The following is a 576,716-nucleotide window of genomic DNA, read 5'->3' as shown; positions in this document are numbered from 1 at the left end:
TCTAGCCCAATGTTGCAACACATTTAACAATTAACAGTGCTTGAGAGAAATATGGCCTGAACTGGGTCTTATTTACCTTTGTTTTGCAAGTCCAGTGCAGCCGAAAATGAGAAAACTATATTTGAAACAAGGATACCCCCAACACTAATCTATCAAAATCTTCTCAATAATTTTTACAGCTTTTTATAAAACAGAGATCCATGGTGCTCTCCAGTCCTGGAAATGCTATGCCAACTGCTTTCTTGCAGGATTTGGGAAACATACATGGCTGTCTGATTTTCCTAGTCTCACAAATGTAATTTCCTTTCAAATCATATTATCTTATTCTCTAAAAGAAAGGGCACGTTTACACACACTAAAAGTATATTATATAGATTATCAGCATCAACCAGCCAGGGACAATGAGGTTTTAAATTTATTGTTCATTTGTATATAAAGATCTTTAATTTCTCTGTAGTCATAAATGTTCAGGAAAAGTAAACAATTTGATTAATTCTAATACACAGGCCAGTATTTTACCACTGATTGAAGATGTAATATATTTCATACCTTGGTAGTTGACAATATTTCCAAATAAATATCTTGAATGTGCTAAAGGAATTTTTCCAATTCTTCTATCAGTGGAATTTTAGCAGACAAAGAAGCAATATGTTAGTGCAATAAGGCAATGCTTTCTGTTTGACATCAAGTTTCAACTTGCAGTAACTGCTGGACAGAATCCAAACAGAGTAGCTGAGGACATATATCTCAAGAAAGTACTACTGCAGACTTCACAAATATTTGAAAGGAAGTAGCAATGTTCTCTAATATTATTGGAGCAAATATAAATTTCCCCTGATAAATGTTTTTTATATATGTGATATTATTTTTTACTGAGTAAATATTTGAAAACTACTTGGGTCAATAAAAAGAAACCTACAAATAGGATGAAACAGTCAGGATTCCAGTTATGCACAGTATTTTCATGGTTTTAACCTAGCTAAAAATTACTAGTCCATATGTTTAGGACTTAAAAGAAAGGAGAATGATCTAAAAAAAGTGCTGGCAGTAATATTTTATTAACTGTTTTCTCACTTTCCTGTATTTTTTATTTTTCTCAATGCATTTATGAAATTCTTGAACTTACAGTAAAAATGCCAGCATATTTCTAACATTTATATATTTGCAAGGTTTTATTGTTTGTTTTGTTTTTGCCCAGTATAACTTATGTGTAACAGGTCTGGGTTTGTTAATTAAAGTCATATCTGCGAAATGCTTTCAAATCTGACTGAGTGATAGAAAGTAGGGAGAATATATATATTTTCACATGACCTGCATTAACCAATTCTATCTAAAAACAGTAGAATTTTGTATTCTTAAATTGAACTTATAAATAAACTAAATCAAATTTAAACACCTCGTTGTCATCTTTTAAAAATTAGATCTAGATTCTATTAGAGCTCAAGTCAATCTCGGGTACCAAAGAATGGTATCAGTTTTGTCCAGGAGATGAAATACATCTGCATAATTGAGTGGGTTCTTTTTTGTATTCTGTTCTGAATTTTGCTCCTATGTGCACTGAGAGTGATTTTCTCAAGTCCCTGGTGTGTCATCATGGCGCTGAAAACAGCAGACAAGCACATTCTGCACTCAGTACATAAAAGGCATTTTCCAGGAAAGGGGGTGGGGATGGGAGCATATGGTGTGGAGAAGATGGGAAAGGGACTCAAATGCAGACAAACGAACCCACATTTGTTAAACCTGAATACAGCGAAGGCATCTTTCTAACTAATATGAGCTACAGAAATTGCGTACTGGATTACCAAGAATGGCCACAATATATACAGGGGATTCAGATGAGAATTTTTTTTATTACTCCTCTTAGACAACTGCTCTTGGGGGTTGAAATATCATTCCTAAAATGATCTCACTGAGTACTTTTAAAAGCACTTTGCATATTTTGTATGTGTTTCCGCTCATCAATTCTTGTGGTGATACGAAATTTTAACTGCGCATATGCTGAAAGTTTGTTTAAGTGTTTAATCTCCAGTTAGCCAGACCCCACAGAGAAAATGATGATTGTCTAACTTGAGTTTATTTAAATTCCCAAGGAATAATTTTTTAAAGAATATATTTTAATTCAACTAATAACTATTCTGATATACTATAGATAATAAAATCCCTTCTTAAAATTTCTTAGTTTTCTTTGTAATGCATTTAAATATTTGTTGTCATAAAGAAGCCTGATATTTCAACCAATAGCATTCAACACCATTCATATAATTTTGGCAAAATGTGCAATTATGGCTGACTACACACCATTAGAAACAGCATAAAGTTAAATGCTAATAGTATGGTGTGAGATTAGCTTGTTGTTAGAATATGTGCCCTTGCAGCAGCATTATTTCTTTCATTCTTATCATTGTATAAACATTGGGTTAAGGTTTTTCACCTTACAAGGAATAGAATATACCAAGGTCATCTAATAGAGATTTGTTGCTTAAATGTCAGAAAGTAAGAAAACCCCGGAACCTTTCTGAGCATGTGGAGAATTGGAAGATCAGTTGTAACCATTCAAGGCACAACCACAACTTGAATGAACCAAAAAAAGTGCTGGAGACATGGGCATCTCATCCTCCACTCAGAAGCCAGCTTCCTTTTGCTCCCCACTCATGTCTTCACGCCACTTATACACTAGCCCCTTGTCAGTTTCTTCCACAATAATTCATGCTTACACTTACAGTTCTTACTTCTACAGCCCTCCCTAGAAATCAAGCTGTCCCAAGAAATAAGGTTGGAATATATTCTCTCTTTTTTTTTTTTGATTATTGATAAGGTTTATTTGAGGTTGTTTGTTTGCATTCATTTTTTTCTCTTTTTTTTACTGTTGTCCAATTACAATTGTTCCCAACATAGAACATTCTTACAGGGTAAGAGACCTCAAAACTTGTCACATCTTAGGTTGCGAGACTTTGGGACATCAAGCCATGCAACCAATAACCAGAGTTCATCCTGGACAACCCTGAGGTTTCAGGCACATATTCAGGAGCACATTTCTCAAGCTGAGAGTCTATTAGGCAGAGATAGTGGCAACTCCAGGAACGTGGTAACTCCAGAAGAGTGGTCCAGGGTGCCTTGCTCCTAGGAACATGCTCTGTCCTGAAGATGCTGCACCTGAGTGTGTCCCTACAACTGGTACCCACAAAAACCTGGACCTTTGTCATCTATCCCTGCATGCTAAATTAAATAAATGACTAGAAAGTCTATCTTAGTCATATTACTTATTCTGGTTTGTTATGATTAATGTAAATTCAGTTTTAAGGAGGAAGTTGTGGTTGGATTTTTCAAAATCATTTGAGATAAGAAATGGATGAAGATGTACCTTTTATTTCCATAGAAAAAACTTGTTTCAAAAATTTAATATAAGTACCTGACCTGATTACAACTCTAATCCATCTAACTATGTGATATCTTTGGCTTCACTTTCTTTTCTTTATAAATAAAGCAACAAATTAATTCATTGTGTTGTATTACTATTTGGAAAAATATACTCCTTTATTCTGCCAAAAGGCTTTCTTATGATCTAATATTCACAAAAATAGATATCATTTGCTTCTACAGTAGAAAACAGTAAAATTAAAATTGAATTAAAAACTCTCATTTATTAGTATTCCATTAATTTTTAATAGACTATATTTTAGAGCAGTTTTAGGTTCACAGCAAAAGTGAGTGGAAAGTACAGAGATTTCCCGTTACTACCTATCTCCTGCCTCCTCACATGCACAGCCTCCCCCATTATCAATATTCCCAATCAGAGTCATACATTTTTTACAATTGATGAACACACATGGACACATCATTAACATCTATAGTTCATAAATGACAATAGGATTGACTCGGCATTGTACATTGTATGGGTTTTGACAAATGAATGTATAAAAATATATATCCACCATTATGGCATCATACAGAGTATTTTCATTGCCTTAAAATATTTTTGCTCCTCTGTGCTTTGCCTGTTCACCCCTTCCTCCATCCCTCACTGATCTTTTTACTAACTCCATTTTTTTACCTTTTCCAGAATGTCATATACTGTAGTTGAACTCATGTAATATATTGCCTTTTCAGATTGAATTCTTTCACTTACTATTACAGGTTCATTCCATTCATGTTTATTTGATATTGTTGATGAAGATAATGACAATGGGCATTCAAGAGCAGGATACTGTGCAATGTTATGTAAGAAATACTGAGAAATAGGATTTCTTATGTTGTTCATGTCAATTTTTAAATTTTAGCCCTAAATAATAAATGTCATAAATGACATCCAAGCAGAACGCAAGATAGACCCTAGGGGCATCTCACTGTCTTCTATAGACAAAGAAAAATATTTGTTCAATTCTCTCAGAAATGCAGTCTACAATGCAAGTAAATATTATAACACAAAATGGTTTTGATATCATTATGATAAAAAATATTTCTAGTGATATTTATGCAAGCTGATCAATGAATAAAATGATATTTATGTGATTAAAAATACAATGAATTTACTTTCTCTTATCAAAACATCAATACTGTTTTATAGTTCTAAAAAGAACAATGAATACCTCTGTGCTATAATGACAATCACCACAACATTCTCTACTAGTGATGTAGGTTGCTTTAGGCTCCTGCTGCAATTTGCTTACATTTTCTTTTTTCCTACAATAATTATTTGTTTATAGAGGAATAAAATCTATCACGTACTTTTAGAAATGCTACATGAAGAAATTAAGTAATGAATGTGGCATGTCTTAAAAAGAAGTAAAGATGCATTGGAAAGAGCAAGGTGCCCTTTAAGTAAAAGAGAACATTGAGTGTGAGGTGAATGGATGGTAGGTGCTATTACTCATGACAAGATAGTTCCAGAGAGCTTGAGCTCTCACAGTTTTTATTACCAAAAATCATAAGAACAATGTCTGAATGTCTTTTCCTCAGTTGCTATAAAAAGGATTTGACAAGATAAAACTTTAAAATTGTACATTCCCTTCCATTTGTATATCAAGGCAATAACATTGTATGAAGTTCCTCACGAGGCTGTTCATCAAGCAGCTCCTTGCAGAGACATCCTGACAATGCCAAGGACTTAGGAAAAGGAGACAATTTAGCACAGACATCCATTATTATGGAGATGGGAATCTGATGCTGAAAAGTAGGTTTAACCTGAGAATCCTTAATTTTTTCTCAGGATGCAAAATCCCTGGACCTCACCTTTCAAACGCTGGAGAAAGTGTAGCAAAAACAGAGTGATATAGGTCAGTCACTTTGGGACAAGTGTGAAGTGAAGCAGTGAGAATGCTTCTCCATTTCCTTAAATCATCCGGGGTTAATATGGTTTCCATGTGGGCACAGTAACCTTGATCCCTCTACTTCATCCTCCATTCAGTGATTCTCAACTCTTATTCCGGAAGTTTTGACAAAATAATGACTTCTGCACCTCTATCCCAAACTAAATTCAAAATTTGAGAGGCAGAAATATTTAAGTATTTTTTAAAATTTGCATGTCATTTTTTGATGTGGCTGGTATATTAATAAGAAGAATTAATGAACTTTAGAGAAAGTGTATTTTAGCATTTAGGCTTTAAACCTACATCTTGAAGACTTGCATATGTTTGAAGTAGCTACATTACATTTCTCTCTTGTCTTCTAAGTTTCCTCTTAATTATTTGTGTGAATATTTCCAACCTGGAAATTATACTTTTTCATAGAAAAGTTGGAAAAATTAATCAGTTCATTTATTTATTTTTTCTTTTCTGTATTCAAAAATGCCTATCGAGCTGCCCTGTCCCAGGCACTTGTATGCTGGGTATGTGGTCACCAGCATGTGAATGTAAAACAAGTATGTTTACAAATTTGCAGCTGTGTGCAGTGTTATGTGGGAGAACACACAAGCCCTCCTCTAGTTCACAGGGCAGAGAATGCTTCCTCTAGCATTTACAACAAGCTCTCTTCATTAGGGTGTAAGATGGATCTACACTACACTCGTTGGTTGTTACCTGAGTGAAACATATTCAACCAACCGGGGTTTATCCTAAGATTAGACTTTCTGAATATGGCAGGTTTTAATTATTATGTTATTCTATAGCTAATGAAGCTAAACACTAATGACTTTAAGCCTTATGGTGCATGGTTTTATTATCTGAACCTTTATTATAAAAGGTAACATTGGGCTCATTTATTAGTATTTGGAACTTGTTATTAAATTTAATGATGTTAGTGATTAAAAGTACAACAGGAGAACATGAGTATAAATTCATAAAATGAGTCTGCAGTTAATAGTTCTGGAATTTATAGAATTGAGCGTCAATTTTGGAGACCAGGACTTTGCCAGTTTTTCTTACACAGTTCTGCAAACTTCTTTCTTCATCTATGGATGGAAAATCTTGCATTACTATAAAGATCACCTTAATGGTTAATTTAAAAGATGTTCAAAGTACAAGCAAGTGTTCTCACATAATATTTATAATCTGAATTACTAACAATAGATACAATCTCTCAAACAAATAGTAAGAATTGTTTCTCCAGAAATTTTAACCTGGCAAGAAACACCACTTAACATGTTATAATTTTACATAATAAGGTGCCACAGAAGATAAGACTATGCTGCAAAAACAAAGAGTAGATTTGGAGTGAACCTTGTTTAAAAACGGTGTGGCAATTTAATCAGATATCTTAGAATATCCCACGTTTAACCTTGAGCTGTTTAATCTCAGAATAACTGGAAAAGGGAAAGCAAGGCTAAGAATGCTGATATTTCATTTCTCATTACATTTCATTGTAATATATAGATTAATAATATAGAAACTGGAGCCCAACTGTCTGGGTTTGAATTCTGGCTTCACCAGTTCTTAGCTGTGTGACTTTGGGCAAGTTACTTAATCTCTGTGCCTCAGTTTCCTCATCTGTACAATGGATATTTGAGAGTACCTACACCATATGCCTGTTGTGAGAATTAAATGTGTACATACATGCAACAGGATTAATTAGAACATAACCCATACATTGCAGCCAATGAATGTTACCTATAATTATTGTTGTAATTATGATTGTTTTCTCCAGTTCAAAAATGTTTGGGAGGATCTAATTTGTTAGTAAAAACAAATGCTATTAGCTGTAGTTTACTGGGCTGGAGGGATTTGCACTAAATCTGACTTCATAATAATACAAGTCCATTACTCTTATCTCCTCAATTCCATGAGGTATCCTTACAGTCCTTCAATACTACTTGAAGACCTTTCTGTTCCCTCTCACATTACTGTGCAGTTCAAGGCCTATCCACACTCCTGGAAACACTCTCGTCACTATTCTTTCTTCATGTGCTACTGAAAGTATTTAGGAAGGTGAAATCATTCATGTGAATGAAGGAAGAAAGTTAAATAAATTCAAATGACTTAATAAATGTCTATAATGAAGACAGAAAAAAGAACAATGAATTAAAAACATGTAATGATTATAAGATAAATTAGGTTATATGAATATTTTTATTTAGCTGCATTACTTTCATTCACTTTAGGCAAAAATATGAGTTTAAAACTATCAACACGTATTGAACCTTTTTACAAAAGCTCCTGTCGGTTGAAGATAAAAAATGTTTGTTTTCTCTTTTAAGGGGCAATTAGGTGAGAGAATTCTCACCTAATTGAATTTGTAAGTGAAAAGTACATGTGTTTTTTGGAGGAAATTGATTTAAATATGAATGACTTAATGGGCCTTTATAAGTCTATATATCAATACTAAAGATTTTCTACTAATTAGAACTAATAGTAAGTAAAAAATAATAAAAGCAGGTACCTAAATTTTTCAAGTTATATTTAGCATTTGAAGAACCCAAATAAAATAGCGTATTTCTTGTATCATTTCTTATACACTCAAGAATCTTAAAAATTGAACATTAAATATGCTATCATCTAAAATTTCAACAAAAGATAAAAATTATTCAAATTTTCTTCAGAAAATATTTTATGTCTGTGCAAATAATTAACGTTTCCTTAAGATGTTCTAATTGGGAATAAATGATCATTCAGAATGGACCTTTGATAAAGTTTTGATACTTCTTATGTGGAAGCTAGAATAGGTTATGACCAAACTTAGACATTGTTTTCTATATTAAAAATAGGCATACATTTTCTATCACCTGGCCTGATAATAGTGCATACAATGGAGATCAGAAAGATTGTGGAAAATCTGTGCTATGCAGTTATTGTCATAGAGAGGGTCATGAAAATCTACAAATAAGCGAGGGTAAGAAGGAAATAAAACATCCTGGCCAATGTAAAAGCTATCAGTTATGATCAAGAGATAACTTTTTTTAGATATAGAATATGTCACCATCATACAAAGTTAACAATACAATATAGATGTCAGATACAGGCAAGTTCAGCCCAAGCCAGAAAAGCAAAAGACAAGATGTGCATGATAATGGGATTATGCATTCACTATCCCAGGTCAATCAGAAGTGGGGCAAGGAAGCCGATCCCATATTTAAGCTAAAATTGCATAATTTAAGCTAAAAATATGTGTAAAAATATGAATGTAGTTTAAACCACAAACTGAGCTCACTCTTGAAAACTTGGAATATGCATCTCAAGATTTAGCCTATGTCCATCTGGCCCATGAGTTTCAATTTATCCCTTGAAGTAACTTAGTCATTTATCCCTTGTTGTAACTTAGTCACTTTCTCAGGAGGGTCAATGATAGCTGGCTGGTGGTGATAGCTCCAAGGCTGCAACAGTCTTCAAAAGGTCCCTGTGATGACAAGAGAGGACCAGGAAGCAGGTGTATCTAGACAGGTGACCAAAACGCAGTGTCTGTGTCCAAAGTGACCATCTCCCAGGAGCCAACTCCCATATACTTCATAAATGCAGGAGAATGACAGAAGAATTTAAGAAGGTTATAATTAGGAGTACAAACTTCATGTAAATTTCCAACTTCTATCTGCAATTTTTAAGAAAAGTGCAAAAGGGGAGAGTAATTATAATGTGTAGCAGGATATATAATATCTTGGAGAAATGTCTCATTATTGCTGAGTGTCTCCCAAGTCAGTTTCATAAGAGTAATAAAGACAGATAGCCAACTTCTCCAATGAGCTCATGAAGATGGAATCGAGTTTTAAAGAAAATAAAGTATACTAATTTATTTTAAGAAGTAATTCCATTTCTAATAGGCAAGTATTTTGTAAGCCTTAGCGGATACTATAACCCACCCCAGCACTCTTTTGACATTGTTTCCATAAATGCTGACTCTGACTAATACATAACTCATAGATAAACAGCATGTTTGTAGAAGAATTCTAGGAACTAACTTCAAAAGATACAGACTCTGACCTGCAGGCATCCCAGCTCAGGGAGATTTGCTGACCTTCGACTGTAAAACCAGGACAACAAAAACCAGGATGGCACACACCATTGTTTGACCAGTTTTTCATTATCAGAATAGACACTTCTGGTCTGCAGGGGAAGAAATTTTCAACTCCTTCCCTTGATCTCTTTGTTCTGCTTTCCCTCCTTCTCCTTATAAAAACCTCTGCCTGCACTGGGATGTTTAGATGGTCTTTGGGGCAAGAGTCCCTCATCTTCTGAGCCTTCCAGCTCTTGACTAAATCATTTTTTGTTGGTGGGAATGCAGATTGGTGCAGCCATTGTGGAAAGCAGTGTGGAATTTCCTCAAAAAGCTGAAAATGGAACTGCCTTTTTGATCCAGTGATTCCTCTGCTGGGACTATACCTTAAGAATCCCAAAACACCAATTCAAAAGAACCTATGCACCCCAGTGTTCATAGCAGCACCATTTACAATAGCCAAGTGTTGGAAGCAACCTAAATGCCCATCAGTAGATGACTGGATCAAAAAATTATGGTACATTTACACAATGGAATACTACGCAGCAGAAAGAAAAAAAGAACTACTACACTTCACGACAGCATGGATGGAACTAGAGAGCATTATGCTAAGCGAAATAAGCCAGGGAGCGAAAGACAAATACCGTATGATCTCACCTATAAGTGGAACCTAACCATCATAACAAAGATGCAAGGAAAATAAGACCAGCAACACTGAAAGGAAAAGAAATCAACAGAGACAAGAGGGAAGGAGGGAGTGGTGGGTGGGAGGAAAGGAAGGGAAGGGGCAGTCAAGGAACATATAGCAAGGACTCATGGACAAAGCCAAAGTGGGGAAGGACTGAGGGAGGGAGAGGGGGAAGGGGGGCAGGGGAAAGTTGTTGGGGGAAGGCAGAGACAAATGTATTTGTAAAAATAAATTAATTGATTAAAAAATAAATAAAAGCATTTAGAAAACTGAAAAAAAAAATCATTTTTTTCTTACACCAGCATGTGCTTCTTGGCTATTGGCTTTCAAAGTGACAGGCAGCCAAACTTGGAATCAGTATTAACACCAGTTCAATGTGATATAAAAAAATGGGTTCACATATTTTATTGATTCTTTCAGTGAACTGAACACCCAAAGTAACATCTTATAATTTCTAATAAATTATAAATAATTATGAAAATAATCAAATTGTTATCTAAAGATAGAGCCATTTTTTAAAGTTGCCAATACCTGAATAAATACATTTAATACTTAATGTAAGATACATTACTGTGATATACTGCTACTCAGTGAGCTAAGATTAGATTTAAATTTTTCTTTTGAAGGATAGATAAATTCACCTTGCACTTTTCTCTGATGTTAAATCCTCAGTTTGTGTCTTTAGAATCTATTGCATTTCTTTTCATATGGTAAAATTACTTGACTGAGTAAAAGAACAAATCCCTAAATTCAAAAATTAACATCAAGTTTTCTTTGTAGTTCTGGCTGTTAAAGGATGCTTGTCATTACCTAAACACAAAGATAAAGAAACAAGCAATTACATATATTTTTTTAAATGTCAGTTAAATTCTTTCTTTTCAACTAGGCTCTTTTACTTGAATAGGTTTCTGAGAGAACTATCAATTTCTTATTCTCTAAAAAGACAATTCACCTGGATTTTATGATGTCCTCACACATTAGAAATCCAAATCACTTAATGCATTAAAATATTTGAAAGGGCAAATATCACAGAGTGATTAACATAAGGAGATAGCATGTACTGTCTGCTAGTGACATGAAGTGGTTCAGAAGCATGTAATAACTCACGCGGAGTTAAAGCAGAAATGCAGGTATAGCAAAAGCTAGATCCATGTTCTTAGTTCTGTCTGAGATTGCTCTTTAGTTCTACAGATGTATTTTGGGCATCAACAAATCTCCCAATATTGTATTAGCATGTGTCATGCTCTCTGTGCTCAAAGAATTTACTATCTAATGCAGTGATTTTCAACCTTTTTCATTTCATGGCACACATAAACTAATTATTAAATTTCTGCGGCACACCAAAAAATACACTTTTTGCTGATCTGACAAAAAATAGGTATAATTTTGATTCATTCGTACCAGACAGCTATTGTGTTGGCTGTTGTCATTTTTTAAATTTGATTTGACAATCTAAAGGAAAAGAGGTCAGTGCCTCTTACCAAATAGTCAGGTATTGCATGTTTTAAAAATTCTTGTGGCACACTGGTTGAAAGTCTCTGATCTAATGGACAGGCAAAAATAAAGGCAATAAAAAGAAGAGACAAGCAATAGAGTAGCTAATAGGAAGGAGAGTAGAGCAGCAATGCATTTCTGTGTGGGGCTATTACAGGTTTCACAAAAAATAATTATTATGCTTCTTGTAAGAAAAGAAAAAAGGAAAAGACTTATGTAATCAACCGATTGAGGTGGATGGGGATCAGAATGTACTCCTGCGGAGAGAACAGTTTATGCCGATGTGTTAAAGACAAGAGAATGAAGCATTCATGAGTCATTTCAATGTTTTCAGTTTAGAACAATCCAACTTAAGAGTGGTTTTTATCTCTTTCTCTCATGCAGTTTCATTTAGTATTAGGTGGTTTATTACTCCTATAAATAAATACTGAGTAGCATTAGGACAACCAAAGAATTATCAAATTCAGACTAGTTTGTGACACTGAAAGCTTTGAGGCATCCTAAAAATCTAAGATAATAAGTAAAAAATTTTAATATCATGGGATGCTTATAAATGGAATTAAATCTCAAATTTTGTGAACCAAAAAGTTTTCTTGCAAACACATCTACAATATTGCAGTCTTGTTCTTCTTTAGAATTCAATTTTTGTGTATGTGTTGAAACTAGCTTATGGTGGCAAGTTAGGTATGCGTAAATAATTCTTGAGGTTCTAAGGATACTATTTCTCAGGACATAATGCACTGAAGTCTTCATTTTCATGATCAAAAATACTCGAGGTATAATAGTGTGTATCATGAGTTTCAGATTGCTATGTTGTCATTAAAATAAATTCTAAGAATATATCTGCTTGGAAAATTCTAATTAGTGTGTTACTATGGACCTGAAAATAATGATTTTAAAAAGCAAAAGAATTTACTTTGAAAAATAATCAAAGGTAGAATAAAAATTGCCAAATGAGTTAATAAGATATTCAATAAGATATATTTCCCTTGAATTCTGCTAAGTATATTATTTGTCAGAGCCAAGAGGAGTATATCGATTGTTTGGCAGAATTTTTCTAAGAAAAAAACATGATACGGATAAGGCCAAATCAACAGAAAAGAAAAGAATGTCTATAAAATAGAGACAAATGAACCAACTTAAAACCAATCAGAACTGATTTCAATTTACTTAGAATTCAGATTAGCCCTAAGTTTTAGTCCAGGAACTATGGCTAGTAATAAAGAATGAAAAAAGAATAAAGACAATTCTTTTGTTATTAGTTATTTTAAAACAAGAAATACTCTGTATCAGTAAGCTGTTTCTACCATAATGTGCTATTAAACCCCAAAACTCAGTGGAGTACAAATGAGAGGAGATATTTCGTATTCGCCTGATCTAGGATCTCCTGGGACCCAGCTGATTTCAGACAAGATCAAGAGGGCTTGGATTCAGATCTGGATCAGTTTGAACCTGCTCCGTGTGCCCTTCATTCTTGCTTCTCAGAGCCTCAGGCCATCCAGAGTATGTTCTTCTCTGACAGCAAGGGAAATTCATGCAGCAAAACCAAGCCACACAAGCACTTGTAAATGCCCTGCTTGAGTCATACCCACTAACATCTCATTGGTCAAAACACATCATGTGGCCGAGTTCTACAATAAAAGGATGGGAAAGAGTATTATTATGTTTGACATGAGGTAATGGCAAGAATGAGAAATAAAGGCTACTGAGAAATAGAAAATGGAGACTGATAACTAAGTCTGTTAAACTTTACCATTCTCTTATTTCAGAGAAGAAAATTTTTATACATTTTTCTAAGAATTTAGATTTTGAAAGCAGTGGAATTCTTAATTTGTAAGAATTAATGCATGTGGATATCAGTAAAATATTCAAAACTAAAAGCAGAAATGCTTTGTAAGAAATATATGCAGGCACATATCTATTGTTGCCACCATCAAAGAAGTGTAAAATGTGTCATTCAACAGAAAGAAAAAGGAGGAAACAATATGGCTAAATAAATGAGATGAAAAAATATAAAACTGAGAGATATTAAAATGTGTGCAACAGGAAAATAGATGGGATGAAAAAGGACAAAACTGAGATAACTGAGGATTATTAAACATAATATCCAAACAATTAGCTCAGGTAGTGTAGAAAATAAAATCTTTGGAACACAAAATAGTGTTGAATGTCAGAAAAAGTGGCAAAAATTTTGAAATATGTTAGAATTGAAATTTAGATAATAAAAGTAAATACAAGTGACTGAAATGTCAAAAAGATTTGGGGGAAAAATAAAAAGAAACAAGAATTAGTTGAAATATTTTCCTGGGTTGAAACATGAAAAAGATATGTCTCACAACATTACAGAAATATTTTATAGCAAATTATTGCACATTTTAAACTGTTCTGGTTACAAGCTGGTATCTATCCAATTCATTTTAAACTCAGTGTAAGGAGAAGAGTGCATTTTTACTGGAAAAAAAACTGTCAAAATGGTACCAAAATTAAAATTAAAGCCATGCTCTTATATATAGATATAAAAAGCAAAATAAAATAATATTGGCCATGAAGAAATTGAAGCATGTTTCAACATTTTTTTAAATTTTATTTTAATTTATTTTTTCAAATACATTTGTCTCTGCCTACCCCCCACCACTTTCCCTTGCCCTCTCCCTTCTTCCCTCCCTCAGCTCTTCCCCTTTGGTTTTGTCCATGAGTCCTTGCTATATGTTCCTTGACTTTCTTCTTCCCTCCCCCCCCCCACATCCTTCCCTCTTGTCTCTGTTGATTTCTTTTCCTTTCAGTGTTGCTGGTCTTATTTTCCTTGCACCTTTGTTATGCTGGTTAGGTTCCGCTTATAGGTGAGATCATATGGTATTTGTCTTTCGCCCAATGGCTTATTTCGCTTAGCATAATGCTCTCCAGTTCCATCCATGCTGTCGCGAAGTTTAGTAGTTCTTTTTTTCTTTCTGCTGCGTAGTATTCCATTGTGTATATGTACCATAACTTTTTGATCCAATCATCTACTGATGGGCATTGAGGTTGCTTCCAACACTTGGCTATTGTAAATGGTGCTGCTATGAACATTGGGGTGCATAGGTTCTTTTGTATTGGCGTTTTGGTGTTCTTAGGGTATAGTCCCAGCAGGGGAATCACTGGATCAAAAGGCAGCTCCGTTTTCAGCTTTTTGAGGAAATTCCACACTGCTTTCCACAGTGGCTGCACCAGTCTGCATTCCCACCAACAGTGGACTAGGGTTCCCTTTTTTCCACAGCCTCGCCAGCACCTGTTATTTGTTGATCTGTTTATGATGGCCATTCTGACCGGTGTGAGGTGGTACCTCATGGTGGCTTTGATCTGCATTTCTCTGATGGCTAGTGATGTTGAGCATCCTTTCAAATGCCTCTGGGCCCTCTGTATCTCCTCCTTGGAAAATCATCTGCCCAGATCCTTTGCCCATTTTTTGATTGGATCGTTTGTCTTCTTGGAGTGGAGCCGAGAGAGTTCTTTATATATCTTGGAGGTCAAACCTCTATCTGATGTATCATTAGCGAATATATTTTCCCATAGGGTTGGCTCCCTTTTCATTTTGCTGATGTTTTCTTTTGCTGTGCAGAAGCTTCTTATTTTGATGAGGTCCCACTTGTTTATTCTTTCCTTTATGTCCCTTGCTTTAGGAGACATATCGGTGAAAAAATCACTGCGTGGGATATCTGAGAGTTTCCTGCCAATGTTCTCCTCGAGGACTTTGATGGTGTTGCGACTTATATTTAAATCTTTTATCCATCTTGAGTTTATTTCTGTGTATGGTGTCAGCTGATGAACCAATTTCAATTGTTTGCATGTAGCCGTCCAGCTCTCCTAACACCATTTGTTGAAAAGGCTATTATTGCTCCATTTTATGCTTCTGCCCCCTTTGTCAAATATTAGATGCCCATAGAGACCTGGGCTTATTTCTGGGCTTTCTATTCTGTTCCACTGGTCTATGGGTCTGTTCTTGTGCCAGTACCAGATTGTTTTGAGTATAGTGGCTTTTAAAAATACTACTTGTTTCAGACACTGGCAGAATAGCTTATTTCAATCTTCCCAAAACAACAATAATTTGAAAATTTAGGCAAAACATTATTTACAAATTATGTAAAGATGCTATTTTTATCCTCAAAGAATTTGCTATCTTACATGCATCTGCTGAGATGGCAAGCAGAGACTTCAGCAACCTTGTAAGTTATAAAAATTATGTTCAGGACCCATCACTGAGCAACTCTGGAGACACCTCGGTTTCTGGCGGCACCCTTGATGGGCCGCTGTGGCTGACTTCTCTTTCTATAGAGAAGGTGCCACATCTAAACCTTCTCTATAGAAAGACAAACATCATCAACAGCCTCAAGTTACCTCTAAAACTTTTCATACACAACACCTGTCATTTGGTCAAAAATTGCCAAGCATGCAAAATAAGAATACAACAAAACCTGAGAAACAATGACAGCCAAAATTAATACATAAGAGAGTGATATATTTGAATTAACTATGCATGGTTCCTAACAGATTAATATTTTCAAGATATTAACTTTGATTAGTATTTTCAAGAACTTGAATAAGAAGGTGAAAATGAAACTATAAAATCTATAAACTATAGAATCTATAAACTATAGATCAGAAACTATAAAACCAAGTTAAATGAAATACCTAGAGTTAATAGCTATAACTAATTAAAATTAGGAACTTAGTATATGTATTTGACTGTAAATTACTGAACTAAAAGTTAGAAAATATCCAGAGTGAGACCTGTCAGGAAAAGACATGAAAAACATCAAAGATCAAAGAGCACTAAGGGGCATGATGAATAGGACTGACATATATGTGACTACAGCCACTATATATGTCAAGACTTAAGAAACACTCTGAACTCCAAGCAGGGTACTAGCAAAGCCAGTCACACCTAATAACATTATAGTAAAACTGCTATAAACCAAATACAAAAGAAAATCTTTCATATTCCTTTGAAGATGCAATAGAGACCAGAAAAGAGTTTCTCACTAGAATAAATAGAGGTCAGAAAACAATAAAAGGACATCTTTAAAAGTTAAATAAATACATAAATAACAATAATAGTCAACCTAGATTTGTTACAGGGTAAAAATATCCAACAATGTGAAAGTGAAATGAAGACTTTTTCAGAAAAACAAGATAATAGAAATAATTGGCAATAGATTTTACTAAAAAAAAAGTCCTTCAGGCATAAAAAAATGACTTTAGATACTTAGGTGGAAGCATAATAATTCACAAAGAAATGAAAAACCAAAATGTTTAATAAACATAAAACAAATATTGGCTGTACAAAACAACAATAATATTTTGATGGCTTGAAATATATATACAAAAAAAGTCAAAAACAGTTTTAAAAGGGCAAGAGGGAAACAAATTACATTAAACTTTTCTAAAGTCCTTGCATTTTTAGGAAAGTTGTAAATGTCTAATTTATATTAAAGCTAAAGATGAATATTATAATATATAGGGTGAACACTAAAAAAATCAGGATGTAAAACTAAGAAGTTCATACAGTGAAAATAAAAAAGAATTAAATACTAACTGAAAGAAGTTGAAGAAGGGAGGGAGAAGTGGATGTAGAATAGGAGGAATAAATACATAACAAATAACATGCAGATGTAAGCCAATTATGTTAGCTGTAAATTAGACCAAATATTTTAACTGATTAAAGTTTTTCAGGCTGGATTAATTAATTAATTAATTAATTAATTTTTTAAAATCATGTTTATTTTATTACAGTTGTCTCAGTTTTTCCCCCTTGGCCCTCCTCTACCCTTCCCACCCTGCCCCCCCCACACAGAAAATTCCCACTGCTGTCCATGTCCATGTGTCATTCATATATGTTCTTTGGTTAGTCCCTTTTCCTTTCCACCAGTGTCCTCCTTCCCCATCCCCTCTGCTCACTTTCAGTCTGCTCCATGTTTCTATGCCTGTGGTTTATTTTGTTCATTAATTTATTTTGTTGTGTAGATACTTACTTACAGGTGAGATCAAATGATATTGGTCTTTCACCAACTGGCTTATTTCACTTAGCATGATATTCCAATTCTATCCACGTTGTTGTAAAAGGTAGGAGCTCCTTTTTTCTTTCTTTTATTTTTTAAATGCAGATTTTATTAATTAATTTATTTTTTAGGTGTCAAAATCCATTATAAAATATTAAAAAATTTAAATCCATTATAAAATCTCAGCAATTAAAATAACATGACACCAGCACAGAAATAATAAAGTAGATCAATGAAATAAAATGAGCATTCTAGAAACAAACATATATATCTCTCTAACAAGGTAATATATGATTAAATTGATATTTCAAATCAATGGGGAAAATAAGGCTTATTCAACAAATAAGGTACATGGACTATTCTACTTGAAATAAAACAAATATAGAGCTCTATTTCACACATTACACAAAAAATATTCAGGTGAGTTAAGAATCAATATGTAAAATCTAAGGATTTTTAGGAGAAAATACAAACTAATATTTTTCTCATTCTGAAGTAAAATATTCAAACCCAGAAGCTATAAAGTCAAATATTGACAATATGACTATATTAAACATTTAAGACTGTATAGTAATATACATATTAAAAAGTTAAAGGACAAGTGATAGAATAGGAAAGTATTTGAACATATCTAAAAAAAGAGTTAATAGTTTTGGGTGTGTTTTTTTTTTAGGGAAAAAAATTCTACAAACATTTAATGAAAAAGTGGATAAAGAATACAAAAAGTCATTTAAAGCTTTTTAATAATAATAGAAATTGGCAAAAAATATACAAGAACAGGTTTAGTTTCAACAAATAATAAAGTAACAATTAAAATAACACATCATCACAATCAGATTAATAACTATTAAAAATTTTGGTAATATCAAATATTGGCAACTGTGAAAGGAATGGATATTCATAGACTCTTTTTCTTCATCTTCTTAAAGCAGTCCCTTCAGCATATTTTGCAATGCTGATTTGGTGGAGGTGTATTCTTTTAGGCTTCTTTTGTCTGAGAAACTTATTTCACCTTCCATTTTAATTGAGAGCCTTACTGGGTAGAGCGGTCTTGTTTGCAGGCCTTTGCTTTTCATGACTTGGAATATTTCTTGCCATTCCCTTCTGGCTTGTAGTGTTTCTGATGAGAAGTCAGCTGCTAGCCGTACTGGGGTTCCCTTATATGTTACTACTTCTTTCTTCCTTGCTTTCTTTAGGATTCTCTGTTTGTCTTTGACATTTGCCATTTTAATGATGATATGTCTTGGAGTGGGCCTCATTGGGTTCTTCTTGAATGGGACCCTCTGTGTTTCCTGGACTTGTGTCACTTTTTTCTCTCCTCCAATTAGGGAAGTTTCCTATTGTTACTTTCTCAAACAGATTCTCTATCCCTTCCTCCTCCTCTTCTCCTTCTGGTATCTCTTACATGGATACTATTACATTTCAGGTTGTCCTGCATTTCCCTAAATGCCTCTTCATCCTTTTTGAGTCTTTTTTCAATTTTTTGCTCTTTCTGGGAGATTTTTTCTACCTTATCCTCCAGCTCACTGATCCATTCCTCTGCTTCATCTAGCCTGCTTTTGATTCCTTTTACTGAGTTCTTCAATTTGGAAATTGTATTCTTCATTTCCTCTTGTCTCTTATTGATAGTCTATGTCCTTCTTCATTCTGAATATAGTTTGCAGTAAGTTCCTCATAGTGTCCCTGTAGTGTTTTGTAATTCTCTCTGAGCTCACTGAGCTCATTGAGCTTCCTTAGAACCTTTGTTTTAAAGTCAATATCTGATAGTTTACTTGCCTCTGTTTCATTTAGTTCTCTTTCTGGGGATCCCTCCTTTCACTTTGACTGGCTGGAGGGTGTTTCTTTGTCTTCCCATTATTTGTAAGACTCTTCTTTTTTGCTTCTGCTTCTTAAATTGATCTGTCTTGACTTCCTGATTTTGTGGTGTGAACTTCTATGGTAGGAGAACACTGTTTTTTTCTTTCTGAACCTGCCTCTGGTGATGTCAGATGTTGGCCCTGTCTGACCTTAGGCAGTATGTTCAAGACTTCCAGGAATATACTGACTGTGGCTGTCTCCTTCAGCTGTTAATCTAGTCGCTCTGCACTCAGCAGGCCTGCTTAGGCACCACAAGGCAGGGCAGAGTTCCTCCTGGGGGCAGGGCTATTGGCTCCTCTGACACACCTGCCGCTCAGGGAAGTGGTCTGCCTGAGCAAGATGGCTGCTGCCATATGAGGGATGAGTCAGCATCAGGATCCTGCCGGCCACTCTCTCCATTCTCTCCCCAAAGCCTCCTTCCCCAGTTTCTCCCCAAGCATCTCCAGCCTACTCTGCCCCTGCCTTTGCCGGAGCCCAGGGTAAGTGACTGCAAATAAAAATTTATGCACAGGCCCTTTAGATGGCTCTTTACCTCTCCAGCTGCCTGTCTCTGGAAGAGAGCAGCCCTGCTGCTTTTCACAGTTGGCTGTTATCTGTGTACTTTTTGGGCTCTGGTGCTATAGGCTGGAGATCCCTTCTTATGGTTTAGACCCTGATCTTCTCAGGGGGATCCAACTGTTCATTTTAATATCCTTCTGGTGCTGCCACCCGTGGGTGCCCCACCCACCTTCTCAAAGTCTCTACCGCACTCCTTACCAGTTAGGTTGTGCTAAAGCTGATTCTTCTGCTTGTCCAAGGATTTAAGGCTCCTGTCTCACTATTGTTCAGTTGTTTGTTCCAGGTGATTTCTCCACAATTTAGTTGTAATTCCAGGCTGGTCCTGGGAGGAGGTCAGTGTGACTTCCACCCACTCCTCCGTCATCTTGATTCTCTCTCAGGCTAGATTTAAAAGTAAACAAAGAGATACTGCATAAAAAAGATACTTACATATTAAGGTTACAGAAAATTCAAAGGTAAAAAGGAGAAAGATTTTTCATAATTTATTGTGTTTATAGGCCATTAGTAATGAACAATGCTAAAATAAAAATGTGGAAGGTTATCTAAGTTTTAAAATATTCATATTATTTATGGCTTAACATGATGGAAACTCTGTAGGTAATTGGCTAAAAGTATCCAGAGCTTAATAAGTGTGTATATTAATTGTCAAAAATATTCTTAAGAAATAATTACATATGTACAGATATTTAGCTACAAGACTGTTCACATAATATTTGAAATAGTAAAATAAGTGAGTCAGTGAAAATTTATAAATATAAGGAAATACACACACAAAAAACGAGATATATATGCAACCCCATTTTAAATGAAGTTATCTATCTGCTGACATGGAAAGATGTTTGTTTTTGAGTTAAAAAAACAAGTTATAGAAAAGTATGTGGAGCATTTTTGTTTCCGAATAAATACACATATTCATATTTTTAATGAGTTGGAAATATAGCATTACAAAACTGGGATTATTGATAATTTTAAAATTTACTTGAAGATTTAAGTAAGCCAAGATATTAAATTTCATTTAGATAGGGCTGACAATGAATGGGTTTACGATTGTTCTACTTTTTTCCAGAAGGCACACTACATCCTGGTGGTTAAAAGCACACATGTTAACTCCTCTGGCTTGTTCAAATCCCAATTTCCTACTTCCTCTATGGCCTTGGAAAGAAACTATTCTAAAGGGGTAACATAAAATGTAGGTGCTTTCCTCCCTTGCTTTAAATATCTATATGTCCTTAGAACAGTTTGTAATTATTACTTTATTCTTGGAGTAGATTTTGTAGGAGTCTGCGGAACATCACACCTCATCCCTTACATCCCACAGATTGTAAGGATTTCTTAGTCCTCCCTTCTCTGTGCTTACAGGGGAAGAAACAGATGCTGTTAGGAGGAAAAAGGAGCAGCTAGAAGGACACACTAAAATGGTTGCAGTTTTGAAGTTGATGAGACCTTTGTAAAAGCCTCTATTTCTAAGTTAGTATTGACCTGAAAATCCACACTCACAACATGAAGGATGATACGTAAGGTTCTATGGCCAGACAGTCTCTGTAGTAGTAATTTGTGTTACTGTAGGAGCCACAATTGGATGGGAAACATGAAGTGTGTTCTAAATAGCCGAAACAGTTCTAGAGCTGATGGAGGGTAATTTGAGGATAAACTCTGACTGACTTATTGAACCACTCATTATTTTGCATAAACATTACCCCTTGTGAGATAAATGGAATCATTTGACTCATAGTTAATGCAAACAAATTCTAAACCTGATTGTTCTCTGCTCTTCAAAATTCCTTGAAGCAACCTAGTTTATTGATTCATTGTGAATAGATCCTACTGCTTTTGAAAAAAAAAATCTCTGCTTTCCAATTACATGCAGTCATTTTTCACAGCGAGAGAGTGTGATATCAATTATGTTGCCTAATGCAGACAATTCCAGTAACTTTCAAATTTTTGTCCCTGTCTATGAACAGAGAAAAATAAAAGGTTTAGAATAGGAAAAAAAGTACATATACGTAAGTATATATGTGCATATATGTATTCACACACATAAAACCTCATTTTTGCTAGTTAATCTAGTCAATGAGAGACAAAGTGTCAGATGCTATAATTACCTCCGATTTAGCAGAGAGGCAATGTTTCATCATCTGCCACCATTTCTCTTAGGGGGTTATTATAATGCTCTTCTGTGAAGAAAAAATTTGTCAGTGTAGAAAACTTGGGCCAAGACAGTACAATGTGGCAACAGCCATTCCTCTGCAATGACCCACTGACTGCCATCCTCTCTCTCACATGGAACTATAACCAACCTACGGGCTCTGTAGGCTGGGGCACAAATCTCATCTCTCTTAAATGTCCTTGCCTAGAGGTTTTTCTTTTCCTTCTAAAATATGTACCTTTACCCTACAGTATCTACTTCAAGTTTACCAAAGAAGAAAATGAAAACTAAAGGCAAAAAGGCAAAACATCCAAAGATAAAAATAAATATATTTGAAAATATATACCCAGAGTACTTGGACAACATAGGTAATGTCTTGATTCCACAACACAAATGAGTTAGGTAGAATCTTTAAATTGATGACATTGAGCAAAAACTCTGAATACATACCTAGTATAAATCTTTTATAACTTCTGTATGAAACAAACCACTGATTCTGTGAATAATAGCAGCTTAAAGATGAAAATCAGCATATGAATGATACCTGGAGAGTGTGCATCAGAGTAGTGTTTGCTGTAGATCAGGGATTATGCAATATTTTTACTTCTAACCTCCAAAATAATTATGATTAAAAGATAAGTGATGGCATAAAGAACTATATAATATGTGTAGATTATTTTAAAAGACAAAGATACTTTTCTTTGAAATTCTTCAAGAGAAAACATCCACATTATTTTTGCTGGATGGACTATTACAGTATAAATTTAAAAATATTCTCAAATAATCATGCCAGAGATGTGATTTTTGTAAAAATTTTTTGTAATAGTTCATTATTTTATCTCCCTTAATTTAATATTGCCTTTTTCCCAATGACGGCTTCTAAAATAGAAAACCTGTCAGCCAGTAAGCATTTATGTCCCATATGCAGCCCTTCTTGGTCATCTTCACTCCAATTTACTTAATAATAAATCCAAATTTAGGTGAACAAGCTCTGTTTCCCACTTCTTCATCCTTACAGCCATTTAGGAAATATTCCTTTCAATGAGAGAGAGAGAGAAAGCGAGAGAGAGAGAGAGAGAGAGAGAGAGAAACACAGAGAAACAGAGACACAAAGAGGCAGAGACAGAGAGACAGAGGGCGGGGGAGAGAGGTGTAGAAAGAACAAAGGCAGAATGAGGAAAGTGGTTTGTGAATAATTCAAATGAAGTCAGACAATTCTATTCCACTTATACTTTCTATGGGTGGGGACAGGGGTGGTATTTACCATTAAATTAAGTTGCGGCTATGGCCTCAGAGCACCATGAAATACTCTCATATCTTAAAGAAATATAGCAGTGTGGGCATATGAGTAAAGGAAGGGTGAACCATGGCTCTGGCCAAGTCGCTCAGTTGGTTAGAGTGTAAACCCATACACCAAGGTTGAGGGTTTAATCCCTGGTTAAGGCACACACAAAATTAGCCAATGAATGGATAAGTGGAACAATAAATAAATCAATGTTTCTCTTTCCTTCTCTCTCTCTGCTCATTTTCTCTCCCCCCTTCTCTCTCTCTCTAAAATCAATAAATAAATTATTTTTTCAAAACAGAGAGAACCAGTTCATAAGGAAGGAGAGGAGTAGATACCGATAGGCTCTCTCTTCCCTAACTTAGTCAAAGGTAAGCTTTACACTTGGTTGGTCTTCCCCCCAAATACTTGACTCCCCTTTGCTTATTTCCTCCTTTTGAAAATTCTTTTATTTGTTGGTCTTGACACTGAACTTCAGATTCATTCTCTTACTTTACCATTTCTAAACAATCATTATAATTTCCAGTTAGCTCAACTATGTATGATATAATAGGTTCCATTCAGTATCAATTTCACATACCTACAAGGCAACAATATAGCAGAAATCTTGTGACTCTAAGGTACAGATTTTAGAATCCCAGAAAACACTCTGCATTTGTGTGGTTATTAAAGATGAGGTTAGATGGGCATTGATGTCTCCGGGAGGCATATCTACCCTTGGAGCCTTTCATTTGATTGATTGATTGATTTAAATTTTATTAAATGTATTGGTGACATTGGTTAATAAAATTATATAGGTTTCAAGTGTACAGCTCTATCATATATCATCTGTATATTGTATATTCACTGTCTCAAGTCAAATCTCCTTCTCTGACCATATATCTGACCCCTTCTACCCTTTACTACCACCCCTCCTCCCCTCTGGTAACCAGCATACTGTTGTCTATGTCAGCTTTTGTTTGTATGTTTGTTTGTTGCTTTCAGTTTTATATTCTACATATAACACTCATAGTGGAATCATATGGTTCTTGACTTTTTCCATATGACCTATTTCACTTAGCATGATATCCTCAAGATCTATCCATGTTGTCTCCAATGGCAGTATTCCATTGTTTATGGTTGAGTACTATTTTGTTGCATATATGCACCACATCTTTTTTATCCAATTATCTACCAAAGGACACTTGAGTTGTTTCCAGGTCTTGGCCATTGTGAGTAATGTTGCAATGAACATAGAGGTATATATATTTTTATCAATAAATGTTTTCAAATTTGGGGGGTAGATACTTCCCCCAAAAAAACCCAGAAGAGGGTTTGCTGGGTCATACGGTAACTCCATTTTTAATTTTTTGAGGAACCTCCAAACTGTTTTACATAGTGGTTGTATCAGTTTACAGTCCCAACCAGCAGTAAATGAGGGTTTCTTTTTTTCCACAACTTCTCCAACATGTATTACTTGTCTTGCAGATAATAGCCATTCTAACATGTGAGGTGGTATCTCATTTGTAATTTTGATTTGCATTTCCCTAATAGCTAATGAAGTCAAACATCTTTTTATATATCTGTTGGTCATTTGTATATCTTCTTGGAATAAGTGTCTGTTCCTATCCTCTGCCCATTTTTAATTGGGTTGTTTGTTTGTTTGGTGTTGAGTTGAATGAGTTCTTTATATATTTAGGATATCAACCCATTGTTAGAACTGCTGTTTGTAAATATCTTCTATTCAGTTGGTTGCCTTTTTGTTTTGTTGTTGGTTTCTTTTGCTGGAGAGAGGCTTTTTGTCCTATATAGTCCCATTCATTTATTTTTTGCTTTACATCCCTTGCCTTTGAAGTCAAATTTGTAAAATCCTTACTAAAATCAAGGTTATAAGTTTAGTACTCATATTTTATTATACGTAATTTATTGTTTCAAGCCTTATACTCAGTATTTCAATCCACTTTAATTTTTGTGTGTTGACATAAACAGCACTTTAATTTCATTCTTTTGCATTTGGCTTTCCATTTTTTTCCCTGCATTATTTATTGGAAAAACTTTCTTTTCTCCATTGTGTGTTTTTAGCTTCTTTGTAGAAAATTATTTGCCCATATATATATGGGTTTATTTCTGGGCTCTCAATTCTGTTCCATTGGCTTCTGTGTCTATTTTTATGTCAATACCATGCTGTTTTGATTGTTGTCAATTTTTAGTGTAATTTGAAATCTTATTTTGTTCTTTTGTCTTATAACTTCTTTAAGGCAATGCCAGAGTGACAGTCAAACCAAATGAATTTCTTAGGTAGGACAGAGATATAAAGAATGATTTCAATATGAATAAAATATAATCAATAAATATATATGAATAGATATAGATATATGAAACTATGATATATTAGTTTTCTATTGCTGCATAACAATTAGCAGCTCAAAAAACACACATTATCTCACAATTTTGTGGGTCCAGAGCCTAAGCATAGATTGAAAGGGCCCTCTGCAAGTCTACAGTGCAAGTGTCAGCCATGGTTGGGCTCTCATCTAGACGTTCAACTAGAAAAAGACCTAATTTCAAGCTCACTCAGATTGTTGGCAGAATTTACTTCATCATGGCTGTGCAACTGCGGGTTCCAGTTTCTTGCTGACTGTCTGCTGGAGGTGACCCTTCACTTTTTCTAATGTGAACTTGTCCAACATGGCCACTCATTTATTATACCAGCCAGAAGAGTCTCCAAAGGAAGTCAGTGGCCCAGACAGAGTCCTGTAGAATAACACAGAATTACAGGAGTGACATCCCATCGCATCTCTAAAATTCTGTTGGTTAAAAGGAAGTTTCAGATTCTGCCCACATGCAAAGGGAGGGAATCACAGAAAAGCATCAACACCAAGAGACAAGGATCATAGAGGAGAAGGCTTTCTGGAGTCTGTCGGATTAAAGCACCAATCTTGTCTCAGTATATATGGTCATTACTAAATTGTCAGGGGAATCTATCAAGGTTATATGAGTCCTGGTTGATTCAAGATCTGGATCTGGGCAACAGGTGGCTCCTCAGCCCACCCCCATCCTTGGAACACATGTTCTGTCCATCATTCCCATGGTGGGAACTGTTGAAGGACTAGCTTTGAGAGAGGCAGGTGCTGCTGAGACCACATGGATGTTATATGTGGCTGAGCTCCACTAAGTCCTCTATATAAAACTTAAAGATTCTCAAGCATGAATGTAGAGATCTGCCCATCTTTTGACTGACCCATACAATAGTTCTATTGTTAATTAAAATTTTCACCTACCAATTCAGAGTGGTTTCCCCCTTGCTTCAGTTTTGTCTTGGCCTCTGTGTATGGCGGTCAGTTGGGAACCAACACGAATGGTGACTCAGTTTCATCTATGTCTTATGTCAGTGGTTATTAAGCTTCCGATCATGAACCAGCCACTTGCTTTTAAAAATATAGATTTATTGACACATGACCACATTAATTTATTCATGAATGATGTATGGCTACTTTTGTGCTCTCCTGGCATATTTGCAGTCTCAACAGAGATGACAATGTGGTCCACAAATCCTAATACACTTATTATCTGGCCCTCTAAGAAAGTTTGCCAGTCTTTGCTTTAAATAATGGATTTTAGTATAAATTAATTCCTTTGTTAGTATATTGATTAACTATATATTTTTTACAATAGTTTTAAGAAATAGATATAACCTAACAGATGAAACATAGGCATGATTAATGCCAAATTTGTGAAATTGGACATTTGAATATTTTCCTGTAGTAATATAGCACCACCTCGTGGCACATTACAGAAACTATCAGAAAAGTACATTGACAGGCTACTGAGTGTACTGAGCATCAGGAATGCTCTGGTGTAACTTCTAAATTCTACCGAAAATCATGTGTAAAAAATGTATCTTTTTTGAATTAAAAATATTATAAAAGCTAGAGAACACCTAATCCAAATCTATTATATTCTAAAGACAAAATTTGTCTTCTGAAATTAAATGACTTACTACACTTACTCAAGAAGTTTAACAGTAAGATTTTAGATTCCTTTGATAAAAAATAAAATTATTTATGTATATAAGAATGTGAATGCTTAATATGGTGAATTAAATATTCCAGTAGTAATATTTTTATTTAAAAATCAATTTAGCAATTTTAACAGAACTTTTTATTTAGAAGTTAGATTTACAAAAATTACTAAGATAGTAAGCAGAACTAATTTTCAAACAAAGAAATACTAAACTGCTTATATCAATACCAAAATTATGGAAATGAAATTGTATCATGTTCAGTTCTGCACACACAGGTCAAGAGGGACATCAAAAACTGGGAAAACATTAAGATAACTAAATTATGATCAGGTAGATGAGACGATGTGGCTCAGAGCTCCATTCATCTAATGGGCTAAGGAGAGAAGGGAATGGGAGCTGTTTATTTAAAGACGTGGGTGAGTGGGGCAAGGGGTGTTGTTTTAAGTTTCTGAATGACCGTCATGGGAAAGATGGATTATGCTTCATTTCCTGTGATCCTAAGGTATAGAATGGGTTCTGATTGGCCAAAAATATAGGGAGACTGTTTTCTTGTAAGGCAAGAACACATTCTAACCAAAAGCAGAATAGGTAATTTGGTGAGTGATGAGTTTTCTGTCATAAGAAATACCTAATCAGAAGATTAAACTCGGCTTGGGGGTTTGGTAGGACAAACTGATAGGGAATGCTGTTTAATAGTTAAATGAGAGATGATGGTTGGTCCTGACACCACTATTATACATTCGAATTTTTATATTTGAGGTGTAGAAATGCTGGTGGAATGTCAGGGATTCCTCAACTACTAGCAGCTACGCATGCTCATTCAAAGATTAGGTTAAGTGCACTCTAATCTAATGTATCCTGTCAGGCGGTCAAATGCCAGCTGTGCCTCCTGTACTTGGAAGGGCAAATAGGAGAAAGTTTGTGGAATGTTCTAGAATTTTTATACATGCTCAGTCACAATGAGAATAACTCAGGCTCCACTGGTGGGAGATGCTGGCCAGAATTTCTTAAGAAACCAAGGACATCCCTTGTTTTTTCATTGATATATCTGGAGTTAAGGGAACTTAGAATGGGGAGCTTCATAAAATACGATGACTGAAAACAGTTATTAACATCACAACAAGGATGACTTTGTGTCATAGTCATAAAGAGCAAGTATCTCATCCTAGGGTACAAGTTTGATTTATACTATAGTCATTCTACAGTTTTAAATCCAAATGGACCACAGTATGGTGATTGCTGGGGGTGGGGAAGAGGTATAAGGGGGGTAAATGGTAATGGGAAAAAGTACAATTAAAATAAATTAAAAAATAAATCTATCGCGACAGCATGGATGGAACTGGAGAGCATTATGCTAAGCGAAATAAGCCAGGGGGCAAAAGATAAATACCATATGATCTCACCTATAAGTGGAACCTAACCAACAATACAAAGATGCAAGGAAAATAAGACCAGCAACACTGAAAGGAAAAGAAACCAACAGAGACAAGAGGGAAGGAGGGAGGCGGGGCGGGGGGCGGGGGGAAGGAAGGGAAGGGGTAGTCAAGGATCATATAGCAAGGACTCATGGACAAAGCGAAAGGGGAAGAGCTGAGGGAGGGAAGGAGGGAGGGGGCAGGGGAAAGTGGTGGGGGGAGGCAGAGACAAATGTATTTGAAAAAATAAATTAAAATAAAATTTGAAAAAAAAAATCTAAATGTACTGAGACCCATTTTGATGCCTACTACCCCTCCCTCACAGGGCTGTCTCAGAGAGTCGGAAATGTACTCCCCAGGCGGTGACTCCACACCCCAGGCCATCTCTCAGGGCTTTGTACATGATGTCCTTACCCGGCTTGGGCTCCAATGCTCCAGATCATGCTACCCCACGGCGGGGGTGCCATCCACCACAATACTCAGGCCCGACATTCCATGTTGGGTGTGTGCAGACACCCTCCTCAGCCCACTCAGACTTCCATACCTGTGCCTCCTTCCCGCTGCATGGATTCCCTCCTCTCCCTGTGTGGGGTGGACTCTGACTCCCCACACTAGATATGCTCCCTGCAGAGATGCCCTCCTCACTCTCCTTGGACACCACTCACTGAGCAACCCCTCGCATAAGTTCCCTTCTCTCCTTGCTCAGCCTCTGCCTCTGGCAGCCTTTCAAGGAAGAGGCCCTCCGCCCCTCCTCCCTTGGTCTCTGATCTTCCTCTCCTCTTTCTCGTCTCTCTCTCTGTCTCCCTCTGTCTGTCTTTCTTTCTCTGTCTCTGTCTGTCTCTCTCCTCCTTTCTCTTCCCCTTCCCTATATTTCGCTGACCTACCTAATAAGGCCTTAGGACTCAGTTGTTCAGGAAAGATATTTAGGAATGAAAGAAAAGAGGAAAAAAAGGGAAGAGAAAGAAAGACAAATCACAAAATTAGAAAAGGTTTGGTTGTTTCTGAAAACGAACGTTCCTTGCTTTCTCATTGACAAATGATAATGTAAAAATACCAAAAATATCAGTTATTCTTAGGATATATTTTTAAATATATAGCATAAGCTTATACATCCACTCTCTAATTTTATTCCATTTCTCTATTTTAAAAATCTGGAGGCTTGAGTTTTAAGTTGGCAGTGACAAGTCTGTAAGAAAAGAGCGCACACTCTGTGATCACCACATGCTACGAATTGTTAAAGTACATAATAGCACGCTAATTTTTCAGTATATTTCAATCTTACCAGAAAGTGCATTTCTTCCTCTGCTCTTTTATCACTTTCTGAATTTCATATTAATTGACATTAAGGAAATTATAGCAACTAAAAATGGGTTAGGAATTCCTCAACACACAAAGCAAAAATGGAATGAGAGCTCATAGCAGAAAATAAAGAATGCTGGTAAACTGAAGAGCAAAAATGGGAAGGCTGAAATTTAGATAAATTTAAGGTTGATATATTGCTAGGAGGTCTTTTTTTTGTTGTTGCTCACTTGGCTTGATTTGGTTTGGTTTTCTAATAATGAGTCTAGAGTGGGAAAGGGTGAAGGAAGCGACAGTTGCTTTTATACATGCAGTTAATGCCATAGATTGACGTGTGTGCGCCCCCAAACTTCACCCACTAAAATCTAATCCCCAGTGTGAGGGCATTCGAAAGTGGGGCCTGTGGGAGATAAACAGGACATGAGAGGGGAGCCCTTGTGAGTGAGTTTTGTGCCCCCCTAAAAGAGGCCCGGGGACCAGGAAGCAACACTTCACAGACACCACATCTGCAGGCACCTTGGTCTTGGAAGCCTAAGCAGCTGGATGGGTGAGAAAGGAGTTTCTGCTGTCTGGGAGCCCGCAGGCTGTGGCATTTGCTGCAGCAGCCCCAACAGGGTAAGACAGTTAAATTATTTAGTTCTTTCCAATACATGCACATATCATGTCCATTTGTTTTCTAAGTACTGTTATGTTAGACAGAAGTTTAATTGTATTTAAACTTCAAAAAAAAATCATTTTAGTTAAATATTGTCCTCCTGACCTAAAAAAAATCATAATGACATACTTCTGCCACCAGGAGGAGCATTGTGGCATAAAGTCACAGAAAAACTTAACCAAAAAACCCAAATCTCTTTAAAAGAAACATCACGTCCTGCTCCAGTCTAATGATACAAAAATTACAGTATCCAGAGCTCTAAGAGTCGTTTAATTGTGAATATCCTAGATGGGCTCACACTGAATGTGGGAAATAATGACCTGACTAATATTAATCCTGACAGTGATGACCTAATTTAAAGCACTTTATACAAATTTATTGTGGTTGAATATACAGTTAAGTATGTAGATACTGAAACCAGATTGCCTAAGATAGATTTGGGTCCAATGCATAAATTGTGTCATCGTTGGCAATTTGTTAAAATTCTCTCCACCTTAGTTTGCTCTTTTTAAAAAATGGGGAAAATATTGCTGGTTATATTTTTCTTGTTTGTTTGTAGGGTAACAGGGAAAAGAAGGGGAAGTGTCAAATCAGGGGACACGTATAAAGGACCCAGAGTGGGGAAGGATTGAGGGTGGGAGGTGGGGGTGGGTGGGGCAGAGGAAAGTGGCAGTGGGAAAATAGAGACAAATGTATCTGAACAATAAAAAAATAATTTAAAAGAATAAGGAACTCATGTGACTTCTCAAAAAAAATCAATCAAAAAATGAGCAGAGGATCTGAATGGGCATTTGTCCAAAAAGGATATACAGATGGCCAATAGACATAAGGAAAGATGTTTAACATCATCAGTGTTAGAGAAATTGCAAATTAAAACCACAATAAGATATCATCTTACACCTGTCAGAATGGCCATCATCACTAAATCAACAAACAACTAGTGTTGGTGAGACTGCAAACTGGTATATTATGAGAGTTCCTCAAAAAACTGAAAACAGAGTTACCATATGACCTAGGAATTCCCCTCCAGTAGTTATCTAAAGAAATACAAAGTACTAATTCTGAAAGATACTTGTATCTGTATGTTCATTGCAGCATTATAAACAATAGCCAAGATATGGAAGCAACCTAGAGCATCTATCATAAGACAAATGGATAAAGAGGATGTAGCATATATATTCAATGGAATATTACTCAGCCATTAAAAAAGAATGAAAATCTTGCCATTTGTGACAGGATGGATGGACCTAGAGGTTTTTGTGTGAGGTGAAGTAAGTCAGAGAAAGAAAGACAAGTGCCATATGATTTTACTTACATGTGGAAGCTAAAAAATAAAATAAATAAACAAATAAAACAGAAACAAACTCTATGATACAGGAAATACATTGATAGTTTCCATATAGAGGTAGTTTAGAGGGGATGGGTAGAAAGGGTAAAGAGGTTAAGAAGTGCAAACTGGCAATTAAAACATAGTCACAGGGACATAAAGCACAGCATAGGAAATACAGCTAATCACATCGTAATAACTACGTATGGTGCCAGGTAGTTACTAGACTTATCTGGGAGATCCTGTTGTAAGCTATATAATTGTCATACCACTGAAATTAATATAAAATAATATTTAATGTAAACTTTAATTGAAAAATAAAATGTTTAAAAAGAAAAAAAGTAGGGAAAATAATAGTCCACATGTAGAAGGATTGTTGTATGAGTCAAATAAGTTAATATTTGTAAAGAACTTAGCACCATGTCCAGGATAGTAAGCCATAGGTGTTTCTACATAAATTTCTTATTTTGCTTAAAAAAATAAAACAAACACCTTTGTGAAGTTAGGACACTATTATCCTGCATACAACAGATGAGAAAACAAAACTGGAGTTCTGAACTAGGTGTTGTTATTAAATCATCGAGGAAAAGGTTATAAATAAACCTAACTAATAGTTGAAATATGACCCTAAACTAAGACTGCAAGCTTAGGTTTCTAAGTTAGAAAAAATATACATAACATTGACCTTATATGGCTTTTCTTTTATTATACTTGAAACATGTGGTTACATTTTATGCTTTTTCTGTTTTATATGATATATATTTACTAAGATATATTTTAAATGAGGTATACGTATAGCCTTACTCCACATTGCTTACTTTCTTCTGCAACCATAGAGCCTTTTAAAAAAAATCTTTATCCTAGCTTACTTTGTTCTCCCATAAAATTTTAAAATTCAGTTGATCGAGTTATAATAACTGCTTACAGAAGGCTTATGTCACATGCTTTATATAATTTATTTTATGTAATTCTCACAGCAAATCAATAAGGAAGACATTAAGCCCATTACACAGATAAGAACACTGAGGCTCAGAGATGCTCAATAACCTGTTTAAAGGGACAAGCTAGTGAATGCAAAGGCCAGGACCTGACCACTGAGCCCTGCTCGTCAAGTGGGGCGCAGCCTCTTGAATGCTTTTCCATTTTAAAGGGAAATCTCCTTCTGCTGCCTTCTGCTGTGTCTCCACTCCCCACCTTAAAAAAAAAAATCCTTATTTAATTAAACAAATTAAAAAGTGCAAATATGAGTGTTATATTATAATTAAATAACATCTATTTAGGGGAAAATGTTTAAAGCAATTGAAAGGATTATGGAAAATTTATTCTTTAAAAGGTTCAGTCCTCCCTGTGACCACTACCACAGCTTGGAGGGTGCGAAACATGCCGTCCCCACCATCCACCAAGGCCTCGTCAACTGTCAGACAAGGGAATGATGCCAGAGCAGGCATTTTAACTCAATGTTTCCATTGCCAAGAGAACTTTTTAACAAAAGAAACAGAAGGCCCTAGGACAGCAATTTTCTATCTTTTTCATTTCATGGCACACTAATTGCTAAAATTTTGCGGCGCACCAAAAATATGGGTTTTTTGTTGGGTTTTTTTTTTTTTTTTTTTTGCTAATTTGACAAAAATAGATATAATTTTGATTTATTCACATGAAACATCTATTGTTGTATTGACTGTTGTCATTTTTTAAAAATTTGACAATCCAAGAAAAAAAGAGGTGCGTACCCTGACTAAATCGTCAGGTGTTACATGTTTTAAAAATTCTTGAGGCACGCAGCGGAAAATCGCTGCTCTAGAGCATCCGCCTGGCCTGCAGAGGGCAGCAGTGGCCCAGGCAACAGAACTGAGTGCCTCTCGTTAAGCTCGGCCTCGGATGTAAAGCTCCCTTGCCCTGCGCACTGGCTGTGGATTGCGGAGGCCCCTGGAAGCCAGCACTTCCACTTCCTTCCCTGGAGATTTGAGTATGCCATCAAAGACATTCATAGCTGAGTGTCAGATGGGGCCTCATATTATATATGTGTAAAAGTACACTGCACTATCTCTGTCATGTGTCGCTGCTCTAATATTTTAATTATTCTATATGGTTTCTAGCAAAGTCTTGGCCACATTTATTTCTGTCTTTAAGACTCACCCTCAGAGAAGAAAATATTCTTAGGGCAAGAAAAGTGTAGCTGTTTAAACATTCATTTGCAAATATAACTCTCAAAATACTAGAAAGAAATGTATCCTCTTAAAGTTTTAGAATATTAATCCTTGTTATTTGACAAATTATTTAGTCTATGAATAAATAATTCACTAACTAAATATAAATTTAGCTTAACTTCTGACTGAATTATGAAAGACTGGGAATTACCAAACTTTGACCAAGTTTGGAGAAATTTGTTATTATTATAAGAAGGTAGAGGAAGAGGCATAAAAGCTTGAGTTCAAAACAATAATCATGAAATGAGAAATATAAAGATATCCTATAGTCATAAATGAGAGCATATCCTACTACCTGTAATAATATTTATAAATCAAATTTCAGATCATTAAAATGATAAAAGAAAACTGAAAGAAACACTTAAGTGGGAGCAGAGAGAAACAGAAGAGTGGCAACCTCGTATCTGCAAACTCAACACAAAAGTATATCCAGATTGACTACTTGACATCTCTACTTGACTATCTCATAGCCATTTCAGATATAATAATGTCAAACACAATTGGATCCCCTCGTATAAACATACCCTTTACTTTTTTTTCCTACATCTTAGTGAATAATACTGCCACTCACCCTGTTACTCAAGCCAAAATCTTTGCGACCTGAATCTTTTCTCTACTATATCATTTTCTTCATAAATTCTAACAAATTTCTACTTTCAAACAAAGCAAATACAACCATCTCTTACCAATTTCCTACCTACTACCTTAGCCCAGGTCACTCTATTTCACACCGAGATTACAATAGGCTTCTACGCAGTCTTCCCTCTCCTACTCTTAAGGTCAAATTCTGTCACTTCCTGCTAAAAATCTTTCAATAACTTCCCTTTATATATAGGGAAGAAATCACAGATTTTTCTCAAGCCTTTAAGACCATACATGATCTGAGCAACAAGCTACCTTTTCCATTTTATTTGCTCCTACTTACCTCTAACTCTGTCTAAGTCACCCAGGCACTTTGCTGGTTCCAGGGCATATGAAACATATCTGTGACTAAGGATCATTGCATTTGCTGCTCTTAAAATGAAACAAATTAAGTCCTGACCAGCGTGGCTCAGGTGGTTGGGCATTGTCCCTCAAGGTGAAAGGTTATGGGTTTGATTCTCAGTCAGGGCACACGCCTGGGTTACGCATTCGGTCCCTGGTTGAGGTGCATACAAGAGGCAACTGATTGATGTTTCTTTCTCACATCAATGTTTCACTCCCTTTCTTTCTCCCTCTCTTCCTCTCTACCATGAATGAATGAATTAATTAATTAAGTGATGGAAGGACCATTTGCATTTCTTAAGCGCTACCTCATGCAATCTTCACAATAACCTAATCCAGTAAGTCTCATTACTCTTGCCATTTTGTTACTGAACAGAAATGGGGTTCTGCTGCATGCTGCCCCCAGGCAAACTCTGGTGGCAGAGGCTTGGTGAAAAAGGAAAGAAGTCATTTATTCAAAAGCTACGCAGTTTTAGAAGAATGGGAGGCCTTGGTGTCAGAGCCCACTCCCTCCAGCACGCCCTGAGAAAAGCCCCGCCACCCCCTGGCAGACTGATCCAAGCCTGCACCGGGAGTTCCTTCTCATGTTTAAAAATACCATTCTTGGGGAAAGCGCAGGTGGCCACTGAGTCATCCTGCAAGCAGCTCGGCTTCTTTCCCCATTTCTGCCAAGACTCAGGCTCCTTTCCGGAGGCTGCCTGCACTCCAGCCCCTGACAGGGTGAGCAAGGGGAAGAAGAAGGGACATGTTTCTCCTTTCCCTTTATTTAAATCTCCTGGCCCCAAATTTTGTGCACTCTGGAAGAGTTCAGCTTCCCAGCCAATCCCATCCTTGTCCCAGGCTAGGCTGGGAAGTCAGCGCCTCCCCTTGCCACCATGTTCCAGAAGGGAGCAGGCAGGATTTCACCAGCCTCACACAGGCCCCATGCATGGTGGTCTCCTGCGGCATGATCTGTCGTCACAGGCCTCACTAGCTTGTTGACCACTTGCCGCAGGCGGCAGAGTCCTGCCGCCCTGCTGCTGCCAACACCATGCCAGTATCAATTTTATAGATAAAATGTAAACCTGAGATAAAAAGAAGGTAACCAACTGACCCAAAGCCAGAAAAGTAGGTGAGATGTATGGATCGTGACACTTTTAAAATTTCTAATTTTATTTTTATGTAGGAAAAGCAGGAAAAGTGTTTTACAGAGCATGACTCTATTCATGGAAATGAGCGCATACATTAAAAGAAACAAAGCTATTATGTCTCCAGATGCACAAATGCATATAAATGTACAATGCACCAAAAAAATCGTACTGTACTATAAATCATACTATACTACACTAAATTATAAGTATGATTATAGTTTAAATCATACTATAGTACAAAACAAACTATAGCTACTTATATCTATACAAAGAAATGCCAGAGGAATACATAAAATACTGATAACAGTAGTTGTCTGTGGGAATGGGAGTGGAGATGAGGCCAATTATTACAGAAGCGTGAGACCTTTTCTGAACCATATAAATACACCTGTTCAAAAATATTTTAATAGTAAACAATGTACTGGGAAAAAACAAATTGAATATAATGAAGCTTGATGACAACTTCTTAGGTCAACGAAAAGGCTGATTTGGAAGTTCTTTGGCCACATTTTTATTATAATATGCATATAATTTAAAGATTTAACTGTTTTCCTAAGTGGAATCCAGGATCAGCATCTACTTTAAAACATTCCATTAATTATTTAAAATTTTTGCTATTCTAAGAGAAATTCTCTCCCACTGCAGAATAGCTGATCTCATCCTCATTTCTCCTAATTAGCTCTTTGCTCCTTGGTCATGTTTCTCCTGGGGTGGATTTAAAGAGGACCTATCCTATCTCCAGAATTTAAAAAAAAAAAATACAACTGTTTGCTATATCCCTTAAAATGTCTAACTTGCTTTCTTTTTAACATTGAAGGACTAGATTCCTTAACTCCGAAAAACAAGTAGAGTTGAGGTATTACTGAAGTTTATCGCCCTGTTTCAGCTACAAGAGGCTTAAGTCTTGTTGGTGTTTATCGTTTTGCCCTATTGGGTTTCCCAGAAGCTTAGCTTGCAAGTTGGATCTCTGTGCAAATAATTTTGCAAGGAAGTGTTTCCAAGGAGTGTGAGTCATACTAGAGACAAAGCTGTGGTCTGTGGCAGAGTCCCATGGAGGGTGGCTCCAACCTCCTGCAGGGGCCCCCTGAAACATGAGGTACACCACAGAATTGGCCACAGCAGAGATAAGCGAACTGAAATTTAATATTCCCACATGGGAGCGGTGGGCCACATAACCAGGTCTAGGGCGGTCCACTGAAGAAGAGCCCTAGGTCTGGCCATTGAAAACTGACTGAGAGCCAAGGAGTGGGAGTTGCTTAAGAAGGAGGCAGAGAAGGAAGGTGCAGAAATATACAAAGCGATTAGAGCCTGAGGGTGAGTTGTTAATGTTACCTGATGCAATTATTCATCAGTTTGTAATCACAGACTCAGAGTGAATCTATGCACCATCTGTATAGATCCATGGTTTTTACGGTTTTATCTAATTGGTCCAATACCTAATAATCTAACCAAATTCTGGTTAGATTATTAGTGGGTAATTTGACAGATCAAATTTCTATCTCAAGTAGCATAAAAGAACCTGTCTTATCATCTCTATTTTTAATATATTTAACCAACTTGGTAAATTCATTAAATTAATGAGTTCCCTGTATTATAAAGATAAACATTCTTCTCTATAGTGATGTCTTCGTTTAGTTGCCGCAAATTAAATAAGAAAATTAACCAGTTGAATACATGTTTCCAAATGTTAGATTTGGATGAGCTATTGTAGGGTTAAAGTTTCTATATGTGGGGGCCATTTTTCAATGTTTAAGTGGACTATTTCAACAGTGGATTTATGTAACAAATACTGTGCCAGCCACATTCTGGGCATTGGAAACAAACTGAAGACTACAGCTAACAAAGCTCTTCCTCATGGAGCTTACTTTCCAGAAAGGGGAGAGAGAAGAAATAAGGAAAGGAATATGTGATGTTATTTCTGATGCTGACATGTCCTATAAATATAAAATGAAACAACATAAAATAAAATGGTGTTACTATAAGAGTTTAAATCCATATGTGAAAATAAAACTAAGAAGGTAATAGAAGAAAATATTATCTTTGGAAATTTGAGGTAAAAGAGGACTTCTTACACCCAAAAAGCACAAACCATAAGACAAAAATAATTGGATTTTGACACATTAATATCAAAAATGTTGATCAGTGAACTGAACCATAGACAAAGGTAACTGAATAATGACTGACCAGAAAAGTATATCTGTAATATCTAAAATTGATTCAGGATTAGTATATAGAATATGTAAGAAATCCCTAATATCACCAAGAAATGAAGCAATAGAAAAATGTTCAAAGAATATAAAAAATAGACAAAATGGTAAATTTAATCGCTAAAAAGTATTGGAAGTAATACTCAGACTTGCCAGTAATTAGAGAAATGCATATTAAAACAAGACAATACTTTAAACACATCAATTCAGTGTAAACTTAAAATAAGTACATATCAAAGGTTGGAAAGTACGTGGAGAAATGGAAATCATCACACCGAGCAAGCAGAGGTATAACTCTTACTAAAGAACGACCTGACATATGGGTAATGCCAAACCCAGATAGACTATGGCTCAGTGGCCAGGCTTTGGGACTATATCCCAGAGAAAAAACTGTTCAAGCTGACACAGGTTTCCGGGTTTATTTAGGCTACGGAGAGTCACAGCTAATCCCAATGTCCACTCAGGAGATAGACAAATGAAATGTGATGATTAAGCACCATGTAATACTCTACGATTAAAACCAATTAACATACACACACAGCAATATGCCTGGTACCAAGTGAAAAAATATTGAGGATAATAAGTTCTATAGCAACATACCATTTATATATATATATATATATATATATATATATATATATATATGTATAGAAAATACACAAATGCAAAATAACATTGCATATTGTATAAGGATAGGTATGTATCCAAACCAATAAATATTATGGCAAGGCTAGGAAAAAGAACAAAGTTGAAAACAAATTTGAAGAAACAATAGCCTTACACCAAATTTCCTACAAAAACTGTGCTCTAATTTTATATTTAGAATATTTTGAAAAACTTTGACTACATTTTTATTATGCTTTATATTTACCATGATACGAAGACCCATGCATTAAATTAACTCATTTTACAGACTCCTGCGAGGATCTTATACACTAGGCGTTGTGCTGAGCATTGAGCTTAGAAAGATAAATGACACAAGGACTTGCCACTGTTGGAGAGGAACAATTTTTCTCTACCCTTCCAGCTTCTTTTGGATGATCTAACAATTAAACCAACATGAGACAGATTAACAGGAGAAAATAAAAATTTAAGTTCAGGTGCACAGAAATCCCACATACGTGAGAGTCAGAGACCCCGTATATGAGAGGCTCAGAGGCAGAAAGGTGAAATAGGGTGCCCTGAGTTAAAGGAGAGGATAAGGGCCTGCGGCCTCAGCGAGGACGAAGGTAATGTGGAGGACAGTAAGGGGAGCAGATATTCAGCAATGTGGTATTTGGCCTGCCACACAGATAGCAGAAAAATTTATTTTTTGTAATAACTCTTACTCTGGGCAAAGCACCCAATTTACATTCTTTAAGGGAGAGGTAAAAATTTCTCTTAAGACCACAAGGTCTCAGTTGCCTTTAGCTCAAAACAATCTACAAGCCAATGTGGCACATCTATGGGGAGGCCTGTTCCGAACCTCTGTACTAGTCTACTGGAAGAAAAGATACATATTTAGTACAGTTTGGTGTCTTCGGGTGACTTCGAACACTATTTGCTCAACTGATGAGTGTGATAACTATTTCATTCAAGGTAAAAACTTTGCACTCTTGGATTCTGGGACTCAGATTTAAATTTTGAATTCAGTAAGAGTAGCTAAGTAATCCTAAACTTATGTAGCAGTCATTCTCTTTTTGCCATGGATCTTGGTCTAAAATTAAAATTGATATTTCAAGTGTTTATTTTCAATGTGGATCAATACCATTAGTTACCCCAAATCTTTTTAGAAAGCAGTTGAACTACAAAACAAACTATTTTCACAATTAAACATATTTAAATGCATGCACTTGAATGCTTTTTATTAGGCATTCTCCATGGCAATTCATATTAGATATTGGATATCTAAGTACTCAGCAAAGTAACTATGAACCATATAAACAGGGATGGGCAGAAGTAGGTTTATAGTGTATTCTTGTGTTATTATTTATTAATTATTGTATTGTTTATTTATATTATTTGTCTTTTTCCATTTGGATGACTATAAACCTGCTTTTGCCCACCCCTGTATATTGCAAAATATTCCCAGGAAACCTAAAAATCCACAATACAAAAATAGCTTTAAGCAAATCTAAGTCTAAGTGTATGAGCTTTGGTAGGTACAATAGAATCCACCAATGATTGGACAGGGTGAAGTAAAAACAGAGCTAGAGTAAACAGCAGCTGGAGTAATAAATGTTTCAGTTATTTTTTAATGCAATACATCTCAGATATGCAGCAAATGACATTTTACTCCTGCCCTTGGGCTCCTTCCGACTAAAAGCTCATTTCCTCTGAGCTGCGGAGGATCTGCAGGCTTAACCCAGCCTGGCCTACCTCAGGCAGGGGCCTGCCTCAGGGCCGGCACAGCTTTCTGCCGGCTCCTTCGGAACCTTTACTGAGGTAGGAAGCCAGGCACTGCCCATGCGAGAGTGCTAATTAGCTTCATCGCAGTGCCTCTCCAGGGCATTTAACAAGGGGAAAAACACCAAGCCAAGAGAAAATAACATCTCAGCTGCCTTACTGTGAGATATAACAGTATTACTGATAGAAACAATTTCGGGTTTGGACCCATCTTTTTTGCTTTATATTCATATTTAATTAACTGAGCACCTTCTAAGCAGACAAACATATTTAATCCTCAAAGCAACTCTGAGTGTCAGATATAATTTCCCTGATTTTAGTAGATAATTGAAGCTCTGGGCTGTTCATGGCTTATACAAGATTACATTGCTCTAAAGTGAAGTTATTTTTAAAGAATCATATTGGACCTGGTGTTTAGGCCACCGAGGGTCTCAAGAAATAAAAATTCCAGGGCCCTGGCTGGTGTCGCTTAATTGGTTGGGCATTGTCCCACAAAGCAAAAGGGCATTCGTTTGATTCCTGCTCATGGCACAAGCCTGGGTTGAAGGTTTGGTCCCTGGTCGGGGTGCATGCAAGGCAACCGATTGATGTTTCTCTCCCACACTGATATGTTTCTCTTTCTCTCTCGCTTTCTCCCTCCCTTCCCCTCTCTCTGATAAATAATAAAGAAATATTTTTTAAAAGAAATAAAAATTCCGGGTGCACTTTAATATTATGCATGTTACATATTATGCATGTTAAATTATGCACGTTACGTAAGTGTAACAACATACATTTATTACAAGAATGATGGTACATGAGGCAGGAGCAGAAATCCATTTATCAGCAACATATTAACTCAGGTTCAATGATCAAATTCTATGATGAAAAGGAGTCTTCATAAATACACAAACAGTTTGCTGGACAATTCTCAAGACAGAAATTCTGACCACACCACCACCCATTTTCTGTGCTGGTGTGCTATAGTTCTGTTGGGCAGTTTTAACCAACTATCTCTGTGTGATCAGCTGAGATGCCTGCTGTACTAAAACCCAAGCAAAAAGGACTTCTGCCCTGGGTCCCTGCATTAAGACAGCTCCACAAAGTGACATGCAGAATAAGAAATATATTGAAGGGCACATGGACTCTTTTGTCGCTTGGCATAGATGATCCACAACCTACATGTCCTCTCCCCAGGAACACCCTTCAAGCTCCATAAAAAGTCGTGAACTAGTAGGGTATTTGCAACAGTTGCAAATGGCTACTACGCTATTAAATAACCTATGTTAAATACTTTAGAGAGAGGAAGAAAGAGAGTCATGGACATGAAGCCTAATACTATTTTTTTTCCCATTGGCAACTAAAGATACTGAATACTAGAATTGTAGATAATTACATTCTTCATAAAAGTAATATAATTAGGTAATTAAATTTAACTTAGAAATATCAGACATTTAAAAAACGTTGACTTTAAGTTTCAATTTATTACTTCAAGTAAGTTAAAGATATGGGATGTGGGCCTCCAGTTGTTTTCTTGATATGAGATGCCACACACTGGGAAACAGCCCTCTGCGGGAGCGGGCTACAATCCAGACTAATTTTGCTGTGGCCTCGGCAGTGGCTGGGTGCCTCCTCCTGATAAGTGAATGGCACTAGCAATGCCTGCCAAGATGGGGAGAGGTTTTGCTGGACCATTTTCTCCCCCAAACGGCTGTGCATGGGGCAAGCCCTGGGGATATTTGGACTCATTTTTCAGCTCATCTACAACATAACAATTTCTAACGGTTGATATGTTTCAAACCTTAAACTGGAGATCAGATGTCTTCCTGGCATGGGAAACTTTTTACTTCCTTATGAGCACTGGAGGAAGTATGTCTAGGGTCTGCCACAGAGTCGGACATTTGAACATTGGAGTGAATCACAGTTCTCCCCTGCAATCCTGGTGTGGACAACAGGGCGTGGGTGCTCTCCCAGAGCCCAGTCACGGCCCAGGGGTAACGGGAGAGGAGAGGCGAATGGAAGACCACTTGGACAAAACCTTTCCAATGACCGATAGCCTCTTAGAATCTTCTTTTGAAAAGAAACCACAGAGCCCAGAAAGAGATGGAGAAATTGATCTGTAAGCCATTATTAGCGGGACCTAGCTAACAAGAGTTAAGTAGAGAAATTCAAGGTTGTAAAAATGATAGGAATAGTAGCAATAATTACAGCTACCAATTGTTAAACCTCAATTATGTGTCAGACTCTTGACATACCTTAATTAACACAGAAAACATGAAACACATTAATATGCAATATTGAAGGTAAGAAAACTGTGATTATGTAAATAAAGTAAAGCCAGTTTTCCAGAGTCACAAAATAACTGACTGTTAGGGCAAGGATTCCAACCCAAATTTCTCTGGCCAAATTCAGGAAAATGTCAACCTTTTCATCAAGCCCACTGCCTCCCTTTGCTTGCAGAGAAGAGGGGGTGGTGCTCAAACAAAAGTACAACTTTGTATATAGATCATCTAAGCCAGCGCTTTGCCAATGTAAGGTATGTAGGAGTCAACCACAACTTTTCTTAAATACTAACTCTGTTTCGGTAGGTCTAGGTGGAACCCAATATTCTATATTTTAAAGCTTTCAATAAAAAAAAAAAATCTGGCCTAATCCCTTTGTTTACAGATGAGTAAAGCGAGGTCTGGAGAAGTTAGGTGACTGGCTCAAAGCCAGGCAATTTGTTCAATGTGGACAGATTGCTCTGGTACTTTTTCCACTTTTCTGCACAAGTTGTTCAAAATGGGCATATTCTCATTGCTAGAGCACTTCCTCTGTCTGTTCAGGGTAAATTTGGCTTCTGCATATCTGCAGCCTCATGCTATCATAATACATACAGCAGAGATTCCCATCTCCTCCGGGACACCTGCTTCCATGTTAAAGATTGCTTTGCCTGATGCAATAGGTAGACTCCTAAAAAATTATGTGGAAGTTTATTTTTTAGTAAAATCATTACTTAAATGCTCTGGAAGATCTTGCTCTTTTTTGTTTTGGGTTTTTTTTTTTCTGAGGTGGGGGAAGGTAATGAGTTCTATCAAATATGCAGAACTTCTTGGAAAATCTCTAAGTTAGGACGTTGTCATAATCTCTTAGATTGGAGAAACACTAGATAATTAAATGGAGCTTATAAACAAAACTTACTCCAGACTATAATTTGATGACATAGCACAGATTCCTAATTATTAATATGGAAGATTATATTATCTCCACTCAGAGCTATTGTCTTACACAAGAATAGTAGTTCAAAGTTATTTTATGTTTCTCAGAGCTCATTATCTCATTTTGGAGAAATTTTTTTTTCCAAGCAAACCATTTAAACTGGATTTCTCTAGAACCTACTGCACTGCAGCCTGTTCTTGGCAAAGGCAAAAGTAATTCATTTTCTGACTTTGAAAATCCTTTAAAAATACTGTCAAAACTAAATTAAAAACAGGAGTGATGTGTCATAATGGAAGTTCTTATTAGAAATGGGCATCTTTTGGAAAACACAGGAATAGATGGAATAAATTCCTCATGCAAGTTGATTTCCATTTCTCTGAGTCACTAATTGGGATCAAAACACTGCTTTGGAACATAACTTTACATACTGTCACATACGGAAATGTTGTTTTTCTATACTAACATCATTTCTAATAGGTGATTCTAAGACAAATCACCTATTACACTTACGTGAATACATTAAGTAATTTCTTGGGAGCTTTTTGAGCCTATTGCATTTCAAAATCAGATCTATTTCTTCTTTCGCCTTTGTATAGCTGCCAGTTCCTAAGTAGCTTTTTTATGCCAAGCTCCATCAAACAGGATCACACTAACCCCAACGGTTGGGGGATGTTCCTTTCGAGCACTTCACAGTCATCTAGCCCTCTCATTCAATAGGCTTGTCTCCCTTCTCCTCCATCACTACCACTGTGTGTGACTTGACTTTCTTGTCCTTTCACTGAAGGATTACCTTGAGAATAAAGTAAGATTAAATTTTACAAAGTTTATTTTGGTTACTATCAGAAGATAATGTCAACTGTTTTTTCCTTCCTACCTGCCCTGACAAATATTATTTAAAATGTTTAGACTGCACACAAATCATTAAAAAAATTGTGACATCATTACAGTCCAGTTAACCTGGGTGACTAGCCATTTTCTAGCAAACAACTGGACGGCTCTCCATCTAAGCCTACGCCCTTACTGTCTCCGCTAATGAGAATGTGTTTGATTCATTCAGATGCCTGTTAAAATGCTCCTCTTCCTTTCAAGCCTCAGCCAAATGCCACCTCCTTGCATCTATTTCTCCTTTGTAACTGGTCCGCCTGCCTTTACTCCCCTAAAAGACTGTAAGCTCCTTGAGGTCAGGGCCAATGTCTTGCTTATCTTGTCTCTCCATAGGGGCTAGGTAAGCGTCTCGTCAGTGGTGGGGCTCTGCTGCCAGTAGTTTGATGGAAGTCACAGCACAGCCAATGCCAACGCGCAGCTTCCTGGGAGAGTCACCATGGATAGTCACCAGCCAGTTTCCTAGTCATCCAAATTATTGTAGGTTTAAAAAAAATATTTGAATGGATTGATCTGTGTTATTGATCACTTTGTCACACTAATATATCTCAAAAGCTCTGGTTTAAAACGAAGACTGCTGGATCCTATCTAAGATATTTCTGAGTCAATACCTCGGAGATAATATCCAGAAATAGGACTTTTTTTTTTAAACAACTAACCTGTAAGGTTCTTAAGCATATAAATCTTTGAGAATTGGTGGTTTAAAGTAATGAGATTTTACCATATTTATATCCAAGGGCACTTAAGGAGGGAGAAAAATCACTAGTAAAGATAGAGAAAAATTATACAAAATATGACTTTAAAACATATCTGACTTAGCCTGTTCTAAGGTGTTTCTCAAAGGTAGAGAAAAACAGCAAATGGAACATAAACCCCTTCCCGCTAAATTTCCCCTAATTTTTGTCATAGTAATGTAAGAGCCACAATTTTAAAAAAGATTTTACTTATCTATGTTTAAAGAGAGGGGATGGGAAGGAGGAAGAAAAGGAGAGAAACATTGATGTGCAAAAGATACCTCATTTGATTGCCTCTTATGCGCCATGTACTGGGGACACGGCCTAGCCCGGCCCACAACCCAGGCATTTGCCCTGACAGGAATCGAACTGGAGGCCCTTTGGTTTGCTGGCTGGCACTCAGTCCACTGAGCCACAGCAGCCAGGACAAGAGCCATAATAATTAATCACAAGATTGACAACTGTTTAATTATTAAAAACTGATTAACATGTTGAATCACAGAAAAGATGGAGAAGTCATTTAGGCAATATTGTTCAAAATTAATTTCCTGCTGCTCTGTTTTAAATAATATTCTACCATTTCCCACACACTTTTCTCCTTCCTAACATATTTTCCTTACTGTTTTTAAAACCCAGGCAGACTGTGATCTATGAGGAGTCTGTTGAAATGATATATGGGAGGTTTATCTTTTCCTCCAAGGGGAAGCTCTCTAAAGGGCAAAAGCTGTTTTGCTCTCACTGTCCAGAGTCATAAACTCTCTGAAAGCTGGGCGATGAATACTCATATAATGAATCGTTTCCTTTTTCCAGTTGGTTTCACATTAATTTCATCTCTCCTGTTGGGTGGATGAAGGCAGATATTTGACAAGGGATTTTTTCATGGTTTCTAGGTTTACAGTTGATATTTTTACTTGGAATGAAATTAGGTATAGTTTTTTTCTTTTTTCTTAAAGAATCATTCACACATTCATAAAATAAAATGTAAAAGGAAAAGCTTTTTGGTGCCTGGTCTGTAAGCATCTCTGTTGCGTGTGCCTGTGCAAATACTTCTCTACTTCCGGAGAACCGTGAGCCCTGCTCTTCTCCGGGTTAAGTATTGCCATCCTCTTGCTTTGGCAAACGGAGTGTGTGTAAAAGGGATGAGTCTTTTCTGCGTGGCAGAATTTAGTTGCTGGTGTGATTGCCTCTGGGGTGATCGGGGAGGGCACATGTCAGTTAAAGGTGCCTCTCTCAAGAGATACAATCTGAAAACTTGTTTTAAGGTTCCATAGCTTTGTTTTCAGTCCCTTTCATTAGTTGCCAGTGTCTCCTCAAACACCTGTTCTTAATTGTCAGACTCAGACTGAGGAAGATATTGTAAAAATCTTCCTACGTCACAGAAATCTCCAGGATGAAATTTCACCTGATTGTTATCTCATGCCATTCATCCCATTCTTCTTGGAGATCGCTCTCCAGGGTGTTAAGCGGCCCCTTTCATTCAATGCCCTCATCTACCCATCCTAATATCTTGTGAATCTCTTCCTCAGGGTCAAGGTACCTTATTAGTATGTTGTACCAGTCTAAGACTAGCATATTTAGCTAGCCAAATAGTTTCTCTTTCTCAGGTTACAGAAAAACAGACGATTTCCTTGGCAGTGGCAGTAAATGGGGTTCCTTGCCCCAGTACCTAGTACTTCTCTTGACATTGTTGCCTGAGTTACCTCGAAGATCTAGTGAACCTTAGTCCTCAAACATATTCTAAACTCTGTGCTTCAAAAATTAAAATCAATCTCAGAATTAGACTAATATAGCATAGTTATTCTTTTACAATATAGCGAGATTTATAAATATATACCGAATACTTATAATATTATATAATGCATATATAAAGTGCTACAACACTCTGTCTGATGACCATCCAGTTGAGGAAGTAAATTATTACAAATGTCTTTGAAGTCTCCTGAGTGTGCCTCCCAGTCCTGATGACTTACCTCCTTTCAGAGATAAATAGCATCCTGATAAAATAATAAATTACTGTTATTACATAGGAAATATATAATATATAATATTTGTCTTACAAATATATGTAATAAATAATATAATTTGTAACATTGTATGTTTTTGTTTGGTTTAAACTATGCGCTTTTGAACTTTATATAAATGGAATTATACTGTGAGTATTCACATATAACTTGTTTTCCACTCAATATTATGATTGTGATATTTGTTGAGTTTGCTGCATATAGCTCTGAATCATCGATTCTTCATCACTATATAGTACCCCACTGCCTATCCAATGAAATAGACATCTGTTCATTCCACTATTGATTGACATTTAGTTTCAGTCCAGGAACTTATTTTTTTGTAATTACAGATGAGACTTATCTAAATAGTACTCTGCATATATTTTCAAATCAGAAGTGATTGCAATGAGCCACACAAGCAGATGCTATTGAACTTAATTTGAAAGATCTGGTTTGGCTGTGGTAAGTCATTGCAGAAGCAGTTTGGCACAGGACAAGACTGAATTGTTTCTTCTGGCCTGGAAGCAATCAGGGACCTAGGGTTCATGCAAGTGTGACTCAGCCCAGATGCAGAAATAAGGGGAGGCAAAGATCCTTTCTCAACTGGCTGGAGCCAGCATGTTTCATGAGGAGCTTGAAAAAGGTGAGAGATACTCATGTTAGGGAGAAGGCACGGGGCAAAAAAAAAAATTCTAAGTACAAGGAAAGACAATGAACTTTGACTTAGAAAATGTATAAGAATTACAAATATTATTTTTCTTTCAAGGGAGGAAGGTGTCACATGAAAGATAATAACAGGTACCTATAACAATAACTGCTCTCTAAAATCATTACATTATTCTGCAGAGCACCTTGAAATATTTTTTCTATGAAAATTGGCAGAAGGAGCTATATAACTAAGGTAAATGGAAAGATAAAAATTGAAAAATTTGGAGAGGAGGGAGATATCTCAGGATTCTTGAAGCCGTGTGAGGGAGAAAGGGGAGAAAGACAGAATGGGAGAGCAGTGAAAAGCGTCTTTGGAAAACAAAATGGTACACAAATATTTTCCATTGTGCGGTAGCGAGTCCTCCCTCACTTTCCACATACAGGTCTGCATTGCCCTCATAGCTTTCACATGAACGGATCTTTAGAAGAAACCTCGAGGTTGTTAAGCTGTATGTCTCAGCCCACCTGTTACTATTCGGTTAGCACATAGCACAGAGGAAGAAGTAGAAAAGGACCATGAAAGAGAAAATTCCTGGAACCTGGAGATCAGCAGTTCCCGTAAGTCATGGAATTGGAGTTTTATGGCAACCCTACCTAGATTTCATTGGGCAGGAAGCCAACATCTTGGTCATATTAATGTCTACCTTAGAGAAATGTTAGTTAATATTTTAGTTATATAAAGATTCCAGGCCTACATTGTTTTTTTAAAAATCCAAACAGAAATTAAATAAATAAATAGTGGAAAACTCACCAAATCTTCTCCATCTTTCCCTCAACTCGATGTCATCTCCAGGGTATTCACTGCTATTCATTTGATAAATTGCCTCCTGGAGCATTTTATCTGTATTTGCATACACATTTTCTTCAGACTCTTTCACATTTGTGAAAAGCTTTTTTTCCCCCGATGATATCCTTTTTCACCAAGAGCCTACGAATGTGAGATTGTGTACTTAGTGTATTGGGAGATTGTCTTGAATCAGGCAGGGTAGCCCTCTATGGAATGGAGATCCTAAATTGGACTCCTGGCTATACATCGAAAGAGTGGGAAACTCTATTCATGTTCTGGATTGAGCGCTCTGTTAATGCCACTTAATGGAGTGTTGTCATGAGATAAGCCTTTTCCTAATAGAATGATTGAAAAATGGGTGAAAAGAGCAAGGGGACTTTTTGCCACTTGGGTGGAATCCTGTTTTCAAAATTTAACTCTGGGTGGAGCAGTGTCCGTTCTGATCCCTCTTGGGGCTGCTGTCTCTACTCTCAGAAAGTCTCTTAGAGAATCTGCTTTGCCCCTATTTCTCTGTTTGAAATTAGGAATATCTTAATGAGGCTGATTCCTTCAATGAAGTTTTACAATAGCTAAACCAAATAATTTTGCCTATAATTTTGCCTTTTTATGTATGTACAAGGACACATAATAAAAATCTATCTAAATAAATTCAAAGTATTCTTTTCAATAGTCATAAAATAAGTATTGGAAATGAACACAGTTTGTCAGAGTTTAAGAGTCAATGTTTTATTTTTATTAGTGGTACAGAAAACAGTCAGGTGTTTAACAACTTACAGCATCTTAGATGTAATGAAATCTGGTATTTCTAGTCTCCTTGTAGCTAGAAGTCAGACATATGGGTCATCCTCCTGCAATAAACTGCACCTGTGTGAAACTGTGTCACGTATAACCTATGTGAGTCAGCAGGCTGCTGTTTTTGGTGGTTTGAGTGGTGGCTGATTTAGCGTTGTTCTGTGGTTGTGGCTACTGTCTGAGCTAATTATGAACAGTGGTTCAGGGAGATCCTGGAAGCTTGGTTCTAATCTTTCTTCAGCAACTCAATGATTCTGTGAGCTATAGAACATCCTGAAACAAATTCCTTTTATGCAGAGATTATCCCAGGTAAATTTTGCTGTTTGTAACTAAGAACCTTAACATTATATAAATTACATTTTAGAATACAGTTTATAAATTGTTAGAGAAAGCATAAGAAATGCGTAAATGATTCTGGGCCTTCATAATCATATGGGAGAAAACAATGTTTGAGCTACACCTAACACTATACATGACATAAATTTCAGGTGATTAAATATCTACGTGTACAAAATAAAATGAAAAGAAATTATAATGACTAGCATTTGTTTAGAGAATCGTGAATATATTTGGTGAGATATCAAAGAATACAGTCTTATTTTTGTCTACAATTTGTTATACTCTATCAAAATAGTAAACACACAGCTCTTTGTAGCAGTGATTTTACTTCTAAGAATCCTACAAGAATATTGTACATATCTGCAAAGATTTCTGTATAGAAGTAATTATGGCAGCAAATTTTATTACAGAAAATAGAAAATGAATCAATCTTTGCTACCTACAACAGGGGAATTATTGAATAAATAGTGAGATGTTCACAGAATGAAATATTAAGCAGTAATGTTGAAGACTGTAGATCTGTATGTGATAGGCTTCATGGTTATGCATGTGGTCCATTCAATGCGTTTAAGAATGTGTACATATTGGAAATGTTTGTACACACTAATCACAAAAGATACCCAATAGTGATCATCGTTGGGGAGGGGGATGCTTGTAGGAAGGGGATGAAGTTTGGTAGCATTTTATTCAGCATTGTTGGGATTTATTACAATGAACAACATTGCTTTCATAATTAAAAAGCAATAACGTTTGAAAAATAGATGTAGCCTTTTGTAAGGCAATATGAATATGTTTTTCTACGCCTTGAAGCAGAACAAGTCTTTCTCTTGAGGCCCTTAGCTATAGAGTCACTGAAAGTGATTTAGATTCTATGGGACTTTTTTCTTAGGAGAATGATCATACCACTCTAGCGCAGGTGGTTGTTCAGAGCACTGTTGCTAAATCTCGCATAATTTAGGGTCCACATCTGGACTCACACATCCATTTGGCTGGAGCAACAAATTTACCAGTGTATGTAGGCTGAGCCACATCATTCCTTAAAAATACATATGTGTAATGGATTTTGTATAAACAAACATTGAGAAGCAATAGGTGTTTCTTTTTCTTGTTCTATTTTTCTGATATTCATTAACCTACAATGGGCATGTTTGAAACAAAAAGCTGTTGTATAAGCAAGAAAAATGAACCTACAGCTATGAGATATATATTGACTATAATTAAATATTCATTGCTGGAGAAATTACCATATTTAATTATGTTCTTATAAAGCAATAGTGATTTGCATTATAGAATCAATCCAAGAAGAATAAATCTGCAAGTAGACAAAGGTGAATTTTGTTTTGACATTGAGAAATATGAGGCAGTTAATAATGACAATTATCTCAGAAGAGATAAGGAAATTTTTTAAACAAGGAGGTTGATTTGACTGGTTCATTTTAAGTCATTAAAATGTATGTGTCAGAAGCTTCTGGCTGACTCAAGAAAAGCTGTTCAACTTTCAGCAATGCTAAAGTCAATTAAAGTAAAAATAAATCTATGTATTCAGCTAAATAAGAAATACAAACAATACTGTGGTATTCTTTGCTATACTTTGAGATTATATTAATCATCTTAAAATTGCTGAAGTAGTTGAAATGATACTACAAAAAGCAATACATAGTGATATACTAAATGTGCATATTTGCTAATGGCTAAAAATTTAAAGAATTTTTATGCTTTAAATGTGAATAAAACAAATTTTGCAATACTAAATAAGAAAACTGTAGATAATAATAGGAAAAATAATACTGTTATTAGTTAGAAAATAAAATGTTTGTATGTTTGCCTAGATGTTTTCCAGCTGTGTCTCCCCCTGAAATGTGCTCATATTAAAATGATCACAATTTAATGCAACAATGGCATTTTAGACCAAAGGTAAGTCCTTTTCTAAGTGGGCCATTCACTAAGTTGCTCTTTGTTGCTGATTTCACTAAAAAGTGACAAAATTTTAATATTGCCTGCCATTTGCATATTTCTAAAACTGTTAATCTGGTCTCTTCCAATTTTAACCCTATATTATAATTCTGTATGTGCCCAAATTGGGCATCTTATTGATCTTTATTTTTTCTAAATGTTTGGCTCAGTACAATGACTAGAATCCTTAATAAATGAATGTTGTATGAGAAAAGGATTAACAACTAGTATGTAACTTCACTAAAGATACTTTATTATCTTGGCTATAACACAGTAATGCAGTTTTTATTTTTATTTACCTAACAGTTTAATGTTCCTTTTCCCATTGAAATCTAAGCCTTCGGATACTATGACATGCTAGTAAAAATACAAATATTGTGACTCCTTCCCTAGAAAGACAGTAAATTTTACCTCAAATTAGGGATGTAATATCCTCTACCTGATATAAACTTGCACTGTTGGAGAGTCTACAAAATTGTATAATGCATATGAATCTGACCTCATAAGATTTTTATGGAAATTTGGGGAAATCGATTTCTTATTATCTAATAATCTGATCTTCTTTTCTGGCAGTACATAATGAAAATTTCTCAGACACCAGAAATTACATTAATCATTTTGGTTTTATAATAGTATTTTTTAGACAAATTAAATTCTTTCTTGAAGGTTTAATAAAATAGTTTGAAACTTATGTATTTGTTATTTTATTTCTGATAGTCATCTAGCCTAAAGTAGTTCCTCATCAAAGATTCAAAATGAAGACAGATAAAAATACCTCATCTATCTCTAATGCAAAGTACCTGGGGGAATCAAAGGGAACACCACAACAAAACACATTACTACCAGAGAATAAAATAGTCATTATGAAAGAGGATGGCATATATCCCTCCTGAAAATAAATCACGACTTAATGTTTGCATTTTAATCCTTGATAAATAATCATCCTTACTTTGAAGCAATTGTGATCTGGTTCTTACATTCCCATCTCCTGACGTACTTACTCTTCCTTTTGTGACATCTTGTTCAAGCCTTTTCTTTTTAGATAAAATGATAAAAGAGATCTGGTTAGCTCTTATGACACATTATGTTAAACTTTGCCTCCAAAGTAATTGGAAAAACTTGTTAAGCTAAAGAGAGAGATCCAATACATGGAATTTTAGACAATATTCTGTACGTTTCTCAAAAAGAGAACATGCATATGTGAATAGATACTTTCTCAATAATTATGTCAAAACACAAACTTGTGACTAGAAAAGATACCATTGGACCATTATCATGTATTAGTACACTAATATGCATTTTCTATTTCATTTTGTTTGGTTCTACTAAAATTTAGATAAATAAATACCTACTACTCAATAACATCAGTAAATCTCTTTCAAGAACTTATCATGAAAAACTTTGTGAAAGAAACAAAAGACTTAATTTTTTTTCTCAAAAAGTTCACAACCCAAAGAGGGCAAAACAAAAGTAAACTATGACACAAAATTGTACTTAAAATTATTGCAATTCAGTTTATTGCTTTGATTATGACTAACGGGTGATAATATAATAGTAGCAAACACCTGGTGTTTATTATGCTCCAAGCATCTACTCACAATCAACTAAGTCCTTACTGTTGTACTCTACATTTTACAAATGATAAAACTGAGTTAAATAGGTCAGGTAACTTTTCAAATACCACAACATTGGTAGGTAGTAAAGCTGGGATAAGTGGTCATGATGTGGGAAGAAGGAAGCTGGCTAAAGTAACTTGCTAATAGAGAGTGTTTTGACTTAATGCTCTAAGGTTAAAGACATTAAAGAAGTGTACAAGCACAATACTCTAGTAAATCTCTTTCTCATGGGAGTATATACTAGCAACTCTAAAACTATTGTGTGTGTATGTCCCAGAATAGAACAAATAAGTAAATATACAGGGTCTGGTACAAACAATGCTCTTTTGTTATTACAAAATCTTTTATTACAAATCTTTTATGTAATTCTGCAAGATAATAATATCACACTCAAGCATACCATATGACATTTTAGGTGAAATGCTCAAATTAAAACTATAAATCATTACATCCATATTATTATGTTACTAAACACATTCAAACAGGTCTTCCTCCTGCCAGACCCTGTATTTTAAATACATGGGTTTCTCACTTTCCAAGACCACTCCTCAGCAATGTAAAGTTACAGACATGCAAAGGGGGCAAATTACAATGAGTCCTGTGGTGGTGGATTGGGATTGGGCATATCTGTATGGATTAATTTTAATATACATTAATATATAAGTGCACATATATATTTAATATGTACAGATAGATAAATCGATACATAAATAACATAGAACATAGAAAGGGAAACATAATGACTTTATTTTGGAGAAATTTGGCAAGTATTACTTTAACTAAGACTGACATCAGCAGCCATAATACATTGGAATCGCATGACTCTGATACACACACCAAAAAGAGCATATCTCCTGTGTGATTTTTTTTCCCCTCAAAATTCATACTCTCAGTCTAGTCATTAGAAAACAATGAATCCAACTGAAGGGCATTCTATGAAATGCCTGACCACTACTCTTCAAAAATGTCAAGATAAGAAAAGACTGAAAAACTGTCATAGTTTCAAAGAGCTAAGGAGACATGACAACTAAATGGAACGCAGTATCCTGGATTGAGTCCTAGAATACAAAAAAGGACAGTGGGAAAACTGGGAACTTTGAACAGAGCCTACAGTTTCGATAGTAGTATTGTACCAACATTAAATTCTTAGTTTTGAAAGTTTTACCAAAGAGGTTAACATTAGGGGTGAAGAAGAAACAGGAACTTTCCTATTGCAATGGTTCTGTAAATCTGAAATTATTTTTAAGTTAAAATGAAATCCATAAACAAAAATGGAATATTCTCACACACAGGTGTACAAATCTTAACAAAAAAAAATGTTAAAGGTTTATAAAGGCTATAGCAACATTGTCCTTAATAGTATATTTTTTAAAAAACTAAAAACAATTTTCATGTCCATTAACAGTTGAATGAATAAATATATTGCTTCATTTGCATAATGAATACTACTTAACAATGAAAACAACTAAAAATGGATCATTGTCATAAAATGTATGCTGAGTGAATGAGAGAAAAACTGAAAAGTAACTATTGAACAATTTCACTGACATACAATTTTAGAATAAGTCAAACTAATCTATAATGATAAAAAAAAATGGTTGCCTGGGGCCTGCAGTGGCAATGGAAGTAGGAAATAGAGTTATAAGTAACTTGCTGCAATGATGAAAATATTCTAAAACTTGATTGGGGATGGCCTTCATCCATGATCACATTTATTAAAACTTACCAAACTGAACAGTTAAAGGGGGTTCCTTTTATGGTATGTAAATTATATCAAGAAAGTTGATTTTTAAAATGAAGAAAAAAATGATCATCAGGAGAGTAATTTACATGTTTTGCTAACTTCCCATGGTGGTATGCCTAGCCATGAGTCCTGGTGTATAAATGGGCTCTGGTGCCCATTGTGTCATATGTGGCCCCAGAATGGTTTTCTGAGGAAAAGTCTGCTGCCTCCACCATGCTGAGATGGGGTGGCCATCTCTCCAGACAACTGTGCTGGTTTGCTTCTCCAGTTTCACTGAAAATTTCCAGCCCCCTCCTCGATGTGACACAGGATCAAAGCCGGTGAATCCGTCGTTAGGTTAGCAATGCAAAACAACTGCCCTTCCAGCCTCACCAAATCAAAGCCTGAAGCTCCCTGTTGTTGCTAATTCTTACTAAAATTTTGGCTAAGATAAATAATTTTATTTGGAGCATTGCCAGTATGAGTAGTTATTCTGTTCAAAGAAGTATACCTTCTTTGGTCCCCATAGATTTTCTTTGAATGAATTGTACTTTGGCGTTATACCATCCACTTGGATTAAGGAAGCTCCTCTCGTTTATCCAACTCTTGTAACTTGGTTTATGACACAGTAACTTTGAAGTACTGTGAGAAATCCAAGTGGCTAAGTAAGGAAGGGAATTGGGTACCTAAGTCTCAGGGGGTACATTGTCTCAATCCAGGGATGCCAGCCAACATATTGAACAGCTGGCATGGCAGGGACACTGACTCCTCAGGAATGACATGCCCACAGTGCTGGAGCAGATCCTGAAGCTTCTGCCCTCCCCTCCCCCAGCACTGTGCAGATGGCATCCCTGGTGGCTGGATGGTGAGGATGAGCAGAGGATTAAGAGGACAAGTTCATAGAAGAAATGGTGGAGAAAAGATATTCAGGGCTATGCTATTTACCAATCAGTAAAGATGTATTTCAATATTTTAATAACCAGAGTGGCCATTCTAATACATACTTGCTGAATAACAATCCTGTATACAGTTGAAAATATTTATTAGTTTATTAGCGAATAGCTTATTTATGAAGATCCTTGGGAGAAATTTCTTTCAAAATTATGGGAAGTTATATAGTTCTTGGATATCTGGCTTTTTAAAAATGTATTTCATCAATACCCCAAATCTCAAAAATCTCTTTTCCTCTCTGGCTGTTGAGAAATTTAGAACAATATTTGCAGCCACTTGAACTATTGTATTAAATCATTTATAATAAAATATATTGTATTCCTGCATTTGGCTGTGTGTTATTTTTATTTATATTGTAAAAATTTCTTAGAGAAACCTCTAAACTTTAAAAAATGTATTTTCAATTATATATACATATCTCACACACACACACACACACACACACACACACAAGATAGGTTTGCTATACCTGAGTTTGAGCCAAGGGATGATATCTGAACTGACACTTGAAAGGCTAAAGTGTTTGCTAGGTAGACATGAGGCTAAGGACAATCCAGATAGAAGTCACAGTATGTTCACAGGCTCAGATTTATGCAAACAGCATTATATATCATGGGACCATAAGTAGTTCATTTTTATTAGAAGAAATGAATGGGCAGAGGAAAGATCTGCGGAGTTAAATAGAAGCCAACTTACAGAACCAAAACAGTGAGTTTGGACTATTGCCTGTACCCAACATAAATTCAATAAATAATTTTAAACATGAGAGAAATGTGAATTGATTTGTTATTTTTAAAAAAAACTATTTTAGGAACAATATAGAAAATCATTTTGAGGGTGGGAGAGGTTAGAATCTGGGATATAAATGAAACGTTCATTGAAATATTGCAAAGTGAATGTAATAAAGAAGAAACGTACGTGTCTGGCACAGTGTTAAAAGCTTTTACATATATTATTTGGTTCAGCATTCTGTTCTAATCACACCATTCTCTTCATAGCCCCCTGAAAACATTCCTGCAATTATACTAGTACTGTCACTTCTTTCCAGAATGATTGGCCTTACTTCCTAACCTTCTTGGTTCATCCTCCAATACTGAACTCATATCCCACCAGCTACAGGAATCTTTTCCTGGGTGCCCCAGCCATTCAAGTGGCTTTCTTCTCTAAATTTTGAGATTATCCCAAATCTACAGACCGCTATTCAGGATTTCAATATTGCTTCATGTGTTTATCTCTACAGCAAGAGAAAGAATCTCCTTGAGTAGCAAAAGCATGTATCATATTCCTACTGAGTCCTTTCCACATCTTTACCACAGTGGTTGGCACTAAGAGAGTACACTGGCAAAAATGTTTCTATTGACCTAAAACTTTTAAAAATGTAAAGACTCCTTAATCAATTAAAAGTATCAGCTGCTGCTTAGAAACTAGAAATAAGTAGATTTAACAAGGTAGAAATTAATTTATCTGCATTAAAAATATGTGTCAAGGTAAAACAACTATGGTGGAGGTGATGGCTCCATCTGTTATCAAGGACCCAGTGTCCTGTCTTTCTGTTTCTCCAGCCTCAGCAGGTGGCTTCCAGCCTCAAGGCCTCTTTGTGGGGCAAGGTGGCAGCTGGAGCTCCAGCAACCATATCCAGGAAGGAAGAAAAAGGGAGGAGTGATGGGCAGAAACGGCACCTGTCAATTGTCTGCTCCTCCTCGCCGAGAGAGGTTTTCTGGACCTCTCAGCTAACAATTTCTGCGAACATTTCTTTATTCTCAGTGGCTGGGAAATTTTGTCTTTTAACCGGGTATGGCAAACCTGCCAAATAAAATTAGAAGTCACACTAAGAAAGAAAAGTTGAGAAACTATGAAGTAGGCATTTCACAGGTGGTTATCAAACGCTCGTATTTTAATATGTCTTCTTTCATTTAACCCAGAGAACACTGTACTGAGAACCACAGTTCTAGAGCAAGATGGCCTGAATCCATATCCTAGCTCCAGCTGTTACTAACTCAGGCAAGGTATCTGTCCTGTGTCTCAGATAATAAAAGTACCTACAATACATCATGGGTGTTTTCAAGGATTAAATGAGCTAATGAATGAAATCACTTAGAACAGCATTTGACTATGTAATGGTTTACTCTTCTTGTTACTATGTTCTCTGAAGGAAGGCTTTGTTAAAATTTGATTAGCAAGATGCAAAGTTAACTCCTCTAACTCCAAGCTCAGTGGTCTTGCCACCCCACCACTGATTTATTGGGCATAAAAAGAGAGGTGCAAGAAAGGGACTGCACACAAAAAATAGAGATGGTGAAGCCCAAACTGCTGTGCAATTTTGCTAGGGCTTTCCATGCTTAGTGGTCTGTGGCTTTAAATATTTAATAAAGCTTTATGGCACCCCTGGATCTTACATACATACAAGAAAGGGATACTTCGGTCTTTCATGTAAAACACCATTTGTCAAGAGGAGACCAGTTATGTTTTGGAAACTGGATTGCATACATTTAATAATAAAATGTTTGTTTTTCCTAATGGCTAGAGTAAATTTCAAAGCTTTGAATATTATTCATAATGAAGTAATTTCAATTCTGGACAACAGCAACCTTCTCTTTTCTTTCTCAGGGTGACCTGGCATCACTAGCTGATGAGATTGCTCTTTACGTGATTGGAGCTTTATCAGGAATTTTCACCTCCTTTACCTGCTGGCTAAGGCTATGTCACCTCAGCTCACTGATTTGTAGAGCAGGAATGAAAGCAACAATTGTAACTGAAACTAGAAGTCTTGTTGACAACAGTGACATCATGGACTTGTGATCCAGAGTTATGGTTTCTTGTTGATCACAAGTCATGATTAGAACATTTTTCTTACACTTAAATTGCTGAGACATTTCTTTCTTCAATCAAAGCAATGACCCATATTTAAAACTTGTATTTCTGCAATTTCTCTAGTCTTTTCTATGAGTATAACATTATATTGAAAACACTATAAGAGAGGGACCCCACAAAAAATGAAATTATCTTCTGGAGAGTGAGCCTCTTGTAGTACAGGTTTCCCCCACTAGCATGGTTCTAGGAACCATGCATACCAGTGCACCAGCTGGCGGTGTTGTGAGAGGCTGCGTTTGGCTTCAGTGAATTTTTTTGAACTCTTTAAACACATTTGCCTATTTCATGATAAGTGATTTATGAGCATACCTACCCACACCACACTGAGTGTTCAACAGATTTTGGCCAAAAAGAGCATGACCCCCATGCCTCACCCTCCCTATTCACCTGATCTTGCCCCAAGTGACTTTTTTGTCTGTTTGTTCCCCTGGATGAAAAAAGTCCTCAAAGAGAAATGTTTTGCCAATGTGAAAGAAGTGAAACAAAAAAAGGCAGAAGCACTGAAAGGCATCAATATCGATGAGTTCAAAACTGTTTTGCGCAGTGCAAAAAAGTCTCCACAGGTGTATTGTACCAAATGGAAAGTACTTTGAAGATGACTGAACTTTAAACATGTAGGAATAAATACATAATTCTTTATAAATAAATTCTGGGTGTTTTTATGGGTCCCCCCATAGCTAGTGATGCTAGACAAGTTGTTGCAACCGCTATAGAGTGTGCTTTGCTTAAGGTGAAACATTAATTATATTAGTCTATTTTCAAGACAAAGCAATTATACAATAAAAAAAATTTATGAACCTGTGCACTGTTTGCCCTTAAGAAGGAAAGCAGTCAAACTGATAATGAATATAGGCACTTGGCAGAGAAGGCTGCAGATCCTTCTTGCATCTCAACACCCAGCCATTTAAGAAGTGCAGCCATGAGCAATCGAACCCCATGAGCATCTAACCCAGGACACCTTTTTTGTTTGTTTATTTGTCTGAGGGTCTGGATAAAACACATTGCTATTTCGTATTCCTTTTTCTTTACTACATCATGAAGATGATAAAAATGTAGTAACATTTGAAATTAATTGATCTGTCTGGTAATAAAGTGCTATAAAATAATAAGTGCAATGTGAATTATGGACAAAGAGCAGTCATCTGGCAGATTGCCATGCTATGGGAGCATTTATGGTCTCGCTTGAATGTTTTAAGTAGTGTTTGTCACACTGGAGGATGCCAAAGGGTTGAAGGGGTGGAGAGGCCTTTTATTCAGAAGATATAAGAGCCAAGAGTCCAGGCAGATGGGACAGAGGTAGAAGAATTTCACAGGTGTTCATGGATTCAAATCTCTCTCTCCCATGATTACACAAGCATCAACTATAGTCCTTACATTTAGCAGCTCCATAGTCAATTCTACTTTCCTGATATTGCTTTATCTACTCCATTCTATACTTTGTCAGGATCATAAGTCCATAAACCACAGAGTAGAAGAGAGTCTTGGCATTCTCCTTGGCCTAAACCCTGGCAGCTGTGAGGATAACACCAAGAGCAAATTAATTTTTATAACAAATGTCACACACACTATGAGAAGTATATATTGTTATGGAAACATAAACAGTGCACAGTGTCTGACACTAGTAAGCATTTAAGAAAAGTGAATTTATTTAATGAATAAAAAGTTCTCAAAGAGAACTCAGGGAATATAGACTTAGGTACTTACAGCTTAGGTGCCATAACTGCATATAGAAATTCATCATTGTATAAATTAATGGAAATCTACATGTGAAAAGAGTCATGATATGTAAACTAAGTTGAATGCTTTGGGAAGGCTCATTCCATAAATGTAACTCTATCAAAATTCTTTATCAATTCAGGTGTATCAAGAAAACTAAAAATTTGAGGGGAAAGTCATAAAATATATCAAAGAAATTTGTACTCTACTTTCAATAAATATCTTTAAATTTTTGCTCCTCTTTAAGAAATCTAAGTCTGGAAATTGTGTACAATAAATTTTAGATATGGATTAGGTAAGAAAATGAAATCCAAAGCAGGGAATACAGAAAAAAGGAAAAAAAAAACCTTGGCATAATTTCAAAAGTTTGACGAATTAATGTAAATTTTATAAACCATGCAAATGAAAACAAAGTTAAGTATGTGTAATTTTTAAGCTTCCTTGATGAAACCATCTATTTTAAACTAACCATTGGCTAAACCTGATAATGCCAGAACAGGGCTTTGTCTTGAATATATATGAGAAACTTTTACAACTCTTCAAGTCTTATAGAAATTTGCTATGTGCATCCCTGTCTGAATTAACAATTCACAAAATCAGCAAATAAAAAACTCACTGAGAACCAATGAATTTACTAATGTGCAGTTGGTTCTGAAGCCATAAAGATATGTATTGTGGCTTAAAAGGAAAAGATGAAATTTCAGTGCTCATAAGTTGGAAGTGCGACCCGAAGAGCCCTCTTTGACCTCAGTGGCTTTGCAAGGAATAGCTAACTGACTGACTAACCTTTCTTTATCTGTCTCTGTCTCCATTTGTGTGTGTGTGCGTAAAATATTTAGATTTATGTGCATGATGATTTCGTACATCTATATCATATATACTTGTGCATACAAAGTACATCTATATAACATATATATGCCTGTAAACACACAGTCACACATATGTTTACAAAACACCAAACGCTTCACTTCTCCTTTATTCTTATACTTATAAACTCAATTTCCAACCAACAATGTGAAGTTTCAAAACCAAAATGACTTAAAAGGAAACTTCACAGCTACCTTACACCTTCTTACAGATTTTCTGTCGTGGCAGGTTCTCAAGCCTTACTCCTGACATTTAGAAAACCTCAATGCTGATCTTAGGTAACAAAACTTAACACCTAAACACTATGTCCTACATTTCCAGACACTTTGGGTCTACTAATTAATCTCAATAATATCCTTGTGAAGTGAATAATTATAGTTTTCACAGGTTTTTCCATGTGATACCCCTGAGACTTGGTTAAATAAAGTAACTAATAACACAGGACATTCACAAAACTTATTCCAGCACTATTATTTACATAGGCAGAACAACATAGGATAGATGAAATGACAGTTCAGTAAACAATTATTGGGTCTTTATTATGTGCCTCTCAAGTATAGAAAAAGAAATCATTTCTGCCCTTAACATGATTACAGTACAATGTGATATGTGTGAACAGAGATTTATTTAAAGCACAGGGGTAGGAACAACTAACTGTTGTTTGTGGGAGAGTGGTAGGAACTGTTCCTAAAATACCTTTCATGGAACATCTTGAAGAGTAAGATTTTATTTAGCTGACAAAGAGGAGGACATTCTTAGGAGAGCATCAGGATATCTCAGGGTACAGAACACCTTTTTTTTTCCCCCAGGCAAGTAAAATCAGCAGTGCAGTAGGTCTGAATGAACCCCGAGGTTCCAGTAGGAACTTGCAGGCTATACAGAAACCACATGGTGCAACTGGAGAGCATTATGCGAAGTGAAATAAGCAAGGGGGTGAAAGACAAATACCATATGATCTCACCTATAAGTGGAACCTAATCAACAAAATAAACAAGCAAGGAAAATATAACCAGCAACATTGAAAGAAAAAAGAAACTGACAGTAATGAGAGGGAAGAAGGGAGGGAGGTAACACAGAGAAGAAGGGGAAGGGTCAAATCAAGGAACATATATAAAGGACCCATGGACAGAGCCAAAGTGAGGAAGGAGTGAGGGTGCGAGGTGGGGTGGGTGCGGCAGGGGAAAGTGGTAGAGGGAAAATGGAGACAAATGTATATGAACAATCAAAAAAAATTGTTTTAAAGAAGAGAACCATATGGTGAATAGTATGTGTTCCATCTATGGAATTTCAAAATTTATTTTGGGCCCCCAGGAGCTACAGAAGTTCAAATAGGGCAGTAAATGACATGATCCATTGCATTCTTAAAGACTTTCTCTGTAAGTCAGTGCTGGTTCAATTCAGTAAGTTAAACAAGAAAGGGAAGAAGTTGAAGAAAGACGAGGCTGAAGCTGTTGCAATTAGGATGAAGAGATGGTGGCAGTGTCAGTTCTTATTTCAGAAGTAGGATGAACAACACTCAATGCCTTTAAATATAATCCATGACTTTCCTTCACAAGATACTTCCCAAAGTGTGCCGTGCTTTCCCTCTCCAATTCACGCCTAGGTTTATTCTTGGGACAAGGTAGTGTAGAGTATAGTAAATCACCCAGCTCACTGGATTGCTGCATGGCCAAATGGACCAAGAATAGCTTTAGAAATCACACAAATCAATATTTTATCTGAAAATGTTCTTATATACAGTGACAATAGTGCCTACCTCTTGGATCCTACAGTTAAATTAAATTTATGCCATCAGTATCTACTTCTCTCCCAAGTTAAACCCAGACCAAGATAGACTGACTAATGGATCTGCAGAGGCAACTAGTCACGTGCAGCATGGGTTCCCACTTCTGCCTTATTTTGGAGAGAAGAGAAGGGTATGAACAGTACAGAAGGGTATTCAATTGATCCTAACTTTGTGGCTCCATAAAATCAACTAGAAAGACCAGTTAATGGCTCCAAAAACTTTCCATTTTTATTTGAAATGGGAAAAAAATCTTGTTTTGCGGGCAAAAATTTGCAGAAGACTAATATATAATTTCATTTTGTCTTTTTATATAAAATATCAGAATGTTAAAAATAAGTTACAAATTAATAAAAATGGAATGTTTTAAAAAATGTCTCTGATGAATGAGCAAATATTCAAGCATATGTACATACAGAATGACAACCCTCCTAAGTCTTATTAATTAAATGTTAGCTTAAAAATTAAGCTTAGCCAAAGAGATAAATCATTGTTATCAATGTGATTGTGACCAAACCATACACATCATATGGGAAGCTCTTAAGTCATACATTAAAAACCAAATAATACTAAAACATTTTATTCTTAACACTCTTTGTATTAAAAGTCTTTATGGTTTGAGGTTTGATGTAGAAATATATAGCAGTGACTTTTTTCCTCCTTTGTCCAACATTAGATTCTAAGATAAAGTTCTTGGGGCAGAGTAACGGTCACCAAGGCATGGGGTGTAATGATGCTAATGGGGAGAGAGATGGCCGACTAGCATCATATCAGCCTTTGCTGCATTTCACACGTCTTAACAGGGGGGCTTCATATTTCCCCTCGAGTCCCCCTGGGGACATCCCAAGCTCATTTTCTAGTTTGACTTCTAAGAAAATGTTCCTCCATACGCAATTCTATTCAGGGTCCCCCCCCCCATAAGGATCATAGTAAGCTCTTCTTGGCCATACAGGAAACTCTAGAATGCAATGCTTACCAGCACAGTGGCGGACACTGCTCCAGGCCCAGGCATAGAGAAGCTGTAGAGCACTCCAGGTCCTGAGCCATTGTTCACCTTCTTATGCATGAGCTTAGGCTTATGACTTGACCCAGCTGTGTCTCCATTGCTCCCATGCAAAAAGTGTGAGAAATAGAATTACTTACCTCTGAGGGATGTTACAACACTAATTAATGCCTCATAACTCTATGAATAAATATTCTGCACAGATGTTAATTACAATTATTCAAAGAACAGCCATGAAACCAAATGCCAGAAGGTGGTGGGCAGGTTTTTAATTTCCTTAATGAAGGTCAAATAGCAGTTAGCAGGAAGATTAGTGGAGAAAAACAAAAACAATTAACAAAGGACTTAAAATGAAGTCATTATATCAGTAGAGCTCAAGCAACCAGGCATCTACTGAAAACTTAGTGTGGTTTGCATATTCCATAACTGAAAATCACTGGAAAATTTAATGGCTTATGATGATATTTCATGAATGAGAAATTATTTTAACAATATCTGAATCACAGTGGTAGAGATAAATTTTGAGGGATATTGCTATACTCTATATAATTAAAATAAGACTAATTCATTTAAGAGACACCATGTGAGTCCACCTGAGACAGTCCTTTTATTATGTTTAGTAGTTTGAGATGTGAAAACTAATAAATCATAGAGACTACAGAAGAGACAATGGTCAAATTAGAGACTTCCAGAATCTCCCTTATCTGTTATTTTATAATTGAGAAAGACAAGATATTGCATCTTACTATTTGAAAAGCTGATATTTTTAAATACGTCATGGTAGTTTTCCCATGATTTCTATTGCTGTATCCTCTGGTTTCTGCCCATGGTTCTTCTACAGGTGAGAAGCATAAGGAAGACAGGTACTCAGTTCTCCCTGACAATTCCTGTATACTATGACCTCATCAATCTTGCAGGGTGATTTCTCTAAGTTTTCTAAATTCAGAAAGAGAATCTGAGCAGAAACTTAAGACATTCACAAGTCCTTTCCATCCTAAAATTGGGGAATTTCTAGCACCCGCATAGCACAGATATGTACTTCTGGCCCTTTCTCCTAAGACTTCTGCAAGATGACTTAAGCATCCCCAATGTTCCAAGATGCTCCAACAGTTTAAGGGCAGAAACGCTGTGACAGTGCTGGAGCTGGGAGGGAGTGAGCCAAGCCATGAGAGGCCCAGCTGGAAGGCTGAAGAACTCGCTGTTGGGGTCAGGTTTGGAGAACAGCACTTATCTTATGCATCTAAGCTGTATCTGACAACTGCTTATTTTTTGTGATGATCAGATTCAACATGAATTGAATTTGTCCAACGTGCCAGGCATGGCCATGGCTCTTTTCCCATTTCATATTCAAGAAATCCCTATGGTATAATAGGCATTTTTATTCCATTGCTTTTCAAGGAGGAAGCAGGTTCAGGGAAATTAAGTAACAACCTATGATAGTTTGGCAAAGTAAGGTGATGTTGGCTTACAGTCTAGTGATCTTCCATCTACACCCCGTGGCTTTCTTTCATATCATAATTATTTCAGAGTCTAAACAGGCTTGTAAAACATGGGTGTGCCCCTTCCTGATAGACCTCACTCCAGATCACAAGAATAGAGCCAGGCTCATTCAAGCTTCAGCCACACAGAAGTAAAAGTAGTCAAGTAGTTGCTGACTTGAATGGACTACTGAGAAGTAACAGAAAGGTGAAAAAAGAAACTAAAATAGTCACTGTTACCAAATCACTGTGGTTAGAAAAGCCATGGGCTCATATGTTTTCACAACCACAAACTATCAAGAATCTGCTAAGTATGATTTCTACTAAACGTAAGGATGACGTGACAGTCAAGAGAGACTAGGAAGATCCTTTCCCTCAAGGACTTAGCCATCTATGGGGGAGACAGTCATGAAGCGAATAAGTCCCTAACAAGCATTTAATTACAAGTATGAGCAGTGTTAAAGTGAATTTAAACATTTAGTTACCATAATATCCAGGATGTATAAAATAAGCTGTTACCTTCTTTTCAGAGTAGCCCTATAATTTTTCATGTAAAAAATCTAACTTCAATTAATGTTCTCTAACCCTATACCCAAATGGGATTGCTTGCTGCCTTTCCCTTGGATTTTCACAGCTTTCAGGGTTTTCAGTGTATTTTAATAATCTGCATTAAAGGAAGGTAGAGTTGGATGTATGGTTGGTTACCATGAGGTAATATAAAACCAGGTGTTAGGAAAGCAGCCTGAGAGGCAGAGTTAAGAATATGAGGACCCTACTGCGTGGCCTGGCTCTATCCCCCAGAGAATTAAGAGGTCTGGTGCCAGGTCCCTGACAACCTTGACTAAGAGCAAAGGGACTTCTCTAGAGCCTACAGGTGAAATGAATGCTGTATTGATCTCAATGACAATTGTTCATCAAAATGTTCACTGTGACTACAAGTTCTCCTTAACACTCTCTTAGCATTTGAACTTGAACACTGGAATTATAATATAGGATTTGAAGACAGCAAGTGTTTAGGAGCTGAGACTTCATTTCTTTATATATGTGTCTTGATTTCTAAAATGTTCTTCCTGTGAGCTGTTAAAGGTCTCTGAATTAAGCTGTATCTTTCTATACTGTGGAAGAACATTATATCTAGCACACTACACTAGGCCCGCCCTGGTAATGAGTAGAACAGGGAATATAATGGGATATTACAGCAATTCCTAACCCATCCCACACCTGACTAACTCCAATAGTGAGTCAATAAGGCCTGTAGTTCTGTAATGCGAGCTCACACTGTGGAACACCGAGGCAGGATGCTGAAAAGAAAGCTGAGGAGCTGTACTAAAGCAGTTATCTTGGCTCCTAATATAGGCCAATTCGATGTGTAATCTGTTCTCTGTGTGGTACCCAGAGCCTTCCTTGCTTCCTTTTCTGAATATCTTCTCCTTTTCAGGTTCTTACTGACATGAGACACAAGATTTACACCTTTAAGTTTATAAAAAGAGGAAGTAGACTAAGTGGAAAATAAGGCTCATCATACAAAATTTTGTCTCCTCTGCTGCTGTCTTCTCACTCTAAACTCATGTACCTGGTGGGGGTTATAGCCAGGATTACTGCCTTCCCCCTTTAGTTCTACTGGCACTTTTAATTATTTAAATTCTTCAGTAGTTTCTGATGGTACTCATCCCTTTTAACCCTAATAACCACATGAACCATGTGAGAAATCTTAAAGTTGGATGCTCTGAGTATCTGTCACATGATCTCAAATTGATTAACTATAAAAAGTTGAGCATGTTCCTCTTAAGACCTAAATGTATTGTGATTGGATGGTGAATAACATTGCTGCGGACTAAATTATGTACCACCCCAGTTTATATGTTGAAGCCCTAACCCCCAATGTGACTGTATGTGAAGATAGGGCTTCTAGAAAGTAATTTAGGTTAAATGAGGTCATAAGAGTGGAGTCCTAAGCCCAAAGGATTGATGGCCTTATAAGAAGAGAAAGAAGAAAAGATCTCTCCATCACACACACCAAGGAAAGGCCAAGTGAGTACACACCAAGGAGGTGGCCATCTACAAGCCAAGGAGAGGACCTCACCAGTACTTGACCCTGATAGCATTGTGATCTAGGACTTCTAGACTCCAAGACTGTGAGAAAATAAATTTATATTTTTTAAGCCACCCAATGTATGGTATTTTGTTATGACAGCCAAAGTTGACTAATACAAATATATTTAATGATATACTGAGATTGTTTTCTATGATGATTCTTCCACATGGTATTCTAGCAGAGGGGAAGGATGAATTGAACTACTTGTCCCAGGAGGCTGGGCATGGACAGAAATCTCACAGACACTGACAATATTATTATTGGGAAAGAGAAAACCCCTGGGTCACCATTGTGCTTCAAAAAATCTGCCCACAAATGAAATAGCAAAATAAAGGTGCACGTAATCATTTCTTCTGTGACTCTCAGACATTCAGTAAAGTATCTAAATTTGTGACTTATTTTTGTTCTGAAAACTGACTTAGAGTGGAGTCAAGATAGCAAAGAGGAAACTGAACCAGAAGAACCATAATGACGTGAAGAGAAATTTTCAAAAAATGTGAGGAGGACTTTGAATGGTCTCAGGCCATGGAAATGGGGTTAGGCCAAGTTCAGTCAGCCTTCAGAGGGCAAGGAGCCTTACTTAAAACTGGAGCAATAGGAAAAATACAGAAATGAGATTATGTTGGAGTTGGACCATGGCAGTAGAAATAGGCATCCCCCCGCCCCCCGCATTGGCCTGTATAAGAGAAAACGCACTCCTGCACTTTCCTAAGAATTGAATGAGGGGGCAGGGAAAGATCCTTAATATGTAGAGTAAAGGGGGTAGAGGGTAGAGTCTAAAAATATCTTTTCATATTACTGACCTCTGCTTACACCCTGACTTAATGAGATTTTCCCCTTCAAAAAAACAATGGCAAGTGTACACCTACATATCCTTCAACATTATGTGAATAATTAGTTTCAGTTGATTTGCTCCCTAAAACTTTATCTGAAGGTTTATTTTGTTACTGTATATATTTTAAATACAAAACTACAAATTTAGTAAAATGGAACAAGGAAACTAAGTAAAGCAAAGTGTAGTTAAAAAGTAGATAAAGATAAAAAGGAGAAAGACAAGGAAATTAAGTATGAAAAAATAAAGCAAACAAACAACTTGATTTAAAAAAAGGCCTAGACTTTAACAGACACCTCACCAAGGAGATATACAAATGGCAAATAAGCATATGAAAAGATACTCCACATCATATGTTCTCAGGAGCATGAAAATTTAAAAAAGCAACAATGAGATATCACTACACTTCTATTAGAATAACCAAAATCCAGAACACTGACAACACCAAATATAAGCAAGGATGTGGAGCAACAGAAACTCTCATCATACATTGCTGTTGGGAATGTAAGGTTGAGTGGCAACTTTGGAAGACAGGAGATTTTGTACAAAACTAAACACGCTCTTACCATATGACCCAGCAATTGTACTCATTGGTATTTACCCAGAAGAGCTGAAAACTTCTCACATAACTTGGCATACAGATGTTTACAGCAGCTTTATTCATAATTGCCAAAAGGTGGAAGCGACTGAGATATCTTTCAGGATCAGTAGATGGATGAATAAACTGTGGCACATGTAGTCATTGGAGTATTATTCAGAACTTTAAAATATGAGGTCTCAAGCCATGACAGGCAATGGAGGAATCTTACTAATAGAACACATATTAGTAAGTGAAAGAAGCCAATCTGAAAAAGCTACACATACTTTATGATTCTAATTATACAGTATAACGTCTTGGAGAAGGCAAATCTATGAAGACACTAAAAGAATTGGTGGTCGCCAGGGCTGGGAGTTGGGGGAGAGGAATGAATAGGCAGAGCCCAGAAAATATGGGCAGTAAAACTACTTTATATGATAGTATAATGATAGGTACTTGTCATTATACCTCTGTCCAAACCTGCATAATGCTCCCAAAGTGAACCGTAACCTTAACTGTGGACTTTGCATGGTTATTTTGTGTCAATATAGGTTCATCAATTATAACAAGTATACCACTCTGGTGGGGAATGTTGGTAAGGGGAAGGCTATGAAAACATGGGGGAAGGGAATCTATGAGAATCTCTGTACTTTCCTTGAATTTTGCTATGAATCTCAAATTCTCCAAAAAAATAGGCTTAATGTATATTGTTATAAAAGCAAATGAGAATGGGAAAAGATAGATGTAAAAGAGTAATGAGAAATTGTAAAGTAAAGAAACAAGACTGAGTGGCAGAGACTTTGGGGACTCACAAATATCCATTTCTTATGATTAGTTCTGGGCAACGAAATATGAATAAATGTGATATTTGTCATTTACAGGCTAGGCAGTTAAGAGCTGTTGTAGTCCTTCCATTTTTTTCTTGCCCACATCTTCCCAGATCAGTGTTGTGCAGTAAATATGATGCAATCCACATATGTAACATTAACTTTTCTAATAAATAGGCCCTTTAATATGAATAGATAAAATTAATTAATACATTTTAATTAATCTAATATATCCAAGACCTTATCCTTTGAACATGTAATCAACATACAAATTACTATTGAGATACTTTGCATTCTTTTTTTTAAACTAAGTCTAAATCCAGTGTGTATTTTATACTTATAGAACATTTCAGTTCAGACTAGACACATTTCAAGTGTTCCATAGCCTATGTGGCTGGTGGACACACCATCAAATAGCAAAGTTCTAGAAGATCTTCATTCTAGATGAAGAAAGGGTACCCCATCTACATCAAACTATTTGAGCAATAAATATTTTTTGTTGCATTAAGCAATCCAATGAGATTTTAGGGTTTAATTGTTGTTACAGCATAGTATATGGTTACTGTGACTGTCATAAAAATTCTTGTAAATTCAGGACCAACCAACAGACATCTCCTCTTCCTCTTAAGTTTAGAGAAACTGGATACAGCTAAACAAAAATAAAATTTTTGACCAGGAATTTAGGTGAGGGATTGACAGACTAATATTTTTCACTGGTGGGAGCAAACATATTGAATGACAGAAAGCTGTATCTTGCTGTCTGAAGAAACATACAGGACAGATGAAGTTGATGGTCCATTCAGTCACCCATCAGGTATGTGCACAAAACTGAGTTTTAGTCACAAAGCAAACAAATTGGGAGCTTCTTTTCCTGCTGGATTGTTTAAAATTTAACTATATGGGAGAATGCCATTCAGGCAAACAGCAATGTCATTATGTAATACATCTTTCCAAGCTTTCTTCTTTCTTATTTTTTACTCTTCTTCCTTCTGGTCTTACCATTAATTTTTCAGAAGTCATGAATTTCTCGTTCCCAGTGGAGGGATGAAGGAGTCCGACAGAGTGAGCCAGCAGGGGCTGCGGGTGTGAGGATGGGTTGGGTGCACCACCTCGTTCTCTCAGCCCTGCCTGCTCTCAGCTTGGTGTCCAGGATGACCAGCTGTTGACAGCTGTAAAGATCCATGAGACTCTGAAGTTCCAGTGTGCAGACCATATGATGATATTTGGATGTCTGATTATGATCATCCATCTCATAAGCTGTATTAAAAAGGGTATTTTGAAGGGAAAAATGGCGGAGGAGTCAATGGGAGTCACGCTGACCTCCTCCTCCCAAGACCAAACTGTAATTGCGACTAAATAGTGGAGTAATCACCTGGAAAACAATGGAACTATAGTGGGAGAGGAGCCTTGGAGCCACGGACAGACAGTGGATTCAACTCTCACACATCCCAACGGGTGAGAAGTGCAGTGGAGGCTCGAGAGGGTGGGCTCGGTGCCCACGGGCACTAGCACCAGAGGGACATTGAAACGGCCAGTTAGCTCCCCCCAAGAAGAACGGGGTCTGAATCATAAACAGGGACCTCTAAACTACAGCAGCTAAAACCAGGAAAATACAGACAAAATGCAACCCAGAAAAGTTTAGGGGCGCTCTCTGCCAGAGACAGGTGGCTGGGGATGCAAAGAGACATTTAAAGGGCCCACGCAAAAATTGCAGTGGCAGCCACCCTCCTTGATCTCTGGGTAGAGGCGGCAGCAGGGTGGGCTAGTGCCTGGGAAAAGACTGGTGAGGAAAACTTTGTGAAGAGAACTGAGAAGGCGGCTGGTGGAGCCCCGGTGATAACGCACCTCCCACTCTGCAGCTACCATCTCGCTCAGCCATAAGGGAATCAATTAACCTGCCTTTTGTGCGCTCCGCACACAGCTTGTGCGCACGTGAGCTGGGGGGCTGAGTGCAGACTGGCTGGGAGAGCCTTGAGGAGAGACTGGAGGCAGAGGCATTGGGGAAAGAACGGGAGGAGGAACTGGGGAGTCCCACTCCTTCTCCTTTCCCTAGTCTCCATTGTGTGGGAAAAAGACACACCCCCAAAGAGCCAAAAGCCGAAAAGCACACAATAGACACCCCAAAACCACCCAGTGCAGGCGCGCACACTTGCGCCGAGTGGCTGGTGAGGGTTGGCGAGTGTGTGTGTGGACCCGTGAGGGCTGGCGAGGGCTCCCACAGGTTGGCACCGATGGGGCCCGCAAGAGAGAGTGCAGATCGGCAAGGGCAGGTGTAAATCGACCCGCGTGGGCCCGCGAGTGCAGAGCAGGCCGCAGAAATAGTGGATCCCCAGCTGAAGGGATCACAGAGCTGCCCAGAGTCCCTGGAGGAGAGACCGGAGACAGGATTATCCTGAGAGTCCTGGAGCTGACTTCCTCCCATTTCCGTAGTCTCCATTCAGCGAGGGCAAGCAACGCACCCAAAGGGCCAAAAACGGGGAAAGCACACAATAGAAGACCCTAAACGGACCAGTGTCGGGGTGCCCGCCTGCCTTGGGGACCAGATGAGTTCTCGAGGTTGCAAAGGAGCCCCCTGGGCTGGGGCAAGCACGCGCAAGCCCAGGTGGGCGGGGGATCCTGCCGCCAGGGGAGCGCGATCAAGGAGCCGGCAGGAGAGTGGAGAGCGATCCCCAGAAACAGTGGACCCCTGGCCAAAGGGGTCACACAGCTGCCCAAAGCAGGAGTCAGACACAGACAGTAGACTCCTGGCAGGCTCAACCAACCAACCCAAAGTCATAGGTCATATAGGGTCAACAACTGACATCATCAGAGGAAGGCCCAGAAAGAAAAGTAAAGGAAAAAATAAATAAATAAATAAATAAAAAGACCTGCCTACTACCATAGAAGTTTAATCCACAAAGTCAGGAAATCTAGACGGCCCAACTGAAGCAGAAGCAAAAATAAATAAATAAATAAATAAGTAAATAAGTAAATTACTTAACAGGCTCTCACAAAAATGGGAAGAAAGAGAAGTTCCCCCCAAATGAGTGGAAAGGGGGACTCCCCACAGAGAGAGCCAAATGAAATAGAGGCAAGGGAACTATCAGATATTGAATTCAAAACAATGGGTCTAAGGAAGCTCAATGAGCTCAGCCAGCTCAAAGATAACTATGAGAAACTGCAGAGAAACTATCAGGATCTTACAACAAACTATATCAACCTGGAAAAGGACATAGAAACTATCTAGAAGACACAAGAGGATATGAAGAATACCATTTCTGAATTGAAGAACACAGTAGAAGGAATCCAAAGCAGGCTGGATGAAGCTGAGGATCGAATCAGTGAAATGGAGGACAAGGTAGAAAGAAGCTCCCAGAAAGAACAAGAAATGGAAAAACGGCTCAAAAAGAATGAAGAGGCATTTAGGGAAATGCAGGACAACCTGAAACGCAATAATATCCGCATAACAGGGATACCAGAAGGAGAAGAAGAGGAGCAAGGGATAAGAGAACCTCCTCAAAAAAGTAAGATAGGAAACTTCCCTAATTTGAGGAGAGAAAGGGTCTCATGGATTCAGGAGGCACAGAGGACCCCACTCAAAAGGGACTCAAGGAGGTCCACTCCAAGATACATCATCATTAAAATGGCAACTATCAAAGACAAAGAGAGAATCCTCAAGGCAACAAGGGAGAAGGAGAAAGTAACATACAAGGGGGTCCCGATATGCCTAGGAGCTGACTTCTCAACAGAAACATTACAAGACAGAAGGGAATGGCAACAAATATTCCAAGTCATGAAAAGCAAGAGCCTACAGCCAAGGCTGCTCTACCCACCACGGCTCTCAATTAAAATAGAAGGGGAAATACGGAGTTTCCCAGACAAAAGAAGACTGAAAGAACACATCTCTACCAAGCCAGCACTCCAAGATATGCTAAAGGGACTGGTTTAAGAAGATGAAGGAAACGAGTGAGAACGAGAAAAACACAGGCACAAAGAGAAAAAATGAATAAGTTTCTATCAGTAATAACTCAATGTAAATGGACTAAATGACCCAATCAAAAGACACAGGGTAGCTGAATGGATAAGAAAACATGACCCACACATATGCTGCCTACAAGAAACCCACCTCAGAGCAAAAGACCTACACATATTGAAAGTAAACGGATGGAAAAAAATATTCCAAGCAAATGAGCAAGAGAAAAAGGCCGGGGTTGCCATACTTGTATCAGACAAAGTGGATTTCAAAACAAGGCCATAAAAAGAGACCCAGAGGGGCACTTTATAATACTTAAAGGAAGAATCTATCAAGAAGAGACATAAACATTTTAAACTTATATGTTCCCAATATAGGAGCCCCCAAGTATATAAGGAAATTGTTGGACAACTTCAAAAAAGATATAGACAGCAACACACTGATAGTAGGGGATTTCAACACCCCACTGTCAAAAATGGACAGATCCTCCAAACAAAACATTAATAAAGATATTGTGCAGATGAATGACACACTGAATCAAATAGACTTAACTGACATATATAGAACCTTACATCCCAAAGAAGAAAAATACATTCTTTTCAAATGCTCATGGCAGTTTCTCAAAGATAGACCACATGATAGGACACAAAGCAAATGTCAGCAAATTCAGGAAAAGTTTTTTCTCGGAGCACAAGGGCTTGAAACTGGAAATCAACCACAAAGAGAAACTTCAAAAACTTGCAAACTCATGGAGACTGAACAGTACACTATTAAATAATGAATGGGTCAATAATGAGATAAGAGAAGAAATGAAAAAAATTCTGGAAACAAATGAAAATGAACAGACAACAGTCCAAAACCTATGGGACACAGCAAAGGCAGTCCTGAGAGGGAAGTTCATAGCAATACATACTTACCTAAAAAAGATAGAAACATTTCAAATAAACTGGAGAGCATCATGCTAAGCGAAATAAGCCAGGGGGCAAAAGACAAATACCATATGATCTCACCTATAAGCGGAACCTAACCAACAATGCGAAGATGCAAGGAAAATATGACCAGCAACACTGAAAGGAAAAGAAATCAACAGAGACAAGAGGGAAGCGGGGGCAGGGAAAGGGAAGGGAAGAAGAAAGTCAAGGAACATATAGCAAGGACTCATGGACAAAACCAAAGGGGAAGAGCTGAGGGAGGGAAGGAGGGAGGGGGCAAGGGAAAGAGGTCGGGGGGGAGGCAGAGACAAATGTATTTAAAAAGTAAATTAAAAAAAAAAAAAAGACTTAACACTACAACTTCAAGAACTGGAGAAACAACAACAAATAAATCCCAGAGCAAGTAGAAGGAAGGAAATAGTCAAGATTAGAGCAGAACTGAATGACATAGAGATGAAAAGAACAATTCAAAGGATCAACGAATCCGGAAGCTGGTTCTTTGAAAAGATAAATAAAATTGACAAGCCTTTAAGCAGACTCATCAAGAAAAAAAGGGAGAGGACCCAAATTAATAATATCAGAAATGAAAGAGGAGAAATAACAACTGATACCACAGAAATACAAAGGATCATCAGAAACTGCTATGAACAACTATATGCCAAGAAATTTGAAAACCTTGATGAGATGGACAAATTTTTAGAAAAGTATAATCTTCCAACACGGAAGGAAGAAGAAACAGAAAGCTTGAACAGACCGATAACAGCTGGGGAAATTGAAGTGGTAATCAAGAAACTCCCGGCACACAAAAGTCCAGGGCCGGACGGTTTCACAGGAGAATTTTAGAAAACATTTAAGGAAGAGCTAACCCCTGTCCTTCTCAGACTATTCCAAAAAATCCAAGAGGAGGGAAGACTCTTAGACTCTTTTTATGAGGCCAGCATCACCCTAATCCCAAAACCAGATAAAGACTCTACAAAGAAAGAAAACTACAGGCCAATTTCGCTGATGAACATAGATGCTAAAATCCTCAACAAAATATTGGCAAACCACATTCAGCAATACATTAAAAAGATTATCCACGATGATCAAGTGGGATTCATTCCAGGGATGCAGGGATGGTTCAATATATGCAAGTCAATAAACATAATACGTCACAGAAATAAAAGGAAAGACAAACACCACATGATCATCTCGATAGATGCAGAAAAAGCATTCGATAAGGTACAGCACCCATTTATGATCAAAACACTCAGCAAAATGGGAATAAATGGGGGTATTCCTCAACGTAATAAAGGCAATATATGAAAAATCTACAGCCAACATCATACTCAACAGGCAAAAACTGAAAGCTTTCCCACTAAGATCAGGAACATGACAAGGATGTCCACCACAGCGGTCAGACAAGAAAAAGATATAAAAGGCATCCAAATAGGAAAGGAGGAAGTAAAGCTATCATTGTTTGCAGATGACATGATAGTGTACATAGAGATCCCTGTAGACTCTACCAAAAAACTCCTCAAACTAATAAGTGAATTTGGCAAAACAGCAGGATACAAAGTCAACATTCAGAAATCAAAGGCATTTTTGTACACCAGCAATGAAATAGAAGAAGAAATCAGAAAAAAAAACCCATTCGATATAGCAAGAAGAAAAATACCTAGGAATAAATTTAACCAAAGAGGTAGAAGACCTGTACGTAGAAAACTATACAACATTGAAGAAAGAAATTAAGGAAGACACAAATAAATGGAAGCATATACCGTGCTCATGGATTGGAAGAATTAATATCATCAAAATCCATACTACCCAAAGCAAATTATAGATTCAATGCAATCCTTATTAAGATACCAATGACATATTTAACAGAAATAAAACAGACATTTCAAAAATTTATATGGAACCATAAATGACCCTGAATAGCTGCAGCAATTTTGAGAAAGAAAAACAAAGTAGGAGGGATCACAATATTGGACATCAAACTATACTACAAAGCCACTATACTCAAAACAATCTGGTACTGGCACAAGAACAGACCCATAGACGAGTGGAACAGAATAGAAAGCCCAGAAATAAGCCCAGGTCTCTATGGGCATCTAATATTTGACAAAGGGGGCAGAAGCATAAAATGGAGCCATAATAGCCTCTTCAACAAATGGTGTTGGGAGAGCTGGACGGCTACATGCAAAAAATTGAAATTGGATCATCAGCTGATACCATACACAAAAATAAACTCAAGATGGATAAAAGATTTAAATATAAGTGCAACACCATAAAAGTCCTAGAGGAGAACAATGGCAGGAAATTCTCAGATATCCCACGCAGCAAGTTTTTCACTGATATGTCTCCTAAAGCAAGGGACATAAAGGAAAGAATAAACAAGTGGGACCTCATCAAAATAAGAAGCTTCTGCACGGCGAAAGAAAACATCAGCAAAATGAAAAGGGAGCCAACCCTATGGGAAAATATATTCGCTAATGATACATCAGATACAGGTTTGATCTCCAAGATATATAAAGAACTCTCTCGACTCCACTCCAAGAAGACAAACGATCCAATCAAAAAATGGGCAAAGGACCTGGGCAGACGCTTTTCCAAGGAGGAGATACAGAGGGCCCAGAGGCATTTGAAAAGATGCTCAACATCACTAGCCATCAGAGAAATGCAGATCAAAACCACCATAGGTACCACCTCACACCGGTCAGAATGGCCGTCATAAACAGATCAACAAACAACAGGTGCTGGCGAGGCTGTGGAGAAAAGGGAACCCTAGTACACTGTTGGTGGGAATGCAGACTGGTGCAGCCACTATGGAAATCAGTGTGGAATTTCCTCAAAAAGCTGAAAACGGAACTGCCTTTTGATCCAGTGATTCCCCTGCTGGGCCATACCCTAAGAATCCCAAAACACCCAAAACATAGGTTCAAAAGAACCTATGCACCGCAATGTTCATAGCAGCACAATTTACAATAGCCAAGATTTGGAAGCAACCTAAATGCCCATCAGTACATGATTGGATGAAAAGCCTATGGTACATTTACACAATGGAATACTACGCAGCAGAAAGAAAAAAAGAACTACTAAACTTCGTGACAGCATGGATGGAACTGGAGAGCATTATGCTAAGCGAAATAAGCCACGGAGCGAAAGACAAATACCATATGATCTCACCTATAAGCGGAACCTAACTTACAATACAAAGATGCAAGGAAAATAAGACCAGCAACACTGAAAGGAAAAGAAATCAACAGAGACAAGAGGGAAGTGGGGGGCGGGGAAAGGGAAAGGAAGGGCAAAGTCAAGGAACATATAGCAAGGACTCATGGACAAAACCAAAGGGGAAGAGCTGAGGGAGGGATGGAGGGAGGGGGCAAGGGAAAGTGGTGGGGGGTAGGCAGATACAAATGTATTTGAAAAAATAAATTAATTAATTTAAAAAAAATGGTGTTTTGACACTGCTGAGCAATTTCCTGGGGAAACTGGTTGTCTGGTTTATGATTCAAATTGATGTCTCCAGCCTGTCCTAAGTATGTATGAAAAACAGAAATGACTGCTGCTCTCAAACGGGACATGGGTGATGGATTCTGCCCTTAGAAATAGTGCCCCACACTTGCCTTCCTTTTATACTTCAAAATTCTGCTGTTACACATACTCCAGTCAAAGAGTAGTCACCAGCTCCCAATGAAACACACCCCCCACTCCAAATTTCATGAGCAGGTCCCTTAGGGACTTTCAAATGGGAACTTAGTCTAGTACCACCAACCCTCATAATAAGAAGGGTGGGCTGGAGAGAGAAAACACACCTCTCGCAGACTTTTTTCCAAATCTTTTCTCTCCAATGCTCCTCTCACACCCTTTTGCTCCATCTCAGCATTGGAGAGACAAACCAGTTTTAGTTCTTATAACTTCCTCCCTGAAGGCTTTATTCCAATAAATACCTAGACAATGGCAATCTTCTGCTCTTCCTCTCTTTCCGCACTAGTTCCTTCTGTGTGTGTGTGTGTGAGTACACATATGTGTTTTGAGAGTTTTTATATGTGCATGGTTGAGAAGTAGATGAGTGAGAAAAAAATACTTGTTATTCTCTTTTTCAGTTTATTGCCACAGGAAAACACTTTACAGCTCACTCTCTTCCATGTAATTTCTGTAGCCTCACTGCAGATGAAGGAGTTTGCATAGTGACTCAAGACAGATGCACAAACGAGTTCCTGATGAAACTTTTTCTGCTTGGCTTTGTCAATAGATTTAACAACAGCTTCCAAGGAATTGCATCTGATGTTTCAAGGCTAGACCTGGCTGCCAGGTGCACTGAGTCATATCTGTTGAGTCAGGGAGTGCTATACTGTAAGGGAATTTTTCTAAGATTAGCCAACTTGCTTACATTAGGATGAGGAAAATGGCAGAGTTCCCTAGCAAAGGATCCTGAAGAGGTAGGAAAGTTCCTCTTTGGAAGAGGTTGTATTATTTGTTGTTTGTTTTTTCTTCAAGGCCTTGTCATTTTGTCAAGGGTCAAACTCAACTCTGAGCTCAACCTCCTGGGAACTACAAGTGTACAGTTCAGATTAATTTTTTTCTATTAACATAATTATGGAAGAAAGTAAGAGATATGACATGAATAGTTTGATTAAACATCTACACACTCAAATAAATACATAGCTAAATGCCATGAGACTAATGTTAGGGGATTCAATATTATAAAAATAAAATATCAGCAGTAGATCCATATCCTTCTTTGATTTGAATCCTTAGATGTTCCCAAATGAATGAGTCTCCTGACTTGTTAAAAATGGTGGCCTAGCTATGACAAATGAAAACATAATCAGAACCCATAGGTTCCAAATTAAACAGAGCCCACAGAACAAGGTGAGCTGGCTTTCACCTTGAGAAGAGGCCATTATCTAGAGTCAGGTATAAAACTTCCATGTAGCTCAGGCTTTACAATCAAAATAAAATACATAGTAAATAGAAAAATAACATCCTTTCTTAAGTGGTAAATATCCCATGCTAAAATTGTACACAAATTCTTATCACACTAAGAAATTCAGGGAACTCCTTTAATATGTCTATAGTCTCCGTAAACTGAGCTCAATAGGAAAAGAAAAAATGTACAAAAAATGTACTGGACTGTTTAAAACCACCATGGACATTACAAATCAAATAATCAAATAACTAGGCCCACATTCATGTTATATTCTCACATTTCTCAATATGTGATGCCAAGATGAGATTTTACATCAAATCATTATTTGCTTGCTTGTCATTTTTTCCCAATAATATAAGAAGTTTTGCTAACAAAAGCATTCCTGATTGAGGGTAAATGTAAGGAAAAATTATTTCCACTATCTTTACCTTCAAATTCTTTCACCAAAATTCCATAATTAAGCTCCTCTTCAATTCTATAAAAACTGTGCTATTCACATAGAAGAGGTAAAACATTTAATGAGTGCTATAAAATGATTTATATATATTTATGCTGGCTCCTAAAGACCCCATGAAACATTTTCTTTGTCCAAATACAATATATTTGTGGCAGAGACTAAATATAGATTGTTAAAATATATGCATTTTCTCTCCCAGTTTCTTTTTATTCATTTGAATATAAAGAGATGTATAGAAGGGTAAACATTCTCTACTATTAAGCATAATCTGATAAAATAACAGCTGCCCTAAAGACAGGAGGGAATCTGGTGGCTCAGTCCTACACCCCATAAAGCATATCCCTGGGGCCCAATGAGGAATTTAAGGAGTTTCAGGCAAGATTATTGGGTCCCCCAAATCTTCCCCATCATTAATCTAACTTTATTAAAATCCATTATCCGGAATCTTGAGACATTTTGATGACTTAAAGTCATCCACTGAAATGCACATAGCTGAACAAGAGGACATACTTTAGCAGAAAATAGTTTTTGGGAGAAGTAAATAAAGGCACAGGTGGATGCATGAATCAGGAGGAAATTATAAAACAATAAAGGAAACTTCTAAATATTGCAGGGGGGACTTGTGATTGATTGAGCAACAGACACTGAAGAAATGGGCAAAGATGTGCACAGACATAGGAACCTGGGAGATCATGAGATTGTAAAGGAATTGTGAGCAATAAGAAGGAGAATAGAGTTTGATATGGGAAATGTTGAGCAAAGAGATGCGAAAGAGTAACAGCCAAATGATTCTAATCAAAGAGTGTCTCTTGTAATAGGGACAGTAAGCCTGGGTGTGGGCCTTGGGAATGGTGCTGTAGAAAGATTATCAGGCTACTGCATCAGAAGACCAGACTTTCAGTTTATTCATTTCCTAGCTCTGTTCCCTTGTATATGTCACATCTGAGCATGTATTATTTGGTTGCAATGAAGAAATAATCAAATCCACCTTAAAGTGTTTGAACATTCTTCATAAATTATAGAATTTTACACAAGTGCTATTATTATGTTTGAAAACAATGTTCATCTATAATGTTCTTTGTCAAGAAAGATAAAAATAATGACTAAAATGATAGAAGATTGCATGTGAATTTCTATTTTTCAATTTTTATTATTATAACAGTAATTTTGAATGCCTATAAAGATGTGCATGTTTTCTTTTCTTTTTTACAAAAGTAGAACATTACGAGTAACCATCCTATTCTCCCAACTAAAATGTTTCTCTCTCTTCTCTAAACATAAACACAATGCTGGATTTTGTGTTAATAATTCCCTTATTCATCTTTATACAATTGTATTATTTGTGCATGCTTCCTTAAATAATAGACAGTTTAGTTTTTAATATTTTACTTTCTAAATTCATCCTTTTATAACTTGCTTCTTTATTCAACATTAGGTTGTAAGAATCATCAGTGCTAATGTGGGTAGATTCTGTAAAGTCTTCAGCTTTTTTGCTCTTACACCCAGGGATGCCAGGAACATTCTTGATCATGTGTTCTGTTGCATATGTGCAAGGATATTTTGAGACTCAGTTCCAAGGACTGCCATTGCTGGGTCATAGATTATGTGCATTTTCAAACCCACTAGGAATGCTAATTTTTTTTCCAAATACTAATTTTTTTTTTTACCACCAACGATGCCTAAGAATTCACACCACTTCCTTTCTCTTTTGTATTTGATATTGTGCATTTCAATTTTGTAAGTCATCCTGGACCCATCCCTTCTTTCTCTCTCCTTTCTTCTTTTCCTCTCTCTCTCTCTCCCTTCTTCCCTCCTGTACTTTCTTCTCTATACTCCATCACTGACATGGAAACAGACATAGCCATGGCTAATTTTTTAGGGTAGAGAGTAGAGGTGGGGAGAAGGAGCTGGATATGCTTTGTAGGCTTTTAAACACAGGCATTGCTCTTCAAGTGCTATGTATGGTGAGACTATTGTCAGCTTGGCAATGCTCACAGTATTTTTTTTTCCAGATTGCTTTAACATCATTGATTGCAGAATGACATTTAAAAGGTGACCTCCTGAATCCGAATCAGTGGTCAATGTCAAATGCTTTAGAGAGAAGTTGCTGTTTTGAGAATCTGTACCAACTGTGTTTTAAAGAGTACTAAATAGATGAAATCTTTTACCAACACACTGCAACCGCTGAGTCCACTGTTTCCATGGCAACCCATCCCAGGCAAGGTATTCCAAACACTCTTTATTTAAGAAATATCAGATAGCCCCAGGGAGCCACTCATCATGTCAGACTACCATATCCGCACTAGCAAAGATTATCCTTTGCCTGTCAGAAGGGTTTTATCCTTCCCCAGATTTCTCATGACTTTCTGACAGACACCCTTTGAGAGGAATAAAATTCCATCCCAAAGCTTTTCTGTTCATTTTGCTCCCTTGGAGCTAATAAGAGTATTCAGAGTACAAAACAGGAAGAAAGAGGGGTTGGGAGATGGATCAGGTCTCCTCCAGTGGTTCTGCTTACGTGCGCTCTCTGGCAGTGTTCAGCACAAGGATTCAGAAAGCCCAGGTTTTAATCACTCTAGCTTACTGCTTGACATTAGCACTGGAGCCTTGGGTTCTTCCTCTTTAAAATCACTGGATTAAACTGGATTACCTCACAAAGTCTTTAAGCTACCAACTGAAAAATATGATGCCTTGTGCTATCTGCCATTTAAGACTACCATGGAAACTGACTTTCTCCCTCAAAAAATGACAGATAATAAGAGCAAAGCTGTGCCCCGTTTTTGTTTTTGTTTTTGTTTTTGCCTTGTACAATATTTTCATTTTTGAAACAGTCTAAAGGATATGCTGCTTTTTTCCTGCATAGCCCACTCTGCTGGGATTTAGGAGGATCAGCTTTTGTAACCCATTATATTACAAAACTCATTATATTTTGTAACTCATTATATTACAAAACTTAACTAATCACTACTTAGTCATAATCTCCTTTGACAAATGTAAGTTTGAGTGCACTTTCCAAGTTCACATAGCAGGAATAACTTTTTTTTTTTTTGCGAACCCCAGTCTTCATTGGGGGTTTCTGATGTGTGTTTGTTTGTTTTAATATTTTATTTATTTTTAGAGAAGAAGAGAGAAACATCAATGTGTGGTTGCATCTCACATGCCCCCTGCTGGGGCCTGCAACCCAGGAATGTGCTCTGACTGGGAATCGAACCAGCGACACTTTGGTTCGCAGGCTGGCACACAATCCACTGAGCCACACCAGTCAGGGCAGGAATAACATTAAGTCAGGACTTGACGCTCACACCACTGGCTGTTTGAGAAGGTGTTGCCTGGTGGATAAGAAGCTAAGCCCCTTAGAATGGGCAACCTGGTTCCCTTTTCCACATCTGCTCTTTCTGGGGTCTTCTACTTTGGGCAACCTTCATACCCTCTCTGACCTCAGTTTCCACGTATATAAAATAGGAATCAAAATGGTATTTCCACCATAGAGTTGTGAGAAATATCCTAAAACTTGTAAAGCACTTAATGCCTAACATATCGTAGCGCTCAATAATTATTAGCTTTTATGACTTCATTATTTCTGAAGCATTCCTTAGGGTACCATTCAGTGCACTAAAGTGTTCATTTATTAGACAATAGTCTAGTTGCTCAATGTTTATTTGCCTCCAAAATAAGCAGTTTATTGCTTACTTGTTTGATGCACTCTAGCATGTTTTAATCTGCTTGAATAATAACAAAAGTCTACTATAAATCATTATTCTTATCAGTTTAGTAATTATTAAAAGAAATGAATGCATATAATGAATGTAGGAATTCTTTGAAAATATTGCCAAATTACTGGTAACATTTATGTTGCTTAATGTTTATAAATAATAAAATAAAATAAGTTTTTCTTGTGTTTTCTTTAAACCAAACTGTGTATTTTGTTTGTTTGTTTTTTTGTTTTTATTTTTGTGTTTGGTCTGTTCAGAATCAGGTAGCTTCTCTGTGTATTTCAATTTAATTCAGACATAAGATTTTTCTCTACTTCAGTTTCCAAGTGAATCTCAGTTTTGCAAGACCTGCTCGTTCCTTCCTTTTCTCCCTTCTGCCTCTCCATTCCATTCTTATGGTTCCACCTCCTTAAACTCTCTAATTACAAAAGTTAATTAAAAGTGTTCAGAAGGAACTTCAGCAACCTAGACCTTCGGTAACTATAAGTATTAGGAACCCAAAACAGAACAGTCTTCCATACAACCACTGACCACAACAATATTTGTATTTCTATTTATCGGTTACAATATCTGTTTAACTTTGATACCTGATTATAAATAGGTCAAAAGTGCTATTTTATTTAATAATACATTTTCTATATAAAATTTTAAAAAATCTTTGCTACGTGAATCACCAGTGTCATTTCATTGGGACATACATAATGGATTTCCTTTAAGTGAGTCCCATCTGTATTTTTCCACCTCCACTAAGGGCAGGGTCAGGCCAGCTGGAGCAGGAATGCGGTGAGCTACTTGGAAGGAGACCTGCGTTGTTGTGGCTGGCGAGCCCTGGGGTGCTTTATTAAGGCAGAACGCTCTTTCTCTGAAGTTTTTAGGAACAGGATGAATAACTCGTCTGGGAATAATGCCATCCTGAAATCTGAAGGACAGGCCGGAATTTCCACATCATTCAATATATTTCCATCTTATCACATGATTATCACAGTCACAATGTGTTCATTGATGGCTAACCTCCTACAAAGTAATGAAGCAATCGAAATGCACTCTGCTTGCCCTTCTCTGCTGTGCAGTGTTGCTCACTGTATTACCTGAAGCCTTGTCAGGCAACTGGCGCTCTCATCTCCTGTGGAAATAATTCCACTGTGGAAATAATTAAGTAAATTAGCAACTGCATATATAGCATTCTTTGGTACATACATACTTACATAATTACTTTGACTTCTCACCGAGCAACTCTTTAAGGAAGATATTCTTCTCCCCATTTTGCAATAGGAGAGAGAGGTGAGTAGCTTGTTCAAGGCAAAGCAGCTGACTCCAAATCTACTGTTTCTTCCCACAAACTTCATTTTTCCATACTGTCCAGTAACTCCTATAAATTAACCACAGAAGATGGCTAATTGGATTTTTTGAAAGATTTTATTTATTTTTAGAGAGAGGGGAAGGGAGAAAGAGAAACATCCATTGGTTGCTTCCCACACACCCGCACCCCCAGCTGGAGACCTGCCCATGACCTACGCATGCGCCCCGGCTGGGAATTGAACTAAGGAACTTTCAATCTGCAGGATGAGCCACGCCAGTTAGGGTGCTAAGTGGGACTTTTCAGGGACTGTGAAAGAGCAGGTGGGGAAATTGTTTTAGAGCTGACGGAGAGAAGGGCTTTTCCCAGCAGTCTTCAAACTGTGGTGAGTGCCAAGTGCATAATCTGACCATGTGTGTGAGTCCAAGATTTCACATTTCTCTGAAATAATGGTATTTGTTCTTAGTCAGTTCAGTTTCATGACAGTTTGAGTCTCATAGAAAAACAGCAGCTATTCTTACCCCCACAAACCTTTTGCCCATGATGAAAATAGATCACCTCTAAAGTCTTACTATTTGTGAGCTGCACAAATATTAAGAAACATCAGGAAAAGAAAATTGATACTATTCTACTCAGGTTTAATGCTTACTTTGAAATTTTTGCCTCAGAGTTTTTGTGGACATTTGCAAATAAAAGGAAATATTTTACGGGCTTATTTCACTTGGCCTAATGTTCTCCAGGTCCATCCATACTGTCACAAAGGGGAAAAATTTTCTCCTTTTTAATGGCTGAGTAGTATTCCACCGTGTAAATGTCCCATAGCTGTTTTATAGATTCATCTACTGATGGACATTTGGGCTGCCTCCATATTTTGCTGATTATAAACAACATTGCAGTGAATATAGGAGAGTGTGTATGTTCTCTCAGATTAGTGTTTTGGGGTCCTTCAGATATGTTCCCAGAAGTGGGATTGCTGGATCAAAAGGCAGGCCCTTTTTTAATTTTTTGAGATATCTTCATATTGCTTTCCACAGTGGCTGCACTGATCTGTGTTCCCACCAACAGTGCAAAAGGGTTTCCCTTTCTCCACATCTTTGCCAGCACTTGAGGTTTGTTGATTTATTGATGATAGCCATTCTGACAGGTGTGAGGTGCTACCTCAGAGTGGTTTTAATTTGCATTTCTCTGATGATTAGTGACATTGAGCATCTTTTTGTATGTCTATTGGCCATCTGTATGTCCTGTTCTGAGAATTGTCTATTCAGATCCTTTGTCCATTTGGATTGTTTGTTTTCCTGATGTCGACTTTTGTAAGATTTTTATAAATACCATATGATTTCACTCATATGTAGAATCTAATGAACAAACTGAACTAACAAGCAAAATAGAGACAAATTCATCGACAGAGAACAGCATAACAGATAAAGGGGCAGGGTAGGGGGTGGAGGGATTGAGCAAAAAGGAAAAAGGACTCATGGACTTGGAAAACAGTGTAGTGATTGTGGTGTTTAGGAGAATATAAGGGGACTAAATGGTAATAGAAAAAATATGATAAAAAATTTTTTAAATAAATATTTTATGCAGCGTGGTGGCAAGCAGGGGAGCACTGCTGCGGGTCACCACTTGGCCCGTCTGGGCAAAAACTGCTGTGGGGGGACGGAGCGTGTCACTGGGAGCACGGCACTCCGGGATCTGAGGGTTACCTTCCAGGCCAGCTGAGATGGGATCGGGGACTCTGAATCCCGCGGAGCCTGTCCAGGGGGGTCACGGGTGGGGGAATAAACACGAGTTGTCGCAAACACTTCTCTGTTTGCCAGGAGAGGGGATGTGGCACATCGCTCTAGTGGGGAAGGCCCAGAGTCCCTTAGTTCAAAGGCTTTTATCAGAAAGATTAGCAGTGGGGCCAGGTAAGGGGAAGGCAGAAGTTATCTCATTGTACCAGTATGTTAATGTTCACAGAGAATGGGTGATGTTTTGAAGAAAACAAATGGCAGGAACACGCCAGTTTACCAGGGTCGAGAGGAGACTAGTAAACAAGAGAGACAACTAAACATGAGAGTGTAGTAAACACAAGAGTGCCTAAGGGTACAGGGTTCGGGTCTAGGAATAACGTATATTTCCTTCCCAGCATGAGCTGGCTAGGGCTTCTGAGGGAAGAACAAAGCACACTTTAAAGAATTTACTTTTAGGCCTGATTTCCCTGGGAACTGCCAGATCTGGCTTAGGACTGATTCTAGTATTATTTCGAGCCTGAGTCAGGCGGAGGGAGGGAGCACCAAGAGACAAGGAGACTTCTTTCAAATAGAATGTGGACCCGGCCATGTCCAAGCTGAGCTGAGGGGTGCGGGCCTTTTTGCCCTTTCTCCGTGTCCCCCAGTTTCTTGTCTGCTGCCTGTACCCGATTGATGTCTGGCTTAGCTTGTTATCTCAGCATGAGAAAATGTGCCTGTCATCAACAAGCAATCATCACAGGGCAAAGCAGAGAGGCAGGAGCTATACCCCTGTCAGGGGGATGGGTTATGTCTCCTCAAGAGCCTGTTTCTCCAAGGTCTCCCTGATTATTTCCAGCCTTGGGACCCTCCCGCCTGCTAGTGGGGTTACAGTTCCTGAAACCAGATAGGACATTTCCCAACAGCTTTAAATTAATATTATTAAAAAATGAGTGGACTAAAATTTTATCAACTAGTTATTTGTAGTTACCTGTTTGCCTGATGATTCAAAAATTGTATTATACTGGAATGAAACTCTTCATCATTGTATATCAATATATACTTGGACAAATTCACTGATAAACAGTTAGCATTTGTTAAAGTAAGCATTTATGTTTATATATTAGAATACATATTTAAAAGACTTTAAGTTACTAGTCAATTTTTATTATATGTGTTATCTATTTGTTAATTATCATTATTAAGTAATATAATGTATATTGAGTGCTTTGCCCAGGGTCTGACATATAATAATTATGAAATAGAAGTTATCATTATTTTTTGTGAATCTAAAGAGCATGATTCTATGTCCTTTTTTATTTTGTTAACTTCTATATTTCTCTTCTAATGATAATTTGATCCATGACTATTTTTTAAAAAAAACGTTGGAAGAGTAAAACCACCAAAGTTAAAATATGTATCAAGTTGTATTGCAGTACTGCTAAGACATGCTTATTATCTGCTTCACTCTCAGGTCTTGTAGGGATCAACTGCAACTCCCTTGTAGAATCTTCATATTAATCTTGATTTTTCTTTGACATTTAAATAAAAAGATTTTTTAATCTTTCCCCCCAAATATGAGGATGAATGGATTGAATAAAATTTTTTGCTTATTTAGTCCAAGATTCACACAGTGAAAGTGATATTAAAATAATTCTGATTATAATAGTTTGTGTGTGTATCTTCAGAATTAGAGTATGTGCTACCTGAGGGCAAATATTTTAGTAATTTGCATATTCATTAGCTTATTTATTCATTCAAGAATTATTTATTACAAACCTACCAGGTACTGTCCCCAACCACACTGGAATCCATGCATTTGCACCCATTTTTACCACCACCATGAGGGTCTCACTCATCAGCATCTTGACTCTCAAAACAGCAATCTGTTCTTTCTACTACAAGAAAATTTTGTGTTAATTTATGACTATCATTAGCAGGAGATATGTTAATAGAATGTTGATTGTTAACTTCCCTATTGTTCTTCTTTTTTAGAAATAAGTTTGTTAATTTTGTTGTAACATAGGTTTTATGTAACATATATAACATGTACATATATATGAACACGCGCGAGAGATGAGCTAATTGACAATAATTAAAAGAAGGATCACTGAATGAATAAAGCATTTAGGTATATTGAAGGAAGAAAGATAAAGTTCTAGGTTGTTTCTATTCACTTTTGTAAGAATGATTTTGATTAAACAAATGAGTATAGTATGTTTAGTAACAAAATCACCAGCTTTTATATATTGGTTAGAGGGAACCCATAAAATGTACCTGAAAAATAATTACAGTGGATTTTGAAAAGAAAGAGTGGTTATTGAGTCCCATTACATTTGAGAGAAAATAACACTGAAGGAGCATTTTACTTTGTTGGCTACAAAGTAGAAAGTGTACTTGATGTACATCCAAAGAGGTGTCTAATTCGTTGTTATAAAATGGGGGACATGGTGAATAAGAATGATAAATATTTATAGTATTGAACAGAAATGGAATGGAAAACTACACTCATGGCACTGAGCCCTTTGACCATATTACAAAGAATATCTGCTTTGGAAAGAATTTTGAAGCACCATGACCAGAAAGAAAAATCAAGTAAATATTTTATATTTATATATTAATTTGTATTAATACCCTTTACATATTTGTCATACTTTTATTTCAACATGTATTATTTTATTATACATTAATTTGTACAATAGGCACTTAGAAAATATAATAAAATAAAATAAAGACGTTTTATTTCTTTTCATTGTATATAATAAATCCCATGAATACTATGAATATTTCTTCTCTATTAAAAATTCAAGACAGGCTGTAGGTCAAGAACCCACGCTCTGAAGTCAGAATTTCTGGAATTAATTTCTGCTACTTTCTACTTGTTTATTTTAGCTTATTCACCTTCTCTAACATTTAATTGTCTTATAAATATAATGGAAATAATAAAAGTACCTACCTCATAGTACTGATTTACAAATTCAATGGGATTTTGCATACAGTACTTGGCACAGTGCCTAGTGTATACTAGGTGCCACTGAGATTTTTTTTATCATTTTAATGGCTGCATAATATTTTATTATAATGTTACTAAAATTTATTAAAGCAATTCACATGTTAATCACTTCAGTTACTCCCAAATGTTGTCATTGTTACAACGAATATTTCTAACACAAAATATCATTTTTCTTTTTTATGTGCTTGTAAATGCAGATGGAATTTCTGCTCAAAAGGCATGTCCATTTGTAGGGTTTTTTAGTCACTTATATTTGGTTCAAGAAAGAAAATATAAGGTAAAAAAAATAGAAGTGGCTTAGTTGCAGACCATATATTTATAAAAGTTGCAGACTTATATATATATAAGTTGCAGGTGTATATATATATATATATATATATATATATATATATATATATATATACCTGATAAAATTTTAACTTCACACTGAGGATAGGAGTTAGGAAAAAAATTGAGATCACAACATTATATCCTTAACTGATGCAACTTCAATGAAAATGAACAACATATATTACATGTAGGTGATTGGAATAAGATATACAAAACATTTCAGAACATTCCAGTCTTTGGATAGAGGCCAGAAATAACTCTGGCACCAATTCCTTTGAGAGAACACTGACAAGCATTACCAATGAAGAGAGAAGGACATAGAAATATGAGATGATGTCAGTACCGAGGGATTTGGGTGTGCTGCATTCATATGAAATCTACCCAAGGACCACAAGGTCATATATTCATGGGTAGCCAGAAGAAAAAAAATAACAAATTATGACATATCCCTTTAGAAGATTGATATTTCAAAATAATGGATCAATGAGTTCTGAATAAACTGTACATACATCCAATATAAAATTAAATCTAACAGGATGTCAGCTACATTTGACTCAGCAAGATAAGAGATGCGCTGAAGGCTCATGAAGAACTGTGGGCAGTCAGCAACCAAAGTCAAGGGAGTGGGGACATGTCCTCTCCATTCACACCCCCCTCCATGTGATGATGTGCCTACGCCATAGCTGTAAAGTGATGCTGGCCTGGAAAATTCCAAGGCCCAGAGAAGGAAAGAATTACTCATTACTACAGAAAACATAACAATGCATAAAAATACCTTGCAAACCTTGCAGCATAATGTTTTATTCTCTATGTTGTATGCCTGTGAAAATTGCAAAATTTTCAACACAAGAGAAACTAAAAATAAACTAATGAAAAACCACTATAATAAAAGATGTATTTCTACATCCTTACTCTCAAACACTGGATATGGTGTTTTTCTCCACTCTCCTTAGGCAAAGGATATTGAAATACTAAGTATTTAGTAAAGCTTGTTTCTTGAGCTACAAAGAAGGTAATGAAAAACATGTACATTTCAGGGTTTAATAAATTAATAAAAGGGGCAATAAAATGAGTCAAAGTACTCCTTTGTTTTTTTTTTTTTCTGTAAGGTGCTCTAAGATTAAGTTAGAAAGTCAACTATAAATGGATGTGGCCTAAATCTACTCAAAATAGAGGCCTCAAATTACCCCATGTGGCTAGAAGATCTTATTCATTAAAAACCACTGTCTAGTAAGTTCTTAACAATTTGCCATACATTTAATTATTTCAGTCAATCCTTCTAATCATTCAACGAAAAGAATATTATTTTCCTACTTTAGACAAGGGAGTTTGTATATCTTGTCCAACATCACACAGCTGGTAAGAGGTAGAGCTGAATTAAACTTAGATATTCTTTGTGATTTTAAATACTCTACTATCTAAAATTTGATTAGGACAGCAGCTCAGTTCTAAGACAGGGCAGGCTCATAAAACATGATTGACTGCCTCAATTTCTGTCTTGTATCTGTAATTAAAATAGGTCACATACCCTTGATATAAGAATATCAGGCATCACTCTCACTTACCAACTTCCAGTTTAGTTGGAAACTGTAAACTCTATTAACCCAGCCCAAGGAATTGTGGGAGAGGTTTATCTGTGGCTTAAATAGATCTGAATCCTGTTCCACAATAAAAAAACTAATGCCATTAAAAGATGGAGATGTAGAATATGTATGAGAATGTGGATAATTAACACTGGATAAAACAAAGATAAGGACTAGGTCGGAAGACATTTCAAAGATTAACAATTAGAAAGAGAAAGTGAAAATGTGATGAGTGGGAGTAAAAAAAAAGATACTGAGAAATGTTAAGACCATGCAGTTGCCAAGGAGACATCAAATCATGCTGTGGTTGACCTAGCAAGGAGAAATATTCATAACAAGAAAAAATGATTTCAAGAGAGATATAAGGACAATCACATTCTAAAACAGCATATGGGGAAATAAGACATACTAGAACATTGGGTTTAGAGTGCCTGGTAACAAAGAAATGTTGGGGAAAAAATAGCAATAGATTTAAGAATGCCAAGTTTGAAGAGCAGTCTGTGTAAAGGAAGAAACACCGGAGAATAATACATGCATTTGCACAAAAGGACAGCGGAAGGTAATTATCTAGTAGAGATTAAAAAGTGACTTTGCTGGTGTCACTGAGCGTCATCAACAAGAGAAACAACTTTTAGGCCAATTCGCTCATAACAAAAGCATGAAAAATTTACTATTTTTTGATTTGCAAGACGAGATTTGTAAAATCGATTAATTTCTAGCTGTCATTACTACACTCCACTTTGTCAGCCATCAGGTGACCGCTGATGTGGCATTTATAAAACAAGATGCATTCACTAGACTACTGTGACTAAAACAAAGAGAAGGTATGAGTAAAGCATACAAAGAAATGCATTTTTTTCCCTATAAAACCTAACTGTTAATTTGGTTTGTCTTTGTATATTCCATGGCATCCAGCACAATGCCTTGTATTCCATATATACTAATAGCTTTCTGAATTACGTTGAACAAAGCATTAATAGCAACAGCTTACTGATCTTTATAAAGAGTAAAGCTGTGGTACTTCTAGTGCAAAATTTAAAGAAATAGAAACGTGAGAAAGTGGAATGTTTCTTTGATTTATTTGTCATTGTTTACATTTTCTTAATTTTTTATATATGGTTGATAAAACTAAATTTTTAATGAAGCAAATTTTAACTACTCCTATCTCTTATTTTTCAAATAATGAGAAGCTGTAAGCCTCCACATAGATCAATAATTCCTTGAAAAAATTGTAAAACTTTATTTGGTACAGTTTAACTGAGAATATTTTTTGATGCTATCACCTACACACAGCTAACATCCTACCAACTTGTATCAACATAAGAAAGAATTGCTTTTTGTACACTTTGAATATCTCATACTATATTGGTAAATGTTAGAAAAACCCCCAAGTGCTTACATACAAGGGAGTGGGCACTCTAATAAAACACCCTGTCCTTCTCAGAAAGAATCATAAAAAGAAAACCAGCTTTTACAGAAATAAATGGAAACTCAATGGGTTGAAAAAGAGAATAATATTAAGTAAAGATATGTTAAAAGGGAAAGAAATTTGTTGGGAATGCTCTCCCGTTCACACTTAGACAATTGCAAACTTGACACTTCTTCCCCAAATACCATTGCCTCTCATGTTCTCATACTGAACACAGTATTGGAGGAGCTTCTGTGGTATTCTTTGTTAGACTGTGCACTCGGAACGCCTCATGAAACGTTCAAGACCTTCTGTCTTGCAAGGTTTTCACAAGCAGAAAGCATTCTTCACAAAATAGCCACACTATTCATTATAATAATAACGTTGTTACTTTTTCTTCACCTTTTATTCTTAAGGAGAAAATACAGTGTTCACTTTGTGTCTTAATATGACAAACTTGGATTAAATTATGTATCAATCAAGATAAACTATCGTAACTGACTTTTATCAGCTCAACCTATTAACAAAAGAAACAACTGTTGCACATAATACACCTTTCACTTTGTGTGGCTTTGTTTTGCAGATGAATTTTCAAATTCCTCTTGATTCATGGCATCCACCAGCTTCTCCTTAAAAAAGCATATTTTAATGAAACTGATCTTTAGAGGGCTTCATTGCTGTGTTTCAGTAGCTCAATTTAGAGCAATGTCAGGCATATTATTTTGACTTTCTGTGAACCTTTCTTTAAGAATAAAGTTTGAAAAACTAGGCAATAAATAATATACATTTTAAAATGCAGTTTGGTCAATATTTCAAATGTTGACTTGGATTTTAGTGTGATATAAATAATAAAAATTACCCAATAGTGAGGTATGAGTATATTCTATTATATTTAAAGCAAAAATTAATTTATTACATTTTTAAACTGATAGTTCTGAATTTTTCATGTGAAAACAGATAAATGAAAATAAATGATATACAAATTGATTCACTGTTCAAGGAACTAGTATTGTGTTATGTCTTACTGCTTTAATTTGAGAAATAATATACCTTTGAATGTAGAATATATTTTAGAAGATAGTATAGTTATCAAACTGTTTTTTCTCTTTCTCCCTAGTGATCTCACAATAAAATGGCAATGGACTGGTGGGGGCAGCATATGTGCCTAGGAGGCTTCTGGTGCTCTTCAACTTATGGCAAACTGCATTTATCTCTGCATTTCTTAATCCCATTGATTAAAGCACAAAGACTTACTCAGAGTACCGCAGCAATCTGCAGAATTTTTTGGCCTCTACATATTTGCAAACCTTGTCTTATGACCTTGTCAAGTAATATGCTTTTTGAAAAATGGCACTCAAACAGGAAATGCTTTTCTTAATTATATTGGCTACTCTGAGTATGAGGTCATCCTACAAATATGCATTGATGTTTTAACTAGGGAGTCTGCGTGTTTGATTAGGTGGACTTGCAAGAATGAAAGTCTGAGAAGTTAGGAAGAGAATGTAAGAGATCTGTAATGTGTTAGAAAACTTGTATATATTTGTATTTTTTATTTATTTTACTTTCACATATTACAAATATTACTTGGCACAAGGAAAATGAATAGACAGTGGAAGCAGAGTTTGAAACATTTTCTGCAGAAATGGAGGTAGGGCAAAAGTTCTCGAACATTGCCCCAAATTGGGGTATGTTCAATGATAATGACCATAATTTAGGGCTTAAATGTTGCACAAAAGTACTGTTGTTTGTTGGTGGAAAAATACAAAACCTCTGAACTAGTCCTTTTTGGCCTTGGGGCACACGGGCTTCCATGTTAGGAACAGTTGACCCTGAGCTGTTTCCAGCACAATAGTACTCGTGTTTCTGACTCCCTTTCCAATGGCAAGAACAGCTCCGTGGTGCTGCCGACAGTGTTAAACGTGGGCTTCTCAGCACCTGACAAGAAAAACATGGAGGGGCTCCCCTGCTTCTCTGGCACTTACAGCTGATGGGTCCTGTGCTGTCATATTTATCCTACACATCTTCATAGCAATGTCACTTCACAAGAATAACGTCTCATCTCATGTTGACCACACATTGCCTTGCAAAGTGGGAGGGGCAGCTAGAATATCCTTGACCAGTGAGAGAGTATCATTCAGATAGAACAGAAAAAGGTGCTCTGCGCAAGGGAAGGTTTATTAATTCTCTATAATACTGTCTCATTATGAAATGGCTTCTTTTGGAATGCTAAGTATAAAGAACATTAAGAAGAACTAAATCACAATGACTCATATTTGGAAAACAAGTTGCTTACACATTACAGTTTAATCAATTTAGACATGATAAATTGACACACAGCAGTTATTCCAACCTCATCCTGCCATTACACACTGCAGTTTAGAAAACCAAATTAGACACATGCCCCATTCTCTCATAGAGAGGGTTCTAGAGATTATGTTTAATACTTCCTGCCATTTATGTTATTTTTTATTGAATTTATTGAGGTGACGTTGATTTACAAAACCATGCAGATTTCAAGTGTACAACTCAATAAAACATCAACTGCACACTGCATCATACGCCCATTGCTCCAAGCAAAGCCTCTTTATGTCCCCATTCCCTGCTCCCCTACTTGGGGACTCCTCCCCTTTTCCTCTCGCTGTCACCACACTGTTAAGTATATGTTATAAATAAATGTGTTAAGTATATAATTGTGTATATGTGATATATATATATATATATATTTGCTTCATCCCTTTACCTTTTTTCTTCTAGTCTCCCAAACCTCCTCTAATAGCTGTCAGTCTGTTCCATGTACCTGTCACTCTGTTTCTATTTTCTTCATCAGTTTATTTTGTTTATTAAATTTCACGTATAAGTGAGATCATATGGTATTTGTCTTTCTCTGATAGCTTATTTCACTTAGCATAATAATCAGTACTTCCTGCCACTTAGAAGGAAGTAAAGTTGGTGATTTGGCTCTTGCTGCTGAGTAGTGTAGCTAAGGAAATGTTGGATTTTTCTGCATCCGCCACTGGCGGCATAATTGTCAAGAAGCAGTGGTGGTATGAACAAAAGTAGTTCCCCGATCATTGGATTTCATTTAGAGCAACATTCTTACAATCATTAGTTAAAGTAGTAGCTTCATGGTTATCAGGTTTGTAGCTGTTACAGAGGTAAGAGCTCTCCTAACTGGCCAATCCAGAAGTTATTTTCTCATTCTCATTTGAAAGCCAGGACTGAGCCCCATATTCTACTTAGTCTAAAATGTGTTAGTGTTTTCGTTACTATATTAAATATAGTAACTTTTCTGCCTAATGTATTTTAATTTGGTTTTTGTTTACTGCAAGGTGTTTTAGACATAGTACTCCTGTTTTCCGTAGAAAAAGTCAAGATTAAATGGTGGAAAAGGATGTTAGAGATTTCAGCTTCTAGTAATTGTAGAATAGTTTATTGCAGACTGACTCTACACTTCAAGAAGAATTAAAAGAGCTGGACAAAATATAAGCATAGATCTGTATGAAAGTAGCTCCAATGAATATTGGTAATATAAACCAACAACAACAATAATAAGGTCTTCTGGAGTTTAAAATATCCAGAGAAATAAAATATATGAAAATTGCATACGGGAGCGTCCCTCTGAGTGGAGGGAGAGAGACACTAAAGACAGAAAGAGCGAGCAGTGAGGTCGGATGATGCAAGACAACCTTATGGTGCTTCGTGTTTCCATCAGGAAGTAACGTAATGTCCGTCCTTAATGCCTCCAGTCCGGGGTCATTAGCAGCTGTGGATGTTCAGCATCTAGATCCATTTATCCCTTTGGGGCTGCAAAAGGATGGGGGAACTACCGTCCAGAGGAGTTAAGAGGCTTGCCCAGGCTCCGAGAGCTACCAGCGCAATCATCACCAACGTAGAGGGAACCCCAACTGGGCCAGATGCTGTTCTCCAGATGCGAATTAACGCATTTGCTTCTCACAACAGGGGACGGGCGTCCAGATCTTCGTACCTTTGTTTGTGCCTCCTCTTCGATCGCTCTCCGGCACACAGCGTGCCTGACCCGGAGCAGGGGGCCTTTCCCAGCAAAGGACTCCATGTCAAAGACACCCATCTGGAATTAACAACTAGATGAAGAGCCGGACTGCCCCCTACCCGCACCCCATGTAGCTCCCATTTTGGAAAGCCTTGCGTGACCTGCGGAACTGACTGCTACAATGGCCTTGAGTTTCGCTTCCCACACTTTAATTCTTGTTCTTATGTTTGTAATCCATCAATAAATAGTGAATTGCAAAACCCTAGGCCCCCACCTTCAACCTCAGTAAAAGCCAAACCCCAGGTCTTACCCGCACTCTCTCTCTGTCTGTCTGTCTCTCTCTCTGTGTGTCTCTGAACCTTTCTGTGTGGCTCTGAGCATGCTGTGTACTTGCCAGGGCCTGTGAGAAATAAACCTTGTTTTTTCAAAGCAAAAGAAAAAAAAGAAAAAAGAAAATTGCATATGACTTGAAGGAATATAAACGGAATTAAAATGTTCTAGACTTCTCCCATTTCCAGGAAGTGGTAAAAGGGTGCATGCAGGTTGCAATCACTAGCATAACCACTGAAAGGTCAACAAATGAATAGACAGCTAACAATCTAATAGTGGTAATAATATGAAATAAAAGTAGTTAATTAATTCAGGTAAAGGGAATAAAGAAGGAAGGAAGATAAAACAGTTTGGAAAAATATAAAACAAATAATAAGATGGTAGATTTAAACCTCAAAGTAAATGAATTTTAAATGGAAACAGATAAAACAGACCAAAATTGTCATACTGGAAAAAGAACAAAATTCAACTCAATACAAAATTCTCATGACTTTAAAGGACATAAAAATACTTAAAAGAAATAGGATAGAAAAGGATCTGCCATGTGAACACTCGCCAAAAGAAAGTTGGTGGAGGTGTACTAATATGAGACAATGTGGGTTTTAAGACCTCACCGCAAAAAGAGGAATAATTCATAATTATAAAATAACCAAGAATATATAATCATTCTGAATGTGTTTAGTATAGCCTCAAGTATGTAAACCAAAAATTGGTAGAATAAAAATAAAAATTAAATAATCACTGGGAGATTTCAACACCTGGCCCTCAGAAACTAACAGAACAAGCTAACAAAAAATCAGTAAAGAGACTTAAAACATAAATTAAAAATTAATCACATATATATTGACTTGATCAACTACAGGTTATACATCATTTTAAGTGCAAATGAGCTATTTGGCAAAATTAAACATGTATTTGGTTTCAAAAGAGTATGCTCTTTGATCACAGTAGAGAAATTATTTTTTAAACCTATAAATCAATAACAAAATTATAATGTAAAAAAATACTAAAATGTTTGGAAATAAAGCAATACTAAACAACCCATAGGTCAAGAAGGAAATCACAATGGAAGATAGAAAATAAGTTTAACTGAATGATAATTGACATATGACATATATGCTAAAGCCATGTTTAGTTATTGTCCTAAATACAAATATTAGAAAAGAATCTCACCTTCTAAATCAAGAAACTAGGAAAAGAATGCTGCATGAAATTTGAAGTAGTACAAAGTCAATAAGAAAGATAATTGAAAAGACATCAGTGTTATATAAAACAATTGTTTTCTCTTTCACCAAAGACAAAGTTTGTACTCATATGGAAGTCCACAAGCATCTAACACATGGACTACCCCCTTCCCACAGAGAAGCTGATGCCACTTTCTCAAGACCCATTTCTCCAGTCTCCTGGCTGGCTTGCCAATTGTTGGTTGGAAAACTTGGGGACTTCCCTGCTGAAATCTGAAACTAGCCCCCATACACAGAGGAGAAGGAGATATTGAAGAAAGAGGAAGGCTATTCCAGATCGGTGGGTAACAAGTTTAATAAGGAATAAAATTTATTTATAAAGCCTATGTTGGGCAGCCATGACACAAATAGATCTCCACACCTGCCTGCCAGAATCTTAAAAGTTTATGTATAGAGGCCTTAACTGGGTTCAGTCATATATATATACCATCCAGATGGTCTGAAAAACACATAGCTCTCTTAAGGCTGCATTCCCCACTGTGGAGATTGTGAATAGAATGTATATTTCAAGGATGGGGGAGGGGTGAGGAGCCTCTGATCTGCTGAGTCCAGCTCCAGAGTCAACCTGCAGCAAGGTCCTCTTGATGGCCTCCTCAACGATGATTTGTAAGAACTTTCTCTCAGTGTTTGGCTTTTATTTTTTTCCTTAATGAAATCTTTTAAGAGTGAAAGCTTTTACATTTAGTAATGTCAATTTAGCAAAACATTTTTCATTTTGTATCATACTTTGGATAACATACCTAAAAAGTCTTTGCTTAATCAGAAGCCACATGGTTTTCTCCCTTGTGTTTCTCTACCTTTATAATTCTCCTACATTTAAGTCTCTCATACATTTTAAGGCAACTTTTGATGTATACTTTTTAGGGCCACATAAAGCATTAATCAAGGCAGACTCCACACTGGACCATAAACAAAATATACTTTCTACCATAATGGAATTAAATAGAAATTTATCAATTAATATCTTTCAAATCTAAGCATATGTGCATATTATACAGTCACAAAGGAAATAACAATGTATATTGAACTCTATGATCACAAAAACTCAACATATCAAAACTTGTGGAATGCAGGTAATACAGTACCTAGAGCAAAGTTTATAGTTTTAATATTTATTTTAGGAGACAAGAAAGTTTCAACTCAATAATATAAACTTCCACCCTAGAAAGCTTTAAAAAAGTAGTGAATTAAAAACAATGAAGAAATAAGAAAGGAAAATTTGAATTTAAATCTAGAAAAAATAAAATAAAAAAATGATTGAGAAAAGTAATGTAATTAAAGCTGGCTCTTTGAAAATCATTAAAATTTATAAGCTTCTTTCTGCATAGACTTACAAAGAGATAAAAACATTATCAGTAAGAATGAAAACAGCGGTATCACTAAATGTTAGAAAATGACCCTGAAGATAAAAAAGAATGATAAAATTCATGAATTCAAATTTGACAATAATTTATATAAAATGGGCAAATTCTTCAGGCACAAATTACACCTGATTCAAGAAGAAAAAAGGAATTTTAAATAGCCTTATATCTATAAAGAAGGTTGAATTTGTTACAAAAAAACTTTCTCACAAAGAAAACTTCAGACTCATATCACTTCAGCAATAAATTTTATTAAACATTTAAGGGAGTATCACTAATTTTATTCATTTTTAAGTAAATAGGAGGAAAAAACAATTATTTCACAAGCCAGAAACAACTGATTCAAAAAAGCAAAGCTTTTACAAACAGGAAAATTACCAACCAATATCCTTCATGAACATAGATACAAAAAATTTTAAAAATATATTTGCAAAACTGTTAAATATATTACACATAAATATATAATATATATTGAATACATGCATTAATAATAAAAACTAGTGCAGAAATCAATGCAATTGAAAACAGGAATTGAGAAAATTGACAAAAATCAAATTTTGAAAGATCAATAAAATTGATAAACCACTACATATTTTAACAAAGAAAACAGATAAAAATTATTAATATTAGAAATGATTAATTATTATTATTAATATTAGAAATAATACAAGAAATGATATTTCTAATATTTGGAGAACATGTAGCAAGGTCTCATGGACAAAACCAAAGGGGAAGGATTGAGGGAGGGAGGGGGAGGGGCAGGGGAAGGTGGTGGGGGAAAGGCAGAGACAAATGTATTTGAAAAAATAAAGAAAATAAATTAAAAAAAATAAAGTAATAATTACCTAAAAATAAAAAAATAAAAAAGAAATGAACATGGTGTCATTGCTACTGAGCCCATGGGTATTAAAAGGAAATAAAAGAATACCATAAACAATTCTATGCCTACATGTATAATAACATATACCAAAATGGACCGATTTTTTGAAAGAAGCCATCTATCAAAATTCACACAGGAGAAAGAAACAATCTGAATGGGCCTATATTTATTAAGTACATTTAACAAATAATTAACAAAAAGCAACAGACTCAGGTGGTTTCACTGATGAATTCTAACAAATATTTAAAATAACAAATTACACCAATTTTATATTGCACAATGTGTTCCAGCAAGTAGAAGCAGAGGGAACAACTCATAACTCAATTCATTTTATGAGACCAGCATTACTTTAATACAAAAATCAGAGAGAAAAGTGATAAGAAATGAAAAACTACAGGTAATATCCCTCATGAACAAAGATGCAAAACTTCTCAACAAAATATTAGCAAATTTAATCCACAATGTATAAATTTTTCAACATTGAAAGATCAAACACATTACAGTTTTACCTGTCAAATCAAGGGACAAAGAAGAAAAATCATATGATCATATCAAATAAATGTTTAGAAAAGTTATTTGATAAAAATCCAACCCCAATTCACAATTTAAACTTTCAACAAACTTAGAGGGGAATGTTCTAAATTTGATAATGAACATCTACAAGTAACCTTTTGTTAACATCATTTAATGGTGAGAAACTGGGTGTTTTCTCCCAAGGTTGGGACCCAGGCAAGGATGTCCCCTCTTACCTCTCTGGTCAATATCATACTGGAAGTCCTCACTACTGCAATAAGATAAGAAAAAGTAATAAAAGGTATACAGACTGGGTATGTTTGCAGGAGACATGATTGTATATGTAAAAAATGCCAAAAGATAGATAAAAAAATCTCCTGGAATTAATAACAGATTATTGCTAGATTACAGGATAAAAAGTTAACATAAAAAAGTCAATTTGTTTCCTATACACACCAATGAGCAATTGGAATTTGAAATTAAAAACATACTATTTACATTAGAACCAAAAATAATACTGAGATATAAATCTAACAAAATATGTGTAAAACTAAAAAAAAAAAAACTCAATAAACTCTCTCATTAAGGAAATCAAAGAAGATATAAATAAATGGATAGGAAAACTCAATATTGTCAAGATGTCAGTTTTTCCAGATTTGATCTGTAGATTCAGTACAATCCCAGCCAAAAAATCCCAGCAAGTTACTTTATGAATATGGATAAACTTATCCTAAAATTTGTATGGAAAGGAATGAGACCCAGGACATCCAATGCAGTATTGAAGGAGAACAAAGTTGGAGGACTGATGCTACCTAATGTCAAGACTTACTGTACAGCTGTAGTAATCAAGACAGTGTAGCCTTGGCAAGGAACAAATAGACCCATGGAACAGAAGAGGGAGACCTAAAATAGGCTCACACAAATATAGTCAACTGATTTTTGATGAAGAAGCAAAGGTAATGTGATGGAGAAAAGGTAGGCTTTTCAGCAAATGGTGCTAGAACTACTGTACATACACATGCAAAAAGTGAATCTACACACAGACTGTGAACCTTTCACAAAAATCAACTCAAAATGAATCATAGGCTTTGCTATATCAAACTGAATATTTGTGTCCCTCCAAAAATTCATATATTGAAATTGATGTGATGGGATTGAGAGTTGGGGATTCGAGAGGTTCTTATGTCATAAGGGTGGAGGCGTCATGAATGGGATCAGTGGTCTATAAAAATGGCAGAGAAAGTTTCCTTGCCCCTTCCGCTGTGTGAAGGCACAATAAGAAGCTGCTATCCCTGAGCAAACAGGCTCTCACTAGACGCTGAATCTGCTGGTGCCATGCTCTTGGATTTCCCACCTCCGAAACCGTAAGAAGTAAATTTTTGTTGTTTATAGCCATCCAGTTTTTGGTATTTTTGTCATAGCAGCCTGACCAATATAAAACACAAGACTGTTAAACTTTAAAAGATAACATAGGAAAAATAAATCCTAGTAACCTTGGGTTTGACAATGAGTTTTTAACTATGACCTCAAAAGCATGATCTATGAGATAAAAAATTTCATTAAAATTAAAAAATTCTGCTCTGTGAAAGACACTATTAAATGAGTGAAAAGATAAGCCAGAAGCTGGGAGAAAATATTTGCAAAACACATCTCTAATAAAGGACTTATATCCAAAATATACAAAGAATACTTAAAACTTGGCATAACAGAACAGCTCAATTTTAAAAAATAGACTGAAGATCTGAATAGACACTTCACCAAGGAGATACACCAGTGGCAAATAAAGATGAGAAAATGTTCAATATCATATGTCATTAGGGAGTTGCAAATTAAAACAGCGATGAGGTACAAGTATACACCTATTAGGAAGGCTAAAATCCATAGCACTGACAACGCTAAGTGATGTAGAGAATATGAAGCAACAGAAATTTTCATTTATTGCTGGTGGAAAAGTTCAACCACTTTGAAAGACAGTTTGGCAGTATCCTATAAAGCTAAACATAGTCTACTATAAAATCCAGCAATAGCATTCCTATGTATTTACCCAAATGAATTGAAAACAATTGTCTACACAAAAACTTGAACTTGAACATTTATAGCAGTTTTATTCATAATTGTCAAAAATTAGAAGTAATCATGATGTCCTTCAGTAGATGAGTAGATAAACTGGTATGTTGATAAAGTCAAATATTATTCAGAGGTTAAAAGGAATGAGCTATCAAAAGGAGAAATTGCAGATGTTTACTGCTAAGTGAAAGAAACCAGTTTGAAAAAGCTATGTAATGTGTGATTTTAACTATATGACTCCTGGGCAGGGAGGAGACAAGGATGAGGAGAGGAACAAGTAGAGCAGAGGAGATTTTGGGGGCAGTGAAACTATTTTGTATAATACTGTAATGGTGGAGACATGATAGTATGCGTTTATCAAAACCCCCAAAGCCACACCAAAAGTGAGACCTAAACTAAACTATGGCTTTATTAATAAAAATATCTGAAGTTTGGTTCATACATTGTAACAAATATAACACATCCATGCAGATGTTAATAATAGGGGAAACTGTGGGTGGGGGGAGGGGGAGGAAATATATTGGAAACTCTATACTTTCTATTTCATTTTTCTGTGAACATAAAACTGCTCTGAGAAATAAAGCCTGATAATAAGAATTATAGAAAAACATCAAGAAGACTAAATAAGTAGAACTCTACATCATGTTCACAGATTGAAAGACTCAATATTGCTCAGATAGCAATTCTGCTAAAAATTGACCTACAAACTCAGCACAATTTTAACTTAAAAACACCCTTTTTATATAAATGGACAAGTTGGCACCAAAATTTCTATGAAAATGCAAAGGACTAGACAATTCAAAATAATTTTGAAAAATAAGAATAAGACTGTAGGACTTGCAATACCAGATTTCAAGACTAACTGTAAAGCTGGAATAATCGAAACAATATTTTGGTTTGCAGACAGTCAGGATTGGCAAGATTGTGTTTAATTCCTAAAGTTGTGCCTGTGTACCTTAAGCTCAGAGTTAGTGGAGCCCCAGGGAAATTCTGCCTGAAGTGAAGGAAGGTAGAAGGAGCACTTTCCTTTTTTGGACTCTGGTCCTTGTGTCAGATAGCAGAAAGTTAATAGAAACTGAGAAACACTCAATAATTGACTACATAGGTTTGGAGAGATACTTTCAATGAATATGTGCAGCATGCATGCCAGGCCTTGAATGAAAACGGTTAACACTCTAGCAGGACTTTGATTCTTTTCTTCCCTCCATATACTATGTATCATTTCATAGTCTCCTAAAACCTCCTTCTGAGGACGAGCCAGAACTGCAACCTCCCTGCTACTTGGATGTGCCCTGATACTTCCAACCTCCCTGCAAGTGTCCCAGGGACATGGGATAAAGCTGGGTGGAGGGAAAAAACATGCACAGAGTACGGGGTGTGACTCTGGATGCCAAGATTTCAGATCTTGCTCTGTTAAGAGTCTCTAATCCCATGTTTTGGCCTCTTTTCCATGTGAACAGAGGGAACTGGTTTGAAAAGCTTGATAATAAGAATTATAGAAAAACATCAAGAAGATGTTGGACCAAATGCCTAAGAAATCAACTTTCATGTTCAATGGTTCTATGATTCCATGGCTGACCTCAGGGACAAAACCAAATTATTACTGCTGTTCCATTGGCACTGTGGGAGCTAGACAAGCCCCATCTCACCATCTTGGCTAACCATAAAAACGTACTCAATTTGAAGCAATTCTAAAGTTGCATCTTATTTCATTTCTCTTACAGTAAAGTACTGTTCTCTCATCTGAACATTCCATGGGAAAGAATCATCTGTTTTCTCAGTCCACTTTCAAATGTTTTTAAGTGGTGATTTTCTTAAATGATGACATTTCTAAGTCAACATTTTCTGTGTTCTCTATTACATTTGTATTGCTCTTCATATTTTTCACGGACTCTTCCTTGTTATCTAATTATGACACCACAGTAAGCATGCCAGAGGGGCAGGGCTGACATGCTGTTAAATCTTCATTTAACGCATGCATACGCTGAGATTTAGGTTACAGTGAGCTGTCTCTCTATCACACCACCGGCTGACTCTTTGGACTGCAAGGTCCATGAAAGCAGGAGGGTATTTTTTTTTGGAGGTGGGGGAGCAGCAGTGTTATTCGGTTTCATTTACAGATTGTGTCCACAGTGCCTAGAACAAGGCCTGATGCGTAATCAAACACAATTAACATTTGTTGAATGGGTAAATGAATGAGTGATTAGTGGACGGAACTAGGTCTAGAATTCTCTACACCCTCAGCCATTGGTCTTTTAGTACAGGCAAGAGGTGTTCTCTTTTCTCCTGCTCCCCCCTATTTTCTTCTGTCGTTTCTGGATGCAACTGTTGTTAGCCTTGTGGAGGCAAGGCCAGTGAGTCTCGTCCCCAGAGCGGTGACAGGCGCCTCTGGCCCACAGTGATAGAGGAGGGAAGGAGGGGTGTTTGTGGGGGACTCGAAAACTGACTTCCCTAAGGACGTGGGTGAGGAAGGTCTTCTGGGGTCTCTGTCCCGACCTCATGGGCCTCCCTTTGCGGGTGGCGGTGGAGGGGAAATTCTATGGAAGGCTCCCGCATCCCCATGACCGCATGTGGCCGCGGCTTGGCAGGAGCTGTGAGGCTGCCACGCTCGTGGCTCCCGCAGGGCGGCGGGCTGGCTGCGGCAGGGGGCGTGGCAGTGGCTCTCCCCCGCCCGGACACTGCGGTGGTGGCAGAGCCGGGCGGGACTTGGGGCGGGGGGGACAGGAGGGGCGGGGCGGGGCGGGGCCGGCTGCCGCCGGAGCGGGCGGCGGGGGCGGCGCTCAGACTGGGCCGGACGCTGGGGCTGCGCGGGCTCCCGGGCCGGGGCGGCGGCGGCGGTGGCAGCGGCGGCGGCAGCAGCAGCAGCAGCATCTTCCTCCCTCTCCTCTCCTCTTTCTTTTCTTCCCTTCCGCTCCTTTCTCCATCTTTTCCTTCTTCTTCTCCTTCTTCCCCTGCCCCGTCTCCCGCTCCTCTCTTCTCCGGGGGGCATTAGGTCCTCGGGGCCGTGAGCGGTGGCAGCGGCGACCGCGGGTGCATCCAGTACCAGCGCGCAGGTAAGAGCCGTCCCCACCTCTGGTTCTATATAGGGCGCCTCTGCTGCCTCGTTCCCGCGTGGAGGGAGCCTCAGCCAGGAATGGGGTGGGAATAAGCAAGGGGGTGTCTCGCCCGCCGTGCTTTGGGAGCAGGCACAGGTTGGCCGAGCCGTCTGCCACCTGACGGAGGCTGCAGGCCCGGCCTGTCCAGGTGTCACCACGGAAGAGGGAACCGACCGCGCTTGCCTGGGCTCTAGATTGGTAGAAGAGCGTGCGGTCTTGGTAGGTACCACTGTGAAACGCCCGGAAATTTACTTCGCGTTAGGATACGTGTCTGGAGAGCTAATATTACCTGAAGTGCAGAAAGACAAGGCGTGACTTATAAAAAGATAATGGGGGGAAAAAAAGGATTTCCAGGTAGAGGATTGTTTTGTCCATCTAGCTGCAGAGATGGCACACGGAGGAATGAGTTAGGCAGGCTGGTCCATTTCGAATCCTTTTCCCTGTTATTCTTCCAGCTGGAAAGGAAGATTGATAAATATTTATAATTTTAGGAAAATGAAAAATCAATGTCTGGTCGAGTTGCAGGGCGGGACTCTAAAATGAATCTGGTTGAGCCTGAGCATCCACACAGTCTTCCTTGTTGAACCATGGGGGTGGAAAGCTGCATCTCTAGTGCCTTTATTCTTTCCTTTTCCTCACTTTTTAAGAAAAGTCCTTTTGGGGGGCTGCAGTGTGGGGTGCCTTCCTTCCCCAACTTCGTCTTTTGTTTAAGGATGGACATTTACAGTGAGTGTGTGTAAGAGGAGTGGGGAAGTGTGTGTTTGGGTGGGTGGGTGGGGGTGGTAAAGCAGATAGGGTGAGGAAAAACATCCTTGAAAACTGGAAATTGATGTTATACTGCCTGGCATTGGGGCTTCAGGATTTTATCAGAAAATAAAAAGCTTTCATTGGCAACAAGTCCATTTGTAACCTGAGGACATAGACTGTTGGAAATGACTCAATATGACAGGTTGTTGTTTAAATGTATATACATGCACACTCATGAACACACATGCACGTGTGCACACCACACACGTCCACATACACATATATAATACGCTATGTACATGCTATGACAAAAGAGTGGGCATGCAAAGGAGAAATCTTTTAAAATTTGTCTCTCAGGGTTTAGGAGTTATGGTGTAAATGAAATCTGTACTGCAAAACAAAAAAAATATATTGGTGGTGGTACATAATTTTGAGTGTGAGGCAGAGGGATTGATAAATGTTGGTAAGGAACTAACTTCAGTGTTAAAGGTATTATCTGTTTAAAAATGATCACTTTGGGAGAGGCAGTGACGACAGAGTGAAATTGAGGTTTGCTGCCGCAGTGAGGCGATGGAGAACAAAGCCTTTTATGTGAACCGTATTATGCAAAATGTCCCATGCTTGAGCTGCAGGTATGGCCCAGCATAAAGCATGGCTCTGCCACCCTGTCATTTCTTTGGGCAATGAAGTAGGTTAAATAAACAAAAGCTCTTTAGAATGCCCAAGAGGAAGGTTACATTCTTTAACCTGAATGTGACACAAAGCGCCCCTTTAAGGGAGCAATAGGCATCTATGTCTTTTGGTAGAAATCTTTATGAATTTGGAAGTCATGTATTTTAACATTGATTCCGGTAATTTTTTCTAATTATCATAGGTTTACATCTGTATTCATGATTTGCGTATTATCAGAGCTATTGTGCCTTTAGGATCATTGGTACATGGTTTACTTAATTTTAATTGGTAGTATTTCACCGGTTGCTATAATATTTAATTTCTGAAAGTTTTTAAAACCTCCTAAGTAGAAAATTGGTGAAATCTGGTTATCTAAGCAATTTAAAAATTGAGCCTCCTTTTTTTTAAAACAAATAGTCTTTTGATTATATTATTTTTTCTTTTCTTTGTTTCTTTCCTTTCTTATCCACCCACCCCCACCCTGTCTTCTGGTCAAATAACCTGTTTCTTTCTGGCTGTCTGTGCTGCTTTAAGCTCCTAATTATGTCTAGACTACCCAAAGCAGAGCCAGTGTTCCCAGGAATTTCAAATTTAGGATGTGTTCATTCTCTGCAGCAACTCTCTTGGGATGGCTTGTTTACAGCACCTTCTCAGGGAGGAGAAGCAGAAAGAATGTGCTGAGAGAGTCTGACCCAGTGAAACTGGCACAGCCATTACCTCATCGTAGTAGCTACTTCAAATTCATTGAGAGAGCAGGCATCCTCTCTGTGGAAACCAGACACCAGGAGCACACCCATCCCCAGGCAGAAGCCCTTCTCTTCCCTTAGCAGCCTCTGGGAATCTTGCTCTCTTGAGCTGAAAGGGATATTTTCTCTTCTGTGTATTTCTTTTCAGGACTCATGAACTTGGTCAAAAATATGCAGCCAAAAATGAAACTTGGCACAGAATCTTCTAAGCCCGAAGGAATAATTTCATTCCTTTATCATGTTTGACTTAAATTAATTTGCAAATTTTCTAAATATCAGAGGGGAGAGGGAAGGAAAATACTTGTTTGGTGAATTTTTTGCATTTTTACCCTAAAACACGTATTTTGTGTTGAATTTTACTAGCAACTAGACAACAGACTGGACTGATGTGATTATGAGAACTTTAGTTGCACCGTTGGACTTTAAAATTAAATAATTATATAATTGCTTAGGTGTATATATAAAATATATAATTATTCATTGATATCCATGTGAGACAGACCATATGAAACCAAGTTGGGAATTTTACTATTCAAGTTGATTACTCTGATTAACGAATTGTTTTAATGCTTAATTTCCTTTTGACAGATTAAGCTAAAGGATCTTAAATAACAGTTACAGTAGATGATAACACTACCTCCACCTTAATACTATACTCCATAATGCTAAAAGTAGTCATTTAGGTAAGTCATTAATAAATGCATAAATCTGATAACATTCTGAAATAGTCATATACCCTTTTATCTCTGATACGGGAGTTGAAGATGCTATTAAGCTCTTTGAGTCCTATCTGATTCTCTCACATATGTTAGTTCTTTTTGCTACTTTACTTCTCTTAAGCTATCTTACCTTATAGGTCAAATTAATTTTTCTAAAAGACTTATTAACATAACAAAAAGAATAGTAAAAATAGAAATTTACAAATTTAGGGAGTTTACCGATAAAGTTGGAAGGGTTTGTTTGTTTTATAAGAAGTAGCATTCGCTGAATAGCTGTTGTATTAGAGATATGACACACAGTGCAAGGGACTGCTTTCAGAGCTGGAGACAATGCTTCAGGATCTCAAAGATGAGCTTTTATGCATCAGTTATATAAATGTCCTAAGTGATGCCCTGGCTGGTGTGGCTCTGTGGATCGAGCTCGGCAAGTGAAGCCAAAGGTCGCTGGTTCAGTTCCTGGTCAGGGCACATGGCTGGGATGCAGGCCAGGTCCCCTGTTGCGGGCATGTGAGAGGCAGCTGGTTGATGTATCTCTCACACATGGATGTTTCTCTCCCTCTCTCCCTCCCTTCCCATCTCTTTAAAAATAAATAAATTAATAATTAGAAAAATAAAAAGAAATGTCCTAAGGTATGCCTACCTTCTTTATTTCACATAAATACATTTAAATCAGGGGATGATAAACTATAACTTTCTATGAGTGTGTATGTTTATATACACATAACCTAATGCAAGCTCTAACCATCTCAAATGCTTCAGTGAATCACCTGTAGAACATGTCATTAAATGCTGGCTAGCACATGAAAATTCCAATTCAGAATATTTTTAAGAAACAACTTTTGATATTCTCAAGGAGTTACCAGTCCCAGGATAGTGGGAGATGATGAACAAAGGCAAATTCTCAGCTGCTAATAGTCGTCCATGTAGGATGGAGATGAGTTTTGTTTAAGTGGATGGAGAGGGAAGACATCTGTTTTGTTTTTCAATCTCAACCTAATATTTTGTCCATATCCCTCTCTTGTCATTACTTTGAACTAATGGTTGTAGGTGTTTCCTTGTAGAACTTATTAAGGATGCTATTGGAAACAATTCTGCAGTACATTAAACATTTTAAAACAATATGGGTATAATAAATTGACTTTTAATGAAAAACACTTTGAATCTAATCTTTGAACTCAGTTTTTCCCTGTTAAAGAGAGATAATCTTTTCCTTTGAGTCACAGTATTATAGCTGATATTTTTACTTATATATCTTAGTGAAATTCAGTGGAAATTTAGACTAAATAAGAACTCAGGATTTCCTCTCTCAGTGGTTGTTAAGTTTATATTGTGGACTTTGGGAAAGTTTAAACAATTTGTTTTTCATGAAAACACACCAGCAGGGACAAATTTCTACATATTTTTTGCTTTTTTGTTATGTTAATAAGCTTTTAGAAAAAAGCCATTTTACTTATAAGATTACACAGGTAGACTTATCCCTGCTTTTCTTCTTTCTTCCCTCTCATCTTTTTGTCTTCCTTCCTTTGCTCCTTTTTAATTTGTATTGGCAAAAAAGAAAAAGTTACTAATCATTAGAAAATGCAACTATAGCTTGTTATTTTTATATTAAATTTATTTTCTATTGTATTTCTATTTCTTGTTTAAAATGCAGTTTGATGTTGCCTTCTCCTTCGTCTTAGGTCTCCATCCCTCTCTTGGTCCTTTCTTTGATCTTGACTTTTAAATCCTCTAGCCTTGAATAATTTTTTTTTTGGTATTTCCAGTCTTTGATCATGCTTCCTTTCTCTAGAAGTCCTTTCTAAATCAGGAAGAAAAGTTATTACCTTGTGTTTTTTAAAAAAATTTATACCCAAGTGTAGCTCTTGGGTAGGGGGAGCAGTGAAGAACCATTTCACTTTGATTCTGTTCCAATTCTGATTATATTCCTGCGCCTGAGCTAAGGGTAAGGTGAGGTGACTCACCTGTGACTTTCACATGAATATAAAAGAGGGAGGGACTCAATTCTAAAACCATTCCAACCAGCTACGTGCCAGCTACACTACTGAAAGTGGTGAGACTAAACCTGCTCCTGGGAACGCTGACAAAGCCTTTGCTCCAGGGCCATTCCTGCGGTTTGGATCTCTTAGGATAGAGGTTTAAACTCTTCGGGGATGTGTGCCCAGACTCAAGGTACTTGGAAAGCAAAGGAGCTTTTTTTTCCCTGAGCTGGAACTACCCATACTGATGCCTCCGGATTGAGTGAATCCATGTTTAAACTTGGCTCTAGGTACAAGGGAAATCCAACAAAAATAGCCAGGTCAGAACTTTTTTATGACTTATAGAACCATGAAACGTTCTCAAAAATAGCTTTCCTTTTGTGGATCCCTCAACTTTAACATTTTTAGGTAAAGGGAACTAAGCTAGAAAAGCTGTGGGCCTCTGTCTTGAGTCTGCTTCCTCTTACTTTCCTACTCTTGTCTGTCTTCCTGTCTCCCTGCCCCTCTGTTGTTGGGGTGGGGGCGGGGGGGGTGCTTCTTACAAGGAGACAGTAATTTAAATAAGAATTAGGTGTTTCCCTGGTTGCTTGTTTAGTGGCGTTTTACCTGCACCCAGGCAGCTTAGGCCTTGCAGGGTCTTAAGTTGACAAATACTTGAAAGTCATGAAGAGCATCTTGGAGCAAAGAAATTAAACAGAAACCATGCTTAAATATTTAAAGGGAAACATGTTCTTAGTCAGTGAAAACTGAAACTATACCACTGTCTAGGGAATGAAGGAACTCTAATGTCACTCTTCTGTTAGAGGATGTTCACTATACTGTTCTGATGTCTATATTATGTTCTAATCATGTGAGGAACATGTTTAATCACCCATCAGAACTGGAGTAGATGTAACAGGATTTCTAAAATAGTTATGCACACTTGGGAAAGAATGGGCTGTGCATGTTGTCTTCCCCTGAAGTGTCTTTATTTTGAGTCATAAATAACAGGAAAAAAGCCATCTTAATTGCACCAAAAATCTACACTTATGAAAGCAGATCTTTCAAAATAAGATAGTCTATGTTCTTTTTCTTAGCTGTGGTTTATTGAATTAGATAGTCTAAAGATCTAAGTGATCTATAAAGAATTCAAATAATACCTTTTAATAAATGATGTTCTTGGGAAGGATTCACTTTCTGTCTCTCTTCCACCTAAGTATCAGGCAAGTGAGCCCTAAATACTACTAATATCATGGTCCATAAATCATTCAGTTATTTATTTAAAAATAATTATTGGATCCCTAATATACAACAGTATCTTCTCTAAATGTGTAAGATACTGAGACAAATCATATACATTCCTGCCCTTATAGAGCTTATATTCCAGTAGCAGGAGACAGAAATTAACTAGTGAACCAATAAATGAATGGATATTTCAGACAGGGAAAATGTTATAAAGAATAGGAAACGAAACCGTACAATACAGCTTGTCTGGGATGGGATAGGCTGCCACTGGAGACATGAGTAATGATAAGTTGTCAGGCATAGGAATATCTAGGGAAAGAATTCTCAAGGCAGAGGGAAGAGCCAAAGCAGTGCTCTGGAAGCAGGACGAAGCCTGGAGCATTTGAGAAACAAATACAAGCAAGGCCAATGGCACTGGATTCTAATGAACATGGTGGCGCGAATGGGACAGTAGATGCGAATAGACGGCAGGTACCAGGCCACATTGTTCCTCTTGACCACGATAAGGGCTTTACTTTTATTTGAATTGCAGGATATTCTAATTTTTCTAGTGCAAGGAGCACTTTTATGAAAATCTCATAAAAGCTTTCAAAGATTAATTATATCTTCTAAATCCCTGTAGCTCTATCTGTATCTTATTCACTAAAATGTTAAATCACAAGAGAGAAATGTGTTAGAAAATCAGAAGTCAATGATGGTTATAAGATTAGACTTTTGTTAACTTGATCTGGACATAGACAGCCTACAGTATGTCATTTTCCTTACATAATGGAGAATTACATGTGTAAGTAATTTTAACCCCTTATAGCCTTTTTGTACCTGAAACTAAGTTGTTGTGTTTTTTTTTAAAAAAAACAAACAAATCTAAACAGAAAAGTACAGATCTTTGAGACAAGTATCCACAGGAATCATTCCAGTTTCAATATGAATGTGTTCTTTGTTTCCCACCAAGGTGCCAGACAACAAGCAACAAGGAAGGTACTGAAATGTATAAACACATTAAATCACAGAGTGACACATATTTGTTTCTTAGAGACAATGGACTAAATCTCCTGAGGATTCAGCAAGTGAGCCGCTCCGATCTCATGATGATCTTGAAAGAATAGTATGTCCTACAAGCGCTATGCAGATTCAGTGGAGGGAGCTATATTGCCGTGTGCAGAAGCTAAAGATTTCAAGTGGGAAGCAGGACATGGAGGAGGCTGTGTAAGTGGCTGCATTTGGAAAAGCACCCAGTTAGGACAATAACAAGCAAAAGCACTGAGGTGACCGTGAGCAGGGCGTACCAGATGGCCTGCAAAGGACTATTTCTTTTGGAGAAGAGTGGGATGCGTGGATGGGTTTGTATTTCTAGAGGTCCTTGTATACCGGCATTAGTAGTTTAGGTTTTATCATAAGTCCATTTGCAGTCAGTGAAAGATTTTGCCCTGTGGCATGGCATGAGGAATGCAGTGACAAATTTATAAGACAAATTTGAGAGGACATAGTGGCAGGTCTGGAATTTCTACATAGGTTGGTATGGCATAAAGAATTTCTAGAATTGGTTGGTGTGGCATAGAGACACCAACCTATTTAGAGTAAGAGATTAAAGGCCTTGTCTGGAAGCTATAGTTGCAGACATTTTCACAAACAACTGAGAAAATGTTAACACCAAAGAACGGAGGTGGGAAACATGGATAGAGATGGTTGAGTGAGGAATTCCAGCTCTTTGACATCTTCAGGAAGACAGACTTGAGAGACCCAAGAGTTAGAATCCATGAAGAACTGTAGTCCGTGAATGAGTTGCTATTGGGGTTATATCATGTGCATGCAAAATAATGTATTTTTAAAAGGACTTTGGCTTTGTAGGACGAAGCAAAGAAATAAGGATGAATTTCAGTTCTGCTTCTCTGATTTCTAGGCCATATTGGAAATATACTACACGACTTCACAAATTAATTTCATAAATAGTTATTGAAAATTAGTGTGTGTATATATCTAAGCAAATGCAGATTGTCTTGCAAAAATTACAAACTGATTTTTGTTAGATATTTATTTGATTTTAAGTATTTGCATTCTAAACATATTTAATGTCTTTACAACTAATATATGGCAGGGGTTGGCATGCTATCCTGTAAAGGGCCAGATAGAAAATTTTTTGGGCTTTGTGGGCTATGTACAGTCTCTCACAATTACTCATCTCTGCTCTTGTAGCAAGAAAGCAGCCATAAACAATATGTAAAAAAATGGGTATTGCAGTATTTCAATAAAAAACTTTATTTAGAAAACCAGGTGACAGCCCCATTTGACCTGTGGACTGTAGTTTGCCATTACCTGTCACACGTTGTCATGGTTGAACATGAGTCTAGGAAATGTCTTTGAAATGGTAATAACCATATTTTTAAGAGGTCATAAGTACATGAAAACTATGGGAGGACTAGTGTTATATATTTCCCTCTAAGAAGACCTCTGCAGGGACCCTTTAGCTCTTTCTCATATCAGAGTGTACTAGAAATTGGAGATCTTGTCCTAAACCACTGGCTTGGTCTTATCATGTAGGTGCCGGGTGCATTTTAATTTTCTTCTTGGCCTCTGGTAACCTCAGAATAAAATTATATCCCACTTTAAGTAACTGTGCAGAGCCTGTAGGGCACATTTCACATGCTGACATTCTTTATGCTTTATTGTCTTATGATTTCCTTTTGTCCCTTCTTTTTTTTAGAACAAGGTAGTCTATGAATAAAGCTAAATGTTATATTTTCATTAGAGACCCACTTTTAATGAAAGTCTGTTATTGGAGAATTCCTACTTTCCAGGAGTAAAGGGGGTGGCAGTTCAGCCATGTTCTGCTGTTAAATTAGGACAGATTGCATTACTTTTGTTACTGTTTCCACAATTGAAATTATTTTCTCAGGAATAAACTGTACCTTTTGTGTGAATATGCTATTAGGGGACATTTATTAAGGCTTTTATCCTCACATGTAAGACAGTGGCATGAGTTTATTGCTTCTGAACCTTTCTCTGTGGTGGTTGTCACAAATGCCTTTCAAACATTTTTTTATCCCTCAGGACCTCAGTGGTCTGGTAAGAAACTGCTAAAACCCAAATGTTTTGTCTCTTATGAATACATGACCATGGAAATGTTTTGGGGATTAGAATTCAGATTTTTAAACACTGCTCTCTTTCTCTTCAGAATACTTTGTGAGGTTTTCTCACTCCCAAAGTGAAATCTGCTATTTATGGTATATAAATTGAGTTTTTAGTTTTTGTTGTTTTTTTTTATATACTTTTTGTGTGCTTTTGCCTTCTGATTTTACTGTTAGGTCTTGTTAATGCATTGGAATTAAATAGTTAGATTAATTCTCACTCTCATTTACTTAATTTGAGCGTATTAGTTTGACTCCTGTAGGCATGGTATAAAGGACAAGAGAGCTGTTCACGTGACCACTGGCCTGAAAAAGGCTATCAACTCAGTATGACTTGATAATGATTCTTAGCATAATCAAGGGGCGTGTCATGGGAAATGGCAATGTTTTTCTTTAAAAGTTAAGAGAAATAGAGAGAAGAATATCATACAAGGGAAAAGTAAGTTAGAAAGCCCTTGGTGGTTAGATAGTTGGAGCTTTCTTCCACTTTATCAGTACTTGTGTTTTAGATTACTAATTGTTTCACTGTACTCATTTTGTAGGGTGTAGTGTCTCAGAAAATTGGAAAGCATAACAGGTTGCATTTCAGTCAGACTGGAACATAGACAAAATAGTGAGTGATAGGCCTTCAAAATGTGTAGAGACAGGTTTCAATAGCTATCATTGCCCAGGTACAGGTACAGGGCTCATACTAGGCATGATTAAGTACTAATTTTATTTTAGTGAAATATACCACGTATCTCAAATATAAGCAACAGAGTCAGGTTAAATAGTATTAAATTAGTCATGATGAAAAGATGGTGTCATAGATATCAGCTGTTTAGGAAAGCAGGTTTGACAAGACGGATGTAAATTGAATATGCATATTTAACTTTGAGAACATCCTCTTTATTATCTGAAAATAACCATTTCAAGGTTATAATTACTTGGCATTTCTGTATTATGCCGGGTTATTTTTCATGAACAAAACATGCCAAAAACACAAGAGCAACCTCCAGAGACATTGCAACATGTGAAATAACCATGACTTTGTATGTTGTGATAAAATATAGTTTATTGTGGGAATAACTTACCTGAATTTATTCAGCATCCTTTCTCTAGCAAGAAATTGAGGAAAAGATATTGAACAACTGCAGTTGACTCCCCCAAGTATTATGCACCTCAAAAGTCCTTAGATCGGCAGAGAAGGGTATGTATGTGGAGGACTTACTCCCATCAGCAAGCTGAGAAGCCCTGGTTCAGACCAAGGCATGTCTGGAAATTGCTCCTGCTCAGAAAAGTGCTGTTGTCCTAGGCAGAGTGGCACTTATTCAGGCCATTTCTGGACTCATGTCAGAGACCTCAAAATGGAGTGAAAATTAACCTTCTGATGATACAACTTTCTGCTCAGAGAGCTGTCAGTCCCTGGTCAGATTTAGTATTCCATAGCATCTTCATAAAATCTAAGTGCACATGTATCCACGAGACAGAATGCAATTAACACAGAAACAGTATTTCAAATTTGAGATCACTCTGATATACAGTTAGTTATAAATGACGTAACAGAAAGGGGCCCCTTTTGGAAAAAGCTATACAGACTTTAGTGAGAAATTCATTTTACACTTAAATGTAATTTACCACGTTTTACGCTGTCACTACTTAAGTTGATACAATTTAAAAGTTAAATGTTGGAACTTGTACATGAGCATTATGGTGACTCATCACTGAAGGTCTATAAAAGTTTCTTCTCCATTTCTGAGGTTAGAGAAGATGAAATGGAGAACAGAGAGGGGAATCACAGTGGGATCGCGTTGTGTAACTCCAGCTTTACGTTGAACTGTTGTTTCTGCAAGCCCACATCGTTGCTGCTCTGTTTTTGTCACTTATAAGACATCACATTTGATTACCCAATTCCACAACTACCTGTGATTGCTAAAGTCCACATTCATTCAGGCCTGTATTCCTTTGAATGACATTCCTTGTGTGTGTGTGTGTGTGTGTGTGTGTGTGTGTGTGTGTGTGTGATTTACAAAAGGCAACTTGTCTACACAGACTCATAAAGAAAGTACCAAAAAAAAATCTATGAACCTCCTGGGCCTTTATTTTATTATCTTTAAAATGAGAATACTTGCCAGAAGACCTCACAAATACTTTGTTTTGTTTTAAACCTAGGAATCTGGAAGTTAGATTAGAGCTATCTTTTTGGATGATTTATTTTCTATCAGGAAATGGAAGAGTAAATAAAATGCTCTCCATGCCACAATTGTTGTTCCACATAGAAAAAGGCAATACTGATAGATGTAAACAAGTGTAAACATATATTGCCTATGGGTCATGCCAGCCATTCTTAAACAGCTTGAAATTAAATAACTAGCCCTTTTGGACATGAAGGCTGAACAATTCACAAAATTTTAAATCAATGCTAACTCATCCCAGTAGACAAGGGAAATGTGCTGAATGTATTTGAAAGCAGATGTAAATGAGAATAATATCTTACAGACTCATTTATTTTATTGTTTATTATAGCCTACACAATAATTTTATCACGTAAATTAAAAACTACTTATTTTATTACATTGTGTTTAGATTTATCTCTGTCATTGTATGTAAGCTATATACATTTTCATAAAGTAGTTCACGTTTTAAATGTTTATCTTTGAAAATTCAAGTCTCATTTTTAAAATAGAGGATATGATACTTTAGTTACTATATAATTTTTAGTTGCCTGTTTTTACAGTACCTACAAGATATACCTATTGCCAAAACTTATGTGGATGAAGGAGTGCCGATAAATATTTTTGGAATGAATAGATGGTTTTAGAGAAACTAGTTTAGAATCCCCCATAATTTAACAAGACTTATTTGGTCTTACATGTATACCAAAAAGTAAATTATGATTTTTTTGCGGGGGTGGGAGGAGGTGGTAAGATCTGAAGGAATCAGAAACATTCCTTTCTCTATTTAAAAAATAAACAAACAAATCTCATGTGTCTAAAATGCCCAATCTTTGTCTTTGTTTCTGACACAAAAAGCTTTATTACTCATCTACTACCCTCTTTGAGGCATAGGGAAAGTCATTTGACACTCTGGGTCTCAGCTTCCTAGTCTACAACATGAGGGGATATATCTAATTATCTCCAAGACTGCTTCACTTTCTCCTGATAACTTGGTCTGCGTTGCGTTAATTCACATTTGCACAAATCAGGTTGTCAGTGTTGGTTAGCTGTTCACCTAGGAAAGATTGCAGTGACTGGAATGCTGAATGGTTACGTTTTCTTGTTAGGGAAAGCTGAATGTCACAAAGAAAGGTTGGAATTAGGAGGCGCCATTCAGAGAAACAATTCTCTCTTTGTGAACACACCTGCTTTGTCTTGAGCAAATGTTTATTAAGAACAGTTATGAGCCCCCTACTGTGATGAGCCATGTTAGCAGTAGGAAGGAAAAAACAGGACTTCATCCTTACTCTTCGGTAGCTTGTTATGAATTGGGAAGGACAGCTGTCTCACATCTTTTGAAGAACTAAACAGGCTATAAATGAACACCTTTATTACTGAGTTACCTGTCTAAAAGTACTTGGGGGAGAAAACACATAGGTGAATGCTTTAATAAAAACCCAAGTCATAGTATGGTTATATGTTAAAGCGAGTGACACAAATAACCAGAGCTGCTGGGAAGAGAAGACTGAGGTAGGGCTTTAGGAAAAGATGCACTTGGAAGATACATATGCACTTGGAAGATATTTACCCTTCCTGTAGCTGGTGTACATTCTAAAAAGGAAAAAGAACTGTTTTTGAAAAAAATGTTTTGCAATAGAAAGGCAGCAAAATATTGTATTCACTAATATGTATGATACAATGTTTTGTTTCTTTGTAAGTCTTAAAACAATCCATCAGATTTATGAATAAAACACTTCTTATAATCATTTAAATTTTGTTAATTGAAGATCTACAAATATGCATTGAGATTATTTGAAGACGTCTTTTACTTCAAATGTAGGATCTTTGGAAGACATGAGGCTTTGGAAAGGGAGGGAAGAAGAAGGAGGTGTGCTCAAAGTATCTATTGTGTCATTTTTCAAAGCAGAGGCCAGCTGTTTTGGAACTAGAATGAAAATGTAAATGATCAAAAGGGAACAATGGGAGCCTTCTTTTTTCAGACAATGACCAGTGCAATCACATAAGAAAAGTGTTTGGGAAGATTTTCTACTGTGCACAAGTCACGAATGATGAACTGAGAGGCTGCAAGGGAAGTGATTTACAAGAACTAAGTGGATACAGCCCATGGATTGTCTAGTACTCTGGGCAGTTGAATTAATCGAGGAACAGGCCCTCAGTTCTGCTGGGACTGAATCCAAATCACAAGATTACCATGCATGGAACTTAGGAAGTCGCTGCCTCAATAGCAGAGCAGGACTGTAAATTGAGCTACAGTGCTGGCATGAGTTGCATTTCAATTCATGTGGTTTTATGAATCAAGACAGAGGTCTCTGAATACAATGCAGACAGTCAGTGGGAACAAAATAGACACATGGGAATAAAATAGAAAGATTATGCATGAGCTTGGCTAGGATTTTTTATATTAACCATAGGACAAAAATCCATAATAGCTTTTAAATCCAAGGGTTTTCACAAATAGATTAGTTTTTATATTTTTGTTTACATTTAACTGCTGCTGAATTCAGGAAAACTCCAAAGGGCTACAGGTAACTCATACGGGTTTGAATATCATTTGAAACAACCTTCTAATTTTAATATTTAATGTCAATCAGACATCAAATTTCTGCAATAAAAAATATGAAATGCCAGCAATGAAATAAAACTGTATATATTAATGTATGTGTGTATGTTCTTCTGTCTCTACTCTCATTGAATTTGTTCTTCTTTCGTCTGAAATAACAGTCTTTTCTCAATTAATGCAGTCTTTATAAGAACTTGAGTGATATTTCTAAACTATGTATCCAGTTCACTCTTCTGTTCAAAATCCTTTCATCTTTGACTTTTTTAACATAGCCTAGAAAGCCATGGAAATCTGTAAATATGCTGTTTCTTCAGTCTTATTTTCATCCACTCACTGTATTTTTGGCCTCCCTCAGAACTACTAAACTTCTGCAGTTCTCTACCCATTTGCTCTGTTCTTCCCACTGTAGTTTTTTTTTTTTCTCTATGACTAACTGCTTTTCATTTTCAAAAACCTGACCAGCTTTTGTACTTCTCTTTCTCTCTGTGATGTTTATACTTCTTGAATGAAGGAGGTATCCTGTTCATCTTTGCAGATCCTGTACCTAGCTGAGTGCCTCGCATATACTAAACACGCAATAATTATTTGTGGAACTGAACTATGCTTTATGGTTCTGTTCAGCTTTTGCTATTGATTACTTTGATTAAATGGGTGCGTTTTGGCTACACTGAGTTTCCATCCAGGAGCTAATTTTAGTCAAATACCTTGGATAACCAAATATTTTTATCGTGCCCCTGATCTCTTCACCATCCTCTTCTAAACAGCAATTGTCTCATGTTTGTACCCAACCCTGGGTTAATTAAAGGCTCTGGGCTCATTTTGTTCACCTTAGGTGGTTACTATCTTAACAGGTTCTTGGGAGAGTTACCTGTGATTGCTTATGTGAAAATGGTGCACAGTGTCAGGCACAGCACTGGAGTTTAGTAAGTATGCAGTACATTTTCTGAAAAAATGAAGACTCATAATGCTTTCTAAATTGTTTTATCACTGCTATTTGAAAATAAAGGAATTAAGACTTCCTTGGGGATAAAAATATGAAATGTATATGTCTATCACATTCGATATTCCTTGCTTTCCTTCAAGGCTTAGTTAAATTGCTCAGTCTCATTGAATAAGAAAATTGATAATTTATTCCTAAATAATATATAGTGAACATTTTGCAATACTAATTAGTATCTTGTAATTAAAAGTCCTGGATTACATCTAGTGGAGCTGTCCGGTCAGATGTAAACATTCATTCCAATTAAATCCAGCCAGTCAGAGTTGTGTATGGGGAAGCAGAGCTGTTGGTTTAAAATTAGAACTTCAACTGGGTTGATATTTTAAATCACAATCTTAAGTTTTTGGTTGTAGCATAATAAAATTAAAATAGTTTGTAAAAGGGAAAATGAAAATTAAAGCATAATTCAAATTTTATTACAGTGATTTCTACAAGGCTATATAATTTATTTAACCTGGAATTGAATTATAATGTCTTTTTTTTAAACTGAGTCATCATTGAGACTTAGTTTGCTGTTCAAATTTGGTTTGCTATTCAAATGTCCTTTGAAGAAATGTGAAAAACAGTTTCTGCATTAAAATTTTTTGATTGGGAGCAATTTTTAAAATAGCTCACATTAAATTGAAAAATTTATAAAATGCCACGCTTTAGAAAATGCTTGGTTATTACACTTTAAAAAAAGCATAAATCAAGCTGTTGTGAGGATGGATGGATGATCAACATTACTCTGAAGAAGATGTGCTTAATCATTTTAGATCGGATGCAGTATTGTTTTTGCCTGATTTTGTCATCAGCAAATTTCCCAAAAACTATATAGATTTAAAACCTTTGGAATTATAAAATAATACTTCGCGATCATTAAGGTTTTAGTTTTTAGTCTTTGAGAATATTCAGCTTGTGTTACCTAGTAGATAGTATCTAATTAGCTAGTCTTAAAAATGGCTCCCATATTCAAGAAATTTTAAAAATCACTAATAAAGCACAATTTTATTCTAACACATCTAATGGTCAGTAGGGATACTAATATCATTGTCTTTAGGTTTTCAAGGCAGATATATGTTCACATTTTATTTTTTTTAACTGATTTTGAGATGCACAATATAAATCTCTGCTTAGGGCAATGGTGATAGTGATATGACATGAAATTAAAATTACATCATAATCATTGTTTAGAACAGATTGACAATGTATGGTTTCAAGTGTTTGGGTTTTCGTAAAACCTTAAAGCTATGTGGCACAGGTTTTTCAGTGCAGAAATGGCAACATATTTAAAACATGTAGCCAAAATGTGGATGGAGCAAAGAGGGAATTGATGCTCTTGTTTCTCATCAAAAAGCAAAAATTTCTTGGAACAACAAATCCTGCCAGGCACATAATCCGAATTAAGACAGTAGGATGGCATTTTATGTAACATCCTAACTACTATGATTTACTAAATATGATCAAGAAAATCATGTTCTACCAACAGGACTAAACTTGGGAATAATAATTAGCTTTGGCAAACCGTCCAGCCACACACATTTCCTACAAAAATTACTCATAATAGCAATTTTGCATTGAGGTATTAAGTGCATGTTTTAATAATATGTGGGCTTAAATTCAACAAGGAAACATACCAGTGCTTTTATTTTTTGTCTATAGACCATAAAACACACTGTAAACTAAGTGAACAAAAGGCAACATGTTTTTTGACAGTCATAACCTAAGTGCCTGTGCCTCCCACACATTACAAAATGTCATTAAAAGAAAATCAGTATTCCATAACACTATTCATCTGCAAGATGCCAAACAACCAAATAATAGAAAATATTTGGATTTATGGGAAATTGTTTAAAATTGTTCAATTTATTGCTGTAATAGGGCTATAAGCTGGGCATGGTTTTAGAAAAAGTACTTAAGAAAAGTGTCACTTTTTATATAGTTACTCACTCTTTATTAACACAATTCTATTCATTGACTAACAAATCTCAAATACAAAAGTAAAGGAATTCAGCAAGGCACAAACTCACAATAAAGAAATTAGAGAGAAGTAAAAGCTCAGGATGTTCAAGAGTCCCTCCTCCAAAAACAGAATGCTGCATTCTTGACAAGAACCAATAGTATGTATCTAGCTTGCACAGGGCTCTGATCTCAGGGATGGACATGTGACCAGGACAGGAATGGCCTGGCCAATCACAGCACTCTATCTATGGGCCAGTCTGTCCTTTAACAGTGTGTGTTGAATAGTAAAAGAAAAATCTCAGTCTCTCTGAGCTGGTGAACTCCAAATATGTTATAAAGCTGGAGCATTATTTATATTTCTTGCCATATGGAGAAACTTGCCTTATAATGAAGGCAATACAGACTAAAGCAGAAGCAAGATATAGAGGAGTCAGCTATCCCATCACTTTCTATAAGTCAATAGATTCCATTTTTATTCAAGATAGTGTAAGTTGGGTTTATGTCACCTGCACTTATACAGTCCTGTTAAATGCACAAAAGTACAGGTGATGAAATTTTGTGTCATACATGCTATTTGAAAATTTACTTGCATCAAAGTCAATTAAATTTTCATCAGTTCATCAAAATCATGCTATGCTTTAGTTTGTTTCATATTTGAAACATTATTTCTTGTACAGATTTTGTTTTTCCTGGAGTTTCTAGTTGCACTTTTTCTTCCTATATACAAAAAAATCATACATATTCTTCACCATATCAGTAAATCCCTAGGCTCATTGCCAAGTATTGAATACACTAATATAATTTCTAAGCCCAGAGTAAGCACAAACATCCACTTTGAATGACCTATACCTTCCCAGGCTAATCACCCAATTTTATTAAAGACTCTTTCTTAGGCTGTAGTCTGGGTGCATTCACAGGAGTAGTGGGAGATAGAAGAGCCAATTATAATAGCCCTACTTTACGCAATTCTTCAGGCTCTAACCTCATTTTCTGCTCCTCTTCCCCTTCCAATTATCTATATCTACCAGCTCAGGGGGACTCAATGGAAAAACTTCCTCATTCATTTTAAACAATAGTAAATGTTAATTATTGTGCCATTCTGTAATACAATGATGCCTTCAAGATGTATGGAGTTGTATAGGACCTAAGACTTTTACAATAATAACCTCACACCATGATACTTTTTCAGTTATGTTGTCTGCTTTTCCTATATAAGGAAACTAGAAAATTTTATTGAAAGACATAAAAGTATATTTGAATAAATTAGAGTCACTCCATGTACCTGAATGGGAATATTCAACATTGTAAAGGTGTAATTTACCCCCAAATTATATATGTAATGCAAGTTATTGAAGGAGATCATCAAGAAGACATGACTTCCAGTTGACCTACAAACTTGACCCTGGCAATCAGAGGCTTCTCATCCTTCCCTTGTTCTTAGAATGTATGCTCTGTTGATCATTCCCACAGTGGGAGCCATTTTCAAGAATGTAGCCCTGAAAGAGTAAGTTGTTGTGAAGCTATCTGGACTAAATACATGACTGAATCCAGTTAAGGCCTCTCTGTATGCATGACTTTTAAGATTTGGTGGACAGTTATGGAGATCTATTCACTTTACAGCTGCACAGAACAAGCCTTATAATTATGTTCCCTTGTTTATTAAAACTCCAAGCTATCATCCTGGAATCATATTCCTCTTTCTTAGTTCTCTCCTTGCCTTCTGGGTACAAGCACCAGTTTGCAAACTGACAGTGGGTGAGCCAGCCAGATTGAAGAAATGGCCCTTGGGAAGGAGGCGTCATTGGGAAAAATTCCTAGTTGGCCATTGACTTCTTTGTGAGGAGGGGCAGCTTGTATGTCAGATGCTTGTGAACTGCCATGTGAGTCTGGGGATTCCGCCCAAATGTCAACTGTTTAAATGTGTTTGAGAAACTGAATGTAGCACATTATGGCAAAGAAAGGAATGCCCAACTAGAGGCTGAAGCTCAAGTTAGAAAGTTGGAAGAAGAACCAAAGTTAGAAAAGGATATGCAGAAATCCACTACTCAGCTAGCTCTAGGGCTGGTAAAAAAATAAGTAAAGGAAACTTGAGTAGGTTGCTGAGTATGGTCATGACATACCATACCTGGTTTCTTTAGATTCATGTAGACCTTTAGTCAACAGTTTCATTGTAGTTGTGTCCAAGGATGTGTCGTAGATTTTTTTCCTTCTTTGACTTAGCTTTAATGTTTCATTGTATATTTTATCCTTTTTATAAAAAAAAGATCCTCAAAATAGCTTGGATATATTTACCCTCCTTGCCACCACCACCTGTTTTATTTTTAAGATAGAGTTACTACATTATATTGTTTTGGAAATGTTGAATATTTAATGAATAAAAATGAAACATACTTCAAATTTACAATGGAAAGTTGTTGATGTAGACTGTCAACCTAGAACTACCTAGACATGAATGAGCCAAAGGAAACAATTTTATAGTAACAACAAAAGCATCTAAAATTACATTATTAAAATGGGTGGGAAGGAGAGGATGTTCCAGCTGTCTTCTCTCTCCACCCAAGTTTGAATAAACATACCTTGGTTTTCTCAGATCATGGGAATTGTTTTTTTCTTCATGAAGCCAATACCAAAGAGAGTCAAAAAGCTTGCTACTTCATACCACCTTGCCACTCTAGTTAAGTAAATTATGCAGATTTGAAGCCTTTGGCCTTCTATTGAAATATAATTAGCCCATGCCAAATTCAAATACAGAGTTGTATTCATTTTACAAGACTTCAAACTGTCAGTCTTTGGATAGCAGATATTTCCTTAGATCTTAGCTATCTAGGCATGTCTAGGTATTTTAAGTATTTTAAGACTATTTAGGTCTTCCAAGGCCACTGATCCTTTTTTCTTTTTTTTCAAAGCTCCAGCTTGTCACTACTCACAGCTTGCTTTCCCTTCTGGAACTCATGTCTAGGTAAATAACTGTAGGAATGCAGTGGGACACCAGAGTAACTGCCTGGCTTTCTTCTCCCAGATCTGAGCTCTAGGTGGACCTGAGACCGTGGTCAGTCTTGGTAATGTGTGGCATTTGACTTATAGACCAAGTGAAGTTTCCAGTGTCTATTTACATAATACTAGGAGCATTTCATTTTAATTTTTTCTCCTTAGAAAAAAATATAAATAGAATTTTTAAAATTAACTTCCTATACTGTAATAGAGACCATACATTTTTACTATATCACTTAATACTTAAATATTTTTAACTTTTTATTATTTGCCTTTGTTCAAGTGTATTTATATGTTCTTCAGAACATCTGTAATAAAGATCAAGTTCATGTGTTTTACCTCTGTATGCTACACATCATCCAAGAACATTTTGTAAGTAGTTAATACTCAGTGATTTGATTAAGTACTATAGCTAATTGGAATGTCCTGCTGCTCTATGTTTTTTTTTATTCATTACAATGATTTAAAAAACTAGAATCGAATAGGAATCACCTCAATGTAATTTATTAAAATGGGCAGTATAGGTCACATGAAAAGTATTTGAATTGTATTGCAAACTGTAGGCTACTCTATAGCAGTCAAGCTATAATTATTAGAATTTCTAAGTTCTCTTGTGAGTTTTCTTTTTTATCAAAGCTATTAGCAAACTGAGTTTTACCTTTCATTTCCTCTGCTGAGTATGTAAGACAATATTCACTGGACTGGTCACCTAAGGGATATAATTCAAATCCACATAATTTGAATCTGAACAATGAGTGACTTATTCACTGATACTGCCTTAGGATAGCCTTTGGTACTGAAGGTTCTTTACCATGAAGTTGGACCATGTTAAGGGGCAAAAATGTTTATAAAGATTTTTAATTTATGCCTCATTTCCATTGACCTTCGTCATTCCTGATGATGGGAGACAGTGTGACCCATAGGGTCTGCTCCATCAGATCCCTGGTCCCTCTGGCTTCCTGTAGAACTCAGACAATGGGACACAAGAATAGGTGATCAGCAGCTGGGAAAGCTCTAGCTTTTGTGGAGTCTGGTTACACTGTGGCTTTCCCTTGCTCCCAAATCCTAGAGACGGTGATAGCTTCTTACCCTCCTAGTCCTTGCTTGCTGTAATATTCCTCATAGGTTTCCTTAAATTATCCACGCTTCTGGAAGGGACCCCCCTCATCAATACCACATTTTCTAATTGGCTCTTGACAAATGCACATGCTAAACAAGTTTGGAACATTTAATACAGATCTTCAGCAAACTTGCCTCTGGGTGTATGTAGGCACCGCTGTAGCGAGCTAAGAATAGCTTTGTCAACAGCATCTTTTTTTCTGCAGGTTTTTTTTTTTTTTTTTTTTTTGCAATTCTAAACTCTGTATTTTAAACTCAGTAAAGAGTTTATCTTTAGGTGCTGGCTTTTCTCTTGCAATCTAATCCTCTCTGTACTCTCAGAAAGAACCTGATATTAGTTAGTAGTTTTCCTTGTTATTTGACCACACAGTATTTTAGAATTGCTGAATTTTAGAGACATATACTTCAGCCTAGCATTCACCTTTTCAGCCTTCTCTCTCTAATTTTAAGTAGAAAGACTGACTCAATTGTTAATGGAAATTTAGGTAGTACTTAGCTGATGTGGAAGTACTTAAGGACCCAAAAGGGCATCTTGAAATCAAAAGACGTCTATTTGTAAGTCTAGAGTTCAGAATAAACCTGATTATTTCTTTGAGGTTAGGATTAGGAAAGGTATGAAGTGATAGCTTAAGTATTTTTCTCCTTGAGGGATAGACCAGTGATCACTAGAAGCAGACAGAGTAGAGGGGAGGGTTGACCTATATGCAAATGGCTAAAGACCTATTTCTGGGAGCTATTTAGTTTCCCCAGCTTCTTCAAGGAGATAACACCCACTTTCATCTAGTCCTTTGGCAGGTCCTTTCTAGAAAGCCATTCTATTGAGAACTCTCCTTTCCCTATTTTTTTTTTTTTAGCATAAAGCAGTTTCTTTATTCTAAGGACCTCCTTATACATTTTGTATTTTTTCACACACACACACACACACACACACAAATCATGGTGTTTTAGTACCTCTTTTTGATACCTTGAGACATACCCCTGTTCATCCCATATTTTTCCTACCTCTGATGACATTTCTGCAAAAGTACAAAAGAAACTTTATGAGTTGGATTAGAATAAAACCATATTAAAGGGTTGATCTAAATTTTAGTATCCTCAGTACGTCTGGTACTTGAAGCACACAGTCCCATCTGTCATGATATTCCTCCCTCCCTTAACTTAGCCTGCATTTACCCCTCAGTACCAGCCAGTGATTCTCTTGCAAGTTCTAACATGGAGAGAGGAAGTGGGGAATTTCATACCCGAACATCTTTGCTGCAACCTTATACCATTCTTTTGTTTCATCATCAAAAGGGATATACTTAACTGGTTGCCATCCTCTCTACAAGCACTATTGATCTTTCATGTATATAAATAATAATTTACATCTCTCCATTTTTTCTCTTCACTGTAAATAAGTTAGGAATATTTAACCTTAACTTCTATTTTTTCCCCTCTTAATTCCTACATTCCACTGTACAATTTTTTTTGGTTCCTCTCTGTTTTCTCCTACTTGTCTATGTTTTGAAGATAGAATAATGCAAAAATGAATTTTGTAGCTTATATAAAAACAGGTTTTAAACAATAGAAGTGTAGCTTATGGTCTTTCTGTTTTATACTCTGTTATTAAATCTCAGAATGACAATATAATTGTAGTGATGTTGTTGTTTCTTTAGTGAACTATCTGAACCCTCAGATATTTGTCTGTTTTAATGATGCATAATTAGCTATTATCTTGTATTTACGCTTTTGTTTAAGAAATTAACGGCAAACTGGCTATGATAATAATAGCTTGGCACTTTGCTTGGCACATTCAATCCTACATTAGTTGGATTTCATGTGCTAAATAGCAAGGTTTATTTTTCCCTTAAGAATATATCAGGTGATCACTTAGTATCAAAATATTTTAAAATGGGATGTACAGTGTTCACAAATGACAATGCAACATAATTTAAGATGGACTGGAAGAGAGTTAGGTTTACATATAAAACCTGTACTGATTACATTTGTTTTCCAAAAAAAAACCACAACCCTAAATCATTCCACATTTATGTGTTCTTCTTGCATTGAAAGTCTTCTAGATTAAAAATTCCATACAAAGACCTAACTCGCCCTGGCTGGTGCAGCTCAGTGGACTGAGCGCTGGCCTGCAAACCAAAGGGTGATCAGTTTGATCTCTGGTTGGGGCACAAGCCTGGGTTGTGGGCTAGCTCCCCAGTTGGGTGCATGTGAGAGGCAGCCCATCAAGGTTTCGCTCGCACACCGATGTTTCTCTCCTTCTCTTCCTCCCTTCTGCTCTCTCTAAAAATAAATAAAGTCTTTTTAAAAATTCCATACATTGTCTTAGTAACCAAAATTTTTATTTAGAAATTTTTTAATATCAATAAATCGTTTTTTTCAACCAAAGCCCCTCCCGTTCGGTGTTTGCCCCGACGGAGTGTCATATTATGAAATGCAGTGTTTCTCACATGATCTCACAAGACCACGCAGTCTTGATGTGGGCAGTATTAGCATACACAGGTGAGGCTATACAGAGTCACCCTTCTAATGGAATAAAAGAAAAATAGAGGTAAGTTTTAATGCTGTAGCTCAGTCCAATAGTGAGTGAAAAAGCTCAAACGTAAACTCAGAAGAAAATTTCTATGTTTGTCTTCATGATGTAAGGCAGGACTGTTCACTTTAGAAAGTTAGTATGTTAGAAAATCACTTATATAGTCACTGAGCGCTGAATATCTTAATAAATTCCATGTGTGACAAAATAAAACAATCTGCTTTAAAATATGCAATATGTTAGTAACATGTAATATTTAAATATGTGAGATAGCCAATATTTATATATCACACTGAGGTTAAGCACACATGCCTTGCACTCTTATCTGTGTGTACGCATATGTATGAGACCGTCTTAACCATGATCAGTATCTACTTAGGATTTTATTGTGTTAAAGTGTATTTTACATGTATTATTCTCTTGAATCACTACAATGAGTTTTGAAGTCGTAGTTATTATTTTCTTGGTTTTACAGATGAGGACACTGGGTCTTCAAGAGAATCAGTTTGAAGAGCATGAGTAGTTTGTCTATGGCAGCTGCCCAGATTAGCTTTTACTCGATATTGGCTCATCTTTCTACACTTCACTGGGTCTTGTAAAAATCCTCCTAAATTTCCCATCATTCAGTCTGGAGAGGCAGCTGTTGACCGAAGCATCTCGGCTGGGGAGCGGTGTGCTAGCCACGGGGGAATGACCGCACTCGTGCACAAGAGAACCCTGTGCCACCACCTGTTTTGGGAAGAAAAAATGACATTATACAACAAACTGACAAGGCCCACAGAAACCCTTTGTTTAGATTTTTTTTAAATGAGTGAGATACTCTAGTGGAAGGAGTACTGAGTTCATGATCAATATATAGAAGTTTCAACTCCAGTTCTTCTACTTTGGAGTTCTAGGACCTGCACGTTTAACTTAGTCTATCTGAGCATCAATTTCTCATCCACTAAAGAGGATGAGACTATTTACTCTGTATACTTCATAGGATTTTTAAGAAGACCTAACTCAATGCAGCATATGAAAGTTCTTCAAAAACTGCAAGATGCCTGAGAGGTGTTCTGAGGTAAGGGATGGGGCTAGGGTTTTGCCAGGCTGTATTTTATGGATGTAGAGACCTGAGCTGCATTGCCACCTTTGCCCTTTCTTCTTGAGTTGGGATTATCCAAGATGAGTCATGAACCACATGCCACAACATGCCAATGGTCATCTTAACCATTTAAATGAATTACAGCTGTAAAAGAAGTCATCTGCATGGTTTGATTTGGTTAGGACTGGCAAATTTGTTTTGTTGTTGTTGTTGTTGAATAAAAAATGGTCACACTCTGTAACCACTATTGGTTATTAGTATGTCTTAAGCATTAAGATAATAATACAAATGAATAGAAAAAGAAATTTCTCTTTGATGAAAGTCCTTGCTGTTAAAATGCCAGAAATCCCATTTAATAAAATAGAATCATAAAGGGTTTGGCTTGCCTCCCAGAACAGGAGGTTCCCAAGTGAGCAACCACCTGTTAGTAAAGTCTTTATCTCACTATGTGGAGTCATGGGAGAATGTAAATATATCCAGAGAAAGCAACACAGAGGATCCAAAAAGAAATTACTTCCCCCAAGAAATTCAAGGATTGTATAGCTATACCGCTATTAGATGATAGGATGCGTTCCACCTATATCCTCTGTTGAATGAAACTTTTTAAAAACAGGTAGAAATAATACTAGAAGCAAAGGAAACAGGAAAACAGAGAGACAGATTAATGCCAATGAAAATATGGCCCATGCTCAAGAGCAGACTGTTACCACCTGTGGACTTGGATGGGTAAGGAACTCTTCAGGCAACATCGATGCGAACACAACCAAGATGGCAGCAAGATACATTACCAGTATGTCTTCAGTGTCTATCTCTGAAAGCTAAACTGCATAGAAGTATCAGAAACTCACTGAATTTGCAGAAAAGATGCTTTACATTGCTTCTGCCAAAGGCTTAGGACTATGGGAGGCGTTAGCTGCAGAAGCTTCTTTTGTTGCACTTGGGTTCTGCCCCTCTTTTTTGAAGCTTTTAATTTATGACTACTGTATCAGAAGAAACATTTCTGCAAAGTGTCATGTTAGAAATGACCAACCCTAACTGTCAACTAACGAGTTCATTTCTTGTCCCTTTCATCTAAAAGTTAATAATTTGAAAGTTTATGTTTGTCTTCAATTTAGTCTTTGGTAAAATCAGAGATTTGGGATGACTGAAACAATTTCAAAGGAGCTATTTTGGAGTAGTTGTAGAAAAGTACATTTGGACTTGTGTGATCTAAATGTGTACAATAAAATGGAAATTTCGTTGACTTGCAAAAAAAAATATGGTCCATGCAAACTCCTTCAGTAACTAGAACTCAATCCCACTGTAGGGTCAGATTGCCATTGAGAAATGGCTGGGATTAGCTAAGGGGATGGATGACTGAGAGTAATAAAGCCAGTGGGAGCTTGGGAATGCTGGAGGGTGTTTCAAATCACAAATTCCCCCCCAAGTCTGTCTGGTGTACTTCTTATCACAGTCATAATTCATGTGGGTATTGCTCTATAACCCTAAATTTGGATACTTTGGATACCTAAATCACACAAGTATCAGAAGTCCCATAAAGCTGTGTGGGGCCTACAATCAATGCTCCCTTGGCCTGCCTGTGAAGAGTAGAGGAGACTGGCTTAAGAATATAGGATCTGGAGTAGCTTTGGGTAAATTTCTGAACCTTTTTATATTTTAGTTTTCTCACATTGTCACACAGAGATAATACACCTATCACATAAGGCTATTGGGAAGATTACACGATATAACACATTAAAGGCCTTAGAAGAATGAAGATTAATGTTATGTGACATAATTATTGAACAAGAACAAATGACAAGTAAATTTAAATCAAGCTGTTGTAATTTGTGAAATTCATGCTACTTTTATAAAACATTTTCATTACTATTCCAGTTTTTGGGCGCTTTCATTCCCAGACTGTATGAAGTAGTGATTAGCATGAGTTATGAAGTCAAACTGCTTGTGCTTAAATTATGGTTCCACTATGTAATCGTGGGTAAATTGCTTAACCTCTTACGCCTCTGTTTCCTCATCTGTAAAGTAGGGATGATAATAATCACAGCATTTTTTTAGATGTTAAGCAATGAGTAAATGAGGTAAGACATGGAAAGCCCTAGAACAGTGCCTGGCAACGCTAAGTGCTCATCCCATGCTAGCTATTATTGTCATTATTTTATTCTGTAGTTTCTTCCTTTCTGTTACAGGGGCCACTAGATACTCCTCTAGTTTCCATTCTAATGTTCAAGACCAAAACTGATCTACATTGAAACATACGGGGGCGTCTTTAAGTCATCATATTATAGCACCCTGTTTTCTAGGCAGATGATGATTTTGATGTACAGCTTGCATATGTGGCTTTTTTTTAATATAGTTCTTGTGCCCTAGTTTCTTCTCCTATGCTCACCTGATGCTTGTTGGACTCTCTTGCCTCTGAGGTCTTTTGCCCTATCCTGCGGGGCAGTCACATAACTGAGATTCATTGGCCAACCTCTGATGTTCACTGTTCGGGACTTCTATGCCATAGTCCTGGGCCTACAGGATTGCACTGGATGTCCCACAGGCCTTAGAGCCATTATGTTTGACTGTTTAATGGACCTCTATTCTTATACCTGAAACCTTCCCATCTCCGTAAACAATCTGTCCAGGCCTTAGCCCCCTTTATCTGCATTGGCCAGTAACCATAACTTCAATGAGCAAAGAAGACCTATTGCTAGATGAGTTGATAGTCTACAATTTTGACTTCTCTTATAAAAACAAATACTTGGAGATGTAGATAAGTAAATCAGATTTTCTCAACTTAGCATCTAGTTCTCCTTTTTAGAAATTATATCTCAGTGTTTGTAAAGTGACCTGTTTTTAGTTCAAGTGTGATATTTCCTTGGTAAATTCTGGAGTTATACCTTTCCTAAACTGAGAGATAGATAAAACAGATGTAAGAAATTGGCCATCGTAATGTGTGGGGATTCCTCATATGTGAGTTTGTTCTCAGGGACAGTCTAAGGTATGGGGATACCTTATCCAGGGGAAAACAACATGGGTGGAGTGTAAAAAACCAAACTGGTTCTTTTGGGTGTGGATGCTGGTTTCATAATGGCGATGTGTTTGCCCTAGAAAATCGTTGCAGTGCATTACAGTGAGTGACTCAGGTGCCTAAGATCTGAAGGAGAAAAACATTCTCTTAGTAGCTCTGATCTGGGTGAACTGGGAAGGAATTACTTCTTTTCTCCCTTTATATTTACTCTTTTTCCATATTTTAACTGATTAATACCAAATTTTCTTTCACCTGTGTGCACTAAGTAGAATGTTTAAGTGGGTAATTTTAAAAAAATGGAAACTTTAAAGATATAAACTAGTTCTACTGGCAAGTAAAAACAAACAATAAAAAAACCTCATTGTATTAGTCCAGAAAACCTGATTATTAAATAAATTTAATTACTATTACTACTACTAGAAAACTATTCATAATCATTCAAAGTGAATAAAAACTATGCCATCCAAAATTAACCTCAAGTGAATATTGAAATTTGAATTAATTAAAATTAAATAATATTTAAAACTTGTTCCTCAATTTCATCAAGTGCTCCATTTCAATAGATGGCCAATGGCTACCATATTAGCTCAAAAAGCTCGATTTGGACCGCACTGATTCATGTAATTTCATTAGGGATCATTGTATAAAGTTTAATTGCACATCACTGCTTTAATTTCTCTGCCTATGATTTTAGTTTAATAGATTCTTAGTTTAATGTTTTTATTCTTGGCTCCTGGCCCTCTAGTCTCCTGGCCTCTTCTTTTGTCACTTTCTAGCTTCACTGAACCTCCTCATCCAATCATTAATCTTTTTTATTTTATACATCTCAGTGCTCCTACATATGTCATGCCAAACCTTAGAATTCAGCCCAGATGTCACCTGGAAGAAAACCTCATCTGCCCTTCTCTCTCTGGGTTAGGTGCCCTTAGCATCTCAGCATCTCAGTAGCACCTTGGGCTTATTTATTTTATGAATGATTACGTTGGTTAAAACTGTATTGTAATTTCTTTCCTATCTCGAGTTGCCTTAGAGAAAATCCTGATAACATATATGAATTTTACTTCGATTCAATTTTTGGCAACCATGACACTTGATTCTAGTTTTTTTGATAAGAATAAATGAAAAAGAGGAAATCGGTGTTTGGTTATAGAAAAGAGAAGGGGAATGAATGGCAGATGGTTAGCTTTTTCAGCGAGGCCTTCTTAGGAAATATCAAGAAAAATGCAGCAAGCAAAAACAGGCTGTGGAATTGCATGCCAGTGGTAGCCTCAAGAAGAAGGTCTTGTGTACACAGAACAGGGCTTTGTATTAGACTTAACATGGGAGGAGATAATGCCATGGATCCCAAATATTGGGGCAGATGTTTGAAAAAAAATTAACTCAATTTCGGTTGAGAAGGTTACCACCAACTTTTTAGAGTATGGATGCTATTTTGCATCTCAGAGAGCTCAGTAGAATCTAGAAACTGATATCCAATAGATAGAAGAAGTCAACTGCTGGTCATGAAATCAGAAAATCAGTGATCAATTAGAAGACCACACCATGCCTCTTTCTTTGGATGTTTCTTCCAGAAACGATTTGCCAATTATTGTTAATTGCTAATTATTACTAATTTGAGATTATAAGATATCATTGATTTAGTATTTTGCTAGAGTTATATCTTCAGTTGCTTGGGGGTTTAGTAAACAAATGTATTTTAAAGAGACTAATTTTTTTTCTGACATAAATTTCTCTTAGATTTAAGGTCTTTGGTTGTAAATTACTCTATCAGTGGCTTTTAGGAGTCTGACCACTTTAGATGACGTCTTTAATTATTTGTTTAGTTGCCTGCTCTTCTGTGAATCCCCAGCACACTCTCCTGTTCACGCACGCACACATGCAACTTAAAGGCAAGGATGTGTCTTTTATCTTGATAATCACAGAATCTATCTCGTAATGGTTATTTGGTAAATGATAAAAGAAGGAAAGACAGGGAAAGGTGGAAGAAAGAATGGACAAACTGTTTTTATACTGAGTCTTTATAGGATGACTCCCATTACCTTGAACTTTAAAATTTGTCTAATTTATTTCCTAGAAAATAATAAAAACTGACTTCCTACCATTTCTCATCTTTTATTGCCTCACAAAATGTGTCTTTTTAGTGGTGTCCATTTAGCATTTTATGGTCTCCTTCTAGGGAGGTCTAGGGGCCACTAGATACCTGAAAGTGTTTTTCTTCTTTTTCTGGTTTTGCTTTGAGGAGAGAGTAGCTTTGTACCTATTCTTTCCTTTTGGATTTTTAAAAATTAAATGCAAGACATGTTAGTTAATTAGTAATTATCATTACAACGTACACCAATGAGATGCAATTGTGACATATTTAAAGGGAAAAATCATAAAAATGTATACACCAAAAAACCAATACCGTTATTTCACATATCAAGACACTGGAATCCAGAACGACAAACACAATTGCCCAGGATCAGAGGGTAAAACTGGAGTTATTTCAAAGATACTGTTCGCAAAACCAGGAGTAGGTTTAGTCTTCGATCACCTCATAGGTCACCTATGGTAACACTACTTTTTAAAAACTGCTACTAAAAGAAATCATTAATTTCTGATAGTTGTCTGGTTCCTTTTCTTTTTTGATATTTGTCGGCACCTCTTTATTGAAACTTTTAATGTCTGTGAAATACTATTATTTGGCCGAGTCCAGTTAGAAACTGCAGATTCATTGAAGTAAATAAAATGTCAATGTTGGGATTGCTGGCTTCTGAGCAATCTCTCGTTCCTCAGATGTAGGGCGGTTCACAAGGTTTCAGGCAGACAAATGTCTCTCCCATTCTTGGGTCATCCCGTTCTCAATGTGAGGAATATGATAGATGCTCAACGCAAGGCTTGGGAATGTTTAATGGATGACTAGGGCAGATGGGCTATATTATTTTTTATCATGAACAGATCTGTCTACAGTCACAAGTCTGGAATTTGAGACTGTACTCCATGCCATTTCAAAATTCATGAATGCCCCGGCTGGTGTGGCTCCGTGGACTGAGTGCCAGCCTGTGAATCAAAATTCATGAATGATTGAAATGATCTACTAAAATATTTTAATTTTTGTATGTTAGTACCAAGATAAGACTTGCTTTTCTGTTGTTGATAAAGGCTTTAATTTACTGAGAAATAGATGGTATGGGCCCTTTGGTTGAAAATAATACATGTTCCATTAGGCATTCATAACCATTGACTCCCTAACCTAGAATTAATGTAGTAAAATCCCTATATAGTGGGGGGCAGAAGGGTGGCAGGGGGCAAAGGGGGGAAATTGGGACAACTGTAATGGCATAAACAAGTATTTAAAGGAAAAAAATTAAAAAACTAGAAAGTAAAAAAAAAAATCCTTACATGTGATTCCTTAAAATAATTTAAATGAGATAACTTAGATTTGTTCAAATTATGCTACTTAGAGATGAAAAATAATTGTAGGCTGACTCTTTTTTTGTAACATCAGACAGTATTTGTCGTTTTAGGAGAGACTAAGGAACCTTGAAGGAGGATATATTATGTCTGTTTTCCTGAAAGAATGAACTAGAAAACAGAAGTATGTCTCTACAAATATTGAATTATTCACTATTGGTTGATTTCAATAGTGAGTGATTTATTCTAGTGCAACATTCAATTAACTATTCTGTATTCAGTTAATTATCTTGTATTTATCACTAATATTTTAATAATAAAAATGCCCAGTTTAAAAAAGCAGCTCATATTAGAGCTTAGAAAAGATACGGAATTTTAAATATAACTTCATTTGCTAATATAACATAAGGCCCTTATAGACATAAATTAATATTGCCTGTGTTATCCTCCTTACAGCTGAAATAATTAACATTTTCATCAAAAGATGTATTTTTAATTAGTGTGAGTAAATTGTATACTCACACCTAGATCATTATAGTTGTGTTTGTGAATAATTGTATACTGTTCTACACCCTACTCTCTTCATGGCATGTTATAGAGTTTTTCTTCAAGCGTGTATGCATTATCATAAGAATGAGCTATAGCTGTTCTGCTGTTGGGCGCTTGAGTTATTTCCAAACGTTATGGGTTATTATAATCATAGAGCTGTAAAGGGGCTTAGAGAATATTTAATCTAGACCCTTTCCTTTTATAATTAGATCTTATAGTTAGGACTAAGGTCTCAAGAGGTCAGTTGATTGGGGTTATATTTTTCCTTTGGAAAATAAATGTGAATTATGTATTCCAGAAATACGTCTTCGTTTAAAAAGAAGTGAAAGGAAAATAAACTAAATCAGTGATGGCACACTCAAAATAGAATAAAAATGTAGATGAGGAATCTCTCACTGGGGTGACTAATACATCATTTACTGCATTTTCTTAACATTTCAAAAGGCAAAATATATTCATATAACTTTTATCATCTCTATCACTGTAAGAAAGGGACACACAAAATATGAAATTGCATGAAAATCAGGAAACGAATTCCGTTCAACTTTCTCCAGAGTTTATTCCAGGAGTTTAAAATGAGCATATGTTGAAAAGCAAAGTTGGTTTTTAAGATTCCTTTCCACTCTAATAATCTAAGTTATTGCATGGAACAATAATACTTTTCCCACTCCAGGATAGAACTACTAGGCATTTAACTATACACAGGTTTCCCCCAGTATCTGAGAGTAGAGTATTCCTAAGAAACTTTTCATAACCCAAAATAGTGTAAAGCAAAGGAGCAGTTACCTTAGGATGCAGCTTGCTAACAGGTACATCCAATAAGTAAAGATGAAGCGCAGATGCTCCCACAGTTCCAAGTTGCATGGGCTTGATGCGGAGACACTGAGGGCCGTCCCCGGGGAAGGAGCTGGGCAGTGCCACTCTCCCTGCTCAGGGTGCAAGCTGCTTCTATCCTTGTTGCAAAAAACAAGCATTGAGCGCTACCTTCACTTTTTATCTCTTCTCATAAGAGTGGCAATCCTCTTCTGGTTGGTTTCAGTTAGTAAAAACATGTACTAAAGTAGATCTTTTGCACAAGTGAAGTGGTGTAAAGTGAACTTGAGAAAAGGGGGATATTTGTATTTCATTTTCTTTTTTTTAATAGAAACTTTTTAAAAAAATATTTTTAAAGATTGTATTTATTTATTTTTAGACAGAGGGGAAAGGAGGGAGAAAGAGAGAGAGGGAAGCATCAGTGTGTGGTTGCTTCTCATGTGGCTCCTATTGGGGACCTGGCCCTCAACCCAGGTATGTGCCCTGATTGGGAATCGAACTGGTGACCCTTTGGTTCTCAGGGCAGCACTCAATCCACTGAAGCACACCAGCCAGGGCTCATTCTCTTATATGGTGTTCACAACCTGTAATTTATAGCTTCCGCTTAAATCTAAATAATAGTTTATGTCATTAGGTCTAAGACATATGACAGTTCTTCAGGGTTTTGTCTTCCTACATTACTGGTGTCAGAGTGTGATTAAAGAGTCTCAATGGATTATGCTTTATTTTTCAAGAGCAGTGTGATGGTGGAGCTGAGCCTCTTCAAAGATTAAGGCCTAGGCCTTTTCATGTTCACACCCTGTTATGACTGTTGGACAAACAGTCAAAATAATCAGAATGCTGCCACTTGTTCTAGGTTCTAAAGAACATTTCCTCACCCAAACAGCTAAAGCTCCATTGAATGTATGAATTCACATATCAAAATTTGACCAGACTTGTTCCTATAAAAGTTTCGTAACACTTCCGAAGAAATGGTATTCGGTCCCAAGAATACTATTACAGATTTTGTCTCAGGTTTTTGTAAAGTAAAATTTGAAAAGACAATTGGGTTCTATCAGCTATTCGTGCCTGTCTTTTGCCACCGAATGAAATGAAATCTTTAGTATTAGCTCCCTATTGTTTAAGAGCTCCCCTGCAAATAACTCTCTATACCTTTCATGTTCCTTTTTCCAAGGTACAATAGTCCCCCCTTATCCATAGAGGATGCATTTTAAGACTCCTAGTGGATGCCTGAAACTGCAGGTAGTACTGAACTCTCTTTATGCCGTGTGTTTTTTCTGTCCATGCACACCTGCTCAGTTAAAGGCGGCACTTTATGGCTTTTCTTTGGCGTTTCCAAATTGCCAACATCACTGCTCTTATGCTTTGGGACTATTATTAAGTAAAGTAAGGATAACTTGAAAACAAGCACTCTACAAACAATACCTCGACAGTTGATTTGATAACCTAGATAACTACTAAGTGACTGACAGGCGAGGAGGGAATATAGTGTAGATATGTTGGACAAAGGGATGATTCACGTCCCTAGCAGGCCAAAGCTGGAGAGGACAAGATTTCATCACACTACTGAGAATGGCATGGAATTAAAAAGTTATGAATTGTTTATTTCTGGAATTTCCATTTAATGTTTTCAGGCTGCGGTTAACCATGGGTAATTGAAATCACAGAATGCAAAATCACAGATAAAGGGTTACTACTGTAGCTTTAGCCTATCCTGGACACTTATTTTACACAATTTTTTAAAATAAAATACCATTTCATGAAAGGTGACCCTTTGCAATTTACTTAACCTATAATTAGTTTCCTTATCTATAAAACGGGAGTGATAATAGTACCTTCTCCATAGTGTTGCAGTAAAAATTGCTTAAGCAAATAGACTGCCTGGCTCATAATAATTGTTCAGTCAATAACTACATTTATCAAAGGCCCACTAGGTACCAGGCACGTTATAGATATCATCAGAGTTTGTCAGAATGGCTATCACCAATCAATCAACAAAGAAGTATGGAGAAAAGGGAACCCTCATGCATCGTTGTTGGGAATGCAGATTGGTGCAGCCACTATGGAAAACAGTGTGGACATTCCACAAAATATTAAAAATTGAACTGCCTTATGACCTAGTAATTCCACTTCTGGGTATATATCTGAAGAAACCCAAAACACTAATTCAAAAAGATACAGGCACACCTATGTTCACTGAAACATTATTTACAATAGTCAAGCTATGGAAGCAACCCAAGTGCCCATCAATAGAGGAATGAATTAAAAAGTGGTGGAACATATATACAGTGGAATATTACTCAGCCATAAAACATGAAATTTTATCATTTGCAACAGCATGGATGGACCCAGAGGGTATTATGCTGAGTGAAGTAAATCAGAGAAGGACAAATACCATACAATTTCACATATATGGAATATAAAGAAAAAAATAATTGAGCAAACAAAACAGAAAAGTATTTGTAGATACAGAGGACAAACTGATGGTTGCCAGAGGGGAGGGCGTTTAGGGGACTGGGTGAAAAAAGGTGAAGGGACCAAGAAATACAAACTGATAATTGCAAAATAGTCATGGGGATGTAAAGTAGCGCATAGGGAATGTAGTCAATAATATTGTAATAATCATGGATGGTGCCAGGTTGGTACTTGAAATATTGGGGAGGGGGGGAATTTTGTAAAGTGTGTGCTTGTCTAACCAACATATTGCACACCTGAAACTAGTATATAATTATATTGATGTCAACTGTAATTGAAAAATAAAATTAAAAAGTTTATTTCTTCAGCTCTCAGGCTCAGAGGTTCTTGTGTTTTCACAAACTTTACCAAGAGATAATGATATGGTACCTTTGCCAAAGGGTTTTACAGATTGTATCTAATTGAACCATGTGGATATCTTTGATCTGAGTACATATTACCCTTACTTAATAGGTGAGGAGACAGGAAGCAGAATCACAGGGCAGCCAAGCAACATGGCAGAGACTCAGAGCCTTTCTGTCTTCGCCAGTGCCCAGAGCTGCTGTGCACGTGTGGGGGCAATTCCTTTATTGCTCTGAACTTCCAGGGTACGTTGCTTGTGAATGTTCCAAGATAACTTTCAAGGTAACTCTCAAGGCCACACTGTGAGCCACAGACTGCACCAGATCTTATTAATAAGAGCCAGAGTGTATGAAGACATCTTGGATATCATCATGATTCAGTTCCATACTCATGAATTTCTTTTAAACAAATTTATGACCCGAGCTCCCAGTCAGCCCAGATTTGAATTCCTCCAATGTTGGAACTTCTTATCTCTTAAACCAGCTTACCACATTTTCCTCATTGCTGGAAAGAGCTTAGAATTAAACCATAGGCTCTCTTCTTACAGCTTTCACTGCTTTGGGCAGGTTCTACCATTAAACTACCCATGGTATGTCTTACATTCTTCCACAGGATGGCTGTTCCAGGATGAGAAGACAGATACCAGGCCCCTTCTCTGAGGCACCTTCCCTAAGCTAAATATCCCTAGTTCTCAAGTGTTTCTAATGTGACACAAATTTTCTCCTTTTTAAAAAAACCTCCTTTTTGGACCATGCTCAAGTAAGTGTATGCAGAGTATACTATTTTTTAGTTGGTGATTCATGGGCCCTACCTTCTTTTCTTCTCCATCTTAGGAAGATAAAAAGCAGTGATATCCTCATTTCACTCTTTTATTTTTTCTCTCCTTTACTAGTGCACTGCTTCTTCCTCCCTTCACTCTCATCTTCTTTGTATCTTTTTCTGTCTCTCTCTGTCACACACACACACACACACACACACACACACACACACACACACACTCTTTAGTGCCTTGGTTCCTACTCAAGCTAAGAATTGCCTAAGCAAGTGTTGCTCGTGCTTGCCGACTAGTTTTTTGAAAACAATTTGCCTTTCAGCTGCACACACTAAGATTTGAATTCCAGCATTGCCGCTTTCTAGCTATGGAAAATTAAATTCTTTTCTCACTGGCAAGTAGTGCCTATTAAGTAAGTAGTAAATGTGAGAGTACCTGGCTTGTAGTAAGTGCTCAGAAACTAAGAGTTTCTCTTATACTGTGAGTCTACATTCTCAAGAGCCCACCTACCAGTTTTATTATAGTTTGCAGCATCAAACACATATGTTTGCTTGCAGAGCTCAGTTATCCATATTTTTTTAATATAGCAGATCTTCAGTGTTCAAAATTAGTGTGGCATGTTTGAATTTAAACACTTGTAATTGAAAGAAGTGAAAATCCAAACAATGCTTTGGGCGAGGCAAATGTTATGCAGGAGGAGACGATCATTGGAAACAGCTTGTCATGTGGATGAGCAATGCCCTTTGGCACTGTTTTAAAAGCAAAAAGAAATGATTTTACATATGGCAAAGTGCTCTTGTATATTTATCAACCTGGGCATATTATTAATGTGTCTTCTTTAGGAATTTGAGCTTGTGCTAGACTGTAATTACACATACGTTTCTCCCCCGTGCAGACTTGTCTTCTGCCCTGTTTAGAAAAGAAGCTCAGTGAAACATTTTTTTCTTCAGTATTTCCCCCTCCTTTTTCTGTGTTTCTCCCTTTAAAACAGGTCATGTTGCTGAACCACAGTAGGTAATAGCAAAACCTACTCAGGAAGAAGCCTTGTCTTTATCACCAACAGTTTCTCAGCCTCATCCCCAATGTCCCCCTCGGCTGTTCCTCTGTCTCCATTATGGCTTCCAGACACAATGTGCTTTCAACCCCAAGGTTAGCTAGGGGCACCCAGTGTGGCTACACCGACTCTCTGGTCTGTCTTCTCAGAAGAAGACACCTGCATTCCAAAAGCGGATTCTGAAAGGGAACACTTTCCTGAGGGACAAAACCAGTTGCACAGCATCTTTCTGCACTTATTTTATTTAATGAACACAAAGTCTTGCGTTGGAAAACTGCAGTAATCTGCATACTGATTTTCCCACAGCAATTCCACTTGCCCTCCATATTGGAGCAGATCAGCGATTTTCACCCTTTTACATCTCATGGCACAGGTAACCTAATCATTAAAATTCTGTGGCACACCAAAAAATATATTTTTGCTGATTTGGCATAAATAGGTATAATTTTGAATTATTTATAAACAAAATAATAGTAATTACCTACCTCTTTTGCTGCAAAGTGACAGTTCTATTTTTATTTATTTTTTGTTTGTAGTTATTTTATTTTCATATTTATTATTTTAGAATTTTTTATTTAATCTTTCTATTTTTTTCCTGTACCATTTAGTCCCCTTATACCCCCCGCCCCCAGCGCTCCCCACACTGTTGTCCATGTCCATGAGGCCTTTTTTTCTATTTGCTCAGTCCCTCCTCCACTCCCCTCCCCACCCCAGGCATCATCCTTCTCTCCATCCATGAGTCTGTCCCCACTTGCCTTGTTAGTTCAGTTTGTTTATTAGATTCCACACATGCGTGAAATCATATGGTATTTGTCTTTCTCTGACTGGCTTATATTTCTTTCTTTTACCAAACTGAATGCACGGATGGCATCCATATTATTCTCAAGCTCCAAGGACCTATACTTGTATACAAGGATTTCTGGTACCAAGGATTAACCAATCAGATGCAACCTTATTATAACAACACGACCAGTAAGGTGCACCTTTAATGTATGACCTATTTATTTATGGCCTTCACACCGGACAGCTATTGTTGTGTTGGCTACTGTCACTTTTTTATTTGACCATTTAAGGGAAAAGAGGCCAGGTATTGCACATTTTAAAAATTCTTGCAGCACACCGGTTGAAAATCGCTGAAGTAGACTGACCTTGTTAAAACACAAATCTGCCAGTGTTCATGTCCCTGGATAAAGGTCTTTAGCAGCTTCTGATTTCTCTTCTGGTACAAATACAAATCATTACGTGGCTTACACGGTTCCACATGGTCTGACTCTTGCCTGCTTTTCTGATTTTATCACACCCACCAGTCTCGGCTCTGCCACATTTTCCCTCAGACATGCCTTGTTTCTCTTTTTTTAGGTTATGTGCAGTTTCTCTCAGTTCAGGCTGTCGCCCACCTTCCCTCTTTCTGGTAAACTCTGATCCATCCTACACATTCAAGGAATCCTTACTCGAACTCTTTCGTGTTCCTTTGCCTCAGAACACCTTTTTTAGTTTTTAATTATATGAAAACTATCTTAAAATATTTATTATTTTGTTCAGACCTCCCTCCCCTACTAGATCATAAGCCTTTTCAGAATGGAAACTGGATCTGTTTTTGGTCACCATTATATGCCCTATAATCATTGAATTAATAAATAAAAGTAGGAGCTGTTATGGAAGGGGAGTGATCTTAAATGACTTTTCATTAATTTCTGTTTTAAAATTCTATGTGAATTTGTTGAAGGAGGTTGGTATCTCAAAATTATTTACTAAAAGTTTTTAAGGGCAGTGGGAGCTTTGTACCGAAAAAAATTAAATAATTGGCGTCTTGCCCCTGCTCCTTCTCCCCATTTAATGAAAGGATAAAAAAAAAACAACATTCTACAAAGAAGCCCACTTTCTTTCATTGGATATTTGTTACTACCTTGAAAATGTTTTTCATCTTTTAAGAATAAAAGGTTAAGTCACTTTTTAAAGTACCAAATAAGGAGACATTTTAATGATAAACTTGAACACAAAAAAGCTTGGTCTCTATTATTAGCATTTTTTGGCTTTAATGAGTCTTGGCATAAGCTTGTACAAATGAGATTGCATTTTCACTGCTTATGCTGAAAAGAGGAATAGGTCAAATTTTATGGCTAAACAGGATTTCAAAGGCAACTGCCTTGCTATCCCCTTCCACCCCCACCCACTTTGTCTTAATGATTTGCTATTAGATAAATATGTTGAGTATGTTATAAAAAGAAGGCAAGTACATAGTATGTAGCTGTTGATTTTTAATTTTAATTTGGAGTCCTTTTGGGATATTACTGATGCCCCGTGGAGCAAGTGTGTGCTATTAGCCAGGGATTTAAGTCTGCAGCTAAGTTTACTAAGGAAAAAATGGGTCCCTTGGACTTGCTAAAGGTATATAACACCAAGCTAAATACTATAGTCAAGAAGTTGTTGAATCTGATGATTCTTGGCTTTCTGCTTCATTTTGACTGGAGTTCTAATGGGCAGAGCCAGCCCTGAGTGACAGACTTGTAACGTGACCCTCAAAGCTCAGGGCTGGGTGAAACTCTGGAAAAGCGAAAGCTTGTAGTCTTTGCCTTTTGTTTCCAAAAGACTGAAAACAATTCATCAAATTACTTGGTGAGGCCTCAACATTGAAATATGTCTCTTTGTGAAGAAAGACGCTAATTACTAATGACTCTACACCACTAAACACTAATTACTAATGACTCTTTGCCTCTTAAAACATTGATGGAAGAGGGGGAAAAAAAGAAAAGCAGAGGATTATGTAACACAGAAATGAATTGTTAGGACTACTCAAAAGAAAGTTATTGCCATCACTGAAATTGCCTTTTCATTGTTTTACGTTCAAGAACAGACACCTGTGAATTTGTATAAACACACTATTTAATAGAATCTGTTGATTGAGTTGGAAGGAAATTTAGAGATCTAGTCTAATCTTGTTTTAGAGAAAAAAGAATTAATATCAAGCAATAGAGAGGGGTTCTAACTAATACTTATGTATAAAGTAGTCCCCCCTTATCTGCAGTTTCAATTTCCACTGTTTCAGTTACGCAAAGTCAACAGTGGTTTGAAAATATTAAATGAAAAATTCTAGAAATAAACAATTCATAAATTTTAAATACCCAGCCCCTCTGAGTAGCACGATGAAATCTTGCTCAGTCCCTCTTGGTCTGGACTGGCACTTGAATCATCCTCTGGTTAAGCATCTCCAGCTGCCTGTTAGTCACTTAGTAACCATCTTGGGTTATCAGATCCATTGTCACAGCATCTCTGTGCTTGTGTTCATGTAACCCTTGTTTTACTTAAAGATGGCCCCAAAATGCAAGAATAGTGATGCTGGAGATTCCAGTATGCCAAAGAGAAACCTTAAAGGGCTTCCTTTCAATGAAAAGGTGATGGTCCTCCATAGTGTGCGAAAAGTGCTTAGTTAAGATGGAAAAGGCATTAAAGTCGTGGCTGGAAGACGTGAACAGAAAATGCTATGTAAGTATGGTACTTCCTGTGGTGTCATGCATCCAGTGGGGGTCTGGGAACATAGTCCCATGAATGGGGACAGAGGGCTACTGCATATTTATTGTTTATACATTCTTCTGATTCTTCCATCAACAGACTAAAACCTTTAATGGCTAGGACTGTAATCTTAGTTTCAGGATCAGGGTGCTGCTCTCTGGCCCAGCTCAAGTCAGACCCCTGTCAAGCTGTCACAAAACATTGTCCCACCTAAACTATTACTGCGTTGCCCAGTCCATACAGCATTGTGTTTGGTCTGGTCTCTCTCCGCCAGCTGATATCACTGGAGCCATGTTTTGTTCATCTGTGAATCCCACCTTTTATACCGTGATTGGCAAACAGATGGTGTTCAATAATTATTCTTTGCTGAGAAAATAAATCATCAAAAACTGGTCTACAGCTTTCTCCTCAGCAACATTCAGATTTATTTAAAAGTAGAAATGCTTTTCTCCTTCACTCTTCTGAGTACTTTAATGCAGATTAATTAGTTAATGGAAAGCCATCTGTTACAGAGTTAGGGATTTGAGGGCAGATAGACTATAGCAGGGCCTAGGTGGCAGGATGAGCTATTATAACATTGTGATGCAACCGTTCAAGGCTGGACAAGCTCACGGGATTCAGGCAGATGGAAGAATATTCATGGAGCCATTGGGATGTCTGACATGCCTTTATTCAAGGGTGGGCAATCCACACATGCTACAAGCTGCGTGTCCCCGCGTGTCACACTGTATGTCACCTGTCCCCTGTCTCCCAATCGGAAATCCCACCTCCCTTATATATTAAAATATAGACAAAGCTGGCAGGAAGCCAACAGATTGTACAACAGAGCTTCATTCTATGCATGTGAGCCCACTCAAGGCTATGGGAACCGTTTATCGGACCCAGTCTCAAGGCTATGAGAATGCTACTTATCAGGCCCATTCTTAAGGTTATGGGAAACTGCTTCCCTTAGTTGCCCAGACATCTGGGTGAGGAAGCCAGACTGCCTCCACTTACCCTACAAACATATATTTGAGGGTTTTGCATTAATTAAACATGTTTTCATAAAGTACAACTTTATAGTATGATTCATTTTGACATTTCTAGATCTTAATTTTATTAAATTTTGTAGTTGGGGACAGAGATAGAGATACAATAGAAATGTATAGTTGTCTCCTCTTGCAAGATAGTTTTGGCCTACAAAGTAAAAGTTTACAAGAATTATTAACAGAGCCCTGTGAAGTGTGTATGAGACTAGTGTATGCATTTAATAAAGAGCTTAGATATGGAGCAACTAATGACAAATGAGAATGTATTATAGAATAAAACTAAAATTATAAATTACTCTCTAAAAAGCACTTTTAAAAATAATAACAACACATTTATATCCTGATATTTTACAGCTTATATTTTTTATTTTATGGGAGGGGGGGCTCATATCTCTTTTATTTTATTTAAGAAATTTTTAAAACTTCAATTACAGTTAGTATACAATATTATATTAGTTTCAGGTGTGCAATATAGTGATTAAACATTTCTATACCTTACAAAGTCATAAACCGGATAAGCCTAGTATCCATCTGACACCATGTGTAGTTATTACAATGTTATTGACCATATTCCCTGTTCTATATTTTACATCCCCGCAACCATTTTTATAACTGGCAATTTGTGCATCTTAAGTGCTTGCATATACTCAAGAAATAGTATTACATATTCCCTCTTAAGAGTTCACTAGGAGAATTATTAATATTTCCAGCTTGCTGTATTTATTCACCCCATACATCCTTGCACTATTTTTCTTTGGTTTCGCCAGTTGAGTGTGTACCTCTTGGTACTTTTCTCACATTTCACAAACCTGATTCATTGTGTTTTCTGACACTGAACCAATCTGGGGTCAAATTTAGAAATGAGTACTTATTACCTTAGATGCACTCTTTAGTGGTTAACCCAAGGGGACTTTGAGATGCAGGCATTCTGCCAGGACGTGAAGGGAACCAAAGCAATTTTGGTTACAGCTGATTTGTGGTTTGATCTTTGGAGATGTACTTAACCTTGATCTAATAAGTTTTAGGAAGTCATTGCAGTTCAGGGGAGCCAAATGTGGTGAGTGCCTAAAGTCAATGACTTTACCACTCATGTTTATCAGCTAGATATTTTTTTTTAGCTAGAAAGGAAAATCAGGAATTTTTTCATATAATTTTTGTTATATAGCATGGTAGAAAGGCAATTAGACATCTTGTAAAATAATTAATGATTGATTATTCTATTAGCCCAGGAATAATGCATACACTACTGGAAAACGTTTTCTACAGGAAAATGGTTTTCCATTATATCTGGTATTTTCTAATTTGGAGATCGGTATTGTTAGGAGAGACAGGAGGAAGGTATATATTTTATATATGTTAATACAAAAATATTAAACAATTTACATTACATGTATTAGCAATACATTACATATATTGTTATTACAAAATGTATAATTTATTACAAAAATTAAATGTGCATATAAATAACAAATAACAACTAAATCACAAAGTATTGGGACAAAAGGGTGCTGCTTGAAGCTTGAAATGGGTGATTTTCAGACAACTAAAATTAATATTTTACTAGACAGTACGTAAAATGTCTGGAAGTTATTTCAAGCTTACCTATATGCATATATTTAAAACTTACAAACAGGCATGAGGAGAGCATAGATTATTTTCTCAGTTTAAACAATAGCATTTATGAATACAATTTGGCATGGCTTACCCTCTCTCTCATTTAATGGATAATTTCAAATATAATGTAAAATAGAGACTTTTTGCAAGTGATGGCTTTTCACGATGTTATGCTTCATAGAGTTGAAAGCATATTTTCCCTACCAAACAGTTTTCTGTGTCTATCGAGAGGAGTGAGTTTTAGTTCTGTTTTTTATCTTGGTTCAGAAGACTGAAACATTGATTTATAATTATATATTGTTAAACACAATCTATCACAATGAAGCAATTTGCATATGACATGAAGTTTGAGTAAAGGATATGGTGCCCTACTATGTTTTACACACGTACACATATCAGATAAATCACAAGCTAGTGAATGTAAACCCGCTTTCTGATCAGTTCTTAAAAATACATATTTGTAAAATTTTGTCTTTTATTTATTTTCTGTAAAAATATAAATTATGGGTGGAAAATTATTCTTCTTTATTTTAGCAACTCAACTGAAAAGCCAAGTGCTTCCTTTCATTCCTACTCTAATGCACCTGTCCTAAGAACACAATATTTTATAATATTAGGGCTAACATAATATTTATTTAGCAATAAATGTTTAGTAGATATATTCACATTTTGACCAATGATATATATGATAGAAAAAGTATTACAAAACTTATAACCAGAAACTATGTTCAATAGTGAAGTACAGCTTAGAGGTCATATCAGTATTGCTATGTTCAAATGGACACAACCATCTTTCTGGTTTTATGCATATCCAATAAAAAATAAATTTTTTGAGCTACAGTTCTTAGCTTTTCTTTATGTAGCAATTATAAATAAGTATCAGTCTTTGTTATCCATTACTCATTTTACTGTCTTTTCACACTTTTTTACTTTAACACTATGTAATTATCTCAACTTGAGTGGCATATCAATATATATAACACCAAAGTACAAGAAACATGAATAGGGTGGGTCATAGTCTAAAGTCTTCTTTAGTCTAAAAGGTTCTGAAGTCTTCTCCAAAGAGCCTCTAGGAAAATTACGAGAGCACTAGTGTGAAGTTAGCACATGCTGAGTTTTTATTAGACAAAGCTTTGTGTTTTGTCCCGCAGAGTAAAAGACAAGTTCAGTAGTAAAATATTTTTTTTTCCTTTTAGGTTGAACGTAGTTTATTACAGTGAGAGTTTAACATATTGAAAAACAAAGTTTCCTGTCTTCCAAGATAGAGAAGAAAGATCCTTCAGGAGAAACAACTATTTAGAAAATCCTTTAAAAATGGTTACAAATTTTAGGCTGAGGTCTTGTACAAGAACAAAACTGTAGATGCTCCTTTTGGAAATAAGAGTCCTGTCTATCTAAAAGTGATAGCAGTCAGTTAGAAATAAGATCCATTGACCTCTGACTTAAGATGATTTCCCTTGCTTTGGCATTAACTTTCTCAGGAAAACACATGCTGAAGAAAGAGGTCCATTTACAGGAAGAGGTAAAATAGCCAAACCTGCAGTAGTCCTCCCCACAACTTTTTTTTTTTAATATTGCTCTACTTATCATTCAGGGAGGTAATTTAGGAAATACATTGCCGCTTACCACAAGCTGGCTTGACAGTGAAACATACTACCCTGGTCAGAGCCCCATTTCCCTAATGGTGATTAAACCTGGGCAAGGAGCCCAATATAATAAAAACAGTCTCAGAGCTTTTTCACTAACCTTAGTCTGGGAAAAGCAACATTGGGGGTTTTATTTCTTGAAAAATACACAATGTCCATATGATTAAATGCTCTTCAGTTTCTTTTCAACCTCATGCTGCACATTCACATCTTAATCGTGCCAGCTGTTCTCTTAACCCATCACCTAAATATTGCTCTTGAATGTATTCTGTCTTGATGCAAAGCCTTTTAAGTTTTCTTTATTATAATTCATCTTTCTTATACTAAACGAAATGTCTTTTCCCATTGGAGAAAAGTGAGCTCTTGGAAGAAAAATTAAAACAAAGATTTTTTTTTTAATTCCGTATATATTAAGGTAACTCTTTTTCCTGTCTTAACTGAATTCAGTTAAGCATTCAAAACTTTACCACAAAGATAGACTGAGCTATTTTTCTTTTTAAATGAGGCCAAGTCTTGTTGGCACCCATGACAAAGGCCATACTGTGTGAAGGCAGGTTGCCAGCAGGTTGAACAATCAAGGCCAGGCTTTGACTCCGGCTGCTCAAAGCTTCTTCAAGAGTCATGCAGTGAAGCCACCTTGCAGGCCAGGGGTATGTGTTCTGCACAAGTGTTATTTTCTCTGCTTTTCAGGTGGTACAGCTGGAAACAAAGAAAGCGATCCATTCACTTTCTCTTGTACAAAAAAATGAATGATGCAATTGGGGAACGCTAGGTGAAAGGTACTGAATAACCTCTACCATTTTTGCAACTTCTTATGAGGCTTAAACTATATTAGAATAAAAAGTTCTGTGAAAACAAAAAGAAGACAATCAGAGCAACTAAATATGAATAAATCAAACTGTAATATAGAAAAATGGCTCTATCTTTAAGAATTCAGTTAAAAAATAAAGACAATAAAAAACAAGATTTTCTTTCCATTGCTTCAGCTGCATGCATGTGAGGCTTACTGTCTGCCTAAAACCCTTCACAGTTGTACTTAGTGGAGGAGGAGAGAGGATTAGGTTATTCTTTAACCAAAGCAAAGTGGATTTTTAATGGCTATTTAAGTTTGTCTCCGTCTCTATCTAGTTTCCTTCTCTTCCACCACTCTTCCTTCCACTCTGACAGTTCTGACTTCACAAATCTTGGTAGATTAGTCTACACCTATTGCACTAGAGACCCCTCAGGGTGAGGTTTTTAGTACAGCCTTGTTTGAATCTGGTAGGTGGGGGAGAAACACAAAAAAAATCATGGCAAATATGTCATTATTACTACAGGCACATATAAAGGAAGGACATCGCTGACAGTTGCTAGGGGCCCGCCTTCTGAAATCAAGCAGCACAGATTCAAATCCTGATCATGCTCCTTTCATGTGACCTTTCCTGACTAATATCTTTCTCTTTAAAGGGGGTTGGACATAATATTAATTATATCCTAAGTTTCTTAAAAGGATCATGTGAGGTAATATATTTAAAATATCTAGAAGAGTGTCCAGCGTAGAATATTCAGTGAGTATTAGCGTACAGGTATTTATTTAACTGAAAGCAAATGTTTAATATTGCCAAGTCTTCAAAATGCTCCTGGATATGGAAATACAACCTCCAAAACCTCACTTGAAAAAGAGTGTGCAATGTGACTAGTAAGAGACTGTTGTGTTTTGGACACCTAGCACTTCACAACTACTTTGTTTCTTTTGTGGCACAGTTCACTTTCCCAGTGTATGTCAGGCAGCACATGTAAATAATTTAGTTTCTGCTGCTGTTTATCATATATTATTAAAATACCAACTTACCGTGACTGCTATCTTCAACTCACTGTAAGGTTCTACATTTTTATTTTGTTGGTAAGTTTCCCATTTCTTTTGTAGATTTATTGAAATATAAATTATTTTAATGATTGTCCTGGGATATTTGTCTTAAATTTAAGGAAATTGCCCATATTTTGACTGGACATCCTCACTGCAAATAGGGTGAAATTAAATAGGCTTTATCGACTCTTCAGGGTTTGAGATAACTTTGTAAAGAAGTGTCTATCTAGTATTTACCTAGTCACAATCTCACTGGCTTGCTTTCACTTAAGCAGTTTTATTTATCGAGAAACAATTATAATTAACAGTAGGAATTCTGTGGGTTTTCATTGAAATTGGCATAAGTATCTGCTGAAATAATATTACTAATACTATAGATAACTTATATAAACCTCCATTATAGCAAGTATATTGACATTTACACTACTTCTTTAATGTTAATATATTTTGAATCATATTACTATTTGCTTAATATATAAGAACTGTGTCAATAAAGATAATTTTTTGAACAATTGTTTAGGCCTAGACACTCAATAAAGAAAGCTTAAAATAAAATCTGAAGCTCAAATATGTGGTACTTAGATTTGCTTTGTTAGTTCCTATCTTTTAAAGTAAGTCACAATGCTGATTTCAGAGAGTTCTCTGAGCCAAAAGCATAATACATGGATGAGTAATAAGAGCTTGGAGCCAACAAATTATAGACAAATTTGGAGATTGTGGTAATTAATTTCTAGCTTGAAGTGGAAAATAGCATAACTTTGCACTGTATAAAACAATATTTTAGTTCTCAATGTTTTATCACCCTCCCCCCAAAAGCAGCCAAATACAGTTTTAAGTTTCTTAATTAAATCTTTAAGAAAGACTTGGTACATTATTCCTTCTCTCAGCCTCAGCAGGTACAATCATTGAACGTTCCAACCTTTTTCAAATTGTACATCAAAGTAAAATTGAGTTGCTAGTAGGAAGCCCAAATGATTTTTGTCCCATTGAACACATGAGCCTGTTTTATTACTGCTGCTGTTTCCTGTACTTTACTTGTATGTCATATGAATTTAATTAAGGTGTGACAGATGAAGCTGCATTTGACATTTTTTGCAATTTTTATCACTATTTCTTAATACTATACATATTGAAATAGCTGACAGGCTTTTAGTGACATATGAACACTAAGAGTAGTTGATAAAACTTAGAATCAGTAGATGATCACTGTATGAAAGGGAAAGTGTGAAAATGTTCTGCCAAAGATGAGTCTTCTTTAGAAAAAGAAAAATGGAACTTTAGAATATGACAATGCCATCTCCTAGATTAGTAGACTTCATTTGCTACTATAACCAGTTGACTTTATTATCTGGAACCTTTTATTCAATTTGAAGGTTAATTACTAGATTATATTATTATTTACACAGGGACAATGAGACTGTGGTATACTTGTTGTTCTTTTTTTTAAAGAAATTAACCCTCGCCTGAGGATATGTTTATTGATTAGAGAGAGGCAGAGAGAGACATCAATGTGACAAAGAAACATCGATAGGTCGCTGCCCTCATGCTCCCCAACCAGGGATTGAACCCATAACCTAGGTATGTGCCCTGACTGAGAATTGATCTTGCAACCTTTTTGGTGTATGGGACCAACTCAGCCACCCAGCCAGGGCTACTTTTCGTTCCTATATGTTTAATTTTGAATACTGTTGAATGGCTAACTGAGTCTATGGATGGATACCTGGTAAAATATTCATATATTCTTACAAGCCAGCATTGCTTTTTGTGTTGTTGGAATCCTATATTATTTGCTTAAAAAAAGTAACTTGCAACTGAGTGATTTAAAGCTTTTTTCTCTTTATTACGTACTTATGTTATATTCCATGGGCAGGCATTGACTAAACAGAGCCTGCTTTATGTATCAATCAAAATAAATTATTTGAAGTTAATAATAATATTTGTTATCAGTATTTACCTATAATAACCATGGTCTTTCAGTTATAAATAGAAGAAACTTAAATGAGTTTAAACTAAAATAAAAATAAGAATAACCAGAGTGCTACTGGTCCAGGATCCAGGTTTTCCAGGGTAATTAATACATCGGTCTTGTTCTTAGTCTTGCTCTCACATACTTGTGTTCTCTGTCTCTGTCTGTCTGTCTGTCTGTCTGTCTCTCTCTCCCTCTCTCTCCTTCCAAGCCTTTATCCCTCCACGCCTCCCTCCCTGCCTCATTCTCTGTTGATCCCCTGTGCTCTGCTTCATCTTGAAGTACTGGCTTCATCCTGAAGCTTTCTCTCTATGATGAGAGATAAGTAACAGTAGCTTCAGGCTTCTGTGATTGTAAAATATAATTAACCCAGAAGAAAAGAGACAATCTCCCATGCAGGATTCACAAATAGGGAAAGACCTCCCCACTCCTCCTTGGCCTTTGTCACAATTCGCATTTCTATGAGAGTGACTCTGAGACACAGTTTAACTTACAGGATATTTTTTGGGTTCAATGTCTGTGCAAGGGAGAAGAAAGATACTGGATTGAGCAGAGGGAAAAAGTGGCCTGCCCTGCCAATCCAGTGACAGCATCCACCAAGGAGAAAATTCTTTTCAGAATAGCCTCACATCGGGTAAAGATGGCTGGGTCTTTACATCATTGGATGGGGGCCACGTGGGGAAGGGAGGCAATCTCTGAAGGGGCCCAACATCCAACACCGTGTCTATAGACAGCACTTCCTGCAGCTGGGGCATAAATCTTTCAGCAAAGCATCACAGTGTTCACCCTGGCCCAGTTCCCAGCTGTCGACCAATAAGTGTGTCCAAAGAGCAGAGTCTATGAACGGACCCCTCCTGTCTTATAGCTGAGGCTGGGGTGGGATTAGATTGTGTAGAGTCAGCCTCATTGAAAGCATGCAAAATCAGTCACTACAAAAAAGATGAATTCAGCTGCAGAAGAAAAAGGGGACAGGCGGTATGTAATACCCATACATATATGAAAATTCGTAACTTAAGTCCCTTAATTATGAAGTCAGGTTGTCTTCAGGTTTTTAAAATGAAGGAAAGAATGATAGATTTTTATTCAGAGCATAGAATTTGGGTATGTTTTAGTTCTAAAGTTATCCTCTCCCTTGCTATTAAATATTTATTAGCTCACAATATAATATAAAGGACAGCTAGCTTCATTAACTTCTTGTTCATATAGAGTTTATTATATTACAGTGTTTTCTGAGTTAACATATATAAGAATCCTGTTTGTTTTCAAAATAATGCGTTCTTATTCATATGTATAAACTTTTGTGACCATGGAAATTTTTTTTTTATGTTACAAGGGAATGGTATTTAAAAAGCTAGAGAGTTATTAGACCAAAATCTCAAAGATAGGAGTGCAATGAATGTTGACATCCAATCTATTTATACTTAAAAACTAATATTTGTGGCTGCATTGTAGAGCTCTCTTACTGGGTTGTAGCTCCTGGAAAGCAGAGAGCTATGCCTGTATCTCCTGGGTCACACAGCATCTAACCCTGCGCAGAGCAGACACACAGGAATACATGCATAAGTGAATGTGTCAGTAAGTTAATTGTGCTGATTAAAAAATAATAATCATGGGAAGTCAGAGCTTATATTAAGTAAAGTGTCAGCATCAGAAATTCAATGTCATCTTCATTGACTTTAGTTTTAGTACAGTTTAGCTCATCAGAGTGAATCTTAATAGAAACTAGGTAAACCTTTTCCCTTTTGACACTTGGCAATATATGTTTAGATTAATGTATTATTAGTAAGGACAAGCATTGGTCATAAGACATATACAGATTTGCACAAACATGTTATAGAATGAAGAAAATTCATTTATTGGGCCTCTATTATATGCCACATATTTTGTTATGTTCTGAACATACATTATCTTATATAATCCTCAAAGGACCTTGGGAAATAGGTGTTGTCATTCCCATTTTAAAAAATGAGAAAAATGAGGCTCAGACATATTAGAGCACTCACTGGTTTAAAAATACCAGTTAGTATAGGATTCAAACACATAGTTTCAGCTCTTTTTCATCGTACCAGCTATCTCGAATTTTTTTTCTCTAAGATTAAAAATCGTAGTAATACAATCTGTATTCTAATATACCATATGATAGTGGCCTGATTAAAATGAACTGTTTACCTTTACAGAATCTTAGCTTGTTTTTATGGAACTATTTCCACTTTACATAGGTGATAATTATCTTGTTATTCCTATGATTATTATCCTGTTATTGATACAATTGTCCAATCAGTTAACGAGTGGGTTTTAATGATAGTTAAATAGTGATTTGGCAGTTGTATAAATTTTGAAATGGTCAACACAGTAAGTCTACTTACCATCTCTCACTTTACAAAGTTAATACAATATTATTGACTATGTCCCCCACGCTATACATTACATCCCCATATAGAATATTTTTCTTGACGCATGAATTTTATACTGTGACCACAGAAAAATATTATATAAAGAATGTTTTGCTAATATTTTGCTAATTTTCTTTCTCCCAGATATAATGCATGTTCATTAAAGAAAACTTATTATACATTAAAGTGAGATAAATCTAGAAGAGAAAAATTCCAGCATTGAAAAGTATACCTTGTTTTAATGTTGATTTTATTACTAGCACTTATACCAAGACTCAATGGCACATTTACTTTTTGTTGGAAAAAGAGTTTCTTGAAGTCACTTATTGTATTTTGTTGGTACAGTGTAACTATTATGGTTCCTTTTTATATACGAGAATAGCATGCATTTTGAAATTTGAGGCCAAAATGTCAGAATTCACTTTTCAACATCCCTTAAGGCAATGCCAAAGTTTGTAGTAATCTTTTGAAAAATTTCCAAGTCACGTCAGCACATTTTTGCCTTCAGAGAGCACACTCCATTTACTTTTAACCATCTTTTTATCACGGGAAGATTAATAGAATGCATGGAGCCTGCAAAGGTGTGTGGCAGCCGGGAGGGGTTTTTGTCAAGGCCTCAGAGCCTTTCCAGAAGGTTAATTATGCAGCATTCTCTGCCAGTTCCCTCGGCTTTTCCCAGGTTACTGGCCCATCAGGAAACTTGGTGCTGGACCTCGCTGCGTTTACGTCCCTTCAGGCACCTTAGGACAGTACTTAATCTCTTGAAACTTGATTCTTTTTTCCAAGTCTAACAGTAAGGACCCTACGCCCTCTCATCTTCATAAGTATGATATACAGAACAATTTGTTTGGATTTGGGGGAAAAAAAGGTTTTAACTCTTGTGGGTGCCATCTGTGTTGTCTGTGCAAACAGTACACTGACGCCCCTGAGCGCAGCCAGAAGCCCAGGCTGCCTTCTTCCGGCAATGAGTGTTTACTGATATGTGGTCAGTTGGTCACATTTCACCACTGTGAAGTAGAGGTAGTTTCTTGGATGCACCATTACACTCAACTTTATCTTTCTCAGTAAATTTACTTGAGAACAAATTACTGCAATTCTGGAAATCCTTCTTTTGTGTGTCCACTCTGCCTTTGTAGCAGTTTGGCTTTCTTGATTTGGGATGGCCCTAAAAGACTCCCCCTCGACTGTTTAAATGTCCTTCATCAGCTATTAGTTAAAAAAACATTCTTCTGAGAGAACTGAAATCTTCTCTCTCAGTTCCCAAAGGCACATTGAAAAGGGCAGAGAGAAACACAATAGCAATTGTGCAGCAGGACTGTGACGGTGATACACACACAACAGAAGATGGTAATTGGCTTCCTCATTACAGACCCAGAGAGGCCTTTGACTTTCTCTAACTGCTAAAGAGTGTATATAGTTACTCTGCTGCGGCCCTGGGTCCATCCATCGCTGAGTGCTCTGAGGACTGGCAAGGGGGCCTGCTCTACGGGTTAGTTCCAGCTCTCTTCATGGGAGTCACGTGGGGCACCTCTACAGTGTTGCCTGGCTGCTGTCAGAGCTTATTTCCCTCTCTGCTCACTGGCTGAAGATGATACATACCAACAGGAATTCCATCGGTGGTGATTGTAAATAATTTTGTGCCTGGCCTAAGCAAGAAGATTTAATCAATTGATTTTTTATAAAACCCACTCTCTGTAACTGCTTTTTAAAAATTATTATTAAGTCAGAAGTGTGGAAATGAAGCATATGTTGTTATTTGGAAACATTTTATTGCATAATGATAGCAATGATTAGGTCATTTGTTTTCCTTCCTTTTCGGGTTATTTTCTTCCTTACATGACATTTGACTCTCTGGCAAGATAACAATTAAGGATAGCCCTTAATTGTTGAAAGGTACTACAGATTACCTTTCATTGGGAAGCAGGTGTCATGCCTGAGAGCTAACTGAATCTAGGTCAACAGAGGTATCTTAGTTTACAGGATTAAGCAAAGCCTATACATGGGAGAACTTCACGTCCTACAGACATTAGTTTTAGTGTTGGCCCTAATACTACCACTAAAACCCGAAACTAGTGCCAAAATTGTACTTTCTGTGCACTTTCTGAATTCACATGAATGTGCCACCTTTATACTTTTTAACTCGACGGGTGTAGGTCAGGGATCTGCTGGTTGAGATGTTCCCCTTTGAAAGGGCATCAGGCGAGGGGCTAGTTTGCTTTCTTGCTTTGATAAATGGCATTTCAGCTTGTACTTCTTTCTTGCTGCTGAAATTGGAGATAGAGAAAGCCCCCAACCATCATTCGCTCACTCTCCCCTCACTCTGCTGCATGTCCCTCCTTGCAGTCCGGACTTTCTCAGGTATTTGTGTTGTAAGAGAGGAATGCGAGTTCCGAAAGGATAGGAAGCCTGTTGATAACTTATTGGCCACCATTATGCCTCAGTCTCTAGAAAAGTGCTTCCCATGAAGCAGGTATTACAAAGTCATTAGTGAAAAGGGTAAATAGCTACCTCTCGAGTATACCCCATGTGCTTGGGAAAACATTCTTAGAGGCAATAATGATGAAGCTGTGTCTGGGCTCACAATCAGGCCGTGAACATTCTATTTAGCTATGTAGCAGTAATTCTGTTCTACTAACGATTAAGTCAACAGGATTAGGAAATTAACCACCACTTGTAATGTTTTCCTTATAGATTTAAATAAATGGCTGAAAAAATGTATAAGTATAGGACTGCCTGTATGTGAATTATAGAGAAAAGATGGACAGTTAATTTAAGCTATTTACATTCTGCTGTAATGCCTTTGGTCCACAGCTACTTGGGGGAAAACTAAAGCTTTAGCCCTTGATTAGTATAGTTGAGGGATGATGGAGTCTGAGAAAGTACTTAGTATTTAACATGTGGTAATGGCAGATCTGTTTCCTACATTAATGCCCTTAGACTTACAGGAAACCCTAACTTTTGCTGCAGTTACATTTGTTCCAGACATATGATTTCTCATTATTATGAATCAATTCTGACCTCTTTTTTTGGTATGTATGTAACATGAAATGCAACATGAATATTAAAATGGGTGAAAATGTTCTTTATAATCAATCTTTCTGAGGTCAATCATTTTATACCTCTTTTTCAGATTTGCAGTTTTTAAATTATGCTGAAAATGAGTTATAACAACATCTAGGAGTCAAATGCACTGGATTCACCCTGGACCCAGCCTCTGATTCAGGGAAGCGGGGCCAGAAATGCGTGGGACGCTTCAGTCTGGCTTGTTAGCACCTTACTAGAGCTTTCAGGAAATTAGAGCTTGGGGAACAGACTTACTCTATTGTTTAAGGGTTGCCTATAGCTGTGTGTTTTCCTTTGAATTGCGGGTTTCACTGAAATGCCAGAATAACCATTTGGTAGGGCTGGGAGAATGTGTACTTTCCCAGTGGGAGAAAAATCTAGGTTGTGGCATTAATCTTAAAAGACATCCTGATGTTGGACCCAAGAAACACAGTGCCTGTTCGGTGGGTGCATCCCATGTATCCCACACCATTTCAAAGCTCAGCTGGAAATCCAAATATTAATGAGACAGGGCTCTGTTAAAGGTTTTGAACAAATAATAGTGCATTCACTTTTCTACAGAACCATTTCAAAGGAAACCTGGGATTTTAAAGACGAATGATTGGAGTGAATAGATAGGTTTTCAGTCTGCAAGAAACAAGCTCATTGGCTTCTGCAGTTCCGTCAACACTCCACTCATCATCAAAATAAATGCAGTGTTGTTCATACGCATTGTAAGTCTTGCCTAACTCGTACTCCTTCCACCGCTCTGTTTCATCATTAGGCTGAGAAGTTAACTGGCGTAAATTAACTCCTTAAACTATTTATATACCTAACGTTGATAAAATAAAAATTACCAAGAAGAAAAAACCCAAAAGGACCTGGGATGAGACTATGAATGACCTTTTTTTGCCATAGACCTTTGAGGTGGTTTCAGCGAACATTTCTTAAAAAATAAATAGTGCCATCTTCCAAAATTTTTGTGCCGCTATAAAAATCTTGGAGGAAGAATGACAGGAGAATGGGCTCTTTTCATTTCAAAAAAAAAAAAAAATTGTCATTTTTTTTCTTACAGCTTTTCCAAAGCATGCTTACCCATATTGTTTCTGCCTGAATTTGAATATACCAGGATATACCAGTGAGGACAAAACATCAGTGTCCTGACTTAAAAACAAAATATGAAAAAATGCACGGTTGATACTTGACAACATGGGGGCCAGAGGTACCGGTCTCTGCAGCAGTCAGAATGTACGCATGCATTTAAGAAAGATGATTTTATCCGTAGCTCACATTTCTTTCAGTGTTTAATATTAGGAGTGTTTTGGGTGTTTATTTAGAAGTTTGGTGATATATTTTTGACCAGAAACAGGGCCTAGGATCTTCACCCTTGTTTATTGCAATTAGCCAATGGCATGTGTCTTTTGCCCAGAGTTGCAGTTTTCAAAAACCTATTGAGGACATTAGGTGAGGACTTACTGTACTATTGTTTTCATAAAACACATTCCATGGCTGAGACATTTGAAATCTCTTCACTTTAAATGTGCGCTTGTTATTATTTCTAGTTCTGGCACCACCTGCTCTTTTTTCCTGTTTTGTGACATAGATAGGTAAATTAGATACAATTTCCCAGCATGGAACACGTCCTTTTGGCCTTCGCCTCTACTCCTAACCTTTGTTAGAGCAGCTACAGTGCACATGTCAGAGTACAGAACATTCTAGTAAGAGGCATACCTAGTGCCTAGCTTCCTATGATGTTGTTTTATATGAATAATACAAAGTCTAGAGGTGAAATGAGTTGGAGTGTCCATGACTCAGCCTCTTTTTCCGGGGGGTGACTCATTCCACATTTCTGTTTCCCCTGACTTTGTGCCATATACCACCGTAAGTGCTTCAGATACCAACATGGATTTGCTGGGTCACTGACCCAGAGCAGCCTACACTCTGGGCAGACAGAATATGGCGTTCATTAAGAGCAATATGGTATATGCACAGCCAGTACTCTACTAATGTTATAGCTATCTGTCAAGGCAAAGTGTGATTAGATACTTAAAATGTGGTCTGGCTACACAACCTAATTCTATGATTTGGAACATACACATACATTTCTGGTTCTATCTTGATATATTTTAGCCCAATTACATCACCACAATTTTCATTCCCTTTTTATTTTGTTTTAATTTTAAGTCAGATTTCATTCTTCTGCATATCACAAAAAGTTATATGCTCCATGAATGAGTTCATTGCTTGATGAATACTTTCCCCTTAGTGTCCTTTGAGAAACTGAAATTTACTATGTTGGGGGGGGGCGGGAACCTGTCACTGTCTACACTTGCTCAGCAACCTGGTCCTCCTTCAGCATTTCCTGTTTTGAAGAACGACACCTTCTTCCTGAGAGGTGATCTCAAACCCTCAGAATTCTCTTGGCTCCTTTTCTCTGTCCTTTGCCTTTCATAATCAACCAACCCCAAAACCCCACAGGACATACATGCTGCTATGGACTGAGCTGTGTTGAAGCCTTAACCCCAAGTGTGATTGTACTTAGAGATAGGCTTTTAGGAGGTAGTTAATATTAAATAAGTTCACAATGCGGGGCCCCCATTTGATAGAGACCATGTGAGGACACAGCAAGAATGACTACACACCAGAAGCCAGAAGAGAGGGCTCTTACTAGAACCAGGTCAAGATGGCACCTTGATCTCAGACTTTCAGCCTCCAGAACTGTGACCAAATACATTTCTATTGTTTCAGTCACCCAGTCTCTGGTGTTCAGTGATGGCAGCCGGGGTGGACTAAGACACTGGCCCATGGGGTAGTCAGAGCGCTCTTCCTTCTCTGTATTGACACCATCTCTACCACTCACATGGACTTCTGAAGGAGAAGGTCTGTTCTCCTTTAATCTCTTCTCATCTGATCCAATCTACACAGTATTGCTGATTAAATGTCCTAATTATGCAGTTGTTGAATGTAAAACCTTCAGTAGTTCACTTTAATACACAAAAGTGAACACATTTAATTACATAACTTCCTAGGCTTGTCATTCAAGTTTGTTTCTTGCTGTACAGACCTGGCCTAGACTTTCACCCAATTATTGCCTTTGTCTGTTTCTCTAGCCAGGTAGGGCTGCAGGAGTTTTTTCAAACATCCCTTGGGCTTTGTTTCTTTCATTACTTTGTTTCTGCTGAGTTCATTGTCTGAGTTGATCTCCTTCCCATTCCATCCACACCGATCAAAATCCTTTGCCTCTTTCAAGGTCCAGCTAAAATGTACTTTGTGTGAATCCTTATCTATATAACAGGATTTCATTTTTTTTTCCTTCTTTGTTCTGTGGTAGCTTTTTACTGGCATTTCTTTCTGACAGCAGACATTTACTGCTTTGTATCATGTCTTCATAACCACCTCTCTCGCACTAGATTCTAAGTAATCTCTTTAATAACAAAGAACTTTGGATCCCTGACATGTTAAACAGTGCTATTGAAAAGACAACTTCTATGCATTTAAAAAATATAAAGATTATAGACAAAACACAAATTTATTTAAAAAATACAATTGATTTTTAATTTGCTTTGAAACTGCAGTATTCCCTACATTTGTATCTGTAAATTGAAACTGAAGCCACAACTTTTCTGTTACTCCTGAGGTAACAGTTTCTGTAAATGGAGACTCAGGTGTCACTTTAAGAAGGGAAAAGCACAGCAAGTGTGAAAGGTGGCTTTTCAGTTGACAATTGACCTCGATAATCTAATAGCTAAAATATGTCTGATATTTTCAAGTTTTACTTCTTGTGAAGTGTAACCAGGCGTACTTAAGCTTGTTATAGGTTGTATAATTTGTTCCGACCTTCACAATATGATTTATAATACTTAGGTATGAGATCATGTCTCATTGGAAAAAGAGAAAGAAGAAAGCTTTAGCAATTAACTGTCAAGATTGTTTTCTGACGTTTCCGTGTGTGTGTGTGTGTGTGTGTGTGCGCGTGTGCGCGCGCGCACGCGGGGGGTGGGGGATAAGGAGACAGAGGACGGCAAAGTGGTGCTTTTAAAGTGCTGATAAGTTAAGCTGCCCAGGAGCAGATGCTGAATCCTATTGATAAGAATTTCATTTGAGTTATGCTTAGGGCATTGTTTAGCAAGATATTACACAAAGAGTCTTGACCTGTGTGTTTGAAATGGCAGATGTTCACAGTGAGGACGGAGCCTCAGGGCTACATAAATCTTCACTATTCTGTGCCTATTTGTTCAATAACTGGGTTGGGTGGGGGGGGGGGGGGGAAAGTCCAGAGAGTTATTTACAAAGCAGCTGCTCTTGGTGCTGCAAATGGAAGTGTTCTTAAGATCTGAGAAGCACACAAACAAAAACCCCAAGAGAATCTGAGTCCACCAGGTTCAAAATCAAATACCTCTTCTCCCTCAGAACTTTGTTTCCAGTAAATATTTTGGATACAAGTCAGGTGGGGCAAGGATAGGACGTTTTTTAATTTAATTCTGCCCAAAGCGGAATTTTCAACTCTTTCTTTAAATTTGACAAAGCACCAGAAAAGTACAAAACTAAGCTCCTTCATTTATTTGACAAGTACTTATCGATGCTCTTCTGTGAGCTCTCTGGTGCTGTTCGCTTGCTAAGCTTATGGGTCCAAACCCAAGGTTTGCATATCTAAAATAGCATTAATGTTTTAAGTAAAGTTTGTATCTGACTTATGTTGAATTGAGAAAGAAACTCGAAGTCTCAGAGATGGGGCTAGGTGGGGGGGTAATGGGGGGGCCAGCTGGGATGTTTCCCCAATCGTGTGATGAAGCGTAAAGCCTGACTTTTGAAAAACTCCACTAGTAATCATTTTGTTTTTACTATGAAAGTATATATGGAAAGTGCATGTAGGAACGATAAAATCCAATCTCTTTAAAAGGATATTAAAGACATCAGTACACCCAAGAACTCTGAACAAGAAATGGCCTCAGTCAAGTGGTCAGTTGAGGTTTAAACCTGCACACAAATAAGCGGTTCTGCGTGGCCTTTCCAGGGCTCCAGGCAGCTAGGGCACCATCTTTTCGTAGGGACGGATCACCGATAATCAACAAGAAGAACATGTACTGAGGGGAAGCAGAGTTTGCCACCCCAAAACATGCTCTAAGGGACATGGATTATTTTAAGTTGGCTATTTTTAAGAAACAAAAGACTCAGAAAGAATCTTTCACCTTCCCTTTTACCTGCCTGAAGGAAGGAAGCTATGACCTCAGTATAATATAAACCAAGTGAGGCAGACAGGGAGAAAGCAAGCCGTCTGTTTGTTAGGCTCCTCCTGTGTCTCCTTGTTCTGGGTGGTCCAGCAAGAATGTGTTTTTCTGGTGTTTGCTTTTATCATTTGCCTGTGAATTGCCTGCTTTCCCTTTGAAACCCCATACTCCTATCTCCCTCTCCTTAGTCCAAAAGGGCGTATAAGCCTCAAGTGCCCAGTGTGTCCTCGAGTCCCCTAGTCTTAGGGAACCCCTGTATGTACATACATAATACATTTGGTCATTTTCTCCTGTTAATCTGCCTCATGGCAATTTAATTATTAGTCCGGCCAGAATTTAGGAGGATGGATGGAAACTTATTTTTCAACCCCACAATACATATATGAAATGTGCCCACTACTTGTTTCCTGTCTTTCGCCCCCTAGAGTCTGCGTGCACGCTTTTACCGACCTCTCGCTCGCGCGCGCGCGCACGCACACGCACAGACGCACGCACGCACGCACGCACACGAGCACGCATGCGCAGTCTCTTGGGCTGATGAACCCCCGCCCCCGTCCTTCCCCCTTTCCTAATATTTTTTCTCTTTTTTAGGAAAATATTTTTCTCACTCCTTTACCTTCCCTTTTACTAGTTCTTAAAAATATAATCTTTCCTGCTTTTTCTTTAAATTTGTGGAGTAAAAATGAAATAAAATAACACAAAACAAAACTGTGCTTAACAGAGAGTGTCCTAAAATTTTTCAGTGCATGGCCTCCTCAGTAACTTGGTAATTTTTTTCATGGCACCTCTCTGCCACAAGGACTTCCCAGTTTCATCTAGTTAGCATGATAAATATTTACGTCTTAACTACAAGTAACCTTCTGAAAAAATAATACATGCAAATCCAAAGAAAAATCCTTTCATTTTATACTGAGAATCCCATAAATCCCATAGTAATGGGATATGTGGCCTGTTGGGTACAACCTGGCCCATAAACCTGAGTCAGATTGGATATTGTCATCCTCATTTCTTATTTCATATTGGTTTTCATGCACAGTTTGCTTTCACATCATAAATGCCACTAAAAAAACACTTTTGCAAATTATGGCATCATTGAAAGGTATGTGTCATAGTCTAATATTAAAACTGTGAAGTGCTTCAAGCTGGTAATTTGTGTGGTGCCTGCTGAGTTGTTTTTTCATATATTGGAAGTATTTCACTATTCTGTGAGTTACTGTGGCATCCTGGGGTCCTGTGGTACACAGTTTGGGAAGTGTTGGTTTTATCGCAAAAAAAAAAAAAATTGTATCAAAGTAAAATAAAGTCAGATGCTTGAAGCAGAAGTAGGCATATTAACACCATTAATCTCAAAAATCACACAAAATATCCCCAAATACATTTTTTAATCTCCACAATTTTATCGACCTATCATTTCATTCTTTTATGAGTAAATTCACTTTTCTTACGCCCCTGTCTTGAGATTAAAAATCAAGAATTTCATTTCTAATCACTTTTTGTTTACCAGTACTCCATTTATATTTTAATGAAAACTATATATACTGAAGATGTACAACATGATTTGATATACATATACATAGTAAAATGATTAGTTCAGTCATGCTAACCTATCATCCAATGGAATATATGAATATTATTTTAAACTATTCATTAAATGATTACCTTTGTAGGTTAATTTAGCTTTTGGACTTAAACTAATAGTCTAATAATTAACCATTTCTAACAATGTCAAATGGAACATCCTCTAACTTCCAACTAGTTAATTCATAAACACACTTCTGGAAGCTAACTTAAGTTTTTTAAACTGAAGATTTACCCAGAGATGCGCCCTGCAACAAGTCAAGAATCTCACCCCATGTCACATTAAAGTTATTTTCTTTACTAACTGCCCAAAAGACAGGCTGACTTTTGGCCCAGCAGTTTTGGGTTTGCTTTTGTCCTCGGTTCACCACCTTTATTATTTTCATTTGACAACGTGCTTCTCAGCATAATTTAGTGATAAAGCTTAGGTATAAGGCAGCAATGGGACATTGGATAGGTTGCCATTGAAATTGTCTTTGGTGACTTTTTTTTTGCCTTTAAACAGATTTTGGACTAAAAATTTACAGACCGTCTGTGGATATTAACTCTGATTAAGGATCCCAATGCATCAGCTTTATTATTTTTAATTAAACATCTTTCAAGAGAAATGTTAGTACATTAAGTACAGAATTTATTTTAAAAAAAGTTTGGTTGACATTTTAGAGTATAAACGTGAGAATTGTTCTACTTTAAATAAATAAAAGCTGCCGAAAGGCAAAAATAGGGCCTAATTTGGTGATCTAGTATATGTTTTTAAGTGCAGTCTAGAAAATAATTTTAAGTTTAAAGCTTTATAACTACATAACACCCCCTTGTTGTAAATGAATGTTGTCATCCAGTAAATTTTATGGTACAGGGAACCAAGTAACTTTATCTTCCTCCTGAGTAAAATAAAAAACTAAATCATTCAATTGATTTATTTTATGAAACAGATGTTTTTCTGTTTATATTTCAGACTTTATTGATCTGACCCAAGGTATCCTGTGACTGCTGGCTGGAATTAAGGTTGGTGATGTGTTTATATTGATTATGAATAAACTATGAAATAAAATAGAAGCATGAAGGGCCTTTGGGTAGCTGGATCAGAGTAGTTTTGCAGAGTGTGGTTGAAAGCTGAACTTGGTGAGAACTAGATACATTTCAGGCTCAGGTTACTTACTAAGATGTTTTCCAGAGCTGGCTTTTTTTTTTTGGTTAGTAGTGCAATCTTGTTGCTTATTGATTGTTTCCTTTATTTTACCTGTCTTGCTAGCTGAATTTTGATTAAATAAAAAGATCCAACTCCAATTCACTCATTTAATACACACACATATTAAAAGAATGACTTCTTATTAAGGCCAGCTCACATGGTCAGCTTAAACAATGGTCAGCTTTTTGAATTGGCAGGCAGACTCTTTTGAAGCCCACGATTCGGAAGTCACATTTCCTAAGGACGGTAGAGTGGAAAAATTGCTTATGAATTGCAAATATCAATTCATAAGCAGAGTTTTAAGATGTCATTCCTTCTGTTCTATTTTCTTGTTAATTGGGTTTATGGGAGACCCCAAACCACCTTAACTGAGTTCACTGTAATAACAGAGTCTGAGAGGGCACTCACACCGGTGGGCGTGGGGTTCCACTGATCCTTTCCATTCTCTCCTCTGGAACATGTATTCTGATTTTAAAACAAAAGAAACCCTGATTGAACTGAGGACTTTTGTTGCTTCTTAAAGAGCAAAATGCCAGGTGTTGCTAATCATTTTGTGTAGGCTTTTGATGATTAATTTCCCATAAAAGCAAGCATTGGCTCTTCCTGTATGCTTACCTTAATCAGCGCCTAGCACATACCAGTCCCATGGCACATATGCCCCTTATGTGGCCCCGATAGTGCCCTTGCTCTTCTACTCAAATACAAAACACACATGCACACCCCTCCTCCCCCGCTATTTCTCTTTTTCATGCACAAACTGTGTTTTGCTCTCCTTGGAATCTGTGTAGACTGTAGCACATATAACATGTTGGAATCATGCCTAGTTGATTAAGTTGATAATTAGCAACTTAAGGAAAAAAGTAGAATGTTTACACAAGTGATAGTTAAATGTCTCCATTTGTAACCAGTTCTATTTTGTGTTCATAGTTTGGTGTTGAATTTATTGAAGACACTTAGCCTGGTTTCCTTTTATAGTCATTCCTCAATGTATTATGTGTAAACATGTACACATTTACACATGGAATTTATTTTAAGAGTTTTTGAACTTTTGCTACTCTTTTTCCCAACCAGCCCCTACCCATCTGTTAAGCAGAAGTTACAAGTAGAATGAAATCTTTGGCAGAGTATAAGTTTTTGAATCAGAAACATTTTCAATGCACAGTGTTAAGTTAAAAGTAAATAGTATTTTGTTTTCTTTTTTGGATTTTTGTTCTTTATTGTTGGTATGGTCAACATGGCAACTTGAAATCTCTCATTTTGTCTACTTTTAAGAAAGAAAAGAACTAAGAAGAAACATAAAAAGAAAAAAAATTGTTAAATAAAAATAGCTGTAAAAGTAACATGAAAAACTTTCTGTGTTTGATTCTCTATCCATAGGAGAGTTTCTTTTGTGGAAATTATATGACCATAATTTAAGTAATGTCTCCTTGCTCTGCTGAGTGATATTATACCTTTATTAAAGAAAGATACTATTAACAAAATAAGCAGCACATTGAGCAATTAAGCAGACTTTCATTAAAAAAAAGTAGAAAGTGCTAATACTATTATATAATCAGAAATGGGGAGAGAAGATACTCTTATGTCTTACTAGTAAGCTTCAGTGTTTTAAGCTTTCCAAGAATCAAAACAAACAAGTCTTTGACCAACTATGTAGTTGACCTTCAGTACCACCTCAGGGAGAAGCTCCATTCTCTTTCTAACTTGCTTCATGTTGCTTCACACACCTCTCAAAGCATTTGTTCATACTTTTTTTTAATGTTGTAATTATTACTGGATATGTCTTATCTCCTCTAGCAGCTCATAGCAACTGGGGTCTTCACTCTTGTTCCTCTTGGTAGGGCCTTGAAGTGGACACCCAGGAAGTGCTTATTGTGTGGATTATAAAGATTAGAAACAACAAAGTGAAAAATTTTATTACATATCTGTAAACTAAATATATATGTGTGTGTGTGTGTATACATATATATATATATATAGTCTGTCCTGAAGGTATCCAGCCATGTACTATGAAAAATAGAGACATTTATTGAAGAAGATGCAAGATACGGGAAACATTGTACATAGAACAATGACGCCTCAGTCTCCTTCAAAATAGGCACCTTGGGACCTCACACAGTTCTCCCAGTCGCTATCAGCTGCCCCATTATATTTTCCTGAATTTCACCAACGGTCTCAAATCTCTTCCCTTTCAAAGGTGATTTTACTTTTGGGAAAAGCCAGAAGTTTCAGGGCACCAAATCTGGGCTGTAGGGAGGCTGACTCACCTGGGGGATTTGATGTTTCACCAAAAAACTTTGCAGGAGACATGGTGCATGAGCAGGCGCATTGTCATGATGAAGCTGCCAATCACCAGCTGCCCAGAGCTGCCCCTTCTAAATCATTGAAATATTTTCCACGGAGGAATGTTCAAGCTTAACGCAAAATTTGATGCAGATTCATTGTTATACTTACTCAGTCATTTTGAATGTGATGGCCACACGGTACACATGCTCACTCAACAGCATCTACTGCCCCCACTGACTACTACAGCAAAGTTGTCATTGTTCACATAGACGCATTCCAATCCACTCTCCTTGGCTGCCAGGTCACATAGATGCCACGCAGACTGTTCCCATTATATTAACCATGGTTGGGCCTTTTTCCAGACAGACCTCATATATGTAAGTGTATGTATGTTATAGTAATTATTAACCACTATATTCTCTTCCCTGGTAATGGGCAAGGTTCAGCAAAAAAGCATAATCAAATCACCCAAAAGACATTTGAAGGAGTACTAAAAATCATTAGGTTTAATTGGAGGATTTAAACTATGAAAGTATAAGAAAAGTGATTGGTTTTTAAATCTACTTTATTTCTACATTTAGCATAATATGATAGTCACATACTTATGGATGAAAACATATCCAGAACTGTAATTACTGGATTGGTGTGTGACGAAGTGACTTCAATGTTCGGGAAAGATTTGTAGAATGCCCCATTATTTGTTTACCACTTTAAGGAGACACACAAAGCTGCTGGGATCACATTTCAAACTGGAAAGACCAGTTAGTCCCAGGAAAATTAGCTTCCTCTTGTGCACCTTTCTGAAATCTGAATCACCATAAATACTTATGTTCTCCTTTTTATAAAAATCTTTTCCCATTACAGACATTACAATAGCAGAACATGATCAGCCCATAATTTGGAATGGGAGATGTGGGGAGGAGGAAGTGGAGCGTGAGAGGCAGATGGCAAACTCACTATCACTTCTCAGCGTGCTCATGTGACCTAGAGGAATACCTCAGGAATACATGTTTTCAGAAGTGCTCTTTATTCTGACAGAATCTTGACATATTGAGGAAATTGGCTCGCTGATGCCATGCCACAGAGGACAAATAGTAAAACCCAGCCCAGCATAAATATCTTAAATAACAAATAATTGATCTGTTGTTTTTCCATGTGAGAAAAAAATATCACAGCTCATTCTTTTTTTTCTTAGCTAAATGTTTGTAGTATCAAATGGTTACAAAGACAACTGCTTGTATATGTTTTCCATACAAACCCCATGCTTAAGAAATTAATCGTGTGGACTTAATTCACTGACCAGCTAATTTTATTCTTTTCCTGAAGTCATTGGAAAGATCGCCATTCCAAAGAGTGCACAGGGGATCTTTTTGTAGACAATTTACATCGTTAAGGAACTCCATGGCTTTCTTCGGGGCCCATCTCATTAGGGCAGTTTAGAGGATATAAAAACTTAAGTGCATTTTATTCTATGTAAGAAGCCCATTCATTTAGGAATTCTTTGTTTCTTTTATAGTCTACTTATTGCAAAGTAAGAACTTTGTATTATTAAAAGGGGACATGCTTTCTTGTTTCTCAGCTTCTCTATATGAGACTCGTTAAGTTTCATCAGTTATTCATCTACAAATAGGAAATCACCAATTGCTTAGCGGAGAAGGAATGTACCATATAGTTACATGTATGTTAGATACATAGATGTACATGCTGGTGTTGGGTAGTCTTGCCAATGAACCATACAAAGTCTTTTCTTTGAGGCATACTTAATAGGCTATTCCTGTTAAAGAAGGTAAAATAATTTCCTTTTTTGAACTAATTCCTTTCAGTTATTTAGCAGTATTAAAAATGTTAGTTGAAAAACCACTTGTCATAACAAACCAAAGTGAATTTGGCTTCATTCCATATTATTCAATGTCTGAAGACCATCAGCTTATGTTACTTTAGAATCTTTGCTGTGTTTACTTTTCCTCTTACTATTTTAAATCTAATTAGTGAAAGGCTGAATAAAAAACACTTAATCCATTATGTACATGCATCTACATCTGTACTTATATATCTACCCACTTTTCTCTCTCTAATAAAGTTTATAGTTCAAAAATAGAGCAAGTATGTTGACTAATTTTTAGAACATAAATAAGATATTTGGAACTTAAAAACTATCATTCTCATTTTATGACTAGAGAAACTTAGTTACTGAACCAGACACAAGCTTTACAACAGACTATTCTTTTTTGAAATGTAGTAGTTCTTAAAAGTATAGAAAAGTCTTTTTTGGGATATAAATAAGTAGAAAAACACACATTTACCCAAGTGTAATTGCTTGCTTATATATGCAAGTATACACCATTCAATGACAGCTTCACCTGTGACTGTTAATCTGTAGAGTGATAAATAAGAATGCACTTGATATCTTTTGCCTAAAGATGTTTGACCTATAGAGCGGAAATTACTTTTTCAGTCTTGTCCTTAAAGCTATCGCCATGTGTCAGTGTCTTGCCAGAAGTAGCCAGCTCTCTAGGTTCAAGACTGCAGCACACAAATAAACTAGCCCACTTTTTTTTAAAAAAGGCTACATTGCCGTTTAAGGGGTCTTAAGCGAGCTATGAGAAATGTCAGCTCTAGAAAGGAGAATAAATAGAACAATAGGGATAGAAAACTTGGATGTCTCCATGCGGGAACTGAGGACTTCACTTTTGAAACCATTAGGGAAAGTAAAATTACAAGGATTTCCTCCTCTCATTGTGATTTTTTCCCCCAAGGTCTTTTTTTCTTATTTTTTAAAAAAATTTAAAGAAGTCTGGATATATGGAAAAACGGGTCAGTGACCAGGATGCTTAACCTGATCAGCAACTTTATAGATGCAAACACTTTTGAATTTCCCTTGGACTCTCCGTTATCTCTTCGGGACTCAGAGACCTAATGCGGAGCCCCCGGCAATCATGTCACAGGGATGGGACCTGTGCACTTAGTTTAACTCTTGGGGTTTTCTACCTGTTTGCTACTTGGAAAAAAGATGTAAATATTTTACTACTTGTAGAAAGTGTGAAGCATAAACAAACTGCCATGTAAGGTTGGCTGGAAGTAATGACCAAAGAGACATTATGTATTCGGGCTAGGCTAGTATAGAGGTGGCATGCAATCAATCAATCTCCGTTTCTTCTGTTTCATGCAAGTATGCACAACATAAAAACTACGTACTACATGTTAACAACTACTTACGCTACCTTAAAGTATCTTATGGTACTTCAGTAATTGTGCATAAACTGTAAATATAAATTTCCTAGAGAACTTACCTAGTTTGTATTTTCCTTTATCAAACGTCATTCCACCTCCCCCATTATACCTGGAATTGCCGTGTTCCTTTTACACGGTAGAGCCTGAATAAGAATTTGTTAATTTTCTAATTATCCTACATCTGGGCAGTTTTGGTAAATATTCTTGTTGGTTATTACTGAGGTGCTCAGTTGCAGAAGGAGGATGAGACCTAGTGGCAAAAGTTGTTTTAACTTTGTGTTTAGGAAATACAGAAGCTCTTATTCATTACATTATGTATAAAGAAGATGCCAAAGTCAATTACTCATTGTTCAACAAGATGCAGAAAACTTTTAGAAATATAATGTGTTTTGTCACCATAATGTATGATAAAATGCCAATGCGAGACATAAAAATTGTTTGAAATGTGACTTGATTTGGTTTTGCTTTCGGAAAGTTTTCTCAGGTAAATTGTTTGTCTTTGGACTGAGTCTAGTCTCTTCATCACTTCTACTTCATGGTTTGCTCCGAGATATTTTTACCAGTTCATTATTTGTCTCAGAAAAGACCACTTATACTTAGTATCATCTTGATACTTCATTATTTCATCATCTGACAGAGCCATACGTGGTGTCCCACTCACCTGGTCAACAATGTATCATTTTGTTGGATTCAGGAGTCGTGAGGTAAGGTGGCCGCACAGGGAAGTGTGGCCCTTCACCGGGCGGGAGTGCGGAGAGAGGTGAGGGGTAAGGAAGCAGTATGCCGAGGAAGAGGACAATTTGTGTAAAAAAATCTAGTCCCAGATAAATGCCTGATAACCGAAGAAAAATTTTTGGAAAATTTTTCTAAAGGAAAGGAAAAATAAAAAGTAAAACAGCTCAGGTGATAACCACCCCCCCCCCCACACTTTTTTTTTTGGCCTTGTGTAGACGTTTGGGAGCCGGGTTGTTTTCTTCAGTATCATAGTTTAATAGGAATTTATAAATGCTAGTATTTGCCAATCATGGGTACTAAATCTGTACTCTCATATTGAAATCTTTGTATGTAGAAAGAAAGTCTACTCGAGAAGCTGCAGATTTATTAGTAACAAAGCAGTTACTAATAAATCAGGTACTGAGCATGTACTTACAGCTCATTTGAGCACTAGTTTCTGTGGGTTCTTCAGAAGTATTAAGAATGGTTTCTTTGTTCTCCAAGTTTGAAGTCAAGTTGAGGAAAGGGAAAACTAATGCATATAAATAGTAACTCATACATGGTGATGTAATCAAATACGAAATATATACATACTTTCTAGAGAGATCCAGAGAAGTTATAATTCACTGTTATTTACAAGGACCTCATATAAAAAAGGGAATTTCAGCTGGGTTTAAAGGTGAATCAAACTTAACTAGCGTAATAGAAAGTGGGAGAGAAAGAAGTGGGTTTCCAGAAAGGAGTCTATGGAAGCCAAGGCACAGAGAAGGGATTAAGAACTGGGAAGTTAGGAAAGCTGAAACAAGCCGCACTGAAGGTTTTAACCTGGATCCTGACCCTTCCTTCTCTTCTGTCTCAGCCTTCTGTATTTCTTTTTCCACAAATATTCGTTGAACTACTTTTATGTGTATCTATTTTTTTAAACGAGGAGCAAAAATCCAATCTATCATGAGATTTTTTTTTCACGCTCTTCCTGCGCACAAAGAATAGCTGTGTAGGGAGATATTCATGTGGGTGTCTGTTCCGAGAGCTTCTATTAAATTATGTTTTTATGTTAGGTTTTGTGAAAAGAAAAAAACATCAATAACTTGACATGTGGAACTAAATGTTCCAACTGACATTCATGCTATCTTAATTTATCTTGGTATTAATAAATACCAAAATACCAAAAATTAAGTGCCATATCTCTTTGTTAAACTTCACATGGGGAGTTTGGAATTTTCACCATTTAAATTATTTGTTATATTATCGTGAAGGGATCCGCTATGAGGAAAAGTGTTAATTGGAATTGAAACTGAGGAAATCTTTTCAAAAACAAAAACTCCAAACCCAGAAATACTCTTCACCAAAGGTATTAGAGAAAGAAAACACTTATGTTATTGAATAAGCATTAACTAGAATGTGATGCTTATGGCAGGCCATCCACTAAGAGATTGCAAAGACCAAAAGCAATTTACCCTTTTACATAGCCAAGCATATAGAACCCGTTACATGCATGCTGTCAAGATAAACAACTTGTCCTCAAGTAAGAGGACTAAATTTACTTGGCAATTGGAGTGACCTAAACTAATTGCCTTTCTCCAGAGAGACAAACCTCTCTTTTATCTTATGACAGGAAGTTGTTTTACAGCTTGTAATAAGGAACCCAGGAAGTTTGACTCTTACTTCTCCCACAGGAACGGGGAAATAGAGAGCTATCTCCCTCTATGTTTGCATTTTACAAAGAAAGCTCTAGGCCCTTGAGGGAACATTCTGGAAAGTGAGAATGGCCCTGGGCTTAAATTAACCATTATAAAGATTTACATACATCCAAAAAGTGCGGTGAAAGAAATACTAAAAGAAAAAGGAGAGGGGCAAAGTTTCTAACCTTATTTTCAACAGGGAAAAAATTAAGCGTCTTAGTTTCAATTTGTATTTCTTTGCCTTTACAATGAATAATATCATTGTTTTGTAAGAAAAGTAGTCAATATATCGTTATAGGTCTCTGAATATACTGCTGTATATTCTAAAAGAAACCAAAACAAATGTTTCTAAAATGAAAAGATTTTGTAAAATTATCACTCTTCCCACAAATTCATAGCCCCAGATTGCTGGGTGAATTAGCAGGGTAGTAGTGCTCAGATCTGGCTTTTGTAACAGAAGGTGAGCTTTTGCAGAGAGCAGAATGAACTATATAAACACAACACAAACTACTTTTTTCAGTGGTGTCAGATTGGACATTCATAGCTTTCCCTTGCATTTAAGTAAACTCCTCAACTAAAGGACCTAGGTGCTCATTCAAATGCTAATGTTTGACCATCTGCTTCTCTTTTCAAAGCAAGACAAGCTGGAGGTCATGTGACCCTAATTACTGCAATTATGAGTTTTCTGGGAGTCATCACTTAGGTTGCACCCAGAGTGAGCATCTGCTGATAAGCAGGAGATTACTAAAGCCAAGCTTCCCCGTAAGACGGCCAATGATTCATTTCTTAATATGTGCATAGAGGGGTTGAACACAGTCTGCTCCAAGATGGCGATGAGGGCTCATGAGAAACTTTTACCTTTGCCTTAAAGAATTTAAATTAGAGGCTTTGCTTGTAATAAAAGTTATCACCAGAAATAACTTTTAATGACCTATCAATATGATAGGTCAAGCTTCTAATTACTGAACATCTGCTTTCCTTATCCTGCAAATGACCTTCCTTCCTATTCTTTGAAGCCCCACTGGGCATCCTTCTCTTCCTTTTCCTCCTTCTCCTCCTTCTCTTCCTTTCCTCATCCTTAGCACAGAATGTCATATATACCTCATCTTCCTTTCGGCCTCTGAACCTCTCCTGTATGTGGGATCTCTCTCCCCCTGCATGGGTTCCTTGTACACATTTGTAATTAAATTTGGTTGTTTTCACTTGTTAACTCTGTCTCATGGTGATTTGGTTATTAGACCAGCCAGCAAAACCTGTAAGGGTAGAGGAAAGTTTCTGCTCCCCCACAGATACATATAGACAGCTAAAACCCATATGCTCTAATAAAAGTATTCTTTTTCCCACGCAGGTTTTCTTTTCTTAAAATTTCTCTGTAGAATTTAGTAGGAACAGTTTAAAATTCATATTTTTGTGTATGTGAATAAAATTAGCATTCTAAAGAAGGATATGAAGAAAAATCTAATAATGACTAATAATGAAGCAGCAGCCTTCACCTACACAAATTTTAGCTCTCTCTGCAAAGAGAGAAGAATGTCACAAGGATTCAATCTTTCCAGCACAAGTATTACTTCATATTGTTTTGTTTCATTTTGTTGTATTAATTTGGAGGTGAAGGCCTAACTTCTAATTATAAGGGTGGGTACTTAAGGGAAAATTCTTCAGACAACCTAAGGCCTTCAGCATCATCCTATAACAAGGCAAATTATTTTCCCTTTCATAAGGCCATTTATTTCTCAAAAGCTTATAGTTTCATAGGATAGATTTTAGTAGTATTATTTACCTTGCTCCCTATTGCTTACACTTTTCAGACTATATAGCACTCATAGTTCCAAATTTCATGTGTATTATTGGATTTATTTTTAACCGGGCCCATATCATGCATTAAACCCTAACCAAAACTCTATTCATACTAAAATGCATGTTGGGCTATGTGAAAGTATCTTCTCAATACTGTCTGATTGAATTAATATTGGTTAATGACAGTAAGATTAAAGATAATAGCATTGTACCTTTTTTTGAAAATCCCTCATTATGTCAACCTGCTGCCAAAGTCAGGTTTAGAGCTTCTTATATTTCCCCATTTCAGTACTGAAGGAGGCTAAGCTTATTTCCATTTTGTGTAAAATGATACCTCGTAAATTATTTATTAGTTAAACAAATGCTTTTGTGAGCACTGCAGTGTGCCAACAAGTGTGTTAGAAGGGAACATGACAAGCATGGTCTAGCTTTCTCTTATTTAGGTGGTAACTCAAATAACCCTTGAAGTACATAGGTGAACTTCACAGCACATTTGACACACCTAAATATAATGGGGAGTTTGCCAAATGATTTGTCCTCATCTATTAACAATTAAAAAATGCATCAGTTGACAGCTTTTAAAAGCCATTTTGTGGCAGCACCTGTCAAATCCTTCCACTTCCCTCCTCCCCGCTTCCCTACCTCTTACTTTGCTAGGAAAGGACACAACTTATTCTTCAGGAATAAGGGATGTCTGACTGGATCACATCTTTTTCCTCCCACTTCACCTGTGTGTCTTAATGCTTTGCCTTGTTTTTTATAAACATTTTAATCTTCTTTAAAGAAACCCTGCTTTTGCTATAATGATTGATTCTGTCTGTCCCTCTACCTTTTCAGAGAAAGAACAGTAAAGAGGCTTTGACATATTACAACTTGGTCAGCTGGCACTCTGCCTTGCAAAGATAACATTAGAAACACACTCATGACCTACGTGACCTCATCATTTAGGAAATTGGAATTTTGAGATCAAGAATTTAAGCTTCACTTATTTCAACTCTATAACATTTTAAAGAAGATTCACTTGCTAAATTTAATAGTTATTGTTTCTTCTTTATTATTCAATAGTTATTGTTTTCATGAGTACCAGAACCCCATGATATTATTTTTTCAATAAATGATAAATTAAATATTTGATGTTGTAGTTCAGTTCAGCCCTATAAGACTTCACCAGTAAAATGGTAGATCAAACACAAAAATATTTTGATAGATCGTACGTTTAGAATTTTTGTTCAGAAAACACTGTCTTTGTAAATATAATTCAAATAAAGATTTTTTTTGGCTCACTTTTAGAGAGGTAACAAAACCCTGTGTGAGCTACTCCTCACACCAGAGCAATCACGCAGCTCATTTCAGCGCCGTATCTACTAGTTTTGGTTGAAATGATTGGGCTCCATTTATTCACCAATTGGATCTCATCTGTGCGATGAAAGAAGATATCAAGAGAATAACATAGACTCTAAGAGCTAATCAGAGCAGAAAGTCTCTGCACTTCTGAATCAAAGCAGAAGTGAGGAGCACCAGAAACATGGCCAGAGCAAAAATGATGGCATTTGGGCAAGACAGCGTTTTGAACTGTAAAGGCAGAGGAAGGAAAGTGAGCTGGAAGAAGTGAGCAGGATGAACGATGCTAAATCATGTCATTGAAGTAGTTTGACGAATCTTCAATCTCAGATTGAGAAAAATATTGCCCTGTCTTATATGATGTTTCAAGAAATGTTTGTGACAGATAGTTTTTCAAAATAACTTGAAAGTACTATGAATACCATTAGTATTTTAACATTTGGAGTCCCTGATTAAGGGTTCAAATGAATATATAAGTTTCAAAATTATTCCTATATGAAGAGGCTTGCTGCTATAGGCTTCTTCCCATGAGAGGGGCATGGTCTAAGACTTCAATCCAGGAAATTGTTATTAGAATTATTAATTATGGTTTTTTTAAAAGGGTGTTTTTATTTTTTTTAAATCTATTTACCTTTGATCAAATTTAAATATTCCTCATTCAGGGAAAGTTTTAGTTGATGCTACCCCTTCAGCAATAAGTGATTCATTCTAACTGATTACAACTTATGGACAGGAAACAAAACAATAAACTAAAGAGACATCAACTCAATGCAGCTAGCAGTTATGGGTGATGAAGTAAGAGTACTCATGCCTCTAATGAATTTACAGCTGTCTTTTCCTGTTTGTGGTTGCCTGAATCTGTCTTTAGGTATGACATAGTGTATGCTTATGTAAAGCCTGGTAAGGCACAAATTAAATATTGCTATTTGTATTCACCCTAAATTAGTTATTATCAGCAAATAGTTCTTCAGCCTCATATCTTGCCACCTTCTCTCTCCCTCTCTGTTTTTCTTTTTCTTTCTTTCTTTCTTTTCTTTTTTTTCCCCCTGTTGGGTGCTGTGCAGACAGCAGTTTCCCAGGGAAACCTTCCCTACATCAGGCCATGGGTCTCAGCTATGCACTGCCAAAACTATCTAACTCTGGTCTACCATGGCATTTCACTTAATGTGCACTCCTAAATCACCATTCCTTTTTTTCTTATTAATTAGGTGCGAAGCTCCTTGAAGGCAGAGACCATATATGCCTTCTCATTACTCTCTTTTCTGGAACCTTGCATCCTTCCTGATACAACTTTTGTGCTCATTAAGAGTCGATTAGTCCCACTGCAACTCCCGTTGCTATTGTCGGGTTGCTGTTCTGATTATTCCCAGTGCCCAGTGTGGCCTCGTTATTACTGTCCTGAGCCTCCCTTTAGAACCGCTCTGCCTGGGTTGCCATCTGCCTGGGCCCTCAGTCTGTTGGGGGCCCAGCCTACGCGCTGGGTCTCCCTTCCCACCTCTCCTGACCTGCAGCCGTCTCTTGTTCTTCCCCACCCGAGGTGCCTATTATACGCAGCAGTCTGTCATGCTGCAATGTATGTGCCCTTAAGGAGCTTGGTAAATAAAAGGAAACCTCTTCAGACTGCATGAGAAGAAGCAGCAGACCTGTTCAGCTCTATTTGGCTTTTTATTATTCAGTTTCCTTTTGCCAGATGGTCTGTATCAAGGATGGAAGTGCCCTAGATTTCCAGATTCATCTTCTACAGATTCAGTGTTAAGCACTTAGTGCTGTTTATATTTTAAGCATAACTTTTATAAACCTCTGTTTTGAAGAGCTATGACTAACTATGGATACACATAAAAGGAAAGTTAACGGAAATGAAAAGTCCCCTTCAAGTCTGTTTTTGAAGGCGTCTCTTAATTAGGAAAACAGACGCTACATTGCTGACTTCCCCGATGACTTGTGTCAGTGGCCTTCTCCCATTCGCTGAACATTCAAAACCTAGTTGCTCTTGTTAAAAAAAAATACAGTGGAACAGCTTAATGTCTCAAAAGCCTCCATAATGCGGTGTGAGTAAATGTTGTTTTACAGCTTATTTTAGTATTCTGGAAAGGTTGGCATGGAAACCTCGAGGGCATTTTAGATGCTTGAGACAGAAAAGGTTTTCATTTTGAAAGTCTTGTTCCTTATTTATTTCTTAGAATCAATTTAAGACTTATTTCTACTTGATTTTAGGACTATGACCTTTTTCATATGCACAAGCAGCTCTTTAGTCTAATTTTTTAAAAGAAATAAATATTTTACTAGAAAATGATAAGGAGGTAGGCAGGGTCGGGGGATGACTATCAAGAGTTAAGCAATTCAGTTTGTTGGGTAAAAATATAGACTGTGGAATCTTGTAGAAATGAGTCCAAATGCTGGTTCCAGCACTTCCAAGCTATGACAATCACTTATGTTGTTAGCGTCAAAATGTGAGATAAAAACTGATATAATAGTAATCAAAGGAAGTACACGAGGTAACATATGTAATGTACTTAGCAGTGTCTTGTATGAAGTACACATTCACCACCATTCATTCTTACATTTGTGAAACACAAGGACACTGGGTAAAAGAAACTTTTCACAAAATACTTGGATGCAGAAACCTTTTATCAGCTTTCTTCATCTGAATCTTTATGTCTCATGCCTGAATATTGTTTAATGGTGGTTATAAAATGTCTAAGATCTTCACTAATTTCTATATGGATAAGCTTTTTGGGGTTAGAACAAGGGTGTGAAAAAGTTCCATATAATTTTTTCCCCAATTCATTACCCGTTGTGTTGTTCCATTACTGACTGGTCTCTTCTTACCCTGTGATAATTAGTGACCATCAATGTCCCTTGGGGTTCAGAGACCCGGGTTCAATTCTTGCTTCTTCTACTAAGCAGCTGTGTGACCTTGAATAAGGATTTTCAACTCTGGAGACAAGGGTTTTCTTATACATAAATTAAGTAGTGATCAGTGATATGGTTTCTAATAAATATATATTTTAGATTTTTAAATGCTATGATTGTCATCAGCACTGGGTGTCAGGATGGGGTCTGAGCTTCTGGGTGCCATTTTTTCTTGCCACCACACACTAAATTAAAATATGATATTGGAAATTATATAAAGATAATTGTCCATTCTTTACAGTCTGAATCTCCTCAGAGGCTGTCAAGCTTTTAATGACTTTGTTAGGTAAATTAGCTACTAATTTTTTAAAAACTAAGAATCTCAGAATATATGGAAAGTTTGATGATACTAGTTTTCCAAAAACCACTAGCAAATAAAAGATGATTATTTCTAAATCTATTTTTAGAAATACAGGGATCAGTGTTGCATATTCTTACTTAAAATGGCATTTCTTAGGCACAAGACAGCTGAAGAACAATTGGTATATTTGATACTAAAATAACCAAATGACATGAGTAAGTTATGATGAGAGAGCAACACAAAGGAGCAACTTTAATATTATAAAATATGCCAGTGTATGGAAGACTGTTAAGTCATGGAAAGCTAATGTGTGGGCAATGGCTTGCTGAGCTGAGGGGTGTTCTGTCAAAGCAAGTTCTGTCCTGAACGGACTGACCCTTAGAGTGGCTTGGGCTAGGGACAAAGATTCGGGTGCCTCTTGTAAGGGTATCATGACGTAATTTTATGGATCTTACACCTCAGAACAAAGCTTCAACCCTCATAACTAAAGTTTCACCAGGCTACCAGAAGAATCTCGAGATTAATTTTGGAAGTTCCACTAACTATTATATTTTCAAAAAACAAATAGTCACATGAAATTCTATATAATTCAAGGCTACATATGTCACTTTGTTTAAACTCTTGGTTTCTAGATTAATTTCAATTTCTTTTTCCTCCTGAAGAAAGTCTGGGAAAAAAATCTTCACTGTAGTAACTGATTAGTTCCATTTCCTGCAGTATTTCTTTTCTTGTGGTTGCTGGTTTCCAGCCAATTCTATTTTTGTATTTATTTTCTCCATTACATTCTTTTTTTCCTAAGTAGAAGAATTTTTGTGTTTTTCATTTTGTCAAAGTGGAACTTTTCTCATGTCATGTCATAATTTTGCTGTTTTCAAAGCTTAAAAAAAGCAGTGCAGAAAATATATGTCTATGTAATTAAACATATCATGAACTTTAAAAAAAGATCTGATACTCTAAAAAGTATTGTCAACCATCAGCGGATTGGGAATGCACAATCACTCTTTCTTAAGACCTATGGTTTTCAGTGTAGCAGTCAGCGTGATGCAGCTGTGATTTAAAAGGGAAAATTAGGAATCTAGGAAGTGACTTCATGAGAACACAGAAAACTAAGAGATTAAATAATAACATACAAAAACAAACGTGTATTTCACTGTCTGAGTGTTAGAAAATTCTGAAAGTGGAGGGAAATGCAATTCAAAAATATGCAAATGAATGTCCACATATGAATACATAAGAGAGGTACAAGAGTAAGTATTTCAGACATTTTTCAGTCTTCTGGTTTTTTCCCTGTTTTTTTTTTTTTGTTTGTTTGTTTTTAGAGTACTCTATAGTTATTTGGATAAGCATGCACGGACATTTGCAGTTCAGAATGTAAGCATTTATAACTTAAAAAAGACAAAGACTTTCCCTGGGAGAACAGTCTTCTGTTTTTCTGTCTTTGTACTGTATGTTGAAAGATAACCAAGAAGATACTAGGAATTTCTAGAATTTACCTTTTAATTGAACTCTCTGTGCTAGAACCTTTCAGAAATGGCTGACATGAGTCTCATTTTCTGCCATCCTGAAAGCAAAAGAAGGAAGTGTAGCTACAGTAAGAACTCTAACCAAATCAAACAGCATTCCTCTTTTATTTTCATGGTCATTGTATGTTGGAAAGACTTCATTTCAGACCTGAAATGTGGAATATGCAAAACTCTTTTCTAAGCCTAATCCTCCACAGCACATCTATGCGTGGGATGTACTTTGGAATCTGTAAAGCTGACCGACCACAAAACCAACAAATACTTCCCCTTCTCTCCCAGGCCTACTTAAACTAGATCTGTTAATATGTGAACGCAGGGGACCTCTTTGCAGGAGGGCTCTCACGAATTCTACACCCTTGCTATCTGGAGTTCTTTATACTAATCCTGGTATCTGGGGGATAAATAGTTACCAAGTTACAGGTTGGAATTATCTCAATTTCTTGCGGCAGCTCTTATGTCTGATATCTGGTAGGCATCCTTCCCACATTACCCTGTGTGAAAAATGAATGCCTATCTCCAGCCAACCCTGTCTGTTTTTTCTTCTTCCTAGCACTTATAGATATACTGATAAGCTTTATATTTATTTGTGTAATCCTTTCTTGTTTATTTCCCCTAACCAAAATGTTCATGAGAGCAGGAGCATTTTCTATTGGATCACTGTTGAGTCACTAACCTCCAGTCAGTTTTTGGCACATAGCACATGCTCAATAAATATTTGTTGAATGCATAAATCTAGCTGCTATCTTTATGCATCCACTGGTGTTTATTGGTCTTCGGTCATTCCCAAGCACACACAAACACTCTGCGCCCCCCTTTCCTTTCTCTCCACTTCGCACACATTCCCTTCCTTAACAGTTACTCTCTTTACTACAGTGAAGTTACCTACTTGAATAAGGAACCACCTCTTCTAGGTCTTTCTCAGGTGCTTAGTGTGACACCATATGTGGCCCTGCCCTCCTAGAGATGAAGGTTAAGCTCCCTTTTTGATTTCTGTATGATCTTCCGTGATGTGGCACAGTGGTTCTCAAAGTGTATTCCCAAAGCCAGCTGCATCAGCGTCACCCGGGAACTTGTTAGAATTGTAAATGTTGGGGCCTTGCCCCAGACCTACTGAGTCAGAAATGTGGATGCAGCCCAACAACCGTTTGTCAAACCCTGTAAATGATTTTGATGCTAACATCTCAGAGTCAGTGATAGGGCACAGATTTCATTCAGTCTTTGTTTTTAACTTTTCGTAAAACCTGTAATTTCTTTGGATTTATTTCTTCAGGTACTCATTATAGTAAATTTTCTATCAAGGTTACTACAGGGTCTTAAGATGTGTTTACTAAATTGTGCGATTATGGACAGACTCTGTTAAATCATGTGCCCTTGTAGAATTTTGCATAGGAGCCATCTTTTTCTTTATTTTTCCAAGAATATATTCAAAGTCAAGATTCTGAAAAACTTGATTATAATTACCACTGTCTTTTTAGATACCTACTTTCTCCATCCTCCAAGCCTTCTCCCCACTTCCATGGCATATATAAATTCAACCCTCTTCTGCTGGAGGTGAGCCATAGTTCTTCAGGGAAAATATTCAAAATAACTAATTGGGTCTAAGCATAAAAAATAAAATACTTTAGAACAAGAACTGTTACACATATATATATATATTTTATATACATAATTCTCCCCCTGGAAATTCTGTTTTAGAAAAAGGGAGAAATAATTGCCAATTTAAAATCTTTTACGTACTGAGTCTGTTTTAATTTATAAAATAGTAATACATTATTGCATTTTTTATTAAAACCAGTTCTATCCTTTATGGAAAGATATTTCTCACATGACATTTCACTCTTAATTTGATTATAATTTGGTTAACACACTGGCAGTCTCTTTCTTTGCACGCTTGGCTTCCAGCCCCCCGCCCTTCCACTACGGCTGAAAGAACACCAGGATTAGGCCTCTCCCTCCAAAAAAGAAGACTGAAAAGGTAGCTTAGAATCTTAGCTGCCTTTTATCTTAGAATCTACAGATATATGTGTGTAATTCTCCTCAGTCACTTAAAAAAATCACTTTTAAAAGCAGAATCACATGACTAACCTCTCTTTCTAGGGAAGACCAATTAATTATAGTTCCTTAAGAATCTTTGTCTCTGAACTCAGAATAAGGAGGTGCTATTTGTCCTTCAGAATGGAGAGTCACAGCTAGGAAAGCGGTGATGTGGATGAAGCAGCAGCAGGCATCCAGCGTGGCGAGAAGGCCACAGCTTCCTTGCCTGTAATGTTGGAGCAACAAGGACATGGCATTTTGAAGGAAAATAAGCAAGTTTCGAAAGGCTGAAACTGTGTTGTTATCAAGACCATATTTAATCAGCAGGATCTTCAGTCCCAACTGACTTGCAGTCACTTGACTAAACTGAAAAAATAAACTTTTCAGCAATTGCCTGTGTGCTCTATAAAGGGAGAGTGAATGAAAGCCGTGGAATGAGGGGCGTCATCTGACATGAGAGGGAAAAAGCATACATCTATGGAGATCGTGGACATTACCGTTGGGTCTCTTAAAATAGCTCTTCAAGAGAAAAATATGGGTCTGATACTCAGGAAAGTTATTTATTAGTGTATCTAATTTTATAATGACAAAGGGCCACCAACAATCCCTTTTTAATTGTTCTAAAAATACATTTCCTTTTGAAATAAGTAGGAGGCAAGCAGATTCATCAATTTCTAAAGGGTATTAGCAACATGAAAAATGCCCCAGGGTGAAGCAATACATACTTTGAGCAAAAATATATGTCACTAAGTACCTATTAGCCATTTATTTCTCCTTTTAACCATAAACTTTAATTGTACTCCTATCTATACTAGACCAGTTCCTTACTTCTTGACTGCTAAAGTAATTTGTAAGGATTACATATGGTCTAACTTTATACTTTTCCGTTAGTGACTGTAGAAGGGAAGCAAACCTAATAATTTTATGAGCGTTGAGAGCATAGTTTTTCTTGGGTGTATTTAATTTTGACTCCTCGGGGAGAGGGGGGCGGGAGCGCGAATGACAACCCTGGAAATAACAAGAATTGAAGCCAGTGCAAGTGTGGCGTAGTGTTCCATCATCATCAAGGACCCAGGGGCCCTCTAATATTTTTGCCTTGTCGTCCAACATGCAACTTCCATTTTGCATCCAGGACGGCGGCTTTAGCTCCCACCGGCTCCGCACGCAGGCGTGCTGGAGCGCGTGCAGAGGAAAGGGCCGCAGAAGGGCGTGGTTCCCCCTCCATGCCGATTGCCTCCTAGTCAAACACACATCTCAGTCACTTTAGCCAGCATTGATTCGGCCACACTTTGCTATCGAGAGGAAATGTGGCCTTTATTCAGAATTAACACGTGCCCAGCTAACATTTGAGGATTCTATTGCTGAACAGGAGGAAGACAGTGGATAATAGAGGACAATTTGTAGCCTCTGCCACCCTAGAATTAGCCCTATTTATTTTGTTAACCAGAGGAAGAAGGACAGATTATTAGGGTTGCAGTGAATGTTCACTATTCAGTTGCATGATCATAGATAGGACAAATATAGATAAGAAATTAAATATCTCTTGTAAATTGTATAATTTGAGATTTTGAAGTTGCCTGTTATTTATGAAGCTGAGTATTTTTCTCAGTTGAATTAAATAAATCCTGTAATTTGATTGATAAGAGGAAAAACATTTATAAAATTTCAGACAATGTGCTAGATTTCTGATCTATATTATTATTTTTTTCTCAATAAACATCCAGTGTTATAGGTATTCAACCTCTTCTATAGTTTAAGAATATGCTTTCGAGAAGAATTGGTTAACTTGCTTAAGACTGCATCAATAATAAGAAATGGAGCTGGATTTTAATGCATGTCTCTATGATTACAAAATATGTGTTTCCCTCCATACCTTTCTATATCCTAGTAGCTTCTTGTTGTCACTGGCACTATATTTGATCTGTTTCAACTATCTTTAGATCTGCCTTTTTAAGGATTTTACCTGTAGCTTCTGGTTGAATGAATCAAATAGTGAATTCACTATTTTTGCTGATGCTGTGAAATATTTTTTTTTCATTTGTAGACTACCCGAAATCATCTAGTCACTTAACCATGTTTAATTTCTGATCAAAGCCAAGTAATGGCTAAATTTTGATTGAGCAAATTAGGTGACATAATAAGTGGAAAATTCCAAATGGATTTTTTTTAATATAAGAAAACAAACGAGAGAAAGAAACAAGTTGATAGGAAAGAAAAGACAATGCATGTCTCTTAATTTCCAAGTTCTTAATGCACCCAAGTCTGCTCCTGTTGTGGGCTTACTTTGTCTGTATTCTGTGTCCCAAAACACCTGCTCTTCTGATTTCAATCCACTCCGCATTCAATAGCATGGCTTTTAAAGCCACTTAATTTAAGAAAACATGTTTAGTGCCATTTAGTGGTAAATACATTTGAATGCTAATAGAAAAGAAAATGCAAACACCCCTTTTATGAGCCTGAAAGAGACTTTCATGAAATAAATTTTAAAATAATTAAATATATGCGTATCATATTTATGCATATTAGCCTTCAGAATGTTGAGACAGAAATTAAAGTTTTCCGTCAGTACTCTTGAGGTGTTTATTGGCTGGTGAATATGACTGACTTGTCCTTATGGTTTAAAACGGTTTTTAAAATTTAAGTTATCTTTACTAAATTCTGAAATTTGAACAATTAAATTTGCAATATATGAATTATTGATTTAAACTATCTTTACAGACAATTTCTCTTTATGGTTTTAATTCTAAATTTGAGATTCATTATCCATGTATGAAAAGTTTCAGGTATTAACCACATTGGGGTATTCTTTTCAACCAATCTTAGGCTCATAGGAAAGGATCTTACTGAGAAACAGCAACTTTAAACAATGACATTCCTTTCTAAAATATAGATGTTGGTTGTTTCCTTCCTTTAGACAGTTGGAAAATAGGAGCCTTTGGTGTGACTTCAACTTTCTTAAGATCTAATGTTTACTTATTTCATACAGGCTCTTCATTATCATCATCATCTTCATCATCATGACTTTTTTTTTTTACTGAGTGCTGAGTCCTAACCATATGTCATTGTACTGAATCCTTGTAATAGTTCTAGGAGCTACGTAACATTATTTCCCTGTTTTAAAGATGATATAACTGAAGTTTAGTAATGCTCAAAAATTTCCCTGTGGTCTCAAGGCGTAGAGCTGAGTGGGCCTAGTTCAGGCTGAGAGCGTCTGAAGTCCACAGCCTGCCCTCTAAGCCATGCCATGATGCCCTTACACGCCAACTCGCAGGTGCTTAAATCTGATTCTGGCCATGCCTAGATGGCTTTGTTTCAGCGCTTTATCACTGCATCTTCTATCTCCACTTTCAGCTGGTTCCCTGGAATTTTGAGTCACAAAATGAATGACATTCTATCTCTTTACACCAACGTGGATATGGACTAGGTCTAAAGGCTCTTTGTGTTTGCTGTTTTCACTCACTTGGTAAATTGTTTTAGTTGACTAATAAATTTGATGGAATTTTCACCTATGAAGAGAGTGGTGATTTTAATGTATCTTAAAAACTAGGTTTCACCTGCTGTCTGGTGAACTCATGAAAAAGCTGAAGATTGTCCCCCCCTCACGCTCCCCCGGGCCACTGTCCCTTTTGGGCGTATTATCTGCCCTCGAGGGCTCCACACTGCATTTTGTACTTAACGCCCCTTTTTACAACTTCAGAACCAAGTCTTACAAATGAGTGCAAGTTCACCTCTGTGCTATTCTTCCCTACTGCCCCCACCTCCCTGGTCAAGACATATTTTTAAATCTATTTATTCTATTTTCACTGCGGAAATTTTAGAAAGTACAGAACAGTATAAGGAAACAGAAATAAACATAGAGCCCATGACTCTACCACCCAGATGCTACAGTACACATTTTGGCAAGTTTCCTTCAAGCTTCTTTTGTCTGAAAAATTTCTAAGGCATGAGGAATTACTTCATTAATAGGATACAGTCTTTTAAAACAAGGCCCAATTGTCAGGGCTTATTTCTAGTTGAGATTAGACAAAAGTTTCTGGTGGTTCTGGGCCGTCAGTGAGGACTGGAGTTGGGAAATCAATGTAATGCTACCCCCAAGGGAGGACAAGAGAGGCCTAGGGTGAGGCTGGGTGAAGGTCCAAGAAAGAGAGTTCTGCCTAGGAATTCTATTAATACAAGGGTAGGGGAAGTAGGGACTTGGTCCAGCTGTTGGGAATGGGAGCTGAGTGCTGGCAGAAGGAACCAGAGGATCCCAAGAGACTTGGGCTGCAAAGGGCTAGCTAGCTGCCTGGCTGCCCAGCTGCCCCAAGGGGCTATGCAAAACCCAAGGTAACCTGCCAAAATGTGTTCAACCTCCACCTTGAAGCAAGGCCAACTTGATTATTTCTGAGCTCTGAAAGTAACTGATGTGAGACCTTTTGTTAGTTTGCCATCAATAACTGTTAACATTTCTTGAGTATGTGTCCAGCGCTGGCTAATCTATTTCCTGGTGTTATCTCATGTAGCCCTTACAACAAATCAACTACTGTTAGGATCTCCATTTTACCAATAAGAAGTCAGAGGCCTGGAGAAGTTGATGGCTTTGCCTAAGGCCACTTGGATAAATGGAGCAATAGGAATTCCAGCCCAGGCGTTGTCTGACTCCAGAGTTCTTACTCTTTAATTACCACATGGTCTATGACTTAGCCTTTTGGCCTTTTGTCTGAAGTTTATGATGACATTCTAATCTCCTGGAATAAACTGTTGTGTGTGTGTGTGGAGGGAGGTATTTTCTGGAGATCCACAAATTAATATACAGAGTTAACATTGTTTAGCCATACAAAATTACTTGCTAAAAATCTGATCTATACATATTAAATTTAATATAAAAATATTAAAACTATCTCCTGACTTTGATGTATTCTGGGCTCTTGATTCTGTCAACTTTATTTATTTATTTATTAAATTATTTTATTTTTGAGCTGGATCTCAACTTCAGGAAGAACATAGAAATTATATAACAAGATAATCTTTCTTAATTGCCATAAGTTCTAAAAAATTACAACTCAATATTTAATGAATTAGGGCTCTGAAATAGCAACAGTGTTAAAGCTAATCAATCTGTAGTGACATTGTTGTAGAACCTGACTATGCTGTTCTGGAACAGCTGTGGGGTTCGATTGCCTGCCGCCAAGAAGCGTGACTCCCAATGCAAGAATTTGGTGAAAAAGGAAAGAAGTTATTTATTTATAGGTTATACAGATTCAGAATAATGGCAGATTTCTGCTGTTAAGTCCCAACACCCCAAAACACATAATCCTGCCCCCCATTGTCAACCCAGGCCAGTTTCAGAATACGCCGGTCCGGGGTGCCGTCTTCCAGAAGAGCAGAAATCTGCAGCTCAGCGTTCCCAGTCACAGTTCAGCTTTCCAGGCATCTCCCACTAATCCGTGCTTGGTTGGACAGGTCCCCACACAGCTCCATCCACTCTGCCACCATGTTTTCCAGGCAGGTTTCCCAACGGGTCTCCTCTTTCTTACTGCAGTTCATAATCTAAAACTGCATGGCATCTCCTTACTCCAAACCATGTGGCACATCCTTACACACCAGATCTAATGGCCAAATCTCCCTACTTCATGACTCCTTCCTCATAGCTGCCTTCTTCATGGCTGCCACTCACTACTGACCTCATGGCCAATGGGGTGGCCCTTTTATACCCTTTCAAACCTCATGGCTGTTGCTTCTTCTCTCTCAGCTCACACTTATTATTAAATGCTGACCTGGAACTTCCTATGTGACCTTGTATCCGGCCCCACCTACAATGTGCTACTTTTGTCAGTTCCCCCATATCTTTTGCCTTCTTTTGGCTGCCATCTTTAGTCAGGACAAAAGTCTCCTGTGACACATGGACATCTGGGGTGGGCCATCTTCCCTGGCTATGTCACGAGTCACTGAATGCTCTGAAAGCCATGTAGACCTTCTGCCCAGGGCGGCAGCACAACTATCAACTAGCTATCAACTTGCCATAGTTATGTAAAATATCTTAAAAGTCACATCATCTACTCTTCCTTTCTCTGAGTTGAGGTTTATGGGGAATATGTTCCTACTTTCTGGGGACACTCACTCTGTACCCCGTTACAATATGAAGACTTGTCCATGAAATCACAAGGTCATATACCCTGCCTTGCATTTTGTTGGATAAAATACTTGCATATTCTATTAAACTGAATACTTGCATTTTATTTTTTAATAGCTTTTAGGGGGATATAGTCTACATACCATCCACTTTATTCATTTTAAGTATACAGTTCAGTGGTTTTTAGTTTATTCACAGGTATATGAAACCATCACCACAGTCAACTTTAGAACATTTTTATTACATCAAAAGAAATCCTGAACTCTTTAGCTGTCATCTCGCCAACCTGCCCTCATCACCAAACCTAAGCAACCATTAATCTACTTCCTATCTATAGATTTCCCTATTCTGGATTTTTGTATGAATGGAATTATATACTATGTGAATTTCTGTGACTGACTTCTTTCACTTAATATTCTCCAAGTCCCTCCAGGTTGTAACATTTACCTATTATTCTTTGTATTATATTTTTTCTAAATGATCTCACCCTTGATGACAATAAAACATGACCCCTATTTATCTTTAAAAATTTAATGGAGGCTTTGGTTCTTGCCAAGCTTCAAGAACACTCTGTACACTTTCAGAGATGTCCGTGCCCTCTGTGGCTCCTTTTATCATCATACATGCATGTTTCAGGCATGTATGCTTGGTTCAGTGCAGTCTTCTCTATGCTTCTGTAAAGTATATTTTACTGCAAAGGAAAGTAATCAATGGCTTTGAATTAGAGTGAAAAGAAAGTTGTGAAGCAAATAATGAGAAAACAGAGTGGTCAATACAATTTTGGGAGGTTTATAGTTTTGTACTCCCTTAATAAAATTGCAAAGCAGAGAAAAACTGATGGTCAATGATATGTTATTTTTGCATTACATTTTAGGTTTTCTAAGTTATACCATTTTATGTATATAGTATACATATGCAACACAGTTGTATGTGTGTCTATGTTGTATGTATTCTTTGTAGGTATTCTCAGTTACACCAAATTAAACATTATACCATTTTATGTATGTAGTATACATATGCAACACTGTTGTATGTGTGTCTATGTTGTATTTATTCTTTGTAAGTACTCTCAGTTATACCAAATTAAACAAAATTAATTGATTAAAATAATACAGAAGCTAATATAATTTAATTTTTACCTCTTCTTTGTTCCGAATTGTCTTTTCTCTGTAAACTGACATATAATAGTAACTGAACCAGGATTAATGTTGTAAATCTTTGTTGTATTTATTCATTGTACATTTGTATAGCTAGAATAAATTTTATCAAAACCCCCAGAAGGTTAGCTTTTTAAAATCTTTTTTAAATGAAAAGAGCTCACAGATTAAAATAAAATAAATTCTAATAAGTTGGCATTTTAATTATGCTTTTTTTATTTGAGCACTGTCTCTAACTGACACAGCTGAATTTTGAAAGTATTCTCCTAAACATTTGTTAATCACCTAATCAGTGCCAGAAACTGGACTAGGGGGTTTCAAGTACCTCTCAACTAGTTATGACATAGGCATATATGTACACAGGCAAAATGCTTTTCACATTTTCATGATTATTGTTCCAACTGTTTATTCCCTGACAAAGACTTTAATGGATATATCACTATGCTTCATTTTGAGTTTGAGCTAACATTGGGAAAACCAGGCAGTTGAAAACATGGATTTTCCTGGCAAATTCAGAGTTCGATATACAGTTAGAGAGCCAATCATGGATTCAGATTCAAAATATACTGATGATATAAGTTGATATTAGGAAAGTATTAAGACCTGTCAATTAACACCAGCTAATTAAATGCTTCTGCCTTAGCTGTAAATGAACTTTTACAAACCGATTATTTAGAATGGATTCAGAGCTCCTAGAATAGACAACATATAATTGAAAGCTTTGAGCCATAGGTGGTTTTAATTACAATATATTTGGGTTCACAGTAGTAACTCTGGGGATTATTTCAGAATTGTTGACCTTCTCCTCTGTAATAGCTCTGAATTCATATTTTGATATCTATTCAAAGAATGTTTGGCATTAGGAAGACAGTCAATATTGTTGATTATATTAATTAAAAAATTGCATTTTTCAAACACATTTTTATAAAGAAAAGATTTACCTGTTATAATATGAAGCTAATGTAGTGTCATTCTGGCATGAATTTAGTTTCTTTTTAATTTAAAGACTTTTTAAAATATGGTAATTTTTTCATAAACCCATGAAGTGTCTAAGCAGATAACTGGCTATCCAGGATAGAAGTTTTTGTCTTCGCCATTTGTTTCCATTTCATTCTATTGGCATGTACCAACCTCGTGTTTGCATTGAATATGTTTATTAGTTGTGTGCAAATACTCTGAGGGCAACTTGCAACAGTAGGGACATATGTACTGTAGGATTTTCACCTCTAAATGACCAAACAATACTGACCCAAAAGTGAATCATGAATACAGTAGACTGATGATGTGAAGAATAAATAGATTTTGAAATTCCTTCATGTATCCCTAAAATTCATTACATGTTTCACTTTACTTTGGACTATCAATTGATGGTCCTAGACGTTGGTTCCATGGAAGACATGAATGTAAAAATATACTGTTATTAGAATCAAAGGGGCTTAGCTTACATTGAAATCTTGACCTGATAATTTGCTTTAGCTTTTAATTAAAATTTTAGTGGAAAAATATCCAGGAATGTATTATACAAGTAAATGCAAACCTTCAAAATTTAGCTTTTTAAAAAGTTTTCTCTTTTTCTCAAGCCATTAATCACAGAAAGTAGCTATTACATGTTTTTAGTGTCCTCTGAGCTCACTGTCAGGGACTGATTCTGGGTCAAACCCACTATTCTAAACTAACACAGCTTTTGTGTGGTTTGGACAAGAAAACAAATGTGTTCTTGGAGTTTGCCATTAACAAATTTACAATAGTCCCTCATTTCAGACATAGAAAAACAGATTATTAAAATTTTTATTTGATATTATATTTAATACATATAATCTAATAGTTTGTAATATCCATTTAAATAATATTCATAATAAGTTTTTTTTTTCAGAACAAGTCAACAACAATGACAAGGATCAAAAAACCTTGTAAAAAGATAACTGAAGAAGTCTGTAGTCCTAAAATTAAGTCCCAATTTTTGGTATGTTTTAAGGATAAGAGCTCTTAGGAATAATGAAGTCACAAAATTTCTCCTATATTTAATAATCAAAAGATCATCTCAGCATAAAGGCTAATGTAGTGTTTTATTTAGATACTCAGAATTGAGATACCAATTTTTCTACAGGAAATACTAGTTACTTTACATGATCACTTCAGATTCTCTGATTCATGTCATAAATAAGATCATAAGGAGGTTGAATCATGAAGGAGTGGAGGTGAATGTAGAATTAATTAGACCCGACAATTCATTGCATGCAGAGTACATTCACATTATTAGGAAACATTGTTGGGTTAATACTAAGTTATTTACTCTGGATTTTATACTTGGCACTCTGTAAGAACAGAACAATCCATATATTTTAAGGTAACCCCCAAAGTCATAATGACCCTGTACAACTGTATGATCAGCAGGTCAAACAAACACAAGATCTAACTAAAAATTTCGGTTTTTATTCCAGAATATCATTAATTACCAAAATTATGTTAGCTTCTTCATTAAACAACAGGATCACACAGAAAAGATGTTTTAATGTTTTGTTGAAAAACCAGTTGTACAGGTATGGTCTTGAATTAAATGTTAATTAAGCTACTAAAATATACCTGATTCTTAAGAAAAGGAAACCACTGATTAGTTTTTCATAAGTAACTTAGTAACAATGATACTCTTTGTTAGCTGTGCTAACACAGATCTGTTTGAGAGTTGTTAACTTCCTTCTTATTGAACAAACATTAGGGATTCAACAATAGATTTCATTAAATCATTGTGATCTGTGCTGGGAAAGAAATACTTGTTTTTTTCAGCATCTCAATTTCAAGATGAGTTTTTATTAACTGCATAGCAAAGTAAGATATTGTGGAATTGTAATATATATTTTAATCCAAAGTATACTAAGCATTTGCATTCACCTTTTGCAACGTGTACATTTATCCAAAACCAATTCATTACCAGTTCCATTTGTTCCCAAAGTCACAAGCAGAGAAAAAGACAGGTACTGTTCTGCTTTTTTGCTTTGACTCACTGATTAGTCTATTTTTGTATTGAATTGTGCTTTCAAACTGCTTCAAAAAAAGCAAACATTAAATACACTTTATTACTACAATTTTGCTGAATAGGATAGGAAGAATTTCTCAGCATGTGAGCCAATGATATAAAATAGCAAAAATGTCAAAGCCATGGTAGGAAATTCACTAACACCTCTTTTAACAGTGACGTCTGTCACTACAAAGGTCATGAATGCAAAATACCAACCTACTCTACTGCCTTCTTCTCTCCTTCCTCTAAAAAATCATAAATTGCATTAACCCCTTGTAAATCCAACAGAGCAATATTCACAGTCACAAATCGAAAAGGTCAAAGCTCCCTCAGCAAAAATTGGCCAACAGGTTTGTGTTCATGATCAAAATATTCTGCACTGATGTTCACATGAGGTAGACCAAATTGAATCCACCAACCGTGTGACCTTGAGCAAGTTACTTAATCTGGTGAGCCAGATGCTATCATATGCTGTGCACTTGGCATAGATGCCAAACATTAATTATATTTGATATTATCATTTCATTGCTTTTGATACCTCTCTGAGCAGCAGAAGAGAAAGGAAGTTAAGCTCGTATTGGTCAGTAATGCAGCTTTCTGATAAAATGCATCAGAAGGCTCAATCTGAGGCAGGTGAAGGAAACAAGTAATATATTTAAGAATACCACCAAGGGAGTCTTCCCTGTTTTAGTTATTACCCCAAGGTTATCTCAGACCTTAAAAAGGACTTGGCTTAATTACACGCCAATTAACAAATAATAATGCAATGATTGCCAGGTACTCGGTACCATGCTAGATAATGATGAAGGCTATAGTACAGACACATGGACGATGTCATTGCCCTCAAAGCCCTTGAACTAGAAGGAAACAAAGCTAATATACATACAGAAATAGCAGACAATACACACACAGACCTGTGAAATTAGTTTCTAATGTGCATTATCTAGAAAAGCATACACTATGATTTTTATGAAGATTAGATGAGTTTTTGCTTTATTTAGCCATTTTATCTAAATACGGTCTCAGTACAGAAACAACCAGATCTTTTTTTCTTAATTATGCATCTAGTTACCATGCTAATTTACCCATGAGCTTCGGCAGCTATAAATTAATTCAATTATAGAGAAATTTTTTGTCATTTTTTTTTAGTGACTCATTATTTAAATAAACTTGGCTATGCATTAGTTTTCAGGTTGATAATTTGGCATGGTGGATCCCAGTTTATATTAGAAAAGTCAGCCTTCACCTAATCTTCCATTTAATTCTAAATGGGTTAGGGATTTTTCAAATAAAGATTTTTTTTTATATAATTTAAGATACTTAGAGTACATTAAGCAGAAATCTGTGCTTTACAAAAGTTATGAAGTCTTAATTACTCATTATAACTACCATTTATTGATTGAAATCTGTAGGCAGAAACTGTACTTTTATATACATTCTGTCATTTCTTCTTGTCTATATTTCTACAAGGTAGGTCTTACAGTTTTCCCAAGAGGTAGTTGAGGCCCAGAGAGATTAAACAACTTGCCCAAGAGCATACAATTTATAACTCATTAAAGAAAGATTCCTATCCATGTTTGTGTAATTTCAATGCTGGGGGTATTTTCACTTCACTCTTCTCTAATACAGTTAACTTTATTTACTCTTTTACTTAAAAGTGAACCTGGAACTTACACTGTAGTGTAGGTTGGTTTGGATGGCTTATTTTCCAAGAGATTCATTTGATATTTTATATAGAGATATAGAGAGAGAGAGAGAGAGAGAGAGAAAAGCTCAATATCTATAAATCATAGACATAGATAAATATGCAATGTAGTATATTCTCATTTAATGAACTAAAACTATAAGTCCTATTTGGTGGTAGATATAAAGATACTTGTACATATTAATTATGTAGGGGAGGATAGTATTCACTAATATCCTTGGATCACAACTCTTCCCTGTATTTAATTACTGCTGCCTTAATCAAACATGGTGCATAAAACAACACTTAGAAACCTTTTAAAGCTATTTTGCATCTGTTTGTATAGTTTAGTGCCAGGTTTCTTTACATGGCACACATATATTTTAAAGATTTTAAGAGTAGTTTAGAATAGTACTTTTCTTCTCTCAATAAATTTCTCTGTAGAAAACAGAGTGTAGATAGATAGTTTTTAAACTGCATGAAAATGTGTCATCAAGTTTTACTTTGTGATTGTTTAAAATAATAATTGTGTGATAAATATGCGAGCGCTCTCTAAGAGCCTTCAGTCTGTATCCTTTCTTGCATTCCTTCTTTTTTTATTTTTTGGGGATCCTCTACCCCAATAGTAACACAATGTTGAAAACTGAAAACAACAAAATGGCATTGAGAGGAGTGTTTATGGCAGCGGGGAAGGAAGAGGGACAGATTTTCACCTTGACTTTGGAAGAAAGGGCTACCTATGGGATGATTTTAGTTATAGAAGCCCAAGGGCTTTAAAATAATTGTTATTATTTTATATATTTTGGAGTTGCTTCCGTCTTTCTTCTCCTGTTGATGTCCCCTGTCGCTGTGTAGGCCAGCACAGGCGGCTGTAACCTTGAGGCTCACACCTGGAACCTCGGCTCCTCTTCTATTAAATGGATTCTCTTTTTAGGAATTAGAAGAGATAATTCTTGTAAACACATGCACATATATATTATCCATTATTTTCTGAGAAACCGTTGCATTACTGGGGACAGGCAGAGGGGTGAAATCACAACCATGCACTGCTTACCCTTAGACTCTGCATCCATTTTTTAAAAAATATACTAACCCAAAAATGTGGTTTAGGTCCGTGTATGGTCAGTATTGCAAACCATTGATGTTTTTATGGAGATTGGAACAGATGTCATGTGTACATTCAAACATAATTACAGCACATACTTCATTATTCAGGACTTCAATACCCAGTGTCTAAATTGCATCAGCCTTTATGAAACTGGAATATTCATCTTCTGGCCATTTCACTACTCATTAAGCTATCAGAACTTGAGCAGTGAAAAGGGAAGAAGATGAAATAGAATCCAAACAATTTTGTTGCTTTTTAGAGAAAAACCTTGCTGTTAATTTTTTAGGGAATTTCAGATATGGGATAATGGTTTGAGTTTTCCTCTCTGGGTAGGTGGGGAGAATCTGGCAGTGACTGGATTATTTTACACATTTAAATCAGTTTATTTATACTCTACCAGTTACTGAAGGTAGTTGTGAATTTCCTGCAATGTGCTAAACCTTAATTTACACTTTACCATCTGTCTACATCTCAGGGATTTAGTAGATTCTGCCTGGACTGTCCTCTTGTAGATGAAATCCACCTTTGGAAAGGCATCCACTTTTGTAAACTTACCTAACATGCGCTACAGGGCCTCTGAATCAGAGACACAAATCTTAGCAAAGTCCAAGTAAACTAATTTTTCTTAACGCTGCTTTGGGGTTTTTATTTTTATAGTGTAGAACTTGAAATAAATGTTAATCGGTTGACCCCGTGACAACAATATCATGGTAACAATGCAGCAGGCAGTATTGTAACATTATTAATCAGGTGACATGATTAGTATCCTATTAACCTGAGAGCTTCTGTTCTATTTAAATTAATCATGGCATTTCTCCTATAGGAGTAAAAGATTATTTTAAAAAATCAAATTAAAACTTATGGCTTATTTATAGCATAAATAAAAAATTCTTGCATTTTTTAAAATAATTTTTTATTAAAAAACTCCCAATTTTTTCTTTTTAAAAAGAAGTTAGATGAAGTTCAGGAACTTCTTGTGACATTAAAACTGAATAGTTATGTTTTATAAATTGTGGGTTGGATATGAGGAAGTGAATATTAATTTAATCTACTTATAACACTAGATGATATTTAACAAGTTTAATTTATAGTCATGTTCATTTACATGTGTAGAGGTATTTGTGTATATACACATGTACTTGTACATATATCTTTATGTACTTGTACTTAACAAATGTACTTGTACATATATCTTTATATGTATATTTATACATGTAGGTACACACTGTACAAGGTAGGGCAAAAGTAGTTTTACAGTTGTTCATATGGAAAGTAATACAATAATACTAAATAATAATACAAGAATAAGTTGTGTGTTTCACATACAACAGTAAACCTACATTTGCCCCACCCTGTATATATACAGTATATATACATTGGTATACTTATATTTCATTACACAATGAAATATATATGTGTGTCTATATATATGCATATGCATCTATTTATATGTGACACTATCTTTAGTGCTACATCTAAAAGTCAAATGATTATGTAATTTTGTATTATCAATGTTGTCATAGACAAAAAAATGCTTGATCTAGGTAGTCATATACAATCAAATTTCAGTTGGGTCTGCCCCCCACTGCTTATATAATTTTTTCATCCCTTTGAGCCCTAGTTGCTTTGCCCATAAGTTAATGCCTATCAGAAAGACTGCCCGTGAAAAGTAAGTGAGACGATTATGAAATGTGTCAGGTACAGATCCTGGGACTAACGGGCTTTCAGAGTTAGTTAACCTTCACCTAGGGATGGAGAAATACAGCATTTGTCTGAGTCTCAAAAAAACATACTTTGTTAAAAATGAGATAAAGAATATGGTATGCTAGGCTTTCAAATCCATGTACTTAACCCAAATTGGAAGGCATTTTATATGACATTATGCCTAATTTAGAAGAATTAAGTAACTGAAACTTTCCCTCTTTTATTTTTCACTGAAGTGGTCTTTGAGTAAGAGAGAAGGATTGACTAAAATATACAGTTTTGGGGTTCAGTAGTCCAGTGGCTCTTGCTTCAAGCATGGAACACACATTATGACTTTCCAGTGAGCCAACATAGAGAGGAAAACATTTTAAATTTAATACATGTTTTGAAATAAAATATTTAAAATGTTCATTTTACTTGTCCAACTGAGAACATTACTCTAATTATACATACCCTAAATCCAGTTATACATACCCTAAACTGCCTTTTTGTTTAGATACTATCTGTTGGCTTAACTGCATCCTTCCTTGTAAAATACGCATGTTGACTGGTACGGGGATCATGTGAAAAAATTTGCTTCTGGAAGCAGGACCTGTGAGCAGAGGCGGCTCTGGAGCAATAGCTTAGAGGGCTGGCACTCTCCTTTCCCCCTTCCAGTCTTCACACAGAGCCACCCCCCTCTTAGAAAGCATTCATTTGAATTAAAAATGAGTATGTTTGTTTTATCAATGCCCAGACCACCTCTTTCACCCAGTTCTTAAGTTCCTCACACATTGTAATTCTGTGGTCATCGCCACTTTCAAGGTAAGGAGCTCCAGATAAGCAACTGTTCAAGTTGTAGCAATGCTTAAAAACAACAGCAGATGCAGATTTTAAAGCTCAAACCTTCTAAAGAAGAAGTAAGTGAGATTGATTAACGAAAATAGCTGTATTTTATTTTAATATTGAAAGTTCTGTAATCACATCACCTGGGTTCAAATTACTACTCTACCACTTATTTGCTATGTGTCTTGGAACATGTTACTTAACCTCTCTTTGCCTGAGTTCCTTTTGTCAAATGAAAAAAAACAAAACCACCAGCTTCAGAGTGGTTATAAGAATGGTGTAAGGATTAAACGAGAAATCCATGTAAAACACTTAGCACAGTGAAATTAAAATTAGGATTAGTTGTTGCTATAACTTCCATGAGTTTTATTAAACGTGCTATTGTATTGCATAGAACCAAACTCGTGAATGTGCTTGAAGGCTAGAATTCTTTGACATTTTTAATACTATGATATAGTTTGTCTTTTTACCAAAAATGATATTCATTGTGCAATAGGAAGAAAGAAAAGAAAGAAGAACTTTTCCCATTTTTTCCACTCAAAAAGTTAAGCTTTATATAGTGCCCTTTTTTTTTTGATAAGGCACTAGAAATAAATTGACTGCTGTTTATTGTCTGGACACAATATCCCAATTGCTTCAGTTCCTCTAGACATGTACATTATTCAACATCAGCAGGAAAATATATCCTGAGTAGCTTAACCAAATATATATAGATTATAGCAATAAAAAATTGTAAGGCAGCCTTGTAAGGAACAAATCACTTAGCTTAGGTAGGGAAAGTGAGGAGTTCCACAAACTTCATATTTTTACCTAGGTATAATCGATTGGTACTCAGAGGGACAAATAAGATGACAGCTTGCTCAGAAAGGCTTTGCATTTTTAAATTTGTCGTCTTCCTGCTGTTAGCCACCAGCTCTCTTATCTCACATATATATTATCATACACACACACACACACACAGGAGAGCAAAATGATTGTTTATAAATCATTTTGGCATACATGAAGAGAAGCTTTTCCCAATGTCATAAAAATGACATAAGTATAAAATGTCAGAAATATCAGTCAAAATACAATCAACTGTTCAGTGATACCATTAGCATTTAGTGTACATACATCTCTTTCCATCTTTCTGTATTTTTAGAATGCTTAGTTTTTTTTCAATCATATCCTGCCTCATGGTTTCGAGATGGCTGCTACACCTTCAAAGATAATCTCTGTGGTCCAGGCAGTGGAAAGAGAATGGCAAAGTCTTTCTCCTCCCAAAGATTGATGTTTTGGCTTAGGATGAAAGGCTCTCTCTGAGAGATTTTTTCCTTACATTTTATTAGCCAAAACTGGGCCATTCCTCCAACCCAAACCAATCATTGGCCAAGGAAAGAGGTTGGAGAGCGTCTGCTGCACCTTTCTTCGACCAGCGAGAAAGCCAAAGTCTGTTCCCCAGAATGAATTTGCACAAGTCTCACAGTGAGCTTCAGAGAGAAGTGGCAGGCAGGAAAACGTAGCTGCAAAACTGGCTGGCTCTGGTGGCTTCCACCTTCTAGTAATCAGCCAAGTGTTCACTGGAATCCTGTCTAGAACTGCATTGTTATTTTTGAAAGTCTATTTTAATTGTCTTAATGGGGTAATTAGAAATATACAGCATATTGATAAGTCACCATACTGAGTGTCTGGAAAAAATACTTTTTAAAGAGATATTTCTATTTTTTAGACCTTTAGAGGAACCAAAATAGATTTAAATCGGTCAGAAAATTTCTTGAAGTATATTGCTTTCTTCTGTGCAGCTACCGTATATTCTGCTGCCTGCTATTTTCATGGTGACAATCACAAGTTGGATGCTCTTTTTAGCTATAATGGGATGATGCTGAATAGGCCAGCTGAGAGCTATTTTACAAGAAAATTTAGCAATCGCTTTGTGGTAATGGATATTGGTTTGTGGCACATCCGTTTCAGTTTCTGCCTTGTTGAACACTTTAAAAGCAGCTTCAATGTTTTTAGCTTCTCCCTCTGACCTTCTGGGAACTACAGGTTTTATGCCTCTTTTCAACCGGTGGTGAACAAAGCCAAACTAATCTTAATTGCATATTTTGCCTGTTGACATTATGTAGAGAAGGCTGCCTGGACACTTTTTAATAACTTTTGATTTTATACTACTTCAAATGCCAGAAAAGATGCTGATTCATTATAATACAAAGTTCCAACATAATCTATTTGTAGACTGTCCTAGAATTTTTTTATAAGAAGCTTTTGATGGTTTAGAAAAAGGAAGCAAAGAGCTGGTTAATTCAATTATTGTCAAATTTAGTGGAAACTGCAGTGGTGAATTAGTCAACTTTGTATTTTACATTAGTGACATTTAAAATGTGATTGCTGTTGGAATTAGACACTTAATAAAATGCCATATTTAAAAACAGTATCTACTGTCTCCCTCTTCTCCTCTGAGACTGTCAAACCATACTCTAAAGCTGTTCCCAGTATCTATTTGATGGAGAAAAGGAATATGCAGAGAGTCCACATGTTTATGATTGAAGAAATAAAATATGTCCTGCTTTATAAAATGATATTTACTCTAAATGTCAGCAGTAGACTGTCCTAAGTACTGTATTAAAATTATGTTATTAGATCCAGTTAGAAAAGTTAAAGATTCAAAGAAATCAGAAGTTTGTCACATATTCTTTCACAAAAAAATATTTTTCTCTGATTCTAATTTCTACACTTCACATTTTCTCCGAAACTTTAACAATACTTCTGAAATATTGATGATGAATACGAAGCAGACTCCTGGATAACATTTCTTAATTTCTAAGCCACAATTAATCAGATATAGCTAGAACCTTTAAGAAATGTTACAAGAGGGAATTTTTAGATGATTAATACTTAAGCAAGATTAGTTACTGCAGTTAACTAAAGGCTATAACAGTTGTAATATTCAGAAGGTTTTGTCATGGATAAAATAATTCTAGAAACACTTCCTACTTGCCACTGTTCTCATAATGTACTTCTGCTTGATTTAATAGTAAAACTTCACAAAGTTTAGTTATCTCAAGTCCTCCAGAATGAATGCTAAATTGTGTATATAACTTGCATGGGAGATCTTAATATAGGTAGGATGTCTTGGACATGCTGAGGAAGTCCCCTTGATATTTTCTTATATCCCTTCTCATAGTATTCTCATAATCAGAAGATACATGGTGTCAATGCCATCCACTTTCAAACACCGTAAAGGACATCCTATAAAGTATTCCACATTGCCCTGCCACCAACTCTCTATTCACACAGGAAATAAAGATTTGATCTGGTACAAAGTTAAAGGGCTAGGTAGAAAGAAAATACAGTCCACCTCTTTTTATTAATGGAAAATTGAGGCCTACAAGAAAGAAGGGCTTGCCTATTATTACATAGAAATAGATTTTGTATAGCTATCTGTTAGAAAGCATCATCCAAGTTTTATTCTGATGGTACACTTCCTCCTCAGTCTCTATTGTGGATCAATTACTTTTACTAGTTTAATCTATCTTTTGTCATTTAATTGCTTTTAAACATAGCATACATAAAATATTAGCACTTAAAATATTCTTTTATATTGTATTATTTATTCTGGCAAGCCCATTGTATTCACTTGATAAGGTAAATTTTGTAAGTATTCAAAAGTGTTTTAGTCTTAAGTGTGCTCATCCCATCCTTGCATGGAGCTGAAAGAGCTTGGAGTATCTGTTCGATTTTAGAAACCGTTTTGATAATTTATTATATGCAGAGTTAATGTAGGCAAAATGCATATGCTATTTATTTTCAAGATTTTTGTTTTCCAATTTAAGTAAGAATTTTCATTTTAAATATTGGCAGGCTGGTAGAGAAAGCCTGAGCAAATTTACATGCACTGAAAGGCTCTCTCTGTGGAAATCATAAATGATTTGCTTTCTAAGAAAAGCAGAGCATGGTGAGGCCTATTAAGAAAGAAAGGGGACCAACTTTATTGGGAGGGTAGGATGTGCTATTACTTTGTACACATCATATTATTTATTTCACATAATGATCTTGTGAATTAGGGATTTGTTAAGTCTAGGCTACTTAATTTCCCCAGGGCTTTACAGCAAGCAAATTACAGAACTCAATTTTAAACTTGACTCATTTCAAAGCCACACACCACTCAATTTACCATCCTGCCCGTAAGATTAAATGGCTCAAAGTGAATATATACACTTTTGGATAAAATGAATTACTTGTTATAGAATCATGGCACATGAAGCAAAAAGTTGCATAGGTGTTTATTAAGAGCATATATTCTAAAATGTTTTCTCCACTATGAAACCAGTTAGGAACTTTTATAAATGAAATATCTGTAATGAAATCAGATTTCCTTATAGACAAACTTAGCTGTTTTTACTGTTTCTAATTCACTGTAAAGTTGTCAAGCCCTAACCTATTATGAACAATGTCTCCCGGGCTGTTTGGAAACTTCACTTATAATGACTTCCTGCAGCCATTCCATCTACTTCTTCTATTTTTAAACACTGGGATTTAGGGACAGACTTAGCACAGTGCCAGGAACATAATATATTTAAATAATGTTGAATTTATGCTCTTAATAACATCAGAGTACAGAGCGAAGTAAGCAGTCCAATGGCTTGATCCATCTTTTTTTTTTGCAACTGTGTGTCGCTGCTATCATTTTCTCGTATATAATCTCTTCTTTTAAGTCCTATGAGTGTCACTAAAACTTGCTTTTATCTTTTTTTTAAAGATTTTATTTGTTTATTTTTAGAGAGAGGAAGGGAGGGAGAGAGGGAGAGAAACATCAATGTGCGGCTGCATCTCGCACGCCGCCTACTGGGGACCCGGCCCACAACCCAGGCATGTGCCCCACACTGGGAATCGAACCAACCACCCTTTGGTTCACAGGCCAGTGCCCAGTCCACTGAGCCACGCCAGCTAGGGCTAAACCTTGCTTTTAAAACACTTTCTTTTAAAATTAGCTAAAATTAAAATACACTTGGAAGATTTTTTTGAGTCTAACACTTTGAGAAAGTGGAATTGTCACAAAACAAAGTTCAAACATACAAACAACAACAACAACATGTGCACGTTTGTTTTTAAGAGATAGGATGGTTTAGTGAGAAGAGACCAGTACTGGAAGTCATGTAACATGGGTCTGATGTTGTCTTCTCCAGAAACCAGATGTTTGAGTTTATGAATATATGTATAGAAATAAAGTAATTCCTGGAACCAACACCTTTACAAGATTCTCTTGAAGAATACATGAGCCAACATGCAGGAAAAAGCTTGGCAAACAATACACTGATGTCCAGGTGTAAATGAGTGCTCTGTTGCTGTTATTAATACTACCCCTTAATAGTAGTGATAACAGTCATTGGAACAGCCACTCAGTTGAGGTCCAACAAGTCATTTCAAGTAACTTTATCTGTATTTATGCCTCTACTACTCTTGTTTTTGGACTATTCCTACCACCTTTAATTAATTTGTTCTCATCCTTAAGGGAGGTATTTGGGAATGTTATCACTGCCTAAGGACATGTAAAAATCATGTCAAAAGGGGAAGAATCTCAAATATTCTATAGTTGTGTGCTGGCTCTCAAAGCGAGGGAGGTAATACACAATGAGAACAGCCCTGATTGGTAGTGAGTCAGGTTTCTGTGTGTAAATAAAGATGCCCCTGTGGACAGTTTCAAGCTGCCATCAAGATGTCACTGGCCACAGAGTTGGCAAGAGATGCACATAACTGGCTCTTGGGAGCAGGTAGGAACCAGGTCCAACACACACACCACGGGCCTGAGATCAGATGGGTGTGTGCAAGGTGGCAGTTTCAAGGTACCTGCTTGACAGTGGAACTTAATGACAACAAAGGCATGGACAGTAATGTACGCGCTACCTCAGGGGATGATCTTTTGGCTCTTTGACTTACACCTCAATACATATTTCTAGTCTAATAGAGCATTTAAATTCAGCCTTTGGGTATTTAAATCTGGACTGTCTCCGGAAGACCGTTACTTAGCAGCCAGGTTGTCTCCACAAGGAATCTTCTGCTTTTACTCTGTTGCCTCCAAATTAAGGTCACCACTCTGACCACAAGTGTCCTACATTCTAGCTGTGTGTACCCGGCTTCTCTTCACTGTCCCTCTCCTCATGGGAGCCAGATCCAGACAAGTGTAACCGTGGTACATTATGAGCTAGTGTGACTGCTGCCACTCTGCTAAGTAGCAGAGTGGAGAGAAAGGAAAGCCTAAAAGCTTATCTTATGGTTAAATTTTAGATTATTTTTAACAGCAGGTAAACTAAGGCCATAAGATTTAATTATTTGAGCAATAACTGATAATTGTGTGTGGTGGGGGGGGAATAGGTAGATCTCACAGAAATTTATTTATTATTTTCTTGATACATTGTATAGAGCAAAATTGGGCCTGTATGTTTTGGGTGTCCCTGGTAAATCTCATGGACACAGTGAACTACAAAGCGTGCCGATCTGGACACACACACACGTACACACACATTTATTTGCTCACCTATTTACCTATTCTTTGCCTCGTTTCAGAAGAGATTTAAAAGGTCAGAAAGAATTTAAGGTTAGCCATTGAATGCACAAATACAGTTACACAGTCCTGGTTCCCAGGGCTCCTAACCACATACCTAGAAAATACAGATGATTCGTACTGGGGAAATAAAAGGCGGGAGGCGGGGTGCTCATCATACTCATGATTATCCTTAACTTTATGATCTTATGTCTGTTTTTTTGTTTTATTCTATGTTACTCCATAGAATTCCAACATGGAGGTTCATTTGATAGAAAACATCTGATAAATGAGGACTTATTTCCCTTTAATAGGTGCATACACTCTTAAAAAAGCTAAGATGCTAGCCAACATCCATTCAATTCAGTTACTGATTTTTTTTTTAATTCTCCAGGTAGAATTTATTTTAGGGGAGGTTTTTAATGTAGCTTGAGCACTAGGCGGTTTTGTATTATGGAAAATTCTGGGAGGATGGAAAGACCTGAATGGGCTTCATTACTGAGGTTATAGCTCATAGCTGAGCTGCAGTTGAGGTAAGTTAGCATTGAGAATATGAGGGGCTACACAAAATTCTTTAATTTATTGATAACAAAGACTCTTATCTGTAAATTTTCACTACAGAGGAGTAAAGCAGAAACTCAGCTTTACTTCTACACTTTCAACCCAAGTTTCTTTCTTTTATTCTTTCATTTGGCATTTGTGAAGTTGTTAGTTTTCCAGTCACAGTGCTCCCCGAAAGTACTTTCATCTAAGATTTGTACTGATTCAACCACATTATGCGTTAAATAGATTTCTTTGGGCTAGTGAGGAAACCCAAGTAATACTTACTATTTTTCCTAAACTGGGGAATGCTGATATTCCCCTCCTATTCTCCACTCAAGAACAATTAACAATCTATCACAAGTCTCACCTTCTGCAGCTTGTAACACAAGTCAGTTGTAAGCAGGCAGGGTTTAGTAGTTGTCTTTTAACTCTTCTATTAATGGTGTTAGTTTTGGGAAAGCTAGTTTTTCTGCTTGAGAAGAAATTGGAAAGAGAAAGTGGTTTTAAAGAATTTTTTTCTTTTGGTGATTTGTGGTTCTATTAGTTATTGTTTTCTTGGGCAAGCTACTTAACTTTCTGTGTTTCAGTTTCAATATCTGTGAAATGGATTTAATAATAGTAGCTGCCTTCTAAATTTGTAAGTATTATGTGAGCCTTGTACAGTGCTGAGCATACTGTCTGGCACATAGTAAGTACAACAATTCTGCCCTCTACTGCTTAGAGAGAAACAGAAAGACCAAAAAGTGGTGCCAGATCTCAACCTGATACATAGTCCACACACATACACACATGCACACACAAATATGCACATGCCAATGTAATCTGATTTAAAATAGGAAAACACACAGTGGAAGAAATCATCAAAACCAAAATAAATATTTTAGCTAGAGATAACTCAGCATACAACTACTACAGCCTATGTACATCCCACATTAATACATCCCACAAATGTTGTAACATACTTCCTAAAAATTATTAAAGGTAAATGCAATATAACCCAGATGTAAAAAATGTTATGCATCTTATGCTGAGAATTTTTTTAAAAATTATTAAGCAGTGCAAAGAAATATATAAGTGTAATGCTCATCCTTCTTCTAAGGGAACACAGAGTTAGTTGCTATACATGTAGATCATAGATTATTCACATCAGTAAAGGAGCCATTGGGCACTGTTGCTGAGGTCTTCCAGAAGAGAAAATGAGTATCTTTTGCATCTTCTAGTTTAATAAAACACCTTTTCCTTTCTTTTGAACTATTAAAAATAATTTAATATCCTCAATTTGGTAAAGACTACCTACAAAATACATACAGCTAACAACTTAGGTAAAGGCGAGAAACGTGAAGCTTTCCCACTAAGATCAGGTACAAGCCAAGGATGTCCTATCTCCCCACTTCTTTTCTAAATGCAGCAAGAAGAGAAAGGAAAGAAGAAGAAAAAGCATACAGATTGAGAAGAAAGAAAGAAAACTTTTTGTTTGCAGATTTTATGATTATTTATGTAGAAATTTCAAAGGAATCAACAAAAAATGACTGGACTAGCAGCATGGTAGTAAGATACAAAGTTAATGTACCGAAGTCAATTGGTTCTCTATATACTAGCAATGAACAAGTAGAGTTTGGAATTAAAATGTAAACTATTTGCATTAACACTGAAAAAATGAAATGGGTATACAACTAACAAATTATGTATAAAACTTATACAAGGAAAACTGCAAAATGCAGGTAAACAAAATCAAAGAACTCAGTAAGTGGAGAGATATTTCATGTGCTTAGATAAGAAGACGTAGTATGTCAAGATGTCAGTCCTTCCCAACTTGATCTATAGATTCAATAAATTGCAATCCAAATCTCAGCAAGTGAATTTGTGAATATTGACAAACTGATCCTAAAGTTCTTACAAAGAGGCAAAAGACCCAGAATAGCTAACACAATATTAAGCTGTGTGAAATAATGTCAAGTGAATGAGACGACAAGTCAGGGGTTGGAGAAAATATTTTCAGAAGACACGTCTGATAAAGGACCATTATCCAAAACATACAAAAAAACTCTTAATTCAGAAATAGGAAAATGCACAATCTGATTTTAACAGACACCTAAGATTTTAACATAGGCACTTCAAAAATACATATACAAGTGGTCCCTATCATATGTCATTGGAAGAGTACAAATTAAAACAACAGTGAAATTTCACCGTACACCTATTAGAATGGCCAAAATCTGGAACACTGATAGCACAGTACCGGCAAGGATATGAAGCAGCAGGAATCCTCCTTGCTGCTGGTGGGAGTGCAGAATGGTTCAGCCACTCTGGAAGGCAGTTTGGAAGTTTCTTACAGAATTAAACATGCTCTTACTAAACAATCCAGAAACAGTTTTATTTCTTTGGGCATTTACCCAAAGAAGTTGAATATCTCTATTCAAAAACATGCACGATGGTCAGAGCAGCTTTATTCATAATTATAAAACTTGGAAGGAACAAAGATGCCCTTGAGGAGGTGAATGGGTAAGTGAACTGTGGTTCATTCAGTCAATGGAATATTATTCAGTGCTAAAAAGAAATGCGGTATTAAGCCATGAAAAGACATGAGGAAATTTTAACTTAAATGAATATTACTAAGTGAAAGAAGCCAATTCGAAAAGACCTCATACGGTATGATTCCAAATATATGACATTCTTGAGAAGGCAAAACTAAGGAGACACTAAAAGATCAGTGGTTCTGAGGAGTTGGGGGTGGGGAGCTGGAAAGGAGGGATGGATAAAAGGAGTACAGAGGAAATACTCTGTATGATGCTTTAATGATGGATACGTGTCATTATACATTTGTTTCAACCCATAGAATGTACCACAGAAAAGGATGAATCATAACGTAAACTGTGGACCTTGGATGATTATCATGTGCCAACATAGTTTCATCAATTGTAACATGTACCAATCAAATAGGGGATGTGGATAATGAAGAAAGCTATGCATGTAGGGGGCAGTATCTTTCAGAAAGTTTAGAAACTTTCAGTATCTTCTCCTCAATTTTGCTGCAAATCTAAAACTGCTCTAAAAAAAATAAAGTCAATAAATTTTTTAACATAGTTAAGAAGTACATACAAACCAGGAGGCTTTGAAAAATCTGCGATTTCACATTCACTATTAATTTAAAACTCATTCAATTAAATACTGTTGAGGTTCATCTGAATTCTTGAATCCTAATTCTAATCATAAGGTCAAACAACAGACTGAGGGCATCTTCTTGCTCACGCACACCATGTGACCATGTTGCCTGCGTGAAGAAGACCAAAACTTCAGTCCAGAATGTCACTCTGATGGCCAAGTGGTGCCTGTGCTAGTAAAAAGAGAAGACTTTCTTCCAGTTCTTCATAGAGAATATGAAGGTAGATAGGAGGAAAAGAATTCTCTTCTTTCTGTTTGAACTACCACCTTCCGGCACGGTCATGGAGTATAATCCTCTGTGAGGGCCATTGTCTAGTACAATTACTACCCAGCTCCAGTCTCAGAAAGAACTGAAAGGCTCATCTCATCTTCTTCCAAGTGTGTTTGTAAGAAACAGAAGTCGTCTATAAAATGAGTCCCTGAGCCCGGCATCTTGAGATAACCTGAATCCAAAGTAGCGTGGGGACTGAGACTGAGCCAGGCAGCCTGCAGCTTGTATTGGGAACCCTTTCATTAGGAAGCTAAAGAGAAGAGGTTGGAGTGCTGCAGAGGTGACTGTCCAGGGGCAGTGAGGGTGGGCGGAAGGAGCTCCGAACATAGCCTTGGGGGCCTGGAGTGAAAACCTGGCCGATCAGCCTCTGTGCTCTCATGGCTCCCTATGAGAAACCCGATTGTGGAGCTTACCACATTGATCCCTATATGATTTTTATGCACCTTTCTCCACCAGTTTATTGTGAGCCTTTTACCCCCCAAGCTTCTAATTTTGGATAACTTTACAGCTACAAACAATTTGAAATAATAGACAATGAATGTCTATGTATACTTCACTAGGTTCACTAATTAACATGGTGCCATGTTAATGTTAAAATACTCTGTCTTTACTGTATATCATCTATATATTCATGTTTCTTTTCAACCATTTCAAAGTAAGTCACAGACTCATGATACATCCTCTTTAAATACTTCATCTTGTTTTCTTTAAAGATCCGGACATTCTCATAACCACATTATCTTTATCAGAGCCAAGGAATTTGACTTAATGATGTCTCCTAATATACAACCTATATTCAAATTTCCTCTACTGTCCCACAAATGTTTCTTATTGCTGTGCAGTTTTTTAAATCCAAGAGTCAATCAAGGTTGCCATGTTTCTTTTGTTCTCTTTAATTTTGTGGAGAGCCCTTACATTTTTTTTTTCTTTTCTTCCATGACGTTAATTTTGGAAATTTCAGGCCAGATATCTTGTAGAATATTCTGCATATTTTTTGTTCTTCCTTGTGATGAGGTTGACAGTATATATTTGGGGGAAAAATAGGTGATATTGGAACTTCCTAGCAATTAATTGTTAAAAATACCTTTTTCCCTCTATAATAAAGAAGTGATTTATGGTGATACTCTGAGGCCATGAGAATATCCTGTTTCCTCACAATGTTTCATCCAATAGTTTTAGTGTACATGCGTGATTCTTGCTTTTGTCCTTATTATAAGGAGGAGGGTGAAATGGAGACTTGAAAAAAAATCATTCTTTTTCCTCTTTTTTTAAAGTATATTTTATTGATTATGCTCTTACAGTTGTCCCATCGCCCCCCCATACCCCGCTGCCCTGCAGCTCCCCCCCGACCGGCAATCCCCCGCTTAGTTCATGCCCATGGGGCGTACGTATAAGTCCTTTGGCTTCTCCATTCCCTACACTGTTCTGAACCTCCCCTTGTCTATTTTGTCATTCTTTTTACTCTTACTAACTAGCATGCCTCTCCAAAGAAGACATTTCCACCACTCTCTTCCTTTTCCAGTCTCCCTCTCTCCCCGCTACCTTCCATCCTCCTCTCACTGCTCCGCTCCATTAAAGTATCACTATAGACGCATGGATTTTGTTCTATTCAATGTCTTATTATCTAGTGTCATCACTATTATATTTGCTGCCTAAGTTATCTCAAATTGGGCCACTGGTAACTCCTCTGTGAAAGTAGTGGTATCTTTTTGGCAAACCCCATTAATCCTTCAGCACTTCCCTGCTTTCTGGTGCAATAGGATTCCGAGGACTCTGTACTTGCCCTATTTCACACCTGGGCTCACCCACTTTTTTCCAAGGAGTTTTTAGTGGTAAATCATATTTAGAAACCAAGACTGGGTTCTCATTGCTTCCAGGGCAAAATGAACTTTACTATCATCATTACTAGTGTCATCCAATAAGCATTCAGCTGATGAGAAACAATGCTGAAGATCATGAGTCTCTCTGTGTTTAGAGAATAAGTGGAAGGCATAGAACTCGTGTGAGGAGGAAGGAGGAAAATCAGCTGTCTTTGTCACAGACAATGTGAATCCTTGTCTTATTGCTCTAATACGATAAGTAGGAAAGAAGAAAAGACTGTGGACTGTATTCTCGCTTTTTTCCCCAAAGTTGCCTATTATTTAATATTTTAGGGATGAAAGCATAAAGTATTTGTTATTAGTCAATTGTAATCTTTTTTTAAAAAGGAAACATTTATCTGAAAAATGGTGAAACGTGTGTGATTTTTTCCTATTTTTACTTTTTTTACATTTATTAAGTAGGTGCTGAATGAACAGTATAACTTAAGAATTCTGGGATTTAAAAAAAATTGTAAATATGTACTTCTTTTATTTTCCCTGATGTAGAATTAATTGAAGGAGTTAATGTGGGTGGCATTTTTGCGTTTCTTTGTGGGCAAATGAACTGTGGGTTTTGCTTCCTGTGACTTTATTACAAATAAAGAGCATAGCTATTTGGCTATAATTTAATCTTTGAGAGTCACACAAGAAGTGCCATTTAATTTAACTTCAAGGCTCTCCTGCTTGTGCTGCATCTCTTTATACTCTCAAATTAAAACTTTTAAATAACATTCCCCTGTGAGACCATAGGTTATGATAAATTGGACGGAGGATAGGGATCAGTAAACAGGTGATGCTTAGCATCTCATTAATTCCAGAGGAAGAAAGCAAAATACCCCAGATGTCCAGGACACAGCAATTTTTTATCCTTTTATCTTTGCCAGGCCTGGCTACGGTGGCAAAGGGCGGGCTGAGTCCAGAGTAAGGGAGGCCCACTCACAGCGACCCAGCCGTGCTCCAAGTCCTCTTTTCATAGGCAGCCACGGTAACCTGGAGAACAAAGGACATGTGACTGTGTACTCTGTGTTGAAATGTCTTTTATCTCTCTGTTTGCGGTTTTGTGTAAAAGTCAGATAAAGGGATGTTGAATGCCTGCGTGTTTGTTGGGCAGCCTGGGCTAAGTGAGGAAGGTGATTGATTGGGTTTGGTAGTGCTCTGTTTCAACTGTTTTGAAAATTCCTCACTTACCAAAACTGAAAAGAATAAGTTACTCCTATAAAGAATTCAGAAACATACACAGAGACGTTTAGGCTCTTGGAGAAACTCACACCTGATTGCCTGATTCACAAAGGCTTGTCAGTTTACTAACAGTTTGTCCTTGGGGAGGTTCCCGAACCTCTCTCTCTCAACTTGCCCACCTATAACATGGATGGGATAAAAGGATCTTCTTTATAAGGTGCTCCTTTATGTGTAAGGTGCTTATACATAAAATAATATAGAGTTATATAATAAAACAAATACTAAGCACCCAACAAACATAGCTCTTATTATTTACATATGCCTAAATAGAAATATTAAGAAAATAATATCACTTATCAATATTTGAAAATTTTTAAACAATTAATAAGTGGATTAAACACAGTCTTTAAGCTAATTTTCTAACTTTGCTATTCATTTCCTTAACTTCCTTTATTAGAGGTGTAATATTTTTAAAGACTTTTATGCTTCTCTTATTACCCAGATCTGACAGCTCACTACAAGGTACACTGATGAGGTACCTACTATGGCCAGCGCTCTTTCTAGACACCAGGGTTCAAAACACAATGCCGTACTTGTTCCCAAGTGGCTCACTCTGGTGGGGCAGACCTTTGCATAAACAATGAAATGTCATTTGATTTGATAATACCATTGCAAGAGACAGTGAAGGTGTAAACTTAGAAAAAGTAAGGAATGCCTTATACTTCAGAGTCATGAGGAAGGATTGGATGCTCCCCCTAGGTAACAAAGTGGCAATGAACCTTCCAAAATGAAAATATGAAATATCTTTGCTGAGTAACTAGAAATGTTTTTAAGACAGTATGCTTTAACGTTAAAGCAATCATCAAGTTATGTGATTCTGAATATTGTATTTCGAAATTTATCATAATGTTCAAGGCTTGAAGTACCACTAATTTATTGATCTTCCTGGGCATCTTGTAATTTAAAGGAATAAAATATCACTTTCCTCCTTCAGCTAGTGCACATGAGTCTCAAAGGTATCTATGCAGTGGAGGGATCTCCAAGTTAAAACAGAAGAGTTGATACAAACAGCATCTATATCAAGCACCCAAAAAACCTGAAATCAGTTCCTCAAAAGACCAACAGTGATTTCACACTGGCTCAGATGCCAAAACACAGAGCTCTTTATTTCTGAACCTCAACTAGCCTTAAAATATAAAGCAGTTTTTAAAAGTTTAGGGAAGATTTCATTTTTAAAAATATAATTTTTAGTGTTAGTGATGCACATTTCTCAAAAAATTAAAAGACTAAGAAGTTGCCAAAATTGTCTTTGGATGTGCCATTGCACCCCAGGTACCAGATGATTCATACTGTGTGTGTTACTGATGTGGCCCTATTGTCAGAATTTCCAGCGGAGGACTGGGATGCTACACATTAACCTCTGAAAGGCCTTTGACCACCTCCCTGCTACGGGAACAGTTCAGGTTACATACAGAATGCATAGTGTAAAAATACAGAGTAGTACTTTTTTTAAATGTGGTTTTAAAAGTATATCTGTAGCCAGATATTAACTGAGTTGATATCTAGTGATATAGTCCACCTGTATGCTGGTTCCTTCTTTATAACATGGGGATAACAATAGCAACTACCTCACAGACTTGCTGTGCAGATTAAATGAGTTGATATATAAATAAATGCTTTAAAAAAGTATCTAGTCCTTAGTAAGCTCCCGATAAAAGTTTCTCCTTGCTATCTAGAGGCCCATGGAAACAATCCATCAGGGGCCGTCTGAATCCAGTTTAGGATTAAAAACATCTCTCCCCCACTGCTGGTGTCCTCATTCCACCGCAGAATAGTTCTTCTCTAGCTCTTAGTGTAGTTCCTTCGCCTCCTCACTCACACCAAGTCACCTTATATTGGCTTTGCAGTGAAAAGAACAATCTTTATTCTATGGCTTCCGGTTCAGAGGCATCAAGTACAGAACTTGTACTAGGTCATAGAAATATGTCAAGAATGTTAGAGACAGCTTATAATTTTATGATCAGTAGTTGTAGATTTTTTTTTAAAAGTATACATCATAAATACAGTCTTGGGATCCTGTTTACGTCCTTACATGGCTCTCAACAGTTAATGTGAAATGAAAAGTTAGTTAATCTGAAAATGTCCTTGGTTAGAGGAAATTTTTTTTCTGGATAGTACCTGTTATTATTGATTGTAGCAAATGAGGAAGGGGGCAATAAGAAAGGAAAACTGAGCAGCAGAAAAATAAAAGGAAACAAAAATATGTCATGTTTTTAAAAAATAAATTTCTGATTTTAATATAATCTTTAATCATAAAGACATTGAAGTAATTCACTATACTTGTTCCTGGCACAAATTCATTCACACATAGTTTGACCCCCTTACCCTTCTCTTTTGGAGCCCCTGTTGGTTTTATTGGCCTAAGAGACGAATACCTTTGTGTTTGGTGAGAGAACAATTTAATCCAGTTTTTAAATCCTCCACAGTAGTTTTTCAAAGTGTACCCCATGAACCAGCAGCACCAGAACCACGTGGGGTGCTTAGTAAGCGCGCAGCGGCCAGTGGGTCACATCTGGACTTCTGAACTGAATCACACAGAGGTGAAGCCTCGCGTTTGAGCCCCGCCCTGTAGCGTCTCTTAGAAATGGTAAGAGCCACAGCCCTGTCTCCACCTTCGCAGTCTCTCCCCTGTTGGTGGTGCTGGGGCAGCGACGGCAGGGTGTCAATTCAAAACTTTCCAGGCTTTCATTCACAAGCTTGTGGCGGCAGCGGTGGTGGTGTTCTAAACCACAGGTGCAAAGAATTGACTTCTTCATAGTCTTCTTTTGGTGCATGTGGGCATCAGAATATGAAAGTCCCTTTTTTCTGTTGCACATTATTTTACTTTTTTTCTTTTATCTCTGAGCCCCATTTCCATTTCCCCAACCTGCACGTACCCTCACTGTAATAGGCCTGATGTGTGTCTGTCTGTGGTAGAGATGTCATTCTGTTCATGCCTTTTTCATTTAATTCATTTGTATGTTGACTTCATTCAAAGCTCCAAACAGCTGCGCAGGACTCCAGGACTCCTTCTACCACCTTTGCCTTATCCATGCCCCTCACTGTCAATACCTCATTGTCTTAAACCCCCGCTATCATAAACAGTAACTTCAGTCACCCCACATAGTTTCATCACTTAACCAGTTAGTTGGCTTGTAATTAGGACACAAGAATATACTCACATTTTCCTTTGTATTATTAAGTCCAGACTTTAAAAATTATTTTTCATTGATGGTGTCTTAATAAGAAAGTTGGATAGCATGTATTGGGAGAAATTGAAAACTCATTTAAAAAAAGCCTTTAAATTACATTATAGAATGAGTTATATCTGGATTCCTTTAATCAGTGATTTTTAGCTGTAACTTATAATTCTTAAAAGCATCAGCCATAGGGTACATCCTAATCTCCCATTTTTTTCTCACATTGGTCATATAATTTTGCAATCTTTCTGCCTGAGTACTTTAGCTCTCTGTTTACTAAGTTTAAGTTACTTAGAACGTGTGAAAAGAAGTCACACATCCATCCTCACTGGAAAAAACATACGTCCTATGCTCAAGGTTAAAAAAGAAAATTATTCCAGGCGAAGATTCTTTGCGTAAGTTACCAAGCATTTAATCTAAGGAAGACTGCAGCCAGTCAGCCAGTAGGGGTGAACTACTTCTTGTTTGTTTGTCGCTCTGCCTCACTCAGAAGCTGCCGACTCTTCACCTCCAGGCCATAGGCGTGCTGAGGCTGACATTCTCTCTTTCTAAGGTAATCCTCTGATAGGATGCACTTAATTTATGCTGTTGATGGGACTGAGCTGGACTGAGCTGATTTGCATATCATCAATATGTGTAAGTCCTGAGGAGAGGGCCAGCCCTCCAAATTTAAATATTCCCTGTCAGGGACTTGCTGTGTCTAGCAAATTCTGGAGTGATGCTGATTGCAGGTGGTTGGTGAATATTGATGCTGTTCAAGGTTTATGAGGCCGTGTTGGAGGGCACATGAAACTTAAGATTTCTTTAGAACAATGTCTCTGTTTAAAACTCCTCTTGTTCAGACCCAGCTGGGCATTCAGTAATGCCAGCCACTGAATAAGATCTTTCAAGTGCCTCAGCCCGCCTCACCTGTCAGATTGGCTCACTGGTTTACAAACGAAACCCTGTTTGCTTCCAAAGCTCTTAATCCTCCAACTCCCCTCTGTCCTCTCGCTTTCTTACTTCTTCTGATTGGAGTGTCTTAAACTTCCCAACACATGCCATGGGTTTGGGTTTACTGCTTCTTTGCAGGTGATGCACAAATTGCTCTGGGCCAGTTTCAGTGTCTGTATCCTTTTTCTCACCTTCACTCCTTAACCCCCATTTTAAAAAAGTTTTTCTCTGTTGTAAAATAAATTTTTCTTTCATTGCACTTGGCTTTTAACTGAAAGTTCTGACTGCCAATTTTTCAAGGTTTCCTTTTGTGCATTCTTTGTGCATTTAACACAACTTTACTTCCCCTTTTTCTCATTAGCTAATCAATTATACATTTTTGAGCACCTCCAAATTAAAATAAGAAATTATAAGAAATTTATAAGCAGCTCTCACCATCTAGAAAAACCTGCCATTGAGGAAACTTCTGCTGTTTTCTAATATGGCAACTATGTGCTCACAGGCCTTTCAGCAGGAAGTGTCCATAAGCTTAGAATTCTACTCCCTTTTCTTTGTTTAACTCTGCTGTGTTCAAAATGAATAGATACCCATGTACAAGGACCACAATAACCACATGTTTTTCTCCCATTTCCAATTCCATTTTTTCTAAGTTAACATCCACAAATTAACATTATTTATTGTGAACCAATGCAAAAAGAGTCTACCAAATATTGTAGAAAGAGGAACTGATATAAAACACATGCAGTTTCCCATCTACTGACATAAAACCAAAGACCTTCATAGAGGAGAGTCTGCCTAAATGATTTCTTAAATGCTTTCCTGTTTCCTTGACCATGCTTTCCATGATGTTGCAGTTAAAAGGAAAAGCAAGAGTTGGAAAGAGACAAGCAAAGCATAGAGAATGGTGTTACTGGAGCAAAGTTGGGGGGTTCAGCTACCTGCTGCCACCAATAGGCAAAATCTGGGGTAAGAGGTTGGCGAGAAAGAAAAGAGGCCTTTATTTAAATGCTGCACAAATACAGGAGAATGGCAGACTCCTGTCTCAAAAGCCCATTCCTTCTGGAAACTCTTCGAGAGCCGTAGGCAGCCACCAAGTGGTCATCCAGGCAGGCCTCAGAACCTGCATGTGGAGCCAAGTGCCAATATTGGCCACATGGCTTCCAGGTCCAGAAGGTCCCACGAACCCACTGGCCAGTATGTGCGTGAGGCGGGCGAGAGAGAATATCCCTTCCTTCCCCTGGATTTCTATTAGTTTTCTATGTGGGCCAGACCAGATGCTTTTCTTAACCCAAACTTCCATATGCTCAGGAGGGTCCAGACTCCAACCAATCCCTTCTTTTCCCCAGGCTAGACTGACAGATTTCTTTGATATGGCACCTCCCCCTGTGGGCATCTTTCCTCTATGGTGCATGTGCCTGTCTTCCCCTGGTCCCACCCCCAGTCGGGTACTAGAGGGGGGTAGGAGCGCTTTCCCCCCTACCCTATTGTCTTGCTAGGTTTGTGCATACTCAGTGTAATGCGCCCTCCTGTTGTCATCTTGCCCAGGGGGTGAGGGGTCTCCTGCCAGGCTATCAGTACTGATGGAACAGGAAGATAATAAAAAAACACACCAAGAATGTATCAATATAAGGAGAAAAGTTAGTGATCTTAGAGAGGTGGAGATTTCTCTCCCAGATAGCTTCATTGGCCCAGATGCTTACAATGGCTACTTTTTGCAAAGATCTTATTTTCGCAATCCATTTGAAATATGAGTCATAGTAGATGGACAATGTCTAGAAAAAATTTTTCAGTTTATTTCCAAATGTTATATAAATACTATTATGTCTTCAATTACATGTTAGTATTAGAAACAAAAAAAGGAAACAAACCACAAAGCTATGAAAAATTACATAAATATAATGCAACTTCAAGCATTGCAACATAGAGCCCTTCCCACTTGAACTCTTTCTAACTAATTTGATGATAGTATTGAGAAGGAATATTCATAGAGACATCAATCATGTGTAATATTTGCTTTTAATTTAAAAGCCAATATATCTTTCATCTAGAGTTTTTGTAGCTTATTAATCTGATGATAGGGTGAAACATGAAAGGGCTCCCATTCCCCATCATAGTTCACCCTTATTTGCACACAAGCGATTTCATATCCATCATCTGTATTCTTTGGTTCCTGTCAATAGGAGGATTTAGGACTCCGTGCACATTTAGAGGTACCATTGAATGTGTGCCAAATGTTCAAAGTGTGTGGTAGTTTGCCCAAAATATTTTGTTTAAAATATCTATTAATAAATATCTGCCTAGCTAATTAATTTTCTCCACTCATCTTTGATGCACCCCTTTACAAGGATTAGAGGAACTGGAGCACCAGAAACTAAGAAACTTCACTATGTGATATTTAGTGACTATCACCATAGGGTATACCTGCTGCAAACAGCAGAGAAAATAAGTGTGGATGTCACAAATTTTTGATGTGTGGATTTCAACTATTCACAATGCAAATTAATATGTATATTTTTAGAAAGTTTTTCACGTATGGTAATGCATTCTTCAGGCCACCACAGTAGATGTCTTATGATTTTAATTAGAGACATTGCATTGAGAGAAAATACTGTGTGAGATTGCAGAACTTAAACCTTTTCAGGATACTCTGGTCATGCTGAGGTCAAGACTTGCTAATTCAAGTGGAATGGCACCAGGTGCACTCTCAGGTATGGCTGGCTCTCCAGTCCTGTGAAGGTACCAAGTACTGAAGGAGCAAACAAAGGTGGAGAATATTGAGATAACTTAATCTTCTAAGCTGGGGAAGCAGTAAACAAAATAACAGCATTTAAAAAAAATCAGAAATTTAAATTGAATGTCATGTAATGTAGCATTTGATTTTGTGCCATTATCTAGTCTTTCATTAAATTGTAATGTTCCAACTTGTGGAGACATTCGATAAAATGAAGCTTCATTCCCTGTGTCCAGGAAGATCAGCCAAGAAATTCGTGACTCCTGAATTTGAATCTGCTTGACTGACTAGTAAATGAAAATTTTATTGAATGAGAATTCCTCAACTCTAATTCTCCTAATTTTCCAGTAGGATTTGTCCATTTCTCTTGTAAATATGCTTTCCTCTTAGGCTGGTTATATCTTCAGTAGTGAAAGAAAGCAGTTTGTATTACTTTTAGTTGATTGGAAGAATACAAATAAACATGCAAGTTATAACTAAGGATTCATAAGCATGTGAAATAGGAAAAATTGCTTGAAGACTTCTTGTAAAAACAGTAAATAATTAAGCACATACATAACTATTTTTAATAGTCTTAAGGAAGGGGGAGATGTCTCAAATGGCTATAAATGTGCTGAAAATAAAAAGCTTAAAAGTTGGATATTTAAATAGTCAATCAAGACTCAAACTAAATGAAATATTTATCCCAAGTGTTTTGTCCAGTGATTTCTAAATTGAATTTACTCAACTGTTTGAGTTCAGAATTCAGAATGTTGTGAATAAGGAATTCATGCTTTTGATATGAACCTCAGTGTTATAATTTCAATTATCTATTCATGCATGTGAGATTTCAGTGAATATTTATTGCATGCCAGGCCTAATTCTACATATCTAGAATATATTAGTGAACAAAACAAGAGTGTTGCTTTCCTGGAATGTAAAAGTGAATGGGGAAAGACAAACAATAAAGAATAACAATAATAAATAAATTATATGGTATCATAGAAAACAATAATTGTGTAACATGAGATAAAGGAGATTAGGGATGGGAGCTACAGATTGCGATATGAAATAGGATGGTCAGGTTAAGCCTCATGGAGACGATGAAATTTGAGGAAAGATTTGATGGTGGGAATGGAGTTATTTGGAAGACAAGTGTCCTACCTCCAGAATTTAACTGTAAACAAACTTTAAATTAATTTAAAACATGCATAATATGATATTGACATATTTTCAAATGTAACCCTTAAACATCCGCCATGATATTTGATTATTTCTAACTTGATATAAAATGAAGGTAGTGATTTACTATGTAAGACAGGCATTTACTATTATAATCTATACTCACTTCTAAGACATAAGTTCATGTCAACAGATGTTTAAAAAGCATACACAATAAACACAAATTGTCAAACAACAAAGTTCTTTAAAAGCACATAAGCATATAACTCACCAGTCTGACTCTGTATTCTCTGCCAAGAATAGACCAGCTAGATAGTAAATAAAACAACAGTGTCTTCCTCAACTATAGGAATGCTTGTGTTTACACATATACATCATTTAAATATAAACTCATAGACTCTGAAATAATTCTGAAAGTAAAATTCTTATTTCTAATATTATCTCTTTTATGCACACCTAGAATAATAAGTAGCCTGTTTAAAGAACCTGTCCAAGAAAAATGGAAAATTCTTAATTCTATGTTTAATTTATCACCTCTTCTGATACCTTAGAAGTGTTAGGCTGAATTATAAACTAATTACCTCAGAAGTCCAGGGATTGAATTTCTGCTCCACCACTTTTCAGCTGAGTCTTCTTGGCAATAACTAAACCTAATCGGGCCTATTTTCTCAACTGTCAAATGAAGGTTCATAACTCTCAGAGCTGTTAAATAAAATACTGTGTTCAAAGAGGTTGATACGTTATAGGTATTTAATTCATTTATATTAAAACATTTTTATGCTTCTTTAATTGGACAATATTAAAAATAAATAACTGAATATAAGGCCAGTCCAAGACCATATATAATATTAGGCATGATAGTATCATGGTGCTTATAGGAAGAAAAAGAACTTTGTGACCTTGTGTGCTGAAGGAGTTCTGGGAGTTGTTATAAAAGAGGGCGGAACTTTAAATGGACCAAAAGAAAGTGTAAGATTTGGGTTGGAAGAAGAGAAGAGGATTATTGCTGAAATAAACTGATGATTATGGTGGGAATCAATGGGCAAGGGGTTTGTGGGAAAGGAACAGTATTGAAAGCACCTAACACCCATTCTTTTGTGGTTCAGTAAGTGTAGCTATAGACAAGTACATTCACTTGTTAATATATTCTTAGGAGACATATCTTTTTTCACAGTCACCTATTTATTAAAAGCCCATGTAAAATATTCTGCCCCTTCTAAGGAAAATATCTCCTTACAACTTGTTTATTTAGCATCTTCATAACCATCATGGGACCTTCATTCATGCAGCCATGGTTAACGTGGCACATTTGCAAAATGTGTGTTCATACCAGAACTCTTTGGAATAATATTCACTACAGGTCCAAAACTTTGTTTTAAATCAAGAGTTTCTAAGCCAATGGCACCATAATATTTTATTATTAATTATTACTGAGCTGTAACGTACCTAAATAAAGCACGTACATTTTAATTGTATCCCCTCACGTCACTGCCACCCATGTCAAGAAAACATTTTAGTGCTTCCTCGTCAGTACATCCCCCATTTGAATCCCATAGACTGAAACATTCCTCGGACTTCTGTCTCTGAACTTCAGTTTCACCTGTTCTTCAACTCCATACCTATGGAATAATACAGAGTGCACTCTTTTGTGCCTGCTTCTTTCACTCATCATTATGCCTGTGAGAGTCAACTGTGTAGTTGCATGTAACAGTAGTTCTTTTTCACTTAATCTTTGTTTTTATGTGTAGTATTCTATTACATGAATATACCATAATCCATTCTACTGTTGATGAGCATTTGAATGGATTCTCATCTCATGCAATTATGAATAAAGCTACTAAGAGTATTTTGTAAATGTGTCTGAGTAGACACATGCACTCAGTTCTCTTGGGTGTATATCTAGAAGGGGAATTGCTGGTTCATAGGGTACACATACATTTAGCTTTATTAGATATTGCCAAACAGTTTTCAGAGGTGTTCGTACTAATTTACAATCTGCTAGTAATGGATGAGAGTTTCATTTGTTCCACAATTACAGTTTTCTTTCCAACATCTGGATAGCTTTTTATTCTCAACATAGTCCTTCAAGCATAATGAGATCACGACTTGATGAATTGAAGTAGCAGTTACTTTTCACAATTGCAGTTCAATGACATTGTTTTTAAAAGGAACTTTTAAATAGGAGGTTTGGTTTAGTTTACTTTGGTGAAAGTCTGCGAGCAGAGTGGAACTTTGGCTACTATCATATTCTAAGCCTAGATTGTTAATGTCATACAAACCTAAATATGGCCTATGTGCTAGCTATTTCACTGAATTGCAGTCAAACTTTATTTTGAGAACTGGCAGAAAGAAAAAACTCTCTCCCCTCCCCAACTCTTTCCTTCTTCTTCTCTCTCCATCACATCTTTTTTGGCTTCACCTTGATAAATGAAATAAAAACACTGATGAAATGAAAAACAAGAGTGTATCATTTTTAAAATTACCCTTACAAAATTTCCAGTGAAATATGAATCTTTCTGAGGTTCATAAGGGTACACATAACCCAAAAATAACTTGAAATATATTTTGTCCGTCAATATGGATAAGACTGTAACTGATACTTAGAGACAATCACCACATTAAGATTTAAAATGAAATTGTGAAGCCAAACTCTGAGCATGACTCAGAAAGAATTAAAGCATGATTCAAGAGCAGTTGGAAAGTGGACCAGTTATCTTGTCTTATTCCTCATCCTGGTTGCTTAGAATCCATTCATCCTTCCCATTCCAGGCCAAGTTAAATCAAAATCACTGTGATGTCAAAGATGACCACAGGTGGCCCCTATGTCAGTATGCTCTTTGCTTCTTTATATAAAGATACTTATTTCTGATTCATTCCTCATCTAAGTTCCATGAAGGTACTGAATATTTTGACTTAAAATATTTCTTACTGTGCTAGATGTGTAAAAGCCAGTTAAAATAGATATAAAGTAAGGCAAATAATTGTAGGATGTGAGGCCTGTATAATACCAACCTATTTTCAAATGTAAAATAAGTAAGTAATCCAGCTCAGGAGCACAGAAAACCTAATAAAAATAAATGAAATATGAAGTACACAATAAGCAATTAAAGTGGCCTGTCTTCTTTAATCATGTCAGGAGAAATTTGAGGCAGGAGTCAAGTGATTCCAGAAATTTTGGAAGGGGGTGAATTTTTGTCCTTTGCTAATAAATTTGTTCATTATCTACTTCCAGAATTCTTTACCTGAGTTTTTCAACATTATTTTTTATAATGAATAATTTAGGTTTGTTGATGGTGTATGGTTAATTTTGTGCTTTGCTATGGAAAAGAAAGGAAAGCCATATGAGTGATTCACATAAATTTATTATCTGGGTGATTTTCTTTTAACTCCTGGCCAGTTATTATTTATCCCAGTAATCAGGGAACCTCTAGAACATGTTTCTTTCATTGATGATATTATGTTGAATTCATTTTCTCATATAAATGTGAAATAAATGAAATTTAGAGGCCTATTACTGAATTTTTCAGGGAATTAAAAAAACTATTCTAGGAGATTTTTAGATCTCTAAACGAATGGTAGAGCCTCATGGCCTTAAAAAAATCAATAGCTTTTGAAGCCTTGCTTCTAATAATTTGTAATATTCTCGAAGGTGCCATAAGTTGAATTTGAAATTTATCATAGTTTAATTAGCAGCCATTAAAGACTTGCCCTGATTGGAGACTGGGGCATTTTATATTTCTCTTTCGACTCAGTTCTGCATCCTTTATAGTTTCTTCAGGTATTAGGCTAAACCATATGAAATTACCATTTCGTAGGTAAAAGGTAACAAAAGTTCAATGTCATACAGTTCAGACTATTGGGGGGGGAGAAGGCAAAAGTAGATTTACAGTTTGTATGGAAAATACTACAGTAATTAATAAATAATAACAAGAATAAACATTATGTTTTGCATACTGTAAACCCACTTTTGCCCCACCCTGTCTATAAAACAAGGAAATCAATATAGAATACAAGACTTTTCTTGTGCTTAAACACTCCAGTTCATCGACTAATATAATTTTCACATTCTTCCCTTTAAAAAATATTGTTGAGTGCCCATATATTCCAGGCACTGTTTTAGGTACTTTGGATACACCAGTAGCCCTAACATGTAAAGATGACTTCCTTAATGGAACTAGCAGAGTGAGGGATGTACACATAATCAATACAATACGGTATGATAGAAAGTGGGGAATGCTACAGGAAAAAGGGAACACATAGCAGGCATGCAGGGCTGTGGAAGGGACATGCCACAGTGTTCACTGTGGTCGCCAGGAGAGCCTTGGGTGGGAAGGTGATATGTGACCAGAGGCTTCGTGGAGGAAAGGAGATATACCTCCATCATTCATTCCTAAAGAGTAAAGAGTGATTTGCAGACACACAGACCCATACATCTAGGGAATGAATTCCAGCTCTTCCAGAAGAGCCACCAGCGTAAGCTAACCGAATCTGGGGACATAGTTAAATCTGATTCTTATAGATCAGGATGTAAAAAGAAGCAGATGCCACAGAGGGGCAGAGGCAGACTGTCTCAGCAAAGTGAGAAAAAGAAGTGTGAAGTTGATTTCTGTTTACTTCTGTGTTCCCTCCACTATAATTGAAGTTCCTGAAGGAAGAAATTTTTTATCCCAATTCCTAGAACCTGTCAAGTGTCTGAAATATATGTCAGTGTGTCATCGAAATTGGGAAAATGAGCTGATGAATGGTGCTAAGCCAATATCTAGAATATTATCAAAGAGAGGAAGGGTGAAAAAAGACTGCACTTTAGGCTCAGGTGTAAATATGAATAACTTAAAAAAATCATGAAAGTCTCTCAATTATCTGTCATCTTACATTCTTAGGATATAACATCCTTAAAGGCCGGAATTATATTTTACGCATTGTGCTTATTTTAAATGGACATCTTAAAGTAATAGTTCACCACTAACAAATGGAAAAAAGAAAAAGAATATACCAGCACGTTCTCATGGAATAAACCAGGTATCCCAAATGTTAAATGGCTCCCAAAGAGTATTAAATATTTATGGAAGCTGCACTGTATTTTTTAGATTGACCAGAACTAGCATGTGTGCTTTATGAGATCTTAATAAATGTGATTCATGTTTCAAGAAATGACAGTCGTATACATCATTTTTTTTTGTGCTTAGAAGTGAGCAACTGATGACAGTATATTAAAACAACCCATTTGCTTTGAAAAATAACCTTAGTGTTTAAAATCGTGTAAGAAAAATGGACATTTAACAGAATGGTTTGTTTAAAGGGACACTTTTTGGAAGAGAGCAGTATCCTAACCAGCATGTAGGATTCACTGAGACCTGCAATCTTTTGCAACTATTACTTAGGGTAATCATTTTTTTTAAATATGATTTATTTTTTTTTATAGCTGGGGGCAGAGAACAGTTGTGGTGGCAGCAACTGCATTTTGGACATCCGAAGAGGCAATATGGCCTGACCTGTATATGAGTCATACGAACTGACGGTCAAAAAAACACTTTAGAAAGGAAATAAAAACAATAAAACATCAAGGTCAAGATCCTAGTCACAATTTTTTATTGAGTAGCTCAGAAGATTTTAACAAATATTGCACTTCCCAGTGGTTGTTTTGAGTGTTTTTTGTTTTTGTTTTTTTAAAAATTTTACCTGTGCTTTCAATTTTCTGGCTTCATTGTTTTGGGGAATCCTAAGTAAGTTCACATTATCTGCATCTAGGAGGAAGCTTAGGAGGCCAATTCAATTCAGTTGTCTGATTTCTTCTTTTAAATTTTATTAAATTAATTGGGGTGACACAGATCATTAAAATTATACAGTTTTCAAGTGTACCATTCTTTAATACATCGTCTGTATATTACATTTTGTGTTCACCAACCAAAGTCAAGCCTCTTCATTAGTCACTCTTGATCCCCTTTACTCTTTCTACCTCCTCTCCACCCCTTCCCCCCGCCCCCAGATAACCACCATCCAGTTGTCTGTGTCTATGAGTTTTTGTTGATTTCGGTTTTATATTCCACACATCAGTGAAATCCTATGGTTCCTTGACTTTTTTCACCTGATTTCGCTTAGCACGATATTCTCCAGATTCATCCACTTTGTTGCAAATAGCAATATTTCATCTTTTCTGATGCAATTGCCCGATTTCATGCTTGCAGAAAGAATGATGCCAGGGATGACAGAATGCCTGCTGTATGATCATTGAGTTCAGGTTCAACAAGATAGGTTCACAGAAGGGCAGTCATGCTTGATTCATCTGATTGCCAGACTGGAAATGAAAGATCAGTTACATCATTACCCCACATTCTTCATCCCTCCAGTACATTACATCACAAATATTAAGCAAAGCTCGTTCTCAGAATGATTCCAAAGCACTTAGAGGGGAATATCTGCTTTTGCAAACAAAAGAAAGATTACAAAATCAAAGACAAAGGATTTTTCTAGAATCTGTTTTGTTTGCTAACAGAGTGGGGGTGAGTGTGGAAAGAAAGTCACTTGGTGATAGAAGAAAAGAAGGGGGCCTGAGTCAGGAAACTGGGATGGTGTCTCTACAGGATCTCCACTCAGCTTGGTGGCCTTCATCAGGTTCCCTGGGCTTCAGCTCTTCTGACCATGAAACAAAGGATGTGGAACAGACTGAGTGGTGTTCATGAATTCAGGATACGCACAGAGACGCGGAGTAGCAGGATCCATCTCCTATAGAAGAACCATAATTTGAATATTTGTGAAAGCAAAATTAGCTGATGATCAAAAAATGGAGAAGAAAGTCTGCTAATGGAGAATGCAGATTTGTTCTAATGCATTTAAATTATAATATAAACCTGAGACAGTTCTTTCCAGAAGAGAAGAATGAAGCATCAAAGTTCTCTAAATTGACTCTACTGTAATCTTTTTTTCTTTTTTTCTATCATCACCTTATTTTTCTCCATACTTTCTGTTTCCAGTAACCATGGTGATACACCCTCCCAGCAACCTTTTTTACAGCCGGCCCTTTTGGTACACATTGAATTTGCTTCTATTCACTGATTCAGGGAGCTAACGATGCTGCACAAATTAATTAATTTATTAACATTTTCCCCATTCCTCCTGACCAGGAAATAAATGCAGAGATTTATTCCACATTTAACCTCCCTACATAAAGGGCACTGTAAAACAGGGATATTCAATGGTTAATTTCAGTCGCTAACATAAAGGGGATGCTGATTATGCCAGAGATTTAATTCCCTGCGTTGGCCCTCAGGGACTGTAAAGTCCCAGGACTGAAGCTCGTTGCCACCTTCTTTAGCTCTTGTGTTTGAACAGAAAGAAATTGATTGCCCACAGAAGTTACAGATCAACGTTGATTTTCTAATGCTCTGTTTTTTGCTGCATTCTCCCTTGTAAGGAAGACATTTCCAAGTGCGTAATTATCAGACTTACAAGGGGACTGATTTTTTTCACAAGAAAATATACGTAAGGATACGCATGTTTCTATTGAGCCTGATTATTCCTTTTTGAATATAAATAAGCAATATGCAATACTCAGTTTTAAAGTATTGTGATTACCTGTCAATGACAATGAAAGAATCTCTGTTGTCATTGATGCAGATAATAAAAATTCCTGTAAACTGTCATTTAGTCACGTCCAGTTTGTGGAACCTAACTTATTTGTAATCCTATATGCCGGAAAACCGCCTCTCTGCTTAAGCACTCTGTGTGTGTGTGCGCGTGTGTGTCTGGCATTAGCACAAAGGAGACCAGATGATGCTTATAGACTAGACTCCTGGGGACACACTTGGATGGAGGCAATTAAAATGCCCGTCAGGCATTTGGTACCAGAAGCCCCTACGGCAAACCACTGAATCAGAAGCCAGGGCTGCACCTTATTGTCAGTGAATGATGGCGGAGCTGGGTGGCTTGTCATCATTCTCGAAAATTCTGAGGCTAGTGAGCTCTCTCTCCCTCTCCCACTCGCCTTATTTTCCTTTTCGCCACTGCGGGGACTTTTTCTAATTTGCAGCTCCCCTTTCCCTGATACACACAGGCAGGAGCGGGTGGCTTGCAGACTGCAGTCTGTCTGGAGCTACAGAGCCAGAGCTAGAGCCAGCCCGCGAGGATAATGCTCCCGGAGAAGGATTCCGCAGCAGCAGCCCTTAAAGGCTAGACTGGGGTGGTATCGCGGCATAAGCACTGGTAATGGTTTTGGGGGTTTAAATTTTTATTTTGTTTTATTTGTAATCTGTTTTCCAAGGGATCTGTTTTATGTGATCTCACAGTAAAATGCTTTAAAATTCATTACTGGGCTTCCTAAAAATTCAAGTACTGCATTGTTTGCACTACAGATCTCAAGACATAGATTTATTGTCTGGATGTAAAGAGTGCATTTGCTTACCGGTGAGTTACAATTTTCAATATTTAGTTGACAAATCTATATATGTATTTTTTTCCTTTTGTTTTGTTCCGGTAGATTCTTCAGTTTGTTGTCTCTAACCGAGGAAACATTCATTGGGAACCACTCATTCAGAAAATTAAAAGGTACCACATGTTTCGTTCGGATGTTTAAATCAGGGAAAATCAAGGAGGAATTGGAATGTTTTTATTTGAAGTAATCTCTCTGTGGCTGGTCTTTTATCCTTAAGCATACATTGATCATTGTCTATAGAATGTGTGATTTCCTAGGCAGAGAAAGCCATTATCCAAGGCTGTTTTGATTAGATATCTAAAGAACTGTATCTTTTGCCAGCATTGCAAGTTATTAACAAATATTACTATGTCTGACTTATTGTTGGTTTTTTTCATAATGGCTTAAAGAATGTACAAAATTCTCTATGTTAATAAAAATTCAATAATTTGAATTTAAGGGAAATATATTAAGTATTGATTTTATCTGAGGAAATCCTGCTAAGAAGTGATTTTTTTTTTTTTAAAGAAGCTAAATGAACTGGCTTGCCCTTCTCAGGTAGAATGGGCGCTAGATAAGAAAGCCCAGGAATGACTCAGTATTGTTGGGTTTTGCGAATAAAAAGCTTGTAACTTCTTCATGATACTTTAGCAGCAGTTAATATTTAAAGGCTAAGATTGTTTGTTATTAAAAGCACTGATTTTATATACACTTTATTTTGCAATGACAGCATATGAAGGTAATCCTTCATCTTGCCATGAAAGCAGTTTAATCCATTGAACCTGGGCCTTATGCCTTATGGGAAAAATATTAATTTTCAAATTCAGCATCAGGATGTATATTGATTGGAGATGGCAAGTTTCTTTAAGGTTATCTTTGACTTTAACATATACTTCTGTCAATAAAACCTTCATTTGTAATTTGGCTTTAAAAAAATGGAGGACATTTTCTGAATTGCTGAGAAGAAGATCAATAACGTCACTAAAGCCTTCCCTTGGCATTCACATAGTATTTTCCCTCAAGACTATCTGTCCAAAATATTTTACTCAGTAAGGTTAGTTTTCTTTTTTTTTTTTATTATACTTAAAAAATGGCTAGTGTTCAACTACTGATCTTACAATATCAGAAGTGAGCTTACACCTGTGAGCATGAATATTTGCGGCAGTTGAGAGACTAGTGCATTGTTCTTGTTTAATATTATCTGCAATGTGTAATTATAAGAACCTTAATTTATTCATTCCACAAACACTTAGTAAAAGCCTCGCTTCTGTGGGTGGTTATTGTGGGAGAGGGGGGAGGGGCAGATGTCACTGTCACCGCCCTTCCAAAGTGGAGGCAGCATCATATACTATTTTTTGCACAAGAAAATGAATTTTTTTAAATAAAGCACTGTGCTCTAAAAAAAGGAAATTGCATTGTTTCAGATATTGAGCAAAGTCTAATAGACTAGTCTATTAGATTCCTTTCATGTATTCAGAGATACATGAAATATATTGCACTGTTTCCTCAGAAATTATTCAGTGGAATCATGTATGAAATCCCCAAACAGGACTTGTTACTTCCCCTGAATATTGTAAAACCCTTGAAACCATACTTTTATTTGCTTTCACTCACAGTAAGTGAAAATATTTTTTGTTTGATTAAAAGCCTCATCTATTCGCTCTTTTCCGATCTAACTAAATCCATACAGTACATATTTTATATGAGAATCTGTATCCAAATCCTCAGACTCATTAGGAAATAATTACATTAATTTTGAACTCTGGGGTATTTAGAGGAATTGGAAAAGGATGAAGTTATTATTTATCCACCAAAAAAAGAGTCTTCACTATACTGTCAATAAGAACTGGAACTAGAGAAGTGACATATTACCTCACCAAGAGCCTCTTGGTCCCTGAGTTTTCTAGCATCATTTAAAAATTTACCTAGGTGTGTGTTGACAGATTTTATGTAATAAACTAGAGTTTATTCAAATAGTCTGTTACATTGTCAAATAAGAATAAAATTTGAATACTGCACTCTAAGAGAGTCAGGGATCTGGATCATGGTTTTTCTAACCAATGACGTCTGTCTGGGCATTAGTTTGGGCACTGAATTGTTTTATTGATTTTTCACTTGTACCTTCAGCACATAGCATAATGTCTTGAGTGCAGTAGTTCAATCGATATTTATTTATTTGATGAATAAATAAATTTGATGGGAAAATCTGCATTTTCCCCCATTACTTTTTTGTTCTTTTTTTGTCATGAGATTACGCACTATAAAACAGACATTTAGCACTTTTTTTCAGTTACCCAAAATGTTCATTATAAATCCCTAATTTATGGTAATGAATAGATAATACCAGGTGCAAAAGCAGGCAAACCATGTGTAAAAATTTCTCCAGGCTCTATGGAAAAGAATTTTTCTGGTTTTAGGTTAAGATGGAAAGAATTTTTGAAATGTCCCTTTCACTTTCATCAGCTGGGGAAAGAGCCCAAACTGCAGCATGAGTTTTGCTTTATGGACACTTCCTAAATATCCCAGGAATGACATTGTTTACTGCTCTTCCCGGCTTCAGCCAAGCTTTTGCTGCAGCAGAGGGGAGGAGGCCATTGCTCTCTCTCTCCTTCTAAATGTACCACTAGAAATGATGTCATAGCCTTCTTAAACACATTCATGCTCATTATGGACTACTTAAGTATGACATCATTTGATAAATGTATATTTAAGAAACTTACAAAGAAGCTTCTAGAATCATCATAGCTTTAGGGGAACCTATTTTTTCTGGTTGTAATTTATCTTTATTAATAAAACTATAATTTTTGTTGACAATGTGCCAGATAATATTCTAAGCCCTTAGTACACGTTTTCTCATTTTAACTCTCGCTGCAATCCTGGGAAGTGAGCATGGTGTCCGTTTTACAGATGAATGAACTGAGACTCCAGTTGGGCAGTCAACACAAGGCTGGCCCAGAGTCCTTCATACTAACCACAATGCACTGCATTTTTTTGTAGTAAGTTTTTGGCTCATAGTCCTTGTTTGAATGTTTCATTCGTGCACATGATATATATGTTGCTGCAATAAGGTTAAAATGGTATTCTTGTAGATTCTTGTTTTTAAATACATGATGAAGAGGTAAATATATCTTCAAATACTTCACTATAATATTCAAGCTCTGGTATAGTTTATGTTTTTAATATATATTTTCTATTTTACCTGAGGAGCTTTCTTCTTTAAGAAGTAATGTCAGAGATAAATGAGGAAGTTTTAAAATGAACTAATAAAGCATATTAATAAAGTGAATTATTAATAAAATGAATTAATAAAGGCATATCCTATGTCATTACAATGAAGTTACATTACTGAACTCTGTATCTATGTAAGAAAATTAGCCAGAGAATTCAGGTGCTAGATAGCATAACAGATGCCATGTCTTGCAAGAGGTTTTTTGGGTTTTTTCTGTCTTTGTAATTTAAATGACAAAGGAATTTTCAAATGGCTAAAATAATAAAAAAGCAGGGAACAGTGTCATGAACAGTGATAAAATACCACATTCAAACTTAAGTTAAACTTACTAACCCAGAAAAATAACTGATGACACTAACAATTACACAAATACAGATTAAGATGTTTCCTTGCAAAGGAATATATACAACAAAACACTTTTGGAGCTCAGTGGGTAGAGCAGAATAAGACAGGAAGTAGCATTGGTGGTATTGGTATTGGTACTGTAAGAGACACATGAATAATTTCTTAAGGGGCTTCATTGCATGGCAGGATTACTAACAGTTGAGAAGGAACTCAACAGGAAACACATCATGTGGGGTGAGTCTTTTGAGATGGAACTTAGGAATGAATAGAAGTATTCAAGGGAGAGATAATGTATGGAGGAGCTCCAAGAAGAACAAACATTAGCAAATGAACCAAAGGAAGTGAACATGCTTGGAAAGTATAGACTGATCTCATTTGTATTCCAAAGTGCAGGCCAGAAGGGGATTCTTAGACGATAAGGATGGAAAGGTACATGAATACTATTAGGTTGCACCATATGAAATGGATAATATTTTATTCTTTTTGAACTACAAAGAAAAAATTTTATTCAGTTCAACCTAATACATTGTCAGCAGACCTCAAATGCCAAGTTGAGTAGGTTTTGTTTTTCAGTATTCGATGGGAAGCTATTGAATGTATATTGAATAAAAGACCATTATGACCTCAACTGCATTTTAAGGTGACTTTTTTTTTATAGCTGGGTGAGATAAATCAGAGCTGTGTGTGAGAGAATGTTGAAGAAAGCATCACTTTGAAATAATTGAGGAAAAAAATGAAGGCTCAAAGAGACTGTTGATTGTGGGCCTGAAACAAGAGGTCATGACCATGAACGATGTTTTTTGAGCCTAAACTTATGCACAGAGAATAACTAGTCCTTGCTCAGGAGGGAGAATGAAAAGCAGGACTCTGTGGTAACTCTAATGTTTGAATTTGATAAGTGGAAAAGTGAAGAGAGAAAGATAGCTAAAAGCTGCTTGAGGAAAGAAGCCCTCTTTTATTTTTTTTTTTATATCCATGGTCTTAGCAGCCTACCTATTAGGTAGTAGCAGTCAGCAAATGCTGGCTGAATCAATACTTACTGATTCACGGGGCACATCCCATGCCATTCCTGCCCTCATGGAACTTTCCTTCTCGGGGCGGGGAGGCGGAATAATCAGTGGGTAAACTAATTAAATGAAAAGATTACTCAGGCAGCTGTGCAGAGAATGGATGATGAGGGGGTAAGAATAGATGCTGGGAGATAAGCTTTTCAAACTTTGCAGCAGAGAGGGATCAAGTGAGACCTTACTAAAGTGCAGATTCAGAATCAGTAGGTCTGAGGACAGACCTGAGGTTCTTCAATACGCTACCAGGTGATACTGCTGCTTCTGGCCCATGGACCATGCTTTCATGAGCGGTTGAAAGGCGAATGTCCAGAGAAGAAATATTAGAAGTGACTGGAGAAGTTATTGTGAGCAAGTCCAGTGTGAGCCCTCCTCTTCCTGCAGCAGTAAGAACTGCATGCTTTTCAACCTCTTTGATGGTGAGAGAGAGAATTGTTCCTCTTCTGAGTCATTTCAATTCCAGCCAGTTGTTTTATGAAAGATCCATTAAACCAGCCCAAAGGAGCTACTGACATTTCACTCGTCCTGCCAATGCTCAATGCTTATTATGCCATATAATGAATCCTTGTGGCTCAGGTTTGGAGATGTAATTGCACATAATTCTCTGCCAGTTTCTTAACTCCAGTTCTGTTTCCTGCTTTGTGATTTCTTTAGACTTTTCCTTGGACTCCTCTCCGCCTGGATGTTCAGCACAGTGCTGGCCCACCAAATTCTCTGCCTGCTCCCCCATCTCTTAACATCTCTCACATTCCTCTGTGCTTAGTAGTGGAGCTTCTGGGTCTCCACATGCTGTCTTCTGGCCTCTTACATCTTAATACAAGCTTTGGGGGACTCTGCTGAAAGCCACAGGGAACTTTTGAGGACGGTCTCTGATTTAAGGAATGCATTTTTTCCAACTGAATCATTTCTTTTTGGAGGGCTGTTTCGGTTGATGACGGCATCTGCTTTCTTCTGAAGGGAGGATGCGCGTGTTAATAGACAATTCGAACGTTCACAGGGGCTAAGTGTTCACAAAAAGCCTTGACAGATTCTTCTGGAAGGGTGTTGTGTTTCTGCCTCCACTGCTAGGCTCTGCCTCTCAATGCTCCTTTGTGGCTACAGGAACTTGGGAACATTTACCTGTTTGCTTCCTCCCACACCACACTTTGCAGCTGTAGAATAAGAAAATAACACATTCAATAAATTGGGCTTACTCATTCTTCAAGGCAAACAGCTTAAGTGCATATGAAAAACATCTGTGATGTACTCATACTTATTCGTATTTATCCTTTGTTTAAAGGATTGGTGCTATCTCTAGGTATGGATCACTGGACCTTGTCACTGTCCTTTTGTAGCTTGATGTTTATTTAAACAGCTAAGCAGGCATGAGCAGTGTCATTAGGAACTTTAAATTAAAAATTCCAGTGAAATACCAAGTTAGTTTATATGAACAGAAGTCCATTTAAATTGATAACCATATTTCTTCAAGGAGGACGTTTAGAACATGTCCTTGAGGAGGGAAAGCGTGTCCTAGACATCTGAGTACTCCCTACTTTGTCTACATAGAACGTGCCCTTGATGCGTCTGCCAATGGAAGCTGAGAAAAGGAGTGTCATGTGTGAGCATGTGTGGGTGTGTGTGTGTGAAACTCTAGTCTTTCTGTGATGGATAATGCTAGTCTTTGCATTGTCGAACTGGAATTGGTAAAAATTTCCAGAATTTGGATACCATGCCTATGCCCTTAAGCCCTTTAACTGTGTTCAACAGTTAAGTGTCTCAGAGTAGTACAGGACAATTTCTGGTCTTGCTGACACAAATTCTCCTTGTCTGTCTGTCTGTCTGTCTGTCTCTCTCTCTCTCTCTCTCGCAAAAAAAAAAAAAAAAAAAAGAGTCTAAATCAATCCTTTGTGTGTGTGCGTATTTCATTTGAGTCTGCCTCGGATGGTTTGAATTAACCTTTCCTCAGATTCTCTTCTGGTGTTAATGACTCTGGATTATGACCATTTAAAGCAGCCGGAAGTACCTTGATCCACATCTGGCAATTGTTAAAACAAAGCTACTCCATTTAACACATTACAGCCAAAATATATTTCTTCACATTGTTTAGGAACTTAGGAAATGATGGTTTCTTCCAGGATGATCTTATACTTTATTTCCAAGATTAACAATGTTTATATTTAGTTTTCTTTAAAAATATTTTCTTGCTTATTGTAGGATTTTCTTGTGGTAAGATTTCATAGCTATGTATACAGAATAACAGACAACACAGTGGCATTAAAGATTCGTTTCACACATTGCTTAAGAGCAACTGGGTAGCACAATTTTGAGTATATTGCAGGGAATTTGTGATATTCTAGAATATCAAAAAATATATAACTAGGCTGCCTATACTTTAAACAGTGGGGACAGAAAGTCTTAAAATTACTGACTTTACAAGGTAATGTTGGTACATGAGATCTAACAGTGAAAAAATTTTGAAAATCCTGTTTAGAACACATGGGCCTGTGTAACACATATAACTCTGGTCAGACTGCTGCAGTTTTCTCCTACAAGGTGGTAGATAGTCCAATAGATCAAGGGGAAATGATAAATGTAATATATAACTTAATGTGTGCATGCACTTTTAGTTCTGCATTGTATACTATGCTCACAAAAAGAACCAGCATGTGGACTTTAGATTATAAAGTTGTTGGGATAATGAGACCAGTTAGTTAAATTGCATTTAGACTTTAAGGAAAAAACATTCTGTACCACTTTTTAAGTTACAGAAAGCATTTGCTAATACATGACGTCCCGTAGCTCACACCAATCCCTGGTATGAGCATGGCAGATCTTGTTATATTTATTACAGATAAGAAAACTACACTTAGAAGACTGCAAATGGCCTACCCAAGTCACCCCACTAGAAAATGGTAAATCTGGGGCTCTTATTCTTCTTCTGACTCCAAAGCCTTTCACTTTCAACTACTATGCAGTCAAAGCAGATAAATGAGTCTATTGTCTTAAATCTACACAATTATAATAGTGCACCTGATTGCTAAATTGAAGAACCCATTTCATGGAAGCCATGACCTTCACTAAATAGATTGCCCTGCTCTCCCAAAAGACTCCAGCATTTAGAGCCCTAAAATAGTGTGGTGTGGAGCTCAGTAAATACTAGTGAAAATAACAGTTACTACTGATATGGTTTTAAACCTTTCAATATCCAAAGAAGATAGGTTAAATATACCATAGAAAATGTAATCTTACTGAGTTAAAAGCAGAGGGTAGATTAATAATAAGAATCTATCGTTTAGCTCTAAGTGTCAGAGAATTTTAGGCAAATGGTAAATAACTCAGCAAGAGCCTGAGATAGCAAAGAAAGTCATTATAGCTTCAGATAATCAGATTTATGGAGAAACATTTTAAAAAGCAGGCACTGTGATTTGCCTATTAATATAAGAACTTATAATAAGGAACTTTTCAGCGGGAAGCTGTGAATCCCAGTTCTGATCTCAGATGGAGATGGGAAGGTAGCATATATAAGGAAAATAACCTCAGAGGTCATTGAGTAGGGATAGGGTTGAGGTCAGGTGTCTCAAGGCAGGCATCCTCAGGGGTGGGGCCCCTGAGGACATGCCTGTTCGCGTTGGTGGCCCACCCCTTCCCCAAATCCTACTTCCCCCACCCTAGTCCAGCCTCTTGTTATGACATGTCAGGGTTACAGAGATGCTTTTATCTGATTTCTCTGCCCTGAACACCATCACCCCATTAATCTCCCAGACAAACTGTAGCACCCTTCTTTGGAGTTTCCATTTTTCTCCCTTCGCTCTCTTGAGCTGCACTGACCAATAAATATGGTAGCACATAGTCCTGTGCAAGTATTTAAATTTAAATTATTTAAAACAAAAAATAATTAATATTTTATTTCTTTGGTTATCTAGCCACATTTTAAGTGTTCCAAAGCCTTGTTATTTTCCTAGGACATTATATATTAGAGTACCTTTCCATAATCACAGTGTGTTCATGGAGACTGCCATTCCTGAGCATACCCAGACCCGTCACCTGAACCTTCAAGGACTCCACAGACTCCTTATCCCTCACTAACCATTGGCACACACCCTCCACTCCACAGGGTTCTCTCCTTTTCTTCTTCATCATCATTACTACAATTAAAATTAAAGTAATAATAGTTCTTATTTATTTAATGCATTGTATGTGCCAAGTACATGATTTTTCTCATGGGATTGTTTAAAAAGAAAGAGGGGAAGGAGGAGGAGGATAAAACCCTGCAAGATAGTTTTTTATCCCCATTTTTACAGAAGAGGAAATGAGGTTTAGTGATGTTAACTATATTTCTCAAAGATAAAGAGCTAATAAATCATGGTGCTCAAAATAGAACCCAGGTCTTTCTGGCCCCAAAGCTAAGTCCTATGCCAGTTGTTCTTAACTAGGGGCAACTCTCCCCCTCTGCCAGGGGTCATTTGGAAATGTCTGGAGACATTTTTGATTATTGTAACTGAGCAAGAGCTCCTAACTTCCAGTAAGTAGAGACCAGGGATGCTGCTCATTATCCTACAGTGGACAGTGCCCTGCAACAAAGAATTATCTTGCTCAAAATGTCAATAGTGGCAAAATTTTGTTTTGTTTTTTGTCTCCTCCCACGAGAATATGAAGTCTAAAAGTATGGGAGTTTTGGTTCGTCTGCTGCTTTGGTAGTTCTCCAGTGCCTTGAAAACTTGTTACCATAGAGTAGGCTGGCAATGTATATTTTTGAATGAATGGTGATTTTATTACTTTCTAATTAAATTAATACCTGTACATGATTTTTTAAAAATCAAGCCAAATGGACCAAAATAAAAGTCTTCTGCCCTAAACCCATCTCCAATCTCACATCCCTATGAAAACTATCTTAATAATTGCTATTCTCTAAAAGATCTTCTGTCATTTTGATTGTAAACAATAGTTCAGTTTCTAAACTTTGAATATTATCTGTTGACTTCCTACAATAAAAATGAGGAATGTTGTACACTAACCCTGTCTCTCTCTCTCTGCCTTCATTTTTGGCTTTTTTTGTTTTTTTGTTTTTTTACCGTTTATTTGAATATCATTGATTTTAAGCATCCAGTGTTATTGATGAAAAGTCTGATGTCAGTCGGATGCTCATTCTTTGGTGAATAAGCTTGATTTTTTTTTTCTTTCTAGTAGGTTTTAAGAATTTTGTGCAATTTCAAAAGGATATGTCTCGATAAAAGTCTTTTATCATTTATCCCTTTTGGTAATCTGACCATTTTAAATTATATCTTTTCAACTCAGGGAAACTTTTCTCTGTTTGCCTTTGATTTTTCTTGCTATCCCTGTCTCTGTTCTGTGTTTAGGGGATTCCTGTATGTAAATGTTGGACTTCCTGGTTTGGATGTCATGGCTCCTTTTTCACATGTTTTTTAAATCCCCCTTTCACTTTCTCTACATTGTAGGAGTTTTTGTCTTCTTTCTTTTCTCAGCTGAATTATTTGCCTTTAACCCTGCTGATTCTATTTTTTTCAACTTAGTGAATTACTTATTTGAGAAATCACATATTAACTTTTAGGAATTCTTATTCTATGGCTGGTATGTTTCCATAATTTTATTTTTTGGAAGGAAGTATATTTTTGAAGTATGCAATATTCTTTCTAAGTTCCCTAAATTCTCTCTTTTCCCTAGATTATCTCTTTTTTCCCCCAAGTCATTTTTTTCTAGGTGTTTTTCTTGTTCAGCTCCTGGTTTTCTTCAGATTGATTTGGAGTGTGTTTTGTTTGTTTTGATGAGTGAAGAGCTAGACTGAGCATCATGTGTAGCTGTTCCAAGTTTCCTCTATGGTTGTGGAGATCTGTGTCCCCGCCTCGGTAACCCCCCTCCCCTGCCTCTGTGACTGGCAGGTCTGGGTAGCTGGCAGTCTCAGGAAGCAGGCACCACAGAGGAGCATGGAGGTGGAACCAACAAGGGGAGCAGGTCAGGATCCTCCAGTTCCACAATGTGTTTTGATTCTGCATCCATTTATCTATACCGGACCAGGGTCCGAAACTGATCACCTTCTTTCATTAAAGATTAGTTCTTGTTTCCATCCTTAAGGGCAAAAGCTTCTCCTATCAGCGAAAAATATAGTAGTAAGGGAGAGAAAGAAGAGAAGTGTCCCAATTGTTCTCAGTATGTTCTAAATGAATCGCTGTAATATTGGTCCTCCACTCCATTTGGACTCTGTTGGAAGACTCTAAACTTGAAGATGCTCCAGTTTCCTCCAGCCACTTGTTATTCATGCAAATGCTCCTACCAGCAGTTTCCTTCCTCCTTTTTTCTCTCTCTGTCTCAGCCCCTCTGCATTCTGACTTCTAGAATAGCCTCAATATTTTTCTTAGGTTACATTTTTTTCAACATTTAAAAAATCGTTTTAATAATAATTTGGAGAAAGAAGTATATGTAACTTCTCCATCAATGACCATATTTAATTTTCATCACTATGATTTTTTAAAACATTAATATATGTTTGCACTACACTCTTTTGCACTACTTATATTGTTCTGCCTCTACTATTTCCTAGACAGCTGGATAAATTATTTCTCTCTTCTAGACCTTATTTCTGTAAAATAAAGATGATTGTTGACTTTTAGTGTTGAGACGAACATGTGAGTGCATATTGTAAGCCAAAAAACAGAATGTAAATATAAGCTGTTTTTATACATAAGATTAGAGTAACAAATGTAAACCTCAAGATGAGCTATAGTTACAGGAAAACTACTTCCCTACCCAGTTGGACTGAAAGATAACCCTAAGTAGAGACATCAGAAACTCCATATGCAATATAAACACCCAGAAATCATGCATTGGTAGCAATACTAAAATAAACAGACCAAGTATATAGTTAATATGCTATCACTAAGAGTAAAATAAATGAATATATATTAATTTAACTGATAGAATAGACTACATGACAATGTTGTGTAATCCTTTGCTTGGGAAAATTAGGAATGTGAATATTTATGTTAATAATGAGTATAATTTAATACTGTTAATTAGCTGCCACAATACTATTATTGATTGTATATGGCTTAATTTATTTTTTTATATATTTTTAAAATTTTATTTACTTAATTATTCTTTTTTTGTATTTTTATTTATTTACTTATTTATTCAAATTCATTTGTCTCTGCCTACCCCCCACCACTTTCCCTTGCCCCCTCCCTCAGCTCTTCCCCTTTGGTTTTGTCCATGAGTCCTTGCTATATGTTCCTTGACTTTCCCCTTCCCTTCCTTTTTCCCACCCCCCTCCCTCCTTCCCTCTTGTCTCTGTTGGTTTCTTTTCCTTTCAGTGTTGCTGGTCTTATTTTCCTTGCATCTTTGTATTGTTGGTTAGGTTCCACTTATAGGTGAGATCATATGGTATTTGTCTTTTGCTCCCTGGCTTATTTCCCTTAGCATAATGCTCTCCAGTTCCATCCATGCTGTTGCGAAGTTTAGTAGTTCTTTTTTTCTTTCTGCTGCGTAGTATTCCATTGTGTATATGTACCATAATTTTTTGATCCAATCATATACTGATGGGCATTGAGGTTGCTTCCAACACTTGGCTATTGTAAATTGTGCTGCTATGAACATTGGGGTGCATAGGTTCTTTTGAATTGGCGTTTTGGGATTCTTAGGGTATAGTCCCAGCAGGGGAATCACTGGATCAAAAGGCAGTTCCATTTTCAGCTTTTTGAGGAAATTCCACACTGCTTTCCACAATGGCTGCACCAGTCTGCATTCCCACCAACAGTGTACTAGGGTTCCCTTTTCTCCACTGATTGTATATGGCTTAATTTAATTAAAGGTTTCTGTTTTTCTAATAAGTTTGGGACATGAAACACCCAGTAAAATGAAAATAAAGAAAATGAGAATAACAGGAAAGTGATTTAATTGCAAAAGTTGAAGAAATGTTAAGAGGGAAGTTAGGCGTTACACCGGCCTGACTTCAACATACCAGGAATCATTTGTAGATGATAAGAGTATCTTCCCTAAATACACATATCTTATTGGTAGCTTTTATTCCTAAGAACAAACTGAGAACACATCAAAGAGACAAAGTATAAAATAAATTACTGTGTCTGTTGAGTGATGTGTATAGCACTCACTAACTGATATTAATTCTTGTTTTCTGCACCAAGTTATTACATTCTAAAGTTAAATACCTGTAGAGGTTAAGTCACCAGACCTAGTTAAATGTTAATGGATCTAGTAACATAACATAATTTAAACTCAAAGCCTCATACTAAGGAATGTAAATAAAAAGCATTAGGTTGGCATTTTATGGTCACTATTAAAAATAAAGAAAATGAAATCATAAACAACTAAACTATTGGAGTACCTGAGACAGCTTTGTAGTAGTATAAAACCACTGCTTGATGGGGAAATATCTAGATTTTAACTGAGGTTAAAAAGTATACTTGGAGTCTTCGGCAAATGCAGAGTGTTACTTCAAAGTAAGTTCATTTCAATGTGTATTAATTTTATGTTGTTATAAAGGCCTGGTACAATTTATAAGTTTCATTTTTTTGCAATCCATACCTAAGGCCTTAGCCCATAATTAATGTGGTGCAGATTACTTTTGTCCCCAATATCAGTGATCTCTTTCTTCTCCATTAATAATGGGACTCCTGCTTTTTTGAGTATTTGTGGGCCCATGGCAACTCAGAATGAGATCCAGAATTCCAGCCTCCTTTGCAGGTAGATGTGACCATATGACTAATTTTTGGCAAGTAAGGTATGAATACAAGTTGTGTGTGTAACTTAGGTCAGCTACTTGTTATCAGTTCCACATCTTTCTACAGATGGAATTTGAACTAAATGGCTGGATCTTCAGCAGCCATTTTGAGTATGAGATAATCTTTTAATGAATTTCTGTTGAGTTTAGGCCACTGTTATTAGGATTTTTCCATTACAGTCTACCCTAGTGATCATTTGTATAACAACTTTTCAATTTTATATATGCTTTCAAAGGCTCCAAAAAGTCATTTTATCAACTATCATTGTTATTTATGTAAATAACATTTATATTAAAATTGTTACCTAAAGTATACCAGGCCAGTCAATTACCAAGTCCTATCAGCTCTACTTTCTAAACATTTTTCAAATCCATTTATTTCTCTATCCCCAAGGATCATGTTAGTTGGTCTCTCATCATCTCTGATCTTGACAGCCACAATAGCTTCCTGTATCAACGTCTGCTCCGTCTTTCAAAACAATCTAATTATGATACTCCTGTGTTCAAGTTTTTCAATATTTTCCATAGCATGCAGAAGGTTGGGAATCTATAAACTGTGCTTCATGACCATCCATGATCTGGCCTCTGTCTTACTCTCTAGGACCATCTTGACTTTATTGCCTTGGGGTTATTGCACATATTTTTTTGTCTCTTTGTCTGGAACACTCTCTCTACCCTCCTCTTCCCAGCCCACTTCTCTGCCCCTCCACTCACTCAAGTCCTGCTCATGGTTAGGTCTCTGATTTCATGGATAAGCCTCCTCTTGGACTCTGGTCCAATATAGGCCTGCCATCACGCACTCCATAGCACTCTGCATTTGTCTCACTGTTCATCAGTGTAATGCCAGTCTCCCCTACTAGATTGGAACCTTCATGAGCGTTTGTCCCATTCCTAACTAGAACCCCAGAATCTACTGCACAGAGCAGTTGCTCATAAAAAGATGTTGGCTGACTGACAGACTGATTTTTTTCTATTCTCTTTCCCAGAAAGCACACCTAACTGACATCTCAACCCAAGTTCCATTTATCAAAATTACATCCACCCTCTAGATTATCAAAACCATGTAGGTGGTCTCCCTTTAATTAGATATTATTTTTCTATTTTTCCCCCTTGTCGTAAGCAAGGCAGTGTCCCTAAAAGGAGTCATTTACATATGTTTGTGTCTTTCCACAATGCCAGGTATAGTAGGGGACACCTCTCTAATAAGCCAATAGAGTCTCACACAGGTTAGACACGTTGGGGTGTGGGGGAGCTTATGGACTAAAAGTGAGCACAGCAAGTGTCCCGCAAGAAGTCCCAGGGGCTGGTGTCCACGGATGGAGAAGCGCGTGTTGGTCTCAAGCGGGCGGCTGCAGCGGTGGCATGCATTCTGTGGAGTGGAGGTCTGGCAGGGCTTCAGGTGTGACCCATGTTACGGCCAAGCTCGAATGTTGTGTGATCAGAACTCCGAGCCCACCAGGGGCGTAGATCCCACTCACATCGGTGTCCAGATGGAGTCCTGATCCAAACATCCAGACTCGTGGTTTTAGGTGTTTGGGTCCCCTCCTAAGGGCGTTCTTATTATACCCCATGACCTCGGTCTTGACGTAGCCCTTGACATAACTGTCACGGTCGACAGTGACACCATATTGGGTGGTCAAAGGTGTCCAAAAAAAAAAAGTCCATTCTGCTCTTGCTCTATACACACCTTTTATTAAGATATTATTTTTAGAGCATTTTTAGGTTAATAACAAAATTGAGAGGGGGATACAGAGATTTCCCACATACTCCCTGCCCCCACACATGCATAGCCTCCCCTATTATTAGCATGTCTCACCAAAATGGTACATTTTTCATCAGGGATGAACATGGACAAATCACAGTCACCCAAAGTACATAGTTTACCTTAGGGTTCACTGTAGATGTACATTCAATGAGTTTGACAAATGTATAATGACACATCTATCCGTATAGTATCATACAGGGTATCGTCACTGCCCTAAAAATCCTGCTCCACTTAGTCATCTCTCATCCCCCACAGTTACTTACTTTCCTTGTGATCATATACTAGACTTTAATTACAGTGTGGTTTTTTTAAAAGTAGAACTGTAAATTACTATTTGGGAACACATTCCAGAAAATATGAAGTCTTTTTAGAAAGTTTTTTTTTTTAATAACAGCCTCTATTTATAAAGCTATTTATTACAATTGCCTTTACCCCAACAAAGCAGGAATTTCTGGAGGCTATGGCCATTATTGCCTTTTGTAAGTAGAATGTCTGGCACATAAAAGGTATTCAGCAGACGCTGGGTTATAATGTAGTGGAATAAGTGCATTCTTTGAAGTTAGATACCCTTGGGTTCAAATCTAGTTTCAGGCCCTCATCAGCTGTGAAAAATTGGGAATTTATCAAGCCTCAGTTGTACAAAACAGGAATAAGGTCAACCTCATTAGGACATTGAGGGAGTTAATGAAGATAATTTACATAGCAGAAGCTCTACAATCAGTAGCGATTATTATGACTTTCCAAGTTGATATTTCCCTGGCCCCTTCTCAATTGTCAGGGTAGGCGCTCAGTTCTTTCTTTATGTTGTTTTGAAGCTGAGTACTATAAGTTTAATAGAGATCAAACCTAACACTAAATAAAAGGTGGGTAAGACCTATAAAGAAGTGTGGAAGGCACTACACAATTTTATAGTGTCCCTTTCTTGCTTTCTGTCCAGTCCACTCCCAACCACCCTCCCCTACTCTCGCCCCCCCCCCCCCCCGCCCCCCACAATAACAAACATTGACTGGTGAAAAGCAGCAAGATAAAAGATGGAATTGTGTTAAATCACCCAAGGTCACCAGAAAGCCTTGGAAATTATTTACATTCTAAATCACACCACCTGCGGCCACTCTGCTCTCAGGAGAGAAACGGGCTTGGGGAGATGTTAAGAGTTCAGCTGTCTCCCTTGAGGCTTATCTGCAATGCAGATTTTTCTGAGCCTTCCCTAGCTGCCTCTGCCTCCAAACCGACCAGCTGCTCTCAGTCCTCCCAGCTGGCTAATAGGATTTGTCTTCTCTGCAGTCTGCTTCCGGGGTTGTCCACCACCAGAACATATTCCAGACAGAGGGGTTTTTGTTTCCTCTCCTAACTTCTATCAAGATCCCCACCAGTCCCCCACAGTTGCAATGGTCCATTCTTGCCTGACTCGAAGAAAAGTAAATTCGTGAGCAATTACTTTCTGCTCCCTGCCTCTTGCCTCATAGATGTTATCTTTCGTGGGAGCTCTCCCTGGGTCCCTGCTGCAGAGTTAAGGCTGCCCCCCCCCCTCCTTTTATGGCTGGTGGAGCCAGGGCACCATGGGGAGTTAGGGCCTGGAGTTTGGAGGCCTCCCTTGGTCTGTGTACTGATGAGCTACCTGATTTGAAGTGCTCTGCTGTCCCTTCTCTGCAGGGCCCTGTCCGCTGAGCCAGGAATCTGACACTGTGGCCTTTCCTGCTGGTTAAGGTTGGGCTCCATTTACCTGCACAGACTCGTGCTTTGGTTTTTTGTGACTAAATAAGCATATTGTGAGGCTAATAGCTCAGGTCAGTTCAGGTTTAGGCTTTCCCACTGAGGGCTGTGTGCTCTTGGCCAGTTACTCTATAGGAATAGGTTTCTCACCGTAATTTCAATAATATTTATCTCTTAGTTGGGAGGAATAAATGTCATATTGATTGTGAAGTACTTAGCAGGATTGTGAAGTATTTAATAAATCTTCATTTTTAAAAATGTAGACTTTGTATCTATGCGTTAAAATTAGATTATAAAACAGTCTAATGCTACTATATACAAATCTGTACTTAGATATGGTCAATAAATGGTGACTGGCACTTAAATTATTTTCATTTATACTTATTTGTATTTAGTGACAAACACTAAGGATAGTGAGTTGATCTTTTTCAGTGTTTTTCTTTTTTCAGTCATAATAATGTAAGATTTTATTTTGGGAACATTTTCATTTAGAAGTAGCTCATTTGTTTCTATATCTTACATGAAAAATTATTCTCTTTTTAGGTTTAACTCTAACTGCAATTCATATATCAGGAAAATAAATTTTTGAATCTAGAAGGGGAAATGCTATTTATTTTCATAAGACATATAATAATCTTTGACATGTAAAACATTGCTTTATAAAAAGATAATAGCCGTTCATTATTTATAAGAGAATTTATATGAATTATGTTCAAAATGCAGTGAGCTTGGAAGTCAATATGCTATAGAGGTATGCTCTTGGGAGTTTTTCTTTCTTTAATGTTTTTTTCCTTTCTGTCACTACTGACTAACCATGTATGTAAATGATAAAAATGCTGATTAATCCTGGGGTTCATCAATAATAATTTCTGAATTTATTTCAAATCATTTCTGGAAGGTCAAATCACACTTGGCTGGCAATGTGTCTTTCTGCTATGTAGGACCCATATATAAGAAAGAATAACAGATATTAAGCCTCTTGGCCTCCTTTGAAGTAGTACTGCTTATATTTTCTAAAATAAATCTTAATTTTCCAAGATGTACACTTTGTATCTATACACTAAAATTAAATTGTAAAACAGATTCTCTACTTAACGGCATTTAAGGAGAAGGTTGTTTACTTATGTGACATACATAAACTCATCCAGGCGTTAAGGTTCAGCTTCATAAATGACTCTTTTCACAAACACTTGCATGAAAAATCTCCCAAACATCTGACTCAAGCATCTAATACTCTTGCTTTTCTAAACTACTTGTTGACCTTTTGAATTTTATCTAGTCTGAAAATTGATCAATAGGCATTACCTTCTCAAACAGGTCTCAACTGTTGATCTTCTTTTTATATTCCCCCAAATGAAACAAATCAACTCTCAGTTAAAAAGTAGAAGTTGGCAGACTTCATTTACTGTTGAGGTTCAAGATATCATTAGATTAAAACAAATCTAGAAACTATCAGGAATTTGTTTTTCTTCAAAGACATTTAAGTAGAATTAGCAAAGGAGGCAGAGGCGCAGCAGGCCACCCATTCAGTGATAAACCAGAGGCTGCTGAACACCCTTTGCATGTTATTTCACACGCACCTCCTCAGCCAAGCCTGTAGCCGCTGAGCTCCCCTTAGTCACCAGAAGGATGGAGCCTTTTGTAAACTCACTGGATCAGAATCCCAGCACTTTGAAGAGACAGTGTAAATAGGAAGATGAATACAGAAATAAACCCTAAACTTCTACTACCAGTATTAATCATCAATACCCACTACCAATAAAGGTACATACTCACACTGGAAATCTCTTTTCATGAACTCACAGAACAGGAACCAGCTCTCCTGGCAACTGAAAAAAGACCAAGAAGACTTAGGTCCTTGGAAGACTCTAAGCAAGCCAAAACACAGGACTAACTCCCCAACGGGGTTTTTTTGTAAATACGAAGCGTGGGTCTTGGTACCACTTCTCTAAAGTAAATATTAGGAAATTCACTACCAAACCTTAAAATGGCTCATAACTTGCCCCATTTTCTGGAAATGAGAAGCAACTGGTAAGAAATACTCTAATAACCACATTTCTTCTGGGAGCCCAATCACTTAGGCAGACCTCTCAAGTTCAAAACTCAGGGGATTGAACTGAATCAGTTTACGACAGAAACTGATTAACCTTAAAAAATCAAAGAAGGAGAAAGACATCCTAAGGCAGATGATCACTGGCTGTGGATGACCATTTTTTTTCAATCAACTCCAGAGTCAAACTGCCTTCAAGCTTGGGGAAAAGAACAGTTGGCTGAATAGAATTCTCCATTCAAACAGACTTAAAACCTAGAAGTTTCTAGTTTCTGGGAAAAATAAACCCCTTGGTTTATTTAAGGCTAAAGTACAATGTGGAAACTGCATTATGGCGTGGCTATGTTTTTGTTTTTTAACGTACCATGTTGCCCATGTCAAATGCTTATGAAGACCTTTTCACTAATTGATAATCAACAGAGAGACCTTTAGCATCCACAGTGTGTCTTCGTAGTTGCTGTCTCATTGGATGTAGAAACTTGAAAGCTGGCCTTAGCACAAACAACAGACAGAATGCACAAGAACAATACCCTCCCTAGTGATGTTCTGTGAACCTTTTATAAGTAGAAGAGAGGAAAAAGCAAAAAGTAAACATTTAAGGTGCATTTTCAAAGCTTTTCTGCTTTGGCAGGCAGCTCTTTTAGCTCGGTGCTAATAAATAAGTGGGAAGAAGAGTTACTCCCACTCTTTAATCCCTATTGACCCTCTTCTCATCTCTTTGTTTCCCTCTATTTTTGGCCACATAATAGAATAGCCACAGTTTTGCATGTTTTTGACAGAATCTCACTATCGGGAACAACGATCATGCTATAACAGAACCCTTCTTTTTAGCTAACTGTCCCAATCTTTTCATCCCTGGAACAACCCACACTTGCTGTTATGGCCTCAGAGTTATCTAACTGTCTAAGGCTGTGTGTACTCAGGGGGCAAAACCACATTTTTAGAAAAGTTTGTTTGATGCCAAGGTAAAGCCACAGATGTCCTGCTTTTCTGATCATAGGAATGTGTCATTGCCCGGGGGGACGTGTTACACATTCCAGTGAGCTAAGGGTTTTGCTTTGCTGCGCTGTGGCAGGTCATGTGTGGTCTGCTGAAGGATTTTGTTTTGCAGACTGTGTGCATTCACTAGTTTGCATTGATTTACCCCTGCCATTCCCTGATCTGTCCAGCATTAAGGAGAGGCCCCAAAAGGAGGCTGTAGCTCAGGGTAGAAAGCAAGCAAGATGGACAGACTTGTAGAATGAGTGCTTTTGTTTCATCGTAGTTCACTTCAGTATTCCTAGCAGACACTGAGATATTCATTAAGTCTCTGTCCAGTGCCCTTGAAACAAGAAATTGCCCTTGTACAAATCCCTGTCTTAATCTGCCCTAATCCAGATGAGCTAATCTGGCAGTCTGGTCCTTGAGTTAACAAAAATGACTGTCACACAGGGAGTTCAGTGCTGTATGTACATAATCGTAAATTGTAGCAAAGAGGTTTTTGCTCCTGGCCTTAAAAAATTTACCAACATTCATTTGAATGATAACATTTGTTCTCTGATATAAGCATCAACAGTTAAAATATAATTGGGACTAAGAAAAAGGAGATCTTCCTACATGTGACTGACTCTCTTAATTTGTGTTGGAAGCTTTGTGTAAAGGATTTTCATAAAGTCGTCTTGGGTATTTCACTGGAGTGACTTACAATGGCAGCCTGTTCCATGGATGGCAGTTACGATGTTTCCATATTGTGCAGACAGGCAGGCTTAGAACCCTGTTCACTTGAGTCTTATTTGTTGGGAGAACACTGTTAGGTTCTTTTATTACTTAAGCAAAAATAACAAATAATTATGTTGCTGTAAAAAAATAATAACTAATAATTATGTTTTTTCCAAGCATGTTGTGTATGGGGACAAGAAAGACAAAGTGTTAGTGTCAGCAAATCCCCAAACACAGTTCTTCTGCAGACTGAAATAAACCACCACATCTAAAGGCCTTCCCGCAGAAATCCTAAAACTTCAGGGGCTGAATGAGACTGTATGGTCATGGCATACTCTACATAATCAGGGAGAGTGAGATTTTAAATGTAGTCAAGAATTCCCACTGTATTTATACATATATATTTTTTACATATAATATGTAACATATAATACATAATATATATTTTACAGAGAGAGAGAATATGAATGCAGAGGTGAATAAATAATTTCTGAGCAGAAAATATATGGATAGAGGTAACTGGACTATTCTAAGAAACACTTTTAAAAATGCAGCTTCTTCTAGCTGTTAGTTATTAGCAGTCTTCTCCACAAAATATTTTGGTGAGAATCAATTCAATATCTTAGTTTCGTATGACTTTTAGATAGCACGTGGAAATATATTTATTTATAATTAGATCTTTTGCATTAAACATGTACAAGAAGACTTTATCTGACAATCACTGTTCTCAGAGAAGGAGACATTTAAAGTGACTCCTGCACAAACACAGATCAAATGTCAGTCAATATACAGTGAAAAAAGCGTGAGGCACTATTCAGTTTGGAAAAAAAATTAAATGCTGTGAAAAAATTTTATTATAGATGCGCACCATAGAAGTATTTACATTATAATTGCAACTAGATGCCAATTCTAAGAAAAAGGAATGAATCAAGTGTTCTTTTTTTTTTTGAGAATAATTTCCCCACAAATTTTGTAGAGAACTATTCAACATTCCTTGTGTCACATTTGAACTTTTTCAGCATGCTCCTTAAAAGGGCTGTTTTTATAAAAATTCAAAGGCTTAATCTATTTTTCTAATTCCTTTATAATTATTGTACTATACAAATAGAGTGACTGTTGTATCCTCACCCTTGTGGGCTGTCCCTGCTCAGTGGGTAACTGGTCTAACCAGCCGTACCAGATCTTCATCTTTCTGTGACTGGTCTGTTACCTGAGCATTTTTCCAACATCAATTCCATGTTCTTTAAAAAAAATCTGACATCTTCTGCAAGACTTATAATTTCAATTTGCAGTTAAATGGTAGCAAATAAGTGTTGTACTGTGAGATATTAACATGTTTAGACAGTCATTTGGGAATTAGCTAATGAGTAAGCACCTTGATTTTTTGAGAGGGGACAGAAGCTAATATTAACCAAGGGATGGATGGATGTCCAAGTGGACACATTTTTTAAATGGTCAATTCGTTGGGGACCTATGTTCATGTTATGATGAGGGAATCCAGTGGAAAAGGAATTTTCCAAATTCATAAAATAGCCTTTCTTACTCAAAATCACGTATCGAGCCTTTTAGAAAGCATCCCTTTGCTTGACAGCACCACAGAAGACTGTTAATAATAAGTTGTTCAGTGTTTTTGATTTCTGGCTCTTTCAGAAAATTGCTTATAGACTGGTTCTAAATACATGTCCCTGGATAAAATATAGAAGAAATGAAGAGTTGCCAATTCAGTTTTCAGACACAGTGAAAGGGCAAGTTGTTCCTCTTGGCATTAACATGCGAAGAAAGAATAAGGAAACTGGTGTTAAAAATATAGTAGGTTCACTCTATGCACCCAGTCTAATCAGACACTTTTTAGTTAGCACCTGTCTATTAAGCTGGGCACATGAAGAGAAACTTCAGGAAAATCTGTATAAATCCCTTTGTCCTGATGACCTCACTTTTAATGTAATAATTATGACATTTGATAGTTGAAATCATGTTTATGAGTCATTTGCTTTTGTATTTATGAAGCTATCTTTTTTGGAGATGAGTAACTGCATAATTGCCTTTTAAAGGAGGAATAATAGCATCAAAAAGTCAAATGTTAACTCAAGTTATCATGGTAAGGAAGGACTGATATTTGTGTTTTAAGAGGACCCAGCAGTAAACTTATAATATTAAGGATATTAAATATAGCATTTGCTATTGTATTTATATTGAACTCTAGAAGAAATATTTACTAACCGTAGATTTTTTTAAATTTTTTTATTTTTATTTTTAATGATCAGAAAAATTAGTAGTATCTGCCAGGTAGTATAGTAAAGAAATAATCACAAAACTCATCCACTCACCAACATTTATGTTATACTATATATATCCAAGGTGCATTTATAAGTAGGTGGCATTCTACTTTCAAATAGTTAGGAATTATATAAACGTTGGATATACCCTGACTGGTGTGGCTCAGCGCATTAAGTGCTGGCCTGCAAACCAAAGGGTTGCAGGTTTGATTCCCAGTCAGGGCACATGCCTGGGTTGCAGGCCAGGCCCCCAGTAGGGGACACATGAGAGGCAACCACACATTGATGTTTCTCTCCTTCTCTGTCTCCCTCCCTTCCTCTCTCTCTCTCTCAAACAAACAAACAAACACAAAAAACATTGGATACAATTTGACATTTAAAACGTTTTCAAAAGCTGAGGGATGTTCTGGATACTTAATGCTTTTTTCCAGTATCTTAAGAGATATATACAGGGAGAAATAGCTGTTTTATTGGCTAAGATGAATTAGCGAAGAGATAATACAAAATTTGATCCCAGGGTCAATCCATACCAAACAGATTTCGATATGATAAGTTACTGCCTCCCTTTCAAATCTTCAGTGTAATACCATGTAGCTGTCTTATGCAGTGGGTGTGCTCCATTGCTGGACCCTGATCATTCTGGTAGCCTTTCGTTTTACTGCTTAAACCTGGTTATGTTCCCAGCTATCACCTTCTCATCCCCTTTGCTATCTGAGCTCCTCTGGCAGCATGTGTACTCCACTCATTGCTTCACTTCTTACCGGGTCCATTTTCTTCTTAGCATTTCACTAGGTTTCTTCCTGACCCTATCACTTGCTGAAAATGTTTTTTGAGAGATGTGTGCTAGCACCTTATTTAAAAATTGAATGGCTGCTTCTTAGCTTTTATGTTGAATGACTTCTCTTTGGCATAGCAATGATGCAGTAGAAAGAACATTGAAAACTTGATTTCAGTCTTAACTCTGCCACCCACAACTGACTATATAATTTAGTGTCTACTAGATAGTAACCAATGAGATATTCAGAATGAATATTCTGAATTATTTTGTCCCTAAATAGGGAGATTTTCCCATTGCTTGGCCTTAAACCTTTTGAAAATGTAAACTTCTATAAAAAAATTAGTGTTTATCAAATTAATTTAGATTTTAGTATTAACACCACAAATTAATTGACACAGCCACTAGGTCATTGGTTTTTGTTTGTTTGTTTGTTTTCTAGTAACAACTATATTGAGATATAGTTCACATACAAAATTCACCCTTTTGCCTGATACAATTCAGTGATTTTTAATATATTCACAAAGGCAGCCAATTCTGTTACCTAACTTCAGAATATTTTCATCACCAAAAGAAATCCCATGCCCATTAGTAGTCACTCCCCATTTTCATATTATATGAACTCTAGACTATTGCTAACTTAGTTTCTGTCTCTAAGGATTTGTCTCTTCTTCTGTAGATTTCATATAAATGAAGTAATACAATATGTGGCCTTTTGTGAAAGACATTCAGGTTGTTGAATCACTGATTTTTTTTAAAGATTTTATTCATTTATTTTTAGAGAGAAGGGAAGGAAAAGCGAGAAGGAGAGAAACATCCATGTGTGGTTGCCTCTTGTGCATCCCCCACTGGGAACCTGGCCTGCAACCCAGACATGTGGCCCCTCTGGGAATCGAAACAGCGGCCCTTTGGTTCACAGGCCAGCGCTCAGTCTGCTAAAGCCACACCAGCCAAGGCAGATCACTGATTTTTAAAACTGTTGAGGAACCCAGTGATTATTGCTCAAATGTCCTTTTTTCATGCATGTGAAACTGAGGATCAGAGATGTATTCCTAGACAGTTATGGAGTTTCTTATTATATTATAGATGCTAGGTTGATACAATATGATGTAAACACTCATTCATTCTTTTATATAGTTAATAAACAGTCACAGAGCACAGAGTCCTAATGGTCTTGGTAGCAAAAAACAGTTATGGTCCTTTTTTTAAATGAAGCTTAAAGTCTAGAGGGAAATAAGATTTTAATCAAAGAGTCACATAAATAAAGGCAAAATCAGTACTATGAAAAAGGCCATAAAGGAGAGATTCAGGAATTGACTTTGTCAGGGAGGATAATTTAACTGTGACCTGTAAGTTATTCATAGGCAAAGGGGGTGGAGAAGAGCATTCCAGGTGGATCAAAAGCACATGTGAAGACCCTGTGACTACAGGAGCATAGCCTATAAGGGGGAATACGAGAGGGCCAGGTAACAGGAGAGAGGAGGGTACGAGGGGCATGGTACAGAACGGGGCTGGACAGATAAAGAAGGCCAGGTACTGTGCAGTCTTTCAGGACAAGGAAATGTTTTTGTCTTTTTCCTAAGAACATCAAATTGTTGAAGTATTTTAATCCCAGGGGTAATATAAGCAAAAGTAAATTGTGCATTGCCTTACGTTTCTCTCTCAGGGCTTACATACGTCAAAGTAAGGTAGAACTTGATGGGAAATGTGTATCTGTTTTGCCAAAATTTGTGATAGAATCTGTATATTCAAAGTTTGCCTCTGCTGAATTCTTTGCTATCCAAAGTAGAAACTTGTCTTATTTTCACAGAATAAACAACTCCTTATTAGAATTCTCCTATTCAATTTTGTAAAGAACTATTCTTTCCAACCTCCTACAGAATAAGTAATCAACGCTATTTGAGAAGTAACAAATAAATACACATAAGGTGACATTTTTTCCCATTGCACTATCACCATGTTTTAGATCTGTAATATCTAAAGAATAAAGAAATACTTCTCTAAATTGCAAATGGTTAATACCCATTTCTTTGGCCCAAATGATTTTAACTTGAGGTTCTTTGGCTCCCAGGCAATCAATATATGAGTAGGACCCAGCTTTTGTACAAATAAAGGTCAAGACTTCATGGGAATGAATCCAAAGTTACTTACATTAAATTTATAAAGAGCCCATCATACATATACATACACACAGATACACACACACACAGAGCTGAAAACCAGGGTTTCTGAGATGAGAAACAATCCATAAATTACTGGGAAAAATATTTGGGCTTATTCTGTATCATTTATGGAGGTTTAAGCCTATGCAATAAAAAAAAAAAATTTAAACAGCTATCACTAAGCTAATATCTTAAGAACAATTTTTTTTGTAAAGAATAATATAGTGACAGTCAACATAATCATGATTACACCAATGGGATTAATTACGTATTGTATGGTAGTCATTTCTCCAGCCGTGACCCTCACAGCGCCCTCTGCGGGGTCCTGTTGAGTGCTTGTGAGGAGGTAGATTCCAAGACCCACTCCAGACATCTACAACCAGAATCCCTGGATTGGAACCCAGGACTCTGAATTTTTAACCCAAATCCCAGATCACTGTGATGTTTGCCTGTGTCTGGAAAGTGCTATAGAACATAATAAATGGCAACAGCCTATATACTCTGTTGAATGTTTTTGACAAACGATCTCTACCCATTTCATAAGGGTTGTGCAATAATACTAGTACCATGTAACAAACACTGAGTGTTTGTCAGACCTCATGTAAGAAGCTTTCTCTACTCTGTCCCTTAAAATGGTTCTATAAGGAAGTAGATATTATGATCCATAATTTATAGCTGAAGAAATTATGGCCCAATGAAATTAAATAACTTGCTACATAGAGGTCTGGTTGGCTCCAAAGTCTGTCTGTCTCTCTTTTAAGCAGCCTCTTACAATAACCACTCTACTGATTCTCCATTGTAAGAAATATTCTCTATACATGAGCCTAACAGTGCCAAACAGCATCCACTGAAATCCCTGGGCATCAACAGAATTAAGCAAAGTATAACACATGAGCCTCTCTTGCTAAGCACAACTGTCTCACGCTTTTCTAAAAGAAGCTTCTGAAGGTAACACTTTACAGGCAGGAATGGTGTGACTGAGAAAATTGCTTCCAGTTGTTACAGTTTAACAAGTAGAGACTATAGAGGACAACCAAGCAGTGACCCCCAAACCTGCCAGTCTGTATCATTACTCTCCTCCAAAAAGGAAAAAAAAAACCAACAAGCTCTGGGTAACCCTTTAAAGGCGTTGGAAGGCAGGTGTGTTGGGCTTTTTAAAAAACATAAGTTTTTACAAGAATTTTGCCTCACAGAGATGGCTCTGTGGTATGTGTGCTGTAACACCTGAGTTATACTTCACTTCATTCAGTACTTTCGCTGGGCACTAAGAATAAACTTAATTAAAAAATATCCTGACAACCATCCCTATTTTATAGGCTTTTACAAAAGAAGTTAAACCTTTTGCCTGTAAAATATAAACAATTCTTGCAGTTTTGAGAGTGACAATAAAACACATTTTATAGTTATTACTCTAGTTGTATTTTAGAAACATTTGCATTTCAGTTATGAAGTCATCAGATTAAGAAATGTAACCATTAAGGAGGCTTAATTACAATAACAAAGGTTTTTTTAAAAAATATCTTCACAGATTATTTCTTTTTGAGCTAAAAGATCTTAACTGTTTAATTAATTATTTAAGAGAAATGACTATTCATTTGTCTAGTGCTCAAAACCATTTCTCCAGGAAATTGGATACCAGAAATTTCCCCTGGGTCTGTTGTGACTGAGCTTCTCAGCTGCCATCTAATGGCATAAATGCTATTCCTTGTGGGCCCCATTGGAAACTGACTGTGCTTTCAGCAGGCAAACTATAGCAAGCAATTTGTTAAATGAATGAACTGTTAAATAGACATTTATACTTACAGTGAAACATCGGAGACGATTGGATGATGCTACAAAGAGTCAATTCTGTATTTGAGAATGTGGTGAGACATGTATGGCAGGCGTCTTTTGCGAAGATAGTGCATGGGCTCCTTTAAGGCATAAAAAAAGCATGATACTAGAACACATTTCAAAGGGAATCTTATTTAAGGATACAGAAGCTTTTAACTTTCTTCGGACAGTAGAGGTTCTTGTCTTTTGGACTAGCAGCAGAGTTATATGTGTTTTCCTATGAACAGTTTAGTAGAAATCTGTGTTCTAGATTTTAGTGTTAAGGATGTATCAGGATCTTGTGAATCTGTACTTTACAGTATTGGCTTTCAGTCAATTTCTGGAGGCTGTTGGTAAGATGAACTTCTCTTAGACCAGGGTCTCATCATCCCGCCCCCTCCCTGACCCCCAGTCCTCTTTGGAGATTTCCAAAGGACCAGTGAGAGGAGTGTAGGAGCTCACACCGGGGTGCTGTGCACAGGGAAAACTTACACGGTTCATGCTGACTAGGTAGAGCCCCCCAGAGATGAAGGGGAGAGAAAGTCAGAAATGGCTTCCAGTCTCTCATTTTTAACTATTCTGTTCTTTTTTCTTTAGCTGCATGAGTTTGGTTTCATCTGAATTAGTCTGTTGGGCATTGCATTAAATGGTAGGCTAGATGTGAGGTGGGCAGCTAAGATCATAAATACGTTAAGCAAAGCAAAACAAAACCACTGTGTTGCAGGATCTGTACTCCCTCACCAAGAAGGCACTTCTAAAATCCTTGGAGGTGAAGGCCCCGCAAAGGGGAAATAATGCATCACTACACGCAGGCAGTCAGAGGACCAGCTGTGGGCCCTCTCCGCAGGGAGGTCCTGGAGAGCCCAGCGCAGTCGTGGGAGTGAGGGAGAGTAGCCCCGCGTGTGTGTGTGGAGTTCGGTCGCTCTAAGACCCCAAATGGGACTTTTTGTAATGTAATTACTGGGAGCCGCAGTTTTTTAAAAAATAGCATATTTTTAAAGTTGCAATAATTCTGTTTAAAGACTGTTGACTGTTCATTGGCCCAGAGTAGCTCTAAAAACCATTCTCCGAGTATGAGGGTGAAACCCTACCTCTGAAGCAAACTTTTGTGCCTGCAAATACCAAAGGTGGCTGACATTGTCCCAGGGGAGCCCAGGGGAGGCCAGAGGAGCCCAAGCAAGGCGTCAGCAGCCCTTACTGGCACCACATGCCTTTGGCACCACAGTAATTAGAGCAGCTGGAATATCTGCAATTTCATTGGCTTACTTGCTGGGCTCTTTTTTCTTTTAACGTAAACTTTAATCTTATTTTCATATGTTTTTGTATATATCAGACACATGTGGCTTGATTATAAACGCTAAGTGGCCACAAGGAGCTTTAGATAAAAGCCGCCGGGGGAATGTGCAGTGCTCTGGGTTCTCTGGTATCTGGCTTCAGGCTTTTGCCCTGCGCCCCTCCTGCGCTGACTTCTGCCCTCCTCTCTCCTCCCTTCCCACTGCCCTTAATCCCAGTGGGGTCTGTTTGCTTAAATCTAAGCCAATTAAATAAAGCATAATAATAGAACACCATTCTGGAAAGAGCACACAGGAGGGGAATTTCATGGCCACCGGCAGAATAATAGAAGAAAGCAAAACATTTTAAAGAGCTCCCCAGCAGACAGCAGCCTCCTCCTTTGCCTTCTATTTATATGGAAGCAAGGCTTTTTTCCCCCCTTTCTTTTCTTTCTTTCTTTCTTTCTTTCTTTGTTACTGGTAAGTCTATGCCAAGTCTTCCCTTTTTGTTTGGTGAAATCTTAGTGATATATCCTTATGTGTCTTAATATTTCTAAGCTACTGAGGGGAAAATTATTGGATCGTGCATGCATGTATATTGTTATGGAATTTCCAGAGCACCTGGGAGTGCTAAAATAATGAATTCAGATATATTTCAAGGCTAGCTTTTACTTTGATATATCCTCTCAGCCAGCAAGTAATATTCTCACTCAACTAAGAAATCTTCACTTCTTAAAATGGGTCATTACTGGCAATTTCTTTAGTAATAAAATGTTGGCTGCCACTGTTAAGAAAATAACTTGGGGAGGAACAGAGATATTTCAAATGAGCATTACAGAAGGAGGGAGGGTGGGTGCCAGTTTAGTCCCCACTGTGCTAATTAAGTTATCATGTGCTGTCTCTTGAACAATACCCAGCAAAAAAGGAAGGACCTGAATCAGCTGGAGATCACCCTTAATTGTAAACTCTTCCCCAGTGAGTTGATAAAATCCCTCTGCTTCTAGAGCTTTTAGCTCTTCAGGCTAAAAGTAGATTTGCCAGAATTTCATTTTTCCGGTCAGATGACTGCAGCACAGCATGTATTTCCCTCTCTCTGGCAGAGTCCTCTTTCCTATATGTGTTCCTTTTCCAATTACCCAGCAGCCAGGAGTCAGGAGCGTATTCCCCAGAAAGTGTGGAAACTCAGGCAAAGAACATCGCTAGTCAGCTGCATGCTTCTTTAGACCATAGCTAGAATTTGAGTGCTCACATAGACCTCAAAAACAGCCTGGCGCTCCGGCACCCGGGTTCAGCCAAATGCCTTCTAGGTGAAATCTCTGTGTGCTGCTGCAGGTTGACAGATGGCTCCCAGCAGGTGAACATGGGAATATGAGTGAATGAGATGCTTTCTTTCTCTGGCACAATCCTTCTCAAAGACACCCTATATCCTAAGAACTTACAAAAGGTATGTAGCAGCTAAACAAAACTAAAGAGAAGAGTCGAAGCTAAGAAACCATGTATTGGCATGAACTCTGGTCAATAATGCGGTCTTTTCACGAGGACGCAGAGTAGTACCGAGTGGTTAAAGAATAGTATTTGAAGGCTGGTATTGATACATTGCAGTTTTCCACAACTGTCAAAGCACTTTCCTACAGATGATTTTGTTTCCTTTTCAGGACCTCTGTAAGGGAACTCTAACACCAACTTTCAAATCAGGGAAACAGGAAGCCAAGTAGTTAAGGCGATTCCATTGCTTGGAACAAAGGAGCTCATGTACACAAAATTAAAGCATCAGCACACTTTTCCGTTTTCTGTATTACATACCTCAATTTTTGATTCATTTGATGAATAGTTATTGAACAAGTACTGTCACACAGGGAGAGTAGCAGTAAACCCAAAAGAAAATGGCCCGGCCCTTCTAGAGTTTACAGATTAGTTGGGGTGGGACAGACATTAAACAAACAAATAATACACAGTGCTGCTGTTGGCATAGGGAAGTAGACAGTGACAGGAGTATAAGTTACTAATACTTCTTGAGAAAATTTGATAATATGGCTGACTTATTTGAAATGTGTTATAGACTCTTACATGGCTTAATATTTTTTGTCTTTCACTTATATTCATCTTCAATTCAAAATATGGAAAATAAAGAAATTATGTATTTGATAGAAACCAATGGCATCTAAGATTGAAATAAAGTAGTAAAAAAAGGTCATGGATGTGAATTTCTTTCAATTTCAAGGAGCCTTAATTAACAACACAACATATTTCACATGAATGCCAAATAAGTGATGGAAACAAAAACCATAAACCGGATATTTCTAGAGGCCATCGGCAAGACTTTGTGGAGAAAAGAGCTTTCGTTCAATTAGAAGTTGACAAACCTGTAGGAGAGAAGACAGGGAGGGAGGGGGAGATAGGAAATAGGATGAGAAGAAAAAAGGGAAAGAGGACTTTGCAGAAGCAGAGAAGATAAGTATGAAAGTGAAGTGAAAAGGACAATAGGGCTACAAAAGAACCTGTCAAAAAACATGTGACAGTTTGTGATGGTCGAAAGTCAGGAATAAAGTTGAACGAGTAGGGTGCAGCCATAGTACGGAAGCCCTTGAGACCTGGCCTGGAAGCTGAGTCCGTGGCATCCTTACTGCGCCCGTGCTGGGCTGCTTCCCCTTACACGCAGGAAGCTGCATAGCTGCGTTAACTCGTTCTCACGCTTTAAAAGTGGTTGGTGTTTGTATGAAAAATTTTTAGAAACAAGTGAATAGGTAGGTATCTATCAAGCAAGGACATGTTATATCTTCATATATGTTCTGAGTCTGAGCAGGAAACAACAATGTAATATATAAACAAACATGCTGACACACGTGGCCCCCTTACCGCCCAAGGCTCTCTGTATTGCCGTGCTAATTCACTTGTAAAACAAAATATATATATAGATAGATAGATAGATAGATTTTCAGAGTCATTGTGTGTTAACAATTTAGCAAAATAAGTTTTTAGCCCTGACCAGTGTGGCTCAGTGGGTTGGGCATCATCCTGCAAAGTGAAAGGTCACTGGTTCTATTCCTGGTCAGGGCACAAACCTGGGTTCCAGGCCTGGTCCCTAGCTGGGGCACATGCAAGAGACAACGGATCGATGTTTCTCTCAGACATCAATGTTTCTTTCCCTCTCTTTCTCCCTCCTTTCGCCTCTCTCTAAAAATAATAAATACATACATACATAATAAGAAGATTTTAGCTGATATCTCTGAGCATTATTTCTTTTTACTCTTCTATAAGTAGCAGATCTAAAAATGACCCTAAAACAGCTACTGGACAATGATAGCTCCTTAACTCTTACAAAAGAGGTTTTTACTGCTGAACCAGTCTCCATTTATGCAACATCTTCCTCAATCCTTTGCACTGAGGCAGGGCTGCATAGCCGGTTCACTGCAGGCAGCTATGAGAGGAAGCGATGCGTGGGCTGCTGGGCTAAAGCCTTGGAGAGCTGTGTGCAGCCCTCCGGGTGGCTCCGGCCTGCCCGCAGCAATCCTGGGGGCCCTGAGTTGAGCCACAGGAAGAAAAGAGCCCGATTGCTGGGTTAGAAAGGTTGCACTGGGAAAGAAAGGTGGGCCGGAGGGTTACCCTACTCCTATCAGGATTTGTATGAACAAGATATAAACCTTAAAGACTCTAAGACTTAAACCTGAGTTTTCTGGCTAAGTCAGTCCTTTATCCTTCACCTACTTGCATCCTTTTTTACAGCCATGAACTATGTTGAGATGCTTTGAACAAGACTGGATTATTTCCACTAAATCAGCTCAACCCCGTCTGCTGGTCCTTGGCAATAGCCTGAAGTAGCTGGTTTGGGGATGAAAAGGAAAAACTCTCACTGTCTACTTAACCTAGATTCCCTGACCAATTTAAGATCCTATGTTTTGAATGTGGATTTTATTAAGTGCCCTTAATTCTTTCAACTGTATATTTTGAAGTATGCTTCCTTGGCAGGAAGTGTAACATTCTCCTAAAAAGAAACCCCAAGAAGGGAATACCTCTCTGTTCAACTATCAGTGGTTTGCATTTACTGTGACTTTGAGCTACTAACAAATACGTAGTGATAATGAACTGCTTCTGAACCTATTAGAGAACAGAAATGGTGTAGTAGCATGTTAGACTAGATGATTTTATGTTGGTCACTGCTGTATTTAAAGACTGTCAGGATGGTGGATGGTACAGTTCTCAGGAGCTGAAATCATTATCCTGGACAAATGCGCCGAATTACACAAACTGTTCAAAATCTCATAGAGCCGATTGATAGAGGAGGTAGAGAACAATGCTATTGTTTACTTGAGAGCACATCGAGTAGGCTAATGCTAGCCAATGAGGTTTCAGTAGCCTTCAGCTATTCCGGATTCCAGCAACTTCAAGCATCTTGGTATTTAGCTTATCTGACAGTCTATCAAAAGATGAAAAATAACCAAATAATACTTATACTATAATGTTTCAAAGGTTAATATGAAAGTATATCCTGGGCTCACAATCCAGGGAAGATTTTGTCTTGACCTTGTTGCTTAATGAATTAAATGTGGTTCTTACATTCATTGACAAAAACCATACCTTTGGCAATATTTTCTTCACAAGATTCTAAAATAAATTTATCATTCTAACTTTAATGCTATAGGTGTCACAAAACTTGCACATAAACATCGCAACAGCCAAACATGCATTATATGCAGCCTAAGTTTACTGTATGCACATCTTATTTATCTCAGTAATAAGCTGATAAAAACTGATTTTGTTTATAGCTAAACAAGTGTTTATCTTGGGTTCCTCATAAACTGGTTCCCTCAACTTACCCTGTGATGCCAGTGCACATCCTGTTCTCTGTTGTGTGCAGTCTAGCCCGTAAGCGTAGTCGTTAACAAATGACTCTGTCAGGTGTTACCAGTCATGGCTCTCACTAATGTTTAGACCCAGCTCTAAGAGGTTCTGGAAAGTGGCATAAGCAAACCCGATAGAAAAAATGCAGTAGAGAACAGAGGCAGAACTGCAGCGGAGTACACTTCAATTTGTTCAGGAAACTGTATGTGCTGAATAATGTATGTGCTGAGTATTTCTAGTAAATTCAAAGTTGCCATTCTTGAAATACCACTTCTCAGAGGAATTGCAAAGCCTTTTTGCTGAAAAAGGTCTTTAACTCTCAGAGTTTATAAAGAGTTGGTATATGGCTGAAAAGTTAGTCACTTTCTAGCTGTGTCATGCTGGGAATAGCACCGAAAGTCTTGGCCTCAGCTTTCTCATCTGTTAAGTGGGGATAATAATAGTTGCCAGTATTAGAGGGTAATAGTGATAAATAAATGAACTAATATACAGGAAGTGCTTCAAATATTTCTGGTACATAAAAAATGCTCTATAGATGTTTGCTAATATTGTTTTAGGGATGATGTAATCTTTCTATATGATGTAACAAATACTAAAACTGCACCAAATAATACTAAAACTGCACCAAAATATACATTAAAATAAACTAATCTTTTTATATGGAATAAAAATGATCCCTTCTAACTGTACTGTATTAATTTAAAATGGCTATTCACTTTTATATGCCTTTGACATTTATCTCTATCATAAAATAAAGTCTATAAAATAGATAGTTATTTAAAGTTTATAACAATGAAACACAAAGGTCAGGATGATGGATAAATAGTCCATTATTTTTATGACTAATTGGTACCCTCAATTTTCTAACAGTCATCTCATTCTTTGCCCAATAACTTCTAAATTGTGTTGGAATGCAATTAGCCTTTATATGTGTGTAAGAATGAGATTTTACTTTCATTCATATATTGAGTTAATTTTGGAAGGAATGGACTAGATAGGATATTATTTTTAAATATTGCTTTTAATGTTGCTCAAACGATGAACATGTTCTTTGGTAACAGGTGTCAGTGGATGTTTTCTAAAGGGCCAGATAGTAAATATTTTAGGTCACGCGTGAACAGAAAGGGCCATACGGTCTGCATCACCACTCCTCACTCTGGCAGTGTAGCTGGAATGCAGACATAGACGACGCATGAACAAATGAACATGGCTTGTGTGCCAAAAGACTGTACTTAGGAAAATAGACAGCAGGAAGACGGATCGAGTCTCTATGGTCAACTGTTGATCCCTGTTCTATAGAACTCCTTTCTTTCTTTTTTTCTTATTTTTACTTAGGGTAAATGTAACATGTAATCTGTACTTGCACACATATCCACATGGGTGCATGTGTGCTAGAAAACCAGAAAATGAAGTGCAAAAATACACATAGTAAGGAATTTAAAGAGGATATAAAGCATGGTATTTTATTCAGCATTCATTGATTAACTACCCAAAGACTCTTTTTTATCAGAACAAGGTCCACCATTTTATTTGTTTTAAAATCAACCTGTAAGGTTTAATTTGCTTTTAACAAAAACTATCCTTAAAATTTTTTAAATAGTCAACTTATTGTATATAATAATGTTATATAAATATGTGTCATATGTCATTTTTTTGATAAAGTGATAATATCATTTATAAATATATTCCAAATTTGAGTACCACTGAGCTGGACTAAATGGGGAAAAAACAAAACAAACAAACATACAAAAAAAAAAAACTGTGTTCAGAGGTGTGGGTGGTCAAATTTTTTTCCTAAAATAACTATCAAATTATTTGAAGGAATAGAGAATTTTACTGTGTTTCTTCTTGCCTTACAAAATATTTTTATTTTTTAAAAATGTTAAGCCTTTCTACCTTTAATATGCATTAACAGACTTGTTCTCTGCTGCACATCATGTGTGAGTGATTTGCTTATAGAGTAAGTGAGCTAATTACATGCAAAATCACTTGATAGAGGATCTGAGCCAGTCATTGTTTGTTATTTTTGAACCAGACCCTGGTCTGCTCATATTCATACACACATTGTTCTCGGAAAGGTCATGGAGAAGAGCTGAGTAATCTGCCTCTTGTCTTACCAAGTTTACATTTTCTACCAGGTCTTGAAGATGAATTAGTAGCTACCAATCACATTGTGAGTCTTAGGGCTCCTTCATGTCAAGCAACTTCTTCTTTGAGGATATGATGGGGTCTTCCCTACCCGGGGTGAAATCACACAGGCCCTGGTGAAAACACAAGGAGATGTGTAGATGTAGAGACCTACTGTAACACGTCAGGACTTCAAAATGGGTCTCAACTCTGCCCCTTGCATTGACAGACAATTATTTTTGTATGTTTTGCCCTTTGTAGATTAAGATGATTGCACCTGAATGGCTTATGAAGTACAAAACAAGCCCAGTGCCTTCTAGTAATTGTGTGTTTTTCTAGGTACCATATTAGTAAGAAGTATTCTGTATTGTTCTAGTGGAATTTCTAAGCATAAGTACTGATCCAGAATGACTTTTAGGATTGTGAATGTCAAAATAAGTTCAGTACCGATAGAGAAAATTTAATTTGTTTAAAAAAAGAAACAAGAAAAGAAAAGATCTCTCCATCCTGTGCTAGGGAGAATCAATACAAACTGGGCTAGAGGCCCAGTCATTTAAAGCTTACTGGGTATAATTAACAGTTTACCAGGAAGAATACATTCTCTTGGGAGAGAATACAAATGCCTGCGATTTATTAGCTGAAAACAACTTAAGCAATTTAAAATTTTATTTTTTCTTGGATATAATACTTATGTAGCTTCACTGGAGTGAAGTTAAAAAGTGAGGAAAAGTATGGAACAATTAACATTTTTATTGCTCTATTCCAAATACGTGAAATCACACTGCATACACGCATAGCTCTTTTGCATAGGCCTAGCGGATTGTAAATACTCAACGTTATGACCGTAAAGAACTACCGTGAAATTTATCTGATGGACTCCTAAGTAGCCAATATAAAAAGAGAAAGACACAAGTTGAGTTTGGTATTTATTTACATGATATAATTAATGTACATGGATCAGAGAGAAGTATTAATGCCCTAACTTTGTTTTTCTACAGAAAGAAGCCAGAACCTATTATTAACCCTTTGAGAACACAACATAACAAACTACCGTTTTACTGCTTCCCTGAATAGGTAAGCTTCATCCTTTCTACATGAAAAAGTTGCCCACAATTGTGAGAAATAACTGTTAACAATATATTTCTTTAAAAATCTCTATTAAATAAACATCAATTCATTTTGATAAAGAAGAAATACAAGGGGGGAAATTCCAAAAATAACCCCCTGGAATTTATTTGTATAAATTGTGTATTTATTCTTACATCTTTAAACTTCAGTCACTTTTAAAGTACTCTCCATCGGATGCAATACACCTACTGAGATATTTTTTTCCACTGCTCAAAACAGTTTTTGAACATGCCAGTTTTGATGCCTTTTAGTGCTTCTGCTGTTTTTTGTTTCACCTCTTTCACATCGGCAAAACATTTCTCTTTGAGGACATTTTTCATCCTGGGAAACCAAAACAAGTCTCTTGGGGCGAGATCAGGTAGAAAAGAAGGGTAGACCATGGGGGTCATGTTGTTTTTTGGTCAAAAACTGCTGAACACTCAGCACAGTGTGGGCAAGTGAACTTGTAAATTACCCAGGATGACATGGGGTAAAGTGTTGAAAGAGTCTTCCAAAAAAATTCACTGAAGCCAAGTGCGGCCTCTCACAACAACGCCAGCTGGAATGCTGATCCAGATGGGTTTCTAGAACACTCACCTAGTCGGGGAAGCCTGTACTACTAGGGACCCACCCTCCAGAAGATAATTCCTTTTTTTAGGGGGTCCCTCCTCATACACATGAATTCTGCAGTTAATAGGGTTAGGATCATTAAAATAACACTTAATGCTTTGAATGATTTAATAGTAAACAAAGGAAAAGATTTTTTTTTCCTGAAATGAGGATTGTAGGAAGCCTATCATCCCCGTAATGGCTAACAATACCAACAGTGTTTTCTCAACAGTTACTATGTGCCAGACTCAACATTTACGGTGTGATTTACTTTGCATAAGTTAAATCATTTAAACCTTACAACAACACTGAGTGAATAACAGGGATCATCCCCATTTTACAGATCAGTGGCATGAAGCCAAGAGAGAGGAGGAAGGCAGATATAGTTCACCCAAGATTGTTGTATACATGAGTCCAGGAGCAGCGGACGCCAAAAAGAACACCAGCCCCAGCTGTTACTGTAACAGCAATTTCATGTCATGGTAGAAAAGTCAACAATCAGATTCACTTATGTTTTGAGTTGGTTCTATCTGAATTTATGGAAGAAAAAAATGTATAATACACTTACTTAAAACACCATTGCAGGCAAACATTTATTTTAGGTTTATTTGGTACTTTATCATTGTTGCATTACAAACTAAAGAGATGTATACACTTAGCTCAGTTTTCAATCAGAAAGAATATTTTCCTTTATTTTACATTTCTTTAAACTCAAAATTCCTATAATAAAAGCAGAGTAATATTAGAGAAAGAATAGAAATTAATGATTTTTTTATTCTGGGGAATGAAGAATGCATTTCAGTGTAAGCTTTACTGTTTTTGTTACTTTATTTTTTATTTTTAATCAAGAAAATTTACAAAATTTCAAAGAGAAATATAGAAAATTTATTATAAATAATTAATAACCACATGGACCAAGCCAATGCTAACAATTGACTTTGTTCAAATCTTTTTAAAATTTATTTTTGTTTATAGTTGATATACAGTATCATATTAGTTTCAGGTATACAACATAGTGATTAGACATCTATATACCTTATGAAATGATTACCACATATGGTCAAATCTCTTCTAAAGAAATAAACCACCAAAGAAAGAGCAAAGGCTCAACCTCCTCACTTTCCTTTCTTTCTAAAAGATGCACAATCTTGGAGATGACATATCTTTTCTTTGTGTGTTCTATACTTTAATGACATGTGTATGGAAAAATATGCAATATAATTATTTACATTTCAAAAGCTAACATGAATGGTACCATACTGTAGATATTCTCTCGCAGCTTGCCTTCATCCCGCATTATAGAGCTCCATCCGTATTGATACAGGAAGATCTGGTTGAATCATCCTAACTGTTGTAAAGTTGACTCATTTTAAAGTTCCGATTGTCTGGTGCTTAGTATTGTTTAATATTACTTTTAAATAATTTTCATCATTTTGAAGATTTAATGTTAAAGTGATTTAAGCATGGCTATCAAAGCAACTTTTGGATTTGTGTATAAGAAACCCAAAGTTCTTAATATGCGATATCATGCCAATCTGGTTTATGCTTCATTTGTTCTCATTAGAGGAGCACATTTTTATTGGCTGTTAGGACCTTGCTAACTAATGGGAATCGTGATTCACTGATTTTGCCATAACACAATAATCGAAATTTGTTCCCCCCCACCACAGATGAAATATTGACTATTCCCAAATACGAAATACTGCCTTGGAAATTAAAAGATACTTAAAAGAAAGAACCTTGTTTGCCTCATGTTAATTGCTCATATTCCTTTCAAAAATCATGAGAGAACTCTTTTAAAAATATTTTTCTAATTTTTCACACAGTTAATTCTTGAATTAAAGATAAAATAAATGTTAGTAAATAGTAATAAGTTTTATAGATATAGAACCTCTCATAACTGTTTTCATATTCTAAAGGGAATAAATTACTACACTGGCAGAGTTTAGGGAGATAAAAGAGATAAACTAACCTTGCTGGGTAAATATGAATAAATGCAAGATATTATGTAAGTGTCACAGGTCAAAAATGCATTGCAATTTTGAGATAAGGAAATCGAGACCCAAATATATCAAGTAACTTACTCAAGATCATAGAGTAATTGCAGAGCCTGAAGGCAAACTCATTGTTCTCAGACTCCAAAGCTATACTGCCTGCTGGGAAAAAGACTGTGAACACCTAAACTCTCTGACACAAAAATAGCAGTTTAATCCATTCCACCAAAATTTACTGGGATCCTTTTATGCATGTTGAAGAAAATGATGTTGGAAAAGCAAAGAAGATACAGTATCCACCTAGAGGGGGAAAACAGACTATTGAAAACAGTAATGATTCTTTCAAGGATACCATAAATGTAACTGCTTTATTTGGATGTGCAATCATGTAACTATGCCAGTTAGATTAAATTGAATGGGATAACAGGAATGAAAATGCTTTGTAACAAAGTCTCTGCTGTCATTTGCTAATGTTACTAATTATTCTATAAAATTTAGAATTAAAAATTTCAAACATAATACATTTAATTGTCAATGTAAAGGTTGATACAGCATTTCTATGACACAAGAGCCCCATGTAAACATTACGGAGTGGTAAACAGCCCTGATGGTTTCATTCCAACCTTCCCCCATCTGTTGGGGACATATTATTTAACTTCCTTAAGCCTCATAGCAGATAACAGTACCAACATCACGCCTGTCCAATGTTTGATGTTTCTCATTATCTCTACCTACATCACTGGAAACCACTTTTTCACCCTGATTAGTGCAGTAGCCTCCCGTGCTCAGTCTTGCTGACCTACAATCTGTTGTTCATTTAGTGTAATCTTTAATAGATCTTAATCCTTTGGTAGGACTCTTCTTCAAAATTGACCGATGGTTGCCCATAACAGAATAATGCCCACACTCCTCCTGTGACCAGCAGGGTGCTATATAAACCATCTCCTACCTCCCTGACATCTTAACATTCTCTCCTCCCACTGAGAACAGGGATTGTGTGATGTTCTGAGCTCTGTCTAGAGTAGTGTCTTTTTCTTGGTTGACCCTCACCTGCTGAAGGACCGAATGGGTATGCAAGGCTAACTATGAAATGACACTAAGTACGCACAATATCCTTAATGTACATCAGTGATGGTTGTTGCTCTTTTAAAGAGTCCTTCAATTTGTCTTAACAGAGTGTAGTGATTCTGAAATACTAAAAAGCTTTCATGGGTGTCCTTGACACATGATTTTATAGCATCAAGACAAAACTTTATTCTACTAATATGTAATCTTGAATCTTAATTTATAGTACTAAAAACAATTCAGAGACAAATTAGAGAGGTAGAAATGAGAAAACCATTTTTAGAAAGCAAAAAAAAAATTTTATTTTATTATTCCATGCAATAAGATTTGCTACAACCTAACATTGCTTAGATTTTGCTTTATTTTCAGAATAGATTTATATTTTACATCGTTCATAGATGGATGAAGTTTAGCCTTTAAAACAATTTTTTACAAAATAAGAATTTTTTTTTATTTTTACAATATTCCTCAGGAACAGCACTTGATGAATGCTTACATTGTTGAGAACATTTGGCAAGAGAAAGACAAACAATAGGACCACAATATCCTGATGATTAAGGAAAAAAGAAAGAAAACCTGGTGTTTTCACCACGCTCGCTGAAAATAAGTACCTTGACTTGTCCTGATTACCTCATCAGCAATCAGCTCTGGTCTACGGCACTCTATGTGAATAATCTTAAAGGCAGGTTTAACATTCTAAAAATAAGTCCTACTGGTAAATTAGGATATCAGATGGTTTCTTTATGAAAGCCTATCCTAACCTGTGCTATCAGCTGGGAGTCATACCCAGACCTCAACCTGCCAGGGGTGAGGTTTGGAAGAGGGGTGTCTCCATGGTTAACTAGAGACAGAAAGAGGGAGAATTGCCCACATACTCCAGCAGGAGTGAAAATAACAATAACAGTCCTCCTACTTAGCAGGCTGAGTCAGAAGCACATTCTACTGGTTTCTTGGCCGTTCCGAGCAGATTGTTTCGGCTGCAATTCTGTAGGCAGAGGTGGGCACCACCTGCTGCCAAAGGCTATAGTTCTTGTTAGGAGTGGGCTCCTATTAAATCTTGCCTTTTAACAGTTTTGCCAAATGGAGATAGGAAAAGACAAAAATGTGGTGCTGATGAGCTTAAGTTTTTCTAATGCTTAGAATAATAGAAAGGTAGCCTAGGTATAGTTATTATGCCTTTAGTTCTTTTATTGGCCATGAATATAAGTCCCTTAAAGGGGAAGGCGCTTACTGTGGGAGGTCTTAAAAGTCAAATTTTGCTGGGTATTTGCCTTCAGAAAATTCTGTATAGTAGCCTTATCTTAGTCAATTTGGGAAAGGCATTGAAGCCAGTAGAACTCTGCTTTTTGCTTAAGAAGAAGACGGAAAATTACATGGTTACCGAGTTACCTCATAATCCAAGGGCTGGGCACTGGTACTCCATCAGTGCTGGCCTCCAACACATTTACCTGTATGTTTCAGTGGCCTGTGGAGAGTATACTTTATCCTGACTCTTTGATAACCTGACTCACGTGCATGCTGGTTCCATGTGATTTTTTCATATATAGCAGGTCATTTCTTTCTGCTACTTAAAATTTTCCTATAGTACAAAGGTCCAAACTCATTTAAGGGACCTTCAAAACAGGGCTCCAAACAATCACTTCTGGCCAACTTCAAATCCAGCCCTCTTACTCCATGGCCTTTTCCTTCATTCTAACCACAGTAGAGTACTTGTTGCTTCCTCAGCTTAATTATTTCTCTTTGTATCCCATGTGTTTCTCATACTACTATTGTCTTGTTACTTCTGCAACTCCTGTCTAAATGCTCATCTCCTGCAAGTCTGATTTACAAAAACCTGTGGCTGCTCAATTCAAATGTCATTTCTTCTATGCAGCTTCCTTCTCCTGCCCCCCAAAGGGTGTTAATTGTGCCTTTGGGGGAAAAGGGGCTTTCATAGTCATTTAAACATCCCTAGATGACCAAAACATCATTTTGGCATATAATTAGTATCATCTTTTTCTCCTCAGCTCTGTGAAGTCCTCAAAGACAAAAGTTTTGTTTTTTCCATAATTGTGCCTCCAGAATCATGTTATTAGACTTGAAAGGAAAGTAATATTTTTTTACAGAATGTTAATGGTTGATAAAAATAATAAATAATGAGTACATAAGATTGAAAATGTAAATGCTAAATAAATGAGGAATTACAGAGGCGAAAAACAAATGAGCTGTAGCCCTAGGTAGCACATTTACAAAGTAAGTTTTATAGTGCTGGTTGCTTTTTTTCCTTTTGTACATGTGATTGGTTGTTTGTTTTGGATGGAAAAAGAAAGTAAGGAAAGGAAGAAGCTAACATTGTGAGACCACAAGGGGATATTTAAGGAAGCAGAGCTTTGGAGGAGGCAGGAAAAGATATGCTAAAGAACAAGTAGAGAGATTAGTATTAATAAAAATGAGGGCCCCCTATTTCTCCAAAGACAAGTGAAGACAATGAGGGAAGATGAACAGGGACTAGAGAGACTGGAAGTAGACCTTGTAGAGGCTTTTAGTTTCTACCTCCTCAGGAAAGACAGAGTTTCCACTTTGTCCTCACCAACCATCAGACTGTCCGAAGATTCTCTGGAAGTGGTTGGGAAATCTGTCTTGGCCACAAAGCAGGTATGACAAGAGCACCAGCCAGAAGGTTGGACCATCTTTTCTCCATCCACCGCAGATGCGAAAAGGGGCACGAAGAGGGTGATTCAAGAGCTGCTGCAGGAAACACTCTTTCCTCCTTGCCACCGCACCTCTTCCACTCCAAACCACCATGGGCAGTTCTAACTGCTGTCAGGATTTAGTGTGTGGGCAGTTAATTGGGGAGAGTTACTTAAATTTGTTTTATTTAATTCTATTACTTCTATTAGTCTCATCATTTTTTAAAAATGTCATTAGACTTTTCTTCAAACCAAGTATATTAGTTAGGATTGGCTAATTGCTAAAACAAATAGATCCAGAAATGTGCCTTAACTTTTATTTCTGGCTCATTGAACGGTCCTGGGTGAGTGTTTGGTTTGGGAGGCTATCTGCCCTCTTCATAGCCAACCAGAGATCCTGAATTCTCCTATTTGTGCCTTTACTTTGTCATTGTCTCCATCCAGTTGGTTGAAGGGCAAAGGCCAACGAGGAGCACATGAGAGTTATATATGAGCCAAACCTAGAAGTGGACATATCACTTCGGTTCACATTCCATTGGTTGGAGATGAGTCAAATGACCATATCCAGCCACAAAGGAGGTTAGGAAATGCACTCCTGCTAGTTGCTCAGGAAAAAGAAGAAGGAGATTTTGGTAAACTGCTAGCAGTCTCTGTTATACATCTGTCTACAGAATTAATATATTTGAGCATCAGGATCAAATGGTTCAAGCCCTGGCAGAATAGATACCGATCATACCATAGAGATAGAACTGTGAATTATGATTTCAGTGTCATGTTAAAATAGTGAATATATTACTATTTTACATCAGTTTATCAAAGTTAATTGTTACAATAGTACTCAAATAAGACATTTTTAAAACCCTCCTTATAGAAATAAAGATTATGTCCAAAAGGATAATGATAAAAAAATTAGAGTGCCTAGTACTGCTTATAGTTTTCTTCACTAACTTCTTGCTAAATGAATCAGTTCATTAATTAATAGATGAAGAAAGCTACATTAGCAAAAAAATAAGCTTTTGTACTTTAATAAATTTCTAAAATTCATCATAAAAGACATGAATTGGGATGATCTAAATTCATTTTGAATGAAGTATGTGCCCTTTTAAAGAAAAATAACAAGTGAAAGTAAAATATTGAGGAAAACCCCACATCTGGTACTTCTGCAAAGATTTTAAAAGAATTGTGATGTTTTGATGAATTCACAAATAATCATATGTAAGTCCTGGCTGGTGTGGCTCAGAGGACTGAGCGCCACCCTGAGAACCAAAGGGTCACTGGTTCGATTCCCCGTCAGGGCACGTGCCTGGGTTGCAGGCCAGTTCCCTGGTGGGGGGGTGCACAAGAGGCAACCACACATTGATGTTTCTCTCCCTCTGTTTCTCTCTCCCTCCTCCTTTCTCTAAAAATAAGTAAATAAAATCTTTTTAAAAAAGATATTTTACCAAAAAAATCATATGTAGGCCTCACATTATGTATTTACTCTACCTGTACTATTTGTTCAGATGGCGGTTAACGTTGTTATTTACACGGAGGGCAGCAGTGCATCTGATAATTTTATACGTCTAGAATATTGTGTCAGTGTCATCAGCTAAATATTCTACAAAATCAACTTTTCTGCTAAGTCAATCTGTCGCCAAGTTTCAGTTTCCTGTGACTGCAGAACGCCTGGATTTTTGTGAAAATACTGCATTGCAGTGAGTGTATGATCGCTGGTTTTCCCTTGCAGATTAAAATTTCTTTCCCTTTGAGAGTGAGTAGAAATTTAATCAGGTTCTTACAGCATCTGAGAGCATTTAAAGATGAATGACCCCCAGTAAAACTGGCCTTTTCCGCAAGTCTGTAAGAAAAGGCAGTGTGATGTGTCAGCCTGTAAGAACAGCATGAGAGGTGATGAGAAAAATTCACCATAGCTGAACCTGGAGGCTGATGCCTTTCAGTGTCTCTATCAGATCGTTCTTCCTGAGAAGGAAGTATAAGGACTTACCTGAACCTGCTCTTGATAATTTCTTGCAATTTATTTTTTACTCATTTTCTTCCCCCTCACCCAACCCCTGCACTTCTTCATAATGAATTTCAAGGACTCCAGTCCTATCATGTGCTCAGTTAATTGCTACAGAAGGCAGTTTGACTCTGAGACAGTTGTATCTCTGTAAGTGAAATTTGGAATTCACTAAAGCAAGTACTTCAGTGAGGGGGTGCCAAAGCCTGAGTCATTGAAAACTATTTTGAACAGGGCTCTAGGAAAGATCCGGTAGTAATCAATCCTGAATAAAGAGCAAAGTGCCAAAACAATCAACAAGACCTTTGTCCTAGACAAACTGCTGGGGTACTAGAAAATTCCTGCTTCTGGGAAACCGTGTGTAAGCTTTTTTGTTTTGGCTTGTGTATTCCTTTTTGGCGTATGTTTACAACTGGAGTGGGTCTCTCTTTTGAACCTAAAAATTCTAAAGGAAACTTTTTAAATCAAGAGGAATTGAAAAATAATAGTAATAGAGGTAATATAATATATGCATGCACACACATATATACTATGCCCATACACACATATCTGTGGATCATTTAAATATAAATACACTGCGGAAGTGTTATTTGCATGGAACCCGAAGGCAGAAAAATGAATTCTTCAATGAAGCTCTGTAGAGAAATATATACTGGTGTATAATTTGTATGTAATTTTCTCACTGCAGAGCTGAGTCAGTGTAGTACACAGTTTAAAATATTTGTACATAGAAAATATATAGGAAACCCTTCTCACACTTTTCACAGTGGTTTGAAGCCATGACAACCCTGTCCTGCAACTATTGTTTCTGGCATTTGGAGCCCACTGACTTGTAATCCTCTTATCTCCCCTGTGCCCAGAGCTGCCTGCGTCTCCCAGCTGACAGCTGAGAAGCCGTCTGAAGCCTGTTTCCAGTCTTGTCCCTCCCCTCTCCGCCCCCCCCCCGCTCTGTTTTTCACGCAGCAACCATACGGTTTTTTAAACAGTTATTACCACCCTGCTCAAAATCCTACAAGGATTTCTCATCATACATTTTTTCCAGCTTCACTGAGATATAATTGACATATAACATTGTATATGTTTAAGATATACAGGGTGTTGGTCTCATACACTTATATCTTGCAAAATGACCACCACCATAGCATTAGCTATTGCGTCCATCGTGCCACATGTTACCATTTCTTTGTTGTGGTAAGAACGTTTAGATCTACTGTTACCAACTGACAAGTCTATAATGCAGTATTATTCAGTATAATCGCCTAGCTGTACAATGATCCCCAGAATTTATTGGTCTTATAACTAGAAGTTTGTATCCCTGACCAGTGTCTCCCTATTTCCTCCCTTTCCATCATACTTAGAAATAAATCCAAACTCTTGACCAAGTGCTCCACGGCCCTGCCCCGCTTTCGCGGCACTCTCCCTCTGTCTTACTCCACGTCAGCCTCAAGCACACCAAGCGCGTTCCCACCCCAGCACCTTGATACTTAAAGTGCCCATTTCCTTCCTGGAACATTCTCACCCCAGTTCTTTGCATAGCTAGCAGCCTCTGCGTCATTTGAGTCTCTTTTCTGAGCTCACCTCCTTGAAGAGGCTTCCCTGGACACCCTCTTGAAAATAATGCCTTTCTCATGCCTTGCTATAGTCTTCTCATTTTAAAGTTTATGTTAAATATATTGAATATCAAATTTTCAGTTAAAAAAATTAACATTAAATATAAAATTAATATTCTCATATTCAGTGTTTTATATATTTTAATTAGGTGCTTGGTTTCTGTATAATTACCTCATTAAAATGCAGCTTTTATGAAGATAAGAATTTGTCCCCGTATCTCAAAATAAATATCTTGTATCTTCCCACCATCACTAATCCCATTACTGCTACCTTAATTCAAATTTTTATATGCTTTTTCATTGATTATTGCATTATTAACCATTTGTCTACTTTTCCTGTTTCTGATCATACACTTCTACAATTCTTTCTCTGGCTCATCTTGTCCTTCATCTGCTCAATGTTTCTTGTTGGTATACCATTGATAATGATAACTTTATACTACACAGCCTGGAAAACAAGATGCTTCATCACCTGGATATTTGCCTCTCTGCAGCATTTTCCTCTACTTCTGTTTTGGACATTCTGAAACATCCTTGGTGTTTCTAGTTCCCTTATACCCTACACCTTCATGTTACTGTGTGTGTGTGTGTGCGCGCGTGCACGCGCATGTGTGTAGAATCATGCCCTTGTCCACCATGAATGCCCTTCAAGATTGAAAGCAAAATTTGCCCTTGAAGTCTCCCAAGATTTTTCTGATTTCTTAGAAACTTCCATAGAATCCCTTCATACCTCCACTAAAGCATTTACAATATTGTCACCGAGCTAGATATGGACATGTTGGTGCCTCTCAATAACTCAAGACCAAAAACTGAGTCTTTCTAGTACTTGCATGTCCTCAGCATCTAGAACCATGTCTGTGACATTACAGGGGTTCATTAAATGTTATTGTATTTCACCATCAAAAAAGAAAATTTTCTGATCTAGTATTTCTCTCCTCCTGATGCCTAAAGCACTTGTCTCACTTTTTATTTTCTTTTAGTTAAATCCCTATCTTACTTATAAATTATTCCTGACATGACTTTTATCCTTTCCTAAGAAGTTTGGTTTCCTTTACAGTTAAGGTCTATGGTGCCTCAAAGGACATGTAGCTGTACATCATAATTGGAACTATCCTGAGTTTACCAAGAAAATCCTTATGTTCAACTGAGAGTATGTTTCCTTTTGCCTCTATGATTAACATACCAGACACTTAATATAGTTTTAATTTTAATATTTTATTCTAATGTATTTTATAAAGATGAAACAGAGAAAAGGGCAATAAAAGTGAAATTAAATCTTGCTGCTTAGAAATTCTCAACCAAAATGCCTACTGGAAATAGAATCTCATACGAAAGTAAATGGCAGTTGTTTGTGGTCATTTTCTTGGAGAAGAGTAGTTTTCTAGAACATTCTTTCATGATCCCATCTTCAGTCCACATTTTTTTACATGGTCCAACTCTGAACTTCCTAACTTAAATTTACAGAATTATCTCTCCATGACTTACCTCCTCATTTAGCTAAAATAAAATGAAAAAAGCAAAGAAGCAAATCTACTTTAAAAAATAATATGCCTCCTCAAAACTTTTGACTATCCTATAAATGCTTTATTTAAAAATCTATTTAAAATTTTTGACATTCCAAATCATGTTTCTGTTTGTTCTTGGCAAGGTCTATTTGCCTTCTTGTGTATGGTGGGTCTATTTTTTATATCAAAATATTTTCACCTGTGAGCGCACCATATAAAATTATGACATCTGTACTTGTGCTTGCATTAAGTCTTTCACACATTAGATGGGAATATTTGTCTTTATAGAAAACTTAACCACCGTGGATATTTGTTTACCTGAATATTTTTTCCAGATCAATTTTTACCATCTCAACAACATAGAATAATTATACACATTTCAGGCCCTGGCCCAGTAGCTCAGTTGGTTAGTGTATTGTCCAGATATGCCAAGTTCATGGGTTCAGTCTCTAGTCAGAACACATAGAAGAAGCAACCAATAAATGCATAAATAATGAAAGAACAAATTGATGTCTCCCCCCTCCTTCCCCTCTCTCTTTAATATCAATAAGTATTTCAGGCCTGGAAAATTCAGCAAATTTGTGTCACATTATATCACTCTAAAAGTTTAGTGAACTATAAGTAGCAAACCATAAAAACTTGACCTAATTTCTAGAATTCATTCCAGAGTACACAAAGATATGTCTGCTCTATGAAATAAGTTGAGTATATGAAGACTGACCCAACTGTATCAGAACTGAGTTGTGAGGGAATTCCAAATGATAAGAATTGTGCTTGTTTCCCTTTTGGCCCAACTCCGCCAATGGAGCAAACATGACTACTTTCAACTTAACTCAGAATACCTCTGAGTCACAATTACGGCCAGCAGTGGAACAGTGCAGCATAGCACACAGCCTGCCCTGCGTCCAAAAAAAGATATTGATCTGTTTTATATGACTCATAATTTACTTTTATATGACTCATATTTTAACTTTCTCTAGAAGAAAATTAGTATTTAATATAATTAAGTAGGTATTGGACTCCCCAAGTATGCATTCATTGAGTATATTTAAAAATGAATGTAATTAATATTTTTCATCCATTTTTTCATTTTAAAAATATATATGATCAGAAGGTTTATATTCATATAGCACCTGTGCTTTACCACATGCATTTACTGTATTACCTTCCATTTTTCAAACACATCTTACCTTCTTCATGATAGTGGGAGCTATTTGTGGTCAGAACCTGTCTCTTAATTATCATTGTATCCCTAATGCCTAACAGGATTCTTGGTAGAAAGCTAGTATTTAGTAAATGTTTATTGAAAAGATTTTAGAAGGCATAATAAATAAATCGATAATTGGTAATGATCTGAATTTAAATGAAGGCTCAATACATGCTTGTTAAAGCAAAGTATAAATGCAGACAGTTCCCAACTTATGATTTGTCAAATTTGTGATGGTGTCAAAGTGATATATATGCATTCATTAGAAACTGTACTTGGAATTTTGAATTTTGATCTTCCCCCAGGCTAGCAATGTGCGGCATGAAGCTCTCATGATGCTGGGCCATGACAGCGAGCCGCAGCTCCCATCAGGCATGCAATTATAAACACCTGATGCTCTGTACTGTGCTGTGTTGCCAGTGTTTGTTGGATATGGTGTTAATGCAGGCTAGGCTAAGCTATCATGTCTACCAGGTTAAATGTGTTAAATGCATTTTGACATACGATATTTTCAATTTACGATGGGCTTGTCAGGAAGCAACCCCATTGTAAGTTGAGGAGCATCTGTAGTGCCTCTTAAGGCAAAGTCCAGTTATTAAGACATTTAGGCTCTCTGCCTTTTTCCCAACATTCTCCATTTCCTTGCCACAACATCTCATCAGACGAATGCAGGTCTGACCAGGCTTGTGTATCTCTGTAATCTGCTGTCATATCTCAGCAAAGAGGGGTACATCTAAAAGAACCTCATGGGTCTCACACTGAACAAAATTAAAACAAAACAAAAGAATTCGATCTTACATGGTTTATCAGAAAATCAAATAAAATATTTTCTAACACTGTAGAATTTTAATGAAAAATTGCTCTTCAGAACATGGTATGTGACTGGACCACACACTGAACTCAAGAAAATAATAAAGTAAACACCATTCAAAATATATAAAACCTCATACTTTATCGTCCCCTTTCTCATAAGGAACAGATGGAAGTTAAGGTATGTAAGTAGTATATTATAGCTAAAATAAATAGAGAAACTTTATATAGCAATCTGTTCAAAGACAAGGGTTAGGTTTTCTTTTAGGTGATTATGTTTTTGAACATAGAGTCTAGCCTTGTTTCAGTCCTAATCACACTACCACATAGTCCAGTCCTACGTGTTTCTGTCTTCCTGAGATTAAGAGGTGCTTACCTATTTAATCATGCTTCCTTCCAATTCACTTTTAATAATAACCATTGCTGGAGTAATCATTCTGAAAAATAAACTTGACAGTGCCAGTAGGCATGGCTTCCTACCTCCCTTAGTATATGAAGTATGCTGTCCCGCCGCTGCCTGCCCATCAGCCTCATTCCCCTGTGTCCCACTTCTGGCCCGTAGTGAATAACCTTATGCTTTACCTGTGTTCCTCGTTCATTTATTTAGAAAAGATTTGTTGTTGAGCCTATTCTGTGCCACACACTGAACTAGCAGCTGGAGGTGAAAATGAACGCGGCTCTTTGCCCAAAAGCTCAGAGCCTTGTGAGGGAATCAGAAAGAATTAGAAGGAGTGCCTAGCACAGAGCGAAAACTGGAGTTTGGGGATGCCAAATGGGTGCTCGTTGTGGTATATTCCTGGGAGGTGTGCCCAGCCTAAGTCAAAGTAGCGTAGGGGGTGGTCATTCAGGCTCGCTCTTTCTACAGAGTCTTCCTTCCTTTCTTGGTTAACTACTACTTGTCCTGTAAACTCAGCTCAGATATTACCTCATCCAGGAAGTACTGGTTGACTTCCCAGTGTGGTAGGAGCTGTCCCTATGCCTTTATGGCTTCCTGTCCTTATCTACATCACAGCATGTACCACGCTGTATTTTTGCTGTTGGTTTGTCTGCAAGCTCCTTCAGCATAAAATCGGGGTTTTTTCTTGTATCCCCAAGGCATTCCCTGTGATATATAGAGCCTTTTCCTTAATGTTTTGGAGATGTTATAAAACAATTAAATGAATTAGGATTTGTAATCTTAGAGTTGGAAAGCATTTTAGTAGTCCTGTGGGCCAACATCGCATTGATTTTATAATGTTCAGGACCAGATGGAAATTCAACCTTTCAATCCACTCACGAGGAGTGCATTAAGTTCAAAGAAATACAGAAATCGAATGCCATGACTGATTATGTTGTAAGTCCATATACACTTACTAAAAGATTTTTAATCTGAACATGTGAAGAGGCAGAGCTTTGGTCACATGGCTTATATTTGTGGAGAGAGACTTGTTCATCAAAAGACAAAGGGAATGAGTGGATCAGGTAAAGTGGCAGGACAAAGAACAAAAATGGTATTTTGCTTATAATTCCCCAGGACCTCATCCTTCCTTCTGTTTTAAATAACTAAAAGCATATCCCATTCATGGAAAACCATAGAGTAGTTTTTAGACTTATGTTCTTATATATCTTTGACTTCCAATTCCCCATCTCACCATTTTCTTCAACTTTTTGGGGTTTGTTTATATCTGATTCTAGCATCTTCCTTTGAGATATATAGTATAGCCTCCAGATTCACCTGGGTCGTGGCTCTGTTCCCACCTTTTACAAAGAAATCTCTGTAGAATCTTGTCCTCAAGTACTGATTATTGCTTTTAGATTATTCCACTTTAACGCCCAGCCAGTGCCTTCCCTATAATGTGGATCTCAGGTGTCTGGAACTAAGAATTTTCATTTGGTGATGGTGCCATTAAATTCTTATGACCAAATTTGTTGGTGGCATATTTGTAATTCTGTAGGAAGTTCCTCAGATTTTGTACCTGAAGGGAATTTACTTTTACAGTGTTTCATTATGTGGCACTGGACAAAATCTGACAAGTCTGGAATCAAAATTGGAAAAGTTTAAAACAAAATCATTAATTGTGAAAATCCAAATTACAATTTTCCTTTCAAGCTTTTTATCTGGACGCTTAAATTTATATTTATTTAAGGAAAATTTATTAAAATTATTATGATTAAATGTCTCCTTATGTAGTAGAAGGAAAATACAACTTGTGGGTCAAAATCTATCAGTTAAACAGTTCAGTAGTAAGTTACATGCTTATGAAACTAATACTCATATCTAGTGTCATGTAAGTTTTCATGTCTAGGAAGTGGGAGCACCAGGATCCAACCACGAGTTTCTTGTTAGAAACCTATTCTATATAACTTATTCCAACATATCTCCAGTACCCAAGTTCAGGTCCTTAGTTAAATACCATCAGAGGCTAAAGCGTTAGAGCATTTACATATTTATTTCTTATATGTGTATAAGGTATTTATTAGCCGTTTTGGATAATGTGAAAAAGAGCTCAGAAATAATATACAGCTGTCTCATAAAACCTTACCCAGTTTAATATGGCAGATTATATTAATATGGTTATTAATGGAACAGGTTTTGTAAGTTCATGTCCTTATCTGGATTGGATTGTCTTTCTAGTACCAACCCCGTTCCACCAGTCTCACTGCTCAGAAAAAGAGCGAGCAATGAATGGATGTTAGTGGATTTAGCTTCTCATTCCAGATCTGCCTGGAAATGCCTTATCTGGTCAAATAGTTTACTCTTCTCTGGCCTCAGTTTTTCAGTATGAGGCAAGCCATGCACCGACTCCTATTGCTAATAATGTTCAAATAAAAACCATAAAATAACTAATAATAGGTAGCACCTTGCAATGCTTCCAACTTGCCTGGAATTATGCTTTTTCTGTATTATATAATTCTACCAACAACCTAACACTGGCTTGCTGTGTACTGTGTGTCCATCATCTTCAAAACTAATTATGCACCCACCAACTCTCTTCATATGAATTGTTTATTAGTCACGATATGTGATGGAGAATGAGTCATCCTTATAGTTATTTTACAATCAGCTTGAAAAGAACAGAGGAGGCATGAAACAAGTATCTGGATTTTTAACTTAACTTTTTTCATGTCATCAAGCACAATTTTCTTAGTTTTGCATAGAATACAAAGAGAAGGAATATAGTGTTATAGTCAGTCAACAACCATGTAAGCTTAGAAATTTGTTGGCCTTGATAAGTAAATATATGGAGTGTACAATACTGCTACTATTGTTAAGGACCAAAACAAAAGTTTCTAATTTGTAGTACTGGTATGCATAGGATAGTAACAGTATAGACAGGGAATAGGGAAACAATATTCATGTGCTTAATTGTCTTATTTACTGGTTATTTTACTCTTTGTTCATCTTTGAATATGTCACAGTACAAAATTATAATCCCAATGTTTTTATTGAACTGGCACATTACATGATGACAGGGCAAAACGTATCACTGAAAACATTCTAGAACTGTCAGTGCCAAGCATATTATGAAAATAGAGAAATGCGTATCTGGCATGCAGCGTATTTTCCCTGTAGTTTTTTCAAGCCTTTATTATTTCTCCTTTGGCCAATTTTTAAGGGTATTTAAAGCTGCTTGGTAATAACTATAATCAGGGACTATTTCTGCGCTTTGTGATCTTTCTAATATTATAATCCAAAGAAAAACAGTGATGTTTGCAGTTACATGGGAATCCCAGGAGAAAAAGTTCTATTCTTCCAAATGACATTTTCAGCATGTCTCAATTATCTAGACATGAAATCATTGATTACTTCTTTGAGAGCTTTACTGGCTCGGAATTATCTAGTACACATTTGCACCCTACCTATTACCCACATCCATCCCCAAAATGATCTAACAGGTAAAGAAAATTATAACCTGATTTGACATATTTTAAGTAAATGTACTTATGTCCTAAACTATTAATAAATGCCAAGGAGTATTTAAAATAAGTATTCTAAAGAATTTGGAGATGTTGATAGACTGAGCAAGGATTATTCATTGTTTTCACAATATGAAGTAGGTTTATACCACAGACAATGGGTAATTTTAAAACTTCTTCTGAGATATGTCTGCCTCCCTCAAATAGGATGGACACAACAGAGAGCTGGTCTCTTCCCAGGAAGCTAAATAAAAACAGTCCATCCAATGAGTGGAATCCATCTCCTCTTCATAAATGTCCTGGACTGAGGAAGTAAAAGGTTCAGCTTCTATTTGTGAGAATGATTACATGGTGTATCAGAAGGTCATTGCCTCATCCCTTTACACCAATTCCTCTACAGGAGTGTTTCATGTGTATATTTCTGTCACTCCATTCTTTTCTGAAGTCCTGTGCAGCAGCGCAGGCTTGCAAAGCACGAATCTTCACACTTTAGTGTCTCAGAATCACCTGGTGAACTTGTTAAAATACCAATTTCTGAAGGCCCATTCCCAGAAATTCTAATTTATTTGATTGATGTTGAAGGCCATTGGCTGAAAACACTGTAAAATATTTTGGAAGTGAATGATCACCACAGAGTGTTTCAGTTTTAAGAATTTAAAACCTTTTCTGAGATAGGATGAAATAATTTGTCTTCAAGATATTTTTACATCTACATGTCACATGCTCTGTACTATGTATACTAAGTTTTGTTCAGGTCTGGTAGTTTGTTCTACTTGGTGTTATTCTTCATGTGCTCCCAATGGAGTTATAACTTCAGTGCCAGTTCTCCTGCCATGCCCAAAAGTTAGGTTTTGAACCATCCTCCTCTCACTGATGGAGCTAAATATTTACAGCCAACAGATCCTTTTCCCTGGTCTTATCTGGAGGAAGGAGTTTGGTGAATTATTCATTCAACATTCAACAAATATTTGAAACCCAACTTGCAGCTAAATGGTGCTTCGGTCACTTTGTATAGTACTATCATGTGCATCCTACTTTTGCATAACCCTTTTCATACTCTAAAGGAAAAATGTGGAAACTTCTACCTGAGGGCCTAGCTGGCATGGCTCAGTGGATTGAGCGCCAGCCTGCGAACCAAAGGGTTGCTGGTTCAATTCCCAATGCAGGGCACATGCCTGGGTTGCAGGCCAGGTCCCCAGCAGGGGGCGCGTGAGATGAAACCATACATTGATGTTTTTCTCCCTCTTTCCCTCCCTTCCCCTCTCTAAAAATAAATAAATAAAATCCTTTAAAAAAAGAAGAAGAAAACTTCTAAGGAGATAAAAAATTATAAAATGATTTATTTTTAAATAAAGTCTGTCTCCATTTTACATCCTCAGCCCTGAATTTGCCTGAGAAAACAAATTCTTCAATAGCTCAAAAATCAGCAGAGCTGTCAGGGACACTTTCTGCTGAGTGTCTCTGCTTACTTATTTCTTCCTTTTGAATAGTGAAGGAAAGGTGACAGCTGTACATTATTATTATTATTATTATTTATTATTATTATTATTTTGGATCTACAAGCCCTAAGGGCACATGTGCTCAAGAACATCTGTTTGAAACATTTAAACAAATATATCTCTTTGTGACTTGCTTTAAAGAACGTAAAATACAGGAACTGTCAGAGCACATCAAATTTTTTGTGGGGGAAACAATATATAGGAAGTCCAATGATAAATGGAGTTCCAGGTGAAAATGCTTCTCTTTTTTAACGAGCCTTTAAACACATTAAATTTTAATGTGCACATACAATTTTATAACCCTTAGGGAGAACCAACAAAAGTGTGTTATTTGGCCACTTCCAGAAAGTAAGTTGTCATTTTAAAGTTATTATTTGTTTATTAGCAGCATTTGCTTGGAAGGTAAATTAGAAGAGTCTTCTAGGGAAGATAGATAAAGGAGAAATACTTTTTAAAAAACTAAGTAATGTTATTTCTTCAAGAAGTCATATTTTTATTAGAGTTTGTTCACCTGTAACTTATTTGAAAGACCTAGAATGTTATGTAAGCTTTTATAAAATGCTTTGTGTGGAAAAGATTGATGTCTGTTTTGTATTTTATTCACTTTATATATACCTGAAAGATAACATGAAAGCTATGTGTGCTAAATAATATATAATTTTCTCAAAAAATGATATCCTAAAGTAAAATGTTGGAAAGCAGTAAGTATAGTTATTATTTGTAATACGTATTCTGCCTGATTTGAGAAAAACACTTGATGCTTTGCAATTGAATTATGTATAAAATAAGTAATAATGAAGTACTGAAGGCTTAGAATTAGGTAAATATTATAGTTAAGTTTCTTGTAATTAAGGGAAAATATGGGAACAGCTGTATTTGTCTAAAATATTAAAAATCAGAAAAATACATATTAACTTATTTCTAAATTCCAATACAAAATAATTTATTGTATATATCTCATGCAAGGGACAATCACATCACAGAAGACAATGTTTTCAAGAGTTGTCTTGCAGATTTGGAGGTATGATTTTGTGTTGCCTCTGGGCAAGTCTACATTTGTCCTCATATATGAAAAAGTATGAATTTATGTGAGTATCTGAGCAGGCACTCAAGTAAAATCCTAGTTTTGAAACACAGAACATTATAGTCTTAGGTTTGAAAATTTCTTAAGGCAGGTGCATTTAAATACAAGAGAATCTCAATGTAATAGAAATCTAATTATTGGCATAATTAGTATTCTAGAAATCCAATAAACGATAGCACTGATTGGCCGTTCTACCCATAAGATACAAATTATCATTTTAGATAAAAAGTTTTCTAGAAAGTAATTGAAAAAATTAGAATATATCTGTTGCAAACCATGAATTGAATTTTACCCTGATAGCCATGTTTTCTGTTGAGTTGGCTGTTTCCTTTATTCTGTTCTTTCTTTTCTTACTTGTTGTTTCTTTCACTCTTTTACTTGCTTGCTTCTCTTTTGTGGTATTTTTTAACTAGAATTATCTAAGAGATTTGACTACTTGTAAGGCTCCTGATTCATGGTACTAAAGCCTTCCAATCAAAACTGGAAAAGTACTAATTTTACTTTACAATATTAAACATGTATACATTAGATCTACTTAAAAACAAAACTGAGGGATTTTACAGACTTTAAATAGACAAGGAATTAATCTGTATACCATTATAACTTGGAATTTAATCTGTGGTAGTACTGTTTTCATTCTAGTTATTGCAGTTTTATTATGATCAGGTTGAATATTCAAGTTGGAAATCTGATCAATGCCAAGTCATACGGTTTGGCTCATGTCATTGGAATCAGAGGTTAATGTCAGATTGCAAAACACTGAAGAATCTTAACCTCTTTTACGAAATTATCCATCAGTAAAATCAATTAAAGTGTAGCACTGATCAGTGATTCAACAGCTCTTACCAAAGAGCATTAGGTTGAGAAGAGGCTAATTGAGGGGGAAAGCTGGAATTTTAAGAACTTGAATTTCAAAAGCTAGAATTTTCATGAAAGAAGAAATAAATCTGCACTAACTGGTGTGGCTCAGTGGATTGGGCACTGGCCTGTGAACCAAAGGGTCACTGGTTCGATTCCCAGTGTAGGACACATGCCTGGGTTGCAGGCCGGGTCCTCAGCGAGGAGCACAAAATGCAACCACACACTGATGTTTCTCTCCCTCTCTTCCTCCCTCCCTTCCCCTTCTCTAAAAATAAATAAATAAAATCTTTTTTTTAAAAAAAGAAGAAATAACTCTATCCTTAGAGAACTTACAAATACCAAGGGAAAATTGTTTAATTACTAAGGATAGCAAAGACTGAAGCTCAATCTGGTAGCACAAGATCTTCTCTTACAATTTTTCCCAACTGTATGTCTTTTTGGGAAGCATACTGCGGCCCTATAATATGTAGCAGAAAAGCCATGATATGGGAAAGTCAAAATGAAATGTCTCATTCTGATATCAATAAAAATGTAAGCTTTTTGGATTTTAAAAAAATCCATACTATAACTGTATCCTCATTTACAATGGCATTAGTGTTTAGCTTAGCCCTAGTAGATAAGGTTTCATTATAATTTATTATTAACTATAAATCAATGTCTTGGACTTAGTATTTTTTTAAAACTTGCTCAGGACTTCCTTGTTCACAATATCAAGCTAGGTTTTTTGAAGGGGGAGAGGAAGAAGGGTTTTTGGAAAGTTCTCACTTGCTTTATCAAATCAGAAGATTGTGCGGCTGATCTCCGGCTGTTAGGATTTGTGATCTTTTGCGATATGGAGAAAGGAGAATCTCTCTCATTATGCAGTAGGAATGGAATGCTAACGTTCTTTGAACCTCACAGTTTCCCCTTAGAGATTTGGAGGGGATTGCCTTCCTCAGCTTTATCTTCTTTAATCCCACGTTGACAGTTTTCAGAGAGATTGAGGTAACAATAATATTATACATCAGTAAGAAGTGATTAAAGGAAGCTGTGATCACTTGTAACTATGTCATAATACCATTTTGAAGATTAGACATTAACTATGACCCCAAAACCCTGCTTAGGAATCTAAGTGAAATTCACTGTGAATAGGTGGTATTTTAATAATATTATGTAGTGATTAGAAGTGAGTGTGGCCAAGCAGTGTCTCCTTTGATTCCAGAAGTTTTTCAGTAGAGCAGGAAGAAACCTTTCAAATCATATTTTCTGTCAAAGTAACTTTGTCAGAGCAATACCGGCTCGAAATTTTCTAAGGTGGTTATCACTTAACAGACAGGTAGACTATGTACCTTTCCAAAACCCAACGAATTAGAATGTGAGATCTGATGACTGTGCATACATTTTAAGGAGTATTATTTACATAGTCTCACCAGGAAGTCAAATTATGCATTTTAGGTTATAAATTCACTTTATTTGTGCCTCTGATATTAATTGAAATCAACATGGGCAGCCATTTCTTTCTTCTTACAAAATTAGTTTTTATTGATTAATTTAAAAGAATCCAAAACGCTGAAGCATTGAACACTAAAAACTTCACGTTTTTCATGCCTAATGTCTTGAAAACAAATTTTCTTAACATTTTAAGTGGCTGTTTACTAAGTAGCACTCTCTTCATTTTGACATTGGCTTTTGGGGTTTCAAGATGAGGATTTTTAGTCACTGAGAAATCTTTTCCAGAAAGCCCTTCATGGGAAGCTGCCAATTTTAACTGGGAGTTGTGGGTGCTCATGTCATTTTCTTTACTTTGAGTGTCTGTGGCTAAAACTCCCAGAGCTAAAAATGGGCTAAAATGAAAACCTAAGTATTTCCCAAATCCTTTTAGAGATGTTGGTAAACACGGCATCAGATAAAGGGTTCCGTGGCCTGCTGGTTGGGATTCTCTCCACACCACTGCCCTCCCCTGAGATTCCATCCAGCCTGTCTGGACATGTGAGGAGCCCTCGCTGGTGTCACACGTGCCTGTGCAGATCGCCATTTCTCAAGTTCATTTAGGCACTTCGTCACTGGTGGCCTTCCTCCCAAGAGCAAACGATCGAAAACTAAACATTAAAAAAAAAAAATCAGATAATTTTCAGTGGAAGGGTATCCTATAATTTGCTCAATGAATATTTCTCAAAGTCATCAAAAACAAGGAAGATCTGAGAAACTCTCATAGCCAAGAAGAACCCAAGAGACATGAAAATTAAATGTAGTGTAGTATCCTGGATGGGATTCTGAGACCAAAAAAAGGAGAGACATAAGGTAAAAACTAGGGTAATCTAAATAAAGGATGGCCTTTAGCTAATAATAACATATCAGTATTGTCAATATCGTTAATTATAACAAATGTACCATTCTAATTTATAATGTTAATAACAGGAAATTGTGTGCAGGGGCTACATGTGAACTCTGTTCTATCTGCTTAATTTTTCTGTAAATCTAAAACTGTTCTAAAATACAAAAGCTATTAATTTCTAAAAAAAGTGGCATTAACATGGCATATACTTTTTTATGTGGAACCTTTTCTATTTACATTTGTATGCAAAATAGATTTGGATCATATAAGACTATGGAAATATGAATTAAGCTGTCTGATAAAGGAAAAATACACAAATCAATGCATGTAAAAATCAGAATGCTGGGTCTCACTATCAATAAATTATCGTGATTTGGAAGGTCACCATTTGAACCTAGACAGTGTATTCAGTCTATTAGACATATGATGCCACAAAAATTCAGAAGGAACACATCCTCAGATTCCTGAATTAGGTGCTTTGGTATTTGACTAGAAGGCAATGGCAGAGTGAAGTCTAGAATGTTGCAGAATCATCTTTATGAAAGAGGTAGCTAAGTTTTTACAAGTACATGTGGAGTGGTTAGTTCTGAGGATGCCCTCCTCCCATCCAGCTCTCATGTCTCAGACGTTATCTGTGTCTGTCTTGGGATGTTTATTCCATCCTATACAATATCTAAAGACAAATTTGCAAGTAAGTCTTGTTACTGTACTTACCAAGTTTTCAGGCTCTTGTTCCTATGCCAACAATTCTAGAAAACCTACTTAAAATATTTTATACGTAATGGCGGGTGGTATAATGACAGATCATGTAATTATAATAACAATAACAAAGGTAGTAACTACTATTTATTGAACATGTCAGGGACTGTGCTGAGCCGTTTATTTTATTCTGTTGAAACTGTGTAACAAACCAGTAAACAAGGCACCCTTGTCCTCATTTTGCAGATGAGGAAACTGCATACAGTTTTCACACATTGTGAGATCATATATATACGCACACGCATATATATATCTGTATATATTTATATGATGTTTATTCACCTCTCTTCAATCAGTGTTTTAAAAGCTAAACTTTTTACATCCTGTGTAACTGTATTCTTAAAGACAAAAAATAGAACATTTATGAAAAGCAATTTTGGGGAAGGTTTTATATTTTAGTGAAATTAGTTGAAATGAGTTAATTCATCTACCTCTTCCTGGTATGAGTAGAAAACTAGAATAGGGACCCAAGGATAGCATCAAAATTCAATAAAAAAACAGGCAGATGCTTCTTCGTAAGTGGTAGGAAAGCTTACTTTCTTACTTAGGAACATGGGTTGCAGCTCAATTTATTTGTTATGTACCGAATCAGAGCATGGTAAAAAGAAGTAGATTCGTTTTAAGAATTTTTATTTCTCTGTTTGAAGGGTTTTGCTTGAGGTACTATTATTGAAAAAAGGACAGTGTTCTTAGTTTCATCAGAGAGAGTCATTGCTATGTCAGCACCCTCTCTGGGGACAGTAGGCCATCAATGAGGCTACACTGCTGGCAACAACTGTCTAGAACTGAGAGATAAATCACCTCTCATCAATTACGTCATTAAACTTAGTGGCATCAGCATAAAAGCGAAGGCCATGCAATATCTGCTATTCACTTAACATATGCAGAGCATGTACTCCATGACTTATTCAAAATTTACTATAATTTACAGCTACCTGATCTATCCCAGTGGTTTTTTCCAGATCTGATTTGACATAGATGTAAAATAGTAGCATAAAGTAGGCTGAGGCCTAATACTATATTTTCTCTCCTGTCTCTATGTAAGTTTTATCCTATGATAAAATGCCTTTTCTTTTTAATTTATAAACAGTTTAGGAAATTTTGCTGTAAAATTAAGTCAAAAAAATTTTAATGCACACTACCTGGAAAAAGTATATCCACCCCTGGTTTAAATTAAACACCTTGAAATGGAAAGGGCTAATATGATGGTCATTGTATTTTCTAAGTTTCATGCAGATTTCAGTTTTTAAAAGAGTATTAGGAGTAATTATCTGACATTTCCCTTTAGACCTTTTCCCACCTTTTTCTACTCAATTTTCTCATAGTGCAGGATTCTTGATTATACTGAACAGATAACATCATATGTCAATGAAAGCTAAGATGTGTCCTTAAATGCCAAACACTGTTTTTTTAAGTATATATAGATTGATAGAGATCTTATGTTAAAAGAATAGCTATACCAAAAAAGATTTGTAAAACCCAAAACCAAAATATTGACAATGGCTGCCTCTTGATATTGAAAGTAGGTTGTCAAAATGTTTTTTTGTTTGTTTGTTTGTTTGTCTACTACAGCTCACCACCAAGTTTGCTAGAAATTTGCTCTATCTTGGTATACTAATATCAGGTCAGATTTCCCCAAAGTGATGGCTACTGTTTTTTCTTTCCCAATCAGAGGAGAGAGGTCACAGGGTGTTGAAGAATGGCAGATGATCGGAAAGATGATGCAAAGGCACCTCACTGGACCCCAGCTCAGCTAACGGAGGCTTCTGGACACCCACATCCACCTGAGATTAAGGATCAAGGCGGGGCAGGGGAAGGACTTGTCAGAAGCGCCAATGGGTTTCCATACAGGGAGGATGAAGAGGTCACCTTCGGAGAGAATGGGTCACAGAGCGCTTACTCAAATACCAAAGAGAATGGGATCAACGGAGAGCTTACCTCAGCTGACAGAGAAACAGCAGGTAACTAAAGGCTCTGCTGTCCCTAGTGCTGGTTTGTGCTTTGAAGTCTGTTTAGTCCAAAAGTGAATTAGTTTACAGCACTGGTGCTCTTTCATGAAGGCTAGGACTGAAATTTTAGTTGGGGGAAATAGACACAAAAAAGAGAGAAAAATCATGGAAACTAGCCCAACAATCCCCATATTGGTTGTATTCTCCATCTCATCTTCCTCTTTTGTTTTACCATTTTAATTTTAATAGACAAATGGCTCATTGTCTGTGCATTTTGCCAGTAACTCTCAGTTATTTAATTCATTGAAAGAAAATGCAAATAGTTTGCTGTTGATTCTTTTGAATGATATTGGACCTAAATCCAATTGACTAATTAGAAGCATATTTACTTTTTAGGGCAGAAAGGAATGTAGAGTTCATCTCCCTATCTTTAAAAAGAAAAAAGAGAGACAAAACAGAAGAGAAAGAAAATAAACATGTACACATGTACAGGAAACATTTCTTCCTTAGATAACTTTTTCATACCTAATATTCAGATGATTTAAGGAAAACGTACTACAATTTACTTTTCAGTACTTCCTTTCAAAGCATAATTTTTACCAATAGCCCTCTTTACTCTATCATTGACAATATTGTGATTAATGGCATAGTTAAAAAATATTAATAGCATAGAGAAATAGTAACCTGTGCTATAATATTATTCAAAATTATTTTTATTTTTCTGTGATTCAGAATTTAATGCATTTGAACACAGTAACTTCCAGACATGCTATTCCAAAAAGTGTAACTACAAGCAATAAGAAAGGTTATGCCCGCTTCAAAATCATCCCTTACTTATTCAAAGTTGATTTTCTACACTCCGTCCATTAGTCAGCAACACATTAAATGTACACTCTGTTCAGAAAAACATGTTTACATTTTAATGGGAAAATATGAAAGGCATTTCAGAAGTCTGGGGAGCAATTACGTAAGTTTATAGCGGAATTTAAAAAAAATTCCACACATTCCACAAATTACTCTTGAGCATTTTGTATGCTGTGCAAAGTGTGTTAGCTTCTGTGCCAGAGTGTGTGCCAGAAATGGCCCCTGAACTTGGCAGCACAGGTGACATAGACGCAGACAGGAGACCTGTGCACGCAGTTTGTTCAGATAGAAACTACAGTGTGCCAGTCCCAAACGAGCAGTATGGGAGGACAAAATTGAACTGGGATCGTTTCTCCATAGGGCCAAAGTTCCCCAGTTATGCACAGAGGTGTCTTGTGGTGCCTCAGCAAATTCACAGGGTTGAGGCCAAGTGTTTGAAATGCTTAGAGGAAACCCGGTGATTCTTCATGGCTGTCAAACACTGCATGAAATATTAGCTCAAGATGGTGCACATCAGAGAGTTTCAACATTAGATCACACCATATTTCTTTACAAGATGTCATGTCTTTGTGAATTTGGGTTTTCAGCAGTTGCTGTGATAAAAACCAAGTACCCTGCAGAAATCCACATGGCGCAGGAGAAGAGGGTGGCAGTGTCCAATCTGCTTCAAGGATCTGAGGAGCTGTGTAGTGCCTAGCAGGCAATATGCACCATTAGTAAGAAATTGTGGTTAAGAATGAAATAAAAATTTTATTTTTACCTTTTGTGGTTACAATGGGGATTAAATGAAACAGTAAAGTGTACAAAGTGAATGGCTTATGAAATAGTATCTATTAATTACTATTATTATGATTATTATCAGTGTTGGTAGTGGTGGTGTCAACATAGACAACAGAACACCCTTAATCAAGGAATATTTTTCTACAAACCAATATAATACAAACTGTAGAGGGTGGGATTTGGGTCAGGAGCATTAATTAGGGAGATTTTGTAGGGATGGAGGTACGAGGAGATGAGGACATGTTAACACAAAATGATTGTGGGGAAAGAAAGAGATAATGTGATAGACCAAGATTTTTCTCATCATCATATTCTATAGCGCCTGACATTGTATCTCGAGAACTCAGTAAATGTGTGTTGAGTGAGTGAATAAAGAAAGGAGTGAGTGAATGCCAAAGAAAAAAGAAAGCCCTTTTCAAATTAATGGTAAAAGCTATTGAAAAGTCTTCCTTTGGGTCTTGGACTCTCATCAGTTGACTCTTGTAGATTACTATTATAGAGGTTTATAATACAAGACAAAAATCACTATAATGTGTTTGGTCAAGCAGTAGAGAGCCAACATCACTAAGTGTTTCATTTTTTTCAATGGTACTAATTAACTATTTAAGAGCATCTGAAAAATCCATCTTTCGGGTCAGTGTGTCCTCGCCAGCCTGAGGAAAATAATATAATTTAAAAAGCAACCAATAAATGTTTCTTTTAAATTGTGTGCTCAGGAACATCCAAAGTTAATTTTTTATTCAGTGCAATGTATATCACAATAATTTTATATTGCATTTAGGAGACTGATTAGGAAAGCTTTATATGTCTATTCATAGTGACAGTGTTGTAAACAATCATCTGTGGGTTACCAGGGTGATGTGTTCAATTCAAACTATGGGATGATTTTAAACTAACTTCCCTTCAGAAATGACAGGCCAAGTATTGACTTATAAATTATCCATGTATGGAAAACTATGGGAAAAGAAAAACTATGGTAAAATAGTGCCTTCTCATGTCTACAGAGGATGTTTCAATGATGCTAGTGTGCAATTAAATTTCTTTCTAAACTTAGTAAAGTAAGAAATTTTACTATTGACTGTTTATGTGTAACTGTTTCACAAACTACAAAAATCATCCCCAGTAAAAAGAAATGCTCCTAAATCTCAAATACGGTTTTTCAAAATGCTGTCCTTTGATGATGGGAGACTACTGACTGATATGAGCTGGCATTATATTTCAGGTTACTTTAAAGAGAACCAAAGAGCTATAAACTAGCCCACTCTTTTTGTACTCACTGAAAATCTATCAGCATATTGCGTTTCTCCCCTACATAGGATATTTCAAGGATATTGTTAACTTGAAGCATTTCCCAGGATCATCAGGCCCTTTGCTATATGTTGTGGTATCCAAGCTCTTACTGGTTTAATCCAAAGATCTTTCTTCTTCTTTCCTTTTTTGCTATAGTTCACTCTTCACCCTTAGAAATAAATCTTTTCCCCAAGGTTGTTTATTTGTAGTCCTCTCTATAAGCAAGATCACATGATACATGAATTGCAATCATCACATCTGCTTCCTTCTTCCTTCTTTATCAGTGTGGGCTTAATTCAGCCAAAGATCTTGCCTCATTCTCTCACCCACCCTTTTCAGTCAACGTTCACCTTCATTTTTAGGCCACAGTAATTTTTTTTATTTTTAAGATACAAGCTCACAGTTAGCCTATCTTTAGTCTTATGCACTGAGACGGGGTGGCAGGGAATACTAGAAGGCAATAATATTTTAAATTCTATTTCTTTACAGCTTTCTCTTTTAGATTTTTGTCTCCTTACAATGTAAAACTAATCTATAGAAAGTTAGAATTATTTGCTCATTTATTAAAGCATAACTTTTGATACTTAAAGAATTTCTATTACATTTATTCATTCAGGTGTTCTTTTTAGAAGCCCTGCCACAGAGGCTTTCAAAAAGAAATAAGAAGCCACTGACAACCTAGGAACTTGGGAATGTTCTTGTTACAATGGAACTAAAGTTGCCATTTTTACATAGTTTTCAAAAGTGGGAATCAGAAAGTAAAAGCTTGCCATAAAACTTCCTCTCTTTTTCACCTTATCTTTTTTGAAGGAAGCAAGAGGAATGCATTTTGGTTCCCAGAGAGTTATAACTCTGAGTGAAAATTGGTAGACTCATCCTTAAGTTTCCTGTCTGAGGTGGGGCCCAAACTCCTATTAGAATCCATATCAAAATAACAAAAGGTAACTAGAAGCTTCAGACCAGTAAGATGGCCTTTCACAGTCTTCCTCGTCACAGGTTTAGTCCCCAGTCAGGATCACATGACTACGGCCAGAGCGCAGGTTTCCTGATGTGAATACCAGTGCTCTGTCCGCCACCCCATGCCACCAGATTCCCGCCAGCCCAGCAGCTGCCCCTCTGAGCAATCAGAGCCAAAGAAGACAATCCCTATTGCAGAACTGCCACATTCAGGTACCTCTAAGGACAACAGAAAATCACGATTTTATTCTCGGTTTTCAGTAAAAATGGAGAAAGGCAATTTTGAGAAGTTGATAGATGCTAAAACATTGACGTATTTAATTAAAACCATGATTTCGTGATTTTGACGATCCTAAGGTACAATGCTTTGAACACTAGTAAGGAACACTAGTCAGAGTATAAGGTGCCTCATGACCATCTCCAATCCACAGCCAGTGCCTGCTATGTCTTTGAGTTAATGTAAAGATTAAAGGGCATTTTTTTGTTTTTAGTTAACCACCCACCCCCCCTCCCCTCAAATACTTTGTTTCTCCAGCACTTCTGGAGATTCTATCCCAGTCTACTTCCTGCCAAAGCAGAGAGATCTGGAAAAGCTCTTGCAGGTTATCCATCGTCACATTTCAGACTTCACCAATGGAGCTGCACCTTCTGAAGCCTTGGCCAGCACTTTAACATCCACATAACTCGAACAGCCAGTGATGAACAAACTCAGATAAAGAGGTTTATTGTTGCTGAAATTATAAATTTACCTTGAAAATATACAATGGAGGAAAAGTTTGTCATCACCCTGAGCTTCCTTCTGTTTCCCTTTTTAATCTCAGAATATGGGAAACTGTCTTTTCTTCTCCTATTTTCCTCTGCCAACATTTCCAGATTTGAGATGTACTATAAAGAACCGTCATCCCAATTTAAATATGGCATATTGTATATAACAGTATATTAATGTACGCAGAGAAGATAGTACAGAGCCATTTCTCTTCAGATCAACTAAAGCCATCCTCACCACCCCCCAAGGCAAATAAACAAGCTAGCCTAACAATACAAGAGGTTGCAGATTTTCTTTTCCCTGTTGCCATGCCAACCACTCATTGCTCCGCTGCCATTTCCCTGAGCTCCGCAGGGAGAGGAGTGTGCAAGCAGAGGTATTTAGCATTCAAGGGTGGGTCTGCAGAAAAGCACACGGCCTCACTTCAACATCCGGGCCTGGCGGAGCCGATGTATGAGGACGGAAAATGGGGACCTTTTCAGTGTTTTCCTTCGAAAGGTTAGGCTTCTGGGGCTGGAAAAAGTGAAAAGACAAGAATTGATAGAAAAGGCAATTCCACGAGGTTTGTATTTGTCATGTTTGCTTTGTCCTATTTGAAGCAGGTTATGGGTATTAGCTTCAATCATAATGTGTGGCTTGTCTTGGTGTCTGAACCTAATCGAGGGCTAGCTTATAGGGGCACTACAATAAAGAATTGCATCTCTTAACCTTGTTAAGGTATGAGCTTGTACATAGCAAGTTTTGCTAGCTAGAGCTTATAATGTCTTAGAAATTAGTGGAAAAGACAAGCGCCAGATAAAGTTGTTTGTTTAAATGTGCAATTAGAAGGTACTTCTTCCTATAAAAATCTACCGCATATCTATCATTGCTTGCTCTTCAGCCAGTGTCTTAGGCAGGATGCGATTGTCTTAAGCCAATAATTCTAAATCAAAATATAAGAAAGCTTGGCTTCTCTAGACCTCTTTTAATTAAACCTATGACTCAACAAATTAAACATGATTTTCCTCTTTTGGAATTTGAACTGCCTACAAAACCTTCAAGTTGTGAAGAGGTCTATCTAACACAATAGAATATGATATTTAAAAACTAAGATTAATTTGCATACACATTTACTCCCATGTATCTTCTTCCAGAAAATTCCTCCCAGGCACTTGTGGAAATAATTCTCCATTCTTTACTGTCTTGTTCTGTGCTAAATGTGAGAACTGCATCACAAGTGCCTAAAACAAGTGTTTTATCATTCTTTTCAGTTCACTGACACTTTGAAAAATTATTGCTTTGAATTTGAATCTCAATCAATGCACCATATTTGAGCCAAGAACAATTCAGACCTGCTTGTAAAGTTATTCTTTCTGGCTTGTTTTTACTGTAAATATAATTTAATTATCATTGTATTACTTTGTACTTGATCCTTCCTCCTGATCTTGAGTTTTCTAAGATGTTATCAAATTTCCTCCTAATTTGTTGTCATGTTTTGTCATCATAATGTCCTTTTAATGTACTCCAATTTTGAGGTTTTTAAAATCTCCATTTAGAGGAGAATTCTGAACATTATATAAAATCTGTATTTGCAGTGAGCAGGTAAAAGTAGTCATGGAAACAAGTCTTTTGGGGTTTATTTTTGGACTGTCTAAACCTTTGTTTTGGTTAGGATTAGGTACAGTCTTATCTGTCTCTTGTTACATTTCTAAGAATTCTCTCCCCACAAAAAGAAAAAACCTTTAATAGTAATTTGGAATGTATCAGTTGTTCTAATGTGTTGAGAATATTATTATTCATCAATCAATAATGTATTGTTTTGAAGTATGAGAGACAGACAGATTATATTGCTTGTTTATACCCAGGAAAAATAATGCACCATGTGCCACATGGAGGGGTGGCCGTGGTTTGATTTTACTGCCGTTGAGAGGTTAGTAGACTGGGGAGCGCCTAGTGGTCATCACTCCCCGCTTTTTCCTCCCCAAGCTCCTAGGATAAACGGGCTCTTCTGCTTCGGTGTATCAAGGGTTTCTCTCTTTCTCTCATCCCTCACACTTCAGTGCTTCTCGGCACATTACATAAAGCATGTGCTTTGACTGCCAGGGGAGTCTGGAAATTCATATCAGGAGCAGATGAATGGAATGACTGGTGCTGCATTGCAGACTTGGTGCTTCAGCAGGATCCAACTTGGCATCATGAGTCCTGAGGGGAAAGGGACACCAAACCAAGCGCTTGCTCCACACTCCCTGTGTGGCTCATTCCATAGAGCACTCACAGGAAATGCAGTTCCAACGCAGCCAAGCTAAAGAGCCGAGAAGGGGGATAGCCATCTTCTAGGCTCTTTTTGTAACTTTTGACAAATATGCAAATCATGGGTGGCTATTAGGACACATAAATGTGAGTTAAATGTCACCTTTCACAGTTCACTTCAGCCTTACTCAAAACTTAAGAAGACATTAGGCAAAATGGATAACACGGGAGGAATCAAGATTCAGAGACAAATCATCTTTAATAGAGATGATTCAGCTTCAGCAGCCTGAAAATTAGGCTGAATATTTTCGCCTCATATTTTCTATTTGGAAACAGGGCGAACTTTTGGGAATGGGAGCACGTCTGATTCCTCTTTAAGAGACTCTAGCATGGTCAGTCCTCTGACTGGACAATTTTCTTTTTTGAAAACTGCCATTTGCCCGATCTCTTGCGGTTTCATTCATCTGTAGAGATTGTGAAACTTTTGAAAGAGTATGTACTACAGGAGAGATTGTCAGGAGTCCATAACCAGAGGGCCTGACCTGATGTTGGTTATATCCTCTCAGAGGAACCTCTTCCTTTTTTGAACATCCCCATGTACACATTTATATCTTGCTAATGACATTGATCATATTGAGCATTTTATTGAGATTGCTTGTTACTTTTAAGTCCATCCCTAGGTTGTGTTTTGAGGTAGTAGCTGTGCTTTCTTCTCTCTATGTTCCCTTTTGGTGTATAACACAGTGCTTATTTTCCATAGTAGGTGCCAGTAAATGGTTTTTGAATTGATATAAACAAGAGAGAGGGTTAGTATTCATGATCCATTTGAGAATGGAAATTACATAAACAAAATCAGGCTACAAAAATTATATCACAGTGTGAGCAATATGCTTGTTAAAAAGTTGTGTTAAAAGGGAATAGTGGAAATAATGAGGCAAATAAAGAAGCTATGAGAGGAGGCTAGGTTCAAAGTTACTATAGAACTGAGGATTAGACTAGAGAGGAATTAAGTAGGAATTCTGAAATATTGTAGTGAAAAGAATGTCATGAAAGGTTATAGTAGAAGACTTGACGTGGTCTGAATATGGGATTGAAGGTTTGGAGTAAAAATATATATATATCTTTAATTTAAGGTAGAAGTAAGATATCTAATCAGAAATAATTTCTAGATAATAAAAGCTACTAAACTGGGAAGACTATGAAAAATCAGGATAAATGACCTAAGAGACATCTATATCCTAACAGGTAAGACACACTTGAAAATGGAACAATTTTTCATGTTCATTTCTGCAAAACCAAGACCAGTATAACAGTGGCCTCAATAGAAAATCCCACTAAAATATTCTGTGAACAGCACCCTAAAATGCATGTTCTTGTTGCCCCTCTGGCTATAAGGTAAGGAATACCTTACTGTGCTAGGTCAGGAGCTCAGAAATTTTACTTCTGACAAGTGGACAACTTAAATTTTAAAGTAAATGGATGTTCTAAGTCATAGACAATTATTCTTCTTCTTTAAAGAAAAGTACATGTATTGTCTTGGGGAGATTGTAAATATCCTATTTTTGAAATTCAACCTGAATAAAATATCACCAATGTTCTTTTATTCACTACTTTTTAAGTCCATAAAATAATTTGAAAATAGTGAGTTCTTAGATAATAAACAGTATTTTTCTTTTTTACAGTATATTCTATTAATTATGCTATTACAGTTGTCCCAATTTTCCCCCTTTGGCCCCCACTATCTGGTACCCCGCCCTCCAGCAGACCCCCTCTTAGTTCACGTGCATGTAAGTTCTTTGGCTTCTCCATTTCCTACACTATTCTTAACGCCCCCCTGTCTATTTTGTTCCTACCAATTATGCTTCTTAATCCTTGCACCATTTCCCCCATTCTCCTTCTTCCCCACCACAGCTGATAAGCCTCCAAATGATCTCCGTATCTATGATTCTGTTTCTGTTCTGGTTGTTTGCTTAGTTGTTGTTTTTTTTAATTCAGTTGTTGATAGTTGTGAATTTGTTGCCTTTTTAATGCTTATGGTTTTCATCTTCTTCTTTTTCTTACATTAAGTCCCTTTAACATTTCCTGTAATAATTGCTTGATGATGGTGAACTCCTTTAGCTTTACCTTGTCTGGGAAGCACTCATATACCTTTCCATTCTAAATGATAGCTTTGCTGGATACAGTAATCTAGGCTGTAGGTCCTTGCTTTTCATCACTTTGAATACTTCTTGCCAGAACCTTCTTGCCTGCAAAGTTTCTTTTGAGAAATCAGTTGATAGTCTTATGATAACTCCTTTGTAGGTAACTCTCTGCTTTTCTCTTGCTGCTTTTAAGATTCTCTCTTTACCTTTAACCTTTGTCATTTTAATTATGATGTGTCTTGGTGTGGTCCTCTTTGGGTGCAACTTGTTTGGGACTCTCGATGCTTCCTGGACTTGTATTTTTATTCCCTTCACCAAATTAGGGAGGTTTTCTGCTATTATTTTTTCAAATAAGTTTTCAATTTCTTGCCCTTCCTCTTCTGGTGGCCCTGTGATTCACATGTTAGTATGTTTAAAGTTGTCTCAGAGGTTCCTAAACCTATCCTCATTTTTTTAATCCTTTTTTCTTCCTGCTGTTCTGATTGGATGCTTTTGCCTTTCTTGTGTTCCAAATTGTTGATTTGTTTCTCGGCTTCATTCTCTCCAGTGTTGGTTCCCTGTAGATTTTTATTTCACTTATTATTACCTTCATTTCTTCCCTTATATTTTTGCTGTATTCAGTGAGTTCTTTGAGCATCCTGATCACCAGTGTTTTGTATTCTGCATCTGATAGGTTGGCTATCTCCGTTTCATTTTGTTCTTTTTCTGGGGTTTGTTCTGTCCTTTCATTGGAGCCATGTTTCTTTGTCTCCTCAGTTTAGCAGCCTCCCTGTGTTTGTTTCTGTGTATTAGGTAGAGCTGCTTTCACTCCCTGTCTTAGTAGCATGGTCTATGCAGAAAAGGCAGGTGTAAATTGTGTGGGGCGGAGCCTTAGGTAATTGCCAGAGGGGGGCAACCCACTTCACATCCTGTGGCTCCATCTGTGGGGAGGACTTACAGAGGGGACAGTGCTGCTGCTTGGCTTCTGGAGGTTTGCCCAGCACTCGCCCCATTTCCAGTCACTTCACCCACTTCCCATATGTGACTGGTGCCCTTCCAGCTGCTGCCCTAGTGGTGAATCCCAGAGTGGGTGGGTTTGCATATGTTCTGAGTCCATGCAGGCCCTTTAAGTGGTGAAAATCCTGAGCTTCCTCTGCCGCCCCAATCCCTACTAGCTTTTACAGCCAGAGGTAATGGGGATTTATCTTCCCGGGGCTGGAATCCTGGGCTGTGGGGTCTTGCCTGGGACTGAGATCACTTGCTCCCAAGGAATCCCTCCCTGAGTTTTATCCACCACACATGAATATGGGACCATCCATTCTGCCACTGCCTCTCCACACCACCCCACCTCTCTGCCCATCTCCTCAACTCCACCCCTCCTACCCGTCTGGCTGAGTGTGGCTTCTTTAAATCCTTGATTGTCGGACTTTCACACAGCTTGATTTTCTGACAGTACTGGATGTTTTTGTTCTGAGATCTTGTTTAATTCTTTCTATAACCCTGTGAGGAGGCAAAGCATGTTTACCTACGCCTCCATAAACAGCATTTTTCTATTGAACAACAGGGCTATTTATTCATTAACTTTAGGAAAAAAACAGTTTGATTTCCATTAAATATACTTCTCTAGTTGCATTATTTTAAAAAATGATAAAAGTGTCTTATAATCTGGAATTTAGATTCTCTTGTTTAAATTTTCTAATTCTAATCATTAAGTATATATTGTGGGGGGAAAAATGACTTTCTTTTTCTCCAAGAAGGAAAATAACAACAATAATAACAATAAATATAACTACTGTTACTTCTATAAGCAATTTAAAAAAATGAACCAATTCATTGGATAATTTTTCTACCTGCTGCATTTTATATATTGCTGCCTTTACCTTAAAGCCAAATACATTTTTCTGTTTCTTTAAAAATTAGCTATTTTTTTTCTCATCAGTTTGACAAATAGAGATTTATGGCTACAGCTTTGAAAAGGCTGGCATAAGCCTGCTCTCCTCAGAGCTTTACCAGAACATACACGCTGACATAAAGAAAACTGCCTTTCCCCAAAAAATAAAATTCATTTTTTACTAACTTGACCTGCCTCTCAAAGCATGTGAGATATTTACTCAAGGCCTGTTCTCACCCAATTCATATGTCTTGATCAACTTAAGAAAGGAAACAAAGAATTGAATTTGAAACAAGTACAGATGTCACTTTCAAAAGTCACATTTTAGAAGAGGAAGTTCCTTCAGTCAGGATAACAATGATCCCTGTCCTCACGCAAATATCTGCCATCTGACATAAGAGAAATAGTGCTTGAAGTGCTTTGTGAATCACATTGCATTTGCACTTAAGATCTAAATGTGACATTGAAAATATTTCTCAAGAACTTGGCTGTTTGGGTGACACAAGTTTCCTTTCTGGTGGGATTTCACTGTTGAAGGGTGAATGGAAGCTACTTTAGCTGATAATTTAGCATCTTAGGACTAAAATAGACAAGGTTAAATTTAATTTTTTTAATGTGAAGGACTCAAAACCTTCCCAATTATGTTTACTTTTTTAAAGTAAGTTTTAAAAATATTGAGCATATCTTCAATTCTAATGAGGAATGCTTGAGTCTCCTGTGCCCTGAATAACGGTAAGTTTCAACTTTACATTATGTTCTCTGATGCAACTGGATGTGAAAAAACTATAGGAATCAAAGTGCTTTTCTTCACCAGGTCTGTAGAAAAATGGAAACTAACAAATATGCTTTTTAGAAAATATTTTGGAAAACCTATTTGATTAAAATGTTGAGGTGTTTCTTTTATTCTGTCCTGTAGAATTTTGAGTAAGACACTCAACTAATATAATGATTGCATTCAAACTATGCCTCTCATCCCATAGCTTTTGATCACCTTCTTGTTAACTGCCAGACCAAGTAATTCCTGCCTCTGTGTTTCATGTTGCATTTCAGAATTAGCCAAGAAAAACTGAGCAGAAACCATAAAGTTTCCTGGTTTCGTGAGAGTTTTTACATTTACAGCAAACTTCTCTTTTGGAAAACAGACCCAAACTACAAACCCAAATTAACATTTTTGAGATGAAGGATTTCTATGAAAGTTGGGAATGTGCGATTGATAAACTGGTAAGGGGAATGGAAATGAATCAGAAAAACCAAGCTATTTTCTGTTTTTAGAACCAGGAATTGAATCAACCTCTTCATGATCAGAGCTACCATATATGAACTATTAAAATGGTAATTTTGTTTAAAAAAAAGGTAGAAGTCCTGATTTAGACATTTTCTTTCTTTTCGTATTTGTATAGTAAATTAGATTTTCATTGCCATATTTTACTAAGAAAACAAAAATTTGTGGAATCTGATTTACCATATCATGAAGTTCCATAAGTCTTTTTCATAGGGTTGTGTTTTTCATACCAAAGGCTGCTCTGTATTTGTAGACATACTATAGCTTATGGTCATAGTAGCATCCACCTATCTGACCCATCCTGCAAGCAAAATATGAAGTAAATAGAACTGGCCTTGGGCAATTTTCCATTTGCGTCCAGAATCTCATTTCTTCATTTGCTTCAGGTTGTCAGCAGTCGTCTCAAGCTACCTCATATGCCTAGGATCCCACTCTCAGTCCCATTTCCAAGTCCAATGGCCTTGTTCAGTGTTATCCTGCCTACCTAGATAGCATCGTGTTCCTACATTTTTCTCAACTCTGCAGCTTCCCCAAAATGGACTCACCTTTCTCTTTCTGCTGGGCTCTTTCAAAAGGACAACTAGAGCTGTTGCAATAATGAGCTACAGTTTTATACTTTCTATATATCGTCAACATTCTGATACAGCACCGACGTCTTCAAGTAAACAAATTCTCTGACAGTTTTAAGCATGAAATAGATGGCACCCACAATCTGTAAGTATTTCTAAAGGTGTGCTTGGTAGCAATTAAGACCCAGTACCCAGAGAGGAGATATAAATTGAAATGTGCATGTGTCATTGAGTCAGTCCTGTCCTCAACAGCATTTTGAAAATGTGACCTGTTCAAGACAACGCAGAAGGAGATCAAATATCTCACAAGTTTACAAGGAGCAGAACAATTGTAAGGGTTTTGACAAGATGCAAAAACAAACACTTCAAAGCTCTAAAATCACTATCAATTCCCTCTGTGCCTTAATGATTGCATCCAATTTATTGATATTAAAGCACTTTGAAAATTTCAGGCAACAAATTCCCTAAGAAATTTCTCTTTACCAAATTAAGATCAATAAAATATTACAACATGACTTAATTAGTAAGTGTTTAATATATGGGCTACAAGCAACAATATAAATATGCACATGATACTACATTCGGGGAAAAAAACACCATCAACAAAACCTTTAACTGGAATATGAAAATACAAAGCTAAACTATATTCACTTACTATATTCCTTCTGCTTAAATGTGTTTTTATTTTTCTGTTTCCCAGCTGGCCTTAATATTAGAAGCAAATTTTTTCTAGTAGGTATTATTTCTGACCTGTACTAGGCTTTTCTTAATTATTTTTGACTCCATTATTAGTATCCTTAACTTGTGGTACTCTTGCGCTCATAACCATCTTAATTTTTTACACCTTCCACCTTGACTAAATTTCAATGCTGGGCAGATTTTGTTCAAGCACTAAAAACTTAATTTGAGTAAATTAAGTTGTCAGCCCAAGCTAACACTTGTGCTACCGACCAGTCTTAGCTCCACCAGGTTGCATTTGCATTTCAGAAGAGGACCATATGCGTGACTGTGGATGGTTCAGGAGAAATCTGTGACCATTACTAGAAAAATCTTAAAAACGAAAACAAAACATGTCCTTTAATGAGACTGCCCCATTTCAAGCACAATTTAAATGTAAGCCCACCAAGTCTTTACTCACCTTTGTATCCCCCATAACGACTAAGCAGGGTTGCACTATCTGTAGCGTGTGCAATACAAGATCTGTGAAATTTAAGTACCTGACAGAACTGAACTTTGTGCCATCATGATTCCTTCATCTAAATGCATTTGTCCCTAACTTTGCCTCAAATGTATTTTTCCTCATAAGCTAGAACTTTCCTTGTTTTAATCAGAAAGGCTTTAGGAAAAACTCTTTGGAAGAAAAAGCTGGTAGGCAGAGATCGACAGCTGCAGTGCTGGCCTGCGTGACCCTTTGAGATGGATTGGAGCCTGACTTGGGGGCGGGGGGGTGCCGACTCTGGCCTCCTAATTAATACAAAGGTGCCAGGGAAACAGACAAACAAAAAAATAAAAAAACAACAGTCTGCTCTTTTAATTTCGTTCATCACCAGTTGATTACAGGAAATAGTTTCGGAGCAAGCATTTGCCCTCCAAATTAGGCAAGGAACTTTTCTTTTTTCCCTGTTTTTATGAATTTATCTAGGGTTGTTTAGCGGACTGCTTCGAACTGCACAGTGCTTTCCTTGTTGACTAGTTTCCATCAGCAGTAGCAATTAGCATCAGTTTCCTAGGCAACCATCCTGTACCCTACTGAGAAAAACGTTTCTGTGACAGGAGCATTCTGTCTAAAATTGTTTTGTTTTCCTTCATTCCTCAGTGTAAGGTAGGCTTGTCATTTCTTTTAACTCAGCGCTATTATGCCTGTTATTCTTAAAAGCAGAAACATTTATTGGCTTTTATATTCTATATGGTTGAATTTATTGTCAGTGTCTCTTACTTCTCTCTTGACAACCTGAAAGAAACCAACAAAAATATGTTCTCAGGCTTCTGCCAACCTGCTTGGGTTTCTTTGTTCGCAGTGTGATTGGGGAGCCTTTGCACGCTCATTGTAATCACAGCTGGTCCTGATGAAAACCCCCAGGGTACTCTTTCAGAATCAATCCTCCGTGTATACCGACAATGTCATATGTGGCTCAGAAGCAAGTTGACGTTTTCAGGGCCACTGAGAAAGTTTCAACTCCATTGCTTTTGTTATGGTTCAACCGAGCAAAATTAAGAGATTAATATAACAAAATAACTAAGCTAAAAACATGTGCCAAAAACCAGGCCCAAGACTGTCTTAAACTTTTCGATGTAGGAACACTGTGACCAGAAGAGCATAGCACTGGTGTAGCCTGAATCGAGACTGTGGAAAAACAAGAGCGTTGTAACAGTAACAAATGCTGACTAGTATGGTGCAGCAGGAGAGGAAAATTTTCTATATCATTCTTGTTTAAGAAATAAGTGGTACAAGCCTGATATACTGTCTGTTAGGCAGTAACCTAGCATTCAGGCAAGGACGTGCTCAGTGGGAAAAATGACAGAATCATCTCAGTGTATGACAAAAGCTTTCAAGTCTTTATTGACATGTTGTCAATCAATCCATGATCATAGACTTAGATGTTAACAATACAACAAGAATGATTAAAACGGTGTTATGTAATTTAAGTGTGCACTTGATTATATTGTTTTATCACAACACATTAAAATACGAATGCCACTTTTATTCCCATTAACAGATGGAATATGAAGGTTAGAGAGATTGTCACTTACTCGTGGCTAGTAAGAGATAAAGGCAGAATTTGATCTCAGGTTCTGTGACCCCAGAACCTACTTTTATATAAATTATTTGTGCTACACTGATGTAAATCAAAGTGATACCCAAATGGGACAATAGATTGCCTTTATCCATTATTTCATCAGTTTACTCATCTGAAAAATGTATTGTTATTTAGATAATATTGGCAGGGAATTAAAGTACCTAATGTAACAAATTGTTTAATAGCCTTGTATCACAGTATGATGTTTATTCATTACTGAGGTGAAATGTAAGTATTAGCGTATTTTTGTGTGTGTGTTATCAAGTAGGTTTCTGTGGATGAGAGCATGTTTCAATTTGTTTCTTACACCTATTCACCTCTTGTTCATGTTTCACCAACACATTTCCCCAATACAAAGAAAAACTATTATTTCTTACCAGAATTCAATTTATCTACTGAGAACTACTTTGACACTGTTTTTAAATACTGACCCTATCTCTGTTGCCTAGGGTAAGTTTTTTAAGGCAGACTTTTCTTTTTTTACCTTCAGATGTTTATCCATTCTATTCTATAGAGTGATGACCTGTTAGCATCTGTTGCCTGGCTTGTATCTTTAAATCCTTTATTTTCAGATCTTATAAGATGAATTGTTTTAAATAAGTTGCTTCTGTTGTTTTCCTTTCAACCAATTTTTAGACAGCTCACTTAATAGATTATTTCCAAGTTATTGTTCATTTTACTAGGCGACATGATTTAACAGCTATTCCTGAGATGTTTTTGTATTATTGTCTCATAACCATAATGACACTACTGATATGTTAATATTCAAATACTGGTTATAAGGTTCTCACTGCAGTGCAAAAACTATGACTTAATTACATTGAAATCCTGACATTAACAAAAGAAAAAATAAAGTATCTACCACACACACCGTTTAAGACAATTTAAAACATACACTAAAAATGCCCAGTTCCAGAAAACTGTAGATGTTCAAAAGAAAGATGATTGAGCCTTTCAGATTTTCTGTTTATGGTAAGAAATGTCATGTTTTCAGCTGTGAAGATCAGTGTTACCCTTCAATTATATATAAACTAATTTCCCAATTTACATGTAATCTAGATTCATCTTTACTCTTCTGAACAGCTAGGTCCTATTCATAATTTTGCACATATAATGATTGGAAGAAAAATTTTAAAAAACAGAGTAGAAAATAAGAAAGGGAAAAAGGAGATAGAAATTGTAAGCAGTGAGAAATTAAAATGTAGTCTCAAAAAAGAAGTTTTCATGTTGCTAATTGTCTCCATGAGTAGAAAGGAGTTGTCATGCCTTGTGGAGCACTGGCGAGAAGACAGTTCTGAATTGGGACTTGCTGGCAGAAATCTAGAGCAGATTGTAGCCCAGAAAAAAAATAACAAAGACAGTATCGGTTTATCTCTAGCTTTGTTTAGGGAAAAAAAATAGAAAACCCACTGTAACTGGCATCAACATAGATAATGATTATGGATTAACTGTATTATCTGTATTATCTTATGTTCATAATACTTATAGCCTAGTTGGGCTGGACCCTTAGTACATACCACAGTTGCTCTTTCTTCGAAGCAGAAATACTAAGGTAGAAGACCCAGAAAAATATATGACTGGGGAAGTAAAGACACCTCGATAAATTGTTATTTAGAGGTCTTTTTATTTGAGTTCCTTGATATGCCAAGCCTCTTATATAATTATGTAATGGAGTCCCCACAACAACTTGTGAGACAGGTACTATTCTTGTTTTCACTTTATGGGTAAAGGATTGAAATCCCATGGGTTTGAGTACATTTCTTAGGATGAAATAACTAGAAAGTAGCAATGCTGAAGTTTGTACCCACATGTCTCTAAAATTGAAGTCCATTTGTCTTCATTGTAAAAGACAGTCATTTCCTAGAGAGCTAGAAAGATATGACCAATATATGGACAGTTAGATAGATGGAGGTATTTATTAATAGACAGTTGTACAATTAATGAAGAAATTATGTATATAATCACACAGTGTAACTTTTGTTTTCATTTTGATATGTCTGATTTTGTTACTGTCTTCTTTTGTATTCTCTGTTTGGCACATTTACTATTAATCATCCATGAACTTGACCTAAACCCAAAGTGAATTTGCTTCTGTCCCAGGAACCAAGCTATCCCAGGCAATCTCCTGGCTAGGCCTCCTTGGGAAAAGCCCATCTCTCCTTGGGGAAGCTGCCATCTCTGTGCTGATGACAGAGCTTGCTTAGAAGATGGTTTTAAATTGACTGGACCAGTTGAACCCCCCAGAATAATTATATGCTTATGTTTTTCTAAATTCACTGTGAAATTAATATAAAACAATGTAGTATTTCCTATTTGAAAAGTTTTAACAATATTATTCTTCAATACCTAACAATATTGAAAATATCATTAACTTGGCTCCCACACAGCATGTTTGATTATTCTAAAACAGCATTCTTAAAAATCTATTAAACTCTTTTAAGAAAAAATTATTAATTCTCCCAAGATTGGATTAAATTATTTTTATGACTTCTGTTGAAATACATACAAATACAAAATTAGTTTACTCATAAGCTCTAATTCAACTGTGAAACTCAAACACATTTATAAATTAATGTTCTCTGAAACAACAAAACTAATAAAATTCAAATGTCCTACTACTGCCCATCTAAAATAAATTATATTGTTTTGCTGAAACTAAATTATCTCTCAGAAAAAAAGAAATGTACTGGCTGACACACTGCATTTTATATAGGTTGGACATGTCCATACTGACTAGAGAAAAGTAATGATTCCATTTTCCCATTACTTGTCTCTATTTAGAATATTTTGAAAGTCTGTTCACACAGCACAGACCACAATGTCATTTGGCTATACCTTGTGTGAATGCATTTTTATTGTATTAATTTCACCTCTGATGTCTTCTAATTAGCACACAACAGATAAACTAATTCCCTATGGTGTTAAAATTAAAAACAATCCCAAACAGAAAGACTGAAATAATGTGGCATTGCTCAGTTACAATTTGTTCACATAAGCCAGTAGATTTTATTTTTTTGTTGGATTGTTTTCTCTATTTAAAAAATTTAATTCATGTGAAGTACTCTCATATCCTGGAAAATTCATCATAGATACACAAAAATATGAAATCCCCATTTAAGGACTATGTCTCTACAATCTGTCAAAAACTTAAAACAAGAATACATTAAATGATTATTTGTGGGGGGAATTTGAGTTAACAAACACATTAACAAGCATGAATTATTTCTAAATTTGTATAAATATCATAAACAAAGCCTTTCATGTTAATTTTTAATTCTTAAAAAAAATCTTTTAAGCATCCAATCTGGGTGAAGATCAATGGGAGGAGCTTCGAGAATTGCAACAAGGACAAGGAAAGACTCCTTGGCTTGGGAAACTTCACATAGCAGGGCTCATAAGGCATGCATTCCAGCACAATTCCATGCAAGATACCCTAAGTGCCATAGAGATGCTAAATTGTGCGTCAGTGCCCAGAGGGAAATGCAGGAATGATCCAAAAGACACATGGATTCCATCCATGTCCTAATTTCTGCATGCTTTCTCTACCTTTTCATTATATAATTTTCCATAAAACACTGAGGCGCTAGAAGTAATAATAAAATCACTATTGATTTTTGAATGTCTGAATTTCATTGAAAATTTTGCAAGTGAGGTAAATTTTCTATTACAATGTTTAACATGGTCTACAAGATATATAAGTAGAGAGGTACTAGGAGGGTAAGAGCAGGGGAAGAAAGAGAAAAAGAGATTCAAAATATAATCAGGAAGAGCAATTGTGTACTCTAGGTAGATGAGCAGGTCTGAGAGTCTGTATTTTTCTTGATTGATACTTTTAAATTTAGAGAGATTCTAAGTGATTGCTCACCCAAAAAGCCTAGTTTTTAAGTGCCATGCTCTCTGGTGAGGTTAAGAAGACACTCCAGAGAACAAAATTTTAATGAACCAGGGAAAAGCAGGGAGATCTCCCCCAGTCTGCCTGTGAGTGGGCAAATTTCAATCATGAGCCAAATAAAATTTCAATGAAGCATTTATTCTAAAATTCTGGCTGAATTTATGAGAACAAACCTCACCCCATCCTCTAACCCCACCCCTTCAAATTCAACTTGTTTCTATTCAGGGTATAAGGGGGCTTATTTCCTAGTATGGTAGACATTTTTATATAAAAATAATGGAAAGTTAAATTCTGTACAATTGATGTGTAACCCAGAATATATTTTTGATCTCAAAAGGCTTATTTCATTTCTGCTTGGTATGTGGAACATCATATCTTGAATATTTTTCTGACTAGGTTATACAAAATTGGCATTGATACGCTCCAGTGGAGGCCACTTGAGTCCAAAAACTAGATATCTGGCATCTCACATACAGATCATTTTAATGACGAAGCCCTCCTTCTTTAATGAAACTTTTGTACTAACTGAGTATATAGCACATGACCTTAAAGGTCTTTAAAATATCTACTATCTAGAAAAGTAGTAGCTCTTAAGAAAGTGACCATCTGATACATGATTTCCATGTATTTCATTCAAACTTTATCTTCTCACGTTTTTCTGAAGTGGTCTTGTTTATGCTGATACTGAACAGTACTGTTTAATCACAAATTCATATTTTGAGGCATCTTTTTTAGGTTTTAAATCATGATATTTCTGCACATCAGCATAGAAACTTACTTTAATGACACTTTTCTGGAATACTGTAATAAAACTACAAAAGATATTTTACAATAAATCCAAAATGAATTCCCTCTTCTCTTTGAGTTTGTTTAACTAGGTTAAAAAAAAGAATTTTTTTTTCTGCTTATGTAAATAGCTTTTGAAAAATAAACTGCCATACCTATTACTTATTTTCCTTTCATTCTGTGTTTGTTTTTCTTAGAATGCCAATTCCTTTTCTTTTTTTCTCTTTATGGTTACAATATATGTATTTGTATTTTAGCTGCACTTTAGTACTCTTGCAGGGAGACAAACAGAGGAAATGAAATTCTAATTGACTGTATTATTTATTTTTCCTCTTTGCTGCCTGTTTTGGATTCTCATCATTTTATTTTCTTTTGTTGCTATTTATTACAGAGGAGGTGTCTGCAAGGATAGTTCAAGTAGTCACGGCTGAGGCTGTAGCGGTCCTGAAAGGTGAACAAGAGAAAGAAGCGCAGCATAAAGATCAGCCCGCAGCTCTACCTTTAGGTAAATAAGAAACAACCTCAGATCAGCAGCTGTGTCTGCTGCACCCTGATCACAGGGCCAAGTCTTCTGTTCAAAGATAGGTCGTGTCTCGTACTCCATCCTTCCATGTAACATGCATCAGAAACCTCTGTTGGGATGCACTGGGACATATTTTCACCACTCTCAACAGGATCCTGGTGGTCTTAGGGTGGTCTTAGGGTGATAAGCTTACAGTTAGACTTTCCCCCTAAAGTACCTTTAATTTTCCTTTCCCAGACTATACAAGATAGTTTTAAAAATACTGCCCATGCATTTTGAGGTCATGAGCCCTCACTCATAAGGAAAATACACTAATGTTTTAATTAGAGATAATTGTTTCCCTTTGTAGGTTTTGGTATATGATTGTCGCTACTACAGTCTTGTTTGGGTCTCCCACAACCAGCTACATAAAACCTATAGCCAGAGATTTGCTAGAATCATCAGTGACTCTGTATTCCATGTAAGAACTAGTCTTCGCTTGGTTCACTTAGGGACACTGAGATGGCATTTCTCTCTCCCTTGGTCACAAGTCAGATGCCTTCCAGGGCCAAACAAACAGGTCCTGTAATGGTGCTTACCAAGAAAAACACTGTCAGCCCAGGGCTTACTGCCCCTGCTCTCCATTGAGATGATAGGTAGGTAGATGATACATAGATACGTAGGTAGGTAGGTAGGTAGATAGATAGATAGATAGATGATAGATAGATAGATAGATATAGATACATGCTGAGACACAAGGAAAGAAAATCTCTTAGGTGCAACACACAGGTTTATTTCAATAAGTACATAGAGGTAACCCATAGAAACTATGGTTTTTAAAGCCTAAAAATAGAACATATCCTTTTCTTCTCTTACAGTCTAATTAATCCTTAATATTTGACCTTCTAATCATTAACTCTTGACTGTATATTAAAAACTAAGCAATAAAAAATTCTGCATTCCCAGAATAATAATTTAAAATACTCTCATTATTTTTAATGAAATATTCTTTGATTATCAATTATTTTTCTCTCAAAGCAGGGAAAAATTATCTAAAACATTGACCTTTTGTCTGTGGTTCACTTCTATTGTTTGAAAGAAAAGACATGCCCACCCTTTCCTTTTTAATCTGAAACCTTAAAGTATGCCACATAAAGGGGTCAAGGAACTAAAGAGTCACCTGTCATCCCAAATAAAAATTTACACAATTTTTAAAATAGATTTTACCACTAGCCTTGACTGATAAATATTTCCTTTTGAAATCCATTACCTTCATATGGGTGGTTATAAAGTATCTTGAACAGGAAACTTAGAGTTAACTGTGAATGAATTACGTTTTTTAGAACCTTTCTCTTTGGTCCTTCTTCACGTACCATGCCAAGGTCAGAAAATTACTCAGTTCCCACTGGTTCATGGCTTCTGTCTAAAAGTTGCCTCTGGCTATGACAGCTTCATTTTTCTTTTCTGAGAGTACATACCGATGATGGGTTTTGATAGTAGACTCAATGGACAAAATGTGACTTAAAAAATACATTACCTAAAATAATAATTGAATGATCAAGGTAACATTTGTTTGCAGATCAAGAAACTGAATGATAAAGAATTCTAGTATTTTTTCAGCCCATCTAGCCAAATCAAAACCAAAATGCCTGCCTGTGTGTTTAAGTATAGTAGATTAGGGCCCAAATGAAATATTTTCTTAATTGAACAAGCAGACACCAATTAATGGGATTAAAGACAGAATTTTAGCAGGCATCTTTAATCCATTTCCGTGTGGAAGACAAAATGATTATTTTTAAATATTAAATGCTCTTCTTTCTTTTTAGGTTTTCAAAAATATATGAATCAGGTAATGGAGCTAAAAATAAGTCAAGTGCAGCTCACTATTGAATCTTTTCCTGAATTTCATAAAGGAGCCTTTTTACAGATGGCAGAACTGCCCACATATCTACTGGCCTGATAGGATTGATTATCGCATCTCATTGTTTCATTGTTTGATCTTTAGCAGCTGAAGAGACAGCTAATCTGCCTCCTTCTCCACCCCCATCACCAGCCTCAGAGAAGACTGTCACCGTGGAGGAAGGTAAGGCCTATTGGACCGTTTCAGGTTTGTCTTCTGGTAAAGGGTAAATAAATATCAATCTGTCAGTCCATAAGCACTGGACTTCAGTATGAGTTCATAAGTGACCCAGCTTGGGAGCTGTCTGTTTCAAATAGTCAAAAAGAAACAAAGACTTTAACACATATACAATCATTTACATTAATCAGAAGTAGAGGAATATGGTAAACAGAAAGAGAAAAGTATGCTTGATAAAGGAAAAGATAACTTTGTGTTCTGATTGTTAGAATAACTACATAGAACCAGTTTACTTAATGCAGAATATTTTGACAGAGAATATACAATTTTCTTATAAGTGGCTAAACAAAAAAATACTGATGAAATCAACTCTTCCTTATGGAAATGTTGTCAGGAATTGACTCTTTTGTTGAATATTGTATTGCCAAGGCCTTCCCCAGGGCTGGGGCTGCTGCAAACGCTCAATAAATATTAATGAATAAATAAAGAAGTTAATGAATGAATCTGATATAGAGAGCAATGAACCAGACGCTGAGATCATGGCTTCTTTCCTGCTGAGACCTGTTATTGTCCATGAATCTATTTATGTATTTACTCTACATGAAAAGCCATGTCAGCATTCAAATTCTCCTTGATAAAAACAGAGGGATGTCTTTGAAGAATATTCACTCAGAATCTGGATGAATGACACTATTTAAAAGCAAACTATGATTGGTTCTTAGATCAGTTAACTTTTGTATGTTGTTTGAGTTACCGGAGAAGGCAAAGGAGAGCTGAAGCCCAATTGTTATTTTAAGATAATTTCATTTTTATATACTAAAATCAGAATTTTAATACTGTTCAGTTTTCTTCATTTATTTCTTCATTTATTTTGTCTCTTTTAGAAGTCATTTTATGATGTTAAAAATTGAAACATCACTAAAAAAGACTGTATTTTTATAATTTGTAATGAGGTTTATTTAAAATATTGATTTCTTAAATACAGATTTTCCTAAATTTTATATTTGGTAATTAAATTCATTAAAAATATTCTTTAATTTCCTAAATACAGATTTTCCTTAATTAGTTTAAGTGATTAATAAATACAATTTACTTTTGTCACAGTTTTATAAACCAAAACTTTTTTAGCAAGGTTTTTCTTTCTTAAGTCTTTTTTTTCAAGTTTACTGGCTGAAATAAACAAACTAAATTACTTTAGTAAATACAAGAAAATTTGGGGACTATGACCAGTGCATATAATTAGTGTCATAAAAGTCACTGATTATTAGTTAATTTCCTGAAAATGTCATTTGATCTTTTAATTCATAGATTTGAACAATTCTTTTTGCCTTATGTTTATCCATTCATTCAGCACATTTAATAGAGAGCCTACAATGTATCCAGTACTCTTCACATTCTGGGTATACCTTAGCAAACAAAACAGACCTTATCCTCCTTGGTAAGGAGCACAGTCTAGTGGAGAACAGAAATCCAATAAACGTACACATGATTTTGAATTAGGTTAGCTTCAAAAAGGAAAAGAACAAGGGAAATCTTTTTTTATTGGATGCTAAGGGACAGTTAAGCTGAGCCTAGAAGCTTCGGGAAGCATTAGTCAAGCAAAGGGGGAAGAAAGGGGCATTTTGGGCAGAGAGACCAGGATTTGCAAGGGCATTCAGGTGAACAAGAGCATAAAGTGCTTTAGGAACTGAAGGAGTCACAAGGCTAATGGGGGGTGGGGATGGGAAAGGGGTGGAGTAGTGAAGAATTTGAGAGTAAGCAGCAGCCTCCTTGGCTCAGGGGTCTGGATTTCACTCCGAAGACCCTGGAAAGACTTCCATGTCAGTTGGACTTCCCTCGGGTAATTGAAAATATTTCTGAGCCCCTACTTACAACCTTCCCAGTGTCAGAGAATCCTCTTAACCAAGAGAAAGGTATGATGTTGACTCCAAAGGCAACTGGCAATCATTACTAATACACTCTTCTCATTCTTATACGGAGTTGAAGGGCATGGGGGTCCTGTGTCCATCCGGGAATTCCCAGTCTGCTTTTATTTGGGGGGTGTTATAATGAAATACATGAATATAATGAAAATAGAAATAAAATATAGAATCGCATTCATATTTGGGCAACTTAGGTGTCACTTTCTAGAGTATAACCTTCCCTTATATTTCAGGGTTGCTTTCTCCAGGCTGTTTCAGTATATTCCAAGAAAATATCAACTTTCCACTTCCTGTTGAAAGCAATTCGAAGATTTTTTATTCGTAACACTTTTCAAATTTATATTCTTACTGAAGTGTTTTCAAAAAAAGTATCAAGCTATATGAAGTCCTGATTATGTCTTTTTAAGAGGATAACATTTTTCGAGTTATATTTAAAAAGTATACATTTTACAAACTCTACCTCATTAATTTAAAGACCAAGTAATATCCTCCCCTTAAATGTGTGAAAGATATGTGGTCTAGATAATCAAACTTTCCCTTCTCTTTTATTTTTAACCACTCTTAAAGTGTGTGTAAAAAATTTTTGAGTTTGTTTTATCAGAAAGTAAATTAGTGACAAGTCACAAGACAGGATTCAATTCTTCAATATATCAAACCAATTGGTTGGCGAAGACCCAGCTGAAATCCAGTTAATATATTGCTCATGGCAGATCTAGTGGAAAAGGAACAGGGAGCATTTTTATGTGGAGATTTTTTACCCTCCTTGACACACCCTCAACGCAACCGCTGTCTAAAGGCACAGTGACTGCCAATCCTCTGTTTACAAATGTTAAGAGCTCTTGGATTAAATTGAGTTCAATGATTTTGAGGATATTCTTACTTTTTTATCAGTTATAGAACATTTTAAATATTCTTCTTTTCCAAAGGGGAAGAATGAAATCTTCCACTAGGAATAACATTATGTTAAATACTGTCATTTATGAATATTTGTTTATTATAATCAATGTAATACTAATAATTCCCTGAATAGTGCTTATTCTGGGAAACATTTAAAGGGATTTTGATGAAAAAATTAAACAAGGAGCACACTTGTTTGGAAACCCAGGCACAGTAAACTAATACTGTACTAATTAAGATGTTTTCAAATTAATCTCCCTTTTCTTGTTCGCCTAACCATAATAGTTGTTCTTGGACTGAACTGATAGAATTTGGAAGCCCATGAATGAACAACGGACTCATCAGGAAACAGAACCAGGACTCTTTCTGCCTTCTTAGGTTCACTCCAGGATTTTAGGATCTGTCAATGCTGTGGCAACACTGTAATGGCTAACCTGCAAGCAATTTGCCCCCCATAGTGTCCTGAGGCAGCAAACCCAGTTGGCAAACAGAGGAGTCCTCAGTCAAAAGCTTGCAGAATGGGTAGGGCTTAGAGAAGGCGGAGAACAGCACAGTGCATGTGGAGCCTGGTGCCTTCAGCCATGGTCTGTGGGGCGGAAGCTATGAAGACCGAGTTGCAGACACCCCATGAGATTCAGTCTCTCATAACAGGGACTGCTCGTTTGTTCCAAAGGGGGCTGGCATACTGAGCTTAGGTTTTACATGGCAAATCTTACTTTAACCCAACATAAATTTTCAAATGCTTTTTTAAAAAAGTTTGGATGAAAGCAAATTAAGGAAACTATTCCTCTACTGAAACTGGTTTTGAAGTTTAACGTGATGAAAAAGACCTGTGTAAAACTCCAAGGTTCCTAAGGCTATCCTGTTCTTTCAAATATCACATTATTAAAATGCAATGGACTATTTTGTGGCAAAAGAAGTGTCCTCAAAAGCATGTGTAGTTATAATAAAAGGAGGCATTCAATTCTGACCTTAAAACAGCAAAATTAACTGTTATGAAATGAGTATATTTCTTCATAAATCTCTCAAGTCTAACTTTGATGTGTCAAATGAAAGCAAAGAGCAGAGGTACGTGATAATTTGCCTGAGCTCATTGAAAGATGCTAACACATATGGAGTCCAGCATTGTGCCTGGTGCTTTCTCAAATAGCTTCTCATTTAATTCTCCCAGCACCCACAAAAAGAGATAATATTCACTTCCGCTTCTTGCCTAGAATATCATGGCTATTATACGTTTATCCAGAATGCAAAGCCAAATCTCAGTCCTTGCAGCCACAGCCCCACTGTACCCCTAAAGCTGTTTCTTATCTAAGTTCTTAGTGAGCAAATACAAAAATAAAGTGATCTTCCAATGAGAGGTGTTTTTTTAATCTGCTATAAGCTACTGGACTAATTCCCATTTTTTTAAATTACTCTCAAATAAATAATTTATTTATTCATAATTATTATGTATCCTCCCTCCATCACGTATGAACCAAAAGCAAGCACCATACACAGTTTTATAGCAAATGAGGATCTGTTGTCTTTTATCACCTTCATTGGAACCAAGTGCACCATTTGGACTTAGCTGGTCATGGTCCTCTACATATCACGTCCCTGGCACATCTCTAGGACTTGTAAAGTAAATGGACTTCAGGTTCATAGGTCCTCAACAGAGACTTGGAGTACATACAGCTTATAGTACCAACAGAGGACTGGACTTGCCAGACGTTCCTTTTGAAGTTGCCTGGTTTGGTTCTGGACAAATACTACAGAGAAGCTACTTTTCCACTGCATTCCTTAAAGCTATTGTTGCTTTTGTTGTTCTCTAACTGCAGTTTTCAGAAAGTTTTCAGAAAGAAAACATTGTTTCTTTGAAATGTTAGAGATCTAAAGCAAGACTGGGTTGTTTTCACATTTTGGCACTTTCAAAAAGAGCAACAGCAGCAAGAAAGAGGTCAAAATCTTCAAAAGGTTTAAACCAGTCCAAGGAGTAGTGCCCTTAAACTGCCAGGCTCAACTTTAAATTCTTTAGTTTTATTCTGCAGTCTGCTGTACAACCCAGAAAACAAATGTTGCAAAGCAGAGAGGTGGATACGCCACTTTCGTTTGTTGATTGTCCTTACAATCTGTTGAACCTTTTGGACGTTTTAGAGGTAACTTGCATACATGGGGAGCTACAGCATCGGAGAGTCACTGGGGGAAATGTGAATGGCTGGGACACATGACAAGCCCAGGCCTTGTGATTCAGCCAGTGTTGTAGGCCAGATTAAAGCCAATTGTCTGCTCAACTGAAAAATCGTGCCGAGTTAAACTAAGAATATCAGATACAATTTTAGGCTTCAGCTCTCCCATGATATAATAAGCATCATGGATGAGAAAGTTCTGAGCACTCATCCAAAAACAACTTCCACGGAACCATCAGAAAATAATGTGCTCAAAAATTAAAAGTATTCTCTCTACCAAATGTTATTTTAGTATTCTTATGATTTCAGATTTATTTCTAGTTGCTAGCACTTGGTTGCTGAAAATAAGTTACTGCCTTAAAAATACAGTGCATTCTCAAATTAATGCTATAATCCCATTTGCTTAAATTTAGGAATAAAATGTATACAGAATTTGGCCTTATTATTGAGAATTCTGAAATTTTAAACTTATCTTCTATGTAAGTAAATAAATAGCAATCAGCAAATTTCATAACCTGGCACATAGGTCTGAGGTGCAGTGTCTGTAACACATCAGAGCCAAGTCGTGTTCATTGTCATCATCCTTGAAGCTCATTAAAATATACAGGAATCTGAATGTGAAAACAGACTAATTAATCTACATTTGTGTATCTAAGGAAATCTATTTAAATAATGCATATTTCTAAGCCAAGACACAGGAAAGGACATAAATGGGAGCAGTTGCTTTAGCATTTCAATAAGAAATATGTAATGAGGGTGTTGAGATATAAGGACAGCCAAGAGCCAGTAGTACAAATGAAAACTGTAGCATAAAGGCTTGATGAATTGCAAGTCAGCTCAGTAGAAGTTCGCAGCTAATTGAGTTTATGTTGAGCTTTCAGAAGAGAAGCAAAACACATGAAAACAGGTTTATAATAGTAGGGACTTTCTAAAAACCATATGCTTTCACAGACATGCAAATGAGAACCCATGTTCAAAAGGATGCCCCTCAGATTTAGCATCCAAAGGGGAAGCTTTGCTGACTGCAATTTTCTTAGCAAGTCAGGAAAGAAAAATAGTAGATGTTTCTTAGCGAGACTGAAATGAAGCATTACTTTTCAGTTAAAGTCATTAACTAAAAATTAAATAAACTATGTGAGCATCCTAGGTATTTAAGGTTGTGCTTCAGACCGGATTATTTTCCTCCATAATCGTACAGGTATCAAATCTTAACAACCTCCTTTTTAAAAAATAACTTATAAGTATATTGATATAAGCACAAGAGGAATCATTCCACTTAAAAGAATTTCTTCCAAAGGATGCATTTGTTTTGCAATATGTTGTTTCTGTGCTAATGTTTCTGTGGTTATTCAGACTTGTTTAAGGGGAATGTATAGATAATGTCTAGTATGCAGTGGGAGTATCAGTGCATTTGATTCAACAGATCAATGACAAGATTACTTAAGGGATAGTTAAAATTCACTGGCTACCGAAGCATGAAACATTCATTGTCTCCCATCCTCCATCAGCTTGGTCTTGCTAATTCTGCATTTTGCTGTGCTGCTTCTGTGGCCCTTTGTGTCCTTGTGCAGGTGTTGTCTGTCTGATCTTGTGTCTGTCTTGTCCAGTTCTCCCTGCAGTTTCTTCCTGTGTGTCTGTTTGTAGATGAAGGGGCTGAGGATCAAGTGGGTCCTCTACACAGGTTCCCCAGCCACGAACCTGCCACCAGCGGGAAGAGGCGTAGACTCCTAGCCCCCTCCATCTCGGTGTCTGTGCCTGATGATGACCCTTCCAATTCCGATGAGGAGTACTATGAGCATCCTTTGTTCAGCTCACAATGGACTACCTCTAGTGTGCTCCCCAGTGGCCCAGCGCAGAGTGCAGAGGCCCCCTTAGGCCAGGAGAAAGGTGAACCAAGCATGGTCCCCTTTTGCTCCTCCTGCTAACCTGCAGCTTTGACCACGTGCATCATACTAAGTGTGCCTTCATATGTGTGGTGGGAGGGGCAGGAGCCTGTTTTTTCCATATGAAAGTGAAGTCTCTATATAGCTTCTTTCCATCCAAATGCCTCAACAATTTTTTTAAAAGAAGCCTTTCCTCAGGCAGGTGAGAACTTCCATTTTCTGTATTGTTATGTCTGAAAAGAAAACCAAAAAGGAGTTAGAAAGGGAGGAACCAAAAAAAGTTTCATTAAAATATGACTCCTTTCTGCTCCATGCAAATAAAACAATCAGGGAAGAATATATCCTTGTATCCAAACAAAAGAAGATGACCCTAAATATAATTTTCCTTCCTTGGATACAGATCACTGGGACCAGACATAAGTAGAATTACTCATCTTTTTAGTGCCATCCTAATTTTTTAAAAGAAAAAGAGAAGAATCTGTTCAGGGCAGAATAAATGTTATAGAATAAATTTATTTCTCCAAATCATTTTTTTAGCTACAGCCACTACCAATGCTCTTCCAGGTGACTAAATCTTGGCACTCATCAGTAGAAACAGGCTCAAGGGAAGGCAAAGACCCATAGCCTTTGCCGTTCCAGCCTCATGAAAACGGGAGGCCCTAGTTTATGATTGGCTGTGATGTGCAGTGAGCTGCAGTGTTTCTCATGCTAATGAGGTAGTTCTGTAAAGGAAAAAAGTTAGAGCTAAAGATTTTTTAAATTTTTTTTGGCTTAGGTGAAGAGATTATTTTCACATAGGCAAAAATAACTTGCTTAAGGGAAGGGTTTACCTTATATGGGACAATTCTTACCATAAGGTTAAATAGTTCCAAGGCAATGGGGAATACTTTCCCCGTGTTCATGATAATAAACTTATTCCTGGGTCTTTTGGAAAACAAAGAGCACTGATGACTCAGACACCCTGGTAGAGAAATATAACCTATATTGAGTGAAATTAAGTTCTTCTCATAGCGTGAACTTAAAACAGCAAGAAAAAATATGTGAATTTTTTAATAAGGAACAGGTGTAGTGGGAACAAACATGATTTATACAAAGTGATAAAAGGGAAAGCTAAAAAGTGACATGGATTTGGAACACATGTAAATTGATTTGATTAGGCTTTATCCAACGGAGTGACATAAGTAAAACAGCTATAATAAAAGCCTCTTAGCTGTAATCAGAATCTCTAATTCTAAGGCATTCTGAAACTGCCTTAATAAATTACAATTAGAATTTTTTAAATGTTACTTACATAACTAAATTACAAAAATGAAAGTGTCTGAATACTAAATGTGAGGAAATAGCTGAAGTAATCCCCCCCAATTCCAAGTGCTTTAATATTTCTCAAAAAAAGAACATTTCTATCTGTTCTCACAGGGCCATTTAAACCATGTGTAATTGTTTCAGAGGAATTTTATAAGAATCTTTTATTTGCAAAACCACAAAGAGCTTATATATAGTTCCTCCAATTTCATAATTGATAAAATCAAATTTATTTTACTGGCACTTGATATGCAAATGAGCACAACAATTCATGGCCTTCATAGGCTTGTTTTTACATCTTAATTATTAACATTTTTGCATGTGATATACATCTTTTGGGAAAATACTTTGGCAGTTTGGCTGCCACTCAGTAATCTTTCCTTGGTGGTTTTGTTTCGAAGTACAGAAATAAGACTTTATAGATAGCTTGAACATGTTCTTTCTTAATCGGTGTTGAACAGAACTACGCATGCACTGCGTTACTGACATTTCAAGAGTTTTAATGACAAGAGTTGTATCCCAGAGACAGACTTTCCTAAGTAAGTTGAAATTGTACCTGAGCCTTGTTTTTTCAAAATATTTGCTTACTCTTTGAAAGTTTCAGTGTTCTCTAATATCCTATAATACAGTGAGGATAAAAATGAACTAAGTTAGGCAGTCTTTCATCAGAGAAATACTAAATAAATTATGTTTTAAGTAGTTTTGGTGGATTTCATGATAGAGCCCCATAAAGGTAATTGATTGGATTTTATTTTGAGACCAGCTTTTCTTTTTTGTTCCCTGAGTTCTTTAGCAAAGTTTGCATGTTTTAAATAAAGTAATCAGAAATTCATATATAGTGACTTCTTGCATTGGAGAAAACAGCACATGTCTAACAATTGTAAAGTTGTTTTTTTTTCCAGTACATCAATGCATCTGTCTTTTCACAACCATCTGTTATCTGGCAGCACCATCTCTAACTTCCAGCAAAGCTTCTCACATGTGTGCGACTTACCGCCATTTCCACTAAGTGGTAATAGAGCAATAAAACCATTTCAGCTCTCAAGTTTTAAGTAAATAACTTGTTAATGAGACTTTAAAAAGCATCATTATTAGCAGATTATACCTAATTTTCCAAGCAAAAACTAACGCACGTCGCATTAGACTATTAATTTGCTCATCCAAATAGTAAAAGAGTTTCTCTGAGGTCAATATCATGGAGCTGAAACTGTTTCTTGAATAATATTTCTGTTGTGGTGTGCACTGTTCTGTGGTCATGATGTCATCGTCTTTTTCATCCCTAAGAAGAAGAAATGCTAGAGGGTCCAATGGCTGAGGAAGAGAAACCTGCCACTCTTCCCAGGAAAGAGTGTGGGCCTGCCAAGGTCTCAGACCAACCCAAGGGCCTCAGGGAGGGCCAAGTGGACTCTAGTATGGAGACCCAAGTAGTTCCCGAAGAGAGTGCCGCAGCAGGGGCCCCACAGGAGAAAAGTGCAAAAGAGGTCACGGAGGTGTCTCCAGAAATAAAAACCCCTTCCTCTGCCAGGGAAGGTGTGTCTTTCTTAGGAATTGCATGTGTTTCGTTGCAAATGATCTCTCCGGCAGCTTACCAACCTGACGCCTTTCCAATGCTATTGCATCACTGAGTCTTCTCATGATACCAAGAGCACTGATGTAGGCTTCCTGAGCAGAGAGTGTGCTTGCGCAGGCGCTGTGTGGCAGCTTGGTTTTCCACTGCTGCAGCTGGTTTCTGGTTTTACTTTGCCATGATACAATATGCTTCGCAGCCAGGCTGATGATGCTGTGTGAGCTTTTTGTCCTGCCCACCCCCCCACCCCATCTCAAATGTTTGCCAGTCACATTGCTAATACATGTATATTTTTATTTTTACTTTTGGGACAGCAATTCATATGCTTTTATTTCAAATCGTAGAGTTGGATTTTGGCATATAGAGGCTTAAATGGTAAAATCGTTTTTCTTTGCAACCGCAATATGCTATATTTGTTATGCTTCAATGAAGACTACTTTGGTTTTCTTAAAAGCTCCTGCTAATGCTTCTCATATCATTTTCTTTCCATGGCAGCCAACTCCTTTGATCCTCCCCATATCTCTTGAGTTTTCATTCATCTAATCTTAGTAGAAGTTCATAAAGTATTTCTTTTCTATTGTTACAATAGGTCACAAGTATTTAAGGTAATGATGACCCATACACTTGCTCTTCAAGAGATGACTGAATTTTATTATTTTTCCCCAAATCTTTTCCAGATAATTATATTTAGCCCTAGTGACCACAGTGAAATACCTTTGACTGTAATACACAAGTAAGACTCTGAAGGCTTCTTGATTGGTGAACAAATAAAAATAAAAAAGTCATTTAATTTCTGTGAAGCATCTCTAAAGCCAGTACTGGTGAATGCTTTACCAGATGGTTGTCTTCTAAAAAATGAGGTCATGACCAAGGAGAGAAAGATACTTTACCGTGGACTCTCTTTAAAATTTTATTGCTCACATGACTTCCAGTACTAACATTATAATTCAATTTTCTTACATTTATCATACAAAGTAACAATTAGGAATTAAGAATTTTGAATACATGGTAGAATTGACTTGTCAATTCTTAGGCCATATCATATAAACTCAGTAGCAAATATTTATTTATATTACTGAAATTTAATCTCCATGGCTTCTAAAAAATTAGTTCAGTAGTCTATCAGTGCCCCCAAAATTGGTCCTGGTGTTTGTTGATCAAGATAATTGAAACTGTTAACCCTTATTATAAATTAATTGGCCCCTGCCCATGGCCTACCAATTCAGTTTTAAATGAGAAAACAAGTGAAAATGTTCAATAGAAATTAATCTTTTTCCATATTTAGTCTTACCTGTACATATATATGTATATACTTTTGTACCCTAATATTAGCTACATATTCAATATCTTTCATTCATAATTATTATCTGAGGAAGGCATATGAATTTTTCTACTACAATACATATCACATACTGTTTAGAAAAGACTAAACAAAGGAAAAAGAACACTCAAAGTATACTCATTACAATTCCTGTAGGCCTTAATTCACAATAAGAGCTCATTTTAGCAACAGTACAAATATATCTCAATCCTGACATGCTCATATTGATTTTTAAATGGGTAGCATGCTTGCATGTTCCATACCTTTTCTTTTTACCCTGCCATTCATTTGTCACTTCAAAATATAATTTTAAGCTTACTGCCTGAAAGCACTTGCCTGTTATATTTTTTAAATCAACCCAATTACTTCAGGTTTACTTACAGCCGCGAAGATGGAGTTCCATGATCAACAGGAATTGACTCCCTCTTTAGCTGAGCCATTAGACAAGAAGGAGAAGGAGTCAGAGAAACAGAGTAAGCCTGGTGAAGACCTTAAACATGCTGCCTTAGTTTCTCAGCCCGAGACAACTAAAACGTCCCCGGATAACAACGACAGACAAGGCTCAGGAGAAGGAAGAGCACCTCTCACTCTGTTCGGACACACTCTTGGTGGCGGCCTAGATGACTCAAAACAGAAGACAGAACCAGGCCTGGTGGCACCTGGTATCAGCCTCCTTGCAGGAACCCCCACTCCAAAAGAACAAAAGGACTGGTTCATCGAAATGCCAATGGAAACAAAAAAAGATGAGTGGGGTTTAGCTGCTCCAATATCTCCTGGCCCCCTAACACCCATGAAGAAAAAAGATGTATTTGAGGATATCCCCAAATGGGAAGGGAGACAGTTTGATTCCCCCATGCCAAGTCCTTTTCAGGGTGGAAGCTTCACTCTCCCGGTAGATGTCATGAAGAACGACATCATTGCAGAAGCCTCACCTCTTGCCCCTGCCCTGTTACAGCCAGATGACAAAAAGTCTGTGGAGGAAACCAGTGGCCCAGTGACTGACAAGGACATTTCTAAAGTTGAAGAGCCCCATGTGGATAAACCTAACAAAATGGCAGAAACACCAGCCTCAGAGGCAGTCAGCTCACCCAAAGATGCCCCCACTGCTGTTGTGGAAGAACGTGTCTCTGAGAAAGTTTTAGGAGAAGAAAAGGGGGCAACAAAGCAAGAAAGTGTGCAGAAAAGAGAGACATCTGCCCTAGGTGGACAGGGATCTTCAATTACTGAAAAGAAATCTCAGCTAAAGCTTGAAGAAAAAATAACCATTTCTGACAAAGAAACCCTGCTGAAAGAGAGCGAAGTCCCCAAATTGACAGATAAAGAGACAGGCGTGATTCAGCTTTCCCCAGAGCACACTCTCTCACAGGAAGAATGGAAAGGCCAACAGGCTACCACAAATGCACTAAAACAGGAGTTGTTCCCTGAATGTTTGGAGCAAGCAATTACAAGTTCAGCCATGACTCCTAAAACACCGGAGAAAGTTGTGCATGAACCCGCTGTGCTAAGTGAAAGGAATGCTATTGAAGACCTGTTTGAAGAAAAAGGTGCTGACAAAGACAATAAGGTTGAAGGAGTTGGGGCTGCAACATTAGCTGAGCTTGACATGCCATTTTATGAAGATAAGTCAGGAATGTCCAAGTACTTTGAAACATCTGCCTTGAAAGAAGAAGTGACAAAAAACATCCAGCCAGGCAGTGATTACTATGAACTGAGTGACACAAGAGAAAGTGCCCAAGAGTCTTTTGATACCATATCTCCCATGTATAAAAATGGTGACAAGGGGCTTCAGGCAGGTAAAGAATCGCAGCCCAGTCCAGCACCAGAAGCAGGGTATAGCACTCTTGCAAAGAGTTACCCACCTGATTTACCTGAGGAACCTAGCTCTCCTCAAGAAAGAATGTTCACTATTGATCCAAAAGTGTATGGGGAGAAAAGAGATCTCCACAGTAAGAATAAGGATGATCTGACACTAAGCAGGAGTTTAGGACTTGGTGGTAGGTCTGCAATAGAACAAAGAAGCATGTCAATCAATTTGCCCATGTCTTGCCTGGATTCCATAGCTCTTGGATTTAACTTTGGTCGGGGACATGATCTTTCTCCTCTGGCTTCTGATATTCTAACCAACACTAGTGGAAGTATGGATGAAGGGGATGATTACCTTCCGGCCACTACACCTGCCCTGGAGAAAGCCCCTTGCTTCCCAATGGAAAACAAAGAGGAAGAAGAACAGATAGAGGGAGAAAAAGCTGCTGGAGAGGGAAGTACTCAAGCTGAGACATTGTGTGAATCGCCATTCCTAGCCAAAGATTATTACAAAAATGGTACCGTCATGGCCCCCGACCTGCCTGAAATGCTAGATCTGGCAGGCACGAGATCAAGACTAGCTTCCGTGAGTGCAGATGCTGAGGTTGTCAGGAGGAAATCTGTGCCATCAGAGACTGTCATTGAGGGGGGTAGTACTGCCTTGCCCCCTGTTACTGATGAAAACCACGTCATTGTTAAAACAGATAGTCAGCTCGAAGACCTGGGCTACTGTGTGTTCAATAAATACACGGTCCCACTCCCATCCCCTGTTCAAGACAGTGAGAATTTATCAGGAGACAGTGGTTCCTTTTATGAGGGCAGTGATGATAAAGTACGAAGAGATTTGGCCACAGACCTCTCATTGATTGAAGTGAAATTGGCAGCAGCTGGAAGAGTCAAAGATGAGTACAGTGCTGAGAAAGACGCACCCTCGCATTCAGCGCTGGGTAGGGAGTTTGATCAGGAGAGGAAAGCGAATGACAAGCTGGATACTGTACTAGAAAAGAGTGAAGAACATGCTGATTCAAAAGAACATGCCAAGGAAACAGAAGGGGCTGGTGTTAAAGTTGAACCATTTGGATTAGGTGTAAGCTACGAGCATGCTTTGGCCAAAGAACTGACAGTATCAAAAAATGCATCGCCTATCATGGCCGAGAAAGCAGAGAAAGGTCTCAGTTCAGTGCCAGAGGTAGCTGAAGTAGAACACACCAAAAAAGCTGAATCAGAACTGGATTTTGCTGCAAAGAAAGCTGACCAGGGTCAACTAGATATTAAAATCAGTGAGTTTGGACAAATGGCCTCGGGGCTAAATGTAGACGCTGGAAAGGCAAAAGAGCTTCCATTCGAGGCTACACCCATGGTGCCTCAGGAGGCAGATGTGTTTATGATTGTTGAGCCGGGCCACTTGAAAGAGGGCACCAAAGCTGGTGAGACAGAAGTCAAGGAGAAGGTGGCCAAGCCTGACTTGGTACACCAGGAGGCTGTAGACAAAGAAGAATCCTACGAGTCCAGTGGTGAGCATGAAAGTCTGACCATGGAATCCTTGAAGCCTGATGAGGGCAGGAAGGAAACATCCCCAGAATCTTCCCTAATTCAGGACGAGATAGCCTTCAAATTGTCAGTGGAAATACCTTGTGCATCTGCTGTTTCAGAGGCTGATTTAGCCTCAGAGGAGAGAGCGGATGTCCAGTTGGAATTTATGCAGGCACACAAAGAAGAAAGCAAGGAGACCCCAGGTATATCTATCACGCCCTCTGATGTTACAGAGCCATTGCCTGAAGCTGTTGGGGCTGAACCAGCAGAAGCTCAGAGTGAGGAAGAAGAGATAGAAGCCCGGGGAGAATATGATAAACTGCTTTTTCGCTCAGACACCCTTCAGATTAGTGACCTGGGTGTCCCAGGTGTCAGGGAGGAATTTGTGGAGACCTGCCCAGGGGAACACAAAGGGGTGATTGAGTCTGTTGTGACCATTGAGGATGATTTCATCACAGTGGTGCAAACCACAACCGACGAAGGGGAGTCGGGTTCCCACAGCGTGCGTTTTGCAGCCCTAGAGCAGCCTGAGGTGGAGAGGAGACCGTCGCCTCACGCCGAAGAAGAGCTCGAACTAGAAGAGGCAGCTGAAGCCCAGGCAGAACCCAAGGATGGCTCCCCAGAGGCTCCAGCTTCCCCTGAGAGAGAAGAGGTGGCACTCTCAGAATATAAGACAGAAACCTATGACGATTACAAAGACGAGACCACCATTGACGACTCCATCATGGATGCTGACAGTCTCTGGGTGGACACTCAAGGTGTGCATTTTTTTTTTAATTTTCTGCTCCCGAATAAAATCCAGTAACCTAATGGAATTTTTTTTTCTGTTCATTTTAAGCATTTTAAAATAGCCCCTTTTTGTCTCTTTATTTTGCATTTTGTTAAATGGGTGAAGGACTTTGTACATTTGTTACTAATGTTTTTGTTGTTGTTCTTGTTGTGATGATTTGCTTTGATCCGCAGATGATGATAGAAGCATCATGACAGAACAGTTAGAAACTATTCCTAAAGAGGAGAAAGCTGAAAAGGAAGCTCGGAGATCATCTCTCGAGAAACATAGAAAAGAAAAGCCTTTTAAAACCGGGAGAGGCAGAATTTCCACTCCTGAAAGAAAAATAGCTAAAAAGGAACCTAGCACAGTCTCCAGAGATGAAGTGAGAAGGAAAAAAGGTTCATTTAACAATCACTTCTTTAAAAATGTTTTTGAAGTAATTCATTATTACTCTTTTTATAGAAGAAACTGCCTAACAGTGGTAACTATTTATGAAATTTTGTTCAGTTGTGCTCCAAGTGTTTATTTTTTTCCTGATGGTATGCTTTCTGTGTTTTCTTATCCATAGCAGTTTATAAGAAGGCTGAACTTGCTAAAAAAACAGAAGTTCAGGCCCACTCTCCCTCCAGGAAATTCATTTTAAAACCTGCTATCAAATATACTAGACCAACTCATCTCTCCTGTGTTAAGCGGAAAACGACAGGTGACTGATCAATTCTGCAATGTGGCTGGCAAACATAGACATGTTTTTTGTTTGTTTGTTTGTTTTTTTATCTCATGACTGTAGCAGCTTCTTCATTTTGTTTTTTTTCCAAGAATCTTAGTAGTCATGAACAATTTCGCTCCTAAGTGTCTTGTATCATTATTCTTTTTTTTCCCCCCTCCCTGCAGAAGAGGTCATGACCATCTGTTTCTTTGTCATGCTCAGACTTAACAGTGATTGTATCTTGGCATTGTGCTCTAGTGTCACGTTCTGGGGATTCCTATTTTCATTCTGTGTGTGTGGTTAGACGATGGCGATGAATATAACCGTGGTTCGCATTCTCATTATTTTGCTTATTTATCTCCCTCATGCTTAAACCCATACGTATTTGTCCTATTTTCTATATTGTTACTGCCAAATCTGTTACTGATGTTGATGAACTCGCTGAAAACCTCCAAAAATGCAGAGTGATTTCAAGATTGAAAATGAAAAACCAATCTGGGGTAAAATAGTGGCTGCAAAATCCCTTTGCTTTGGATGAAAGAGGGGAGAAAAAAAGGGAAATGAAATTAGCTGATAATCTCATCAGATTTTATTTCTTAGATCCAAAATTATAAAGGCTTGCAATCTGTTGTATGACATCTCTCAGCTGACATTTCATCACTGGAATTTTCTTAAATGTGTTGGATCCAAACTGCTAAATTTTCCTATATAACTCAGTGTCCAAAATTCAAAGATAAAACTCTTTCCCCTACTGAATTTCTTAGAACTTAGATATATTCTTATTTTACTTCTTATTATTTTTGTCTTCTTCAAATATACTTTTTTTATTGTTGAAAAAAAGTGGATGGAATGAAGGAGCAAAACACGTAAATCATATAAAAACCATACAAATATCTATAATGCAAAGTCTATTCTTACATTGTAATGCTACATATTTATTTAAATGTATCATTATACTAGGATATTCTTAATTTACAGTATATTTTAACATTTGTTAAGTGGCATACTTGCAGTCTACAAAATGAGACATCAGGTTGCTAAATCAAAAAAGAACATTTTTCTATCCTTTGTACATTAGAAGTGCCTTTTTAGAAATATTCAGATGGTTTTAAACATTGAGAGCAACATTAACCTTTGTAAGAAAAAGAAAGTCAAGGTAATTGATGGTTTTATGGTAGCCTCTAATAATCTCAAATATTTTGTATTTGTGTTCTTATCGAAATCATGTCACGTGCTTTTCTTTAAAAACTAGTCTCTAAGGTGGTATTTGGAAGTGGAAGGCTTTTAATTATACACAAACCTTGATGATAAGGATTCAGAATAAAGAGTTCCTCTACTTAATAGTTAGAAATTAACATACCATCTACAAACCTTATATCACACCTTACTTTGTTCACTTTTATTAAATGTGGAATTTTTCTTCTAGTCAGACAGATGCTTGGAAAGACAGAAACTCTTGGTTTGGGTATAAAAATCCCATATCCTACCTGAAAGGATGAAAGACTGTAGCAGGATTGTGGAATTTCAGAGGAAATGTCAACTGGTTTGGTGAAGTACCTACATGTCATCTGTGTTCAGTTTACCACACGGAGAATTCATTCATCCATTAAAGGAAATCAGTCATTAAAGGAAATTTAAGATCTTTGGACTAATTAGTATTTTTCCTTATGTTATTCTAAGGTTAAGAAACTCAAGCAGAGAGCATATACCAAACAGAGTGCCATTGACTTGAAGCAAACTTCATCACAGAAATTTGAGACATATTATAGAATAGTAAGGAGGCATCATTTGCACTTCTTCAAAAAAAGAAAATCAGTTCTAAAATCTGTGAATAAACTTACTCGCCAATCCAAAATAGCATATAACATATTGTAGACAGTATTATTTTTGTGTTAGAGCTGCAGATGGCATAAAAAACCTTTTTGAAACTCACTCAAAGTGCTTATAAGGATAAGTAATTTTTCCCCCTGAGGCTTTCTCTCTTATGAAAGAAAATTAAAGAGGAAGTGAACACACAAGCTTGTGTCTCTCATTTTCTAAGCACAAATTTTAAATGCAGATAGTTTTCCAAAACACAAAGGATTGTTTTCAATCATGAGAGATATTTAAGTCAAGTCAGGTAAGTCATTGACAGAAAATATGCTAGAGATAATGGCATTTAAAATTGAAACCAGAAGTATAAAGGAGTAGCAAGAGAAACAACAGTAACAGATGTGGTAATAATTTCATAGAGTAAGTTCATGTGTAGAACATGTTGTATATTACTGAATTTAAAGTTCCTCTCATGTTTTCTCTCTCTGACAAGCTATTTTTCTTCCTTTCTCTTCTCATGTGATATGTTTCCCATCAAACAAGTGTGTCATTCATACTGTGAAATGAAAGGGTACAGAGAGAAAAGGGGTTGGCTGACCAAGACAGTTTGAAATATAATAAAATGCAGAAAATCTGTAGGCATGCCAATGGCTACAAAAAGTGTGTTTGGGAATCTTTATGAGCTCTCTTTTATATCACACCGACCCTAGAAACCAGTCAGTCCTTTTTTCCTTAAATTCCACAGCAGTCAGATTGCTATTCCGTGACTTCCGTTCTTAAGGATCTATCCTCATGTAATAGTAATTCATAGGCACATCGGTAACCAATCAAAAATTGTTTGGTGTGCTTACCTGTGCTTTGGTAAACCCTGGGCTACGTTAATTAGCACACCCTAGAGTGGGAGCCACATGCTCTAATGTTATTATTCAGGTTTCTCCAGAATACTGAATTCGAGACTCAAAACAAACAAGATTTTGATTTGCACTAGTCTGTTGACACAACTGAATGTCCAAAGGGTATTGAAAAATGCATGTATGTGGTTTTTAGCCACCAAGTTTGAGGTTGTTTGTGTCTTCTCTTTTTCACAGCAGCAGGTGGTGAGTCATATCAGGTTCCCAGTGTATTTAAACAGGCAAAGGACAAAGTCTCTGTGAGTAAAATAACTTTTTCCGTGTTCTTCATTTGAAGTTCCCTTTGGTATTAGTGTCAATGTTTTTAATAACTTAAGATATAATTTAGGCTTTAGCTGTCTTAAATGTCATATTAAGTCATTCATTCACACAGAATGATTCTCAGTGGCATTCGGGCACGTCCTGAAGTCTACTGGAATGACATGTGATAGTAGTTGGCAAGGGCAGACCAGCTACTGTGGGATTTAGTCCGCTTTTTATTAGTAAGGCAAAACACACGAAATAGTTTTCATAGGATGAAAGCTATTCATCATATGAATATGATGAAAACATATGGTGATCTGGTAAACAGAGGGGAGCCCAATTATTCACTTTTCATAAATCCAAGGTAAACCATTATAGCTAACACAAAACTAAAAATGTTATATATTTATTGTTCCTATAAAATAAGATTATGAGCAAATTAAGCATGTAGATGAGTAAAAGTAAGTGAAAATATATTATAATCCCCTTACTAAAGATAACTAGAGTTTCCATTTTGATATAAAAATCTTTATTTTTCTACACTTTTATTGGTTCAATAACAGAAATACTGTATATCAGTTCTTCAATTAACTAGTAAACAGAATTCCATGTCATTAAGCATTCTTATACATTATTTTAATAACTATATAACATTGCATTTTATTTATTTATATACTTAACTCCCTATTATTTGACATTCAAGCTTTTTTTGTTGTTATTTTAACACTGTTACTGTGTAGAAATCTTTTTGGCTAAATCATGTGAATGCATTGATATGTGTTCCCTTAGTATAATTTCCTACTAGGGAAATTATTATTTCAAGACACTCTCTATATAAAGTTTTTGCGATAGACTCTCAGATTGTCCTCCAATCAGATCCTACTGGCTTTTATTTGAAAATCACTCTGATTTTGAGATTTGTATTTCTTTACCTTCTGTTTCTGATGAGGATCTGCTGAGTTGTGGTACTTAAAAGCAGGACTAGAAAATAGACCAGGTCCAATATTAGATATATTGTCTTTTCCTCATGTGTCTTAATTTTCCAAAAATAATGGGAAGAGTAAAAGTTTTTATGTCATAAGTTAGCTGTGAACATTACATATAGTAATTGCATAAAATAGTACACTGTATAGTGCCTAGAACATAGTATTTATTTAACAGTGATAGTTATTATTACTGTTGCTATTATTATTATTTAAAAGGTGGAACTCTTTAGGAACAGCTACAGAAAGTAAATTTGAGCTTTCCCTCATTAAGGAAAGTTTTTTTTAAGTGTACATTGTTTGAAAAACCTTTCAGAAATTTTCTTCAAGTCCCTTGGTCTATGAATAATTCAGCAGGAGCTGGCATTCAATTCTTACACTTAAGACAGAAACCATATACATCTTCTGACACAAAATTAACTCTTTTTTCTGCTAAGTACCCATCTCATCTTTCTGAACATTAGGCCACCATTCTTTCTGTTTCTCATTTAACATCCCCCTTTTTTCCTTCCTTGTAATCTGATTTTTTTTCCTGTTTTCTAAAACTCTAAGGTGAATTTTTCTTTTTCTCTGATATTCAAGGCATCCACCAGAACAGTTCTCTCCCATTTGTGAGCCGATCCTTATTGTGAGCCTGACCAGTAATCCTTCATTTCGCTTGGAATTTTTGTTTGTTTTATTTTGTTTTTGTTTTTAGCATCAGATTACTAGTTGTCTTCCATAATTTGTGACAATCCAATTACTCCTTTTTTCTTTTCAACATTCACACTTTTGAAATCCACTATTTTGTGGGTAGTGCCAATCAAAAAGAATGACTTCTGCTGGCCCAGCTATGACTTCCCACCCAAGGTGCAGGGTCTGTTGCACAGGAAGTGATCTGTGTGACACATGGATGATTCTGCCTCTGTGAGAGTGACTACGGAAGTTAAAACTTGAGATAAAAAAAAAAATCTCAGTTTCAATGTTTTTTTTAAACAAGTAAATCATATTAATTATCTGAAGATAAAATATCCTCGGCTTTGTCCCCCTTGTCTGCCTTTTTAATAGGGTTTCCCAGGAGACGCGGTATGCCAGCATCGATTTCCGCCAAAGCCATGCACGTCCAGCCTGCTTACTGACACTTGCTGGCCACTGCCCCAAGGATCCTCATCTGCAAATTTAGTCTTGTGGTTTTCATGGGCAGTCTCTTCCGGGCTGACTTTCATTTTTAGAATTTTAACCCATTATACAACTGTAGTCATGCATAAAATTGTTACGAATTTTATGGTATAACTTGGTCCCCAGTACGCATTTTCCTTATAATCTCATTCTATATAAACGCTGCAGTTTTCTGATAAAATCAAGGTAGATAATCTAAAAATATATTTTCTCAACTTAAAAATAATTCCATTATTAGGTTTTAACTATATCTTGTTCTAAAGTTCTTGGATTGTGGCCAAGAGATCAGTTATATATACATTTTAAGGGCTGTGTTTGTCGAAGAAACAACTCCAACAAACTCATGAGATAGTATTATGTAAGGCCTGTGGATTTTGATCAGAGACTTTATACATAGAACCCGTAAAGAATATTTCACTCTATATCCTCATATATGAGTATTCTTAAATTAAAAAGAGGTGTTCAATGAAAATCTCTTGTTCTCATATAAATTTCTCTCTCTATCATTGATTTTAACCATTTGTCATGTGTTCTTATTAAAAGTATACATTTAATTTCTCATATGTTTGTACATTTTTTAAAATTTTCCTTTTACTTCATAGTTTGGTTTATTTTGTGTTTTTGTTTGTTTTCTTTCATGGCTAGAATTCTACCTTGTCAAAGATTCCTGCCTTTCAGGGTAACACAAAATCCCCAAGATGCAGCTCAGCCTGCCCTAGTCCGACTAAAAGGACTACATTTTCTGACAGTTTTTTAACACAGCCCACCTCAGCGGGCTCCACAGACCGTTTGCCATACTCAGAATCAGGGAACAAGGTAAGGCAGCAGGTCAATCCAAGATGGAGAAAGGAATATAATGTGGGAAAAAGTTATAGGACATGGTTCAGTAATGGTATGAAAGCAAAAACTTGAAATTCTAAAGTGGTTGACGTATAAATATAGACATTGGTGAAAAACAAATGCAACTAAAAAATTTGATAGCTATGGAGAGTCTAACCATAAAGAAAATAGAAAATGTCTTTTTCTAGGTATACCATCTTTTATTAATTTGTTATTTATTTGACATTTAATTAAATTTCAAATACAAACAAAATATATTAAATATAATATTGTGTGTAGTATATTATATATATTATATAATCTAATAATAAATTATATATAATACAATGTAAAGTGTAAACTTGGCATCAGAATCATCAGGATTTAATACTAAAGTCGGCCACCTACCAACTTGGTGATCTTGAAAAAATTACAAAAATTAAGCCTCTCTCCTTGTCTATAAAATGCCTATGATTTTTTTGTGGTGATAATTAAATCATAAGGGGATATAAGTGCTTGGAGTTCCTGTCACATCAAGTGCCCAATGTCTTGCAATGGTCATTGTTCTGAATATTATGCATGCAATGCCCTACTGCTCTTTCTATTTGATTAATAAATTATCCTGCTAATGAAGATTTTTCGGTAAAATTACTAATTTACTGAAAACTACCTGAGTAAATTCATTTTGCCTATGTTATCGTTTAGAATTGGAACTTCACAATAAACTATTAACACTAAATCCAAAGTAATATATTTTTATAAAGCTTCTGGGGAAATATGAATTCTAAGTTTGAAGTAGAAATGCTTATAAGCATGTGAAATTCAGTAGTGTATACTGAAAGAGATTAATCTATCAGCACAGAAAGAAAAATAGCCAAAACAATGTAATCACCTTGTATGATGAAAATAAAGAGTCACAGAAACCCAACACCCTTTTGCCTCCCCCATTCAGGACGGAGTCACCAAGAGCCCCGAGAAGCGCTCTTCTCTGCCGAGACCCTCCTCCATTCTTCCGCCTCGCAGAGCTGTGTCAGGGGACAGAGACGAGAATTCCTTCTCTCTCAACAGTTCCATCTCCTCCTCAGCACGGCGGACCACTAGTACGTTACTTGGGTTTGGCTTCCTTTTTAATCATTGTTTTTAAACCCTGTAAGTGGGGTAGAGCTTATGTATGTATACTTTATATTTGTAAATACATGCCTTAATATCAGATTACATTTGTCCTAAGAATCAGGAAATCCAGACTGTTTGAATCAAAATGATTAGTGGAGGAAACGAGTACATATTTATTACCTATTAAACAGGACTGAAACAAGTCATTTTTTACTCAGAATATGTTTCTTCTTTTGAGTATACACTAAAATAAATTTGAAAGAAGCAATTGAGAAACCCAGTAGTCAGGGATGTTAAAAATATATATTTATGTAAAAAACCGTTATTAGAATTCTAAGTCCTAAATTCTAACTGCAAAGTCCACAGTCAAAACCCAACTCGGTTGGGTGTTGTACGGCAAAGTGAAAGGTCACTGGTTTGATTCCTGGTCAGCGCACATGCCTGGGTTGCAACCCGGTACCCCACTGGGGCTTGTGCAAGAGGTAACTGGTTGACATTTCTCTGTCACATTGATATTTCTCTCCCTCTCTTTCTTCCTTCTTTCCCCTCTCTCTAAAAATAAGTTAAAAATCTTTTTAAAAAATCACTTAAGGTCCTACTTAATGTGTTAGAATATGCCTTCCAAGCAGGCTACAGACAGAGCATGTTCTGTGTAATAGCTCCATTTTCTTTTGACTGATGGCCCATCGGAAACTTGATTGGCAGTTACCCCAGTGTATGCGAAGGATGTTCTAATCACTCATTACCTACTTATATGTTGTATTGCTACAAAAACTATCTAGTAAAGCATGGGTTCAAATTATTTTCATAAATAATTTTCTATTAGACTAAAAATAGCTACCATTTATTGAGCACATAGAAATGCTAAAATCTTAAACACATTTTTCACTCAGTTTAATAAACATTGCTGATAGTTAGATGTTAATAACCTCATTCAATCTACTAATGAGAAAACCGACCTTTTAGAGAGGGTAACTTGTCCGATTCTATACAGCTAGTAAGTGGTTGAATTTGGTTGTCAGCACACTGATAACTTTATAACCTGTCCTCTTAATGTCTTTATTTATTTGGACAAAACAGTTCTAGAGAGCTGCTGTGTAGAATCACTTGGAAAATAGTATTGCTGACATGTGATCTGACATTAATGACATTTAAAACAGTACAAAACCATACAAAAATCATTACAAAATTCTGGAAACATTTGGAAAATAGTAGCTGTCATTTAAAACATTACAAAATGGTGGAAATTGCCACTACTATCACATTATAGTTGATTCCACCACTTTATTTTTAAATATTTAATAATTGGCTCACTTGAAATGTGATTGTTTTGCATGGCATTTGAACAATGTTTTTGTCTAAAGATGAAAGAGTTTGTTATAATTAGAGCTTTTGTGCTCTATATCATTTAATTTCATGAAGTATTAACATGCTTTGAAATTGTGCTAGAAACACTTTGAAATCACTAAAACTCTTACATTGGCAAAAATATTCAAATGAACGTGCACAGAATGCATTTAAGAGTTAGTAATCTCCCGAGAAAAGAATTCAAGTCCAAATATCTGGAGTTGGGATCTGGCATAACACTGAGGGTGTTAACACAAGACAAAGACATCAAGTGCTCCCCAAAGGCACATGGTGAATTATGCCTGCATTTCTTGCTCTGGAAGTAAAATGGTACTTCTTCCATGAATCCACATCTTCAAGCCACTGTGTTTTACCCTTTAAAATGTATCTGTATATAAATTGCTTTTATATTTGGAGTCAATTCTATTTTGACTTTCTCACTTTTCTCACTTTTCTTGCATTCATAAGCTTGTTGCATTGTATTGTTTGATGATGAACATAACTGATACTCTGATACACTGAGGACATGGGTTTGTTTATCTCTACATAGCAATAGCTAAAAGGCACAGGGACAAATAGAAGAGCATGCAGTCTGCCTGTCATCTTCTTAACTGCACACGAGAATGTTCTGGTAGTTGGTACAGCTCTTGAAAAGATTTGAAAGAAATCATGCTGTGCAGTAGGTGCATTTATCCCCGAAGGAGGGGAATACATTGTCAGCGGTGATCTGGCAGGTAGATAAAAGTGCCATTAATGAAGTAACTCATAAATATTTTTTGTTTTAGTATCTTAGATGTAACCCTTTACTTTCAGAATAGTTATATCAAAACAGATTTGTCATTTTGATAACTAGAACATAATTACAGTAAAAATTGATATCTATTGAACAGCAGTGCTAATGGCATACTCTTAGTGATTTTTTTTCTCATTCTCCAGATGCAACACAAAACCTTTATCTTTTAGTTTTCTAAAACTTAAAGCCTTTTCCTACAAGTATGGAAATGACCCTTACTTTAAAAATTTTTTATTTCTTTTAGTAAAAATTGTTATGCTCATCCAGAGTTTTACTTCAGCTTAATATCTATGAAGAAGAAGAAAAAAAACCTCAGCACACTTTGATAAATTTTAAATCCAATTCATACCATTAAAAAAAGAAACTTTTGGAGTATGTACTCTGTTCAGATCGTGTGAAAGGTACCGGTGCCTGATACAGTGACAAATAAATACTGAAATGATCACCCTCCCTGAAAGACCTGAGTTATTCAGAGGAGAGGAAGTCATAGGGAAAATATTTGAGGCAGAAATAAGGCTTTTGAAGAGGTTTTTCAGAAAGATGTAGTAACTGACTCAAGCCTGCATCAAAAACTTGGACCAAAAATGAACTTTGTAGCAAAGAAGCCACAAAAAGGCAAGTTGGATGTGGTTGCATCATCCTGGTCTCAAAATGTCACTTTGTGGAGAGCAATAAAAATCATAGACTGCACACTAATTTTCCACTTCAGTCTTCTCATATTTCATTTCATATTGTCAGTTGAAGAGTTTAACTATGTTTTGCCCTTATATTACACCAAAAGGATACTGGGCAACTTTCACTTGACGCGTGGAAACTCTTCACTGAAAGAGGAAGTAAAACTGTCCTGTGTTTCTCCAGGAGATTAAACCCAGACCAGTTGGTAGATTCACATTGTCTGTACATTAGAATTATCTAACGTGTACTCTGTTGAGCTCACTATTTACAAATATTTAAGCAAAATTAATTGTCCCCCTTCTCCAAAAGAACTTCCTGTAATGATAATCAGTTGCATTAGTTGACTTTAAGATCATTTTCACTTTATTTGTTTTAAAATTAATGAGTTCTATCTTTATCCTCTACAGAACTTCTAGAACATTTGTTGATTTTGACAAAGTACACAAACTCAGTAGTAAAAAATAAAAATCATGCCCTTTCTATAAAATACAAAAATGTTACAGAATTTGTGTAATAAATGTTAACAATGTAGATAAGTGTTCTTTGAATGGAATCAATGTATTATTCTGAGAAAAGATTTTTATATTAAAAGAAAGTTAAACAAGTATTAAGAAGCTAAGTACCATAATCTGGCTTGAAATTTAGTATCATCTGGATAAAGGAGCCTCAATGTCCTCCTTTTTAAATTAGGGGTAACAAGTGCTGCCTCTAACTATTATGGCTTTTATTTTGGTTATCCAATGTTTGGTGTTCACAAAAGTGCTTTGAAATTTGTAATGTATGCTTTTATTTATATCATCATTCTTTCAAATTTCAAATGACATTCAAAAACACATTTGAAAAGACAATATGAGAGAAGCATAGTATAGGAAAATGGGAGAAAGGAGTTAAGTGATAAAATGAGGCTATGGTCAAGTTGAGGCAAAAAAAAAATGCATCTTGCAATACCCTGAATAATTGACAGTGAGGGATTATTGATAGGACTTCAAACTACCAAACTAGTAATAAAAATAGAGGAGACAACACAATCAGGTACAAGTTTTACAGTGAATATAATGTTAAAACATCCTAATTTTCTAAGGAGAGAAATAGATATTTTGGGGGTATTAAGAATTAAGACAAATTTTCTTACAAAAACACATGATATTGTAGACAATGCCTGACAGAACTGAACAGCTTTCAATGAACACATTTGTAACTCACAGTGCTCCTCAATATAAGCTGAGGGCGTACCACTGAAACACAATTGAATAAATAGCTTTCAATGCAGTCCAGAATTATGTAATTTAGATCACAGTTTTGCATTGCATGTCCATCTGGATTTCAAAGTGAACTTAACTACACAGAAGAATGAATAGTCTATACCATTTAAGAAATCTCCAGTACCCTGATCTATATGCCTTAGTGATTACACAAGTTTAAAAAAAAATAGTTTTTGACACATTTATAATAAGAATTAAGAAGAACACAACAGGAAGACCCATTTTACTCTTGCACTGGTAGCAATGCATGTTCAAAAAGAATGTACCAGGTTATGAGCCTTAAAAAAAAGGAGGCTCTCACCTTTTTGAGCATTATTGTAATTTATATTCTAAATGCTTTAGAAACTTAATATACTATGAGTTCTAACAATTATGTGTAGAAAAATACTTTGAGGAGAACTTTCTTATGCATAATTTTTTGTTTTGTTTTCTATTTGTTAATACAGGGTCAGAGCCAATTCGCAGAGCAGGAAAAAGTGGCACTTCAACACCCACTACCCCTGGATCAACCGCCATCACTCCGGGCACCCCACCAAGCTACTCTTCTCGCACACCAGGCACTCCTGGAACCCCTAGCTACCCCAGGACCCCTCACACACCAGGAACCCCCAAATCTGCAATCTTGGTGCCCGGTGAGAAGAAAGTCGCCATCATACGTACTCCTCCAAAATCTCCCGCTACTCCGAAGCAGCTTCGGCTTATTAACCAACCACTGCCAGACCTGAAGAATGTCAAATCCAAAATTGGATCAACAGACAACATCAAATACCAGCCTAAAGGGGGGCAGGTAAGCATCATATGAATATGTATTTCCTGCCAGATGTAAAATCCCACTAATTATTATGGTGCCTTCGTCATGTTTTAAGCTAACAGTTCTTATAAAAAAAGGGAGATGGAGTTACTGGTTATGATTTATTGCCAAGAGTTGGACCTTATCCGAGAAAGCTAGCTTATACAATATAATGAAAATCACATGACATGTTTATTTCATCTGGTTATTACTGCATACAAATTGATTTGACCACAGAGGAGAATCTTTCGTTTGGTTTCCTAACAGATCTTTTCTAAATGTGTCTCAATTGCCTTGTAGATTTTAATTTAGAAGGTTAAAATTACATTTCTGATATAAATTTGAACAATCTATTTTAGATCTGACTATATTTTAGTGATTCCACTTCTATCTCCTTCCTTCTTCCACAAGGATTCCCAGTGACATCTTCTACCATTTCTCCATGTTCACTCCAAAATCAGAACATAGTGTACCAAGCTTCTTCTCTGGCTGCCACTGCCTAAACATTGCAAAGGGCAGGTGTTTGTGTTGATAATAAATAGTTCTATATGGTTCTGATGAATACAATTATTGTATTGGGTAGAGTTATTAGTAGAGCTCTACCTATTAACTCTTAACTCCAGAGCAAACATTCACATCTTTTCCAATCAGAGATATTTGAGTTCTGCCTGACTTGAATCTTGCTTATACACTGTATGTTTGGATACAGTAATTAGCCTGGAAGGAGATAATAAAAATATCATTTAATGTTTCTCTTGTGGTATTGATCTTCCCATGGAACAGTCTGATTTATTTTGTCATTGAAGAGATAAAACATCCATCCTTGAGAGAAAGAAGGGAAGTAATTTCTTTGTACATGAACAAACTTGTAATGCCCTTTCAATATCCCAAGAAAGCCTTTCCTTTTAGCCTCAATATTCTTTTCTACCATTCTTTTTCTTGTCTCTTATATTTTCTGCCACTGATTTCTGGTATCCCTCCTTCATGCAAAGAAAGTGTATTTTCAGGCAGGTTTAGAAGAAAGATCTTACCCAAATGTGAAGTTTGCTCTTTCCTTTAGCAACAGAATTCTTTGCTAAGATTCTGTTCATTAATACCCAAGAAGTTAAGAAAAATCAACCAAAATTAAGGAAGGTGTACTCAGAACAGCTATAACATTCTATAATAATTTAGCCATAGAAAGATGCTTTATCTTACAAAGATATTATTTAAAAAATGAGCTATAGGAAAACTATTTTAAGAAAAGAACTGCTACCAAATTTACGCCTATAATTCCTAAAGAAACTCATACTATTCTTGCATTCATCAGAGTTTTGCATATCCAGAGAAGGAAATATTTGGGTCTTTTTGGAAATATTCAAGTGCCATATTTTTTTGTATTTACATATAAATAATTTTAAAGTAGAATGAAGTCAAGTTAGTACCAATTTAAAAATTTATTATTTTAGCTTTTAGTAAGACCCCTTAAAATAAAGTAACATGTATATTTAAAGTCAATTATCTTCATAAATATCCCCATGTCCTGCTGTTATCCTCAACTAAATGTGGAGTTTACTTCTTATATTCTGGAAAATATTGATACTTAAGAGAATCTGTTTCTTCATAAGACAACAAGAAAATATAGGTTATTTTCAAGATATTTTACTGAAGCTAAAAAGAAAATTTAGTAAAAAGGGAATAATTATTCATATAGTTTGACATAGAAATTGTATACTATATGATTTATTCAAAGTACTCCTCAAGGCAGAGTGACAAAAGAGCGCTGTTAGCCTCATCTTTGCTGGGATCACTGAGGTTAAACCAACCTGAAAAATATGAAAGCATTTATTTTTGTCTTTCTGCTTCTTTGTCATACCTGGTTGTGAATGTTGCTATGTCTAATTGACCTCTAGTATACTTTGTAATTCATAAAATTGATATAAATATGTCTTATTTTTTTTAACTGAACTACTGCCCTAGAGATTATGGCAATTAAGGACTAGTAAAGATATACAGCACAAAAATTACAGAAAGAACAAAAATAATTTCAAAATCACAGTGTCATTTGAAGAAAATCTCTAGTTTAATAAGAGAAGTGTTAATCTACTGCAAAATTATCCTATCTCAGCTTCAGATAACTTGGAAAAAATCCTTAACAGTGGAGTTATGAAATAACTTTTGTTGGATAAGCAAGAGGTATATCCTCACCAAGATAAGAAACAGATGGAAGGAGTGTACTTACCTTCTATTCCATCATAGACGGTATCAATGAATTTATATTGGAGGAGGAAATGAATTGGGAAATTGAGATGCATTGCAGTTGAACCATCTTTGTTGGAAAAATATATCACTCAACCCTTTAACACTATCCCCTAAAAAAGCTTCCTTACAGTGTATTGACCTTCTCAAATACAAGGAGTATGCAGACGTTCTTTTTCTGTACATCTTAAACTGGACATTTTGACTGGATTGTTTGAGTTCCCACTTTACAGAATGCCTAGGAAAATATTTTGCTACAACTTCTTAGAAATTATCAAGGTGATATGCTAAAGAACTTTGTTAGCTGATTGAGAATTTATAAATGTCCTCATGGGACAATTGTAGCCATGGACATGTTGTTCACCATTGTAATACAAATGATTATCCTAGGACATTTGAATGAACAGTAACCAACCCAGAGTCATTGAAGAGAACGGGACAATCATGATACTTTCTGTAGGAGCTAAGTTTTGCAATACAGATATATGGTCTGTAGGTACTGAAAAAATTAGTCACACAATTCTTATTGATGAAGATGGGAGTAAATTTGTAGATGTAACCTTAATTCTCTACTGAGGACCTATTATAAACTTTGGAGCAGTTAGGTTGCATGTAAATGATAGAATTTTTAAAAGTTTTATTGTTGTTTTAACATCTACACAATGACTAAGAATTGGGAGAGGATATGTATAAAAAAAATATGTGTCCTGATAATTCAACAACTTTCCAAGTTGAGCAGCTTTATTATCGGCCCTGATATGAACATTTATTGTTCCTCCATATGTATAGGTTTCGTGCTTGTAGCCATCATCTCCTTTTAATGTCCAATTTTCTATCGGCAAAGAGGCGTTGCTCAGTGGCTTAGTTCAGTGAGACAAGTCAATGCCTAATGTCATTAGATATGCTAGCTGAAGATATGAGGAGCTTGACAAAAAGCCACAAAGTTAATCTTTTCAGCTAAAACAAATTCATTTTATTGGAAAAAAAAATATGCAATCCTGTATTCACTGTAGATAGTGAGCTTGGTTAATGTAACTTAAGGAAAAGTTAAGACTACCTTGTTGAGTGTAAAAATTTGAAACTATGTAAATATAGTTAGCTCCCTAATCTATATTAAATCTAAATGTAAATTTTAGAATAAATAGCATTAGTTTTTTAGGAACACAGTTGCTTGATTAAGCAAAGGTAGGAACGTAAACAATTTCTCTAAAAGCACAGGACAAAAAACATTTAGACAACTCAGTGAATGGCACTTTATATCTTTTCTATGTATTTCTTATATTTACATTGATTTATATGAAATATGTGTAAATGTTTTGACAGGTTTCTTATTTTTCCTCCATCAGCTTTATGGTGATCATTGTACACAGCCCAGTTTTTGTACCCTTAGCTGAAAGTTACTAATGAGGTACTTCCACAAGGCTGTCATTTACAGATTATTGGATAAGGCGTTTAGGTTGTTCATGATATCTGTAAAGCCATTTCTATGGATTTGATGGATTGCCTTGTGAATTACATACTTCTTCATTCATGGACCAGTCAGTCATTTTCAAATCAGCAGAGCTAAAGATGGTGGCATCTTCAAGCAAGTCACTCCTGTTCAATAGTACTCATCTTTGATTTAAGACTCTTGTAAAATTTGTCAGCCTTTTACATTACTGGTATTTGTTACACTAGACCCTTTTTAAAAAATTTATTTATTTATTTTTATTTTATTTTATTTTTTTTTATTGTTCAAATACATTTGTCTCCACCTTCCCACCACTACTTTCCCCTACCTCCCTCCCCCGCCTCCCTCCCTCAATCCTTTCTCCACTTTGGCTTTGTCCATGGGTCCTCCTCACATGTTTCTTGACTTGAGCCTTCCCTTCCCTTTCCCCGCCCCCCTCCTTCCTCTTGATTCTGTTTCTTTTTTCTTTCAATGTTGCTTTAGATAAACCCATTATACTAGAACCCATGAAGTGTATTTTTACATTCTAGAAATAAAGTAGTCTAATTTCTATCTTTCAGTTCTATATGGATCCATTGAGTTAAGGAACATTAAATATCAGAGGTATTTAGCTTCTTATAGTTCAACTTTCATATTTTCACATGAAAGAAACCGAAGTCGTCACATTATCCACATCTGGCATATAAGGCCTCAATATCTTTTAATAGCTGAGCTATAAAGTCACATTGTATAATTTTTATTTAATGAATAATCACTTGTCTACAAAGTATGCAACTTTATATACCTTGGTCTTTTTGTTGTTTGCTTTAACATTTATTGCACAACATGAAAATGGTAGTTTTATTTAACACTTCCTCCCATGCCTAGGTTTTATCCCATCAGGATTGAAATTTGAAGCTTCTAAACTTTTAAAATATTATATGAAATAATGTAATACAAACTGTGATATGTGAATATACTGTTAAAAAGTTGAGATCATTAAATTTGGAAAGTCATGCCACATTTTTTTCATATTTTTGTGTTCTCTTACACTTGAAGGATTGTTTTTTAAATCTAAAAATTAAGGTTTTAAAATAGAGGATAGTTAGCTACTTTTGAATTCCTACAGATAATATCAAGGATCAAAAATGAAATTTTAATTCTAAAATCAACTTTGGCATCTTTAAAATAACATAGTGAGCTATCTTCCAATTCCTAAAAAATTCCAGAAACTCAAGGTAGCATATTCATTTACTCAATGATTTATTCAACAGGTATTTATTGAGTACCTATTAAATGTTATACTATTTTCTAGGTACTGAAAACAAACTGAGCAAAACAGCCCACAATTCTTGAAATTCTTACCTTCATGACATTTACATCCTAGAAAGAAAATTAAATTAAAAAACATGTGAAAAATACATAAGAAAGTACTAAGTGTAAAGGAGAAAAATAAAGCCAAGGAAAAAGCTTAGGATACTTTGAGACAAAATTGCATTTCTGGTAGGGTGAGTAGGAAAGGCCTGAGAATACGGTATTTGAATAAAGATACCAAGGAAGTAAAGCCGTATGAACAACTGGGAAAGAGTGTTTCCGGCAGGAGACACTCTTTGGTTATGATTATACATGCAAAGGCCCTGGGTTGGAAGCAGGCCTGGCAGGTTCTAAGAACAGCAAGGACATGAGCGTGACTGATGCCACATAGACCTTTCAGAGTAGAAAGTTCACATTAAATTCTTACTATTAATACTATCACATCTATTCAAATGATAGTACTTTATATTGCCAAATAAAAATCGGAGTCATCTCATCTCCCTTCTCCTCATCCCATATCCTGGCCATCTTTAAGTACTAATGATTTTGTGCCCCCCAAAATCAGCCCATTTCTCTCAATATACTCTGCACCACTGTAGCACAGGATACTTTATCTCTTGTTGATGTCACTGCAGTAGTTGTTAACTGATCTCCCTGCACCTCTGATAAAGGCTACATACTGTAGCCAGTCCTCCTCACCCCATGTGTAATTAAGCATTCCATTATATAGTTATTTAATGTCAATCTTGTCTTATCTAATAGACCGTAAGCTCCATAAATTCAGAGATGAGGTCCATCTTGTCCTCAGGATCCAGTACACGGTTGGTACTCAATAAATATTTGCTGAAAGTTGAGTGAATGTAGGGTACCATGTGCATGGTGACATACATTCTTCCCATTGACTGCTGAATAAATGTGAATGCCTAATGTCATTGCAATTGCTACCCAAGGAAACTTGTCATGTTTGAACCACAGGATGTAAGAGCTGAGTTCTTGGTTCCCCCTTTCTACTAAATTACTGTGTGACCTTAGATACCTCTCTAGTCCTCAGATTTTTTAATTTGTAGAATAGAAGCAACAAAATGATATTTTTTTATATAGTGCCATCTCATTTAATAGACTATAAGGTGATTTTTAGATCTCAGGTCTATGGTTTGCCATAGAGTATGATAGTAACTTGCATTATATTTAATAAAAAAAATCATTTAGTTATTTTAATAGACTCCGCAGTAAGTATTTGTGCCATAAACAGCAAGCTGAAGTTGAATAAAAAAGCAGTGTTTCTGAAATGAAGAGGAGTATAATTTTGGAAGAGGAATCCTTAGAGAAGAACATGGAAATGAAATGAGTAAAATATAGAGTGGAATCTTTTAATATTTTTATAAAATCTTAGTCATTATCCTAAGATTTTTTTTAGACCTTGGATACACTAACTTGAATGAGTTGCTTTCAATTTTATATTCATGGGAAAAAATGAAATTAATTCTGGAGGCAACTAATAAATTATAGTGTAACAGGATTTTTTTCTCATAGAAAATTACCATGGTCACCACTGTGAAGACCTGCCCGTGTATAATTAAATTAATAGAATTATAAATTTTATAAACTAAGAGGATTGACTCTTATTTAGATATTTTTCTCATTCATATGTGCATGTTTTTCTTCACACATTTACTAAGACTCTGCTGTGCACTATATGACAAAAAGAAAATGAAACAATATGATCAATCTAGGCAATAAAGGAGTGGTGTTTTTATTTTCTTGTCCCCCTTATTATCTTGCTCTTATTTAGCTTTCTTTCCAAGCCATTTATTTTCATCTCCTTAGGGCTACGAATAAGTGCTAAGTAAGAGGAATAATAAAATACCCCATGAGCTTTAAAATACTGTCAGTCAACCCAGCACGAAGAGAAAGCATTTTCTGAAATAAATATATTGACGAAGGTTTTTTTTTGTATCACAGTCAACATAATCTCAAAATGAAAGCCCATTGAAATCATGGACCCTGTCTTCATGCAATAGAACTTTTATACTGTAATTCACATGTCTTTTGTAGAGTAATGAAAAGTTTTGGAGCTAGGCTTTGTAAACACTGATTATTCAAAACTATGAAAAAATTACCGCATACTGGGTTCACAAAATTGAAAACTGTAGAGTTCTTTTCTGCCTGCTGTTCATTTACAAGTCAAGCTACCACATGGAGACAGCCTTGAATCTCAGGTGGTTTACAAACAACTGAGTAAACTCTATCTAAAGTTACTTTCTTTAACAACTTCATTCACTATTCCTTAAAATTTCTTAAATATTTAAACTAGAGAAAAAATGTAATGTCAAGAAATTATAGCAAATGAACTTATCTGTTAATTTTCTTGAATCACAATAACTATGTTCATAACTTTCCTTCCAATGCCCATTGAGAGGCCATTTAAAATATTTAACAATGGGTCTAATGACTAAACTCAATGTCTATGTCACCAAAAACTTCTTTCCAAATTTTTCATCATCTACCCCAAAGTTTTATATTGTGGTTCTACTTTCTGTGTCTTGTAAAATAGCCTGCAGAGAAAAATTTGCTCCCTCAGCTGACCCTTTTTTAGAGTGCTGGGGAGTTGTATGTTTTGACATAAACTATTTTTTTCTATTTAATTGTATACTCAACTATATTTATTGTTTATATTTGATATACTTAGTTTTTAAAAAGTTGTTCGTCAGTGTATGCAGGGTTAATTAAGATTCAGAATGTACCATAAAGTTTGTGTATTTTTATGTATTTTAAGCAGAGCACCGGGCTGTTAACAGATGAGTCTTTGAACAATGTTATCTGTTCCAGGGCACTTGCAGTCTCCAGGAATCTCTGATATAGTCATATTTTTGTTCTAACATATGTTGCCTCAGGACTCTATAGAAGCTAGATCATTATTAAAATAGAATGCTGAGGAATGGGAAATACTTTAGAGAGAGACAAAAACAAGTGTTACTATAATGCAAGGACAAAGGAATTCTTCATTGTAAGCACTCCTGAGAGATGATGCAAACCCAAAGGAAAAGCTTAATCCCCTGTAAAGATGAAGGGAAGTTAGGTGAGTGTCATTGTCCACTGCCCGTAAAAAAATAAAGCATTCTAAAACAACGTTGGGTGGAAGAAGACAGAAATGATATTGCAATTGAGGGCCATAGCTAGAGGATGCCTGAAGAACCTACTGCTATATGTGAGAGAGCTGAGGACAGAATCCAAAATTTTTGACCCCCAGTTATACCCCATATCTCATTATCTTGAGACAACATGTGGATCTTTGGTTAAAAAATAAGCAGCATCAGAGTGTTAACTTAAAAAAACAAACAAGATCCCATTGCTGAAGAAATTCAAGGTGACTTTGATATTAATGTTTCTGGTTTATGCATATAAATCGTTTTGCTAAAAACAGTTGAGGTTAGGATTGTAGTTTCTTTCATTTTACATGTTTTGTATTTCTAAACTTTAGTAAGTGATTAATTCTTGCTAACAGTAATATCTTGCCTTCCTGCCCTTTCTTAGAATAATCCCACTTGGGGGAAAAAAATTACCTCCTCTAAAGGAGCAGTTAAACCTGTACACAGAGAGAGTACAGCGGCCAATTATTTCTGTTGAATCATCATGATAAAAATCCAATGAGAGTCTCCCCAGGACTTTCCAGAGAGTAATTGTACTGTTCTTCCGTAGCATGGTGGTGGAGTAGATAGAATTAGTAAAAAATAAAATAAAATAATTCTGATTAATTATTCAATTACATTCACCTATTTTTTATAATTCTTAATGCTTAAATGACTCTTTATGTGAATGGAAAACAACTATGTATGCAAGTAAGTCACCAATATTTGCCCATGATACTGAAATCCCACTGTGGTGGGACTGATTGGACTGAGCCTCAGAGGGTGATCCACTACAGACTTAACTAGCAAGAGATAACCACGTAAAGAAGGCACGTAAAGTATGAACTGTAACACAACCTGGCCCAAAAATATAAAGTATTAAGAGAGGGCTCAAAAAATCAGTATTGCTGAGAATACTAGCTGCCTGGCTAAGAAATTTTGATGCATTTAATAGGAAATAGGAAGTTGGGGAGAATTTTGAATAAGGCAGAACTTTAAGAAGATAAACCAGTTGATAGATATAACTTCCAGTGTGAATTATGCAGAAGAAAAGATTGTGACTCTTTGAAATCATCTTATTTTGCATTAATAGTGCAAGTAAAACTTTTGATAAAAGAAATGGACAAAGATTAAACTGTGCTATAGAGTTAATTTGGGGTAAGGATTATTCAAATATTTCTCTTCTATACCATGAATATAAAAAATTAGTTAATTTGCCAAATATAAGTTTGTTATATTTTTAGACAGTCTCTAAGATCTTAAAATAATTTTCTTTTAACATAGGTTTTTAGGAAAACAAATGTTTAATGAAAAATTTTTCAAAGAAAGTAATTTTATTTAGATCCATCCGTACAACAGAAAGAGTTAAAACTCAGCTCTCTGATTTAAAAAGCAAAACTAATTTAGAATAAAACTTTATCCTTCAGAGCAGCCATCTTTTTTATTTTTATTTTTTCTGTTCTAGAGAATGGTGTGAGAACTGCTGGTATTTGTGGACTTAACTCTCTAAGTGTTAACTGTTGTAAATGATCCAAGAGATCTTTGGGATGAAGTACTTTGTAATTTTTCAAAGCCATAAATGTGAGTCACACAGATGATGTGGGTGCTCAGGTGCAAGTGGTCAAGCTAGAGGGTAAACCATACTGAGCATCAAGCATCTGCTGCCAAAAGGGGTTTTGTTTTGTCTATTCAATCATCAGGCAAGATGGTGAATGTCATACTTGGCCTCACTTTAGAGTCTAATGTTTAGACAAAAGCAATATACTAAGAAGCCATTGCAAATATGAAAATACACCAAGAATATGCCATTAATGCATGTCAAAGGTCTGCTTCACCTTATAGATTGAACAGACACGGGTTGAGAAAGTCCACCACTGAAGAAGGTCAGGTGTTTGTTTCACTAGAAAAATCTATGACTCTCTTGAAAATCTGGGAAAAATGAACAAAGGTTTACCGTTAAGCTTTAGGATCTTCAGATTTAAATTACCTCTAAATAATGCTAGCAATGTGTATACCTCTTCAGGTTTGAATAATTTGTTTTGGAGAGTATAAAAGTTGTCAAAAAGTTGATGAAATGTTAGAGTCAGATTCATGCAACTGAATTTGGAATTTCCATTTTTGCAACAAATGAATCCAATTTAACATTTGGCTTTGATCGCTTTAACTCATTACAAAGTAATCAAAGCCAAATGTTGGCTTTGGTTGGTACTCTAATGATCTCTAATTTAAAATTTGTAAATGAAATAAGAGATCCTGTATATCCCTGAAGAGGAGGAAAAAATGGCTTAGATGAATTCTATTTCATTGCCAAAATAATTGGTTCTTCATGGATAAAAATTATAAGTATTATTATTAGAACTAATAAATCAAGACTATTTTCCTTTTAAAATTAATTTATGTGGTTTGAAATATAATATCCCTTATTGACTTAAAGGTAATTACATCACAGTTTATATGAAATTCTTAGAATGAAACTACACTTATTATTAGATATAGACTGTGTGATATGCTCTCCTCCTTTTATAAAACTGGAATTGTTCTTACACCCTAAAGTGGGGTCCAATCATCATGTCTTCTGAATTCAGATTTTGACAAGAGGCCCTTCCCTTGGGCTGTCAATGAGAGTTGTTGATGACATTCCCTATAAGGGACAGCAATCTTGTCAATGTTAGTTAGGCAAGCACTGCAATTCAAGCTTTGTCTAGTTAAATATAGTCTGGATTCATGTCCTCCTGAATTTGTATACCTTTCTAAAAGACCAAGAGATGTGATACTATTTGGGGGCACAGCTGAATATCTAGGATAATTTTATTTAGGTTTTTTTTAAATAAGAGGATAAACTGTCCCCCAAAGCATTGAAAAGATGATTTCTCTTTAGTTATTGGGAGAGGAGAGGTAAATAGTCATTTTACACAAAGTAAAACCAACCAACCAAACAACAACAAAAGTAAACCTTTCTTCCCATGCTAACTTTGCTTGTCTGTCCTCCAAGACATGCAGAATTTGAAAGACGCATGAAAGAAGTCAAGAGTTATTACTTTGCACATTACATTACACAAGAGTAATATTTTTCCAGATCTGGATTTGCTATTGTCTTCCAGATGAATACTGGACTTTCTGAAAATAGAAATAAAACACCTCACCTCAAATCTGTCAGACCCAGCTGAGGCCTGGACTACATGAGCTAGTACAAGTCAACTAACTAATGTTCTTTGGGGTTCTCCCTTCTAAAAATGGAAAGAACGCTTCCATACCCACCATCTAAGGGTAATGGCTATGATGAGCAGTTGTCAGAGAGAGGCCTTCCAAAAGGCCACTGAGCCAGACCTGCGGGGGAACCTATGGCCTGTCAGCAGAGGAGGCCCAGAGCCTCCTCTTAGGAAACCAGGGGCTTCTTTCCCTGCATGAAGGAGGACTCTCAACTGTAGCATTCAGTAGACCATGCTATGTTCAAGTCAAGTGTATGAGATGATTTATATTGGTAATGGCTGACACTGTCAGGGGTAAGCTGGGGCGGATACGGCGCTGGTGGACCCTTCAGGATCCTGACCTGAACTACACTGAACTATACCATTGGTCGTTCCGTAGAGGGAACCTGAGTCCCAGTGTTGCCCACAGTATTGGAAGCCACCTCCTTACAGATGACCCAAGGTTTATTTTTCTATTCTTCTAATTGCTTCCAGATTATACCTGCCTACAACTGGGGTATCTAAGGCTCTTGAGCATTTGGCCCTTGGGTGTGCAGGACCAGAGAGCCTTGTTTTTACATGACAGATCTGCTCTTCAATTCCAGTGTTCGATTTTTCTCTTAGATGAATATGTAGGTGGAAGGGAGTTTGGAGCCTCTTTGGCACTATCCCTTCCGGTTCCCTGTACCCAGCATGTTGAAACAAAAATGCACAGTGAAGTTACCTCCAATTCCTTTTAGGTTAGGATTTTAAACAAGAAGATCGATTTTAGCAAGGTTCAGTCCAGATGTGGTTCCAAGGATAACATCAAACATTCTGCCGGGGGCGGAAATGTAAGTAGAAGCTTCTGGTAGAAAGCTGTCCTGGTTGTGTGGAGCCATCTGCACAGTCAGCACCCTGTCTCCTTTCCTGCCTCCTTCCTAACACACTCCCCCTTCTGTTGCTGCGCCACATGCCCCTCGATCTGGGAGCTTGTCAGCCTTGCATTTTTCATGATGGGTTTCCCATCCTTCCTTTAAGATCAGCCGCGAATGTCTTGCTTCCATTTGAATAACAAAACCTTAACGGGGTGCACCACGGTTTTCAGGGGGATGGAAAACCCACATCACTTGCCAATTGTCTTTGCTGGCCTTTGGCCCCAAAGCATTTCTTCATGCTGTCTCTATTCCCCTGCAAAAGTCAGCTGGACACACTTTTCCAGCTCCATTTAAGTCTCTCTTGAGGCAGAGACTGATAGAGTTGAAAATACCCAGTGTGTAATGTCAATCTTTTGTGCTGCTTTATTCATGAGAGTTAGAAACCACTTGAAATAATAAAAACTGTTAGAGCATGGTTCATCTGTAATTCAAAGTGAAAGGGTTCAAGTTCCCAGTATACATGGCTTGATCGTATTTTTCCTATCTCTTAAATTGAGTGGAAATAATACCCTATGAGAGGAAGGGAAAGATGAATCCATGTCCCTCAAATGTAGCTGAGGCAGAGTTGCAACAGGTAACCTCAAGCCAGATCCTGTCACCTAAACTTTAGGTTCTGGCCATGTGGGACTCCAGTAATTTAGAGTGCCAAAACCAAAATTCTCACCTGTCTAATACTTCTTGGGTCCTTGCTCCTCAACTGGGCAGAGATGAAATCAAACAGTGAAAGGAGAGATGAGCAAGTGACTTCTACCAGGACCTGTCACCGGATGTTCAAAGTAAATCCACAGAGCATGAAAATGTCACTGTCGTGGGAAATGCATAGCAAGGTTTGCTGGGCTTCTTCAAAAGTACTGGGCTAAGGCTCAGCATCAGTGTCTACATGGACATGTTTTCCCTCCTCCCTGTTGCCCTGACTTTAAGTGCTCACCACCTGGTACTCTGACAGGAAGTGTCAGTCCTTAGTAAGTAGCTTGAGGGGATCAGAACATGGACCCAGCTATCTTCCACTGCAGGTGCTGCTGGTCGGAACACCTGAGGGGAAAAGGATAAATTGAGATAACTAACAAATTCAAATAAACAGGGGAGCTTCCAACCTCTAAAACAATAGTCTTAAATTTTCCTCTAGAGAAGAATCACTTACTCAGCCCTGGCTGGTGTGGCTCAGTGGCTTGAGCACTGCCCTGTGAACCAAAAGGTCGCCGGTTCAGTTCTCAGTCAGGGCACAATCCTGGGTTGTGGGCCAGTTTCCTGGTATGAGGCGCATGAAAGGCAACCACACATTGATGTTGCTCTCCCTATCTTTGTCCCTCCCTCCCCCATCTCTAAAAATAAATCAATAAAATCTTTAAAAAAAAAAAAGAATCGCTTATTCAAATATGCAGATTCCCTGGCCCCATTTCCACAGTGTCCAATTCTGTCATTCCTATGTACTTCTGATGCAAATGAACAGTGACCCACACTTGGAGAAGTACTGTTTCAAATATTGGGAGAGGAAATAATTTCAATAAAACACAAAAAGAAAAAAAATCTTGTCAAATAATAATTTGGTGTACAAGAAAAATTCCATTTAACTAAGGCATGAGAGTAATATTTTAGAAAAGCATGTTTACAGCTTTCTTCTTCTTATCTTTAAGCAGTGTTGTCGTTCTTGTATCTATGAACAATGTTGGTCACTTTTATGTACAAATCACTTTTGAAAGAATAATTTATCTCTTCACTTGGCTCTTTGCTTAGGGAAGGGTTTAACATGGTGTGGCTTCATTCTTGCCTTATTAATCCAGGTCTTTCTATCTGCTTGTCGCATGATTGGTTTTCTAATAAAATCTTCTATTCTAGGATTTTCTTTCACTTGGGTCCTTCTTTCCAACCAAACAAGTGGGAGGGCATATGGGAGATTATGTTTTCTTATGTGTGTATGTACTTCAGTTTCGGTTCCTGGATATGTTGTAGTGTGTTGTGAGTTTGGAGATGTTTCTAGATTTAATGTATGTATGAGCTGAGGGGGTTTTGTTCATGTCTATACTATTTTAAACATATTTTATGTGATTCACACAGGTACAGATTGTTACTAAGAAGATAGACCTAAGCCATGTGACATCCAAATGTGGCTCTCTGAAGAACATCCGCCACAGGCCAGGTAAGTAAATGTGTTTTAGTAGTTTAAGAAATATTAAATTGGATTCAATTCTTGTTGTGAAACACCTAATTAGAACGATGTTTCAAAATCCTCATACTTCATGCTTTTATTTAGAGAAACTTAAGTTAGAAATTTGAGCATCTTCATTTGGACGAGTAAACTCAATTACCAAAAATAGGCCATATATTATAGGATGGGTTAAAAATTAAAAGGTATATAAGATGCATTTATCTCTATGTACTCAACATATTTGTTGCAGCTTTTTTGAAATATATAGTCTATAAAATACTTTGGACCACGTATTATTCATACATAATTAAATGGACTGAAAGCACTGTTTCCAAAGATTTTTCATGAGATTTTTTCCCCTACATTGTGTGAAATAAGGATTGTGTTTAAGCAAAGCTAAAGAACTTTTCTCTGCTGAATTTCTCAGATCCTTTATTTGGTCAAGAAGCACTGTGATCCTCAGCGCAATATAATGCTTCCCCAGCTTATTTGACCATGGACTTCTTGTTTTTCTAGAATATGTCATGGGACTAATGCTGTAATGTGAAGTTTAGCTTCTTACTTCCTGAGGATATTTTTCTCTTTCAAGTGTGACTCTAACATATTTTGAGTCATTTTTGAATGTCATGTATTATATATAATTTTGCTGAATTCCATCTCCACACATGTGTAAATAATGGACAACTATCAAATTTGTAATTTTCTTGAGAACATTTTGATAAAATTTACATATAGTATTGTATTATAGGATAAGAAGAAGCAATTGGTTTTAAGCATCTGTGCTTGACATCTTAAACCATTGTGTCAAATGTTACCAGGGGAAAAAAAGTGTAAGAACAGTTGAGTTCAGTAAGATTGCTGATCAGGGGAAGGTTATCAAGAAAAAGTTATTACTTGAAAAACAAATGTAGGTAGGAGAAGTTTTAAAATGGATAAGTTCATTAGAAACAAGTCTAGAAATCAGGCTTCACCTTGCCAAAGGGTGTTCATAAAACAAGTCAAGGAATTAAAAATTACTTATATGGAATCCGTATTACTAGTTTCAGAACTGCTCCCCTGGGATGAGCTTATCTGTCACTCTTGAGGCAGCAGGGACATGGCCCCATACTGCCTGTCTTCACAGTAATTCCCCATCTGTAACTCAAGCCCACAACCCCTTAGTTGACTTTGTACTTACACGTCAACCGTATGTGTTAAGTATTTGGCCACGTTGCCTATATTCTTCCAGAATAGAAAAGAAACTATTGGGTTCTTTAGTTCCATACAGTAGGCATACAATTACTCAAATTCACCCAGGTCTTGATGCACAGAAAAATCTTACATAGAAAAAGAAGTATTCTGTGTAAGATTTACTGGTCATAAAAACTATTGTCATGGACTCTCACCTATTTCTAAATCTAGCTCTTCTGTAATACCTGAATTAGATGACTAACTTCATAAAGAAGTATTAGCACAATGATCCTTGACAACAGCAAGCTTTTCACAAAGTTACTTTGGAGTGTGGAATTTCTATGGAGAAAAAAAAGGAAATAAGTCAACACCTGCAGGCACAGATTGAAAATATCTGACATCTTACTGACTTCACTTCAGGACACATCAAGCTTGATAGAGATGATAGTCTTTCTCAATTACTGCTTCTTATGGGTGCCAGAATTCTTCAGAACCAAAGGCATAGATCCCTTAATTCAGATGGGCTTCTCTAACAGTTGCATAAAAGTTTCTGGTAGAACTGTAACAAAAATAGTCTTAATTTCTGAATATACTTTGGGTCAATATTACATTACTTTTCCTCTCTCTCGAAATACAGTTCAACAAAAATTTTAACAAGATTATATTGATACAGCATATAATCATAAAAGAAAGCTTAAAAAAGCTATTTCTATCAGAGGCTACCAAAAAATAGGAAAGATCCTAAGAAAGTTCATCTCATCCAGTTGAAACCTCAGCATCCTCCAGCCTCTAACCAAGATAAGAATGTTTTATGAATCACACTAATCTCATCACAACCAACAAGTGAGTCTCATGTAGCCAAGCTAAAATAAGTTTTTTGCAATAATACATATTTTGAGACGACAACTACGTTTCTTTTAGAAGCATCAGGTAAATAACATCATGTACATCTGAATCCCTTAGGAGAAGAATAAATGGATATATCTTCAAACTGTAAGCCAGTAACACCATACAACATTAAAGGGTTCTTGGCCAGGTAGCTGGGTGATAATACAAATATCTAAGTATTTCATGAAAATCACACCACAAGGCCTGTGAAGCCTCAAGAGACCTTTCTCTTAGATCTACAGAGATAAATAAGCATCAAGAACCCAAAATTTAAGAATATTTTCCATGTTTCCATAGAGTTCCTTGGCATTTTTTCCCCAAATTAAAATCCCAAGAGAGATGCCAAAATAGTAGGTCACATTGCTTACCATTGGCCTTCCAAAAAAATGCATATGGCCAAAACCAAGTTACTAATGAAAATGAAAGCAAACCTCTTAGGTGGAAATGGGTAAAGGAGTCTAATTCAGCTTTTTTCCAGGTAAAAGACATCAACAGAACCCCTTAGAAGTGCTCAAGAGCTGGCTAAAGGACAACAAATACCTTCCCAGTATAGAAAATGCTTTCTCAAGCATTTGCAAGCTAGAGAAAGGCAGAAAGGCATGCATAGATTGTGAGACCATACTGAGGGGTGGCATGTGGCACTCTCTTCTATCAGCAGATCCTTGATTCTCAGACTAATTAGCAGTTAGGGGAATGTCATGGTCCAAACTCTGTCTCAATATTATCAGATAAAGTCAATATCAAGATAGGTCTTGGGACATCTGTATGAGAATGTGATTCCCTTTTACTCTGTCTACTGATTAAAATGGGATGTTCTTAAAGCTTATTAGTATTAAAAACTTAACTCCTGACTCATATTTTATCTGTCAAGCTGTGTTGAAAATTGACAAATGGATCTATTACCTATATATGTACACCATTTCTAGCCTAATAGTTCTTTCTACAAGTGATCTATTACCAAGAAGAAGAATAAAGAAGAGCTTCTTCTCAATATAATTTGCTCCCCTTGGAATAAGAGTCTAACTCTCCCAAGTTTTAGAAAGGATGCAGTAGCACATTTTTATTGTTATTTTTAGAGTATTTATTATACAGATAGGCAAAATGATTCTAATATCTTAGGTTAGATGGGGTAGAGGAGAAAGGTATTAATATGTAAAGCAATCCATATAATGGTACAAAAAAGCTGTAATTATCTTGGATAATATGGGGACAATGGTATGAATTAGAAATTTTCAGATTTTTTTCCCATCTATGGCCAGGAGTATCGTAGAGTTAATTAATCCCGTGGTTTGCAATGGTCTATCTACTATAGTCATTTTTGGGGAATAGTCACCACAAATACAAGATTTAATTTTAGCAAGGCATTTTTCTTTTTGGCTTCATGTCTAATATTCATCTAAAATATAAAGCTCTCCTGAATTAAAGTACAGTTGACATACAATATTGTATTAGTTTCAGGGATAGAACATAGTGAGATTTCACATTTACATACCTTACAAAGCGATCACCACAAAAAGTCCACTCTCCATTTGTCACCATAGGAAGTTATGATGCTATTATTGATATTATTAATATTCTCTATGTTGTACTTTACACCCTCATGACTTATTTATAAGTTTGTACCTCTTATTCCCCTTAACCTTTTTGCCCATACCCCCACTGCCCACCCTTCTAGCAATGATCAGTTTTTAACTTTAGCAAAGCATTTAAAATCCTTTCTCCTCTCGCAGGTGGTGGGCGTGTGAAAATTGAGAGTGTAAAACTGGATTTTAAAGAAAAGGCCCAAGCTAAAGTTGGTTCACTTGATAATGCTCACCATGTCCCTGGAGGTGGTAATGTCAAGGTAAGAAACAAGGTCATGAGCTGTTCTCATCTTTTTTTTTTTAATTGTTCTGAAATACTCCTCATCGCTGTGGGTCCCAGACTGAAGACCTGAATAATAGCAAGTAAGGATGGCAGAGATAAATACAAGTGACATTCACATTAGCTCTGGGATACAGAGAAACACCTAGGGGTCAGTTAAGGTGCCTGCGTTAACAAGGACTGCTGCTTGTCTTGAACAGATTGACAGCCAAAAGTTGAACTTCAGAGAGCATGCTAAGGCCCGTGTGGACCACGGGGCTGAGATCATCACGCAGTCCCCAGGCAGATCCAGCGTGGCATCCCCCCGACGACTTAGCAACGTCTCCTCTTCTGGAAGCATCAACCTGCTCGAATCCCCTCAGCTTGCCACTTTGGCCGAGGATGTCACTGCTGCACTGGCTAAGCAGGGCTTGTGAATATTTCTCATTTAGCATTGAAGTAATAATATTTAGGCATGAGCTCTTGGCAGGAGTGGGCTCTGAGCAGGTGTTATGTTTATTCTTTACCAACCATAAAATAAATAATGTCCTTCCCAAACTCTATTAATTGTTACAATTTTATAAAAAAAATGAATAGCATATGCAGAAATTGATTTCCATTTACAACAGGAATACACTGGCTTTACATGAGTACAATTGGACAATTATTTTTGCTCTGCTCTGTTTTGCATGGAGTATTATTATTTGGAAAATTGCATTTTTACCTTTCATGTGCCTGAAGGCTATCCACTACATTCTGAAAGGCCTTGTTAAAATCCAAGCTGCTCATTTCACTATTCTGTTGCTGGGTGAAAAGATAAAAGCTGCCCATTGTAACTTATTACAGATTAAAATAAATCAAGGAGTCTGATGGCAGGAAGGGAAGAGCATGTAAGAAATAAGTTTTTTTTAAAGTGTTATTTTGTATAAATGGGAAGAAAGATTCAATTAAGTTATTAACATTTGGGACCTGGATAATTATATCAGAGTATAAGTCAATTCAATAAATTATTTAACTAATTAAAAAATAGTAACGAAGCATTTGCGCTGTGGTTGAGGAAGTGGTGTAAAAGTGCTCCGGCGCTTTCATTAGGATGGACTTGTGTCTGATTAGGATGTCAGTTGATCTGCTAGATTTGTGTCCACACTACCAGTTTCACACCCCCTTTCCATCTGTTTGATACAGTATTATAGATATAAATATATATATATATTTCTCTGTGGCCATTTGTGATACTTCCTCATATACTTGAATATTATACTTCCTTATTCACAGTATCTGTGTCTCCTGCACCCTTTGGTGTTGCAATTTTAGGTATGTGAAAGTAGATGTTAGCAGGGTTCTTTCCCTACTTAAAAAAAATACATTAAAAAAGACAAAAAGTTTTAGCATGAAAGTTGCTTTCTGTAACAACTCAAAGCTGTAACCCTGTTTTAGTGCCAGATATAAGTCTCTCCCATGATGCTAGAAAAATTTATTTTTCTTTGCTTTCACCAACATGGAGTTTGTGGGGGTGGGACCAGTTATACATAAAAGGGTTTACAGATTGTTGTTAAGATTATGGATTTAAATTATTTTGAATCATGGAATAGTTTGGGTTTTATTTCTGTAATCATCCATGAAAGACTTACTAAGATTTCTCTTTCTTTTTTTTTTTTTTCATTTGCTAAAGTTGAAACTAACAGAGTTTGGGACATGTTATCCCATTCTTCCGAACAGTACCTGCTTATTAAATTATCTGATAGAAAATATTGGGCTTCCTTCCCCAAGGTAAAGATCCCTTGATCAGAAAAGAAAAATACAGTATTTTGAGAAGCCAATGTCAAAATCATTTTATATCAGTAGGTAATACTGTTTTGACTTTATATACAGTGAATAAATCCCAAATCAGTTCATTAAATCCCCTCACAAATCATTCATCTTAGACTCTTAAAGAAACAGTGAATTAGTTAATGGCCTGAATAAGGCAATGCATTACCAGGCTAAGTGGACACTTTTTAGTATTTATTCTTTTTCTTGCTCAGGGCTGGTAAGTTGGATTTGAACAGTTACAGGCAAATAATTTGATTCCTTTGAGCCAAATCAATTCCTGAATATAAAGGAAGAAATGATGAGCATGGATGAGGCAAAAAGGGATAGTAGCATCTAAGAAAGAATCCAAATGTTGCAATGACAGAGAGACATGGATGACATTTTGTGACTCGTTGAATATTGAAACCGATGTACCTTCCACAAAAGAAACTCTAGGAGCCAATGCGCACCATTCATTCTCAACTAAGAGGTTTAACATAGGCAAACATGCCTGAAATTATTTATAAAAATTATTTATTGTACACAGCAGTCAAAAAGATACTACTGATTAGGACTGGGGTTGTGTTTATTTTTTGCCTAATAATTGCTGTGAGGCTTGATTTGACCTATTTGGGCATTTTTTTCATCAGCTTCTCTTGAAATGCACCAGAAAAATAGGAGAAGAAAGAATGGTTATGTGCAGACTTATGGTATTTCTTACATATTTGATAGTGTTAGGTAGCATTTGAGGTTCTAGAGAAAGAAGTTAACAACTGGTTAGAACAGTTTTAGCAAGTGAAGTATTGTTTTTCAAAATGGTTTAAGTTTTTTATAATAGTCAAGAATAAGTAAACATGCTCTGTATATTGAAAGTTTGTTTCTTAACTGAAGCCCAGTCTAAAAATCATCGCGTTACCTGGGTCACCTGCTCACTTGCGCTGATTGGCCAGGCTTGAGGCACATGTCCAACTCTATTGCAGGTAATTGACCTACATGAATGAATCATGGAGAAGAAATGTTCCCTTCAAAGTAAAGGGAACAATACATGCCCAAAATAAAGATGATATAAAGCATGATGTTACTAGATTTGGCATTAAAACAAATATTTATTTCAAATCACAGCAAAGTTATAATGAATAAATGCTCTTTCTTTGTATGGAAATGTGATTCTCTATAAAGTTAACAACAACAATAACAAAAACAAAACAGTGATAATTTGTACCAGGAGAAGAGGGAAACACAGAGGATAAATGTCTTCTTATGGGGATAAGTGGTGGAGCCCATCTTGCCTTCACTCTCAAGACTAACAACACAAATTAAGCTTTTTGAACACCACTCCTGTGGGGACATCCATACGCTGATCTAGAAATTAAAGCTTCATAGTTATAATTCTAGATCTATTAATGCCAGTTTCTCTCTGGCTTTAGCCTTTGAGAACCTGTTTATGAATACATAAGTAATCCAGAGCTATGAAGAGTTAAAAGGCCAACTTCTTCAATGAACTCACTCTCTCTGGGTCACCTGCAACCAAGAATTGGATACCTTACAATGATGCAGGAAAGATCCGAGTTTATGATGAGTTTCAAAGGCCATGTTCGCTTAGGAACCAACTCTCTCTGGATTCTCCTGCTGATTACCAGCAGGATGATGGGCTGAAATCCCACCCACAAGCAAGACGCCTGTGTAACACCAGCTACATATGGCTGAAGAAGGCGAAAGAGAGAACTGTTAAATGGAAGGCTGTACTGATGGTAGCTGGCCTTCTCCAGATGCTCACAGAGAAATACAACAGGAAATGGGAATCATCTACCAAATATAACATCATGTCAGTATTATTAAGGAAATAATCTCAATGTGGCTGATTCTGACATAGGTACAATTATAGTTTTTCTCATGTTTTTCATGCTACAAAAAGGTGGTAAATAAAGTATTTATGGTCTTAGTAGCCAAAAACAAAAACAAAACACCTAGATTCATGGCTTGGAAAGGCAAATTCTAGGCATTCCTTCAAAACTAGGTATGCTTAAATCAACATGGATGTTTGTTTTTTTAGGCCTAGGAATTTTAGCCTCCTTGTGTAGGTTGAGGCCAAGTCCCTCTGCAGGAAAAAGGTTATTTTTAAACTTGAAAAAATGTCAATCATTAAAATCTACTTCAACTTTAGCAAAAAGAAAAAAAATCAACAAAAAAGTATACTCTGTATGCTGGGATTCCAAGGTTCCAACACTCCACTACAAATCTGTGGGGGGGTTCTTTCTTCTGATAATTCTAGAGCCTGTTACCATAGAAAGGCATTTCTTCAATGGCTGGTTGTAGTTAGTTCATGTTTTTCAATCCAAATTTGCAAATGTATTTGTTGCTGTATAGTGATTGTTTTGCAAAATAAAATTGCTTGTCATCTGATTGATGGTTTCGGATTGTGTCTTCTTTGGGGAAAAAAATATATATATCCCTTGTTTGCACAGAAATGCTGTGTGTGTGTGTGTGTGTGTGTGTGTGTGTGTGTGTGTGTGTGTGTGTATTGCTCAATCCAACCAAAGAAAAATTGTAAAGAGAAGGCTACAATTACCTACTGAATTCCTGCTGCCTGTCAGGCCCTCTCACTACTGTGTTAGCAGAAGGCTATCTGTTGCAAGTGACAAAACCTCAAATCAAGTTGGCTAAACATGAAGGCAAATTTATTGACTAAGTAACCAGCTAGGTAAGACTATCTGCCTCAGGCATGGATGGATTCAGGCGCTCAAAAGATGTTAAGAATCTTCATTTCCCCAATTCTGGAATAAGCTCTCCAAAGATGTCATCAGGAACCTTTCTTTTTCCAAACCTTAGACCTGCTTCCTCTGTGTTGGTTTCATTCTCAGGCAGGCACCTCTTTCGTGATGGTCACTGAAAGCTCCGGGTTTCACAACCTGCAAAGACAGCCTCTTTCCAAGTAGCACTAGCCAAAAGCCCGGTTTAAAAATCATCAAGTTACTTGGCTCACCTGCTCACTTGTGCTGATTGGCCAGGCTTGGTCACATGCCCAACTCTATCACAGGTAGTTGAACTACAGGAATGAACTGTAGAGAAGAAATGTTCCCTTCAAAGTAAATTCAGTCTGCCACTGCCAGAAGAGAGAGAAATCGAGACTGTGCAGATCCTAAAACAGACATCCTCTACATCCCTACACTGTATTCTCTATCTTTATTCATCCTTTAGCGGGTAAGCAGTTTGCTACTCAGGCTGTGCTCAGGATTCACCTGGGAGCTTGTTAAAAATGCAAATTTTCAGACCACAATCCAGGCCAACTTATAACATCCCCATAGGGGATTCATTTGCACATTAAATTTTGAGAAACACTCAGCTCATCCAATTCTCTCTAATGTACTGAAGGAGAAAGAACTCCATTGCAGCCCACTAAGAGGTAAGAATTATTCCTAAGATTACTTGACTGTAATGCTGCAATAAACATAGGAATACATATCTGGTTAAGAATAAGTGTTTTCAGTTTTTTTTCTGAGTGGATAGCCAGAAGGGGGATTGCTGGGTCATACGGTAGCTCTATTTTTAATTTTTGAGGAAACTTCATAGTGGTTTCCATAGTGACTGCAGCAATTTACATTCCCCCCAGCCGTGTACAAGGGTTCCCCTTCACATCTTCTCCATATTGAAAACAGCCATTCCAATGATGTGTGATGTGGTATCTCATTATATTTTTAATTCGCATTTCAGCTAGTAATGCTGAGCATTTTTTCATGTATCTGTTGGCCATCTGTATATCTTCTGTTCCAGTCCTCTGCCTATTTTAATTGGATTATTTGGTTTTTTGTTGTTGAATTGCATAAGTTCTCGACTTATTTTCGATATTAGCCCTTTATTGGAGATACCATTTACAAATATCTTCTCCTATTCCGTTGGTTGCATTTTTGTTTTGTTGGTAGTTTCTTCTGGTGTGCAGAAGCTTTTTAGGTGTAGTCTCATTCATTTCTTTTTTGTTTTACTGCCCTTGCCTTTGGAGTCAAGTTCACAAAGTCCCCTCTGAGGCCAAGGTTCTTAAATTTAGTGCCTATGTTCTCTTCTATTTATCTTACTACTTCAGGTCTTGTATTTGAGTCTTTAATCCATTTTGAGTGAGTTTTTCTGTGTGGTATCAAAAGTAGTTATGAGAAAAAAAGAGAGAAAGAAAGAAAGACACTACATGAGACATCACCAAATCTGATATCAAAGAGTTCAGTTGCCAAGTAGTAGAAAATTGTGAATGGTGAAAAAAATCCCTTAGTATTGGAGGTTTTTCAGACTTTATACGATTCTATCCTGGCTGAAACCCACTTCTACCAATGTTGTCATAACCTTTCATTCAGTCTTTCTTTGCTAATAAAGCCAATTTAGTACAATTTAGCCAAAATCATTAGTTTCTTTTTAATAATTTTAAAAATTTAATATCCATGTTGTCCTCCCATGAAGTTTTTAAACCACAAGGGATTAAGATGCTGATTCACCTAATAGCATGAGTCACAACGAAAGTCTTATTTTCTTTTTTCTTCATTAACAACTTAAAGAAGAATTTACAGAAAAATTGAGAAGAAACAAGGAGCTCAGATATAATGTAAAATAACCCTCTATGTAGCTTATAGAGGGGGAAATGTGAGAGTTTCTTGTAGAACTGTGACCAAAGGACACAGTCCAGCAACCTAAAGTTGTTTCTAAAATACTGTCCTTCACTAGATTTTCCTGAGTATGTTAAAGAAGCATCATAGACACACTCCTAAAAGCTCTCTTTTTTCTCTCCTGTTGCAAATACCACAGCTTTTTCCACTTCTCCTCCTTCAGATGCCATTAAAATCTCCTGCCCCAGTCCTGGTTGAGATCATGGACTGTGGCTTCCAGAGCTGCTTTGTTTGGCCTGGCAGTATTTTCAAAATCAAGAAATTTTACACACATAAATATATACATACACACATGAAAACACACAATAATACACATACACATAAGTACACACGCTCTCACACACGCATACAATACCATATTTGGATCTTTGAAAAGTTTAAAGATTTGGCAGGCGTGCGCTTGCATTCTCTCATGACTACAATTGGTTGGAGCTGGTCTGTGGGTTCCTATGAGATGGGCTTGTCCCCTCCACTGGGCCACATTGTCTACCTGAGCCTGTAATTACTCCCCACCTATTGATTCACTTTTTACTATAGACAGTAAACTCTACAGATTTAGAATTTATAACCTCTAGCTTAGACTCACTTGTTTTTCCTTACCTATTTTTTCTTTATTCTGTGAAACAAATCCCCAAAAGAAGCAGTTCGCAGTCCTAGAGTGGGAGAGGGAAAAGGTCAGATTGGGTAGGTCAGGTCTATTAAATCAATTTAATAGATTTTTACCCTTTCTCAAGAAAGAAAAAGAAAAGTTTAAGGAGTACTTTTATTTGACAGAAGCAACTGGTTACTTCCATGTCTGTGATAAACACATTTAAGATTCTGCTCCCACCTGTGTTTATCATTACATCAGAGAAAAAGGAAAAATACAGTAGAGTTTTATTTTTGTTTCCTCACCCTATGATAAGTAAATATTTTATAGACAAAAGAGAAACGACAAAACCCATCATCTTACTCAGTAGGCCTGAACGTATAGTATACTTGCCTATTACTTTTGGAAGAAATACAGTGGCAAGATGTTGTAATCTAGTCAAGAGAATCACATGTTTTTAAACCCAGGACTGATTTTCAGTCAACATGTACCTTATTTAGCTGAAAAAGTTGCTACAATATTGAAAGACTTGCTGCCCAGGCCTTCTTCTCATTGATGCCCATCCCTGTCCACCCAAGCCTGTGCACCTGGACTCCACACACCTCCTCTAACCCAAGCACCTGGAAGGTTGATGCGGGTACAGCAGAGAGCCTCCAAGATTTTGTTCCAGTCCCCCCAAAAGTCCTGCCCTCCAGGCACTACCAGTGGCTGTGACCACCTCAGGGCCCTGGAGGACTGGCCTGCACCTTCCTAGCTCTTACGGGAAACCCAAATGGTCTGTGCTGGCACCTAGTAACCTGCTGGCCTGCCAGCCACCCTGCCACAGATCTCACATGCTTATCCCTGTCCCTATGTTGTCCCCCATCCCCAAGTCAGAAGAAGAAAGGATTCCTACAGAGGAAACAGTGACTTTTTGGGCATCCTGGTAGGAAATAGCTGGTGCTCATATAACCAAACCTTGGCTATGATCACCTGCTTCCATGCTTCATTCCCCTGCTATAGCTACCTTCATATAGTTACTTATAGGAATCTCAAGTCACTACAGGGTTTGAACTCTTACTGGAATATGGGGATGAGCAACAGGCACTGAAGAAGTAATGGGAGCTCCTGAAGACAACAACAGAAGGAGGTCATGGGCAACAGATAGGCCCCATGGCTCAATGTGGGGTTAATTGGCACCTAAGGTAAACCCTATTTATGGTGCCTATTGAAATTCACCTTTATCTGAAACCCACCAAAAGTCCAGCTGAAGTGGGTATTAACAACATTAATTTTCTACTTACTAGTTGATTGTGCTAGGCATTTTTATAAACATATGTTAAAACCTATGAGTACTGTAATTATTAGTGTCCCCATTTTATAGGTGAGAAAGCTGAAACATAGAAATTGTTTAAAATTTTATGGGCAGAGCCCTGGCTGGATGGCTCAGTTTAGTTGGAGCACCATCCCATACACCAAGAAGTTGTGGGTTCAGTACCCATTTGGTGCATATATGGGAGGCAACCGATGTTTCTCACATCAATGTCTCTCTCATATTGATGTTCCTCTCTCTCTCTCCCCCTCCCTTCCTTCCCATTCCTCTCTTTCTAAAATTAATACACACATCCTCTTCTAAAGATTTTTTTTTTAATTAAGAGGCAGAGTCAGAATTTGAACTCAAGCAGTCCAAGATGCCTCATCTGCTTAATGGATTAGATTTGATCAAATTAAATATTCTAAGCAATTTTCATTACAGCCATTAATAAATATACCAAATATATTATATAAAAACCTCAGCATTACAAAAACTAGAAAAATGTATTTCTGTTGATTCAGCAAATGATTAAAAAAATTATCAATCATAAACAATATAATTTATGTAAAGAGATGTTCTCTCGTTTTGTAAATGCAAGTCCTCCAATGAAAATTAAGTAGATAGGAAGTCATTGGAACAAATTGTATGCTGTTCTCTATATCAAGCCATGGCTCATATAAAGGCATCATTTAGCAAGTAACATATGTCATGCAAAGATCAATCAACAATTTCTAAAACAGTGAATTTAGAAATTAGGAAAATTGGATGACCTATTTGTACCACAACAAACCTCACTTGACAAGGAATTTAATAATTCACATTATTTAGAGAATAAAAGCAGTTTTTCCAATATATGGGTTAACTTGTGATAGTATACCAGTTGCTAAATATTTTAACGTCATGGCACTTCCAAAACCATGCAGCTTTCTTAAAAGCTGTTTTTCTTGATCTATTATGACACAAATAACAATTAAATTTCTTGTTCTCATTATAAGCATGGCACATGATATGTTCATATACATCATGTCCATACATGATATGTATGAAACAAGGTTCTACAATTCATAGCATAAATATGAGAATACCTTAGATGTGGAATACACACTTCAGATAGTCTTAGTTAATTTATAATATTAATAAACAAAAAAACATGAATATTTCCATTAATATCAGAAAACTGAGACAATAGATAACAGGAAGAGTTCTCAGTCATTTTTCTGCTTCAACTGTAGAAAAATTAGAAAGCACTCATTATACAGACACCAAAGTACCAGTACTGTATCTTTTCCTGTGTAATTAATGTGTTGAACAAGCATGACATATAAATTGTGATCAAAACACAAATTTGTTTTTGTCTCTCACAGTTTCTTTAAACATTATGGAAGAAATCTTTCTGTGCCTCAAGCTGAAGACTTGGGCAGACTTGTGACTTTTTAGTCATCCTCAGAAAATAAAATTCTGATGATAAACAGAATCTCTATTATTAAAAAAAGAGTCTCAATTCAGAAACTAAAACATCCAGCCCATGGATCAGTCAGAACTATGAAGCTTTTGGCTAGAGTGGTCTTATAATATTTGTACCTTTTTTAAATAGAAAATGAGTAATGCCACAAACATTTATTGAGTGCTACATAGTCTTGGGGTTCAGGGCCTTCAAGACATATAAGAATCAAATGAAAGAAACAGAGCATATATAACCCACTGCAGCCCAGGTTAAATAGTGATAAGTGGTAGAAACCCAAGTTCACACAAAAAGCTATAGGAAAAAGGGAGTCCAGGAAATAAGACTTTCATTGTGACTCATGCTACCAGGTGACAAGGGGATAGAAGAGGATTTCTAAAGCAAAGCCATGAAGGCATGAACGAAGGACACATTCTGAGAACATGAAATTATTTGCTGTATCTGGAACACAGATGTGTCAGAGGAAATAAGTCCGGGGGAAAAAAGCTTTAGAGGCAGATTTTGGGTCTTTTGTCATATTCATAAATTGGGTTCTATTATGCAGGCTAAAAGCAATCATTAGAGGTTTTTGAGAAGAAATGACGTGATTAGATCTGAATTTTAGAAGAGTAATCTTAGCAACAATGTAGAGATTGAATCAGAGAAATGAGACTAGAGCTGGTGAAACCAGGGAGAGTTGACTAAAGCCTGAGCGAGGAGAGTGGCAGCAAAAAGAAAAAGGAAGGTGCTTAAGACACTTTTGAAATAAAGGGGACAGAACTTAAAGACCATAGGATGTGAACTGTTTAATAGAGAAGTAGATACTTGAGATTTATAACTTGGGCAAACAAGCAGATGATAATGCCATTCATGAAGATGAATATGCAGTTGGGAAAGATGATGTGTCAATGAAGTATTCATGAGGAAATATCAGAAATTTGGTAATTCGCTTTTGGATCTTTGAAGTGGAATCATGACCAAAGATGAATGTATCAGTATCACCCCAGGTTTGGATGGTCCCAAGCCAAGAGGTGTAAATAAGAACAAGAGGAGTGGCTTGCCCCAATTATCTCTAATCCAACCATATTGATCAATAATATGGAATGCTCTTGCCATTCATCCCAAGATACAGTTCCCCCTGAGTTCAGGCATTATTTATTCATTTGGATTGATCTAGTCGATAATGAATGCAATGTTGGTGACCACCCAAGATCCATGACTTTCCTGTATTGGATTCCTGCTGATGTTGCTTGTTTTAGGGAAAGTAAGAGGAGCTGAATTTCAAAACATCATCTGAGTCAATAGGATGCAGACCACAGCAGTGGCTCCTTACATTGCTGCAGTTATTTTATACTCAACTCTTCCTATGTCATTATCAGTGCTGATTCATAAATGGTCCATTGCCCCTCAGATCCTTTCATCTTAAGTGGAGAGAGGGTCTTTTCTTTCTAATTTTTAAATTAGTTCTTGGCATTCACTCATTAGACACCAAGTATCTTGGCTCCATTTATTTTGTTTAGACATGAAACATCAAGGCATCTAGGAATAACATTCTTAAAATCAAGTCAGCAAGAGTCAGTACAAAATAATTAATTTTACCATGTTACCATGATACTTGATATTTGTTCTCCTTTCCTCATGTTCCCAGGCCCATAAGCTGAAACAGAGCTTTGAAAAATGCCTAACATATTGACATTAGTCTTGGAGAATGGATGAACTCATCTAGACTGAACTCACAAAAGGAGAAGAGTTAAAAAGTCCAAATTAAACTTAGTATAATATCTATATTTAAAAAGCAAGCAGTGGTATAAAAAAGGAGTTCATCATAAAAATCAAGCATCAGCCATTTGAGGAATGGTAGTAAGAAAAAATGTCACAGAAGCCACAGGAATGGATGTGAGGGGATGTTGCATGGGGTTAAAATCTGCAGAGATCCTGCCCAATGTGAGAAATGAGAAGCCGCTGAGTTTTAGGATAAATCATTCAGTGACTTTGCAGAACAATGGTGGATGTTAAAGATAGAACAAGGGAGATCCAAGATGGCTGCTGAGTAGCTGGCAGCTCTGTTCACTTGCTGCCAGGTCCTGACAGGTCTTGCAGTTAAACCACGGAGCAATCAACTTCAAAATCCAGCAGAGTGTGAGTGAGAGCACGTGTGAGTGAGTGCGTCCAGGAAGGGAGTCCAGGGAGTATGCATGAGTGCGCAACAGCCTGACCACCTGCAGGGCAGTGCCGGCTCTTCTAGTGGAGCAACTGCCACCGCCACTGCGTAACCCAGCATTTCTGTCTGTGCACACTGGGCACCTGTGGATTGGCTCAGGAGCCACAAGCTCAGGGGGCAGAGAGAGACAGCCAGGGAGGTGCCAACTGCAGAAACAGTGCCCTGGGAGCAGGCCCACCTGATGCTGAGAATCTCTGGAGGGAGCGGGGAGAGCACCTACCACTGCCCTATGTTACAGTATCACTGCAGGACTCTTCCCAGTGCTATCCAGAGAGATCCAGAGACAAACCTTATCTAAAGCTGTCAGAGGCTCTGGCAGGCTGTGACCAGCCCTGACTGACAGAGACTTTATGATTTGGGGGGGGGGGGCACACATGGAGAACAGGCCCCCCGGGACTCAGTGCTGCAGCATGGGAGCCACACAGAAACTCTTTTAAAAGAGGAGCTGAGGTGAGACTTGAGACTCAGCAGGGACCTGGTGTGTACATGCGTGTGCACGGCAGCTCTGACAACAAAGAACTCAGAGAGACAGAGTCATGCTGAAGGGACTGCAGGAGTCAACCCAGCATGGCTGGCATGCAGAGGACTGTACAGAGGGGAGAGTTTGGGCTGAGTCTCCTGCGAAAGAACAAGTTGGGGACTAGAGGGCCAGGAGCTGAACGCCAAGATTCTCTGCATTCAGACAGGTCCCCTCATAATCAGGCAAGCCCATCCCCCACCTGCGGGATTACAGGCTCTGCAGATCAGTGAGGCCAGGCTCAGGAGCCCCATGCTGGGCACATTCTGAAGGGGAAAGAAGAAAAAGCATTAAAAGGGCCCTTTTTACCAGACACTACAAGCTACACTGTTCCTTAGGTCCTGATCCATGGAAACCAAGAGAGCAGAGAGATTAGAGAGAGGTGCAACAATCTGCCCAGCCTCGGCAACTAGAGAGAGCTGCTGTCTGTGCCAAGGAGGAAAGACTGGCCCATTGCACACAGATTGACCCCACACAGGAAATGGACAGCTAATTCACCAGAAACCATACATTATTGGAAATAATCTGGGACAGACCAAGATTAGTGGTAAGAGGGCAAGGAAACACTCCGACCATCTTCCCTGAAGACTGAAGAGTACCCCCTGGGGGTGACCCTCCAGATTGCACCAGAGGTCCCCTTCAGAAGCAGGTGGAGAAGATATTGGCAGTCCTCTCAGGTCATTAAATGAATCGCTCCTGGGCCCTGGGCTGATGGAATGTCAGCAGGGCAGATCAGTGTGGACCAGCTAAATCTGAAGGCGATAGCCACAGACTGTGGATCACTTATAATATCGAACAGTCTGCCTAAGACCTGAGTAGGGCACTACGTGACATTACCCAGAGCAGATCCAGAAAGAGAAGATGGTGATAAACACTGGATTCTACTGAGATGATTTCCACCATGGTCTTCTTTATTATTTGGTTTATTTTCTCTCCTGCATAGCTTTTTAACATTCATTTTTTTCCTTCAAGTTTGTACCTATTATTTCACTGTATTTATATTTCAAATTTCATATTCTGCTCCTCCCTTTTCATACTCTATTTTACTGTCTTCCTTCCTCTTATTTTTGTTTTAAATTTTATTTTTTTCTCTTGCTACAACTTGTTTCTGTTCCTCATGCTTACTGTTTCTTCCCCCCTTCAGCCTCTCAAAACCATTTTCCTTGTCATTAGCTATCTCACATTATTTTTCACAGTCTTAAAATGCCCTTATTCTCTCTCCACCTTTACCAATCTTTGCTCATTTGTTGTTTATATGGTGGTTGTTGTTGCAATTCTTCAATTTTATTTCTAGGTTTTCATTATTTTTGCATTTCGAATCTCAAATTTTACTGTCCCCCTCTCATACTCCATTTTGCCTTCCTCCTCCTCTTCCTTTTTTTCATTTTAAATTTTTTTTTTCTTGTCTTAGCCTGGTTTTCATTTCTAACTCTTAATATTTCTCCCTCTGTCCTTTCAAAATCACTTTTCTTTCCTTTAGACATCTCTTAAGCTTTTCTTTCTTTCTTCATTCTTATTCCTGTTTCAGCTATATTAATCCTCGCTCATTTGTTGTTCATATTGCTATAGTGGATATTTTTCTCCAATTTGGTTCCTATTTTTTCCCTATATATTTTTTAAAAATTTTGGTTTAAACCTCATACTATACTCTTCCCTTTTCTTACTCCATTTTTCCTTCTTTCCTCCCTTTTTTATTTACAATGTAAATTTTCTTTTCTTTCTTTATTTGCCTTGTTTCTATTCCCTAGTCTCACTTTTTCTCCTCCTCTCCACCCTCAAAATCATTTTTCTTTCAGTTAGTCATCTTATACTTGTTTTTGCTTTCTTATAATAGTCTTAATCTCGATACCTTTATTAATATTTGCTCATTTGCTGTTGATAGTGTGGTTGTGGGTGGGGGTTATTTTGCAGGTGTGGGTTTGTTTTCTTGGTTGTCTATTTTGTTTTTTTTTCTAAAAGCACCTATATAACATCATACAAGAAGTAGTGGGTGGTGTGACCTTCAGTCAGCCAGCTGGAGGGAAGAACCCACCAAAGAATGACCCAACAACAGCCAAAACTCAATTACAATCAGAAATCCCACATAAATGACATAAAAGGGCATCCCAAGAGCATCCAGATCAGATCAAGAAGACTGCAGCACTGAGTCCTACAGGTCTCCTACCACAATAGATCACATCACAAAGACAGGGAGTCAAAGCAGATGACTCTAATATGCAGAATCAAACAAGAAGAGTCACCTAAAGTGGAAAGAAAAAGAAACAACCCCCAAATGAAAGGAAAAGAGGAATCCCTAGAAAGAGTGCTAAATGAAATTGAGGCAAGCAAACTATCAGACACTGAGTTCAAAATAATGGTTATAAGGATGCTCAAGAAGAAGCAGAATGCCTGATAGACTGATAACAACTAGTGAAATTGAAGCAGTAATCAAAAAACTCACAACACACAAGAGCTCTGGACTGGATGGCTTCACAGGCAAATTTTACCAAACATTTAAAGAAGAGCTAACTCCTATCCCTCTCAAACTATTCCAAAAAATTCAAGAAGAAGAAAGACTCCCAAACTTTGTGGTAAAGATGCAACAAAGAAAGAAAACAATAAACCAATATCTCTGATGAACATAGACGCTAAAATCCTCAACAAAATATTGGCAATCCAGATCCACTGATACAGTGAAAAGATCATATACCATGAACAAGTGGAATTCATCCCAGGGATGCAAGAATGGTACAATATTTGCAAATCAATAAATGTAATACACTACATAAACAAAATGAAAGAAGCGTTGATAGAGCACCCATTTATGATAAAAACATTCAGAAAATGGGGATAGAGGGAGCATATCTCAGCATAACAAAGGCCATATACAAGAAACCTATAGCCAACATCATACTCAACAGGCAAAAAATAAAAGCTTTCCCCCTAAGGTCAGGAACAAGACAAGTGTGTCTGCTTTTACCACTTTTATTCAACATAGTATTGGAAGTTTTAGCCCCAGCAATCAGACAAGAAAAAGAAACAAAAGGCATCCAAATTGGAAAGGAGGAAGAAAACTGTCATTGTTTGCAGATGACATGATAAAAAACCCTATCGCTTCTCCCTAAAAACTCTTAACCTTATAAATAAATTTGGCAAAATAATGGGATACAAGGTCAATATTCAGAAATCAAAGGCATTTTTGTACACAAACAATGAAATATCAAAACAGAAACTAGGAAATTATCCCATTTACTTTAGCAACAAGAAAAATAAAGTTAGGAATAAACTTTACCAAGGAGGTAAAAGACCTGTACTTGGAGAACTACAGTATACTGAAGAAATAAATTAAGAAAGATACAAATAATTGGAAGCAAATACTGTGTTTATAAATTGGAAGAATTAACATCATTAAAATGTTCATACTACCCAAGGCAATCTATAGGTTCAATGCAATCCCTATTAAAATACCAGTGGCATATTTCACAGATTTAGAACAAATATTTCAAAAATTTATATGGATCCAAAAATGACCCCCAAAAGCATCAGTGATCATGAGAAAGAAGAAGAAAGAAGGAGCGGTCACAATACCCAATATCAAACCATATTACAAGTAATCAAAAAGTCTGGTACTGGCATAAGAACGGACACAGATCACTGGAACAGAATAGAGATACAAGAAATAAACCCATGTCTCTATGGTCAATTAATATTCAACAGAGTGGGCAGGAGCATAAAATGGAGTAAAAATAACCTCTTCAATAAATGATGTTGGGAGATCTGGACAGGTGCATGCAAAAAAATTAAATTAGACCACCAGCTTACACCATACACCGGAATAAACTCAAGACAGATAAAAAACTTAAATATAAGTCATGACACCAGAGGAGAACACAGGCAGAAAAATTTCAGATATCCCACACAACAATATTTTCACCAATATATCTCTTTAGGCAAAGGAAATAAAGGAAAAAATAAACAAATGGGACTACATCAAATTTAAAAGCTTCTGCACGGCTAAAGAAAACATCATCAAACTGAAAAGGGATCCAACTGTGTGATAAAATGTATTTGCCAATGATACCTTGGGCAAGGGTTTGAGCTCCAAAATATATAAAGAACTCCTATGACTCAACACCAGGAAGACAAATAATCCAATTAAAAAATGGGCAAAGGACCTGAACAGACACTTCTCCAAGGGAAGACACACAGAGGGCCCATTGGCATATGAAAAGTTGCACAGCATCATTAGCCATCAGAGAGATGCAAATTAAAACCACAATGAGATACCCCTCACATCGGTCAAAATGGCCATCATAAACAAATCAACAAACAAGTACTGGTGAGGATGTGGAGGAAGGGAACCCTAGTGCACCATTGGTGGGAATGCAGATTGGTACAGCCACTGTGGAAAACAGTATGGAATTTCCTCCAAAAGCTAAAAATGGAACTGCCTTTTGACCCAGCGATTCCACTGCTGAGAATACACCCTAAGAATCCTGAAACATCAATTCAAAAGAACTTATGCACTGCTATGTTCATAGCAGTGTTATTTACAATAGCCAAGTGCTGGAAACAGCCTAAGTGTCCATCAGTAAAAGAGAGGATCAAAAAAGCTATGGTACATATACACAATGGAATCCTAAGCAGCAAAAAGAAGGAACTCCTACCTTTTGCAACAGCGTGGATGTCGCAATATTATGCTAAGTGAAATAAGCCAGGCGGTGAAAGACAAATAGGCAAATACCATAGGATCTCACTTATAAGTGGAAGCTAATGAACAAAACAAACAAATGAGCAAAATAGAACCAGGGTCATGGAAACAAGGAACAGGCTGACAGCAACCAGAAGGGAGCAAGGAGGGGCAAAATGGTGTAAAGAAGGGGAAGGGACTAGTCAAGAAACATGTATAACTGACCCATGGACATGGCCAACAGGGTGGGGATTGACTGTGGGAGTGGGGGGTGGGATGGGCAGAGGAGAGCAAAGGGGGAAATATTGGGACTACTGTAATAGAAAAATAAAATATTTAATTAAAAAAAGATAGAACAGACATCTTGGGTGGTACTATTCATTTCACTTATATGTAACCTGGGGAAAATTGCATAATTGAGCAATTGGCAAAAAAAAAATCTTCTGCAGCTTTGAAAGGGCACCCTATTAAGAACTTCCTCACTCAGAGCTCAGGCGACTTCTAGTACAAACATTTTTCTCTTGAAATGCCTTTCATCCAGGGCACACAATGTTTGTCAATATTGTCAATGATGAAAAGGCTCCTCGGCTCCAATGGCTAATTTTGAAAGCCACTTTCTATTTCCACTGGTTCACAAGCGCCTGCATTTGCTGGCTCACAGCTGTTAACTCTGACACTGGCTTCTAAATGGATATGAGTGTATTCATTTCCTTGTATAATAAAAATGAGTACATTTTTCAAAAGAGTAAACAGGCTTTGGTAAGTATATAAAACAGCTCAATAGAATGTCAGGGGTTAAAATAAAATGATTAATGTCTGTTTCATTACTTATTCATTTGTTGGTCTCCGATTAAATCTTTTAATCAATCCTTCCAGACACAAAAATGAAGATAATAATTCTTGCTTATGTTCTTGTGTTTCAGTCAATTAGATTTGCAGAGTGATTTGTGATTCTCAGATAAAAATCATTAAGTTTTCTCATTTATACATTATAACAGTGGTGGATGATGAGCTGATGAGTTTAAAACCCTCTGCCTTCAGGGCCAGTCTGGAAAACCACAGTACATTAATTTTGGTTCCATAATTTATTGTGATTTCTTCTCTAGATAGACTTTAATGCATTGTACAATCATGCAACCATTTGTGCACAATCGCCTTTGTATTATATTCTATTTTGATCTGATGCCTGTTTTTGCACATACATTTATGTGAACACACTCTTAATATTCTACATTTTATGATGTACTCTTTCTAAAATTAAGTTAGTTTTCAGTTTCTGATGACTCCGGAAGGAAGGGGCGGGGAAGAAGTTGGCAGGCCAGCTTACAGTGGGCTTGATGTTCTCCCTGTTATATTGCCTGTGCTTTCATTCCTGGGATCGGAAGAATCATTCTGATTACAGAAGCACACTCACAGCAACACACTGAAAAGCAAAAAAAAAAGAAGAAAATAGAATAAAGAGGAGATGGGGCATTTAACTATGCTTCACAAGAAAATTTTTCACCAATAAAAAAGAAATCATATTCAATATTAGTGCATAAATGAGTGGCTTCCACTCTTTGTAGAACATGGATTAAACATGGGAGAGTCAGTAGGATACTTTCTCTTGAAGGTTAAACCCACATCTAATGTCATTTCCTTTTTATAGCAGATTTCTCATCAGTCATCTCTAGAGGGACATCCAAGTTTCATAGAATCAACTTCATACCTTTGAGAGGAAGATCTTAGTTGTACTATCAGTGAAAAAAGGGAACATTAAAAGAAGTCTCTTTGGCTTCTTTAAAAGAATATGCTGGCAAAGTAAATATTAATATTACTAATTGTGGCGCAGCACAAATCACAGAACAAGATGAAACACCTTTGTTGTTTCAAAGGTGTTTCGATCACAGGGTGCTGTATTCTCTAGGCAGGATGCTTGAACAAATTTGCTTCCTTGTGATTGAAGCAGTGGCTAGCTCAGCTATTTCTGGTACTCCAGCCATGACTCCTAAAAGAGGGACCCGTAGCAACCATTCCTCAGATGGTGGTATTTTTCTAACTCACTAGGCTGCAATCCAAATGCATCAGAAAGGAAATTTCCCAAATTACTCTTTTAAAGAATTGAATATTTTTCTTGCAGCCAACATATTTTCTTCAGCAGACATATGCCTTTCTTGGGCAGATATTCTGGGGAATATCTCTAAATGTAAAGGGTGCATATCTGTAGTGGAAGGACTAGATAAACTTTAGAGCTCAAGGAGAGCTTATTTTCAATGGCTCAAATAATGATTGCTGTGTGTGTGATAAGTCAGTCTTTTAGCAGAATTTCCTTGAAAAGACAAAAAATTAATGATATCTAATATAAATTAGTAGTCATTAGCCGATGACAACCAGTTTAAGAAGCAGAATTAAATCGCACAGTGACTGCTTACTATTTTCAGCTATCTGTATACAGACACATAAAGGTAAATTATGGTTCTCATTTCATATGTGGAATCAAATTTTATTGTAAGATATTTTCAAATGTTTTCCATGCTTTGATACATTACTTCTCTTAGTCTTCACAATAACTCTGTCATAAATATCATGCCCATTTCACATTAAGAAAATAGGGACTCATAGAGCTAAATGGACAAACACATGAATCTCTCCTACAGGAAAACCCATAGTTTTCTCCCTAAACTGTGTTGCATCCCAGGGTGGCATTAGTTACTTATACTAAAAGAACATATTAAAATTTACTGTTTAATTTTTGTTAATATAAAACATTCAACCTGATCCTGAAAAGAAACCATCATAGAGCATAAAGAACATGAGCTTTCTAATCTTGGCCTCATTGCCTACTGGTTACATAACTTCAGGCAATTTATTCAATTTTTCTGTGCCTCAGTTTCAACACTCATAAAATTGAGACATTTCTAGGTACACAAAAAATGTGATTAAATTAAAAACTAGTGAATAGCTCAGAATTGTTGGAAATTTTGTATTTAAGCCTTTTAAATAAAGTACAGCTGACATACAACATTGTTTTAGTTTCAAGTGTACAATATAGTGATTTAACATTTATGTACCTTATGATGTGATCACCACTACTATTGACTGTATTCCTTGAGCTGTGCACTGTATATTTTTGTGGCTTATTTATGTTATATGTGAACATTTGTACTTCTTAATCCCCTGTACTTTTTTTTACCCATCCCCCTACCCTCTCCCCTCCAACAATCATCAGTTTGGTCTCTGTTTCTATTAGTATGTTTTTGCTTTAAAATAAAGTGTTGAGTGGTCTGATAGAGTGTTTGATACTCAGTAAATGCTGAATTCTCTACTATTCCGCTTTTCATATTTTTAAAAATCATATTTGATGAAATATCACAACATATAATTTTACCCAAAGAACATACTGTTTGTATTCTTGTGTACCATGCTGTTCTCCCCTAAACATGCATTATGAACATCTCTCAGTTCAGTAAATGTAGGTTTGCATTATCCTTTTCAATGACTTTTTTGCATTCTTTTTGGTGGATGTACTATAATTTACCTAACTAATTATATGTGTGGACAATTGGTCTGTTTGCAAATATTCACTATTGCAAATAATTATCCTTGCCCACATTTTTGCACAGATGTCTAAATAGGTCTGAATAGGTCTGTTTTATTCCAACAAAATAAGTCCCAAATAAAACAGTGGTTTATCCATGGAGCATTTTTTATTTCCTTTCTGCATTATAACAGATCAATGTATAGCCATGTTATTTTGAGTAGGAATATAAAAATAATTAAATATATTCACACATATGATTGTGCAAATAATAAAAAAGGAAACTACCATGCAATGGTCAAAACAACATTAAAAAGTACATATTAATAGAATATTCAGCACATTTTAAAATATGACTAAAGTAGAAAAACTGATTTTGAATTATTTATCATGGGAGATAAAGAACATTAACTGTTGCTAACTATGAAATCTATTTTGGATTAGGACTATTTCAGGAGCAAATGCTGATCAAAGGCTTCAAGGTAAAAAGTTATAAATTGTTTTTCCTTTTTTGGGCTTTTGCTTCTGCTTTACTTACTCGGTTAACCCGGTTTATAGGACAATAAAGTTATTTCCTTCTGTTTTTCAATCTTTTATGTAGTCGCCTTTTCTATATTGAAATAATGGAAGTGAGGTCATTGTCCTCTCCTGCCTTCAATGCATTCAGTTTCCCTCTTCCCCTGAGCTATTTACCTGTTTTTCTTATTTATTTATTCTCTTAATTTTAATTTTTATTTTTTGTTCAAATACATTTGTCTCCACCTTCCCACCACCATACTTTCCTGTTTTTCTATTGGATGTGTGTTTTGTCTTAGATTGGATTAGAGCACCGTGATTCTTCATCTAGTTTGCACACTAGGGTCCCCTGCAAAGCTTTGCAAAAATACTCGGAAGCTTCTCCCCCAAATATTCTAGTTTAATTGATCAGAGAGAGAACACAGACAGAAATAGTTTTCACATATCGCTGGTATGGTTCTAATCACTAGGACTGAGAATCACTGGTTTTGAGAAACCTACTGACCTCTTCTAGAATTCAGTTAACACAGGGTTAAGTAAATGTGTAGTTTATTTCTTAATCAGATAAAAAGGTATTGATCCAGATGTTCAATATTTTGGATCAGGAAACAGGAGAAAAGATGGCTCCTCATATGTCTGTAAGTCAGAAGTGCAGTGTAAAGTGGACATTACCCAGAGGGACTTGGGACTTTGCATGATCTCAGTTCCATCAATATTAATGATTATGCTGAAGGCGCAGAAAAAGGTTTCTATCAATGGTTATTGCTTGCCTTTTTGAAAGAGAAAACTATGAGCTATCCGAGTTTGGTGGGATTTTAATCCAATTTGCAAATGCACCCTCAGATCAAATTCCCCTGTTCTGGGCACAAGGGCTTTCCCTCATCACCTTGCTGGGTTCTTTGGGAGCAGATCCCTCGATGCAGTGTGGATGCAAATGTAATTGGTGTAGTCAGTGTGGAGCAGACAAAGCTCTCTCTGCTGGGGGCAGGTCAGGGTCTGAGGCTTGTGCTGCTGCCCTGGAAGAGGACACATGCAGTAGCGAATAGAAGGAATGAGGAATGAACGCGGCACAACAGCAGGGGGGACATGCTGCAGGCAGACCGTTTGTCCCCGACTGTGTCCTAAGGAGCCCAGCACCATGGTCTCTTCTCACAGGAGGGCTCATTATTGCGTATTGCAGGGCATGCTAATGACGAAACTTCTGAAATTTCAGCCCATTACAAACAACTCTTCATGGATAAGAAAATGTCATTAGAATACTTAGGTGCAGATATTACACTTCCACATTTTTAAAAAATACACTTTTTAAAATAAACAATTTTATTTTTTCTAAATCAGCCTCTGTGCAGGAATGGTTTAGACTCTAGGAAAACACAAATCTCATCATTCTTTTAACAAGTGGTGGTATAAAGGAAGATTTTTATAAAACCTTTTTTCTACACTTAAAGAGGGAAAATAAAAGTGAATGAGAAGGGGTGTTCAGCATTTTTACCTTAATAAAATAGAACTGGTAATGTAAGGTAGAAACCCAAACATCTTCATCATAGTAAGATGACAGTGTACATAATAATAAAGGCTGAGGATTAAAATATTTCAAAACATACCAATGTTAAAGAAATCAATACTCAGTGACTCAGCAAACATGGTTTCCAGCATTTTGAAGCTTGCATTCTCATTAAACAGAAAACATGTGATTGGTTATAAATCAAGAAAACAAAAACAAAAAAAAAGGCTTAAGTTATTGAAATCTACCTGAAGTACAATACACATTTTTCTTCTTATCTTCTTAACTCTCTAGAAGGAGCGATTTTTGTATTCCTGAAACAGAATTGTGAGCCAGTTGATAGGTATCAGAAGGCTGGTATGAATTCCTCTGGAGAAGCCACTGAAATTAACATCAAAACAAAGGTCTGATCTATTAAGGGACTGACCATTCATGTATTATGATTCCAAATAAAGGAATCCCACACTGATATCAGGAGCTAGCACCCAGCCCCCTCCTCTGCCAGCATCTGAGAGTAACTCTGTGTCACTTTACCCTGTGCTACAGGGATGTGTCGACTAACAAGTCCTAACAAGGTGTCAAGTGGAAAAGTAAAAAGCTAAATGTAAATGCTATAGTCATCTCCTACACATAACTACAAGGTTTATATAACCTCCCCTCTGAGAATTACCAGAAGTGTTGTTTGTCCATTTTCCTGTCCTTTAGGAAGTATCTGGCAACACAACATCAAGACAAAATGACCAAGACTGAACTACAGAAGAGTGCATTTGAAAGGCTAAAAGACTAAGTCATCATGTCAAAAGAATAACACTAATGACAGAGTAAGGCAGGCACTCTTCCAAGTGCTTTGCCTATATTGTGGCTATTTTAAAACGTCTTCAAATTCTTTCACACCCCTCCCATTGAGAGGTGAGATCTCTGTTGCCTCCTCCTGACTCTGGAGGAAACTTAATGACTTGTTACCGATAGACTGCAGCAGAAATTTGCTGCATAGCTTTTGAGGCTAGAGGAGAAAAGGCTGTGAAGCTTCTACTTCATTCTGTAGGATGCTCTCTCTGGGTGAAGTGAGCTGTAAAAAGTCCAACTACCTTGAAACTGACACTCAAGAGAGGCCGTGTATATTGCTCCAGTGGACGGCCTGGGCTGAGCTCCCAGCTGTCAGGCTGCATCTACTGTCAGCCATGTGAGTAAGCCGTCTGTGGTATCCAGACCATTCAAGTCTTCAAATAATTACAATTCCAGCCCACAGCTAACTGTAACTGCATGAAACTCTAAATGAGAACTACCCTGCTGAGACTTTCCAAATTCCTCACTCACAAATCATGAGCATAGTAAAAGGGTTGCTTTATGCCATTAAGATTTGGACTAATCATTTGTTATGAGACAGTTTAACTAGAGAATATATTTAATATTCTCTTTAATGCTCAGAATAGCCTTACAAAATATCTACTCTTACTCTCATTTTTCAGATGAAGAGACTGACTCCCAGAGATGTGAAGTGGTATTTTAAATGTTACATATGCTGTGAGCAGCAATGCTGGCATTTGAATCCAAGTAGTTGGGTTCCAGGGTCTTTGCTCTTAAGTATGTTGAAATGATTGTTGTCATATCTGAATTTCTTCTGTGATTTTCCCAGTTATCGATATGATTGAGCATAATGATCATTGAGATCATTAATAAGATTGGAGCATATTTTATCTCTCAAGATTTTACCCTTGCTTATTGATCTTGTAATAAATTTTAATATATTCCAGGTCATAATCCATTGTTGACTAAATGCACTACATTTACTTTCATTCTTATGGGTCTTTCATTTCAAAGAATAAATATTTTTGACTTCTCTATATTTTCTCACATAGCTTTAACTTTTCAAGTCTTTTACAAGAAAGATTCAAAATATTTCTAAGAAATCAGGAGATCAAAACAATATTTATTTTTTTAATTAAAAAATTTGCTCTTTATATTTAGGTCTTTAACTCATCTTGAACTTTTTTTGGGGTAGGGTTTTAGGGAAGAATCTCAGTTTACTTTGCTCTCAAAAGAGACAACACATACCATTGTATCACATGTGATTTCTTCATATTTCTTTTTTTTTGGAATTTTTTATTTTGTCCTGCTTATTAAGTTTGCTATTTCTATGTTATTGTCAATCACATTGTATTAGTTACCATATAGTCTTGTTATTCTTCAAGGATTTCTTCTTTTTCAAATCTATCTTGACTATTGTCATCTCCTTGCGTTCCTATATGAATTTTATAAAGAACTTTTTTATGGTTTTATGAGAAACCTTGTAATAACATTAGATTTAAGGGATAACAAGATATTTTCTGAAAATGAGTCTTCCTACCTAGGAACATGGCATTTTTGCAAGTCTTTATGCCTTTAAATAATTTATTATATTATTTTCCACAAAAATATTAAATATTTTTGTTAGACTTATTCCTGGATATCTTATACATTCTCTTGCTATTCTCTAAGTTAAACAGATAAACCTTTAAACAAATAAACATGGTATGCAGAGAATGATGAATTTTATAAAGTAAAAAACAGGGGAATATAATAAAATATTACTGGAACAGGATAGGGTAGACTATTTTAGGTAGGTTAATAAACAGTCCCATATAAGAAAGTTATATTTTATGAGACCTAAATGGTGAAAAAGTGCTAGCCCTATAAAGATATGTGGGAAGAAGAACCAGCCCTACAAGATCCCTGAACAACCAGTATATCTGGAGCAAAGTAGGGCAGAAAGAGTTGAATGAGATTTAGTCAGACCACAGAGAACCTTACAAACCAGTTTAAGGAACTTAGATGAGTGTGGACTGTGGCCTTGGCGATTTGTTCTGATCGCTAGGAGACCACTGAGACTGCCTTCTTTGGACAGACCAACTATGGGGGCTATGAATGCCTAAGACACATGGTATAAATCAACTTCTGCACAATGGGAGTGACCTCAAAGTGTGGCTTCTCCCTCCAACTCCAGAACTACAGCATCAGTGTAACTATTCACACTTGACTGATAGATCCATGAGAAGAATAATCATGCTTCCCCTTCAAATTCTAATGAATTGCCATAGAGTAATGGTGGGCCCTGGACAAAAAAAAAACTGTTTTTACTCATTACTGCGAGTGTTTATATTACCACTAGTCCCATATCCTTACACAGCATTCTGAATTCTACTTACTGAAGCAATTCTTTCCAAAACCCAGCAAGGGTTCTCCCCTGAGCAGTCTATCTACCATTGATATTTATTTATATACTAATCTGTCAACTAGAACATCTAGCCATTACCAGAGTCTTCTATTCCACTTAAAAGAAAGGATAACTTTCAAAGATAACATGCATTTAGCTATATCTGTATGGATCTTCTCACAATTTCCTTTCATAAACTTCCTAAGGCCCAGGAGGCAGTTTTCTCTTCTGGACCATGCCCACTCAATCACTGGACACTGTTTTCAAGAAAGCTCTTGCACAGTGAGATGATAGTATCATGCAGTGATTACAGTAGAGCTGGTTCATTAACTGTGATGGTATAATTGACCAGATTAACTCAGTTCTTAGCTTTCCTTCTACAGTGTTCATCTGAATTAAAAAGGAAATGTATGAAAGGACCCATGGGCAAAGCCAAAGGGAGGTAGGCTTGAAGGTGGGACATAGGGGTGAGTGGGGGGGGGGGTGGCAGGAAAATGGAGACAACTGTACTTGAACATCAATAAAAAGAAAATTTTTTAAAAAGAAGAAATATATGAAGGAAGACAATGTAGATAAAAGTATTTAGGGAGGGCAGGATTCTTCCCAAAAGCCAAAAAATATCTGGAGGTTTTCAATGGGTGTATGAGAAGTAAACCATCATGGAAATCTTGACTCAGAACTAAAATATTATTTTGAAAATGGACCTTGACAGTGCTTGTTGTAGATTCTTCCACCCCCACATGACTCATTGCCTTAAGGGCATTTGGGAATGGAAATGGCCATTAGCTCTTCATCTTTTACCACCAATAGAACAATTATTTCATACATCATTGAGCAGCTCCCACTTATGTGACCTATATTAAGTCTTCCAAATCTTCATAATTACATAGTACTCAGTATTATCATACAAGGTTGGGGTAGAACTTTGAAGCCACACTTTACATTTTGTTTACCACTTAATTCTATAACTTCAGGCAAATTGTATAACCTTTCTCTGCCTAGGTTTTCTTTTCTTTAAAAGCTGATTATAGAGGGGTTTTTTTTTTTGGATTAATTGACTGATGCATGTAAAACAGACCTTGACATATAACAGTTATTTAGCATATATTTTCTGTTATTAATATTTTTTCTGAGAGATGTCCTGCTTCTCTCCCATCAAATATCAGTCCTAAAGAAAGACCTTACTGATTATGTCAGAGTTTACATAGGCCATCAAGCCCTAACTTTCTTATATTCTCATCCTTCCTCTTTTCTTGCTAAGTTAGCCTCTACCATCCTTCCTTTTTATCTCCCATTTTTAGAATTATTCTTCCACCAAAGATGATCAACCCAGCTGTGTACCAGACACAGTCTCTTCCAGAGCCTTGTTAATTAATTATCCCCTCTCCCAAATATTTTCAACATATTTTCTTCAATAGTACTTTAATTTTGGCCCATATATATGTGCAAGTGTCTTACTTTTAAAAAATTCCATGGTTTGGCTACTTTGGAAGATAATCTAGCAATTGCACTCCTAGGTATTTAACCAAATAAGTGGAAAATTTTTGCATACATAAAAACCTACACATGAAATGTTTGTAACATATTTATTCAAAATTGTGAAAAAATCAGAGGCAAATAAGATGTCCTTTAATGAATGAATGAATAAACAAACTCTGGTACATCCATATACTTGAATATTACTCAGCAACAAAATTGTGGCTTAAATATTACTCAAGCCACAAAAACACATAGAGGAAACGTAAATGCATATTGCTAAATGAAAGAAGCCGATCTGAAAAGGCTACACACTATTTGATTCCAAATCTGACATTTTGGAAAAGGTAAAACTATTGAGGTAGTAAAAAGATTAGCAGTTGCCAAGGATTAAGGAGGGATAAATAGGTGGAGCACCGAGAATTTTTAGGACATAAAACTGTTCTGTATGATGGTAATGGCTCATCAATAATAACAAATGGACCACACAAATTCAAATTGTTAATAACAGAATAAACTGTGGGCTGGAATCAAAAGAGTATACAAGAACTCTCTATACTTTTTGTTTAATTTTTCTATAAACCTAAAACTGCTCTATGAAATAAAGTCAATTAATGATTTTCAAAACTTCAAGAAGTTTTATATAAAGTGTTTCACAGCCTTATTTAAATTAGTATTTGATTGAATAACTGAGAGAAGGTATATATGTACACCAGGAGGCAGGAATCTTAGGGACCATCTCAAAATTCTGTCTACCCCACAATCATACCTATACTGTCACCTCTCAACAGGATCCTTTGTGGCAGTAGACTAAAGTTGATGTCCCTGATACTTCCAATGGGCTCTTTCTTTTCTCTTTCCATGTATTTATTGGACTACTTTATCTACTTCCATGGTTTCAACTACTTTTTATACAGTGTTAATCAATCTATCATAATTAGTTGACTCTCTGAACTTCATACCCATATTTTTAGCTTCCTCTTCATGATATCCATTGGAATGTCCAATAGAGATTCAAGGAAAACTCATTAACACTCCTTTATAAACACACAAAACAAGAACATAATTATTCCTGTCAACTTTTTCTTTCTATGGATGAGATCATCATTTTACTCAGTTGCTCAAAACAGAAAACTTAGAACTTTGCTTGATATTTATTGAAGACTTAGTATAGATCAGGGACTCTCTTAAAATATTTATAAGTATTAACATTTAATCCTCACAACATATCTATGGGAAAGGTCCTATTATTTGGAATCTTCAGCAAAGGACCTTTCCCATACTGTATCTAGTAGGAAGTAAGACTAAACCAAAAACTGTGTGGCTCAAGATCTAAGTTCATAAGCAGTGTGCCATCTATTTTTCCTTCCCCATGCCCACATGGTTATAAAGTTGTATTAATTCTATTTCAGCAATATCATCAAAACTCATCTGCTTATCTCTAATTATGCTGTCATGGCCTTGGTTCAGGATCTCATGGAATATTTTTCTAATCTCCAGACTGGTGGTCCCATCTACCAGCTCTTGCCTATATCAAACAACCTCTACATTCTTGTCATATCAGTCACACATAAGTGGAAATAAAGATTTTACTTCCCTGCTTAAAGTCTTCCTGCCCAAACTTCATAGCCTGACATACAAAGACTTCCATTAGATTCCGCTTATATTTTCTGCCTTGTCCCTTTGCTCATACATCAGTCCATATCATATGACCCATGGTACCTTTTTCTTTGCATGTCTGTCTTCCCTTCAATATTGTGAGTTTCTTATGAGCAGCAATATATCCAGATTAGTACTTGGCATATAAACTGAACTCATTAAATATGCATTGAATAAACTATATTGAAAATTTCTCTTTTTTTTCAAGATTCATATTAAAAGGTGACTTCAAGGAATTAAGTGAAGATTTTATTTCTGTGACTGACAATACCAATGTATACCATATAGTTCTTTCTGTATGGAATAGACCCACATGTAGTTAATTATACAGGAAATATTTCTATCTGTTGAGATCAGGACCTAGGGTCTGATTCTCTATTTCTTGGGTTACAGCAATATCGTTGTTCAAAAAGGTATATGACTATGTTTATTTGTTTGCAGATACTTGGATTCACAGCAAGGATTTTCTACTCAGACTGCTTCACTTTATCCCATGCCTACTTGTTTAACTGCTAGATAAAGAAACAGTGATCCACTTATAAACTATATTGGCCTTTGACTGTGACAACTGAAGGGAAATGGCAGGTATCAATGGATGAACAGGATCGCCCAAGTGCAGTAATGGGCTAGAATAAACTGCACTTCCTAATGGCATGATTCAAATATTCTTTCTCAAGTTGTAATTAACTGATAACCCACAACTGGTTAGTTTGCGGACGTTCCTGCTTTGATAAAATAAACAAGGTTAATTTCTTGTGGTTGCCATTTTAAAATTAATTCTCACATCGGGAAATTTTCAAGCTTCTCGGTCTTGCCAAGCTTGCTCCCTCCTGATTTGCACCTCTAGTAATTTTCAAGTCCTCCTCCCGCTAAGCCCCGAGGGTGGACTCCTGACCTCCTTGCTGGAGCTGCGAACGAGATGCCAGGCTTAGTGACTGCTCTGCGGTTCCCCAAAGCTCCTCCTCCCCAGACCTTGCTGAGGTTAAAGAACAGGACAGGGGACACTCCTGGGGTGCACCTCCAAGAGAAGGACGCCAGTCCTGGGGGCTGAAGAGGCTGCGCAGGGGCCCCGTGTGCGATGCGGAGCGTGGACCCTTTGGGCCACCCCACCGCTGCTCGGCCTGCCCCCTGCCCGCGTCTCCCGCCTGGCCAGTGGGCGCGGGCCGCTGTCCACAGTGGGAGGTGCTGAAAGCAAGGAGCGGGCGCGGGGGCGGCGAGGCGGGCAGCTGCTCCGAGCGCCCCCCTCCTGGCTCCGCGGCTCCGCCGGCCCTCCCCTCCTCCCGCAGCCATGTTCCCCGCGAGGGGAGGGGTGGGGGAAGGGGAGAGGGACGCGGGATCAGGGCGGAGAGAGCCGGCGCTGCCTCGGGGAAGGAGGGGATGAGAGTTGGGGAGAGCCACGGGAGGAGGAGGAGGCGGCGGCGGCTACTGAGGAGCCAGCGCTGGGTCCTGCAGTCGGGCTCCCGGGAGCCACCATCATGGTGAAGAGGAAGAGCTCCGAGGGCCAAGAGCAGGACAGCGGCCGCGGCATCCCCTTGCCCATCCAGACCTTCCTGTGGCGGCAGACCAGGTGAGGGGCGCAAAGGGCGCGCCGCTCGGGCCAGCCCGGGCTGGGGGCGCTCCGGGGGCCGCCCGGGTCCTCGCCGCCGCCGCCGCCGACGCCGCCGCCGCTGCCGCCGAGGCCGCGCCACAGCCTGCAGCTCCCGCTCTGGGGCTGGAAAGCAAGCCCTCTGCATTCGCTTAAAAACACGCATTTAAAAATATTTCAGTGAAGTTTGACTACCGGCAGGTTGGCAGTTGCTGAATAAATACAGACGTTATTTAGGGGTTGGGGGGCAGAGAGCCTAGGAAGCGGGGGCAGGGAACTAGGGAAGATAATTATGACTGGTTGTGCTCCTGCGTCCAATTTCCCCTCCATCTCCTGCTGTAATTCCAGCCCGGTGACCTGTTGTTTTTCTAGCTCCTGTTAGGCAAATATCTGCTATGCCCACTTGTTAACCATTCTTGCCCAGATTCGGAGAGCGTAATGTTCCTGGTTAGAGCCTCAGAGTCAAATGATTTTTGATAAGGCTTTTTATTACCCCCCCCCCGAAAGGCCTGAAACCTATTCCAATAAACAGGAAACAAGTTTTCCTTTATTATTATTACTACTACTATTATTTTTATTATTATTTTAGACATTTATCATATACGAAATTAGATTCTGGAAATCATGACCTGCAAGCTGTGTTCATTTTTCTGTTTTAATATCACTGTACACAAGTAATGCGCTACTTCTGACTACTGGCGATTTAGAATCTGATTAGGTAAAAGTCTTGAGTAAGAGTCGATACAGGAAACATAGATATCTACATCTCCTTCATATATGTAATTACACATGTAAAAGCAAATGTCGTCAGCTTCAGCTTCATACCTGCTCATTAACGAGCTGTAGGGAGGCATGAAATTTGAGTTTCATAACATCATGTCTTAGTCACTGGAAAATATCTCATAAGAATGCTCTAATAATTTCATTTTTGTTGGTAACAAATATCTCTATTAATTTTTCAGTGCATTTTTGAGGCCTAAACTGGGGAAGCAATATGAAGCCTCTTGTGTGGTATGTAATATTCACCATTTAATGATTTCCATATTCTGTGTGGTATTTTCAACCCAAAAAAAGACATTAAATCATACAGACTGTATATATTAATTCACTCAGCAAACATTATGGAGCACTTTCTATGTGTTAGGCACAGTTCTAGATGATGGAATAGAGCAATAATCAAAAGGAATACAGAGTTTGTGTTCTTAGTGGGAGGGAGACAGGCCACTCACAAACACGTGAAATACACAGTAAGCCAGATAGTGATAAGCACTATGGAGAAAAATTGACCAAGCAAGATCAAGGAGCACTAGGGTGGGAGTTGCATTTCAGAAGTGGTGGATGAGTAAGGCTTCCCTGCTAATGTGACCCTGAGGCAGACTTGAAGGAAGGGAGGGATGAACAACTAAGAGAAGAGCAGAGGGTAACAGCAAGTCTAAGGGACTTTCACCCAGAGTCGGGGGAGGGATAGAGCAGTAGAGTTGCGAGATTAACAGAGAACCAGGTGGCAGAGGGCCTTGCAAGGCCAGGATAATAAATTAAGTCCTTAATTAATAAAATTGTGACTGTAATATAGTGAAAGTTCATAAAGTGAGTATCTATGAATTCAAACAAAGTAATATGCAATTTTGAACTTTCATGTCCTTTATGTGTTATGCAAGTCTGAAAATGGATGATATAAAATAATTATTAAAATAATGATATTAAAATGATACTAGGAGTATGCAAAGTAGGTTTACAATTGTGAGTACACACAACAGAGTTTATTCTTATTATTGTTTTATTTATTTGTATTATTTGTCATATTATTATTGTTGTTATTATTTTGTACTCTTTCTTATGATTTATCTTTTAGGTAATAAAGGCTGGTAATTTAACCTACTTTTGCCTAACCCTGTATTTATGCAAAATAGAGTGCCTTGTCCTAAGATGTTAAGTGAACCCCATATCCCTACAAATTCCCATTTCACAATTGAGAACAGAAGACAATGAAATTGCGCAGCAAATGAAATGGGATTTCTACAGACTTCATTAAAATTTGGAGTTCACATTGTATATGTTATAACCTAAAAGTGAAAATCTCCCTATTTAGATATTGCCATGAATATTTGCAAATGTCTCCATAGTTGACCTTCTAAGGGCCCTGAAATGTGTCATTTCACATTCACATTCCATGCCACAAACTAGCATGGAAGCCAACAGGAGAGTTAAACACACACACACACATACAAACACACACAATCACACTCTCAAGCAGGACTTTGTTTTGTTACATCTCCTGTTCTTCAGAGTTGTCACAGATATTTTTAATATCTAACTTTCAAATAAGAGTCTATTAATAGAAATTGTTTTTCATTGATCCAGAGCAGGGGTGTCCAACACATGGCCTGTGGGCCACACGTGGCCCAGGATGGCTATGAATGTGGCCCAACACAAAATTGTAAATATACTTAAAACATTATAAGTTTTTTGTTCTTTTAAAGTATATTTTATGGATTTTGCTATTACTATTGTCCCATTTTTTTCCTCCCCTTTATTCCCCTCCGCCCTGCACCCCTTCTACCAGTATTCTCCCCCCTCTTAGTTCATGACCATGGGTTGTACATGTAAGTTCTTTGGTTTCTTCATTTCCTATACTATTCTTAACCTTCCCCTGTCTATTTTGTACATACCATTTATGCTTCTTATTTCCTCTACCTTTTTCCCCATTCTCTCCCCATCCCTACCCTGCTGATAACCCTCCATGTGATCTCCATTTCTGTGATTCTGTTCCTGTTCTAGCTGTTTGCTTAGTTCGTTTTTGTTTTTAAGTTCAGTTATTGATTGTTGTGAGTTTGTTGTCATTTTACCGTTCATAGTTTTGATCTTTTTCATAGGTAAGTTTCTTTAACATTTCATATAATAAGGGCTTGGTGATGATGAACTACTTTAACTTGACCTTATCTGGGAAGCACTGTATCTGCCCTTCCATTCTAAATGATAGCTCTGCTGGATAGAGTCATCTTGGATGTAGGTCTTTGGCTCTCATGACTTTGAATACTTCTTTCCAGCCTCTTCTTGCCTGTAAGTTTTCTTTGGAGAAACCAGCCGATAGTCTTATGGGAACTCCTTTGTAGGGAACTCTCGCCTTTTCTCTTGCTGCTTTTAAGATTCTCTCCTTATCTTTAATCTTGGGTAATGCAATTATGATGTGCTTTGGTGTGTGCTTCCTTGGGTCCAACTTCTTTGGGACTCTCTGACCTTCCTGGACTTCCTGCAAGGTATTTCTTTTGCCAGATTAGGGAAGTTCTCCATTATTTTTTCAAATAAGTTTTCAATTTCTTGCTCTTCCTCTTCTCCCTCCGGTGCCCCTATGATTCGGATGTTGGAATGTTTAAAGTTGTCCCAGAGGTTCCTAAGCCTCTCCTTATTTTTTAAAATTCTTGTTTCTTCATTCTGTTCTGGTTAAATGTTTATTTCTTCCTTCTGCTCCAAATCGTTAGTTTGAGTCCCTGTTACCTTCCCTTCACTGTTGGTTCCCTGTATATTTTTCTTCATTTCACTTTGCATAGCCTTCACTTTTTCCTCCATTTTGTGACCATACTCAACCATTTATGTGAGCATCCTGATTACTAGTGTTTTGAACTGTGCATCTGATATATTGGCTATCTCTTCCTCATTTAGTTCTATTTTTGGAGTTTTGATCTGTTCTTTCATTTGGGTCATATTTCTTTGTATTGTGGCACCAGTTATGTTGGAAGGGGCGGAGCCTTAGGTATTTGCCTAGGCGGGGCTACCCAGGTGGCTGCATTATGACAATGCCTGTTGGGGAGGGGTCTGAGAGGGAACAGTGCTGCTTACGCAGCTCTCTGCCAGCTCACTTCCCCTGTTACCGACAAGCAAATTGGGCCCTTGTGGTGCTGATTCCCAGGTGGATGGGTTTGTGTACGCTCTAGGACCTCGTGGGTCTCTCTAGTGGACTATCCTGTGAGCCTGGGAGTTTCTCTTGCTACGACCCCCACAGATTTTTGCCTCCAGAGGTTTTAAGGCTTTCTTTTCCCGTGCTAGAACCCTGGATCGCATGGTTTGTCTCGCTCCCCTGTTGTTCCTCTCGGTTTATCCGCATGCAACTATGGGACCAACCAGTCCGCCAGCCTCCGCCTGCCTGCCTGGTCCATCAGCCACGGCCTTGCTGCCTTCTGCACTGGCTGCCTGTCTCCACCCCTCCTACCTGTCTGGGTGAATGTTTCTTTAACTCCTTGGTTGTTGGACTTCCGTGTAGTTTGATTTTCTGGAAGTTCTGGTTGCTTTTGTTTTTAACTTTGTTATTGTCCTTCTTTTGGTTATATGAGGCATCAAAGTGTATCTACCTACACCTCCATCTGGGCTGGAAGTTCTCAGATTTTTTTTGTTTTTGTTAGTGTTTGTGTATTTAATGTGTGGCCCAAGACAACTCTACTTCTTCCAGTGTGGCCCAGAGACACCAAAAGTTTGGACACCCCTGATCTTGAGTATTTTGACACTTGAAATCTCTGAGCCTTTATTAAAACATGCTTACAACTATCCTAGCTTAAAATAACTGTGACTTTTCCTTGTTCTTTGCAACAATATATCTGACATTTTTAATGTGACATGACATCAAATACCTAAGTCACATTCATGTGAGTAGATATAAAAATATAAGTATCTAAATTAAAAGTTATTTTATCTACTAAAAATTACTTGAGAGCTGAGAAATTTAAAAATATTTAGATTTGCATTGTGAGCATATCCAAAAGCCTTCTTCTTCTTCTTTTTTTTAAAGGGCTAGATCTCTGATTTCACTCCCTACCAAAACTTAGCATGCTTTTCATTATGAATTTTTTTTCTTCTTTTTTTTTTTTTGAGTCAAAAAGTAAATGGTTTCCTTTGGACAATTTCTGTATTAAACCACATCTTTTTCTTGCATATCCTAATAATTCTAATATTACAGCTCAAACATTTAGGATTTGGATTATGATCACTCTACAACACACTTACATAATTTTCTAGACCATTTGGGACATTGAGTAACCATCAGGTTCTGTTCATACAAGTCAAATACTTACTAAATTTTTTTTTGTATTTTTAGCTGCACTTTCTCCAACATATATTCTTTCCCCTTAAAAAGAAAAAAATAAACCTGGAGTAGATCAAAATTGTTATGGCATACTAAACTCTCTGAAAATATTCCTGGCCAGCATAGAAGAGTTAAACCAGCAAAGCAAAAATAGCTCTTTTTCCTGCTCCCTCTCTCTCTCTTTTTCTCTCCCTTCCTTTCTTTATTCAACAGGCATATTAAGTACCTTGATGATTCCAGGCATTTGGTAAGCAGTGTCCTGTGCCTAGTCATTCTGGGGGATGGAGTAACTCAGAGACTCCAAAATCAGATTTCTTGAAAGAGTACATCCTATTTACCACTTGGCAAACATTGACATAAATTCTGTTCCTAAAGACACTTTTACAAAAGACTTTTCACTTTGGTATGCAGTTGTGACAGCCTCTTTGAATGACTCAGCAGCATTTTATAACATTATGTGCAAAAATTTCATGAATTAAATGTGTTGCACTCTTTGTTAGAGGAAACTTATTTTGATGGCCATGATAATTATTTAATAATTCAAGCCATATACTTTTGATAAAAACCTGAACACCTGAATCTGGTCCATCCATTTGCATCTTTTAGGGTATACATTACCTTGTCATTTTTTCACCAGTCAGAATCTCCAATCCTTATTGTATATGCTGTCTTTGTTTTTCTTTTTCCTCTTTGTACGTGTAGTCCTTTGAACGAGTGTTGGTGGAAAACAAGCTGCATGGCCTCTCTCCGGCCCTCTCTGAAGCCATCCAGAGTATTTCCAGATGGGAGCTGGTGCAGGCTGCTTTGCCTCACGTCCTCCACTGCACTGCAACCCTCCTTTCAAACAGGAACAAGCTAGGTTGGTGCTCCTGTGTCACTTTGTATGGTATACGATCGTCCTTTGTGGTCAGCATTCATAATACCATTATTCGGGTCCTGTCCACATCCTATCATTTAATTCTCACTCCTCACCCCGCATTCCTACCACTATTATCTCCATATTACCAATGAGGAAACTCTTATTTTTAAATTAATTGTATAAGTAGTAGTACCTGAATATATTATCCTTCTAAATATTATGATATTATGGGAAAGCTGAAGATCCTCGCTCATCCAAGAGGGGTTCCCATCAGGGTTGTCCCCTTTGCCCTCCTGGCTCCTAAAGTGACCACTTTCACTCTGTAGTACTATGTGTATGTGCATGCAGCTACATAAAGATTGTTTTTTGTTTTTATATATTTTTAGATTTCTTTTATCACATAACAGTCTATCCTAGCAATCTACCCCATGTTAATATAATGCTCTTTTTCATCCAGTTCGTTCTCCTCTTTTGGGCCTCTGCTCAAATGTTACCTTTATAGAGAGTCCTCTCCTGGTCACGCTGCCTAAAATCAAGTAGCTACTATCTTCTCTTAACCATTATGCTGCCCATTTGGAAATATATAGTTGACCCTTGAACAACGGGTGGAGGGTTGGGGTGAGAGGGTGATTAGGTGCACACAACACCCCACACACACCCCCACCTCCACCCTTGCAACCCCCAACCCACCCCCTCAGGATGAAAATCCGCATATAACTGTTAACTCTGTAGTCTGCCCTTGCACCTGTGGATTAAACCAATCACAGATTGAAAACAGTATTTTTGGTCCTGGTTTGTTGAATCTGTGGATGCAAAACACAAGGATAAAGAAGGGTCAACTGCATTTATCAAAATAAAAAGTCCACAACTATAAATGGACTGGTAGAGTTCAAGTCCATGTCCTTTAAGGGTCAACTGTACATGGTATCTGATTGAGGAGACACATGCATGCAGCTTCTTGTCCTATGACAGTATGTCATTCTGCAGAGACTGCAGCCTGTTAGAAAGCCCCAAAACAAGAATGTGCCCATCCATCAGTTGTTGCAACAGGTATAGAGAAATGCTAGCGTCTCCCAGGAAATCGAACCACAGAACAAAACAGAGATGTTCGTTCCAGTCCCCAAATTGACATCTATTGTTCCGGCCATAGAGTTTGCCTTAACCTGGCCATGTGGTTATGTCATGCAGGCCACCAGGATAAACTGGGCGTGGCTGAGACAAAGCTCCTTCACACCCTGCACTGGATGCTCCTGGAGGCACCCCAGGACTGCAACAGTGAGCGGTTTGGGGGCACAGACCGAGGATCCAGCTGGGGTGGCAGTAGCAGCGCCTTCATCCACCAGATTGAAAACCAGGGTTCTCCAGGGCCTCCTTGCCAAAGCAGCGCCAACGATGAAGAAGAGAACAGCCGAAGGAAGATATTCCAGAACTCCATGGCTACTGTGGAGCTCTTTGTGTTTCTGTTTGCCCCTCTAGTCCACAGGATCAAGGTAAGCAGAAAGGTGGTGTTAGGCGGAGGGGGAATAGAGGTGAAGTGAGGACGAGCTATTACCCTAATCTTTACTTTGCAGTCCTCCTCTCAGTAAAAGATCAGCTGCATTTGAAACTACCATCACGCCTTCTTGAAAATTCCAGTTGCTTTGGTGACCCCGCACTCTACCGGTTCTCCTTGTTTCGTTGGAGAGCTTATCTTCTTTGGCAGCCCCTTTAACATTGAGCTTCCTCAGAGATGCACCCTGGACCCTTTGCTCTTCCCATTCTCTCTTCTCTTTGGAAGACCTCTCCAGTTTCATTTACTATTTGTGTTCCATAGGCTGAGGTCACCTAGTTCTGCATCTCTAAACTAGACTCCTCTCCTGGTCTGTAGATCAAATTGCCAGCTAGCTTCTCCAAACAGATGATCTATGGGCACTTCAGATTTCTCCTGGAATGAGCCCTTGTCCCAATGTTTTGTATTGCAGGTGATGGACCCATTTACATTAACTCAACCACTAGGAACTACCTTTGAACTCCCTCATTCTTTCCAACACATTTCACTAATCATAGACTCTTCCTCATTTTGTCTCCTAAATAGTTCTCAAATGTACCACATCTCTTTTTTTTTGGTCCCTATTTATTATATTAAACCAAGATTTTATCATCCCTTACTTGGACCTCTTTCTTGGGCCACTTTCTAAATGCATTGATAGACTTCAAGTTCATCTCCTAAAATCCAACCTCAATACCAAAATGATCTATTTCAAATGAAAATCTGGCCATATCACCAACATGCTGGAAGTAATTTGTTGATTTTTCATTATACAGTTTGACAGAGAAGGTCAAACTCTGACTTCTTAATCTGTAACTTGGCCCTCCATGACGTGCCTGGAAACTTCTGCCTATGAACTCCAAATGCTTGGAGTTCTCCCCAGAGCATAATGTGGTTTTTTCAGGCCTATTTTCTTGCTGGTCCTGCTGCCTGGAAGCCATCATGCTCCAGCCTTCTGCCTTGAAAACTCCTACTTGTCCTTGAGAGCTGCATTCAAAATCCATGCTCCCATCCCCTACATTTTTATAATATTCTAGATATATCTTTATTGTTATTTTCAGTTTTTCCTTATCTCTTTATGTGTCTGTTTCTCCCACTAAATTCTGATTAGTTTGAAGGTAAGAATTATCATTGTGTTCTGGATAACTCACCTAATATCTGTGTTTCATAAGTATTTAATTTGTTTATTGAGTTAATTAATTCACTGAGAAGCAAATAAATCTATATAAGTGACTCATCCTTCTATAAGACAGTGTATAATTTAATGTATGCTTTTATGACTTAAATTTATAACTAGCTCAGGTATTGCACATGAAATAATAACCTGAAAATTCTGTCAAATATATTATTCACCTTAGACTAAATTTAATTTTATCAATGAAAAATTAATATTATTATACCTAAGGGATGTACTTTAAATGTGATATTAATATTTTCTTGATTTGATTATATTCCCTTATTTCTTCAATAAATATTTATTGAATGCCTACTATATGCTAGGCACCCTTCAGAGTCCTGGGGAAATAGCAGGGAATAAAATAAAACCTCAGCTGTCAAGGAGATTTTTATAAAATCCATATGTGTGAAGTAAGCAATTTTAAAGTGGAATTTAAAATGCTAATTGTTCAAGTAGATGTCTCTAAGCTACTGGTAAGCACATTTAGAGCTGCTTCATACCATCACAAAAACGTGCTTTCAGCACAAGCAAGAAAGCATCTGAAGTGCGGGGATGTTGGCTCTGCCAACGTGCACACCCTCTGGTTTTTCTCCTGCAGACCACTTGCCCTGTAGCTGTTTAGCTCTTTGAGTGATAAAGAGTACCTTCTCCAGCTAGGATTATCTTGTCATTTCTGTTTGCCCAGCATTGGGCGACTCATCAAAGAGGACTCTAGAAGAGGAATTAGGGTCCCAGAGTTTATGGATTCAGCCAATTTAAGAGGGCTTACAAAGGAAAATAAGAGAAAGCCATGGTTTCTGCAGGTTTTAGTTCTGAAGACTGATTGGATTTACTGGTGTTATTTGGGGAAGGTAAAATTAATCAAATAAATATGATGCTCCAGGAGAAATGCACAATAGAAGGAGATCTCAACTTGTCTTCAAGAGATATACAGTCTAGTTGGGAGTATATAAAATAGAACAAAATGACGACAGCAACCATCAGTGGGTGCTAAGTGTCACCAGTTAAAGGCCAGGGTTTCAGAATAAGAGCTCACTTACTGCAGCAGTGTCCATCGAAGTTTTATCTGTGTCAAGATCACTTATGAGAAACATGGAAAAGGACTGAGCTCAGAAACTAAGAAATCACCAAAACCTGATCAATTGAGAGTCAGTGTCCTGCATTTCTGCAGACAAATCTGATAAGCTTTGCCTGCTATTAATTCCCTGCTTGCTGGATCTAATACCACACGTAATGTTAGGCAGCCTTCCGCATGTCATTTCAAGGGAAGTGAGGTTACTCTCCCTTTAAGGCCAGACCTTCCTGTCTAGCTGTTTACTCAGAATCTCTACTTGAATGCCTAACCGGCGCACCAAATCCAGTGTGTCTAAAGCGAGGCTCCTGATATCCCCAGACTGCTCCTCCTTTATCTTGTCCATCTTTATCAGTGACAAAGCCAAAAATCTTTCACACCTTTTTCTCTTATACTCCACTTCTGGTCAGTAAGCTTTATCCTCAAAATGTGTCCATAATCTACCCCTTCTCATTTTAACCTCTACTGACATCCTAGTCTAATCATCCTTCCCCCAGGTGATACTGTAGCTTCCCAAATAGTCTCTCTTTCCATCTGTGCCCTTAATTCTCAATAGTCTGTGTGATCCTATCAAAACTTATATCCAATCACATCATTCCACTACTCAAAGCCCTCCAGTGGCTTCCTGTCCTACTCCATCATTGCCAAAGGCCTCAGTATGGCCTATCAGACCCTGTATTATTTGCGACTCAGTAACTTCTCTGACCATATGTTTTTCTACTGTTCTTTCTTTCACTCCTGGCTATTTCTTGACACATGAGAAATGTGCTTAGAGCCTTGCATTTGCTGATCCCTTTTCACATAAAGATTTTTTTTGGAAATATCTACATGGTATCTCCTTCATTTCCTTCAGATCCTTTCTCAAACGTTACTGTTACAATAACGCCTTCCTTGGCCATCCTGTCTAAAATAGAAATACTTGGTCTGATATACCTCTTTACCTGCTTGATTCTCCTTTGCACTAAGAGAGCAGGGATTTTTCAAAATTTTCATTGAATGTATTGGGGTGACATTGGTTAATAAGATTACATAGATTTCAGATGTACAATTCTATAACACATCATCTGTATATTTCATGTGTTCACCACCCCAAGCCAAGGCTCCTTCCGGATCAGGGATTTTGTATATTTTGTTCACTAATGTGTCCCAGAATCTATAATGGTACCAAGTACAGAGTAAGTGGTTTTACATACTTGTAGAATGAATGTATTTCCACAGGGAGTCCTAGAAGCTTTCCTGTGGTGAGCCCCACAGTGGTGCCCACGTCCCAATGGATAGCCCATATGCAGATTTATTCAGGGATTTCCCCAGCTTTTCCAGTTGAAGCTTCCTTTGACGCTGAGCTACACCAATTCACCATTTGCAGAATCACTTTACTTCTTTTTTTCCAGTTTCTTCCTAGCTACTATATTTTTAGATCAGTGGTTTCCAGTGGATCACATGGCTACATGAGAGAGTCACCAGAGGGAACTTTAGAAAAGCTCAGGGACTCTAATTTAATTGGTCTGGGTAGGGGAGGAAGTGAGGCCTGGGCCTCCTATGTTTTAAAAGCTCCCCAGGCGATTATAATATGCAAGCTGGGATTGCAATCACTGCCATAAGTGAATGCCTGAGTCTAAGCTGTGTTCATTAAACTCCCACCCCATTCTCTGTTCCTGGCTCTGCATAGTTTTGAGAGGCTGAGTTGTTTAACATGTAATCTAAGAATGTCATATATTTGTACTTACGCACTATGGGAGTGCATCTTAAACATAGTCTCTCAAAATGATGTAATGATGAAACACAAAACGTGCTCCCTGCAAGAGACCTAAAATTGTAGATAAATTGAATAAGTTTGGGTTGTAAAGTCAGTGCAACTCAGCAAGTATTGTGCAACCAATTCCTAATGCTGTCTTAAGCATTATGATTATGATAGGCGCTGTGGGGGAGGGAAGATGCCTGATATATCCCTACCTTCAAGGCGTTGAAGACTGTTGAAAGGGCAGCATTACAAAATAATATACTAGGAAGTGTCTAAATATGTGTTCCTGATCCCACAAGAACAAGAGATGGATTGGAGAATAGAAAGTCAAATAACCAGCATCTGAGGATACTGGCTTTTGAGGAAGAAAGAAAGACAATTAATTAAGAGGAGTAATAATGATTACCGCAATGAAAGAGATCTGCTAGGACTTAAATAAATAAACAGGCCTCTATCACTGCTGACACAAAACAATAAATTCTGTGTTTTGTGCTTTGCCCAGAGCTGAATTTTAATTAAATATTAATTTTGCCTCAAGCAGACCACCGTGATTTCCACAGTAACTGTGACAATAACCTAGGACTTTTGGTTCACCCTGGGAACACTCATTTGTGTGATGAAAGAATATCTGGAAGGTCAACCTATTTTGGAAATAACCTCATGACTGATGTTAATCCTTGCATTGACTGGTCCTTTCAACCAGTTCTTAGAGGCCACTTTGTGACCTAGGTCTTCTCTTCCCCCAGGAATCTGACCTCACGTTCCGACTGGCCAGCGGGCTTGTTATATGGCAGCCCATGTGGGAGCACAGACAGCCCGAAGTCTCTGGCTTCACAGCGTTGGTGAAGCCCATCAGGAACATCATCACAGGTTCGTAACTCAGACACCCGCTGGGATGGCTTACCAGACTCCCTTACATGTGGGAAGGAGGGTGACGGGGGAATTTGCCCTTAAAGAGGCCAAGAGGAAGAAAATTTCTCCAGGGAGTTATCTAGGTGTTCCCTGCTCAAGAGTCACTCACATGATGAGCATCTCTAAACCAAGGGCACATGCTCTTCTGTTGTGTGACTTTGAATAAGTCATTTAAACTTCTTGTGTGACTTAACACAACCTTGCAGGGACATAATTGTTAAGGAATTTTGTAAACTAGGAGTGCCATCTGATTCATATATGAGATAAAATGTTTATAGTGGCATATGCTTTCTATAGTTATTCAAAAGTAAGATGAAATTTTTCATATAGTAGAAGTAGAATAACCCTACAACCTACATGTATAAAATACATTAACCATGGAAATAAATGATAAAATCAAGAGTAAACCTTGGTGGTTTAAACATCAAGGAACCAAATAAGTAAAGATGTCATAGCTAGAGTGATCTACTTCAGATTCTATGGATGGAATGAAGTTAATTTCATTCAATTAAAACAATCCGAGAGTAAAGACAGACGTATGAGATTAGAAAACTGAAAACAGTGTAAATAAGACATAAGAAAAATAAAATACACTATAGTAAAATAAAACAATTACTGAAAAGCCATATCTTTATGTTTATTAAAGAAAAACATTTTTCATTTATTTTAAGACCTATCTTTTATATAAATGTAGATGTTTCTTCAAATTTAGGTTCTCTCTTTCCCTCTCCTTTATCTCAATCTCTCAATCTCCTCCCTTCCTCCCTCCCTCCCTCTCTCCTTCCCTCCCTCATCCTTTTCCTCCCTTTCCTTCTCTCCTCATCCCTAAACTATCATTTAACACGTGTGCAAAAACTATTAAGAATTCATGCCCAGGTGAACAGTACCTTTACCCTCCCTCTGCTTCTGAATAATATCCACAGTGAGCTCCTTTCCCCTCTTCCTGACCCCTGTGCCCTTAATCTCAGGGGAAATTAAACTCAGCTCAGACAACATGGCCAGAAGAAAAAGCAATGCCACGTGGCTGGCAATCCCCTTGGTCTCGTGCTTTGTACAGTTGGTAAATTACCTTCCTCTCAGCATCAGATTACTCACAATTCACATGGGACACTGGCATCTTTGCTTCCCATTGTTCTCCATCACGAGGTAAAGATGTAACTGGTCTGAATCTTCCTTCAGGGGCAGCTTATTGTGGTCATTAGAGCACAGACCTGGGAGCTGGATAACCTGGGCTGGAAACTTATACAAGGTCAAGTGACCCTAGGCAAGTTACACTTGCTGTGCCCTATGTCTTCATCTGTAAAATGGGTCTAAAAATATACTATAGGTTATAATAAGGTTACTTTAAGGGCTAAATAAGTTGATGTGTAACACGTATAGAAGGCTTGGCAGACATTAAGTACCGTGTAGATGTTAACTCTTACTGTTTTTAGTATTGCCAACTTTTTAGCACTTAACCTAATGAGTCAGACTAAATAGATGAAGAGATCTAGATTAAAAATTTAGAAATGCTAAGATTTTTTAATTGGCTCTGTGATTTCTCTTACAACATCTGTTATTAAATGTCTTCTTTTTAAAGTGATAATGAATAAGTGTTAGAATAAGTTTTTATATTTGAAAATAAAATGAACTTATGAAATAAAATGAACTACAACATTTGTGATAGCATTTCTTCCATTTTTGCAGCTAAGAGAAGCTCTCCTGTTAACAGTCAGAGTCAGACCTGTGAATCACCAAATCAGGACACAAGACATGGAGAGGTGAGTTTATTTTAACCATGAGAGGAAAGGGGGCAGCCGTTCCTTGGGTGCGGTGTAGTGTGAAGGGTAAGACGAGTTCTGTAGTGGTACAACTTGGCTTCAGTGCTGGCTCCTCCTCTCTGAATATGAAACTTTAAACAGCCTCGGGCTTTCTATCTGTCAATGTGGAAAATAATTTTATGTACTTCCCCAAAGTGTGGGTGAGGGTGCTGAAAAAAGACTGTATACCAAACAAGATTTGGTTTATTCCAATGGCTAGTGTATAGTAAGTATTGCTTTATCTCAATGGCTAGCATGTAACTTTAAATGTTAGTTATCATTATTCATCCCATGTTAACTAAAATAGCATCTTGTTCTCAGTCAGTTATTGAGTCCCCTATTTGTTAGGCAACTTGAATGTAGGTAAAATCGTGCTTTAGCAGGTAGGGAGGAGGGAATAGAAAATAGTCATAAGATATAGTCCTACTCTTAAGGAATCTAAAAGTTTAATGAGAAATCAAGACTAATGCACATAAAACAGAAGATGTATAATGAAACAGAATATAATTCAAAGCAAATTTGTCATCACTCTTTGGTGTGTAAAAGAAAGAAATGAAGGCAAAAGTAGTTCACAGCTTCCTCCACAAACTTAGCTTGTATTCATATGAGCTGCCTTCACTTCCAATTCAACATGCATAAAGTAAAATTTGCTGGCTTTCATCAAAACTGGATCCCCTTTTCAAGTGATGGAGTATTACTGTTAGGAGTATCATCATCTTTTATACCCTCCGAACTGGAAGTTTTCAAGTCCTATTATATCCACTATTTACTGAGTAATTGCTAAATACAGACTCTGTGATTTAGATGCTATATTTTATCTCTTCGAAGATGTGTGTCTCTCACTTTTAACATCTTTGCAATTGAGTGTAGTTGATGCTTTTTAGCTTCTTACAATCTCCCTGCCTGGTAGGAGTCTTGATATAGTTTTCCTTGTTGTGGAGCATGACTTCAGTCATTTCCAGAACTGAATTTGAAGAACCAGGATTAGTGGCCTTAGAAGAATATGTCAGAGGGAATAATGAAGCACTATTTTACAAGATAACACTCTTCACATAGAAAAAGTCATTCTGTGGAAAACCATGTATCAACCACTCTGAGCTGAAATTTCTAAATGTATTATGAATACCTACCCAATTTATTGCACTAATATTTTCCTTTTGACATAAACACAGGATGGGTATATAATCAAAACCTATTCCTACATATGTCTGAGATAGACCCTTTAATAAGTATAAAATAAAAAGTCCTCACTGATAAGAAGTTTCCTGATTTCTTTCTCTTTTTTAAATAAAATCTTTGTTTTACTGTGGTTTATGCTGTTATAGTTGTCACAATGTTTTCCTCCTGCACCCCCTCCCCCTCGTCCATCCTCCACTTCCATAGTCAATTCCCGCACCGTTGTCTATGTCCATGGGTCCTCCATATGTGTTCTTTGACTAGTCCTTCGCCTTCTTTCAATCAGTCCCCACGTCCCTCCTTCCGTCTTACAGCTGTCAGTCTGTTCCAGGTATCCATGCTTCTGGTTCTATTTTGCTCATTAGTTTATTTTGTTCCTTATATGCAATCATATGGTATTTATCTTTCGCCAACTGGCTTATTTCACTGTTTTTTTCTTAATCGAACATAAAATAATGGTGTATCATAACTGATCACATCTTAGACACAATGAAATACATAAATATCATATTTCATTCTCTTTAATTCTCTTTATTTGATTTTGTTGCTGAGAAACCATATGCGTATTTTGTTTTCTTTTTTGTTATGTAGCTCAGTTGTGCTCTTTAGACTCTGTGCCTGCTTTTACCCTCTAAATAAAGGTCCTTATAACCAGATCGCAGCTTGAGCTACCTGATTGAATTTTCTGCCTCTAGCCTCTCCTGCTTCACATACATATCAGTTAAGCATGCCTGACTAATCTCCCTAATGCATCGTTCATTAACTCATCATCCCACAGAGGCTTATTATTGATACATGCAAGGTGCCATCCTTTCATCATACCCCTTCTGTCTTAAACGCCTATAGTGGATCCATCACCTCAAGACTGAACTCCTCTGCCTGGTTCTCTGTGCCTTGTACCACCCAGAATCACCTTTCTTAAGTGGCCTGGATTACTCTTTCCATTAGTTAAGCACTGTGTCCAATAAACAGAGCATGCAGTTTTTGCCTCTGAGTCTTTACTCAGAATAAAGGTCAATTGGAAAAAAATATATTGCATCCCTACTCTGATATGTGATGAAAAAACCTGAACCTTGCACTCCATTTTCATATCTGGCATATATTTGATTAGCTCTTACTAACCTGTTGCTTGGTTTCAGCCTCATGACTCTGACTCTATTTGGTCCACCTCAGTATTGACATATCTTTGATGAGTTGTTGATTTGTCATACTCCTCCCATGGGTACTGGATATGGAGATGAAAAGGAACTGAATCCAGGGAAAAATGAAATAAAGTATGTGAAAGTCCTTAGCCTGGTGTTTAAGATGACATTGGTGCCCTCTCAAAGTCTGTCTCCACTCTATCAGTTAAAGGCAAAATTCCTTGGTTTGTGACATTACAATTAGCTATGCTGCAATTTTTTATTTTAAAGAACGATGTATGTAATATGATAGCTGGTTCTAGAGGGTGTACTTGAAAAGAAAAAAATTAATCCGCTGTCTCCACCTCCAAAAGGGACTCCAGGTGGTCTGTGAGACGCTCCAGTCAGATTCCATCTCCCCCAAGACCACCATTTCAGGCTATCACCGGGGCAACTCCTTCGATGGAAGTCTGTCCTCCCAGACTTCCCAGGAAAGAGGTCCATCACATTCCAGGTACATGATGTTAAGGACAAAAATGTATCTCCAGTCACCAAAAACGAAAAATGCATTTTTAGCATCTCGTACGGCCTCTGTTCTTTAGCATGCGTATGTGCATGATGTATATCTATATTCTTGGTCAAGGTATAATCCCATTTATAATTCCAGAAGAATGTTATGAATGGCTCTCATTTAAACAAACTGGAGTGGAGGTGGGAGGACATGTCTGATTTAATGAGATGTCTGAGTTAGGTAATATTTTAAACATTTAAACACAGAAACTCAAAGGATCTTGTCTATCAAAAGATTATGTTGTGGGGATATGAAAGGATCTGCTTTAATGTATAATGAAAATGCTTTATACCAGGAGATCATTGTATTAAAGTGGATGTCTCTAAAGTACACACAGGGAATTGAAAAGTGTGTCCTTCGTAAACATTTCATTTCTGCCCCTTGTTAGCATGTGGACACGGTGCATGTGGTTACAAATGCTGAAATGAGGGCAGCCTGGACTCATGAGGCTTGCCCTTTGCACTCAGCTGGAAGATCTACCCACGGTGGGGGGAGAAACTCTGAGACCATTTGTACACCCTATTTTCAAATGAGGCTATGCTCTAGTGGGTATTATTTTAAAAGGAAGTATTTTTAAAATAGTTTCATTGAGGTATAATTTATATACTATAATATTTACCCATTTAAGCGTACAATTTAATGATTTTTAGCAAGTTTCCAGAATTGTGCAGCTTTCACAGTGATCCACTTTTAGAACATTTCTACCATCTAAAATGTCCCTTGTGCCCATGTTCAGTCACTCCCATCCCCACACCCTACTCCAGATGATTACTTAATATACTTTCTGTCTCTCTATAATTACATTTCTGGACATTTCAGATAAACTGAATCATACTCTGTATGGTCTTTTGTGTCTGGCTTCCTTCATGTAGCATAATATTTTATTTTAGTTTTTTAAAAGTTGATCTTTATTATATTTTTTCCATTACCATTTAATCCCCTGATATCCCCCTCTCCAGAGATCACCATGTTATTGTCCATGTCCCTGAGTCCTTCTTCCTTTTTGTTCAGTCCCTCCACCCTCTAACCTCCCCACCCCACTAGCTGTCATCTGCTCCCTATGAGTCTGTCTCTGTTTTGCTTGTTAGTTCAGTTTGTTCATTAGATGCCACATATGAGTGAAATCATATAGCAAAATATTTTAGAGGTTGATCCACATCATAGCATGTACAAGTAGTTCATTCCTTTTTATTCCTGAATAGTATTCCTTTTTAATGGATATATCACATTTCATTTATCCATTCATCAGTTGGTAGGTATTTAGGTTGTGTTGACTTCTTGCCTATTTTGAATAATGCTTCTATGACCATTAACGTACAAGTTTTTGGATGGCCATATGTTTTCAGTTCTGTTGGAGAGATCCTAGGAATTTCAGTATTTCAGTTCTGCTGGGTTGTATGGTAAATTTATGTTTAATTTTTAAAGAAACTGCCAGCTTTCTAAAATGGCTGCACCATTTTATATTCCCATGAAAAATGAATGAGTTCATCTTTTCTATCTTTGGCAGCCACTCTACTGAGTTTGAAGTATGAATTGATTATGGTTTTAATTTATATTTCCCTAGTGACTAATAGTATTAAGTATATTTTATGTGCTTCGTAGCTGAGTGTCTATAGTGAAATGTCTGTTCAGATCTTCTACCTAAATTTTAACTGGGTTTTTTGTCTTATTGAATATAAGCCTTCTTATATTTTGGGGATAAAAGTACTTTATCAAAAAAAGATGATCCACAAATTACTTCCTTACAATATTAGGTTGTGTTTTCATTTGGTAATTTTTAATGACCTACCCTCTTCTGTCACCAAACCAGGCTACATGTGTGTAGTATTTTTTAAAGATTTCTTAGAATTGTTGAAAGCATAGAGCCATATGAATATAATTGCTTTTTAACCAAAATACTACTATGTAGTACTTTTCAAAAATAACATGTAAATAGTTGTTGATCTTTGTGTCTTCATTTTGAACTTTAAAAGCAAGTGAGCCAGTTGAATGATCTTTTGCCGGTTAAGAATATGAATTTTTGACAACTTCAGTTGTGTAACCAGATTGCTTGTGCTTATTCACATGGTTTACTGTACCAGATCAATGGTGCAGATGAGTACTTAAAATCATTTTTAATGTGGAAGGAACCCATGAGGACAACCAATCCAATCTGATGCACTAACAACATTTTAACCACTTACACACTTTCAGCAATGAGGAATTTAGTATTTTCTGATGAAGCTCATATCATTTTTTGATGGCTGTATTTAGTGGAATATCCTTCTTATATTTGACCAAAAGTTGCTTTTCTGTAGCTTCTGTCTATTGTTCCTGTATTAGTTTTCTACTGCTGCGTAATAAATTACAACAACTTACTGGCTTAAAACAACACACACTTATTATTTCACAACTTCTGTATGCCAGGAATCCAGGTGCAATGCAGCTGAGTTCTCTGCTTCAGGGTCTTATCAGCTTGAAATCCTGGTGTCGGGATGGGCTTCAGTCTCATCATAAGCTTGAGTGTGGAAGATCTATTTGCAAGCCCCCTCAGGCTATTGGCAGAATCCATCTCCTTGTGGTTGCAGTATTGAGGGCCCTGTTTTCTTGCTGGCTAATGTGCAAGGGTTGCTCTCAGTTCCTACAGGGCACCCACAGTTCATTGCCGTGTGGCTCTCTTCATAAGCCAACTCACAATATGACCCCTTATTCTTCAAAAGCAGCAAGCGAGAGAAATTCTATCTAATTTCAGTCTGCTAATGCAGAATCTTTATACTGTTATATAATCACAGGAGTGACATCTTACCACCTTTGTCATATAAAATTACCTAATTATAAGACTGGCATTATGCCACCTTTGCCACATTTTACTTATTTTAAGAAAGTCACAGGTCCTATGCTCACTCAAAAGAGGATTTTATAAAGGATGTGACCACAGCCAGACGGGACTCAGGGGTCTACCACAAGTGTGTCCACCAAAGTCTTCTTGAAGACGTACAGACTTTTCCCATAGTATTAAAGTTTTCCACTTATTCAGAAATAGCTGTCATGCTGACCCCTCCCCATACACGGACACCAAAGCTCCCATTTTATTTTATGACAATAATAACTTACTGACAAAGACATAATTCAACCAGGTTTGGGGGCGAGGTAGTTACTTTGGGCACAGGCTAGAGAGATAACAATAAGATCTACCTTTTACTGGACATTTTTAATGTGTCAAAAACAGAACTACATCTTTATAGTTACAGTATTATCTAAATTTTAATTTATTTGCTCATTTCTATATCTTTTAAGTTTCTTCTAGACACTGGCGTTGCAGCAGTGTCAAAATTCTTGTCCTCAAAGAGCACATTTTCTAGAAGGGTAGATAGATTAAAATGGAGCAGTCAAATGAATAAAATTATATTCAGGTTACTCTTAGACTCTGAAGGTAAAAAACAAAGCAATGGGATGGAAGGTGGGCTCTCTTTCAGAGAACTGAATAATATGAAGGAGGCAGCCTCAGGGAGATCTCAGGAGGATCAGGATGAGCATTCTGAACAGAGGGAACACCAAGTCTAAAGGCTCCAAAGTGGAAATAAAACCCAGTGTGTTTGGGAACAGCAAGAAGGCTACTGTGACCAGAGAGGGGTGAGCAAGGGGGTAGGTTGTAGGGAATCAGAGATGTTGTGAAGGATCAGGTCATGCAGGACCTGAGAGGATGTGGTAAGAAGTTTGGATATCATTTCACATGTGATGAGAAGCCACTAGAGTTGTCTGAGCAATGGAGTGCCATTAACTGAATTACACTTTTTAAACACTCCAGATGATTTATGGGAAATAGTATCAGGAAGCAAAAGTGGATTCAGAGACTAGTTAGGAGACTAATGATCCAGGTGAGAGAGGCTGTGACTTGGTTAGAGTGGTGGTAGTACGGGTGGAAAAGCTGAGATGAGGTTGGAATTGGGGTACATTTGAGGGGTAGAGCTGGCATGACTGGCTGTGCGGAGTGAGCAAAAGAAAGGAATCAAGCAGTAACGCAGGTTTTTGCCTTGAGTCACTGGGTGAATGGTGATTAAATTTATGAGATAATAAAGGCAGAGAAGAACCATATAGAAAAATATTCTGGATGTGCCTGCCTCCACCCGTCCCTCAGACCATCTCCATCAGTCAAGCCACTCATCGCCTCCTGCCTGTGGTGCTGCAAGAGCCCACTTATTAGTCACCTCTCATTCGCTGTCACCACCACCCAACAGAGAACATACATACTCGTGGAGAATATTAGTCCTGCTACTCCTACATTTTCACTCTTAATGATTGTTCCTTGCTATCAAAGTAAAATTTAAAATCCTTGATATGCCCTTCTAGGCCCACCTCATCTGGCTGCCACCTAGTTCTCTAGTCTAATGTTGTGCCTCTCCCCACAGCCCAGTCACTAAACCCCAACCTTTTGGGAGATCTTCATGTGCTGTAAACTTCTCCTTAGCTCTGCGATTTGGAGTATGTTAATCCATCTGCCTGAATCATTCTTCCATTTATCTTCACTTAAGCAACGCCTTATGCTTCAAGGCTCAATTTAAATATCATTTCCTTACTCCCTAGAGAAGTTTTGACAGGTCAACCAGGTTAAACACTGTCACAGAACTTCTTGTTCTCTCTCATGACATACATGGCAATCATAATTTAAATACTTATGTGATTATTTGTCTAATAGCTATCTTTTTCTCTATACTGTAAAATCCAAAGAAGAGGGATCAGTTCTTTTTAACTCTCCTCTATCTCTAGTGCTTGACACATGGCCTTTAATGAAAGGTATTGAATAAGTAAATGAGTTTAATTTTCACAACAGCCTGCAAAGAAGACATTATTCCTTCTTTAAAGATGGGGAATTGAGCCCTGGCCAGGTGGCTCAGCTGGTTGGAGCATCATCCTGTGCACCAAAAAGTTGTGAGTTTGATTTCTAGTCAGGGCACGTACCTAGGTTGCAGGTTCGATCCCTGGTCAGGGTGCATATAGAAGGCGACCGATCAATGTTTCTCTCACATCAATGTCTCTCTCTCTCTCTCTCACTCTCTCTCTCACCCTTTCTCTCTCTCTGGAATCCATGGGAGGGAGGAAAAGAAAGATGAGGAAATGAGGCATAGGGATTAAATGAGGTACTCAAGGACACACAGCTGACAAGTGGAAAAGCAAGGTTTGAGCCCAACCTAGCCAATTCCATGGTTCACACCCTTCACTACTCCCCCATGAAAAGTTAGATCTTTAGAAAGAGAACAGTTGAGCTTCTCTAGTGACCTACTCATCTCCTAAATTATGTTTTAATGGAACCCTCTTTTCTCTTTGATCCCTCATTTAAAAAAGAAAAGTTTTGGTTATTTCCCCTGATCTCTCCCAATAAGTCTGAAGCTCAGCCCTTATATAGGTCTTGTCTAAGTGGACCTGGTAGTATCACTACTATTCCAACCCTTGCTCCTTTGACTTTTCTCATATTACCCTCTATGGTTTTTGTTGTTTGTTTGTTTCTCCTTACCTCTCTAACTGACCTTTTCCAGACTTTTTCTTTGGCTTCTCTCCCACAGCATTCCTCTACTGTTGGTATTTTCCTCTCCTTCCACATTCTCCCTCTTGAGTGATCTTGCTGTCACTGCCATAGTTTAAGCCACTAGCTATATGTTAAGGACTCTGAAAACTTTATATTCAATTTAGACAATGCTTTGGAGCTCCATACTTATGTAATCAAGAGAGTGATAGACATCTCTTCCTGTACCTCCCAGACACCTAAAACTCATCCTCTCTAAAACCAACTGCATTCTTCTACATTCCTTATCTCAGTAGATGGTATCACTGTCAACCCAGACATCCTAGTTAAAAGTATGAGGTTCACTCCACCCCAAGGCCTTTACACTCTGCCTCCTTAATCTCACACAACCTTCCCCTTCTCTCCAACCATAATCATTGCCTTAGTCCAGATCTTTGGATTTCTACAATTGCTGCTAACTGGTATCTCTACACTTAGCATTTTCTCCTCCTAATACATTACATATATACTATTACAAAAATGATTTAAAGTACATATCTAATCATTTCTTTTTCATTGTCTAACATACCTTCATAGGCCACCCATAGATTCCAAGATACATTTCAAACTCCTTAGGAAGCATAGGCAAACTCTTCGATCATGTGCAGGCTTACCTTTCCCCTCTCCTCTACTGCCATTTCTTTTTCACATTTATTCTTTACCCTGCCAAGTTACTTAGAATTCCTTAAATGTTCCATGCTCACTTTCAAATTCTGAGTTGGGAATAATTTGTTCCTCATGTTACACTGCTTTTTCTTCCTTCATCTAATCAAAATCCTCCAGGTTATGACTCAAAAATCTGTCCATTAAAATTTGCTTAAGCTCTCCAACTTGGGTTAAGTGTCCCTTTTTTATACAATCTGTAAAATGAAAGTCATATTTTCTTCCCAGTTTCCCTAATTAAAACAGAAGCACCTTGAGGACAGGAGCAATGATTCATTCCTCCTTGCTGACTCAGAGATCAAACATTGTCTGGCTTATGCATACAGATGAGTAAATTATTTTGCACGTTCTGCACTTTCCATTGATTATGTGTTTGGCATTTTACTGAAATACATGACTGCTCCCTGTTGAAAGTCTAGATGTGGTTATTCTGGAATATCTCAGGCAAGATGATCCTTTGTCAGGATAAACAAAAAGTGATATGGAGCCCTATTATACCTCTTCTCCCTGCCAAAAGCTACAAGTCACTGAAGGTGCAACTTAAAGGGCACATCCTCTCTGTGAAGCCTTTTATGACCCTTTCTCCATGCTCCCTCACCACTTCATTAGAACTTCTAGTTACCATGTATTTGATTCTGCAGTGTATAATCTGGCAAACTAGATTATAAGGCCCTTGAGAATAGGTAGCTTATTTTATTTGTTCTATGTTCTTTACGAGGAAGCCATTTCTTAATTTTAGCATTTCCCATCTGGAAGGGCTGAGAATTTTTAAAATCATTAAGTCCCAGCTAATTAGTTTTTAACAGATATTTATTGAATTCATATATCTCCTTTCTCAACTTAGAGTAAGTAGCAAGAAGAAATCAGAAAGCACCTTCAGCACTTTCCTTGGAAACCTTAGATCACCGAATTTGTTATACATGTCTAACTTTCCACATCACACAGCAGGCAGCTTTCTGCCACTACAAACAAGGACCCTCCCTGCTCTGGCTTCCAATAATATGCTTCTTACTCTCCTAAGCCCTCATCTGTAGCATCCTCAAAGTTCAGAATTTATTTTAGCAATCTGTGCAAGGCAATTTATGCTTTTATGGTTTGACACACTTCACAGTCTTTACAGCCTCTGCCTATTGGCTGGTTCCATGTCCATTTCCAAAATTTAGGGTTTTATTTTGGTGCCACAATTCGTATTAGCAATCAGTCAATGTATAACAAATTACCCTCAATCTTAGCAGCTTAAAACAAATGAGATTTATTACTTCACACAGCTTCTGAGGATCATAAGGCCAGAACCAGCTTAGCTAAGTGGTCCTGGCCAAGGGTCTTCAAGATGCTGGCCCTGGCTGAAGTCATCTAATGGCTTGGCTGGCTGAACGCTGCTTTCAAGCTCACTTAGGACTAACACTTCAGTTCTTCCCCATCAGGATCTCTCCATAGGGCTGCTCATGACACTGCTGGTTTTCTCCAAAACACATTATTACAGAAAGGGAAGAAGCAACCAAGATAAATGTTTTAGTGTCTTTTATAACCTAATATCTAAAGAGATGTGGCATCAGTTCTGCTATATTCTATGGATTGCACCAGCCAACCGTGGTAAAGAGTGAGAGGGGACTGCACGAAGGCGTGACTGCCAACAGGCAGAGACCATTGGGGCCTATTTTGGAGGCTGGCTTCAACCAAGAGTAATGATAATGTCACCATCATTTTATATATGATAATTATTATGACCGTGCATTTTCTTCATATCAATTATTAAGTATCCTCATATTCTTCCTTTACTAATTCTGTTCTGCACATATTCTAAAAAGTTTTATTTAAGTGTAAGGAATTTCTTACCACAAATACTATGCTTCTGTCTGACTTTTAAAAATTATTAAAAATATCAGGGGGAAATCTTAAGGTCATATTCAGGAACTTATATATCTTACTGTATTTTTCTCAACCATAGTAAGCTTTGGGAATTTGCAAATATAAATATCAAGTGATTGTTTTTTTCTTTGATAAAATTTGTTAATACCCTAATCTGATTTGCCTGTAAAGACAAAGTCAACTAATATTGAAGGGTCACGCTTTTTGGAAGGACATTGTTTTTTCCATCTTTGATATTGTCATACTTAAACATCTTCATATATATGCATTCTTTGACACATATATGCACACAATCACCCACTGCACATGTATGTGTGAATTAGATATAAAATGATGACACTTCAGAAGAATTAATTAGGTCTTTTCTCTGCCTAGCTCCAGTGGCTAGTTGCCATGGAAATGATGCACAAGGTAGACCTTTCAGAAAATGCTAATGATAATATATCTTCATTGGAAGAGTTCACGTATTAATCAGAAATGAAGAGAACTATAATAACAAAGCAAGTCATACATCCTAGGAATAAAAGCTGCCTGCTTATATCAAACAAATCCAATTTATCATCTCTTTTGCCCTGACCTTGACTAAACTGAACATAACTCTTCCCTGAACTCTGAAATCAGTGAACAGGTAGCCAGTTTGTTCAAATTAATGTGAGATTTCATCTTTAATTATTGTATGCATAGACTTAATTTCTGCTTCATTAAATACTACATGGGGTCAAGACTGATTTCCACAGCTCTCTACCTCAGTAGATTACTTCCAAAGTGCTGCCTTGGATGCCCCTAAATGCATGTCCAACCCCAAATAATAATAGCTTGGCTTCCTGAACCCACAGTTACTTGGAAAATAGATTAAAGCAATTCTTACTTTTTTCAACAGTCTTTTTTTTGTCATAGCATGTTATTTATTCTAAGCATATAAAAAAGTATATGCTAATTATAGCATATGAAAATTTAAAAGGTATTTCTTTAACAATGAATATCATCTATGAGGTCATTAGGTAGGTATAAACATTAATTTTGTGCATATGTACTCTTCATTATTTTTACATATATAATTTAGAATAAAGTCTTTATTTTTTATGCTTTTCTACCAAATAACTTGTAAAATCATAGGATATTAGAGTTGGAAAGAACATTTCCATCATATCATACAATAAACTGTCCCCATAACATCCTTAGTCAGTTTTGTAAATTTTTCTCTCACATGTTAATTAGATAGACGTTTGATTACCATTACCAAAAACGACTTTTATTGTTTACTTAGTGAAACATGTGGAATATAATGAACCGAATAAACTAAAAAACAAAATAGAAACAGACTCCCAAACAGAGAACAGACTGCTCCTGCCCTCAAGCTGCTTCTGTTTTCATCATTATAAAGTTCTTCTCTATGCCACAATTATAAAAAATAGCCAAAATATTTTTCTAGTACTATTATAGTTTCATATGTTTGCATTTAAATCTTAATCTCTCTTGATTTTATTTGAGGAATATAGGCCTAATTAAATTTTTCTGAAGAGTAGGCCAATTATGACAATATTATATATTGACAAATATATCCTTTATAGTAATTTGATGCATGATCTGTTTTATATATTAAATTCTTACAAATATTTGAATATTTTGTAGCTCCACATTGTATACCATTGAACCCCTGTCTATTCCTAAATCAGTAGTACATTGGCTAAATATATTGTTGTAAAACATGATTAATATCTGGCAATTTATACTCTTCATAATCTTGTTTAAATCTTTCTTAATTACTCTCAAATTTTTATTCATTCATCCAGTTAAATTTAAGAACAGTCCTGTTGATTTATGACATAAATCCCTTTGGAATTTTGGTTGGAATTTATGATATTGTAATTTATAGTAAGAATTACATAAGCATATATAAGAAATATATAGCATTTTCTGTAAGAAACTGGCAAAGTCTTCTAAAACCCTTAGAACTTCCAATGGCTCAGAGTGATAAAAAAAAGTCTTTTGTTATGTTAAAGATGACATTTGGAATGCACCTGAGGCTAGGGGTTGGTTTCCTGGAATACCAACCCTGTGATTAGAGGGCTGGATTTTTCAGTCTTTTGGAAGGGTTTGTGCAGAGGTGTGGAGGAAGGAGGGAAAAAGCAATGAGCCTAGAAGGATCCCTAGTGAGAAACGTTGGTGTCTGCGGTATTGATGAAAAGTGGTTGGAAGGATAAGCTATGGGATTCTTTGATGGATTGAAAGTTGCCTGGCAGCTGATGTCTGAAGAGTATTCTCCTTCCCTAGAAAATAGATGAACTCTAGCATAGCATATATGGGAACTTAGCTGGTTATAGAAAACTTCTCTTCTTGATCTGATTGCCAACTCAGTTAAATAATTAGTATTGTAGCACCTTATGTGACTGAATTTTAACATATTTAGTTTGCTACTTGTCAAACTAAAATATTCAAGCATATTAGACAAGATATCATTGACATGCAAAACCACTGTGTCCAAAGGCAATTGCCTCTCAGTAGGCCAGGCTATGGTACTAATGACAGCATTAATGACCGTAGAAACAGAGAAATGCAACAAGTACTTTGACAGAGAAGTTGAAAGGCTATGAAAATGACTCACAGGGCACTGGGAACTGGTCTGGGTTTGTATATTTGAACTTTTTACTGCAACCCAAAGTAAAAAACACATTTTATTCATGTTAGGCAAAATGATTTCGGGTGTTAAAGTGACAGACACTATCTTAGGCAGGAAGCCAGTTCACCCTGGAAGGGTGGGCCCCTATCACCTGAAGAGAATATTCTACATAGCTAAGTGGGCCCATTAAATAGTTTACTGTTTTGGATTATATTGCTTTTAACAATCACATAGAGCAGTAGTTACAAACAACCTGTGTTAATACTTGCCACTTGGGTATGTATAACAAGCCCCATCATTTTTTGGGTGTGGAGATCTATGATCTACAATTTTGTTGCCACCCAAGAAGCTGCTTTTATCCGTAAGTACCCTAATAAACTCCTGATGTTATTCTGGAGCTATCAGCCTCTTTTTCCCTTCTCTCTACTGAAAATGAAATTTTTCCAAGGACTTAGGACTCATGACAGAGATGTGAAGTGAAACAAAAGTTTCACCAACCACACAAATCTTTACTCAATTTGTTACATTCTGATGGTTTTTATTCTGGTTATCATTTTAATAGCAGTCATATCCTTTTGAATTAATCTTTTGAACCAATAATGGATTATAACCTTCATTTAAAAAAAATATGGGTCTGGGAAACTTAGGAAAATTTCTCTTATTCTAAGTGGCTGCTTTTTTTTTCCTTAAGCTCTTCATGTGTGGGTAGCACCATTTGCTAGTTGGTAGCAGGATACAAAAATTTTACTTTTGTATTATCTAATTTAGGAAGAAATTATATTTGGCAGTTAAGTTTAGATTTAAGATTACATACTGGATCCCAGACATTCTAAATTTATAATTTGTTATTTATTTTCTATCATTTTCACAGGACCATACGTTCCTCAAGGCAAGGAAGTTAAATTTACTCATGTTCATATCCCCTAGGATGATGTATTATACTGAGCAATTGCTTAAAACTATTTTATAATACACTTAAATTATGACTAAGTAATTAATATGTCACATGTTTAAATTGAATAATAGAACTCCAGAATCTTTATATCTCAAGTTTTTAAAAATTGGTTTTGCTAAATTACATAGATATATAAAATGAGTTTTCAAAATAGTTTCATTTCCCTCAAAGTATAACTTTTGTTTGTTTAATATTTGCAGTTTCCTTGTCTTATTAACATAATATCGCCATTGAAATTAAAATAGCCCAATGAAGTACACAAGTAGCATTCCCATTTCTATCGAGCTGAAGGTCAAACCTCATAGTTTAGTTTAATAAAAATGATATGATCTGAGCCTCATCTCTGTCTATAGATTCTGGCCATTGTCCACCACCCAAATTATTCACCAGCTATATCAATTATTTGTGATTTTCCCCTACTGGCCCCAAATTCATGATGTTTTAAAAATTCTGTACCTTTGTAGGCATTATTCCCTCTGATTGAAATGCCATCCACCTGGGTTATTTCTACCACTCTCTGATGTCTGTACTTCCAGGTAGTGTGTAGCAAAAATGGAATGAGCTCAATCAGGAGGCTATTAGAGTAAACCAGTAGAAAATCAGTAAATGAGTAAATGAACAAATGAGAAAAACAGAGTGATAAGCCATGTGCCACCCCTTGGAGTGTGTAACTACCAACATAATCATCTTTTTGCCATTGGAAACAGGGTCTCTCTTGTGATACCTCCATGCCAAAGGTCCCGCTATGCCACCTACTTTGATGTTGCAGTTCTTCGCTGCCTACTCCAGCCCCATTGGTCTGAGGAAGGCACTCAGTGGTCTCTGATGTACTATCTGCAAAGGCTGCGACACATGCTGGAGGAGAAGCCAGAAAAGCCCCCAGAACCAGACATTCCTCTCCTGCCCAGACCCAGGAGTAGCTCAATGGTGGCGGCAGCTCCCTCACTGGTGAATACGCACAAAACCCAAGTAAGAGAGACTCCGACCATTGTCATTCGAATCAACAGCTTTGGTCATAACAGATTCTCTTTTTCTTCTGTGCATCCAGCTCCTACTTATTCCAGCGCTGACTGTTTGGTCAGTGGGTTACTGTGATATTGTTACCCTTTCCCTTCCATCTTTTACTGCTGGACCCTTTTGCTGCTCATTAGCATTTAATTTGCCATTCAAAGGAGTGTTATCTGAATGCCTTTTCCACACACTAATCTAGAGTAAGCCTCTGTTGATCTGAAATAATGGAAAATTGGGCCTTAGATAATCAAAGCACTACTTAATAGAGAGTTTTCACATATAATCTGTTGATTACTGATATCACAAAATGTGTGATGCTAGAGTTTTACTGAATATGATTTAACCTCTTTTGCATAACTCAACATTATCTATTACCTCAATGTCATCATTAGGAATATAGTTTTTTGATATATAGTCTTGCTATTTATTATAAACTATTGTATATTGATGTGATAACGTCCCCTGAAAAATCACTTTTTGATAAATTAATATCCTTATATCAACTTGAATACCTATTCTGTCCCTCTTTCTCATCTACACCATGTGTTGAATATGTAGAGAAAAGTGTGATTAGCGGTGTGTTCCAGTTGTTTGGGTTTACTTAAATGTAAATTGACTGTGTCTGAAAAAGTCTGCATATGCTGAAAATAAACATGAGCAATGCAATATCAGAGAGTAAAGGAAATATACTCTGTTTTCGTAGTTGCTGATTATGCCCAAAGTAAATATCTCCTTTGGTGAATCATTGAATGGAAAGCCACATTTTTTTAATAAGAAGAGAAAAAGATACCTCTCTCATCCCTATTTTCTTAGCTTTCCTGAATCTGGAGCTTCATGATCTTATTGTTGACAACTCCAAACAGAGGTTAAAGTTATTATAAATTTATCTCCTCAGAAATTACCCAGAATTTGGATTCTGAAAGTCTGGCTACAGTTAAATATTTCATAGATAACAATACAGTAGGCATATTTCTAGTAAAAATATGACATCTCAGTAAGTATTTATTTGGCTATAGCACCGTAAGTCCTCGATCATTAAGTCTCCCTTTATTGTTTATTAAGGACCTCACCATGAAGTGTAATGAAGAGGAAAAATCTCTCAGTCCGGAGGCCTTTTCCAAGGTTTCGTTGACCAATCTCCGTAGGTCTGCAGTTCCAGATCTTTCTTCAGACCTCGGCATGAACATTTTTAAGAAAGTGAGTAGAGCCACTTGTGCTTTCGGTAATAAAAATAAAACATGAGGTGCTTCTGATTGTGCTGCAGTATGGGATGGTAAAGGGACCTCAGGGAACAGAAGTCAGCTCACAGGTGTAACACTGGCTTGCAGCATGACCTCTGTGCGCCTTTGTGCTGCTCATTCTGAATGTTGCTACAAAGCTCAATGCTAATGATGTGCTTTCACTAGTGTGATGGTGGAAGTAGTTGAGATAGCTATGAGGGTAGCATACATGTTTATGGTTCATCTCATTTTATCAAGCACTTTGTATAAATGGTTCTCTCATTCAATCCTATGAGATTCTTATTTTCCCCATTTTGCATGTAAGAAACTGAGTCTTACTTCATTTCTCAGAGTGGTGGGAATATCATGGAACATTTGTCCTTGAGGTCATCTCTGTTTTAAAGACAACAAAACAACTAAGCTTTGTTAATTAAGTAGAAAAAAATCTTTATAGCAGACCACTAGTCTACTGCCACAGCAGGCTAAGTCACAGTGTAAGTTTCCATTCAACATTTATTGAGCATCCTCAAGGAGTTAGAACCCTACAAATGGGAAATTAAAAGTAACATCTTTAGTGCAAAGTAGTAAAAGCATATACTTGGGAGTCAGTTGATCAGGGTTCAAATTCCAGCTCTGCCCCTTTCAACCGGTGTGATTTTGGCCAAATGATAATGTATCAGTATTCTAAATGATATATATGGTTTTCAAAGCCATATATCAGTTTCTTCATCTGTAAAATGTGTACATATTATACTTACTTCAGTAGGTTATGAGGATTAAGTGAGATAATGCATGTGAAGTCCTTACTGTTACTGGCATTTAGTAAGTACTCTATAAATGTAATTATTATTCAGAGAGAGAGAGAGAGACCAAGTCTTACAGACTTTAGGTAGTTTGTGAAAGGTGGAATCCAAACTCAAAACTAGGTCATTTAACTAAATATTAGTTCATGCTCCAATGACTCCATTACTCAGTGTCTCTTTTTTTGTAAGTATGTGGAGCTAATCAAATAGAAAATAATATGTGTCAAATAATATATGTGTAACAGCTTCATATTCTATTTTTCAAAATGATTAATGATGTTCATGAAAAACACAGAACCTATTACTGACTCATCTGTGAGCTCAGAGTATTGCTAAGGAAGATGCCATGTCCATTTTCGTTGATATACAATAATAGGAAATGGTCATAGTTTTTCTAAAAATGTCTACCATTGTAGGAGAAAAAGAACTTTACAATACTGACTGTACATGAGTATCTCTGGGGAGCTTTCAAAAATTCAAGTGCCCAGGCCTGACTCCAGACCAATTCAGTCAAGATTGCTGAAGGTTAGGCCCAGGCATTGGTATGTTTTAAAAGCTTCCTAAATAATTCTAAACTCTTATTTATACTGGATCTTGAACTTGACTGGTAGCAGTAATGGGTGTATACCAATACATGCTCCGCATTTCCTTTGACTCTCCTTATGAACATTGACGTTGTCTGGCTGAAGCAATTGACTTCAATCTTAAAAAATGGAACAGAAAATACTGGCTTGTCCAAATGGTGACTCAGGAATCCCATGCTGTGACTCAGTAGTTTTCCATTTTTACCATGTATCAAAACCACCAAAAAGGCTTATTAAACATGCATTGCTGAGCCTCACCTTCTGAGTTTCTGATCCAGTTTCTCTGGGTTGAATCGGAGAATCTGCATTTCTGACAATTTCCCAGGTGACCCTGATGTGTTTGGTCCAAAGACCACACTTGGAGAAGCGTTTCTCTAACTCAACCCAGCAATAAGACCTCGAGGACTTGTTACCTTTTGCTTAATTTTTTTCCACTCTTTAAACACATTGTGGAAATGTCTTCCATCTCTATGATACTCAGTGACTTTCTGGGTCACCTCTTCCTGGAACATTTCCTGTGTTTTATGGCAGGTCAGGGAGCCCTTGGGAAGCAAACTAGAACCTCTCCTTTGGCTTGTGCCCTACTCTTCCCCTTTCACCCTCGTAGTTCAAGAGCCGCAAAGAAGACCGAGAGAGGAAAGGCTCCATCCCATTACACCACACAGGGAAGAGGAGGCCGCGGAGGATGGGAGTGCCGTTCCTGCTTCACGAGGACCACCTGGATGTGTCCCCCACCCGCAGCACGTTCTCCTTCGGAAGTTTCTCTGGGCTTGGAGAAGACAGGCGAGGCATTGAAAAAGGAGGCTGGCAAACCACCATTTTAGGTGACTGCAAGGACCTTCCAGAGTAGGGCAGGGCTTGAGTGACCTGTTTAGGAATCTGTTTCTAGGGCTCCCAGGCAAACCAGGATCTTCCTTGACTAGTCAAGAAATGTGGGCCCAAATGTGAGATTTCTCAGTCCAAAATAGTACTGTGTCTTCACAGCTAAAGAAATTCAGAAAATTGAATTAATTATTGAGGACTTCTTATATAATTAGGTAATGGCCCTATTTCTTAAATATTCTGGATGTGGAAGCATAGCCATAGAGGGTCATGGGCTTTAGCTTTCATTATGAATCCAAAGACACAATTTATTTAACTTGAATGCTAAGAAAGAGCAAAGGAGAGAAGGAAACTTTTTTTTCCTCTCTGGGTGACATATTAAGAAGGCTAGCTTAAATTTAAGAGCTGACAGCTAGCTGGGGCCCAACAGATGGTTTCTGACATTTGGCTTAGATTGGGACTGACCTTGTCACGGGCAACTTCATCCATCCTCTTGATCCTGAGTATTCCCAAGGCAAGGTCAAGTCCGGCGATTTGGCTGTACCTCACAAGCTCCCTAATACCCCCTCACTCTCACTGCTGTCCTCTCAGAATGACAAAATCTCGGCAGAGCGTCTTGCAGATTTTAACCCCTCCCCCCACCTTGTGTTACTCTTGCTCATCTCAGGGAAATTCACCCGGCGGGGCAGTTCTGACGCAGCCACTGAGATGGAGAGCCTGAGTGCCAGGCACTCGCACTCCCATCACACCCTGGTGAGCGACCTGCCGGACCACTCCAACAGCCACGGCGAGAACACCGTCAAGGAAGGTGGGTCGGAGGCGGCGCCTGCAGGCGGGAGTTCAGGTTCCTTTTCTGGTTTCCTGTTTTTACTCCATGTTCCACTGTCATTGTCATCGGACTCCCTGTGCTTTCTCAAAACATGCATTCGTGTATATTGCTTAGTAATTGACTCGTAGCCCATTTTTAGAATTCCATTAGTAGTAAGAGCTATTGGACAGCACAGTGTGAAGCCCGTCTGTCTCAGACAGAAAGCAAGGGCACGCCATAAATCTTTATTTTCAAAGATCATAGACCCACAGGGCTAGATGAGACTTGGAGGGTAGCTAGCTTCAGGACTTCATTCCTCTCTGTCATGTCCCTCTGAAGAGTTTGTTTGCCTTTAGCAGAAGGGAAGTCACAGCCTTCTGAAGTCACCAATTCCTTTTTCAGACAGCTTCCACTTCAGATAAATGCGTTGTGTGCTTTATGTGAGCAAACATGTCTCTTAGTGAAATCCAAGACGGTTCTTAATCTGTGCTCTTAGCCTGTGAGCATAAATTCATCCCTCCTTTCCCTAGACTGTATTTCAAGTATTTGATGACACCATTAGTGGCCATCACAGATTTATGTCCATTACTCCAAAGAAAATGAGAAAAAAGAATACTTGTTGTTGCTTAAATATACTAGATAAAACCAAATATTTAAACAGCCACAAACTTGTAGGGAAATACTTCAACTACACTAGTTTAACTATATTAATAAGGTCTGTCATCTAACAGTGGGTAAAATCCACATATTTGACAAAAGTAAAATTCTAGCCTGAGTCTTAAAGAGGCCAGATGGAATTCACATTCTTCTATATCCTTCATCATTTATCAGGTATTCATTACATGGTCATAACACCTGCAGCATTTCCATGGGAGTTGTGAATAGCTCTGAGACTATAAGTCAAATATCTGTAAATGCTACCCCTGTGATTGTGGTCTTGTTTTAAATAATAGTACAAGTGTCTAATGTGATGTTTCAAATTTACATGGAGAACACTAAGACATTGTTTTCCTTTTATTAGTGAGATCCCAGATCTCCACTATCACAGTCGCAACCTTCAATACCACATTGGCATCATTCAATGTAGGCTACGCAGACTTTTTCAATGAGCATATGAGGAAGCTCTGCAACCAGGTGCCTATCCCAGAGATGCCACATGAACCCCTGGCATGTGCGAACCTGCCCCGAAGCCTCACAGACTCCTGCATAAACTACAGCTACTTGGAGGACACAGACCACATTGATGGGACCAATAACTTTGTTCACAAGAATGGCATGCTTGATCTTTCAGTAAGGGACAAGAATTTTTCTTATTGAAGCTTTATAGATATTGACTCTTTGGTTCAGTTTTTACTATGCTGTGTGAAATGAGCATATAAATTCTTAGAAATGTTGGATGTTAAAATGAAAAAGGCACCCATATAAAAAATTTCACAAATGTGTTAACCTTCTTAGATGCACCTTTCCCTTTTTTTTGAGCATTACATTAGATTTAAATATTTTTAACCCTGAAAGATTAGTGAATCCTGAACATAATATATATAAATATATATTAATGTGAGGGTTTTGCTAAGTTCCTTCTTTCTAGAATGAGAGTAAAAAAATTCTCAGTTTATTTTCTTTTGTTATAAAAGCAACATGACTATAAACCTCCTGTGTAGCAGGGGAAAATGAACAAGTCCAATAAAATATTTAAAATATTGAGACTGTATTCTCAAGTATACTTGTTTTGATTATAGTAATTAGCAAATGAAAGGGTTCTTATATTTTACAATTATATTTCACAAAATTTTTTTTTTCACATTAAGGAACCTGGTTCAGCAAATAACTTAAAATAGTAAAATAGAAAGGACTTACTTTAAAAATGAAAATATTTTATATTTAAAGTTGAAGGGTAAATAATAATACAATTGTGAACGTGCAAATGTTCCATTATGTGCATAAGGAAATCATTTTTTCTTTATCCATTATTGAAGAGAGTAAAATGAAAAAGATTAAAATACTTTGATTTAAAAAGCAATTGAGCAAGTTTCCATTTGGGCAAATAATTACTCTCCCCTTAATTCATTATGCTTCACTATCCCCATTAACTCTCTATAGCATGGCAAGTTTGGGAATACTTAAGTGAGATAATACACATATGCATTTTTAATTCTTTGGGTGCTTTGTATTCTATATTAAGCACATAAACAAGGTTCCAAAAAAACTTAGAAACATCTGAAAATTATCTAAATTATTTATATTCAAGTTTGTAGAACATCCTAAGGGAAATTGATTAAACAGAATAACAAATCTATACAGGAAGAGATAATCCTAGTAACTTAGCCACCTTCTGTTTATTTTTGTCTTCTCCCAGGTGGTTCTGAAGGCTGTTTATCTTGTCCTTAACCATGACATCAGTTCTCGCATCTGTGATGTGGCACTAAACATTGTTGAATGCTTGCTTCAACTTGGTGTTGTGCCCTGTGTAGAAAAGAACAGAAAGAAGAGTGAAAACAAGGAAAATGAGACTGTGGAAAAAAGACCAAGTGAGGGAACTTTCCAGTTCAAAGGAGTATCTGGAAGTTCCTGTGGATTTGGGGGCCCTTCAGTTAGTGGAGCCGGAGATGGTGGAGGAGAAGAAGGAGGAGGTGGAGATGGAGGAGGTGGAGGAGGTGATGGAGGAGGAGGTGGAGGAGGCGGAGGTGGCCCTTATGAGAAGAACGATAAGAACCAAGAAAAGGTATAACTGAAAACTACCTTCTGTGTCCTCATGAATGTTGCCCGTAGTTACTTTCCAATATGTGCTCCTTAGCAATTTGTTTACTCAGAACAACAGTTAGTCACTAGAGCAAGAAACCAGTGAGTCTAGAAATCTCTCCATTAGGTTTTCAGTAGGCTTGAGGGGAAAGAAATGAAGCTGTATTCTAAATTCAAAAATCATTGCCATCCAAGCAATGTTAGACCTAATTCCCTGGTCACACTATTTCTGCAGGAGACCATTTCAGATACATTACATTCCCATAATTCTCATCTGCCACCAAGGATAACCTCTGCTCAAGACTTTCAGGGTCTGACCTAATTGAGCAGTATTCTAGTCTTCTCAGACTGCCATACCAATATCATAGATTGTGTGAGAAATTTATTTCTCACTGTTCTAGAGGCTGAGAAGTCCAAGATGAAGGTGCAAAGAAGGTGTGTTTCATTCTGAGGCCTCTTGTCTTAATTTGTAGGTGTCGGCCATCTTTCTGTGTGCTTACCTATCCTTTTTTTTCTGCATGCACAGAAAAGAGAATACAAACTTTCATTTCTCTCCTTATTATGACATTAATCCCATTGGACCAGGGCCCCACTTTCATGACCTCATTTAACCCTAATTACTTCCCAAAGGCCACATCCTAAAATCCTGTTACACTGGGGGTTAGAGCTTCAACATATGAATTTGGGGGAGATATAAATATTCATTTCATAACACAAAGTTTTATTTTTCCTCAAGACAGAGTCTTTCTCTTTGTCTAATGAATGCATTTTGAGGCTGTCAACTTCAATCAGTGTTAAGGAAAAAGAAGGGGAAAACTTTAGTTGGGTTAGTTGGTTGATGTCTTGGCATTCGTTTGAAAGACTAGCTTTGTTTTCTCATGTCTTAGTTGTCATATTCCAGTGCCTTTAACTTTCTTGTTATTGAGTGTTTTTTAATTTAATTCCCTTTGCCCTGAAATACTTGGTTTATGATCTGTATACTTAACATCAAGAATTAGTTTTCTACTTTAATTTGGCTTGTAAATAAGAATTACCACAGCTCAAATCCACATAACTTATACTGATTTCAGTTTGGGGTTTTAGTGAAAAATCCTGTTAAGAAATTGAAATGAGCAAGAGATTTGAAGCTCTAACAGGTGATATATTAGGTCAAGTGTTTATAAGACTGCACTGTGTAGAGTTCTACAATTTGCATATTATCTAATCTATGAATTGTCCATTTTTCTCATAGGTTGTCAGATTTTTATATCTTAATAAGTGTTACAATTCTCTTTGTCTTTTTAAATTTTTTTCCTCCATCTCTTTCCAGTCCCACTGGATGTGCATTTAATGTACATTTATCATCGATGTTTCTTCATCTCATTGTTTATGCCTATCTTCCTAATATTCTTGGACTCTGATTCAAATATTTCTGCCCTAATATTCTTGGGTTCCCGAACTTTTCCTTCAGGATTTTCCTCCTGGTATAATCATATATATGGTGTTTTCCAAATTGAATATTATCTTCTGGTACTTAAGATTCCCGCGTCTTAGCTCGTCATACATCACTGATATCAATTCAAGGATCATCAGATTTTATTTTAGATGAAAACCATCTAAATGATGGTAGAGATCACAAGGGATTTTTTATCTTGGACCCTAAAATCTAAGGGATCATTCAATCAGCAATTATGCAAGAATTAGCAACCAAATATGATATGTAAGGACCACATTTATAAACACAGCAGTGAGATTCTTACTTAAGTTTCATTTTTCACTTATCTATCTAGGCTACCACTAAAAGAGATAATAGATGGCAGTATGTCGATTATAATATTCAAGGGGAAAAAACAAGAAAGAGACTTGAGAAATATTGATAAGCTTGTATCAGTAAAATGTAGATATTTCAACTAAACTGATGAGAGCTTTGTTATACATCCTAGGGATTTGAGAGGTTCATTATTATTATTAGGTTTTTGTTTTTAGATCTGCTTTTTACCCACCTAGGATTTTCATCTAATTTATATTGAAGAGCTACTAGTCTCTTGCCTATTTAAAATCTAGATATTATACTAGATACAAAGTTACCACTTTTGGTTAGTACAGGAATTTTTAAATCACATTATGTGGTCTCAAAAACAGCTACCAGGTATGTTTTATCATTAGTTCTGCAAAATAGTATTTTTTGTAGTACCAAGAATTTATATCATAAAGCCTGACCGTAGGTCAAGTGCATTGTATTTGTGATGCACACAGTTCTGTTTTGTTTCCCAAACCCATCTTTTATTTTCAGTGAAATCAGAGAGTTTATCTAATTTTGCAACTGGGTAAATACCAGATGCATGGGGAATTGATTAATTCAGAAAAAAGATCTAATTTCTGTGTTTGCCACTAACTGATATGAGAGCTTGAAATGTTATTTAATATCTGTCCTGATCTTTGCCTGTAGCTTGCTACATCTTTCTGAATGTTGCCTGTGAGAGAAACCTACATCCCAAGGACATATGAAAGTCTAACAAAATACAAACCTGAATAGATATTTACAAAGAGCTTTTGGAGCAGGGTTTTATTTTAAAGGAAGGCATAGTAATCCCAAAATGTATGTTAATCAATCTTCCAAATCAGCCCTCACACAAGGTGACCTTTTCCAAGCACTACAACCCCTGGCTGTGAGTGTGTGCTCTTCAGAAAGGCTCAGCTCAGTGGGGTTGGTCAGTAAGGACTGAAATCCAGTCCGAGCTTTGCTCGCTGAGCTGTTCACCCAAAGGCTGCATCCACAAAAAAGGCTCACCAATCTCTGATTCATCTGCCCAGAGAAGTACTTTTCTAATTTGTACAAAGTTGCACCTGAGGATAGCAGTGCCCCATACCTAGTAATAATAATCAACATTTGTTTTGATATTATTATGTGCCTTACATGTTTTGATTCTTTTAATTTCACAACTCTATGAGAGAGATGATATCATAGTTTCCATCTTGTAGGGCACAGAGTGGTTACATAACTTGCCCAAGGTTATGGAGCTAAGATTTAAATCCAAACTGAAACATTCCTGAATTGGTATCTATTAATATAAGAATGAATGAATGAATGAGTGAGTGAATAAGTGAATGAACAAATAGATGCCTATTGATTAGTTTGAGTCTTCCATTTGCAGCCATCTGAACTCTAGAGTTCTCAGCAAACATAGTCATCCAGGCAGATATGTGTGCAGGAGTTTTCCTGAGGTGTCGTCTCAGGATCAACAGCTGTGAGGTGTCAAGGAAGCAAGATGGGGCAGAGGGAGAAGCCGAACTGCAATGTAACTGTAACAGAGACCTTGGCCCATTATTACACAGGAAGCTTTGGGCCTGGGATGGCTTCTCAAAGTAGTCCCCAAGTGAAGTAAACGATCCCACCTTTGTAATCCCCATCTCTTTATTCCCTTGACGATCCATTGAAAGCAGACTGTTTCCAGAAAGAGAGCATAACCTTGAGTGAGGCAGCTCTCTTTAGCTAAGGTCAGTGCCTGGAGAAGAACTCAGCTCAGAGCTGTGAGCCATCAAGACTTCCAGCAGCTCAGAGAATGACTGCTTCAGCCCTGAAAGGGGCATCTTTGGGGTCTGACACCGTATCCACTGCATCAGCCTATGGATTGCAAAAGTAGGACCAACTACGTAACATTAGGGGAGGAGAGAGCCTACCACATTATGGCACATGAAGCCTAGGTAACCCCCTATCCTTTTCACACCCTACCCACATTTAAGTGTGTGTGTGGCCCCAAAGTTTATGTATAAACCTGACTGTTTAACTATGGAAGAGCCCTTCACAATTTAAAAGGCAATTCTTGTCTATTATTTAATTTGTTCTGCACAATCAACCAATGAAGTAGGAAAGGAAGCTATTAGGATACTCAATTTACAGGTCAGGAAACTATAAAGCACAAAGAGATGAGTTAATTTATCTAATGTGATATACAATTAGGGAACAGGAGACAGAATCTCAAGTCCATGGTGTATGTGCTGATAGCAGACTGTAGCTAGATGGATCCAGGGAGATCAAAGCCTCCCGAAGGTAATGGCACTCTCCCACTGGGATCTGTGTCATTCCTTAGCAACAGTGTCCTTAGGCTTCTTTGGAAATAATTCAAGAACACTCATTTTTGTGGATGCTATGTTTTCCATTAACAACAAGGATTAAATGGGGCAAGAGAAAGGATAGTAGCGCTTGTAACTCATGCAGAAAGGCTTTTTATTTAGCTTCAAAAGAAAAATCAAGATGACTATTTACTAATTTCTTAATATTCTCACTTTCTTTGTGTGTATTACAATATAGTGAAAGTATAAAATTAGAAAAATTCTTTTAAAATGTTGGAATTTGTCATGTGATTTCTAAGTTCCAAATGGATCAGTGCCAGAAATTTAGCAGTCATTCTGATAAGTGGTACTATTAGAAGCCTACTAATGATAGTAGCTTCTGGGAAAATTTATTTGCCTTCATTACTAATAGTCCCCACTGTCTCTCTCCAGCAGTTTTTCTCATAGTCTGTCAAAGACACAAAAGCATATCTTTTAATAAAGAAGTCTCCATTCATATCCTTTAGCCCTAGAGGGTATGCAAAATGCATAGATATTTTCTTCCTTTTAAATAAATCATGTTCCAAGTTTTAGAAAAATTAGCTTGCTTATTGAGCCCTTGACAATTCTATTTCCCAAATTGCAGGTGCTCACTATAAAACCAATTAATGTAATTTAATTGTGAAATAAAGTCTTAGTAGTAGAAGGACCTTAGCAGCTAGGTCAACAGACTTCTCTTTCTGTCTTGTTCATGGGTGCTAGGAGGAAAGTACACCTGTCAGCAACCATAGGCTTGCTCTCACCATGCTCATCAAAATAGTGAAGTCTTTGGGATGTGCCTATGGTTGCGGAGAAGGACACCGAGGGCTCTCCGGAGATCGTCTGAGACACCAGGTATTCCGAGAGAATGTAAGAGAATTAAAGTAGATTCCATTTCCTCCCCCTTATCCCTCCCTCCAATTTAAGAATGTGTCCTTTGACAATGAGGGTCAGTGTTCCCTGAAAAATACTGTATTTCATAGGATTCATTAATGCTATCTTGGGGTGGGAGGCTTCCCATGAGATATCTCAAGACATCTAAAACCCAGGCCCAAAAAGTTTAATTGGGAAAAGATTTTTGCCTCCTGCCTAGGGCAGGCCAACTCCAAGTTGGTGTATAATTGGAATACATGAATTGTGGCTTGAAAGAACTCTACAATGATGAATACCTTTAGCAAGTTTCCAATGGTCTGTGACAAATGACTTTTTAATCACCTTCCTGGGTAGTATAGAAGCATATTTTATATTGAAGAAAGGAGTCGAAGTTTAGGACTCAATTTGTTGTTCTTACGTAGATACGGAAAATTGCCCTTATTGGGACGTAACAAGACTGTACAAGTAGCCAGTCATGTTCTGGCTGCTTTGTTTGAGAATGAACCTTGACTTCTAACTGTTTGAGATCATGTCCCTGTGAACTGTGTGAAACTTGAAACTCTGCGCTTGGGCTTGCGAAGCATAATTCTGTAATGGAACATGGTCTTGTGCCAGCTCATTTTCATTTGCCTCTACGGGTTGTTACTTTTCCCTTCACGCTGGAGTAACAACCCGTCTCCATACCAAGTCCGAGCTGGTATGTCTCATACACATGTTTGAATTGAAATCCTAAGAAAATATTTGCCTAAAATCATAGTTTGATGCAAATTTTAGTCCTGGAAACTATTTAGCATATCTTGGCAGAGTTTTAGGATCATGTCAAAATCTAATGCCAGCCGTTTTTCCTTGGTATTAGGTTTTGTTGTGATATGTTCACATAGTATTAGCATGCTGTGTTTCTTTGTTCATCCATCATCTACCTATCTATCCACCTATACATAGTGTTTCTTTCACATTCTATTATGTTGTATATATTTGTTTATTATATGTATATGGGGGTTATATTTCACAGTGATTAACTTCTAAATTATGAAACTTGGAAACTTTGACCAAGATCTAGATTTTGAGGCCAAAATTAAATCAAAGTAATAATAAGGCAATAAAAAGCTGATGTTGCCCCCCATCTTTGCACATGCAAATTGTATGATTTTTGATTCTACCACAGTATGAATAAATGCCTTCATGCGAAAACCACATCACTCATCATATAAACCAATTCCATGAAAGGAAACACTTAAAATATAACATGCTATGCTTTAGTTAGAGGTACAAACTGGCTCTGCCACCAGAAGCTGTCTTTCTACACTTGGAGAAAGTAGAGCTAGTTGGATCAGAAGCTATTTGAGAGGCCTTTGTTACTTCTTAGTCCACCATGCTTTTCTCTCCAAGGGTGCTGAGTGCTTCCTGCTGGAATGTACAGTTGGTATTCTACCTGCCTTCTCAGTTTTGCTGACTTACCCAGCAACGCCTCCAGTATCTTGTAGGCCAGTTTAATATTCATTATGGGGATTGTTTGTGTTTAACCATGCTCAGTAAACACATTGTTCTTTCTCCAAAGGATATAACTTTGAGACTTTTTCCCTGGGAATGTCTAATTCAAGAAGCTAAGTATTTCCAGATTTCCAACACATTAAATTTTCAGAAGGTATTTAACTTTTAAAACTTTAAGACTCTGTTTTAGCTCTACCAGATGAAGTCCTCTATACTTTTTCAAAAAGAAAGAGAAAATCACCATAATGACATTCATCTAAGTGCCTAGCAGTTCCAGCATGTGTTTCCTAGATTAATATAATTAACTGGGACTCCTAAATTATTGCAAAGGATTTCATCTTTAGCGATTTTATATCTCTTGGAGTTTAGACTATTCATTCTGAATCAAACTACTAAAACTTTGATATTCTGATTTTTGCTTAAACTTCTCATTGAACTCATTTAGATATTATAGTAGCCTCTAACTAGATTTGAAACTATGCCTTTTTAGGTGTATTTTATAGAAAAAATAGGATAGGGTAATTTGGACTTAAGGACTTTCCAACCCGGCATTTTAAATTGCTTTGTAATTATTGTAATGAAGATCTTCACAAATTGTTTATGGAGTGATAATTAAATACTTCTTCAGGCTGAACATATTTTATCTAAGTGCTTTGCAAACTTCATTTTAGAGTAAGCAACATTTATTTTGTAAGGAAAAAAATGAGCTTGCTTGAGATCAAGCAACCAGTAACTTTCCCAAAGTAGAATCCCTAATTTCTCAACAGTCTTCTAGAATCTAGTAAAGGGAGAATAAAAAAAAAAGTCAATCCACCTGACTTGGTGATACATGGTGAGATGATACAAGGTCACAGCATGAAGCCTATGCAGTTCATAGTTTCATCCTTCTAGAAGCTTTCTTTTTCCTCTCAAAATTTCTAAGAATCTTTCTCTGGGCCTTAATTTGTCAAAACGGTGATATAACTGAAATATCTTCTTCAGTGATATTTCTCTCACTAAGGAGGTCGGGAGGCCCCCTTATGGTCCCAGGTAGTAGCAGTGCATTCCTGCTCTGGCCTTCTGCAGCTAATGACTGTGACTTTATTTGTTCTGATGGTGGAGATTATCGCCATTTTCTTTGCCGGAGGGCAAAATTATTTGCTGGATCATATGAAATACAATTTTGAGTAGTTGGGCCTAGCCAGTGGTCATTTGTTTTTCATATCTACAAGGCCAATTTTAGTTAATACCAAACTTTCACATTCAAATGCAAACCCATAAGTAAACAAACTAGATTTGCGTTTGCTTTGATCCTCTCTCCTGTTTCAAGGATCTTCCCCTTTTGACTCCAAAAGAGAACACCGGGTACCCACTTCCTACATCCCTCTCACTCCCCTCCATTTAAATCTACTTGAATTCAAAGTAGCTGAGCCTGGGAGTGGCATGCTCCTTCCCATTGCGCCAAGCCTGTGGCCTTTTCCAAACCTGGATTTCCAATCCTATCACCTACCTAAATTTTACACTTAGAGCTGTTTCCAATGAGACCTTAAAATCTGGATCTTGGGGAAAGTACTGGACTCCCTCTGGCAGCAGCATTAGACCTTAGCTTTGGGTTTTTCCCAGAGCAGTCCCTCTCAAAGTACATGCATGTGTGACTTTTGGACTGCTCAGCCTGTCTCTGCCCCCTTCTTGCTCAGACAAGAGGGGCTGGCAAGGCTGGCCAGCACCAGCCAGCAGGGGTGGACAGAAGCCTTTGCTTTCTGAGGGATTCTGCCTTGGGCTCATGGCATCCTTAGCTTAAGCCGGTACCTGTGACTTTTTCACTTTTCTTCCTTCATTGCAGGCCCAGAACTGCCTCACTAAGCTTTACAAGCTAGATAAGATGCAGTTCCGCCAAACCATGAGGGACTATGTGAACAAGGACTCCCTCAATAATGTAGTGGACTTCTTGCATGCTTTGCTAGGATTTTGTATGGAGCCAGTCACGGACAGTAAGTAAAGCTAAACCAAGTTCAAGATCTAGGAGAAATTGCTGTGAGGTGAAGCAGATAGCATTTCAAAGATACACAATTTCTGGGGAAAGAATGTAGAGGAGGAGATGTGTGTGTGTGTGTGTGTGTGATAGTCCATACATAAGAGAAGCTTGTGCATCATCTTTAATGACATATTTGGACCCTTTCTGAGGAAAACTTATCTCAGCAAATGGGAATTTGGTAATGCTGTGGCATCCTCACCATTAGCCCCTCAACCTGTACGCTACCATTACTCTTTCTCATGTGACCTCAGTTGCGTGACAACTGAGGCAGAGATCAAGGAACAAGGGAATATAGTTGCAGATATTCATGAGAAATTAATACCTGTTATGTGCTAGCCACAGTCCTGGGGATATTTTCACAAAATAAAACAGGCAAGGGAAGATATATATATATAAACATAGTAATAACATGAATTTGATACACACATATATGCATACATATATACTGATTTTTAAAAAATAGGCAAAACAGATCTATAAACAGGTCCACAATATTTTATTTATGTATTAGCTTCATGGCTTTAAGAAAGCTCCAGCATAAAGACATGCGTTATAGGGGGAGACCAATGGCATCCACAACAAACCAAACACCTTCCATACCATTTGAATGCGAATGCAGTAGTGAAATGACAGTGATGTGTGAAGTCTGAGCTGAGTAAAATACACATTTTAATTAGAGCCTGGAAAGAAAAACTTCTTCGTGTAAGCTTTTGTTGTTTATGTAATACATGTGTAGTAGTAGTTGATTAATTTATAATGAAGATACAGCTGATGGATTTTAAAGACATTTTCAACTTGTATTCCAGGCTTTAGTGTTTGGGTGTCATTAAAAGAATATATTGCTTCTCTGTAGAACCCCTGGAATAATGTATGTTATCAAAGCTGTTTTAAGCCAAGCGTATTACAAATTGAAAGAAAGAAAGAAAGAAAGAAAGAAAGAAAGAAAGAAAGAAAGAAAGAAAGAAAGAAAGAAAGAAAGAAAGAAAGAAAGAAAGAAAGGAGAGGGGGAGGGAGGGGAGGGAGGGAGGAGGGAGGGAGGGAGGGAGGGAGGGAGGAGAGGAAGGAAGGAAGGAAGGAAGGAAGGAAGGAAGGAAGGAAGGAAGGAAGGAAGGAAGGAAGGAAGATTGTGGTTGAGATCGCAAGAGAAATCTTGATAACAAACTATAGAAACTATAAGCATAGACTAGTCCGTATCTTTCTAATGTAAAATCTAGAGATTGTCCCTTGCCAACTGACACAGAAAGTGAGAGGGTGATAGTAAATTGTATTACTTTAAGGTGATGAATTCTTCCTTGGATTCTTGAGAATAGGAAGTGGTGCACAGTGAATGACCCAGCCAGACACACAGGTCCCTGTCTGAACACCCTTGGAGCTGTACACACCCTGCCCCTACAGTCCACAGACCACGGGTGGCTCACAAGCAAGCCCTGAGGAATCTTCTGGCAAGCCCCCAAACTACCTGATGTGTCCCCTACAAGAAGTACATAGATATGTGAAAAATTGATGTAAAAATGCCACAAAGGGTGATGGCCTCAGTTTACGGGATGAATTAGAAAGAGGAAGATCTGAGAGATTGTAGATCTTTCTTCTCTGTAGGCCCAGAGTCTCTGGAAGCAGAAAGCTGCTGGAATTCCTTTGCAGCTCTTGGCAGGGCTCAGCGTCCTCTTTGTTCCTAGCACCTGCAGGAATTCCTCTCCACGCCCCTCTTGCTCTCTTCTCTCCCCCTGCCCAACTCACCTGGTTGGCCTTACTCTTCTCTACCTTCAACAGACCTGGTGATTTCCACTGAGAGCAGGTATTCCTCACTGCTAAAAAGACTGAATCAAATAAATTATTTCTCCACTGAGGGACCTTTTAGTAGATCATTTTTTAAGTGATCACTGATTTAAAAACTACTCTAGGTCTAAAAGTCTTTCTTAGGGTGAGCAGATTCTCTTTTATTGGCTAAGTTTTATCAGTTATAAGTGTTCCACAAAGTGAATAAATATGGCAAAATAAAGACCCTGAAGGAGACTATGAGTTGCTCAACTCTGAATCTGGGGAAAGGTTATTAAACCGAGGGCATCTTTAATCCTCTCTTTCTGTATTCCACATAGCCCTCCAGTCATATCTGAGTGCCACATACTTCTTTACTTCTTTCAACTGTGTAGCTTGATGGAAACTGCCTTTAATTTGTGCCCTTGCATTCCAGACAAGGCTGGCTTTGGAAATAACTTCACCACAGTGGACAACAAATCCACAGCCCAAAATGTGGAAGGCATCATCGTCAGCGCCATGTTTAAATCTCTCATCACACGCTGTGCTTCAACCACACATGAACTGCATAGCCCTGAGAATCTGGTGAGAAGTTCACCCTTTGTTCCCACAGGAGCTCTCTGTTTCTGCTCAGAGAAAAGTTCTCACATCATGGGCCATGGGAAAGAGTAGTTGAAGTCTAAAAGCTTGCAATTTACAGTTAAAACATCTATTTCTCCAATGTTACTAGTAACTCATGGTGGAGTCTCAGCAACACACTTCTCCTTGTTGCTCTTTCTCCTACCTGCAAATTGACTTCTCCTCCTCTTCTGTCTCAGAGGTTCGGGAGTGGGTGGTGTAATAGTTGCAAAGGACTTTGAGTCTTTCAGAAAGAAGGTGCTGGAGTGCAGCTTGTTAGCTCATAAAATATTAAAGTATGTTATACCAAGCATCTTTTGAAACTATGCTTACTTTAAAAATTAATGCAGATATGCTGCTGAAATTGTTTTTTCTTTTAATAGAAGGCTGTGATCTTTTAGCTACTCTTCATAAGTGGCTGTGTTAATTAAACCACTGAAGCCACAAGTGGGGAAAGTAAACTATGAAAGGTTAGTTCTTGATTGCTACCAAGGAGATCGTGGTTTGGGAAACTGAAACATACATCAAGCTGACAAAAGTGATGTCAAGGGAAGGAGTCAGGTCTCTCTGGGGAGTAAAGGGTATTTCTCTACCTTACCAATTTGTTAGATATTATGACTCCTAAGCAGAAATCAGTCTGTTTACACATATGGACACTATCTGATAAATCAAGGAAGTCAGTTTGAGCTATTCTAAACAATTGAAACTATTCACTTACCTTGAGATAAACAGAATAAAACCCCCAACCAAAGGGAATTTGATTTGGTTAGTGGTCAAAGCCACCCCAGCAAGGTTCTTGGAGATTGAGGATCACATGGTAGCCATCCTTGCATTCACTCTGGTCAAGGAAAGAAGTAATTTGACAAGCTGATTATAACATATGTGAGAGCTTATAAATCTTAGTGTACAAACTCATATATAGACGAAATACTGTGTTTCTTAATTTTCTTTAAGTCATCTTCTGTTGGACTTTCAACCCCTATCCCACCAGAATGGCTGGAAGTTGAGTCTTAGTCTTTTTTGGGTTTCCCCATTTCACAGATGGGTGCAAGCGTTAAACAGGACCTAGGGCCTGGGTTTCTATCATCACGTCAAACCTACTATTTCACATAGTACTTCCTGCCGCATGCTTAGGTCTGAGCACTCTGGAGAGTCTGGAATCCTTGCTCTTTGAGGCCTTGCCCTCTCCACGGAGAAGCAACCGAAGAACAGAGGGAGCACAGAGGGCCTTGCTGCCCTTAGGACCTAAGAAAGGACTCTCTCTCCATGTTTTCCTTACTGGCCCTTCCATCTGCTTTTCTAAAGATCATGGGCATAATTGTCCCAGTAATCCTAGGTTTTGAAACCCAAAGCTGTCAAGGTCAGCAGTGTTCTTAGGCTTCTGCATTCTGCCTTATCATGAACCTTTCCTAAGACAAAAGAAAGTACAATAACTGCCTTCTTAAAGAAGAAAGGGGGAGAGGAAATTGCTGAGTGCAAAGCTTACTATCTCTCCCCCAAAACAGTCCTGCATGTATTTGAAATATTAAATCATCAATATATTGGTTTTAGTAGCCCTGCATCATCTTAAGATCATAGTCAAGTTCACATTCAAATGGGCTGCAACATACATGCTATTTGTTAAATCTGTCCAGCAAAATGCACCATCCTTAAATATCAGGCTCTATCAGAAATATATAGAAGACTTAGCAATTTTACCACAATGAGGCAGAAAATTTGGTGAAGCTGAACAGGGACTGAACTCTCTAGTATAAGCAAAATTCTGATTGCATTTTTTGTAGACATCTTTTAAGAAGTCACAGTTAAGAAAAAAATTAAAGTTTTGGAATCCAATAATTAAAAGTGTAAATTGATATCTTTCTTATGATAGCAGCCAACTTTCTGAATATGAAGCATGCTAACCATTCTTTTTCACACTAGAATGACAGGCAAGGTCCATCATAATATAGCTATAGGAACAATAGAGAGGAGGTATACCATTGCTTTCAAGGAAATTGTCTTTCCTTTATGATTCCAGTGCTCATCCAAGCCCAAAGAATTACCTTCACCCCCTCTTCCTATGAAAATTATACAATCATACAACTATCTTTCTTTCCCTGTATTTCCTTCTTGCGTCCAAATAGGGTCTGTATTGTGACATCCGTCAGCTGGTCCAGTTTATCAAAGAGGCTCATGGGAATGTCTTCAGGAGAGTGGCCCTCAGCGCTTTGCTTGACAGTGCTGAGAAGTTGGCACCAGGAAAAAAGGTGGAGGAGAATGAACCAGAATCTAAGCCTGCAGGCAGTAAAAGGTTGGAAGCTTGAGTTCTCTGAATGTTAGTGTTTGCCTGTGTCTGAAGAATATAATCTGTTGCACTCTCCATGTAGTTCCTGGCACAGGCTGCAACCCCAGGCAGGGATGGTAGAACTGCCTTCTAAAAGTGGTGTTGCTGGCGGTGGTCCAGCTGCAGCTTAAGAAAGGAATGAGTTGACCATCAAATAAGTCTTACCTCTGTATGAATCAGAACTCAGTTAATCTCAAACTTTCATATACTTGAACATGACTTCCTAGCTCTTAATTATGTGGTAAAATTTTATCTGTTTTCTTCTAGAGATAATACAAGTTTTTGTTCAGAAAAGGAAAGCAATTACTGATACCGTATCGTCCTGTTCGGTAAATAACATTTTTAACATGACAAAAGACAAACTGCTGAGCAGTACCTTGTTGTTTTCATTTTAAATTAACATAAATTTATTGTATGCATACTTTATAAGAAACGCCACTTACAGAGATTAAAGGAAACTTCTGAACTTCTAAACTTAAAATCCTGCTTACAATTAATTACTCTGTTAGCAGTAATGGTGGCATTCTTAGGCAACAAGGCAGCAAGGTCATGAGTCAAATGGTAGGATATGTTTCATACGAGCAGAGACTCTGGTGACATGGGGTTTGCAAGCCATGGTTGACTATAGCAGAGTGTGATGAAGTATATGAAATACTGAGAAGTGGTGTCCTGCTCTGATGTGATCGGTGGAATTTACCATTTGCATAGGTCAGAGGCGGGAAGCATTGTGGATAAAGGCCAACTGTCCTCTGCACCTGAGGAATGCCGCAGCTTCATGTCTGGTCGGCCCTCGCAGACTCCAGAGCAGTAAGTAGCATCCAATATAGTGGACTGAGCACTTCCCACTGGAAAATTTTATTTTCCAAACTGCTGTTTGTTTCTCTTTTTTTTTTTTTTTTACCTTTGTCTTGCTTTTGCCCTTTACTTTTCACTCCCAAAGCCATTAATCTCTGCAGTTGCAAATCACAAATGACCAGGCTCTGTGCCAACAGGATGCCTCGTTATCAGCTTATCTCCACTTTTCATAATGCAAAATCTAAAGCATCTTGAAAGTAGTGTCCCCAGAACATGTGATGATGACTGTGGACACCAAATAAATAGCCGAGGCTCATCTGTATTCAGTCTTTTTTTGAGGACCACTTACACAAGTGGCATGATCGGTATTTAAAATATTACATCATTTTATTTCCCAGAACTCTGATTTAGTAATAAATGATTATCCTTCTAGAAATCCTGCAGACATTATAGCTTTTCTGGTATCCTCTCTTGATAATCAAGGATATTACAGTCATCAAATAGGACCTTGGTAATAATCCACAGCAAGCAAACAACCTTCCAGGAACACTTAACATTTCTTAAAGCCTTTCAAAAATCTTAGAGACTGCCCCTAAATGGGCACAGAAAAATAAGAAGGTAAATCAACTCAAATAGGCCCAGGGATCATGTGAATTTTTTGCTTACCATTATAGCTACATTGCCTAAATGGGGTTTGACCCATGGTAAGCACTTAATATATACTTGAATGAGTGAATGAATGAATGACAATCAATCATTGAAAAGATAGAATTGACAGATAACAATTAAACCTTTGTTTTCTTTAACTTTTTAAAATTGAGGTTTAGATTTTTCTTTAACAAAGTCTTCAAGGACTTGGTAAAAATCCAATATAATCTCTAAGAAAAAAATTAATGTGAAAGGCAAAGTTCTGTAGCTGAATAACCACAAAACAAGTTAAAAATCCTTACATACAGAATCTGTCCAAAAAAGTAGGACTTTTTCCCAAAATAACATTAGCAACTATTGAGCTAATCTGATAAGAATGATCTAATAGCAATTTGGATTTTGAAAAATAAAACCATTTATCTTCATATGTAATTTAGTTTTCTAGATTACAAAATATCCCTTTTCTTCAATATTCTGTAAACCCCACCTGATTTCTCAGAATTTAGCACCTCTGTTCTTTCCTCTCAAATGAAGATACATGCTTTAATATGCCTGTACCTAAAAATTTCCACTTGAAGGGATGTTATAGAATGTCAAATAGGAACTTTTCCCTGATCTGAGTGGGTCCAGAAGAGCATGCCAAGTGTCTTCTGTTTAGCATTGGAGAAAGGTGGGTGGATGAGTCTGTTCCTCCTTTGCCTTCTCCCTCTCGCTCCTCTCCCTCCCTCCCCTTCCTTACCCTTCTCTTCTGCTTCTCCCTCCTTAAGTACAAGCCACATTAACTGAGTAATCTTAAAAGCAGTTCTATATGCTTATTTTCTGAAACTAATTATTGATACACACTCATTGGCAAAGCTGATAAATTATAGCTTCCTTAAGTGTTTTCCTATTCAGACCACGTAGTCACACATGCATCATTGTGTCCCACATTCCCCCAAGGTAAGAAATGCTTCATGCACTGTGATCATTTTATAAAAATGACTGAGAAGACAAATTCAAAAGCACTCATTTATATCACACCACATTTGATAAACCGAATGCCCCGGTTTAGAATAAGACAGCTGTCAGGGGGGAGGAGGGTTGGGGGAGTGAATGAAAGAAGGTAAAGGGATTAACCAAAAAACATACATAACACATAGACACAGAAAACGATGTGGTGACAGCCAGAGAGAAAAGAAGGTTGGGGGAGGTGGAGGTGGGAAAACGGGGAGGGGGGGCGGAAATGGGGACAGAAAGAGATTTTGCATGAGGCGATGGGCACATGATGCAGTGTGCAGATGATGTTTTATTGAGTTGTGCACTTGAAACCTGTATAGTATTGTGAACCAATGCCATCTCAGTAAATTCAATTTAAAAAAGAATAAAAGTTATTTAGTTATGAGATTTTGAGAGACAAAATATGAATCCCCATATAAATATCTCAGGAAAGATTGCTTTATACAGTACTATCAAGTTTTGGGTAGATTACAGTTTAACCCCAAAGCCTAGAATCCCACAAATTTTATCATATTACCAGAGTATTTTCTATAACTTTTTCTTTCCAAATTACTAAAGTAATGTATGTTGCACAAATTGATGAATGTGAAAAACATAGAGAAAAATAGTTTTAAAACCAGAATACCATCAAATACAGATAACCATTGTAAACTTTTGGTATGTTTTGTTAGGTACTTTTTTTAGCTTATATGCACATAAACTCACACTCAGACACATGCTCACATGTGTACTTTTTTTTAATTAACCCGGTTTTGTTCTGTTTAATTCATTTGATCGCTACCCTTTAACTTTGCAATATATCATCAACATTTCCCATATCAGTAGTTTTCTAAAATAGGATTTTAATGACTACGGAGCATGTCATTATACAGAAGTCCCATAATTCATTTAACTGTATCCCTAGAGTTGAACATTTCGATTGTTTCCAGATTGTCAGTGTTGATCAATAATATCTCAGGGAGCATTGACTTTCTTATATGTTAACATGTTGTCCCATTATTTCCTTGTGATAAGTTCCTAGAAGTTCAATTTTTTCTGTCATGGGTGTATATATAGGTTTTGGATAACCAAATTAGCTTCCAGAAAAGTTTGATCATTCTATCTTATTGCTGGCACTATGATAGTGACCATTGGTTTTTTACCCTGTAATCCTTGCCAATTTGATGAGTGAAAATAGGGATCTCATTTCAACTCTCTCTCTCTCTTTTTTAAATTCCTTGTGAAATTAAAGTCTGCATACTATTGGCCACTTGTCTTTTTTCTCTTGTAGAATGCCCTAGTCAAAAATCTCGTTGAAGATGTTCCCATTTGTCTTATTGAGTTGGACTAATATTTTCACTTTTAAGCCTTACTTAAGTTTCTTTGACTTAAGAAAGCTAAATAATTAGGCACTATGAAAATAACTTAGTGAATAGTTGTGGGATGATGCATCCCCTGGGTGTGGTGATGCATATCATTTATTCATTTATTCCAGTATTTTTTGTGAGTTTTTTCAATGAAGTATACTATAATTCATAATTCAAAGAATTGTACTATACTGGAGTAGGAGTGGGGTTGGGGGTAAGATACAGTACGGAACATGCCTCAGGGAACATCACAAAATAGTTTAATATTTACTGACACTGTAAGTGCCTCTGCTGCTATGACTCACACCTGCAGTTGAACACCTGCAATAATATTTAGTCTTTTTATGAAGGTTGAAAAAAATCATGTCAGTTTGACAGCCGAGACGTGTCTGTTTTCAAGAAGAGCTCAGAGACTCAACCTTGGTCTCCCTCCTTCCACTCCCACTCCTCCCAAATCCCAGCCCTTCAAAGATAAATCCTGAATGAGTCGCCTAAGTGCCATTGGAAGAGGGTTGGAAGAAATTTAAGAGAATTTCACAAGTGTGTCAGATGTTTAATTCTCGCTTCTCCTTGCTCTCAGCGATGAACAAATGCAAGGGGGCAACCTGGGGCGGAAAGATTTCTGGCGCAAGATGTTCAAATCCCAGAGCGCAGCAAGCGACACCAGCAGCCAGTCGGAACAGGACACTTCAGAATGCACCACTGCCCACTCAGGGACCACCTCTGACCGGCGTGCCCGCTCACGGTCCCGCCGAATTTCCCTTCGGAAGAAGCTTAAACTCCCCATAGGTAAAAGTATGTCTGGTTTATTTATGAATTCTCTTATTCCCTGCCATGCCCTCAAATAAACTCGTAATCAAAACAGAGCAACGCATGGAGGGATGGAGAAAGGAAAGCCCTCAAGTCAAAGGCTGAGGCTGACTGCATTCATTCATTTATTCATTCTTTTTTTAACAGATATTTCTCAGACTCCTGCTATGTGCTTCTACAGTGTACAAACATTATTTTAGGCAGCAGGGATTAAATGGTGAGCAAAATTACACAGTGACCAACATTGCGGAACTTGCAATCTAGTAGGGATGACAGTCACTAAAGTAGATAATCATACAACTAAGTATAGTTGAAAACTGTGGATTTCTGCTCACTTTTATTTACATCAAGCCACATAACTTTCATTACTTGTTGGCCATGAAAATGCCACATGCTGGCATTTCTGTTTAATCCATGAGGGAGAAAATGCTATAATGGTCTAATATTTAAAAAAAAATTATTAAATAGGGAACTGGCTGAAGCGATCCTCCTTGTCGGGCCTGGCAGATGGCGTGGAGGACCTCCTGGACATCAGCTCCGTGGACCGCCTGTCCTTCATCAGGCAAAGCTCCAAGGTAAACAGGACGTTACTTATGTGAGAGAATGTTGGGGTCGCTGCTTAAAAAATGTCAGGGCTGAGAAATGCTGAACACCTGGAGAGACCAAGGAGAGTTGAAGAATGCCTTCAAGTTGAACAAGTTTGGGAAACTTGGATGAGCAATGAAAACTAAGATGGCCTACTAAGTAATAGCCTATCAAAACTAAGTAGTACACTATCATAAAGGAAAAAGGGAAAAGTGTGACAAAAAAGTTATATAAAATTATAATGCAGATATAGGTGTATGTGTGTGTGTGTGTGTTACTTCCCAGCCACTTTTAATTTTTAACACACATGTAACATTCCTGACATCTCGAGCTCATTTCCAAGGATACAGTCATTCTATAGTGATTCCTTTTACACGCACACACACATACATACATACATACATACATACACTCACCCCATTTATCCTCCTTCCAGCACTTTTTGCATCATCTGAACTATTCTCCCTATTGACAAAGGTAAAGAAGCTGAGGATGACTTTTCCCAGTAAGTGCTGCTTCATAATATCATTAGGCAATGCAGTAGCACGTGATTCAGAAAAGGTAACGATTCGCAGTGGAATCTATTTCTTGCGAGAGCCTTCCCTATGAAAGGTTCTGGTCGCTGTCGCTTTCAGCATATGATCTGTTACATTTCTTTAAATGCAAAATATGTGCTTGCATTCTTTCTTTGACTCTCACTGAAACCAGTTTTCTTCTATCTGTTTTACAAAGCAATATTTTGAAATTATATAAAGGATAAAGCAAACTTGTAAGACATTTAGAAGATATATTTATAATTCACTCTTCACATTCTTTTTGCTAAAAAATTGGCCAAGCATTTGAGAGTCTACAAGGCCCACAGCCTCCTTGCTTTGCTGAAAATCTTGATTACTGCTGGCTTAAGGGCAAGAGTGAGAACACATTTTAATTCTTAGAAGAACCTGTGTTACTGCACTTTATTTATAGTATACTTTATAAACAAATTTATACTGGTTCTTCCATAGAGATTTGAAATCTCTATTCTACTTTTAATTTGGTCTGATTCTCAATTGTGGTGGTGTTTGTAAAGGACAAAGATGGCTTTCTGTTCCTGATTTTGAGTTTGGACTTTACTAAAATTAAACTCTAGGAATACCTCAGTTTTTTACTGTTATTTTCATAGTGTCTGATTATTTCAATCTATGATCAGGATCTTCCTTCAAATGACACTTATAAGTGGTGTCCTTTTTGGCACATGGAAATATACTATCCTGACTAACCAGATGTGGAAGTCAGAAAAGCTGAAGTAACCTTCATATTCTAAACATATTTTTCAAAACAACCTTTAGTATAAACACAAAAAATTGAACTTAATTGTCTGAAACTTTTTTTCTCAGGTTAAATTTACCAGTGCTGTGAAGCTTTCTGAAGGTGGGCCTGGGAGTGGAATGGAAAATGGAAGAGATGAAGAAGAGAATTTCTTCAAACGTCTTGGTCAGTGTTATGCAGCCTAAGAATCACATCCAACTTTAATCACACAGAACAAAAATTTGATTAGATAAAATGTTCCATTTTCTATTTCCATTGACTTCTCTTTTTTTTAAGACTTTATTTACTTTTAAAGAGAGAGGAAGGGAGGGAGAAAGAGAGGGAAACATCAATTTGTTGCCCCACTCACACCCCCAACTCAGAACCTGGCCCGCAACCCAGGTATGTGCCCCGACTGGGAATCGAACCAGCGACCCTTTGGTTCACAGGCAGGTCTTCAGTCCACTGAACCACAGCAGCCAAGTCAATGGACTTCTTTTAAAAAAAATCTTATTAAATTTACTGTGGTAACATTGGTTAGTAAGATTATGTATGTTCCAAGTGTACATTTCTATGGTATATGATCTGTATATTTTATTGTGTGCCCACCACTCAAAGTCAGATCTTCTGTCACCATGTATTTGGCCCCCATTAGCTTTTATTACTCTCTGACCCTTCTTCCCTCTGGTAACTACCATGCTGTTGTCTGTTTACAAGTTTCAGTTTTATATACCGCATATGAATGAAATCATATGTTTCTTAGCTTTTTCTGAGCAACCCCTCTTCTGGGTATCTACCTGAAAAATTTGAAAACATTTCTTTATTCACAAAGAAATATGCACTCTGTGTTCATTGCAGCATTATTCACAGTGGCGAAGACATGGAAACAACCAAAGTGTCCATCAACAGATGGTTGAGTAGAGAATACTACTCAGCCATAAGTAAAGATGAAATACTGACATTTTCAACAACATGGATGGATCTCAAGGATATCATGCTAAGTGAAATAAGTCAGTCAGAAAAAAAACCATATGATTTCACCCACTGATTTCTTATTCCTTTCTTTCTCATATGTTTGTTGTACTACTATCTATAGCTTCTCTCTTTGTTATCAATTTGGTTCAGCAGGTGTTTATGAAAGACCTACTATGTTTCTCATGCCCTAGTAGGCACTGAGTTTACAAAGAAGAATTAGATAGTCTCTTCTGCTATTCTGTACTTGATTAAAGTCTGAGAGCTTTAAAAAACCTTCAGACAACCTTTTCCACTCACCTATGTACTTCGGTATTCTGCACACTATATTCTTGCCAGGTGGCCAGATGCCCTCTGAACACTTCCACTGAGAGGGCATTTATTGCTTTACAAAACAACCTGTTCCAGAACTAGACAGCTTTAATTGTTAGGAAGTCTTTCCTTGCATTCTGGTAATATACCTATCAATAAATTTGGTTCACTGGTCCTAATTATGACATCTGTAGTCACACACACACACACACACACACACACACACACACACACACACACACACACACATTTATTCATAGACATATATGGTAGTTTCACCTATTTTCCATTTCATGTTCTCTCCTCTCATCTCACTTCTGCTGTTTAAACATCATTGATTATTTTTGTTTCCCTTACATGGAAGACTTTCTGGATCCATCATCATCCTGATTCTGTTTTCCTATTTCCTGTGTATTCTCCTTAGATAATGTGCTTTACAAAATGTGGAACATCAGTTGAAATGCAACACTCCATATTTGACTTTAACATTAAGCTTCAAGGATATATAGCAAGTGAATATATACCATTTAAGATTATTTGTTTTCACATCACATAGTTGGTTTGTATTAAATTTTGGATTAACTGTTGCCAGCTCTTCTTGACATGAATGAATATTATGCTATACTTTGATGTAACAATTATTAATTCTTCATCTTAAAATAAATAACAATTTTTGTTTCATTGACTTGAGGGTGGTTAAGTCACTTGCCCAGGAAGGAAATTAAGAGACAGAATCCAAACCAAATTGACTCCTGAACTGTTTTAACAACTCTGCTGTAAAGATCCATCTGCAGAGACACACACATTTCCCTATTTTTAACCGCGTTGTTTACATTCTTAATGAGCAGGACAAATACAAAGATGTAACTCTGAGAATACTTCTAGTTGACTTTTGTATTAAGTAACAATTTGTGGGTCCAGTTTTTCAGGCAACCATACACTTAATTAACTAGCAATCAGCACTTCCCACCTCATTACAAAAACATCATTAAACTTTACAAAAACAAAAACAAAACAAAAAAAACAAAAAAAACAACCTCACTGACAGCTTTGAGAGGCAGCTTAATTCAATGTGATGTATTCTGTATAAAACTACAGTACAATGGTTTCTAGGATTACTTCTTTTTTAAAAAAAAAAATATTCCTACCTGTCTATCTCATAGAATTTGACTAGACCACACATCAAGCTTATTAGTCTATGGTCTCAAGAATCTTTCTTACAACCAGGACCTTGTCATTTTCCATCCTTTTGCCCCTTTTCCATTCCATATAATACCTCAGAGGAGATGCATCTAGTGTTCAGAAACATCAGTATTATAGATATTTGTAGTGGTTTTTGAGGATGCAGCATGGAGCTGAAATATGTTCTTCAATTATGTGCTATGTTAGCTGGATGTCATTTGACTAGTATAGCGACCACATCTCTCTTTATTTTGTGCACTAATGTATAATTTGATGGAACTGAAGCTTCAACTCAGAGAGCAGGGTCTCTCATGTCTGGTGCCTTCTTAATGAAGCTTTTCTGTACTTCCCCTTTGTGAATTTTTCTTCTTAGTAGAAAAGATGAAAGCAGAATTGAGTTGTTTACCCTGCTTTTGATTCCCTGGCATTCCCTCCCTCAAGTAATAGGTCACTATTTTTACTTTTACTCCTGTTTCAAACATGTTATAATAGCATTTCTTGTAAGCTTTAGTTCATTCTAGATTTTGCTTTTCTCACCACTGTTCCTACAGATTGTAGCCATTGTTTCATATAGTCCTCATGTTCCATTCACAAGTAGAAAAGACTTGGTATAGAATATTCATAGAGCCTGAATCTAGGATGAGTTTGTGTTAGTACTACATGAAATATAGACAGTCTTTTCCTGTGTATCTAGAACAAACCATAAAATCTGGGACTGATATCAGGAATATTTTATGTGTTTTTGACTGGAAAGAGGATATGGCTTGTACACCATTATTCCTTGCTCATGCTCTCTGACTTGTTAAAAATTACAAAAGGATTCTGTGAGATAATTCCTTTGGAACCTCTTGCAGAAGACAGGCATCTTAGCTGTTCTAAAGAACTAAAACAACTTTATCTGCCAATTTTAAGTACATTGTATTTTACAACAACTAATTGTAATTTGCAACAACATCCTTCTTTGCACTTGGACATGTGGACACCTTCTTATCTTTGAGGCTCTTTGTGCCCTTCCTTTCTTTCTTTTAACTCCTCCTTCCCTCCCTCTCTCTGTCCCTTCCTTCTTCCTTCCTTTCTCCCTTTCTTCCTTTCTTCTTTTCTTTGAAATCTATGTGTAAAAAACGATCTCTGAGCATTCATTATAGATGCAATGTCCTCTTCTTTCTCATTTATTTTATTTACATATTTTCTGTTTCTTTCTTTGAGGTTGTAAAAGAAAACAAACATCAAATGTTCTTACTGTCCATTTAAATGTAGTGTCCAAACTTCAATGCATTAAGATAAAAGGCAGTGACCAAAAGAATTTCTTTGAAATCTCAAAAATTATTCAACAAATGAAAAGTTTGAACGTTTGTGAGTATGCATAATGAAAATGCTGAACATTTAACAGACCTGAAATTACATTTAGAGATTGGTTATCTTTTTTATATGTTTTCATATTCACTAAGAATATTTCATTTTAGAAATCATATGTCTCTATTTGAGGGAAGATATTGCATTAATTAAAGCAATGGGTTTTTTCCCCAACTGATTAGCAAAATTTACTGAATATGTTCTATGTGCTCAGCTCTGTCATAAACTCTATGGGAAATGCTGCTTAAAGAAATATTAGGTTTTGAAATGTTCCTTTTTTAATTTTATAGCTTATAAAAATGCATTCTATGTAAATTACACCTCAGTAAATTAATTGTAAAATAAATAAATAAATACAATGAAAATGTACCGAGACTAAAAAATTAATCTTGGCCAAGGAAGCCAAGAGGCATTCTTACAGCCTGGTTAAGTTTATACAAAAACTGATAAGGAAGAGGTATGTTTTATAGTCAAACTACTTTGTTACATTGCTTTTAGTATTTATTACACTATGGAAAGCCAGCAGTTAAAACTTTACCATCTCCTTTTAACATACAATGTTGATATTTCTTACAAGAAGTTTGCCTGCCATCATCACTACCTTAGCAGGGTATAAATGTCTGACCTCCTTCACCACAAACCTATGGGTATTCTGGAGATATGCAGGCATCACAATGGTCAGGGTGCCTGCATGTGCTCCTCAGGACTGGATTTGAATTCTGACTTCATAACTTTCTACTACATGAACTTTGACTGGGCTATTGGTCCCTTCTCTCTTTGTTGCTATATTCTCTCTTCTGTTGTCTCTCTCTGCCTCTTCATTCCTCCGCTCTCTTTCTCTTTTTTTAAATCATTTTTAAAGATGTATTTTATAGATCTGTTACAAAATATAAACAAGATAAATTATAAAATATTTTATATAGTACCTGGTACATACAAGCCCTCAAAAATGATAGCAAATATTGTATTTTTAACTAATAATACTATATAAATTCCATGGGCATTTTCCATTGTAAGCTTTTACTTGCAGCATAGTTTTTAAGTATTTTAATACCTAATATATTTTAAATCTTAATTATAGTAATAAATAATAAAACAACTAGATTCACTATTTGAGGGTCTATCAAATTCAAAGTATAAGGGACTGTTATAATTTTTTAATGATGGTATTTCCTCTGATAGTATAATTATTAAAGGGCTGTATATAAGTGATCAATAAAGTGATATATAGATAAGAAGAATAACAGGAGTTACCTGTTCTGGTTGCTTTGGTGGTGCCCAGTGAGTACACAGGGTAGCATTTGAAAGGCAACCATCTAGAAATAAGGCTGTCCGGGAAATGTTTGTTCCTCATTAGTAGCTTTTAGCCATTCCTTGTTCATGCCTCTTGAGATTCTGTCTTTTGAATTTTTCCACTACCGGATTTTCCTTGTGCTACTTCCTTTTGCAATTGATACAAAATATGCTACATTAAATGAAAAAAAATACTGAAGGTGTTGAATATAGAATTTTGAATATGGAATATTTTCACCTGAAAAAGGATGACATATGGGAAATTTTAATAATTGTATTTTAATTAAATCCTGAGCCATTTTTTTGTGCTTATAAAAATTTTCAAACGTGGACCAAAAAGTTAAACGAATAGTCCAACCGATCCTAAATATTCATCAAGCACTTGAAGTAATAATTAAAACCTTTCCATATTTGCTTCATCTATAGTCTATGGTTTTTTTAAATGTGTTTTAAAACAAATCCCAGATACTGTAGATACATTTGCCTTTGTACTGAGCCAGCTGGGGGCGGTGGGGCCGTGGGTGGGAGTAATGAGGGCATTCTTGACAGAAGAGGCGAGAAAGCCGTTTCTGGGAATCAGCTCTATGGCCTCTCAGTGAGAACCCGGAGTTGGTAACATAAATAAATGGTGTAAGCACAAATTAAATCAAGCTCTAAATCAATAGGGGTATATTTTTAGGTGTCGGAAGAACATTTCAGAATTATGAGAAGGAGCGTGGGCCTGGTTTTAAAAATGATATTTAACATAATAACCTTATATAAGAAAAATTAAAAATATCTATACTAGAAGCTGTAGAAAAGTCATGAGATATTTAGGTTTTTAAAAATGAACTTGCTGATAAAAATGATGAAAAATGCTATTTGTATCATTTTCCCTTAATGTGTGACCTTTTGATTTTCTTCATCAAAATCAGTGGAGTGTTTGTTAAAAATATACATAGCTCCCCCCTGCCATAACCCCATCCATGAAATCAGGATCTCTAGTGATGGGACCTGATGTTTTGAATTTTAATAAGCTCCAGACTGATTCTTCTCTGTAGGCAGCAGAACTATGGAAAAATAAAAAGGGAGGGACCGGTTGTCCGCAAACCTCCCACCACAGTTGTGGAGCCTTGCTGGCCACATAGTTGTCATCTAGGAGGCTTCTCAAAGCATAAATTTTAACACTCTGCCTCCAGAGATTCTGAAGGTCCAGATGAGATTCAGGAGCTTTCTAGATAATTCTGATGCACAGACTGGTTTGGAAGTCCTGGAACTTAATGACCAACCCCTAAGGTCCTTTACAATGGTAATAGTCAGTGAGTGTTTGCATTGTAACTGATATATCAAAATATTGTCCTTGATTTCAATTTATGTAACAGGTCTGAAATTGTACAGTGATTGCATCTTCCATGAAAATGGAAGTTGGTTGTTGATTACAGGAAGAATTATTTTAAGTATACCAAGAGTTCTTACAAGGATTAAAGAAGAGAACCTGGTAGCAAAATGATCAGACCCTGTATTTGATTACTTATGTAAAACCCTGCATTATACATGCCGTGCGCCTCCAGACTCCCAAAAGTCAGTGTTTGTCCAAATAAGCGTTAAAATAAAGAGAAGGGAGGTGCGGTTAGGGAGAGTCTTTTCAGGCCAGCACTAGAGAAAGCACATTGTTACAATTTTGAGGCCCTTTTTAAACCTGTGATTCTTTACACCCTTTTTCCTTCATTCCTCCATGACAGGTTGCCACAGTTTTGATGACCATCTGTCTTCCAACCAAGATGGCGGAAAAAGCAAAAACGTGGTGAATCTTGGAGCAATCCGACAGGGCATGAAACGCTTTCAATTTTTGTTAAACTGCTGTGAGCCAGGGACCATTCCTGATGCTTCCATCCTGGCAGCCGCCCTGGATCTTGTAAGTTTTTGGAGAAATTTGCTCACATGGTTTCCAATTCCAGTGAATTCTGCTAATGGAGGAAAGCGTGAATCCCTAATCCTAACCCTAACTTTGGGGTTATGTTTTGCTTTGTTTTCTCAGCATTACTGGTGAAAAGAGGAAGAAAGGGGGTGAGGTAAGGGAAGAAAAGGAAGAAGAAAATCTTAATATCTTTTGGGAAGTAGAATGTATACCATCACGATTAAAAGTATGTGGGGGCTCTGGAATCAGACTACCTATGTTAAAATTGTGCCAACATCGACTAGCTAAACCTTTGAAAATAGAGTAGAAGTAATAATAATATTATAGCTACCTCCCGGGGCTGGTTGCAGATTATTAGTTGTAAAGCCCTCAATAAAGGGCTTTACTGGAATATAGTAACCACTCAATAAAGTAGGCCATTATTATTGTTACGCTGTTCTTAGTCTTCTATCTATCATATATGCTTTAAATTCTAAGTCTTGGTTTATCATTTGGAGGGAAAACATAAAGCACGAAAATTGCACAAAAGTGCATTGAACATCACATGGTACTATGTACATGTAAGGGATTAAAGAGTATAAAGTGGACCTTGTTTAGAAAGTGTTTTTTGGAAATTAGGTCCAGATGTAAGTTTTTAACTCAACCTCTCAATATCTTTTATTTACTGTATTTCTAAAGTACATGTTTATTTAAAAAAAAACAACTTTAAGTATACATATCAAAATGATCCCTTTTCTAGGTTTTATAAAACAGGAATAAGTGACCACTGGCTACTCATATTTGGAACCTTGGAAAATCATCCAAGCCTTATGTAATTATCCAAACCTAATAAAATTCATGACTTTTTTTTCTGTGACATTTGCAACTTTTGTTTTCAAGATACTCAGTGGCTTCGAGGTATGTAGATTCACTTAAGCCTGAAATGCAAATACCACTGTAATCACCCAAAATGATGACTTAGCATTATTAAAATTTTTCAGTTTTCCATTCCTGGATATTGGCCTTTGCAAATATATTTGTAAATTCTAAAATGTTCAGTATGTGCTGATGTATGCTACAGTGACTGTAAAATGTAGACAATTAAAAAATACAAACAAACATTCAAAAAATGGGTGAGTACATGAACAACCAGTTCATTGAAAAAACTAATAGCCAATAAAGTATGCCCCCTCTTACTTAACAGTTAAAAAATGCTCATTAAAATGCCCATAAATTCCTATATTACAACTAATAGAGCTGCAATGATTAGATAATGTTGCCTGGGTATAAAATATCAGACAGCATTACATGATGTTAGCAGCAATGGAAGCGGCAGCATTTGACTGAGGTACAGAAGGAAGTCTTAGAATAACAGGACAATAGTGAGAGCAACAATGGTGAGTGGAGCACTCCTTGGCCCCTCCCTCAATAATATGTAATTTTGGACTAGATGTAGTAACGGAGGAGGAGGGTCAGTCCTTCACATTATCAGTTATATTAACTGGCATGGATGGTAGAATTTAAAAGCCTGGAGTCAGTGTGGCTTACAAGATACTCACCATATAATAAGGAACAGACTCAACCAATGTCTATTGAGAGCTTTCTATGTACCCAGCCTGGTAGTAGCTCTTAATGATAATACAACAAAACTCAATGGAGAGCTTCATCTATTTTGCACCTTTCCTTATGAAGGTTATAGTGTTTAATGATCTATCTCCCAGACATCCTAATGGACAGTATTCTATGGTTGATCAACAAGTGATTAACACTTACTGTATGTCTACTCTGTTTCCAAAGGAAAAAAAAAATGGAAACTCAGAAAGACCAAGTAACAGGCCAGGGCTACAAAGCCAGCAAACAACAGAGGCATTTTTGGAACTGAAGTCTGTCTTCACAGACCTTCTAGTTTTTACTCTACCATGTTACTGCTCTCATTTAAAAATTATGTAAGATTACCATAGAAACATACTTTTAAACATGCAAAAATAATAAATTCTTTTTTTGCCTCATAGTTTAAATGTGATTAAGAAAATAAAGATGACAGAAGCTAGTTGAACAGCTGTTAAATACACAATAATGACTGTGCATTAGCACTTTACAGGTGGTTTAAGCTTGTAGAGTTCCAGTATTGCCATGTCTGTATAGGTTTGTCTCAATCATAAAGTCACAGCTACTTTGGAAGTTTCTAGAGGACTAAGGCATCAGATTTCTCCAGCAACTTCCCGTTAAGATTAAGGAAAATAATAATAAACCATATAATTTCAACATACTATTGAAAAATTGAAAGATAGAGGCCATACACACTGGAAAATGATGGGGTAACAAATAGCATTTGGACAACTGTCAGTGAAGTATGTACCTGAGGACAGTGATAACAGATTGTCCCTCACTCACTGGAAAGGTCTAGGCCCCAACTTTCAGAGATCTGGAGCTGAGATCCCCGCATAAATATCTGTCATGCAATGGACTTTCTCAAGCGGTTCTTTTCATTCACACATTTTCCACATGAGAGAACAAAAGCCGCAAGAGCCGAGGTGACTTTGCTCAAGGTCACATAAGCCAGCCAGTGCTAGAACTATTAGCCAGTTTTCTGATTCCATTTAGGACTCTTTTAGCAATATCATATGCTTCCTCTGTTTAAAAAAAAAAAAAGCTTCAATCAGAATGAGTCTCTCTTGATACATTGAAAATGTGCTTAAATGTATATGATCTCCATAATAAAAAAGATTGTGAATGGTCTTTAAGGGTCCAAAAACATTGGAATCTTCAAAAGAGCCTTACTGTTACATGGCTACGAATGAATAATTTATCATAGAAAAAGACAGATTTTCAACTTTAAACATTCACACTGCATATTCACCCCCACCCAAAGCAGTAATTTTAAACATTTTGGGCTCATAGTTTTGTTTTGCTTTTTTGTTTTGTTTTGATTTGTTTTGTTAGAATTGGATGAAAGCTACGGAACATCTCCCAAGAAAATTTTAGTTATAGACAAAATCTAGATTATAATATCAGAAGATTCCTGGACTCCCCCCTCAAAACTGTTTTTGAAAACAACAATGTCAAGAGCTCAATCTTAATTAGTTCATTATCACTGGGAAAATGAGACTCTTTACTGGAGTAATGAGAATGATCTTATTAACATTTATTGATGATACAGAAACAAAAGAAATAATTGCTTCCTACAAGGAAAGCTTTTAGGATTTATGTATGATATATGGACATAGGAGAAAAGTGAGGCCTGTCACAAGGAAGGCTCACATTTGAGGATTTGAAAAATAACACCAATAGAACAAATTGATACTTGGTTTCTGAATGGAGATTATTTTATGAATATTGATGAATACTTTGATAATCAAGTCCCTTGGATGTTGAGATTTCATTCCCTCTCATCGAATGGTTCCATATCTGTCCGATTTCCAATTACTATAATGCTTAGAATTTGCAAAGAGATGTGAGACAGAGGTTTCCAGATGCAGGTATATTCTGTTCCTGATTGGAGCTTGATTCTTATCATTAAGGTAGGCTGAATCCCATAGAAAACTTAAAATTTATTTTACTTCCCCCAAATAAAACCAGACCACTAGATTCTCCTTTTTTATTTTCCGGTGGAACCTACTTTGGCCCTGCTTGACCTTCTCAATATTACAAATCTCATGGTAAGAAATGCAATAAAGGTAACTTGATGCTTATAAGCAATGTCTTTTGAGCCTCAAAGTAAAAGAGGCATTTTCTGACCATTGTAGATGCCCAGTGATGAAGTAGCTGCATTGGGATCTAATGAGCTCTTTGTCATCAGACTGGATTCAGTGGGGACCAGTGTACAGGGGGATCAAGAAGTGAGTGATTAGTATAAGTTCTGTGTATACCTGAGAGTCATTGATTCCAGGTCAAAGCCAAAGAGTATGCAGAGGTCAGAGTCAGAATTCCAGAGGTCAGAATCAGTCCAAGTTTAAAGGAGTCCAGTGGTTTCCATTATCAGGCAGAGAGAAGCCAGGGAGACCTGGCTAGTTGAATTAATTGGATAGGTGGCAATGGTGGTGATGGTAGTCACGATAGGAGTGCTGGTGGCGGTGGCGGCAGACGTGGTGGTAAGACAACAATAGTAACATTTTTATTACACATGAGAGTCTATAAAGCACCTTCACTATTTATCTTATTTCTTTATGTAAGAGGAAAGGACCAAGCCTGGAAATGTTTCTCAAACAAGAGCACACTTAAATATCATTTCTGGAGTACAAGAAAGTGAAAGAGCTGAAATCACTTGTGAATTCTGACAAGTAGGACAAGAGGAAGGGAACTGTAGCTGCATGTCCTGTGCTGAATTAAAGTCATATTCTGTTTCCTGGCATTTGTACAGCATTGATACCTATGATCTGGGTTAGGAGTTTCTCAGGGTTTCTCTTTCATAAATGTCTTCTGCTAAATGTATTTTTAACTATTATTTCCTCTGTATTTGGCGTCACTTAATGTCTGATTGCATTGGCTTCCTGTCTTTCAGAAATGCTTCACTTTTAAAATATGATTTCCAATGCATTTGTGGTTCTAATCATATACATATGTAAATATAGATAGAATTATCTATAACTCTAACAGATGGAAATATGAATATAGAAATATATACAGACATAGATATAGATAGAGATGACATAGGTGGATACATTGATGATAGGCAGATACAATACAGATATAGACACAGATATAGATAGAGATGCAGATACAAATATAGCTATACATTCTGCCATTTCATCAGTTAGGATTTGGGAGAGGAAGGTAAAAATGAATGTGTTCAGTTCATCATCATATTCTAGTTCGACACTTTTTCCCATCTCTTTTATTGTTTGCTTTTATTGGATGTTGCACTTAATTTGTAAGGACAGCTTAAATATAGTTTTTGCATTATGACATAATTTTTATTTCAGTTTTCATTTTGTTGCCTTAACCATAGAGTTTAACTGTTATTTTTCAAGCTCGCAACTTTCTTCAGAATCTAAAGTGTTATTAAATGAAAAAAAATACTACACATGTCAATGTTCAAAGTCTTGCCAATCTAAAGGTTTTTGTTTTAAACAGTCCTCTTGTCAGTATTGCTATGACCATTAAACTTAGGGATAATTTGTTTAATTTTAAGTCCAGCACAGCTCTTCCTCATGCTCTTTGGTATATATTTAATAGATGCAAATATGAGGCATTTTTAAAAAGACATGTTTTAGAAAGAACTCATTTTATCTCTAGGTTTATTTAATTTACAAGCACAAAAAAGAAAAACAGTTCAAACAAAAGGTACTTCTGTCTGTTCTCTATGTATTTTAAGTGAATATTCTATCTTTTTTTATCCAGTGGAATATATAACATGTACAGATATAGTGTTTTCTAATTTTTTGGTAATTGTATAGCAGGAATAATACTAATAATAATGTCAGTTTGCTTTATGAATTTTTTCAATTTCATGAAAATAAGAAAATCAATGGAAAAAAAATCAGTAAGACCATAGAAGTCTCCCTAGTCTGTGGGATGGAGAAAACCTAATTCATGTTAAATTATATAACTTCATAAGTAGATCACTTTAGGAGGAATGATTATATAATTTTAATCCAAACTGGGACACTTTTGAGAGGGAAAAGGAGAGCTATCAATAACTGTACCAGTTTCACAGACATAAGCTGGAACTGTCCCAGGAAAATGAGACACTTGTTACCATAGGTCACCCTTTGGTACCATATGGCCACCCTTTAAGGTCACTGCATCAAGTTTATTCCACGTTGGAGCTTACCATCACAAGGCTAGTTGGTGATCAATGCAAATTAGCTCCTTTCAAGGAAATACAAATATACTCATAAGAGGAACTATCAAAGTCAAATAATATTGTGTTCTTTTTTGAATCACAAGTTGAAATAATTCAGTAATAACCAAAACAAAATCATTAAATTATTCACTTAACTAGTGGTATTCCTATTATCAAGTTAAAAAAATATTCTTTTTATAAAATGTAGCATAAAAATAATATATAGTATAAATATGTAGAGTTTAAAGAAAAAAATTTTATGTCACATATACAGCACATACCTTCAAGAATAGGACATTTCCAGTTTCTTTAAAGTCGCCTGCATTCCCTTCCCTGACCACAAAGCCCTACCTCCCAGAAGATAATTCCCTCTTAAACTTTTAAAAAGTTTTTCCTATGCTTTCTTTATTTTACCACATGAATCTGTATCCCTAAGTAATATATTGTTTTGTTTTGTTGTTTTATTTTGCTTAGTTTTGAAATTCATTTAAACCATGCCATCCTCTTTTTGTTCATCATGAAGTTTGAGTTCATCCTGGTTGCATTTAGAATTAATATATTAATTTTCACTCAGAATGATATTTTTTTGTTTAGATATACCACAATTTATATACCATTTTATATTAGATGTACATTTTTATATTTTCAAGTTTTGGGCTATTTTGAACAATGCCTCTGTGAAAATTATTCCATGTGGGCCTTGATTCATCATAGTTTTCTAAATATACCTAAGAGTGAAATTCAGTCATAATTTTACTGTTATGGTGCCAAAGTACATTTCATAGTTGCAACAATTAAACACAGGTACCAACAGTGTAATAAAAACTTTATTACTGATATTTTGCCATTTCACTAAAAAGTTTCTAGGTTATTTTTCTTATTTGAGATCCATTAAGCCCCTGAATCATGTAATTGCCATACTACATCTATTCTGAAAATTTTTCAACTATTATCTCTTCAAAGATTGTGACCTTCACATTTTTTCTTATCTTTACTTCTCTAAATTGAAAGATGTGTGATAGACTTTTCTCACTTTATCCTCTGTTTTTGGCAACCTTTTATATTTTTATATCTTTTTCTGTGCGGTATCCTGGGTAATTTTTTGACATAGCACTTCTGTTTTTTCTCGTTTTTCAACTGTATCTAATCCCATGATTCTTAACCAGGAGAAGTTTTGCCCACCAGGGGACATTTAGTGATGTCTGGAGGAATTGCCACAACCTGGGGATTGCTGCTGGCACTTATTTGATAGATATGTAAGATGCTGATAACATCCCATAAAACACAGTGCACCCCTTACAAAGAAAGAATTATCTGGCCCCAGTGGTCAATAAAAGTTGGAAAAACTTGACCTAATGAGTGTTTTAATCTATTCCATTGAGTTCAAAATTTTAAGTACTACATTTTTTATTTGTAAAAGTTCTGTTTGATTCTTGTTTTAAGTTGCCTGGTCAACTTTGATAAATTAATTCCTCACTATACTTTCAACACTCACGTTTAAATCTTTAACTGTATTTGATACACTATGATTCGCAAGGTTGCAGTGTTTGTGGATTTGATTCTACACTTTGTTGTTTGATCTGTTACTCAGGTTGGATTTTTTTAAAGCGTATTTTTAACGTAAGCTTAACTTTTTGGAACTTTATCTGTGAAAATTCTTTAAGATCTGTGTTAAAAAAACAGTGTTATTTAGTGGACCAACAATACCAGCCTCATCTGTGAGCAAGTTAGAAATGCGCATTTTCAGGCCCTGCAACAGATCTACGGCATCGGAATCTCCAGGGTGGGGCCAAAGACTCTATTTTATCCGTATTCCAAAGCGACCCTTATGCATTCTCAAGTTTGAAGATTTGAGAAGTATTGGTTTAAAGTATTCCTCCAGAGAGGATTTCTGTTTCTTTTTTCGAGCACCTGGAAACATCACCAACCTAACATCATTTTTTAAACTGTATTTTTGAGGGCACAGAACATGGAAGTAGTGCCCATTCTAGTCCAAACTTCTATGAGAATATAGGATTTTGATTAAGAATTCTAAAAGATTTCCTCCTTCCCCCCATTCCCCCTCTCTTCCTCTCCATCTCCCCCTCTCTCTTTCTTCCTTTCTGTCTCTATCTCTATTATCTATCATCTCTATCTCTATATCTATCTCTCTCTATCTCTCCTACCCAGAGCCAAGGGTAGTCACTCAGTAAACCTACTTCTGTAGAACAGATCTATTTATCATTCATCCAGTGAGAGTGGCCTCCACCTGGGATCTTGGCTTTGGGTAGGACTGTATTACCTGGCCTCCTATTCCTCTGGGACACAGACGTTTAATTTGTGGCCTATTGAAAACCCATGCTCCCATCTCTCTTTAGTCATATAGTCAGCAGAAACCCTTGAGGTCAATACCCCTAAGCCAGCTCACACCTCTCCTCCCACCCCCACCCCAGAATTCTACTTTCTTATCATTTTTGCTCTTCACTGGTCTATTATCTCATGTTAGACACTAAAGCAAAAACAAAATGAAAAGAGTTTTGGATATTTTATCCAGTATTTTAAGTGTCTAAATCACAAGAAGAAGTTTTTCTTCTCACTTAATCCATCATATTTTCAGAAACAGAAGTCCTCACTTGGTTTTTTTTAAATTCTTACCCAAAATATTTGCATGATCTGAGTAAGTGTTAAAATGACTAACCATCCAGACTGTGCCCTAGACAATACTGCCTGCCAGTCGCCTGACAACTGATCGTTTCAGCTGCCCCCAGGTACTGTAGCAATGACGGGGCGGAAGCAGCTTGTCAGTTCCCTAATGATCTTGGACAGGCCGAGAATCAATACAGACTAAGTAATAAATACCGGCTCACAAGCACAAGCCCTCCAGCAAACTAGATTTCAATGCACAGTATAACCCACAATAACTGCTTATTCCCACTGGTTTTAAATAAATAGGTATCCTGCACCAGCAAGAGCTTTATATTTTTTGGTAAGGCAATAAAAAAAAATTATGTAATTCCTCAGGGGCCAACATAAAATATTCATTCTTTGAAACGTTAGTTCCTGTTCAGTGTTGTTATATGAGTTTTCAGGATCAGTCCAGGCTTCTTCTCACATAATAAGTTTAGATATAGTCCTAGAGGAAAAGGAATGTATGCAATTATAATCTTCAATTAACCACCGTATTGTGGTAACAAGATTCTATAGGTCCCCAGGCAAAATAAAGCACAGCTGTTTAAATTGGTATTCCAATTCTCTGCTTCACTTTCATAAAGGAAACATTCAATATACATAACGATCTTATAAAAGGCAGGAAAAAGTGACAAAGAAAGTTGAGAAGTGGCGTGACACTTGAAGTTTCCTCATTGTAGAATGTTAGAGGAATTCAAACTGTAAAATGGCATGACATTTTGTAATTTTAACTAGACAACGGTGTAGCCGTTGCAGAGAACACCTCATATAAGATCGAATCGTGAAATTGTTAGCATTCAACGATTTTCAACCTCCAGAATGGGGAATTCCATATGGTTCTGCCTAATATTTTGTCTTCCCAGTTAAAACTGATTCTCGCTTGTCTGGGACCTATGAAAAGGTGATCTGGCAGACATGCTCTTAAGAAAGAAGAAATTTAAATGCGCCTATTTTCTTTCAGGACCCTCAGCAAAATTCTCTGTGGTATGCCAGTGGTGTCGAATTCTGTGTGTGTGTAGATGTTCACTTTTAACCATGCCTCTGATACTCTGTGGTTCTTTTCAGCCATGCAGCATTCTTCCGATTCATTTCTCTCCATTTGTGCTGTTTTTCTCTGTGATGTGAGTCCATCCCTATCCATTCTGTCATGCCTCCATTTTTTGCTGCTTCTTCAGATTGCACTGAGCCATAAGAGGTAAGCTCCAACAGAAGAGGGGAAAAAAATGGCTTTCCTTTCTGTCCAGAAAGAATCCTTTGTCCACGGTACTCCATAACCCTGCTTCTAAAATCCGTACTTTCTGAACTACACTTTGAAAGATACTCACAACAAATATAATTCTGCATGACCACACCTACACTAGAACCCCTTGAATGCTTTTCACATGCATAGCGAAGTCAGTACTTGTTCCTAAGTATCTTCTGCTGGGATGCACATTAAAGCCCTTAGCTTTGTACCTGAAAACCTCCTTCAGTCATCTGTATAGTCATATGCACATGACAGTCTCTCAGAAGTTGGTATTATTTACTGCCATCTTGACAGTAAGATTCGCAAGCCTGTTTTCATCCACGAGGCTCATGAGGATTATAAATAAATAAATAAAGCAGACAGTGACATTTCCAAATGTCACTGGGTTTTGCAACTTACATGGATAAAATTCATCAGATAAGAACCTACACTCCCCTTCATGTTGCGCTATAGAGTTAATGGGAATTATTTTCATACTGATCTCAACTCCATCTCCAAGCATAGAGTGGGATTTCCTAGCGCCAATGACTGACGATATCCAAGTTTTCTCATAAGGTTTTGAGAACAGAGAATTGAAATTGCTTTTCATTCAAAATACCTTGACTTTCCTAAGCAAATAAAGCCATTTTTTCTAAACAAGGCAAGCCAAAATATATAGGAAGCTACACATTGCAGTTTGGGTTGTTCATTCATTTATTGTTAATCTTCTCAGTGTCATATCATAGTTAAGGGCAATAAAAGGATCCTCTGCTGGATACATTTTGAGTGAGCCTAAGTTTCCCTTGCTTACCCTGAAGGAACCAGAGTTCATAACATAATGTTCTTCCTGGCAGTGTTGTTTCTGTCTTCCTGTCACTAAACAATGAATCCCATTGCTTTATGTTGGGAATGTGTCAAAATGCATCAGGCAAAGAATGAATTGTATCATTTGCCTTGCCCTACAGACTGGCATTCATTTTTAGGGACAGATGTCCATGTCTTTACAAGAGACAGATTCGCATATCTGATATGCTTCATAAAGTAAATATTTAATACAAGAAGAATGTAGATATTTAGTCTGTATGTTAAGACACGACAATATTGATAAGGTTTGATGCAAAAAGTCATTTGAGACTTTGCAGTCACAAGTCTTTATCCCTGTGACCTGCTACCAAGGCTAGGCACCAACACAGTTGATGATGCAGTCTCATCATTAGCGTGACTTGTTTATTTATGATAGATTCTCACCATGAGTGTTCATCTTGTTTTCTGCCTTTTCACACAGGCTTACTTTGTATGTTCTGACAATTCATCATACGCTTTGTAAAGGCATTTGTTTATAAATATATGTCATATTGGAATTCTTCTTGATGGATTGATTTTAAGTTGTAGACAATGACAAAATGTTTATGGACTAACTTACTTGAATCATCCCATATATTTGAGATACTATGGTATTCAGAATTATGAAGTAACCAACCAAAGGCTAAAGTAGCCTGAAGAGGGAAGGGTTAAGGAAGACCTCTTAGAGGAAGTAACTAAACCAAATCTTAAGAGTGGGAATTTGCCAGATGGAAAGAGGGTTTCAAGGCTCTGAAAGCCATAGGAGCAACAAATGGAAAGGTATGAGATGTCATATTTGGGAGACTATTACCAGTTTGACATAACTGGATGACAGACTGTTTGAGATAAGCATAGAAGGGGAGATGAACCAAATAACAAAGACTGGGTATCTTTTTTATTTATGATTGAGGTGGATGGAGTCAGTAATAGATTTTGAAGGGGAAGATGATGCGATCATATATTTGTGTTTAAGAAAAATAACATTACCTGACATTAATGTTTCATTTTTAAGCAACGTCTTTCTACATGCACTTTAGAAACCATCGTTTACCAAGATTTATATGAGTACAAATTAAGACAATGTAGACACCAAAGGGAAATTAGCACAGACCTGGGAATCAGAGAGACTGGGGATTGAATCCTATGTCTACCCCATGTCAGCTCTATGATAATGGAAAAATTATACTGCATTTTGAAAAATATTAAAATGAGAATATTATTTCTAGATCATAAAGTTGTGATAATTAAGAATTACAGTTAATAAAAATTAATTACCATGTAATTGAGTCTTTCTGTTACCCTCTATGTAACCTGTAGTTACTATGTAGCTGCTTAGTAACCTATGGTTACTAAGCAACCTATGGTTATCAGATAATTCTGAGGTCATGGCTAATATGGTGATGTATTTTTTAAAACTGGCACAAGTCAAAATACCCATTAAATGTCAATGTATATATCCTTGTGACCTGTTGACCTTCTATGGGAAACGTAACACCCCTTCCCTTATTAAAAATATTTTTTTATCTTATAAAGAATTTAGTAGATACCTGATCCTTACTAGTTTCCCGGCAACAACTGAAAGTTGTTTTTTTATTTTTTTCAAGTACATCTTGATATGAAAAGATAGAGCCATGTTCATGAGTTTCTGAAATGCTCAGGTTTTTATTTACCAATTAAATAATTCTCTCTGTATCAAACATTCTCAGTTAAAGCCCTGCTTGTTTAAGCAGATTTGGTCTGTTATTCATGACAAAGTTGGGGTTGGGGGGAAGAGTAACTCAACAAAACCTAGTAAGCACTTCCTTTTCTTACTGGTCAAAATACTCTGGAGCACTTGTATTTTCTTGGAGTGTACAGATAATCATAGATTATAGATTATTGCTGGAACAAAATCACTATTGACACCCTTGGTCAGCATAATACTAGTCCTAGAAATTGAGTATTTGTTTGCTTCATGTTAACATTTTAGGTTTAATAAAATCTTCATATTTAAAAACATTAAAAGTTATTTCACTCTCGTACTCAAATCCCAGCTGCCTCTTAAATATGCAAAAAGAGTAATGAAATTACTTGAGATTCTGCAAAAGGAGAAAAATAAACACAGAAACCTACTTAAAATGTCTAGTTCTTCAATATGCAAATTTTCTTTCATGGGTTCATTTTCCATATTCCCCATTAATATGTTGCCAACATTAACACTACCCAGGGAAATATAGCTCAACTGAATGAGAAACTGAAATAAACTAAGAGTGCATGGTAACTCTCTTTAGGGTCACTTTATTGTTCATTAATCCCACATTATTCTTTCCTTAACACCCCGACTCAGGAAGCTCCTGTGGTAGCCAGAGCAGCGCTGTTCCTGGAATGTGCTCGATTTGTCCACCGCTGCAACCGTGGCAACTGGCCAGAGTGGATGAAAGGACATCATGTGAATATCACCAAGAAGGGCCTGTCCAGGGGACGGTCTCCCATCGTGGGCAACAAGCGGAACCAGAAGCTACAGTGGAACGCTGCCAAGCTCTTCTATCAGTGGGGAGACGTGAGCTTCTGATTTTCTTCTATAAAAATGAGGGTGCTTGTGTGAAGTGAGGACGTTTTGTGTTTATGTTTGTTTGTTTGTTGTTTGTTTCTGAGACAATTGTGTTAAGTACCTGTTATGTACCAGGCACTGAACAAAACATTTTAGGGGAAAATAATCTTTAATTCATTTAATTCTCCCAGTAAATCTATGAAGTTAAACATTATTATCCCGCTCTGTCTCCTTCCCTGGTCCTTGTGTCCTTCCTGCCTATAAATGTATTTTCCCAGGATATTTTCTAATTTCCTCCTGCATAATTTCCCCCAGGGTTGCATTTATTCCTGTGTTTTCAACTGCTAACTGTATGCCAGCAGCACAGGCGTCTCCATCCACCACCCTTCAGGGCCCCGGTCAGCCCTGCCATCTGCACTCTGGAGGCGTTCACCCGCTACTCGCTCTGACCAAAACAGAGCTGTTCTTCCCGTATAAACACACCCCTGTCTGCAGCCCCTCCTCAAATTTCTATTCTCATTCATGATTCCACCATCATCTAAAATGATAACTTTTGAACATATTCCAAACCTCCTCCCCTTATTGATTTCACTCCCTCCGCATTACTAATATCCCTTTGGGTCACATCTTCGTTATTTCTCATCTGGATCAATAAAGCATCTTCCCATTTGATCTCCTCCCCACAGGAGACCAACTCCTACACATTGGGGGTAAAACGATCTCCTCCGTGCATAGCCCATCTAAAAGCAGAACTTTCATACTTGTCTCCCAGCCTCCAGACTTGTCCCCTCCAATTCATTTTCCAAACTGCTGTCAGAGTGATGAGGCTAAAATGCAAATGAGATTGTGCCTCCTACCCACTGACATGCTTCAGTGGCCCTCCTTCTCCCTCGGGATAAAACCAAAGTTGCTTAGCCTGGAATCACGGCCCTTTCCACAACCTCCACCCAAATCATACCAAGATTGTGGGTGCTGAAGTCAAATAAACTACTGTACAAGTATCTAAAGAACATTTATCTCAATCTTTTGCATCTAAGAGATGTTCAATAAGAGCAAGTTATTACATTCATTTTGGAAAGCAGTTTACCTGGTTTATCTTTGAATTTCTAGTTAACTAGCACAGCACAGTGTCCCTCGAATGTGTGATAAGGTCCCCCTTTCCCCCCAGGAACTACCTTTTATCATCCTTCAGAAAGTAAAATGAAGTTCATCTTCAAGAACTGTAGGATCTGGTCCCAATTTACCTTTCCAGCTTTCCAGTACATTATTTCTTCTCACAGAACTGTGCTTCAACCAAATGGCTTAATTGTCTGTCTGTGAACACGTCAGTTTATTTCCCTGAATACAGGTCTTTTAGAACTCCCTATCTGGAATATCTGCTCTTTCCTTTCCCCATTACCCAAAACACCAGTTCTTCAAAATCTATAGCAGTGAGACTTTATATGATTTTCCAAATTGAATCTAAACTCTCCATCTCTGAACAAATAAACTTATTAATTCTTTCACCACATAATGCATTATTGTGTTATGTTATTATGTCCCCAATAGACTATTATGTCCCCCGTAAAATCTGTTACAGGGAAAGAGCAAACGACATTGAATGCCAGCCCCTGTCTTGTGTGTGAATCCTGGCCCGCAGCTTGCTGAGTAACCCTGAGCGGGTCTTCCAACCTCTCGAACCTTCCCTATTCCCAGTGACCATCCTGCATGAAGATTTATTATCCATTTGGTCACATTGAACAAAGATTCTGGTGTACTATAACAATTTATTCAACTTTATGTTTTATTTATAACCTAGAAGTTAACTCACTTAATAAATATCTGGTAAATGAGGAAGGCAATAAACACAACCATAAAGCATTTTTCTAGCCTTGGAAGAGATGTAGAGAGAGCTCTAAATTATTATTTAGACATTTCATATTATCCCAGAAAGCTCATTTTTTAGCAACCCTTTAACTCTTGTGAATTGTGGGTTTAACTTCGGATGCTTATTTTCAGCATCCTGGGAGGATTGATACAGAAACTTTCCCCTTTGACTCTCACCATTAAGTGTGTTGGCTCCCTCCAAACTCTTACCGCACGTCTCCTCCTTTGGAGGGGGTCTCTCCAAAAAGCTCCAGGACAAGGCTTTTGTTGAGGTGGTGTGTTTTTGTTTTGATGTTTTGTTTTGTTTGCTTAAAACATTTCAGGCTCGTGGCTAAAATTTTAAGATCCTATGATATCTGTTTACGATCCTTTCTTTCTTTTGATATGGTTTTCCTTACTCCTCACTTAATTCTAGAGTTTCAGAAGACCTCTTTGTTTCCAGATAGCCAAGCCGTTTATACAACTTGTGTTTTTATTAAAACACTCTGGACATATCTTTGTATTTCAGTTTCCAGGAGTGAATGTAATTTCTAACATGTCCAGAATTTAGTAACTGTTCTGAGTATTTGAGAAGAATGTTACAGAAGAAAGAAAACAATTAGCTGGAACTTTGTTCTTGCTAATGCACAGAGTAACCCAACTGTCAAACTTTAAGTTCAGTGTTCATTTTAGCTCTTTTTATAGCTTTTATCCCTATGCTTGTGTTTCTTCCACTGTTGCATAAGGTATGTAATTGGAATTTAAAAGAAATTAAAGAGTGTATTTTGTCTCTTCTTATGGAAAATTCCTTTTGGTAAATCAGATGATAGTGCATGATGATTCAAAATAATTGATAAAAAGTGTTAGTTTTACAAGTACATTATATGAAACTAATATTGTCCATGTGCTGAGTTATTAAAAGTCATATTACTAATGTTGATGTTGGGTGCCCTACCGAAAGAATAGTTAGTATTTCTTTTTAATTCATAGAGCTTCGGGGGGGGAGAAACAAAGTCTATTAAAAAAAGCCAGTAAGTGCATATATAATAGCAGATATAAATAAAATTGCAGTACAGAATTCTTGCCAACCTCCGCAATCGTTAGCACAACAGCGACATTCTCATAAAATAGCATAATCAGTAGTACTCTGAGGAACTGTGACTTCTTATTCTTACTGCAACAAAATCCTCCATTAAAGACTGCATGCTCCCTCATATGAGACCTATAAAATAAATGGACCTTAAGTAAATGAGAATATTTTCACTGAGTAAATGAAAAAAAAATTATAAGAGTATATAAAGGTATCATTCGAGTTCCTCCGAGTATTTAGTCTCCATGACCTTGGAGAGAGCACCAATGCCTTCCTTTGGTGGGTTTGCACACTGGAAAACATGATAATAATGAAACTGTGGCATACAGAGGAGGCTCATGCTGGAAATAATTTCCATTAATTGGTTGTTTATGTCCTCTGTAATGGGAGAGCCTGCTTTACAGTCTGATATTCTTTATGCTGTTTTTTTCTTCTATGGTAGGCAATTGGCATCCGATTGAATGAGCTGTGCCACGGGGAAAGTGAGAGCCCCGCCAATCTGCTGGGTCTCATTTATGATGAAGAGACCAAAAGGAGACTGAGGAAGGAGGATGAGGAGGAAGACTTTTTAGATGACAGTAAGGAGACTCCCTTTACTACAAGAACCCCTGCTTGTAAGAACCTCTGCTTTAGGAGCACTTAATATTTCTCTTTCCTCTTTCATATTCTTACCACCTTCCCATGTCTCCCCACTGTACCTTTTCCGCTATTCCCTGTGCGTGGATGTGAAGCATGCGTGTAAACTCACGCAGAGATGAGGGCAAGAACCAGAAAGAAGAGCCTAGAGACAGGGGCAAAGAGTTGCAGGCCATATGGAACTTCCATTGCTTTGTAGTCTCTGACTCATATTTCTCATATTATTATACAAGATTAGGCCTCTCTGAGAAAATTAAGTTGAGGAAGAGCTTTGGTCAGATTTTATATTTTATTTTTGCTTTTGGAGATAAAACATAAAAATTTAGTTTATACCAAACAAAACTGAACATGACACACTTCCCACATTACTAACACATTGTAATATTTAATCAGAGTATATTATAGCTTTTAACATGAGTAGAAATATTAAAAGAATCATTGCCCTGGCCAGTGTAGCTTGCTTGGTTGGAGCATTGTCCCATAACCAAAGGCTGTGGTCTCTGTGGTTTGGATTCCCGGTCAGGGTACATACCTAAGTTACAGGTTGATCCCCAGTCTGAGAGTGTATGATCTCTGATCTGGTGCACATGGGAGGTAACCAATTGATGCTTCTGTCTCACATCTGTGTTTCTCCCTCTCCCTGCCTCTCTCTCTAAAAGCAATGAAAAAATTTCCTCATGTAAGGATAAGTATATATATATATACACACATATATATGTGTGTGTATGTATATATAGAGAGAGAGATTAAGGTTGTTAGCACTGTGAATGTTCTGTACTGTAGTTATTTATTAAAATTATAATTGAGTCCTATCATAGAAAAATAGAGACAAAGATTCCTGTACATCTCTCTCTAGAACTGTTTGGTGCAATTATGTGGTTAATGCCGCACTAACTTGTATGTATGTGCACCACTGCCTTTTATGGAGTATAAAATTCCACTGTGATTATGTAATCAGCAGCATTATCTAACAAAGACAGTGAAGCCTCTTCCTCTAGATCTTCCCTAGTGGTTTCAAACTCCCTGATCATGCCTTTAGGGTTGTTCTTAGTTGAGTAATGCTAAACCTATTACATCCTTACAGTCACAAAATATAAAGACTGTATTTCATGGCTAGAATGTAACATTAGACAGAACTGAATAATAATCAAAGACAGTGTATTATCTTCTTTTCCACTTTCACATCAAGGATTTTTTTTACAATTTTTAAAATCATTTTGCTCTTCCTCAGCTCTTATCAAATTAAAGCAAAACTTCTTGACTTAGCTGTTGATGAAACACCAAATTCTGATACCAGGCTTTCAGCCTAATGGTGAAAGCTGCCTCAATGATTTCTCAAGTTCATAGGAGTCTCGACTCTCCTAGGGTGACTCATGGAATTGAGTCTAATCCATAGAAGGCCTTGATGATTATTGAGTAATCACAGGACCCATTGAAGGCCTGCCAGGAGATATCCCCCAAACTGCCCTGGGTCTCATAGGGGTCTTTCAGAACAGAGAAGAGCCAAAGCAACATTAGTTGGATATACCCTCATAGACAAAATTGATCTTGAATCTCCATAAGAACATCTAAGTATTATTTACCAATATGTTATACCTATATATTAGCTTTGCTTTTCATACATTATTCAATCCTTGTTCATTGTAACAGAATATTTGAGATGATAGTTTATGAGAGACCCTGAATAAAGACCAAGCTCATTGTCTATATACAGGACTGAAAAGGAAGATCCTGAAAAGGATGAAAACCTCAGAAGCAAAAGGACAGATCTATAAGATTACACTGAATATCTAGTATTTAATTATTTTTTAAAAATCATTGCACATCCAGGCAATTTCTAGAGTCATGTAGACTCCATCAAACATAAGATTGGAATGTCTGGTTTTATGCCACTTTTAAGTCAATACATACCTCATCTTGCATTTGAAAGAGAATTGTGGTGCAAACGTGTATAGGTCTGGAAATTCTAAAGAGCTTTGTCTCTTTTGTTCTTAAAAAAAATGGTCCCAGCCACATATTCCCTCTGGAGAGATAATCATGGTGTTCATGAGAAAACAATAGCCAGACATCTTCAAAAAAACCATAATTTTCACCTACTATCAATATAAACCATGAAGTGTGCATTTCTACTCAATTAAGAAAGCCTAATACATGGGAAACATTTTAGAGATCATTTTAGGAATGTTGACATGCAATGATAATTGTTTGCTTAACACCTTGATTCATTCAAAATAGCTATTTTCTTTTATGAGAGACAGAACTCTACATGGCCTTGGTCTTTTTTTTCTGAACACTGATAAGTGATCAGTATATTTTTGCTTGATTTGTGATGACACATATTTGAGAGTTTTATGTCCTGGGAATATAAAAAGTCTTCATGGTATCAATGTGGCCATTGCCTTTAGGGAAAAATCCATTACTTGACTTGTGGTGGATGCAATGTTTTATTCATTCAAAAACCAGTATTTTTCTAGAACAAAGAAGAGCATTTGCATGCTTCTTATGTAGTTATACCTTAATATGACAGGCTAACTTGTATAAACTGATGATAGAGGTGTTCAAGTATGTCTGGTCTATGCTACAGAAACACATCTGGACTAGAACTGAAACAACTTCGCTGCCCTCAGAACATCAAAGGAGATGTCTCTCATAAAATGAACCAGCAGGATTTTTGTAGTTTCAAATTCAGTTCACTGCCATGTGTACAGTCTAAATCTGATTAAATAGTAATGTGAAAAGTCCTACAAAACTGCTTTCCCATTTCTGTTTTCATAAAAGCCTTCCTAGTTTAGCGGATCTGCATTATAAAACTCTACGAGGCTGTTAACGAGAATAATACAGTTTTTGATTGCCATTTTAATACTCAGGCACTTGTTATACGGCAGAATTACAAAATCAAAGAAGAGAGAGGTCTGTTAATGCACAGATTATGGTAAAGGGAACAAGTCAATTGAATATGTATAGACAACATTCTCATATGCACTTTCATTTTGGACATGTTTAGGTAACATCCTCACACATGTAGCTATGTCCATTAAACTGTGCCTCTCTTTATTTTAATCTGTTTACTTATGAAAGAACTGTTTCATTCCATAGGTACTGTGAACCCCTCTAAGTGTGGCTGCCCCTTTGCTTTGAAGATGGCAGCATGCCAGCTTCTCCTGGAGATTACCACCTTCCTGCGGGAGACCTTTTCTTGCCTGCCCAGACCACGCACTGAGCCTCTGGTGGTAAGGAAAGCATGCGCGTTAATAATCAGGCTGCTGCCTGCAGAGGCTGAGACACAGGGCTAGGTTTTGAGTTTTCATAATTTCTTTAGATGCCCAATGGCCAAATGTATCATATAGCTTAACGTTCAACCAAGGGATTTTCATATGTAAAAATAAAATCTCTTTCCTCTATTAAATAACTCTCAAGTTGAACTTGAAATCATGAAAGATAACATCACTTGATAAAATGTTTGATTGATCACTATCAGTAATGCAGAAACATCCAAGAATGTCCTTTACACTGCAAACTATGAGAAGTTTTATGGCCAGCATGTTTTTTATAAATCTCTGACAGTTTTTTTTTATACTAGCAGTTCATAAATCCATATAGAAATATGCTTCCAATGAGTTTTCTCACTTAAATTATGGGCAAAAAGACTTCTTTAAGCATGTAGCATGTAAACATCCCCAAAGATACTTTTTATCCCCACAACATGTCTTATGGATGGGCAGAAAAAGACACACATGCACAAATACACACATTAAAAACACAGACAATCACAGATGCATACACACGCTCTTACACCGTCAGGGCCTGATTTGTTTAAAAGAAGACAAGAACACTACATAAAAGCCAGTCTTCACAGAGCATGGGGACAGGGATGTACCTCAAAGCCTAGTTTTTCCCCTTCATTCCCTAACATGCACCAGTTTCCAGTGGTTCTTTCATTATAGGTATCATCAAGCCAGAGCTGAGGAACTAGACAAGTTCTTTTTCTTCTTTTCCCCTTTACACAAGGCTTACACTATTCTATCAGAAAAAGTGTTACTGTAACAGGCTGTGTGCTTTCATCAAAGGAGAGTCCACCAGCTCTCCTGATTTCTCCCTAAACTCGTCAGGAGCAAGGCCACACCCCAATCCTGGCGGGGCTGAAAGAATCCCTTCTCTGGTTTCCCAGAGCTGTGCCTCTCCCTCTGGTCTTCCAGGCTCTGCAAAGCCTGTTTCCTCGCACTCTAGTGAGTAAAATGGGTATTTCCAACTTGGAAATGAGTATGGATGAAATAAATGTTTTTAAGAGAAACACACCTATATTTGGAATGTAAAACAACCTCATTTGGATATTGAAAAAAGCAGTTTCTCCTACTGTTCTTATTTAATTTTATATTAACCTGAGCCTCTAATTTTCTGAATTGTTAACTTCACTAATGTATTGAAGCTACTCTGTAAAATCAAATCAAAACAACAATTTAGCACATGTGTTTAGTTTGAAACCCAGTATGATAAAATATCTGGTCTGTAGGAATCTGTCAGTGTTATCTTATCAATATTCTAATTATGCTGAAGCCTTCATAAAAGCACAATAGTATATCTGCTTTTAAGCTTTCAGATTTTATTGGACAAATTTATTTTTAATCAATCACATCTTTTAAAAATTACTTTAAAACCAACTGGCAGTCATTCCATCAATGAGAGGAAAGTTTTCACTGCTATATTGTCTTGAACAAGGTCTCAGAAATCTTTTATTCATTTCATCAGGATTTTTACTGTCAAGTGTAGTTTTATGTGTTTTTGGGGGGTGGGGTGGGAATGTGACCTTTATAACATAATTGAGAAATAAGTTTTTTTGCATGTGTAATCTATTTAAATATTGCTGATGGTAGAAAAACAAAGGACAAAATCTCATGTCACATCCTAATCTACTGTGGAAAAAGCAATGAGTATCATAAAACTATTTTACTAACACAGACCCTGCAAGTGCTTGAAATTGCTTTTTAAAAAATTTTATTAAATAGTGAATTTATCAGGCTAAGCATAAATACTATCAAAATAAAATATTCTGAATTTTTAACAATACATTTGCTGCAACAGTATTTATAGATCTTCAGACTGTTTTACTAGATTAGTAACATTTTTAATTGTAGTAAAAACAATAGCTACCCTAATAAACAAAATAAAAGAATAACACTATAAATTAATTACATTAAAAGCTATAAATATTCTCTAATCTGAGGCTTGAGGATGTGAGAAAATCAGGAATTAAAATGTTCCACTAAGAAAAAAAGGTCTTTCTGATAGATATACCCTAAGGCCATTTCTAAAATGGAACAGATTTCCCTGTGATATATTTGTTTGAAAAAGTCCCAGTTATATCCAAAATGTGGGAGAGGGGCAAAAAGACCTTAAGCACAATAATTAAAAAAAAAGTTAATTTGTTTAACCACAGTTCTTCCTGGGGTAGGGTGAGAAATCCCAGGAGGCCCTGGCTGCATTGGTGGGTAATAGAGTTAACAGAAAAGGAAAAAGTGATATCAAAAGGTATTAAACTGTGCTAAAAGTACATTTTTGCCAACTTAACAATTTTTTCCATATAAATTCTTAGATGCAACTTAATTAATGTGCTTTTTCTTTTCATAAAAATAATTTCTGATAGCATGTTAGTCACTTTTTGTTACCCGTACAAATAAACAATGTCTTAAAAAAGGAAAAGCAGCATTTTTACAAGATTTATAATCTAAAAGAGTATAATAATCAAATATTTATCTAAATATTAACTTCCAAACTTGAGAACAGGAAACAAATATTTTTTAAAAGAATTTTGTTTGTAAAAATGCTGGTCTATTAAAATGTTTCCCAGTTGAATTATTGAAACCAAAAACCAATGACCAAGCCACACAGCATTAAATAAGTCATTCCCATACTATGCACAGATGAGTTCATAATAAAGAAAATGACAGAGAGCGAGTCTCTGTACATCTTTATTCATTCATTAGGAAAAGCAACATATTGGATGCTTTTGTGCCAGACATTGCTAGAAGCTATGCCAACTGTACCAATGAGATTTAATAAATTAAGTTGAATAAATATATACTGATGAATAAAAGTTCCTAAAGTTAAAGAACCAGAAGCAAAAGGCAGTTCACACTTGTCAACGCTGAACTAATGAATATTTGTTGAGCATAAGAGGACAAACAGGGTGGTGTGATGGTCATGGGAGTGGGGGTGGAGGTGATAGAGGCATGAACACACTGTAGCAGGAGAACCAAGAGTGCAAAGCTGCTTCCCGAAGCAAAATACGAGTGGCCCTGAGAAAGAAGAGGGCCATGGTTGGCCAAAGAAGGGGCTGGCAGAATCTGAAGAACCTTTCTAGAGGAAGTCACACTTAAATGTAGCTTTGAAAGATAGGTGGGATTTTGACAAGTAAGTAAAAGAAGAAATTGGAAGAGATAACTACTTTTGAGTATTTTTTGACAATGTTACATAGATTTCATGCAGTTCCCTTGTTTTTCTAGACGTGATAGAATTTTCTGAGTACCAAAGGATAATTTCTGTTCTTAATCCAAGGGGGAAGAATAAAAAACATGTACAGTATAAAATTGATTTATTAATAATAATTAAAAATATTATTCGTGCAAACTGAGTTTTAAAAGATATTTTTTTCAAACATTTAAAAAATATTTGAACCAGAGGTATGTTCTGTCCTAATTAGAAGAAATGCTTTATAAAAATAAAGTTGGCATTTTATATATTTTTATCAGATTCTCCAAAAGTATTTTATAGATTAATAATTAAATACAATCTTCAGCATGAACTAGTCATCATTCACAGAATAGAACAAATTTTCAACCTGGAGCCTCACAGGCCAAACCCCTACTAAATATTTACATACCTCAAGGCTTACTTTAAGGCATAGGAAACATTCTGTTGATAAACAGTAATGGAACCCCTTACACTAAGGTCTAGCAAGAAGGGATTGAGAAATTCTGACACTGTGTGATTGTGTCTTGAGCTTCTGGCCCTCTCACCCGAAGTTTCCTAAACCTGAACTTCCTTTCCTCATTTATTTTCTGAGCTAACTTTACTTAACCTTCAAACTGAACTCCAGCATTACCTCTGTATTCGTTTTCTGTTTCTCCTGTAACAAACTACCACAGTTTTAGTTGTTTGAAACCGTCCAAACCTGTCGTCTTAAAGTTCTGGAGATCAGAAGTTTGATATAGGTCTTACCAGGTTAAAATCAAGGTGTTGGCAAGGCTGCACTCCCTTCTGGGGCTCTTGGGAAAGCTCTGTTTCCTCGACCTTTTCCCATCCTCTAGAGGCCACGTACATTCCCTAGCTCGTGGCCTCTTCCTCATCTTCAAAGCCATTAGTTTAACATCTCTCACCCTTCTTCCTCGGACCACAGCCTGGAAAAGGTGTCCATTTTTAAAGATTTGTGTGATTAGGTTAAGCCTAACCCAACTAGGATAACCTCCCATCTCAAGGTTCCTAACTTCAATCACATGGTCAAAGTCCCTGTTGCAATGTCAATATTCACCAGGTTCCAGGGACTAAGACATGGACATCTCTGGAGGGTCATTGTCCTACCAACCACAGCCTCCAAACGTGATTTCTAAGCACTTACTCTGTCTCTCAACCTTGGAATTTATTCCTTGTTTGCCTCCTTGGCTTCTGTCTTGGGATTCTGACCTCCTTTAGGGCAAGAAGCATTTCTTATTTATTCCCCAGTACTAATACATTCATTCTCAATGCACTCAATGTGTGATTAATAAACAGATAAATACCAATTTTAGTTAAAACTGTTCACAAAGTACCAGGAGGTGAGGCTAGTTCTAGATTTGGAATGAGGTCTGTGCTTTTGGAAAAGTGAAAAACTATGGGTTAGGTAAAGCTTTTTAATTTAAAAATATTTTTATGGCCACAACCTAGTTTGCATTAGATAAAGGGGAATAGGGCTATTCAAATACAATTCTATGCAACTCAAAACAGAAGTTTTGCCACAAGACCACCACCGGGCTGGGGAGATGCCAGCACTCACGTGCTCCTCACTGACATTGCAGGACTTGGAGAGCTGCAGACTTCGTTTGGACCCTGAGTTGGACCGACACAGATACGAGAGGAAGATCAGCTTTGCTGGGGTCCTGGATGAAAATGAAGACTCAAAAGATTCCCTCCACAGTAGTAGCCACACCCTCAAATCTGATGCAGGTGTTGAGGAGAAGAAAGGTATGAAAAATCAAAGATTATTTCACGTTTCAGAGTTTCTTGTAGAATATTTGACCTGGAGTCTAAGCTATGGCATTGCGCACCCAAAGAAGTCTGAGATTACTGGCTCCATACAGTACTGTGTTCATTTCTTGGGGTAGAAAACCATCCTAGTTGGAAGTTGGACTCTTTAGTCAGAGAGGCTCGGGTTCTAGTTCCAGCTCAGCAGCTCTCCGTCCCCCATTGGCTCTAAGATGCCATCATTTGTAAGACGAAACATTATTTTATATACCAATAAGAAAGAAAAAATACTCCCAATTCAGCTTGTATGCAACGTTTTCTTATCTCTTAGTTTGTGATTCATTCCTTTTGAAAGAAAACTTTCAGACTTAATTAGACATGAAATTTTATTTTCAGTATGTATTATTCTTGTGCAGCCAAAAACAAAGAAAACTATAAATAAACTGGTTAAAGCGTTTTTAAACTGTCTTCAATTCAGGGTTCAAACTTCTTAGTCACTTTTCAACTCAAAATTGTCAATGCCTGTTGTTGTTTTTTTTAAATGACGCTGTCTTCTGTGTCATTAGAATGTTAGCAATACATCACTTTTAAATTAATCTATAAAAGGAATAAAGCTATTGGTGCTAGTAACTTCAGGAAGTATTCAGTTGTATGAAACTAGCCTACCTTCAATTCTTGCTTCAGGAATATTGCCAAATGCGTCTGAGTTACCGCCTCACCCACCCCTCCACCTGGCTACCATCTGGCTCGTTGGTGTTAAAAGACACTGGTACCCATTCTATAAAGTTTGTTGCTGATGCTTTAGATGTTCACATGGACACAAGCAATAACAACATGTGTCAAAACTGCCACCTGGCACCTTAATAAATCGTCATCTATAAGACAAATCTCAATTTCACGTACTTTAAAATGTGCATCTTAAAACGCTAAAATGTAGTAACTAGTTGTATGACCGTCTCCCAGTTACTTTACCTTCTAAGTCACAATTTTCTTCTCCGTAAAATTTAGTTAATAACACCTATCACATTGTGCTGTTGAAAGCTTTAAATGAGAAAAGGCAACTAAAGTATAAACTCAGCACCTGTTACATAATAGGGACTGAGTAAACACTTATTGTCATTGAGCATATAGATTTGAACCCATGCAGAAAATTCTAAATATGATTGCAAAGTTTTTTCTCTCTAAAGACTCCTTTAAACTGTTTACTTCTCTGATTTTGCTATTTCTTAAATTCCATTGCACATCAATGTTTTTCTAATTAATTTTAATTAAAATAATATCACATTTATAAAAAGAGTCAAAGGTCATTCCATGCATTTAGTATTTTCTAGTGTCCTGTAGACAGTGACTCCATGAATGTTTGATGATCTAAGGGCTGAAGAATTCTCAAAAGGAATAACTCTAGATAGAGAAAACAAAATCTTTAAAATATTGCAAGGAATCTTTATACACTGGAATTATTTTTTTAATATTTCAAGATTCTTGTCACAACACATTAAAAATGCAAATAACTGTTATATCATAATGAACTTTTGGTGAACCAAGTATTTTTTTTGGCCAAGTCTTAGCAATTTCTGCATGTGAAGAAGTACCAAGTCAATATATTTTCAAATATTTCCAGATTAGACAAGGATAACCACGTATGATGCAAAACTTCCATCTTTTAAACATAGCCCAAAGGGATTTTCTTTTTTGCTCATCAAAGTTATTATGCTAATTATTATTTAAATTAGCTGAAATAAAAATTTCTAATACTGACATGGTTAAACTTCAGCAGAGTAAATTGTATACCATTTTAAGACATAAAACATCATTAATTTTAAGAATACTTTAATTTCATGATTGTTATTCGTGTAAACTACTCAATATTCAGACACAACTGCTTAGTGCTTTTTCTCCTCATAAAATAACTATGTTAATATATAGAGATTGTTTAATAAGTGAAGAGCAAAGTGGAAAACAAACTATAAATAAAATGAAAATGTATCCATAAAATATTCTTAACCAGTTAGCAAAAATCTTCCCAAAGATTCATAAATATTCTTTCATTCTTTTGATAAGCAGGTACCAGCTGCTAAATTCTGTGCAAAACTCGGGACCGTGGGAACCCTGCTAACTCAATTTATAAAAATTTGACTTAAAATTTCATACCATCTGTTTTTATAAAAGGAAAAAAATGTCAGTTCTTGAAATAAATAACCTGAGGATAATATAGATTCTACTGAGGAAAACTGACATGAAATAATTTTTACACTAAAAATATCTGCCTAAAATCTCCAAGCAAGGTCTGTCAAATTATTTCACCCATATTCCAAGTATAAACTAAGACTGGTATTCCAAAGACAAGACATTTCTGATCATTCAACAGTCATCTACTGAGCACCTACTGTATGTGAGTCACTTCCACAGGTTCTCAGAAAACAACCAAGAAGAGGAAAATTTTCCCACATATCTTTCAGTTTTTATTAGCTAATAGTTAATAACATAATAGTGAATAATGTTCCATACTAGACTTTTAAGTAGAAATAAGAAGTATGAAGGAAAAAAATTAAGGTCAGGGAATTGGTAGTGACTTGGAGTTGGTCACTGCAGTTGAGACTATAGTTCAGAGAAGGATCTGTAAGTGACGGTAAGCAGAGACTTGTAGGAAGTGAAAGAGCAAGTCATGCAAAGGGCCAAAGGAGGAGTTTTCCAAACAGACAAACTTGAAAACAAGGCTCTTGTGGAGGAATGAACTTGGAGTTTTTGAAGAAGGGCAGAAGGCCAACATGATTGGGAAAGAAAGAGATGGGAAGAGTGGTAGGGGAGATGGGCTCAGAAAGGTAAGCAGAGGGCAAGTAAATAGGTTCTGTTGATATGCTTAGACATTTAGTTCTATTTTGAGTGTGTCTGAGAGTTGTTGGCAGGTTTTGACCAGAAAAATGATATAATATGTGCATTTACAATTTCTGTGTTTAAGGTGAGTTGCACTGTGGGAGTCGGGGTAAGGGGCAGCAGTTAGGTAGTTACATTAGTCCAGCGAATAGGTGATGGGCTTTCAAAAGCTTCTGGAATTTTGATGTGTGGAGCCAGCAGGACTCGCTAATGGATATAATGCAGGGTGAGAGAACAGGGAAAAAGAGATATCTAATTTAGATGAATTTGCTTCACTTTCATGCCAGTTCTTGTTGTCATGGAGATAAAGGCTGCAATTCAAAGCTGTCCAATCTCAACTGATGTTTTTCATGTACAAAACCAAATATGAATTCTAACTGCTGTGTCCTTTGTAAATAACCAATGCCATAATTCTGAACACTGATTTTTCAATGCTGTTTCCAATTATCTTTGGTGGTAGAACAGGTTTTCCAAATTAAATGTTTTTCAGGTCACATTAATTTGGGTTATTTTGCTGCATTGGTATGCTGAAAGGTATCATGAAATCAGGCAAAGAATACTGGAGTATGCCTCTTTACAAATGAAATTGTATTAACAGTTACTAAAAATGATCATTACATTTTATTTCAAATGTATTTCAGGTAGGTCATAAAGTCTCGATCAACCTTAAGAATAATATTGAAAAATGTAGTGGATGAGTTTTTGCTATAATTACAATAGAGTAGTATGGTCTATAGTCTTTATAGAATTTATCAAACTATACTGCAAGAATGTTTATCCCGATATGAACTTCTGTCCAGGTATGTTCAGTGGGTTTCATGGGGTCTTTGCCAGCTGAGTGGGATAATTTTCATCTTTCTCAATCACAAAGGTAAATCAGAGATGAAACATTTCACATTATTCAAAAGAAATTATTCTGGGCTCCTTTATATGACATTAAAAATACACATTTAATTAATGCCTAAGCTGTGTGAGTTCTGCCGCACAGTCACATATTAACTCTCCTGTGAGTGAGAAACCTGACACTCAAATGCAATCTTCCTTGGTAGGGACACTAAAAAATATTAATAGCCGCTGGCGGGGAGGGAGTATAAGGGGACTAACTGGTAATGGGAAAAAAATACATTAAAGATTAAATTTTTAAAAAAAGAACTAAATGTTAAAGTGTTCTGAGGGGAGACACAGGTAACCCAAATGTGGTGGAGGGGTGATAAGTTGATTTCTGCTGCCTGGTCTGAATGGATACAACCAGAGACACTCAGCCTCTCTGAATAATTAGCACAAGCCTGAGGTGTATCAAGAGATGGACAAATGGCATCAAATAAGTTCTAGGACTTGGATTCAGAACACAGAAAAAATATATATTAATAGCTATGCCACAAATAATTAGTTTGAAATCTTGATCGTATCTTAAGAAGGACACCTGACAAAAACAACCCCTTCCTGATAACGACTTTAAGCTCTGAAAACTTCTTCACCCCACTCCTACAAAAATCAATGTGTGTTGATGCCAAGTGTTAAATAGAAGAAAGAGGTGTGTGTAAGACTACGGGAAATAAGGATGCTTTTGGTTTAAAAAGTAGATTTGAAGTTTAAACATTTTTTTACCCTTTTATTTTCCTTACCAATGACTGTTTCTTCCAGAACCCTAAAGATGAATAATGCATGTTCTTCCTGGTATATATAGACAACTGTAAGGTGGGCCCAGGGCATTGCAACATTTGGACTCCTATCTCCCCCACCCTTTTGACTGAGAAATCACTAGGTGCATTGAAAATGGAACCATTTCCCACTCACGTTCACCCAAAGCACCCCAGTGAAAATAGATCCTTTAGTGCCCTGGCTGAGGAGCTGAGCGGAACCCACTGCTGTCGGTTGGAGAGAGAAGTGCCTCTTGTTTTTATTTCTTAATGAGGTATTCCACAATTAAGGGTTTACATGAAGGGGTTAACGTAACTCCGGGAACTCTGCAAGTCCCATTTGAAAAATAAAACAGAATCAAATGGTTTGTGGTTTTGTTGAAATCACGAACAGTCCTAGAAAATGCTGCTGCAAGGGCACACTCATGCTTGTGAACCCTGGGCCAGGAAGGGAGCAGGCTGTTCCCAGCACCGATGAGCTATGTGTCCAGGAAAGAAGCTGCACCAGCCCTTCCAGGGGGACCCAGCCTCCTGCCTGCCCAGCAAAGCCGCCCCTGACAGCGGGCTTGCGAGAAGCTCCTTGTCCAGACACACTGCCCATCCCAGCCAACAGAGAGGGGGCTGTTCAGGCACATGCTGGGGAGAGCTCGGATCTAATGCTGGCCGGGGAAAACTAAGGGGGGAAAAGCCCTATTTTATTCTTTCAATACAGTTCCCAGCAGGAAGATCAGGATAGGAGGTTCCCGCCTGCTCCAGATTAAAGGAACCTGCAGTTTCCAGGTGAAGAAGGGGGGTTCCTTGTCCAGCATTCGCCGGGTCGGCAGCTTAAAGAGCAGCAAGTTATCACGGCAGGACTCAGAGTCTGAGGCTGAGGAGCTGCAGCTGTCCCAGAGCAGGGACACTGTCACTGACCTAGGTAACATAGAGGAGTGGGGTGTGCAGGGACGTGGGGGGTAGGAAGGCAGGGCCCAAACCTGAAAAAGGTGAAGTTCATTTTTTTGCGCATCAAAAGGTGGAGGGCGGAGCCATAGTTTAGACCATCCATTCAGTCTGAAAACCACACTACCCTCCAAAGCAGAGCTGCTGAAACCTCAGTGTGCACATGGGTTACCTGGGAGTCTTGATAAAATTCAGGTTCTGAATCAGCCTGGGGTGGAAGCCGGAGAGTCTAGACTTTTAACAAGCTTCCTGGTGAAGCTGGTGCTGCTGGATCAAGGGCCGCAGTTTGAGCAGTGAGGAAATCGAGTATATATTTCAGAGAAAACACATGAATGACAGGGCAATTTTTTTGAAATCCGGATGTTTGTGCATCATCTGTTTTTCTGCTCAGGAGCTTTAAACCAAAACATAGGTATAGGGGAGAGCTAGCTACAGGCCCTCTATGTTCAAAAGTCTCTATTTCACATTAAAAGCAACCAAAATATCAGAGAGGAGTGATTGTCTCGACCTGACCATTAGTGACCTTCAGCAAGTCAGTGTCTCAGGAATTTGTTTTCTCCAACTAAACAATGGGAATAATTCTATTTGTTCGCTCCCTACCCGGAACGGCTGCTCTAAAGATAAATTAGGGGATGACAGTAAAGTGTGCTGAACACCTGAGGATGAGCTCTGTATAGTCAGAACACTGGGGTTGTAGGTTGTCATTGTGGGATCCAGGGAGACTCTGAATCCCACAATGTGTTAGTCCTATGGGCTCCGGTTATCATCTTCATAGAAAGGAAGAAGATTAAGCAGACATGCAGATATGACTTACCAGCTGCCTAGAATTTAACTATTAAGTAAAAGTTGAAGTACGCTTTCTTGGTCATTTAGTCCTTGTATGAGCAGCAAAAGAGGAAGTTATCCTTTCTAAGGAAGTTGTTTCAGAAGTGAGTCGGGAAATGTGGATAAATTACCAATTAAGTCTGGTGAAATAGAAGCTGAGTATATCTCATCAAAGTGAGTTTAACGTAGGAAATGTTTCTATACCTACCCACCTTCACCTGTGAAAAGAGCTAATTTATGCGTTACTTAAGATTCAGCTTATTTTTTTAAGGACACAAGAAGAGAAACTCTGTGACTTCTTTTGTCGAAGCTGTAGCAGTATCATTAAATTTGGGAGAATTTTTTTCAATTAATTATTTGAATTGGTCAATTTAGCCTCACCAGTTGAGTCAAAATAGCCAGGCTAGATGCCTAATTTCGCCATAGAAAAGACCCAGAAAAGCTTTCAGATTTGAGGACCAAGATTTGTTATCTAGTATACTGAGCAGTGAATTCCTGAGAGATATCCCCTTCCTACTTTGCCACAGAAGGAAACCTTTTTTGGTCACGATTAGACACATTTGCTTCCAAACCCCCTTCCTTTTTCCGAAGCACCCGCCCATCTTTGAATAACTCTGAGAGCAAAGCCAGGCGGCGTTCAGAACAGGAGCGCGAGCCCGAGTAACAGCAGGAGTGGAGGCAGTAGCTCTCGGGCGGCCATTGCAGGTTGCTCAGTGTCCCCACCTAACTATACCTCAAGATCTGGGCGGCCTGGAGTGGATTTGGGCACACAACCAACACCTTGCTCATCTCAGCAATTCAAGGACTGGACTCTGTTTTCTTCTCTGCTCCCATGTCTCAGAATGGGAGCCACCATAACAGAGATCATAAATGTCTTTGTAATTGCCAGTTCCGCTGCTGGCGAAGGGGACAGCTCCTAGTCACATCCCTCCGCTAAAACCAATGCTCTGCCCTGAAACCCACTGGGCCGTGGTAGCCTGCCCTAGGATTCAAAAGCATGGAGAACTATACCGTGTCGACGTGCTCTCCAAGGAGACTAAACAATACAACCTCTCTTGATATTTTTCTTTTAAAGAAGGGAGTCCTTGGAGTGCAAGTGAGCCCAGCATCGAGCCCGAAGGAATGAGTACTGCCGGCACAGAGGAAAATTACCACAGGAACATGTCATGGCTTCATGTAAGTAGGAACCTCAGAAAGATACCTGAGACCAATTTTCTTTTGGCATTGGGAAATATCCATGATGGGAGGACGAAAGATTATACTAAAACCATCAATCTGATTTAGTCCGCAAGGAAAACCACAGGCTTACGTCTCAGGTGAACCTCACTAGGATTGGCGTTCTGCGGGATAATATTCCTTTTATGTTTAACTAAGACCAAGCATCCTTTATTATGGCTGGCTCTTGGGTCACTATAAGTCAGAGAAAACCATGAGTACCTGGGCCAGATGAGAGACATAGGCAAGGCATCGTGATCAGCTTTATGCAGGTGATCACAAATGCGGAAAGCAAGGTCACAGTGTCATTCTCAAGTCTGGAGTAGATCAAATTGTAAACCAGGACATGGAGATGCTAAGATAAAGAAGAGCACACTTCAGAGGGCCATCCAGACATACAAGCAGGAGGGGTCGATCCCAAGGAAACTGAGCATAGACTGGAGTTCAAGGTTTGAACTTGGCATGAAGGAAGAGGGAGAAAGGTGAGGAAGCAAAGCATCAGATCCACAATTGGCAGGGTGCTGCCAGCACTGTCGTGGATCTTAGATATGGACTGGCACTATCTCCTCTGATTTCAGTGTGACTTCCTGGTAGGGTCAGATAAGGGCTGGCTGGTTCATGATGCTCCTCAGATATACAGTGCTTGGCCTTCATTACTGAAATAGTCCCCAGAACAGCCTGATTTTGAGAATTTCTGAGGCAGCTGTTTTTAAAGCAAACTTTTTAGTGAAATCTAACCTACATATTGAAAAGCAAGCAAAATCTGTGTGTATAGCTCAATAAATTTTCACCAAGTGAGCACATCTTTGTAACTACCACCAGGTAGAGAAGAACCTTAGCCACATCTTAGAAGCCCTGCTGAGGCCACCTACCAGTCACTACCTTCCCCCAACTGTACTCATCATTATAACTGCTAACACCATAGAGTAATTTTGTCTGTTTTTGAAATGCATAAATTACGTCATATGCTAGATACTCTGTTGTGTCTGTTTCTTTTGCCTATGTAGGTCCCACAACTTTGTGTTTCTTCTAGATAGCCTAGTCTATTCTTGGCTAGATCTATTTGCATTTAGAATCACCTTGTCAATTTCCAGAAAAAAAAGCTTCCAAAGCAGCCTTGCATTGAATATAAAGATTGTTTGAATTTGAGAAATTGATATCGCTTAGTATAGTGAGTCTTCCCACATGTAAAATAGACTATCTCTCCATTGATTTATGTCTCTCGACTTATTTAGGCCTCCTTAAATTTCCTTTAATAATACATTTTTTTAGCTTTTCTGTGTGATGTTCTACACATAAACACTCTGGAAGTGTGTTTAGACACTTAACAATTAAGCACCCCTTAAATATTTAGAAGAAATCACTAATGAAGCCTTCTAGACCTAAAAATTTCTTTGTAGGGAGGTTTTTAATTATAGATTCAATTATTTAATATGATTAAGACCATTCAGATGTTCTGTTTCCTCTGGGAGCAGTTTACTAAATTGATTTTTGTCCCTAGGAATTTGTGAATTTAATCTAAATATTCACATTTATTAGCACAAGGGTATTTATAATATTCTCTTAAGACCATTTTAAATTCTGTAGGATCTACATTGATGTGCCTTTATATTTTCCAATACTGGTAGGTTATATCTTTTATTCTCTTTCTTTTTTGGATAAGTCTTATTAAAATTTGTCAGTTTTATTAGGCAAAGAACCAGCTTTTGGTTTTGTTATTCTGGAATGTTTGATTTTTTTTTCATTAATTTCTGCTTCCTTCTACTTTCTTTGAATTCAATTTGTTTTCTTTCCTTAATTTTTTGATCTAGACACTTAGTATTGATTTTCATCCATTTTGCTACCATATTCATTTAAAACGATAAATGTTCTCTAGAAATAGCTTTAGCTGTAACACACAGGTTTGATATATCATATGTTCATTATCGTTCAGCAAATATATTCTAAATTCACATTTTGATCATAACTGATTATAGGTATTTTAAAGTCCATGGCTGGTAACTCCAATATATGAATCTGTTGGCTTTTCTTGGTCTGGCTCCTTTATATGCCTTGTCATTTCATTGACTATTAAACATGGTGGATGAAAATTATAGAGGTACAATGATGAATACATGTCATACACCTGTCAAAACCCATAAAATATATAACTCCAAGAGTAAACGCTAATATAAACTGTGGACTTTGGTTGATAACGATGCATCAATGTAGGTTCTTTGGTATAAATGTACCCCTCTGGGGGACGATGTTGATGTTGAAGGAGGCCGTGCATGAGTGGGGGCAGACGATACATGAGAACTCTCTATACCTTCTGCTCACTTTTGCTATGAACCTAAAACTGTTCTCAAAGTTTGTTAATTTTTTTAAGTTATAAAATTAGAGAGGCTCCAGATGACATTAGCTCTCTCCAGAGACGATTCATCGTATCGTCTGGCAGACAGCAAAGAATATCACCTCAGTCCAATAAGGAGCTAAGCTGACTTGACTTGTACTATTTCTACCCCTCCTCGCCCCCTCCACACACACGCCTCTTAGTATGAAACCTCGTGAGGTTCTCAGTGAGGGTTTTAGGTGTGTCCCAGGGCCGCTCATTCTCAATGGGTCAGAAACTCTCATTTTGTTTACCCATCGCGGTGAATTTACCAAAATCTCACTGTGCTTTGTCAGCTGGTTTCTGCTTGGCCTTATGCTCAGCAAATGCCTAGAAGAAAAACCAGTCACCCAAGGGACATCCATGGACAGAACTTTAAAATTCTTCATTTCCAGGTCCCTTCCACCTCCACCGCAGATCTACTAAATTGGAATCTCCTAAATAACTAAAGTCAGTAATATGTTCCTTTTTACGTTTGTTTACTTGTTTTTGTTGTTATTGTTATTGTTAAGCTTCCTTGGTGTTTCTCTTAAATAGCCAGATTTGAGAATAACAAGGGAAACCTTACGGTTCTTACAGGTGCTCTGCTTCACACCACTATCAGTAGGTACATCCGGGCTACCTAGGGAATCTTGAGAGATTCTGCTCAGACAACACTTACATGTTTTTAAAAAAACTTTGATGAGTATGAGGTATTGATAACTATATTTGACAGGGGTATGGAGTTGGTTGCTACTGCTGTTTTTCTTTGCTTCAGAATAAGCAAAGCCTCTCAGTCCTAAGGAACCGTGTGGCAGCCCTGCCTAGCAGGATGGATTTGCCTTCCCCATGTAGACTTACTCTGTGTTCTCCATTCCAATATGGCCCACATTTCTCCCAGGCAAGATGTTGGGTGGGAACTAATTTCAGGAAGGGTGGAAATGTTCTGAGGATTACTTTAGACATATCTGACTAACCTCGTGGCTCTAGAAATGCTCCTGCCTTTTTAGGAAGGCAACTGAAGAAGTAACAAACGCATAGGCTTTCATTTCTTACCTTAACACAACTGTATCTTTAAATGAACTGCGTTCTTTTCAGGAGTGTGAATTGGAAAGTCCAGGAGATGTGAGGATTTGAACCATACCAAGCCACCAGTGAGGAGCTGGAATGGCCCAAAAGACAAAGCGAAATATTATCTGTTGGAGAGGGGAAATAAAACTCTATAGTGGAGTTCAAGGCCCAGTTGACGGTTATAGGTCAGGGTGGAAAATACAAAAAAAATGTTTTCAAGGTCCATGCGAGTAGGGCTGGCCTTAAAGACCATACGACAGCTGTCAAAGGCCAGCCAGTCCTTTGGGACAAAACTTCTCATCACTTTATGCTCTTCTATCTGGCTTCTTCCATAATATAAGAGCTGAAAAAAAAAAATAGTATGCTTTAAGTTCAGAAGCTTCATTTGAAAATAAGTGGAAACCATATACTCCATAATAATCATTTCAAGTTTTTGAATATCACTTAAATGTTTATTGTTTCAAAAAGATCTTTCTAACAAATGTGAAATGAAGGAGCAGAAGAAGCCAAGTTCAGAAAGGCTTGCAACTCTGTTCTCTTGTGGGAATTTTATGGAATCATTGCGGTTTCAGGACCCATCAAGGAAGATTGAACTTCGACTTTCCACCTTCCACTCACATGTAGGTTCATAGTCTGCACTCTGGTTGCTTGGTTGAGTTTCAGTGATGTCTGTGTTCCAGGTCATGATCTTGCTGTGCAACCAGCAAAGCTTTATCTGCACCCACATTGACTACTGCCACCCCCACTGCTACCTGCACCACAGCCGCTCCTGTGCCCGCCTGGTCCGGGCCATCAAGCTGCTCTATGGAGACACCGTGGACTCCCTTCGGGAGAGCAACAACATCAGCAGCGTGGCTCTCCGGGGCAAGAAACAGAAAGAGGTGAGTGAATGGTCAGTCGCCAATATGCCAGTTTGGGGGAGAATGATGTCCTAATAATATTTTATCTGGAAATAAAAACTTCAGGCCACTGCAGTTGTATCACAAGCTCCAGGTCCCTGTAATTCTGAGCAAAGGGAGAAGCTGAGCGCAAGAAAGACAAACGCTTCGTCTTCGTGTCTGTAAACAAATATGGAATCTTTTCCCAGGTTTTGTCTTATATCCATGAATAAATACGAACTCACGGGGTGGTGGCGATGAGTAGCTTATTGTGGTAGGCAGACTGGTTCCATCAAGATGTCTGCATTTTACTTTCTGGAACCTGTCACTATGTAACTTCATGTGACAAAAGAAATTTTGACTACGTGAATAAAGAATCTTATTATGGAAAGAGTATCCTGAATGATCCAGGTGGCCCAATGCAGTCATGAGGGTCCTTGTAAGTGAAAGAAGGAGGCAGGGAGGCAGAGAATGAGATGTGACAAGAGACACAGAGGTCAGAGAAGGCAGGGCCATGAACCAAGACATGCTGGCGGCCTCTAGAAGCTGCAAAAGATAAAGAAATGGATGATTCCCCAAAACCTCCAGAAGGAACACAGCCCTGCCAATCCACTGTAGACTTCTGACCTTCAGAACTGTAGAAATAGTAAACTTGTGTTGTTTTAAGACGTGAAAGCTGTAGTCATTTGTTACAGCAACAACAGGAAGCTGGTACAATTATGTATTAAGAAATAAGTAATAAATGACCCAAGTAGTCACAGATAAATAAATAACAAAATAATTTAGGTCAAATCAGACCTAGAAACTCCTCCAAGGAACTGTTGCATTTTCTAAGCACTCAGCTGTGCTTTCCCGACAGCTGACCTAGCAGAAGAGGTCAGTAGCCAGCAAGGGCCACCCTCTTCCTGCCAGGGAAGCCCTGGAGTATCCACCTCCCCCTGAACAGGCCTGGTGGCCAAGATGCCCGACCGGGTGCTGCTGGCTGCCCCTGCAGCTGCTTCTCCCAAGTTGCTTTGCAGCAATTTTTATATAATACCGATTCATTTCAATGGGCATTCATTGTGCACCTGTGGTTGGCACAGTATTAGGCCAGATATTCTGGGAGACATAAAAAATAAATAAGTGGGAGCAGAGGACCTTTTGCAAGCCAGGTTTGGCGGGTTGGGGAGATGACAATAACATACAGATCAAACAACTAGAGAACATGAGCCAAAACAAAAACTTCACAGTTGAGTCGTGTAGCAATTTTTAATGTTTTAGCACTTGCAAAGGGATTTTTTTTAATTACAACTTTTTTATTATGAAAGCAACAGAGGTTCATTGAAGAAATTTTGGATAATGAAAAATATAAGTATCTCTTGCATCTCAATTAAGGATGCTAATTAATCTTCTGGGATATGATCTTTTAGTGTTTTTTTGAAGCATCTGTGTGAGGTTATAAGGCAGGTGTATGTCATTAACAAAGTGCTTTTGGATTTGTACAAACCTTGTACAAGAAATATTGTTCTCCCAGTTTTGCAGATGAAAAAAGTTGAGGCTCAGAAAGATGGGATTGTCCACAGTTCACATGTATAATGTATTCATTTAGACTTTAATTTAGAAATATGGAATATCAAAGTCAGGGCTTTTTTAGCTAGACTTTATTGCATCTCATGACATTCAAACTAAACAAATTCTGAAGGGAAAGCAGGCAGGGAATAGATAAATGTAGGTAACAAATACACTGCATGAACTGCTAAATGGTGATATAAAAAGGAAAATATATACATATGCATGTTTGTGTGTATGCATGTGTATAGGCATACACACACCCCCCTCCCACACACACACCTGTATGTCAAACATAAATAACACTACATTCAAAGAAAAGCTATTTTCATTTAGGTAAGTTCTTCATATAAAACTCCCATAGCTTTAGTAGAAAATGATCTATGTTGGAAGTTTTAAAAATATAATTAATGTTCACTGTTCACCACAAACACCTTGAGATTTCTTTCTGCCATATCTGCTCCAATGGTACCTTCACCTGTAAGTTTGCACATGACCAAATCCAAACATCCTTCAAGATCCAACTTGAATGCTACCTCCTCCTTAAAACCTTTTCTGATCTCCCTGATATTAACCACAGAGCACACTGCAGGTGGACAAGTAATGTTATTTTTCTTCCCTCCTTCTTCCTTTAAATGATACAGGCATTTACTTGTGCTTTTGTGATTCTTAACTCAGTTAATCATTCATCAATTCATCCATCCGTCTGCCTGTTAAACAAATTTTTAAAGAACTGGTGGACCATGCCAAGTTCATACTATGTGTTGGGTATATTAATGAACAAAAGAGATATAGTCCATGTTCTCATACGATGCACACAATCTAGTTAAGTTAGAGAGATAGACATTAATCAAAAAAATCTTCTAAACTGATGTAGAATTGCAACAACAAAAAGCATAATGAAGGAGAGACATACTGTACTGAGAAAGCTTATGAACAAGATTTTGAACTTGTCAGGTGAACTAAGACAGCCTCTCCAATAAAGTGACAGATGAGCTTTGACTGCGGATGCACAGATACTAACTGGATACAGAATTTTCCAACCACAGAGAAGAAATGAGTACGAAGAACCTTGGCGGGAACACAGAGGGCCTTGGCACATGATGAGGCTGCACAGGCAAACAGACACCAGACCTCACAGTGCTGTCAAGACTGTTGGAAGTCACGTTGCTCTTTATCCTGCGGGTTAGCGGCAAGCACTAAGAGGTTTTAAAATCACCCTGTCTGCAGAATGGGACTGTGGATATCCCTGTTTCTCCTCTACCTTATAAACTTCTTGAGAACTGAGGCAGCCTTACACATTTTGTATCCTGTGTGATAGCTAACGAGTCGGTTATATAGTTCTGGGTGTTTCATGAGTAGCTTCCACCTCTGAGCCAACCAGGACACTGGGCTGAAGCATCAGAAACCTCCTGCACTGCTTGCATTTCTGAAAGGAAAAAGAGAAAATAAAGCAGAAGGGATTGTCTGCTAATCTTGTTTAAATTAGTCCCACAGGTGGAGACCTGAAAAGATGCATTGAGTCTTCTGTGACAACTATTTTATTTCCAAAATGCCAGCCCCCTGTTCAAGCTCTGTTTCTTCCCTCTCGTGATATTTCCGTTGGTCTGTTTTGAGTCTGTCACAGAAACAAACAATGCCTGCCGTCCCAGAGCCCACATGAAAACAGAGTGGGCAGTCAATCCAGAACAAAAGCAGTGGTTCTGAAGAAAATCAAGTCTTAAGAGAAATGGGTATTTTTGTTCCTGTCTTCTTTTTAATTGGTTTTATGGTGGAATATCTATGTGGCAGCTGGTACATTCTGTTAACTCCTCTCACTTTGATTAGTCCGTTCTTCGGCATTTCAGTGCAGGGAGGCTCACTTACACTCTGTTAATCTATTTTAGTGCCCATCCACACTTGAAGGGTTTTGCAGACTATCACTGTACATATATTAGGTTCACCAAAGAATTCTTTGATTTTTACTACATATCTGTATTTGTCTAATGCTATGTTCTAAATAGAGTACTGTGTTTTGCCGGGTATAAAGCACACTATGTTTTTGGCCCAAACTCTCAGGGAAAAAATTATTTTAACTTTAACTTTAATTTAATGTAATATTGATATTAACATTTTAATTTTTTAATTCAATTTTTATTTATTTATATTTAGAAACAAAACCGATTATCATACTTTGGGGCATTATTTTGCATACAGATATCATTATTGCTTTTTAGAGTTACACTTTTAATGCATAAGCATAAATAAAAGAATTAAAAACATTTAAATAGATACAGAATTAGTACTACCCTTGTATAATACACATCCTTATTTTTCCTTCAAAAATTTGGTCAAAAAAGTGCACATTATACATGGCAAAATACAGTAAATGTTCCATTAGTGCTTGCTGATGGAAAAAAAATGAGAAAATAAACATTTTTTATTTTTTACTTTTGGCCTAAAAGGAGAAGGGGTAATATCTGTTTCCAGTCTCTCCTAGTACACACACTCCCCCCGAGGGCAAGCGTGGCAGGGGCTTCGCTCCTCAGTGTATCTCCAGAAGTCAGTTCAGTTCCTGGCATATGGTTAACTCAATAGTCTTGAATTACTAAATAGGTAAATAACAATTTTTATTTAAAATAATTTTCATGCCCTCCTAATTAATAATCTTTTGTTGTAGGGAACAGAAACCCTTTGAAATATATTCAAGTAATTAGAAAGTTTCTTCAAAAGATGTAGCAGAATCTCATGGCCCCAGGGACAGGTGGAAACCACAGCCAGGCCTCAAAGGAATGAGAACCAGAGCTGCGGTGCATCCCAGAAGGGACACGGCCTCTCATCTCTGCTTCTTTCTGCATCATCTCCACCTGCCCACTCGTCTCTGTCCCCTAACCAGCTCCTTCTCCTTTTTTCATCTCGTACTGAAACTGAAATCCCAGTCATCACTTCTCAGCCCCAGCAACCATCGCAACATGAGTCAGATGCACAGTCCCTTAGTCCCCTAGGATAGGAATTTGGTGGGCCCTGTTCTTCTCTTTTTGATCCAAACATCTCAAGTGATAAATCGCTGACCACTCAAAGGCTTGGTTTTGCATTGTAAATTTAATCAAGCGTAGTCACGATGAAGAGAGAATACGGGGAGTCACATATGACAGCTATGTCTATGGCATCTGTAGAGAAGAGATGGACAGCAGTTCGTTTCCTACACAATCCCATGGCAAGCCTTCCCCGCTATCCCTAGCAACTCTCAGGGCTGCCCCCCATGGACAGGGCTTCCTCTGGTAGACCGACTCAGCAGTAAGTGGTATCCTCTGTTAGTAATAAGTTGTAGCATTTGGTCTTGAGTTACTAGTCTTGGGTTTCTTTATATTTCCCTACTTGGTCTGTAGTTCCAACCCCCATGTGTACCTTGTAGTTCAGTGAAATTTCTACTCCTTCCAAGAAACATTAATAACCAACAGATACCTTCAAAACCAGCCTTTCATTCCATCCAGATCCTGGTTCTTTTCTAACCAAGTTTTACACCAAGTTACTGAATAATAGCCTTGTTAGTCTGAGTTAGCGGTCACACCAGTAGAGGGACTGTAGGACCTTCACACGATGTATCCAGGTGTCCATCACACATGAACCCATCATGTCTATCCTTCAAGCATGAACCGGTCATGCAGGAGGAGTGACTAGCTGTGACCTTAGAGTCAAAGCACTTCCAACCTACTTCCCTTTCCACTAAAAGGAGCATTTCAACTATCATGAGGCCACCAGAACACACCATGCCTCTTAAGAGAGAGTTACAGAATATTATATATTTGATATCTGAAAAGCTTGACTTACACTTTCTGTTCCCAGTAGGCAAGATTTAAACAGAACCCTATATTTCCCAGAGTCTCAGAAGCAAACATAAACATTCATTCTTTTTCTTCTAAGCTGAGTATTGTGTCTGTTTAAAATTCCTGTCAGCTAATCAAAGAGTATCTTGTATAAGTAACCCTAAGAAGACAAAATATCCAGCTAAAGGAGAAAAGGATGAAATATTCACAAAATTCAAAAAACCCATTTTAAAATAATTAAACTAATTAAGTTAATTAATTAAAATAATTGTAATGGCCTGGAAAATATTGGTTATAAGATCATCATGAATTGAATTGTTTCAAACTTTGTGCCACATACATAACCTCTTCATAGTTGTGTTAAGATGCACGAGGGAGAAAAGGCTGAAAGGAAACAAATAACAGCTGTCACTGGGTTGGGGATCTTAGGCATTTTTATTTTCTTCTTCATAGTTTTTCTGAGTTTTCCAGATAGTCTACAATTTGCATGTATTATTTTATAAATAAAATAAAAGAGAGATGCCATTTCTAAAATAACTTCTTAAAAAGGAAGTCAGCTGTACCCTTAGTTTATATTGAAAATGATTGTTCCATATAATTTTGGAACAGTTTTCAAATTTTAAAAAATAGGCATGGTGTTTTGTGCTGTATATTGTTTTTCATTTGCAGAAAAAAAATGCAGGTTTTCTCTCCCCATATATGTGTTTCCAAGTTTTTACCTTTAGAAAACACAGCAAAATCTCAGATTCATTTCCAAGTAGATTCATTTAAAAAGTTCATTCCATACCAGTCACATAATAGATGTGTTGTCTTGGGTCTTTTCGTCAGAGTTTTAAAAGACTTTCTTGGAACATGCATATACTTTTACATTTGCCTTTTCTTTGAAAATATCTGCATCTAGAACACTGTGAAGCACTGTTCCAAATTCTTAAGGATTTCAGGGTTTTTTTTTCCCCCTTTGGCTTAGAGGGAGAAAGTGTTTCATTGACATGGCCCTGGAAAAACAAACGGGCATTTATTCATGCAAAGGAGTGGATCCCTCTTAGCACAGCCTGCCTGCAGTGCAGAAATAGGAGGGATCTGGACTGGGGGTAAATAAACAAGGGCCTGACACATTAGGACCTCTCATCCTCCCAGCTGCTCTGTCCCCTCCACTCCGTGGCGTTTAGGGGGTCAGGAAGACATTGTCTCCTGCATGCTTACAACAGACGACTCGGACCCATTCTGGGACCCTGGTCAAGGGACCAGTGTGAAAGAACTGTTGCCTCCTATGGATAAGGATGCTTTTTTAAAGAAGCCAACTTATCTGTGCAACTCAGGGCTAGGTGATAGATGCAATGAACTCATACTGCCTCAGTGAATCTTTTATCTTTACTTTCTAACGCTCCTCCCTGAAATATTTTCACTCTTGCGTGACCAAATGATTGATACCTGACATCCAGCACTGCAAAAGGACTATTCAGTACAGTGGGTTTTAACTGAATGAATCTTTTAAAAGATTTGTGTTTTAACTGCTTGCTAAAGCAAAATTAGCCCTAAAATGGAAGGCAGGAGGTCCTTATTCTTTTCTTATTCTGGTAATAACCAGCTTTGCAGCTTGGTCAAGTTACATATCTCTAAGCTTCCTTTTCATTATGAAATTAACTGCTTTCGTTTTCAAAGAGTGTGGAGCCACCAAAAGGCCTGAATCATCTTTCCCATGACATGGAGAAGGTTGTTTGGACACTTGGGGGGAACAGCGCTCTGGGTTTGGAGGGAGCACAGCGCTCTTCATGGCGTATCTCCTGTATTTGTCAGTGCTCAGATAAGTCATGCCTGAGGACACCTTCTCTGAAGAAGAGGGTTTCAGATGCCAACCTGGAAGGGAAAAAGGACTCCGGAATGCTGAAATACATCAGACTGCAGGTATGGACACCCGGAGCAGAAACATTCATGGAGCCATAACAGGGAGGGGCCTCCAGATCGTTTGCTAATGTTTGGGACTTACAGTGCCAAGTGGCACAGTGTTGCAGAATGGTCCCTTTAATTGGTGAGCAAGGGTGACACCAAGTGTGCAAGGAAAATATCCCTCCTTACTAGACAGCCAGCTTCCACTGAGACAGGGTTTGGGGAGTGCGGCTGTCCCCGTGCCTTCTCCCTCCCTCCTTACACCCATGGAGCTAATCTCCCGCCAGTGAGTGGCAGTGGCGCTCATAGGTCTCGAAATGACGCAGTCAGGGCTCGAATCCCATGTCTGCCACTCTGGCACTGGTCCTTGTGCAAGTTACATAATTTCAGTCTTAGTTATAATCCCCGCGAGGATGGGGATTATAACAGGAGACCCATCTCAGAGGATTATTGCATGGATTAAATAAAACGGTACACTTACCTACTTACTTATACTTGACACTTTGCCATATTGTTATTACAACCTAAGCTCTAAATTATAATACACGTATCCTGGGAGGAGGGGGGGGAAGTTTTTATGATTTTTCTGGAAAGTGTTGAAAATGATGGTTAAAGACCTAGACTTGCTGGATTAAACAGGATTTTGTAGGCTAATCTGGGGTGATAACCACAAGGGATAATAGTATTTCAAAGGGAAAATGCCATCCAATTTCACACTGGTTTAGAAAACTAACTTTCTGAACAGAACTCCTTTGAAAATTAGAAGCCGCTTAGAGTTTTCAGTGGAAATCAGCTCCTAATAAGACGGGAAATAGGATGCTTTGAAAGTCCCTCAGGACTTTTAGCGCAGATATGTTGGCTAGAGGCTTTTTTTCTCATAGAGTTGTTTTCATTCTACAACTTATCCCTTGCGTGTTTGCAAAACCAGTTTTTATGGTGAAAGCATCATAAAATTAGTGTGATTTTTTTTTCTAATTATGCACCAACTAATAAGATATAAAGCTTATTATATACCACGCCAATCAACATGCTCCATTTTAGAAAGCACTTTAAGATCATTGAAGGAAAACCAAAAGAGAAATGGCCCTTAGGTTCCAAGGGAAGTAGAACAATCAGTGCCTTCAAAAATTTGAAGTCATGATTTCCGTCTTTCCCCAGGTAATGAGCCTGTCGCCTGCTCCCTTATCTCTGCTAATCAAGGCGGCACCGATTCTGACGGAGGAGATGTACGGAGACATCCAGCCAGCCGCCTGGGAGCTGCTGCTCAGCATGGACGAGCACATGGCGGGGGCGGCAGGTCAGGAAAGACCGCCTGCGACCCTGGGCCTGCTGCCACGGAGCCCGGGGTTTAAGTGAGAGAGATACATTCATTCCGTTTTCACTGCGAGGCCAGATGGACAGCAGTTGCCAGAACTCCGGACAGAGCCGTGCACTAGAGGGAGGCAGGCCCGGGGCCTGTGTGTGCTCTTCATCCCGCTGCGCGGTTTGCACGGGAGCACGGGCTCTCCCAGGGCGCTAGCAAATCCTAGGGAATGGCTTTCCCCAGCACCTGTATTTTTACTCTATTTCACAAAAGATAACATTCTTCTTTTTGCTTGATATCCCAGATTTACCATGAACCACCATCATTCACTTTTTTTAAATCTCCTGCCAGCAATGTCCTGTATCCAAATTATAATATCAAAACAAATTTGTCAAAATGTAAGTGACATGTCCAAAGACGCATTGCTAGTAAATGGTAGATGCAAAATGTGCGTTCTTCCCTTTTTTTCCTGCTTTCTGAACACATTTTTTTAGTTTTATGTACTTATTTTAATTGCAAAATATACACAGTGAAAATTCAAGTAATACAAAAGTGGGTGAAGCTAACAGCATCACTCTTTCTCTTCCCCATGACTCCCAGTCCCCTTCCCCCGAGGGAAAACTTTCGAAGTTTCTCAAGAGTCTTCTAGGGCACAGTAGGCATGTACATGTATGAACTATGTATATGTATATTACGTTTCCTTCTTCACACAAATAGGACAACACCACTAGTGATCTGCAGTCTTCATTTATATCTAGGAAACCTTTCTTTTTTAATTTTAAGAGTTTATTTGAGCAAAAATCCATTTATATTGGGCAGCGCCAAACCAGAAGTGATGAGAAGCTCTCTAACAGGAGCTCAGGGAAAGGTTTTTATAGAGAAAGGGCAGAAACAAAGTAAGATGATTACTGATTGCCTCCAGCTTAAAGTCTAGTTGGTTGGTTGTGGTTGGTTGTACTGAGTACTGATTTATAACCTTGAGGCGTTTCCAGGCATAGATTTTAGTTCGCGTACATAGCCAACCACGACATTGGAGCCACATCAGTCTAATGGTCCCCTTGTTTAACTATTTGAACTATTTCTTCCTTTTTACCATCTCCTCATACATGAGAGATTGGTCAAAAATTTGCTATTTTTGGTGACTGAAAGTCACCATTAGAGTTCAGTTGCTCTTGTCTCATTGTGAAACTCGGAGGTTATGTTAGATCGGCGGCAGCATTGTTCCTGCTGTTGCTCTCACTGCTCATCTCGTTGCTGGTTCTCTGAGCACAGTGAGCCCATCTCAGGGACTGCTGATGGCTGGGAGCACGCACGCAAGCCCTCCGAGAGAACCCGGCACACCAGGGAGACTGCCGTGATAGCCATCAGGAGGCTAGTGCCCAGGGACTGAAGGATACTCCTTAGCCAGGGCCCCCTTGGACCGAACCAGTTGGTATCAAATCAAAGAATGTACCTGAAAGGCACTGGCCTGCTGGCTTGATTGTTAATTCCCTGGGTTTGCTACAATACCGGAGGTGCTGATCCAGGTACAACAGGAAGCATTTGCTGTGGCACAGGCTCCTTCTTGTTCAGACCATAAGTAATCTTAAGCAATTCTATTACCTAATTTGAAGTAATTCTAAAACCACCCTAGCAAGAAACTTTAGGGACTTTCGTCACAGAGCAATGGCCTTACCAGTAGTTTCAGCAATAGTTGCTAGAATTAAGGGATGTTAACAGAGAAAAATCAAGTGTTGGAAAGGCAAAAGAAATAAAGGTTACACATTCATTCCAAAGGATGATCTTGATCTGTGATCTTGGGAGAGTTGTTGCCACAAGAGGGCGTCCGCTTCTGGGGAGGAACCTCCTTGGGAACTTTAGTTTGGAGGAGCTCTTTTAAATGAGAGTACGTGAGGCCACGTTCAAGTCCCTGAAGTTTGGCTGCTCTCTGGGTAGTGAGGAGGCCCTAATGTGGTTCCCTTTAAACAGGTTCAAGGGCAGCCTTTGTTCTTAGTCATTCTAAATCAGAAGGGTGAGGAAAAAATGGAAATGTTAGTTAGGAGAGTCCTGGCCAGGCATTTGAGGAAACTAGAAGGAATTTCGGGATCCAGTTTGGTGTACAGATATATAAAACCTAAAAGAAAATGAATAGGACTAGAATCTGATACCTACAATATTATATTATAATTTTCTACTGAAATATAATTTTTTTCCATCAACAATCACCTTTATTTCTTTCAGAGACAATCACAGTAAGACAGATTTGTTTGCAAAATGAATCTAGTCTTGCTCAAGTTGGCTTGATCATTTATGTAAGTGCAGCAAGTGATTGGCCTCTTTTTAAATTGGCTTTGCTGGCACTTTTCATTAGAAATATTAGATTGCACTTTTTAAAAGGCTCTCCAGACCAAGAAGCCAAGTCACAAACTCACCCATAGAAACTATAGACGGGGGGGGGGGGGGGGCCAAAGTTTGTTTATAGTTGTGAGCCTGCAAAACACAGAGTTTATTATTGTATTATTATTTTTTAGTTATTATATTATTTTTCCATACAAACAACTGCAAACCTACGTTCTGCCCCACCCTGTATTTAGGTAAATTCGTTTCTTCTTAAAGTCCTAGTGGTATCTTGAGTTTCCTGGGCCTCTGAGGACATGACCTCCCTTACCTGGTAAGGCTGCAGAGGACCGTGTACACCAGGGACCAGGCTACTTTTTTCCAAGAGGCTTTTATTGGCTCCAAAGTAAACCTTGGTTTCTTAAAACTGGTCATATCTAATTCCATGCATATTCTCAAATACGACATCTCAGTCAAAGCCTTGATAATATAACCAATGTTTCCAATTGTGTCCTGTTACAAAGAGAACTGTTTTTATTGAATTTCTGCAAATAACTATATTGCCATGAAAATAAGGATACTCAATAAATTTCTGAATTCTGGAGGGGTCAGGTAGAGATAAAAGAAAATGTTTCAACTCTGTTTACAGAGGTATACTTTTAAAAATTACTGTAAGTCCTAGATAGCTTAAGGGAAAAGAGAAGTTTTCATAAAATTGGAAAAATAAAACAGTAAGAAACCAGCAATGTTTTCAAGAAAAAGTTATAAAAAATATAATCATCCTCACTAGTTTAGTCAATCCCATAGTAATAATACTTACTCTGCTTGAATTCAGTTTTCATTTGTTCTGGAAATTATACCCAGTTCACTTTTACGATATGAAAGTTATCAGAAGCCTATGTTCTGGAGCAGAGGTCCCCAGCCTGCCATGTGGACTGGTACCGGTCTGGGCCTGTTAAGGACAGGCCGTGCAGCAGGAGGTGACCTTGAACGTGATGTGCTTGAATCACCCTGAAATCATCCTCCCCCGCCCTGTCTGTGGAAAAATTGTCTTCCATGAAACCAGTCCCTGGTGCCAAAAGGTTGGGGACCGCTGTTATAGAGGACTTGTTGGAGTCCTTCCCATGAATCTCTGAAGATGAAGCCCCTTTGCAAAAGTATGAGGGTAAAATAATAATTGTCTGTAGATGACAAAAAGACATATTTTATTAAGCTTATGATCAATCACAGGGAGGCAACTCAGAGGACAGGAAGGTCCTCAAACCGGCTCGTGTGCTGGCTCTGCTTGGCTCCTTTTATAAACAGGGGGCAAAGCAGGCTTGCGTGAAAAGGCGAGCTTTTTGGAGAGGCAGGCTTCAGAATTGACCGGTTCAGAGTTAGATGACTTCATTTCCCAGCTGTCTTCCCTGGTAATTCTGTTCCCACTGTGGTGTGAGGGCAAGGAGGTTGACTGAGCATTGCCACCACCCTAGGAAAGTCAAGTTGTAGGGTGGTCAAACCTTGAGCAACTGCACATGCGGGTCAGTAATTTAAGCAGGATATTAGATGGGAGCTAAAATCAGCTACCTCTGCATTTTTTAGTAAAAAGTGCAGAGTTAGTAACTTTTTTGCCGTCAGTTTATTCCTAGTTCCTTCTGACCACCTAGTCTTAACTTGGCTTCCTGGCTAACCCGGTATATTTCATTCCTAGCCCAAGACCCTATGCTGCCTCAAAACTAGCTTTTATTTACCAAAGATTAACCTAGATCACGTGAAATAGAAAAACATTTGGGTTAGTTTCTACCTTTCCAAGTAACATTTGATTTATATAAATGCATGTTTTTAAGCTAATTAAATTGAGATTTTTACAAATTAATTTTGGCAATACCATTCGAAGGTAGAAAAACACAACATATATATAACATTCATATGTAGACATATATAACATACAGAAAGACACAGAGATCTTACAGTTTTCATTTTAAAATTTTACCAATGAGATAGGTATGATCGTGAAACACTCACTAGTTTATAAAAGAACAGTTGGACCCAAATTGCGTTTCTAAACACATATTATAAGCTAACTGCTCAAATGGCTAAAGCTTTTACTAATGTTTGTGGAAAAGACTTTTAAGACTTTTTTATTCACATATTTTTAATGACTTCCTTCTTGCTGATAAGAATAAACTCCTAGAATTTATATTGGCCCTGGATTCCTAGAGAAGACCAGCTGGAACATTTACATCTCAAAGGCAGAGAAAGAATGTAAATTTCTTCAAGAAGGGCTTTTGTTTCCTAAATCAAGATTTTTTTTACAATACCTGCAAACATTTTTAGGTGAATGATGGAGGTTTGGGGATTGGTAAAGGACACGTGGGCTTTGAATTGTTTCTGGATCCACACTTCTGTTCTTGTAAAGGTTCCATTTTTAAGACAAGTGCAGTTGTTTTTAATTCCTTTAAGAATCAGGTTGCAACTTGAATATCAAGATTTTGACTCATCTATCCAACTTCATTATCTTCAGTTGGCTTCTTTATATCAGGAAGATCTTCAACTAAGATGGAAATGAAAAGATTCCTATATTCTAGGTTTAGAGCTGTGTTTCTTTGGAAAGTTTTAGTAAATCCTTCCACAGTGTTTCCTGCCTCCTGTCTCCTGCCCCCCCACCCCCCACCCCAGGACATAGTTTCATTTTAGCTTAGCGGAGAGGGCCTTAAAAATTATTTTATCAGGCTCTGAATATCAGCTTCCAATTTGGCCAACTTCTGAAGGTAGAGTTACTTTAAAAATATTTTTAAATCCTTTCACACTTAGGTCTTGTCAGGCTTCAGAGAGGACAAAGAGAACGTATTTCTGGCAGTATCGAACTACCCCACAGACACAAGAGGGGGCCCAAAGAGGATGCAAAAGATACTACCCTCCTCCCAAGATCCAGAGCTACCCAAAAGAAAGACAAACTTAAACAATCCCCCCTCAAGCTGACCACAGTAGAACCCTAGCCTCCAAAGGAGCAGAACTCACATTTCTGCCTGGCCGTATTTTGGGGGCCCGCAACCTGATGGTTGACGAGCCAAGTTTTCAGAACACAAAACAAGACAAACAGGAAGGAAGGAGCCAGTAGCTGCCCTGGGAGAGAAAGGATCAATAACCAATGTGTTTTCCTGCCAATCTGAATTTGTACAGGAAGGGACAATGTGAAATTAAACCTTCCTCTCAGCCAGCACCACAGACAGAGATCTAGGAGAGCTGATGTTGGTGAACACTCATATCTTTTGCCAACTTCTGCCAGTCTTCTCAGGGTACTGTCTAGGCTCCAGAGTCAGTGGGTGTCCCTGCGGGTCTCAGCCCAGTCACCAATAACTGGAGAGGAGGAAAAATTTTTTTCTCGCTGATACTACTTTTTCTTTTGAGTACCTCATAAATGGATAAGCTTATGTAGGATGATTGAAAGTTCTTCACTGTACTTCAGGATTATGTTTGATATGGTCCACCTACTTGTTCAGCCTTAAAACAAAATTTGGTTCACCTGAGGCCTTGCACTGGCCCCAGTCCAGATTAAGCTGGTCTGGACCCAGTCTGGTTTTTAAGTCTGACCTGATCCAACTCTGACCCAGTCCAGAAAAAGAAATGCTCGAACAGATTCTGGAAGCTCGCAACACAAAAGCTGAGATAATTTAAATGATGTTTTGAGACTGTGGAGAAAAAACAAGAGGGATTTTAAATTATGTTTTTATAGTTGCCACTGACTCCTTCATCTGTACAGTAGGGTGTATTTATGTATCTCACTATTCATTATCCTTATAACTTATGGCACCTAACCTTCCTCTTACTGACATTTGTATTTTCTGGAAATTAAAAAAAAAAACAGTAATAGTAATACGATTTATGGAATTTCTGTCAGCTTCTCAGTCTCTCCTATCTCTAGGAGGGGCAGAAGTTTCTAATAAAGTCTATAAGGTGGATTTTATTTTTAACACAATTGATGTAACTGAGACAATTTTTAACTGACATTTTTATCTATCGTCCCAGAGTTATTATGAGATTATGAGATGACTCTAGCCATTTCCTAAAAAGGCTATTTCAAAATGCAATTTCCTTCTTTTCATTCACTTCCTCTGGCGTTCACTTTTCACTGGGAGCCAAAGGAAACTTTGCATAGAATGAGTTATTCTACTGAAATGTCATGCTGTCACTGCCCGTGCCCCTGATATTGGGAGACTGTGTGTGGCACACAGGATGATGTTTGGGTTCCAGTGGCTGAAACAAGGCTGGTGGCCTGGCTGGATAAGCTCAGGATTCATTTTCAGGAGACAGGAGCAATTCCCCATTCTCTCCACCCCCAGGACCCAAGCAAAATGAAAAGAGATGTAGCTGATGAATTGTTGACTGTCTCTAGCTGCCATGTTCCTGCTGTGTGCCGTGAAAGTCCCCGAGGCCGTGTCGGACATGCTCATGTCAGAGTTCCACCACCCAGAGACAGCGCAGAGGCTGAACGCCGTCCTCAAGTTCCACACACTCTGGAGGTTTCGCTATCAGGTCTGGCCCCGGATGGAGGAGGGAGCACAGCAGATTTTTAAGGTGAGGGACCCCTCCCCCATGGGAATGAGGTTCGTAAAACCAACCCAAGGCTTATTGAAATCCTTGAACCTCAAGCCCACAGTATATGGCCCATGAGAGGCTCCTTTTTTTGTTTCTCTAATTGTATACAAGGGGGAACCCCCCCAAAACTGGAATTATCTTCTGGAGGTTGGGCCCCTTGTACAGGCTTCCCCACTTGGTGAGTGTTCTAGGAACCCATCTGTATCAGTGCACCCGCTGGCATTGTAAGAAGCTGCATTCAGCATCAGTGACTTTTCACTGTGTTTGCTGATGGGTTTCATGATGGGTGATTCACAAGCGCACCTGCTCACACCATGCTGATTGTTCAGCAGTTTTTGACTAAAATTGGCATGACCCCCATCCCTATTCACCTGATCTCACCCCAAGTGACCTTTTTACTTTGTTTCCCGGATGAAAAAGTCCTCAAAGGGAAACGTTTTGCCAACATGGAAGAGGTGAAACCAAAAATGCCAAAGCACTAGAAAGCATCAAAATCGATGAGTTCAAAAACTGTTTTGAGCAGTGGAAAAAAACATCTTGATAGGTGTTATTGCATCAAATAGAGTATTTTGAAGGCAGCTAAAGTGTAAACATGTAAGAATAAATACACAATTTTTTATAAGTAAATTTCATTTTTCGGGTCCCCCCTTGTAAGTAAACTTAACTCATATGTGAATGAATTATTGTTGTTAAAAAATTGAAGTATGGAGGAATGTAGAGTAAGAAAACCTCTAGATCTCTATAAACCTCTAGATCTCACTACATCCCCAGAGATAAGCACTTAAAAATTTAGTATATAATTGTCCAGACATTTTGCTATGTAGACACAGATAGATGTTTTTTGGAGGACGGGGTGATTGACAAAAATACGGATCATTTAGTTGAAACCCTTCATTTTATTAATGAGTAAACTGAGGCCGAGGGAGGTTCGTCCTATGCTCTGTGACGTCCTGTGCTCTATAAGATTGTCATAATTACACTTCAGACTCCATCTTACTCATGTCATTCTTTTGTTATCAACTGACAGATCCCGCCTCCCAGTATAAACTTCACCCTGCCCTCGCCAGTGCTTGGAATGCCATCCGTCCCAATGTTCGACCCTCCCTGGGTCCCTCAGTGCAGCGGGAGCGTCCAGGATCCCATCAATGAAGACCAGTCTGTGAGTAATAGGCACTTGCTTTCCGCCAGGCTTCATGGTCTGCCTGTAAGAGAGAAGAACAATGAATGTGTTAGTTGGTTCATTGTTTGGTCATAAGAATATAATAACAACACACAAAACCAGCCACAGAAGGTCTTTTGTCCTTGTGAATAGAACAGAAGGAAGTAACATCTGAATGAGCGTTTGCAGGTCTCCAAGCCAACACAGTTTTGTTATAATCAAACCAGCAGCCACCTTATAAAGCTATTAGGCATTGATTTCTTAGCCAAAGGCAACACTTTTGCTTCTATTTATTATAAAACAAGTATTTTAACCTATAATATAATACATAAGCTACCCAAAAGTTAATGATATTGATCCTGGATGAATAAGAAAAAAGTACTGAGTTGGCAGCTCTTGTTTTCTTATTTTGACCTGAGTCTGTTCTTCATCTTGTCAATCACCTGTATCATCCTCACAAACATTCTTGAGACTTCAGGCCTTAGAGTACTCTAGTAGGTCACTGCTGTATGTACTATAATTCATAAACAGTTAAGTTTAGAACATAGTCTATTTGTAGATAAGAACCAAGTATATGTGCCTTATGAAAAATGAATCTTCAAAATAAGGCTTTTTACCTGTTGAGTAGCATTTTCTACATTACATGAATAATGGAGAAAAATTTAAAAACAAAGCAAAACTAGAAAAAAACCATCTCTTTGCAGAAATTCATGATTATAAAATCGTAAGATTTAGGGCAATCGGTATATAAATATTAAAGATTTTTGATACATCTCACAAAATATTCCCAGGCAGGTTCTGCCATTTTACCCTTACACAACAGAATAGAAAAGTGCCCACTTTATTCAAATTAGTGTTCTTTTTTAAATACCATTGTAAATGGCAAAACACACACACACACACACACACACACACACACACCCCCCACCCCCCGCCCCTTTGCTGTTTTTATTCTTACTTTTCTAAAAACTTAGTTGAGCCCTGGCCGGTGTGCTTGTGTTGGTTGGAGTGTCGTCCTGTGCGCCAGGTTCGATCCTCCATCAGAGCACGGACCTATGTTCTGGGTTCAGTTCCTGGTTGGGGCATGTACAGGAGGCAACCAATCAATGTTTCTCTCTCTCTCTCTCTCTCTCTCTTCCTCTCTAAAATCAATAAATGTATCCTTATGTGAGGATTTTTTAAAAAGTTAAATATGAGAGGTAGATCTTGTTCCTCCTCCTTTCCATGATTCTGACTTTCTCTTTTCTTAACTTTATGAAATAAATGACCTTCATTTAAAACCAGTTCAAAAAAATTTAGAAAGAGAATATTAAAAGTTATTGAATGTTCATGTTTAAAGAGTGAATCATTGATATCACCGCAAATCTTAAGAGTAAAATAGGATTTTTTCAGAAATTCTTGAAGGATTATTCTGTGTGGAAAAGAATAGTTTAGTTGTACCAACCTGGGACCTTGGTAGAAAAACAAGTAAATCTCCAGGAAATTAGCTGATGGGTGTGCAAACATTTCCTGAGCTCAGAGTGCACATTTGTGTAATTCATTGGAACATTCTTCATGCTTGTGACCTTACAGGAGAGTTGCAATTAAATAAATTGCCTTCATGTCTCCACAGAAATCCTTTTCAGCCCGGGCTGTGTCCCGCTCCCATCAAAGGGCAGAACACATCCTAAAGAACTTGCAACAGGAGGAAGAGAAGAAACGTCTTGGTCGCGAAGCCAGCCTCATCACCGCCATCCCCATCACCCAGGAGGCTTGCTACGAGCCCACCTGCACACCCAGCTCGGAGCCAGAAGAAGAAGGTGCCCTCTCCACAGGGGACTTCTTTGGGGGCTGAGTCACAGGAAAGGGAAAGGACTTGCTTTGAGATAAATATGGATAATTTTATGTGAAATGAGGTGATATGCTTTCTTTATCTCTCTCTCACCTCCTGACACTATCCAAAGAAAGAGAAAAGTTTTAGGTTTCCTCTTAGTTATTGAATGAACGAATAGGAGAAAAGACCAAGCAGTGATTGTGATTCAGGGAACAGCTGAATCTAGAGTGTTTACTAAAGTAGGTGAATCAATTTTGTCATCATTAAAAATGGGGCTAGTCTGTTAACTACCTTCACCCTTCAAAAATGCAGACTATTTGTTGGTTGGTATCAGAAAATGACTTAGGAAGCCTTCTAAAATTAGCGATTCTCTGCCCTGCTTTTGTGGGATCTCTGGGAGGAATTCTTTCTGTAATTTGTTTTCCTTTTCTAAATACACTCTAAATTACTTGAGCTTTATGCTCTGAGAGCAGAATACACTTGTAATGTAAGCAGAGCTATAGTTGTGATGATAACCTATTTTGTGGTAAAAGCAAAGCTCACGTCCCCCATTTTCTTTGCCAGTAGAAGAAGTCACCAACCTGGCATCCCGCCGACTGTCTGTCAGTCCCTCCTGTACCTCCAGCACTTCCCACAGGAATTATTCCTTCCGCCGAGGGTCGGTCTGGTCGGTGCGTTCAGCTGTCAGTGCCGAAGGTGTGTCCTCTTGCAAATGTGATATTTATTTCTCATGATTGTGGGTATTCAAACATTTGCCATGTAACATTATCTTCCTTCACTATGCTACACTGCCTTCATTAAATAATTTGTTTTATGACTTGAAGTTCTAAAAAAATATTGAATTGAGTGATATCCTAAAAAAATTATTGTTGATTTTAACCAGCAGTTGTCCTTTATAAGGTGGCTCTATTTTAATTACATTTCAAGTAATTATATTGCTGAGGGTCAGTAGACATTATTCTAGCCAGTTAACAGTTTTAAACCCTTGCTACACATTACAATCAACTGGGGAGCTTTTAAAAAATGTCGAAGCCACACCCAGTACCTAATCAGAATCTCTAAGGGTAGGACCCACACATCAGTATTTTTAAAATGTACTCAGGGTACTCCAGTGTGTGGCCAAAATCCAGTAGGATGCTTTAAGGTCCTATTCTGGAATAATTAACCAACCAAAGGACGGCCAAAGCTCATGCTGCTCCTGCAATGAAATCTGATTCCAGCAGGGGGCGGTAGTGGGGTTGGAATGTGATCCTCTTCAGTCCTAAGAATTTACAAAACAAGCTTCTCTAATGTTGAGCAGCTATCTGGGACTCACTGCTTCATGATCACACAAATGTCATCACTGATTTATAAAGTCACTAAAAAACTGTACAGAAATTATGTTTCATCATTGTACAAATTTTATCATATTAAAAAGTTGTACAAAAGCAATGGTTCTCAAGCCTTGGCTGCACAACCTTGGGGAAGTTAAAACTGACCAATGCTAATTAATTGCAACTGACAGAGATGGAACCCAAGGTACATCTATATTTTTTATTACATCTTTATTGAGATATAATTCACATATCATACAATTCACCCTTTTGGAGAATATAATGCAGTGGTTATAAGTATACTCACAGAGTGTGCAATCATCACCACTATCTAATTTTAGAATATTTTCATCATTCCAGAAAGAAATCCCATACTCATTAACAGTCATTTTTCATCCATTGCTTCCCCAAGCCCCTGGCAAGAAATAATCTATTTCTATGGATGTTCCAACTGTCTACATGTCATATAAATGGAATCATACAATATGAGGCCTTTTACGACTGGACTTGATGCAGCATAATATTTTCAAGGCTGTCACATGTATGAATTCATTTCTCTTCATTACCAGATAATATTCCATCATATGGATATTCTACATTTTATTAGTTTACCAGTTAGTGGATATTTGGGTTGTTTATACTTTTTGGCTATTATTAATTATGCTGCAATGAAGAGATGTGTGCAAGTTTTGTGAGAAAACACTACCAAATTATTTCCAAAGTGGCTGTGTCATTTTACCTTCCTACCAAAAAGCATGAGAGTTCCAGTTGCTCCATATCCTGGAACAGCCAAAATAATCTTGGAAATGAAGAACAAAGTTGGAAGACTCATATTTTCTAATTTCAAAACTTAACTACAAACCTGCAGTAAACAAAGATTGACATGCAGGTCGATTGAATAGATTTGACAACCAGAAATAAACCATTACATTTACATTGATTTCATGTTTGAAAAGGGTACCAAGAAAATTAAATGGGTAAAGAATAGTCTTTTCAACAAATGGTGCTGGGATAGCTATATACCAAAGACTGTTAAATAATTAGGCCTTGAATTAAGAAGTGTTGTTGCATTAGAATTACAATACTGAAAAAAATCACCCCAATTATGTCTCCCACTTCAGATGAGGAGCATACCACTGAACACACGCCAAACCACCATGTGCCTCAGCCCCCGCAGGCAGTGTTCCCAGCATGCATCTGTGCAGCAGTGCTCCCCATTGTTCATCTCATGGAGGATGGTGAAGTGCGGGAAGACGGAGTAGCAGGTACAGTTTTACTAGTAAAACTGAAATACTTAAGCTGTTCCCCTTGTATGGGACAGTAAGATGTTCTTGAAGATATTAGCTGCTGGCCACATGTTGAGTTGTTTTATGCACATATTATGTTACAGATTTGTGGTATACTGAACTAACACTGTCACTTTTTCTACCTCTTCCTCCACACTTTTACGACTAAAAAGAATGCATTTAAGATAACCAGGTGGGTTCAGGAGCATTGTTCCTGACCAGAGAATGGCACAACACTTATTTGGCCACATGGAAATCAAATAGTGATTTTAGCCACCTTAGAAATCTTTGTTATTATCTTGACACCACTAATGCCATCTTTCCCACTTTATTACCTTTCTGGAGGTACTACCTAAAGAGAATAATTGCAACGTGAAATGACAAACTAGAAGTAGAGATGATTTATATTTGTTACAGTTTAACATTCTTAATGTTATTTTTAAAAACCCTTCTCAATAATGATTTTTTTAACCCCAAAGGAAAAATGGACAAAGGATATAAATACAATCTAATGGGCAGTAACATCTGTAAACAACATTGTTGTTTAAAACAATGAACTCTGACATTTCAGCTGAAAGGACTACAAAGATTATTTCAAATGAAAATGCCCATGGTTGCTAAAGATTCAGGGAAAAGAGCATCTTCACACTTTGCTAATGGGCGTATAAAATTCAATGCAGGCATTCTAGAATAACAGAGTTTCATGATACATGTCAAAACCTAAAGAGTGTGAAAACTCTTTGACACAGATTTTGACTCCTAGCAATATCCTAAAGCAATAGCGAGTGCTGTGTAAAGGTTTATACATGACACTGTATATTGTATGTTATTTAAAATAACAAATATTTTTAAAGAGTTTAAAACCTCATCAAAATTACAACTAAAATATAGAACAATCTCCTCCCCATCACTCAGAACCATCAGAAATTGAACTGAATGGAAGTCTGACAACTACATCCATCAAGACTGGTAGGAGGGACAGAGATGTGGAATGGCTGGTCACACATACATGAGTGGTGGATAAAAAATCAGGAGGGATATGTCAGGAGTGAGGAATGCCAGCCCAGCCTCAGGCCCCCCAGACCAGGGTTCATGGAAGAAACAGCTGGAATCCCAAGTAGTTCATCTAAAAAGAACCCACATACATATTTAATCAGATTCACTCCTTATGAGCTCCAGCACCAGGGTAGCATCTTGAAAGGCACCAGTGGCATACAGGGAGAAACTGAAGTGTCTTACATCAAGGCAAGAGCTGGGGGACAGCTTTCTCCCAGACAGAAAGGTGGGCTGAGGCCATTGTCTCTTTTCTGAACCCTCCCCCAACAGAGAACCACAGAACCAGCAGGCTAGTGCCATATCTGAAACTCCAGCAACCTGGCTAACACTGTTTGCTCTGCCCTGGGGATCCCCAGAGGGCAGAGGTTGGTAGTTAGTGATCACAGCCAATCCTTGCAGCTGACTGACCTGGATAAATCCCTCCCATTGACCTGCCAACAACAATCAAGGCTCAACTACAAGAGGAGGGTGTACTCAGCCCACAAGAAGGGTGCACCTCGAGCATCCAGCTTAGGTGAAGGAAGGCAATGCCACTGGGTCTATAGTATACCTACTTCATTAAACTATGCTACCAAGTCAGGGGGTCATAGCAGCTCTACCTAATATATAGAAACAAACACAGGGAAGCTGCCAAAATGAGGAGACAAAAAACACAGCCCAAATGAAAGAACAGATCAAAACTCCAGAAAAATAACAAAAAAAAATGGAGATAAGTAAGCTATCAAATGCAGAGCTCAAAACACTAGTTATAAGGATGCTTAAGGAACTTAGCAAGGACCTCAGTAGCGTAAAAAAGACCCAGTCAGAAAGGAAGGATACACTAATTAAAATAAATGACAATTTACAGGGAAACAACAGTAGAGTAGATGGAGCTGAGAATCAAATTAATGATTTAGAACATAAGGAAGCAAAAACAACCAATCAGAACAACAAGAAGAGAAAAGAATCCAAAAGAACCAAACATAGTATAAGCAGCCTCTGTGACAACTTGAAGTGATCCAACATTCAGATGATAGAGGTGCCAGAAGGAGAAGAGAAGAGCAAGAAATTGGAAATCTATTTGAAAAAATAATGAAAGAAAACTTCCCTAATTTGGTGAAGGAATTAGACATGCAAGTCCAGGAAGCACAGAGTCCCAAACAAGATGGACACAAAGAGGCCCACTCCAAGATACGTCATAATTGAAATGCCAAAGGTTAAAGATAAAAAGAGAATCTTAAAAACAGCAAGAGAAAAGCAGTTAGTTACCTATGGGGAAATTCCCATAAGACTTTCAGTTGATTTCTTGAAAGAAATTTTGCAGGCTAGAATATTAAAAGTCATGAATTTGCTCTACCTAGCAAAGATATCATTTAGAATTGAAGGGCAGATAAAGAGCTTCCCAGACAAGGAAAAACTAAAGGAGTGCATCATCACCAAACCAGTATTAAATTAAATGTTAAAGGGACTTATTTAAAAAAAAGAATAAGATCAAAACTACGAACAAGGAAATGGCAATACACATATCTATCAACAATTGACTCTAAAAAGCAAACTAAGCCAACAAGGACACTGACAGAATCATGGATACAGTGAACATTTTGATGGTTGCCAGATGGGAGGGGGTTTTGGGGGAACAGGTGAAGAGGTGATGGGATTAAAAAAGTATAAACAGGTAGTTACTGAGTAGCCATGGGCTTGTAAATACAGTATAGAAAATGGAGTAGCCAAAGAACCTACATATGACCCATGGACACGAACAATGTTGTGGATATTGCCCAAGGGAGTTGGGGGTGCTGAGTGGAAGAGAGCAAAGGAAGGAAAATTGGGACAATTCTAATAGCATAATCAATAAAATAAAATTTTTTTAATAGAAGAGTTTGATTAAGGGTCCAATAATAGGCAATCATTTAATCATGATAGCTCCATATGACAGCATTCTGTGCACATGTTAGAAATATTCGAAAAGAATACTAACATAAAAACTGTTTAGTATATTGCTAAATAAAAAAAACTAAGTACCAAAGAATGTTTTAATATTGTATAATTTAAAAACACATATAAACACATTTTATATATGTGAAAGGACATACTTCAAAATGTTTATAGTTCATATGCTTGGTAGAATTACTAATCTTATTTTTCTCTTTTTGTCTTTATTTTTTATATTTTAAACATTAAGCTGCCTTACTTCAGCAATTAAAAAAAAGTGTTAATAAAGATAGTTTTGCAACCAAGTTCTACCCTAGAGAAACCCACACATTTTAATTGTGTATAAAGACACATGAAATCTAAAGCTTATATTTACATATCTGTTAATATTATTTGTTTATAAAGTTCTTAACTTTAACTGGTTGGTTTCTGAAGCAAAAAATTAGTTTCATTTATTTAAAATATAGGCTGAATGATAAGTTTGTACTAAATTATATTCATAGGTTAGAAAACAAAACTAAATACACCACTTAGAGTGAGGATCATCCAATGCTTACCCGCCACTCACTTTCACTCACCTGTTTCCTTAGCCTGGGAACTTCCAGGCAATCATAGCCTGACCACTTTCCCCAAAGAAGTGTACTTTCTTTCACATTAAGGATAATAATTTATTCCTAAGACATCCATCACTAGAAGTGGGAGCCTAATTATTACTGGCTCAACTGCTTTATTTTGCTGAAGAAGATACTATTTAAAGTATTCATGGGAACAGTGAAAGATTATCTCTAATTCTTCTGCATCCTAATGCAACTTATTTTCTAACAATCAAATAATTACTTTAGAAATTTTTTTTGTACAATGAATAATTAAATATTACTTTAATTAAATAAATACTTGCTACTGCTAATATCAGGGTGATTTCCAAAACACAAATTCACAGATATATTCTTTTTTTAAAATAGTAATATAATTGAAATATAACACTGTATTAGTTTTAGATATAAAACACAAAGATTTGGAAACACCAATCTGGTCTCTGAGTTCAGATTTTGTTTTTGTTTTTGATTTTTAGACTGAACATATAGGTGAGAGAATACAGTCTTCGTCTTTCTCCGTCTGGCTTATTTCACTTCACATAATGCCCTCAAAGACCATCCATGTGGTAACAAATGATTGGATTTCTTTCTTTTTAAGGCTGAATGATATTCCATGATATATCACAAATTTATTCTTTACAAAAGCAATGCTAACACCTAAAAACCATCTTATGCTTGTTTGTTAGCTTTTCTTTACAGGTTAAAATGTTCAAAACAACAGCAAAGAGAACAAATATTTACCTTTTGATAGAAAAGCAGTTCCCAGAACTGTTTTAAGGCAACAAAAAAGAGAGACTAATTAAAGCTTAGTAGATTATTTAAATACTTTATCTAATAGGTTTATTTTCATTTAAGACAAATGTTCAATTTTTTTTCCTCTTCTAAAGTGAGTGCTGTGGCACAACAAGTCTTGTGGAATTGTCTAATTGAAGATCCATCAACAGTTCTTCGACATTTTCTGGAAAAATTGACCATCAGCAATAGACAAGTAAATTTCTCTTTCTCTTTCGTTGATAGTGTAGCTACGTGTCTGCACACTGTTAGAAGCAAGCAATGGACTGTGTAGTGCTGTGCATGCAGCATCGAGGTATTCTGATGGCAATGATGGGCAATATTAAAATTTGCTGCTTTCTTTCTAATTTCTCCATTAGCTGATGTCTCCATAGTATATGGTACATTGCCAGTGATGACCCTAAAAATCAGTCTTTTAAAAAAATATTAAATCAGTATAATGTTCTTAGTACTGGGAACATTTATTGAATTCTGATTGATTGGTAGTCTGTGATGGATGCAGATAGGGTTTTTAGAATATGTTGAATCTCTTCATTAATCAAAAATTCTAATTTAATGGACCACCCCTGTAAGAAAACCGTGCCAAGTAAAAGTAGTTTACTGAGCAATGGTGATTAAATATTATTTGTTCATTTCTGTGTTATGATCCTCTTTACTAAAAGACTCAGTTTTGCTACTGGAAGGTAAGGTTAATTACATTTTTGTTTATCCTCTCTTGGCTAAGATAAACCTAGGAAGCAGAACTATGAAGTTCAATAAACCTGTTCTTTTTAATGGTTTCTCAACATAGGTTCTCCCCATATTTTCATCATACCTGGCAGCTATAACAAATAGAATTGACTAAGTATACAGTTTTTCCATGATTTGCCTGTAACTTGTAGACACAGTCTAAATTTTTATTTTTTAAAAAGTTGACTGACTGCTGCTCAGTGATTTCATATGTTTGCTCTGTGGAGAAGGTGTTAGAGTTGGTTTAAATATTATATAACAAGAATCACATAGACGATGTTAAAACATTAAACACAGAAATCAAAATGTGAGTAAAAGTAAGGAATTTCCACACCCCTGCTTTTCAAGAAGTTAGTTTTATTTCCTACAGCATGACAGCTGAATGAGACTAGAATTCTGTTCTTCCAGGATGAGTTAATGTACATGCTGCGCAAACTTCTCCTGAATATTGGAGACTTTCCTGCTCAAACATCTCACATCTTGTTCAACTACTTGGTGAGTTTCAGTCTCCAGTAGGTTATAAATACTCATTTCCAAGTAGGAAGCAGCAACATGAGAAAAAAGGTTTTTGGAGGTTTTGTTTGTTTGTTTGTTTGTTTGTTTGCAACACCTTCGTGTTAATATGTGACTAAAGGTGAATGGTAGTGAGCTAAATATCATAATCAGCTAAATTTACCACTGTGTATGGGGAAATATCTCCCGTACAATCCTTGGCATGTGGTAGGTACTCAATAAAAGCCAGTGTCCTCTCTGTCTTCCGTTGGTATTACACAACTTCCTTATGCTTGTTCCTAATTGTGGCTTGATAAAATATATGGAATATTTAGTCATTTTTTTCCCTTTTCTTATCTCACTGTTAAACACACACACACACACACACACACACACACACACACGCACGCATGCTTAACACACATGAAAATGTTGCCCTAGGTGGAAAGTATTTGTGATTGTACTTTTGTATGGCAGTTCTCTATGCTTTAAGCCCTCTTGACAATTCCTTCCTGAACCCTCCAGAATTTGCCAGCTTCTTTGCATTCTCCTTGCACCCTGAGTGAATATGCAGTTTGGGGACTGTTGACATGATGTCTGTTCTTCGAAATTGCACCTTAATCCAGGCAGACAGATGGCCAAATAAATTTCGGTGCTGAGAGGAATTCTATCTTCTCACTCACTATCATCAGTCTTCTAGCAGGTTGGGAAATAGAAGAGTTTTGCCTATGCATCTGTAGCAGAATGATAAATTTAACTTTCACTACAGCTTTGATGTGCAGAAAAACCTCTTGTAATTCTTTTTTCCTCTCTATGCCTGATTTGATTTTCCTCCTGAGTGCCCACCTGCTGGTTGACAAAGGAAATAATATAAATCATGTCCAATCCAGTTTTAAAGTTCAGAATAATAAAAGTATATAAATAGTGCCTTTGGATAGAGTTCAGTCTCTGTTGGCCAAAAATACTGTTTCTAGGAATTTCCTTCCCTCTCTATTGCTTTCATCTTTAAACGCTTTGTGAAATCAGGAAGATACAAGACCTTTGTTCACCGTTCTGTCTTTATTCAGCTTTTGCCCTGGCTCCTCTCTTCATGAGACAGTGCTCTTTATCTGACTGGCTGCTGGGTGCCCAGCTGGCCAGAGGGTCCCTCCGCTCCCAACGCTAATTGCTGGGGGACTCAACTCACCTCAGCTCCTGCTCGTGCTGTCGGTGGCTCTGAGGTCTGGTGTGAGTCTCATACAATCTCAGCTAGAGCATCCTCCACAAGTGACGCCAACCTGTGCCAATTCTATCTAGAAAGTTCTCCAGCTGAGCTTTCTGCTACTTCCTGGTCCTGTCTGCATCACACAAAAGCTGAAGGTAGATTATCAAAGCCAAATATCAGGGCCTCCCTCAGTTTAAGTATGTGATCTGCCAAGTTTATGTTGCATCCAAGTTGGTGTGGAAAGTCTCTGAGATGAACTCCTATCTGAGACCCAGACAGAGACTGGAGGTAAGACCCCCCTCGCTGGGCCTGCCCGCTCCCCAGGTCACCACAGAGGAGAAATGCTTCCTTGGACCTCTGCTCTCCTCAACTCTCCTTTCAACTCCAAATAGGCCCCCGTGGTAGACATAAGTCCGCCCAGCTAGGCAATTCATAAGCAAATAGAGAAAAGGGCTGACTACACTTTGGCCTTGCTGTATATCTTGTTTTGCATGAATATAAATTTTTGTTTTGCCACTTCTGTCTAAGTCCTAATCTTCCCCCAATTCCCAAGCAAGTGAATGTTTTGCATGGACTAATAAGGAAAGGGTCTTGTACTTAGAATGGCCAAACAGTGAAAGGCAGAGTAATTTTTAAACTATTACCCTTATTGTACATCTTTTTTCTAACAACTGTTATAGATGTGTGTGGTGGGGACTCTGGGAACACTAACCTATCTCTTCCAGATTTTGGTAGGGACTTTTAAATCCACTGCTTCACTTGATTAAGAGATCTTCATCGTGGGGTATGAGCACATCTAGGGATATGTGAAGACTTTTAAAGTCTCCAAATCCTCAACTTATGAATGTGAACTAACACCTTCTGAGCAAGCCTGCCATCTCAATCATCATTCTCCTGCTATAAAAAGAAAGGCCCCACTCTGGCCATCTCAGATATCACCAGGCCCGACTGACAGACCCGTGAGACAGAGAAAGAATCTGGTGTACTGTGTTAGTTCTAAGGAAGGCTCCTTTCTGATTGGTCAAGGCACTTTGAATCCATAGGACTTCTTACCTCTTCCAGCCTTTTATAGATTTTGACTAAGGTTGAGCTTTTACTCTCCTTAGGATATTCAGCCTTCAGATTAGAGACACTGATTCTTTCAATGTAGCTGGCAAGTTTGAAAGGATTAACAAATTAATCCTTGAATAAGGTAGTTAATGTGTATTTCATCTAATTACAATCGGTTCTCTTACTTCAATGTATAAAATGTTTAATCAATTCTATTCCTATTAACAAAAAATAAACTTATAATAAAACATTTTAAATATCAGCTTTAAAATGTAGGAAATGGCACACAGTTTTTCAAAATTACTGAGAGGGCACAATCAAAGATTTTTAAGTTCACCAACTTAGCCAGGCAGAGTGTTCTTAGCTTCAGACTGTTAGATGTAGACTGTTAGTTGTCATCCATGCTGCCAAGGGTGTTTGGGCAAACATCATATAGAGATTATTTTTAGGTCACCTAAGTACCTGGGCCACTAAGTGGCTTGAAGCCTGGGCAAATGATCTGTTTTCCTCTCAAGAAGTAACCATTTTTAGTAATACATAAAAATGTATAGCCATCAATTCTGGTCAGTTTTCCAGTTATACCCTCTCCTGCTTACTGCCCTTGAAGTGTTGGAGAAGCATTTGAACAAAAAATATGAAGGTACAAAAGACTATTTAGTCAAGCAAAAGCCAAGGAAATGAGAATGTGCACTCAGGACTATCGTGGCTTCATGAGCCCTCCCTGTTCTGCCTTGTAGGTGGGACTAATCATGTACTTTGTGCGGACCCCCTGCGAGTGGGGCATGGATGCCATTTCGGCCACCCTGACTTTCCTCTGGGAGGTGGTGGGTTACGTAGAGGGCCTCTTCTTCAAGGATCTGAAGCAGACCATGAAGAAGGAGCAGTGTGAGGTAAAGCTCCTGGTGACCGCATCAATGCCAGGTAATGCGCTACCGCTTTTGGATGACTAAGTTTTATCTAAGACTATAAGCAACCCTTTTGCTTTTTAATTTTTACTTTCAATTATGATTTACATTCACTATTATTTTGTATTAGTTTCAGGTGTGCAGAATAGTAGCTAGACAATCATATACTTTACAAAGTGATTCCCCCCAATATTTCCAAGTACCTACCTGTCACCACACGTGGTCATTACAATATTATTGACTGTATTCCCTTTGCTGTGCTTTATGTCCCTGTGACTATTCCATACTACCAATTTGTACTTCTTAATCCCTTCCATTTTTCCACCCAGTCCCCCAACCTCCCTCCCCTCTGGCAACCATCAGCCTGTTCTCTGATTCTATGAGTCTGTTTCTATCATGCTTGTTCATTTATTTTGTACTAAATAACCCTTTTAAAAACCAAACATCTCCTTCATTCATGAGAAAATTTCAGAGTTCTGACTCTGGTGTTGAGTGCTTCAAAGAATTTTTGTTTAATACTTTCCAAAGAAATACAATAGACCCTTTAAGAGTCAGCAATTGCCAGATGAGAAGAGAGACATCAAAACTGAGATCCCAGGAATCAGTCCATGATGGGCTGCCAAGGTTACAGATTTATTTAAGTCTATCGCGGAGAGCCAGCTGAACAGAAAGCCTCTTTGAATGAATATTTGGCACTGCAAGGAGAATAATAGTGTTTGCATGGCGTGGACCCCAGTCCTTTGTAAACTCAATGAGAGATGGCTTTATGAAAAATTGGAAAAGGAAGAGCAGGAAGAAAGAGAATTACAAAAGAACATGAAGTGTGATGTAAACTTTAGATACAGTTTCTTTACACTTTGAATAACTTGTCTTTGTCTAAGATAAAAATTTTCCCAAGACTTTATCCTTGTGCCATGACTGAGAAAATATGAGATGAAACATCTGTTGAAGTAAAGAAAATGACAAAATTATATATAAGAACACAGGTTCTGGCAGCAAAGAGGTCTGTGTTAAAATCATCGAACTGTCATTTATTGTTTGTATTATTAGTATTAGCTATGAAAAAATTCATAGTTTTTTAAGCTTTCTTTCCTCATGTGTAAAATAAGGATATGAGCATACTTCATAATCCTGAGGAATAAGTGAGTTTAGGTAGATAAAATACTCACTGTGGTATCTGACTCATGGTAACATTCAATGAATGGTAGTTGCGTATTTACATGTTCTGCAGATAATTCAGCAAAGTGATCAGTTTTCATTAGCAAATAAACTCATATTTTCATTAATATTCTTACAAACAACTCATTAAAAACCAAGGTATATTATAAAGTTCACAAAGATTTGTAATTAGTGAATGAAATAGAATAAATACTGTCCCATTGACTAAGTAGAATACAGAAAAATCAAGCATATTTCAGGTACTTGGTTTTGCTAATATCTCTACTTATAGTTTCTCAACCATTATTGCCTGATCATCTCATTTAAAATGCAGGATCTATTATTTGTTGCAATGCTTAAAGTTTGAATTCTGACTCCTCCACTAAATTAATGATTTTCAGCTGGTGTGCTGCAAGAATTTTAAAAATATGCAATACCCACCTATTTCATGAGGGGCACTGATCTCTTTTCCCTTAGATTGTTGAATGAAAAAATGTCAACAGCCAACACAACAATAACATTAAGTGTAAATGCCCTGTCTTGAACCATAAATATATAGGTTGTATAATAGAGTTGCATCTTATTGGTCATGTCACATGATACAGTTACATCTGATTGGTTAATTCTTGAGACCAGAAATTTTTATATACAAGTATAGGCACCTGTTACACTTTACTATTGTACAATATGTCCTTGGACAAATTGCGTAATTGGCATAACAATCAATCAAAACTATACCTACTTTTTTGTCAGATCAGCAAAAAGTATAATACATTTTTTGGTGTGCCTCAGAGTTTTAGAAATTAGTTTATGTGTGCAATGAGATGGAAAAGTTTGAAGATCTCTGCACTAAATAAATAAATGTGTTTCTTTGAATAAGCTACTTGTAAGTTCTTATAAGAATAAGTGCTATTTCCTTATCTGTAAGATGAAAATAATAATAATACCCATTTATGGAGTTGCTGTGAGATGTAAACATGATTATGCACATAAAACACATGTAAAAATATTGAGAACTCCATAAACAGTAGCTATCATTATTTAATGAGAAATACACTTAAAATATTTAACTATAAATAAAGGAGTATAGTTAGTACAATGTACAATTCACATTAAGCACTGATAATAATAACCACAATAATAAAGTATCAGCTTATCAATATGATTTTAATATTTTATGCTTTAAATACATATTTTTCTATAGTAGAAGTTGGTTCATTATGATTTCTACCTTCTGTAGGTACCAAAACCTTGGTAGTTCATGGACAGAATGAGTGTGATATCCCAACCCAGTTACCAGTCCATGAAGACACTCAATTTGAAGCCCTGTTAAAGGTAGGGATGACTTTGACAGAAGTGATTTTTAATGGCACATTGACTATGGACACTTCACTGATCATGCAGCTTGTAATTAAATGGCATTTTTCTGTCTTCAAACAAATATGTTTGTTTACCTCTTCTAGAATCTGTTCCACTATTATGTATTTCCTCTGTTTCCTTGCATAATTTTTAGCACATCACTGATGATTTAGCTCTGTGTTGAGGTAGGAAACATCATGCAGCTACAGCAGCAGCATGACACTCAGGTGTGTACCCCTGCCTCACCTGGGGATGCTGTGAATTCCCGCCTCAGAGCTTCCTGGCATCAGGTGTCATGGTTCCAGAGGTGCCTTGGGGCTGCACCCTCATCACAGGTGCAAACCTGAGCTGTCACCTATGATCCATGCCAGAGACTTTTTCTGTGGCATCTAGTTGAATGAGATGCAGCTTGACTTGTCGCTCACAGAAATTATTGAAGAAGCAGAAAATATGTACCTTAAAATAAATCAAGTGAGTCAAAAAAGTATTTTTAATTGTTATGGTATTTATTCCTCTCAAAAGAATGCAATCATAGCTGCATGTCCATAGGTTTTTAAGGTAAAATAATAAGTAAACTAGTACGATGATTCCCACTGGAATCGCTGGTGGCTATTTATGTGGAGTTCAAAATTTTGGTGATCTGATTTCCTGGAACACAACTCCTGGCTCAGACATGAGTAGAAAAGGTCTCTGAAAAATTGAGTTTTGCCAAACTTGTACATTTAATTTCAGTAGAAAAGGTTGTTAAGCCTCCTTTAGGCCTCATGCAGACACATCCAGAGAATTTCTAAGGCCCAAAGAGCAAAATTCAACAATCACTCCTCTTTCTACTCTGTGTTGAAAGGTAGGAGAACATGAAGGCAGAGTTGAGTTCAAACTCAGGCTCCACCACAACCAGTATGACCTAAATCAAATAGCAGGACCTCTCTTCTGTCAGTTTCTTTTTCAACAGTATTGGGGTACTAGTACGGGTTATACAAGTAATTTACCTGGAAAGCATTGAACTTAGACTGTAGTATATAATGAGTGCTCAATGCATTGTAGTTTTTATTATTCTTCAAGTCGTTACTAGCTTTCTTCCCAGTATTGAGACTATGCTTCCACGGTTCCTCACTCAGTCTGAATTATAATTGTACACCTTTTAGCGCTATGAGAGTAGATCGTTTATATCACATTACTAGTTTATTAGTCATTCTTTGGATAACTGCATATCCAAATCCAGTGTGTATTCATATATGTGTGTGTATATGTGTGTGTGTATATATACACACATAAACACACACACAATATAAAAGAAGTATGTAAGATGTATATACAAACATGCACATATATATATAAAATCCTTAGGAAAATTTACCTTGTTTTTACAATATTTGTATTTTTTAGTTTACTACCTGGCACAAAATGTGTCCTCAGTAAACACTTATTAAAATTTATTGTTATTATTCTAGGAGTGTTTGGAGTTTTTTAATATCCCAGAATCCCAGTCCACAAATTATTTTCTCATGGATAAACGATGGAACCTCATCCACTACAACAAGGTGAGACTGTGCAGTAATGACACTCATGCTGGGTTGCGCCCAAAGTTTGTCAGCCCTTTTTTGAGGGCAGCACCCACTCAGGGAGGCGTCCTTGTGCAGAGGTTAGAAGTACGGCCACTTAGGTCACACAGCCTTATTGTCTACTTAGCTGTGGACAAGCCACTTTACCTTTGTACCCTTCAGTTGCCTTGTCTGAAAAATGAAGGTGTGATAATAGTTTCTACCACAGGACTGTTGTGATAATTAAAGGAGATAAACCAAGTAAAGTACTTAGTAACTCACTATTATTAAGTCTAAGTGGAAAAACTAAGTTGCCCATGTAATAACTTCATATGCCTATTTGGAATTTTAATGTTTTTCTGGTTCCCCTTTTTATAATGTTAAGCATGACTGGAGTGACCTGATCTAATGAGCAAAAGGAAGACCACTGTCACCACTTTCCAGTGACCTTCCTCCAGCATGTCATGTAGTAAATTGCCTCCGGCTCCTTGCTGCTGACAGCACCCTGGTGTTGGGAAAGAGTGCCCAGCATGGCTGGTTGGAAGCTTTCCTGAGGAGGGGTTCTTACTGTCCTTGGGATTTTGTAGAATTGGGAAATGTGAAGTAGTAAGAATCAAAACCATTAGAAAACAGGTAACTTTCATTTGTCTGACCTAAGGAGGAAATGAGAATAAAAGTTTAATCATTTGAACTCTTTTCGTCTTTGTGTAATCCCATCACAGACCTACGTCCGGGATATTTACCCTTTCCGGAGGTCGGTATCTCCGCAGCTGAACCTTGTACACATGCAGCCAGAGAAAGGACAGGAGCTCATTCAGAAACAGGTGCCTGCCCCACCTCAGCTTTATTCTGTAGTCTTGTCAGGCCATTGGGATAAATGGTGCGTAAATGTGTTGCTGATCCTGAGATTCTGTGATTGTTTGATACCGCTTGATTCTTTCTTAAGAGAATGGTTAGCTGGACCCTTGATCAAGAGATAGTTTCCCAAAATTGTTTAAGTTTTATAAATTAGTTCATAATGTAAAAGTATTAAGGAACACTCACCTGGAGTAATGCTGTGATGAATCATTGGGTATAAACAATAGAAATCTTCTAATTTATGAACCAACTTGATGCTAAGCATGGGTTTTCACTCCATATTTTTGTAAACCAGAATTGGAAGTGCACATGACATAACCAAGTGAAGGTTGTCCCAGAGGTTTATGCCAGCTGGAAAATAAATAAATAAAAGGGATCCGTGCAGTGCATCTGAAAGAGGCACTGAACTAAGCTGCAGAAATTTGGACTCAGGCCCAGCTCTGCCACTGACCAGTGATCTGCCCTTGAGCATGTCATTGTGCTAACTTCTCTTCCAACAGGAGGGACATAGTCATGCAGTTGTACTTAGATTTAAGGTTGAAGAGCAGAATAACGTTCACTTATGTCATTGCAAATGAGACTTTGAGCTTAAGGAGATCCACTATTTTGCATGCAAAATATAGATGTAGTATACAATTCTAATAATACAATTTTAATACGATCTACTTGTTTCACTGTTTTACTTTTATCTACATCAATTTATAATTGATTTACATTAACTTTTAATAAAATGTCTAAACAAGAATTTCAGGTTACTTTATAGTTTCAGTTATTCTGCACATAGCAAGAATGCTATTTGGCATCAAATACCCAAAATACCTTTATGAGATGCATAAGAATGGCATAGAATCAGATCACTTAATTAAAAATGCAGTTACTGTTAACTACCTAAATTACATTTAAAAGAAAGAAAATACTGAATGTGTTACAAGGTGTAAGATATTGGGCAAAACTGTAAGATTTTATATTTAAACAATTTCTAAAACAATTCTCCCCAAATTATCCAACCCATGCTTTTGGCAGCGAAGTAACTAAAGCCATTATGGATAATGGCACTTCATTAGCATGTTTTTTAACCATGTTTAAGAACATGTTTTTAAAAAATAGCATAACATGGGGCTCTGACTCTGTGTGTACTCCAGGTTGGACCTTAGGACGTCTTTCTAAGGTCTTCAGGGAGATAGTAATGTGCAGGCAGACGCATGGTTCTGGCTCTGCAGTTTCCTCCACAGCAGCTCACTGCTTGTGATCATAGCCCCTGTCCACTGATCAGCAACAGAACAAGAAATAAGAGCAGGGACTAAGAGGCCTACATTTAGCCCATCTAAATTCAGGGCAAAAGGAGCACTAACTTAGGGCCCCATCAGCTTTTGTCCCAATGTAAATTTTTCCTGGATCCCATTTTGGTCATTTTTAAAGAGGAACCGACAGGAAACATCTTAAGGCATCGGTGGAAATGGTAGAAGCAATTGGGACTGACTGGCTCCTATTGGAGAAGGTCTTCCGTATTATAATAATCAGACAAATGACCTCTATTTGACTGAACTATTCTTGACAATGCTTGCATTGTGTTCCTCCAGCCTGCAAACTCTGTAAGAAACCCTGCCTTCTATAGAGCAGACAGGAGCAGGAAGTGAGTCAATTAAGTATTGCTTGCTCTTTCCGTGTGATAAAGAAAAAAAATTCTCCCTCACTTTACTCCCCCACCCGACCTTGATTTTATCAGGGCCATTTGCCATTATTTCAATTTCTTCACTCAGTAATTTCAGAGTAGTTAATTCCATTTTTCCTCTGCTCCTGCTTTTGTTTGCTGCCAGGTGTTCACGCGGAAGCTGGAGGAAGTAGGACGGGTTTTGTTTCTCATCTCCCTGACCCAGAAGATCCCCACAGCCCACAAACAGTCCCACGTCTCCATGCTCCAGGAAGACCTCCTCCGACTGCCCTCATTCCCGCGAAGTGCTATTGATGCTGAGTTTTCACTCTTCAGTGATCCTCAAGGTACCCAGACCAAAACATTTCCTCTCACGCCCTTGTTTTGTCCTTGGCCAGAGAGCATCTTCATCAGCGGACAGTTCTATAATCCAGTGGTTCTCAGCCCCGACTGTGTATCAGAATCACCTGGAGGACTTGATAAAACACAGGTTGCTGGGCCCCACACTCCACCCCCAAGTTTCTGATTCAGTGGCTCTGAAATGGGGCCCAGGAACATATATTTTGAGTAAGTTTCCAGGTAATGATGATGCCACTATTCCGGAGGACTGTCCTTTGAGACCATGGCTCCAAGGAGATTAGGAGCAGTTGAAGGAAGTCATATGATATTGTTAGGCTGCCTAAATAAAGAATCGGCATTTATAGGAAGCTCAGGAGGAGGCAAGACTATTTTCTAGTGGCAGAGATCAGGGCAGTAGTTGCCTCTGGGTTGGGGGAATGAATTTCCTGGAAAAGAACATAGAGGAAATTTCTGAGATGATGAAATGGTCTTATCTATTGATTAGAGTGGTAGGTACATGAATGTGTATTTTTGTCAAAACTCATTCAACTCTGTATAAGATCTGTGCATTTTACTCTCTCTGATTTATACCTGAACTGAGAGAGTGAGAAACAGAAAGAGATGCACTTTGAAACCTCACTCACTCAGTTATTAATTAGAGACAATTTACTTAAATGGGCATAACCTATGCTTGGCTTCTTCATCCAAAATCTGCAGAGCAGCAGTGGAAAGAGCTCTAGTCTGACCGGGAGTTGAAAGAACAAGCAGCCGTCCCAACCCTGCTATTCTCCCTTTAAATTGCTTCTCTCAAAGCCACAGCTCCCTGGGCAGCAACTGCTGCAAACATCCCCTCTGTCTGCCCACAGAGTTGAATCGAAGAGGGGGCACTGAAAGTCCTTTGAGAACTCCCGCCCGCAGTATTGTGCTGGGTAGCATTTCGGCAGTAGATGGGCACATCCGCCAGGTGGAACAAATGGAAACCAGCAGTGCCCTCGGGTTGGACCGCCCTCCCGTGCTGACAGGATCCGCCTGGGGCTAATGTTCTTTCTGCCCTTTCGTGTTCTCACAGCTGGAAAGGAGCTGTTTGGCCTTGACACTCTTCAGAAAAGCCTGTGGATCCAGCTCCTGGAGGAGATGTTCCTGGGCATGCCGAGCGAGTTTCCCTGGGGAGACGAAATCATGCTTTTCCTCAACGTCTTTAACGGGGCTCTGATCCTCCACCCCGAAGACAGCGCCCTGCTCAGGCAGTACGCGGCCACTGTCATCAACAGCGCCGTGCACTTCAACCACCTCTTCTCCCTCAGCGGCTACCAGTGGATTCTGCCCACCATGCTGCAGGTGCCGGGCCGCCTCTCCTGACCAGAATACTAACCCGAGTACTGCTCGCCTGGCAGGTCTACGAGACCTGCACTGAAATTTTTTAATGACGGAGTTGTCTTCTTTTGGGACCACAGAAAGCACCAAAATGAAACCCCCCTAAAAATGTCCAAGATGCTCCAGACCTGGAACATGCTTTTCCGTTTCTTCTTGGCCTGTGATTCTCAAAGTATGGTTTCAGGCCCAGTAGTACCAGCATCACCTGGGAATCTGTTAGAAATGCACATTTCAGGGCCCCATCCCAGACCTACTGAATCAGAACCTCTGGAGTGAGGGCCCAGTAATCTGTGTTTTAACGAGACCTCCAGGTGGTTCCGATGCCTTAAACTGTTTGAGAACCAGTATTCCAATGTACAGCCAGTGTTCAGCTGATAATTTCTCCTTAGAGAGTCTCTGACTTCTCTCTTAATAGAGGTTTTCATTGCCATTAAATTTAGTATGTGGGGATTGAAGGAGATGACTTTAGCAGGAATAATTTCCTTTTTTCTCATGTCTAGTGTGTATCTGGCCACGTTTAGGGGTACTGAGCAAGGCCTAGGGGCTCACCCTAGTTCTCTATCTTTACAAAAGTTTTCAATAAAAGTTATGCACATATGGCATGCTTGTGCAAAGCGGAGTTCACTCAGCCTACAGGGGCAAGAAATTTACTTTTAATATCACTAGGGCTCTCTGTCTTATTTTTAAATAGTTGGGATTTTCTCTATTTTTATAACATTTTACTGATTACTAAAAACAATATGCTCATTATGAAACTCCGAAGATAAAGAAAAGTTGAAAGAAGAAACTAAAGATCACTTATAATACTCCCTCCTACATGGCCCTTGTGTTGCACTGCTTGAAAAATCCTGGCACTCTATCCTGACTCTTTTAAAAAAAACAAAAGTTGAACCATACTATATATTCAAGTTTGTCACCTACTTTTTTCATGTAACATAAGAACACTGTGGGCTTTTTTTTTTTTCCATATAGCTACATTTTGCACTATAGCATTTTAAAATGTAACTGCATAGTACTCTCTTGTATGCATGTGCCGTAAGTCACTTAACGGACCCCGATTTATAAGTAATTCAAGTTGTGTCAAATTGTCCACAATTATAAGAAACCTTGCAGCAGGCATTCTTGAATATACATTTTTGTACATTTGCCCAATTCTTTTCTTGAGAAAAATTCCCAGTTACAACCTTCCTGGGGAAAAAGTAAAAAAATAAAATAAAATAAAAAAATAAGGATTTGTACGTACATAACCAAATTTCTCTGAAGAAAGCTTATGCCATGTTGCCTCCCCTCCACCAGTTAATGAAAGCACCCACTTTCCTCCCTGCTTCCCAGGACCACAAGGCACTTTCTGAATCGGTGGCCCCTTTCCACAGGTGTACTCTGATTATGAAAGCAACCCCCAGCTGCGTCAAGCCATCGAATTTGCCTGCCACCAGTTCTACATTCTCCACCGGAAGCCCTTTGTGCTCCAGCTGTTTGCTAGCGTGGCCCCTCTGCTGGAGTTCCCTGTGAGTAAACGCTGTGGAAATAAACAAAGACCAAGCACATGAGAAAAGCAAAGGCTCTTTATTCACAGCTCACTGTAGTGAGGGCATCAGCCACCACCACTTATGTTTTGGCAGAGCCTCACAGGCAGACAAAGAAGTGAGAAAACTTTATAAGGAGAAAAGGGAAGGCTTTGGGTGTGCCCTGAGCGGAGGCTGTTGTCCTGAGACACTGTAAGTGGGCTGACAAGAAGCGGGCATCCTATGTGATTGGTTAGGGGTACATCTTGGCTTTCTATGATTAATCCTAAATTGGAAACAAGAACAAAGATTAGGGAAGCTGTAAATTATTAATCAAATCCCTGGCCTGTGGTTACAGGGATTGTCTTTTGGTTTCCACTAAAGCTAGTACTCTGACTTCCGACAAGCCTGATGTACTGCAGGCTGGCTTCCTGGGCTGCTGTGTACAGACAATGGGTTTAGTTGGTTGCCTGGGCAGGTTACTGCAGGTTGTGGATCAGAGTTCTGTTTGATGTATGACCTGGCCATTGTTCGTTTGTATAATCAGTCTCTCAGGTCTCTTCCTTCAACCAATGGGATAGGGATGCTATAAATCATTTCTCTTTCAACAAGAAAATCATTTCTCTTTCAACAAGAAAATCATTTCTGTTCAACATTTCTTTACAGCCCTCATCTCAGCCCCTAGGATGTAAATAGACCAACTCTTCCGTTTTTTATACTCAGTTAATGAAAGGACAGAGACTAGAAAATGATCAAAAGAGGAGTTCCTGACTCTTTTTCCTTTCTAGCATTCTCTAACACTTCCCCCACTTTCTTTTTCTTTTCCTTCAGAGCATTTATACCATATCTCATGCCATACATGTATTTGTTTCACTAATATGTGTCTCTACCACACCCCACAGTAGAATTTAAGCTCCATTGAAACCAAACCTTTGTCTGTTTGTTGTTTGTTTTTAGTTGTTTTGTGTGTTTGATTTTTTTTTGCATTTGTTTTGCTATAAACAAATGGGACCTAGCACAGAGCAGGAATTTGATAAGAAATTGTTATTTTAATAAATGAATGAAAACCACTTAAATAGATTTGAGATGTTAAGTATCCCCATTTTGGAGATTTGTTATCAAATAATATTTATAAAATTCTCAGAGCTTTTCAAATAAGCACCTGTTACCCCAAACATATTTGAATTATTCAACTAACCCATTGTAAAATTTGCCTTTGCAAAAGCTAAATCCTACAATTACAGACCATTGGCATGAAGTTTCCTGGCAGCTGACATATTGCTGTATTTTTATGAGTTTCCACAAATATCTCTTTTGTACCAAGTTAGCATTTAATAAATCCCATGAAAGCCAGATGCCCCACTCCAGAATCACTCAGCAGCATTGCTGGGTACAGATTTATGTAAGCTGAATACCAGGTTGATGTTGTAATTACTATCAGGTGCATCTGTGAAATTTGCATTCCTGATCAAGCCACATTAGTACTGAGATGGAAATCAATAAACTAAAGTGGCCTTTCTTTATACAGGACGCTGCCAACAATGGGCCCAGCAAAGGTGTGTCGGCTCAGTGCCTGTTTGACTTGCTGCAGTCACTGGAGGGAGAGACCACCGACATCCTAGACATCTTAGAGCTCGTCAAAGCGGAGAAGCCCCTTAAGTCATTAGGTAGAAACAAACTTGGCCTTGACAATTTTTTCTCTTTGTAGTTGTTCTTAAAAAATAACTCTCTATTGGATGCTTTGAACTAAATCAAAACAGCAAAAATAAATGGAATAGTGGTGTAAAATGAACAGTACATTTTCCTGTCTCCTGTTTTTCTTCACTTTCTTACAAATCCTAAAGAGTAAGGAATTCTCTGCCATGAAAATTGTGTCAAAATGATGCTTAGTAAACTGCTATTCTAGCACTTCAGTTTTCAGAAAATTGGGTTCCCCTGGGCAATTCTAAGTAAATAACCCACCAAAATGGTCTTTCGTTATCATGGATCATTAGACATCACGTATGATGTTAAGCCATCCAAATGCTATCTTCTAGGGGATGAGATTTTAAAAAACTACTCCCCCAAAAAGCACTTTTATTTTCCATCTTATTATTTAAAAATTTATTTAAAAAGAATTTTCAGTCTCTTTAGATGAAGGAATGAATATTGTTCACAGTTTAAGAATAAAATCTAATAAAGAAATGGCTCCAGGATCTAACTGGAAGGAAAATGTCAGGAGTGATAAGTTCTTTATTCCTGGCAGAATCCACCCTGATTGTGTGCCTTCGCCTTCTGTCCCACCAGACTTCTGCTATGGAAATGAAGACTTGACATTCTCAATAAGTGAGGCCATTAAGCTCTGTGTTACGGTGGTGGCCTATGCTCCTGAATCGTTCAGAAGGTAACTGCAGCTCTTCATTCTGTGTCTCGTGATAAGTAAACACAGCAAAGAAAATAAATTGAATGAATACAAGGGTTGTGTTTACTAATATCAGCCTATAACCTCCTTGCAAGTAAGTTTTCAAAAACTAAATTTGGGAAATTTGTCATAGCCAAGGTTCTGGAAAATACAGTACATCTTCACTAATTTGAAATCCCCTAATTTAGAATTTGTGAAGCAGCTAAGACATTCAGTCTTGTTTAGAGAATATCTTTACATGTAATACAAATTAATAGCAAATAAAATTTTAGAATAGACATTTAATTTATATGAGGAAATTCCTTTCAAGAAGCAATAAAAACTGTCGCACAAAGAACAAGAATCTAAATCTTGCCTGTTATTTTGCTATGTGTGAGGAATTTAAAAGACCCAATGGAATGTCATCCCAATTCCAGGATGTTGACTCTGGTCTGGGTTTTATATTGATATGCACGTTGAAAACTAGGTTCACCTCTTTTAAAATAGGTCTTCTAAAGACAGAGACAAATGAACCACAGATAGCCTACTTTTATGTAGTGTATCTCCCTAAAAACACTAGAACTGCATTCCTTTAAAATGTCTATAATTCTGGTTCGATAAGCTTTGGCCTCTCCAATTATATAGGCAATCCCTTTCTCTCTCTGCTTCTCAATCTACCTTGATCTTTTTACATAAATACCTAACCTGTAAACAAAGCACTAGATTGTATGCTACCATATTCTTGTTATATCTGCACATCTCTTGCAGTGTCCACCATAGTACTTTATTCCATGGAAAATATAACAATAAACACTTATGAAGTGAATAAATCAAACAACAGCCAACTGTTTCAATTTTCCTATTTCTCTTATTTGTAATTCCTTCCTTGACAGCCCGTTGTGGTCAGATAATAGTTTGGAAAAAAGTTGAGGATTAGTCATAAACACAGCTTTTGCCTCTATTTTCTCTTACTGTTGAGAAAAGTATAGGCTGATAAATTGTTCCAGGGTGTTGCTCCACTCTAAAGACTGCCGAGCCTAGGTAGGTTACCATCTTTCTCCTGTAAATTCAAAGAACTGAGACAATGAACCCCTGACACACAAAGAACAAGAATATAAATCTTGTCTGTCATTCCAATTCCAAGATGCTGGCTCTGATCTCACCTAGAGTCACCTCTGTTAATCGACATTCTCAGACCAGTTGATGGTCTCATGTTCTTGGGGTGAGTTGTGACTCAGACTCAGGCTTGAAGTGAGAGGATATATATGACCAGTGATTCTCTGGAGAAGGAGGCCAAAGAACTAGCACCTTTCCATTGAAACCAGTCTAGTTCCAACCTAATAATCAAGCCTACCCTGAAATATCTATAGAGCAGGTGCTTTATGGAACATTGGATAGAAGAATGAAACTGTCTGAAAGTAAAATACCGTAACCTACTTGGGATGAAAAAATTGCTTGGGGCTTAAAGATTTACACATGACTTCAAATTCTTAATTTTTTCTGTCTGATCGCAGTCTCTTTATCATCAATGTCTTATTCTCTCATATTTCATCTTCTTCCAGCTCTCATATTCCTACTTTTGGTTATTAATTAGTGTAGAATAACATTGACTCAACTGCAGCTGTACTACTTTATCCCAGTGGATATTTTGACACCTAGAATATTTTAACGCTGACTTTATATATACAAATGTCTTCATTCTAAGTATAAATTTTAAGGGATTATTGTTAAAGCTAATTTCCTTATGCCAGTTTAATTCCTTCATTAGTCATTGTAAGTTACAAATAAGCCACTTTCAGCTTTTCATTTTTTGTTTTTATTTTATTCTATCAAAGTTATTTTTATTGAGATTATTTTCTTTCCATGTGAAATTTATAATAAAAATTTAATTCATTATTTAGTCTCTTGGGGAAGACTTATTCATTTTGGTCTGTATAACTCCACACCACTTAGAGGTTGTCCTTTTGAGTTTTGTGTTCCAGGTTTTGATTATTATCTCTGCCAGTTTTCCCAAGTCGTATTTCAATGTTTGTTTTTTCATTTCTTCAAGCTCTTCAATATGACACAACCAACAAAAGTAGAATGTAAAATGTAACTTGGTTTCTTTTCTGTTGATGTAGTCTCCAGATGCTGATGGTCTTGGAAGCTTTAGTCCCCTGCTACCTGCAAAAGCTAAAGAGGCAGACGTCACAGGTGGAGACGGTGCCTGCTGCCCGAGAGGAGATCGCAGCCACAGCTGCTCTTGCAACATCCCTGCAGGCCCTGCTGTACAGTGTAGAGGTCCTCACAAGGTAACAGCATTGGCAGAAATACCCACAGCCTTAAACTAAATGTATCCACCGAAAAGATGGAAAGAAAATATGATGGCTAAACGTTTCCAAAGCCTTTATTTACAGATATCTTCCCTAACTCAGTCCTTTATGGTTTAAAAGTACAAACATTTCCTAAGTTGTTTGCATAAATAGTACTAAATACTATTATTATTATTATTATTATTATACCATGATTGCTAAATGCACATTTGCATGTAATTTGCTAAGCATTTGTGGTGGTTTTAACCTAGTGCTAAACAAATCTTTGGTAAAAGGGCCAATTTAGTGAATACAAAAATGTGATCAACATTTTTATTGGCTCTCATCTTATGAAAATGTCTGCAATTCCAACTAAGCATTCTTTTATTATTTTACTGTTCGTAATGAATTTTTTACTGTAATTTCAAAAACTACATAACAAACATAATTTACAAAATTTTATTCTAATACCATAGTTAACAGATTCCCTCTGGGACAAGACTCAGCAGTGCTGAGCGCGAGGGGGGGGGGGGGCGCTGAGTAATCTGGGCCTGGAAAGGGACATTGTCATCAGAATTCAGCCCTAAACAAAGTTCCCAGAAGTTAATCCTATCTCAAGATTCCTGCTGAAGCAGAAGGCATTGAAAGGCCAGATTTGGGGAATGGAGGGTGGGCGGGGGTGGGGCAGAGACAGATTGAGTGAGAGGAATGGGGAAGGTGCCTGAAGGACCCTACAAATCACTGGCTTTGTTTCTCCTTCCCCATGTAAAAGGAGATGGAAGAAACTATTCCTCCCCAGAGTGAAGGTGGGGAAGCCTCCCTCCTGGATTGGTGTCTTTGCTACTCCATCCCATTTGGCCCCATTCTTAGCTTAAAGTTCTGGCTGTGATTTGCCCGCACCGAAAGGCATCCACTTCCCAGCCCCGTCATGCTCTGTTGATGACAGAACTGGTTGAAATCCTTCTTTCAACCTGGGCTCTCCTCTGAAGGTTCTGGAGAAAAATATCCACTTCCAAGTGCATTCCGATTCCTGGAGGAATCCAGCACGATGCAGCTTCGGGTCTGAAGTCCCCTCTCCTTCCTGACTGCCAGCCAGGGCCCCACTCTCTGCTGTTACATGTCACCTGCATTTCTTCTCACCCGGCCCCCTCTGTCTTCCAGCCAGCAATGGCACCATGAGTCCTCATGCTTCAAATCTTTCTGCCAGAGAAAACTCTCTGCTCTTTACGGGCTGGCGGATACGGTGAGGCCTACCCAGCTCATGTTCCTTTTGCCATGTAATCACTGGAGTAATACCCAGTATGGATGTCTTGGGGTCATCTTTAAATTCTGCCTGTCACAACAAAAGCCCAGGAAAAGACGGTCTGGTGTGATTGTTCAAAGCTCGCTCACTTTCTGGCCACACCCAGCTGACAGAATGCGAGCGTCAGAACAGCAAGCCTTAAGGAGTTCATGCAAGCAATTAGTCTGAAAAGCTGCATCATCCCTTTCATGTCTCAGTTGCTGATAGAGAAGCAAAGTTTGCCAAATATAATACTCAAAGCCAACCCTGCAGGTATAAAACTAAATGATTCAAATCTATATCTAAATGTCTAAATTACTGACTTATAATAGATACTAATTTACTCACTTCCCTGAGTAGTTTCAGGTATGACTTTGCTTAGAAAAGTTCTTTTCATTCTTTAGCAGTTCCTCACAAAAATAGGGTGGTCGTTTATATTGTTGGTGGCCAAAGTGGTATGGACACTTTTACCTTTTACTTGTTATTTAGAATGGCTAACTTCCTGTACCCACAGAATTGAAAAAGGTATTCTTAATTCTCAACTACTATAGGCTTTGAAGTCTGATTTCATAATGTCCAGTTTGTAGAGTCATAGTCTGTTACTCAGAACCGAGTGGAAGAACTTAAGTCATTCTGAGCTTTTAGACCCTTGGGAATCAACGTCCCTTTTAAAGTGCATCTCAGCGCAAAGACAGCAAAAGAGCGTGACAGAAAAGCCCGAAGCTCAATAGCCTGTCTTTCTGAGACTCTAACTTAAAACTTACGTGAGCATCAATAACTTGAGGATTTCATAAATGTTTCCACTTCTGTTGTTGTCTGGTGGTGGTTGCTGTTGTTGCTGCAGGCCCATGACGGCCCCACAAATGAGCAGGTGCGACCAAGGCCATAAGGGGACCACCACAGCCAATCACACCATGTCGTCTGGAGTGAACACCAGGTAATTCGCCGGCCTTATCCTTCTGCGGTTTCTCAGCTTCATACAGCCGGGATCTCCACTCTTAATCATGACAGGAATCCTAAAAAAAAGTGACTATTAAGTGTGAAAATCTCCAAGAAAAAAGAAGATGAGAGTTTAGAGTTCAAGGAAATATTAAGACTTCCTTTGAAATTGTCAAAGAGAAATCCAAGCCACCTTCATAAATTGGTATTTGTGTCAGTTTATTTGAATGAACATGCAAGCTATTCCCTGCCTCCTGGGTGGTCTTTGAACTAGCTATTCCAGTGTTGTTTCATTTGCCTCCAAGAAACAGGCAAATAAAACAATAACAATCAGGAGGTGGTTCCTCATTCCCAGGGCAGTTATACAGAGTCAACTTTCTTTCATCTGGACAGATTTTCCACAGATACTTCATCCAAACTGACTTAGGTCCTTCACTGGTGCTTTCAGGGCCTTTGACTTAATCTCCTTCCCTGTTTTGGTATAACTCAGACACTGGCTATACTAGTCAATGCTTTATCTGCTTCATTCTGTCTGTGTTAACATCTAAATAGTCATACACACATGTTTAATTACCTCCTTCCTCCAAGGAAAAGTTAAAATAGGACAAACCCAAAATCAGTTTGTGAGAAAGTTCTTTTCTCTTAGTGTGGAATAATTAGGAGACACTAATTTTCTAGTTTCTCTGAAGCACATTTTTAAGTGTGTATCATTATTTATGCAAAGTTAATTTCTGGCTCATCTATATTTATATTAAAAATCAAACAAATTGCAAACCTAACTATAGGTCACCTGTTAGGATGTGAACTCATGCTTGAATTTCTTATATTGAGAAAAAAATGATTATACTTTAGTGATATTTAGGGGCTAGATTCAACTGCTGGATGAAAGATAAATGGAAAAAGAAGGTTTCCAAAGTCCTATTATCAATCAGTCGTATAGCAAACTATCTCCACAACTGAAAGGAAGCCGGCCATATTTCTTCCTCTGATCACCTAAAACCAAACATGTGGTGTTAAAACTACACCTTAGATTCACTTAACTTCGAAAATTTTTTAAAATTCCCTTATTGGCTACATTTCATGACTTTGTATGTGTTTTTATAGTATCTGTCTTTCTACAAAGTTTATGGCAATGGAATAGTGTTCAAAGCAACTATAATTGCAGCATATGTGGCAGCCAAATGAAAGATAAAGATTTCATATTTTGGGATTTGTATGTGTGTATTTGTGAGTTTATCAAAATGTAGAGCTTCAAGGGTTTCTCAGAAGAGCAAGTCCTTAGGAAGCCCCACCACAAGGCCTCTCTCTGTTCTTGCTCCGATAGTAATACAGACTGTTCTTCTGAATCCCAGGTACCAAGAACAAGGCGCCAAATTGCACTTTATCAGGTACAGAAAGACAACATTAATTTCATGCTAATTCTGACATTTTGTGGTGATTGCCTTTGAGTTGGGTTATGGTTCCATTAGATTTCATTTATTTAATGCATGGCATACTATTTCTGGGTAAATCCCCAGGCATTGTCTAAATGTAAAGCAACTACAATTTGGGATGGCTATCACTTCTAGGATAATAAACTACCATTCAGATGAGTTTCTCCTAGGTCCTTCCCTGATTCATTAACTTTTATAGAATATGAGGAATCTTACCTTTTTCTTCAGTGTAATACTTTTCTTAGAGTTGCCATACATGCACCTTTTCAGGCCCCCAGCTAACTTTTTATTATTCCCCAGGGAAAACCTTCACTTGCTGGAGGAAGGGCAGGGCCTTCCCAGAGAGGAACTGGATGAACGAATTGCTCGGGAGGAGTTCAGAAGACCCCGGGAGTCCCTGCTGAACATTTGCACTGAATTCTACAAGCACTGTGGGCCAAGGCTGAAGATCTTGCAAAACCTGGCTGGGGAGCCGCGGGTCACCGCCCTGGAGCTGCTGGATGTGAAGTCCCACATGCGGTACTGTTCTCACTTTTCCTACTCCATTGTATGTGCAACTCAGGCAGCATGTCTGGGTTTTGAAGGCGTGAAGGGGAGTCCCAGGATAAAAACTGAGATACTCAGAATGATTGGTTTCCATTGGCTTGGATGCATATCATGCAGGGCCCTCTGGGAAAATGTATGTTAAGTTCATCAAAAAGGATCTCAGGATGGATGGGGCCGGGTGGGGGGAGGGGGGTTGTTCTTAAACACAGAAAAGCATAGTCCATATAATTGCTCCTCAATAAAAGTGCATGAAGGAGAACTTTCATCATCAGAATTCTTGCAAAAGTAGCTCCTTCCAAATACTCTTTCCTGCCCAGATGCTAACTGTTCACAAGAATTGAATGTGTTCTGTTACTTTACATGAAAATGCACTGCTGCTCTCTGCCCCTGCACCACCTGAGGACTCAGTGATGAGCCCTGCAGAGAAGTGAGCAGATTGCTCCTGCATTATAACATGATGGGTTTTTCTGCATAAGCATGGAACCAATACTAAGCTTCATCTTTATATTTTTTATATTTTGGAGCACTTTTAACTCTGAGCCACACTTTGCTTGGGCCTGAACTCCCCTTAACACAAATGGTGCGTGATAGCCTTCCAACATCTTAAAACAGTGCCCTGGTAAACATTCTGAACTAGAGGAGGCCAGTCATCATTTCAAAATTTTTGCCCCTGGTAGGCCAGCAAGAGATGGAGTCGCATCTCTGTGCACCCACATGTCATTCTTCTTATGGAGATGCCATTTCAGTTGTTACTCAGATTATAAAGTCTGTGTCTATATTTTCAGATTCCTTAAAGGAACATAATTCCAAAGGAGCTTTTATTCAGATTTGCAATAGTTGTAAAGGTCATAAAAAGTCCTGGAAAATGAGAATTCCTTGGGTAACAAAACATTCACCTGGAAAGTTGAATATATCTTTAAAGCTAAAGCGAGTTAGATGATAGCCACTTAGGAATAACATTGCAGTTTGGCAAACATGCCAACTTCCTGATCATTGACTTTCTTTCTTTTATAATTATCCCTTGAAAATTTTAGACAGTACTAAGTGAGGGACTATGAGAGTCCAAAAATGTATTAAAAGCACAGGCTCTTTCTTCTCCAGGCTAATTTCACACTGTCTGAGAGGTTGACACACACCCAGAACTCCAGAGCTTCGCATGTGTTCCCACTCCCCAGTGTTCACTGATAGGGAAGACTCTTATTTCACACTGAGAATTTCAGCTCCTCACTGGGAAAGGGAGGAAAGTCTAGAGTGTTAAGATCTGGTTGCCATAGAAACCTAGCGCTCCATTCAATCCCCCCTCCTTTCATACTTATCATGGCTAGCCAACCTAAGTAATTCTGTGAACAGAGCAACACCGCCTTGTGAGAGTCAGAGAACCACTTCTCCGAACAGCCATTTTGTGGGAGTAAAGTGAAAAGATTCCTAGAAGATGGATGAGAGAAAGACAAGAAGAGAGAGAGATCATGGTCATGGGCTAGTGACTATCCTATAACTTAACTATCTGTATCTACAGTTCTTGAGGCATTTGGTGGAGGGGAAAAGATGAGTCAGAGAGACCTCCAGCTCCCTGTAGATGCCAAACCCTATTAAAGGTTAAATGAGCTGTGGTTGTAGTTTAGCTCAGCGCCTCGCACTGAGTTAATAGAGTCCAACAGATCCTAATGTTGATGCTGGACACTGGGGATGTAAAATAAAGTCCTGGTTCTCAACATGATCACAGTCCAATACAAGAGGCACGCGTAAGAAACTAACTTTAATGCAGTGTTACAAGAACTGTCTATCACAAATGTATTTATAGGTTTATCATTTTATCAAAGTACTTGAGGGCAACTTAGAAAATTATGTGATACAAAAAGATAGAATATACAAATTAGAGAGTCAGAACAATGCAAAAAATTATCAGTTAAATAATTATGTTTTTGATAAGATTAGCACATGAAGTCTATGTGACGCGATCGTATTAGATGCTCCTCATGAACCATAAACTTGACTTTGAGCTTCTGAGTTACCAAATCAACAAGGGAGAAATGACCAGTTAAAAATCAAAGTGTCAATAAGATAAAAACCAAGTAGGTGTTTGGTAAAACACCACTTTTTAAAATACAAAGAACAATAAATGCCTCCTGGTTGGTGTTCGTTGAGAGGAAAGAGCGGTGTGATGAGCGACGTTCTCCACAACAGGCCGCAGTAGATGAAGTGCCCATTTCTCTTGGCTGGACGTCTGTCAGCACTGAAAGGTGGCATTATGCCAGAAGGCAGTCACCAAAGGCAATCTATCTGGAGCCAGGTTAGCTCATTCGGAGCACAATTATTTCAAAAACCTCTATTTTTGGGGGGGTAGGCAAAACTTTTGCTGCCAGGGAGTAGTAGACTAAATGTCCTCTATTCATGCAATTTCTCACAGCAAGTTCTTCATAAAAAATGGATCTTCCATGATCTTTGGCCAAACAGGGCTATTCTGTATTGCTGAGTAGATGCATATGCTTGACCCTACACCAATCAAAGGGTATAAATAAGGTTTTCTCTTATAAATTAAGTATACATTTGAATATATGTAGGAATCATAGGTAAATATTTAAATTTTGGAATTGTGGCTATATAGGTCATAAGAATGGATAGTATCATTCAAGGAAAGAAGGTTAATTTAAAAAAAAAGAACAATGAGATGATATAAAAGGTAGAGGGCATATTTGCAAGAAATATTTGATTTGAGCCAAAGAGCCAAGAAGCAGAGTTGAAGCAATCTGTACTGCTGCGCTTGCAGAATATATGGTTAGTTAACTGCAAGGCTCTCAGAGAAAATATTCTTGATTAGATAGTCTCCACCCTAAGGGAATTTACTGCCTCATTTGCCCAACCCAGAGCTTCCAAAGCAGCAGGACAGCAGGATAATAAGATCTATATTCTCTCTCCCCTCCCTTCTCTACCTCTCTCCTACTCTCCTTCTCTCTCATTTTTTCTTCCTCTCCCTCTCAATGGGAAAATCCCTCTGTCCTCATTGGAAAAGGGTCATAGGAATGTTTTTGTTTAACTCTCAAAGCAAATTCATTTTGTAACATAACCAGGGATTAGAGAAATGTAGGTAATAAATCACAAAATGACTCAAATTCCACTTTAAATATTGTTTTCATGCTTAAAATAGATTGATAATTTCCCAGTGTTATCTGTAAAATAATAAAAGAAAAATAATGTGGACATACTTATAAAGATAAATGTATATCTGTCACACGCGCAGCCTGAAAAGTAAAAAATTCTGCATGGCACATATGTGAGAAAGAGATCAAAGGCTTTTTAAATGATTTCTTTAAAACATGCACATTCATACACCATTTCTGGAAGGGCAGTGTGAATGTTTAGTCTGTAGAGTCAACAAGTGGGAATGAAGGGACAATAACTATTTCTTGATAACAAAGGGTTGCCATGGCGAAAATGAATTCATGTTCCAGATTAAGCATAGGAGAAAGAAGCTGAGGCAATTTGGGGCCCTAACATGAGGAGATTTTCTCCCTGTGTGGACCTCCAGAGATGGGATGAGCTGCCCTGTGCGGTAGCGACTTCCTCATTCACAGCATTACTCAGATGGGGCAACTGTAGAGCAATCCAGGACGCAGAGACGCAATGGGTGGCTGTGATTCCTCAACCGGAGTGCCTGAGTCTCCTGGGGAGCTCTTCAACTGTATGTCCTTTAAAGCATTTATCTGTCTCCCTTGTGGTAACCAAAAGGAAATTTCTCCTTATTATGATGCTCTAGTTAATACATAACAAAAGGAATGATAGAATATTAGCGCTCTACTACTTCTAATAATTAAATGGGCCTATGTAATTAATAATGGCCGCCAACCTCATAAAAAGAAAAACTCGGAATTACATGCCTCCTGATGAAAGTACACATCTCTTGGGAAGTACACCTGCCCAAAAAGCAAAACCTAATCTGATCTAGGCCCTAGATCTAACTAGCAATTGAATGAAGTAGGAGGTCATGGAATACATTAAAGACACTATGGAGATGTCATCAGCAGAATCCAGAGTGCAGGAAACTCTATAGGACAAACAGCTAATTTCTTCAACAAATATATTATAAGGTGTCAAAAAGAAAAAAAAGCAGAAGAGGGGGAACCTACGAATTAAAAATACTTAAGAGATATAGTATCCAAATGAAATAGATGGGCCTTATTTTTTTCCTGATTTGTTGTTTTAAAAGGTTTGTTACAAAACATAACACAATAAAGATTAAATCAAAAAATAAAATAAATAAATAAAAATTATGAGATAATGTATCAGAATGTCCTTAGTTCAGGGAGTTGGTGTGTTAGAAAGAGGGTGATTAATTAGCATGATGCTGTGTGGGAAAATTTTCATTGAGACGTTCTAAGTTTATTCTTAAAAACAAAAAACATTTTAGGTTGGCAGAAATTGCTCACTCCCTTCTGAAGCTGGCACCATACGACACCCAGACGATGGAGAGCCGTGGGCTTCGACGCTACATCATGGAGATGCTACCAATCACCGACTGGACAGCCGAGGCAGTGAGGCCAGCCCTTATCCTGATTCTAAAGAGATTGGATAGAATGTTCAACAAAATTCATAAGATGCCTACTTTGAGGTGAGGAGGCCTCCTAGCCAGTTGATATTGCAAGCCTCAAAGTTTGGGTTTGTCCATTTTTAAGGTGGTGCATCAACCTAGAGTTGAACGAATGGCTTGAAAGTTTTCTGTCGGAATATGTGCATACCTAATCAGATATATGAATGCCTATGTAGAAGGGTCTATAGTTTGAAGAAATAACACATTTTTAAAATATGTATTTACACTTTTTTAAAGATTTTATTTATTTATTTTTAGAGAGGTGAAGGGAGGGAAAAGAGAGGGAAACATCAATGTGGGATTGTCTCTTGAGCGCCCCCTACTGGGGACCTGGCCTGCAACCCACACATGTGCCCTGACTAGGAATTGAACTAGTAAACGTTTGGTTCGCAGGCTGGCACTCAATCCACTGATCCACACCAGCCAGGACTAAAAATATACGTATAAAAATATGTACATATATATGTATATACATACATATATATATCTCTTGAAAAATCTATTAATTTCTAAGCTATTGTGTTCCTTATCTGACATACATAAGGAATTTAATATGTGTCCTTCAATTCCTTTTGAAATAAAGCAGGATATGCCTTATAAATAAAAGAATTAAGGAGAGAATAAAAATTAATCTGGTGTTCAAAATATACTGTATTTAACATGGTATTTTAAGTATCAGTGTGGAGAAATGCCAAGCGTTACAATAATCAGCCAAACAGTAGCTTAAAAGATCCTAGGATTGATAAAAAAAATAGGTAATTTTCACCTAATTCAGGTGATACTAAATGACATTACTACCATTTCATCTCTGTTTAGTGGCCCGAAATATCCATTGGTAGCCTTACTATGAACAGGTGCCTCTGAACCAGTCTACCTGGAGATCTGAGCCCAGTTTGGAAATCTATAGCCATAGTGAGCAGTTCACCTGATGAATACTAATAAACCCACTAACGGAAATTTCAAGTTTGAGTTAGTGAGAGCATTTTCTGTCCTTTTAAACAAAACCCAAAATCAGTTCAACCCTTACCTTAAGCATTTGTAGCACTTAGTGTTCAATTTGTCAGAAATTGTCCAGGTTTTAGTCAGTGCTCTTCCTCATTCACACAGCCATTAAAAATTGTCAAATGTATTCTTTAATAAAAGATAACTGAAAGATTTTATTTTAACAATGAATGGTTTGTTCCTATATTCTTTTATGCCATGATGAGGAATGCCTATACATTATTCTCAGTGGCATGAAAATGCTTGTCATTAAAGCACTCCTATTTGCTTTAGTGGTCCCTGTGGAACATTTGTGGCTATTGGCAAATGGCCAAAGTCTTGTCTTATAAAAAGGTGTCAAAAAATTATTTTTCTTAACTAATTTTGTATCTAAAGATGTTAAGCATCCCCATAGGCTGATTCACTTGTCATATAACTAAGCACATTATGGAAAACCTCATCTCCCTAAAAGTAGATTTCTGGATTGATACTTAGACTTGGTCAATTGCAGGCAGTTTTCTTGGGGTGCATACTGTGAATCTGGGGCTGCCTTTGTCTTAATATCTTCAGGTGATCTCAATTCAATAAGATAAATATTGATTGAACCTGACCTGTGAGTTACTTCAGCATCATGGATGACAATATATCCCCATTTATGAACATTTCCATTTTGTCATTACAGAGATTTCATTTTGGTAGGAAATACAAGCTTAAAAAATTATCTCCAAGATAATATTTGAAAATAGTATCAATAACAGCAAAGCCCATCCTGTTTATTTGGGGGCCACAGGGATGACCCTAATATGACAATTGCAGACTGTACTGATTTTAATTACTGAAAATCCTATATTTATTTAATTGGGTTATGTATACCACCTTTTATATCACCAAAGAAAGCAACCAAAAAATATCTTGTCTTAGGAGGACAAGAAAGAACACTTTTTAAATAGACTAACTTATCCTAATGTGATCTTTTTGGCGGGGTGGGGGGGGCGGGGTAAGCCACGTAAATTCAATGAGTTGCAGTCTGGTGTGAAAGCTGATGAGAGCAGCCATAGCCTGCTAAATGGGTTTCAGAAGCGCAACCTGCGGTCAGATTAGTTCTTCTGGCAATAATGACCCCTGGGGTGGGTTTCCTAAGATGGTAGCCTCCTGCCCTCTCCTAGAGTAAAACTAAGGAACTTAAAATGCAGTCCATTCATCATCTGTTTTTTTCTTCAATAGATTTTGTCTCATTAGTCGAATGGGGCAGGAGTGCCTCTGCTGCGTTATCAGTATCCTCTCCCCTCCCCAGTGTGCTCTGTGCGTTTGGAACCACAGGGGTAAACCTCGTCCCGTGTGAAGCGCTTTGTTGTCTCAGACACCCGTCCTGTCTTAGATGGCGTCAGAATCACTGTGTCACTCTCTTGTTTCGGACTGTCTCCAGGAGGGAGCCAAGCTGCTAATGGCTCCTATATTGTATTCCAGGCGACAGGTTGAGTGGGAGCCTGCCAGCAATTTGATTGAAGGGGTTTGTTTGACACTTCAGAGGCAGCCAATCATATCCTTCCTGCCTCACCTTAGGTCACTGATCAATGTCTGTGTCAATCTGGTGAGTAGCCAAGTGGCAATCTTACAAAATTTTGCAAAATTTAACTCTGCTATTGACTTCTCTGCATTGAAGATTTACAGGTCAACCACTTTGTGCCCCTACCTACCCATGAAAACAGACGGCTCAGGTGACACTGAAAATAGTGAGGTACATTTCAAGGTGGTGCGTGGGGAGATACAGGGCCCCGTCCCTATACAGATGGGATTTTGGTATGCTGCTTCCCACGCACTACTTTGACAATTCACCTCTTCAAGTTGCGCTGAGAGTTGAGGGCTGCCAGTTGGAGAGTGGGGTGGTGGAGGCTAGGAGACTACACAATTGGCTAGAAGCTGAGGTAGTCTGGGATGGGGGAGTTTAAAATGAAAAGAGGATTCTTTTTCTTTTTTAATGCAAAATGACACTGTAAGTTGGCCAGTCTAGGATTTACGGGAAGAAAAACAATTGTTTTTTAATGATTTATGTAATATCTAGAGTCTGGTCCTGACAAGGTTTTGTACGATGTGGAAACCATGTTAGAGCATTTCATTGAATGGGATCTGCTGCTTAACTAGTTCAACGATAAATCTGTAGCTGGAATGCCTAGCGCAAGTAGAGCTGTCACCATCCTCATTGTTGTCAGTATTTGCTCCATCGAAAACTGTTGACTGCATTCCTTTGACTCCGCAAGTAAGTATGTGCAGTCTCCTGATTAGAATAGTTTTTGGCTCATCTCTCATTATTTACGTAGTTACTTGTAAACAACATTCTACAAAACCTTGGCTGAATCCAGTGTAATGTTTGATCTGACTCCAGACATTACATGCCTTCAGAAGAAGGCAACAAGAACATATGGAAAGTAACATGCCCAACCTTCAAATTATTATTTATATTATTATTATTATTATTATTATTATTACTAAATGAGACTCCCTTACAATGGTTGCATGAAATTGCAATAGTCAAGGCTGGTCATGTGCTCTGTTTGTATTTCAGGTGATGGGAGTGGTAGGACCCTCCAGTGTTGCTGATGGATTACCCCTTCTTCATCTCAGCCCTTATCTCTCACCACCTCTGCCCTTCAGCACAGCTGTTGTCCGGCTTGTAGCATTGCAGATACAGGTGTGACTGCCTTACCTGTTTGTCACGCTCATTCAGTTGCTGGTTGAGGCACCAGATCATGGTGTTCTCTTTTTGTTTTCTGCAAAGGCTGGGCAAAACCTGTGAAACAGAAGTGTGAACCTCTCCAAACTTGCACAGGTTTGGAGCTTCAGCCCTGAGCTTGGCCCTAATTTGTGCTTCTGTAATTCTTCTTGAGATCTCAAAAATAGCAGAGTCGTTTAATCCTGCCACAACCTCGGGCACCACGTCAGTCTTTTGAAATGTTTCAGGCACTTTAGGGAAAGAGTGGTTCACAGATAATCAGCTCACAATTATTAATTAAAAGAGACAGTAATATTCAAAGTCTGGTTTTAAATTATTTGTAGAAAGAATTGCAATATAAAATTCTTTCACATGTTATTACTAGACTTTGAATATTTTATTTTTCTTTAATGATTGTGGATTGAATATTGTGAGTGCTTCTTTTTATTCTCCCACTTATTTTATTTCTTAAAATTGAAATAATCCTTCCCAAGGCAAAATGTGCAGAAAGCAAATTCCTCTGCCTACTTCTATGTTACCTAATTCTAGTGAGTGATAAATCATCAGAAAACTCTGTGACCAATGGCAAGTATACAACTGATGTAAGCGGATAACTGTTTTCTGACAGCCATGCTTGGTGGTCCAGCATCCAGAGAATGGGAAGATGATAGAAAAGAACTTAAGCAAGAACTGTGGCTGCCATGCAGAAGGGAAGCAATGATATCCCTAAAGCAATACACTTTAATAACTTGGGTACAGAGATCGTTTCTTTCTTTCTGAAATTGCCTATTGCTTTCTGGCTTGGAGAAGGCCTTATGCAGGAATCAGAGGACTTCTAAATAACTTACAAATGGAACAGGTGGCAAGTTCTCATTTTCTTCCTTTCCTTGTGTCTCTAAAATATTTATTGGTGGACCCATGGAGAAAATTAATGGGGAAATGTGGTGGTTCTGTACCAGACCATAATTTTTCACTTAATATTCAAGATGTTGCTGGTTTTTAGGTATACAGCTCTCAATCATGTCAAGCAAACAATGGTAAAGTATCAGTATTGAGTGAATCCTGTATGCCGCACAGATGACGATGAACTCATAGTTTACAGGAGCAACCGGCAGGGAGTCACCGCCTCCGTCATGCTGTGTTAAAATGACCATACTGAATGGGCACGGGGGTCAATTAATCTCTTTTTCTATTATTGCTGCACAGGCTTTAAAAGAAGATTTCCCTTTAAGCCATGTGATCTCCCCATTCACCAATCAAGAGCGAAGGGAGGGGATGCTTTTAAATCTACTCATCCCATTTGTGCTCACAGTAGGATCTGGAAGCAAAGGTCTGATTAATTTAACTAAAGGAAATTTATCATTATTGCTTTGTTTTCTTAAATGTCAGGTTTTTATTTCTCTTTCTCTTTCCCATGAAGACCATCACTGAAGTCAAACTGAATGATTTAAACAGGGTTACCTTAGCAAACAGATTTGTTTTTTGGTTTTTTTTTTCACTTTAGCTACCCTGGGTCAAGAGTTTCTCTGCTCCACTTCTTTGAAGATACATTGTATTTAAAATCATTTCAGTGCAGCAAATCAGGAGACCATTGTTTCAGTTCAAAAAGTGGTATTACTTGAAGTACAGTGTAATGGGAATGGACAGGTGAATGGACTTTATAACCTGCTGCCACTGGATTTAACATAATCCTGCTCCTGCCATTAAATTCCAATATATTTTCATTACTCTTCTTTCTTGGGGGATTTTTCTTCTGGGCAAGTTTATATCAAATGTAAAGACTGTGCATTATGAGTATTTGAGCAGAAATAAAAGAAAGGAGATTGAAATGGTAAGCAGGATATTTGGCTAAACACACAAGCCCTTGGGTGCAGACTGTGGAGAAAACAGTACCAGGAACAGTTACTGTCCATGGGAGAAGCTGTCCTTTTTGGGGACACACCTAAATGTCTAGTTTGGAACTGGAAAGAGAGCTGAATTTTTCTGTGTCGGATATGGAAAGTCTACCTTGTGACTTGCTTTTCTTTCCACTTCCCTTTTCCAAACTCTGCCCCTCAGATAGCCCGTGGCTGGAGCAGCCTGAGGTACAGCTGTTACTGCAGACGGTCATCAATGTGCTCCTGCCTCCGCGGATCATCAGCACATCCAGGAGCAAGAACTTCATGTTGGAGAGTTCCCCCGCCCACTGCTCCACCCCAGGGGATGCAGGGAAAGACTTGCGCAGGGAAGGGCTTGCAGAGTCCACCAGCCAAGCAGCATACTTGGGTGGGTACTTCCTCCCTCTCCCCTTCTTTCTCTCTCTAGATACTCAGGGGCATGTGTATATATATGTACACGTGCGTGTGTCTGAATATACATACATACTTACTTAGTTATGTTTCACTTTGACTCAGAAAATATTTTCAAAGACCTCAATCAAGAAAGTATTTAAAGAATCCCCTTGAGCAAGTCAGAAGCATCACCCTTGCGAAAGAGTCTGGTTTCCTTCAGTAAACCTATGCCAAAGAACAAAGTACGTTCCTATCAGCAGTGCCTAAGTTACTCAGTCATTTTGATAAGAGCGGCTGGGGCTGTCAGGAAGGCGTCTGCAGGGGGAATTCCTCCTTGCTGACTAAGTACAAGATCACTAATGAGGCATCATCAGGAGCAGTTATCAGATCTCGCCTCGGCCGCTGTACAAGGACACTGTGTTGCACAGCTCCTGGGGTGAATTGGTCTGCCCTCTGTGTGAATGGAGCCCCTGACTTGGGCAGTCCACACTCTGTGCAGCAAGACCTGCAGCCTCGTCCTGGCCAGTGTGTCTCAGTTGGTTGGAGCGTCGTCTTTTAAACCTAAAGGTCACAGGTTTGATTTCCAGTCAGGGCACATGCCTAGGTTGTGCGTTTGGTCCCCGGTCAGGGTGCACATGAAAGACAACTGATCAGTGTTTCTCTCTTGCATTGACGTTCCTCTCCCTCTCTCTCCCTTTCTTCCCCTCTCTCTCAGCACAATAAGCATGTCCTCAGGTGAGGATTTAAAAAAAAAAAAAAGATGTAGCCTTGAAGCTTATTATGCCCCCTACCAGCTATTTCTCTTGCCTCACACTATCATCTTAAATCTCTACCTTGATCTTCACTCTGGTGAGGCCAGTCAATTTGTTCTCCCATAAGCTTGGGAATCTCCCAGGTCCCTTTCCCTCCACTCCTACTTTCCTGTTACCCTGCCCCTGCCTTTAACTTGCTCCTGACCCGTGCAACTCTGGAAAGCCACTCTGTGGTCCTGAATACCTAAGCCACAGCACTGATAATAAGGAACATGCCAGCAGGAAATCTCAAAAGGAGGAAGTTGAGAAAATCTTGCATGACATTTTTCAATTCATCAAAACATCTAGGTGTGGAGTGTAAAATGATTACCTACATGCCTGTAAAAACACGTCCTTTGTGTTTGCAGTGTGTGAGGTGTTTGGACTGCATTATAAAGGGATGCATTTGAAAATGATGTGATTGACAATGAGAATGAAAAAGGGAGAAAAAAGAAACAAAGGTGCATGTGCACAACACCCATCCAGATGGGGCTTCGTTGCCAGAGGCATGAGAACACAGGGTTCAGATAAAATTCAGGCCATGGGACAAAGCCCTGTGTGAGGTTTGGGAGTGTACAGAGGGTGATGGAGAAAGAGGGGTTCACGTACAAGACAAGGATAGGGGAAAACACGTAAGCAACTATTTTTAGTTCTCTCCATTTTCCACCTTTTTCATAAAGGCAGTTCCTTTGGTCACTCAGCCAAGATACTGGAGCTCTTTTTTAAATGTATTGTCACATTTATTTTGAGCATTACTGTGCATTCAGCAGTGTTTTCTGTTCTTCACATTATATCATCATATTGCACGCTCATAATGACTCTAAGAGGTGAATATGTCATTTTATGAGTGAAGAGACAGAAAGGTTGAGCAACGGGCATACCAAAATTTCAAATCCAAGCCATCTAGCAGCGAAGTTCCTATGCAGAGCCCTTTGCTGATCTGTTCATGTGTTGGGCTGATGGAGGTGAGGGTGGAAGTACAACGGCGGACACCCACAGAAGGCCAATGGGCACACAGCAGTAGAAATGTCACCAGGATCAGGGTAGGGGAAGAGGAGTGTTGCTTCCTGTTCATTTATTTGTTTAGTTGAGGGAGAGGAATTGGAGATGAGTGATTGCCAAAGTGAGATTTTGAGGAGGGAGATAGGTAAAGAAGAATCTCGCAACATCTCTCTCTGCATCATATGGCATGATTTACTCCTGAAAATGCCCTAAATTGGTGGTAAAGGTATATGTGACCCTTCAGGGCTTTGAGGAGTTGGATTTCTAAGAGTCTCTTTGTTGCTGAGATGAGCTTTCAGACATGATCAAGGAGGCCTGGGCCCCCTGGTCTGCCCAGGGCGGACTCTGTAGGGAGATCTGGGGACAGACCAAGCTCACCCCTCTTTGACACCTTTATAACATTCTGGTTGGTCCGGATACACTGTTTGGCAATTCTGAGACGAAAAAAAAAATTGTAGATTGTGACAGGGCTGCCAGAAGCTGGGAGGAAAGAGATAATGCAAAAGAAATCCAACAGGGCTTAGCAATTGTAGACATGATGTGCAGTGTGGAAGGATACACTCAAACACACCTACGGCTTACCTCTGGGGAGCAGCTCGGGGTGAGGTCCAAAAGATCTGAGAAGGAAAAGGACTTTTTTCTGTTAACTTTGTGCATTTCGGCATGGTTTGACTTTATTTTTTAATAACAACACTATATTATTTCTAGCTTAAGAGAAAAAGGGGTTTTTTTGTTTTGTTTTGTTTTTTAATTTATGTTTTACCGAGAGGGGAAGGGAAGGAGAAAGAGAGAGAGAGAAACATCAGTTGGTTGCCCCTTGGGGACCAAACCCACAACCAGGCATATGCCCTGACCAGGAATCAAACTGATGACCTTTCACTTTGTGGGACAATTCCCACTGACAGATCAACACCGGTCAGGGCAAGAAAAATATTTCTAAACACCCATGTTTTAGTTTAGGATGTGAATGATATGCTGGTATTACCATAAAACCATGATGGTAAAACATTTGGAAAGCAAAATATTAGCCATATTTATAACACATTTTCCTTTCAATTCTTTGAACTGCTTTGCAACGTATTTTCAAAACTAGTAGTGAAATGCACCTAAGAAAGACATTTATGCTCTCTGATCCAGAATTAAAACATGTCTATCATACACATTCTTGTCTTCATGCCAGAACACTCTCGCACAGGAGTATGTGTAAGTTTTTGGAAACAGGGAGAGAGTTGAGAAATTTAGAAACATTCCGATGCATCAAGGGCTATGGGTGTAGGCTGCTGGGCGTGGGCAGGGCGTCCTGGAAACCCAAGACTGCGGGCTCACTCTTCTCTCTTTCTGCTGCGAAGCTCTGAAGGTGATTCTCGTCTGCTTTGAGCGGCAGCTGGGAAGCCAGTGGTACTGGCTGAGCCTCCAGGTGAAGGAGATGGCCCTGCGCAAGGTGGGAGGCCTGGCCCTGTGGGACTTCCTTGACTTCATCGTGCGGACCCGAATCCCCATCTTCGTGCTCTTGCGCCCGTTCATCCAGTGCAAGGTGCGCTGTGTGCTTCTCCTATAAGTGCAAGCCCCACGCATGCGCTGCTGTCCCGGGTAAGGCAGGATTGCAGCAGCAATGTTCGTGGGACGTGCTATAGCTACTGAGCAGGGCCTGCTAATAGGCTTGATGAGGAAACAGCTTAATAATGTATCCCATGGGATAAAATTTCTTGTAAGAAGTCGCTTCACAGTCTAGGCTGTAGAACTTTGTCTTCTCCCCACTCATCACACGCCCTCTCCCCGACCCTGGCAGAAAAGATCGACTCAGTGGAGTGATCTGGAGAATGCTCTTTCTTCAGTGGCTTGACTGAAATCTGATTTAAAATAAACAAGAGAAAGATGGGGTAGTTAATGCATCTCATGTTTTTCTTCTGAGCCACTCAGTGTTCTATGTCATTTTGTTCTTTTATTCTGTTTTTTTCCCCTTGTATTCTTTTCATGCCTCGATTTCCTGTGACAGTGATTCAAAGCAATGTATTTCTTAAGCACTATCTGTATAAAGCACTGTTCTAAAAACTTCTTATGGATTACCCTATTTAATCCTCACAACCAGCTATAAAATGGATACAATAATGAGCCCACTTTACAGATGAGGACGGAGATGCTGAGAATCTCCACCTCCCTTTCAGCTTCTGGCCCAACCAGCAGAGAATCATGAAGAACTTTCTGCCCGGCAACATATTGCAGACCAGCTGGAGCGGCGCTTCATTCCACGCCCTCTGTGTAAGAGCTCCCTCATTGCCGAGTTCAACAATGAACTAAAAATTCTCAAAGAGGCAGTTCACAGTGGGTCAGGTGAGTGTGTATGTTGTTTTCTTAATTTGTTTGACTAATGGCATTCACAGCTTATAAGGAATGCCACTGTTCCTGTCGAGGCTCTTTTTGGAACCATGCATGCGTTAGCCATTTCAGTACACTGGTATATTTGACCATCGGATCATTGCCAACAACAACAACAAAAAAATCAAGGGGGTATTAGGTAAGTTTAATTTAACTCCCTTTAAAACATTTTTGCAATCTTCATTTCAGTAGTTAAGCTCTTTCTTGAATATTTAACTGTGAAAAAGAGCATTTTAAAGTCTTCATTTCCCTTTTGAAAAGGAGAAATGGAGAAGGACCACTTGCATTCATTGAGCATCTATTATATGGTAGGTTGATTCATAGATGCTATTTCGTTTAATCCACATAAATACCTGCAAGGTCATAACTCGGAGTCCACTTATACCATGAGGAAACAGATTCAACAGGAGATAAGTAACTTACATGACAGTGACAACAGCGAGCGGACTTAAAACAAGGTCTGCATGATTGGTTATAAAGCCTTTAGCTTTTCACAAATTGGAGGGAGAGAGGATTGAATCAGAACTGGCAGGCTAGGAGATGCTTTCTTTACATTATTCAAAAGATTTTCTTTGGGAAGACATTGTTTACTTTTTATAATAACGATGAACAGCAGATTGCCAAGAAAGGAAAATAAGTTATCTGCCATTAGAGGGCAGTCATTACCCATAAATAGAATATTACAGGCACATCGTTTCCCTTTTATTTTTGCTTGCAAAGTATTGAATACAAAAGTTCTGACAAATACAATCAGTGAGATTTCCACAGAGCCATTCAGATATCCTGCTTTATAATAAAGTAATCTGACATAGAACCTAGGGGGTATTTTATAAATTGTAATTTCCTTGGAAAAGAAAGAGAGAACAGTTTTGATTATGTATTCTGATTTTGATTGTGAAATTTCTATCAGACAATGCATATATTACCTTTGTATGTTTGTGTCATGTGAGATATATTTCTCAGCAAAATCTGTCAAGTTGGGAGCTACAATTCACATCAAAATGAATTTGCATTCTATCAGGCTCAGAAAATGAAATTGAAAAGCAATGAGAGAGGAAGCAATGTCAAAGCATTTTACATTGCTAGAAACTTCATGGTCCCATAAGGAAACCGTTCAATTTACAAGTATATCATTTTTTTATTTTTTTATTTTTCTTAAAAAGAATACATTCTCACTTCCATTGGCTACTTTGTCCTGAAGGTCATTTATCTGGGACACAACATTTAACTGACCTTTCTTTAAAAAATGCAAGTGGTCAGGGAGGAGTTTGAAGCAAACACTTGTTTCCAAGATCCTCACCATGGATTTCCTCGGTCTCTCATCCCCGTAGCCTACCAAGGGAAGACGTCCATCAGTACCGTGGGCACCTCCACCTCGGCTTACCGCCTGAGCCTGGCCACCATGTCCCGCTCCAACACGGGCACCGGCACCGTCTGGGAGCAGGACAGTGAGCCCTCCCAGCAGGCTTCGCAGGACACCCTGAGTCGGACTGATGAGGAGGATGAGGAAAGTAGGTCACCCCACAGAATCTGACCGCAGGGAGCTGGCGGTGTGACACAGCTTGGCCGTGCGAATGGGGGCCTCGCAGGGTTTCTGACTTTCCAACCCTTTCCAGTTCTGATGCCCTGGTCATTTTTACAAAAAGGATTTCAAAAGGAATTGTGGCTGATTCCATGATTTCCACAGCTTGTTTTTCTATAAGTTTCTTGAAATCCTTGGTCATTTGGGAGGAATTCAGGCCAAAAGTAAACCTTTGCTTTGAGCTTACATATTCAACCTTTTCCATGAACTGTCATTTAAGGTGCATTTAAGTAAAGAAGGTAAACATTTTTTCCCCTCTCTCCTGGCCATTGTGCTTAGAGGGTTGAGCCCTTTACATGACCCTTTTGGACAAGGAAAAGTGAGGACTTAGAAAGGACCAGCGCCTAGCCTGTCTAGTACATGATCCAGCAGGCTGTTTGGAAGGAATCGAACCCAAAGGGAGGCAAGTGTGGCCCCGTGATGGAAGCGGCCCCGGAGCTTTGAACGCACGTGCTTAAGACTTGGTGTTAGGAAATGAGGGTACTTTGTAGGAATAGAGTTTTTTCATTTTTGTTTTTTATTTTTTAAATATATTTTTAATATATTTTTTATTCAGTATAACTCTGTGGTAGTTTTAGATGTACAGCAAATGAATAGGAGCACGTTTTAAAAAGTAAAAGGTGAACAGTTCCATTAAATACCACTGTTATTTAATGTTTTAAAAATATCTTACTATCTCCCAAGTGTCTTCTAAACGCTCCGATATAACATTTATAGCAAAGTAGGTTGTCAATACCTTTAGAATGAAAACAGGTGAAGGCATTAAGCAAAAATAAAATAAAATTAAATTAAAATAAAATAAATAAAATAAAACAAAATAAAATAAACTTCTAGATATAGACAACAACATGGTGATTAGCAGAAATAAAGGGGGGGATGGGGAGGTAGAAGAGGGGAGAGAGGGGAGAGATGATGATGGTAGGAGACTTGTCTTGTGGTAGTGAACACGCACACACAATGAAAACAGAATCTAAATCTTCACTCAGAGCCCCTTCATACAAAACTACAACAAAAAGACCCACTATGAACTAAATTAAATAGAGGAAATGGGAGTTGAGGTTAGAATTTTAATGAACTAAGATGAATGAAAGTATTTTCATACCCTACTAGAGCTGGATATGTAGGAGAGGGAAAGAAAGGAATGCGTTGTCAAAATACATAGCAGCAATGTTACCAGACTTAGTTTCACGGTAAATCAGGTAACAAACGATAATCATATTGTTCTGCACACAACCTACAGACATACTTGTTTCTAAATCACCCTGATCACTGCTTATGGAAATACCCCTAAAATTATAATTAGGAAAATCTTAAAACATTTTGGAAAAAAAAACCAAGAAAACAAAATGAGAGTGATAAGGATCAGCAATTTTAATATTTGTTAAGTCCTAGTAATAGTTCAGAACTTAAAGTAATATTTGTTTTCCTTTAATGCTTGAAGTAGTCTCTCAGCAGTTTTTTAAATGATGGAAAAATGATACAGCTTATCTTTAGTAGAGCTAAATATATTTTTCAGGTAAACTAATAATTAAGTAGATGACCTAGGCAATAAGAAGGAGCTAGGGGGGAAAGTAAAGAAGACCTAAACAGAGGGAACATTAACCAAATGCCAATGCTCATACACTGACAAGCATGCAACTTTTTGCTAATATTCTGCTCTCAGACATCACAACCATCCCAGTGAAAACAGGGTTGCAAACAAATGTTGTAGTGTGATCGTGATGTGAATGTGTATTAATTTCTATGAGGTGGGGTATAAAAGCTAGATGGTTGTGTGCTTTGAAGTAAACTATCTTCCCATTTAATTATCAAACCTTTATTAAGACATAGCAGAATCAAGATGAGGAACAATAAAGTATGGGAAAGAAACGTTCTCTGACCTCTACGATTTTAGAGGTCTTGTGGAAATGACAGATGTTTTCTATAAAGAATGTTTAACAGAAGAGTGAATGGAGGGCAGCCCATGATTAATCACCTAACAAATATTGAGGGAGTGAGTGCTGAGTGATACAGGAGTTTGAAAAAGAGGAGGGGAGGGAATCAATGAGATCTGGAAAGGTTTTTGAATAGCTTACTCTACCCCACTGTGTTTTTCATGACTTTTAAGGCACATTTACTTGTTTGTTTCTCCATATATGCACCTAAAAACAAAATACCATTCTCTAACCAAGAGCAACTTCAAGCCAGTCACTGAAGGGTGAATTAAAATTTCTAGCACTTCTCATATTCACTGTCTTGTTTTGAAATAAGTTCCATTAGAAATATGGCCACTCAGGGTATTTTAAATAAGCGATGCCAGATGATCTTAGATGGTAGAAGAAATTCACCAAAACCCTATGTTGAACAAAATATGTTTACCATTCAGTGGCAAGCATTAGCTCACTTAGAATGAGGTCGCTTTGTCACAAATACTGTGCTGAAGTTAACCTTCATATAGATTCGAATACATTGATTTCTGCTTTTATGGAGAAAGACTACATGCTTAAAACTTAAAAATTTAGGTTAAAATTAGCATTTATTTATTAACTTTCAGGTTTGCAAAAATATTTCCCAAAAAGTATCTGAAATATCCTTTCCATCAGCAGTCTAAAAATCATTAAATGTACTGAATGTAGTATTTGAACACCAAAGAAATGTACTTGACTCTTTCAATAACAAAGTCCCTTATTGAACTACTCCTGGAATGTTTAAAAAATTATAGTCCAACTTTTCTGAAACCTTTAAATTGCAGCTGCCCCTTAACTTTCACAAATAATCTTGTAAAAACAGACAAGAAGTTTATATTTATTTCAGGAAGACTGTTCAAAAGTGGGAGATGTGTGGATGTGAAGAATTATAATTTATCCCTTTTTACAGATTAAAAACTAAGAACCTAAAGGTCTTTCTTTCAAGGCAGAGATACTGTCACAAAGCTTTACCGCCTGTGTTTCCGTCACCCAAATGAAGCGAGCAGTCCCTTTACCTTGCAGTTCTACTTACATTCCCAAGGCAACGATGTTCAGTAACTCTAGAGGCTAAGCTTTCAGGTCTCAGTTTTTATGCAAATAGGGAAAATGTTCCTTGAGATCCCCATGTCTTAGTTTTTAATCTGTACAAAGGAACAAATGATAATTTTGCTTTAGAGGCTGCCATAAGGTTGTATCTGAGCCAAAGATGGAACCGGCATACACATTTGTTCTTGGGTTTCCTGATCAATGACACAGCTTTATAACACTCCATTCTTCTGCCCCTTTCAGATGACTCTGTAAGCATGCCCAGTGTGGTAAGTGAACAAGAAGCTTACCTCCTGAGTGCCATTGGAAGGCGGAGGTTCTCCAGCCACGTCTCTAGCACGTCTGCACCTCAGGCTGAGGTGGGCATGTTACCTAGCCAAAGGTAAAGAGCCATGGATATCTTATACTCTGTCTTTGGGGGAAAGGTAGTCTAAAAACTCATCCCTGTTATTCTGAAAAGGCTGAAAGGGAAGCAAACAATCAATGTTTTTAAGTAGACCATTCAACAAAGGACTTTTCAACCAGGATTGGTACGAGCAACAATTAGAAGAGAATTTTCTGAGCCAGGGCAGTAGAAGGGATCTCAATTCCTGATCTGAGCATTTGTTTCTCCTTAAAGATTTTCCATAAATAGATGCATGGTCTTCTTTCAAATGACATTCTCATATATCAGATATATAATTAGCTAAGTTAATAATGAGTACCTGGCAAGTGTATAAGACTAGCTTGATATATCTGGTAAAGTTTAGACTTCTGGTATGCCATTGATATTTGGTTGGAGGTAATGAGACTCAGCCAAACAGCAACGGACTTATGCCACTATGTGTGATCAAGAGCCCGCAGTTTTCTTCTCCATGAAATGAAGAGGTTAGCTAAAATGATCGTGAAGTAACTTCTCTACCTATAGGTTCATAATTCCATGACTAAACCCTTTAAAACATTTTCTTTAGTGTTCTCTGCTTCCTAAGAATATACAGTAAAAACATCTTATATACATATATGTAAAAAATAATCTGACAAGAGTCAAAATATTATCTATTTCAGAGCCAGTTATATTTTTACTTGAGGAACTGAATTCTTTCAAAGAATTACCTTATTTGTGTTTTTTTTCTTGTTTGTTGCTCGTGCTTAATACCCATAGATCCTATGGGGTATAATTTATACATGAAAAATAATAAAACTCAGGGCACATTACAATATTCAGATAAAATTAGCTTATATGCAGAAATAATTTACTTGTACCCAAATCCTTTAGCAAATATAAATCGGTGAAATAAAATTTGTAAAACAAAATCTAATTTTGGATAATATCAAAACATAAGGGAAAATGATAAAATATTAATAAGTAAATTATATACTTGTAAATATTTTATGTACTACTTAATTATTATAAAAATTGATAATATATAAGAGTTACTATCCTTGCAAGAGGTTGTTTTATCTACCATTTGGTAATTTACCTTTGAAAAAGAAGTCTTATAATAAAATACGTGAACAAAATCAGAGCCAAACTATAAAATGCCCTAAAAAAAGATACGAAGACATGTAAGCAGTTAATATTGGTAACTATCAATATCTTTTTAATTGTTAGCAATGTGCAAGTTTCCATTAAGAATAAAATAAAACTATCTAGCAATTCATTTAAAAGTTTTTTATAAATTAGGGAATTGTAGGAATTTAAAGTAGAGTTTTTGTTGTTCTTGTTTGTTATTTAGCTAAAATAACCAGGCCATAAATTCCCCTTGTACATACCCATTTTGGGTTAACTCATTTCCTGGGAGAAAATTTGTTCTATTAGAGATATACTAGAAATCAGGAAAAAATAATACAGTTAAACCCTTTGAGCTTCAGTCATGTTTTGGAAGGTTAGTGAAGGTAATAATGTCTGCGTGCATTAGGGAAAGAGATCCTCTTTCTAGGGAGAGGCTATTTTTACATTGTGTTAGATTAAATGATTCTCTGGGGGCAGGCACTCCAGTTTTTAGTTTTCTAGATGGTTTAACAAAGATTTACTGAGAGCTTCATGGCTGCTTATCAGTTCAGTGCTAGGCCATGAAGGAAAGAAAGATAAAGCATTACACAGTTCCTGTTCACAAATCCCAACACCAACCGCATCCCAATAAATCAATCAATAATTTAATTATTCTTTCACCAATCTGACAGGTTTCTTCTTTTGCCTTTTACAATTCAGTCACTAGAGGATGGAGTAAGGAGGTAAATGGAGTTCCATGCAAAGTTTCCAGGGTTACCTCCCTTCCATTTGTTTACTTACATTTTCATTGCAAAATTAGCAGTGGAAGTTGGATTCGTTCTTTGCTTTTCTTAATGGCATCAGTTCCAACAGTTTGGTTGTGACAGTTCATGGTAAGTGGTTTCTGTGTGATAATGTCACAACACGCAAGAAAGAAGCAGGATGCTGCTCAATGAAACATCATGTACATAAGACAGGTTAAAAATAATAACCACCCAGCCAAATGGTTACCAAAGGAATGATAGTTCCATCTTGTACAGACTCATTCTGAAATGCATTTCAGAGCTCCTGTTCCCATTTGGAGCTCATTTTAAGCCCCAACTCTTGACCAATAAATAGGTCACTCCTCTCAGAGTCCTATTCATCCAAAGTCCCTCCTCCCCCGTTGCCTTGAGTCCTATGTCTTGACAAACCCAGCACAAGGTGAAATGGTTGACTGTCTCCTTTTCCTTCCTTGTTCTGTTAAATTTATTTATTTATTTTTGGTTCTCAGAAGCAGAAAATTGCATGCCTTTTTTTCTTTTTCTTTTATTTGTTTGCATTTTCTTTCCCTAAATGCTTCATCTCCCTACCCCTCCTGCAGTGAACCTAATGTCCTCGATGACTCCCAGGGCCTGGCCGCTGAGGGCAGCCTCTCTAGGTACAGTGTCAATGCTACCTGTCTATTGGTGTCTGTGCTGGGAAACTAGCTGTTCCCTGTCTCCTCTGTCTCTCTGTCTCCTCTCGCCCCGTCTTGATATCTATTTCCATTTCTTGCCCTTTGTTGCTCATGAACACACAAGCCTGGAAGTCAAAGGTGTAGCCTCCTTCATTTTCAGCTTCAGAGCTCAGTCACAAATGGCCTAAAACTCTTACTAAAAAAGAAAAACCTGTGGAATTCTTTTAGGGGCCTGGCCCACGGACATCTAAAATGTTTCATATGCCAAATGTTAAATTTATCCCATCTAATCATTCCCTCTCACACTGATATTCCTTAAGAAATATTGTTCAGAAGCCAGTTAATACAACTCCCCATCATCAGGAACCAACTTATTAAACCAAGACAGGCCTTTTAGCCAATGCTATCCATGGTGAGGAAACAACAATGTTATACTAAGAGTAGCAGTATAAATACAGTTTATGTAGTGCCCTCTCTTGGACGCGTGCTATGTGGCATGCTATCACAGTAGCTTGTTCAAACAACACTTACATAAAGAATGTCTGTCCTGGCACAAAGATGACTCCAAAGCTTGCCATGAAATAGCAGATATAAACATTTCTTGGTAAGTAAGAGAAGTCTTATGGTGCAAACAATATAATGTCTTGGCTACTGGTTTAAAACTTCAGAAAGGGGGACTGCACCTTTAACACTCAGATAAACCACGTCAAACATTCCTAATCTTGTGCTGTTGATTCACACCTCTCAACTAATCCTCATTAGGGGTAATGCTTCTTGTTCATTCTAAGAGTGCCTTTGTTCCATCTCAAGAGAAAACCTTCTCTTTCAGGTTTACATTATTGAGTGAATACAATCTCTCCGTGTTTATTGCTTTGTCACAAAGATGAGGAAATGTTGAGAGGCCGTTCCTGTGACAGGTTGTCCTCTGTTTTCTTTGCATCTTGTTCAGATTTCACATTTTCTTCTAAGATTGAAAATGGGAAATTTCATCTATCATCAGGTGTATCTTTTTTCTTTCACTGGACCCATAATTCATGACATTCATTTGTGTTTGCGAGCCCTTGACTTGACAGATCAGTCTCTTATTGGTGGTAAATGTGGACGTGCCACAGAGTGCAGACTTAATTCCACTATCAAGAGCTTTGGGGAAGAGGAAGAACAAATAGTCCTCAGGATGGTTTCCTTTCATTGTTCACAGCAATTAAAGAGATCAGAGCCAAGTCTAGCACCTTGACCACTGCTTTCAAAGAATTCATTTATTAAATACTTAATATTACATTACAAGAGAACCTTGGTTAGAAGATAATTTCAACATCCTCCTAAGAGGAGAAAGTGTTAAGTTAACCTTCCATTTGGCCAATTCTGTCTGAGGGCTTTTCTACTTAGGCTGAACTCTGTTCCTGCTAACTAAAATATTTGTCCAGGGTTGATGAGAAACGACAGGAGTTTGAATAGATTATTAGAAACTCTCCGATGGATTTGGCCCTCTCTGGCAGGCTCAGGGTTCAAATGACTGATTTGGAGTTCTCTAACCCAATCCAGCCCGCCTGGGTTCAGTGTCAATGGGAATAAATCAAAAGTCTTGGTACGTGAGACTGGTTCAGAGCCAAAGCTGTAGATTTTATCTGCAATTGAATTAGTCATGTCAGGACTTTGATGATTGTTTTAGGTCAACTATTGCTGACCTGTTGTTCCTGTAACTGTTGATTTTTAGTTCTGGGTGCCACCAGTCACCCTGAACTTCAGTTGTGGTCATTAAGAAACTAGAAGATGAGGCATTCCCTTTGGATTCTGACTAATTCTATTAGAGCAAAGGCATTCCACTAGCCAGTAGCACATCCACCTTTGCCATACACTGCAATTCGTATCTCTTGAACTTCATCATCACCAAGTTCTCTTTGGAGGAGAGGAACTTCTGGCAGTTACTAAGAGGTGGGTTTATAAAATAGGATATATATTTGTTATAGTTGGTTTACAGGCCTTCTTAATTTGGGCATGAAGCTTCCTTATGCTGCAGACTGTCAAAATCCTAAAGATCAGTAAGGTATTAATAATGTAAGTCATGTTTAGCACACACCAAAGCATTCAGGACCCAAAATACACTCAAAGTAGTTCGAAGGAAAATCTGGCACCAAAGCTTAGAAAATACCAGGAAGCATGACTAAGGGAGAGTAATAACCCCAGCTCTTCTCTCCAGCCCTCATATTTTGGTTAATTTTTCTGGAGATTTGCTTTTGAAAGAACACTTGTTTTAAGCAAAATGAGCAAGTTGGTTCTGAATGCTCAGTGGGGAAGAGACCAGATAACCTGATCATGAATATAGATGGGAAAAAATAACAATTATGCAAATCTTTTGAAAAGTTCTGCTAGGATTAAACCTGTGCTAACTGATTTATTTTAAAGATTCCTGACAAGAAATATCAACCTGTTAGAAGCGCTAGCCTATGCAGAAAAGATTCTTTTTCAGAAATTAATACATTGAAATAGTATTCTATGGAAGAATTCTCTTATGTTAAGAATGTTGCTCTTAGATGTTCCCTCCCTGTGCCCACCCCCAAATACACACACCATGGACAATAGTCTTTCTCCAGAAAAATATAGACATGTAAAAGGTTAGTTAAGCACTCAAGCCTGGATGTTTATACTTGTGAATCAGATTTTGTTTGGATGTGTTAGAACATCTTGAATGGCAAAAACTGACAACCAACTCTAATTTTTTAAAAAAAGAGTTTATAATACTATTTGATCCCTATTTGATCCCATAAAGATACTTTTAATCACAGTGGAAAATAAGAATGTGATTCAAGTTTGAACAAGATACATAGTCCAGGTGAGACAAAATAAAAATAACCTATTTAGTAGGACCTATTTCATGATCATCCACATTTTCAAAGTATAAAAATTTGGCAAGTGCTCTCAAAGGACCAAAAAAATTAAAACAGCCCTTTTACATACTTTGTCATTGCTAAATCGGTTCTTGTGTGACATCTAAGATCCAGATTATTGTCCCTTTTTAATCTGATTCTAGCCTCTTATCTCTAAATTCTGTGGTATTTAAAACACATTTTCTTGGATGTTGTGGAGGCTGAGTAAATTTTAAACAATAATATTTTATTGGGAAAGGCAAAAGCAGGATTTGTCTGCTCTTAAACTCCTTGTTCTCTGCAAGTGCTTTATGGCTCCTTTGGTTCTGGTTTTATTCATTCCCATCACAGGCAATTATTCAGGGTAAATGGGTATGCTATGTGTCCTGCATTCCACCTCGAGATTTCTCTAACCACACTGAAACCAAAACTAAAAATGCAGATAAAGGCAGTGAAAATACTACTTCATTTCCTGTGTGCCAGTCTCCTCACCCAGGGCTTCCACTTAAATTTCTGATTTTTGAAATATATTTCAATCCATACACTTTTTTTGTAATTTGAGATGAGTGCTATGAATTTTTTATTGTATTACTGAATGACCCCTTGTTTGCCTATCCTTTAAGAAATACCATTAGAAAATACATACATATTTGCACACCACCATCCAGCCATCATGCTGAAACAAGGGGAAAGTGATAATTTGTGCCAGAATTGTCCTTCTAGCATTATCTAAATTTCCCTAGCTTATAAATGACTTCTTTCCCTTTTGAGTAAGGTGGGGTTTTTTTCGTAGACAGTCGAGTCACACCAGTTCTGCTAAGCCCCAAGTACATGGGTTTCTCTAAAATCCGGATCATGCTATGGTTTGCCATTGTAGTATTTTTCAGTCACTCAAAAAGACAAAGGATGATTTTAGCTTTGACTTAGAAAGTTTTATTTGCTTTTATCCCTATTGTTTTGCTCTTTTATTTAGGGGAACAGTAGAAATGAGTCATTTCTCATTTCCAAGATTAAAAATTTCAGGAAGCCGGGTTTCTATAGAGAGCAGCGTAGGGCCAACACCTTATTCTTTTCTTGGTTAGTTTTAGGATTACACACCTATGATCACACATTGCAAATCTTATAGGTGACTGCAATGTTACATGATGTAGAAAGAAGCTAAACTGAAACTACTTTTTATATGTCACTCCAGTTTAATATAGACTTGAGAAAAAGAAACATGTTCTGCATAAATAACTTTCATTATTAATTCCTCTGGCTGTTTATTAGAAATGTGTCCTAACTGCACACAGTTAAGCCAGATTTTAATGTCCCAAATATAAATATTAACACCACATTTTTAGGAAGAATTTAGCTGGGATATATTGTTGAGGATATGTTCTATAAATTCATCTTTGATGTGTGCATTCCATTGATGAAATGCTATATCATTTACATAGAACAGCTAATTACTGAAACTATAAACTTGATCTATTTCTTAGGAATAAGCCTCTCTATCCATAGAGAAAATTTTGATGCTTATTATGATCCTCCCTTAGAATCATCATCATGAAATTACCATTATGTTTTGACATTTAACACTCTCTGAGTAACATGTATTTCTTTTCTTGCACCATTTTTTCCTCACAATCTCAGATTACTGAATAAATAGAGACAAATGGACTGCCTCAATTTCATTTTCTCTGCCCAATTATTATCAAAACATTGTATTACCCACTTCCTTTTAGTGTTCTAAAAGCAATAAACTCAATACAAATATCAAATGTAAAACAAGGAAGCATGCTATAAACATTACTTTCCATGTTCAAACCATCTTACATCAACTAACTTCTTTTCTTTACCTTAATGGGAGGTAGGTGGTAAGTATTAACCTCCCTTTACGGCTAAGGGAACTGAGGTAACATTTAGATGTCAATGAAGAATCCATTCCAATGAAAGCTTTGCTTGGTATTTGGGAGAAACTTGTTTCTATTTCTGTGTGTGTGGTAATTGAATACTCTTTCCAATTTAAGACACATGTTAAGATATATAATTAATAAGGAGATGTCATTTGAAACACAGTCTGGATTGCTTATCAGAATTTATTTCATTCTTCCCTCAGAGTAATTTTCTGTCCTCATAAAAAGGTCATATATGTTACAAGGTCATATATATATAAAATTAATGTACTTTGCTCTTTTGAACTTGCTATTTAGGAGAATAAGAAAGTTTTAAAAACATCTGCTTGGGGGACTCCTTATGGAATTTTGTATTATCTATTCCAACTGGTATAAATATGATATAGTTACAACCTTATTTCATAAAAACTTTGATAAGCTCCATCTGGGAATCATTCATTTCCTTCTGGTGGAAATATAAAACTTTTTAAAAATGGCAGATGTGCCTTTGTCACCCATGTCATGATTAACCAGTTGTTAACACAACAGGAGAAACGTCTGACTGTCCATCTTGCCACCAGTTTATCTCCCTACAACTGCAGCAAGATTTTTAGATAGCTCATTTTTTAAAAACTGAGAATAAATGAGTATAATTTTTCTCTCTTTTTCCTGGACAGTTGCTAACTCCGGATTCCTCTGTGGAATATTTTACTCTAAAAACTATTCGTAGATGACTCTCCTTTTGCAAAGGCAAAGCAGAAATTAATTACCCATTAAGCAAATAATCACATTGGCATCATCCACAGAATTACAACGTTCCCTGGGGCACAAAACATTTCCTTTTTTCACCCCCACTCCCATTATAAACACCTATTACACGTGCATGCAGAATGAAAAAGGATCATGGGCCCATGACAGTATTTTCAGCTTCACCCAACACTAAAATAGTGACCACTGCCAGAAGTCATTTTGCACATAAAATACACACATACACAGCAAATTTGGGGGGAGCAGGTTGTTGCTTTTATAAATTGCATAATATATTTGAGTGCAGCTACCTGACATTAATAATTACTCTTCTGAGTTCTACTGACTGATGAATTACTTTGTCAGCCTTTTAAATCTAAAACAATTAAAAAAAATTTATCTGCCTATGTGACTATTCATTTACTCATAGTCACAGAGACTTCAGGCTGCAAACATGTGTTGAATGTGCCCCTTCACCCAAATGGATTCTGTGTCTGATGTGTTTGATATTCGTCCATCTTACTATCATTTAAATGGAAATTTTTAAAAAGGTGTTCCCATCCATGTGGTAGAGTTGTTTGTGTGTGTTTGTCACCGCCTTTTACCCTCCCCTTGGAAAAAAAAATTGAGATTAGAATATGACATCTTAAACCTTTTGGTGGTTTCTAAACCAGGGGTGTATTCAAACCGATGTTTTGCTGAGTGATAGATATGGCATCTGCGACTGAAAACAGAATCTCAATTTTGGCAGCTTGGGGCTCCAAGGCCTCATCCTCCCTCCCAAACCTTTGAAAACTCCCATCTCAGGGGTTCTTTCCCAACCTTCCTTCAAAGATAATGGTATCTTTGAAGCGACCGTTTCACATAAGTGATCTGGGCTAACACTCACCAGACGATAGTCTTCTGTACTTGTCCAGGTGCACTAACACTGTTGGTGCTTGACAGGGTGGCAAGTGTGCAGAGTGAACCGGGCCAACAGAACCTCCTCATTCAGCAGCCGCTGGGGAGGAAAAGGGGCCTGAGGCAGGTAAGCAGACCTGGAAAGGACAGCAGAGTTTGCCCATGAAGTGAAAGTTCTATTCAGTTTTGAGTGACCATGTATATTAAGATTATGTTTTGCCTTCTCCCCACCCAAAATAAGCAGTAGACAGCAAATTTAAAACATGGTAAGTATTTGAGCAATCTGAGAGTTTTTAGCTTCTGTTTGAGCTCATATTAGCAAAGCTCATTACTTAAGTTAAATAAGTAAGCCTATATACTTCCATTTGTTCCCTATCCAGAACTTTCTTTCCCAGACAAATTTAATGACTGAGGAAGATTTGTTATAAAACTGATTTTTGTTTAAAGGCATAGACATAACTGTCCTTTCTTCCTCACTTCAAGATTAATGATTCCAGTTAAAACTGAAAGCAAAGTAAAGATTATCTCTATGAGTTTCCTTAGGTGGGCTTCCTTTACATTACTTGCTAAATAAAAATCAAAATGAGCCTTTGCACTGTTACTTTGATGGGAGCATCCCAGCATTGATTTGGATACCAGATACTTCCCCAGTATCTGAGGTTTTTTTCATCAGTCTCCCCTTCAAGAGGTTGCATAGGTACAACTGCAATTTTTAGATGAACAAAGCCTGATCTGTAAGCAATACATACTAGTCCTGTATCTTAAAATTCACTAACATTCTCACATGGGCTGTTTTAAATTATGTTAACGTTCTGAGGAGATAGAATTGGTTAGAAGGGATGCCAGATCAGATACTTATATTTAAACATGCAGAAAGAAGGTTACCAGCTACAAATGTAAGGAACAACCATAAGAGTCAAGAGAAACCCGTAAAGTAAGGATTAAATGATAGTCAGAATCCTATGACACAGTATTTTCTCCCAGGCAATTAGACCCTTTTGCCAGCTTCATTCTCCCCATTTTCTTTAGCTAAGGCGTCCTCTACTGTCACGTCAGAAGACCCAGACTGAACCCAAAAATCGCCATGGGGCTCGGCTGTCAACCACTCGGAGGAGCATTCAACCTAAAACGAAGCCATCTGGTGAGACCTTCCATGCTCCTGCTGATTATACCATTGGCACGATGCCGCACAGCTCAGCCAGGAAGGCCTGCAGAAGCTCATGCAGATAAGCACCGCCGTGGGAAGGCCCTAGGATAAGGGGAAAAGTTGCTCAGAAAACTCTAGTGCCTTATTTCCTTCTCACCTTTCTCAACCCCCATTCCTACCCCCAAGAATCTAGAGAAATGGAAGAGTCCGAGGTAAACTATGAATGCTATGAGATTTGACTATAGAAGGTTGTGTTTTCTTTACCCAAGCCAGGAATGGGGTTTGTTATAAGTCTTACTGAAGACAAAGAAATGACAGAAAATAGGGACTTTTAAGCCCTGTTGGCAGTTGTTAGGAGTGATGACCAAGTTCACCTAATGCTCTATGCAAATCCTGTTTTTAGGCCATTTATGTAACAATGATTTTTCTACCTAAATCCTGCTTTCTATAAGAAGATGAAATCCAAATATGTACGTAATAGTCAAGTATGCTTTCATTTATTAATAAACCAGCAATGTCTTTACTAAGAAAAGCCAGGAGGCACGGGGTTAATACTAATTATTGAGCACTGACTACATCCTTTTCCTCTATTTACTGCATTACTTCTGACCTACAGCGGATCAGAAACGATCTGTGACCTTCATTGAGGCTCAGCCAGAGCCAGGAGGTGCCCCAACAGACACACTTCCTGCCACAGTCCAGCCACAAGGCTGCAGCCCAGCCCCATCCAGGAAGCCAGAAGGAATGGACAAACCAGTCCTCACATCTTCCCCAGCCATTGTTGCTGCTGATCTTCATAGCCTGTCTCCCAGGCAGGTGAGGGCACTAGAGAAACAGTCAAGGCTTGCTCCCTCAGTACTTATGTCTCACATACACTTGGATGTACAAATTTAGTACATATAATTTAAGTCTGGGTCTGTAATGTTTTGTTAGCCAGACAGACAATGGTCCTAAGATAATGAAAAAGAAAGTTTATGTAAAGTATATGGCCAGGAATATATTTACTTAAGAAACAACAACAACAAAAAAAGAAGTCTTGGTATTCTTCATTATGAAAAACTGAAGAGAAAATATTTCACAGCTAAAATAACCACTGAAAACCATATATAATACATAGTTTTAAAAAGAGTTCAATTTTTAAAAAGTTACCAATTTAGATGCAGCCTTTAAATATAGGGCCTTCTGTATCCTGTAAGATGAGAGGAACTTCTTGTTTTGATCTTTTCCCTCATTGTTTTGATTTTTTTTGTTATTTTGATTTTTTTCTTCTTTTGATTTTTATAAATGAATTCCTACAGATCCCACTTTCTTCTCATGCAATATTTAAAGAAAGCTAAGGAGCAATATATTACTATATACATTTGTGTAGTCTTTGATCGTCAAAAAGCATCATAACAGTATTATAGTGTTTATCCTCATGGTCTACAAGGTAAACAGGGAAAATATGATGGTCATGCAATAGGTTAGAAAACTGAGGCTTAGAAAGTTGGAAGGGCCTGTATAAGATCTTACATATAACACAGGTAGGCTAGAATTGGGACTTACCTTGTCATTCCTTGTCCAGTAAAAATAGACGACATTTTAAAGATTTTATTTATTTATTTATTTATTTAGAGAGAGGGGAAGGAAGGCAGAAAGAAAGGGAGACAAAGATCAATGTGTAGTTGTCTCTCACATGCCCCCAGCCAGGGATCTACCCCACAACCCAGGCATGTGCCCAGACTGGGATTCGAACCAGTGACCTTTTGGTTCACGGGCCAGCACTCAATCCACTGAGCTACACCAGCTGGGGCATAGATAGACAACATTTTTGCTACTATTCCCTGGAACCCATTTTTACCTTTCCATGACATTTTGGCCTTTTTGATCATAGGGTGAGACCCTCCCTGCTGAAGAAGGAGAGAAGAAGGAGGACCCAGAAGTACAAGGTGCTGCAGCACACAGCCCTCTCTCTACTCAAATCTCAGACCCTGATGACTTCACAGGCCTGGAGACATCCATTCTCCTACAGCATGGAGACACTGTCCTTCACATCAGTGAGGAAAATGGCATGGAGAACCCCCTGTTGTCTAGCCAGTTCACTTTTACCCCCACTGAGCTGGGCGAGACTCGTATAGACCTAGATGAGTCACATGTTTAGTTCTGCATTGTGTAAGAGTTGCAGGAATAGACAAGATGTGGGAGGAATGACTTGGCTAAAAGTTTATTACTTTTGCTTGGAAAAGGTGAAAACACAGCACTTTATATTCAGTGGGTGACACAAATCTCAGTAGATTTTGCTGCCAATGCGCATATTGTTTCATAAACATCTTTTAGAAATTAATGGATAAGATGATTTAATTGTGTGAAGACCATAAAAATCAGGGAGGAATAAGGGGAAAGAGCCATTTGCACATTGTTTATGATACAAGAAGGCTTGAGAAGTTAAAATTGTATACTATTACAGAGCTGCTTACCTAGAAATATTAAATAATATGTTCTAAAAGAGAATGAAATTTTTTGAGGTTACTCACATTATACATCTCATGCAAATGTTTATTTTTATAGTTTCAAAAATATTAAGTCAAGTGGCTGAACAAGTAGCAATTTACAATAAAATAATAAATAAGGAAAATATTAGTTTGGGGAAACTAAATAATAAATAAGCCCATGGCCATTTTTATTTTGATCAACAGCCATTTAGAAGAAGGAAAAAAATACTATTTTTAGAGCGGTGGACTTTTCAATATTTATTTTTCAACTATCATTTTTATTGAATGTTGTAAGTCAGAATGATAATGCCATAAGATCATTCCATTCTTAATCACATTGGAGAGAGAATATTCTAGAAATCATCAAACATAATTCTGAACTAAGAGGAACCTAAACAGCTTATACTATAATAAAAACTAAATGTCAATATAATAGCTAGAAAGAGATGACATTCCTACTTCTAGCCCTGACTACATCAATGCCAACCAAGACGAGGAGATACTGGAAAATGTGATTACATTCCTTACAGTAGTGCCTGCCCGTGAAGGCATATTTTCAGATACTGAAATTATTATTGTCAGAATAGGTTCACTAAAATAGCTTCTCAGTGTTAACAATAGTCTTATGATCCTTTAGACATTTGAGTTTATGAGGAAAAAGACAAAGTGAGCAGTCTCTTCATAAACACAACTTGTGAATTTTATTTTAACTTGAAGTTCAGTTACTTAATAAAAGTATAAATCCTAAAAGCCTTGTAAGGCCGTATCTAGTGTATTATTGATGCTGTAGTAGGGCTTGGTATAATATAGTTCAAAACTGAATTTCAAAATTTTAAGTTTAATTTAGAAAACTGTTACAGAACTACTAAGCATATAAAAACTCATATACATACCTAAATTGGTATGGTGGTGATGTGTGTGTGTGTGTGTGTATGTGTGTGTGTGT

The 576,716-nt window shown here is 37.3% G+C and overlaps 2 protein-coding genes across 32 annotated transcripts; both read left to right on the top strand.

Annotated features, from left to right (window-relative positions):
* Positions 1-107,298: 107,298 nt before the first annotated feature.
* On the top strand, positions 107,299-368,851 carry MAP2 (microtubule associated protein 2). Of its 31 annotated transcripts, none has more exons than XM_054585717.1 (19): positions 107,299-107,509; positions 169,359-169,408; positions 233,089-233,156; positions 269,878-269,953; positions 295,541-295,829; positions 316,433-316,546; positions 318,549-318,626; positions 328,074-328,319; positions 330,061-333,771; positions 333,977-334,183; positions 334,354-334,488; positions 337,392-337,453; positions 340,244-340,414; positions 341,370-341,517; positions 346,054-346,394; positions 358,435-358,527; positions 360,667-360,748; positions 364,546-364,658; positions 364,879-368,851. In XM_054585717.1, the coding sequence occupies exons 5-19, from the start codon at positions 295,568-295,570 to the stop codon at positions 365,092-365,094; spliced, it is 5,979 nt and encodes a 1,992-aa protein (XP_054441692.1). In that variant the 5' UTR covers positions 107,299-107,509; positions 169,359-169,408; positions 233,089-233,156; positions 269,878-269,953; positions 295,541-295,567; the 3' UTR covers positions 365,095-368,851. The 31 variants fall into 31 exon arrangements, with proteins under 31 accessions (XP_054441692.1, XP_054441691.1, XP_054441693.1 ...); XM_054585716.1 differs by having other exon boundaries at positions 330,049-333,771; positions 337,395-337,453; XM_054585718.1 differs by having other exon boundaries at positions 330,049-333,771; positions 340,277-340,414.
* Positions 368,852-395,165: 26,314 nt separating this feature from the next.
* UNC80 (unc-80 homolog, NALCN channel complex subunit) lies at positions 395,166-575,809 on the top strand. The gene is made up of 65 exons (XM_054585709.1): positions 395,166-395,257; positions 396,238-396,286; positions 401,052-401,208; positions 402,397-402,698; positions 407,473-407,596; positions 409,325-409,398; positions 412,109-412,248; positions 424,659-424,920; positions 426,025-426,159; positions 428,177-428,393; positions 429,059-429,199; positions 430,221-430,489; positions 431,556-431,921; positions 436,733-436,879; positions 440,196-440,343; positions 442,579-442,727; positions 444,884-445,050; positions 445,792-445,890; positions 449,449-449,657; positions 450,147-450,253; positions 451,640-451,736; positions 458,384-458,556; positions 471,385-471,597; positions 474,966-475,101; positions 478,256-478,389; positions 483,208-483,373; positions 488,600-488,803; positions 490,727-490,827; positions 494,968-495,168; positions 502,317-502,424; positions 503,565-503,703; positions 510,401-510,582; positions 511,631-511,762; positions 513,375-513,561; positions 514,143-514,271; positions 516,010-516,153; positions 520,625-520,725; positions 521,667-521,753; positions 524,742-524,925; positions 527,308-527,402; positions 528,878-528,967; positions 529,690-529,791; positions 531,643-531,823; positions 532,885-533,153; positions 534,563-534,697; positions 536,223-536,361; positions 536,981-537,077; positions 539,195-539,365; positions 541,492-541,584; positions 542,939-542,974; positions 543,320-543,538; positions 547,971-548,171; positions 550,599-550,722; positions 551,695-551,820; positions 553,048-553,171; positions 553,900-554,106; positions 557,254-557,438; positions 558,070-558,235; positions 559,612-559,791; positions 563,099-563,237; positions 565,690-565,746; positions 572,198-572,279; positions 573,182-573,293; positions 573,916-574,115; positions 575,173-575,809. Exons 1-65 carry the CDS (start codon positions 395,166-395,168, stop codon positions 575,437-575,439), a joined length of 9,969 nt encoding a protein of 3,322 aa, XP_054441684.1. The 3' UTR covers positions 575,440-575,809.
* Positions 575,810-576,716: the final 907 nt, after the last annotated feature.

This window comes from Pteronotus mesoamericanus, unplaced genomic scaffold (assembly GCF_021234165.1).
Source record: "Pteronotus mesoamericanus isolate MK-2021 breed Mesoamerican mustached bat unplaced genomic scaffold, CSHL_Meso_final contig_90, whole genome shotgun sequence".
NCBI lineage: Eukaryota > Metazoa > Chordata > Mammalia > Chiroptera > Mormoopidae > Pteronotus > Pteronotus mesoamericanus.
Note: the sequence above shows the minus strand (reverse complement) of the source record. Positions and strands in the feature narration are given on the sequence as shown.

Excerpts from the sequence above, each read along its gene's own strand:
- MAP2 (XM_054585712.1), top strand. The coding sequence starts at position 295,568 with ATGGCAGATGATCGGAAAGATGATGCAAAGGCACCTCACTGGACCCCA. Across the intron at positions 318,627-328,073 it reads GACTGTCACCGTGGAGGAAG|AAGAAGAAATGCTAGAGGGT; the intron begins GTAAGGCCTATT and ends TTCATCCCTAAG. Across the intron at positions 360,749-364,545 it reads GAACATCCGCCACAGGCCAG|GTGGTGGGCGTGTGAAAATT; the intron begins GTAAGTAAATGT and ends CTCCTCTCGCAG.
- UNC80 (XM_054585709.1), top strand. The coding sequence starts at position 395,166 with ATGGTGAAGAGGAAGAGCTCCGAGGGCCAAGAGCAGGACAGCGGCCGC. Across the intron at positions 445,891-449,448 it reads CCCTCGCAGACTCCAGAGCA|CGATGAACAAATGCAAGGGG; the intron begins GTAAGTAGCATC and ends CCTTGCTCTCAG. Across the intron at positions 503,704-510,400 it reads GCACATGGCGGGGGCGGCAG|CTGCCATGTTCCTGCTGTGT; the intron begins GTCAGGAAAGAC and ends GACTGTCTCTAG.